At 32.5% G+C, this 576716-nt stretch overlaps 24 protein-coding genes and 1 long non-coding RNA gene across 39 annotated transcripts in view; 15 read left to right on the top strand and 10 right to left on the bottom strand.

The window, feature by feature from the left end:
• Window positions 1-9485, bottom strand: part of LOC139513780 (ADP-ribosylation factor-like protein 5B) — a 14404-nt gene extending 4919 nt beyond the window's left edge. The window contains exons 1-5 of the mRNA XM_071302579.1: window positions 9244-9485; window positions 7371-7431; window positions 6226-6373; window positions 5762-5845; window positions 236-387 (exon numbers count right to left, since the gene is read on the bottom strand). Coding sequence (XP_071158680.1) covers window positions 236-387; window positions 5762-5845; window positions 6226-6373; window positions 7371-7431; window positions 9244-9289 — 491 coding nt within the window. The 5' untranslated portion in view covers window positions 9290-9485. The remainder of the gene's footprint in view (window positions 1-235; window positions 388-5761; window positions 5846-6225; window positions 6374-7370; window positions 7432-9243) is intronic.
• Window positions 9445-15382, top strand: LOC139513781 (EKC/KEOPS complex subunit LAGE3-like). 2 transcript variants are annotated; one of them, XM_071302580.1, is made up of 3 exons: window positions 9445-9551; window positions 12042-12170; window positions 14569-15382. In XM_071302580.1, exons 1-3 carry the CDS (start codon window positions 9523-9525, stop codon window positions 14678-14680), a joined length of 270 nt encoding a protein of 89 aa, XP_071158681.1. In that variant the 5' UTR covers window positions 9445-9522; the 3' UTR covers window positions 14681-15382. The 2 variants fall into 2 exon arrangements, with proteins under 2 accessions (XP_071158681.1, XP_071158682.1); XM_071302581.1 differs by lacking the exon at window positions 9445-9551 and adding an exon at window positions 9641-9673 and having other exon boundaries at window positions 14569-14773.
• Window positions 15383-45294: 29912 nt separating this feature from the next.
• On the top strand, window positions 45295-45897 carry LOC139511147 (protein lin-32-like). The gene has a single exon (XM_071297721.1). The coding sequence runs from the start codon at window positions 45295-45297 to the stop codon at window positions 45895-45897; it is 603 nt and encodes a 200-aa protein (XP_071153822.1).
• A 9646-nt stretch (window positions 45898-55543) lies between these two features.
• On the bottom strand, window positions 55544-92130 carry LOC139513779 (uncharacterized). Of its 3 annotated transcripts, none has more exons than XM_071302578.1 (20): window positions 91979-92108; window positions 77386-77445; window positions 74058-74535; window positions 73236-73427; window positions 73167-73184; window positions 72167-72705; window positions 71019-71417; window positions 70397-70563; window positions 69363-69533; window positions 67228-68385; window positions 66729-66866; window positions 64364-64493; window positions 63846-63989; window positions 62434-62696; window positions 61327-61465; window positions 59573-60991; window positions 58955-59022; window positions 58270-58363; window positions 57638-57759; window positions 55544-57253 (listed from the first exon to the last, which is right to left on the bottom strand). In XM_071302578.1, exons 3-20 carry the CDS (start codon window positions 74531-74533, stop codon window positions 57089-57091), a joined length of 5802 nt encoding a protein of 1933 aa, XP_071158679.1. In that variant the 5' UTR covers window positions 74534-74535; window positions 77386-77445; window positions 91979-92108; the 3' UTR covers window positions 55544-57088. The 3 variants fall into 3 exon arrangements, with proteins under 3 accessions (XP_071158679.1, XP_071158678.1, XP_071158676.1); XM_071302577.1 differs by having other exon boundaries at window positions 73167-73212; window positions 73261-73427; XM_071302575.1 differs by having other exon boundaries at window positions 73167-73427; window positions 91979-92130.
• Window positions 92131-95522: 3392 nt separating this feature from the next.
• On the bottom strand, window positions 95523-108888 carry LOC139513790 (uncharacterized). Its single transcript, XM_071302597.1, has 9 exons — window positions 108771-108888; window positions 107535-107604; window positions 103738-103839; window positions 103095-103205; window positions 102397-102438; window positions 101520-101629; window positions 99001-99058; window positions 97713-97891; window positions 95523-97314 (listed from the first exon to the last, which is right to left on the bottom strand). The coding sequence occupies exons 1-9, from the start codon at window positions 108834-108836 to the stop codon at window positions 97186-97188; spliced, it is 867 nt and encodes a 288-aa protein (XP_071158698.1). The 5' UTR covers window positions 108837-108888; the 3' UTR covers window positions 95523-97185.
• A 7-nt stretch (window positions 108889-108895) lies between these two features.
• On the top strand, window positions 108896-124885 carry LOC139513791 (cation-dependent mannose-6-phosphate receptor-like). Of its 3 annotated transcripts, XR_011662512.1 has the most exons (8): window positions 108896-109099; window positions 114655-114754; window positions 116238-116374; window positions 117197-117287; window positions 117982-118064; window positions 118830-118956; window positions 119730-120977; window positions 121529-121714. XR_011662512.1 is itself a non-coding variant. In XM_071302599.1 (7 exons), exons 2-7 carry the CDS (start codon window positions 114713-114715, stop codon window positions 119787-119789), a joined length of 540 nt encoding a protein of 179 aa, XP_071158700.1. In that variant the 5' UTR covers window positions 108896-109857; window positions 114655-114712; the 3' UTR covers window positions 119790-124885. The 3 variants fall into 3 exon arrangements, 2 of the variants coding, with proteins under 2 accessions (XP_071158700.1, XP_071158699.1); XM_071302599.1 differs by having other exon boundaries at window positions 108896-109857; window positions 119730-124885; XM_071302598.1 differs by having other exon boundaries at window positions 108906-109099; window positions 119730-124885.
• Window positions 124886-131260: 6375 nt separating this feature from the next.
• On the top strand, window positions 131261-135038 carry LOC139513778 (uncharacterized). Its single transcript, XM_071302574.1, has 2 exons — window positions 131261-132011; window positions 132061-135038. Exon 2 carries the CDS (start codon window positions 132798-132800, stop codon window positions 133893-133895), a length of 1098 nt encoding a protein of 365 aa, XP_071158675.1. The 5' UTR covers window positions 131261-132011; window positions 132061-132797; the 3' UTR covers window positions 133896-135038.
• A 5813-nt stretch (window positions 135039-140851) lies between these two features.
• LOC139513789 (pyridoxine-5'-phosphate oxidase-like) lies at window positions 140852-148217 on the top strand. The gene is made up of 6 exons (XM_071302596.1): window positions 140852-141186; window positions 141918-142017; window positions 145073-145126; window positions 145600-145728; window positions 147141-147217; window positions 147533-148217. Exons 1-6 carry the CDS (start codon window positions 140921-140923, stop codon window positions 147696-147698), a joined length of 792 nt encoding a protein of 263 aa, XP_071158697.1. The 5' UTR covers window positions 140852-140920; the 3' UTR covers window positions 147699-148217.
• Window positions 148218-157026: 8809 nt separating this feature from the next.
• On the bottom strand, window positions 157027-193472 carry LOC139513788 (GATOR2 complex protein MIOS-like). Of its 3 annotated transcripts, none has more exons than XM_071302592.1 (27): window positions 193332-193472; window positions 183969-184119; window positions 183679-183746; window positions 179713-179792; window positions 178486-178529; window positions 178210-178268; window positions 177142-177283; window positions 176386-176490; window positions 175911-176005; window positions 175672-175713; window positions 174801-174856; window positions 174017-174090; window positions 173378-173422; window positions 169713-169834; window positions 169024-169146; window positions 168510-168585; window positions 167874-168048; window positions 167275-167346; window positions 166877-166986; window positions 165853-166022; window positions 165249-165314; window positions 162810-162882; window positions 161874-162018; window positions 159619-159660; window positions 158285-158456; window positions 157864-157972; window positions 157027-157238 (listed from the first exon to the last, which is right to left on the bottom strand). In XM_071302592.1, exons 2-27 carry the CDS (start codon window positions 184093-184095, stop codon window positions 157051-157053), a joined length of 2580 nt encoding a protein of 859 aa, XP_071158693.1. In that variant the 5' UTR covers window positions 184096-184119; window positions 193332-193472; the 3' UTR covers window positions 157027-157050. The 3 variants fall into 3 exon arrangements, with proteins under 3 accessions (XP_071158693.1, XP_071158694.1, XP_071158696.1); XM_071302593.1 differs by having other exon boundaries at window positions 193401-193458; XM_071302595.1 differs by lacking the exon at window positions 157027-157238 and adding an exon at window positions 157625-157668 and having other exon boundaries at window positions 157897-157972; window positions 193332-193464.
• On the top strand, window positions 189548-189943 carry LOC139511146 (uncharacterized). The gene has a single exon (XM_071297719.1). The coding sequence runs from the start codon at window positions 189548-189550 to the stop codon at window positions 189941-189943; it is 396 nt and encodes a 131-aa protein (XP_071153820.1).
• Window positions 193473-193606: 134 nt separating the features above from the next.
• On the top strand, window positions 193607-209104 carry LOC139513777 (coiled-coil domain-containing protein 89-like). Of its 2 annotated transcripts, XR_011662511.1 has the most exons (8): window positions 193607-193852; window positions 200821-201293; window positions 201529-201659; window positions 202284-202420; window positions 202605-202687; window positions 204483-204576; window positions 205097-206388; window positions 206529-209104. XR_011662511.1 is itself a non-coding variant. In XM_071302573.1 (7 exons), the coding sequence occupies exons 1-7, from the start codon at window positions 193721-193723 to the stop codon at window positions 205181-205183; spliced, it is 1137 nt and encodes a 378-aa protein (XP_071158674.1). In that variant the 5' UTR covers window positions 193607-193720; the 3' UTR covers window positions 205184-209104. The 2 variants fall into 2 exon arrangements, 1 of the variants encoding a protein (XP_071158674.1); XM_071302573.1 differs by having other exon boundaries at window positions 205097-209104.
• Window positions 209105-211605: 2501 nt separating this feature from the next.
• LOC139513776 (high mobility group protein 20A-like) lies at window positions 211606-234299 on the top strand. Of its 2 annotated transcripts, none has more exons than XM_071302571.1 (11): window positions 211606-211754; window positions 217317-217425; window positions 219413-219471; window positions 220453-220493; window positions 221233-221439; window positions 228518-228632; window positions 229321-229358; window positions 230042-230114; window positions 230752-230967; window positions 231375-231513; window positions 233584-234299. In XM_071302571.1, the coding sequence occupies exons 2-11, from the start codon at window positions 217319-217321 to the stop codon at window positions 233594-233596; spliced, it is 1008 nt and encodes a 335-aa protein (XP_071158672.1). In that variant the 5' UTR covers window positions 211606-211754; window positions 217317-217318; the 3' UTR covers window positions 233597-234299. The 2 variants fall into 2 exon arrangements, with proteins under 2 accessions (XP_071158672.1, XP_071158673.1); XM_071302572.1 differs by lacking the exon at window positions 211606-211754 and adding an exon at window positions 216542-216673.
• Window positions 234300-240097: 5798 nt separating this feature from the next.
• Window positions 240098-240745, bottom strand: LOC139511144 (uncharacterized). Its single transcript, XM_071297718.1, has one exon. The coding sequence runs from the start codon at window positions 240743-240745 to the stop codon at window positions 240098-240100; it is 648 nt and encodes a 215-aa protein (XP_071153819.1).
• A 730-nt stretch (window positions 240746-241475) lies between these two features.
• Window positions 241476-261658, top strand: LOC139513775 (uncharacterized). The gene is made up of 14 exons (XM_071302570.1): window positions 241476-241729; window positions 244242-244329; window positions 245003-245068; window positions 247157-247339; window positions 249233-249310; window positions 249555-249680; window positions 250144-250230; window positions 250863-250925; window positions 252552-252702; window positions 253902-254417; window positions 254664-255161; window positions 255809-255918; window positions 258793-258828; window positions 260467-261658. The coding sequence occupies exons 1-14, from the start codon at window positions 241491-241493 to the stop codon at window positions 260488-260490; spliced, it is 2265 nt and encodes a 754-aa protein (XP_071158671.1). The 5' UTR covers window positions 241476-241490; the 3' UTR covers window positions 260491-261658.
• An 8701-nt stretch (window positions 261659-270359) lies between these two features.
• LOC139513774 (ferroportin-like) lies at window positions 270360-281915 on the bottom strand. Its single transcript, XM_071302569.1, has 7 exons — window positions 281817-281915; window positions 278895-279054; window positions 277629-277874; window positions 275517-275726; window positions 274148-274480; window positions 272962-273348; window positions 270360-271438 (listed from the first exon to the last, which is right to left on the bottom strand). Exons 1-7 carry the CDS (start codon window positions 281883-281885, stop codon window positions 271173-271175), a joined length of 1671 nt encoding a protein of 556 aa, XP_071158670.1. The 5' UTR covers window positions 281886-281915; the 3' UTR covers window positions 270360-271172.
• A 9960-nt stretch (window positions 281916-291875) lies between these two features.
• Window positions 291876-314593, top strand: LOC139513773 (salivary peroxidase/catechol oxidase-like). The gene is made up of 15 exons (XM_071302567.1): window positions 291876-292105; window positions 292687-292812; window positions 297056-297163; window positions 297793-297976; window positions 298282-298445; window positions 299592-299768; window positions 301656-301692; window positions 303870-303991; window positions 304813-304917; window positions 305349-305462; window positions 307184-307676; window positions 309053-309253; window positions 310271-310431; window positions 312515-312620; window positions 314459-314593. The coding sequence occupies exons 1-15, from the start codon at window positions 292030-292032 to the stop codon at window positions 314520-314522; spliced, it is 2238 nt and encodes a 745-aa protein (XP_071158668.1). The 5' UTR covers window positions 291876-292029; the 3' UTR covers window positions 314523-314593.
• A 4153-nt stretch (window positions 314594-318746) lies between these two features.
• LOC139511143 (uncharacterized) lies at window positions 318747-319568 on the bottom strand. The gene has a single exon (XM_071297717.1). It carries the CDS (start codon window positions 319566-319568, stop codon window positions 318747-318749), a length of 822 nt encoding a protein of 273 aa, XP_071153818.1.
• Window positions 319569-322867: 3299 nt separating this feature from the next.
• Window positions 322868-347109, bottom strand: LOC139513772 (salivary peroxidase/catechol oxidase-like). Of its 2 annotated transcripts, none has more exons than XM_071302565.1 (14): window positions 347069-347109; window positions 343426-343589; window positions 339185-339293; window positions 336899-337107; window positions 335062-335223; window positions 333982-334018; window positions 333198-333301; window positions 331740-331841; window positions 331166-331258; window positions 329168-329660; window positions 327936-328160; window positions 326617-326786; window positions 324657-324759; window positions 322868-323064 (listed from the first exon to the last, which is right to left on the bottom strand). In XM_071302565.1, exons 1-14 carry the CDS (start codon window positions 347092-347094, stop codon window positions 323001-323003), a joined length of 2061 nt encoding a protein of 686 aa, XP_071158666.1. In that variant the 5' UTR covers window positions 347095-347109; the 3' UTR covers window positions 322868-323000. The 2 variants fall into 2 exon arrangements, with proteins under 2 accessions (XP_071158666.1, XP_071158667.1); XM_071302566.1 differs by lacking the exon at window positions 347069-347109 and adding an exon at window positions 346885-346963.
• A 12783-nt stretch (window positions 347110-359892) lies between these two features.
• On the bottom strand, window positions 359893-371144 carry LOC139513770 (transmembrane ascorbate-dependent reductase CYB561-like). 2 transcript variants are annotated; one of them, XM_071302563.1, is made up of 5 exons: window positions 371026-371144; window positions 366565-366794; window positions 365788-365996; window positions 364488-364681; window positions 359893-361510 (listed from the first exon to the last, which is right to left on the bottom strand). In XM_071302563.1, exons 2-5 carry the CDS (start codon window positions 366782-366784, stop codon window positions 361357-361359), a joined length of 777 nt encoding a protein of 258 aa, XP_071158664.1. In that variant the 5' UTR covers window positions 366785-366794; window positions 371026-371144; the 3' UTR covers window positions 359893-361356. The 2 variants fall into 2 exon arrangements, with proteins under 2 accessions (XP_071158664.1, XP_071158665.1); XM_071302564.1 differs by lacking the exon at window positions 371026-371144 and adding an exon at window positions 368294-368306.
• A 171-nt stretch (window positions 371145-371315) lies between these two features.
• On the top strand, window positions 371316-403128 carry LOC139513787 (glyoxal reductase-like). Of its 4 annotated transcripts, none has more exons than XM_071302588.1 (8): window positions 371316-371428; window positions 384459-384539; window positions 385175-385282; window positions 388399-388587; window positions 388795-388886; window positions 391719-391829; window positions 395492-395585; window positions 402709-403128. In XM_071302588.1, exons 1-8 carry the CDS (start codon window positions 371359-371361, stop codon window positions 402852-402854), a joined length of 891 nt encoding a protein of 296 aa, XP_071158689.1. In that variant the 5' UTR covers window positions 371316-371358; the 3' UTR covers window positions 402855-403128. The 4 variants fall into 4 exon arrangements, with proteins under 4 accessions (XP_071158689.1, XP_071158691.1, XP_071158690.1 ...); XM_071302590.1 differs by lacking the exon at window positions 402709-403128 and adding an exon at window positions 402223-402332; XM_071302589.1 differs by lacking the exon at window positions 402709-403128 and adding an exon at window positions 400374-400486.
• A 5197-nt stretch (window positions 403129-408325) lies between these two features.
• LOC139513769 (aquaporin-11-like) lies at window positions 408326-410928 on the top strand. Its single transcript, XM_071302562.1, has 3 exons — window positions 408326-408459; window positions 408813-409459; window positions 410573-410928. The coding sequence occupies exons 2-3, from the start codon at window positions 408823-408825 to the stop codon at window positions 410827-410829; spliced, it is 894 nt and encodes a 297-aa protein (XP_071158663.1). The 5' UTR covers window positions 408326-408459; window positions 408813-408822; the 3' UTR covers window positions 410830-410928.
• A 14447-nt stretch (window positions 410929-425375) lies between these two features.
• On the bottom strand, window positions 425376-463293 carry LOC139513768 (calcitonin receptor-like). Its single transcript, XM_071302561.1, has 13 exons — window positions 463180-463293; window positions 457579-457636; window positions 456188-456632; window positions 455562-455653; window positions 437464-437555; window positions 433900-434053; window positions 433108-433258; window positions 431686-431746; window positions 430273-430339; window positions 429625-429707; window positions 429101-429236; window positions 427165-427206; window positions 425376-425937 (listed from the first exon to the last, which is right to left on the bottom strand). Exons 1-13 carry the CDS (start codon window positions 463185-463187, stop codon window positions 425725-425727), a joined length of 1602 nt encoding a protein of 533 aa, XP_071158662.1. The 5' UTR covers window positions 463188-463293; the 3' UTR covers window positions 425376-425724.
• A 12280-nt stretch (window positions 463294-475573) lies between these two features.
• Window positions 475574-481242, top strand: LOC139513767 (uncharacterized). The gene is made up of 3 exons (XR_011662510.1): window positions 475574-475868; window positions 480098-480192; window positions 480980-481242. It is a non-coding gene; the product is annotated as an uncharacterized lncRNA (long non-coding RNA).
• Window positions 481243-515355: 34113 nt separating this feature from the next.
• Window positions 515356-517425, top strand: LOC139510727 (acetylcholine receptor subunit alpha-like). The gene has a single exon (XM_071297253.1). It carries the CDS (start codon window positions 515471-515473, stop codon window positions 516740-516742), a length of 1272 nt encoding a protein of 423 aa, XP_071153354.1. The 5' UTR covers window positions 515356-515470; the 3' UTR covers window positions 516743-517425.
• A 16013-nt stretch (window positions 517426-533438) lies between these two features.
• On the top strand, window positions 533439-575837 carry LOC139513766 (sodium-dependent multivitamin transporter-like). Its single transcript, XM_071302560.1, has 13 exons — window positions 533439-533780; window positions 543046-543111; window positions 545228-545279; window positions 546150-546217; window positions 554502-554656; window positions 562588-562728; window positions 563373-563499; window positions 564631-564719; window positions 566614-566899; window positions 567570-567772; window positions 572213-572313; window positions 573967-574064; window positions 575682-575837. Exons 1-13 carry the CDS (start codon window positions 533439-533441, stop codon window positions 575793-575795), a joined length of 1842 nt encoding a protein of 613 aa, XP_071158661.1. The 3' UTR covers window positions 575796-575837.
• The last annotated feature ends 879 nt before the right edge of the window (window positions 575838-576716 follow it).

The following is a 576716-nucleotide window of genomic DNA, read 5'->3' as shown; positions in this document are numbered from 1 at the left end:
CATGTTGACTTGTTTGTAAATCTTACTTTGCTGAACATAATTGCAGTTTACAGTTTATCTCTATCTATAATAATATTCAAGATAACAACCAAAAACAGCAAAATGTCCTTAAAATTACCAATTCAGGGGCAGCAACCCAACAGCAGAGCACAACAAGCCTGTATATGCCAGGGGTGATCTTTGATTGATGTTAAGTTGAGATTGACAATATATAATAACATATAACTGATCTTACCCTTCCCCTGTGAGAGCACAACAAGCCTGTATATGCCAGGGATGATCTTTGATTGATGTTAAGTTGAGATGCTGAGATATTTCTGCTGAAGACATGGAACCTTTGATATCTTGTTTATTAGCATAAACTAATACTGCAGATTTTCTTAAGTCCTGAAAAAAAAAACATTAGTTAGTATTTCCTGTCAATTAATCTCCAATAGAAATTACTACTTCAAGTGAGTGATATAGATAGTGATGAACTGTAAGATTTATGATACTACGTACTTCCAATGGCAACAATCTTATAGCTTTGGGAAAGACAAGCGGAAAATACAAAAGGCATAGTCAAACTAATAAGTCGAAAAAGAACTAATACCAACAACAGTCTACAAAATATATCATAGAAAATATAAAGACTTTTAGAGTGAGCAACAGAAACTCAACCAAAACCCAGGGGTGATCTCAGGTGCTCCTGAAGTGTAGGCAGATCCTAATCAAGATGTATCACCTGTCATGTTGCTCATGTAAGTATAAACCTAGAGATCAGTCTAATTTGGTAGGTCACAATAGAGGAATAGAGGACAGGATTTTGGTTCTGACAATTGGAAAATTATCCTTCATCATCTGTGAAACAGATATTACATAATGGTAAATGGTCAACCAACAAACAAATTTGATTGGGTCAATAAAATTTACTAAAAGATGACTGCAACTTCAGTTACAACATTAATTTTTTTTGTTTAATAACAATTATATAATTCATGTAATAAACTTCAAATTAATAGACACAATGAATCAAACCACCAAAGTATTGGCTATTTGACAGGTTGTACTGATAGTCTAGCTACCAACAGCTATATTGAGGTTGTAGTCCCTTCTCTATAAAATAATTAATAAATCACTAGACCATATCAAAGTGTGAAATTCAATTGTGTGCTTACAATACAATGTATATGTATTTGTTATTTGTCAGATAAGAATTTTGAGTACATGTACTCTAAAAATTATCACTTCATTTTTTTGTCAGGCCATCTAATACTCTATGTAATGTAACAACATAATTAATCTATGTGATACATCATTATAATCTTTGTAGTTCCTCATTATAACCTATGTAATACATCACATAATGATCCTCTCACCTGTACAGTATGTCAATAAGTAGACACATTATAGTGGTCATTTATGTAATTAGGACAATGTAGCAACATGTGGACCAAAGGGATAAACTGGACACACAAAGCTAATAATTACACCAGTATATATAATTTTAACTATAAATTTTCACACCATTTACAGCTGATTAAGGACTTATATATATGCAAGATTTAAACTCCTGTTAATAGGTAAAGCAGCAACAGTTTGTATAATATAAATGTTACCCAAATTATTGATTTCCTAGTTTTGATCTACATTATTTGACATATTGACATCTGTTTCACACTCAGACAACCTGCTCTTGGTATATTATCATGCAGAGCTGTGAGTGACGCATATAAATAAATCTTAATGAATGAAAACTGTAGGCAGATCCAGTGGGTTCTGGGGTTGCAACCCCTCACCCCTTTTTTTGGGGGGACAATCAATGCATTTGAATGGGAACATATAGTTGGAACCCCCCTTTCTCCTGGGTTGGGAACCCCCCTTTAAAAATGGCTGGATCCACCTCTGGAAAAGATGTAATCTTGATGTTTAAAACAAAAAAATCAGTACATTTGTACCATATAATGAACTATTTTAATAAGGTATTTATGCATATTTCCTTTCATAATTTGGGTTTGAAGTTCCCTGATAAAAATAAATTTAAAAAATGCAAATGATAAAGAGTTATTTAAATATATACTATAAATAACAAGAAAATCCCAGGACATTCTGGTTGAGAAGATTTTCCCCATGGTAACTGCTCCCTATGTGAAACTATTTACAGTTTACTTCATTTGATTGGTCACACTGTTGGGGTCTGCAATATTTAAACACTACATCTTAAAGTTACAGAATCCTTTTTATTTGTTAATGCTTAATTGCGTTAAATATTTCTGTTCAAAATTTAAAGTGCAACTTAAAGCTAAGGTATTATGTATTTAATCTACAATCAATTATGTAACTGGTATTTTAAAGTTTTTACAAAAATGAAAACCATCTGATTTCACCTACATGTACATATGTAGAGTCATGTAAAACAACTGCTGTCATTGTTGGACATGTTTAACATGTTTTATACTTGTAAAGGTTGAAAATGTTGTATCACAATGTTAACAAGGTTAAAGTAAATGTCAAAAGTTAACATAAAAGTTATTGATTATATGAATCAAATTCAGGATGTATAAATTAAAACTTGTATTACATTTGAAACTAGTAAAATGACAAATTTGTTTTAAAGTTGCTCAACATTTTTCCTGAAGCAATTAAAATATTTAGAATGATTGAAATAGATGAGGAAACATTGTGAGGAAGCAGATAGCAATCATGATTAGTCAAGGTAGATTGACCCATATCTACTGTAAAGATCACACCATATAATGATGGATAGATATAAATGAGGTCATGAAAGTTATTATTATTATACATGCATGTACATTTTACACCCTAGGATATACATATCTTACTATGTTACTTTATATGTAGGTCCTAGGTGAACCATATTTATATAATATTGTTATGTAACTTTGTCTGAGATATATCCTCAATTATATTACATTTAATAAATATAGTAAGAGAAACTACTTACGCTGCTCATTATTTATAATTATTAGGTAGTAAATATATTAATTGATCTTTTTTTTTATATTATTGATAATTTTTATTGGAAGGATTGAGAGGATCTGCAGATTTACAAAATACATACACCATGCTTTTAAATGGCTAAAAAGAATCAATTATATGTCAAAAGTAGAATGTATTAACTTTCTATCTTTAATGGGAAGTTTCTGTCATCCAAAAATAAATCAAGGAAGAATATGTCAAATTGACATACTTCATAATAACTGGGTTTTCTGTACTTATTTATTGAAAGGTGATTTCAGACTTTTCTTTACCTGCCACATTCTATACCTTCTTACATCTTTATTATAAAGGACCATAACTCCAGAACAGAAACCGGATGCTCCGCAGGGCACAGCTTTATACGACCGCAGAGTTTGAACCCTGAACAGTTGGGGCAAGTATGGACACACATTCAAGCTTTATACAGCTCTGAATTTGGATTGTGATTAAATAGTTGACACAACATAGGTTTCTGACACAAAATGAATGTGGTCAAAGAACTTAAACTGAAAACTTCAAATTTTTAAATTGGACATTTACCTACAAAATGTATTTTGGTCCAATATCCAAAATCTACATACATGGTTAGATTCAGCAGATCAAAGAACCCCAAGAATTCAATTTTTGTTGAAATCAAACAAAGTTTAATTTTGGACCCCGATTTGGACCAACTTGAACACTGCGCCCATAATCAAAAATCTAAGTACATGTTTAGATTCAGCATATCAAAGAACCCCAATAATTCAATTTTTGTTGAAATCCAACAAAGTTATAAATTTTGGACCCCGATTTGAACTAACTTGAAAACTGGGCCCATAATCAAAAATCTAAGTACATGTTTAGATTCAGAATACCAAAGAACCCCAAGAATTCATTTTTTGTTAAAATCAAACTCAGTTTAATTTTGGACCCTTTGGACCTTTATGTAGACCAATTTGAAAACGGGACAAAAAATTAAGTATCTACATACACAGTTAGATTCGGCATATCAAAGAACCCCAATTATTCAATTTTTGATGAAATCAAACAAAGTTTAATTTGGGCCCCTAATTCCTAAACTGTTGGGACCAAAACTCCCAAAATCAATCCCAACCTTCCTTTTGTAGTCATAAACCTTGTATTTAAATTTCATAGATTTCTATTTACTTATACTAAAGTGGGAAAACCAATGTGTCTTCGGACTACGCCAACGTCATACCAATATATTGCGGTCGTAAACAATTGAAAACTGTTAACATCAAAATTGACCATCATTTTGTCATAAAAACTTTAAGAGCGTTAGTTTCAATCCAGCTAGAACCATGAGAGTTAAAATCATCAATATCCAAAGTGACTTCCACTTTTTTCATCATTAACAAATTAAAATATGAAAAATTTTAAAAGCTTTGATCTAGTTACTCAAGTATGTCATAATTGATTGCCTGGAAATAACATAACATTTTTTAAAGTGCCATTTTCCAATAGATCAAGGATAATAACTCCTGAATGTTCAGAAGTGTGGAAACAGTTGATAGTGAAATGGGCCTCTATTTTGTCATCAGTACCAACATATTCAAATTTTACCTACATTGGTAGAAGGGTTCAAAGGTTATTGAATCATGTTTACTGAGTTTCAAGTTGATTGGACTTCAACTTCATTAAAAACTACTATGACCAAAAACTTGAACCTGAAGCTGAAAAGACGAAAAACACACAAATGAACGAACAAACAGATGCACAGACCAGAAAACATAATGTCCATAATTGGGGCATAAAAAAGCTGATGACAACATGTGTTAGATCCGAGACCACAATTGTCGTCCCTTGATTTTCGTTGTTCACAAATATAGTCCCTAGTGTTGACAGTGGGTTACTTGCCATTAATTTATTTCTCCATGTTTAATGCCTCAAATTGCAAGCAGGGGGGTGAAATTACACAGTAAAAAAATTTGGGTCCAGAATTTTAAAGGAAAGTAGTGATTTGGTCCAGGTGAAAAAGGTTGAAAAATAGCACTTCGGAAGCTGTCAAAAGATTTCAAGACGCCCTAAAGATAAAATTGTCCATATTTTGAGTTAGAGACGATGAAGTTTTCTTTAATTTTGATATAATTTGTCCCAAAAGTAGTACAACACACTGTAAAAGTTTCTTTGAGAAAGCGCGGGTGGGATTTATTTTATTTTCATTTATGTTCTAAAAGAAATGCACTACGAAAAAATTGTGGTCTCGGACCAGAGAGAGGTTGGAAAGCACATCTGTTTGCAGTAGAAGTAGGCTGCATAGGATTTCCTACACAGTCAGTATGGAGGACGCTACAGGCAATGAAGACAGCAGACAGACAACTACGGGAAGCATTGGTTCATCTATTCTTGCTGGTTATTGCATTGCCGAGATGATCTGAGCTGTAAGCCTAGTGCTGCTGAGTAGAACTTTAGCCACCTCTACTGACCCATCAACCAGAGGATGTTATGGTACAGGGTTGAAACATCAAGTGATGACTAGAACCATCTGAACACACCAAAGCACCAGCAGAGAGTGACAGAGATGAGGAAGATGAGCAGTCAAATAAATATGACAGCAGAAAAATCAGAATACCATCTTCTGTAAGTAATAATCACCATACAATCAGGATCAACGGAACAAAGTTCCTTATGTTAACTAAGGTACATATGTTAGAAACCTCCTTCAGTACCAAGAACATAAGTTATCAAAAGTAGTCAATTTCAAAGGTTTTTCTTTTGTTACCAGGGCAGGGAAAAAGTAACCGCTTGATTTAACAACTATTATAACATCTATAACCCTTACCTCATTATTTAACATTTTATACAGTTCTTCTTTGGTAATAGATAATCTCTCTCTGTCAGTACTATCAATAACCATGATCACATACTGAAATTAACAAAATAAAACAATTCTTCAGATATTAACAACCATACTTTTAATTTGATTTTTTTTCTCAGTTTCTTAGATTAACAATAATTCAAATCATGCTTCAATATCTTGAACAACCAAGCATATTTCTTTTTCATCACTGGTTTTGCCAAGCAAACATTGTTATTTTAGCTTATCCAAATCACATTTTTATTTTTGTGAAAGAGTAAGACATACAAGTATGTCATGACAATACAATTTTATCTGTTGTTAAAAAAAGGAAGCACATTAATGCTTATTGTGATACATAATAAATGTAATAATACATCTTTTCATTATTTATATGTATAATAACATCTATACACCATGTACACCTATCCATTATATTGTTGACCTACCTGAACATTACTGTAGTAAGAATTCCATGAGGTACGCAGGTTTTCTTGACCACCAATATCCCACATTAAAAAGTGAATATTTTTCCACACAACCTCCTCAACATTACTTCCTATTGTAGGTGATGTGTGCACAACCTCATTCATTAAACTAAAACAAAAATAGTAATACATGTACAATGTACACAACTATATGTAGGTTTTAATATACTGTCAAACAAAATTAAGAACAAAAGGAGATAGTGATTAGCATAAAAAAGATGACAATGCAACCACACCAAAAGACATGGTCACATCTAAAGGTTAACATATTTACTTTCTTTCAACAATAGACTAGCGAAGTTTATACATGTATACAATATTATTAAGCTTAAAATTTTTATTTTATATTTGACTAAATTATAGCACCCTTCAAATCACAATGAACCAACAGAGAAAATCTTACATTGCTAAATGCTTTATGTCATTCCCTTATTTCGTTATCTATATAATTTATATCATATTCATAATTTGGTACAATCTCTTTTATTGTGGCATGTCTGAAAATTTACTATAATGATATGGATTCTGGAATGGTCAAATTCAATAGTCTTAGATCTTGGATTTAAAAAAATGTCAGTGATAGTGTATGTTGTGTACATGACATGTAAACTCACAGGTTTCAATACAATAGTAGTCAGGCTGTCAAATCAAAGTTGAAGCTAGAGACTATATTTATCATTACATACAGTTTAGTGATTGAAAGTGTTAGATTCTTATTCTAATGAACAACAAATGTATCACAATTAAGGTAACAGAAGCACTTCAGATCTATAAAAAAAATTCTCATACATGTTCATACACTTTACAATAGTATAAATTAAAATGATTTATCTACCTAAAATATGACAGTAGCAAATACATAGTCCATGTCATAACAATGATTAAGGTTTACTTGACATTGATAGACAGAGGCAGATCCAGAATTTTTCAGAAGTGGGGACCCACTGACTGCCTAAGAGGGGCCCGCTACGGTCATGCTTTAGTGATTCCCTATATAATCAACCAATTTTTTCCCAGAAAGGGGGGGGCGGTCCTGGCCCCCCCTTATTCCGCCTCTGATAGATTAACATTTAATTGACAAACATGGAAAGTGTAATTGTACTTACAACTGATATAAAATAGTTGTTTTTCCAGCATTATCTAAACCAACTATGATAACTTTATGCTCTGAAAAGAAATGATAAACAGTGCAATTTTCATATCAATTTCAATCAGGATTATATTTTGTATACTGTACATCATGTACATGTACAAATCACAAACTAAATAAGTGTACATGTACAATGTACATACATTTGGATGTACATGTATACATTGTACAGGTTTAAATTACCAGTACCATGATTACTGCCTAGCTTTTATTATGTTTATGATGAAATCTGTGGCATCAATATATTTTAAAATGAAGTGAACATGCTGAAATGTCTTGCATGCTTTACTGAGCATTGATTTTATGTTGAACATCTGAAGAAAAAGGTTTTACTACAATTATCAAAAAAAACTTAACATCTTTATAAAGAATCATGAAAATGAGGTCAAGGTCAGATGGTACCTTCATGACAGACATGTAAACTAACACACATTCCATATATCAATATATAGTTGACCTTTTGATTATAATTATTGAATATACAAGTATTTCAAAACACAAAAACTTAACAATGTCCAATGAATCATGAAAATGAGGTCAAGGTCAGAAGATATATATGCAAGACAAAAATGTACACCTTACATTGTACAATCATTTTATGATAATGAATGTAGGACAGAAAGTCACGGACAAAAAGTCACAATTCATTTTTTTTTATTATCTTCTTTGAATAAAAGACGCTTATTTCTACAAAAATATTTTTATATTTTTCTTGAACTATTGTATATAAACCATCTTTGTAAACAAAATTTATCAAAAAAATATCAAAGATGATCAAATAATTGTTAAAAAAACAAAATGTGGCTTTGCACTTAAATGGCTTCATGGTGCCAAGAAATCTTTCTTTTGCATGATTAAAATTAAACATTTCAAATAAATCTTCATTTTTCAAGTACAATAACATTCTACTTCAATTTTATATGAACAATACTAGGATAATATACTTGTATAAAATACTTGTATATTAATCATATTTATATTTTATATGAACAATACTAGAACAATACTTGTACATTAATATATACAAGTATTTTGGTCGCCAAAGTTCAGGTGATCCCTTCTTTCCTTATTCAACTACGGAATACTAGGGAATGGAACACCTTACTAGACAGCCATAACAATCTTATCTGAGGAATTGACAGGAGCTCCACTCATCTATAACTCCATATATTTCAGATACATGTATACATGTACATACATACATTTTTATAAGAATAAGAATATTTTATTTCCAATTAAAGGTCCCTATATAGCAGCACACCTATTTTTATATATAAAAAGCTTTCATGACATTACATACAAGTATGTATATAAATATTGTAAATACAAATGTAGCTACTGATGGATTTGAGAATGGAGGAGGAAACTCTGAAAGGCCTCATGATTAAACGAGCAAGAGTCATTATACACTAAGGAGAGTCTGGCTCTGTTTTGAAAGAAGAAAGAAGAAGAAACTGAATTTTTATTTTTTTAAATTTTAATTGTATATTTTTGCGAACGTTTTAAATTGTTTGTAAATAGCCAAGAGAAAGCTTTCTGTGTTGCCCGACACTGCGTAAAGTTTTCGCCCAGAACCATGAACATTCAATATTGAATCCGGTTCCTTACCTGGAAGAAGAAGAAGAAGAAGAAGAATTGAAATTATAATTTCTAATAAAAAAATTTGGTTTTCCAGTTATTACATAATTCTTGACCTTGGTGGTAGAAAATAGGAGTTAAAACAAAAACTCATAACCAAAGGTTTAAACATAAGATAAATATACATTTTGTAATGTAAAAACCACATTGTCCTGAAAAAAATATAACGTGAATACTATTTGTAAACCTACCTTCGTTGGTAAATAAACTCCACAGCCTTGAAAATAGTAAACCCATAATCAGAAAATTTAAGTACTCTGTGGACAATTATCTAAAAGGTAGAATCACATCAATCACCCTTCTTCTCTGTGACTTTCCATTTGCTAAAATACATCTAAGAAAACCCCAAATTATCCAAAAATATTTCGCTTTGTGTGAGTCAGTCTGTTGACACGAGACACCGGAAGTGCATGATTTAATTTTCCATTTTGACGCATGTGCGTCATAACGAAAGTAGACCAAATGAAGACATGTGTGGAAACACAGAAAAAATGAAAATGTATAAACACCATAGATTTCCTTTCACTGAATACAAAAATTTTCATAGTCTTGTTTAAAAGGATAACCACATCCAAACACAAAAACTAAAATTTGGTAACAAAACACAGGCTCTTGTAAAATGTAAACAAACAACATGATACATGTATTGTCTCAGAATTTTTTCCCCCCTATATACCTTAATAGTTTTAAACATATTTATTTGTAGTGGATTGGGAAACAAGTTTTGCAACTTATAATATGAGGCAGGCATTACCTGTAAATGGGGACGAAGTCTGTATAAATTATTTTTTTGTATCTTAAATCAAGGACGTATATTAGTTATACGTCCTTGCTTAAATATTAAATTTTGTTTAAAAAAAAAGGAACGGAAATACTGTAACGTTTCCGATTTTGGTTCTGTTGTTAGGGATTTAGTTGTGACGTTATTTAAATTATGACGTCATATGCAATGTAAACAAAGAAACGCTATCATCAGGTAACGTTTTTCATATCAAGGAATTATTAAAAATGAAATTGGTATTTCGCGTTCCCTTCCTATTTTATACTAGACTGATAAATATATATTTTACTCAAAGTTTCATACAAACGAGACCGGAAAAAGGAAGTACATTGTACATTTCTGCGCAGGTCCGGGATTTCAAAACACGACAAAAAAAATTTGAACGATTTTGAGTTCATTAGTATACAATGAAAAATTCGGGAAATTTTCCCGTATTTTTTTTTTATTGAATTTTCTACTGTTATTGGGGACTCCATCCCCATATTAATCCCTTTACACTTTGCGGGTGTGAGTGCTGCCTTGTAGCGGCATTAGCCTGCTCTTTTTCGAAATCTACAAGGGTGTCTTTAACGTGCAAGAGATATGACTCTCTCTTAACACGGGTCAACCATTTATCGTCCCCTTCCGACGGACTAGCATCATTTCCTCAAGACCATACTCGCAAATGGTGTCGAGGGAGAGCCGAATATTCAGTCCCTGAAATTTTCATCCCAAACGGGAATCGAACCAGGAACCTTTGTGTTAGTAGTCCGATGCACTAACCACTACACTATGGCTCTCTGTTATATTAAGGTATATTGGGAAAAAAAAAATTCTGAGACAAGTGCCTGTGATGTATGATGTAACTTTTTTTGTACCTGGACTTTGAAGGGGGTCTCATTGGGGGGTTCTGATCCCGGATCCCGCTTACTGTTTTGTCAGATTCCCGTATACCGCTTACATTATGTACGTAAGCAATTCCCCTTTTTTTTTCATTACCTGGGTCCCACTAGACCTCATTTCCCGTTTTCACGACACAATAATGTGACTTTCACGTGTCAGGCTTACAAAAAATCGGCAATCCCACTTCACTCTTAGACCCCAATGAGACCCACTTTAAACAAATTGTCAAAAAATAATTAAACGACCATATATATATATATAGGTTGATAATATACCTTTTAAAAGTAGGGATAAGTGATAATTTGAGCATTGTCCGTGCAATAACTTGAAAACACCTCCACAAATCTTATAAAATTATGGTGTGTTGTTTTTAAATGAGGGTTGAAATGGGGGTACTTTTATGACGAGTAAAGATAAATGCCAAATAATGTTAACAGTAATTTTTGATGGATGTACACATTCTTTTAGACAAAAAATTCTGACTAATTTTTGACCAAACAAGTTAATTTTTCCAGAAATAACTGTTAGTAACGGACTATAATAATCAGAGACCTCTGACGAAATCACATTACATAAGTTTTTTTTGACAAACATGGTAAAATTATAACCAATTTGATGTTAACGGTAGCTGAAAATGACTGTTTGGCACCTGACGGTATAGGGCATTCCAACTATATCCTCCTAAAGGGTATAGGGTTCATTCGCACCCTACACATTTGCACCCGACACGGATGACCTGGAGGTCCATTCACACATATTTTATTCAAATACCGGCTGAATTTGATGTCTTTTCAGATGTATATTTCAAAAGCTTTATATTTTCATAAAAAAGATTTGTGAATTTTTTTAATGACAATTTTGTTTTGGTTAGATATTTTAAAATCTTTTGAAAGCTTCTGAAATTCTACTTTTTAACCCTTTTCAGCTGGACCAAATCACTACTTTACTTTAGAATTCATTATTTAATTCTTCTTGCTATTTGAGTATCAAAAAAATTGCAAGTAACATACTGTCCACACTAGGGACTATATTTGAAAATCAAAGGATGATAACTGTGTTCCTGGACCAACATTTATTTTTATGATTATCTATAGGAAAAAAAAAATTTGTACCAACATTGTGTGCAATGTCTCTATTAGTAGTACATGTAATGAATTTGCTTTTAAGAAAATGCCTTTTTGTATTACACTTGTTATAAATTTTATGTAAATTACTATAAATATGGCTTTTATTGGCATTAGTCATAAATGAGTAATTATGGAGCCTTTAATTTACATTCTTGACTTAATCTTTCATCAGAATTATTTTAGAAGTTGACTTTTTTAGGGATTTAACAGTACCATTGTCAACAGAAAAAGAAGCAGAAATTGTTTATAGAACTCTCAGTGTAGACAAAGAACCAAAACGTGGAGGAGTAACAAGGAATATTTGTTTAGAAGGAAGTCATCTCAATGTGTAAGTAATAATATCATCTGATCAATTAAGAAAGTCAGACACAAGTCAAGACATAAAACAGTTCAGCTAAGCACATTTAGGTAATTTAGTTAGAAACAAGTCAAGGTGTAATTCTGATTAGCAAAGTAAGGCAGTAGATGCAAGTTATCTGATAATTTCAGATGTAGAATAAATTGTATATATATACCTTTATATGGTCTTGAGTTGCTCTCTAATGTATTTGTGTTTCTTCGGCCTCATTTTAATTATTCAATAACTACATAAATTTTTAAAAAAGGTTGTTAAATTTCTTTTTTTTTTTCTATCAGTATCTGACAAGTTTCATCTGACTTTGACATAATGATGTACTTAGGTGAAACAAAAAAATCTAAAATTTGAAATTGATACTTTAACTTATCTGAAATGGTTTCTTATAGATTATGTTATGGATTTGATGCTATAATTTTTAGAAACAAGATGGTATTTCAATTTCCCTTGTTTACCAGGATGCTAAATGAAATATCTGAGAAGAACACTGCTTTAATAAAAGTCAAAAGAGCATTACTGTATTTGCATTAATATTATTTGGGACTCAAATCCAAAAAAAAGAAATCTAGAATCTGCTTAAATTTAGGTAAATGTCTTTTTATACGAACGCAAAAAAAATTTTGCGTCATATAATTCTGTCGTCGTCATCCGAAGACACATTTAGTTTCCAGACAATAACTTTAGTTTTAGTGAATGGATCTCTATAAAGTTTTAGCAGAAGGTTCAATACCACTAAAGGAAGGTTCGGATTGATTTTGGGGATTTTGGTCCCAACAGTTAAGTAATTAGGGGCCAAAAAGGGGGCCCAAAATGAGCATTTTTGCAGTTTTCAAACAATAACTTGTGTTTAAGTGTATGAATCTCTCTGAAATTATTCCACAAGTTCCCATACCATGAAGGGATGGTAAGTATTGACTTTGGGGAGTAACATTTAAAAATGTTTTGGAATTAGGGGTAAAAAAAGTGGAAAAAACTAGGTTTTTCTGGTCAATGGACAATTAAGACAAAATAAAAGCACTGTAAGGGAGGTAATTCATAAATATTCAACATACAATGTTGGGTATGTTCAGATATACCTCCCTTACACTTCTTGTAAGTTATGTATAGGGGAATGTCAGGTTTTGGATTAATTGCAAAAAAAGGGGGGTAGGAGTTATCAATTATTTTTTCTAAATTTCTCAAGTTCCAAATTTTTGAAAAGTTTGAAGAAGAAATCTTTAATTTCACAATATTGTGCAATAGATTTGTAAGATCTTGACATTTGTTTTGTGTCAGAAACTCATATTATGTCAAAATTTTTATCACAATCCAAATTTAGAGCTGCATAAAGCTTGAATGTTGTGGCCATACTAGCCCTAGGGTGCTATAAACAGTTTCGTATAAAAAACTAGGGGTTATTCCCCAAATAAAAATAGACATGGAGGGAAGTCCCTTTTTATCAACATAATTGGTGAAAAAGTATCATGTTTTTTGTATTTGGTTGTAAAGATATGTTAATTAACTTCAATTAAAGCAGGTTGAGTGATTAAAATAATTTAAAAAATTAGATTAAATATACATGTTGTGAGGGGAGACAACACTGTAAACAGTCTGTTTTTTTGGCAGTGAAAATTGAAAACTTATTTGCAGCCACTGTAGCTCTTTTCGGAGCAGGCGAACGTACCCTGAAGCATGAATTTTTTGAAAGACCAGGTCAAAATTTATGAAATTCATACAACTTTGATTATGAAAAATGTGCAGGTATCATGTCTTCAGGGGTGTGCACATGACCTGATTTCAGTTTTTTTAAGCTTAAATTAGGCAATGTTTTTTCCCAGTTTCTATGGATAAAACTTTTTTATACTATGATGACTATTAAAAGTACACTTTTTTTTATTCCATTATAAACTAGAGAACATTCTGATTCCAGTGATATCTAGTTTTATACAAGTATCTTTATTAATCAGTCCACCACTAAGGGTCACTTATACATGGTCCCTCAAATTATGACGTCATAGAAAAAAACTGTTGATTGCACCCCTAATTGTTCAGGGTTCAACATCTGTGGACGTATAAAGCTGCGCCCTGGGGAGCACCTGGTTATGAGCTATTGCAGTATTGCATGAAAAGTTTTAAAGAAAACATGGTGTTATGCTTTAATGGGGCTAACTATTTTACCCTATACAGAAGAAACAAATGTAAGGACTCAGAACATTTCACAAAAATTCCAAAACCTAACAAAAATACATCCTTAATTTTCAATACTCATTGATAAAGTAAAGTTTATATGATATCTATTGTAAGACTTGGATCTTCATGATCTTAAAGACTTTCAGTTTAAAATTAAATCTTGCAGTAAAGCTGACATGTGTACTCTTTCTTTCTTTTTCAGACATTTTGAAGCAGCAGAAGCCAAAATGATGAGAGTCAGTGTTAACAACTTTTTTGACCATTTTAACCTAGTTGTACAGACAATGGAACAATTTGGACCACCAAACACATGATAAACTGGTTTCAAATTGTAATATAATGTGAAGTGTGAATGTAAGAAATGACTGAAGAACTGATTAAACAAGCAATTGGAAGTTTCAAATATATTCTCAGAAGCAGGACTCGTTTGGGATGTTTTAAAAATAGGGTCAGATGTTTTATTAGAATATTTACATATTTACAATGCCAGAAAAAAGGAATGGTTCTTCTATCTTATTCATATGCTCATTTTTCATAAGTTTTTCTTTAAACAAATTTTAATATGCCATCCGACTGATTTTTTTATGTTATAAAGTCAAAATGTAGCTTTGATATATAAAAATTATAGAATCTGAAGCGAGATGATGTATCAAATATTCTTACTTTGTATGATTTCAAGATAAAATATTCAACTCAAACACGCCCTTACATAAAAAGGTGCATTCGATTTTCACTTTTCGATATAATTGTTACCCATTTTTTGGATTTTTTTTCTTGAGTCACATAATGGAAGGGCAGACACGAAAATTACTGAACTAATAGATTGATATGTTCTCCGTCAGTGGTAATTTTTTTTTAAATCGGAGGTTATGCATTTTCTTCATCCAACTTGATAGGTACCCATGTCGTCGACATGACATCTTATTGTTCTACTTAACTATGTAATAGATAAATTGAAAACTTATGCAAATGGTGTTTTAAAATAAAACACTTCGTTATTGAGAAGAAAATTGTCATTTTATTAGTTTCTATTAACTTTTAAAATTTTTGTTACTATAGTAAACATTGCAGTAACCATTTATCGCCTTCTCTAACAAAGAGCATCGATTCTTTTGTTCTATTTCAACCGGGTTTCCGACTGAGCAAAGAAATAGAACTTATAGATTTAGAAGATAATAAAAAAATAGCGTGATCTATGTTTACTTTTCCTATTCCATCCATTGTTTTTAAACACGTCGAAGATGCACAGATTTATTTTCATATCTAAATATAACATTCACCTGAAAAAAAAAGATTTATCTAAGCATTTACACTTGAAAAAAAATCGATTCAAATATGATCGATCTTTTTAAAACCACATCTGGAAGTGGACTTTTTCAAATCGATTGAAAATTGATCTTTCCCGTTTTCTTTAGACTAAGACCCCGTTTACACTGACAAAAAAGATCGATCTTTGGTCCAGTGTAAACGGATCAGATCAATCTTCAATCGGACTTAAAAAGTCTACCTCAAGAGGTGGTTTTAAAAAGATCTATCTTATTTGAATCAATGTTTTTTTTTGTGTAAACGCTTAAATCGATGGCAATCGATCTTTTTTAAGGTGAATGTTATTTTTAGATATGAAAATAAAGGTCAGATCGGTTCTTTTTATGGTGAAGTGTAAACGCACTGGATTAAATAAGATCGATCTCGATCGATCTTGCTTGTGCAATGTAAAGGCGAACTGGCCTTTTCAAGATCGATCTTTTTTAGATCGATCTCAAGATAGCCATTGTACATTCTATTGCAACATTATCTTTGCTTGGATAACGTCACTAATTTTCATGGCATCATGATGATCAATTCGCAATTGATGCTATGAAAACGAACGAGCAAACTCAGACCACGTATGACTGATTTTAGCTGCCCCAAAAATCCCACTCTAAACGAAATATATCTACCTTTATGTTTAATATGACAGTGCTAGCTATGGAATTTAATAATAACAAAACTTCAAGCCATCCGCTGTATTTTAAAAGGCTATCTGCTTCTTCGGAAAATACTATATGTAGTGATTATGTAAGCAATCCATTTTATTTTATAAGAGACTCATATGAAGTCCAAACAACAAAAATAATCAACAATACTGTATACAATTCTATAAGCAATCATCATTCCAAAATGTTAAACAGATTGTCAGTTACACCAAAAAATTCAAATAGTTTCGTTTCAACATTTCTACGCAATTCGACTTTTGTAACTTGCAACTCCACTTTCTTAACTCGCAACTCGACTTTTGTAACTCGTAACTTGCAACTCGATACTGGACAACAAGTGAATCTCCTCAAATATACAGGTTGCAATAATTTCCTGTGGAGATTCCTTGTTCGTAATTCTCCTTTCTTCTTGATTATGAAAACAGGAATTTGGCTGATTAATGGCTACATATAGAGTATCTTCCCATTTATCTGCCAGCTTGTGCTTGCAGTCAAAAGCAACAATCATTATATGATTACACAATCTCTCTGCTGTTCCTGTAACATGAAGATTTTAGCCATCCGTCTTATTCGCTGGTCCAATCCTTGATGCATCAGCTGCTAGTGGATGTGCACATGAAAATCCGTCTCGTAGGTCCAAATTGGTAATTGCTGGTTTTGCTAAATTGTCGGATGAAAAGTCGATAGTAGCCGACAAATCATAAAAATCTTCTGTCACCCTCCAGTATGGAAGATTTATGCCAACTCACTACCTTCTCTGTCTTTGTTGGATCAATCTCTAACACCATCTGCTGAGACACCAATTGAAGGCGGACGTACTTGACTTTCCACTTGAAGTAAGAACATTTGTTGAAAACATTGCGAAGAACTGGCAGTTGTTCTACGGAAATCTTGACAAAGATGATGAAATCAAAGAGGAAAATAAAGCAGGTCTTAAGATTTAAATCACATAAGTATTTTCCATTATCTTTTGATACGTGGCAGGTGAATTGGTCAATCCAAATGGCATCCGGATGTTTTCAAAGAATCCAAGTGGACCTACTGTAAATGCCATTCTTTCTTTGTGATATTCCAGGATCTCTACCTGATGATTTCTACTTTTCATGTCTACGCAGTAAAATGTACTTCCAGCTAGTGAATCAAGTAGATCTTCTATTCTCGGCAACGCATGACTATCTTTTATCGTTAAGTTGTTCAATTAACGATAATCCACGCACAGTCTCAATTTTCTGTTTTTTCATTCTTCATACGTACAAGGACCTCATTAAATGCGTATGGTCTGATGGTATACATTTGTGTAACGCACAGTTCATACTTCTTTTGTGGTGAACAGGCTCAACCCACTATTTTTTCGTAAAATATCCTGTACCAAGTCAGTTGTATGGCAGTTGTTATCAAGTAGTCCGTGTCTGCGTTTGTTGGTGTTTGTTTTTTAGCAGTTCATTGCATCTGTTATTCTGATGTTTTCCTCTTATAGTCGATGTGTTAAGATCGGTATTGGTTTATAAGCCGGATTGACTTTCGCCTTAACGTTTTAAGATTATTGTACAGCTTTATACTATTGTTGCCTTATGGATGATGATGATGATAATGTAAAACGTTTTTGGTTGAAAAGTACTAGTCTTTGTGCTAACATTAGCAATCTGAACGTCTATCTTCCCATTATTCTTGAATCTATAATCCATGAGTATCGGTTCTATATCTAAATCGTTCAATTTTTGGTTGAAGTACAGACGAAAGTATCATTGCTGCAGTTGTAGTGTAATGTCAGATGGTAACTGGTTGGTTGTTAACAGCATTTCTGACTATACCTAATACGTTCTTATTGCGACACAGTTTCTTTTTTCTAAGTGTGATGGATCGAAAAGTCAAGTACTAATGTGTAGTTATGTTACATGACTGTTGAAATCTTTTGTTCCATTTTGATTCTTTTAATGATTGGTTGAAGAGTATTAGTTCCAATAAGCAATGGTATCTGAGTGTTTAAGTTGCTATCTGGTAGCATTAACATCAAACATGGATAAGAGTTGTTCTGATGTGGTATAGTAGTTTTATTTCAGTTTCTAGATATCCTCCATATGGTAGTGGTTCCAGCTAAGGTAATCTATGCCTGAGGTAGAAAAGCCGTAGTATTTCAAAAATTCTAAATTTTGTAAACAGTTAATTTATAAATATAACCATATCAATGATAATTCATGTCAGCACAAAAAAGTGCAGACTACTGGGCTGGTGATACCTTCGGGGAAATAAATCTCCACCAGCAGTGGCATCGACCAAGTGGTTGTAAATAAACTCATCATAGAAACCAGGACTAAATTTTGTATATACGCCAGACACGCGTTTCGTCTACAAAAGACTCATCAGTGACGCTCGAATCCAAAAAAGTTTAAAAGGCCAAATAAAGTACGAAGTTGAAGAGCATTGAGGACCAAAATTCCTAAAAGTTAAGTTATGTATGCCAAGTTGCTGTGAAGATACGTACGCCTGAAATAAAGGCAACAGTAGTATACCGCTGTTCGAAATTCGTAAATCGATTAAGAAAAAAACAAATGTGGGTTACAAACTAAAACTGAGGGAAACACATCAAATATAAGTGTTAAGAGGAGAACTACGACACAACAGAAACACAAAACTAAAAAGTAACACACACAGAAACGAACTATAATATAACAATGGCCATTTTAAGAAAATAATAGTGGGTTGAACCTGGTTTTGTGGCATGCCAAACCTCCCGCTTTTATGGCAATGTTAGATATAACATTAAAATGACAACATTACACGACAGGATTACAATACAAATAAATGGGAGAACATATTGGACAGAGAAACCCACGAATAATAGCTAACAAAAAAAAACACTTGTGGCGCCTGTGTCGAGTAAAGTCTCCACTATATTCCCATAAAGTACAACTTCTGTTTCTGTTGGCTTTCCATATAATCCTGGTGATAACCTCAGTTACTGCTAGTACTCTCAGATCAGTACTTAGTGTCTTTGTGTTCTTGTGATATACAAGTACCCGGCAGCGTCCACTCTGTTTTTTTGTTGTTAGATGTATTTCTATTTGTATCCATCTGATGAGTTAAGGATTTTTCAACTGATTTTAAGAGTTCGTTCTTATGTTGTAATGTTACACCAGTGTCCCAGGTTAGGGGAGGGTTTGGACCCCGCTTAAACCCCGCCACATTCTTTATGTATGTGCCTGTCCCAAGTCAGGAGCCTGTAATTCAGTGGTTGTCGTTTGTTTTTCGTTCATTTTGTGTACATACATTAGGTCGTTAGTTTTCTCGTTTGAATTATTTTACATTTGTCGTTTCTAGTCCTTTTATAGCTGACTGTTCGGCATGTGGCTTTGCTCATTGTTGAAGGCATGACGGTGACAATTGTTATTATTTTTTGTTTCATTTGGTCTCTTGTGGAGAGTTGTTTTATTGGCAATCGTACAAGATCTTCATTTTTATATAAGTACATGATGCTGTTCCTGATGTACAATCGTCCATTGATGATCCTACTCTATAGACTTCTTGAAGTTTAAAAGTTTTCCGTCTTTATCCAGTACATCCCATCTTGAAGTGACCTGCTTTACAACATCTGAAACATCGTCGTTCATCCAAGCTTGTGGTTTAGATCGATCTTGCCATATTTGCGGCTGTCTATATCTGTTGGTGTTTTGAACTGTTGTTCGTATACACTCTGGCTCGTCCTGTATAATCTGTTTCCATTTTATCAAAAGTTGGGTTCAGTTTTTGAATCAATCCTTTCCAAATACAGATGGATGGTTGATAGATTCCGATTTTACGGCAGCTTTGGCTACTTGTTGTTTCTTTGATGTTTGCCGTTCCTCGTGATCTCTCTCTCTATGTGTCTCAGTTCTTTTCGCAGTTCAAGTCTTTGATTGAATCATATTGATGCTCATATATAGCTTTGAGTATTGTTTTCAGTCCTGAACATATCATGGCATGCAGCATACTGTTGACATCCTTGTGTTGTACCATTCCTTTCTCAACTGCTTTCCCTATTATATCATGTAATTCGTGAATGCTGTTCAACTCTAGTATAATATCTGGTAGACTTGCTTTTTGACCAAGATGCATAGGAATAGTTTCTGCTTCTCCTTTGAGTTACTTGCGTACAGCATAGTTGATGTAATTTATCTTCTATAAGTCCACACACTTTATATTTTCTTATAACTTTGTTGATGGATCCTGAAAACATTGATATTTTGGGGGGATCTCTCATCTTAGTATATGTGAAAGTTTCCTTAGGTTTAGATGTTTCCTTCTCCTTTGGTTTTTGTCGAGCCTACGACTTATGTCGCAGAAAGCTCAACATAGTGATCCGGCGGCGTCTTTAGCTTACTTCTTTAGAGCTTTATATTTTAGAAGGTGGAAGACCTGGATGCTTCATACTTTGTATATAGATGACTCATATTACGAAGTTTCCTTCAGTCACATGTCCAATGTCCTTGACCTCATTTTCATGGTTCAGTGACTACTTGAAAAAAGTTAAGATTTTTTTAAATGTTAAATTCTCTCTTATTATTAGTAATAGGATAACTATATGTGGTATGCGCATACCTTGCAAGGTCCTAATGCCCGTCAGACAGTTTTCACCTGACCTCGACCTCATTTCATGGATCAGTGAACAAGGTTAAGTTTTGGTGGTCAAGTCCATATCTCAGATACTATAAGCAATAGGTCTAGTATATTCGGTGTATTGAATAATTGTAAGGTGTACATGTCTAGCTGGCAAGTGTCATCTGACCTTGACCTCATTTTCATGGTTCAGCGGTCAAAGTTAAGTTTTGAGTTTTGGTCTTTTTTTCAAATATTATATGCAATAGGGCAACTATATTTGGTGTACGGAAATATTTAATGATTTATATGTCTGTCGCACAGGTTTTATTTGACCTTGCCCTCATTTTCACGGTTCATTGCTCAGTGTTAAGTTTTTATGTTTTGGTCTGTTTTTCTTAAACTATAAGCAATAGGTCAACTATATTTGTTGTATGGAAGAATTGTTAGCTGTACATGTCTGCCTGGCATTGCTCATCTGACCTTGACCTCATTTTCATGGTTCATTGGTCAATGATTAGTTTTCTTGGTTTAAGTTAAGTTTATTTGCCAGTTGTAATAAAGCTTACTATTTAGTATATATCAATGATAAGTAAAGAAGGCGAGACATTTCAGTGTGTGCACTCTTGTTTTTCGTTGTTACTAGTTCTCCTTTACCGGCTGCGTATTCTAACATTCACTCTTTCAATCATTGAGCATCCCCTCTTTTTTATACGACCGCAAAAATTGAAAACTTTTTGGTCGTATATTGGTATCACGTTGGCGTCGTCGTCCGAAGACATTTGGTTTTCGCACTCTAACTTTAGTAAAAGTTAATAGAAATCTATGAAATTTAATCACAAGGTTTATGACCATAAAAGGAAGGTTGGGATTGATTTTGGGTGTTTTGGTCCCAACAGGTTAGGAATTAGGGTCCAAAAAGGGCCCAAATAAGCATTGTTCTTGGTTTTCGCACAATAACTTTAGAATAAGTTAACATAAATATATGAAATTTTAACATAAGGTCTTTGACCACAAAAGGAAGGTTGGGATTGATTTTCGGAGTTTACGTCCCAACAGTTTAGGAATTAAACTGAGTTTGATTTTAACAAAAATTGAATTCTTGGTGTTCTTTGTAGTTAGTTTTTATATTATGATCCCAGTTTTCAAGTTGGTCCAAATCGGGGTCCAAAATTAAACTTTGTTTGATTTCAACAAAAATTCAATATATGGGGTTCTTCAATATGCTGAATCTAACCATGTATTTAGACTTTTAATATTTAGGACCGGTTATCAAATTGGTCCACATTGAGGTCATAAGGGTCCAAAATTAAACTTTATTTGATTTCATCAAAAATTGAGTTGGGTTTCTTTGATATGATGAATATAACCATGTATTTAGATTTTGGAAATTGGAATACCACAAAGGGATGGTAGGAATAGTCTTTGGGCTCAAACCGTTAAGGAATAAGGTGCAAAAGGGGGGGGGGAGGGTTTCCAGGTTAATGGACAATTACTTAAGTACAAAACATAATTTAAAAGCAGTGTAAGGTTGGTAATTGAAATTTATTTTAATAGCTCACCTAAACTGCTCTTAAATTATGTATATTGGAAATTTGCCAAAAACTTTGTTATTAATAAATTCTATTGGAAATTTGCCAAAAACTTTGTTATTAATAAATTCTATTGGAAATTTGCCAAAAACTTTGTTATTAATAAATTCTATTCGAAATTTGCCAAAAACTTTAGTTTAATGAACTTCATTGGAAATTTGCCAATATAAAATGTTGCATTGGAGTTATCTTTCTTTGTCCAGAATAGTAGTCAAATAAACTTAAATCATGACTGTAAGACATTTTATATTTTATGATGTACTTAAATGAGTAGTTATTGTTGAAAATTCCATTAGAAATTTGAATTGAGATCATTTTTGGAATAAGGGAAAGGGGGAGGTGAAACAAAATTGGTGGGGTTCAGTTTTTCTTATTTCAGAAATGAAAAAGAAAATTTCTTCAAATATCAAAGGATTAATATTCAACAGCATAGTGAATTGCTCAAAAGCAAAAAAAAAACATTTTAAGTTCTTTAGACCACATTCATTCTGTGACAGAAACCTATGCTGTGTGAACTATTTAATCACAATCCCAATTCAGAGCTGTATCAAGTTTGAATGATGTGTCCATACTAGCCCCAACCGTTCAGGGTTCGACCTCTGCGGTCGTATAAAGCTGCGCCTTGTGGAGCATCTGGTTGGTATATTTTATTCATGCCCTCGATAATTACAAATACTTTTTCCTTGAGGTTGCAACTAATTTCTGCTCTTGACCATATGGACTAATGGATCATCCAAGGTTTATCACTACTTTTAATATTCACAAAATATAGTGCATTGATAATATCATTCTATACATTCTATCCATGAACATTTCCAGGTATTTATCAATGAAATATGTGATGATATTCATGTTTCAAAATTATGTTTTTACCCCGAGGGTATCTTAAGCCCAGTAATCAGCACTTTGGTGTTGACATAATTTAGTTTTTGTTGACATTATTAGCCATATTTTGACTATTTTATTTATTATGTCTGTTTAGTTCACGCATCATTGTAAATATAACGGAATTCGATGAGACTGTCATCAAAGTGAGAGGGTTAGCGCTATATATTCAGTTTTAATCCACCATTTTCTACATTTGAAAATGCCTGTACCAAGTCAATATGACAGTTCTTGTGCATTCGTTTTTGATGTGTTTTTTTATTTGATTTGCCATGTGATTATGGACTTTCCGATTGGATTTTCCTCTTGGTTCAGTATTTTTATGATTTTACTTTTGACATAAACATCAATTATATGGTCATTTTTATAAAATTCTTGTTTATAAAACTTTGAATTTTTCGAAAAACTTATCCAAGGAGAATAGATAACCTTAGTCGTATTTGGCACAACTTTTTGGAATTTTGGGTCCTCAATGCTCTTCAACTTTGTACTTGTTTGGCTATATATCGATTTTGATCTGAGCGTCACTATTGAGTCTTATGTAGACGAAACGCGCGTCTGGCGTATTAAATTATAATCCTGGTAACTATGATAACTATGATATCTTTGAACGACAATTACTAGTACATTACTTATGCAAGGTGCAGGAATCTAATATCTATTCTTAAAATACCAATGATCGATGATGTCAGTGTTAAAGTTATCTTTAAAGTTGGAGTTATCTACCATTGTCCATAATTGTCGTTGGATCAACTGTCGGCATTCCAATGGAAACCAATTGTGCCCCTCTACTTGCCGACTTGTTTCTTTATTATTATGAGGCTGACTTTACACAGGAACTTCTTAGAAAGAAAGATAAGAAGTTATCGATATCCTTTAACTCTACTTTCCGCTATATAGATGATGTTCTTTCACTAAATAATTCAAAATTTGGAGACTATGAGGAACGCACCTATCCCACCGAACTAGAGATAAAGGATACTACAAATACAATGAAGTCGGCCTCATATCTTGACTTACATCTAGAAATTGATAATGAGGGTCGGTTGAAAACAAAACTTTACGACAAAAGAGATGATTTCAGCTTTCCAATTTCCATTTCTAAGTAGCAACATTCCAGCAGCACCTGCATACGGGGTATATATCTCCCAATTGATACGATATTCCCGTGATTGCATTTCCTATCATGATTTTCTTGATAGATGGTTACTGCTCACAAGGAAGCTATTAAACCAAGAGTTCCAAATGGTGAAGTTGAAATGATCCCTTCGTTAATTTTATGGACGCCATCCATAGTTGGATGACCGTTATGGAATAACCGTTTCACAAATGATATCGGATATGTTCTTTACGTCGTAACTACAATTCCCTTCCCTTTCATGAATGTGACCTACCGAATTAGACTATTTACTGGATGTGTTATCACATAAGCAACACGACGGGTGCCACATGTGGAGCAGGATCTACTTACACTTGCGGAGCACCTGAGATCACCCCTAGTTTTTGGTGGGGTTCGTGTTGTTCATTCTTTAGTTTTCTATGTTGTGTCGTGTGTACTATTGTTTGTCTGTTTGTTCTTTTTCATTTTTAGCCATGGCGTTGTCAGTTTATTTTCGATTTATGAGTTTGACTGTCCCTTTGGTATCTTTCGTCCCTCTGCTACAACCAATGCTTTAAATAATACAATGTTTAATTTTACTTCCCACTAACAAATATAAGAAATCTTTACCCTTCGGTGCTCACAAGCAGTTTAATAATTACCTTGACCTAATGTTCATGGTTAATAAGGGCATAAAGAAGACATTTAGCATTAAAACAGTACAGGTACAAATATACGCACTTGAATCAAGGCAACAGTAGTATACCGGTGTTCAGATGTCATAAATCGAGTGAAAGATAACCAATCCAGATTTTAAACTAAGACAAAGGGGAAACACTTTAAGGATGTACTTAGGTGAGGTTAGGTGAAAATTAATAAATTAAGAAGTTAAAATTGATACTATAAGCTTGTAGAGCATCAATTAAGGATAAAGTTGTATTATATGTCTCTGGTTTAAGTAAATAGATCTCTACGAAATTTAAACATAAGGTTTGAAATAACAAAAGAAAGGTTGGGATTGATTTTTGGGATTATGGTTCCAACGGTTTAGGAGCAAGGGCCCAAAAGGGGTCAAAATAAGTATTTTTCTAGTTTCCAGACAAAAACTTGTGTGTTAGTGTATGGATCATTCTGAAATTGTACCACAGGGTTCCATTCCAAAAAGGGAAGGTTAGGATTGATTTTAGGGGTTATGGCCCAAACTGTTTAGGAATTAAGGGCCAAAAAGTGGCCAAAAACAATACTTTTCTAATACTTTGTATACTTTGCTTATTTCTTGACCAATTTCAATGGGGTTTTAGTCTTGAATTCTTGGGTTTCTTTAATATGTTGAATCTAACCGTGTATTAAGTTTTTGGAATTAGGTCCCCGTTTTTAAATTGGTCCACAGGAGGTCCACAGGAGGTCCACAGGAGGTCCAAAGGGTCCAAAATTAAACTTTGTTTGATTTCATCAAAAAATTAATTATTGGGGTTCATTGATATGCTAAATCTAAACGTGTATTTAGATTTTTGATAATGGACCCAGTTTTCAAGTTGGTCAAGTTGGTCCAAATTTGGGTCCAAAATTAAACTTTGTTTGATTTCAACAAAAATTGAATATTTGGAGTTGTTTGATATGCTAAATCTAACCATGTATTTAGATTTTTGATTTTTGGGTCTCGTTTTCAAATTGGTTCACATTGAGGTCCAAAGGGTTCAAAATTAAACTTAATATCATCAAAAATCGAATTAATATGGTTCTAACTGTGTTTTTAGATTTTCAATTTTTGGTCCCGTTTTCAAATTGGTCTACATTAAGGTCGAAAGAGTCCCAAAGTTTATTTTGTTTGATTAAAAAAAGGTTCTAAGGGTTCTTTGATATGCTGAATCTAAACATGTATCTAAAAATTTTATTATGGGCCCAGTTTTCAAGTTGGTCCAAATTGGGGTCCAAAATTAAACTTTGTTTGATTTCAACAAAAAATGAATGTATGGGGTTCTTTGATATGCTAAATATAACCATGTATTTAGATTTTTGATTTTTGGGTCTCGTTTTCAAATTGGTTCACATTGAGGTCCAAAGGGTTCAAAATTAAACTTAATATCATCAAAAATCGAATTAATATGGTTCTAACTGTGTCTTTAGATTTTCAATTTTTGGTCCCGTTTTCAAATTGGTCTACATTAAGGTCGAAAGAGTCCCAAAGTTTATTTTGTTTGATTAAAAAAAGGTTCTAAGGGTTCTTTGATATGCTGAATCTAAACATGTATCTAAAAATTTTATTATGGGCCCAGTTTTCAAGTTGGTCCAAATTGGGGTCCAAAATTAAACTTTGTTTGATTTCAACAAAAAATGAATGTATGGGGTTCTTTGATATGCTAAATATAACCATGTATTTAGATTTTTGATTTTTGGGTCTCGTTTTCAAATTGGTTCACATTGAGGTCCAAAGGGTTCAAAATTAAACTTAATATCATCAAAAATCGAATTAATATGGTTCTAACTGTGTCTTTAGATTTTCAATTTTTGGTCCCGTTTTCAAATTGGTCTACATTAAGGTCGAAAGAGTCCCAAAGTTTATTTTGTTTGATTAAAAAAAGGTTCTAAAGGTTCTTTGATATGCTGAATCTAAACATGTATCTAAAAATTTTATTATGGGCCCAGTTTTCAAGTTGGTCCAAATTGGGGTCCAAAATTAAACTTTGTTTGATTTCAACAAAAAATGAATGTATGGGGTTCTTTGATATGCTAAATATAACCATGTCCGGCTATCTAGGAGGATATTGCGGGCTTTTATCTACCTATTGTTACAAATTGGGTTGGTCTGTCGTGTGTTTGGCTTTGGCTTTGAATCGACTTGATAGCGGAGTCGGGTATGGAGTATCAGGCCGTTTCAAGTTGGACATAAATGTATTCACATGTTCCGAAGATGGCATGATTAACGGCGAAGTGTGTGGTGGTGTACGGAGTAATTATATGGCATATTAACGGCGAAGTGTGTAGGGTCTACGGAGTAATTAGAAATCATAACAGAGACATTGTATATATGTCTCTGAAGATGGCATTATTAAAGGCGAAGTGTGAGGTGGTGTACGGAGTTATTAAGCATTATTAACGGCGAAGTGTCTGGTGGTGTACGGAGTAATTAGGGAGCATGCATTATTAACGGCGAAGTGTGAGGTGGTGTACGGAGTAATTAGGCATTATTAACGGCGAAGTTTGTGGTGGTGTACGGAGTAATTAGGCATTATTAACGGCGAAGTGTGTGGTGGTGTACGGAGTAATTAGGCATTATTAACGGCGAAGTGTGAGGTGGTGTACGGAGTAATTAGGCATTATTAACGGCGAAGTGTGAGGTGGTGTACGGAGTTATTAGGGATCATGCATTATTAACGGCGAAGTGTGAGGTGGTGTACGGAGTAATTAGGCATTATTAACGGCGAAGTATGAGGTGGTGTACGGAGTAATTAGGGATCATGCATTATTAACGGCGAAGTGTGTGGTGGTGTACGGAGTAATTAAGCATTATTAACGGCGAAGTGTGTGGTGGTGTACGGAGTAATTAGGGATCATGCATTATTAACGGCGAAGTGTGAGGTGGTGTACGGAGTAATTAGGCATTATTAACGGCGAAGTGTGTGGTGGTGTACGGAGTAATTAGGCATTTTTAACGGCGAAGTGTGTGGGGGTGTACGGAGTAATTAGGCATTATTAACGGCGAAGTGTGAGGTGGGGTACGGAGTAATTAGGCATTATTAACGGCGAAGTGTGAGGTGGTGTACGGAGTAATTAGGGATCATGCATTATTAACGGCGAAGTGTGTGGTGGTGTACGGAGTAATTAGGCATTATTAACGGCGAAGTGTGAGGTGGTGTACGGAGTAATTAGGGATCATGCATTATTAACGGCGAAGTGTGTGGTGGTGTACGGAGTAATTAGGCATTATTAACGGCGAAGTGTGAGGTGATGTACCGGTAATTAGGGATCATGCATTATTAACGGCGAAGTGTGAGGTGGTGTACGGAGTAATTAGGCATTATTAACGGCGAAGTGTGTGGTGGTGTACGGAGTAATTAGGGATCATGCATTATTAACGGCGAAGTGTGAGGTGGTGTACGGAGTAATTAGGCATTATTAACGGCGAAGTGTGTGGTGGTGTACGGAGTAATTGGGGATCATAACAGAGACATTGTATATATGTCTCTGCTAATACCTAGGTGTTCGATATTTTGTGTGATTGGATAAGTCATTTTTCTCATATTGTCTTTTTACAAGATATTTGTTTTTATTGTTATAAGCAAAAATAAAGAAACTAACATTAAAAAAAGAAACTTTCATGAATAGATATAACTTCACGCTTCAGTGAAAAAGACAAAAAATCAATCATTACTTAAAAAAACAAATTAATTTCAATTTACAAATAAAAGTGATACCACTTGAATCTTAAATGTGCACGATCATGGATATGCATTTTGTTTTTTCCTGTTTGTCAACCATATCCAAGGTTAGAGCCTTTATTTACGCACTTTTTGACACGGGAAAATAATGAGAAACTGTCCTTTAATTATTTGTTTAACAGATTTTTTTTAAAACAGACACGTTCTTGAAGCACCCGAAACGTGTAATTAATAATGGAACAAAGTGTCGAAAAAATAGCAGGTTTTCTAATATATAATTATATTTACAAACAAGGCTTACTGCCATGTTAAAAAAAGTTAATACATTATGCTCCCTGGTATGTTTTTTTTTAAATATAGCTATATATTGGTAACTTATAAATTCGTTAAAAAATATATCCTAGCTACGCTCATATGACTTTTGATCATACCCGTCATTTCGTCCTTCTTTCATCAGTTCATGCTTCTTGTCTCCTCCGTGTTGACATCGTACAACCAAGTATATGTTGAAAGGTTCATTGATAAATCTAGATTTTTCCAAGTTTGGGCAGCAGCTGCGAGCTGTTGCATGATCTTGCATGTCGTGTGAGTTGTAAAATATTACTCCATACACGGGTTAAGTTCTACCCGTAGAGAAACTATATATTCTCCATTTTAATAAGCCTTCCAAAAACTTTGTTTTAGATACAAACCTGCGGAAAGTTTGTAAACAAATATCTTAATTTACAGATTCAGATTCAATATTTTATTAAAGTCTCACCACTTGTATAACATTATACATTCCAATAAACATATAAAACATTGCGTATAACATGAAATATTGGATAACATTTATAAAACATATTGTATATTAAAACTAACAGTAAAATATCATTAGCTTAAATACTAAAACATATACAAGTGCCATTCTATTAAGAATTATGAGAGACTAATATTAAAGGATTAATTATATACAAAATTTATACAATTTTAAAACTACATATATCTAAGATTTAAAATATATCATCAGCTATATATACAAATAAAAAATTTGTTCTTCTACATAAAATGTTATAGCAGGTTTTAGCAACTACCTGACATAGTTCTTCGTTTCTGAATAAAAATATAAACTTTTCGTCAATAGACAAGTTATAAAATTGATCGTTATGTTTTACAGCTTCACTATACAATATATTTCGAAGGTCTGCATATAAAGGACATAAAGTAAATACATGTTTTTCGTCTTCAATTTCATTTTTACACATAAAACAACATCTTTCATTTATTGGTTTATTCTCATAACGTCCTGTTTCTATTTTAAGTGGCGCAACACCACATCTAAATTTTGCATAAGCACTTCTAAATTTAATAGACATATTTTGTTTTAAATATAACTCTGTACAATATTGAGATTTATATAGCTTATAAGTACGAAGCTTGTTACCATTACTCTGTGACAAAATTTTTGTTTGCCATTCTACAATATATTTATTAAATAAAACATTTTCAATTTCTCGAACAATATTCTTATGCAGCACACAATCAATACTAGTATACAAATACGTCATGGTTTAATTATAAAGCAGATTTCTTGTACCATCACAAATCTTATTGACACTGAGACGGACCAATATGACATCGACGTCATTTTCATAAAAAAAAAAGATTTCACATTATATATTATTTTTTTAATTTTTAATTCGTATTATATACAATTATATTAACATTCTTACTCAAACTATTATATTCTCATATTGTAGTGTGGAGATGACGTCATAGGTATTATGTTTTACTTTCAGTGTTTAATCCTTTTTGATTAAATTGGGCAAATAAGGGACACATATAAAAAAAACTTTTAATGTGCGATATCGTTAATTTTGCCCGCACGTCAAAAAAAATGTTCACAGACTAATATTATTTTTTAAACCACAGCTGAAATATTATATTATTCCTGTTAGTATCTCTCGCGTTCATCACAATTTACGTCACCGCTAAGGTGTAAAAATTATGCAATATTCCTATAATTCAACTTATAATGGAGATTTGTTTGTAACTAGAGGTAATAATTTATGTGTGTGTTAATTACTGACGTCAGGTTTGGGAAAGATATGGAAATGCAGTGTAGCTTTTACGACTAGTATTATCGCAGCTGTATAACATCTGGAGGTTTGGGCTTTCGTTTTATTTGTATTATTATTTTATTTTTTTTTCATGTTTGTTTTTATATGGTTTTGTGCGTTTCTTGTTTTGTTTTGATTTTTCCTCATCATTTTGTGTTTGTTTATTCTTTCATTTATTTATTCTTTTCAAAGGAACATGCTGTCCTGGTATCTATGATGAGTTTATTTACAACCACTTGGTCGATGCCACTGCTTGTGGAGATTTATTTCCCCGAGGGTATCACCAGCCCAGTAGTCAGCACTTTTTGTGCTGACATGAATTATCATTGCTATGGTTATATTGATAAATAAACTGTTTACAAAATTTAGAATTTTTGAAATACTACGGATTTTCTACCTCGGGCATAGATTACCTTAGCTGGATTTGGCAAAACTTTTAGGAATTTTGGTCCTCAATGCTCTTCAACTTCGTACTTTATTTTGGCCTTTTTAACTTTTTTGGATTCGAGCGTCACTGATAAGTCTTTTGTAGACGAAACGTGCGTCTGGCGTATACACAAAATTTATCCTGGTATCTATGATGAGTTTCTTCATACATTTCGTAGAGTTAATTTTCAAATAGCAACTAATTCTACCAAAAGACATTTAGTTGTCTCGAACTTTGTAAACAACAAACATTGACTTCTTGTATAAACAATCAATTTATCGGTTTAAACAAAGCAACTACTTCTTTATCTTTCCCAGACCAACAAATCTAATCAGTGTAAATTATCATTTAGTTATTGAGGAATAGAATCATTTGAGGGTCATTTCTAAAACTTACACAGGTCATGAAACCCGGTCTTAGTTCCCATTTATTTATTTTTTTATTTTTTTTCCCTGAATTTTTTAAGTCATAAGAAACGAGTGACCGGTGGAAAATAATGTTCTTCCAATTCTTGAACCAATGCATACAAACATCATAAACTTAGTCTTCTGTGCACGATTTTTTTTTCGCATAAATTTCGTAAAATCGTCAATTTGTTTTTCATTCGGTCAGTGCTTTTGTGAAAATATGGCAGGTAATTAAAGTTCGTGTTTTGAAGCTGAAGTTTAACGATTGTCACCTGTTTGTCAACAATCAACAAAAAATCAACAAAAAAGCATGGAAATTGAGCACGTGTTTAACATGTAAATTCAGATAATAGTTTATTTTAAGGACATCCATGCTTTTTGCGATCACCGGATTTTTACGAGATGGGTCACACTGAGGTCACTTTGCATACGGAAAATATGTCGGGGGAATTGCTTCCTTCTTGGAAGGAAACAATTGAAATAAAGTAAACTTCTTCTAAATATGAATATATTAAAGAATTTTCTTCAGAAAAAAGTATATGTACATAAGATTTATAATGAACACTATCCATTGAGTTATAAAAAAACCATAAGCATTATTTTTTTTAATTTGTGGTTTCTAAATTATGACTTTAAACGACTGGCATGACAAGGCCCCCGTGTATCGTCTCTCACAGAAAATCAAAAACATTACATGATTGTAGTAGTTAATATTGTACAAGATACTAAGTCTTGCAAATATTCAAAAGTCTAATAAGTACATCAACGCCAAAATAACCTAATACATTGGTTATTTCGTAAAACTTTGGCACATTACCGTTACAAATTCATATTCATATATTATTGGAAATCTTTCTATCGTCCAAAAAAAATATGGGGAAAAAAAACATCCTTGGCACTAAAAGCGTTCGCACCTGACAGTTGGTTATATGTTTTTGATAATGAATGTAATTGTCTTCGTCTTTCTGTGGACAATTGATTGTAAGAAACACTTTATTTTTCTAAGATGACGTAAATAAAATAAAAAATAAAATCACAATCTGCAATATTTCTGATCCTACTATTTAGGACTGCGGATCACTGTAAAATCTTTTATTTTCTTTTCGTTTAAATAATAAAATAATATGAAATTTGAAAGGGAGGGCAAAATCGCCCTGTTGTTCAGATCAGAAGCACCTGTTTTTATACTACTCAACTTTCGAGAACCAGTGTGTTCTCATATGAAATTAAAGGTATGCGGAAAATCAAATTTTCAACACAAGTCGTGCAGGATAAGGTATAGTTTTGAAATGCAATGTTACCGTTACTTTATTTGAACTTTAGACAAAATAGCTATGAACGTTTGTGTTTGCAAAACTTATCATAGAAAGCAGTAGGGCTTTAGTTGTACAGTGGTTGTATTCCTAGTGGATATTTAAATTGTAAGACCACCATATGTTTCTTTTTTTTTTTAAAGAAATTTGCAACTAAAATAAATCAGATTTAATTTGATAGTTTTTGAATATTTTCATAGAATTTAAACCAAGGATTTGTATAGTAGTTTACTATCATTTCCTGTTAACAAAACTTTGAATTTTTTCGAAAAACTAAGGATTTTCTCTTCCCAGACATAGATTACCTTAGCCGTATTTGGCATAACTTTTTAGAATTTTTTATCCTCAATGCTCTTCAACTTTTTACTTGTTTGGCTTAATAAATATTTTGATATGAGCGTCACTGATGAGTCTTATGTGGACGAAACGCGCGTCTGGCGTACTAAATTATAATCCTGGTACCTTTGATAACTATTTACTATACAAATCCTTGTTTAAACTGAAATCTTTTTGACGTAAACTCGGATATCTGGATATAAAAAAAGTCTCAAATATAAATCATATAAATATACCAATCTATTATCATAAATTAACATATTTGTATTTAAATTACCATTTAATTAATAAAAGCTTTTTCAAAGGCACCAGAATAAGTGAGGTCATTGGCTTTGTTTGAATACCTTTTTGTACTGATACGAACACGAACATTCAAAATTGGTTGCCTTAGTCTGTATATATATATATAGTATTCCTAATAATCATTATAATGATTTCCTTTCCCTTGAACTCCTAAGGGTTTGGTGGTTGCATTTTAGTCTCGTGTGTTGTGTTGCGGGTTCGATGATCGACCATGCCGGTAAAACCAAAGATGGGAATATTGGTATTTATACGGCGTACGAGCAAAGGCTTATTGGATAGGAGTCAGAATAATGTACCAAGGCAGAGCGGCATGTATTTCTGCAGACGCTTACCTTATGAATCATCACGTTAAAAATCCGGTCAAAAACAAAACAAAAAATAACTTGACAACTATTTAAAAAAAACAATTAAAATGAAAAGGGCTCTGTTTGGCCTCAGATAGTCAGTGGATTATTTTATGATGGAAATTTTTAAAGCTGATTCATAAACATTTAAGAAAATAAATTAGGACTATTTATTTAGATCTTTTTTTTTATAAAATGTTAACTATTACTCTCCAAATAAGCAAACTAGACTGTCTCGGTAGTCTCCTGGAGTCAATATAATGTGTCCGGGTAAAGTGACCTTGTACATTGACCTATAATGGCATACTTTTATAAATTGTTATTTGGATGGAGAGTTGTCTCATTGGCACTCACACCACATCTTCCTATATCTATTGTAAACTATCACGTAAAAAATCAAGGTTTCTAGTTCAAAACAGGGTTATATTTCATACCACATAACCTGAATATTAATATAATTTGCCAATGGACGCGCAACAGCTAGTTCTTTATCAATTAAATAGGCTAAAAATGTAACTTTTATTGAAAACTTGGATTTTAATTACTTTTAAAATGTGTCATACTTTTAAAGTACATTAGACATAGGAAACAAAGGGAGCATGGTTCGAACATTTTTTTTTAGTTAGTAATGTTACCGCTATTATTTAAAGAACAGTATTTAACATCTTTTTTGTCGTCTCATGCATGCCCTATATTTTTCGAGTCCAAAAATTGATCCTCTGATTAAAATATTGTTCAGGAAGGATTTATACAGGGGAAAATCATATATCGCTTAAAAGCAGCGGACACAGTTTGAAAATGACATAACGTTTAGTATATTGAATTGCTGATTCAGTCAATAGTTTTTTCATCATAGCAAATCTCTTGTCTCGTTTGATATTCTCAAGGTCAAGTCTATGAACACTGTCACAGTATTGGTTATATTTTACGACCACATGAATATTCTGAAGATTTTGTTTACTTCATCTGTTAGAGGAAACTATGAATTTTAACTGATATAAATATGAAAATGTTCTCATTTGAATTTATAAGCTTATTTATCGCCCCTGATCTCCTCACCTTACATTTGATGACTTCTGCAGTTTGGAGTTTATGTCTAATAGTAACAATTTTAAAAGTGCACGCTCGGCGTACATTTCAACACCAAATAACCTTGAATTAAATATGCACATTCGTTTGACCTTACCAAATTTAAGACGAAAAAATTAAAACGTATTTACAAAACAATATTATATCGAGCATAATAATAAATTAATATGATTTGAAAAACGCTGCCCACATGCGGGTATTTACTTATCCATCCATAAGAAATTGTCATATTGATGTATATTTAAAATGCATTTAAAAGTTTTATAATAAATCCAAACCTATGTATTATCTTTTTCCTTTCATTACTTTTCTTTTGAAGTAGAAATTTACAATAAACCCATTTTTATTTACAGTCAAATTATTTCATTTAATCCTTATTAGTTTTATGGATATTGCCGAGTCTGAATTGAGCATGAAATTTAAGAAATTACTGACGTTGATTTTCATTGATGGATAAAGGCCTATTACCTTTTATCTTGGTGTGGGCTCCATTGGTGTACATTCAATATGACAATCACAACTGGATTATTAAACCAATAACATTTACCTTTATATTGCTTCGCGTTGAACAGAATCTGGTCAAAGATCTATCGTAAAAAAATTGTACCTGTTGATTTTAAAATTGAATATGATGAAACTGCATACCATATCTTCTTGGACAAAAATCTAAGTATGATGAATATGTACAAAAAATGTTGGCCTGTGTGATGATATCGAGCATTATAACATTGATGTTTCTTGGCTTTATAGATTGTCACCGCATTTAATTAACGTGTGTCTGCTTTATCTTATGCACACAAAAAGTAGATAAGTTCGCTAAGATACAAAAAAATAAATCATATCGACATATATTTGGGCATACTTTAGGGAATTCTAAGATGAAATTATATTTTTTAACCAATTGTAATGTTTGGGACCATATCTATAAAGATGCAAATCTGGCCAATTGTTTGGCCGTTTATGACTAAATTCTAACACATGAAAATTATTCTTTCAATTCTTAAAAAGAAAAAAAAATCTTAAAACATAAACACGACAAAAAATCAAACTTGTGTGTTAAGCATTCCCTCAACGACATAGGAAATATTAAGTATTAGATTAACACAATAATTGTCCATGATAAATGTATATTTTGTCTTTGAAATTTACAAAGAAAGTACCAATCCAGCACTTTAGGCTATCATCACTGAGTAAATATCTTACCATATAGTTTTGACACTGGAACCTTTCGTCTCTTAAATGGGGTTCCGAGACAGTGCCAGTGGGTTTCGAGTGTTAATTATTGATGCGCTAGGTAAACTATACTTCATTAATCAACCGATGTACAATTGTTCTTCAAGATAAATTAATTGCAGATTCAAATACGGGTAAAAAGATATTCATTAAAAGTCGATTAAGATACTACAAAAGACTGAACGTCTTTTAAAAAAGGTCGTACTCAAAGTTTCCCTCTATAACCTCGCTAATATTGCCCCGATTCGAAGTGGGATTAAAATTCGGTGTTTGTAACCTCTTTTATTTACAACTCTCAAATGCATTATAAACGAATAATCATTATCGCATTAAAGAGATTCATTTTCTAACAACGCCTACAACCATTTTGAAAGGTTGGCCTATTACGACTTAATACTTGCGAAATAACATTTGTCGCGTGCCAAAGACAATTTTTGGAGTTCAAACCAGGACATTATCTTCAAGTAAGTCAGAAGATACTAGGGAGACCTGAAAACCGAGTTGGAACCCAGTACTTGCCAGTGGCGGATCTAGATGGGGGCGTAGAGTGCTAACGCCCCTCTTTTGCTTGGACTTTTTTTTTGGGGGGGAATGATTAATTAGACTTCGTGAACTTTTCCATTTCCTGTGTATTTAATTTTTATGCGACAACTCTTAACTTATAAAGATATTTTTCGCTGATATTTACTGATTATGTCAAAGTCATGTGATTCGCTATGGTGGGGTTGACCAGTGTGTTGAAAAAACTCAGTCATTTTGAAATTAAAATTACAGTAACACATTACTTAGGCTGAGGATGACAACCATGATACCTGGCTTCAAAGCGACACAGGATTGAGCAAGAATTATTGAGTCACTTCTATTTCAAAATTCACCCAAACAGAAAGTAATATAACACTCTCACTGAAAAAAAGTTCCTCAGCAATATTATTTACCTACTAAAACATGTTTAACCCAAAACGCCCCTACCTATTTTAAAATAACATGATAGCTGAATAATGATCCACAGTCAGTATAAGCTCTAGATAGATTTAAAGTCTAAGGTACGAACCATTTGATTTGAGGAGGCAGTCTAAGGTATTTGAGAGTAAAAAATATGAATTAAACAAAAATTCTGGCCGTGTTTGGAATGAAAACAATAATCTTGTCCATTTTTTTTCTATTTAAGAAACGAAAATTTCCAACAGTCAGAATTACTTAGCATTAAATAAACATGATGAATAAAAAAACGGGTGTATTTTTTTGGGTCCGGCGTTTGCATGTCTGACCGGAATGTATGTTTCGCCGAACTGATATATTGAATACTTTTTCAAGACCAGACTGCAATCTGGCTACTGAGTGTGGCCTTTATGTCTCCATTTGTCGAGCGTCATTCATAAATTCGTTGTCATTTCAGACTATATCATTCGTAGCCTTTGGTTGATTTTGAACCCCTCATCACTTCCATTAATTTTGTTGGGTGAAACATATCAACCAAACATTTGGATAAAAATTGCTTGTTTGTCTTTTTTTAACTCAAGTCGGTCGTATTGTTAATTTTATAGAATAGTCCGGCGTTACAACAAGAAATCTGTGAGGATATGCTAACTTAACATTCAACAAACGATAATTTTTCATGTCTATTTTTTAACTGACAATTAAGTCCCACATCAAATATATCAGTAATTAGCTTTCTTCTCTTCTTCAGTTTCAGAAAACCATCAACATACTGATGCTTACTTTCGGATCAATACTACCATTTTATGATAGACAATTAATAGGGAGAATACAGCATAAAAAATGTCCAACCCTTACACTTTAAAACAACTATAGAATATGCATGCCCCACGTCAGGAACCGTTTATAAAGTGCATTTTACACTTATTTTATGTTTTTAGCACCAAAAAGGTTCCAAAAAATGTTCGCCTCGCTCCGCTCGACAATCTTTAACATACTTCGCCCCCCTTTCTAAATTCCTGGATGATGATCCGATCCGCCCATGCTTGCTCTGCAGTGCACTTAATTTCATACGATCACTTTATACCCTTAATGATATCATAATTTTTACTTTTGGTAAACTCACAATTCCAATGTTCAATATAGTAAACATGTTCTTATTCCGCTATATATGTATCATCTAGTGTGGATAAAATATAAACACGTTCCCCAAGTACACACAACTTTTCCGGTAGATATGTCCTTTTTTTGGGATAAATCATTACCTCTTATTAGTCCATGTTCTCCTTTGTTTGTCACAATTCCACTATTCAGTAGATGAAACATCTACGGAAAATATATCATTCATGTGGAAAAATAATTAATCTCACAGATGGTTTGACACACTTGGATTAGAAATGGCTTACACTTCAAATTTACCAGAGGATATCATAATACATTGGAGAAACTTTTCCTAGCTGATCTGAATTTTTGTAGTTGAACTTCAGTTTTCTCAACCATTGGAGTAACTCTCCGTATTTGAACTCCAGTTGACTCAACCAATGGATTAACTTGCCGTAGTTGACATTCAGTTGAGTTCCACTCAAATAGGGCTTTCCAGATACTTACAGTAGTTTGGTGAGGCAACAAGTACACACTACTGTTTGTAGAAGACATGATGAAGTTATAAAACTTGGGTATGGTCAATCTGTCAATTTGAACAAAAAATATGTCTAAAGTCATACATTCATATAAAACCTCAAATTAAAAAAAAATGATGCATATGTTTTTTATAACTAAATTGATAGTGTTCATTATAAAACTTATGTACATATACTTTTTCTGAAGATTTTTTTAAATTTTTTTCACATTTAGAAGAAGTTTATGTTTTTTTAATTGCCTGCTTCCAGGAAGCAATTTGCCGACATATTTTCAGCATGCAAGTGACCTTAGCGTGACCATTCTCGTAAAAACCCGGTGATCGCAATACTCACGAATCTGTGTTCAAAATAAACTATTATCTGATTGAACATGTTACACACGTGCTCAATAACCATGCTTCTTTGTTGATTGTTTACTATAAGGTGACAATCGGTAAACTACGGCTTTAAAACACGGCAATTAATTAGCTGCCATATTTTTATCATAACAGAGAAAGAGAAGAAGAAAAAATTGACGATTATACGATATGTTTGCGTAAAAAATGATAAAATCGTGCACAGAAGACTAAGTTTATGATATATACATGCATTTCTTCAATAATTGGATAAACACTATTTTTCACCAGTCACTCATTTTATATGACTTTAGACTACTATCGAAGTTCATTCGATTGTCTAATCTTTTAAAATTTTCCCATTAAGTTCTTCCTTGCTAAGGACTGGATTCAAGTTAAAATTCATTTAGTCTACTAGACTGAGACTGAAACAGTAGTTATCCTGTAACTGCTATTATTTACAGATAAAACCTTCCGAGCTACTTACAACTAAAACTATGTATACTTGGTGAATGTGTATGTTGTTGATCTCTTGAGTGCACTACGGTATAGTAGGATAGTACATACATGAAACCCTCTATTGTCAGAGCTTCCGTACTAGCTGTTGAATGGTGCTTCCACTCATATTTAGTCCGAGGGAAGTATGAGTACTTACTAGTTTAAACTCTCTGGTAGACATTGTTTGCCTTTAGTACGCTACTCGTAAAATGGAACTGACATCAATGCCCACTAGCCAATGCAGGATTTTGTCAGGCATGACGAGTTAGTGGGTACTTTGTCTGGAAATAAACTCATCATAGATACTAGGACTGAAATTTCATATATACGCCAGACGCGCGTTTCGTCTACAAAAGACTCATCAGTGACGCTCGAATAAAAAAATGTTGAATAGGCCAAATAAAGTACGAAGTTGAAGAGCATTGAGGACCAAACATTTTTAAAAGTTTTGCCAAATACAGCTAATTGAAGCTAGTGGTTCTAATCCTGGTGACTTTCTCCTATTTGTGACACATCCCAGTGCTTTACCAGAATAGTTGTTTGTTTCAAACCTAACTGGGTCATTATTTGTCTCAGAATATCATAGATAATACGTATATATACTTGAAATTTTATGCAACTGTCATACAAGTGAGAGGTTTAGCTAGCTGTAAAACCTGGTTTAATACATCATTTTCTACAAAAGAAAATGCCTGTACCAAATCAGGAATATGACAGTTGTTATCCATTCGTTTGGAGTGTTCGAGCTTTTGATTTTGCCATTTGATTAGAAACTTTCCTTTTTGAAATTTCCTCGGAGTTCAGTATTTTTGTAATTTTACAAATATACTGCGATCATTTTGCAGAAGTTATTTAAGATAAATAACTGATTCAAGGCATATGTATGTTTTGATGACGGTAGATGTTGGGAATATTCGTGGGAGATATTATTGACATAATTGTGCAAATCGTGATACAAGAATGAAATTTGGTATAAAGGTTGACTAAATGATAATTAAAACAAGAACTATCTTTAAAAAAGATATCCGACGTATTTAAATTTGAGTATATGTTTAAAACTATCGATTCGATAACCCTCAGAAGCACAAAGATACCATTTAAATAACGTTTTCTCTGTTTGTGTTCAGTATTCTCGGTCCTCGTATCTTTCTGTTTACATTCACCAAAACCACGAAAAACGAAATCTCAAATGCGTAGGTGCGTTCTAAAAGTCATATGTACGTTCGTACAACAGAGTTTACATTAAAAATTATATAATTGTACCGAATAAACAGCTGTCACGGATGCAAAGAGCTATTGGAGAAACAATTATTTCAATAAAAATATAAATGTTTGTAAGATCTAGTTAAAATATTTATAGTTTTTCACTTGCTTTCCATCACGATATAATTAACGAGACGTTTTTTCAAACACAACCAAATCACCCACCATGACAGCATTTTGTCCAATCACAGAAAGGATTTTCGAGCATGCGCAGTCTGTTGTCATAGTTAAGCCTCCTTAAGTTCAAAGGGCACAAACCGAAACTATACCGACTACGTCGGAAAAAAATCAGCTGTTGGCCATCAAAAATTTCCATTTTTTCAAGATGGCCACCAATAGTTTTTATCCAATTGGATACATTTCGTAAATCCTTGAAATATGTGTTATAGGTATAATCCAATGTAAGTTTTGATAAAACGTAAATTACAGTTCCTTAAGTACGACAAAATAACACATAAATGACAAAAAAGAGTGACTTCCGGTTCCAAACTGGCGGCAAAACTTTTGAATATGTATTGTTTATAATTTCCATCAACTTAACAAGTGATATCACATTCTTTGTTAAGTTTGGTAAGAAATACAGGTTGCTTATCTTATAATTATCTGACAGTTGCCAAATACAAAAACCCGTACGAGGAAGGACAGAACGGTAGCATTTAAAGTAGGTTGGTCCCCTCCGTAAAACATTCAGTATGCCTTCGGAATATATATGTCAAGAATTTTAATAACGGCCGGGAAACAGACTACATTTAAAGTTACCAACACAGCTGGATTTTTTGCCTCCGCATTTCAAAAGTTCCTGACAGGAGGATACAATGGCAGACGAAGAAGTCCATTTTGGTTTCCTCAACTGTCATCGATTTTTTTGTTTCATCCAACCCCAGCGTCATGACTTGGTACATGTACCTTTCGAATACATAAATCAGGCTGAGCCCAAACTCCTTGATATGCTTCTTTTTGGATGTGCTCCAGAAAAAAACTCTTGTAGGCGGAACTGCATCACAATGCCGCTGCTTCCTGGCTATCAATTTACATCGTGCCTCGTTTACAGCAAATGTTGCTGTTGTTCTTTCATACATGATGCAAACAAATGCTTCTATGATGTCCATGTATGTGTCTTTATATTTCAGCGAAGAAAAAAAAAACCGCCTTACATTTTGAAATACTTCCAATGTCATCCAAACTGACCTATTCCCTTTTCCACGAAAATTCGACAAAGTGTCACATCCACTGAATGCATGGACGAAAGGAAGAGTAGCTACACAAGGACCAATGTCACGTACAAGAAGCCATAAAAAAAACCAAAACCTATCCACAGTTTGTTCCACCATATTTTGGGAGTGCCACAATTCTTAATACTACTACATCTGTGTCAGTGCTACCTAAAATTACTCTTTAGAACTATTTTCATGATCATGCCGAACATTGACAAACATTCGTGTATCTTCTTCACCATGATTACAAGGGGGTAGCTGGAAAGTATTCTTATTGGAATTGCAAAGAACATTTTCACCATGAGTAAAATACACATCTTTATTAGTCTCTAAAGAAGCAATTCTGTCGGAAAGAAACTTGAAAAATTTCGTTTCGTTGCCATCTTCACAAAGAAAACTACTACAAGAACCAACACCTTTCCGTCTAGCGCAAGAACCTTGCCTTTGTCTTGTCACAGCTATAGCCTTTAAATTATTTATTTAGTAAACATCAAATACATCATTTGCAAAATCATCAAATAATTTTGCCCAACAAGGTCAGAATTTGGATCAGCAAATCGCAAAATATTTCAAGCATACTCATTTGCACCGAATTAATACCACTGTTTAAAGTGACATCCTGAGACAAAAAACGGAGGAGCAGTTTGTTTGTTATGGATAAAGAAATATCCCAAGTCAATTTGTCTACTGTGACAAGAAATAAAAGTCCAGAAAAGATATTGCAATCTTTTTTAAGGTTCTCTAGCTTTGTTTTTGACAAAGACGTTTGCAGTTTTATTTTACGGACATAATAGGAAGTTTTTCTTTTTGATCTGGTAATAAAAAGCAGGTTCTCCTTCGTTTTGCATTTGCTACTAAAGATCTTCGTATTGTTTGCCTTTGATCTTTTTAAAGAAATCCTTTTGTATTTTCGTAGAGCGTTCATTAAGTCGTTCATCTGTTATAGAATGCCGCAAACCACTAGATCTTTCAAATTCATCTGATAGTCTACTGACTTCTGGTCCAGCTACCATCTGGTAGTCTACCGACTTCCGGTCCAGCTACCATCACTATGACTAAAAGGAATCTTCTCTTAAACCTATGACGTCGCTTTTCATAACTGCATATTTCTGTTTTTTTTGCCTGCTCAATTTTGCTATAAGAAAAATATTTGCTGGTCTTACGTACAGTGAAATTATAATTTTCAAAATCGATTGCACCTGTAGAGAAGGGACGCCATATCTCGGAGAAGGTCGGTAACGATCGAGAATAATTTCTTCAGCCGATATATACAATTCAACCAAAACACACAGTCATCTGATGCGTGTGTCTAGTACTAGGTACATTTGAACATACACAAAAAGAATCTGCCGTTCTAGGTGTTGCAATATTGGTTTTATTGAGGACACATGTCCATCCACTATCCGGCACGTAATATATCACCCAGAATGTTATAACAAGTCATTTCAATGTGCAATCCACCACACATGACGATAAACTTATCTTCTCTGTACATATCATGCCATTCCCACTGAATAGCCATTACCAAAAGTGGCTGATCTGCCGTTACTATTGATGTTTCTCTCGTGATTAACAACATTTTCCGCCCTATCCATCGAATATCTGATCATTGCAACTGAATGGGCTTGTTTTTAAACAGTGGCATCATAGATGTTACACTTACTTGCACAGTTCTACAAGAGTCTCGATTTTTAGAGTAATGGGATGAACTACGATTTATACCAGTTTGCTCTGATAGTGCATACAAATTGCTCTTACTATAAAATGTCAATAAATAGTTTGCGCATGCGCTAAATTGTTAAATCATGTGTATCATAACCTTGAAAAATGTTATCAAACCAAATCATAATATCATTTGCTCATTGTTGAAGGCCGTACGGTAACCTATAGTTGTTTATCTCTGTGTCATTTTGGTCTCTTGTGGACAGTTGTCTCATTGTCAATCATACCACATCTTCTTTTTTATATTATCAAAATACCATGCTCTTAATCACAAAAACAATCAAAGATCCGAATTCTTCAAATATCAGTAACAACGAAATTTAAGATATGAAATATTTGAGGTAACCACTGCCGAAGTTCCCAACTTGTTGTGAAATGCAAATGGCTATTTATGCTGCGAGCTATTAAAAATGATATAAAAATGGATAAATGTAAGTTTTTTTCTCTTCTGATCCACATTATGTTACGTAATAATTTTTTTAAACTATAAACGATGGAAGATTGGCAGGTGAATAAAAAGACAATGAAGAATGAAGTAAATTAAGATACAACTGTTATCCTCGTTTGATGAAACAATACTTGTTAGACGGATGAGACAGTATAACAGAGGTTTGTGATTGAACTCACCACAAGAAAGGATTTAGGAGACGTCTATATTAGAATTATTAAATCATACACTTTTTTGGGATACAGTAAATATGAAGTTTTGATTTTTTAAACTTTCCACTCGAAAAATGATACTGCTATAAAGACCATTGTACTTTACAGAAAATGTTTTTAAAACTTTTTATAAAATTAAAATGATATCTCCATATTGATTTACAATACAGCTGTGGTACAGATCACATTAAAATAACTGTAGCTTAAACCCGTCATTTATTTTTGGCCACGCCTTTCATTCAATTGACGCGTGCCACAAAAAAGGATGTCGTACTTATAAAGGTAGTGAAAAGGTAAACACGCCTTTATTTGATTCAATTTTGGAAAAAATACTTTTTACTAAAGTTTCAGAACCAATAGAAGTTCGTCAATCTGATACACGATTCAATAAATATTTCAAAGACGTCTTTTTCCTATAAATATCACCAATATATCACACTGTAGACTAACTTGTTAATAACGGAATAGTTCGATCCAAAATGCATCAATAATAATACAATCTGTTGCCTTATTGTAATCGCCAACAGTATTATTCTCTCTTGTGTGTTAACAATCGTCAACCGTTATGAATTTTTATTTATAAGAGTGTGTTTTATAACTTTGGAGATGTATTCTGATCAGCCTTTATACGATTCTGATTCTGTAACGTCTTATAATTCATCTACATCTTCACCTTCAGTCGATGGAGTCATCTTCACAGAAAATGTACAAGAATGGTTTCAGCTTGACCAATCATTTAATCAGGAGGTGCCTAGTGATATAAACGTGTATCCACATGAACAGTATTGGCAAGTAGATTCAAATGGACAGGCAACATCATCGAACTATACCTATATTTTTGACACATTGCCTGCATATAATGGAAACGGACAATCAAAACCTTCTGTGGACAAATCCGGAAAATCTAAGAGACGTCGTACTCAAACTGCGTATCAGAGGAAAGCTGCAAACGTTCGCGAAAGAAGACGAATGGGTACAATGAACACAGCGTTTGACGAGTTAAGACAACGTCTACCGGCTTTTGAATACGAAAAAAAGTTATCACGTATAGAAACACTGAAGCTAGCTATGACTTATATATCTTTCATGAAGGACCTTTCAGAAGGAAGTGATCCAAACAACATAAGTTTATGTCAATATCAGGACTTTAAAGATAAAGTGCTACAAAATATGAACGAAGAAGCCAAAGAAACTCAAAATGACTTGTGAAAGATTGTTTACAGACACATATATATAGTACCATACCTATCTCTGTTGTGCATGTTATATGGTAAATTCAGAAGGACACATTTGAAACAGAAGGAGCTTCGTGGCATGAACATTTTTACTGGTTTTGCAACAGACGTTTATTATATATTGATCAGTAAGCTGCACATTCAAAACATTGCATAATATTACATAGGGCTAATGAATATACAAATAAGTTATTATTGGTTATTACATACATTTACTAGTCATTAACACAATGTGTTCGAATCTATCTGTTACGGAGTTAAAATGAATAAAGTATGTATTTTAGATTGTGTCTGTTATAATTGCAAGCACAGTTAAAATGTATCAATATTTTCTAAAAGATCATTACAAACTCTGGTAGCAATTGAAATATATGTTTACTGTAGGGTCAGATATAAGGTCCTAATTTCGATCATTATGGAATAACCGTTTCATATTTCATATTTGCATTTTAAACATTTTTTTTATTCGAGCTTTACTGATGAGTCTTTTGTAGACGAAACGCGCGTCTGGCGTAAATGTAAAATGTTAATCCTGGTATCTATGATGAGTTTATTCACAGATGATATCGGATATGTTCCTTACGTCGTAACAACAATCCCTTTCCATTTCATGAATGTGACCTACCGAATAAGACTATTTACCGGATTTGTTATAACATGAGCAACACGACGGGTGCCACATGGGGAAACAAGTATCTGCTTACCCTTCCGGAGCACCTGAGATCACCCCTAGTTTTTGGTGGGGTTCGTGTTGATTATTCTTTAGTTTTCTATGGTGTGTCATGTGTACTATTGTTTGTCTGTTTGTCTTTTTCATTTAAGCCATGGCGTTGTAAGTTTATTTTCGATTTATGAGTTTGACAGTCCCTCTGGTATCTTTCGTCCCTCTTTTCGAAACTAGAGCACCGTTTCGGGAATTGATGCTCTTTATATTACTACTTAATTCTGAAGGGAATTATTCTTTGAAATTACTCCTAAATGATGCTACATCCTAATTCTGCTTGGAACTAAAAATCATGATATTACCCCCTTGTTCTGATTGGACGTGTATTAATTTATATTATTTTATAATTCTAACGAGAATTGAAGCTTCTGGTGTTACTGATCCCTAATGCTAGAAATTGAACGCCTTTTATAACTCCTTATTTCTGGTTGGAACTTGAACACCACATAGTACTCACTAACTTTGGTTGGAATTTGCAACTAACTCTACATATAGACTAACTAGTGCTTTAGTGATTCACTTTCTTTTCTTTGTATTAAATTGCTCTACTCGTTATTATTGGAATATGTTTTCTGATTTTAGGCACACACTTTAATGTTATTTAACAGGTCTTTCATCGTCATTGTATATATTACGGGGTCTGGATAATGAGGCTGAGGTTCTGCGCCTTGTGAGATATTCTAAGGTTAATTTCTTTTACCAGTATGTTGTTATCTACTACTTCCGTAATTTCAAACCCGAGTCAAACACGATAAGCAAATTACAGAAAACAAATGATTACTAAAAGATACTCAAAATAACATGAGAGGATATTTCATTATGTCGTAAAAATGTGGGCATCAAGTTTGTGTACAACAGAAGCAAATGTGAGGCGTTAAACTGAAAAATTCGTAATAAAAAGAAAAATAACAAAAATACCGAACTCCAAGGAAATTTCAAAACGATAAGTCGTTTATATAAAAATGGCAAAATCTCAAACACATCTAACGAATGGAAAACAAATGTCATATTCTTCACTTGATACAGGCATTTCCTCATGTAGAAAATGTTAGATTAAACCTGGTTTAATACTTTGATACTTCCAACATTTACATATACTTATGTGTATTGTTCCATAGAAACACAATAAACGAAAGAAGGTAAAGTAAAACAAAGTTGCTAGAAACATCTGTTCGTTGAGTATACTAGGGGTATAAGGGTGCAGAATGGTGTATTGTGACAGTTATTTAACAGAGCTAAAATATCCGGAAAGTAATCATCAACCAGTTGATGTTTTTTCTGTATATAAAGAAGAAGAAGAAGAAGAGCTAAAATATCAAGCTTCTTCTCATCAATTCGAGGCATAGGATGCCCATCGTGAATTGTAAACTTATTCAAAGACCTAAGATCTAAACAAAATCGAAAAGAATCGTTCTTTTTTTCTGACGAGAACATCGTTTCTAACGTAAATAGTGTGCGAATCTCTTATACAGCATGCATGACCCATTTCACATACATGATCTCAAAACTCACTAAACAATGCTGGTGGAATATGTCTGTATGGTTTTCTATAGGGTTTATCATCTAGTAACTAAATCTCATGTTTCTCCATCAGATCGATCTGTCTCATTAATGAACTCTATAGTATATACCATCAAATAAAAAACAAAACCTACAGACATGGAATACAAAGATCACATGTCTTAAATACCGACTTCCAAGTCAAATTCTTATAGGGGAAGTCAATATAAACTGACAAAATCACGTGCTACCAATAAACGGAACAATTGACAAACAACTGCATTATTCCTGACATCAACATGCATTTTCCGAAGAAAATGGTGTGTTAAACCTTTTTTATAGCTAGATTATCCTCTCACTTGTTATATAGTTGTTTATAGTTCCCTTATATTGACAAAATTGGGTAAGTAACACAAACAGATATGATGGATTAGTGTGAAAATAATTCGTACCCAGAAGCCAAAAAGTGTTTAAACATATATCCCAGACATACAACACATCTAATTAAAATTCAAACGAACATACAAACTAATTTAACAAATATTCAATTAAGGTAGCACAATACAAAGATTGTTTTACTTCCAATCACTAACCTTTGAAAGGCTGTAACTTTCTTATGAATGCATATAAAATAATAAAAGAGGTATACATAGATAGATAATAGATTAATCTTTTAAATGAATGAAATATTTTTATTATGAAATCATTATGTAATCAATTATTATGTAACTAGTGGCAAAATCTGGGTAAGTTCACTTGAATGAATTTAGCTCTATCATCTATTTAACTATACAGAAAATGTTAACGAAATCTTAATCAACACATCATGGGCTTCAAAAGGGTGTCTCAGATTGTCTCTATGGTATTCCATTCTCTCACAAATCTCTAATTAGTGTAAACATCCTAACCACATAAAAGAAGATAATGTTTAATTAGGCGTAAAATTTGTTCTATACATTCTATCTGAAATCTGAGACACCCTTTTGTAGATAATGGCCATAGGAACTACATATAATAAAATCAACCCTCTAGGGATACCTATGCAGAAGCTAATTTCATTTGAAAGTGGAAATTTGGTGAAAAATATTTTAGACACAGTTAACATTATAATTGGTTACATAATTTTTGCATAATACTATCATTGCATTAATTTGAAAGAGTAATCTGTTAGCTATCCAAAACTACCACTGTTATAAATTTTCAAGCATTATTAAGAAAGTTACAGAATTTTAAAACTTGGGAGTTGGAGTTGTAAAATCTTTGTATTGTCCGCGACTTGATGACAAAATTGGCAGTTCAAATTTTCATTGCATCTTGGCAAAATACACGTGGAAAAATAACTATATGTTATTGTGAAAAATGTAAACAACATTAACTTTTTCAAATCGAGTACAAATGAATTTGAGAACTACGACGATAATACACATAATAAGAATTAAAAAAAAAGAAAACGTAAATTATGCATTGGAGCATGCTAAAAAAAGAAGGTTTGATCATTACAGGTATACAAATATCCGTGTCAATGGGATTGTTTTTTAATTTCAATGTTCAATGATAGGCAAAATGTTCGGGTTATGACACTAATTTAAGGTAAAATAACAATAATACGGAACTCCTATGAAAGTTCAAAACGGAAAGTCTCTTAGCAAATGGCAAAATCAAAAGTTCAAACACATCAAACGAATGGATTACAACTGTCATACTCGGCCTGACTTCACACGCATTTTCTTATGTAAAATGTTCAAATTCATTTTTGAACAGTCTGAAAGGACTTTGTTTTCTACGCTCGTTTGATATTAAATCATTATTATATTATTCTCCTTTAAATCTGTTAAAATAGAAATTCTTAATATTTTTATACGATTTTTTATCAATATTTGAATCAGTATTACAAACATGTTACATATCAACTTCAGTAAACTTTCAGTGTGTGTACTATAAAGTTCCTATTTTTCAGATAAAAAATGTTTCTGTTTATTCTGTTATTACACATTTTTTTTGTAAATCTACTATAATTTAAATATAAAAAAATCTTAAAAAAATGTATTATGAAGCTGGAGAGGAAGCTATTCCAAAAAGCAAAGAGGATAATTTGAAGCGAAACCGAAAGATAAGGCGATATTGAATGAACAAATAAGAACGGTATTAAATCAATCAAGAACATCCCATAGAATGCGGAATCTCACGGGCACCTCAAGAGTGTCACAAAAACACGAATTTAAGATTAAAATGACCACATCAAAAAGAATACTCGGAAAGGTACAAAGACAAGCTCATGTATCATAGATTGAAATAATATTCAAGCCTCAACTGTAGATAATAAACTCGTCTACTTATTACTCATCAACATACAAGGAGAAACGGAAATATTCAATAAAAAACACTAAAGCTCGAAATAGATGAAATGATAAGACTGTAGAAACATACAGCATATATTACAAGAACACTTCCAACAATAAGCATACTCTAGCACTAGAACAAAGTTTTGATGGCGTACAAATATAATGATATTTATGATGATATAAAAATAAGAAGATGTGGTGTGATTGCCAATAAGACAACTCTCCACAATAGATCAAAATGACAGACATCAATGTAGTAAAAGAAATAGAACATTAATACGATGGAATATTTATACAACCCTCTAACAAGCAAAACAAACCAACCTAAATGTAGAAATATAAGGGCACGGACACAATCTATTGCATCCACACAGCACGTGTATAAACAAATCTTGCAGCAAATGTAAAAATAAGATGCGGTTTGGTTGCCAACGGCACAGGTAAATTAGAACTTATAGCAATGAAAAACGACATCATTGAATAAAGGATTGGTATTGGTTATGTTACAACGAAGAAAGTACAGCCAAAAAAAAACCTGTAAGAAAGTGAGAATATCGGCTGAACAGTATTAGTATGGGATGGAGGATGAACTCCATTTAAAGATCATGTAATATGATTTTAACATATGTTGATGTTCCAATTACATTAAAAATAGGATTCTAGCACCACTCATAAAAAGGACAATGATTAGACAACTAAAGAGGTTAAACTTTAACAAAGACAAACCCCAAATAAGTATACTCAAACCATGAGTTGACACAGTTATTAACACGTGTAGTCTCTACTGAATTTTTCTTTGGCCAGCAAATCTAACCTCAGAGGCAATTGTAAGAAGCGTAGGACACTAAAGATCTTAGTAACCCTTGATGCAGGAAATGCCTTTTATAAACTGAACCATGAGATTCTAAACAATAATCTGGACCATTAAGAAATACAAGGGGAACTGTGGTTACCTCAAAAAAGAAATCTATACAGAAATATGTTTCTGTTGTTCCGTCGTTTACCTCTTATAGTTAATGTTTTCCCTCTATGACCCGGATTTGACTTTGTGTAATCGATTTATGACTATTTAACAGCGGTGTTCTACTGTAGTCTTTATGCATGAGTATGCAGATAAACTTGAAAAGACAATATGAAGAAGAGGTGATTGAAATTCATCGAATACAAGGAGCAAAAGAGGGGCGAAAGATACCAGAGGAACAGTCAAACTGACAACGACATGGCCAAAAATGAAAAAGAAAAACAGTCAAAAATGTCCACTAGCTTTTAATTATATGTGTTATAACAATGTATTGACGGATAGTATTATAAACAGTGGTCTTGAAGTAAGTATTGATGATATACAATCACAGCACCTACATATGAACACGATATTGCTTTCAAAGCAAAACACATTGACGATGCACAAAGAATTTCGGATATAGCACGTAGGGAACTCGTGTTTATCAACCTAATTAATCTGAAGCTGTATATCGCGACAAAAGGCTAATGATATTCAACTGTTACTGATCTACCCAATCTAATTAAAAACCGATCTCTCATCGCTCCTGTTTCTGATATGTCGCGTGGGAGATCTAACGAAACCCGCTTTGAGGTCACATGTGCGTAGGTGTGTCTTTTTCGACCAATGAAATTGAGTCTTCCACGATCTTGAAAGTTTATCGTAAGGTAAAGGGATGTAACTCATTTTATTTACGACGAAATCGTCAGTCAAAATAATTCATAAACTTTTTTGATTGGCTTATTAATAGGTCGTCAACTCATTTGCATATCATTATAAATTCATAACTTCTAGTTCACTCACATGTGACCTCTGAGCGGGTTTCGTTAGATCTCCCACGCGACATATCAGAAACAGGAGCGATGAGAGATCGGTTTTTAATTAGATTGTGATCTACCAATCAGTGTAAATTTCTATATTTTGATAGTATGCTAAATTAGTATGCCTTAACTTGTTGTTGATCTACTTAATTATATTCTTTTATATATACTGAAATTATGGTGAAGTGACATTTTCACCTGGTGACGATCTAGTCATTCATGTAAATGTCTATATTTGGAAAGTATACTATATTAATATACTTTTATCTATTGACGATCAAGTCATTAATGAAGAGCGTTATGCATTTATAGTATGCTTTTTTAATATGCTTTCACCTGTTGACAATCTAGTCATTGGGTGTAAATTTGTTGAAAGTATGCAGAATTAATGTGTTTTCACCTTTTCATGATCTTTTCATTAATGTACACTTCTATGTTTGAGAAGTAATTAGGTATCATAGTTCACAGTGGCATCTTTGAAAATGAGGTGAACTAGATGGATAAGATAAAAAGTAATTTGTACAATTCAAATCCATATAATAGCTTGTTAAGTTAACAAATCTCCTAAACTTGATACATGGAACAAGGGATTATACATGTTCTGATATAAACGTTATGCATGTAGGGCAGAAATTATTGATGAGCCATTTGTAATGGAATGAATCCAAACAGCTATATACAAGAATAGAAAACTATATTATACTGGCATGTTAGTAACTGCTGGTAGTCCCTTGTTAATATCTGTATTATTGTCATTTTGTTTAGTTTCTTTTGTTACCTTTACTGACATCCGACTTGGACTTTCTTGTAAAACCGAGTTTTATTGTGTGTATTGCTGTGTGTTTGTTCATTCTGCATTGGCTAGAGGTATAGGTGAGGATTGAGATCTCAGGAACATGTTTAACCCCGCTCCATTTTTACGACTATACCAATTGGTGAGCCTCTGGCCTTTGTTAGTCATGTATGTTTTTTAATTTTAGTACATATATATGTTTTGGAGTTTGGTGTGACATCCTATTTCATTGAACTAGTAATCATTTTCTTATGGGGCAGCTAAAGCCCGACTCTGGGTATCGCTGTGTTGAAGACCAATTGTGTTTTGTGTTCTCTAGTCTGGTTGTTGTCTCTTTGACACATTTCCCGTTTCCACTCTCAATTTTATAGATTGTGACAAATTTTGCCAACTACACTAAGGTAATCTATTCTAGAGGTAGCAAAGCCTTAGAAACCAGATGCTCTGCAGGGCGCAGCTTTATATGACCGCAGAGTTTGAACCCTGAACAGTTGGGGCAAGTATGGACACAACATTCAAGCTTGATACAGCTCTGAATTTGGATTGTGCTTAAATAGTTGACACAACATAGGTTTCTGAAACAGAATGAATGTGGTCTAAGAACTTAAACTTAAAATTTTTAAATTGGACATTTACCTATTATGGTCCAATATCCAAAATCTAAATACATGGTTAGATTCAGCATATCAAAGAACCCCAAGAATTCAATTTTTGATGAAATCAAATAAAGTTCAATTTTGGACTCTTTAGACCTCAATGTGGTCCAATTTGATAACCAGACCCAAATATCAAAAATCTAAATAGATGGTTAGATTCAGCATATATAAAAAAAACATATATTAAATTTTTGTTGAAATCAAACAAAGTTTAATTTTGGACCAACTTAAAAACTGGGCCTATAATCAAAAATCTAAATACATGTTTAGATTCAGCATATCAAAGAACCCCAAAAATTCAATTTTTGTTGATATCAAACAAAATTTAATTTTGGACCATGATTTGGACCAACTTGAAAACTGGCCCCATAAGCAAAAATCTTAATACATGTTTAGATTCAGCATATCAAACAACCCCAAGGGTTCAATTTTTGTTGAAATCAAACTAGAGTTTAATTTTGGACCCCGATTTGGACCAACTTAAAAACTGGGCCTATAATCAAAAATCTAAATACATGTTTAGATTCAGCATATCAAAGAACCCCAAAGATTCAATTTTTGTTGATATCAAACAAAATTTAATTTTGGACCATGATTTGGACCAACTTGAAAACTGGCCCCATAAGCAAAAATCTTAATACATGTTTAGATTCAGCATATCAAACAACCCCAAGGGTTCAATTTTTGTTGAAATCAAACTAGAGTTTAATTTTGGACCCCGATTTGGACCAACTTGAAAACTGGGCCCATAATCAAAAATCTAAGTACATGTTTAGATTCAGCATATCAAAGAACCCCAAGAATTCAATTTTTGTTAAAATCAAACAAAGTTTGGACCTTAATGTAGACCAATTTGAAAACGGGACCAAAAATTAAGAATCTACATACACAGTTAGATTCGGCATACCAAAGAACCCCAAGTATTCAATTTTTGATGAAATCAAACAAAGTTTAATTTTGGACCCTTTGGGCCCCTAATTCCTAAACTGTTTGGACCAAAACTCCCAAAATCAATCCCAACCTTCCTTTTGTGGTTGTTAACCTTGTGTTTAAATTTCATAGATTTCTATTTACTTAAACTAAAGTTATAGTGCAAAGCCCAATGTGTCTTCGGACGACGATGACGCCAACGTCATACCAATATACGACCACAATTTTTTTTTGCCTTCCTATAAAAAGCAGAATTCCTAATTTTATGCAATGATTATGTTCAACTGATAACATACATGCTACAATTTTATCTTGAGAGAGAGAGATTCAGATCAATTTGATTTCAATCCAAGGGAGATAATTTTACCTTTGATGGTAACTTGGCATTACCAATGACTACATACACAGAAACAAACTATTTGATAACAACTGTCATATTCCTAACTTGGTACAGGATATTTTAAGAAAAAATGGTGGGTTAAACTTGATTTTATGACTAGCCAAACCTCCCACTTATATGACAATGTTAAAAATTATTGCTAAAATGACAACACAAACACACGTAAGAACACTTATCACAGATAATTGTACAAATATAAAATATAGTATTCAACGAACCTCTTCCATTAATGACAGACAGCACAAACAGTGATGATCTTATGCAAGGAATATGTATCTTGGAACAATATACAATTATTTTCACAATATGAAGTCCAAACAAAAAGGTTATATCAAATGTGGTAATTAGATGTGAATATTTCAAGAATAAAGAAAACAAGAAAGAATTCCCTCTTTTGTTTGCTTTGGTAAAAACTGTTTTTTATTCCCCTACACATAAGAGAAATAACTGATAATTGTATGTTAAAGTATTCTTTAATAATCTAGTACAAGCAACAAACATTACAAATTTCAGAAATATAAAGTGTAAAAATTTTAAATTAATACATGTATTAGTAAATATCTTAATCAGAAGCATTACAAATAAGTATGCATTTTTTTAATGGTTGGGACGTGGATTATCATAATTTCTTTAAAACGGTGAAACATACAATATATGGTTTGTAACATCTCAGCTAATACAAGATCCATAAGATATAAATACAAACCAAATTAAACAAATGATTGTCAAGTTTAGAACTGGTTGTGTTTACAGACACCACATCTTCCTTGATGCAGAGGGCACTCATTTCATACTCATTTACTTCATTGTATCCAAATTAAAAAGAGTGAAATTAACAAATAAACATCAATATATTATCAATATAAGTTTTAACAGTTTCTTCCTTCTATAAATCTTTTTTTAAGTAAACAAAAGCTAATACAAAGTAAGCATTCAATAATTGTAGAATTTTCTTTGGTTAATGTAGATTCCTTTGGTCCCTTTTTTAGTAAATAATCTGGTTTTTTTTTTTATACAAACCCAATTGTTAAGGATTTTCTACTGTAAATATATTTTATACAATATATGAAAGTAGTATATCAACTAAGGATGAAGTTTGAGGTCAATAAACTTCTTTTGAGTGATATGTCCTTGTATGTACCTCAGAAAAAGGCTACAATAGTTATATTATTATTGTTAATACATGTAGTCAAAAGTAGAGGAAAAATTTATTTAGTTGGTTCTTACAATTTCATCACATATTTTAAAAATAACTGTGGAAATCACTTTTCTATCTAATGTTTTCAGTCTACCATTGAAAAAATAGTATAACATGTGATTCTTCAAATGAATCAAATTACTTAGAACATACACAATAATAATATAAATATTGTTATAAAAATTTTTGACAATTTTTTGTTATTATACTCTATTTTAAAACAACACTCAGTTTACAATCAATTAACATAAAAAACTTGAATTTTTGTCAATTACAATACAAATCATTTTGTTAGGTTTATAAGGATAATTATTGATATGCATTTCAATTTTTTCTCAGCATTTTATTTTCCTATAAAATTTCTATGAATGGTTCATTATTCAATCAAAAGTATTTTTGTTTTCTTCAAAATGTTCATATAAATGTAAAAATTACCCATTAAAAATATGGAAAATGTGGAAACAGTTGTATTGTTGATTCCTCTTAATTTCACAATTCATACACAGGCATACAAAAAGAGGATTAAGCAAAAAACAAACTATGCAACAAATGATTATGTAATTCACCGGTATGCAAAATAGGATTATGCAATGTCATATGTATGAAAAAAGCACTAAGTTATTAACAAGTTAAAAACAAATTTTTGTAAAAACTTAAATTCAATATGAAAATACTTCAAGAATATAAAAAAATTTCAATGGAATATACACTTGTTCAATTAACTTGTTATATATAACAGCTTGTATCTGCAGAAACTTGACGCCATTATTATATTACATTATTATATCTATATTTGATATGTCACATGATCATTCCAGCTTCACAATACCAGGGAGCAGTACTTGTATCCTCAACATCTTTAACAAAAACAAAGATTTCTCCCTGACTTGGACTTTTCTGTAGATCAAGAAATTCCTCGTTATCGTCCAATAGAACAAACTTTGTAACACCCATTCTATCATGAATCTGGTAAAAAAAAGAAATTTAAAGCTAACATCAAATAATTTAATATATTTCAGATGTAAAAACATTTCCTGATTGGCTGAAAGTTTCTGTCAATCAGCTGACAGAAATATTTATGTCATATTACCATGATGTAATCAAAAGTTTTTCCATGATTAACTCCTAAAGAATGGAGGTTAGAATTAAATTATAAAGAATGACTGTAATATTTCTTCTGTCTATTCAAAATAACCTAAAAAATGTGGTACACACTTTTAAGTAAATATAAAGGGAGCAATATTTTGAAATTAGATTAGGGAATTTAAAGGCAACAAAATATATAAAGATATGGTGTATCATAACAAATCAATCAGGTAAGAAATGGTTTAATTGAAAAAATTATCTTACATAGTCTGAGCATTCCTTCTCAATAATTTCTTTCCATTGTTGTTTGACTACCATTCCTGGGAGCTCCATTGTAAAAGTCTCCCCTGGTTTATAATGTACAGTCAACCTGGATCCATTATGGTCTGTCAAAAAAAGTCATATAATGTATGACAATCTATAACAATATACACTGTATAATGTATGACAATCTATAACAATATACACCGAAAGCTTGAGAAATACAATGGTCACCAATAAACAGAATGGAGAATAGTCTTGATACTGGGACTAATACTGAAGACTTACCACAGTGTGTGGTAGTAGTTTATACTTTACATAATTATAAATTGTCTTAACATGTAACAAAAACTCAACTGTGTGTATCATTATCTCTATGAAATTGTATTTAAGAAAAATATAGAAACAAACAACAAAAGCAGGAGCAAAATGTTTTCACCAATTCATTAGAACTATTCACCGAAATAGTCCTAAATCATTTAATACCATTTTTTTCTCCATTGGTCCATTTGGTAATATTATTGGGGCAAAAAATGTTATGTAAAGAAGAGTTAAATAAAATGCATGTTGTTAACTGAAGGTGTTGTAGGTTTGGCAGAGGAGAGTTTAACTGATAGAATGTTTATTATCCTTACTTGATGGTGTTTGTGCACAATATTGGGTTTGTATATACAACATACTGGCTTCCATGTCATCATCTTCTTCTAAAGCAAACTTGGCAGATTCCTCCTAAAATATTGTACAATGTTGTTACACAGTACTAATCATATATTTTATGTACATTATGATTAGGTTTTGAATATGTAAAAACCACAAAATTGCCCCATTCATATTTCTTTCAGTGGCAAATAACAAGAAGGAAGTTTTTTAATCTATAAATACTCCTCAATATGCACACTTTTATTTAGATTTATTTTATTTTTTCCAAACACATAATGCATATAATATACAAAGGCATATAGCTATTCTTTACAGTGCAGATAATATACAAAGGCCAAATTTGATTCATACTTTACCTCAAATGCTTATTACTTTACTTTTTTAATCAACTTTTTATTTCATTTCTTAAATGGTAAAAACTCAATAAAGGCATCAAATTTTCCTATTTTTCTCAGTTTTTACTATTTTGATCCAAAAAGATGACTGTCTGTAATGGTGTTATCTGTTTTTAAATTGTAATTTTTGAGGTAATATAAACTGCAGATCTCCATATGGATCAGTGGTAATAGTTGTACATATAGAACAATTAACTGTGACCCTTCTGATGCACAATAGTTAATTATCTTGGAGATAAAAATGAATTGACTAATGAAAACTTACTATTTCTATTTCTTGTGACTGGAGATGGTCGCTGGTATTACTAGTAGACAACTGTTCAAGAAATTTATCTGTAAAACAAACACCTTACTTTACCATACAGAATGGAAATGAAAGAAATATATGGTGGATATAGAGTAAAATCATATGAACATGAGTGTGCACACTGAAATGTCAACTTTAGTTATCAAGATTGCATTAATGTTGAAAGTCTTCAAGATAAATATTTGTTACAAGTATCACATAAAGTCAAGTTCAGTTGAAACCTGATGAACAGACATGTACACTTACAAATATTTCTGTCATAAGAACATTATAAGCCTAGTACCTTTGATGAGTTGTTTTAATTCACTTTCCCAAAATTATATATCAATTACTACACATCAAACAGATTTTGAATAAGCAATATTGCGATTCATTTATTTTCATTTTTGAGGAAAACTTGCATACTTTTTGGTTTTTAATTTTATGTTTTTGGCAGTGTGAATACATTCAATTAGACAATTTGCAAATTGTTGAACATTTAAAAATTTGTGGTGCCCCTGAACCCACAAAATTTACTTAAATTGGAATCCAAGGAACAATAATGACTCCATAGTATATATTTAGTGTGTTACCTACCAATCTCTTCTTGCTGACTCTGAGGTGAGGAAAAGGCTCCAGATGTATCATTCTCAATGCTAAGATGTGGTGTATGGGGTGGAGATTTACCCACACTACTTCCTAGACCAGATGTCGTCTTTGGTATAGATCTAACTGGCATGAATGGCGCTGCACGTTGAACCTGTGGTGTAAAGTATGGTGCAGTTGGTGGCAGCGGGGATGTCTGGTCTGTGCTTACACTGGCTGTATTGGGATCTGACCTACTACCTCCTGCAAACTGCTTCCTTTTAGTGGCTGGACTAAGATCTAGGTATAATTTTGCATGGTTTGTCTTTTTTACCGAGATGTCTCTGGTTCTAGTCTCAGTTTCCATACTCTTACTTAAATTAGGTTGTAAGAGATTAACTCCCTCTCCTGATCCAAACAGATTCTCGTCATCAATATCATCTTCTTCTGCGATAGAAAACATTGAACTGACAATGGAGGGGGACGTAGAGGTGGGTCTCTGTAGAACTTCAACTCTCTGCTCCACTGAACCAGAACTTACTGATGATGGGGGAGACAATGTATTCAGAGCAGTCATTGTTAGTGTAGAGTTTTCTGAGTCTTTACGTTCCTGCTGTGTCTTTGAAATGACAGGATTTCTTTCATAAAAAACAGTCAAGTTAGGAACATCAAGAGAAGATTTGGACATTTGATCAATTATTTTCTCCTGTGAAACTTCACTCTGACTACTGAAATAGCTATCAAACGATTTGTTTTGAGATTCTGTTCTTGATAACTGATGGGACAGGATCTTGTCAGCGAACTCATCAACAATAGCTTCTGTCTCCTTCTTTACTACTTTCTCCTCTTCTGTCAATGCTTTAGGATAGAGTAAAGCAAAATTAGGCAGATCAGAATGAGGCTGGGCTTCAAATTCTAAGTCACTCTGGCTGACATCAGAGTCTGAGGACCTCTTCTCAGTTGTAGATTCACATTCTTCTAGTCCTAATGAGGTAAATGTAATGGCTCCTATATCAAACATGTACTCCTCAAATAGATTATCTGGTGGTTCTGTTTCTTGGAAGGTTAGGTGTTCTGGTAATGAAAGGCCAAAATCTATAGCTAGTCTTCGTACTTGGTTATATATAGAAGAATTAGCTCTATCACCTGCCTTTTCTAAATCACCTGTATTTTCTAACGAATCATTTTCTTCAGGTTCTCTCTTCTTTTCACTTATCTCAATCTTTTTTGGAGTTTCACAGTCATTCGAAATATGAATACTTTTGAGATCCTCTTCAATTTCTTTAACAATGTCAACATTTTCTCCCTTGGCAGCTGTCGGTGCATCTAACTTTGTATCGTTTATTTGACATAAAGACTCAAATTTTGTATCAGGTATTTGATGTACAGATGCATACAGTGTAGAATACAAAATCTCTTGGTTGAAATCATCTGAAATTACAACAGTGAATTTAATTATTTCAAAATCATTATCAATTAACAATTTTATAGGAACACAATCAAATAGAAATAGAAATCATTGTTGAGCTTTGAAATATTTTAAGTGTAATAGGCATTAAATCCTATATTTTCTCAAACAAAATACCCCACTGAGCTTAGTGGACAAATGTATATTTGATACTGTTTGTCAAAACTCAATGTTACTTCAAACCTACTTTTTGGTCTCTATGATGTTATATTTTACAAACAGGTTACAAAAATAGAAATAATTTATATTTGAGACAGTATGTGTGAAGCCTTTTAATCTGACAGGTTACAGAACCTACCTAACATTCTGAATGCTCCATGTTGAAGAAGTTGTTCTGAACCTGGTCTTTTGGATGGATCTTTGTTAAACCCCTCACGTATCAACTGAGCAATTTCAACACTTATATTTGATGGGATATCTGGCTCTTGTTCAATTATCTAAAAAAGATACAACCAAGCAATCAATGTAAATATTACATATGATGTTACTACACATGGGCAAACAATTTACAGAAATATTAACACTTTAAATCAAGAAAAGCGATACTGACTAAAATTGAGAAAGGAAATGGGGAATGTGTCAAAGCGACAACAACCCGCCCATAGAGCAGACAACATGTAATCCATTGTTTTTTTTTAAGACTATTTAAAACTATTTTCTTTAACAATTACAAACTCTTCACATTCAAGTATTAGTTTTTATTAAGTCAGTAAGAGCCCCTTAATTTCTTGATTTTTTAAAAACCTGAACAGAATAGTTTTAAAATATAAGCAACTTTTTAGTGCTGTTCGTTTTTTACCGATTTCCCACAAATACATGTATTTCAACAGAATTTTTAATATGAAAAAGTGGAACTCAAAAGAGCTTTTATTGCCATCCCTGCAAAAATATAGTGTCTTTGAACCAACTATTTTTAGAACTGAATAGTACTGTTAATAGGACACTGACATACCCTTATAAAATTCTGAACTGACACATACAGTCAATTAAGGATGTCGGGTAAAATTTAAAACATCTAGAATTTGAAATTCATACTTAATGTCAGAAGAGCATTTATAGTTAAGGAACAAAGCAAGCTAAAAATATTGATAGGGTATAGAACTCCTTTTTGAGATATTTCATTTCTTAAAACATGACTTGAAAAGGCTGACACAGATTTTTACCTTATATTTAGCATTGGCATTATATGGGTTTCAAATTGTAAGAGAAAAAAAAACCAACTGACAAAAATTCATAATCCTGACCCGACTACATACTTAAGCATGAAGTCTGAAGATTCTCAATCTTTTCCAATATCAAAGAAGGGTATAATTAAAAACCATGTAAAACATTAAAAATCTTTTGTTAAAAAATTCAAATAATTCATAGCAAAGTGTTCTGCTATGGATTTTTTTTTTTAACTTACTACATATATCAATGCTCCAATATTTGGATATTTCCTAACCCATGGTGGATAACCAGTCAACATGTGGACAAGTACACATACAGCTGACCATAGGTCAGACTTATAGCCATGGCCTTCACCTCTGGCTTTTTCTGGACTAAATACAATTTGTGATCCACTAGGTGTTGCTCCACGTTTGTCGGTGCTACTAGTTAACTTTCTAGCCACACCAAAGTCTGTGATCACAACATCTTTTGTTCCACTCCTTACTAGAATGTTATCAGCTGCAATTATATTAGAATAATTAATCTAAAATCATAATCTATTGAGAAATATACAGTTTATGGACATTAAAGTCATAATAAACGAGTGACCGGTGAAAAATAATGTTATTCCAATTCTTGAACCAATGCATACAAACATTATAACCTTAGTCTTCTGTGCAAGATTTTATCATTTTTTTTCGCATAAATTTCGTATAATCGTCAATCTATTTTTCAATCGGTCAGTGTTGTTGGGAAAATATGGCAGGTAATTAAAGTTCATGTTTTGAAGCCAAAGTTTAACGATTGTCACCTGTTTGTCAACAATCAACAAAAAAGCATGGATATTGAGCACGTGTTTAACATGTACAATCAGATAAAAGTTTATTTTAAGGACATCCATGCGTACTGCGATCACTGGATTTTTAGGAGATAGGTCACACAGAGGTCACTTTGCATACAGAAAATATGTCGGGGAATTGCTTCCTGGAAGCAATTAAAATAAAGTAAACTTCTTCTTAATATGAACAAATTAAAGAATTTTCTGCAGAAAAAAATATATATGTAAAACTATCCATTAAGTTATAAAAAACATATGCATTATTTTTTCTAATTTGAGGTTTCTTATGACTTTAACCGTTTTTGTTTTTAGCTCACTATTTCAAATTTTAATTTTTTTTTGGGGGGGGGGGGGGACTTGTGGTTGGATACTCAAATACCTGATGGCAGAAGCATGACAATAGTCTGACGTGTATTTGTTTATTTTATTATAATTTTGTCTTCAGATCTTTTTCTTTGATATCAGCAAAAGACAGTCTTATTTTGGTATCCCAATATGGAACCTCGCAAGTTGTTTTTGTTAATTTTTTTTGAAAGTAAAATGTAGAAGGCAGATATTTGATTGTTTCTGTTAAATTAATTCACAATATTTATACGACCCTGGAGGGAAAAAATCTTGACATATTGTTTAGACGGCAGTCTATATTAAGACTGTATGATGTATTCTAGGTAACTTTTGTTGTTGGTTTGCTGTCTCATGGACATTTATCCCATACCTCTTTTTATTCATAATCTGAATGACTTTTATGTTCTCTTTTTCTGATATATTTTATGTTACAATTGAAATTATGATGATGAAAAAAGAAATATGACTGAAAAAAATAGTGATACCTTTTAAATCTTCATGAATAACATATCTTTTTTCTAGGTAAACGAGAGCTTCTAGAATCTGTTTAAAGTAGTTGATAGCAGTTATCTGACTAAGTCTACGACTCATAGATCTCTGCATGTTGATTGTTTCTGTCAAACAACCACCTGTAAATAAAATGTCAATCATTTATTATAAACAAGGATTTATATTTTTAACTGCTATGTTTTTATTCCCTAGGACTCCTCTCTTCTATTCACTGTCACAACAGAAGATCTCAAATATATATAACTTGTCATATATATTTAATTACTAGTATTACACTAAAAATATCATAAAGGTGTAACTACCAATTTCACAACTTCCAATCAAAGACATAAAGCACTAGAAATTAGTGTTAGGTCTTCGTCATTCTTCCTTATTCATAGTTGTTTCCAATAAACTTTCGAAATGTTATTTAAATGATTAACTCTTTTATTAAATGAGACACATTCATATAGTTAGGTAACATATAAATTGACAAATGACCAGTATGCCTTACCATCAATAAACTCTGACAAGATATAGATTTTTTCGCCTCTTCTCAAGGTTCCAATAAGCTGTACAACGTTTCGATGTGTCAAATCACTCCAAATCTCTAGTTCATTGAATTCATATTTCGAAATGTGAATCTGTAAAAAAAAATTAAAAAAAATAAAACAATGCTTTTTGTGATGGGGGTTTACTGTGACATTAAATACAGGAAACAATAAATTGCTTCGCTGAGCACAGCTGGTTACAACCGCAGATGTCCAACCCTGAAAACCCCAAAATGGACACAATATTCATGCTTGATACAGGTCTGAATTTGATTGTTTTTTTAATTTTTGACACATAATAGGTTTTGAAAACAGAATAACTGTAGTCAAAGAACTTCAATTATTATATAATTTGAATTTATATTCAATTTTGTGCTTTTGTGCAATACACTATGCTGTTGCAAATTGACTCCCCCCTGCTAAATCCCCCCCCCCCCCCCCTTTTTCCAATTTTATCACCTTCCCCCTTTCCCTTATTCCCCCCAAAAAATCTTTCCCTCAAGATATGGTTTGTATCTCATTTCAAATTTCTAATTGAGTTTGCAACAATAATTACCCATTTAGATATAACAGAAAAGTTTTTTAAAATATAAAATGACATACATAGTCATAGCTAAAATTAATATTAACCATGAAAATCCTTATTTTTCCCATTTTTTGGCCCCTAATTCCTGAATGGTTTGAGCCATAACCCCCAAAAGTCAATCATAACCATCCCTTTGTAGTATGGAAACCTGTGGTATACTTTCAGAGAGATTCATACACTTTATTACGAACCCAATGATACTTTTCCACAGATTCACCTGACAGTTACCTGTCCATTTAAACTTTAGGCAGTTATTTTGTCCCATTGAACAAATACAATAGCTATTGTTCTCAGTATAGTTTATTCACTAGGACCTTTAAATTTCTTGTAAGAGAAATCTATCACTATGACTAATTTACAGGAGTAAAAAATGTATCAGCTAAATAGATAGAAATAACATTTTTAACATTAAAAAACTGCATGTGATTTTGTGTTTATTCAATATAAATAATATTTTTTTCCTATCTGTTCAAAATGAACAGTAATATAATCTTAAAAAGCTGATTTTTAAAAAACTTTAGTATTGTTCCTAGCGAAATTTGCAATTTTTAGTTTTTGTTTAGTTATAAAATACTTTTTAGAAGGCCTTAATATAAACATCACCATTTTTAAGTACACAAACATTTTTTTTTTAATAGGAACAATGTTGAAAAGTTTTATTAATGCTTGAATCACAGTTTACATTCAACAGATTGTGTTAAAATTTTAATGATTTCTGTTTACTTATACTAAAGTTATTATTCAGAAATTTTCCGTCTTCTTACGACGCTGACAACGACGACGACAATGTGACACCAATATACAACCAACATTTTTTAATTTTTTTGCGTCTGTAAAAAATAAACCTGACAATATTACTAACATTTAGATAACATCTAACTTAGTCTTTTATCCCACCATTTTATTCAGAAAATGCCTGTACCAAGTAAGAAATATGACTGTTGTGTTCAATTTGTTCTGTTGGTTAATATAGTCTAACATTTGATTTTGTAAGTTTTTATGGACTTATCCTTATGCTACCACATCCTTCAAGGCTAATCAAAATTATACAGTACAGTTTCAAGCACAGAAGATACATTCAGCTTAAGGGCTGGTTACTCTTTATATTTTGAAAAAAATGGGGAATGTGTCCATGGGACACAGATAATGCCCCTGCTAGCATATAATGTTGTAAAAGGAGATAACTCAAGAACTGTACAAGTGACGCTACCCAAATTTGTACTTGATCTGAGTTTTGTGGTAATAAGCATTGTGTTTACTTTTTCATAACATTCATTTGAGGCAAAAAATCCTGCAATTTTTCCATTTGTTAAGGGACATAACTCTACAATGGTAAAAGTGACCCCACCAAAATTCGAACTTGATCTGTGTTTTCTGATCATAAGCATTTTGTACAAGTTTCATTACATTTGGTTGAGGCAAACTCAAGTTACAGAACGGAAACGAAGCTAATTTTTTCCTTTTGTAAAGGGGGCATAACTCTAGAAGGGTAAAAGTGACTCCACACACATTCAAACTTGATCTGTGTTTTGTGGTTACAACAAATATTGTGTACAAGTTTCATAACATTTGATTGAGGTAAACTTAGTAAGAGAACCATTTTTGGGGCGTACAGACGGACAAGGGTAAAACTTAATGCCCCCTTTGCTACTGCGGGGGCATAAAAATTTGATAAAGTGTTTCCCTTTAAGTCTCTGTTCTGATGGGGTTTACTTATTAGTTCAATCTAAGAGTTATAGTACCTTCTTAATGCAGAATTTGTAATCTGTATTGAAGTCCATAGCCAGGTGACACTTGCCAGACGTACCACTACCTAGATGAGATAATCTCACCCACTGGAAATTCTTACTGTATCTTGTCTTTAGTATTTTTATTCTATCCTATAAAATATTATCTTTTTAACTTGAAATATCATTTATTTACAATATAACAGTATAAGATTAGTCATTGTTAAATTCATTTACTTAAGAAATGTTGTAACTTGAAAGTTTTGAATAAAAACATAAATAATCACATATAAAATAGAGAATGGAAATGGGGAATGTGTCAAAGAGACAACAACCCAACCAAAGGGTAAACTTTTAGCAGCAACCAATTATGAAATTTAATAAAGTGACTGCATTATTTGCAATTATCTAGGTCAGTATTATAATATATTTATTCAGTTATCTACCTCATTTTATAACATAAGGCACAATCATAAGCTTTGATGTTTGACTTTTCCCTGGTTTTACAATTTACCTGAAATTGAGGAAGTATAACACCTTCTTCTCTTGTGTCATATTTTTTACCAAGTTTCCATTGCTTTTTCATATCAAACCAAATCCTGGCAGGACCCAACAAATATGACCTATCACCATAAATAACGTCCTGTATCCCTGGTGTTCCTGTTGGTCTATCAACCAATGACTGATACCTTTCTCTATATTCTTGTGGTCTAACATTTGGCATACTGATAAGTCTGTCTTCAACATACACACGACCTGGCAGCGAAACGTACTCCTGATTTATACCACCTGATGCCAGTTCCAAAGATTCGTCTCTAACCAGAGGTAAAGAGGTATGAACACTGGAATCTGATGGTAACTGATAAGCCTCTGGAGGGAGATGCAGACTGGAATCAGGTGTACGAAGAGTACCAATACAATCTGCTGTTTCATAAAGGATGGTGTCTGGATAAAGGGGATAGTCAGTACTGTCTGTAAATATATCTCTTGGTCGGTCAAGTGTGACACTACGATGTCTTGTTGTTTGACTATAAGGAAGAGATGCTGGTTCCTCCTGCTGCTGCTGAAGTCGTTTAGGAAGATTGGATGTCATCATTACAGTGCTACCATCTGACATCTTCCTCATCAATGGTTCAGACTTGGACACCTTTTTACTTCCTGGTTTCTGACTTCGTGATTCCATTCTCATATCCATTCTAAGTTCTGGAATGCTTTCTAGCACTGGACGACTTACTGTACTGAGTCTCTGATGACGAGGCATGTTTAAACTCTTAATGCTAGAGATGCTGTCAATACTGGAGAATGGATCATCATCCACTGCATCAGGGTTAGCAAACCTCGCCAAATTCTTCTTTAATTTCTTCCATACTTTCTCAGTATTATCTGCTATTTCTGCTCTCTTCAGTTTGACACAAATAATAACTGGACATGTGACCTCAGAAGTAAAACTATCTGACAATCCACAGATAGAAACATGCTTCTGTATTAGTCTGAACAAAGTCATACAGATGGAACAGGAATCTTGGTATCCCATACTGCATGAACCAAAATGGCAAATGAGTGCAGAAAGGTGGGTACAAATATAGCATGTAGTTGTCTCCCCTGCTGATTTAACTTGCATACTTGTCATTAGACATAAATTAATCTCGTCAAAGATGTCAGGAGGAACTTTCTGAAAATAACCAAAATATAAAGTAATAAAAGTCAAAAACAATTTACACCATACTTCTAATAATCTCAATTATTTCTCATCAAAATAAATGGGAAATGTGTCAATGGGACACAGATGATGCCCCCACCTGCATATCATATAAAGTTATAAAGGGACATAACTGAAGAACGATAAAAGAGACGCTACCCAAATTTGTCCTAGATCTGAGTTTTGTGGTAATATGCATAGTGCATCAGTATCGTAACATTTGGTTGACTCAAACTTAAGTTAGAGAACGGAAATAAAAATTCAGCAATTTTTCCATTATGTAAAAGGCGTAACTCTAGAACAGAAAATTCAAATTAATTTTTCTCTCCTAAATGCAAGTTATATAATACAGTTTTTCTAATTTTTGTGCTATTTTCACATTTCTCGATCTGTGTGAGAAAAATATTTTTCCTCACTAGTGAAATATCTGTTCTCGGAAAATGATTAGTCAAAATTTGATTATGACGTCTAAATGTTTTGTTTTCTTCTGAATTTTCCTATTGTGACGTCATGAAAAAAGGCGACAATATCTGATGACGTTGCATATAAAGAACACAATTTTCTGAAAATCTTTGAAAAAAGAAGGATAAAAATCATTAGAGAAACAGATTCCGACACTATAACTCATGTAACGATATTTCTCCACTCTCAACAGTTAAATTTTAGTTATTTAAAGAGCTTGGCAAGCCTCACGCTTTAAATAATAAAATTTAACTGTCTCGAGTGGAGAAATATCGTAATACACTTGTTGCAGTGTAGGAATCTATATATATCTTGATCATACAGGTTAAATTTATAATTATTGATTATTGAGAAGAAAAAAATCTTCCTTTTTTTTAGACAACAAATTAGATATACATAGGAATGTTCCAAGTTGTAAGTGAATGCAAATTTAAATGATTACACAATTAAAATAATTCCAAACTATTTTATATGAAATAAATGTTTACCAATTCCTCTGTTTCATTTAACATGAGACCCAGTATGTCACTTAGATTATTTTCTCCTCCAGACAAACATCCATGTTTTCTACGGTACTTGAAGTTAGTTATCACGTCCAGATTTCTACTGATTCGGTCTTTATTATTACCATTGTTGCCACTATCAACAGGAGGCTCCTCCTACAAAAGACATCAACATTCAATGTTCAAAAGTCATTTAAAAAATTTAATAATATTTACCATTTCAATCTGTATAGAATAATGCCGACTGCCATAGTGGCTGTTTAACATATGTATTTTGGAACAATTCAGGAGGGACTTGTGGGTTACTTTTGCAGTTGTTCAGTAGTTGTCATTTGTTGATGTGGTTCATAAGTGTTTCTCTTCTCTTGTTTTTTATAAAGATTAGACCGTTAGTTTTCCTGTTTGAATGGTTTTACACTAGTCATTTTGGGGCCCTTTATAGCTTACTGTTCAGTGTGAGCCAATGCTCCTTGTTGAAGGTCGTACTTTAACCTATAATGATTTACTTTTTACAAATTTTGATTTGGATGGAGAGTTGTCTCATTGGTACTCATACCACATCTTTTTATATCTATGATAAATACCCCTTTTCTTAGATAAATTTGCATTCAACTGTCTTTCACAACAAAAGTTCACAACATAAGCCCAGGGGAGGGTTTAAGCACTCTCAAATATGTTAACCCAGCCACATTCTATTTATGTCTGTCCCAATTAAAAACCAGTTGTTAAAAACCAGTTGTTGTCATTAGTAATGGTCTGTTAAACATCTTTTTGTTTATGGTAAGTGTGTATTGTAAAATATCAGGCTGTTTCCATTTATCATGTCTATATAAAGCTGACTATACGGTATGTGTATTCTTATTATTTAAGGTTGTATGGTGCTTATGGTGATTAAATTGCTTTAATCCAAGTTATCTTAACTCTGTTGGACAGTTGTCCCATTGGAAATCATACCACATCTTCATGTTATGACTTAAATATATTTTGGGGTTAAATTGTTTTTTTAATATTAATCTAACATTTTCATCTTTGTCTTTTTCATCATCATCTCTTCTGTGTTTTTCTTTTTCTGTTTCTTCTTCATCCGATTTTTGACTTCCACGACTGGTAAAGCGACCAGAGTCGCTGTCAGTCAACTCATTACATGGATGATCTCCCTTGCCCATTTGTCCATCATTGAAGTGTCCTATTAAATTCAATCATTGTTAATGTTTGAACCAACATATTTCATATTTCACTAAATACAGCAAGTTTTTTTATCAGTTATGAAATGTATTGGATCTTTGTTGTTGTTTTGTTTTAGATGTATTTCCTTTTTATCAATGATAAATTCTAAATTAAAAATTTCTAAGTTTATCTTTAAGTTCTCTTCTATTTCTTGAAATTGAAAGATTAGTGCCATTATAAAAAGGCATTATGTTTATAATTTAAATGGAGAGCTTGTATATATTTTTGGAAATGTTTGTTTCTGAAATAATTCTATGTAAAAGTAAAACTGCACATTAAAATCTAAGGACAAATCATAGTGTCAGAGGAATGAGGTTTGATAGGAAACAAAAAATTAGAAAAGGTATATAAAGTTAAATATCTTCCAAAAACTGAATTTATTTTTCTCTCTTTGAGAGAATTGAAGACACATACCTCCTGTTGACTGTCTTCCATGTGGTTGTTGTTTTCTACGAAATGCTGTATATTCACTTGTGAAATGAGGTCTCCGTTTCCTGGTAACAGCTGAACTTATGAAATGTTGTCCTCTTTTTCTGCTAACAGCTGGACTAGTGAATTGTGGTCTCTGTTTTCTGCTCACAGTTGAATCTGTGAAATGTGGTGGCCGTTTTCTTGTATACCTTATTTTACATTCAGCGGTATATTGTGGTTGTTGATTTCTTGTATAACGTGTCTCATATTTACATGTCAAACTTTTCCTTGGCTTTCTGGTGTCTTTCTTTGTAAACTCATTAATCTTTCCTGATTCACTGTTTCTGAAACTGTTCAATCTAATGATGCTTCTTTTTGTTACTTTACCTTTACCTTCTTTTTCTACAGAAAAAAAAACCATATGCTAAGTTCTATAGATTTTCTAAGAATTCAGATAACATAAACATTTCTAATATATGCAAATTAATCATGCTGAAGCATGAACTCCACATCATATTTTTGGTACTTCTTGAGGAATGTATATATGTGTGTGGCAATGGTATTCTTGTGTCTGGTATTATTGTGATTAGCAAAAAAGCTTTTGTTCAATTCACCTTTTCAGAATCTAAAGGGCTATTGGTCAATCTTTGAACACCAAAATGAAAATAAACGTGACGGTACGTTTCTGATTGAATTTCCATTGTTTAGTACATTTTTAACCAATCATAATGTGTTGGTGTATGCTTTTGAAAATATTACACAGATTGCTTTAGATTCTGAAATGGCGAATTTACAATACCAATCCAACATATCCTAGGTAAATCTCAATTCACTACATTACATTCTAATCTCTACTCATTATTCAATAGTTTTGTAACACGTAATTATCATAAAATGGTCATGACCAAGATCTTGGTTAAAAATAATTAAGCTAGCAAGAAATAATTTTGTCGTTAATCTTTTCTGCATTTGATAGCTGTCTCACTGCCAATCATACAAAAACTCCTTATTGTATATGCACATCAGTCAAGTAATTATTTCCAGCAATGTGTGACTCATTTTAAACTGTATCTAACTTATATTTTGAGACAAAAGCTAGTAAAAGGTTATATAATGTCAACAAAGTAATGAGACTTTACCAGAAGACTTACTTTGTTTCTTAGACTTTGTCAATTGTATTTCTAATTCTTTACAGCTGTCACATGACTCAAGTTTTAACAGGATTTCTGCCTTGTCACTTTCTATTTCATCTTTCAAAACTTCTCCATTACATTCTACCACTAAACATTTCTCCTCCACAGCTAATGTTTCCTTTGTATCATCTGTCTTTAGTTTCACTATTTTATCTTTAACACAGCTATCAGTCATCTGGTCCACGCTAAACTGTACTACTTCTTCTTTCATTGGGTCCAAGTCAGTATGTACTCCCTCCTCTTTCATTGGGTCCATTTTTTCTCCTTCATAATCCTCTTCTTTCTCTTCACACCAAACCTTCAGTATTTTCTGACTCTCTTTCTGACATGATTGTTTACTATGGTTGTTTGTCTGGTCCAGTTTACACTTTAATTGCTGCTGTTTAATGGTTTCGAGGTTTGTCTGGACCTGATCTATGGGAAATATCCCATCCCTTACCAATCTAAGGATTAAATCTAATGTTCCATTCTTGTTATCTTTATTGTTCTTTAGTTTCCTACAATAGATACATGTTAAATACTTACTTATTGACAAATATGTATATTTAATATGAAATGATCATATTTGAACCTTCATTATTATCTGCTTTATAAAAGTATTTAACTTGTTTTCAGGGACGAAGGACAATTGAAAATAATGTTGAAAGAAGAGAATACAAAACATTTTTTAGCTTCAAACTTTATTTCCATTGAATTAAAACAAAAGAATCGTGTAACACTGCAATAACTACCAATACATCATGTAAATACAAAATTAAATCATATTCATTATTAGATCTTAGGAGATGATTTGCTCAGATGGACCTGGAGGCTCCTTAACTAGGCATGTTGGAGTGGAACAGGTAATAAGTCTGCATTAACCATAAGAAACACTAACCAAATTTCTTATCCAAATAATACTTCCTTGAAATCCATTGCTATCTAGAGTTCACATTATATCTATCTTTAGTATACCTACCTGTAAATTCTTGCTAGAAGATCTCTTGTTCTATATTTAGCAGGAACTTGACGTTCATCTTTAGATAGATCTTTTGTCCTATATTTAGCAGGACCTTGACGTTCATCTTTAGATAGATCTCTTTTTTCTGTATATTCCTCATGTTCACTTGGCTGAGCACATGGTTGCTTAAGGTTAGTTTCACTACGATGGCGATGACGGCAGGTCTCACTTGAATGACCCAGATGTGTGCTGTAGGTCTGACTGTGAGGGTTCTGAGGTCTGTTGTAAGTAAAAAAAATACAAAACATCAGATAGAACTTGATCAGACATACAAATATCTGCAGCATTTCCATACATTGGTTGTTTTATAGCTCATAAATAATAATGTTCATTCATGGTTATGGTTAGGTTAGGGGATGTCCTAGGTAAGGGTTGGGGCTATTGTTAAGATTTAGGTATAGGTAAGGGTTTGGTTTGGGGCTAAGGGATAGTTGAGTATAGCTTTACATTGGTTGGGACCCCTAAAGTAAAAATGCCATTTATTCTAATTCTTTGTTCTTTTATGTAACTTTTGTAACTTTTTTATTTACAATTTTGTTTTGTACGTTTCATAACCAAAATATATTTATTACAGGAGAGGATTAAGTGCAGAGAAGTTCATCATTGGTTCTCTCAAATTAAATCTTTACATTTTTTGCCTTTATTGAATTGCAGTTGATGGCATTTGTTTATTAGGAGAAACTGACATGAAACATGAATTCATTTGTAAAATTTCTATTCCCTGTGCAACGTTTTGTGTGTGATAGAGTAATTTGTTTTTTTAATGTATACATATTACATAATTTTTATTTATTGTAATAGTCTAAATTGACAAAAAATGCATTTATAATAAATATCATGCAGACTTACTTAGGTAAACATTCTTTGGTTTCTTCATCAGAATTAGAATCAACAAATGACGCTTCTTGGTATTTCTTAACCTCAAGATTGGAAAAATATGCCTCTATTTTCAGTTTTGTAAATTTACTGAAATCCATATCCTGATCTTTGTCAATCTCTAACTTATCTTTTGATGCTTTTGAATAATTAGTTTTATGATTCTTTTTTTTTTTTTCTTCATGCTCAACCTTCCTTTTAGATTTAAATGTATCATTATTCAATGACTTTGATTCTGGTGGTCTTAATTGTTTGTTTTTACTATTTCTAGATTTTGGCCAATAGTTTGTCCAATTATCAGCCTTCCTTTCACACTTTAATGTCATATCTAAGTCTGGTATTGGGCTTAAACTATAGTTCTTCCCATTCTTCTGTAACTTTTTGTTTCTTTCATCATTTAGTGATATGTGTGAAGATATGCTTTGCAAACTTTCTTCTTCTAAACCCATATCTGAAATATAATAAGAACACTGTATTTCCTGTTCTGACCCCAGTCCTTGAAGTCATCAAACTTTTGAGTCAGTTTTTTGTACTCATACTCCAAAATCAACCAATCAAAATGACTGTTAGCACTGTATTTCCTGTACTGTCCCCTGTGCACTTTATTTCCTGTTCTAACCCCTGTGCACTTTATTTCCTGTACTGACCCTTGTGCATTGTTTTTCCTGTACTTTCCCCTGTGCAGTGTATTTCCTGTACTGACCCCTGTGCAGTGTATTTCCTGTACTGTCCCCTGTGCACTTTATTTCCTGTACTGACCCTTGTGCATTGTATTTCCTGTGCTGACCTCTGTGCAGTGTACTTCCTCTTCTAACCCCTGTGTACTGTATTTCCTGTACTGACCCTTGTGCATTGTATTTCCTGTACTGACCCCCGTGTAGTGTATTTCCTGTACTGACCCCTGTGCACTGTATTTCCCTTAAACTGACCTTGAGCACTGTATTTCCTGTACTAACCCTTGTGCATTGTTTTTCCTGTACTGACACATGTGCACTTTATTTCCTGAACTGACCCCTGTGCAGTGTACTTCCTGTTCTAACCCCTGTGCACTTGCACTTTATTGCCTGTACTAACCCCTGTGCACTGTATTTCCTGTACTGACCCCAAGGTACTGTACTTTCTGTACTGATCCCTGTCTACTGTATCTACTTAACTGACCTTGAGCACTGTATTTCCTGTACTGACCCCTGTGCACTGTATTTCCCTAATTGACCTTGAGCACAATATTTCTTGTACTGACCCCAAGGCACTATATTTCCCTAATTGACCTTGGGCACAGTATTTCTTGTAATGACTCCAAGGCACTGTATTTCCCTAATTGACCTTGAGCACAGTATTTCTTGTACTGACCCCAAGGCACTGTATTTCCCTAATTGACCTTGAGCACAGTATTTCTTGTACTGACCCCAAGGCACTGTATTTCCCTAATTGACCTTGAGCACAATATTTCCTGTACTGACCCCAGTGCACTGTATTTCCCTAATTGACCTTGAGCACAATATTTCTTGTACTGACCACAAGGCTCTGTACTTCCCTAATTGACTTTGAGCACTTTATTTCCTGTACTGACCCCTGTGCACTGTATTTCCTGTACTGACCCCAAGGTACTGTACTTTCTGTACTGATCCCTGTCTACTGTATTTACTTAACTGACCTTGAGCACTGTATTTCCTGCACTGACCCCTGTGCACTGTATTTCTCTAATTGACATTGAGCACAGTATTTCTTGTACTGACCCCAAGGCACTATATTTCCCTAATTAACCTTGAGCACAGTATTTCTTGTAATGACCCCAAGGCACTGTATTTCCCTAATTGACCTTGAGCACAGTATTTCTTGTACTGACCCCAAGGCACTGTATTTCCCTAATTGACCTTGAGCACAGTATTTCTTGTACTGACCCCTGTGCACTGTATTTCCCTTAAACTGACCTTGAGCACTGTATTTCCTGTACTAACCCTTGTGCATTGTTTTTCCTGGACTGACACATGTGCACTTTATTTCCTGAACTGACCCCTGTGCAGTGTACTTCCTGTTCTAACCCCTGTGCACTTGCACTTTATTGCCTGTACTAACCCCTGTGCACTGTATTTCCTGTACTGACCCCAAGGTACTGTACTTTCTGTACTGATCCCTGTCTACTGTATCTACTTAACTGACCTTGAGCACTGTATTTCCTGTACTGACCCCTGTGCACTGTATTTCCCTAATTGACCTTGAGCACAGTATTTCTTGTACTGACCCCAAGGCACTATATTTCCCTAATTGACCTTGGGCACAGTATTTCTTGTAATGACTCCAAGGCACTGTATTTCCCTAATTGACCTTGAGCACAGTATTTCTTGTACTGACCCCAAGGCACTGTATTTCCCTAATTGACCTTGAGCACAGTATTTCTTGTACTGACCCCAAGGCACTGTATTTCCCTAATTGACCTTGAGCACAATATTTCCTGTACTGACCCCAGTGCACTGTATTTCCCTAATTGACCTTGAGCACAATATTTCTTGTACTGACCACAAGGCTCTGTACTTCCCTAATTGACTTTGAGCACTTTATTTCCTGTACTGACCCCTGTGCACTGTATTTCCTGTACTGACCCCAAGGTACTGTACTTTCTGTACTGATCCCTGTCTACTGTATTTACTTAACTGACCTTGAGCACTGTATTTCCTGCACTGACCCCTGTGCACTGTATTTCTCTAATTGACATTGAGCACAGTATTTCTTGTACTGACCCCAAGGCACTATATTTCCCTAATTAACCTTGAGCACAGTATTTCTTGTAATGACCCCAAGGCACTGTATTTCCCTAATTGACCTTGAGCACAGTATTTCTTGTGCTGACCCCAAGGCACTGTATTTCCCTAATTGACCTTGAGCACAGTATTTCTTGTACTGACCCTAAGGCATTGTATTTCCCTAATTGACCTTGAGCACAGTACTTCCTGTACTGACCCCTGTCTACTGTATTTCCCTAATTGACCTTGAGCACAGTATTTCTTGCACTGACCACAAGGCATTGTATTTCCATTATTGACCTTGAGCACAGTACTTTCTGTACTGACCCCTGTCTACCGTATTTCCCTAATTGACCTTGAGCACAGTACATCCTGTACTGACCCCTGTCTACTGTATTTCCCTAATTGACCTTGAGCACAGTATTTCTTGTACTAACCCCAAGGCACTGTATTTCCCCAACTAACCACAAGCACTATGTATGTCAACATAACAGCCCTGGACAACTGAATACTAATTTGTTTTAAACCTTTAAATCTTACCATATTTTTAACATACATACCTCTATACTCTTGGATAATTTAATATCACATTTCTTTACTGTACTTTATTTGGGGGATTTCTGAAAATTAAACAATATATTAGGTTACTTGACAAGAAAATCTGTCCTGGAAATTTCAGGAAATTTAATTTGAAATTACTTCCTTTTTTAGATCAGTGATTTTGAAAGGAAATTTCTGTTAAAATAGACACGCCTGACATTGTCAGGATTATGGCTGTTATAATGTCTACAACAAGACATGCATCAAAAGCTTCAGATGTAGTCTGGTAATACTGAAACATCTATATTAAGATGAAAAAAAAATGAAGCAAAACCCTACAACACCGACAAATGTGAGACAACTCAACTTTAAAAGGATCAGGATATAAAACAATAACAGCAATTTATCCTTTATAGACTAAACCTCTGTCTATATATATATAGTCATGGAAGATAATCTCAGTTTTGCAAAATTAGTCACTGGTGGATCTTGAAATGTTCATAAGTGGGGGCCCACTGACTGCCTAAGAGGGGACTGCTCCAGTCACGCTTCAGTGATTCCCTATATAAGCAACAAAATGTTTCCCTGCCCCCCTAAATCCGTCTCTGTTAGTGAGTACATTATTTACAACATCTCTGCAGGGTTTTTTTATAAGCATATAGCAATTTTACTTTCTTTAATTAAATGGATGACTTGTTCAAAGAAATGTTTTGTGACTAGAAATAGAACACAGGGAATTTATGGCTTATTGTGTTATTGCACAACCGATGAAGACTGAATAGTAAGCAAAAAATGCTTAAATCTTCTTGACAGTGCTATCAATATCATAATGGAACAAATCAATGTAAATAATTTAGGTTTAAAAATAATCATATTTCGGACAATAAGGTCTTGTCATGTTTTTCCTAACAGAAATGCATACCTTGCTTGAAACAAACATACAATAATTTCTGTGTCATTTGGTCTCTCATGGAGAGTTGTCTTATTGGCAATCATACCACATCTTGTTTTTATAATCACAGTTAAACAAGCAACACTTAAAAAAGATGCAGACTAATTGTTGTTTCAAGCCTACAATTTTAAATAGATAGATACTGTAGACAAGAGGATCTCTATTCTCAATATGATAGGCCTCTTTCTTGGAAAATATCCATACCATTGCCAAGTCATCAAACTTGGTTTCTACATCAATTAATTACTCATATAAAATAAGTTTCATCTAAACTTGCAAATTAACGTGTATATCTCTAAAATAAAGATAAGTGAAAAATCATATTGACAAATAAACTATGTATAAAAAAATCTTACCTATAATTCATAATGATATATTAGTATGATCTGTTCACAATGAACTACTACGACTTACAACATGAACAAGGAAATTAAACAATAAATTCTCAGTTAAAAATAAACATGACTGCCAATATCGCCCTTCTACCAAAAAAAGGACAACAAATTTTAAGTGCTATTTAAAACTTAACAAAACTTCAAAATTAATATTAAATTCAGAGAAACAAACAAGGAGTAATGCAATGCAAGAAATGCATCAGCTGTTGAAATGACTGGGATTATATTATCAAATGCCTCTATTTGGTCTCAAATTTTGCAAAGTTTTCATTTTTATTATATTAATGTGTAATCGGGATTCTTAAATTTCATATATAAGACAACATTCATAGGTTGATACTATAAATTGTTTATTTCATTTTACAAGCAAACTAGACTCTAAAATCATATGGAACAGTTTCTAGAAATTATCATGTTTAGGGAATTATTGAACCAATCCATGTATAAATACCATGTATACTAAACTAATATGCATAATTTTATACATTTATTATAAATCCATAACATATAATCGACAAAAAATATTTCTTTAAGGAAAACTTACTGTAAATTAAGTTTTGTGTTGTTACAAATGTATGATAAAGAGTTATTACTATGACCTTAATAAACAATGAACTCAGAACCAGAGAGCATGTGAACAATAAGTCAGATGGTATAGACATGCAAGAGTTATTACTATGACCTTAATAAACAATGAACTTAGAACCAGAGAGCATGTGAACAATAAGTCAGATGGTAGACATGCAAGAGTCAGGTTTCTTTTTATATTTATATCTCCCATTTCTATTTTGTTGATAAACACTACAATAATTTATGGACCTATGGGCGGTACGAAGAGGAAAATATGGACTGTCAAACAGATAAATGGCCTATAAAACATGCTAAAACAATCTAAATGTTCATATAAACCCACTAAGAAGGCTATATTATTCTTCAATTATCTAAAAATCAATTTTATTGTACAAAAACTTACATATTTAAAAACATCACCATGGCCATAATGCGAAACTAAATTTCTATCTGTGTATTGCTACCTAAATGTGGAAGATAATTTGCTTAATAACTGCTCAAAAACATCACCGATAAATTCTTGTATCGAATAACTAAATTTGGGTTTCAAATGCATGAAACCTAAACTTTTACCCTTAATTAAAGACATGTTTGGAATGTGCTTAGCATTTAATTATAGTTATTAAAATCAAAAGAATGTCAAAGTTGAAAATCAAAACAAGGGAGTGATAGGGAAGATAAATTTTGTTGACTAATCTTGACAAGAAAAATAAGATTGTTTGTAAACAGGTAAAGCAATGATTTTCATATTATCAATCTATGAACAGACCTAGATAAGTCTTTATTATACTTTTGCACATGTCTGTCTGTTAGTCTGTTTATTTCTTATCAGAGTAAATTTTGTGGTAAGGATTCTATTATGCCTTTTGAAGATTTAAAGTATTACTACAGGTGAAACAGGCACTTAACATTAATTAGCAGTTAGCACTGAATATTTGGTTAAGGTCATATAACCATTTCATATGGACCTATACATAATCTAGCATGTCTGCCTACACTATCACATTTCTGTAGTCCTTTAAATTTGAACTGTAAAATCAGGGTCAAAACAGTAATTTTGAAGTCATTTAAAAAGTTCAAATGATAATGATTTTGTTTACTAAGTGTCAAGTTGATGTGACCAGAACTTTATGGCTAACTTCCTTATTATAAATTAAAACTTTAAATGTACTGAATTTGCACTATAAGTCATTTCCATGTTCAGTAAACTGTGAATTGAGATCCATACTTTAAAATTTGGCATACTATTCAAAAAGTTCATGTCATAATACTAACTTCAAGTTATAACATGGTGATTTACCTTAAATAAAACCTTTTACCTTATTTTTAAATAATATTTAGATAATTGAAATGGTACAGGAGTTTTTGAGCTTATACTTATTTTTCCAATAATAGTGCAAACTCTTAAAATAGTATAGTATTCATCATGTGAGAAATTATTAGGTGTTAAAATTGACAGCACACTTAGCTGGAAAAACCAAATTGATCAAATTTGTGCTAGCATTTCATCAAGAATAAACCTTCTTTCTAAATTAAAGAAATTTTTAGATATTAATGCCAGGAAAGCATATTATAATGGGTATATTCTGCCTCTCATCGATTACTGCTGTATTATTTGGGGAGAATGTAAAAATGAAGGGATAGTAAGAATATTAAAACTTCAAAAAAGAGCAGCAAGATTAATTCTTGATGCAGACCCATTATCCTCATCAGCCCCCTTATTTAAAGAACATGGATGGATGACAGTAGAAAACAAAATCAAATACCACAAATATTTATTGCAATTTAAATGTATGCGGAAAGAAGCACCACAGTACCTAATTCAAAAGTTACTACACCTCTGTACCAGGTATGGGGAAGATATTTAACCCTGCAAAATTCTGTAGCCTTTAATTCAGTGGTTGTTACTTGTTGCTGTATATCATATTTGTTTTCTATTTATTGTTTTTGTTCATAAATCTAAGTTAAATTATTTCTCATTTGTTGTTTGGGGGCCTTTTATAGCTTGCTAAATTGCATTATTAGTTTAGCACATTATTGAAGGTCGTACTTTGACCTGTAATAACTTACTTCTACATCATTTGTGATCTGGTTGAGATTTGTCTCATGCCTCATTGGCAATCATATAAGCTTTTCTTATTGCTATATATATGCATTCTGCAACCTTCTAATTTATCACATTTGTCTTTTAATGATTTCAAGGGTAAAGTTTGAACCAGGATATATTTCACAAAGTACAAAATTTCCATAGGCTTAATTGCAGACTTTCGCAAACCAAGAAATAAAATACCAACAAAAATACATTTTATTCTCAATCCTTGAAAAATTAGTTATCACCAAAATTAATGAATCCACACTACTTGATAAAAAAAAGAAAAACAGTGTTCAAATTTTGACATATGCATTTGAAGTGAGTTCATTTGTATAACTAGACAAGTATAGTGTTTCTGACACTTACAATCAAAAGTTTAGTCACTAAATCATCTAAAACGTCATTTGTTCACCTTCACCCATTTTTTTCAGTTAAGACACAGTTTTTATCCCCCACAGGCAGACTACAAATTTCTAAACATCAACTGTAACTATCAATAATAGATATATATACACTGGTATGTTTTATGAAAGTTTGTATGTTATTAGGGTATGTAAGTTAGATTTTTCAACTTTAATAAATAAAAGGGTTATAAATCAATTGCAGATAAAACTAAGTGTCCGTAAATCTGTTCTCATTTCAATGTATACCGAAAATTAATAATTACCATATTTATTCTTGTACAGGTATATGTGAATTATGATCATCACTGTACAGCAACCCAAAGACGAAGAGGAAAACATTTATGTCCTGCTTTCCCTCAATAAAACACATACATGGATAGGGAAATATTAATGTACATCCCTCCCCCACACAGAAACAAGGACAGAATGCATAAATGATTAAATTTTTGAAACCATTTATTGGAAAGCTGTCCTGAGTGTTCAGTGAAAGTTTTTTTTAGTTTTTTTCTCTTTAAAAAACTAATATTAAGTGATGACTGAATGTATATGCCAACCAGATGGCCTCAATATCTTAAACTCAATTTTATCAAGACTGATATAGTTACATACTTATCAAACATTAGGTGAATTTCCTTTAAAAATCACAGTAGGGGATTATTCAGGAAAGGTCATACAAGTAAAGACAACTGATTATATCTTTATTCATACAATCATATTTTTTTTTACCTTTCAGAATCTCTTACATTTAATATTTTACCTTTCTGATCGTAACAAAAAAGTCAAGTATTTTGCAAACTTTGGTCTGTATAGCAACAAAAACAATAATTTGAATAATATTTACATTGCAAAGGAGTTATTAAAAGAAGCTACGATTATCATGATCAGTTCCTTGTAAACTAGTTATTAAGGTAATTTAATACTGCTGACATAGGCGAATATTTCACATTCCTACACCTACTTTCTGTTTGTGTTTTTCCAACTAGTTCCTCCAAAGAAATATTGGTCTATAACAATCTCATGCATTTAAATATTGATCATAACCCTTTCTGTTACAAAGGTACCCTTCTTATTGTATATCTATAGGTAACATAATATGTACCCCATCTTTTTGTAGGTTATCTGTTAAATATTTTTACAATTTTTCATACAATTTCAAGAAAAGGTCATCTTGATTTCTGTTCATGTATTTGGAATCAGCTCGATCTATTTACAATCAAAGTTTTCATCAGGATAAGGTCCTTTTATATTTACTTAGTAACTTAATTTCAGAAGTTTTAATCTTTGTTTTTTTTTTTTTTTCCACTCGGTGAACTTTTTGGATATATCTGAAAACATTTAAGGATAATTGGCATGTTACAGAGAGGCATATATAGCCAGTAAAAAAAAAATTGAAGTTGGTGTTCCAGGAAATTTTTACTGCCCAACAACATTCAAAATCAATTTTACACAAAGCTGCTATAGCCTGCTAAATTTTCTTCTCTTGTTATATAAGGAGGGAAATTATAACATCAAATGCGATGTTGTTTTTATTTCGAATTACTTTTTTTTGGTGTTTTACCACAAAGTCTTCTAGTGAATTTATAATGGTTAACATCCTTGCTGTAACAGGACAAACATTGAAGAGATCAAGTTTTCAGTGTTTGCAGGAGAGGTCATATAAATTGCAATAAGGGTTGTGAAGCTGCAGATACAAAAATTGAGCAGAAGAACTGCCACTATATACCTTCTGCTTTAAATGCAGAAATTTGTTTATTTTCTCATTTTATAATTAACTTATTTGAACTATGTGATTTGACCTCCAATCAAGCAATGAATAAGGAAGCAGGAAAAAAATACCGCGAACAAATAACAGTTTATAGACCTGGTATATATAATCTACTTTGACATAATTATGTCTTATGAAACAAATTTTGTAAATTGCATGCTTCTTACAAAAAATAATTTTAGGACCCAAAATTTAGAACCTATAGTACTTACACAGGCTAACATACAGATAACAGAATCTTTAGTACTTACACAGGCTAACATACAGATAACAGAATCTTCAGTACTTGGAGATGCAATAATTTTAATGAAAAACAATTTATCCCTTTTTTTGTAAAATTTCATGACAAATTCACAATATTTAGTTATACCTGTCAATATATATGTCTGGTAAACATCCCTATATTTATGACATAGGTTACAAAAATTACCTTTTTTCAATCTATTAGTAATATTTTAGATACTACTGTTGATTAATGAACTTGTTATATTTATCTAGTTTACACTAACACATAAAGGCATAAGTAAATAAATTTTCTTCTGCTTAAATAAATTATAAATAACATTATATAACTTATATAAGATATCTTCACAATCTTGCATTTTAATAGAAAAAAATGTGCATGGCTGTACATAGTCATATTTGGAAGAAATAATTTCAGTACTGCAATTGAAATCCCCATGAATATTTAATTATTCCTATCCTACTTTTACTCATAGAAAACTAGCCATATTAAGAGATATGTTTAATGATATTATTTACCTTACTGACAATAGCTATCCACTGTTATTTTAACTTTGTTAACTTTTCAGCCGACAGAAACTTGACCTAAATCTGTCGACCAATAAGATTGTTTTCCATATATAGACTAACTAAAAATAATACATGATTCACTTAGACTATTTCTTGGTAATACAACAAGGTCATAATGTAAAACATTTCACCGTCTACATCTCCCTCCAACTTTATAATACTACAGTTTCTAAGAAATCGTTATACAAGAGATATAGTAATGTGTCTCTGTGAAAAAGTTAAGAATTTTTTATAAATTCATTTAACACCCACTAGTAATTTTAAATAAATTTTACACCCACAATAAATTTCAATAAAGAATAATTTTTTGATTACCAAAAAAACCCTACTAAACTATGTACTCAACATCAAAGGAAAATAACAAAACAATTACCCTGACAACCCAAAATAAAGGATCATACTTTTGATTTTAGTATTTAGTCTTTTCTATCATGATCCCAACTCATGCAACTTAAGCATGTAAAGAGTTAGATAGTGATATAGAAAGTATCAAACTTACAGAAAATTCACACTACTTTAAAAATAACCAATATGTAGGAGGGCATTTTGGAAAATAATATACCTAAATATATATATCAAATTTATTAGCAACTATTTATTCTGAATTAAGAAAGTGACACCAATGACAGATCTACGAAAAAGGGGGCCTAATTTTTTCAAGAATGGATGCATGAAGATTTTCAAGACCATCAAGTCAAATGAGAGATATTTATGTAACTCCTTCATTAGACCCTCAAAACAATATCAAAAATAAAGAAAAATTAAGATATTGCTATTCCAATTCTACAATGATATGAATGACAGAATTTATGTTAACATATTTTCCAAAAACCATGGAAATGAGAATGTCAACGAACAATCCAAAGCTACCACTGACACATAATAATAAATGAGAATGTGCTACAACTACAATCAAAATAGATAATGGACACAGAAAACAAAGATACATTCAAAATGGAAACAAGAAATATGTTAACTTTCGATTAACAGATGTGTTCAAACTGTACCTAACCTGTTACTGGTTCTAAACACTAATTAAATAGAGTGCTGGTTCTAAGCATTATGATACTGTTTAAATATAAAATTGAGTGGATATCTCTAATCTAACCATCATCCATCTAACTCTTTATTCACAAAATAAAATTATCAAATTTTTAATGGCTTAATACTACCTGTACTAACGATGATCATTTCAAACTGATGAAAAAAGGTTTCACACAAATTTGTTTCCCTTGGCTAATTTAGACTGGTTCTATAGCAAACTAAATATCTTACTCTTCATCCTATTGTTTGAATTTTAGACTTATAAAATTCTTATTCTTATTCTTATTATTCCATACAAAGGATGATTATTTCAAACAGATGTATAGGCGTTTAGGTGAATATTTGTGGACGACACCGCCAATGGTATGTAGTATTGTTATGTCTTGCTTTTGCGACAAAAGACGCAGGCTCGACAAAAATGTATGTCCCTAACCCTATTTAGTTGGGTGAGTTTTCATCACAATTTTATCAATTTTCAAGAATTAAAAACTATTCCAGATGCCAACAATTCCTTGTTGTAAAGGGCTGCCTTGTAAAGGACCACCAGAAAGTCTGACAGACAGAGTGTAAACCTAGTGCAAAACTTAAGTCCCCTTAGTTTGTAGCGGACTTTATAACAGACAATTGTAGTTAAGTGATGTGCGATATCATTGGCGGATCCAGGGGGGGTTCTGGGGGTTGGAACCTCTCCTTTTTTTTGGCCGATCAAGGCATTTGAATGGGGACATATAGTTGGAACCCTCCCTTTATCCTGTGTTTGGAACCCAACCCCCCCTTTTTAAAATGGCTGGATCAGCCCCTGGATATATAAAAACAACGTTGTATTAAAAAAAAAACAATCAACCAATAACATGAAGTATAAAATTGAGAATGGAAATGGGGAATATGTCGAGACAACAACCCAACCAAAGAGCAGACAACATCCATGAAATTATTTAAAAATATATAAATTTACAAAAATGCGGTGGGGTTAAAGATGTTTGTGAGATTTCAACACTTGGACAGAAACCAAGCATTAAAAATATTGCCAATATTCTTTACAAAGAAGTCATTAGATATATATCATATAAAGATATAGGAAGGTGTGGTATGAGTGCCAATGAGACAACTCTCCATCAAGTAACAGTTTATAAAAGTAAACCCTTATAGGTCAAGGTACAGTATATACATTGTACATCATGTACATATAGTATTTTTAAACTTTTCATTCAACAATATTACCCATCCTTTATATGAACCTACAAACTTCCTGTCAACAGGATAAGTAGTCTTTGTATATTTCAATTAAAATAACCTTCACCCATACGTTAATGTTCAAGAAAGTTTTAAAACAAACAACTTGACATATTTTTTTAAAAATTGGGATGATTTAGATCTTGACATTGTGATGAGTAAAGCTCTTTTCAGCTGATTGTTACAGTTTGTTCCTATATTGTACTGTGACACCATTATGTCCAGTTATGGGATAGTTGAAAGCCTTGACACAAACACATCATAGTGAACCAAATCAAAACATTTATATACTATTAAAAAAACCCTCAAACTTAAAATGTATTCTAACTGTTATAATAACATGTGATGATTTTAAACAACGAACTGAACAAAATACAAGAGGCTGTCACAACGACAGCAAACCGGATTTATTAACATTTATTTGTGTCCTGGCAATATCATAAAAACCATAACTGATGAACGGTGAAAGTGAAAATCATTAATATCAATTTTGATCTCCATTTTGCCATCAGTACCAACATTTGAAAAGCTTATGTTAAATGGTACATGAGAAAATGCAACAACATGAATGGAAAACCTATTTTTCGACCTTTCAAGGTCATAACTCCTGTACGGTAAAACAACATATTAAAATTTGAAAAGCTTTGGTGGAACAGTTAATGAGTAAATGCACTGACACGACTGGAAACGCCATTTTTCAATCTTTCAAGAACCATAACTCCTGAACGGTAAAAGTCAAAATCGTCAATATTGAACTTGACCTCCATTTTGTCACCAGTAACAACATATTAAAATTTGAAAAGCTTTGATTGAACAGTTCATGAGTAAATGCACGGACACGACTGGAAACACCATTTTTCAATCTTTCAAGAACCATAACTCTTGAACAGTAAAAGTCAAATTCGTTATTATTGAACTTGACCTCCATTTTGTCATCAGTAACAATATATTAAAATTTTGGAAGCTTTGGTTGAACAGTTCATGCGTAAATGCACGGACACGACTGGAAACGCCATTTTTCAATCTTTCAAGAACCATAACTTCTGAACGGTAAAAGTCAAAATCGTCATTATTGAACATGACCTTCATTTTGTTCTCAATAACAACACATTAATAATCTAAAAGCTTTGGTTGAACGGTTCATGAGTAAATGCATGGACAACATTTGGTTGCCACCCGCCTGACCGCCATACATCCCCAAATCAATAACCGACATTTTTGTCACAAAAATCCGGTTAAAAATCCAAATACCCAATTTTTTTAAATCCTTAAAGAGCAAAACAAGAATGTGTCCATAGTACACGGATGCCCCACTCGCACTATAATTTTCTATGCTAAGTGGACTGTGAAATTGGGGTAAATACTCTAATTTGGAATTTAAAGTAGAAAGATCGTATCATAGGGAACATGTATACTAAGTTTCAAGTTGATTGGACTTCAACTTCATCAAAAACTACCTTGACCAAAAACTTCAACCTGGAATTTGCACTATCATTTTCTATGTTCAGTGAATCGTGAAATTGGGGTCAAAACTCTAATTTGGCATTAAAATTAGAAAGATCATATCATAGGGCACATGTGTACTAAGTTTCAAGTTGATTGGACTTCAACTTCATCAAAAACTACCTTGACCAAAAACTTTAACCTGAAGCGGGACAGATGGACGAACAAACAGACGGACGGAGGGATGGACGAACAGACGCACGCACAGACCAGAAAACATTATGCCCCTTTGCTATCGTAGGTGGGGCATAATAAAAATCAAAGAGCTGAAAGCTCTAAAGAAAAATGACGCCACTGTCTCTAATATTGGGATAGTTTTTATGCAAGTCTTGATTTTCACATACAGTAATTAGTTTAACAATGCAACATGTCTCGTAAGCATATAATTGATATTCGTATATATGTCTGTGTGTGAAGTGAAGGTGACAACTGGCTGTTTTTTTAAGACAAATGAATAGGTCAAGACTACCTGAATTGTACAAATAAATACCGTAGAAAGGCTTGTATATTTCTCACTGGTACATAGTCTGAATCCGGTTCCGTTCGCGCCCACTCATGTTCGCCCCCTTTCACTTTCACACCCTAAATGTTCGCACCCAATCTTAATTGGTTTTGTGTTTAATAACTCTGTAAGCAAGTGTTTTCTTATAAGTATAATTGTTGTCATTGTCTCAAAATAAAGTGAGACAGCATTTTTATTTGTGTTGAATAAATCTTAATCATGTTTTGGATAGCGTATTGTTAAAAATAATAATAATCCTTTCTAATTAAAGTGGTATTTTGTCAACGTTTTATTTTGTGTTGAATAACTCTTTATCATGTTTTGGTTAGTGTATTGCTATAACTTTGTTTCATTGACTTCTTTCAAAATGAAGTGAGATTCTGACTATGTTTTTTTTCTGTGTGTTGAATAAATTTTATCATGTTTTGGTTATAATAGTGGATTGCTATATTTTGGTTCCTATATTTTATTGTTTCGTTGTTTCAGATCAAAGGGACCAAGCTGTTAAAAACAATTATCTTTTGTGTTTTTCCTTTAAAATCTTCAATGTTTTACTCATACCAAGCTATAAATACATTCGGTATTTACACCAAAGCAATTTAAAACAACAATCATGATTTTCCAATTATTCAACTTGAATTTGAATTAAAATTGAGCGCGAATGAGTAGAGTGCGAACGGACCTTGGGTGCGAACGTGCGAGGTGCAAACCTGCAAGGTGCGAAAGTGTATTGGGCGCGAACAGACCTGATACCACAAAATATTAAGTAAATAATCTTTTTGTTACTGTTATCAAAGGTCTAATGAAACTCAGGTAATTTCAAACATTTGTCAAAGAATTCTAGTCAAACCGGCACCTGGTTAAATTGGCACCTGGACAAATCAGCACCTGGTTAAATCGACACCTGATATAGTCAATTCGTCACCCATGTTAAATATATATTTTAACAGTATTTTAAGCAAAAAGAGTAAAAATAAGTAAGGGGTTGCCAGAATTTTTTTCAGTACAGTGTATTTAAGCAAAAAGAGTTAAATACTAACTTTCACATTTTTGGGTGTTCATTGTACATTTTGTATATATTTATTTTTCTCAACTAAATGACATTTTTGGTGTATTTTTAATGATATATATATGAGTAGTCAAAATAATTATTACGTCTGGCAAGGCTTTTTTAATTTTATTCTGGGACACCTTTCTATGACCGCAAGGCTATGTTAATTTGTTTCTGGGACGCCTTCCTAAGAAAGCCTTCATACGAACTTCGTAGGAAGACGTCACAGAAAAAAAATAAAATAGCCTTGCCAGACGTCATAATTATTTGGACTAATACATGAGATATTGGATATTTTTATGCATTATTTAAACCAGTTGAGCATTTTACAGGATTGTTTGTTTAATGCTTTTTAAACTTTACTGAAAAAAAACACCTTAAATTTGCTTATTATTTGGCATGAAAGTTTGATTTATTGAAAGGGGCTCATAGTTTTCCATTTTTTTTTTAATAATTGTCTAATTGTTAAATCAACAGCTTGGGTAAGGGTTTCGTTGTTTACCTAAATACACAACAACATATTCACTATGTACTTGGTAACAGTTATTAATTAATTGAATAGAAAATATTATAACAAATATTATTGGATGCCGAATTGACGTCAAATAGGTGCCGATTTGACTAGATGCCAATTTAACCAGGTGCCGACTTGACTTGTACGTTTCAATTCCTCTGCGATCGTTTGCGGTATTTTCTTGAGAAAAACCTATTTTCCATCATCCAAGAGAAGAAGAAACTGCTTGAAAATGATTCTGGAACGCTTCATGATTGTTAAAATAAGTTAAATTCACTCAAAAAACAATTTTAAAACTTGCGATGTTTAAACAGGAAGTTTCAAAAGCACGTGTAAAAAATGAAATTAACCGGTGAGAGTGGAAATCCGTACATAACAGATATCACTATAGTACGACTTTGAAAGCAAAACAGTTCCATCCTTTTGTAAAACAGTCTTTAATATACCTATCACATTAATGTTTGAAGGGTATTAAGCTTATTCAAACCATAAAAGTCGGTATGAAACACCAAAACGGAATGAACAATAACCGATTACGTTTTGTAGTTTACAAATTCTAAACTGGTTCCCATCAAACTACAACACTATGTCCGAGTGTAGTGGAATACAAGCAGAAACCAGTTAGTTTGTAAACTGGTTCCTGGCTGATTACTACACAATGACCTCTCATGCATAATTAATGATAACACAAGCAGATTCCAGTTTGTATAGAAAATAGTAAATACGAAACCAAGCGCGGTAGGCAGAGAAATGTAATGAAGTTCAGGTCGCCAGTAATGGAACAATGACTGCGTCATTTTCCAAAAAGATGAAAATTATTATATAAGTTGCTTAATTAATCAATTAAATGCAGAATTCACCAACTAAATCCTGAAATATATGTGCAGATTTGACTTTTCTATAGGTGCTAAATAATAAGCAGATGTAATAATAAATAAATAAGCTTAATTTAGACATGTTAGAGTTGATAAAGTATACAAGCAGAGACAACATACAATGAGCTTCTGGAAAGTTTATCATCTAAATTTGGATGTAGTATCTAGTTTCCATCAACATGTTATTTATATTGCTATGTATAGTTTTGTATACATTTATATGATGTGTAAAATTGTAATTCTACCCATTGTATATAAATTATTTGTCTCTATAATGTTATATTTCAGAAATAAAATTATGTGTGCTTTTTTTTTAATATTAGCAGAACTTGTAAAGCGATTTCATTATACAAGATCTGCGACTCATAAACAACTGAATATCAGGGTCATATATGTCCAAAAAGATTTCTAAGTTTTAACAAATACATAGATATAGGAAGATGTGGTACATTTATGAGTGCCAATCAAACAACTCTCCATCCAAGTAACAATTTATAAAAGTTAAATAACCATGCATGTATGAGACTTTCAGGGGCAGATCCAGCCAATTTTAAAAGGGGGTCCAACCCAGGACAAAAACATTGATCTTCAAAGAAAAAAGGGGTAGTTAAAACTCCTGGAATCCCAAATCTCCTACAATTGATTTTTGTCATATCTTAGCAAGAACTGTTAGAACTAAAACACTTTTTAAATATAGATATATTTGCTGACTTTAAATGAAATTTACCTACATTTTTCTATAATCAGCAGCCAAAGTTATTATATATGCATACCAATGTATTATGAAAATGAAAGTGGCTTATTAGTGCCAGCAATTTTATTACTGGTTATACAAATATTATGAATTGCCACATGTATATTCTAAGCTTCTTACTTTAAAAATAAAAATAACTTACTAACATATAAATCATTCAATCAATTGAAAACTATGTCTGTTTTAGGTTTCAGAGTTGCCAATAGCTGTATAAGTTGGACTGTAAATAGCCTACAGTAAACAGGTTAGCCCAAGATATTTTTCCTTATAGGGGATTTCCCACATAGAGTTATCTCCCGGTATTATTAGAATAGCTAAAACATGTATAACAGTTCCGACCTTAATATATATATTCAATATTTTCAGTGTTTATATCTATTTTCGAGTTATGTTTAGCATAATCATTATGAAATTACAAATTAAAAAAAAAGTTCTTTTTGTGTCTGTTAATCTTTGATATACAATGCGGTCCGAGTACACAGTTATTTCGTAGTGCATTTCTTTTAGACAATAAATGAAAATTTTAAAAATCTCACCTGCGCTTTCTCAATAATATTTTTACAGTGTGTTGTACTACTTTTGGGACAAATTATATCAAAATTATAGAAAACTTCATCAGCTCTTACTCAAAATATGGACAATTTTATGTTATTAAGGGGTCTTGAAATCTTTTGACAGCTTCTGAAGTGCTAATTTTTTACCTTTTTCAGCTGGACCTAATCACTACTTTACATTAATATTTATGACCCAAATTTTTTTTTACAGTGTCATTTCACCCCCTACTTGCTATATGAGGCATAAAACATGGAGAAATAAATTTGGAAGGGGTATAAAAAAAAATTGTCAAGTAACACACTGTCCGCACTAAGGACTATATTCGTGGACAAAGAAAATCAAAGGACGATAACTGTGTATTCAGACCATGCATATTTATAACAAAAATTAGTTCACAAGAAGTCTTTTTAGAATAAGTCTTCTGATATAATAAGCAATAGGAGGTTTTTGGGTAAAGATTGCATGATTTCTAAATCTTCCAAGGTTTATCATTAATTTTGAGATGCACTTAATATAGTGCATTGATCAAAACATTCTAAACATCCTGTCAATGAAATATATATAAAAAAGAAAATTTGATATGATTGCCAATGAGACAACTCTCCACAAGAGACCAAATGACACAGAAATTAACAACTATAGGTTACCATACGGCCATCAACAATGAGCAAAGCCCATACCACATAATCAGCTATAAAAGGCCCTGAAATGACAATGTAAAACAAGCGGCCTAATTTATGCACAAACAAGAATGTGTCCTCAGTACACGAATGCCCCACTCGCACTATCATTTTCCATGTTCAGTGGACCGTGAAATTGGGGTAAAAACTCTAATTTGGCATTAAAATTAGAAAGATCATATCATAGGGGACATGTGTACTAAGTTTGAAGTCGATTGGACTTAAACTTCATCAAAAACTACCTTGACCAAAAATTTTAACCTGAAGCGGGACAGACGGACGGACGGACGGACGCACGCACAGACCAGAAAACATAATGCCCCTCTACTGTCGTAGGTGGGGCATAAAAATTAGCAAAAAAACAAATATGTAACACATAAACAAACAACAACCACTGAATTACAGTCTGCTGACTTGGGACAGGCACATACATACAGAAAGTGGCGGGGTTTGTTTGGATATTCAGTTGCAATATGATCTTGTCATGAAAATTACAAAACTTGTGCATGGTGCAGTAATCTGTTCTAAAAATGTCATTGTTAAAGTAAACTGTAAAATTTGAGTTATCTCCCTTTGTCCATATATACCGGTAATTGTAGTTGAGTCAATTACAAACTATATTTTTACAATGCCATGTTTTATTCTAACCCCCAATGAAAAATTAAAGCAATATTTACCCATCTGTGCATGCAGGCACTTTTATTTAGGTTTAAGTTAGTGTTTTTCTATGTCTTTCTTCACATGTTTAATCCAACTCTACTGATGTCTAAGAGTATGAACTCAGAACCTGGGTTTTTGATCCTTTATGTTATGTATCTGTATGTAATGTGATATTAAAGGCATCTTTATTGGGCCCTTAAATAGGGCACTCTCAAATATTCTGGTAACAGCATCTGTTAATGTAAGGTATGCTATTTACACAAAAAGTTACAAACATGACATGTTCCACTAACATCAAGAGAGTTTTGTCAGAAATTCTCCAACTTTTGCTAAATGTTGAAAAGTTTTAAAGCAGAGCATAAGCAGAGCATAACTTTGTGGTATCAATTTCTTGCCTGATATTATGGTTATATACTAGCGTTCCACAATAAATGTACAGAGGGTCGCTTCAATATATTGCCTGCCTTGGTATTGTGCTAGTTGGGAATGTCACTTTTGTAGGGATTGCTCAAATATCTTGGTCACAGCAAAAACAGGACAATTGACTTAAATTTGCCTACTGTAAATTCAGAAATTTTTGCGTGCGTTTCATATTGCGATTTTGTCATGTTAGACTAAAATACGATTTAAATTTTTGTGATATTTAGAAAAATCCTGTTTGATTCACATCAAAAATTTCAAAATGCTAGTTTTAATTTTTTGCAATGATAACCCTGTCCCATTTTTTGCAAAAATAAAAACATCACAATGATTTCTGATTTTACAATTTATTTTTCAATTACTATTGATGAAAGTTGAGTAAATCATAAAATGTATAGTAGGTATATATTAAATTCTGAAAATTGTTACCCTTTCAGATCTCTTCCATCTATATGGGTTTTCAAGATAATTGACAAAATTTTTCTGATCCATTTTAAGGAGGATCGCGGGTACAAAAATTTCAGCAAAAAAATAAATATTTTTTTTTTCATTACAAATTTTATTTACTACACTATTAGTCATTACTTTATGATATGGTACAAAAATCACCCCAAAAAATCGATTTTAGTTTTGCCTCAGATGACTTTTAAAATGTTTATATCATTGAAAAAGTTCCAAATTATCTCCCTTTGGTGCAAAAAAGCCATTTTTTGGCATTAAAATTGAATATCTTTTTTAACTCCATGACCTATATTTTTTATTATTGTTATCAAATCAGCTGTACATAAACTAAATAATTGTAAAATTAAAGCGATTTCTGTAATTAGGTTCTTTTTTTATTTCGATATTACCTCTATTTCTCCTATTAGCTCAACAGAAAAAGGACATTAACAAAAATGTATGCTTCTTTAGGAGGCAGATTGTGAGCTTAAATGAAGGGCGACCCCATTTTTTTATTTCATTTTTCTATTGAGTATATGATAAATTAATTTTTATAACAAAATATATGCGAAATCCTATATTAGATTTTTTTTTTATTTATACCCGCGAGCCCCCTTAAGGCAAGTTTGCCATGTCAGTTGGCAGGCAGGATAATCGGACACATTTATTAATTAGACTCAACTGTATTGATAAAGTTAGGTTCCGAATGACTGAGTAAATTTAGAGAAGATTTAAGTAAATGTTTACAGCCGTTTGAAAACAACGAAAAGAAAGAAGGTGACAAGGATGACCGATGAAGGAATCCAACCAATGAGAACACACCACCTGACCCAAAAAGTAACTGACAGATTGATATAATCGGGAAGTTGTGTACATGGTATGATCTGATTTCTGGAATAAGTATAGTCTGTAGAGATACAAAATCCAAACAAAAATCTTTTCGATTTTTAATTAAAATATATTTTTGTATATATAAAAGCTAGATTATTTCATGTATAAATCTAAAACAGAACATTATTAAAACAATATATAAATAACAATACAAATCAAAATATCACAGTTTGCATAGAAATTAATTACATTATTTTGCACTGGAGTGAGGTTGAATTTCTTTAAACTCCAGTCACCTTACCCTAAATATGCATTAAGAAGTAAAAAAAAAAAACTTTTTCTCACACAATAAGTAGAAAACCTTGTTAGTCACACTATAAATATGTTTCATTTAACAGTATGACAAATTTACACATGACCAGCATAAGCTCTGAGGGGATGTGTTAATAAAAATCATAAAGGCATAAAAGTGTAAAAGGGCAATAACTCTTTAACAAAAAAAAGGATCATCTACTTAACTATTATTTCAGGAGATCCACTTAACAAAATGGATGGGCAGATTATAAAAAAGAAGTATTAAATTTTTTTTAGACATTGTCCTTCTTTTTAAAGATATTTTCTGTATAAATATAGAATGAAAGTCTTTTTCACGCATCAAAGATTTTCTCTTTTAGTTTTGGCAAGGGGAAACAACTTTTATTAAAGATGTTAAAACATGATATTACTAGAATCAATACCTTTTACATTACTGTATAAACAAAATAAGAGAAAAATGTTTAACAAAACTTGAAACCATGTATTTAGCATTGAAACAGGGGAATTCGATTATCATAAAAAGATCATAATTTTGCAACTGTATAGTTCAATTAAAATTGAAAATGGAAATGGGGAATGTGTCAAAGAGACAACAACCCGAACATAGAACAGACATCACACAGTATAACAACAGTTTGGTCCCATTGGTCAAAATTTCTCAGCAGGTAGAAATAAATTGGTAAAAAACAAAACTGCAGAATACAAATGATGATATTATATGATTGTCTTCTTATTGAGTGAAACAAAATACAAAACATGATGTCAGGAATAGATAAAAAAAAATACTGTTCAGGGAAGATAATCTGAATGAACTGTTGTGCAGATAGAATAGAAGTGTGTTTAAGACACAAATCCTTCAAATTTTTGAGTTACAATCATTGCATAACATCATTAAATAAGTCTACAAAGAAGAACATGAAACTTTAAAGAAGAATCTGTCAAAATATTTTGTACAAAATGTCAGAATGGAAATTGATGGCAGATCTAATACTTTTCTTATTTCTTCAAATGCTTTGGGGAAAATAAATAAATCAATCTTAAATACAAGGATAGAAACAAAACTATAAAATAAAAAAAAAAACATCATGTAAAATATGTAAAAGTTGATTGTCGTATGCTTTCATTAACTTGCATGATTTCTAAAATCTGAAAATACAGCAATTTAAGAACACATATGGCTGTGCATGAGATTCATTAAAAGTGGTTTAATTATTCCAAATTCAATAAATAATTTGAAAGCACATCATTTAAATGCTGTAACAAATGGCAAAATGCTACCTCCTCCAAAATTACATTCCTATTCATTCAACTGTATTGTAAGTTGTCTATAAGTCACACATTAAAATGCTGGAAACAGTACACCACCACACTTAAAACTTTGTGGAGGCAATAACAAATGATAATAAAATTAGTTACTCTGTTGTTTTAACAAGAAATGGCTATACAGTTTATTAATGCTGACTTTTATAATGTAGCTCAGTCTGTTCCCAATCAAACAATGGATTCTGATATGATATATTGCCTTCTTCTGTTTTAGAAACCATTTCAGAATAGAATCTAGGTGTATCCTTTTCTTCTTTCTACCAATATAAAAGAAATAAAACTGGTTACAGATCTGACTTTCTTCCTGAGTTTAAATAAATAAGAATTTATAGTTTGTCTAGATGGTTAATGACCTTTAACAACAGGAACTTATTGATACCTGTTATAATCTGTGAAAACTACATCAGGTCACATAATTCAATTCCAACTACTCCAAATTGAAAGAAATTACAAATTAGTCTACCTTCACATTGATTTCATTATTTTCTTAATGTTGGACCAATAAGTTTTATTGTTTCAATTCATCCATTCATTTGCCGAGGCTGTATATTATTGTAAGGAAAAGTAAATTTAGTGGGAAATGATTAAAAAGGTGTAGTTTCTAAAGTATGATATATAATGGTGAAATAACAGTTAGTGAGGTACAGAAATCTACCTGAATTGTTTTGAAACACTGATTAACGACATCAGCTAGATATTCCACCTGGTCTGTAACAACTGTTATGGTTTCATCCATTAATTTATCATCGATGTAAACAAATATCATCCTTTTTTGGAGGGCTTCATATGTCCAATGTTTAACACAGAACCATGGTAACACTGTCACATCAACATCTGAAATTTTAAATATCCAAGAGTTATAAAAATGCCAGATTACTTTCATATCAACATTGAAGTAATTGCCAAAAAAAAAGAAAAACTATTTTGCATGCAAAAACTAGATGTGTCATAACGACATGAATGGCCCCATCTCAAAAAAAAGAAAAATCTGCTATTTCAACAACACATGTGGACACAAACATGATGGTAGTCTCACGTATACAAAAAACTCAGCTCATAATCTGAAGGCGTATAGAAAAAAGAGTATAACGTGTGATTTTCAACAATTTTATCATAAACCCTTAATTTCGGCAAAAATCAGCAGGGCGGAACTAAACTTAAACTTGATCTATAACTCATCATGGTGAACTGACATACCAAAATCCAGCCCAATATCTAAAGGTGTTTAGAAAAAAAGTACGAATAACTGTGATTTTCAACAATTTATCAAAGTCTAAAGCCAGTAATTTCGTCAAAAATTAGCATATCTGAAGATGTTTAGAAAAAAACTCAGTATAATGGTTTGTTGTGGAATGACAGAATGACGGACAAGGGTAAAACTATATGGCACCGACAACTTTGTTGCAGGGCCATAAAATAAGTAAACTTCTCGTGGATTGAAGAAAAATTGTATTTCTTTTGAAAACTTTTCTTACTAGTCTATCTAAGAAATTCCTACTTCCTTAAACATTTGAATATTTGGTGTGCCTTTACCAACACAATCCATGAACATTTGAATGCAAAGAAGTATAATGAATCCACAGTATTAAAAGTCTTTGCTTTGAAAGTCTTTCTTATATTAATTAATGACTTATCTCCCTGCTATATATAAAGCTGAACGTACTGTATAGACACTAAGTCTATTGTTCAAGTTTGAATGTTGACCTCTTGATGTCATTTTTCCACAACTTCAATGATAATTCAGGGGACTTGTTGGTATACATATCACACATTGCAACAATCCAGTCGTAGTCATCAGACATGTTGTGTATTTTGTGCTAGAATATTTTCAGTGTACAGTCAAAATAAATAACAGGTTTGTCCAGTTTAATTCAGGGAAGGGCAGCCCCACTGATCCTTCTTGTTAATACAGTTTGTGAATAAAAAGATATAATATAATTTACCTTGTGTATTAATCTTCAGATGAGAGACATTTACTTGAACATGGCACCTACATTCATCCTACAAATTATAAAGATGGATTACAAAACAGTGACTTCATAATTTTCAAAAAATATTTTATTATCAAAGAATAGCTTAATTGCAGAATGTTTGTCTTTTCATCACTTTTCTTTTGAATATTGGCCATGTAGTTTCTGGTATTTTTTTTTAACTTAATGTTTAAAAAAAAATAAAAAAATTCTATGTCAATTTATCTCTTGTGAGAGTTGTCTGATTTGCGACATACCACATGTTCTTATTACTTTCAATTGAATTGATTAAAATGTCTTTCATATAGATGAGGGTTTGTTGATGTTTTTTTTAGTCATTGGGTTTCTGTCTTATTTACATACAACCCAAATCATCTTTTACTCATATCCAATCTAATACATGTGTTAACAAGAAGTAATTGTAACAGGATGCTGTTACGAAGTCTCCCAAACAAAGCTCCCATAACTCGCCATTCATATGGTCCCATGTTCATTTCATTTGATTTTTTGTCCCATACAAGAATATATATGGCTTACAAGTGGGGATCTCCACCATTTACACGTATTCAAACAGGAGGGGGTGGTGATGACCCCCAGGGACTTTACCTACATTTCATTTGATTTGTTTTATTGTCCCATACAAGAATATATATGGTTTAGGGGTGGGGATCTGGACCGTTTACAAGAGAATAGTACATTCTCAAATTGAACAGGGTGGGGGTGACCCCAAGGAACTTCCATTTAATTTCATTTTGATTAGTTTTATTGTCCCATACAAGAATATATATGGTTTAGGGGTGGGGATGTTGACCGTTTACAAGTTTTCAAACAAGAGGGGGTGGGGTGACCCCCTAGGGACTTCCCTTTTATTTCATTTCATTTGTTTTATTGTCCCCTACAAGAATATATATGGTTTAGGGGTGGGGATCTGGACCGTTTACAAGATAATAGCACATTCTCAAATTGAACAGGGTGGGGGCGACCCCCAGGAACTTCCCTTTAATTTCATTTGATAAGCCTTTTTGTCCCATACATGAATATATATGGTTTAGGGGTTGGGATGTTGACCGTTTACAAGTTTTCAAACAAGAGGGAGTGGAGTGACCCCCTCAGGACTTCCCTTTTATATCATTTCATTTGTTTTATTGTCCCCTACAAGTATATATATGGTTTAGGGGTGGGGATGTTGACCGTTTACAAGTTTTCACACAAGAGGGGGTGGGGTGACCCCCTCAGAACTTCCCTTTTATTTCATTTTCATTTGTTTTATTGTCCCCAACAAGAATATATATGGTTTAGGGGTGGGGATCTGGGCAGTTTACAAGAGAATAGTACATTCTCAAATTGAACGGGGTGGGGATGACCCGAAGGAACTTCCATTTAATTTCATTTGATTAGTTTTATTGTCCCATACAAGAATATATATGGTTTAGGGGTGGGGATGTTGACCGTTTACAAGTTTTCAAACAAGAGGGGGTGGGGTGACCCCCTAGGGACTTCCCTTATATTTCATTTCATTTGTTTTATTGTCCCCTACAAGAATATTATATATGGTTTAGGGGTGGGGATCTGGACCGTTTACAAGATAAAAGCATATTCTCAAATTGAAGGGGTGGGGATGACCCAAGAGGACTTCCCTTTAATTTTAATTTGATTAGTTTTATATCGTCCCATTCAAAAATATATGAGGTTTAGGGGTGGGGATCTGGACCGTTTACAAGATAAAAGCATATTCTCAAATTGAAGGGGTGGGGATGACCCCCCAGGGACTCCCCCTATATTTCATGTGATTTGTTTTATTGTCCTTTAATCATTTCTGAAGACTATATGTATCTATCACTTACAGTTTTCAAGTTATATTCATTTGGAAATTGTAGAAAATAAAATCCTATAGGGTTCTATAGTAAACCCCTCCCTTCTTTCTGCCCCCCAAAATACCCCTTAATAGACCCCAATGCACAAACTAAAGATTGATGGCTCACCTAGACATATTAGTCTTACATTCTATGAAACCCTAAGTTAATCTGACCAGGGGTTGTGGAGAAACGCTGCGGACTTATTTAATTTTTAATGTGACATTTTTAATGTGGCGGAAGAAAAAGAAAAAGAAAAAGAAGAAGAATAATAAAAATAATAAGAACTGAGCAAAAACAATAAGTCTCCAAACTTTGTTTGGGAGACTTAATAACAAAAAGAAGAGAATTTAAGGTGCCAATAGAAAATTATTGGAAGCTCTATTAAAAAAAAAGTTAAAAACAAATTTTGGCAAAGTTCTTTTTGATAAAAATAAGAAGATGTGGTATGAGTGCCAATGAGACAATTCTCTATCCAAGCCACAATTTGTAAAAGTGAACCATTATAGGCCAAAGTACGGTGTTCAACACAGAGCCTTGGATCACACCGAACAGCAAGCAATGCATTTTACTTAAAACATCAGAAATCCTTAAAAAAAAAGTAATTGTAAAAATGATTTGGACTTATGATTGTATTACCTCATTCTTTAAAACTACACAGTCTTCTAGATGTACATCAAAATAATCTGGTATGGAATGACACAATAATATATATTTCTCTTCACACCTGAATCTTTCGTCAGAATATTCTACAAATATAAACATTCATGCTCTCATAAGAATATTCTACAAATATAAACATCTACATATTTTCAAAGGGAATAAAAGATAATATTGAGATAAAAATGTATGGTATTACAAAAGGTATGCTATGGCAGTATTTCCTAATAAAAACGTTCCCATTTTATGCTGTTTTTGCCCAAAATCTAAAAATGTACAATATTTATATAAATAGAAATTTAAACAGAATAAGTTAATAGCTAGACAATGTCTACAGAATGGAGTTGATTGGGGATTTTCCAAAATTTAGACTTATTTAAAAATCTTGTCTTGCAGATTAGTTTTGCAGTCTAATGTTTCTTTATTCCACTTTTCAAGATAATAGAAAAAAGAAGTAAAATTTGTCATCTTAGGGCAATAATTCCAATTAGAAATTGTCTGATAGTTTTGATGTAAGCAGATAATTTGTAGAGTTCAACATTTCTGCCCAGGTCACAGATTTTGTTAATTTATAGCTGTTTTCAAATTAGTAGACAAAGCATTCATTCTACCTCTATGTTCTATTTTTATCCATGTTGGTGATTTTGATTGACAGGCAGGGTCATTGGAGACTTTTTTAAAACTAGATACCCCAATGATGACTGTAACCAAGTAGTTTCAGAGGAGATGATCTTTGTGAAAGTCAACAGATGACAACAGCAGCCCCAAGTGATGGGAAAGCTCACATGGCCCTGTTGGCCAGGTGAGCTAAAAAAAGTAATTTTGATATTAAAAGTCATTTTTTGATGTAACATACCTTCAAGTAAATCTATCTGATCAGTACTTGGTTTCAAGAAACCTATAAATAAAATGAATCACCGTTTATTTTGGTAAATATATTAAAATATTTTTCAGAGCATTTATTTCTTGCATTTAAACAAAAAGAAATATCACAAAATTATGGCCTTCTTTTACTTTAGGGGTCCCAACTTATATAGAGCTATACAAAACTATCCTTATCCCCAAATCTTACCCTAACCCATACCTAAACCTTACACTAGCCCATACCTAAATTTTACCCTAACCCATACCTAAACCTTACACTAGCCCAAAATGATATCAAAAAAGATTTAATGATCAGATGTTTGCATATTTTGTAGTCATTCTGTGAAATAGTGAAAGTATATCATAGTTTATTTTATTTGTATTTACTGTGATTTAAAAAAAGAAAAAATCTAAATCTTTAAAAAATGCTGTGTTTTACATGTCAAATTTCTTTTGCTCTACAAGAGGCTCAAAGGAGCACATATACCTCATTTGGCATTCATCTATAATACTGACTGATTTTTCTGTGAGATTTAAAGAGAGAACATGCTTTGAAATAAAAAAGAGGCTAATATATGAAGGAGAAAAATTGTTATTCTGTCTCTCTGAAACCATACTGGATATTTCATTCTGTCTCTCAGATTTATATACTACTGAGGATATTCTTTTCTATCTCTAAAATTTACATACCATTTTCGATATTCCATTCTGCCTCTCTAAAAATCAAGTGACAGGCTACCGTATCCTTTAACAACTTCTTTTCAGTTCTAGCATCAAAACACCATTTCCTTATGAATAAACCTGAAAAATTACAGCTTTATCAATATATATATACTTGATTTATACACAATGTTTTGAAATTCTTTCTAAATTAAAACATGTAATTTGTTGATCTATAATATCAAGTAATTAAACATTCTGGTTTTTATTCAACTTGATCATCCAGCGTCTTAGTGATTGTCATTGTGCAGGATAACCTAGAACGTCAGTGCTGATAGTCAAATATGAGAATTAAATTTGCCAAATAATTCGTGCAATAGAGCATCATAGTTTTCCAACCACTTGTTGAACATTTGAACAGAAGTGACGGTACCCCTAAATGCACGAATGACGTTCATTAAAACCACAGTTTTTGATGAAAATGCATAGAACTTCAAAGTTGTCTATTCTATTGTATTGAAGATTAATTAAGCGTTGGTTCACTGTTTAAATAAAATATAAATGCATTTTCTTTTACCTTACTATGTTTTCTCAATGTGAAATCTTTCTAAATAACAAGTCAAATCTACAAATTAAAATGTGGGATTATATTTTCCTTTTAATTATAACTTACCATCATGTGTTAAAGGGAGATAATCACAATTTCTCAGTCTTTTGTTCAACTTTTTTCCAAACAAAAATAAGGAAAAATGTTCAATGCTGGCTTGCTTCAAGTCTGAAATGTACACACCCAAAAAGCTATGACAATAAAACAACACAATTATTCAAAAAAATTGTAATAATTCAGCAGTATTTCTTATTTTGCATCAATGGTAGTGAATGCAGATTTAATTTAATTACTTAGTATGCATTTGGAAAAAACCAATTAATCAATGTCTTAACATCTTACCAGTTGCAAGCATTAAACCAAATTGAGACAGTATATCCATTCACAACAAACATAATCTGTGATGGGATAACTTCCCTTGGGTAGTAAATATGTTTGTGTACTTAACCAGCCATAATCTGTATAGCTAGAATATTACTCCTTTGACTCGTTCGATTAGAGCACACATTTATGGTTCATCATAACCTTTTGGCTAAAATGGCTGTATTTACACCCCAAATTTTACTCTGAGTACAGATTAACCTATACACCTGCAACAGTTTTAAGGGATGGCAGGAACTAGATATATAAATTTTAAATGCATTTTATGTTTCAGAAAATTATAAACTTTTCTAGATTTTGCTATCCATTTTTTTTCGTTCCTGCAGAAGGTGCAAAAATTAACTAAGTAGTGAAAACGATTGAGAAGCTCCCCTCATATAATCAATGTTGTGAGTAGTATTGATTTAAATGGACAATAGATGGACCAGAGACACCTGTAAACAATAGGTTATTTAACATGTTTAAACTGTGTAACTGAGTGGACCGTATCAAATGAAACTCTGGTGTTTGTTTATTTTGCTATCTTCTGCAGACTGGAAAAAAATGAACATCAAAATCCAGGTAAGTTTTTAATTTTCTGAAACGTAGACTTCATATAACTTTTATATATCTAGTTCCTGCCATGCCTTAAAACTTTCCTGGATGTACAAGTTTGTCTGTACTCATAGTAATTTTGGAGGTGTAAACACGGCCATATTTTTCAATTCCTTATGATGAACCTTAAAACATGTAGATCCTGGTCTCATATTAGAGAGATGAACATTTGATTTTCTAGAAATATTTTTACTTTACTGTATATTTGGTGCACAACTCAAAAATCCAAAGTGGTTAGAGATTATCTAGATAGAGTTTTAATAGTATAATTACTCCTGAGGTGGTGGAAATGTGACTGGGTTGCTTCCCTTGTGTAGTTGATATGTAACCAACCATAACTGTTTGAGCTTGGCAAGTGCTTCTTTAGCTTGGTGAGTTCTTAATTTGAACACAGAGGTTCTTTGTTTCCTGTTTGGAAGTCACAATCTAATGTACTGATGAGAATCATGCTCTACTGTTATAATTGGCACTTCAACAGGAAAAACCCAAGTGTTTAATAGTGATTGAATATGTTTAGCATGGGTTTGAAAAGTAAATTGTCATAAATGGTATAATGCCTCCTCTAAGATAGAAAGGGGGGAGTGTAACTGTGCTTCCCTTGACAATTTTATCGTCCTTCATCAGCTGCACTGTTGAATATTCGTTTAGTTAAGTTAGTAGAGCTGTGGCTACCTGTGCAGGGGTTAAGGATTACTTTGGGTAACAAATCAAGCTCTCCAGTTACAAGTCCAATCATTGGATGAAAACAATAGTATTCAAACATTAACAAGGCCGTAACTACCCTTGAGGCAAGTGAGGCAATTGCCTCACTAAAATTTCGACACTGATTTTTTTTTTTTATACATATACAACTATACAAATCCTTGATAAATATAATAGTCATTTGTTGTTCCGTCTCAACCTTAATTTCTATAACTTGTCATCATTCATTTTAAACTATTCTTCCTGGATATAACTCAGCATCTCAACGGGTGATGTTTCTCGATTACATTAAGCTAGTAACGATAATCATCATGGATCTTTAGTTAAAAACAGGCTCTTGCAGAAAAGGAAAAGCGACACTGAAGGTAAAGAAGGAATAATTCTAGTAAACTATTTTTTTTTTTGTGAACAGAGTCTGAGTATTGCATATAACTTCATTAGAACAATCAAAAACCGATAAGTAGACTGACAAATAAAGTACTGGTCTTCGGAAGAGGGCAGTCCTGTCTGCGTATTCATTTCTCCGTTTCACGAACTTTTGACAAATCAAGTACTGGGCATCGCAAGGGGGCAGTCCTGTCTACGTATTCATTTCACGAACTTTAAACTTTCTCTTTACAGATAAATGAAATATAAATAATATGAAACATGAAACATGAATGCATGGATTAGTTTTTATCCATGTTTCTTTAACCTTAAAAATTGAAAGAATATCCCATATTCCAATTTGATATTATTGAGGAATGGTAGAACCTTTAACACAGGATTTTGTCTTTACTGATTCGGGACTACGGAATTTCGTTTCTTTTAAAGGTGTCAGACCAATCACCTATCAGTTCAACCAAATTTTGCAATTTTCACAGCTTTCTAAATATTTTGCCTTAAGTTTAACTTCATAGAAACCAGGTATATCCTTAATTGTACATGTATCAGCTTTCTACATGCCAATTTTCACCATACCTTTAAAGCCTTCTAACAAAATAACTGACCATCAAACAGAGGTACTCCAAAACAAAAACCTGGTTTTCTGGAAATCTAAAATTAGTAAACTATGGAGCGCATTAATCCTCAATTTTTAATGCAAACTCATAGACAAGTAAATTTTGGCTCAAAATGATCTAGATATATTTCTCTTTCACCAAAAGTTTCATTTCTGCAAATTTGTTGGTTAGTTTAAGTAAACAAGGACATCAAAAGCACTATAGAGTAGGGCTACTTTTACATACGTTCTAAATTGGAGGGAGTAATTGGTGGTCTGACACCTAAATTCGAGGTTTCGGAATCGGACACCCCCAAACCCTAACCCCTAAATTTATAGATTCTGGAACTAAAATACCACCAACTATTTCCAGACATAATTTGAAATTACGGAACTATATTTACAAACGTCAAAAACTCCATTCCAATTCCCCATTACCCATATATACTTACTCTATAGATAGAATCATATACATGTATCTTATCTCATTCTATCCCTAGTTTGTCTACTCTTTGTCAGCATAAAAGCGAGTTTAATATTTTGTAACTGCGACTGGGTGATGGTGCTTACAGGAAAGCTTAATTCCCTTTTGCAAACAAAACTGTTACTACCGATGCTGCTACCGAATTGCTGATGGAGAAGGAATTGGAAGAAGACATTGATCATTGTGTTGATGATGATGTGCTACCTTTAGAAACACAGACTGCCCTGAAACAACTGAAAACTTGGAAAAGAGCATGCATGAGTGGCGAGAGATTGTGCGGTCTTGCCATGCTCCATGTTCATCGCGATAAGGATATCAGCAGACCAAATTATGATTCTGAAACGATTTGACTGAACCGGCCATAGAAAAATTTGGAAAACTCTACTGAATCGATATTTGTTCTATGTTCTGGCAGCAGACTCAAATCAGTGATATTTGGATGATTATCTTACATGTAAATTTAAATAAAGTTGTTAAAAATTGGTGTTAGTAAAAGTCTTAAAATATGAAAAATTTATATAAAAGTGTCCAAATTCAAAACATTATCAAACTCTCTAAAAATGCCTAGAATGCAGGATTTTGCACCATTCATTTCAAACCCTCAAAAAAAAAAAAATTCGTCTCGCTTCGCTCGGCTGAATTATTTTGCCTCACTAAGATAAGATGCATAGTTACTGCCTTGATTAAATAGTAGTACATAACAGGCCAATATATAATACATACTCAACATAAAAGTAGCTTTTTCAAAGACTTCATTTGTAGATATTCCGTCTTGATTCCTATACACTCTCACCTATAAATAAACCATCATATTACATAATTATATTACTGTAGTTTTATTTATTTTTATGGGTACCAATTTTCATTGATTGAGTAAACTTGCATTTTCATGGATATCTGATATCCTGGATTTGCATGAGAACTATTTTAACATTTAAATTTGAGGTTCACCTGTACCAATGATATCGATAAAAAATTGATACCCTATAAATAATATGAATCAACAGTGAGTTGTTTGTGTTTTCTGGTAAATTTGACCTCAAATCCAACAATACTTGGATTAAAATTTGATGATCAGTTAATTTACAACAACCATTGCATACTAATACCACCACAAACTCATACTAAAATTCATATGAAGCTGATTTTAAATGTTAAACATGCATTTTTCAATACAACTGAATTCATAAAAAAATAAATGGGGATTGTGTCCATGGGACACAGATGATGTCCCTACTTGCATATCATAATGTTATAAACATAATAAAGGGACTGAAGAACAGTAAAAGTGACCCTACCCAAATTTGTACTTGATCTAAGTTTGGTTGATGCAAATTTAATTTGGAGAATGGAAACAAAAAAAATCAGAATTTTTTCCATTTGTAAAGGGGCATAACTCTGGAAAATTTAGTGGCAACCCCAAAGTTCAAACTTGATCTGTATGTTGTGGTAAAAATCATTGTGTACAAGTTTACTGTATAGCATTTGGTGGAGGCAAACTAAAGTTAGAGAACAGAAACAAAGAATTCAGCATGCAATTTTTCCATATGTACAGGGGCATAACTATAGTAGAGCTGTCAAAATGACAACCCCAAAACTCAAACTTTGATCTGCATTTTGACTGGTAAGAAGCATTGTGTGTAAGTTTCATTGCATTTGGTTGAGGCAAACTAAAGTTAGAGAACAGAAACTTAAATTCGGCATTTTTTTCATTTGTAAAGGGGCATTAATATAACTCTAGAACAGTTGAAGTTACACGATACTTGATCTGTACTTTGTGGCAGAGACATATGTATATATGCCTCTGTTGGTGGTAATAAGCATTTAGTATAAGTTTCATAGCATTTGGTTGAGGCAAACTAATGTTAGAGAACGGAAACTAATAAAGGTCAGTTTTAGTATCTTGATTTCCTGACAACATGTCGACATAGTTTGCATCCTAACTAAATTTCACGGTACCTCTAGTTCTGGCCAGTTTTCATGGAGGGTCCGGACCCTAACTGGAACAAATTCTTGTAGTTCCATAGCTAATGTAAACTAGTCGCCATGTGATTCTATTTTTAGAGAAAAAAATCCCGTCACGTGAACCTTTTCCGGAAGTAAATAAGCACATGACCCACGATGGAAGCTGTTATCAACTTGTTTGTTTGTATTGTAGCTTTCATATCAGTTTTAACTGATGTGATAAGTGCAGAATCATGTACACAAATCAACAGCTGTTCATGTCGAACAGAGTCTTCTAACTTTGTGTTCAATTTAAGGCCATTGTCTAACCCAAGCAATCCGAGGTAACTTAGAACAGTTCAAATACTGAAAATTATAGCTACTCTGTCTGAATGAGTCTGTCATGGACTTTCATTTTCTACTTGTGTTTTATGAGGAGAGTGTATACATTTGATTACCCTTATTTTTTCAGCATTGATATCCAATCAAAAAAAACAAAAGCAAATACTTGATAATCACTGGCAAATCGTCCCACAACTAATTGGCCCACTTTCTCACCAACTGGACCCACTTAAAAAAAATCGCTGAAACTGGTTAACCAAATCGCCCAAACTCCTTTACCAAATCACCCCACTTGTGAGGGGGGGGAGGGGGTCTCGTCCTGATTTCCCAGTTTTAATATCAGAAAATCCCGAAATCCCGGACATATTTTGTTAAAAATCCTGATCCTGATAAATTTGTTCCCAAATTTTAAAGTTTAAAGTTTCAATGCTTACGATTTAAACGTCTCGTGTATGATTGATGTTCAAAGTCTTTCAGCGTAACCAATCTGAAAATGTATTATCAATATTAGGGTGACGTCAAGCTGCATATGAGCATTTTTGTTCTCATAAATCTTCAGTAGCCAGTCAGAAAATTGGCCTAATTCCAGTTCAAGTCAATACAAGAACCTGTATGACAAGGCGAGCAATGGAATCATTTTGTAACAAAGAGAAATTGTTGAATATATTGAGTCACCATTCGAAAAACCACTGAACCAAGTTACAGACATAAACAGAACTACAAATGTCACTTGAAAGATTTATACTTCTGCTTCTGCCAGGTAATGGCCACAATAAACAGACTGATTATACTGCCATGGTTTGGTTTGGTTATAAAGTAGACGAAACACTGCTTTACATTATAAAACTTTAAAAAATATCAGATTTTAAGACACTTGTTAGGATAAATGAATATGCTTAGGGCTGTATGCAATTACACAACTGATCACCAACAAGAAGCTGATCGACCGACCTTGGGAAAATCAATAATAATGAATAATGGGTCAATTTTCTAGTAGTGATTGACAGGTATGAATTACATGTACTCTTATCTGGATCTACTCTGATAAAAGTGCCATTTCATTAGATGCGATTCTGATTGAAGTATAATGAAAATGGCACTTTTATCTGTCCAAGGTACAGTTTTGTCAATCCCGTTATATTTCAACATTAAAATCCTGATTTCCTGTGGCTTAAAACGTGGCTTTCCCGTATCCTGATGTTTTTCTATCCCGAATTCCTGATCGATCTTTAAACAAGGCAATCCCGATTTCCCGTTGCTAAAATGCTAAAATCAGCCGATCCCAGCGTCCCGAAAATGGTCTCCCCCCCCCCCCCCCCTACTTGTGAAATGGGTTAAATCCTGTTAGTATTACTCCTGCCAACTCGCCCCACTTAATGAGAAACAGTAATATCTAGATTCATATATAATTTTCATGTCTGACAACTCGCCACACTTAAATTAAAACTAATCTACACAGATCACTTTGATTTGTCTTTGAACTTGCTGGTTTTCAGGTTGTCCCCATGTAATCTTCTTACTTGGTGATAAGTAGTCAGTTTACTAAGTCAGGGCATTGTGAATTGCAGAAATTATAAAATTAGCTAAAACAAGGTTATGTGTCTTATTGTTTTAATTTTGATAAAAATTGAAACTATATAGATTTTCAGGTAAATATATTTTTTTATGCAGTTAAGCTGCATTATGCGAGCACCCTAGATTTGTGTTCTACCCAATAAATGCTGAAATACAAATGTACTTGCCATTGTTATTATCTAGCCTGCTACTATGTTAAATATAACTAATTGAACACTTTTTTAATACTTTTTATTCTGGATAACAAAAAATATAACCAGAAAAACCTTAAATGATCGTTGAATCACCCAAAAGTTTTGAAGTTACACATAGGAAGTAGTGCTCATTAGGAATCCTTGTGTAGTTTATCATGACCTGTGCTTTTGGCTAAGATGTCAGAGAACATTTGTATAAAATATTTAATAGCCGAAAATCTCTTAAGACAAGTAGTTTAGATTTCCCAAATGGCAAAAGTCGTAGGAATATTGTTTGTCATCAATACGTAGTACAACTACGTCAGTAGTCTTTTATACTTATAAAAGTTCAACTTTTCATGCTGTTGGCAGCAATTTCAAATTAGAAGACGAAATTATGATCTTTTCAATTTGGAGGCAGGGTGCAAATTAGCAGTGATCCGAGGTCCGCGACCATCCACTTTTGCAAGCGGAATTTCGACTTGGTTTCTAGCTACGCTCGATGGAGTCACCTTCCACTTGAAAGAAAATAAGAAATAACTTTGCAAACCTTTTCACCAAAGTCTCTAAATAAACGATTTATAAACTTATTTTCATTATTATTATTCATGACAGCGATATTCATTTTGTTCAACCGCTAGCTTTATACAGAAAATCACCGACAATTAATGTGTAAATTCCAGTAAAATCGTATCTGATTGACAAAACAACGATGTAAACAAAATAACAATGGCTGCAGTGGAGACAAAAATTTTCAATATCAGATCGGATTCAGGAAGCAGATAAGGGTACATGTAATTCCGGGTTTTGGCAATCAACTACAAAAAAAAAAGTATATAACAAATCAGATGAAATATAGAGGGAGTCCCTTGGGTCACCCCACCCCCTCCTGTTTGAGAATTTGAAAACCGTTGAGATACCCACCCCTTAACCATATATATTCATGTATGGGACAATATAACAATTCAAATGAAATATAGGGGAGTCCCTGGGGTCACCGTACACCCTCCTGTTTGAGAACTTGGAAATGGTCAAGATCCTCACCCCTAAACCATATATACTCATGTATGGGATAATATAACAAATCAAATGAAATATAGGGGAAGTCCCTGTGGTCACCCCACCCCTCCTGTTTGAGAACTTGGAAACGGTCGAGGTCCCCACACCGTAACAATTGATATTCATGTATGGGCCAATATATCTAATTAAATGAAATATAGGGGGAGTCCCTGGGGTCACCCTACCCCCTCCTGTTTGAGAACTTGAAAACCGATGAGATCCCCACCCCTAAACCATATATATTCATGTATGGGACAATATAACAAATCAAATGAAATGTGGGGGAAGTCCCTATGGTCACCCTACCCCTTCCTGTTTGAGAACTTGAAAACCGTAGAGATCCCCACCCCTAGACCATATATATGTATATATTCATGTATAGGACAAAATAACAAATCATTTACATTTACTATGGGCAGGGCAGTAAGACCTCACCTTTGATCCCTGTAGTAGTGAACATTTGTCTGAATCGTGTCTCATAACTTTTGTACTATAGAACACAAACTCAGTTTTCTTTCCAGGGAAACCAGTCCTTTCACACTATTACATGTTCGCACTAAGTCAACTTGTACTACTAGCAGTCAACTAAAACCAACGTTAACTACCAAGTAGAGCAACTGCAATCATTGCGAACTTGTACCACTTCAGACTCGCATAAAAAAAATATACATTGATATATGCATTGCTTTTGAAACCTTGATAACATATAAATTATTTGCCTTAATAATTAATTCATTAGATAAACATAAATGTACTATATATGAATGTTTAATGTTGAAGCACCACAGTTTTCATAATTACGTTTGCCATGGTTTTTGGTTAACTGTCTTTAGCGCTTACAGCGCTTTGATTAAACTTGAATATTAAAGAGATGCATGTTTTGAATTTACTATTTGTCTGTTTGAATCACTTTGTTCATTTAAATATTTATTTTGCCTGTGGTTTTGTGCAAAATTTCACCATCTAATGTCAGATTGTGTATAAACATTTGCAATTTTTTTTTATCCTTTTGGTAGAAAAAAGGTTTTATGCTTTTTTTTTAACCCGAAATCTCCTTATATTTTTGTCATACTGCAGAAATTTTGACATATTTGGAATAAGATATACATTTGTACTTATAGGTTTTGCAAAAAAAAAAAATTAAATTATTTATTGAATAGCATTATTTATATTTAGTATTTTCTTAAATTGCAATAATTAATCTCACATTTTTGTCCATTGTTTAACAGACACATTTAAAAAAACACACACAAACTTCTGATTTTTCAGTATTCCAAAGATAGTATAGTGTAAACTTTGCACTTTCTTCTAAATTGTTGTAACTCAAAATCTATACTTCAATTGTTTAGGCCAAAAAGGGAATAAACCTGTAGCACTCATGTTTAAGAAATAATTCCTTCATGTCATGCTCTATGCTAATTTTAACATGAGTAGGCATTATATTTTACACCTCGCTAATGCTCAGTGTAAAATATCGACAAATATAATGCATGTTAAAATTTGCATAGAGCATGACATGAAGGAATTATTTCTATTCGAATAGGACAAATACATTATTTTTATAGGTCAAAGCGGACAAAATTACCTTAAAAGCATTTGGCTGTCGTTTGCTCCTTGTGGAGTCAGTACATTACATTTTCATATTTAATAAGTTTAAAAACTAAAATCAGGGAAAATATGCCTACCCGTGTTAAAATTCGCATAGAGCATAACAAGGAAGAATTATTTAGATTCTAATAGAACAAATACAGTATTTTTATAGGTCGAAGCGGAAGAAAATACCTTAAAATGTTTTGCTGTTGTCGTTTGCTCCCAGTGGAGTCAGTACATTTCATTTTCATATTTAATAAGTTTAAAAACTAAAAGCAGGGAAAATATTCCTACCTGTGTTAAAATTAGCATAGAGCATAACATGAAGGATAGGTGGAAGCGGAAGAAAATACCTTAACATATTTTGCTGTTGTCGTTTGCTCCTTGTGGAGTCAGTACATTACATTTTCATATTTTATAAGTTTAAAAACTAAAATCAGGGAAAATATGCCTACCCGTGTTAAAATTCGCATACTTAAAGAGCATAACAAGGAGGAATTAATTAGATTCTAATAGGACAAATACAGTATTTTTATAGGTCGAAGCAGAAGAAAATACCTTAAAATGTTTTGCAGCGAGTGTTGTCGTTTGCTCCCCGTCGAATCAGTACATTTCATTTTCATATTTAATAAGTTTAAAAACTAAAAGCAGGGTAAAAGTTTATGTAAGCTGCTAAAATATATATATTTTATTAGATTAACTATGAAAATATGGAGAATTTAAACAGTAAAATTGTGCACATGAGTCAAAAATATTTTGTGCTAATAAGAATACAGCTTTGTTTGCATTTGCATAATAAGGACTTCATATTAGAATTTACTTTAGTAATTATAATTAAAATGGACCCTTAAAACTCCTATCCTCATTCTGTCATTCATTTAAGAAAGAATGTTTTTAGCATAACACAGTGTTCAATAATGTGGCTCAACAGATATTAGTTGTCCCATTTTGATGTAGGACATGTACAGACAGTAGTTACTAGATATTTAACTATAGGGACTTGATTTAGTGTTTTTTTGTCTTTGATAGTTAACTTTTGCCAATAATATCAAAGTATATAAAGAATAAGCTTTAAGATTAAGAATAGTTCGTGTATTTAATATTAGTAAGTGTAGAGGTTATATGCTTATACTTTCAACTATCATATGTTGATTTTACAGTTTGGTAGCCACAGATTCAAAAGGTGGTTATAAATATATATATAACCCATGTGATCCCATGACTGTATGCAATACTGGAGGAGGAGAAACAGATATAGCAGTAAGACATTTACAGTCTAAGTTAACATTATACTAAGCATGTTCAAAAGGCATTGTCCTTTACAGTCTACTAGTATACTTATTTTTAGGGGCCAGCTGAAGGACACCTACGGGTGCGGGAATTCTCGCTACATTGAAGACCCATTGGTGGCCTTCGGCTGTTGTCTGCTCTATGGTCGGGTTGTTGTCGCTTTGACGCATTCCCCATTTCCTTTCTCAATTTTATAAGTTAACATTTTACTAAGCATGTTCAAAAGGCATTGTCATTTACAGTCTAAGTTAACATTTTACTAAGCATGTTCAAAAGGCATTGTCCTTTCACTACACCTATTGCATACACAAATGTTTTATCAAATGGCATTTGAATTGATGTCTACAAATAGATCAACGGGTAAAACATTTTCTCCAAATTCTTAACTGATTTGTCCTTTTGGTGACCTGTTGATTATTTTTGTTTAACCAACGTGTAGTTTGTTTGGTCTCAGTTATTCATTGGTCAAATTTGGATTTTGAATTAAAGTTTTCTTGCTTTCCTCTGAATTTTCGTATCATAAAATGGAGACCTTGCCTGATGATGTCGCATAAAAAGGACACATCTTTTTTGCAGATCAAAAGTAAAGAAGGATTGAATTTGGCTGCATATTGTTTACAAATAATTAGAGAAACAGATTCAAACACCAAATCTTGGGTGATACAATAATTATCCACTCTCGACAGTTAAATATTTAAAAGTTAACTCTCTCGAGTGGATAAATATTGTATTACACTGGATGCAGTAGTAGAATCTATAGTAAACTCATTGCCTCTGTGGAAGATAGATAGATAGATTTATTTGATCAAATATCAACATAAAACATTACAAAAGTAGTATAAAATAATTGCAGACATGTAAACATACTAAAATCATAAAATCTTAAAACAATTGCCGATACCTAATCAGGGCTGCCCATGAAAGCCATTCACGATTTTGGTAGGCTTCATGCATGTACTTTAAATTATGCTAACATTAAGAATTTATGATGATAATGACTAGAATATGAAAGGCAATCAATGAAATGAAAATTTGCTATTGAAATTGTTGCTTAACGTTCCACCTCTCAGTCCTGACCTAATTTTGAAAAGATATCATGTTAAAAGTTTATGGTACGCTCAGAAGTTTTGGTTGTGTTTTTCTCAGACAAAGTTCATTGACTTTACTTGTTAAAGATTTGCTCTTTTGATTGCAAATTTTGCATTTTCTTTTAAATTATATACAGGCAAGATCTATCTCTGTGTCAATTTAGAATGGTGTTCTCAACAATAAAATGTTCACAGTTAATTCTGTTTTTCATAACAGATGTCTATTGCAAGGATTGGTATACTGAAAACTGCATTCTCCTAATGTCATGTTAACATTTATGTATTGTTGATACATGTGTATCCTCTGAGTATGAGAACAGGTACTGAATAGGTGAGGCATTATTAGTTATTTTTTACCTGTTCAGGTATGCCAACAAAACAATGCAGCAACTCCAGCAAAATACTGTGCAGGGAAAGAGACTGGTTCTATATTCCAAGGTGACCTTAAAGCTGGAAGTTTGAGCATGAAATTTGAATGTATTGCAAGTGACCAAACTAAAAGGTAATATTAGGCAATTAGGTTAGAATTGTAAAATTTCTACTGTATTTAAATACATATTTGATATTGGAAAATTTGATGAATTTAAATGACTTTTGTTCTGCAATTAATACGTTAAATTCATAATTCTTTCTGATGTTTTTATTTGCATGTGCAAAAATATTGACAGAATAGTTTTGAAAAAAATAAAGATTATTTATAATTCTGATGGGGTGTTAAACAAGGTCAAATAGCTTATCATATGATTATAATTTCTATCTGACACATACAAAAATTTGAAAAGTACAATTTTTATTTAGACTTCAATAACAATTGACCTTTCAAGGTTTGAAAATTATACATGTGATGATGTTGTAACAAATGCAAAACAATTTTGATTCATTTAATAGAAATGTATGTGATTTAAAATAGAAATAAATTGCATATATATTTACCGTAGGTGCATCCTGGGGAGCCGACTCCCCCCCCCCCCCTTTCGTGGGAAAAATTTGGTTGATTATATAGGGAATCACAGAAGCATGACTGAAGCAGCCCCCCCCCCCCCCCCTTTTAGGTCAGTCAGCGGGCCCCCCTTATGAAAAGTTCTGGATCCACCACTGATTACAATGTTGTATGTATAATACATGTATGAAAAAGTCTAAAACACTCCATATTATCCTGGCATTATTATTTACCTCTTTAAGAAGATGTGATATAGTAAGGTCAAAGGTTTTATTTTAGGTTATTGTGATATGGTAACAAAAATCTTATAGTTTACAATTATTTAAAATTTCAACTCTTGACCAAGATTTCATTTGTAATTTTATTTGTTCAAATATTTTTCAGGACTACAATAATACAAGTTGTATGTGGAAAAAGAAATGAATTAGAATTTGTCAAAGATGATAGCCCAAAGACAGGAAAAATAGGGATATATGTATGTGTTTAACAGAAAGTCTGTCTATCTAACTTTTGATTCCTTTGTCCAGTTAAAAACTAACTTTGTTACGTCTTTGTACATTGAGTATTTCCTGAATGATGCTCAATTAACTTAGAAATTATTTATATTACTAATTATGTAATGTTTGTTGGTGCAATCCTGTCTTCTTGTTTCATCAGATATATATTCACATTATTTTTTTCAAAATGCTTACAAAGCCATAAATTTGCAATTTTTTTAATGAAAAGTGTGCAAAAAAAAATAAAAAATACCCCTAACACTTCGGTTTTGTACATTTCATGAACAGAAGATTGTACAATGTAGTCAATACAAACTTATAACCCCATCAAAGTATCATACTTTACATGAATTTTAAGAAAATCAACCAAAAACTGACAAAAAAGACTCATTGTAGCAGAGTTATCTCCCTTTCAAATCTTAATTTCCATAGGATATTAAAAATGCTGATTTTGAGTTTTCCTCAAGTTAAATTTTATGGGACTTTTTTCAGTGTATATTTTGGACTAAATGTTATAGAGTTTGAGGGTCAAACTTTGTTTGACTAGACTAAAGTGAATCATAGGAAACAAATGACAGACACAGCAACTGTTTTAAAAATCATATAAACTAGTGCTTCCATTTTATCAGTGTAATGAATGACTGATACAGTACATGAACTAATATGTTTCAGGTCCTTAAACTAACAACACAGTATGCTTGTATTAAAGGAGGAGAAATTGGAGGTTTATCAACTGGTTCGGTTTTACTACTGATGTAAGTATCTATAAACTAATAATATATTTATAGAATGATAATATTGCTTGTTGGAAGCAGACTTCTGTATTCCATTTGGTTTATTTCTGTAGCACAAGAAAATAAATTGTGGAAAAGACAGTGTGGTAATTTGTGACACATTACAAACAAAAGTGAATGAGCAGTGCTTATTCATATCAAAACCAAAGTAATCAGCACCTAACTGTAACATTTGAACAGTCGAAGCACTTGTTTAAGCAGATTGTTTTGCCTTGTGTTTTTTCATGTGCTTAAATTAAAAATATGATGCATTGCACTGAGGACAAAAAGACAACCTATGAAGAAAAACAAAATCAAAACAGTGTTTTTACACTACACATAGACTACAAAAAATATTCAATGTTTTCAAAAAATTCTATAATAACTGTTGAAAGTAAATGAAATAAAATATGTGATGCCACCTCTAATATAAATAAATGATTTTACATGTGTTTTAAAAAGCAAGGGATTTTGAATGTAAGTAGTGTGTCTAATTTGAATTAAGAAATCATTTTTAGGTGACTTAAATAATACATATTGATAGAAATTGTTTCTATTGTTAGACAAGATTGTTAACATCAAAATTTTTCATATAATATAGAAAAAAACTGTTCCTGCTTTGATGATGATCAAAATTATGATTGTTTCAAGTTATGAGTTGTTTGAATATATCACGAACTGAAATTGAACATTATTTATTATTGAGTTCTCTTTCTGATATAAATATTCTGTACATTTTTTTTCCAGATTTTTCATAGTATTGATAATTTATCTAGTAGGAGGTGTACTATTTATGAAATTTATGAGAGGTGCCAGTGGAGTAGAAATGGTACCCAACTTAGAACTATGGAAAGGATTACCTTCATTGATAAAGGTAAGGAGAAAACATTATTTTTATACCCCATTTATTATGCCCCATTTATGGGCATTATGTTTTCTTCTCTGTGCGTCTGTTCGTCTGTCCCGTTTCTTGTTAAAGTTTTTGGTCGAGGTAGTTTTTAATGAAGTTGTAGTCCAATCAACTTGAAACTTAGTACACATGTTCCCTATGATTTGATCTTTCTAATTTTAATGCCAAATTAGAGATTTACCCCATTTTCACGGTCCACTGAACATAGAAAATGATAGTGCGGATGAGGCATCCGTGTACTGGGGACACATTCTTGTTAGCACTGCATGAATATTTAGAAGGAGTTGTTTGGATCATAAAATCAATTTATCATATCTCAGTGAATTACATAATAAATTATAAAGTCATGTATAGAATAGCCTTTAAAGTTAATTTAAAGTAGGTTTTACTGTAAGTTGCATAAGCTATGAAGCTGAAATGTTGACTTAAATTACACTCAAACTTGTGAATAATGATATTTCTCGGCAAGCCTCGCCCTTTAAAACTATTAAATGTTAAAAGTTAAATGTCTTGAGTGGAAAAATATTGTAACACACTTGCTGCAGTGGTGAAACTATATGTCTCTCTTCTTAAAAACCAGATGCAGATCCAGGATTTTGAAGGGGATGGGGATCCAAAATAGGTAACAATTGGAGTGGGACATGTAAAAAATCTATAAAATATCCATTATAAGTTGTAGCTCCATGAAAGGGACCTTGAAGTAAATTATCTGAAATTGGCTTTTATTTTATTTACAGGATGGATTTGTGTTTGTGAGCAAAGGATGTAAAGCAAATACAACATACTCACAGATCTGAAGATCGATAGCAGCTCTACTATGGATAATGGTTCAGTTGATCATAAGATCTGGTGGTGGATAGCAACTGTACTATGTTTCAGTTAACAAGATCTGGGGGTGGATGAATGGATTCCACTAAACATGTAGATCTGATACATATCAGCTGACATTATGATCTGTGACAGTTACATCCAATTGTACTGAGTGTGTAGGCAGAGGTAATACCTTTGGTTAGCTTGCTTGCTAGCTGAACCGTGAAGTCATTATTAGGTAAGGTATACTACCGTCCTTTCGAAGTCGCCTAGCCCTAGACAAATAGATTTGTTATCTGTCGGACTAATCTACTCTTAAAGGAAGGTAGTTTACCAAACCTAATAATGACTTCACGGTTCAGCTAGCAAGCAAGCTAACCAAAGATATTACCTTTGCCTACACATTCAATGCAATCAGCTGTAATCAAAGACTTCTTATTTATTTCATCTGTTTATTTAAAAAACATTTTTTAGATTTTACATGAGTCTTTCTCTAGATTTTACATGTTTTCCAGCCATAAATTTCTTAAATTCTTCCTTCAGGTTGATCTTAACTGAAGAAGAAAATAATTTTGAAATTAATTCGTTAGGTAAAGGAAAGAATGTTCTCACTGTTTTGTATTACTCAGGTTTGTTGTATGAAAACATTTATAATGTGAGTTTTGGGGGAAATGTAGATATTAACTTGATATGTTTAACTATAAATGATATAAATGATACATTCCAGTGTTTATAAAAGTTTTTGTATAAATGTGTGTTTGATAATGAATATGAAGTGAACAAGAGTTGGTCATGTTGTAGAGATGTATATGTCTATTTAGTGAGTACTACTTTATTGAATTTTTAGATATAGATGGTTTAGCTGTAATTATTGTTCAGAGATCTGGTAAATTATTACAAACTTTCCATATGATTAGTGGATTAATCAGTGATGGAACAGTGTAAAATTGTTGTGTTATATTTTAGATGTAATTTTCTTTCAAGTCATTGTGAGCTGTTGCCATCATTTTGTGTTGACTAATACCATTGATAAATTTTTAGCAACATTTTCATCTATTCTTTATTTCTTCCCATACTATTTGAAAATTTTAACAATATGGCAAAAATAATACATGGAATACTATAGATAAACTAATCATTTTACATCTTCTCCACTGAATAAACACTGACATATTGTAAAATATACTTGAAGAAAACTCTTTTATTTTATTGTAAATTATGTGTGGTAGACAGCAGTTATTATGACCAGTAGATTCTGAATTAATCTCTTCTTCTCTGAAATTGCTTGGCTTCAGTTGGAATTAACTTGATAGGAATTTTGGAAGAGAGTTCCTTCATTATATTTCATAATTTGTTCTGATTTTGTTAAAAGTATGATTATTACAGGCAGTACTTGCTTCTGTTTTTCAAGTCTTCTCTTCTCTTAAGCTACTGTATAGCGGGTTATTTCCCTAGTGTAAAATTTTGCGATTTTCATTGAATAAGGTATACAAACTATTTTGTTTATGTTGGCAGATTTAAAACTTTGATCAATGCCTACCTTTGCATGTGCAGCTTTACATTACCGGAATTTATTTTGGCGATTTTGTTTAATTCGCGAAAATTTGCAACCCTAATAATAACCCGCTATACAGTCATATACAGAAATTAAGAAGACCTGAAGCAAAGACCTAGCATAAATATAATCCTTGTATGCATGATTCAATGATGTTCTTCAATAGCATAGAAGATTTAGTGCCAAGTAGTGTACCTCAATAACTCAGATATAAAGTTGATTTGGTGATAAGTATGTCAGTTGAACCTATATTCTTTAGTAATTTAACTATTTTGTTGCATATTTGTTTGAACATATATTTCAATTACACTATGTTTATTTATTAATTGCATGTATGAAAAGTATGATATGATAATATATGTAAATTTTGTTTCACTACAAAAGTCTGTAATTTTTTAAGTTATAGTTTATGTGTCTGTGTCATTGTTGAAGGTAGGACTTAAATATATTTATTTTCAGGCCATATCGTTAACGTTTAGAATTGCTAATATTTTTATACGACCACAAACAATTTTTGGGATTGTATAATGGTATGATGTCGTCGTCTGCGTCGTCATCGTCCGAAGACACATTGGTTTCCGGATAATAACTTTAGTTAAAGTGAATAGATCTTCATGAAATTTTTCAAAAGGTTCAATACCACATAAGGAAGGTTGGGATTGATTTTGGGAACGAAGGTCCCAACCAATTAGGAATTAGGGGCCCAAAACAAGCATTTTTCTAGTTTCAGCATAATAATTTGTGTAGAAGTATTTCAATTCCTCTGAAGTTATACCGCAATGTTTAAAACCACAAGTAGAAGGTTTGGAATCATTAAAGGGGTATTGGGCCAAAGTTTAGGAATTACAGGCCAAAAAGGGGTCAAAACAAGCATTTTTCTAGTTTCAAGACAATAACTTGTGTGTAATTGTATGGAGCTCTCTGAAATTGTACCACAACAAAGGGGAGGCTGGGATTAAGTTTTGGGTTAATTGCCCAAAATATGTAGGAATTAGGGGCCAAAAAAGGGCCAAAAAGAAACATGTTTCTAGTTTCCAAACAATCATGATAATAACTTGTGTTTAAGTGTATGGATCTCTCTGAAATTGTACTACAAGGTTTAATACTACAAAAGAAAGCATGGGATTAAGTTTAAGGGTTATTGCTCCAAGGGGGTTTCAAAAAGTTGGGGGGGGGGGGGGGGGGGGGGGGGGTTGGGGGGTTATTTTTTGTTTACCATTTTATGAAGGGCTTCCTTTTTTTTCAAAATTTTTCAAATTTCGAGTTTTGAAAAGTTTCAAGAAATCTCCAATTGCACAGGATGCATGTATTGTGCAATAGATTTGTTAGATCTTTGACCACATTAATTTTGTAACAAAAACCTATATTATGTCAAAAATTTGATCACAATCCAAATTCAGACAGAATCAAGCTTGAATATTGTGACCAAATTTGCCCCAACTGTTCAGGGTTCAACCACTGGGGTCGTATAAAGCTGCGCCCTACGGAGCACCTGGTTAAGTCTTATTTTGGCTTTCAGTTCTGTTACACATTTTTAGCTCATGTGGCACAAAAAGATGTGAACCAGAGTGGTTGTCATTTCTTTGCATTTTTTCAACTTTTAACTATTGTAAATTCAGAAATTTTTGTGAGATTTTTATTATTGTGAAAAATGTGACACAATTGTAAACGCAATAATTTAAACTCCCATTTTGAAATATTTTATATGAACTTAACTGGATTTTTCTCAAAATCATAAAATTAAAATCGCATTAAGTCTAAAATGACAAAACCACAATAATAAATGTATACAATAATTTCTGAATTTACAGTATCTAAACTGAAACAAATAGGGCAAACATCTCCCTGTGAAATTACAAGGTCAATTGACAACATCTCCCCTTAATATATGATCATTAAATTCATAGTTTTTGCACGTTTGCATAAGAGATAAGAGAGTCTCATTAAGTTTTTTTTAGCTTACCTAGCCTAAAAGGCCAAGTGAGCTTTCTCATCACTTGGTGTCCGTTGTTGTCGTCGTTAACTTTTACAAAAATCTTCTCCTCTGAAACTACTGGGCCAAATTTAACCAAAACTTGGCCACAATCATCATTGAGGTATCTTGTTTAAAAACTGTGTCAGATGACCTGGCCAACCAACCAAGATGGCCACCATGGCTAAAAATAGAACAAAGGGGTAAAATGTAGTTTTTGGCCTATAACTCTGAAACCGAAGAATTTAGAGCAAATCTGACATGGGTTAATTTGTTTTTTAAGTCAACATCTATCTGCCCTGAAATTCTCAGACAAATTAGACAACGGGTTGTTGGGTTGCTGCCCCTGAATTGGCAATTTTAAGGAAATTTTACTGTTTTTGGTTATTATCTTCAATATTATTATAGATAGATAGATAGATATAAACTGTAAACAGCAATAATGTTCAGCAAAGTAAGATCTACAAATAAGCCAACATTACCAAAATGATCAGTTGACCCCTCAAGGAGTTATGCCCTTTACAGTCAATTTTTAACAATTTTCATAAATTTTGTAAATTTTTGTAAATTTTAACATTTTTTTTTCCTCTGTAACAAATGGGTCAAGTTCATTATAGATAGCTATAATTGTAAGCAGCAAGAATGTTCAGTAAAGTAAGATCTACAAACACATCACCATCACCAAAACACAATTTTGTCTTTAATCCATCTGTGTCTTTTATTTATTATGCACATAGACCAAGGTGAGCGACACAGGCTCTTTAGAGCCTCTAGTTTATATACCAGTAGCATAGATCAAAGAGCAAATGACCCCTAAAGGCTAGATCTATATTTTATAAATTATCTCAATATGTCTTCTTGCATATTCAGAAAATTCCTGACAGATTGAAGTATGAAAGATTTTTCAAGATAAAATGTCTGCACCTGTCTACTACTTTGCATCTGTCATGGTAGCTCTTAGTCTTTTTCAAAGATCTTCTCTGACACAACGGAACAGTTTAACTAACTTTGTGATTATTGATTTTTGGGGTATCGATTGATTTATTATTTTATTTTGGTCAGTCCATAAACTTGGCAGCCGAAACTCAAAATAGAACAGGCTAAAATGCATTTGTTCTCTGACTTCTGAAAAAAAATTTGTAAAAAGAGAAATCTGAGAAGAACAAAACTGCTTACGGCCAAGATCTACTTACTCCCTATTTCCATCCAAATTTCATCAGATGACTCATTTTTGAATTTATTGTCACTAAATATACAAATTTCTTACTTTTTTGTTGTTATTTGAAAACTGAGGGAGATGAGTTGAAAGTCTATCAATATTTATTTTTTTGAGATGTTGAAGAAAAGCCTTCAATAAATATTTGTATGACTCCTGTTGTTATTTGGTGTTTATATGTATACAATTAGTGTGCTAAATCTACCTTTTCTTTTGTTTTGTTGTTGTTGATAATTTTTTTTTTTTATTGGATATGTATATGCTGTACAAATTTACTACTGTACTAAACTGAACTCTGAATTAAAAGTTATCTTTACTTTTTTTATAAAAAGGAAATAAACAACAACTTTTGTTCTTTTATTGTGCCACTAGGAGAAGGAAAGTAGTACATCTGTCTATCTGTAACACATTGTAGGTATAGTAGAGGTTGCCCTATTGTAGTTCACAGATGTACTTCATTTTGATTTTATGTCATTCCATCAGTTGTTTCCCCTATTGGAGCTCCCAGGGGCACTCCTTTTGGATTTTATGTCATTCCATCAGTTTCTTTCCCCTTTTGGAGCTCCCAGGGCACTCCTTTTGGATTTTATGTCATTCCATCAGTTGTTTCCCCTATTGGAGCTCCCAGACACACTCCTTTTGGATTTTATGTCATTCCATCAGTTTCTTTCCCCTTTTGGAGCTCCCAGGGGCACTCCTTTTGGATTTTATGTCATTCCATCTGTTGTTTCCCCTATTGGAGCTCCCAGGCACACTCCTTTTGGATTTTATGTCATTCCATCAGTTGTTTCCCCTATTGGAGCTCCCAGGGGCACTCCTTTTGGATTTTATGTCATTTCCTCAGTTTCTTTTCCCTATTGGATCTCACAGGGGTACTCCTCTTAGATTTTATGTCATTCCACCAGTTTCTTCTCCTTACTGGAGCTCCCAAGTAGAGGGTACGTTATAATTGCCTATGTACATTTGCTACTTATAACTAGGGACTGAACTGTGCCTATTATTGCTAATACTGTTTTATGTTTCATTACAGATGACCGTGGTCATTGTTCTACATTAAAGACTTGTATGAATAAATAGACATTGTTCTTATTTATGACCACGGCCAGTAATTACTGAAGACCTGTGAGGTACAACACTTATACGACAATGCCTGCAGTACAGTGTCCAATACCTGGATGTGAATATGTCACTGACGATCTTGATGCAACAATCGTAGCTGTACTCATCACTGTTCATAGTACAACACAGTCACGGGACCAGTCACAGCAGCGAAAGTAGAAAAAGTGAAAAGACCGGTTATATCAACAGCTGGAACTAGTGAGGAATGGGCATATTTTGAATCACGGTGGTCTGATTATGTTGAAGCAACAAAAATTGCCGGTCGTGAAAAGGTAGTTCAGCTTCTAGAATGCTGCGATGAGCAGCTACGCAAGGACTTGACACGATCAGCAGGGGGTAGTCTAACGAACAAACCTGTACAAGAAGTGTTAGCCGCAATCAAGAAACTTGCTGTTCGTGAAGAAAATACGATGGTGGCCAGAGTCACACTTCATAATATGCGCCAAGACCGTGACGAACCAGTGCGTAGCTTTTGTGGACGTTTGCGAGGACAAGCCGGTGTTTGCAAATTCTTCATACAGTGCCCTACTTGTAACACAGATGTGAACTATACAGACACCATTATTCGGGACGTTCTTGTACGACGTATTTCCGATCCAGAAATCCAACTAGATCTCCTCGGTGACAAAAACCAAGACATGACCCTTGAAGAAGTCACTCAATTCGTTGAAGCAAAAGATTCAGGGAAACGTTCTGCATCTAGATTACTCGATTCTCAAACAGTTCAAGCAGCTAGCAGCTCTTATAAAAAGGCAAAACAGACAGCCGTGAGGGACAAAAATGAAGTTTGTACATATTGTGGTAAAAAGGGACACGGCAAAAGTGCACCAGCTCGTCTCCGTAAATCAGATTGCCCTGCATATGGCCATAATTGTGGATACTGCAACCGTGAACACCACTTTGAAAAGGTTTGTAAGAGCAAGGAAAAATAAAAAAACTGGTACAGCTACTCATAATACAGACGATTGTGAAGGTGCTGTTTTTGATTCACTGTGCAGCATATCCAGCGATTCACATAAAATAAATGGCAGAACGCTAGCCATAGACCACCATCTTTATGATAATCTGTCAGATACCTGGATCAGCAAGGCATCGCAATCACAACCTTTCGTCAACCTTGTTTTAAGGATATTACCGGAAGATTATGAAGCATCTAGTTTCAATATGACAAAAAGAACAAATACTGTTGCAATCTCTGCCATGGCGGATTCAGGATGCCAGAGCTGCCTTGCCGGTATCAAGGTCGTCCATCGACTAGGAATAAATCAGACTGAATTAATCCCCGTCAATATGAAAATGCATGCTGCAAACAACAAAGGTATCACGATTCTTGGTGCAACCATACTCCGCATTTCAGGCAAAGATGATCAAGGCAGACATGTCGAAACGAGACAAATGACATATGTTACTGACAACTCTGATAAGCTATTTATCAGCAGAGAAGCTTGCATTGCTCTTCGAATGATCTCTGACAGTTTTCCAACAATTGGTGAAATTGATTATACGCAACAAACTCCCGGGACAGAGAATTCTCATAACAGTACAAACAATATCGGAAGTGTTAACAGCCTAGATACCACCTGTATCTGTCCTCAACGGAAGCTTCCGCCTCCAATGCCAAGGAACTTACCTTATCCAGCAACTGCAGATAACCTAGAAAAAATAAAACAATTTCTTATGGACTATTATAAATCTAGTACCTCCAATACATGTGATCACCAGCCATTGCCACTGATGGATGGACCACCAATGCGATTGATGGTGGATCCCGAAGCTGAATCTGTGACTCATCACACTCCAGTTCCAGTACCAATCCACTGGAAAGAGGAAGTCAAAGCTGGTCCTGATCAAGACGTCCGACTTGGCGTATTGGAACCTATTCCAGTTGGGGAACCTGTCACATGGTGCCATAGAATGGTCGTTTGTGCCAAGAAATGATTTTCAACCCCTTAATGTGCATGCAACACGTGAAACACACCATACGCCTTCACCTTTTCACCAGGTTAGATCGGTACCGAATGGAAAGAGGAAAACCGTTTTTGACGCCTGGAACGGCTATCATAGTGTGCCAATTCCTGAAGAGGATCGCCATCTGACTACCTTCATTACACCCTGGGGCAGATATCGTTACAAGACGGCTCCACAAGGTTATATAGCTTCAGGCGACGCCTATACAAGACGGTATGATGAAATTGTTGCCGACATTCCAAACAAAACCAAATGTGTCGATGACGTCCTCCTTTGGGCTGATTCAATTGAGGAAAGCTTTTTTCAAGCTGTACAATGGCTCGATATTTGTGGTCGTCATGGCATCACTCTTAATCCTGAGAAGTTCATATTCGGTCAAGATATTGTAGAATTCGCTGGATTTGAAGTCACGTCCAACACTGTCCGTCCTTGCATGAAATACCTGAAAGCAATTCTAGATTTTCCAACACCTAGAAATATCACCGATGTACGATCATGGTTTGGTATCGTAAATCAAGTGTCCTACGCCTTCAGCATGGCTGATAAGATGCTTCCCTTCAGGCAATTATTGAAATCAGGAACACCATTTTTCTGGGATGAACACATCAACAAACTGTTCGAGGAATCGAAAGCTGCTATCATAAGCGAAATAGAAGAGGGCGTTAGTATCTTTGATAAAAGTAAACCGACATGTCTTGCTACAGATTGGTCAAAAACTGGTATCGGCTTCTGGCTATTTCAGAATCATTGTTCCTGCAAAGGAAGTGAATCATTCTGTTGTAACACAGGATGGCGAATAACGCTTGTCGGGAGTAGATTTACACATCCAGCTGAATCCCGTTAAGGCGAAGCACTAGCCGTTGTCGACGCTTTCGACAAAGCGAGGTATTTTGTACTGGGATGCGACGATCTTATTATAGAGTAAATACAATCTAACTCTCTTTCATCTTGTAACAGTATTAAAACATTTGATTTTTCTACTCTTTACAGTTTACACCTGCATACGGGATATATATCTCCCAATTGATACGATATTCCCGTGCTTGCATTTCCTATCATGATTTTCTTGATAGAGGGTTACTGCTCACAAGGAAGCTATTAAACCAAGAGTTCCAAATGGTGAAGTTGAAATCATCCCTTCGTAAATTTTACGGACGCCATCACGAGTTGGTTGACCGTTATGGAATAACCGTTTCACAAATGATATCGGATATGTTCCTTACGTCGTAACTACAATCCCCTTCCCTTTCATGAATGTGACCTACCGAATTAGACTATTTACCGGATTTGTAATCACATAAGCAACACGACGGGTGCCACATGTGGAGCAGGATCTGCTTACCTTTCCGGAGCACCTGAGATCACCCCTAGTTTTTGGTGGGGTTCGTGTTGTTATTCTTTAGTTTTCTATGTTGTGTCATGTGTACTATTGTTTTTCTGTTTGTCTTTTTTCATTATTAGCCATGGCGTTGTCAGTTTGTTTTAGATTTATGAGTTTGACTGTCCCTTTGGTATCTTTCGTCTCTCTTATATTATAGTTGTTGACCATAAACCACTCTGAAAATATTCGGTGACAGATCTTTAAAAGACATCTCGAATTCACGCCTTCGAAATTTGAAAGAGAAAACACTCAGATATCGTTTCCGGATGATTCATGTACCAGGCGTCAAACATCATGCTGCTGACGGTGTGTCACGTCACCCAACTGGGGACCCTGAAAAACTTATTCTCTCAGATGACATAGCAGCCATCAGGAATAGTACAATGTCGTTGCCACCCGCCACATCTTTTCTATCAGACATACATCATATAGATTTAAAATCGGATGCTACTGAAATAGATAACAGTGTCTTCATATCAGCCGTATCCTCGCTTGATTCGCTAGCAGTCAAATTCGTTACTTGGGACAGACTTCGTACCGCTACAGCAAGTGACGACAATATGAATGAACTTATCAACTTAATCGAGTCTGGTACACCTGAGTTTCGACATGAATTTCCTCCACAACTACGGGAATTCTTCCAATTCCGTGAACACCTTTACACTATTGATGGTGTTATAATATACAAGGACAGAATCATCATTCCTTCTAGTCTCCGAGATGAAGTGTTGTCTGCTTTACACGCAGCACACCAAGGAGTAACAACAATGATTTCTAGAGCAGAGTCATCGATTTTTTGGCCAGGTATTACCCCTGCTATTTCAGCACAAAGAGACGGATGTAACCATTGTAATCGGATAACACCTTCTAACCCGAGTGCCCCACCTACACCTCTGATGTCACCAGACTACCCATTTCAATGCGTTTGTTCTGACTTTTTTCAATACAAAGGGATTTGTTACCTTGTCATAGTTGACCGATATTCAAACTTGCCAATTGTTGAAAGATCATCGAACGGAGCAGCCGGACTCATAACCTGTCTTCGACGCACATTTGTCACTTTAGGAATTCCCGACGAACTAGCATCTGACGGTGGTCCTGAATTTATCTCTACTGCTACAAGACAGTTTCTTCGTGACTGGGTGTACACCATCGCCTACCGTCAGTGTCTTTTCATCATAGCAATTGCAGGGCGGAAGTTGGAGTAAAAACCGTTAAACGCATGATTGCTGATAACACTGGTTCTAAAGGTGATCTCGACACGGATGCCTTCCAACGGGCCATGCTTCAGTACAGAAATACACCTGACAGACACAAAACTTTCCCCTGCAATGTGCGTCTTTGGTCATCCAATCAGAGATTTCACTCCGATTCCACCAGGAAGATATTCTCCTCACAATACTTGGAGGGAAACATTAGATGCCCGTGAAAAGCTTTAAGAAACCGCCACATCAAACAGGGCGAACGCTTATCAGAACATACAAAAAGACTACCTCAACTTGCAACTGGCGATTGTGTGCGTATTCAGATTCACAAGATTTGCCTAGCGAGCAAAAACTTCACATTCTGGAAACACCCAAGACAGGACTTTCTTCATCCAAAAGTCCTAGAGTTGATAACACACATCCTGAGCGCGTCGTTTGGAATTTACAGAAACGCCACTTGAGAAACAAGGAACACAGCCGACCACCAACACTCCTCCGTTGATTATTACTCCGACAGAACTTACTACACAACGTAAATCTAGTCGTGCTAGTAGACCACCTGCCTGGCATTCAGATTATACTATGGATTAACAATCATGACATTGACATTTTGAATTTTCGTTTCGCATTTCAACTAACAGAGATTAGTGTGAATATCATCTTTGTCATATTACAGTGTACAAGTATTTGCCACTTTTAATGGAACATTACAGGAACCAAAAACTTAAGGGGAGATAGAGGGTTATAATTGCCTATGTACATTTGCTACTTATAACTAGGGACTGAACTGTGCCTATTATTGCTAATACTGTTTTATGTTTTATTACAGATGACCGTGGTCATTGTTCTACATTAAAGACTTGTATGAATAAATAGACATTGTTCTTAATTACCAAGCACACTCCTTTTCGATATTATGTCATTCCATCAGTTTCTTTCACCTATTGGATCTCCCAGGGGCACCCCTTTTGGATTTTATGTCATTCCATCAGTTTCTTTCCCCTATTGGATCTCACAGGGCACTCCATTTGGATTGTATTGTAATGCCGACATTCCCCCCTTTTTATAGTAAACCTATGTCTGTATAGTTTCTCGAAATTATTGAGGATAAAACAATAGATGTTAGTGAGATGTCTAATGTTACAAGTAGTGTAAAACTTGTCATTGTTATTTTGGCTGTTTTCATGATACGACAGATTTGTATATGTTAGTTTGTTAAGAATTTTTAGTTCACGTACTGATTCCGTATTTTCGCGGTAGTTACCTTATTATACAATAAACTCAAATAAAACTGTTCTAATGATCTACTAATAAATTTAAAGTCGAGACCCATCTTTATTGATGAAGATCAATCGTTGTTTACAAACAGTATCAACATTACGGGAGTTTCCCTAATATGATCCATGGTTGCCGATTGGTAAACAATATGTAACAAGCTCTGTCATTGGTCAGTCGAAAGTATAAATACCAAAACAACAACAGAAACGACGGAGTGTTTGGTTGACAAGAATGGGTAGTGACAAACTTAAATAAAAGCTGGAATATGTCTGAGAAATACAGACAAGCATTGAACGTTGCCTTTGTTTTAGTTTAAGGTTGTCGGTGCTGGTGCTAAGGCTTGTCGGTGACGGTGCTTAGGGTGCCGGTGACGGTGCTAAGGGTGCCGGTGACGGTGCTGAGGGTGCCAAATCGGGAGCAAATCCTTGGTGCAAATATTTATTGGTGCAAACTTTAGGTGCCAAATGGGAGCAAATCCTTGGTGCAAATATTTATTGGTGCAATTGATGGTTTAGGTGTAATTCCTGGGTGTAAATATATTGCTTGGAGCAAATAATGTTTTAGGTGAAAATCCTTGGTGTAAATATTGCTTGGTGCAAATAAATATATAGTTTTGTGCAACTTGTTTTGTTAGGTGAAATTCCTAGGTGACAAACTTTAAGAAAGTCAAGTATTTAATATTTATTACGGAAGCTTTATGGTAGGAACGATTTTGTGATTACCTATAAAGAATTGTTGATTGTTGATTGTATTTATTATGTCTTAAGGAATTGAGACTTATTATAAACTGTGGGTTAGTGAATCTGGTTGATTTACTTTAATGTGATCGAGTTTAGCGCTACACATTGGTAGTTTAATAATATTTAGATAGTGACAGAGTAAAGTCTCTGTTTAGGTTAGTTATAGATAAGACCAACCATACTAGGAACCGGACTAGGCCAGGAACAGAGCTGTACCACTACCAGTCCAGCATTTTTATAAATAATAATAAAGCATCTAAACTGTTCTATTTCATGTATTTTATTTCACGAATATTTAGTAAATATACAGTAATAACAAAACAAATATAAAATCAATATCGGTAGAGTGTTTTGGTCGACGGTAAAGCAACTAGACGTCGACCCTAATATTTTATCCTAATATACATACACACAATAAAAAGATCCCTTTACTTTATGTTCATTGTGTTCTCTGGTGTCCGACTCTAGCACCCGAGAGGCAGTGTTACAATTGGTGGCAGCGGTGGGATAAATTTATAGAGTCAGATTAAGTTGAATATATAAGATCATAGATAGAAAATAATGGACGATTCAAACGTAGTTACGTTTGGCCCACACTTGAATGAGACACATGGTGATGCTGAAGCAACTATTCATGAAAATGAAATAGACGCTCAAGGTACTGAAATTTTTAGAAGAACAGAGAGAATGATGGCCGAAGCTAGGGCAGAAATTAGGCTTCGGATGGACAGATGTTTTTCCGACTTTTCAAGTGATATGAGTAAGATGTTTGAAAAGTTTGAAAAGCACACTGTTGACACTAGGTCTACCCCAATTTTAGGACGGGGCAATGAAAGTTCCATAGATAATAATATGGGACCCGATGTTAGACATGATAAGGATGATCAGAATAATAGTCATTTTTCTGAGGTCCGACGGTCAAAATCTGAAATTTCTTGTAAGATTAAGCCACAAATCTATGACGGCTCTGATGATTTGGAAGAGTATTTGACTCAATTTGATTTGTTGGCCGAACTTAATGTTTGGGACTCAAAAACAAAAGCACTGCTTTTGGCAAGCAGTTTATCAGGGAACGCCAGGGCAATACTTAATGAAATCACAGATGGGGAACTACACAATTTTGACAGTTTGGTCACCTCTCTTAAGAATAGGTTTGGTTCAGTCAATAGAGCTGAAGTGTTTAGAGCAGAGTTGCAAACACGAGTACGATTTAAAAATGAAAGTCTGCCTGAATTAGCTCAGTCTATTAAGAAACTGACACGTAGGGCTTATCCTGGTACCTCTCCACTGGTTAGGGACACATTAGCTTTAGATTCTTTTATTGATGCAATACCTGAGACAGAAGTACGTCTCAGATTAAGGGAGGTTGGACCCAAATCAATAAATGAGGCAGAACATATTGCTGTCAGACTCGAAGCATTACGAGTTGCTGATATACGGAAAGGCCGAAATGTTCGCATTGTCGATATTGAAACGGTTCAAGAGCCTGATCTGAAACGGGAAATAAATGAAATCAAACAAAGTATTGAATCTTTGACGAATGAAGTACTTATTATCAAAAATCAAAATGATCAGCAATTCCGAGGAGATAATAATTATAGAGGAAATAAAAATAATTTCAATAGAAATTTTAACAATAGAGGAGCATTTCGTCGTTAGGAAAACGGACAAATGTCCAGTCAGGAGCGAGAATGATTTCTCGACACTGTGAATACTATTATTTTAATATTGTGTTGTGCCATCAAAACAGTTGTTTTGTTTTGGCTACTATATAGATGTACATGTATATATGCATTAAAAGTTCGCACGCTCGTTTTAGTTGGAGCTAGTTTATTTAAATTTTTATTGTGAAGACCGATTTGTTTTGGACAATTATTATACCGAAACAGATGTTTTATGTATAGATGTGATGTTGATTTCCTTTCACTAAGGATTGTTTAATAATTAAAGATGATGTTGTTCTTTGTCTCAAAATCAAAGGTAATGCCTCTTGCTGTAGAATCTCCGTAGCAGAGATTGTAGAAGTTCCGCTCTATAGATATATAAATGATTAATAAAAGCAAAAACTGCAGTTGCGCTAAACACTCTATTTTTATAATTTGTTTAGAACTAATGAACACGTTAAGTGAATATACTGATCTGTACTGGTCATTTCTGATGCAGAAATTAAAAACAAAATAGAAGGTCAACTGATAATTTGGTTAGAAACTCTGGTTGTAAGTAATGCTTTATACAATTGTTGAGCACACTAGCGGCATGATGCAAATATATTATTACGATCTTAGTCGGTAGCCCTATCAAGAGAATGTTCTCAAAACTAGTATTATGAGTAAAATGTAAAAAAAAATAAATAATAGAAGAGTATGTAGAGTTGAGCTAGATGATAAAAGCTCAATACATGACAAGAATGTCTCAGTTAAATACTGATATGTAGATATTTTGGCTTGGCCAGTCAAATGTATACTTTGAAGGTATGATTCTTGAGAATTGATCAATAAGAATGTAGTAGACATTTGATCTGAAAATAACTAGAGGTACACAACGAGGCACCTTTCGAAAGAAAGGCTGCGTGTACATGTCATATTTTCCAGATCAGATAGTAAAGTTGTAATTGATTGCTCAAAAGAGATAGACACAGGTTTGACCTAATTTATGGTCAGTGTCTATGGAGCAAAGCTTGACAAAAGTGGGTTTGCTTAAATATCTTTACAATGTTTGCAAGCCCGAATATAAGTACATGTATAAAAGAGAGAAATAGTCTAGGCAATGTCAAATAATGTTGTCAAAAACTGGAAAAATAAATAGTAAAGAATAATAAATTGATAGAAAGAGAAATTTGCTCAATAGAGATAAACACCAGTGACCAGATTATTGGTCGATGTTTATGGAGTAAAGCTTAGTAAAAGCGGGTTTGCTTAAATATCTTTACAATATTTGCAAGCCAGAATGTATAATTTAAAGTGAAATAGGTATATGTAATACAAAATAGGGCTGTATAGGAAACTAAGAGAAAAAGAAAGTAATAATTATTTAGGGATAGATAGAAACGACAGATTTGTTCAATAGAGATAGACACATGAGTGACCTAACTTCTGGTCAGTGTTTATGGAGCAATGAATGATCAAATGGTTTTGCTGGTTAAACATTTTACAATGTTTGCAAGCCTAAGTATCAGAAGTAAAGGAAAAACCTGAAACCAGAGTGGACAAAAATCAAAGTACAAAAGTTCTTTAAGTGTAGGTTGTTGACATGAATGAGTTTATTCGTGTACTTCTTTTTGTATGTTCGTCATCTTAAGAATAATAATATAATGAATTGGTTCTACTTTAATAAAACCTTACAAACGACTGTATTTGGGGACCAAATCCTTAAAGGTGGGGGCAATGTAATGCCGACATTCCCCCCTTTTTATAGTAAACCTATGTCTGTATAGTTTCTCGAAATTATTGAGGATAAAACAATAGATGTTAGTGAGATGTCTAATGTTACAAGTAGTGTAAAACTTGTCATTGTTATTTTGGCTGTTTTCATGATACGACAGATTTGTATATGTTAGTTTGTTAAGAATTTTTAGTTCACGTACTGATTCCGTATTTTCGCGGTAGTTACCTTATTATACAATAAACTCAAATAAAACTGTTCTAATGATCTACTAATAAATTTAAAGTCGAGACCCATCTTTATTGATGAAGATCAATCGTTGTTTACAAACAGTATCAACATTACGGGAGTTTCCCTAATATGATCCATGGTTGCCGATTGGTAAACAATATGTAACAAGCTCTGTCATTGGTCAGTCGAAAGTATAAATACCAAAACAACAACAGAAACGACGGAGTGTTTGGTTGACAAGAATGGGTAGTGACAAACTTAAATAAAAGCTGGAATATGTCTGAGAAATACAGACAAGCATTGAACGTTGCCTTTGTTTTAGTTTAAGGTTGTCGGTGCTGGTGCTAAGGCTTGTCGGTGACGGTGCTTAGGGTGCCGGTGACGGTGCTAAGGGTGCCGGTGACGGTGCTGAGGGTGCCAAATCGGGAGCAAATCCTTGGTGCAAATATTTATTGGTGCAAACTTTAGGTGCCAAATGGGAGCAAATCCTTGGTGCAAATATTTATTGGTGCAATTGATGGTTTAGGTGTAATTCCTGGGTGTAAATATATTGCTTGGAGCAAATAATGTTTTAGGTGAAAATCCTTGGTGTAAATATTGCTTGGTGCAAATAAATATATAGTTTTGTGCAACTTGTTTTGTTAGGTGAAATTCCTAGGTGACAAACTTTAAGAAAGTCAAGTATTTAATATTTATTACGGAAGCTTTATGGTAGGAACGATTTTGTGATTACCTATAAAGAATTGTTGATTGTTGATTGTATTTATTATGTCTTAAGGAATTGAGACTTATTATAAACTGTGGGTTAGTGAATCTGGTTGATTTACTTTAATGTGATCGAGTTTAGCGCTACACATTGGTAGTTTAATAATATTTAGATAGTGACAGAGTAAAGTCTCTGTTTAGGTTAGTTATAGATAAGACCAACCATACTAGGAACCGGATTAGGCCAGGAACAGAGCTGTACCACTACCAGTCCAGCATTTTTATAAATAATAATAAAGCATCTAAACTGTTCTATTTCATGTATTTTATTTCACGAATATTTAGTAAATATACAGTAATAACAAAACAAATATAAAATCAATATCGGTAGAGTGTTTTGGTCGACGGTAAAGCAACTAGACGTCGACCCTAATATTTTATCCTAATATACATACACACAATAAAAAGATCCCTTTACTTTATGTTCATTGTGTTCTCTGGTGTCCGACTCTAGCACCCGAGAGGCAGTGTTACAGTATGTCATTCGCTCAGTTTCTTCCCCCTATTGGATCTCCCAGAGGCACTCCTTTTGGATTTTATGTCATTCCATCAGTTTCTTTACCCTTTTGGGACTCACAGGTGTACTCCTCTTGGATTTTATGTCATTCCATCAGTTTCTTCTCCCTACTGGAGCTCCCAAGCACACTCCTTTTCGATATTATGTCATTCCATCAGTTTTTTTCATCTATTGGATCTCCCAGGGGCACTCCTTTTGGATATTATGTCATTCCATCAGTTTCTTCCCCCTACTAGAGCTCCCAAGCACACTCCTTTTGAATATTATGTCATTCCATCAGTTTCTTCCCCCTACTGGAGCTCACAAGCACACTCCTTTTGGATTTCATGTCATTCCATCAGTTTCTTTTCCCTATTGGAGCTCCCAGGGGCACTCCTTTTTGGATATTATGTCATTCCATCAGTTTCCTTCTTCTATTGGAGCTCTCAAGCACACTTCTTTTGGATATTATGTCATTCCATCAGTTTCTTTCCCATTGATGTTTGTGATGTTTACATCAGTTAACTACTGTAGCACTGTTATCGTCAACTTGATTCTCAACTTCAAAGGTCAAGGCCAAAGTTTAAGGAAATGCTGTTGTTCTTTTTGTTTAAGTTCATCTGTGAATGTCCTCTGTATAATCCTATTAGGAATACCTAGAACGTCTCGAGAAAATCCCACAGAGAAAAGTGGACTGTAGTTTTCATCTAAGAAATGCGCCTTTCTTCAAGAGAAAGCGAAATATATTGGCCACATTGTCTTCAAGACCGGTATCGAGTCTGATCCAGCTAAATTAGAGAAAGAATGGAACTTGCCAAAACCAACATCCCAAGAAGAGGTTAGACATTTTCTCGGCTTTGTTGATTACTATAGAAAATTTGTGAAAGATTTCAGCCAGATCGCCAAGCCTTGAAATATTCAAAGAGACAACAATCCGACCAAAGAGCAGAAAACAGCCGAAGGCCACCAATTGGTCTTCAACATAGCGAGAAAAATCCCACTTTATGCAGCTGGCCCCCTTATTTTTTTAACATTAATTGGCAACATATTCCAATCTTGTATGCCATTAAAATAGAATGTGTCTTTTTGATGACTCTTAACTGTGGAGGAACCGAGAAGTTATATTCACTATTTCGTGTGAAATGATGATGTAAATGTCGCACCTTTATGAAATTTGAATACATATAATTAGGACAATGGTGATAATAAATATTATGGACATGGTTTAATCTCAATTATTTAACACGATTTTCAATATTAACATAACCAATACTATTCAATACATTATGGTCAACTTTGATCTATATCCAGTGTTTTTTTTTATAAATGTAACATTTGTTTTGTAATACTTGTAAATCTTTATATTTTTTGCTGACACCAGCATACCATGCAGAACAGGCATAGTCAAAATGACATTGAATTAAAGCTGTATAAACATTTTGCCTGTCTGTATAGGAACTTCAATCTTGAATTTATCTTTAGAAAAATATTATTTAAAAAAAATTCTCCAGAAAGAGAGTTATCTATATTAAGGCCTAAATATTTCACACAATTTTGCGAGGAAATTGTGTGATTATTACAAGTAACATCGAAGTTACGGATTTTAGATAATTTACGTTTTGACCCAAACAGAATAATTTCTGTTTTCCCCAAATGAAGTGATAATTTATTATCAATCAGCCATTTGCTACAAGATTCAAGTTCCTTACCCAGTTTCTCAGATATAACTTCTGGGTTCTTATGAGAGTATAGTATGGTACTATCATCTGCATATAATAAAAGTTTGCAGTCTTTATTAATACTGATAGACAACGTCTCACATTGCAAGAACCACCACTGCCTTTACCAGATTCATCAGTTAAACGGCCGCAGATAGAATGCAGACCAACATCTTATCTCAAGGACTACGTCGACATATCCAAACAGGCCACGATACAGCCAGACTGGTTGAGGAAAGTTAACTGGTAACTACAGCAAGCAGTCGATGATACATTTTGATGACTAAAAATAGAGCTTTCCAAAACCATTATCTAATGAAGATTATGGAGAGTAACCTTTAGATTTCCATCATGTCGAGGACGCCATGCTTTCTGGAGAGGCGAAGACATTTCTGATGAGGGGGCAATAGGGGGTCATAACATGTTATCAACACCTCGATTTTGGCAAAACTTGAACAGTTAACAACAATTCTCAGATAACAGTAAACAACACTTTGAAAAGGGCCAAAAGTTTTAAACTTGTTAAGGCATTGCCTGAATCCTAAGTCTTATAAAAGGAACAGCACTGGGTTACTGTATCCACTATTTATTGGATGTTTATATACAGATATAAAAGTTGTTATATTGGTACTCTTTTTGGTGAAGCCATAAACCGTGTCCATGTATCCCCGGACACATAATGCATGCCAGCTGTATTTGGCACCGAAAATAGGATATATCTTATATTTTATCTGATGAAGTGGAAGTCATTTTTTCAACAGAGGGGATGGTATAGCAGAGTGGTTTTTTTTCTTTATAAATAATGTAATTTGTATACATTAGAAATCCATTTATATTTAAAATCTACTCATCAATTTCTTTTTGGTGTCTTATTTAATTTTTTTCTCACTCTTTCACATTATTTTTGAATTTTCCTCGGAGTTCAGTGTTTTTGTGATTTTACGTTTTACTTAAGGATAATAAGTCTTATGACATTATTTAATATAAATAATTTACGTATTGAGCATTCCAAGCTACATCCAACATGCTTAAAAGGGAGGCAAACTGTGATATCAAAGTAACATTAAATGAATATACCTAAAGTGTTAATAAAAGTCAGAGCGGATTGAACTGATATAATCAAAATAATTTACCGGCTTACCGTTTTTCTAAGGTGTTTTTGTTTCTTAACGGGGTACAGGTGATTGAGACTTTAAATTTGTAGCGTTGTCGTTTTTTGTATGGATTCTTGTATGTCGATGTGTTATTTTGAGGTATAGCGTAAATTACGTAAAATCCATGTTCAAATGCCACAAAAAAAAAACTGGCAAACCACAACACAAAGTCTCAATTAAAATCACAATGCAATCTGTTAAATGTATAATATCAGTTTAACATAATATAACAGTTGAACAATAATCCTTATTCACTAACACAATATCATTCTCAAGTCATCTAGCTTACTAGCTCCCCCTCTGTTTTCTATCGCATAATTACAGGCGGTACCCCGACGGTCAATGCAAAGATAGGGTACCGGGCAGTTCTGTAGATACCGGGCGGTACCTCGACGGTTCTCAAGATGGGCTACCGGGTGGTACCCTGCCAGTTTCAAAGATCGGGTACCGGACGATACCTCGACGGTTCTAAAGATGGGATACCGGGCGGTACCTCAACGGTTCTAAAGATGGGCTACCGAGCGGTTCTTAAGATACCGGGCGGTGAATTTAAATAATATGGATACCGTTCAAATAAATAAAAATACCGGGCGGTGCCCTGTAGAAATGTAATTTTACCCTAACGTATTAATAAAAAGATATGTTACATAAAAATAAATTATACTGTCAAACTAAAATAGCTACATAATGTTTTATTCCATTTTTTTTTAAGGAAAAATTAAATGTTCTAAAAAAAGGAAGGTGTAATTACGCAAATCCAGATAATTTTACTTAAGCTGGAACATAATATCAGAGTATGACAAAAAATTTAAACTCGAATAGAAGTTCGGATTATTGTTCAATTTATTCCCTGACTTGACCCCATATTTTATAATAAAATTCACAAGGGAAGTTACTCTCTTCAACTTTGACAGATGATTTCGTAACGTTCTAAACTGGATGAAACTGGCGTTGTTGAGGGGTATATCTCCACAAATTCTTCTAACTCACTTTACAAATCCGCTTATTTATCTTTCTCGCACAATGGCAGAGGTTAGTGGTGTCTCAGACATGCGTGCTCCATATCGAACTCATAGGGATGCTTTTGATGTTGACGACCTTGTTTCCAGAGAACCATTTCTACAATTTAAGAACTGGTTTGAGGAAGCCAAATTGGAACCAAATATTGAAGAAGCAAATGCAATGGCACTGGCAACAGCAACAAAGTAAACATGAATTTATTTATGCACTTCAGCTTGACGTAGTGGAGGGTGCAATACACCTTATCGCTATTTGTCCGCCATTACTGGATATCACACAGGTTCCCGTAAAATTTTGACGTCATAAAACAAAATATCTGACGCCACAATGGAAAAGTGATTGTTGTATGCGTCAAAAGTTCAAGCGGCCAGGTCGGCCGGCCGATAAGGCTAATAACGATAAGGTGTATAGTACCCTTGTCTGTCTGTACCTCCCTTTGGCTTTGTTAGTACTAAGTAGGTCCATCTGTATGTCCATTTATCCCTAACTTGGTTTCCGTTTTCTAACTTAAGTTTGCCTCAACCAAATGTTATGACACTTATACACAATACTTATTACCACAAAACACAGTTCAAGATTGAATTTTGGTAGTGTCACCTTACTTATACACAAATTATGGTTAGAGGCACTATTCACCTTATAGCTATTCATGGCTGACTCGAGAATCTGTCCTGCTTGAGCTATTACCATCATTCAACAATCCCTTTTCCATTGTGGCGTCAGATATTTTGTATTTACATGTATATGACGTCAAAATTTTACAGTCATTAGTTTTCACATCCTTGTTTATTGATTTGATTCACAGCCTACTAAAATAAACACTTTTCCATGCAAAGACTCAATATATATCAGCATTTTTTTAGTGTATATTAGTCACCATCTGAATAAGGTGTTTACTTATAATTGTATTTTGCAGAAATGGTAGTCCATCTGTCAGAATGGTACTTATGAAAGGCTTTGACAAGAATGGAATTGTATTTTATACTAACTACAACAGTAGAAAAGCTACAGAGCTGGTATGTCTCACTGCTACACTCTTATTCAGAGCTAGAAAATATATGTCTTACTGCTAAAGTCTTAGTCAGAGCTAGTATGTCTTACTGCACGCATATGCTTTAGTCTTAGTCAGAGCTGGTATGTCTTACTGCTACATTCTTAGTCAGAACTGGTATGTCTTACTGCTACATTCTTAGTCAGAGCTGGTACAAATGTATGTATTACTGCAACATTATAAGTCAGAGCTGGTATGTCTTACTACTACATTCTTAGTCAGAGCTGGTATGTCTTACTGTTAAATTCTTATAGTCAGAGCTGGCATGTCTTACTGCTATAGTCTTAGTCAGAGCTGGTATGTCTTACTGCTATAGTCTTAGTCAGAGCTGGTTTGTCTGACTGCTATATTCTTAGTCAGAGCTGGTATGTCTTACTGCTACATTCTTAGTCAGAGCTTGTATGTCTTACTGCTATATTCTTAGTCAGAGCTGGCATGTCTTACTGCTATATTCTTAGTCAGAGCTTGTATGTCTTACTGCTATATTCTTAGTCAGAGTTTGTTATCTTACTGCTACTTTATTAGTCATAGCTGGTATGTCTTACTTCTATATTCTAAGTCAGAGGTGTTATGTCTTACTGCTATACTTTAAGTCAGAGCTGGTATGTCTTACTGCTACATTCTTAGTCAGAGCTGGCATGTCTTACTGCTATAATCTTAGTCAGAGCTGGTATGTCTTACTGCTATAGTCTTAGTCAGAGCTGGTATGTCCTACTGCTACATTCTTAGTCAGAGCTGGTATGTCTTACTGCTACATTCTTAGTCAGAGCTGGTATGTCTTACTGCTACACTCTTAGTCAGAGCTGGCATGTCTTACTGCTATACTCTTAGTCAGAGCTGGTATGTCTTACTGCAATAGTCTTAGTCAGAGCTGGTATGTCCTACTGCTACACTCTTAGTCGGAGCTAGTATGTCTTACTGCTACATTCTTAGTCAGAGCTGGTATGTCTTACTGCTACACTCTTAGTCAGAGCTGGTATGTCTTACTGCTACATTCTTAGTCAGAGCTGGTATGTCTTACTGCTACACTCTTAGTCAGAGCTGGTATGTCTTACTGCAACACTCTTATTCAGAGCTGGTATGTCTTACTGCTACACTCTTAGTCAGAGCTGATATGTCTTACTGCAACATTCTTAGTCAGAACTGGTATGTCTTACTGCTACACTCTTAGTCAGAGCTGGTATGTCTTACACTAACACTCTTAGTCAGAGCTGGTATGTCTTACTGTTACATTCTTAGTCAGAGCTGGTATGTTTTACTGCTACACTCTTAGTCAGAGCTGGTATGTATTACTGCTACATTCTTAGTCAGAGCTGGTTTGTCTTACTGTTACACTCTTAGTCAAAGCTTAAATGTATTATTGCTACATTCTTAGTCAGAGCTTGTGTGTATTTCTGCTACACTCTTAGTCAGAGCTGGTATGTCTTACTGTTACATTCTTAGTCAGAGCTGGTATGTTTTACTGCTACACTCTTAGTCAGAGCTGGTATGTCTAACTGTTACATTCTTAGTCAGAGCTGGTATGTCTTACTCCTATATTCTTAGTCAGAGCTGGTATGTCTTACTGCTACATTCTTAGTCAGAGCTGGTTTGTCTTACTGTTACACTCTTAGTCAGAGCTTAAATGTATTACTGCTACATTCTTAGTCAGAGCTTGTGTGTATTACTGCTACACTCTTAGTCAGAGCTGGTATGTCTTACTGTTACATTCTTAGTCAGAGCTGGTATGTTTTACTGCTACACTCTTAGTCAGAGCTGGTATGTCTAACTGTTACATTCTTAGTCAGAGCTGGTATGTCTTACTGCTACATTCTTAGTCAATGCTGGTATATCTTACTACTACACTCTTAGTCAGAGCTGGTACAAATGTATGTATTACTGCTATATTCTTAGTCAGATCTGGTATGTCTTACTCCTATATTCTTAGTCAGAGCTGGTATGTCTTACTGCTACATTCTTAGTCAGAGCTGGTATGTCTTACTGCTACATTCCTAGTCAGAGCTGGTATGTCTTGCTGCAACATTCTTAGTCAGAGCTGGTATGTCTTGCTGCAACATTCTTAGTCAGAGCTGGTATGTCTTAATGCTGCAGTCTTAGTCAGAGTTGGTATGTCTTACTGTTACATTCTTAGTCAGAGCTGGTATGTTTTACTGCTACACTCTTAGTCAGAGCTGGTATGTCTAACTGTTACATTCTTAGTCAGAGCTGGTATGTCTTACTCCTATATTCTTAGTCAGAGCTGGTATGTCTTACTGCTACATTCTTAGTCAGAGCTGGTTTGTCTTACTGTTACACTCTTAGTCAGAGCTTAAATGTATTACTGCTACATTCTTAGTCAGAGCTTGTGTGTATTACTGCTACACTCTTAGTCAGAGCTGGTATGTCTTACTGTTACATTCTTAGTCAGAGCTGGTATGTTTTACTGCTACACTCTTAGTCAGAGCTGGTATGTCTAACTGTTACATTCTTAGTCAGAGCTGGTATGTCTTACTGCTACATTCTTAGTCAATGCTGGTATATCTTACTACTACACTCTTAGTCAGAGCTGGTACAAATGTATGTATTACTGCTATATTCTTAGTCAGATCTGGTATGTCTTACTCCTATATTCTTAGTCAGAGCTGGTATGTCTTACTGCTACATTCTTAGTCAGAGCTGGTATGTCTTACTGCTACATTCCTAGTCAGAGCTGGTATGTCTTGCTGCAACATTCTTAGTCAGAGCTGGTATGTCTTGCTGCAACATTCTTAGTCAGAGCTGGTATGTCTTAATGCTGCAGTCTTAGTCAGAGTTGGTATGTCTTTCTGCTACATTCTTAGTCAGAGCTGGTATGCTTTTTCTTACCACACTGCAATTCACATAACTTTTTATCTGTGTATTTCATTTTTATTTTCTTGAGACAGAAATGAAGTTTTAAGTTTAAGTTAAAGAAAGCTTTAACATACAAACAAGAGATTTTTGTAATGCTGTTGTAAATGGAAACTACATTGTACATGTCTAAATGTTACATTTCGATTCAGGAAGAAAACCCCAGATGTTCTTGCATGTTTTATTGGGAACAATTGAAAAGAAGTGTAAGTATAAGCTGTTGTAGAAAAGTTTACAAAGTTTGATATAATTATTTTAATTTTACATGAAATTATTGCAGAAGTTTGTATTAAATAATTATAGAAGGAAACATGCTTATATATATCTTGGTCTTCTTGTGTCTCTTGTCAATCTAATTGTTCACTCCTTTAGTAAATTAGGTGTATATACATGTAAACATCTTCCTATATATATATAAAATCACATTGCTGTAATGTAACAATGAATCAACTGGTTTTCACAGTTCTATGAGCATGATGAGTACTGTAATAATGTTGCTTAAAGAATATATGCACTATAAAAATGGATGTAAGTTGTGATAACAAAAACTTTGCAGTCACTTTATAATCTGATTATTGACACGTACTCTTATATTAATAAATTTCAACACATTTAAAGATAGTTCCGTTTGTGTTATTTATCCTCCTGTAGGTTTAATTTTTCACACTTTTTTAAACAGATAAGAGTTGAAGGGTCAGTGTCCAGATTGTCTAAAGAAAAATCTGAAGAATATTTCAATTCCCGACCAAGACCAAGTCAGCTTGGTGCTTTAAGTAGTAACCAGGGCAGTATTGTAGATAGCAGAAAGGTAAATAACAAAACAAAATATTCTTCATCTTACTTGCAAACACGGTACTTTCTTTTAACCACTGATCAATGCATGAATGAACCAAATTTTACAGGAATTATGGACTTCAACCATTAGATTTTGGTATTGAAACAATGGCACCTGAATTTTGTATTAGGAAGGATTGTTTGCCATCATGTGTAGTTGAACATACATGTATAGTACCAATATTTTTATTTGACCAATTTTACAGGTGTTATGGGACTTTGACTATTTGTTGGAGTAATGTAACAACAACTTGTGAAAGAAATTCCTTTATAACCATTTGACAGAAAGCACTTATACTTAGCACTTTTTTTTATTTGACTAGTTTTAGAAATGGAGTAAAGGGTTTTTTACCATTTATTGAAGTATTGGGTAGTTGATCATATTCTACTGTCATTTTGATCCCACCATATTAAGGTGGATCGGGACTATTCAACTGCGCATAATTTCACGCATGAATTACAATGCACACGAAAGTATGTGTTGTAAGTTCGATATTATATTTTAAAAATATTTTGATCGATTAGAAATGTTAAATTATTGTAGTTATGTGACTAAAAGAATATTTTTGTTATAATGTGTATCTGTGAAAGGCTCAAAATGACATTTAACCCATTTTCACCATTTTTCTGCCAAAATTTGGGTTTTAAGGCAAAATATGTTTTATACTTATCGGTGACCTATGTTTTTTATTTGCCCATTCTTTGTAGCTATATTTCCAGCTTTTTATATTACAGTTTTGGACCAAGTGTCATAGAATGTTTTTTTTTTATATTCCGATAGAATTATGTCAACACCTCTATTTTCCCTATCATTTGATTGAAAAATGGTCCCTTTTGCATACCTGTTTAAAAGTAAAATTTTGAGCTTAAATGGTCTGTGACCCCCTATTTTTTTGGACCAATTTGATTTATTTTCTGTAAAGAATACACCTTAAAGGGAGTTTCGGGACAGATTTTTTTTTTTTAGTATTGTCAGAGTTTCACCTCTGAGACCAATTGAGAGTAGGTTCTTATACTTGGTAGGATTGTTTGCTATCATGTACAATTCACCAGATTGTACCATCTTTTTGATTTGACCATTTTGTTTGTAGTTATGGACTTTTGTCATATTTTGTTTATCATACCTAAATGACAGGTGATTCCTGGACTCAATTTCACAAAAAAACTTACGACTAACATTGATCATAAGTATACTGATTTGTTCATGACTTAGGACCAATCTTAGTCGCAAGTTTTTTTTGTGAAATCGACTCCTGATTTATATAGTGCTGGGAATGTTTCACTATGCTGTAGTAATCTTGTTATATGCTGAGCTAAAATTGGAATAAATGAATGCTATTGTAAACAATATTTTGATGATTAATATTTTGAATAAATGTTTTGCAGACAATAAGTGATAGATTCAAATCCTTATCAGAAACGTATAAAGATGAAGATAAGATAATACCCAAACCTGACTGCTGGTAAGTTACCCAGATATTATACCTTAGTCTCATTTCTGATTATATATCAATGTTCAAGCCAGTTTTTACCATACCAAATTAATTATAAATAGACTCTTCACAGACACCAGGAGTATATTATATTTTTTTTTATGTCAGACATGCATTTCTTATAGATCAAGTTAGCATTATGTTCCAGTACAATAAATTTTCAAACTGGTAGGGGACTATGAATTACCATGCATTACTTTCAGTATAGTTGTTTATATAATGTTTTAGACAGGGGTGGGAGATTAATACATCAGATAGATGTTAATTTATATATTATTTCTACAGGGGTGGATACCTAGTAACTCCAGATCTGTTTGAGTTTTGGCAAGGACAAACAACTAGACTTCATGACAGAATATGTTTCAGAAGACTAGCAACTGGAGAAAAAGTTGATGAAAAATTAACCCATATAGGAGAAGATGGTTGGGTGTTTGAGCGATTAGAACCATAAGTCAAGAACTTGTAACCAGCTTTCTCTATCTCAATGTATCTTAAATGTTTAATTTGTTTTGAAGTTTTAGAAATTATGAAATTAATAGTTATTGTCAACAAACTTTTAAGAGTCAAAATGGTTCCTTTAAAACACATTGTTTTTAGTTTTGGCCAGGCTTAAAAAAAAGGATTTCATATCAGTATGATAAATATAAAATCCTGCTGATAAGGATAGTATGGCTGAGAGTAAAGCATGTGACACTGTGATGATTGTAGGATTTTAAATTATGTATTTTATAATTTCACATACCGACCATGGGAGGGCATAATAGCCAGTCAAGGTCGTTAAACATCCCCTAGTAGTGGTACATAGTATTAGTTTTATTATTGTCATTAAAGTTGATGGTGCATTAAGGAGGAGGCTTGAGGGTATAAAAATTTCAGAAAAAAATTAAACATTTATTTTTCATTACAAATTTTATTTATTACCTTTATTAGCTGTTACTTTATCATATGGTACAAAAATCATTCCAAAAAATCAATTCCTGTTGGCCCCAGATGACTGTTAAAATGTGAATATCATTGAAAAAAGCTCCAAATTATCTCCCTTTGGTGCAAAAATGACATTTTTTGGCATTCAAATTGAAATATCTTTTGTTACTCATCGTTGACCTATATTTTTTAGCTCACCTGACCTGAAAGGTCAAGTGAGCTTTTCGCATCACTTGGCGTCCGTCGTCCTGCGTCCGTCGTCCGTCGTCTGTAAACTTTTACAAAAATCTTCTCCTCTGAAACTACTTGGCCAAATTCTACCAAACTTGGCCACAATCATCCTTGGGGTATCTAGTTTAAAAAATGTGTGGCGTGACCCGTCAAACCTACCAAGATGGCCGCCATGGCTAAAAATAGAACATAGGGGTAAAATGCAGTTTTTGGCTTATAACTCAAAAACCAAAGCATTTAGAGCAAATCTGACATGAATAATATTGTTCATCAGGTCAAGATCTATCTGCCCTGAAATTTTCAGACGAATCGGACAACCTGTTGTTGGGTTGCTGCCTGTGAAATGGCTATTTTAAGGAAATTTTGCAGTTTTTGGTTATTATCTTGAATACTATTATAGATAAAGATAAACTGTAAACAGCAATAATGTTCAGCGAAGTAAGACCTACAAATAAGTCAACATGACCAAAATGGTCAGTCGACCCCTTAAGGAGTTATTGCCCTTTATAGTCAATTTTTAACAACTTTTCGTCATTTTTTGTTACTTTTCTAAAAATCTTCTGCTCTTAAACTACTTTGCCAAATTTAACCAAACTTGGCCACAATTATCATTGTGGTTTATAGTTTATAAAATGTGTCCGATGACCCAGCCTACCAAACAAAATGGCCGACATGGCTAAAATTAGAACATAGTGGTAAAATGCAGTTTTTGCTTTATATCTTTGAAACTAAGACATTTAGGGCAAATCTTTCAAGATTTTAATGTCCATCAGAATAAGATATATCCCCTCACAAATTTTCAATTGATTCGGACAACCTGTTGCTGGGTTGCTGCCCTAAAATTGGTGATTTTAAGGAAATTTTGCAGTTTTTGGTTATTATCTTGAATACTATTATAGATAGAGATAAACTGTAAACAGCAATAATGTTCAGCAAAGTAAGATCTACAAATAAGTCAGCATGATCAAAACTGTTAGAGGACCCCTTAAGGAGTTATTGCCCTTTATAGTCAATATTGAACAACTTTTCGTCATTTTTGTAACTTGTATAAAAATCATTTCTAAAACTACTTGGCCAAATTTAACCAAACTTGGCCACAATCATAATACTAGGGTATCTTTTAAAAAAAAAGTGTCTAATGACCCCGCCTACCAACGAAGATGGCCGACATCAGTAAACACATTAACAGGTGAGCGACACAGGCTCTTGAGAGCCTCTAGTTTATTATAATTGTCAAATAAGCTGTACTAAACTAGCTATTGTAAAATTTGAGCGATTTCTGTAATTAAGTTCTTTTTTTATTTCGATATTACCTCTATTTCTCCTATTAGTTCAACAGAAAAAAGTACCTTTACAAAAATGTGTGCTTCTTTCGAAGGCAGAATGTGAGCATAAATTAACGGTGACACCATTTTTATTTTTCTATTAAGTATAAGATAAAGTTTATTTATAGAACAATATAGCGAAATCCAATATTAAAAAAAAAAAAAAATTAGCCCCCCTAAGAGACCGATTTGGCAAAAAAATTATAGCATAAGAATTTTGATTTAAATTAATTGATTATATTGATTAGAAAGGCCCAATACTAACATCTTTCAAATATTGGGATTTTGATATTTCTTTTCCCCATAGAAAAAAAATCCCCAAAAAAATCAAACAGAATTGTATCAGAGAGTTTGTTCATACAGGCAAAAAGGAATAAATTTAAATTAATTTTTGTCACCAAAAAATGTTATTCTTACACTTTTAAAATAACTACTTTTATTACAATACCATGATTCATTGAATTTAAACAATAATATAAATGTTAAAAAAAAACAACATTCCAACAGATTCCTTATACTGTAAATTCAGAAATTATTGCAATGTTTTTATTATTGCTATATGCATAAGAGTTTGAGGTAAAAAATTGCATTTTTAAGTTTTGATTTGCATAAGTTTAGCATTTTGATTTCTGTCAATATTTATACAGTCCTACATTAAGTCATAGATACTATATTTTGTTTATATATGAAACATGAATTTAACCATGGGTTTATGATTCTAATCTTTTGAATTTAGCAACATAATTTGTTTCGTCAAAGACCAATGACAACATTGTTTTCTATTATAATTATATTCAAAAGATAATTCTGATTGGCATTTGAAATCTAACGAGAATATTTAAAAAAATAGATTTAATTTCTGTAGCTTTAATATTTTGTTGATTAAATTGGTATAATAACTGTACCAATTACTGTGCAGTGTTTAATGCATCACACATGCTTTATTCTTCTAATCCTAGTTTCAAAATGATGCATCTAGGTTAAAAAATGTTATTTATCATTACTGTGTAATAGAAATTGATATATACATGTATATTTGCATGTAAAGTTTTAAGTACCTACTACATGTAGTAGTAATGGACTATAGTTAGTTATTTTCATATGAAATACATGTGACATTGGATTATGTATAATATTTCCCTATATAGATGGTAAAACTGTCTGATCGTATGTAACAATGAATAAATCTATCAATTATATTATAAACTGTTAACTTTTATGGTGCAATTATAGGTTTCATTTTTTTTAAACCAGTTAGTTTTATAGTGCCAATACAAATTTCCCTTTTGTAGCCTTCCAGTTTACAGTACCAATAAAAGTTTCATTTGTAATACCATTTTCACAAAGTTAGAAAAAAGAATGTGATTTTGGTATATCATAGATAAGTGATTTTATTGTTCCAGCATTTAGATTTTTAAGATGGTGCAGAATTGAATGTATATGATAAAATGATAGATGTGTAAATGACATGCAGAAAGTAGGAAACACCATTTCAATTATATACAACTAACTTTTGATGAATTTAGAATACATACAAGATATACTTTTTATACGACCGCAAATTTTGAAAAAATTTTCGTCGTATATTGCTATCACGTTGGCGTCGGCGTCGTCGTCGTCGTCGTCCGGCTTCCGAATACTTTTAGTTTTCGCACTCTAACTTTAGTAAAAGTGAATGGAAATCTATGAAATTTTAACACAAGGTTTATGACCACAAAAGGAAGGTTGGTATTGATTTTGGGAGTTTTGGTCCCAACATTTTAGGAATTAGGGGCCAAAAAAGGCCCAAATAAGCATTTTCTTGGTTTTCGCACTATAACTTTAGTTTAAGTTAATAGAAATCTATGAAATTTTGACACAAGGTTTATGACCACAAAAGAACGGTTGGGATTGATTTTGGGAGTTTTGGTCTCAACAGTTTAGGAAATAGGGGCCAAAAAAGGGGCCAAAAAAGGGCCCAAATAAGCATTATTCTTGGTTTTCGCACAATAACATTAGTTTAAGTAAATAGAAATCAATGAAATTTAAACACAATGTTAATGACTACAAAAGGAAGGTTGGTATTGATTTTGGGAGTTTAGGTGCCAACAGTTTAGGAATTAGGGGCCAAAAAGGGACCCAAATAAGCATTTTTCTTGGTTTTCGCACCATAACGTTAGTATAAGTAAATAGAAATCTATGAAATTTAAACACAAGGTTTATGACCATAAAAGAAAGGTTGGGTTTGATTTTGGGAGTTTTGGTCCCAACATAATAAGGGGCCCAAAGGGTCCAAAATTAAATTTTTGTTTGATTTCATCAAAATTGAATAATTGGGGTTCTTTGATATGCTGAATCTAACTGTCATGACTGTGTATGTAGATTCTTAACTTTTGGTCCCGTTTTCAAATTGGTCTACATTAAGGTCCAAAGGGTCCAAAATTAAACTTAGTTTGATTTTGACAAAAAATGAATCAGTTAGGTTCTTTGATATGCTGAATCTAAAAATGTACTTAGATTCTTGATTATTGGCCCAGTTTTCAAGTTGGTCCAAATCGGGGTCCAAAATTAAACTTTGTTTGATTTCATCAAAAATTGAATAAATGGGGTTCTTTGATATACCAAATCTAACTGTGTATGTAGATTCTTCATTTTTGGTCCTGTTTTCAAATTGGTCTACACTAAAGTCCAAAGGGTCCAAAATTAAACTTAGTCTGATTTTAACAAAAATTGAAATCTTGAAGTTCTTTGATATGCTGAATCCAAAAATGTACTTAGATTTTTTATTATGGGCCCAGTTTTCAAGTTGGTCCAAATCAGGATCTAAAATTATTATATTAAGTATTGTGCAATAGCAAGTCTTTTCAATTGCACAGTATTGCGCAATGGCAAGAAATATCTAATTGCACAATATTGTGAAATATCAAATTTTTTTTTAATTAGAGTTATCTTTCTTTGTCCAGAATCAACTTAAATCTTTGTTATATACAATATACAATGTATATTCACTTTTTACTACCAACTGATAAATTAAAATAATCTTTACCATTCAGTGATAACAAGCAGTTTTTTTACATCTTAATATTTTATGATGTATTTAAATGAGTAGTTATTGTTGCAAACTCCATTAGAAATTTTAATTGAGATTAGTTTTGGAATAAGGGAAAGGGGGATGTGATTAAAAAAATTGGGTTCAATTTTTCTCATTTGAAATTTCATAAATAAAAAAGAAAATTTCTTCAAACATTTTTTTGAGAGGATTAATATTCAACAGCATAGTGAATTGCTCTAAGAGAAACAAAAATTTTAAGTTCATTAGAACACATTCATTCTGTGTCAGAAACCTATGCTGTGTCAACTATTTAATCACAATCCAAATTTAGAGCTGAATCCAGCTTGAATGTTGTGTCCATACTTGCCCTAACCGTTCAGGGTTCAACCTCTGCGGTCGTATAAAGCTACGCCCTGCGGAGCATCTGGTTGTTGTTGTCTTGAATCAATAGTGACAATAGCACACTGGCTGAATAACTAATTATTATTTTATAAATTACAAACGAAAGTAAACCAACGCCTGGTGAATCTGTAGTACAATAGTGTCCCTAAACTTTTGTTGCAGAAAGCTCGACAAAGGGATAGTGATCCAGCAGTGGCGGCGTTAGCTAACTTCTTAAAAGCTATATATTTTAGAAGGTGGAAGACCTGGATGCTTCATACTTTGTATAAAGATGCCTCATGTTACGAACTTTCCATCAGTCACATGTCCAATGTCCTTGACCTCATTTTCATGGTTCAGTGACTACTTGAAAAAAAAGTTCAGATTTTTTTTGTAATGTTAAATTCTCTCTTATTATAAGTAATAGGATAACTATATTTGGTATGTGCGTACCTTGCAAGGTCCTCATGCCTGTCAGACAGTTTTCACTTGACCTCTACCTCATTTCATGGATTAGTGAACAAGGTTAAGTTTTGGTGGTCAAGTCCATATCTCAAATACTATAAGCAATAGGTGTAGTATATTCTGTGTATGGAAGGGCTGTAAGGTGTACATGTCGAACTGGCAGGTGTCATCCGACCTTGACTTCATTTTCATGGTTCTTTGGTTATAGTTAAGTTTTTATGTTTTGGTCTGTTTTTCTTATACTATATGCAATAGGTCTACTATATTTGGTGTATGGAATGATTGTAAGGTGTACATGTCTAGCTTACAGGTGTCATCTGACCTTGACCTCATTTTCATGGTTCAGTGGTCTTTTTTTTCGAATACTATATGCAATACGTCAACTATATTTGGTGTATGGAAATATTTTATGATCTATATGTCAGTTGCGCAGGTTTTATTTGACCTTGGCCTCATTTTCATGGTTCATTGTAAGTGTTTTAAAGTATTTGTGTTTTAATCTGTTTTTCTTTATTTATAAGCAATAGGTTAACTATATTTGTTGTATGGAAGAATTGTTAGCTGTACATGTCTGTCTGGCATGGTTCATCTGACCTAGACCTCATTTTCATGGTTCATTGATCAATGTTTAGTTTTTTTGGTTAATGTTGAGTTTATGTGACAGTTGAAATAAAGCTTTATATTTAGGACTATCAATATAATATCAATGATCAGTAAAGAAGGCGAGACATTTCAGCGTGTGCACTCTTATTTAAATCAATGTTATATTTATTTATATGTTGTTTTCTTTTTTCAATTGCAGGCAATCATGAATTTTATTTTTCCTACTGTTATTTGAAGTGTAGTATTAATTTGAATCATTTTCTCAAAGGAATAAAGCAGGTTTGTATAAAAAGCTCTGCGAAACATTTGTTGATTATTTTGATAAAGTGGCATATTTACAATACTGTTGTCATACAACTTTAAGGTTAGGTTCTCCACAAATCCTGATTGAATCCAAGTAATATAACAATCTTTTGTCTTCCATTCTGTTTTAGCTTATTTATTGATTTTGCACTGTTGATCTCTTTTGAATTAAATGAATTCGAAGTTATGTAAATTTGATTATTCTGTTGTTTTGTATTGATAATAAAAAAGATGGCCACTTCTTCAATAAAAAATTGGCATGTCCAAATTCCACTACTATTTATTTCAAAACTAACCCAGTCTCACTATTTTCATTAATAAAACCTTGCAATAATTTCTGAATTTACATCACAATAAGCAATAGGTCAACTTTATTTTGTGTATGGAATGATTGTAAGATGAACATGTGGCTGTTTAACATACAGGTTTCATCTGACCTAGACCTCAATTTTATGGTTTATTGGAAAATATTAAGTTTATTGTTTGGTCGATATCACAGATACTTTAAGCTATAAAGCCACTACATTTGATGAATTGAATGATTGTCAGGGGAACATGCTTGTCTAGCAGCCTTAGCAGGCTTCATCTGACCTTGACCACATTTTTGTTGATCATTGGACAATTTTTTAGTTTTTTTGGTTCTATTAGTAATTCTATTTCTCAGATATTGTAAGCAATACATCAATTATTTTTAAGTGTATGGAACAATTGTGAGTTGTTATGTCTGTCTGGCAGGTTTCACCTGACCTTGACCTCATTTTCATGGTTCATTTTCAAGGTTCATTGGACAATTTTGAGTTTTTGAGGTTTGTTCTATTTCTCAGACATTATGTGGAACAATTTTGCGGTGTACATGTCTGTCTGGCAGGGTTTGTATGAATTTATCTACTTTTCATGGTTAATTGGTTAATGATAATGTTTTTGTATTTTGTCAATTTATCAGATACTATAAGCAATTGGTTAACTATATTTGGAGTATGGAATAATGTTTGATGAACATGTCTGTCTGGCATAGTTCAAATGACTGTGACCTCATTTTCATAAAACATTGATAATGTTGAGTTTTTGTGATTCTTCTCTTTGTAGTAAAATCTTCATATAACAGACTTATGTCATAATTTAATGATAATTAAAGCAGGCAAGACATTTCAGTGTGTTCACACTTTTTATAAATATGGTTGCACATAATGATTGAGATTACAACTATCCCGTTAATGGACCTTTTCTATTAGACTTATCACCAGGTTTGTACTTATGTGATGACATTTACCCTTGTGGAGCACCTGACATAAAAAGAAGATGTGGTAGGATTGCCAATGAGACAACTCTCCACAAGAGACCAAAATAACACAGAAAGTAACAACTATAGGTTACCGTACAGCCTTCAGCAATGAGCAAAGCCACTACAGCATAGTCTCCTATTAAAGGCCCCAAAATGACGATGCAAAACAATTCAAAGAAGAAAACCAATGGCCTAGTTTTTGGTGGAGTTAGTTTTGCTCAGTTGTTAAGTTTTCTGTATTGTGTTTTGTGTAATATTGTTTGCCTTTTCATCATTTTCTGTTGTTTGCAGTGGCATTGTCAAGTTTGCTTTCAATTTATATCAGTTTTGATGTCCTTTGAAATCTTTTGCATCTCATTTGCTACTAATGTTTCGAACAAGATCTGTATTTTGTGGTTATAAGCATTGTGTATGTATAAGTTACATAATATTTGGTTAAGGCATACAAAAGTTAGAGAATGGAAACCAATATTGGAATTGATGGATAAGTGTAAGTTTTAGATACCCAATCTGATGAGGAAGGGGAATAAAGATGCATAAACAGAGGAAAAAAACCAACAAGCTGACCCCTCTCAAAATAAAATAAAAGAAGAATGTGGGACACAGATGCCTCTAATTGTAAATATACCACAAATTCATAATTTTTCTATCTATAAAGGGACATAACTTGATCTGTGTTTGGTGGTATTAAGCATTGTGTATACCAGTAATAACAATTGGTTTAGGCAAACTAAAGTAAAAAAAAAAAAAATCCATTAACAAAGAGACATATATGTCTGGAGAATGGTGAAACAGTTGCCACCAGATTCAAACACGATTTGTATAATTTATATAAGATTTGGTTGAGGCACAATAAGTAAGAAATGAAAATCGCAAATTTAGCATTTTCCATTAATAAAAGGACATAACTGGAGAACAGCGAAAGTAAAGCCACCAAATATATCTGTGTTGAGGGAGATGGATGGATATATAAAGGACTCTTCTGCAAACGCACAACAGATTTTTGGATTGGTGATTTTTTTTATAACATCTATCAATTTTAAATGTAATTAAGTAGATGTTATCTATCCTGTCAGTGGTCTTTGGTGAATAGTTTTCTCTTTCATACAACATAGACTTACATTTATTTTTATAGTCATAAACTTCAATTGAAAGTATCCATACTTTATACTTATTTTGAAATAACAACAACTGTTTGATATTAAAGCTTGTGACATATTGAGAACATTGCAAGAAATATATAAAATTTTATTTTGTGTCACACCACTGCTTTTAAACTCAGTCTTTCTAGATGATCTCGGGATACACAATTACATGTACATCCTGTTACGGGACATTCTGAATGTTCATCAAACCATTCAAATAAATGGGAAACATGTCCACCATGACGACAAGATTGACACCAAGAAAACCAGTCTTGAAAGGGAGATAATTTACTGTCTAAACCTGAAATTATAAATACATTATTTCAAAGATGACACTGGTTCTAATATTTTATGATTAGGAGACCACAAAAGATACACAAGGTAATAAAATAATATTATTACAAACATAATAAATATGGAAAATCGGGAGATACTAACAGTATTTGTATACGATCAGGATCTACTTATGTGTTCACCCCAAGTTTTTAATTTGGCTTGTTTCAATAAATCTTTGTTATTCTTTGCGGCGTTTTGAGATCTATCTTGTGTCTATTGGCCATTGTGTTGTGCTCCTTCATATTTTGTATTGCTCTACAATTATCTTCTCTATCTTTTCTCAAGAGGTTATTTTTCAAAACTAAATTTAAGATTTTCTTAATAACAAAAGACTACAGAGGAAATACAGACGTTTCACTTACCCAATTATTCCTTATGATGGTACAACCCTGTACCTGAGGGGGTGCCTAAATTTGTTCGATATGGATGTTGACTTACCCAATTTTTCCTTATAATGGTACAACCCTGTACCTGAGGGGTAGCCTAAGTTTGTTAGATACAGATGTTGACTTACCCAACTTTTCCTTATAATGGTAAAACCCTGAACCTGAGGGGTGGCCTAAGTTTGTTAGATACGGATGTTGACTTACCCAATTTTTCCTTATGATGATACAACCCTGTACCCGAGGGGGTGCCTAAGTTTGTTAGACACAATGCACAACGAGGTAATGGCTTCCTACATCCTGGACAGCAGGTAACCTGTAAAATATAACATGTACCTGTTACCTGAGAAATATATACATTTAATACATGTATACACAAAGATTGGCCATTATATGCAATTGCCTGATGGAGGTGTAATAATAAAATAATATGACAATGTGTGTAATTTCATCTTTGAAAACAAAATCTGATATGGATGTGTCTCTTTTAGCACTAAAAATCTGCAGAATTTGTAAAACCAAAAATTAATTGTCCATGACTTTGAACTTTGATCCTGAAAAATGTCTATAAAAAAAAATAACAATAGATAATTTAGCAGTGTACAAAAGAGAGACAAGTTCAACATACCTTTGGTCTGTTAAAATTAGCTGCCATAGGACCTGACATAAAAGGTAAAGATCTTTGCACCATAGGCAAGTTACAGGCAATACTTTTGCCACAGAAATTACAACTGATGAAAGCCTGCGATGGAACTCTGGTACTAGTATCATTTTGGTGCCAAATTATGTCTAGTTTGGCTCTGTAATAAAGACATTTTATAATTATAACAAAAATCTTTGGAACTAAAATTCTTTAACTGAAAATTAAAAATATTCTGTTCTAGGACACCCTGCTTTGTTAGCACAATAAAATGTGTATGTCTTAAGAACTGTGAAATCCCAGCAAAAGCAATACTATATTTTTATTCTTGGAAGTTAACTTCATAATTAGCATATGCAACCATTTATATTTGACCTCAACTGAATGGTAAACTTCATTTAACCCAAACTTTAACCTTTGATATCATGATATGGAATGTACAGATAAACAAGGAGACACATGGATGGATCAATAAACAAACCTGAAATCATCTCAATGGACAGAGACTGACAGATGATAGACCAAAAGCATAATGGTCCCTAAAATTATTCCAATATGGCATCAGAAATCTCTTGTCAGAATAACAAATAAATTTGAAGAAACACTTTCCATTACTAGTATTTCAGTCTTATCCATGTTACCTGATAACCAAAATATGATTTGTTTTTCTCCATTTCCTGACCTACTTGTTCAAGAAAACTAAATATATTTCACCTGTAGTGCCACAAGTGCCACCTATGCAACATTAGATAACTGAATATAACTCACTTGTATTGCCATTATTGCCACCTGTTTAACCTGAGAAATATAGATTCTACCACTGCATCGAGTGTGATACAATATTGATCCACTTGAGACAGTTAAATATTTAAAATTTAACTGTCGAGAGTGGATAAATATCGTATTACACGAGATTTGGTGGTAGAATCTGTTTCTCTTAATGATTTTCAAATAATATGCAGGTAAACGTATTCCTTCTTTTCGAATAATCTGCAAAATGATGTGTTCTTTCTATGTGACGTCATTAGACATGGTCGTCTTTTTTCATGCCGTCACAATAGGAAATTCCAAGGAAAGCAAGAAAATTAGACGTCTTAATCGGATTTAACCAATTAAAAACTGAGATTAAACAAATCCCACGTTGATTAATTTTTTTTATACAACGGGTGCAGAAAGGGATAAATTGCAGAATACTGAATATACCATGCTGCGCAACAGCACTGCCACGTCTGCCACCTGTGTAAGACTGGAGTACTAAACATATTTAATCTTAATGCCACATCTGCCACACGTGTTATACTAGATAAATAAATATAACTCACCTGTAGTGCCACAGCTGCCATCTGTCTAACATTTCTCTGTAGCTGGAAGTAAATTGGGGATATTTTTTGTAGTACTAGATTACTTATATGGATGGAGATTAATGTTTCAGCAAACTCAATGATATCTTGTAGTAATTAAAAGCATGACCAAAGTTATCTTTCATCATAATATATGAACTATCACTTTTCACAGATATATACGCTCATCTTACAAATAAAATTCAAAACAAATTTCTTATAAAAGAAGCTTTAAGGGCATACGATACAGTTTTGATCCCATATTGAAATTTTGATGAAAATTTGCATATAGGCTATTTTTCACCTGATTAAATCAAATATGTAATAAAATATATACCTTCATGTGCTACTGTTTGAGTAAAATGAGGTCGAAATTTCAGATATTTGCACAAAATTCGGATTTTTCAACGAATTTTTCCTTTCGAAAGAAATACATAACTTTTTTTATTTTGAAAAATGAACACAAGCTGTTAAATTATCTGTAATTTCTTTTAGATAAAAATGTTCTTCAAATTTATGCATTTTATTTTACAAATAACTCATATTTATCAAATATTCATGAATGTAGAAAAAACATCATTTTTTGCTGTATACAGTAAAACCTGTATAAACCGGCCGGCTACGGGACCATGAAAAAGGGCCGGTTTGGACAGTGAGCCGGTTTATTCAGGTTTCTGTTTTGACCGGAAGTTAATGACTTGTGACGTCCGATATTTTGCATGAAAAAATTCTCTCTGATTGTAAATTATATCTGACCAATTAAAATACTTCACTTCGTTTTTCATTGTTTGCATTTGCATCATAATGCTCGCGTTGTTTGGATTGTAAGACGAGAATTTCGATTTACTCCCATGATCAATAATTTGAAATGTTGGAATGGCCGATTAAAAAGCCAGAATATTATCAAACGTAATGTCATCACTTTCGAAACGTTGTTGTACAGTGTACAATATGCATTGATTGTTGTCATCCGGGTGTTTTTTCATTATCAAGGTCATTTGTTTAGGGGTTCACAACAAGGAACCAAGGATTTCGAAATTACGATGTGAATTTTTTACCACTCGCTATTTTAATTTGTTTATCCAAGTTAAAACGTAAGTTCAATCCGAGATATATATTCGGTGTGTCTTTTCGTTTAATTGACACGTTTATAATGTTTTAATAAATAATACAGCTCACTACTGTACGATTGTAGGTTCACAGTTTGACACCTGACTAATTGATTATCACGAAAAGTTATATTGTATCAACAAATATGTTTTGATTTGCATATCGATCATTGAAATTAATTAGACAAACCGGCTTTGACAGGTAATATATAATGTAATTAAGAGTATTGGGACGTCATAATAAGACCGGAATTCGGAATACACAGGGTCCGGTTTACAAAGGGTATTTTATCAAAGACTTTGAATGGAAAAATATGGGACTTTCATTTTCGGCCGGAATGGACAGGAAACCGGTTTATTCAGGGTCCGGTTTAATCAGGTTTGACTGTATTTTTAAAATTAAAAAAAATTGCACTATTGACATTTTCTTGAAAACTGGTACAAATAATCTTCATACTTATTCAAACCAAATATTATTTTAAAAAAGAGGTGTCCATGAACTCGTTTTCAAATTAAATCAGTTTGAATGATAAAAATCAGTCGAAAAATGCATCTTTTCCTGATATGTCACAGTTTGATGTCGCGAAAATAACATTTGACCTCCCCTATAACTGTATCATATGCCCTTAATGCACTGTTCCTACTTTATATTGTCAAAAGTATTATTTATGGTAATAAGCAAAATCCTTATCTTTTGACATTAAACATGTTTTTGTGTGTGCGTCAGATCTTTTAAATGATGTCATACAAAAGTATTCCACATCAATTTTACAATCAGATCCATAAAACTAATTTGATGCCAAAATAATCAATATAAATTTTCTAATATAAAATTAATCCACCTAAGATCTTACCACTTGATCAATATAAATTATCCAATTCAAACGAAATCCACTCATTTGATTCAAAAGTGATAAATTTAACACCATTCCTTTATATTGACATCAAAAGTGATAAATTTAACACCATTCCTTTATATTGACATCACTTAATTGATGCAAAACTAATCCACATATCATTTTACCACTAGATTCACATTACGTATCAAATAAAAAGAAACCCACATCACATCCACTAATGTAACTACATTACTTATTCGTTACAATAGTTATCCACATAAAGTCTTACCATTGGATCCACATAACCACTTTTTCTTTGTCTTCTTTAGTAATATCACAAGGCATGCTATAAACAATGGATAAAGCTACAGTCTGTATGTCACCAGTTCTATCTAGATGTCTTTGTAATAGGTCTATACCATCACTTGTTAAACCTAAATATACCAAACTGTAGCATGACACTTGTGTTCTCTTATTTTAGAGCTATTTATGTTTCCAAATAATTAAATAAAAAATCATTTTATTAGAATCTCTATGATGTTTTTTTAATGTTAATCTTTTTCTATGAAATTTATTTCAGAAATTTTTTCTTGTACCATATCTACTTCACTGTCAGTAGTTCACAAAACATTTGTTTTTTTTTAATTGAAAAAAGCAACAATACTCTTATAGGACACAGTGCAAAAACAACACTCAAGCTGTATGCAAAGATACGTGTAAGAAGAATTTCTTTGGTTTTGAAGAATTCTGTTACTATAATTTTATGTTGCAATATACATTTAGAATCAAAACACTCAATGTATAATATATGATAGTTCATTTGCACAAAAGATGTCAGAACTAAAATTGTAAATCATTAGTGTCTTTCATATTTGCCACACCAGCCTGAAATTTTAGCCGGTTGCTTCACTTCACCTATCTCAAGATATTAGCAACTATAAGTCACCATAAGATTAAGGTTAGTTTATGACTGAATAGTTGTAACTCATTAGATTATTAATGACTAAACCTGTTAACAGATTATTAATGACTATACCTGTTAACAGATTATTAATGACTATACCTGTTAACAGATTATAAATGACTATACCTGTTAACAGATTATTAATGTCTTTACCTGTTAACAGATTATTAATGACTATACCTGTTAACAGATTATTAATGACTATACCTGTTAACAGATTATTAATGTCTTTACCTGTTAACAGATTATTAATGACTATACCTGTTAACAACAAACCATCCAAATCTCCATTTTCTTTCACTTCCTTTATCAATGATTCCATAAACTCTTGAAGCTTAAACATACAAATCATCAATTACTCATTTAATAGGATTGTAAATTATGATATTATTATATAAAAGTAAAATCACTTTTCCTTTGTGCCATCAAAATTTTTGTTTAAAGTTGTACTATAATGGCTCTAGTAATTTATAATTGGACCGACTTTACTTTTCGGTCAATGTATGTTCTATGTACATTTTGCTCTTTTGGTTTCCATTTAACACTAATAACAGATAAACACAGAAACATAAAATGTTTTAAGCAGAGGTACTGCTCTTGCAGCATTTAAAAGTGAAAAAGATACCAAAGATACATTCAAACAAGTCGGAAATAAAATGACAACACCATGGCAAGAAAAGAATAAACAGCTGCGCCATGAGCGCATGATACGCCGACGTCTTGTGTGTAAGTTTTATGCAATAATCATAAATAGTTACTGAGAAAGTTTTAAGCAATAACCATATATCGTTTTTGAGACACGGCGGGACATGTGAAACCCCCCATCCTGTTTTTTTTTTTACAAAAACTAAATTCAATAAAAATAAAATTTTGAATCAAAACTAAAAAGTATACAGATCTTTAGATTAATATAGAAAAGAAGTGTGTTAAGTTTTAAGCAATAATCATAAATTATTTTTGAGATAGGGCGTGACATGTAAAAAAAAACTCCCCTGTTTTACAAAATACTCAATAACTCAAAAATAAAATTTTGAATCATCCCCAAAAAGTATACAGATCTTTAGATTAATATAACAAAGAAGTGTGTAAAGTTTTAAGCAATAATCATAAATTTGTTTCTGAGATACGGCACAACATGTAAAAAAACCCTCCCCCTTTTTTACAAAATACTCAATAACTCTAAATTGAAATTTTTAATCATCACCAAAAAGTATACAGATCTTTAGATTAATATAACAAAGACATGTGTAAAGTTTTAAGCAATAATCATTAATCATTTTTGAGATATGGCGCGAAATGTAAAAAAAACCTCCCCCTTTTTTACAAAATACTCAATAACTCAAAAATGGAATTTTGAATCATCACCAAAAACTATACAGATATTAAGATTAATATAACTCAGAAGTGTGTAAAGTTTTAAGCCATAATCAAGAATTGTTTTTGAGATACGGTGCGACATGGGGAAAAAACACACCCCTGTGTTAGTTACAAAGTGCTGTAACTCAAAAAGTTTTAATCTTATTTTCACCAAAAGGTATACAGATCATTATACCATCATAAGAAACAACTATATTAAGTTTCATGAAATTTGGATAAGTCGTTCTCAAGTTAAGGTGCAACATGTTTACGCCGGACAGACGGACGGACGGACGGACAGACGGATGGACACCGGACATTTAAAATTGAGAATGGAAATGGGGAATGTGCCAAAGAGACAACAACCCGACCATAGAAAAAAATACAGCAGAAGGTCACCAACAGGTCTTCAATGTAGCGAAAAATTTCCCCGTAGGCATCCTTCAGCTGGCCCCTAAAAAAATATATACTAGTTCAGTGATAATGAACGCCATACAAATTTCCAAATTGTACACAAGAAACTAAAATTCAAATAATACAAGACTAACAAAGACCAGAGGCTCCTGACTTGGGACAGGCGCAAAAATGCGGTGGGGTTAAACATGTTTGTGAGATCTCAACCCTCCCCCTATACCTCTAGCCAATGTAGAAAAGTAAACGCATAACAATACGCACATTAAAATTCAGTTCAAGAGAAGTCCGAGTCTGATGTCAGAAGATGTAACCAAAGAAAATAAACAAAATGACAATAATACATAAATAACAACATACTACTAGCAGTTAACTGACATGCCAGCTCCAGACTTCAATTAAACTGACTGAAAGATTATGATTTCATCATATGAACATCAGGCACAATCCTTCCCGTTAGGGGTTTAGTATCATACCATCATAACAACATATATGAGAAGATCATAACCCGTGTCATGCCAACAACTGGTTTTTGAATAAATGTGTTTAGTTCCGATGCAAAGACTCAATATGAATCAATATTAACGCCAAAAAATGCAATCTTTAATGACCTGACAACAGTATCATAACTATATCCCTTCTTAATAAGTCTATTCAAAGGTTTTGTTAGTTTTTGAGGTGAATACTGACACCTTTGTGCTTTATAAAGAATATTTCCATAAAAATTGGAAATGAAATACCTGAACGTATAATTTGTATACCATAATACGTCCCGTCAAAATTTTGACGGGCGTATAAAAACATATAGCACCTGTGACTAAACAGATCCTGCTCCACATGTAGCACTCATGACTAAAAGTTTCCTCTTCAAAAGGGTGCCTTCTGAAACTTGTTTTAAAAAGACATCACTTATAGTGTATGTATATGGCCTACCTTACTGTCTGAAAGATATAGTGCAGCAAAGGCCACTCTGTCACATAGATTAAGATCCTTCATGTCCTACAAATAAAGGAAACAATCTTTGTAGACAATCAAATCCTAAAATATCATATAATAATATGAGGGTTTCATTTATATCTTTTTTCCAAAATGTATCACTTTTAAGTTATACTAAACAAAGCAGCAAGTCATTTTCATAAATATTTTTTCTCAAGAGCACTAATTATATATTAAAAATATTATATCCTATTCTTTTTAGACACAAAAAAATGTTTCAATCTGTGATTTTTTTTCATCATTTATACTTTATACAACTGTTGTAAGTAGTAAATCCCCAAATCTTTGAAATAAATTTTTTGAATGATTGTTTGGTGTTTAACACCATTGCCCACTTTCAGCATATCAATATAATATTATGTAAACACAGAAACCTGAAAAGTTATCCATAGCTGGAAAAACAAATTAATCTATAATATTGTGGAAATCAACAGTAACTGCCAATTCATTTACTTTTATTGTACATTTGCACTAGTAACTTTAATTCCTAATGAGAAAAATGTCTTATTCCCTTTTAACATGAAACATATTCAAAGTATACCAGAATTTCTTGATAATTGTCTTTTTCACATGATAAAAATGCAAATATTGCTCTGAGGTATGGATCGGTTAACTTGTGTAGTAATGCGGAACAGGTTTTCCTCCATAAAGTTTGTTTATCTTCTGAGTAACCTGATATCGCCATGGCAACAGCATTCATCATTGTACTGTCTGTAAAATAGAAAATTATACAATTTATTAAAAAATGATTTATCCCATTCTTTCTGTTTGTAAAAGTTTCACCATCTATAATGGGGGTCTGGGTTGGAGTTACAAAATAATTTGTTAAAATGAGCTGATTTATAAACAATTATTAGGCACAAAAAGTGATAAGAAAAGAATTGATTTTAGATATCCTCATATAAGCAGGACTAAAATAATACTGCAAGAACAAAATAAATGTATAAAACAAAACACATTTATGATTATGTAATTCAGGTTATTTCAGAATTGGTGTGATGTTAGTCTTATATAATGATGAAATATCCTTGTATTATTGTGCAATTAAGAATCCTTGAGTGATTGACATCACAATAATTGAAAAAGCATGCACTGCACCGATTCATATGACCCACACAATATTTGATCTGATTATAGTTATTACAATGGAATGTCACTGGATCATTATGCAAGAGGCAGGAAATAGAAGAAAACAAGAATGTGTCCTCAGTACACGAATGCCCCACTCGCACTATCATTTTCTATGTTCAGTGGACCCTGAAATTGGGGTAAAATCTCTAATTTATTTGGCATTAAAATTAGAAAGATCATATCATAGGGAACATGTGTACCAAGTTTGAAGTCGATTGGACTTCAAATTCATCAAAAACTACCTTGACCAAAAACTTTAACCTGAAGCGGGACAGACGGATGAACGAACGAACGGACGAAAGAACGAACGGACGGACGGACGAATGGACGCACAGACCAGAAAACATAATGCCCCTCTACTATCGTAGGTGGGGCATAAAAATTCTATCTTTGAACTAAAGTTTTCACCCTGTTTGAAGAGTGATTAACCATACCTTCTGCTTGATGCTTGTATTTTCCACTGAGTATTTCTATAGTTTGTCCAAACTTCAAGTTAAACAGTGCTATCGCTGCAGCCTTTGATGTCTGTCCATTTTTATGCAATCTGAAATATTTATGGTGAAGATATAGAATATAATGAACCGTTCAACTTTAACCAAAACATTCATTATCTCTCTTCTCAATCAAAATTTGCAGGAGAATTTTGAAAAATTAGAAAGATTTACTTTCTACTTCTTTAAAAATTGTAATCAGGTTTTTTTTAAGAACTAAAAAATTGAAGTAGCATTTGGGACCAATCTTTAAAATGATATGAAAAGGCTTACTGGTATGATATGAAAAGGCTTACTGGTATGCTAAAAAACTGTTTAACTCAATATTGAACAACACTTACTCTTTGAGAAAAAGATTTAACCCTTCTGTGTTATCACTGTTACCCCAGCCACACAACTGTAAAACCTTGTCTCTACAATAGGTAAAATATGTATTAATACACATGATAAGACTAGATAAAATGTTGACACCGAGATATCTCTGGCCTATATGTAAATTTGATAGTATAATACAAATGTTGAAATTAAAATGGCAATGTTTTAACATGTTAACTGTGCAAAATATTCAATACCAACTAGTATGTACCGGTATTTGTTTAGGGGCCAGCTGAAGGACGCCTCCGGGTGCGGGAATGTCTCGCTACATTGAAGACCTGTTAGTGACCTTCTGCTGTTGTTTTTTCTATGGTCGGGTTGTTGTCTCTTTGACACATTCCCCATTATTATTCTCAATTTTAATGTCATAGAACCATGTTTGAAGGTACAGTGCCAAATTATCTCAATAAAAGTGAGAAATGCCAATGTGTATAGAACTGCATACCAAATACCATTGTCTAATCATAAGTGGTTCTCTTTGAACTAACATATTAACACATTTGATTTAAGTTTTAAAGTCAATGAACCATAGTTAGGGGTTAGGGCCATATAATCCCATACTGACCTTTCTTCACTAAGATACTGTCTCATAAAGTATTTTGTACCAGTACTACCATCTGTATACTGGAATGACTGATATTTCATGGTACTGCCTTTGTTGAAGTCCATCAGATGATATACACCACTGTGTTTATAGGATTGACCCTGAGATTTGTGTTCTTCAACCATATCATGGGACACTGGTTTTAGTTAAAGGAATGATAAACAATGGACTTCAAAGAATTACTAATAAAAATTTGTAAATATTTTGAGTTAATATGTTTAATTTAAAAGGTAATCCACAGGTAGCATCCAAATGTTCTTCCTGTTTTCTTGTTCTTATACACATGTATAGCCACAATATTTATTGGTCTATAAAATCAATGATCTGAAAAAGTATTCTTGATGAGAACATTTATTGGGAGCACATCATATTTGGCTCAGCATGTCAGTCTAGTAGAAAGAAGGGATTATATTCATATCACATTAACCTGTTGTTGACCTGAATATGCATTTTAATTATAATCATCCAATTTATCATCTATCATATTTCTGATTATTTTATCATTTTATTTCATTCGTTTGTTTTTAGTACCTTCCCTAAACGGTACTGTTTCAAACAAGTTAAATAGATGTTATACCCTGACTGTATAAAGGATACATGATAACCATCTCCACATACCGTACAGCTTGGCATCTTCTTTCACTAGTTGTACATTGTGGAAAACATGATCAGACTGGCAATGTAAAATACAGTTGTAACTAAATGACAGATTACAGAAAACAATGTAAAGACTATCAAAATATTACAAAATTACATAAAGTCTTTCCTCATATATAATATATATCATGGATGTGAATGCCACTTACAAGTCATTATAATGAGGACTCTTCCGGGTGCCGGAGTTTCTCGCTGCATTGAAGACCCATTGGTGGCTGTTCTATGGTTGGATTGTTGTCTCCTTGACACATTCCCCATTTCCATTCTCAATTTTATGACATACAGTATAATGATGGCACTCCATATATCAGATTAGAGGATTATATATTTTTATATCGGATTAGAGGATTATATATTTTTTCACTTATGACAAAATGTAGGTCATGTTTTGTAAGTAAGATCAATTCCAGATCTGTTGTAACACTTGATTTAAGTATGATTTAGACAGACACACCTGTAACCCGTAACCTTTAGAAGCTCTGTCTTTCATCAGAAGTGATATATCTGTAGATTTTAGTTCCTGGTCTACTAGTTTCTTTCCATTTCCCCAGGTTATATGAAATTGTGGAGAAAATATCTACAAAACAGATTGACAACATTGTTAAAGTATAAAGTATTCTGTGTATAGGATATGCTTGGATTTAACACTAATTACTACCTACATGCAAACATATCTATTAATTTTCATTCAAGGGATACCTCAACAGGGGAAGTAAATGTACCAAGGTTGTTAATCAATCATCATTCCTTATGTACTGAAAGGCAATAGGTTTTTTGCAGCATCAAAAGTATTAAATCATATTGTAAACTTCTCTAACAGACATGTTTGTCTTGCTGTCTAATTGACCTAATAGCAAAGAACTTTATTTTCATTAGAAAGATCTTCATTGTTAAAACAAAAGACAATCCAGAAATGTGATGAAATCAATATGTTGTGTGCATACCAAACAAAAAGACGTTAAACAAAGATCGCAAGACAAAAGATAAAAATCTGAGAATCAATGAACAAATTTCAGCATTAAAGTCATGCCAAAAAATTTCATTGATTCATTCGTGAAGTATCCATCTAGTTTGGGGAAAAACCATCAAGACCATCATACAAAGAAAGAAAAAACTAGTTTACTGTGAAATGTTTAATCTTACCACAGGAATTCTTTCATGTACAATCATATCTTTGATAGCACCATTTGTACAGGCAATCAGTAGTCTGTTTTCTTGTTTGGGATGCCAGTTGAAAGCAGTGACATATTGTCCACCATTGTTAGCTGAAATAAAATTATGTATTTAAAATTAAAAGACAAAAAGGCCAACATATAGAAATTAGTAAGTTACATTGAAACTTTTTTCCTTGTTTTTTTGTGTGTTTTTTTGGTGTTAATTATGACTTAATACTATGAACATATTGATTTTCAATTTTACAGATATCTGAGTTGAACCTTATCATATTCTCATAAATTCAGAATTTCTAGTAATAAATATATTTTAGAATCTTTTCTCTAATGCTTGAAACAACTTGATTTTTTTTTTATAATAAACATAATAAACAAGCATTTCTTTTGTTTCTTATTGGTCAAAATTCAACTGTTACATTACATGTTCTTGCTTTCCTATGAATTTCCTATTGTACAAGCAAAACTAGAGGCTCTAAAGAGCCTGTGTCGCTCACCTTGGTCTATGTGCATATTAAACAAAGGACACAAATGGATTCATGACAAAATTGTATTTTGGTGATGGTGATGTTTTTGAAGTTCTTACTTTACTGAACGATTTTGCTTCTTACAATTATATCTATAATGAACTTTGCCCATTAGTAACAGAGAACTATATTTGGTAAAAATTTACATAAATTTACCAAATTAATGAAAATTGTTAAAAATTGACTATAAAGGGTAATAACTCCTTAAGGGGTCAATTGACCATTTAGGTCATGTTGACTTATTTGTAGATCTTACTTTGCTGAACATTATTGCTGTTTACAGTTTATCGCTATCTATAATAGTATTCAAGATAACCAAAAACAGCAAAATTTCTTTAAAAATTACCAATTGGAGGGCAGCAACCCAACAACCAGTTGTCCAATTCATCTGAAAAATTCAGGGCAGATAGATATTGACTTGATTAACAATTTAACTTCTTGTCAGATTTGCTCTAGATGCTTTGGTTTCATAGTTATAAGCCAGAAACTGCATTTTACCCCTATGTTCTATTTTTAGCCGTGGCGGCCATCTTGGTTGAATGGCCAGGTCATCAGACACATTTTTCAAACTAGATACCCCAAAGATGATTGTGGCCTAGTAGTTTCAGTGGAGATTTTGTAAAAGATTACTTAGATTTATGAAAAATGGTTAAAGATTGACTATAAAGGGCAATAACTCCTAAACGGGTCAACTGACCATTTTGGTCATGTTGACTTATTTGTAGATCTTACTTTGCTGAACATTATTGCTGTTTACAATTTATCTCTATCTATAATAATATTCAAGATAATAACAAAAAACAGCAAAATTTCCTCAAAATTACCAATTCAGGGGCAGCAACCCAACAACCGATTGACCAATTCATCTGAAAATTTCAGGGCAGATAGATCTTGACCTGATAAACATTTATATCCCCATGTCAGATTTCCTCAAAATGCTTTGGTTTTTGAGTTATAAGCCAAAAACTGCATTTTACCCCTATGTTCTATTTTTAGCGGTGGCGGCCATCTTGGTTGGTTGACCAGGTCACGCCACACATTTTTTAAACAAGATACCCCAAAGATGATTGTGGCCAAGTTTGAATTAATTTAACCCAGTAGTTTCAGAGGAGAAGCTTTTTGTAAAAGATTACTTTAATTTACGAAAAATGGTTAAAAATTGACTATAAAGGGCAATAACTCCTAAACCGGTCAACTGACCATTTTGGTCATGTTGACTTATTTGTAGATCTTACTTTGCTGAACATTATTGCTGTTTACAGTTTATCTCTATCTATAATAATATTCAAGATAATAACCAAAAACAGCAAAATTTCCTCAAAATTACCAATTCAGGGGCAGCAACCCAACAACCCATTGACCGATTCATCTGAAAATTTCAGAGAAGATAGATCTTGACCTGATAAACATTTTATCCCATGTCAGATTTCCTCAAAATGCTTTGTTTTTTGAGTTATAAGCCAAAAACTGCATTTTACCCCTATGTTCTATTTTTAGCGGTGGCGGCCATCTTGGTTGGTTGACCAGGTCACGCCACACATTTTTTAAACTAGATACCCCAAAGATGATTGTGGCCAAGTTTGAATTAATTTGGCCCAGTAGTTTCAGAGGAGAAGATTTTTGTAAAAGATTACTTTAATTTACGAAAAATGGTTAAAAATTGACTATAAACGGCAATAACTCCTAAACGGGTCAACTGACCATTTTGGTCATGTTGACTTATTTGTAGATCTTACTTTGATGAACATTATTGCTGTTTACAGTTTATCTCTATCTATAATAATATTCAAGATAATAACCAAAAACAGCAAAATTTCCTCAAAATTACCAATTCAGGGGCAGCAACCCAACAACCCATTGACCGATTCATCTGAAAATTTCAGAGAAGATAGATCTTGACCTGATAAACATTTTATCCCATGTCAGATTTCCTCAAAATGCTTTGTTTTTTGAGTTATAAGCCAAAAACTGCATTTTACCCCTATGTTCTATTTTTAGCGGTGGCGGCCATCTTGGTTGGTTGACCAGGTCACGCCACACATTTTTTAAACTAGATACCCCAAAGATGATTGTGGCCAAGTTTGAATTAATTTGGCCCAGTAGTTTCAGAGGAGAAGATTTTTGTAAAAGATTACTTTAATTTACGAAAAATGGTTAAAAATTGACTATAAACGGCAATAACTCCTAAACGGGTCAACTGACCATTTTGGTCATGTTGACTTATTTGTAGATCTTACTTTGATGAACATTATTGCTGTTTACAGTTTATCTCTATCTATAATAATATTCAAGATAATAACCAAAAACAGCAAAATTTCCTCAAAATTACCAATTCAGGGGCAGCAACCCAACAACCGATTGACCGATTCATCTGAAAATTTCAGGGCAGATAGATCTTGACCTGATAAACATTTTTACCCCATGTCAGATTTGCTCTAAATGCTTTGGTTTTTGAGTTATAAGCCAAAAACTGCATTTTACCCCTATGTTCTATTTTTAGCCATGGCGGCCATCTTGGTTGGTTGACCGGGTCACGCCACACATTTTTTAAACTAGATACCCCAATGATGATTGTGGCCAAGTTTGGTTTGATTTGGCCCAGTAGTTTCAGAGGAGAAGATTTTTGTAAAAGTTAACGACGACGGACGACGACGACGGACGCCGGACGCCGGACGACGACGACGGACGCCGGACGCAAAGTGATGGGAATAGCTCACTTGGCCCTTCGGGCCAGGTGAGCTAAAAAGGTGACTATGCTTGATGACATCACACATAAAGAACACATATATTTGTTGATTATTAAGAAACTAGAAAGAAAAGTTGTCTAAATAATTTCTTGAAATAATTAGAAAAACAGATTCATAAACAAAACCTTTAGAATATGAATAAGCAGTGGTAAAGATAATGTCAACAAGCACAATGACAAATTACAATGCATAAACGGTAAAGATAGATTCTACTTACGAGATATAGTCCTGTCAATGTAGTTATTCTACTTACGAGATATAGTCCTGTCAATGTAGTTATTCTACTAACGAGATATAGTCCTGTCAATGTAGTTATTCTACTTACGAGATATAGTCCTGTCAATGTAGGTAGTTATTCTACTTACGAGATATAGTCCTGTCAATGTAGTTAGGTTCCAGTTCATCTATACCTAGAGTAACAGAAAACTTCTATGATAAGACAGTGCTCAGATAGAAATCAGATACATTGTCCAGTAGCAGATATATTAATCAGGATCTTTACATTGAATATGGGCTTACATCCTCTGTGAAGCCCAAATAATAATTATATAATACAGGACTGTCCTGATTTAACATAATTTAGTTTTTGTTTACAGGGTATATTACAAGTTCATATACCATGTTAAGGTAACCAATCAAATTACCTTGATATTTCACTTCAGTATAATACAGATATATCCAAATTACCTGGATATTTCACTTCAGTATAATACAGATTTATCCAAATTACCTGGATATTTCACTTCAGTATAATACAGATTTATCCAAATTCATATCTGTGTTTGTTTGTTCGGTTCATTTCAAAAAGGGGAAATTTTTTATTCTTTTTTCAATATATATTATCATTTAAAAAATATTTTCAGTAAGGTGAATTTGTGTACAACAGCAGTTATAATTACAGTGTTAATATGTACATCATTAATCATAATTAGAGTAAACATCAGTAAATCTTATGTGACTCAAGAGTTTGTTAACCCCACAACTATTTTCATTCTTGTACCTACCTTGTGGAGTATGTCTGATATCATATAATTTTACTGAAGTACTTTCTCGATATAAAACTCCTAGAAAACCATTCCTGGGAAAAATAAAAAGATACAGTATATAATTACAACATTCAGCCTCAATAAAAAGTCAGCCATCTTCCACTCAGGAAATCCTTATATTTTTTGTTACATTTGGCAAATGAATAAGCAATGGTCAAGAAGTTTTTCCTATATACTCAAATTATTCTAATTGTTTTTAAAGATCAAAAACAACATATAACAATACTGTGAGAAAAATGGGGAAATTTGTTCAGAGAATTTAGAATAAAGAAAGAAGTTTGTTTGTTTCTGTGTCTAACTGAAGGTGTGTTTTATTCTCACATGACTACAGAGTACATGTATTTATTGTTTTATACCTTTGAGTGATAAAAAAACAATCATATCAGCTATTTATGTCTCATCTTTGTCAAGTTTTAAACGAACAAAACAAGTCTATACATACCTTGTAGGTCACCATCTTTAATTTTTCCAAGTTTTGATTGGAACCAAAATAGATTATACTTGTCTTAAAGAAAATCATAATAGCTTTATCAAGTTCTGATTGGAACCAAAATAGATTATACTTGTCTTAAAGAAAATCATAATAGCTTTATCAAGTTCTGATTGGAACCAACTTGTCTTAAAGAAAATCATAATAGCTTTATCAAGTTCTGATTGGAACCAAAATAGATTATACTTGTCTTAAAGAAAATCATAATAGCTTTATCAATTTTGGATTGTAACTAAATAAGTCTATACTTGCCTTGTTGGACACCATCTCAGCTTGACTATATTTTTGGGTTCTTGCAATGTTAAAATCTTTGCAGTTAAGAAATATAGTATACTATACAAATAAATCATGTAAACTGTTAAAGTGCTGAACAAAAAACCTTGATAATAAGCAGAAAATGATAATACATTAAAACTAGACTGTTACAAATCGGTGAGCAATTCCAACCATATTTTATCTAGCCATATTCTATCTTAAATAAAGTGCCTGTATTTCAGTGTTGTTAGTTGTCTGTAATATATTTGTTTTTCCATTGTTTTTAAAATGGTTTTTTTTGTTGGTTTTCCTATCTATATTGTTCCACATTTAATGAATGGCTATTACTTATTTTGAATTTATTGAACCATAGAACTAATTTTTGACTCTTCACATTGAATAATCCGCGAAGTGGATTATGTAAAATGTGAAGTGTCAAAAATTAAGTTTATGGTTCAATAAATTCAAAATAAATTATTGCCATTCATTATAAATAAATTTCTATCAAAAATAAGTCTCAAAGAACTTTTAATATTATTTATATTAACAATAACAACGTACACACATGTTGGCGTATGAATATGCAACGTCAGAGTGGGTGTGTCTCCATAAAAATTGACAACATTGAAAATAAAAGTAATACTTTTAACCAATCAGAAGACAGTAAATACACCAAATTTATTTATTTTATCATGTAGGGCCTTTAATAGCTTACTAGATGGTATTGGGTTTGCTCATTGTTCAAGTTGTCCACATCTTGTTTCTTTAGCCTAATTGTCTTATAGCTATAAATTTTACTCTCCAGATAATTCATAAACCTATCTGCAATATGACAACTACGTGAATCATTGTAATTTCTAAAGGATACAGGTTTATCAAAATGTCTGGTATCCCAAACTGACACATTGTTCTGAAAAACAAAACAGTCATCTGTTAACTTGGCTGTTAAATTAAGTATATAATTTTTACTCCAGTATTATTTGAGTACTTTGCCCATCAACCTAAACCTGCACTGCTCAAATTATCTTTTACACCAAACTAATAGGTTTATCTGATTAAAAAAAGGAAGTTAAATTGGTGCAATCTGTACAAACCCTGTAACATTACCTCATGAAAAGAAGCTATTCTGTTTTGATTTTTGGGATCAGTAACTACACCATTGATAAGTTTTGTTGTCGTTGATTGTTTTGGCTCTTTTGCATCTACAAATATATTATAAAACGATAATTTTATTCAAGAATATATAGAAAAAAATTATTAAGACATACAATTAAAGGATAAAAAACAACTGGCTGAACCTCCAACACAACTATCAAACCCATATGTTAATTGCAGTTTCTCGCTGCATTGAAGTCCCGTTGGTGACCTTTGGTTGTTGTCTGTTCTATGGTCAGGTTGTTGTCTCTTTGACACATTCCCCATTTCCATTCTTAATTTTATTGATTTCACATGCATATTACATGTACCAATTATCTTGTACAGTATCCTATAATCAGGTTGAAATATTGTACTTAAGATATTATTATATTGTTCATTCCACATACAAATTATTTGCGGAATTCAAAATATATAAATGCCTTACCCCTGAGGTCATATATCCTGAGATGTCTATTGTTCATTCCACATACAAATAATCTGCTATCTTTACGGAACCAACTAAATGAGGCAGTCATGTCATTGTAATTACCTGAAACAAATATTTATAACATATATTAACCATTGTATCATTACATACTATTGATTCTTTATCATTTCTTGGGTACCCATTGCAAGGATTTGGCTAGAAATGCTTAACCTTCAACCTGAATGTTCAAAATAATACATATTTTCAAAGGGCTTGTATACAGACTTTCATTCATGAAATCAAATGCTGTGGATTCATTCATGCTTAACAATTGCCTGTATTTCTGTGGATATTTGAAGTCATAACTTTGCCAAAGTTTGCATACAAACCTTAAGAAAACATGCAATTCCTTCAAAGTTTGAATTCATGGTTCACATGTAACCACCAAATTCATGAACATTTGTATCCAACAAATAATGAATTTACAATATCAACAAAAATTACCTTAAATCCAGGAAAATTAGTATCTATGAAAATAAAGAATACACAGTATTTAAGGACTAGCAGCAAAGAATTGTTTTAATTATATTACATGTTAAAATACCTGATTTTGATTTTATTTGTTTATTTACCACATTGTACACTTTTTTACATGCCATGACATAATATCTAATAGACAGAGGTTGATAACAATGATTACACATACTGTACATGTATCTTGAATATTTATATGACACACATTAATCTATCTCATGTAATATATAATTTGTTTACCTATTTCTAAGAATGGTTTGTAGATAGATGAAGATTCACTAGTATTAGAGCTATATCTCTGTCGTTCATATTCTCCTCCAGACTTAACATTCCAGATCAGTATACAACTATCATTTCTTGACTTGTCTAATCCCTCAGCCAACTAAAATAATAACAGTACTGTTTAATCATATTTTATACTACATTAAGGTGGTATGGGAGTCTAAAATAAAAATGATAGAATTTGTTCATACTTTGCCAAAACGTTGTATCTATTGATACATGTTGAAAAATATAATAAAAATGATAGGTCACCGCGCATTTTCTCAAGCTACAGGACGGGACAAAATGACACATTTTGTATGGATTATACAGGAAAAAACACCATTTTGTGATTAGAAACTAAACAAAATGATAGAATTGTTAAATACTTCAGGAAAAGATAGCTTTCAGACACTGCTTTGAGAATATCAAAGGAAAAGATAGGGTCACCGTACGTTTTTTGCAGCTAAAATACAAAATAGGAAAATTCCATACAGAATCCTTCAGAAAATGCACTTTTTTAGAGTTACCTCCCCTTAAAATGCCAATTTAAAAAATAAAATAAAAACAACAACAAAAAATTAACATTTGCAAAAATATCAATATTTAGAAGTTATATTCTAATAAATTGGTACTTTTAAATGAAAATGTACATTAAACATCTGCATTCCTGCATCAAATTTTGCTAACTTGATGGAAAATCTGGACATTTGATTCTCTGTTTTTTACAATCCAAGATGGAGGAAGACACCCATACCACCTTAAGACCAAATTTATGTTATAAAGCTCCATTAAATATTGTCAATCCACAATGTTTGGGAGGCACATACAAAATAAAATTGCTGAAAAATTTATCTAGAAGCTCTAAAGAGCCTGTGTCACTCATATGCATTTTCAGGTAACTTTTGTAAGGCTCATATACGAATACTGTAGGATATAATGGTTCTTTTGTCAAGATATTTGAGCAGAAAGCCAACACATATTAATATCTTAGAGAAGAAAAAAAATCACTAAATATTGTTTTTCACTTTATATTCATATACATACCAAACTGCTGTCCATATGGTTCCAAAATAAATATAAACAATGCCTTGGATGTCTTGGTACTGAAAAACAAATAATCATCGTCTTAAATTATGTATTGAAAAACAAATGATCATTGTCTTAAATTATGTTCTTATCTACAACTGAAAGCATTTTCATTTGTAGGTTTTGAAAAAAAAATTGTTTTATGTGAATTGCAGGAGGTACATGTAACATAAAAGGATAATTTTATAAACGTTGGACTTGCTTAGTAAGGTTAATAAGTGTCATAGTTCTTACCAAATTCCTTGTCAACCAAGTCACTATTGCTGTCCTTATCAAAACTGCAAAGAAAAAGAAAACAATATAGATAAATAAACAGCTGCGCCATGAGCGCATGATATGCCCTTCGTCTTGTGTGAGAAGTTTTATGCAATAATCATAAATAGTTTCCGAGATACAGCGCGACATGTGAAAATATTTTTTTTTTACCAAAAACTCAATAACTCTAAAATAAAACTTTGAATCATCACCAAAAAAAATATAGATCTTTAGATTAATATAATTAAGACGTGTGTAAAGTTTAAAGCAAGTCATTAATGGTTTTTAATATACGATGCAACAAGTGATAAAAAAAACTCTTTTTTACAAACAAAACCCTCAATAACTCCAAAATTAAATTTTGAATCATCACCAAAAAAAGTACAGATCTTGTGTAAATTTTTAAGCAATAATCATAATTTGTTTCAGAGATATGGCGCGACATGTGAAAATCAACCCCCTTTTTTACAAAACCTCAATAATTCTAAAATAAAATTTTGAATCATCACCAAAAAGTATACAGATCTCTAGATTAATATAATTAAGAAGTGTGTAAAGTTTTAAGCAATAATCATATTAAATCGTTTATGAGATATGACGCGACATGTGAAAAATACACACCTCTGTTTTAGTTATAAAGTCCTGTAACTCAAAATTTTAAATCCTATTATCACCAAAAAGTATACAGATTATTTGACCATCATCAGAAACAACTATGTTAAGTTTCATGAAATTTCGATCAGCAGTTCTAAAGTTACAGTGCGACAGGTTTACAACAGACAGACAGACGCTGGACATTTGAAAACTATCTTACGTCTCATCAAAATTTTGACAGGTATATAAAAAGGCACTGTATATATATATATCTAAATAAAATAATTCCATATGAAACTATTTAGTATGTAAATAGTTAAAATAATAATTCAAATATCAAAAAGTATGATCTTCAAATTATGTTATCCTGGAGGAAGGCTAGGACATTTGGCTTGCCAGTTGAAAAAGGAGAGATGTTGAATAAGGCAGAAGATTTCTTTTGCAGAACAGTTCATTTAAAGAGACCTTTTAAAAAAGGCTGCTGCAAGAGTTGCTTGGCATGCAGGGAGCATTGTATTCTCTTATTATATAGATTTTGAATCATGAGAAATGTTAAGTACAGTCAATGATAATCAGAAGTAGACTTTACACATTTAAATAGGCTTCATATACCTCCTTAACTGGACTTTGCCATTGACCAATCCACATGCTATAACATCATCATGTTCTGGTTTTGGACACCATTCAACTGTCTGTAAAACAATATTTATTTTAGTAATTTTTAATCATAATAAACAAGAATGTGTCCAAAGAACACGGATGCCCCAATCACACTATAAATTTCTATGTTCAGTGAACCGTGAAAGTGGGGTCAAAAATCTAATTTGGCATTTAAATTATAAAGACCATATCATAGGGAACATGTGTACTAAGTTTTAAGTTGATTGGACTTCAACTCAATCATAAACTACCTTGACCAAAAACTTTAACCTGAAGCGAGAAAAATAGACGGAAAAACGAACAGAAGGACAAACAAACGAACAGACAGTGAGACCCACAGACCAGAAAACATAATGCCCCTCTACTATCGTAGGTAAGGCATAAAAATCTGCAGAATTAATCAATTTAATCAGTTTTTTTAAACATCTGAAAATAAACTTGACTTCAAATCTAGTACTGTTCTTTTATCTTTTTTTTCATGTTTTTATTTTGTGAATTTTGATAAAACTGGGTTATCATGTACATTTACTGCATTTGTATTTGCATTCATTTTTTCACTAAAATATTCCTAATGAAAAATTCATGAAAATAAATGCATAAATATACCTTTATATTAGGGTTTATTTTCCAGATTGGATTTTGACATTTGTATTGATTTGTAGACAAATAGTAGAATAATAATACTTGTATAAAAGGAGTACAAGGCTGGAATATTATTGTTTATATGTTTTAAATCTACCAAACAGAGCAAATAATCAAAGAGCTGAAAGCTCTGAAGAAAAATGACGCCACTGTCTCTAATATTGGGATAGTTTTTATGCAAGTCTTGATTTTCACATACCTTAATTAGTTTAACAATGCAACATGTCTCGTAAGCATATAATTGATACTTGTATATGTGTGTGTGTGTGAAGTGAAGGTGACAACTGGCTGTTTTTTTTTAAGATAAATGAATAGGTCAAGACTACCTGAATTTGTACAAATAAATACCGTAGAAAGGCTTGTATATTTCTCACTGGTACATAGTCTGAATCCGGGTCCGTTCGCGCCCCATTCACGTTTGCGCCCACTCATGTTCGCCCCCTTTCACTTTCACACCCTGCATGTTCGCACCCAATCTTAATTGGTTTTGTGTTTAATAACTCTGTAAGCAAGTGTTTTCTTATAAGTATAATTGTTGTCATTGTCTCAAAATAAAGTGTTGAATAAATCTTAATCATGTTTTGGATAGGGTATTGTTAAAAATAATAATAATCCTTTCTAAATAAAGTGGTATTTTGTCAATGTTTTATTTTGTGTTGAATAACTCTTAATCATGTTTTGGTTAATGTATTGCTATAACTTTGTTTCATTGACTTGTTTCAAAATGAAGTGAGATTCTGACTATGTTTTTTTCTGTGTGTTGAATAAATTTTATCATGTTTTGGTTATAATAGTGGATTGCTATATTTTGGTTCCTATATTTTATTGCTTCGTTGTTTCAGATCAAAGGGACCAAGCTGTTAAAAACAATTATCTTTTGTGTTTTTCCTTTAAAATCTTCAATGTTTTACTCATACCAAGCTATAAATACATTCAGTATTTACACCAAAGCAATTTAAAACAACAATCATGATTTTCCAAGTATTCAACTTGAATTTGAATTAAAATTGGGCGCGAATGAGTAGAGTGCGAACGGACCTTGGGTGCGAACGTGTAGGGTGCGAAAGTGTATTGGGCGCGAACAGACCTGATACCACAGTCTGAACCCCCTTCTCCCACAAAATATTAAGTAAATAATCTTTTTGTTACTGTTATCAAAGGTCTAATGAAACTCAGGTAATTTCAAACATTTGTCAAAGAATTCTAGTCAAACCAGCAGCTGGTTAAATTGGCACCTGGTTAAATCAACACCTGATATAGTCAATTCGTCACCCATGTTAAATATATATTTTTTTTACAGTATTTTAAGCAAAAAGAGTAAAAATAAGAAAGGGGTTGCCAGAATTTTTTCAGTATTTAAGCAAAAAGAGTTAAATACTAACTTTCACATTTTTGGGTGTTCATGTACATTTTGTATATATATTTATTTTTCTCAACTAAATCACTTTTTTGGTGTATTTCTAATGTAATATATATATATGAGTAGTCCAAATAATTATTACGTCTGGCAAGGCTTTTTTAATTTTATTCTGGGACACCTTCCTATGACCGCAAGGCTATGTTAATTATTTTCTGGGACGCCTTCCTACGAACGTCGTAGGAAGGCGTCCCAGAAAAAAATTAAAATATCCTTGCCAGACGTCATAATTATTTGGACTAATACATGAGATATTGGATATTTTTATGCATTATTTTAACCAGTTGAGCATTTTACGGGATTTTTGGTTTAATGCTGTTTAAACTTTACTGAAAAAAAAACACCTTAAATTTGCTAATTATTTGGCATGAAAGTTTGATTTATTGAAAGGGACTCATAGTTTTCCATTTTATTTTAATAATTGTCTAATTGTTAGAACAACAGTTGGGTAAGGGCTTCGTTGTTTACCTTTATACACAACAACATATTCACTTTGGTTTCCTTGTTTACCTAAATACACAACAACATATTCACTATGTACTTGGTAACAGTTATTAATTAATTGAATAGAAAATATTATAACAAATATTATTGGATGCCGAATTGACGTCAAATAGGTGCCGATTTGACTAGATGCCAATTTAACCAGGTGCCGACTTGACTTGTACGTTTCAATTCCTCTGCGATCGTTTGCGGTATTTTCTTGAGAAAACCTATTTTCCATCACCAAAGAGAAGAAGAAACTGCTTGAAAATGATTCTGGAACGCTTCATGATTGTAAAAATAAGTTTAATTCACTCAAATAACAATTTTGAAACTTGCGATGTTTAAACAGGAAGTTTCAAAAGCACGTGTAAAAGAAGAAATTAACCGGTGAGAGTGGAAATCCGTACATGACAGATATCACTATAGTACGACTTTGAAAGTAAAACAGTTCCATCCTTTTGTAAAACAGTCTTTAAGATACCTATCACATTAATGTTTGAAGGGTCTTAAGCTTATTCAAACCATATAAGTCGGTATGAAACACCAAAACGGAATGAACAATAACCGATTACGTTTTGTAGTTTACAAATTCTAAACTGGTTCCCGTCAAACTACAACACTTTGTTCGAGTGTAGTGGAATACAAGCAGAAACCAGTTACTTTGTATGAAACCGAGTGTAAACTGGTTCCTGGCTGATAACTACACAATGATCATGCATAATGATAACACAAGCAGATTCCAGTTTGTATGGAAAATAGTAAATACGAAACCAAGCGCGGTAGGCAGAGAAATGTAATGAAGTTCAGGTCGGCAGTTATGGAACAATGACTGCGTCATTTTCCAAAAAAATCTAGGTTCAGGAAAAAATAAAGGAAAATCTTTTTTTTTTCTTTTTGTAAATTGTGATCTGTTGAATTTGTACAACAAAATAGGGATAGTTATTGTCTTATCGTTTTAAAACATTCTATCTTTAATTAAGCTCAAAACTGATAAGAAACACTCTGTTCTATATCTGTGGTAAACCTACAGACAGAGAACCACTGTTGTCCCTGAGGTATAGCTATACAGGGGATAGTAAAGTTGTACCTTTAATAAGTTAATCCCCAACTGTCTTCCCAGAGGTATAGCTATACAGGGGATAGTAAAGTTGTACATGTACCTTTAGTAAGTTAATCCCCAACTGTCTTCCCAGAGGTATAGCTATACAGGGGATAGTAAAGTTTTACTTTTGATAAGTTAATCCCCAACTGTCTTCCCTGAGGTATAGCTATACATGGGATAGTAAAGTTTTACGGTAAATAATACCTTTAATAAGTTAATTTCTAACTGTCTTCCCGGAGGTATAGCTATAGACGGGATAGTAAAGTTTTACCTTTAATAAGTTAATTTCCAACTGTTCTCCTTGAGGTATAGCCACAGAATCTTCTGATAATATTTTTCCTACAAATAAACAACTTCAGATATTTTATATGTTAAAACAAATATGATACCTAATTATAGTAATACCTTAAATAATAAGTATTCGTTGTTGCTGCAAAAAGTATTTACTGTAAATTATAATAAAGAAGATGTATGCAGTATACAACATTTAGATCACTACCCAACAACAGTTACAACACATCAAGAAAGCATTTTTCAAATAGAAAAGTAAATTATACAAACCTTGCGTTCCATGAGAGCCTATTTTTTCTTCATATTTTATAACATTATAAAGATTTATTTTGGTTCCACAGTAGCTCAGAAACTTATCACTATTAATTGGTGACCAAAGTACTTTTGTAAGACTCATGATTTGCCAGTTTTCTGTTTGCCTCTGAAATTATAAAGCACACTATTGACTAATTTCTCAATTTGGCCAAATGATAAAGTATGTTTTGTTTGATTAAAACTCTTTCATACAATATATACATGCATTGATAAAATCTGTGAAGTAACACGTTTTAACAGATTGCTGATTGTTTATGATTTGCTTAACTCTATTTAAAGGGATATTAAGGGTGCTATAATTGCTATAGCTTATTGTACAGTAACAGTACTATCTTTTAAAGGTTGAAGGGTAGATTAAGTATCAAAGTGCAAATGAAAATAGTTCCTACGGATTCAGCAATGTTCTGTACATTAATATCCAAAGGAAACATAAAAGTTTGAAGGTTTGATTTGGGTCATACATCAGACACTTAAAAAGCATATGTTATCTGAAAACAATATATATATAGAGATATAATGTGGTATAAGTTGCCAATGACACAACTCTCCATCCAAGTCACAATTTGAAAAAGTATACCATTATAGGTCAAAGTACAGTCTTCAACACATATGCATATACTGATAGATTCCTCCGCTATCCAGAGAATCACTCCTAGAGCTGTGAGAGTAATAGTGGAATTCTTGTACACTCTCTATCAGGATTAATGGACTTGCGCATTTACAACAGTACTTACAAGGACAATCCCCATCCAAAACAAAGGGGGTGCTAGGACAATCCAAACCCAACACATAGGGGTGCTCAGACAATCCCAACCCAACACAAAGAGGGTGCTAGGACACTGGGAAGTCTGTTATCATGGCGAAGGAAGCCGAGGTACTTGGAGAGTACCACCGGGACTCTCAGTGGGAACAGACAAACAAAGGCGATATCAGTAGATTGATCTCCAGGTCAAAGTCTCCAACAGAGACCCCCAAAGTATCCATTCTATTTTAAAACAGCAGTCTGGATACCAAAGAAGTGTGTGAAAAGGTTGGTAAACCATTGGTCTTCACCACTAGACCATGAACAAACAGCTATACTATTTGTATTAATCTTATTGTCATGTTAAATGTTTTTGCACACATCCCATTTGCCCGCCAAATCAGAAAATTGCTCCAGCCACCAGATCTTAAAACATGCCTCAAATAAAGAAGTCAGTTTCTGCGCATATCCGCATGCGAGACGAGTAGTTAAATTTGCCTTTATCATGCTTATAGGCTACATTAAATTGTGTATACACCCAAACTTTACTTTTAGATATTTTTCAAATTTTTTGTTACTTTTCCTTTTTCATTAGAAAATAACTTTCACACTCCCCCTTTTTTTAACTAAATATATTTTACCTTCTGCTGTTGTCTGCTCTATGGTCGGGTTGTTGTCTCTTTGGCACATTCCCCATTTCCATTCTCAATTTTATTATTCAAATGTGGTATAATTTTATTCTTTTAATGTGCATTTACATTTAATTTCAATTTTACTTACTATTGTAACATTTTTATATGTTAGGTCATGTGTGTTATCTGATTGTATCAGGTTTACATACATCTGTATTTTCACACTAGCCAATTAATACAGTTAGAGATCAGAGATTATATTGATTAAGAGATTTCTTTGTTGGACTAGTGAGCCCTAATGATTTGCATATGGTGCCCTAGTAAATTTTTGTAATGAGCAGGAATACTAGACGCAAGACTACCAGAGCACCCGGATTTCCAGAGCACGGAGTACAAGAAGCCCCATTGCCCTAGTTGTCTATATTTGTATCCAGGCTTGTAAGAGTCATATAAAAGAGAAAAAGAGTGTGAGATATGGGGGAGAGAGAATTTATAGTAAGGAGAGGATGTTATGTCTAATTGAAACTGACAATACAAACTATTAAAGTTACAACGAATCGTTATCAAATGAACTGTAATCTCTAAAGTGATGAAAACCATATGGCACCGCCTATACTGTTATACTTACCACAGTTGTCGCGATATATAATATGTAACTTGCTTGATTATTTTAGTGTAGAATAAAATGCTAATCTAAACAGATGCCTTCTACCTCAATGTTATACTTAGTAATACATAACAAATTGGCGACGAGTTAAAAAGAAAAATGGCTGGATACATCGGTAAAATCGAAAATTTTGATGATGGAATTGAACAATGGACTTCTTATACAGAAAGACTAGAACAATATTTCGCTGTGAATGAAATTAGCAACGAAAAGCGTGTACCTGCTTTACTTAGTTTAATCGGTGGAAAAACTTATGCTTTGTTAAGAAATTTAACGACACCAGACAAACCGAAAGATAAATCATACGATGATATTGTGAAAGTTTTGAAAGAACATTTATCACCCTCACCATTGGTGATAGCAGAACGTTTCCGTTTTCACAAGAGGGACCAAAAGAGTGGAGAGTCTATTAATGAGTATGTAGCACAAATTCGAAAATTTTCGGAATATTGTAATTTCCCGGATCTAAACGATACATTAAGAGACAGATTGGTTTGTGGGTTAAAATCTGAACAAACTCAGAAGAAACTATTATCAGTCCAAGCATTAACATTAGAAAAAGCTATGCAGATTTCCGTGGCGATGGAAACAGCTACGAAAGACGCATTGGAGCTACAAGGAAAACAACCAGAGTCAGCTGTACATAAGGTTAAAAGTCAAAAACCGAAAGTTAACTCTTACCAACAGAAACCCATAACGTGTTACCGTTGCAACAAACAAGGACATAAAGCTGATACATGTCGTTTTAAAGATCAAACGTGTCATAAATGTAAGAAGAAAGGACATATTCAAGCAGCATGTCGTAGTAAAATGATTAAACGGAATGTGCACTCACTGAATGCTGATGATTCTCAGGATGATGAATTTGGGATTTACACAGTGTTTGCGAACAAAGATACACAGAAAGGGAACAATGATGTAGGGATTTATACAGTGAATTTCAAAACAAAGGAGATAACTGTCGACGTGAAAATCGACAACAAATCTGTTGAAATGGAAGTGGACACAGGATCCGCTCTCTCGATTATTCCGAAGAAGGCATTTGATCAAATGTTTCCGAATCGTAAGCTTGATTCAACGGACGTTATTTTGAGAACATTTTCGGGTGAGAAATTTAAACCACTAGGTGTAACCGCCGTAAATGTAAACTACAACGACCAAAGTGAAGTATTGTCGCTGTATGTCGTTCAAAAAGGAGGAGGAATTTTATTTGGAAGAGACTGGTTACGAAAAATCAGACTAGACTGGAGCAAAATCAACAAAGTAAGTGTTGACAATGTTAATGAGAAAACAAAAGAATTGCTTGCTCAACATGCATCCGTATTTAGTGACAACATCGGTTGTGTAAATGGAATTAAAGGAAATTTAATTATGAAAGATAATGTTAAACCCGTGTTCATGAAGGCGCGACCGATACCGTATGCACTAAGATCGAAAGTTGAACAGGAGCTTGACCGTCTTGAAGAGGAAGGAATTATTACAAAAGTGCCAACTAGTGAATGGGCAACGCCTATTGTGCCTGTCGTGAAGAAGTCAGGAGGCGTCAGAATTTGTGGCGATTTTAAGGTCACAATAAATCAGCAGCTTCAAGTGGATCAATATCCTTTACCTAGAATTGACGATATATTTGCTTTGTTATCTGGAGGTGAAAAATATTCGAAAATAGATTTAAGACAGGCATATTTACAGCTCGAGATGAAAGAAGAATCAAAGAAGTACTTGACAATAAATACGCATAGAGGACTTTATCAGTACAACCGAATGTTATTCGGTGTAGCTTCCGCACCTGCTATCTGGCAGAGAACCATTGACCAAATACTTCAAGGGTTGACAGGAGTACAATGCATATTAGATGATATGGTTATTACCGGTAGAAATGACCAAGAACATTTAGTGAACCTCGAGAAAGTTATGAAGCGATTAGAGATGTACAACCTTTCAGTTAATAAGGAAAAGTGCAAGTTTTTCAAAGATGAAATCGAGTTTTGTGGACATAAAATAGATAAGCATGGATTACACAAAACAGAGGATAAAATCAAAGCGATTTTGGACACACCAGAACCACAAAATGTTACCCAGGTACGTTCAATTCTTGGATTAATGAATTACTACCATAAATTCCTACCAAATATCTCATCAGTTGTGCGTCCATTACACAGACTGTTAGAAAAAGATGCCAAATGGGATTGGAATGAAGAATGTAAAGTATCATTCAAGAGGGCCAAAGATTTGGTAACATCTGAGCAGGTTCTATGTCATTATGACCCAGAACTACCTATTCGATTAGCTTGTGACGCTTCTCCATTTGGATTAGGGGTAGTTTTGTCACATAAAATGCAAGATGGAACGGAGCGCCCTATTGCATTTGCATCAAGGTCACTTAATAAAGCCGAAAGAAATTACAGTCAAATCGACAAAGAAGCTCTTGGTATAATTTTCGGCGTTAAAAAGTTTCATACGTACTTGTATGGTCGTAAATTTACACTGATTACTGACCATATGCCGCTTGTGTCAATATTCAATCCGAAAAAGGGAATTTCTACCACTTCAGCAGCACGTTTACAGAGATGTGCGTTATTTTTAAGTGGATATACATATGACATCGAGTACAAAAACACTAACAAGCACACGAACGCAGATGCGCTTTCGAGAATACCACAGGAATCTACAGAAGCAGATGGTGAGGAATTTGATGCAGTTGATGTTTTCATGTTAAAGCAGCTAGAACATTTAAGCTTAACAAACAACAACATTAGACGAGAAACTGCGCGTGACAAGATCTTATCAAGAGTCTATGAATTAGTACAAAAAGGTTGGACCGTCAATGATGATATCGATTTGAAACCGTATTTCAACCGGAAAAACGAACTGTCAATCAGTCAAGGTTGTTTGCAGTGGGGAATACGTACTATTGTTCCGACAAAATTTAGACAGCAAACTTTAGAACTGTTACATTCTGCGCACCCAGGAGTAGTGAAAATGAAATTATTGGCAAGGAGCTACGTATGGTGGCCACGTATTGATTCTGAGATAGAATCACTAGCAAAAAGTTGTTCCGGATGTCAAAAGCACCATCGTAACCCGAAACAGTCACCACTTCATCCATGGGAGTGGCCGTCTAGTCCGTGGAAACGAATTCATATTGACTTTGCTGGACCATTTATTGATCACATGTTCTTGATTGTCATTGATGCTCATTCTAAATGGCCTGAAGTTATACCGATGAACAGTACCACTTCAACACAGACAATTAGAGTTTTAAGGACTATATTTGCAAGAGCAGGATTGCCAGAGCAAATAGTCAGTGATAACGGACCACAATTCGTATCAGCAGAATTTCAAACATTTACTAAAATGAATGGAATAACGCTTATAAAGAGCGCACCATACCATCCGGCAACAAACAGACTCGCAGAACGTTTTGTTCAGAAATTTACGTAACAGACTGGACTTAATTAAACCAGATATCAATAGACAAGTGCAAGACAAGCAGATGAAAATTGCAATAAAACCAACAAAAGAGACTTTGCGACAATTTACCGAGGGAGAAACAGTAGCTGTACGCGACTACCGTGGACCAAATAAATGGACAAGTGGACTTATAACCAAACGTGAAGGACCGTTAAATTACCAGGTAGAAGTTTCGCCCAATAGTATCTGGAAACGTCATGCAGACCAGATACGAAACTCAGACTTTAACGATAAACAGGGAGAAGAAATTAAAAATGACAAAACAGTTGAAATAGAGATAATTCCGGATGAACCAACTGAGCAACCGGCACAAGATCTCCAACCGAAACATCAAGACAGTGAACAACCTTTGTCAGAACCAATTCAGAGAAGATATCCGTTGAGAACCAGAAAACCGGTTACCAAATTAAATTTGTAATAATGGTTGTAGTGCGTAAGGGTAATAATAATTCCCTTTGCAACCTGTTATGTGTGATTGTGTGCGCGAGAAAAATAAATGTTTTTCTATGGCAATCACTAGGGATAAATATTTTGAATGCATGATATTAGAGTTTTTTTGTAGTTAACGTTTTTATTTACACATAGACAGTAATTATTTTCTTTCATTCATTCTTTCCACACGTGCTTTATACAACAGATTTTTATCAATGACCGAGTCAATGACCTTATCATTTGTATACTATAACTTTACTATGGAATTCGAAAATTAGAAGGGAGGAAATGTTATGTCTAATTGAAACTGACAATACAAACTATTAAAGTTACAACGAATCGTTATCAAATGAACTGTAATCTCTAAAGTGATGAAAACCATATGGCACCGCCTATACCGTTATACTTACCACAGTTGTCGCGATATATAATATGTAACTTGCTTGATTATTTTAGTGTAGAATAAAATGCTAATCTAAACAGATGCCTTCTACCTCAATGTTATACTTAGTAATACATAACAGAGGACAGTAAGTTTATATAGTAAAGAGGAGACCTGTATTGTTGAGCCTGAAGTTAGATGTACATTGTGTTATACTTGAAACTTTGTTAAAGTCGTGTGATTTTAATAGCACAGAATTGAACTTTTATTCGCCTTCTTATTTATGTTCACTACAAGACTTCATTCAGACTGCACCAGGATCCATTTATTTATTCATAAATGTGACCAGGATTCCCTTAATCACACTACCAGTAGATTTCAAGGGCAACCCTGTTAAAGAGTATACTTGGCATATCTCGTCCATTTACAAGTGAAAGGCACGACCTGAAACTTATATACCCAACAACACAGCACACACACACAGATACGCACTTTAGTTCAAGTCCCAGCTGAAAAACAATAAAGCTTGTGGCTTAGATTTTATAACTAATGAAATGCTAAAGGCAAGTGCCAATAGTTTAGTTCCATGTTATAGAAAATTATTTAATTTATGTCTTAACACAGGAAAATATCCCGAATGCTGGGCTGAAGGATACACTCTACCCCTTTTTAAGTCAGGGGACCCAACTGATCCCTCAAACTACAGAGGCATCTCAATTACATGTGCAATTGGTAAACTTTTTAATACAATCTTAAATGATAGACTTGACAAATATTTATTACAAAACAGTCTAATTACTGAGTTTCAAATTGGCTTTGTTAAAAAGTCCAGAACATCTGATCATATGTTTTTGCTTAAAAATCTGATTGACTCGGTACTTTCCACAGGTAAAAAATTGTATGCATGTTTTATAGATTTTAAAAAGGCGTTTGATTCAGTCATACATAGTGGTATTAAATATAAACTATTACAGATGGGATTAGGAGGAAATTTTTACAACATTATAAAGAACATGTACAATGTTAGCTCAACTTGTGTCAAAGCTGGGAAAATTTTAACTGACTCTTTTAGAGTTAAATTAGGGGTTCGACAAGGTGATAACCTAAGCCCTAATCTTTTCAAAATTTTTATAAATGACTTTCCATCATATATTGATAATGTTGATGATGATCTGATTTTGGGTGATACTAATATTAATTGTTTAATGTATGCTGATGATATTGTTTTGCTCTCTACCACATCATATGGTCTTCAATCTAAGTTAAAAAATGTTGATAAGTTTTGCTCTGACTGGTGCTTAAACATAAACACCAATAAAACAAAAATTTTAGTATTTAATAAGCAAGGTAGACTTATCAATGAAAAATTTACTCTTCAGCAAGTTGAACTGGAATGTGTACAGCACTACAAGTATTTAGGCCTTATATTTTCGGCTTCAGGAGTCTTCTCTCATGCAAGACAGGAATTGTACAAAAAGAGTCTAAAAGGCTATTATAAATTATGCAAAGATGTTATTCGTTCACATCCAAAAATTACTACCAGTCTACATCTATTTGATCACATGATCAAACCTATTTCTTTATATTCCTCTGAAATTTGGGGTACATTTAACCCAAAGAGTAGTAAATTTAGAAATGATATAGTCTTAGATAAAATTTATTCAGATCTTGAACCAGATAAATTACACATGAAAATAACAAAATTTATTTTGGGTGTAAACAGAAAGAGCAGCAATTTTGCTGTACTCTCTGAACTAGGTAGATTTCCTATTTATATTAGTATTGTGAAAAATCTACTGAATTATTATTTTAGAATTGAAAATATGCCTGAGGACTCTTTATTATATAAAGCCTTACAAACCTCTAAAGATTTAGATGATAAAAATCACAATAGTTGGTATAGCAGTGTCAGACACTTATGTAAAATTATTGACCTGCCTAGTAACTCCATTAATTTTAGTAAATACAAATTCAGAAAATGTTTACTTAATTGTTTAAAAGTATCCTATGTCAAATCTTGGGAAAATGCTTATAGCCAAAATAGCCAAGGAAAACTAAGAACATATTGTCAGTTTAAAACATCATTTTGTAAAGAAAATTATTTAAATATCTTGAAAAATTTTGATTTGAGAAAAGCTATCACAAAATTCAGGATTTCATCTCATAGACTTAAAATTGAAACTGGGAGATATTCCAAATTAGAAGTTCATCAAAGAATTTGTGATAAATGCAATTTGAATAAAGTGGAAGATGAACTTCATTTTCTTATAGAATGTCCTGTATACTCTAAGGATAGAGACATGTTATTTGATCTGATATTTAAAGAATGTAAAAAATTTTACTCCTTGGATATGGTCAATAAATTTATTTGGCTATTAAACTGTGAGTCTATTAATATTTTAAAACAACTTGGCTATTTCTTATCAAAACACCTGCCTTGAGTAAACATTTATAATATAACACTGGGATACTGTAAGTAATATTTAAAATGTCTAACTTTTTAAAGCATACTGTTTTGTTGTTTTGCTTTATTGTATTTGTAATTGTTTGTAACTATATATTGTCATGAATGTATATGCACTATGCCCCTTGAGGGTACCTCTTATGGAAATAAAAGATATTCTATTCTATTCTATTCTATTCTATTCATACTAAACTTTTTCGTCACACTAATTACTAATACAGTTAAAAACAACTGATAATTTTCGTGTATCATTCACGTTTCATTCTGGATCATATGACAGTTTATCATAAAATCAAATGCGGATAGGCGTAGCCTACGAAGGCCTATTTGTCTACATGTCCCAAGCATGCAGATACGTGCAGTCATTGTCAATAAAGTATTGCTTAATAAGTGTTATTTGATTGATTTTAATCTTTTTTAGCCTATAATTACTGTAAAGTGTAAGTTTTCATAATCATATGAATAAAATATATTCTTCTGTAAATATTTCATTTTGTTCTGCTTATATTTTGAGTTTGTGATTTTTACCTGGGGCTGTCAATATTGGTCCCACTTTTACTCTATTGATCCCTATTGTACCCAGTTTTTAGTTTTGACCCCAAAAAATCTCTGACTTTCTATTTCCGAAAACGAAAGCAGATGGAGTAACCTCCCATGCAGTGTCGTAATATTTATTTTGGTGAACTTAAAAAAAAACAATAACACGATTTAATTGTTTATGTAAAATATAGTATTTTTTTGTATATCCTGCTGCAACAACATAATTTTTTACAATATTATCATTCATCATATCGTAACTGTTTGTCGTAAAAAAATTCTGGCATTTCCGGCGTCATGTTTCTGTGGTAGCCGTTTCGCCGTTTTCATTTCGTACTTGTTTTTAACAGAAAAGTGGAATATGTTGCTTAACTTTAATTATGGAATCATCTCTTGCTCACCAAACATCCTTTCTATATGAGAATTTTTCTAGTATTTTACTAGGACAAGACATGGCATCAAACACAAGGAATCCTAAAGAAATCAGAGAAATGGTTTCCGACAGCAATAAGGTGAAAAAAAGTAAAACAATGAATGAAAGTGTAGTGTTTAAAGGAGTAGGTCCAGTAAGACCCCTTTTTGGCCCCAAAATATAGCAGTTTTACAAAATTGTTCAAATGTAAACTTTTAGTAATTTATTGGACAGAAGAATGCTTCTGCTACATAAACATGGGCCGTTTTTGACAATACAATGAAAATATATCGGGTACTAGCACCACAAAGTCATGCTAAATTACTGAAATCTTCACAATTCTAGCATTTTAGTTGAATTTTAGACGCTTTTCGTGTAAAACGAAAGTGGCCGCATTCATCATGTTCATGTTCATCCTTAATATTAAAATGTAAGTTGTATTTTATGATAATACATAACATATACAAAGGTTGAGGATGAACACGGATGCGGCCACTTTCATTTTTGACAAAAACCATCTGAAAAGTGACATTTTTCGGCATATTTGGTAGATTTTTCATATTTCAGCTTGAATCGGTGCGTTTTTTTATGATTAAATCAGTTAAAATCTTTTACAAAAACAAATGAATCAAATAAAATAGACACTTAAGTGTTTAAAAAGTGGTCAAAATCATTCGTCAGATGAACCTGAAATTTGAGGCCAAAATCGGTCCTTACCGGACCTTCTCCTTTGGTAAAATATCTGTTTGTATGTAATGATAGTGATAAACTTTTAAATGGAGCTACTGTTTTCATCCGGGTGTCTATACAGTCATGACAGTTACCAAATGATAAAGAGATGGAGACATGAATACAAATCTATATACAAAGAAAAGGTCATAATGGGGTTGCACTAATGACAGGATGACTGCCCGGATCATGACAGGACGGTTGACCGGACGACATATATATAGTCATAACTGTTTTGTTATTCAGTAGATTTGTTTAATATTTGTAGACCTTATACTATTAAAATATATTTTATGAAAATCAAACAAAATAAGTGAAAAAAAATATTTTTGAGCAAATATAGTTGACCAGATGGTATTCACACTTGCCTTTAAATGCTATACATATATTCAACTGGTGGGCAACAAGTGTTAATATCTCTTTTGTTTTACAATAATATTTGTCCAAGAAATTCAGGAATCTGTGAAATTTATAAATAAATTATACGAAAATATAAATTTATAGTAAAAAAAAAAGTTTTTCTTCTAAAAAATTTGACGAAATGGTATTCACATTTGCCGATATATGCTTTAAATATATTGAAATGATCAACACAAGTGTTAATATCTCTATTGCTTTACAATATTCGTCTATGAAATTCAGGAATCTATGAGATTTATAAATATATTATACGAAAATATAAACTTCATGATATTCTGCCAAAAAAATTAACCGGACGGTCTTCACATTCCTTGATGTACACGTTGATTATACATGTATGTTAATATAAAAAAAATTAAGGATAAACAATATTTAAGCAGCTGATTTAAGTCATGAAAATGAGAAATCTGCGACATCAATAATTATATGATATGAAAATATAAACTTTCTTGAAAAAAATATATTTTTCTTCAAAATAAAGTTGACCAGACTGAGTCATATTCGCCGATGTAATTTAACAGAGACATATGATACAAGAGATTCAAAAATCTAATGGAGTCTATAGTTGTAATTTATGTGTCTGGTTTTAAATATATTAACAGGATCAACTTTATATTTGTGTCGATCATTTCAATACATTTAAAGCATATATACATGTATGACGAATGTGAATTCCGTCCGGTCAACTTTTTTTTGAAGAAAAACATTTTTATGTAATATAAAATTTATATTTTAATATCAAGTATTTATTGTGATCTCGTAGATTTCTTAGTTTCGTGTAAAAATATTGTAAAACAAATAAGATATAACACTTTTTTTTTATCAGTTCAATATAATTAACGCGTACATGTACATTAGAGAATGTGAATAATGTCCGGTCAACTTTTTATGGAGAAAAACATTTTTTTTACTTTGAAGTTTATATTTTCGTATCCAATATTTATTATTCTCACAGATTCAGGAATTTTGTTGACAAATATTGTAAAACAAAAGATGTATTGATGTATTAACACTTGTTGCCGACCAGTTGAATATATAATGTATAGCGTATAACGACGAGTGTGAATACTGTCCGGTCAACTTCATTTGCTCAAAAATATTTTTTTCACTTATTTTGTTTGATTTTCATAATATATATTTTAATATCTTTAAGGTCTACAAATTTTAAACAAATCTACCGAATAACAAAAAAGTTATAACTATTTATATGTCGTCCGGTCAACTGTCCTGGGGGCAATCGTCCTGTCATTAGTGCTTCCCGTCATAATGACTTATTTGCAAGCAGTGAACAATCATTTATCAAAAACAAAACAAAACAAACAGATTCTTTTCAATATCTGTTTTTGATAATGTGATATCATTCAAATAGAAAGGCAACAAGGGTACTATAAACATATTACTTTTTGATGAAAAATTGAAAAAAAAACACTTTAAACAACAATTTCTACATCTTACGGTTACATTTGGTTACATTTACGACAAAATTTATGTCGATTAAAAACCTCCTGATCTGAGTCCTAATCTGACATGTATGTGTTGTGGAGGGGGTATTTGGACTTATCACCATGATCACTATGTGACAGGAATCTGGGTCCATTTCCCTAAATCAAATTCGCTCCAATTTAGCATTCGCCCCCATACATGTTACCACCTCACACGTTTGCACCCTATGAACAACAAATGATGTCGTCATCCAAAACATTTATCACCAAAAAAAAATTCATTAGAAAAATTCGCAAATATTTATTCATGAAAACTATTTTGATATTATAATTGTATAAATAAACCAATTGTTCAGACGTTTCGGCCATTGGCCTTCTTCAGTTATTTATTATTCCTCTAAACTACATGGCTGACATTTCTTTTTTCAAACATTGATATTATCAAATTATTAATTTGATTACCGGTATATACATTACATTTTAAATACATTGTAGCATCTAATAATTCAACAGGAATTTGAATAAAAATAGGGTATTATTGAACCCACTGACAAATGTGCTGTTTTATGATGTCCATTGAATGTATCATTGTACAATATCAATTTCAAAGATCCATGACAGTCTTCCCAAGTTATTTTTTTCCAAATCATGTTAGGGTACATCTTTTTACCACAGAACCTTATAGAACTCATGCTATTTGGGAATCTGCGACACTTTACCTGAAAATTGAACTATTGACATCTTTTAAACAACAATCCCTTTTCCTTGGTAAAAATATGTAGCATTGTAAGATAACAGACATGTTTTATTATGACATTAACATTTACAGAAACCTAAGCAGGGTTGGCAAAACTGCTTGTTTTATGAGTATTGCCCAGCCCTAGACCGATAAATTTGACATTCTAATATGACGTGCTTCTTTCGCTTTGTAAACAACACCGTGATAAAATTCTCGATATATCTATACTTAGCGCAGACTCCAAGATGTACACAAATGGCTGTTTAAATATGCCTCCCACGTAAATCCACATGTATCCTAACCTATGTGTAACCGGTTGTGGATTTCGCTGTGTTAACAATTACAATTGAATAAAACCCTACAGAACATTTATTCTGATTCTGACGCATAACAAAAAGAATTTACACATTAGAGAACGGAAAAAAGGACAAAAACAAAATAAATTAAAATTCCACGAAATTCCAGTAATGATTTTGGCGCATTAACGTCATTTCTAAACATGACGTCATACGTATGAAAATGTCAAAGCTGAAGGTTTTTCTATTGCGTTTACCTTCTAAACTCGGATACAATTGCATTAAAATAAATCATTGAGGTAGGTGTTGCTTGTTTTCTGTTCTATTGCATTATTGCACATTTACTGATTTCAGCAAGTCAACATGGCGGCTCCTTGGTTACTAAGTCAACAGTGAATTTGACGGTAGCTTACGATATAAAATGTAAATTTAAAATTGCAAATGTTGGGTTTACTGAGAAGTAACAAAAGGAATCACATTTTTTTCTAGCGGTTAGTTAAGAAATCATTCATGCAGGTTTATTAAATTTGTTTTACTTTTATCGAACAGTGGGTCAAATAGAACAGCCACACACACGGTATACCCATCATCGCTTCAGTTTTTTAATGATCGTATTTGTCCTATTAGAATCGAAATAATTCATGGAAGCCATAGATTTGTTGTAAATTTACACATGGCCTGGGCCGTGATATTCGTTAATTTTATCCCTCGCTAACGCTCAGGATAAAATTTGAATATCACGGCCCAGGCCATGTGTAAATTTCCAACAAATAACGCTCAGGATAAAATTCGAATATCACGGCCCAGGCCATGTGTAAATTTCCAACAAATCTATGGCTTCCATGAATTATTTCTTAATTGACTGTCTGTGCCAAACCCTGTATGTCTGATCCAATGTACATGTACTGTACATGTAGTCCTATCTGACATAATTTGACATTGACAGTCTGTGCCAAACCATGTAATGATGTATGTCTGATTTTCCTGAGATATGTATTTGACATACAGGATAATTAGTGCATTTATCAGTTAATTATGGAATAATTGTATGCTGCAGGAATGAGGAAAGAAGTTTCAATAGTCCTGTTGTTCTAGGGACTTACATAAATACATTTCATATTTCTTGTAAACTTTGACTAAACTTTGTATGCATAAGTATATAAAGTTTCTAGCCTTTAATCATTATCATGCCTACATTTTTATATTGACCTCTTTCAAAATGTACATGTAGTACAGGTCTTGCGGTCATAAAACTTTCGAGCACAATTTTTGTACTCAGACTCAAGAATCAACCAATCAAAAGACTGGATTTTGTGTTTCGAGCACTAATTTTGTACTCCAAGCACTGAGTAAAGTTTTAACCATATTTTGTTTTACTACCGTTTGTATTGCTTTTTGATTGACAGTCAAAATCTTGTTATGGAAAATTTTCTGTGAGTATTGATTTATCTTTTGGTTATGATTTTACACTTAACCAAATAATTGCTGTATGTGGTACCATATATGTACATGTAACAAATATTTTTTGTTACCATGCTTTTTGATGAACATAATGAAGTTAAATATTTTTACATGTACATGCATATCAACACCTACATGTTACTAAACAGTGATATTGTTTGCCTTAAATTAGTGGAGAATAAAGGCTTTTTCCCCTGGAGAAGAATCCCAATTTGAAAAAAAAAATGGCTTAGAATTGTTCCCAAAAAGACAACTTTTTTCCCAAACAGTGCAGTCTCAGTAGTAATTGTGCAAGATAACAAACTGAAAAATGCTCATTTAAACATTTTTCATACCTAAAATGACTATATGTGCAGATTTGAGGGTCTATTTATGTATAATCACTGACAAAAAGGGGTCTTATTTCAAAGAAGGGGTTGACTCTTGAAGAGTGGTCTGTAAATTGAAGTTTCAGTCAAATTTGTGGTTTATTTTAAATTTCCCAATTTGATGAAAATGACGCATATTTTCCCAATAAAAAAGGGTAGAGGTAGTTTTGAAAAAAGCCAACAATATCACTGCTAAAACTCACTTTGAAGGAAAAGCCACAACTTAAGTATATAAAAAATTTAGACATTCCAAAGGAAACTTATACATGTATATACATGTAGTCTTCAACAATAGCCAATGTGGACAGCTATCGAGAATGCGTCTGGCTACATGTACAATGTATATACATGTAGTCTTCAACAATAGCCAATGTGGACAGCTATCGAGAATACGTCTGGCTATATACATGTAGTCTTCAACAATAGCCAATGTGGACAGCTATCGAGAATATGTCTGGCTATAAATCACCCAGAGTCTATAAAATTTGTGAATAAATTTAACAAACAAACTTAAGATCTGCTATCAACGTCCAATAATGCAATGATCTAATTAAGAAAAAACATTATGACTTTGGACAGTCACACAAAGATAGGTTTTGTAATTAGTTCTCCTTCCTATGCAATAAAAGTCTTGGTACATAAATGTACATGTACATGTATGTGAAGAGTATGTAAAACTACATGTATGTAAAAATATATTTTATCGTGTGTTTTTCTATGTTATGATGTTATGATATTGTTTCAGAAAAAGGGAGAAGGTTTGGATCCATTAAAACTTTTAATCCTGCTGCAAATGTTTGCACTTGTCCTAAGTCAGGAATCTGATGTACAGTAGTTGTCCTTTGTTTATGTAATTTATATGTGTTTCTCGTTTTTTTATTTTATATAGATTAGACCGTTGGTTTTCCCGTTTGAATGGTTCTACACTAGTAATTTTGGGGCCCTTTATACATGTAGGTTGTTGTTCGGTGTGAGCCAAGGCTCTGTGTTGAAGGCCGTACATTGACCTATAATGGTTTCCTTTTTTTAAATTGTTATTTTGATGGAGAGTTGTCTCATTAGCACTCACACCACATCTTTCTATATCTAAGTAAGGTTTTTGTACATTTACAGTAAGTGTGTCAATTTAACATTTTTCTGTTTGTTCTTTTGAAAGATTTTGTGTGTTTTGTTTTCAGCTAACTGCATGTAAATGCTACGTTCTGTTACCTAAAATGAAACATTTTTACAAATAATAAATGCACATAAACTAATGGCTCGCAACTTGTTTTTCAGCCACAGTTATGGATTAAGGTATATGTCATTTCAGGTGATGTAGCTGGGGGTCAAGATTTTGTTAAGAGTTGTCTTCAGGTCACTTTATAAATTGAAACTACTATTCTAATTGTAAATTCATGATATTTAATATGCAGTTGTTTAAGCATTGGCACATCTTAATTCCATGGAGATTAGTTAACTTGCTTCTTCAGTCATGGTCTATTGTTCATGCAACTTTCGTGTCATGTTCAGGTTGGGATTAACGGTAGGTCAGTTTTTATTAACATGTAAATGTATGTACATGTAGTTTGCATAAATGTTACATGTATTGTTAATAAACTATTCATTCATTTCAGGACATGTCAGATATGCAGAGAAATCTGAGCAAGTTGAAATCTTTGTCAGAAGATGATAAAACAGAAACGGCTATGTTACGATCTCGTATAGATGAACAGTCCCAACTCATCATGATATTAAAACAGAGAGCTGATGATGTGTCAAGAAAATCACAAACTTTGGATAAGATTAACAAAGAAATGATGGACTTTAGAGAAAATGCACAGGAAATGTTGGATGGTGAAATCAGAAAATATAACATATTAAATGCCAGATTTGATGACTTAGCTTCTAATCATCAAGAACTAATTAAGATAAAGGATGAATACAAACGTTCAAATCAAGAGTTACGAATAGAAAATTCTCGTCTCAGGGAAGAAAATGAGAGAATTTTTTCAGGTGCTGTTATGGAAAAAGACAAACAAATTGCAGAAATGGATAGAAAATTATCAAGTTTTAAAGAACAGTATACTTTGCTGGAACAAAAGCACAGGTAATGAAAAACTGTAGTCAATACATATATTTATAAATTTAAATGTAGTTACTTTTGTTTAGTTTGAAATAATATTTTGTTATACATGTAATGGCACTCTTTTGGTTTATTTTTTTCAAAATAATTTATAAAAGAAATGTCTAAAAGATAGAAAAGTCCATCATAGTCATAGTTTAATAACAATGTCTTTTAGATATTTTATTATTTATAAAAATTTCTATCCTATAATTTTCAGACAGCTACAACAAGATATGAAAGGTAAAGAAGACGGTTTACGAAATGAGATAAAAACTGTGCAGGAAAACTATAGAACTGAAGTTAAAATGTTACAGAGCAAGTTACAAGATTCAGAGGAAAGATTGAAGGGTAATTAACACTTTACAATAAGTTTACCGGGGTGAAATAATAACAAACGTTTTCAGATTTGTCATGATATTTCTGTTAATTTGAGAAGGTTCTGTTTTACAGAATTGACCAAAAGAGAGGTGAAAGATACCAGAGGGACATTCATAATCATAAGTAAAAAATAAACTGACAATGCAATGGCTTAAAAAAAAAACACCAGCCAGACTCAGACTCGGACAAACAACTTTTCCATTTATTTTTATTTTTTAATAGAGATAAACAGATATAGATATACCTAATACAATGAACAGATATATCATGTTAAGGTGGTACCTAACACTACAGGGAGATAACTCTGTAAAATCAGCTAAACGTTTTAATTACATTATGTTGTTAAGGGAATATTAAGCTTCTCAATGATCAAAATTAGTGTCTGTCAAACTGCTATATAATATAACCAGTGTAATTTTTTCTGACAAAATGGTTGGTTCAAATATTTTGAATTTTTATATTTTTTTCAAAGGGTCAAAGTAAATACTTTTTCAAAATTTAATGAAAATTAAACGAGCCAAATAAGGTGTAAATATATTTCAAATATAATATAATAGAAAGATATTTATTGAAACTTATGTGTTTTTATTAAAGGTGCTAATTACAAACTACAGAATCAGATTGAAGGGAGAAAATCCTTAGATGTGGAGTCTCAACAGAGGATACAGCAACTTACCAAGGAAAAGGATGAATTGTTAGATCTGGCTATGCAGCGAGGGAAGATAGTTCAGGTATACATTCTTATAAGTAACATGCATCATGTATAAAGAAAAGATATTTGATAGGTGTCAATGAGACAATGGTACAATAATTAAGGAATAGTTAGCTAGGAATTGACACATTATGTCAACCAATTTATTAAAGGATTTTTTTTGTTATTTTCATACTAATATATATATCTAATTAATATTTTAGCGAGAACAAACAGAGAATAAGAAATTACAAAGAAGGATTGAAGACATGGAAAAAGCTGTTCAAACAATGGAAGAAAAATTTGAGTAAGTTGAGTCTTGTAGTGAAATAAAACCTCCAGTTTATTTGTTATTACTGACAGTGACGACTTCACTGTGACTTTGGGATGAAGAACAAAAAAATCAAATTATTCCCTTAATTAATCTGATAAAAACATAACATTTTTATTGTTGTCATAAAGAATATTTATTATCTTTATATTATAGGCCTTGATGGCCAAGTGGTCTAAGTAGATCTACTGTAAACACTAGCCAGTCAACACTGAGTATGTGAATTCAAACCCTGCCTGTACAGGTGCATTCAACTCCAATCTTAATTGAATAGGATTGTCAGTTTTCCTATCATGGTTGGTAGTTTTTTCAGGGGACAAAGGCTTCCTCCACCAATAAAAACTTGCCACCACGAAATAGCCAAAAATTGACCTTTAAAAGTGATGTTAAAACACCAAAAATCAAATATTCATATTTATTATATACTTAATAGTTAATACAGATAAATTGTATGTGTAATAAAATCATTGCCAAGCTTGCTATATCAGCCACCCGTAATGATATCGATATCAGCACGGTTACAAAAGCTTTATCACACCTTTAATCTGTATGACGTCACATCATCAATTGCAGTCACTATTGCAAAGGTTTTCAAATCCCTAATCTGTATGACGTCTTGCAAACCTATAATCTGTATGACGTCATTTCAAACCTCCTTATCTGTATGACGTCATGTCACAAAAAAAACCATCTACTTGAGGTATATGTATATAATAAAGTGTATATGATATGGCTTTTTCAATATCACACACCATATCAACCCTCAACCAATATAATCCCAAGATTATATTGGTGTCTCAGGTTGATAAGGATGCGATATTGAAAAAGCCATATGATATTCTCTATTTATCATATACTTAGACTAAATAACGTATGATTTTTACTGTATGATAATACCATTAAATTAACTTAAATTCCATATTTTTCGAATTGGTCCTTAGCGGGCTGATATGAAAAGTTTATCACATGCTTCGATTGTTATCACATGCCTTTCCGTAACGTTATCGCATGGCATTCCGGTGATACTCAGCAAATTCCAGAAAATACACCTCAATGCTACGTTTTCAGTGAAAACCATTACAAAGTAGTGTACAAAACAATCATTTGGATGCTGGAAATCATATTTCGTGAAATGATAAACAAAAAAAAACAACACAAAAACACGAAAATTTTTTTATTAAATAAATGCATTGTTTAAAAGTTTCAAACATAATTTAGAAAGTTACATCAAAAAGTTGCCAAACAGTCTTCATTATGTGTATTGTTAATTTTTGTTGGTTTTTGTCAATTCGTCCATATTAGAATGTGTTTCTTCTCTGTTGAGGCAAATGATAGAAAAATTTCATATCGAATGTACTAAATTTGGGGTCCGACGTCTGTGAACTTTTCAATCTTCAAACTTCTATTACAGAACCACGTAAAAAGATCAATATACGAATCAGTTATTTTTCTCCATTGTTGAAGCATATGATAAAAAGATCATAACATGTCATTTTTCATATCGCATGTATTATCAGCCCTCGGTCAATATATCAGCCCTCGAGCCATGCGGCTCTTGGGCTGATATTGAACCTAGGGCTGATAATACATGCGATATGAAAAATGCCATGTAATAATCTGATATAATATGATGGGAACATATTAGATTATTGATTCTAAAGTGGTCTCCTTATAGTGACAAAAGATGTTTCTTATTGAGTGATGGCTTTTTTTAATGGTCATTTATTTCATTTATTATTGTTTCATGAATTTATATAATCTGTTCTTGCAGAAGAGAGGCTACAGCAGTGAATGCCAACCTACAGGTGAGACGACTGAGAGAAGAGGCATCAGATGCAGGTCATAAATATACAGAAGTTGTCAAAGTAAGTAATATTATCTATTCCTACTATTCTTTTTTTTGGAAATTTTAAAGGTACGGTAGTAAGGGAGGTAATCCATCTGGAATTGTAAGGTAGTAGAACATCATAGGTCTAATGTGCAACACTTAAAATGTTTACTTTGCAATATCCTCCACTAGAGAATATTTTGTGAGTCAATCTTTTTCTATAATAAATGATTTATTAAAAGTTTTATGAATGTTGTCAGTAATAAAAGATGTAAAAAAAAGTAAGCGAGAGAAAAAACCACCTTATTTTGCAATGTCCCACTTTCATAAAATAATATATATTTAATTTCTCGACTTTTCATTTCAGATGGCTTTAAATTCTTCACCTGATATTTTTTCTTTCAAATAACTAAGATCCATGAATTTAAGAACCCAGGAACATGTAACTTTTGCTCAAACCATGCAAATTGATACCCACGAATAAAAGAACTTTCACAGTATGCCCTTAGACTTTGTCTTCAATGCAAATTAAACATATATTTTAATTTATTTTGTAGGAATTTGAAGCCTACAGAAAGCACTCTCAGACATTGTTACAAAGAGAAAAAGATCTGAACGAGAGATTAAGACATTTGGCAGGATAGCTTGTACCTAGGTGTTGGTTACTGAGATTAAATTGTAGAGTAAAAATACATGTAGAAGTAAAATAAAAATTATATACACAGGATGTACATGTACCTATGATGGATTGATAAAAAGGATTAATTAGTTCATCATAGTTATTAAATCAGAAGAAGATATTTATATTATGAATGTGTCATCTATATATATATTTGTAAAATTCAGTAATAAGGAATAACTTTATACCAAAAAACCTAGTTATCAAATGAGAATGTTGTGAAATACTGATACATGTAGTATGACAGTTGTTTACTCTCTTGAATCAGAAATAACAGCAAATGATAGGTCAAGAATATTAACAAAATTTTATAAGCAAAGAACAAGGTATGATAAGGCGCCAATACATTTCAAACTATGTATGTACTTTCACAAAAAATGATCCAAAAAAAAATCTATCAAAAAAATTAACCTTTTCATGTTTTTGACAGCCATGAAACGACAGTAAATTCTGTAAAATAGTGAATATTTTAACAAATTTGTCACAGTAAAATTGTGTAATAATGGCTTGGCTGGTATTAGCATTTTTTAAAGTGTCTTAGGATGCTAAAGATTACAAAATGATATCAAGCAACATTTTTCTTTTCTGTAATTAATACAGTGACTAATTAGCCCCAAAATGTACCTTGTCCTGTGGATGCAGGAATGAAAGTCATTGTTAGGCTTTTGTATGATGGCAACAACAAATACAGTATAAGCAAGAATGATTAAAATTTTAAAATCTTTTCTAAGGGGAGATAACTCAAATATTTTTTTTGTATATTAGTTCAATAATTGAATATAAAGTATGACCAGATTCTGTCTTTTTTTTATACTACATTCTAATTTTAAACTGAGTGTAAAGTCATTTTTATTTGATTTTTGTGTACTAGAACAATGTTACACTTTGGAAAAAAATACCCATTATAGATGTACACTAGTACCTTATCTCATGAATTTCATTACCTCAGATTATAATAAGAGATATATAATCTAACTTTCCCTAATCAATATTGAAGAAAAGTTTCTTACACATGCATTAAAAATCCTTTTCTTTTTTGTGGACAATATCTCAAATAATGTAACAGGTAACAAACAAGTCACTGTGTTTGGTAGGACAATTTTACATGTGTATCACCTGATTTCTAAGGTGAATTTGCATGGAATACATGCATGCGCCGGAATGTCTTTAGTCAGGAGCCTCTGGCCTTTGTTAGTCTTGTATTATTTTTAATTTTAGTTTCTTATGTACAATTTGGAGTTTAGTAAGGCAAGCATTATCACTTAACTAGTATATATATTTGTTTAGGGGCCAGCTGAAGGACACCTCAGAGTGCTGGATTTTTTCGCTGCATTGAAGACCTGTTGGTGACCTTCTGTTGTTGTCTGCTCTATGGTCATGTTGTTGTCTCTTTGACACAATCCACATTTCCATTCTCAATTTTATTGATGGAAGAAAGTTTTTTTTTGATTAATTGATAAATAACCTTTTTATTTTCTGAACATTGCAAGACTTACAAGAAATAAAAAATAATTTTTCACATCATTGATTTTCTTTAAAATAAAAATTTAGTTGATCATGTTTAAGGATAATTGATTCATGTGTATTTTCATCTCTGAAGTTTGATAATCAAATCCTCAACCTCCATTAAAGTCAACCACTGTACATGATATTGTAAAGATTTTTTCAATTTACGTCCAATATTTCCTCCATGTGTACACTTTGTGCTAAATATGTAATAAAAAACCTTGTAAACTTAAGAGTAATGTATTGAGATATTGATACTCTTTATTGGTAGAATTATCAGAACTTATACCTGTGTAAAGATATTTTTACTAGCAGAGTTTATTTAAATATTTTTTTAAATTGTATCAATTTGAAATACTGCAATTTGTATGATTTTGGGAAAGGGGTGCACAAGAAGGAAGGATGGGTTTGTATTCAAATTCTAAAAAAAAATCATTACTTTTTTAAAAGGTATAATAAAGTTCTGATGTTGTCTTTATTATTCCCCTGCTTAGAGAAGCATGATTTAGTGATGTTTTTTTCAGTTGTTTCATTCATTTGCTTGTATGATCATTCATGGATGTGCTCATTACAAATTGTCTGCCATTTTAAGAAGACTCATCTTTAAGGAATGACTGGGTTCCTATTAATCCAGCAAGTATCTTATATTTTATTCATCCAATTGTCTTCCTGTATTTAAAAGATACTTTATAAAATTATATGTCTATTAATTTCAATTAGTTTATTCCTATCTGAAACTGTTTCTGACAAAAAAGAAAACATGATATAAGTATGTTGACCACACATCTTTGTTCTGACTTTCTTGAAATATACACTGTTCTTACCATGCTTAAGTTTTATATTTTGATGGTGAAGTCAAGTTTGCACGAAAAATATATGTCTTTAGATATTTTCTGTCTATAATATTGTTTTATTTATTATAGAATGTGTGTATCTGATAGCCTTATGTCATCAATAAAATTCTGTGTCATGGTTCAATTTGTTATTGGATGTCCGTCCATAAAATACTTATTTATTTTTTAATATGTATAATGATAGAATGTTTAACAAAGAAATTGTTATAGCCCTTGATTGTCTTTTATATTAAACCCCACTCAATTTGCAATCACCTTGTTCCTCTGTTTGACCAGAAAATATGTTTGATATGTCTGTACAATGACTACATAATTATTGGAATTGGTAAACATAACAAACTGTTCAATTTGAAAGACATGTTTTTCCACAGAGCTTTCGATATGCATTATCAAGGCATATCATTGGTTCTTGGCACAGCTGTTTGTTTGGATGTGTTAGACACACCCTTTTTGTTGACCTATATTCAATGTGATAAATGAATTAAAATATTTTGTCATACATTTCTTTGTTGAGCAACAGGCATTTCTCATTTGCTTATTGTATCTGTCAGAAAACTATCTGCTTGTTCTTTTTTGATACTCTGAACTACAATAGGAGTATAGCTAGCACAACAAGATTTGCAACCTTTTGTTTATTTTTTTTAGTTTAATGTTTGTACTTGAAATCTGTTACATTTGTGACAGAGTGACTGCCCATGATTATATGTATTTCTTAACTTAGGTTATATATATGATGTTTTATATTTATATATATTTGTATATTTTGATTACTGCTGAACAACATACTGCTGAATAATCTTAATATGACCTTGGTTAACTCGAGGGCTAAAAGTTATCCATGTGTATTTAAATTTACAAAACAAAGAGCAAGGGGATCATATCAAAATGCTTTAAATGAAATATACTATGTTTTCCTCAAAAAGTGAAAATCTATATGCATTGATTTTATAATTTTCATTATCACTATTTTGGGAGTATGGTATTCAGGCTTGCTTTGATGTCTTTTTAGATGTGTTTTGCAGAGTTACAGGTCTTTTATTGTCAAGAAATTAGAAAATATTTTATTTTCGTTAATACCAGCTTTCTTAAATTAAAAAAAAAAATGGAATCGTCCTGGATACAGGATTATGTTGTTTTCTAAAATTCTCGTTAATGTCAATCTCAAAATCCATATAACTGTTAGTACCACAGATATGATTTTATGCTATTAATTTAACATTTTGTGTATTGTAATTGTGAACTTCAGTTGTAGTGCTTTAAACAAATGTGTATTAATCTTTCTGTTTTTGTGCCAATAATACTTATCAAACATGTTAAAAACATTCTCTTATAATTCAACTTGTAGAAAATTGGTTAAACCTTAAATATGTTGTCTGACCCGAAGTGATATTATATTGTAAACAATATTACTGAAAGACTAATAAATGTGATATTTTATTTCTATAATATTTATTTGATTTATTGCTTTAAATGATTAAAGAATTATTTTAATGAATTATTTACAATAAATGATATTTTAAGATAAATTTGACTTTGTTTAAATCAATTTGTATAACAGCTACAAAAGTAAAGATGAAATAAGCTCACAGTATAATTGCAAAGATGAAAAGAAACCAATTAAAAAAGATCAGTTAAAGAAGAAACATTACTACACGGACAATACCATAGCCAGTAGAAAAAAGACAAAAACACTAGAGTGGGGGGCCCATATTCGCCGGGGACACAATTTCACCGTTTTATGATTTTGAGGTGTTAACACTTCACATGATGGCTGAAATGGAAGAATTATGCCGATAAATTATAATTTTATAACAAATATGATTATTTTTTAAACTTAAACAAAATTACAACACTTACTGCAAAAGATAGAAAAACAGACAACGATTTTCGGTCAATTTCCTGAATGAAAAACAGGATTTTCAAAGATTTTTTTCTTAGCATTTTTTTGACTGATTGGCCTAAATTTCTGTTTTTTTACACCTTTGAAATGTCTGCTGTTCATCTATAATGAAATTTATATGATGAATATTATATAAAGCTGCAGTTTTTTGGTTTTAAATAGATGTGTAAAAACGGCGAATATGTGTCCCCCATTGACAAAACTTCAGGAAATTTCAAACACCTTTTAATCTAACTTTACAGATGATTATTTTCAAACAAACATGTTTTCAAGCTTAGGAATGTTTTGCATTTGAAGTTATCTTCATATAGAAATATCAGTATACTTCAAAAACATATAGACCTGAACATAAACTGTAGAAAACATCGAAAGATATGGCGAAAATGAGCACCCCACTCTATCATAAACAAAACTTTACACAGAAACATAAATAACATTATAGGCAGTAAAAGCTAGACAAATACACAGTCAGCCATAAGAATTCATTACAACAAATTGCTTTTGGTATTCATAAAGGTTTTAAAGACATTACTTCACCATTATCTTTAAAACATCTTTTACATTTCTCTATACGCATTAACTCTTTATCAACAAATGTCACTTTCACTATATACAATAACCTTACATCAATTATAAAGCTATTAAGTTCATAAATTGTCCTTAATTTTTTTTTAAGCTTAATACATATTTTCTTATGACAAAGACTGTAAAGAGGCTGTTGTTGATCATTAATTTTGTCTGGTGTTGCTGATAAACAACTTGCCAATTTGTAGTTTGAAGCAAAATAAAAATATTATGTAGTCTTTCAAAAGTAAATTTTTGTCTTGGCATTTGAAAAAGATCCTGTGTTCCTGTTTATGATGTTGCTGTCCTTTGAGCCTGCCTTCATTATCTAATTACTAATGATTAAGAGCATGGCATAGCGTAACGACACCAGTCTATTGAAAATAGGAAGGTAGCTAGGGGGATTTAAGAGGGCAGGTGGCCTGGCCCCCTTATGGAGGTTCATGATTATATAATAAATGTATAAACCTTTTCAAAATTATCACTCCATACATTGGCTTTGTAAGCCTGCTCTTCCTTTTTCAAAATCCAAAATCCACCCCTGGTAGCAAACATTTGAATTTTCTGTAAGCAAATATTTCAATTTTTATGAGATGTTTAAAAACTTTATTCATTAAAATTTACTGGACTAATACATAACAGTATATTTGGGTGAAATGCACTAATTTTTCAAAGAATATTGGATCGACACATTAAAAGGGCATTGGCTGTCAATTTCAAGTTCACGAATTTGACTGAAAATCTCATATTCTTTTTAACATTCTTAAACATATATCCAATTTATGAAAAGTCTAAAATAAACAATTTACAAGGCATGGGCTCAATAATATGTACCATAGTTTTGTTTGTATTTTAGTCTAGAGGCCATCTAACTATTGAAGACCTTTGAAGACATATAAGCAATATAAACATATATTTAGATATAAATAGAAAGTGAACTCGTCACAATTGGATTTTTGTATGTCTGTTTAATTTCACATTGAAGTTTAAGAAAATGTGTTAATCATAATTTTTACCTGTATAAAAATGAGTTTTGGGGGATGGAATCAGTCAAACAAATAGTTTACCTTAGTTTCACTTTCAATGTTGACATTCTTTTCCTTTTTATAACTAACATGCATAATTCATAGTGATCCATCTCTTTCTATGGTGTTAATTGATGGTCACACAAATCTGAGACTTCTATAACACATAGTAGTCTCAGCATGAATACAAATACAATGAGCTCGAATTTTTCACTTGCAAGTGAATAACTCATCATGATGTTTCTTAGTTTATTTTTACCAAATTGAACCATACTGAGTGATAAAGGCAAATTATTATTTCAAAATTTCACATTGACATAAGTTGGGGGATTTTTTTTTTTATATATGTATACATCTTGCAGCATCTTACTTAAATGCTATCAACTAAATTACCATTTTCAATGCCTCTCATTTGGGGGCGTCATCCTGGACCACTGAAATTCACTTTAGCATCTCTTATATGAAAAAATGTTTTAAAGAAATCATATAATAAAGGAAAAGGGAGATAACATTTTTTTCTAGGCCATTCTTGTGCGTTGCATTTTATAAATTTAAATTGTCATTGGTTGTACCTTTTTCGGGTTGTCTCGGGGTTTACCATAAAATTTTATTCAGAAAGCATTTTGGCCATTGTTTATTTTGTTCCCGTACTTTATTTTTGAACGTAATTTTCTTTATTATAAAAAGGTATGTACTGTTAGAATTTGATATGACATGCATATTTGCGTTGCTCTGAACATGAATGTATGTAACGTGACGGTACCCAAATTGCACCTATTTTGACAGTTTTTTCATCTACGTTTTTTTATGATAAAGACAACAATGTCTATTCTGTGTTTATTTTGTAGCCGTATCCTTCTTTATCAAAAAGGTACACCAATTTGATTTTTATTCCATATGGAAGCATAGAAAAACTGGTCTAAACTGACCTCCAAACCAGCAATGATTCTGAAATGAGGAGTACCCAAATTGCATCCATGCTTTAATTCACATCGTCAAAAGTCTAATAACAGAGCTTTTGTTTAATTTCTTCAAATATTTCGAACAATTGGATATTAGTACCTGCTTAATCTTCATTTTTTTTTAAATGGATACTTGTAACATATTGTATTTGCTCATTTTAAAAAGATGACGTCGCAGTACATTTTGCTTTTTCAGTAAACACTTTATCTGTTGATAAATACTGTGAACGTTTTGGGCATATCTTAAAAGTTTTACCCTTGCTGAAAGATGTGCTTAGTATCAAATCATAAAAATACAAATTGTTTAGTCTCTATGAAATCTTGTAAGATTTCCGCTGCTATTTTTGCTAAATAGGTGCAATTTGGGTACTCGGTGCAATTTGGGTACCGTTACGTTAGGGTTTTACCCTCCTTTTATAATGAACACCACTTACTTGCTGTAAAGAAAAATATTAAACCAAAAAGTAAACCTGTTACCAAACAAAAGTGTCAAAACAAAAAACCACGATGGCCATGTGGTACATGCCTAAAAGCAGTAACCTGGAATCAAAAGGCACTATGCTGCGACAGCTGCGATACTTGGTTTCACATTAACTGTCAGAGTATTCCATCTCACATCTACGAGTGTATGAATGCTAGTAATATTAGCTGGGAATGCACAAATTGTGGAATGCCAAATTTCTCCACTAGCTTATTCAATAACCAATCAAGCATATCATTAAATTCTAGTAGTAACTGGAGTATGAGTGATACATCACTCAATAACAGCCTAGGTGCTCCTCAGGCATCTTCATCGCCTATGGTTAAGACTAAATCAAAACCGAAAGTCAAAACATCACAAAAAGCCACTACTAAAAATCAAAAACCTATCAGGATACTTAACCTAAACTTTCAATCGATACGAAATAAAAAAGAAGATCTCAATCAGTTAATTGATTCATCTAAACCTGATATAATCATAGGCACTGAAACATGGCTAGACAAAAATATATCATCATATGAATTCTTTCCATCAGAACTATTTAATGTCTATAGATCAGACAGACCACCAAAAAAAAATAACCAAAGTCATGGAGGTGTACTTATTGCTATTAATAAAGAACTTATAAGCACAGAAGTAAGCGAACTTAAAACTGACTGTGAAATAGTTTGGTCTCAAATAAACATGACTGGTAGTAAGAACTTGTTAATAGGTGCATATTACAGACCACCATCAGATAAAGGAACATCTTTACAACAACTAGAACTATCACTTAGTAGAATCAACCAATCATCAAATACTAATATCATGATTGGTGGTGACTTTAACCTAGGTCATATTGACTGGTCTATACCTCAGGTCATACCGGGTAAACCGGACGCTGAACATCATAATAAACTTTTAGAATTACTAGAAAATTTTAACCTTCAACGAATAGTTAATACACCAACTAGAAAAGAAAGAATATTAGACTTAATCCTAGTTAACAATCCAACAACTGTTAACAAAGTAAACACACTTCCACCACTAGGACTAAGTGACCATGACATCGTCTACATAGAAATTGACACTTGGCTTCGTAAAATCAGACAACAACCTAGAAAAATACTCAAATACGACAAAGCGAACTGGGAAAACATAGAAGCAGACCTTCAAAAAACACTCGAAGAGCTTACTGTTATGAATAACAACAACAACAGTACTATAAACGAAATGTGGGATTTATTTAAAAACAACATCACAAAATCAATAGATACAAACATCCCACATAAAATGTTAACATATAAACACCGACTTCCCTGGGTGCACAACACACTCAGAAAAATGATAAATAAAAAGAATAAATTGTACTCTAAAATGAAAAAGGACAAAAAGCATATACTTAAATATAAAAAACTTAAACAACAAGTCCAACAAGAACAGAGACGTGCCTATTGTACATACATAGAAAAAATGATCCTTGACCTTCCAACAAATGACCCTGACCAAAGTTACAGCAACCAATCAAAACCGAAAAAACTCTTTTCTTACATTAAATCCATCAGAACTGACAATAGTGGAGTTGCTCCCCTGAAAAAAGAGGGACAATTAACAACTGATACAAAACAAAAAGCCAACATTTTAAATGAGCAATTCCAATCAGTCTTTACCACCGAAACAGCAAGTAATATGCCTGATAAAGGACCAAGTCCTCATCCAGTCATTCCATCACTCACAATTACAACACCTGGCATACAAAAACTCTTAAACAACATCAATCCGCACAAAGCCACTGGCCCAGATAACATCAGCGGCAGAGTTCTAAAACAACTTCAAAACATAACGGCACCTATCCTCACCATTATTTTCCAGAAATCGCTTACATCTGGCTGTATACCATCTGACTGGAAACATGCAAATGTCGCACCAGCATACAAAAAAGGTGAAAAATACAACGCAGTTAACTACAGACCAATCTCTCTCACTTGTATCAGTTGCAAACTAATGGAACATGTCATAACAAAACATTTAATTAATCACTTAGAAAAAAACAATTTATTATACGACCTCCAGCACGGCTTCAGACACTCTAGATCATGTGAAACACAACTTCTATCTTTTATACAAGAACTGGCTTCAAATTCAGACAATAACACCCAAACAGACCTTGTAATTATGGACTTTGCCAAAGCCTTTGACAAAGTCCCACATCAAAGACTCTTATACAAACTACACTTCTATGGAATACAAAATGAAACACTTAACTGGATCTCTGCCTTTTTATCAAACCGCACACACACAGTTGTCCTGGATGGAGAGTCATCAGACGTTGCTCCAGTTACTTCTGGTGTCCCACAGGGAACAGTTCTGGGTCCAGTTCTATTCCTGGTTTACATAAACGACCTACCAGAATATTTGAAAACCAGTAAACTCAGACTGTTCGCCGACGACAGCATCATTTACAAAAGCATCAAATCTAAAGAAGATTGTGATAGTCTTCAGGAAGATCTTGATGCTGCTGCAAAGTGGGAAGAAGACTGGCTGATGGCTTTCCATCCAGACAAATGTACAGTTCTCACAGCCTCAAATAAGAAAAATACAATTAAAAAAGACTACATTCTCCACAGTCATACACTAGAATCTGTCTCCGCAGCTAAATATCTTGGTATAACACTGCAATCTGACCTAAAATGGAACCAGCACACAAACAACATCATTGGCAATGCAAATAAAAGTCTAGGATTTCTAAAAAGAAATCTAAAAACATCAATCACAAACATTAAGTCCCAGGCATACCTAGCACTTGTCTGACCAAAACTAGAATATGCTTGTTCGGTTTGGAACCCTCATACTGCTGAACAATGCAATAAACTTGAGATGGTTCAACGTCGGGCAGCTAGGTATGCCTGCAATCGTTACCACAACACCAGTAGCGTTACAGACATGCTCAATACCTTAAATTGGCCTACCTTACAACAACGCAGACTTAAAACTAGACTTATAATGTTCTATAAAATTGTTCACCATATTGTCGCCATACCATCAGATTTACTCATACCAACAGACAATAGAACCAGACAATTCCATCCACAAACTTACAGACACATACTTACATTTAAAGACTGTTACAAATATTCCTTTTTTCCGTTTACTATCACACAATGGAATGTACTACCTCCAAAGGTAGTACTTTCTCCAACCTTAAATATTTTTAGAGAACAGTTGACACCTACTGTTCTCTACAATATAAAACAGTAAACCTAGTAGTTATATAAATAGTTTTAACCACATGTCATGTTAGTATTTGTTTATTTTTGGCACTTTTCTTTTGTAAATATTTATTTATTATTATCCTACGCATGCGCAGCAGTTAGTAATCATCAAAAATCTGATGGATAACTGGATACCATAAGAAGAAGAAGAAAGACTAAAGTCTACTAAAGATTTAGCACACTCACACTGCACTGTCACTCACTGTTTCGACACTGAGCATTTTTACTACCCAGTTCCCCAGTCTGGCCATGAACAGATGAATGGTCTTAATACCAGAAAGTTAACCTTCCTCAAATAAAATGGAGAGTGGAAACTTGTGACGTTGTGTCTGGTTTCAACTCTCAAAGCTGGTTCTCAAAAGCAAGATGCATTCTAGTGCAATATAATCTACCTTCAGCCCCCTTTTTTTGGGACGATAAATGCATTTGAATGGGGACATGTAGTTGGAACCCCCCCCTCTTTTTCCTTGGTTAGGAACTCCCCTTTTTTAATGGCTGGATCCACCCCTGCTATGTGCTTGTGGTTGTAGATGCAAATGCACTGACAATTGCTTTATGGTAGTAAATCTAACCAGAAAACTGTGCTATGCTTTGCATGCTAAAAAAAATGAACTCTTAAAGACCTTTCTGTTCATCTAGCATAAAGGTCAGAAACTGTAGCCAATGTACACCCCACAGGGCGTACATTTATTTCTTATTTTTTAATATTCCCAAACCAATTGTATAAAGACTTGTTCATAACAAAGTGCTCCTTTGAAGGAAGGATTTCCTAATACAGATACAGATACAGAATTGGGAATATATGTCAAAGAGGTAAAAACCTGATCAAAGAGCAGACAACAGCCCAAGGCCACCAATGGGTCTTCAAAGCAGCAAAAAAATCACTTACCCAGTTAAGTTTTACCCTTGTCTGTATGTATGTTCCAAAGTTGGTTTCCTTTCTATAACTTAATTTTGCATCAACCAAATGTTATGAAACTTATACACAATGCTTATTACCTTTGATAGCATCCCGATTCCCATTTACTATTCTGGAGTTATGCTCCTTTCAAAATATAAAAATTGTTTTTCGTTTCCGTTCTTTAACTTAAGTTTGCCTCAACCTATGGTTGTGAAAATTATACACAATAAATATTATCACATATTACAGATCAAGTTCGAAATTTGGTGGCTTCACTTTCATGACTTTTACTGTTTTTGAATTATGTCCCTTTATAAACATAAAAATTGCTGATTTTTTTTCGTTTTCCTTCTCATTTAATTTGCAACAACCAAACGTTATGAAACTTATACACAATGCTTATTACAACATAATACAGATAGTGCTGATTTTTCTTGGGTAATGCCCTTTTATAATCATAAAAATTACTGAATTTAGATTCCTCATATGGTATATTTTGTTCTTAATCCAACATCATCTATTCATATGGGAAATTGAATTGAAGAAAAGTAAAATGATAGAATTGCATGACCTCAGTACATATTTACGGGTGTGGATTATGGATCGGGGGCAGGTAATTTGAAAGAATTGCATGACCTCTGTTTATATTTACAGGTATGGATTATGGATCAGGGCCAGGTAATCTGTCTGGTTTGAAGCTTGGGTTTGAAGGCTTTGATGATGATGTGTCTAAAGAAAGTACAGATTTAACAGTTGATGCCTCGTAAGTTATAAATATGTATTCAAGTTTCACTTGGAATTTTTGTGAATATATTAAAATATCATTAATTTTCAAACTGTACACTTGAAACTGGTACCACTAAATATACTACTTTGATTTCTTCTTTACCTTTACCTTTACCCAATGAAATTAGTTTAAACATATTTTATTTGCTGAATTAAAGCAAAATGGATTAGACACAAGTAAATCATACTTATGAAGTCTTCTCCATAATACAATATAAAGTTACAATAATAGTATAATATAATGGACATGCATATAAAACAAACAATTTATACAATATAATACTAGCTTTGATAGGTGAACAAAAAGGATATAAAGTAAAAAGAGAAAAAGAAAGTTTGAACAGTCGTATAATTCTGTGACGATGACTTGTGAATTGTGAAAAATGAATGACATACCAGACAGTTTTCTAGTCAACATCACATCACATCAAAATATCAACATGAAATATACAATGTACCAACTCATTGCTACATTTGTTTACTACAGTAATATTATAATTGGAAGGTGCATTTGAAAAAGAAGATGTGGTATAAGACAACTCTTCACAAGAGACCAAAATGACACAAAAATTAACAACTTTAGATCACTGTACAGCCTTCAACACTAAGCTATGTCCATACCACATAGTCAGCTATAAAAGACCTTGAAATGACAAATGTAAAATAATTCAAATATTAAAACTAATGACATAATTTTAATTTATGTTTAATTTAATAAACATAACTGCATGCATGGTCTTGTACACTATTATGGTTACCCCTTGTCTGCATAGCTTTTAGAGTAAGAGCAAATTTGTCTGAAGTTGCTAGCAGTTAGAATTACATGTTTGTGATAACATGCTAGAACACAAAAAAAATCTGGATTTACATTTTGTTCTTGTACAAATGAGTTTTCATGACCTGTATAAATGATGTTATTGTTTTAAATATTCAAAACATCAGATACATCCTTGTAAGTAATGGTGACTATATATTAGATAGATAATTTTATTAACCAATCATGGTGCCCAAAATTTGAGCTATACAATCAAATGAATTACAAAATAAAGCATTTATGTCATGTTTTATTGATTATGTTATCCTTGTAAGTATTTGTGACTATAATTAAGCACTTATGTCATGTTTTATTGATTATGTTATCCTTGTAAGTATTTGTGACTATAATTAAGCACTTATGTCATGTTTTATTGATTATGTTATCCTTGTAAGTAATGGTGACTATAATTAAGCACTTGTGTCATGTTTTATTGATTATGGTGAGTCATTAATTTAAACGAAATTCTTTTTTTTTTTTTTTGTACACTTGTAATGTAATAGAAATGAGAATATAGTGTTAGATGTAAAGACGAGGGTAATATATATCAAATTATTTTATTATACTTCACGTTAAAATGCCATATTTTGATTGGCTGATACAAGGGTGTTAATTTACTCTATCACATGGCTGAGAGGGTGACAATTTTTTTGAATGTTACCCTCTCGTCTAGACCAATCAAAAATTGATAGATTAAAAGACAATGAATTGAATTTATATCAAGTAATTGAATACAATGATAAAGTTCTACGGTTTGGATCAGATTTTATTATTTGACTGTCAAAATAAAAATAATAAAACATCTTGCTTAACTTTTGCCGTTTTTTTTTCTTATAACTGTAACATTGTTATGTACGTGACGTCATAGAAAATACTTTTAAAATAAAATTAATCTGTAAAAGATTATAATGATAGGACTTTCAGTATAACAAATTAAATAACACATAGCTGAGAGGGTGATAGAGCAGATTGGTACCCCTCGAAAAAGCATTGTCAACCTGGGCTTTGCCGCGGTTGACAATGTTTTCTCGGGTACCAGTCTGCTCTATCACCCTCTCAGCTATGTGTTATTTATTTAATGTCTTTTGATATACATATAGCTATGCATTATAAATGATATTTTGCTAAGTTTGAAGGATTTTTCTTTTAGTTTTGCTTCACAAGATGGCAGTTTTCTTCCAAATCCACAGCTTGGAGATTTACAACAAGGTAAATGTTTTTGAACTAATATTATGTATAAAGGAACATACAATTTAATATATAGTAATATGTTACTATATAGAGTGTGATGATGCTTACTTTGACTCAGCTTGTTTTTGGTTCTATCATCATGATCGTTCCTCTTTTCATTAATTTTTTGATATTCTCAACTTTAAAGCCATTGAAGTGTCTAAACAATGTCTTTTGAGTTGTAAATAGTTATTTTATTATGTTTTATTTTGAAAATCAACAGCTCTTGGAAAAAAGAGCAAAATTGCAGCTAATGTATTTTTTTTTAAGGGAGAATTAAATTTGAATAAGTACCAAATAATTACCAAACATTTAATTGATATTTTTAGGAAATGAATATGTTAGTTTTTATGAATTTTAGAGTTACTAGGTCAATGCATTAACAGCCAAGGTGGCAGACGTTATAAATTAACTGAAAATATAGGAAAAAAATTTGTTTGGAGATAATATCTTTATCATACATCAGATTTTTATCAGACTTTGATACATAACGGTCTCTGGGGGGAAATATCTTTACTTATTCTCAAATGACAAGGTTCCATTTTACAAGGTCAAGGCAAAAGCAACTATAAATAAACCCTTTTTACCACAATGAAGTGTCTTGAATCCTATTGATATTTGAAATCATCATAAACAATTAACCATAAAATGCCTCTTTGCAAATAGTGACCATTTACTTTGTCAGCATCAATAACTGCAGACAAATTGCAGACATCTTTTTTGAGCCATAGTATTTGTCAAACTTTCCGAAAGATTATGAATGAGGATCACAAACAATATAATGGTTGTGGACCCACTTAGTATTTTAACCTACCAATAAAATGTATCCTTAATGTGTTTTCATCTGTTGTATGCATGAACTATTTGCAGCTTAACATTAAACAAACAAACAATCACTCAATAAAACTTTATAAGTTGTGTGTGTAATTCCTGTTAGCAATATTATAAATGTCTTTTCAGTAGCCAACATACCAGCATCAGAAAATGAAACACAGTCTGAGGTAAGACTTATATTCTATGTTTCTCATGTTTCTCTGTAAACTTATATTGTTGATAGGATTTTGTACTCATCAAATGATAGAATGTGAATTGCGCCAACCATATTTTACAAATGACTACTGTAATGATGGTATATTTAAATGGACTTTTACTTGTAAATGATGATTAAGAACACACAACATTAATTGTAGTGTGAGAGGCCTAGGGTTTAGTATCAAGCCTAGTAATTACATACCAAAGAAGTTCAAATTGATTTTTGATGTTTATCATTTTTACTGTAGAGTTATTTGTCTTAGTAATTTAACATTTCTTCACGTTACTTTATGAATAAGGACAAATAAAATATGATTCAGCATGTCAGTCTAGTATAAAGCAATTAATATTTATATAACTGTAAAATTTTATCATTTGTCCGCTGGACATGGATATATTTAAAAAAAGAAGATAGGGTAGGATTGCCAATGAGACAACTCTCCACAAGAAACCAAATGACTAAGAAATTAACAACTATCGGCCTTTAACAATGAGCAAAATCTATATTGCATAGTCAGCTGTAAAAGGCCCTAAAATGACAAATGTAAAATAATTCAAATGAGAAAACTAACAGCCGAATTTATGTACAAAAAATGAACAAATAAAAATATGTAACACATCAACAAACAACAACCACTGAATTACAGGCTCCTTACTATATGCATTAATGGTATGATTGTTGTTATTTGCCAGATTTCCCTTTTTCAGAAAACAAAGAAAGGAGGATGGCCAAAAGGGAAAAAAAGAAAGAAACTGAAAGATCGTAATGCCCCAAAACCAGCACTATCTGGATACATACGCTTCCTGAACGAGAAAAGAGAAGTGATGAGAAAAGAAAATCCAAACCTGTCTTTCTCAGAACTAACAAGACTGCTAGGGAGTGAATGGAGCAAACTTCAACAGCATGAAAAACAAGTAATTTAAATGTCTATTAAAATTCAAATACAACAGCATGGAAAACAATTAATACTGACACAGAATGTAACTTTATCTAAATTAAATACAACAACATGGAAACAAATAATTCTTATATTTAACGTGACGGTACCCAAATTGCACCTATTTTGACAGTTTTTTCACCTACCTTTTTTTATGATAAAGACAAAAATGTCCATTCTGTTTTTATTTTGTAGCCGTATCCTTCTTTATTATATAGGTATACCAATTTGATATTTAATCCATATGGAATCATACAAACATTGGTCTAAACTGACCTCCAAACCATCAATTATTCTGAAATGAGGAGTACCAAAATTGCATCCATGCTTAAATTCGCATTGTCAAAAGTCAAATAACAGAGCTTTTGTTTAATTTCTTCAAATATTTTGAACAATTGGATATTATTCCATGCTTACTCTTCATTTTTTTTTAAATGGATACTTGTAACATATTGTATTTGATCATTTAAAAAAGATGACGTTTTTATGACGTCGCATTGTGACGTTTCAGTACATTTTGCTTTTTTCAGTAAACACTTCATCTATTGATAAATACTGTGAACGTTTTGTGCATATCTATATATTTTTACCTATGTTGAAAGATGTGCATAGTATCAAATCATGAAAATACAAATTGTGTAGGGCCAACCTTAAAAATATGTTTGTTTGCAGTTTTCCGACTGTACCTTCAGACTGAAGGGTCGGTAGGTAGGAAAAATATTTTATTTTATCAGCCAAAATACAGTTTAAACAAGCAGTTACACTATAAACCAAGTTTCTTGTGAAGAAAAAAAAACATTTTAAAACAACAAACACTGGACATGCTGAAAACCAACATCAAATGAACAGGCATTTTCAGATAAAAAACTTTTTAACCAAAACTGAAACTTTAACATAGTGTCATTATCCAATTTATGACATAAAAATATGGTATAATTATTAAATACTGGAACACTTATAAACAAGGAATTTCATTATGACTAGAACGGTTTTAAAGAAATATATTCAGACATGTATGCTTCTTGACTAGAATGTTTTCATGAGTAGAGTATTTTCATCAGAAAAATGTAGATATTAAAGATTTATAAGACAATGTATTAAAGAGTGTATTTTTAATAAAAAAAAAATAACCATTGAATCTTCCTCAATTGAAAAAAAGGCAACTTGAAAAAAAAGTATTAAGACATTTGACTGTTTTCATATTTCTAACAGTATTTAATTATATGTGATAAGGTTATATTTTTGCCAGGTTTTAATGAAAACCAAAGAAATCTTAAGTTTGGGGCGAAATCCATAGCACCCCATTAAAAGTAAATGGTCTGTACTGAAATGTTTTTAATGCATAAAAAAAATTGGCAGCATAGCTTCTAAGGACATGTTTTAATTGAATTCACACAGGCCACACAGTTTGGGTATATTTGATATTGTAATAAAGAGAATAATTGCAATAAGTGGGGCAGCCCCCCTTATCCTAAAGGAGCATACTCATTGCAATCGAAGATAGATTTAATATAGAGAGAGTATATTTATTTTTCAAGCTAACCATTCATTTTCTCTACATCTTTGTGTAGTTAGCGTTGCTTCTTATTGATTTGGCATGATCTATATCCATTAACATTTCAAATGAGCCCTTCCTCCGTACAGACGTGTTTACAGATATCCATGAAGATTTAAGTCACGGAGGCACAGGCACTTGTTTCTATCCATTGGAAGACCCACTATCAAAGTATATTTACGAAATATATGTTGATAGTGGGTCTTCCAATGGATAGAAACAAGTGCCTGTACACGGAGTTGTTTCATCTTTGTCGTCTTTACAATGATTTGTAGAAAATATGCCATACTTCAAGCTGCTGTCGAATTATTTAACCACTGAAATTGGTTCCATAAAGTCAGGCTCCAAAGATTCTGTACTCGATTTGTTTGAGACAGAATGGTTATCGTGTCAGTTATGAATATCCGCTGCATCATCGTCAATGATATCATCACACATCATTACATGTGCCTGAATCTGTATAAACAGTTTACTAATAAACTTTTTTTTGTTTGTTATTTGTCTTAAAATTGACACGAGACGACAGCGTAAAGTACTCCTCCGTGACTACATGGATACCTGTAAACAATTTCCATGTGCTTTATCATTAAATGGTCACATGAACGCTTGACGGAAAGCTAAAAAAAAACGAACTTGAAATGCGTAATAGACAACTTTCGAGTTCGATGCATTTCCGTCAAAAGCTCTGGTTTTAGTGAACGTCATTTGTGCGTTTAGGGGCTTCGTCACTTCCTTTCCAATGTCGAGCGAGTGGTTTAAAAACTATAATTCTATATTGTACGAATTATTCGGCAAACTGAATTCTCAAAAGTGACAATCAGCATTGCTGTCATTAGGGAATTGCCATTCAGTACCTACAGAACAACCATTATGTCTAGTTTATCCTGCACAATGACGATCACAAAGACGCTTGATGAACGTAAATAGTGCAGGGATACAGGCGACCCCCTGAATCTGGTAAATGACGTCATAAAGGCGCGTATAATTGACGAGTTTTTTCCGGTGACGGATGAACTCGAAAGTGGTCTATTGACCCAGACTTTAAATCATTTCTGGAAAGGACACAAAGTTCCGGATCGCGTCAATAGAAGTATTAAAAAAAATTTCTTCAAATTTAAAGCAATAAAATTTTCACAGTCGGGAGGATTTTCAAGGGTCGGTCGGTAAACTGCAAACAAACAATATTTTAATTTAAGCCTAGTCTCTAGGAAATCTTGTAAGATGTCCGCTGCTATTTTTGCTAAATAGGTGCAATTTGGGTACTCGCTGCAATTTGGGTACCGTTACGTTATGTCTAAGCTAAATTCATTGGTATTAATTGATATCTAAGTTTAATAAAATCCAAAGAAGCTAGAATAATAAACTTCAAAATTTAAATAAATTAAAACTAAAACATGAAACACAGTTATATGCCAGTCCTATGACTTTTGGGAGTAAATCAAAGAATATAGAGTTATCTCCCATTCCACACCAATTAATAACAAATGAAACATGCCTGAGAGTGTTGATAGATAGTAATAACTTAAGAATGTACTATTATAGGTGAAATTAAAGAAATCTAGAATTTAGAATAGGTGCATTAATTCAGAAGAGCATTAGTGAAGGAATATAATAAGCTTAAAATGTTGATAGGGTATACGTTCCTATTTGAGATATTTTTTTTTTTTTTTAATATTAAACATATTTTATTAACAATCACCTGTTACATCAACCCTCAGTTGCCCAGGGAAGCAACTAAGGGGGCCCCAATTTTTACAGTCTCATTTGTCGGGGAAAAGCAAATGAGAAAAAAACTCCCACTATAAATTATTAACATCAACCTTTAAAAATATTATCTATCTTTGTACATATGTACATGTACCTGCAATCAATATCGATCTATATATCTATACATCTCACCATATATAATTATTTGAATAAAGTTTGTTTTTTATCTTCATTTATTTCTCACAAAGGCTACCTGTATTTATTAAGCAGTTTCAATTTTATCGTACATCAAGTCTTTTGTTATGTTAATTTCGATTACATTAAATTTCTGGTCGAGTGATCATTTACCACGTGCGATTTGTTAAAGGGATGTGTACTTCATTCATAAAAAAATGGATAAATTAATGATTTTGATTCCCAATAAGGATTAATATCAAAGATATGGTGAGTAAATATTTGTTTATAATATGAACCTGTTGATACAACATGTCTTGTTACAATTAGATGATATACATGAATATATACACAACAGAAATTACATGTAGGGAGTTGCGAGCAGTGTACATATTATTATTCAATCAGTATCAAGGAGGTCATTGAACTGACCTGACCATGCAAAATATATATTTATATACAAAAAATGTCACACATAGTAGAATAGGCTTCGATTTTCGTATTCGGTTTAAAATATTTGAGCAGAAATTGCATTTCATGTTTTATCATATTTAAAATCACCAATTTACTTATCCCTTTCTTTTGATATTTTGCGATATTTCTAGTTTTCCAGATAACCCATTTCGTGATTAAAAGCACCGTATCTAAAATTTGGGTATAAGATGCATCTGCATTAATGACCCCAAAAATTATACTTGTTTCCGATTTTTGTAATTTTTGGATATTTAATTTTGAACAAAATTCCCTTATTTTCTCAAAAATTTCCCGCCAAACGTCTTCCACCAGTTTACAATAAATAAAAAGATGAAATAGTGATTCTTTTTCATTGCAAAAGTGACACTTCCCGTTTGAGCGATTCATTTTTTGTAACTTTTCTTCAGTGTAAATTATATTATGTAGTAACTTCCATTGAAATTGTTTAATTTTCCTGTTAGCTAAATTCTTATTCAAAGTTTCCCAAATGTAATCCCATGGTAGTTCATTCCCAAAATGTAAATTCCACTTCAACTGACTATTTGGAGCTGTTTTATTCTCATAAAAGTATCTAATATCTTTAAGGCATAATTTTTTGGCATCAACGACAACTCCATTTTTTATAAATTGACAAGAATTTATTATTTTTATAGGTCCATCAGAATGACTATGTATACTAGAGTCTGTTTTTAAAACGTCAATTTGTTGAGGTGTTAACGAAGATTTAATGCGGCTATATTGTGCAATCCAATTCCTTTTATCTTTAAGACTGTTAAAAATATCAAGGGATGTTTTAAAGGATTTATTGTTTAAGTCCCATATATCTTTAATTTTTTTTATTCCACTGGAGGCAAAATTTGCATAATATAATGCATGTCCCTTGAACTTCAATTTACAATTGCCGAAAATATTTTCTTCTAAAAGGTCCTCTTTCGTGACCGATTTTTGGATTTTCTGTAAGTCAGTCCAGGAAATTAAAAGTTCTTTATAATAATTGGACATTTGTATTTGCTTAAAACATGTAGTGTCCGAACAAGAACATATAAAAAAGTCTGTATCATATTTTTCGTCTAGTGACGTTAACCAGTATTTTCCTATTGCATTCCATTTTTGTGTTTTTGAGTTGACAATACTGTACATACTTTTCACTTGTTTTGATTTAATAAAGTCCCTTAAGTTTATCATTCCTATCCCCCCTTTTTCTTTCGGTAAACAGCACACTGTTCTTGCGACTTGGTTTGTTTTCCCATCCCATATAAAGGACCATATAATATTATTTATTTGTTTTTCGTATATATCCGGGATACCTCTCATTTCAATTTCGTATCCAATGACGGACAGTACAAAGGATTTAATAATTAAGACTTTTCCCGTAAATGTGAGATCTCTTGATTTCCAAACTTCCATACAGCTTTTTATTTTATTTATTTTTTCTAACCAAATTTGATCTCTAAGTCCACCCCGTATCCATGTAGTACCCCTAATGCTTTCACAGGACGCTTAGACCATTTAATTTTGTTAAATTTTGGTTTTTTATTTCGCCACTTGCCTAAATACATGCCAACAGTCTTATCCATATTCATTTTAGCCCCCGAAGCATTTTCGTACAGTTTTAAAGTTTTAAATGTTTCTTCGATAGACTCCTCGCTTTTATTAAAGAGTTGAGTATCGTCAGCAAACATATTTAGCTTTGTTTCAATAAAGTCCCCAGTTCTAGTAGGAAGTTTTATTCCTTTTATATTAGGATTGTTTCTAATTGATGCTGCAAGTGGTTCTGCTTGCAGGATATATAACATCGGGGCTATTGGGCATCCTTGACGAATTGAACGGGTTATGCCTACGAATCTAGAAGTAAACCCATTCGTATGAATGCACGTCTTAGCGTTAATGAAAAGCATTTTTACCCAACTCCTGAATTTTTCCCCAAACCCAAATTTTAATAAGCAAAAATCGATCCATTCCCATTCCGCCCTATCAAATGCTTTTTGTTGATCTAAAAATAATATCGCACCCTCCTCATCTTCTAATTCACAAAAATCTATAACATCTTGTAATAATCTATTGCCTTGAAAAATGTTGCGCCCTTTGACAAACCCTTTTTGATCGAAATCAATTATTTGCGGTAATACATTTTTTAACCTTTCCGCGAGTACTTTGGAAATAATTTTATAGTCCGTGTTCAAGAGCGTTATAGGACGCCAATTTTTTATGTCTTCTCTCTCCCCAGACTTAAACATAAGCGTTATCATACCTCTGTATTGAGATTCACAGAGCACTATTTGAGATATTTAATTATAAAAAAATGAAGCTAAAAGCATAAGGCTGACTTGGACTTTTATCTAATGTTTGCATTGGTATTATTTGAGTCTCAAATCGAAAAGAAGAAAATATAGAATCTGTTTAAATTTGGTAATGACCTGATATGAGCAATTGAAGCTTGACATGAAAAGAAAATTGAGTGTTATGGGGCAAAATATTTAACCCTGTATCATAGTTTAAAAAAAATAAGGAGTCTGAACATCTGACACAGATTCCTAAACATGACCTTTGGCATTTGTTGGGTTGATAACATCTGACACAGATTCCTAAACATGACCTTTGGCATTTGTTGGGTTGATAAGTCTGAACATCTGACACAGATTCCTAAACATGACCTTTGGCATTTGTTGGGTTGATAACATCTGACACAGATTCCTAAACATGACCTTTGGCATTTGTTGGGTTGATAAGTCTGAACATCTGACACAGATTCCTAAACATGACCTTTGGCATTTGTTGGGTTGATAAGTCTGAACATCTGACACAGATTCCTAAACATGACCTTTGGCATTTGTTGGGTTGATAACATCTGATCACCATTGAAGAAAAATACTTATTGATGATAACAACTGAAAAAAACACATACATGACATAATGATTACCTTATATATTAAGTCAAAAATATTGTTGGTTTCCCTTAATAGAAGAGTAAAATTTCAAAGCTTAATTGAATGTTTTGGTAAAACAATTTATATGACCTTTCAAAATCTTAAGCTGTAAATGTGTAGTAGTTTTTCAAATGGGAAAAAATATGTTTATAAATGTAGTATTCTCTCCTTTATATGAAAATATGAACAAAAAAACTAAATTCCTCAATTTTTTTCAGAGATACCTTGATGAAGCAGAAAAAGACAAAGAAAGATACTGGAAAGAAATGGAGGCATATCAGAAAACAGAAGCATTTAAACAATTCAAAATACTTAGAGAGAAAAGAATGAAAGGTACTTTTACAGTAATGCAATGTTTTCAACTATCTGATGTAAGCAACTATGGTTTAGTCATGTAAATTCTTTAAAATTTCTGTCTCTCCTTAAAATCATTTCACACCATAGATGACCATCTGCAGTATATTTACTGCAATATTTTTGCCAAACAAGAAGTTAAAAAAAAGGTGAGTACTGAATTTAGCCTAGTTCTTAATCCACCAGCAATCTTCAATGGTATGGAAATTCCATATTTTTCAAAAGTAGGAAGTTCAAAATCAGAAACAAGTTCAGTTGGGGCTAGGAAAATATGTGGTTTTCATACCTTTTAAAAAGAATACTACTTAAAAAGTTAAATCGTGCCATCCTCATAAAAAAAAATCATTTCATTAAATTTAATAAAAATTTAAATCCTTAAGAAAACACCAGTACGTGTAGCTGTCTGAATCTGAAAAATAATTGACTTGACAAAGGTTTCCTGAAGCTACCAAAAGCAAAATAGAGAACATTGTACTGAAATGCTTTAGAAGAGTTTGATATTTGTTGTAAATACTTAGTTTTATAAAGGAATTGTATTATGATATATTGACCAGCAAGATCATGTGAGCCATTCAAAGTAATTAAGGTACTTTGTACTTAGTGAAAAAATATTGTGACATTACAGTAACCAAGTTATAGTGTATAAATATGTTTGTTTATATTACAGAGGATGTCAGTGATGATAGTTACAACAATACAGTCGAGGTGAGGGTTAATTATGGAGAATACCAATCTAAATATTTTGCAAATTTTGTTGAAAATCTTAAATTAATTTTAATACAAAAATTTATAATTCACTTTAAGTAAACAGAGAGCTAGATCACATGACAGATTGTTTATGCATCTATATTTGTCACCAATATAATAAACAACATTTTATTTAATGTAACAAGACTGTGACTAGAGCTGTTACATAATTGCATATTTTCTCTGTACCATGGTAATGCCTTGGCTGTATGACAGAAAAAAATATATATAACAAGTATTTGACACTTGCCAAGTCTGTAAGAATGTTTTCAGATGTTAATTGGATTGGCACTGGCAAACAATGGACCATTAGAGTTTTTGTCTAAATACAGTATATCGAGATTTGATTTGATGATGAATACAGTATTGGTATACAAGGATTTGATGATGAATACAGTATTGGTATACAAGGATTTGATGATGAATACAGTATTGGTATACAAGGATTTGATGATGAATACAGTATTGGTATACAAGGATTTGATGATGAATACAGTATTGGTATACAAGGATATAATTGTTGTGTTGCTGTTCAAAGTTTAACTCTAAAATAAGTTTCTCAGCAAAAATGGCTAGTTGGCTCATTGGAACCTAATAAAAGTACAGCTTTTTTATACTAAGAATGTTTTTTTTTTTTATAGATTAAAGATGAAACAGAGCCAGGAACATTTGATATCCCAATATTTACAGAGGATTTTCTTGACTATAATAAATGTAGGTAAACAAACAATTCCTGCCAAGCTTCATTTAATTTATTTATTCATTTAAAAAATACCACACATAACAAAGTAAAGACGCCTCGGGTGTGGGAATTTTTTGCTGCATTGAAGACCTGTTGGTTACCTTCTGCTGTTGCCTGTTCTATGGTCGGGTTGTTGTCTCTTTGACACATTCCCCATTTCCATTTTCAATTTTAGAAGGGTTATAAAAATGTATTGTGTATCAGTCCATCTGTTATTCAGTCAATCTCTCAGTTCATTAATCAATTTGATTTCCCTTTTGCTACATGAATCATTTTATATTTTTTGCAAACTTACTTTAATGTATATGGTAATACAATGACAATAGGATCCTTAATGATTTTCAGGTCGAGGCCAAAACTACACAAGACAGTAAAGCCAGAACCAATAGGAATATCCTACAAGAGCACAAGATGCCATGATCATTTCGATCTTCATTTAATTTGTGACAAATTCAGTATTTCTTTTATAAATGAAACAGATCAATGCATCCATTACAAATTTATAGAACTTGTTTATGGGTACAGCTATTTTCATAAAACACTGACATGTTCAGCTGTATTTGTAAATATGATTTGTTAAGTAATAAATAAAATTTTGTCCAATTTTAGCAAGAGAAGGAGAACTACGACAGTTTAGAAAACAGGCCACAGAACTAGAGGAACAAAATGCCATCCTCAGTAAACATATAGAGAATATGAAGCAAGCCATTGATAAGTTAGAAATAGATGCTGTACAACAAAGAAGTTCTAATTGTGCATTAACACAACATCTTGATTCATTACGGTCAACGTTATCTACACATTTTGCTGCCATTCCAATACCAGGTATTTATGTCATTCTAATGTTATAAAATTGATATGTTTTATACTTCTGTTTACAAAAGAATATTATAATTTCTTATCCTTTTATACTAATCAAAATGGATTTGTTATAAAAAATCATGTCATATAAGTATTCAAAAGATACCTATTGCTGTTTATGGCATACAATACAGTTACAAGTGAGGTAATAATGTGGCTAACATTAAACATTTTATTGTGACATTTTTGGAAAAAATGCATTTGGTTAGATTAATTAATATTATTCATAAAAAATTAGCAATCATACAAAATCTTGTTATCTTTATATGTAAGACATGAAATTAAATCTCTAAGTAAAAACAATCCATTAAAAAAAAAGTAACCAATAAAAAAATGAACTTCATGAAATAATTTATCATTTCTATTTTCAGGTTCAAATGAGCTTCCATCAGTAGAAACTGTTGATTCCTACATGGCCAAACTACATAACATAATAGTAGAAAGTCCACAAGAACATCAAAGTCTTATAATAACTATAAGAGATATTGTTAATCGTCTTAATTTAGATGGGTAAGCTTAGGTTTATTAAGTGACTGATATACTTTCTTAGAGAATGTTAAATGACCATCAATCATCATCCTTAATAGTTAGAAAATCATTATACCCCCGCTTTGAAAAAAGGGGGGTATACTGTTTTACCTCTGTCTGTCTGTCCATCCATCCATCCATCCATCCATCCATCCATCCGTCCGTCCGTCCGTCCGTCCCATGAATATTTGCGTCGCATTTTTCTCAGGAACTACTTGACAAGGGTTTCGGAAATTTGGTTTTAGGGTTTATAAAAGTCAGTTATACAGTGTGACGCGTTTTCAGATTCATCACTTGACAACTTCCTTTTTACCGAACATTTGTATCATTTTACGCATAATAGCCAAGTTGAAAATTTTCGTCACATTTTTCTCAGGAACTACTAGACAAGGATTTCTAAAATTTGGTTTCTGGGTTTATATAAGTCGGTTATACTGTGTGATGCATTTCCATATTCATCACTTGACAACTTCCTGTTTACTGAACACTTATATCATTTTACCAATAATAGCCAAGTTTAAAATTTTCGTCACATTTTTCTCAGGAACTACTTGACAAGGATTTCTGAAATTTGGTTTCAGGGTTTATATAAGTCAGTTATACCTTGTGATGCGTTTTCAGATTCATCACTTGACAACTTCCTGTGTATCGAAATATTTCAGCGGGGGTATCATTAGTGAGCAGTAGCTCACAGTTTTACTTGTTTGTTTTATTTGTCATTTATCCCTTCAGAGTTTGCACTTGAAAGATACATTACTACAGTTGAATCACAACTTTACAAAACAAAGTATACATTCAATCTCATTAAATAAAAAAAGATTTTTTGCCGAAAAAAAATCAATGCAAAGAAACAAAACACAAGCCAATATACAATTATTGACTTTTGATGAGGTTGATACTTTACAATTACTGTCTTTTGATGAGGTAAATGTGTAGTTTTATTGACTTTTGAAAAACTGATATTCACTGAGGCCAACGGCCGAAGTGAATATCAGTTTTTCAAAAGTCAATTAAACCACATATTTACCGAAACAAAAGACAGTAATTGTTTTATTCCATATTCCGAGAGAAATGTATGTAATGGCAATTATTAACCAAAACCAATTGTACATCAATCGTTTTTTTACCAAAATAGTGCAGGTAAAAGCACGCGACGTTAATGTTCACAAGTCGAAATTTAAAAAAAAAAAGTTTACTAAAAACAAAAAATCAAAAACAAGAAGTAAAGAAAAATACACCGAAAACAAGAAAAAAACCAAAAAAACCCAGAAATTTACTTGAAGTCATAAACCTACGTCATTGTCATTGCCTGGGAAAATCTATATTTGGGTACACAGACGCTGTTCCAAATCTTTTATTAACCTCTTGTGATTTTTGCCTTGGTGAATATAATTTTTATTTATTAAAAAGGATTTCCTATGCTTTTAGCCAATAAGAAAACGGAAAATTTAGTCATATAATAATATTTCAAGCTATTTTCTTATTGGACTTATGATAGATTTGTAACACTCCAGTCAACCATTAAAGTTTCTGTTTCTGTTTTCTTCACTAAAAGATGTAGAAATGAGAAACACTTACAACACATAATTTTCATGTCATGTTTTACACAACTCTAATACCATGTATAACCTATATCTCCATGCTTTTTGGACTACTAGGCAGAAAAACATTTTTAATATTTATCATTGACATTGTCAGAATATTAACTTTTCTCAATTTTTTTTTTTAAATTTTTACTCATGCCAGTTTTGTTTAAAATGACCTTCATAATTAATGTATCCTTATCATAGCATAAACTATTATCAATGAATGAATTAGATATTGAATATCTCTACACTGTTTTTTCATGAAAAGCTTTTTTTTGTGTATCATACAGAAATAATGTTTTATTCTCATTGACAACAAAATGTAAGGCTTGGTTATTGCTTGTTAACTGTCCAGTGGCAAATATTTCATGCATTTTTAGTAATTTATTAAACTTGATAATGCACATGACTATTATTTTCAGAATTTTATAAGAGTATATTGTTATTTTAAATGTTTCTTTTTCAGAGAAAAGCTGTGACAACACCACTATACACTTTCACAGAAACATCCAAGTGAATAAAATAAGACACAAGAGCAGCTTATAGTTGTCAAGCATACTATCAAATGAAAACCCATAACCATGTATCAAATGTAATGTTGTATAGTCTTTGAACAATAGTGTATTTGAAGGATAGATGTGTGTTTATCTGAATTTTTTATGTTTTATCTACTTTTGTTTGTTGAACTTGTGTAGAATTAGAAGAAAAAAATCGTCTGATGAAACGAGTTGTCATCATCTATTTGTCCAGTTAATCCTGGTTTGCCACAATGAACATTTATATGTTTAGAAATTCTCCATAGAAATTTGAGTGAATAATTCTGATCTCTGGTAGAATATGTAAGTGTGTTTCACCCTTTTTGTATGTCATTTATTTTGTGTTAACCCTACAAAAGATTTGTGGTTTACAACTTCTTAGTGATGAGTTAGATTTATGACAATTGTTGTCTTAAAATAACAGTGTCAGCGTTTCGTATCATTGACATTTTTGTAAGTCTATAAACTGTTTACTTTTTAGCATACATGGCTAGTATAAGATTTTGTTATGACTTGGTGAACATTGAAATAAAATACTTTGATAAAAGTTGATGGAGACCCAATTGCTTATTTTAGAATATTGCTATTTAAGTTATATTAATAAATGTTCTTGTCTAAAAATGGAATAAATCATTTAAAATATCAATATATAACAATTCAGTCACTTGAATATAAGGTATATGTCAATGAGACAAGAAGCCAACATAACAAGTCCACAAATTTTAGGCACCTTTACACTTTCTAGAATTGCTTTAGTAATTAATCTGGTTAATATTGACAAATTAATCAAATTACACTGCATCAAAATTTTATCTGTAAAGAGAAAGACATGTACTGAACATGGGAGAGTTGAAGTTTTTGGATGGTTAACGTGCACGACTTTATAATACTAGCGAGCTATTTTTGTCACTTTATGGGTTTAAAGTAGTATTAGATGTGAGGGCTATCAAGACCTATAAATAGAAAGCAAGACAAACAACATCATTTCCAAAAGACAGAAGAAAAGGAAAAGAATTCACACATATTACTGTAATTGAGTGGTATCAACAATTTCAAGTACTACCTGAAAAGTAAGACAGTATCATAAAATTTGGATGAGGAAAGAGTGGGGAAACAAAAGTTAGTTGATTGGACAGACATCCAAGGGTAACACCAAATGCCCACCTCGCCTAGCGGTTTGGTCATAAAAATCATCATTTAAGCATAAATTATAGAAATTTACTCTTGTGGAAAATGGAAACCATGGACACTTTTAATTATGTTGACTCTTATGTAGATCTTGGTTTACGGATTTTAGTCAAGCATGCGACTCTTTGTCGCAAAAAGCTTGACATAGGGGTAGTTATCCGGCTTTTTATTTTAAAAGGTGGAAGACCTTGAAGTTTCTGTCTGTCACATGACCATTGTCCTTGACCTCATTTTCATGATTCAGTGACTATTTAAAAAAGTTGAAGATTTTTTGTATTGTTAGTTTCTCTCTTATGAGTAATAGGATAACTATATTTGGTATGTGAGTACCTTGCATGGTCCTCGTGTCCATCATACAGTTTTCACTTGACCTCGACTTCATTTCATAGATCAGTGAACAAGGTAAAGTTTTGGTGGTCAAGTCCATATCTCAGATACTATAAGTAATAGGTCTAATATATTTGGAGGGTTGAGATCTCATAAACATGTTTAACCCCGCCGCATTTTAACGCCTGTCCCAAGTCAGGAGCCTCTGGCCTTTGTAAGTCTTGTATTATTTTAACTTTTAGTTTCTTGTATACAATTTGGAGTTTAGTAAGGTGTTCATTATCACTGAACTAGTATATATATTTTTTTTGGGGCCAGCTGAAGGACGCCTCTGGGTGTGGGAATTTCTCGCTGCATTGAAGACCTGTTGGTGACCTTCTGCTGTTGTCTGCTCTATGGTCGGGTTGTTGTCTCTTTGACACATTCTCCATTTCCATTCTCAATTTTATTGGTGTATGGAATGATTGTAAGGTGTACATGTCCAACTGGCAGATGTTATCCGACTTTGGCTTCATTTTCATGGTTCAGTGGTCAAAGTTAGTTTTGGGCTTTTTCTCTAAATCAATATGCAATAGGTTAACTATAGATTTAGTGTATGGAAATAGTTTATGATGTACATGTCAGTCTTGCAGGTTTTATTTGACCTTGACCTCATTTTCACGGTTCAGTGCCAAGTGTTAAGTTTTTGTGTTACCCCCTCCCCCCAAACTATAAGCAATAGGTCAACTATATTTGTTGTACAGAAGGATTGTAATTATAAGCTGTATATGTCTGTCTAGCAGGTATCATCTGACCTTGACCTAATTTTGGTGCTTCATTGGTCAATGTTCGGTGTTCATGCTTGTGTCAAAATTTAGTTTCAGTCTGTGGTTAAAGAGTTTTAAACATTAAATTTTGAATTTTATGAATCTTTGGAACAAGATTTTTCATGATAAAAAGACCTTCCAGAGCAAAGTTTTGAAAACATTTTTTCCAATTTTTTTATGAAACTTATTTTTTTAGCAGAATATATTGAGCTTATGAAAAAGCATTTGAAGAATATAAAAAACTGTTCTGTGGAAACTCTTATAATTTTTTAAGCCACAGTCAGATATGATCAAAACAAATTTTAATCAGGAAGCCATAATGATGATTGCAGTCAAGTTAGAGCCAGATTTTTCTAATGATTTTTGACATTTTTACCTATAATGTCTGTTTGCTTTGTTCACACATCCTTGTCAATATAATTGAAATTGATCAATTGTCATACAAGTGAGAGGTTAAGCCAGCTATAAAACAAGGACTAAGAGATTCGTGAAAGATACCAGAGTGACATTCAAACTCATAGATAAAAAAACTGACAATGCCATGGCTAAAAACGAAAAATAAAAATAGACAAATAACACTACACAAGACACATCAGGTGCTCTGTAAGGGTAAGCAGATCCTTCCCCACATATTGCACCCGTCGTGTTGCTCATTTTATTACAAACTTGGTAAATAGTCTAGTTTGGTAGGTCATATTCATAATCTACAATTTTCTACATAAGACAATGCCTGTGCCAAGTTAGGAACATGACAGTTGTTATTTGAGGTTTTGATTTTGCCATTTGATTAAGAACTTTCCGTTATGAGTGTTCCTCTGGGTTCAGTATTTTTGTGATTTTACTTTTTCCAAATATTTTTTTTTTTCTGACAATCAATTATGTAATCAATATCATCATCCTTGCACATTAAGCTTTACATATAGCATATGGGAATTAGTTGCTTTACAAAAGCAAGATGAATTGAGGAGTAAACTGTTGAAAGAATTAGATATGTCCTATTTTCAGTGCAAAATATAGTTGGCATGCATTTTGTGTCCAGGGATACATGGACACGTATGTGGGGCTTCACTTAAAAGAGTACAAATATAAACAGCGTTAAATTCATATTCCATGTGTAATATCTTTGCTAAGTAATAATACAATCCAGTTTCTATAACTAATTTATTAACAAGTACATCGTTTGATGGTCAGACTACAGAATGACAACATGTGTATAAGAACTTCAATTGATCTATTTAATTACATGTTTATTTAAGAATGTGCAGACATGTGAGAGTTGCTGATCTGTCAATTATGATTACTGTAACAGATGATACGGTAATAAAGTGAGGTGAACTTTATAACACTTCTCCGGCCTTAGATAAAAACAAATTAAAAACAAATTAACTCAATTACAGAAAATTAATGTCTTTTCACGGCTACTGATTGATAAGTCTATATCAGTTTGAAAACAAATAAAAATGTCAGATCACAAAGATTCATTCGTTAAAGTTTGTCTGCACTGAAACTATAATGTCCCACTATGAAAATAAAAATAAAAATGTTCGCACTGGTCTTGTTGTTATTTCTTACACTAATTGATATGTACACACATGCACTGCGAAGTACTTAATGCACTTCAAACGGTTGTGAGGATTATTATGCCTCTTTATAAATCAACCATTTATTTCAACACAAAATCCTTTAAATGCGATGGTTCTTTTCTTATTCTCTTCGGATAGCGTGGTTCCATTTGTTCAGTCATGTTTGACGGTTTCTCGATTTGCGGTTGTTCGGTCTCAGGAGTACTTATCGGTATAGTTATTTCTGGCTCAAACAAATCACTGTCATTGTCACATTTTTCTTCATTTTCGTTGTTTTTGCAATCGAAGTTTCGTACTCTGATGTGGTCAATATGTCTACGAATGACACGTCCATCTTGCAATTTAATATGAAATGAAAGTGGTCCTGATTGTTTTATAACTTCTCCTGGAATCCATTTAATCTTTGAACCAATTGCAAAATTTCGGGCAAATACTCCCTGTCCTACATTAATTTGTCTGTTCACAGATTTCTTATCGTGATAATGTTTCTGTTTTTGTTGTCTCTCCTGAACTCGCTTCTCGATATTTGGAAAAACTAAATCTAGACGTGACTTGAGTTTCCTTTTCATTAGCAATTCTGACGGTGCCAGTCCTGTCGTTGTTTGTGGCGTAATACGGTTCAACTTTTCCTGGATAGTTCCTTCTTTGATTTTCTTCATTCCTTCTTTGTATACAATCGTGTACTCATATGCAGCTAAAGTCAGTGCCCACCTTTGAATTCGAGATGCGGCCATTGTAGGTATAGGTTTATCTTCTCGAAATAAACCCATGAGCGGCTTGTGATCGGTTATGATTGTAACGGGGTGTCCGTACAAATATTGATGAAATTTCTTGATACCAAATATTATGGCCAGACTCTCCTTTTCAAGAACGGAATAATTCTTCTCTGCTGATGTAAGTGTTCGAGATGTATAAGCTATTGGTTTGTCACTGCCGTCGTCCATTTTATGCGAAAGTACGGCGCCTAATCCATACGGAGATGCATCACATGCTAAGATTAATTTCTTTTTCGGATCAAAATGTACAAGTACTGATGCGGATTTCAACAGCTGTTTTGACTCTATGAACGCTTTTTCCTGTTCTTTTTCCCAACTCCATTTTGTGTCTTTCTGTAGAAGTACATGTAGCGGCTTTAACAAGTGAGACAAATTCGCTAAGAATCTATTGTAATAGTTCAGCATTCCAAGATAAGCTTTCAGTTCTGTCACGTTTGTCGGACTTGGTGCTTTATCGATCGCCTCAACTTTACTTTCCACTGGATATATTCCGTGTTTGTTTATTTTAAATCCCAAATAAACAACTTCTTCGGCCATGAACACACACTTCTGTTTCTTTAACCGAATTCCGATTCTCTTAAATCTAGACAATACCTCAGAAAGAGTATTAAGATGTTTCTCCCTTGTTTTACCCGTTATCAGTATATCATCTACTCGAACCAAAACATTGGCTATACCTTGAACAACATTTTCAAGTGTTATTTGGAAAAAACCTGGGCTGGACGCTACACCATACGGAAGTCTATTGTATCTGAATAAACCCTTATGCGTGTTTATAGTCACATACCTCTTACTGTCCTCATCAAGTTCAATCTGTTGATATGCTTGGTTTAAATCCAATTTTGTATATTCTTGTCCTCCTCCAAGCGTTGCGTATAAATCCTCTGTTTTAGGGTAATTATCCAACTTTGAAACGGCATTAACGGTTACCTTGTAGTCACCACAAATTCTAATAGATCCGTTCTCCTTAACTACAGGTACTATCGGAGCGGCCCAGTCGGAAAATTCCACTTGCTGAATCTGACCCTCCTTCTCAAGACGTTCAAGTTCCATCTCCACTTTATCCTTCAACGCATACGGCAAAGGGCGAGCCTTGAAATATTTCGGTACGGCACTCTCATCAACATAAATCTTGGCTTTCATGCCTTTTACAGTTCCAAGTTCATCTTTGAAAACCTCCTTATTTGCTTCCAAGATCACATTCAAATCACTTGATTGATTATCACTTCCAACGACGGAGAAAATATCCTTCCAATCCAGTTGGAGTTTGTTCAACCAGTCTCGACCAAGTAAATTCGGACCTTTACGCTTCACTATCAGTAACGGTAATTTTGCGCTTTCCTTTTTGTAATTGACATTGACGATTGAACGTCCTATTACAGGAATCTGCTCTCCCATGTATGTTCGGAGTTTAGCACTTGTCGGTTCGATTCTGAATTTCGACTTGTATTCCTTGTAATTATCCTCGCTCATGATAGAAACTGACGCTCCGGTATCTATTTCCATGGCTATTTCACATTCATTTACTTTGATTTGCACTTTGTATGCCTCATTAGATTTATTTCCAAAATGAAAAACTGAGTAAACTTCATTTTCACTTTCACTACTTTCATCCTGCTCCATGAAATGAGCACGTGGTTTAAAACGTGATTTAAACTCTCTGTGATTTTCACTTAAATTCCCATTGGCAGATTTGTTACGGCATTTCTTTGCGATATGTCCTTTCTTTTTACAACTGTGGCATTTTGCATCCTTGAACCTGCATTAAGCGGCTAAGTGATTTCCTCCACAACGGTAACAATCTCCTTGTTTCGAATTTCCAGAGTTGTTTCTTGTATATGATTTTGAAACTTTGTTGATTTGTTTCTGAAATGTTCCATTTGTCCCACTCGCTTGGATGTCCTGTGCATTCTTCTCTGCAGTCTCCATAGCGGTAGCAATTTCCAATGCCTTTTCAAATGTTAAATTCGGCTCTGCTAAAAGTCTCCTCTGTATGCGGTCACTCTTTATCCCGACGACTAACCTGTCACGTAACATCGCGTTTAACGTGTCACCATAATTACAGTGTTCTGTCAGACTTCTTAGTGCTGCAATAAATGTCCTCACTGACTCATCGCTGTGTCTTGTCCTACTGTTAAATTTAAATCTCTGAATGATTTCTGATGGTACTGGATCTCGGTGGTCCTTCACTAGTTTTGTTAAATCGTCCAGTGATTTCGTTCCTGGTTTTGCTGGTGCTAATAAATCCCTTATTAATTTGTAAGTATTCTTCCCACATACACTTAAGAAAATATCCCTTTTCTGGTCTTCTTCGTCTATCTCATTAGCATTAAAATAATGTTCCATACGTTCTACATATTGTATCCAATCTTCGGATTCATCAAAAGAGTCTAATTTCCCGTAAGTCGGCATTCTCACTTGTAGAAATTCACATTTATTTTAATATCCAGTTTTTTCCTCGTCGCCAAAATGTGTAATATCTTTGCTAAGTAATAATACAATCCAGTTTCTATAACTAATTTATTAACAAGTACATCGTTTGATGGTCAGACTACAGAATGACAACATGTGTATAAGAACTTCAATTGATCTATTTAATTACATGTTTATTTAAGAATGTGCAGACATGTGAGAGTTGCTGATCTGTCAATTATAATTACTGTAACAGATGATACGGTAATAAAGTGAGGTGAACTTTATAACACCATTTGTTTGTTTTTTTTATTAAAAATAGTCATGAGGAGTGGACCAATATAAAAGACGGCTCTACACATTCACTTGGTTTCGCTGTACCCTGGATTAATAGATTGTACGTGCGCCTGGGCAATGCGAAATTTAAGTACATTGCAGTAAAAGTTGTAAGAATTTTGTTAACGCAAGTTTGTCCTTTTACATACTTCCTATAAGGGTATTGCATTGTATTAAATTGACGATTAATTCACTTTATTTCTTGAATAATGCACATGTTCGGTGCCTATACACAATGCAAAACGAATTTAAAGTATAATTTATAATTAATTTTTTTTTTATCTGATTGCAATTTTCATTTGTGTCATTTGTCATTTGGTCATTTGTATTATATCAAGCCTTTAAACTGGATTACTATATTCAATATTTGTAATTTATCGTTGTGTCCGTGTGTCCGGACACAAAATGCATGATAACTCGGAACCTTGCCACTAATGAAAAGAAAACCGGACCCTTGACATTTCCTTACCGACACGAGTCTAAACTTAGTCTTACCAGTGACTGGTATTTTTCTCTTAATTTGCTGGGGATTGTAGTGGTGCATACAAACCGGAAACCAGCTGGAATATTAACCCGGGAAAATCGACACACGTGTGCAACTTTATTAAGTCTTCAGTGCAGTGTGTTGTTTTTCTTAAAAACTAAAAGGTATCAAATAGTATTGAAATAAATCGATTGCTTGTCGATATTCTCAGAATCAAACAGAATACATTTTAAATAAGGTTTTATCGGTTATCCAAGCTTTTGCTGGAAAGGGGCGTGTCAAAAAAAGTTTTATCTTACCGGAAAAAAAGGAGGGGTATAACAACAGGTTATCCAACAATCGAAATAATGACAATTGTATTCAGTCTTATCACTTTCCCTGCAACAAGATTACTAGCCAGTTGAAAATCCAATTTCAACTGGGAAATAAATCATGTCATTCCTCAGCTAATTATCAGAGACGGTTACCGTTGCAAATAGTGTCAATACATCATAAGCATTCTAGAGAGGGGTGGGGGCAGGAGGGGCCCTGATCCTGAAATCCTGGGCTTAAAAAAACAAAAACCTGAGGTCCCGAATTTAAATAAATTTAAATCGAGAAATTCAAAAAAAGAATTCCCAGATCCCAAAAGTGTCAAACCTGAAATCCCGAACTTGAAAACTGCAGGTCCAGGAGTCCCGATAAAGGCGGCAGATCCAGCCATTTTAAAAAGGGGGGGGTCCTAACCCAGGACAAAGGGGGGTTCCAACTACATGTCCCCATTCAAATGCATTGATTGTCCAAAAAAAAGGGGGGTTCCAACCCCCGGAACCCCCCCCCCCCCCCCCTGGATCCGCGCCTGCCCCTCATTCTAGGAAATGCATGAACTTGTGCAATGCCAACATTAAAGCTCAATCTTCCATCTAAGGCAGGCATTACCTGTGTCTGTCATTGTCTGTGAAAGAGGACAGAGTCGTATGAATTTATTATTTTTAATTCAAACATTTTTTTCACTTCAAAATCTGTTAAAAAAGAAACAGAAATATCGTAATGTTTCCGATTTTGGTTCTGTTGTTATGGATTTTAGTTGTGACGTCAAATTCAATGAAAACAAAGAAACACTTATCATCATGATCATCAGGTAGCAATTGTTTCATACATCAAAGAACTATTAAAAATGAAATTGGTATTGAGTTCCTTCCTATCGCAGGCACTAGACATTCTGTCAATAGGAATAAAATATTGGCAATGCCTCATTACAAGTTCTGATCATCATTTTTTACAATGAATTGAAATACATTGTGATATATGTCTGAGCAAAGGCTTTAAAGAGATGTAGAGAAGCTGTAATAACACCCTTTGGTTATTTTGCAGGAATATATTTTCTGTAAAAACATAGGTGTACTATGCATGATTGGTAAACTATGAACTGCTATATCTTTACAAAGTTTAGTGTACATAAAGAAAATTATAAAATCAATAGAACTTGTGAAAAATTTAACTATAAAATAAAGTTTGTATATTGTCCCTTTGAAACATGTAACATACATGACATACATATATGTTATTACAGTATTTTGATATTTTAGCCCACAATAACGACATGTTTGTTATTTTTCTCTAATAATTTATTTAAGTTAGACCCTTGACTGAAAAATGAAGAGAAAAAAATTTAAGATAAACTTATTTTCCTACCTACCTACCCTTTTTTTTCTGGCTGGTAGCAGGAAACAAGACTATATTTTTTTTGGCCTTATAAGGGGACAACTGTTGGAGCCTGGTGGATTGTCATGTAAATTATTGCCCAGTAAAAAACACTCTACTTTATGATTTTTATCAGGAATCATATGCTATAGGCCATGGAAAAATAATTCATGGTTTCCCCTAACCCGACCGGGTCATTGTTTTACCGCGGGGTCATTTAATTTTCTGGGGGGAAATTTTATTAAAGTTCCGCTGTAGAAACAAAACATATAGATATAAAATTATGCATGGTTACTAAAAAAAAAAAAAAAAGCCTGCCTGCCGGGTCTTTAAAATTTTCCCATGTTGGGGGAAACCAACAATTAATTTTCCATGGCCTTGGCAAATATATTTGCCTCCACCTTAAACATTTTAAGTCGAATAAATGTGTCATCCCCTTTGGAAACGCAAAACATTGTAAAAATTACTTTCTGCTGGATAAGTCTAGGTTTTTTAAAGTTGAAACATCCTTTCTTTTCCCTACAAGACCTGTTATGTTTAAATCTTTTACATGTTGACGAAAGATAAAAGTAACACAAAAAATAAACCTGCAACAATTGCTTTAACAGCCTTTAAGGCTTTGATTATTTTTTTCTTTTTAAAATAATTAAGGTGTGAAAATATAAACCATTTCCTCTAATTAATTATAATAATATAATAGTATTTGAAATATCTGTAATTACAATTGTCACTTCCATCATGCCTTTAGGGATTTGATATTTTAGCTATTTATTTTTGGACTCCTGTGTAAGAATACTGACTATAAGGTATGGTACTGATAGTCCTATAATCCACTCATTTGGACTATTGGAGAGTTCTGTGCTTGGGAACCATACTTCATCTGCTTATTTTATTTTATCAACTTAAACATGCAGGAAACAGTAAATAAATATATGTAAGATTCTGCTTTAAAATTATTCCATACAGTTATTCTTATTTCTATTGATATTACAGACAAGTAGAGTTGGTATATCTGATCACTATGGCTACCAGTGAATATGAAGAATTACGACATCGAAACTTGGAAGACAACAGAGTTATGGTAATATTCTAATTAATTTTTACTTTTTAAGATAAGCAATGAGAGTCGTTCCACCAAAAGATTGATCAAGAATATACCATGGAAGAATACATCTATATACTGTAAATTCAGAAATTATTGCGAGGTTTTTATTATTGCGAAAAATGTGACAGAGTTGTAAACGCAATAATTCATGTAATTTAAACTCGCATTTTGAAATGTTTCATATGAATTAAACAGGATTTTTCTCAAAATCATAAAAAATAAAATCGCATTTAAGTCTTAAATGACAAAATCACAATAATAAATGCACGCAATAATTTCTAAATTTACAGTAGGTTTTTTTTCTTTACAAACAGTAATACAGTAGTCATTTTTTTGTTTGTAATTCATAGGTTGAATTTGAAATCTTCAGCAATACTTGGATATCGCCCTTTTGTCAGATGAGCTAGGGCTTTTTCATTATTTGCTATTGTTTAAATGTTCAACATATCAACAATTGTTTTGCTTCAATTTTCAAGATATATATCTGTTGTCTGGTAGAAAGGATATGAGAGTTAAAGTATATTTCTAGTTTACATCACTATTTTAACTCTTGTAATGATTAAAAATGACTGGGCATCACGTGGCAGATAAAAGTTGGATGGACTTCCAATACTTTAAATTAGATCTCAAGATTATATTTTTGTTTTAGTTGGAAAAGTTGATGGCTGACTTGAAAAATGAGATGCAAGTACCAGGAAGGATCAAGCCAATTAAAGTATGATAGTAAATAAATAGTTATAAGTTAATGTGATACCAGTAGTATAACATTCATATTGCACGCTTCAAACATACATAAAAATTTAATCATGATGGGTAAAACAGACAAGACATTTAAACTCTTTATATGTGATAATTTTTGTTTCTTGTGTACTTTAAGGCCAAATAAAAATATATGTGTGGTTCCAGTTACCCTACCTATCTTACTTTTTAGTCTCGATAATAGCTTCCCAAAGATTTGTCATTAAGCTCTGTAAAAGTCAGAATGTTGCTCCCATGTAATACATGCAAGCAGTCAGTTTTCTGCAATTATTTTGTCATTTTGTTCCTGTACAATGAATTTTAATTGGCAGGGGAATATTTACTGCCATGCAATAATCTCAGAATACTTGTAGATTAATGATGTTCACCACCAAGTAGAAATTCTAACAGATTTAAAACCATTTTTAACCGGATTTTTGTGACAAAAATGTCGGTTATTGATTTGGGGATGTACGGCGGGCGGCCGGGCGGGCGGTCGGGCTGTCGGGCGGGCGGGCGGGCGGGCGGCAATCAAATGTTGTCCGTGCATTAACTCATGAACCGTTCAACCAAAGCTTTTAAAATTTTAATATGTTATTACTGACAACTATACGAAGGTCAAGTTCAATAATGGCGATTTTGACTTTTACCGTTCAGGAGTTATGGTTCTTGAAAGATTGAAAAATGGAGTTGTCCGTGCATTTACGCATGAACTGTTCTACCAAAGCTTCCCAAATTTTAATATGTTGTTACTAATGAAAGAATGGAGGTCAAGTTCAATAATGACGAATTTGACTTTTACCGTTCAGGAGTTATGGTTCTTGAAAGATTGAAAAATGGAGTTTCCAGTCGTGTCCGTGCATTTATGCATGAACTGTTCTACCAAAGCTTCCGAAATTTTAATATGCTGTTACTGATAACAAAATGGAGGTCAAGTTCAATAATGACGATTTTGACTTTTACCGTTCAGGAGTTATGGTTCTTGAAAGATTGAAAAATGGTTTTTCCCGTCGTGTCCGTGCATTTTCTCATGAACCATTCTACCAAAGCTTTTGAAATTTTAATATGTTGTTACTGATGACAAAATAGAGGTCAAGTTCAATAATGACGATTTTGACTTTTACCGTTCAGGAGTTATGGTTCTTGAAAGATCGTAAAATGGCGTTTCCATTCAGGTTGTTGCATTTACTCATGAACCATTCAATCTAAGCTTTTCAAATTTTAATATGTTGATACTGATGACAAAATGGAGGTCAAATTTGATATTGACGATTTTCACTTTCACCATTCATCAGTAATGGTTCTTGTGATATTGCCAGGACACAAATAAATGTTAATAAATCCGGTTTGCTGTCGTTGTGACAGCCTCTTGTATTAGCCTAGTCTGATAGGCCTGTGGACAAGGGCATAGATTTCAATGGACTCAGAATTGTGTTTTAACTTATTTCTTAGATTAAATTTAAGGAGTCATATTTCACAGACAAAATATGAATGACTTTGCCTGAAATATCAGTGTTGAAAGTAAAATAAAAAAACAAAATCCCAAGATGTCATCAATAAAAATGTTTCAACAGAAATTTAGTACTTATGTATATATATATATAGCTATAGATAAGGGCTGTGAAAGTGTATTGATTTTTAATTAACAAGTGATAATTTATTTCAGTGTAGAAATTGACTCATTAGAATGTCATCTTCAGATGTGACATCTTGTTAAAAGAAAATATTTGAGATGTCATTGATCTGATATTATAATCAGACATGTACATCATTTATCCTGGTGATATTTCTTGTACTTTATTCTTGTACAATTATTTATTATAAACCTGCTTCAAGGTGAACAAGAGGTATCAAGCTTCATGTGAACATGCTTATACACTATCTGTTAACCCATTTGTATTTTGTTGCTCATCAACCAATTATTGAAATATATTTTTACATGAAATATTCACTGGAACCTTTAAATTTCTTCTAAGAGAAATCTATCACTCAAAGATTAATTATCATGAGTTTCTTTACCTTTGCAATACCTCTATGAAAAGTGATATTCTATGTTTTTCCCCAGAAACCCAGAGACATAAAATCAAGGTCAATAGATAGCTCCGACTATGAACCACGGAGAAATCCTTCACGAAATGGAAGATGTAACCAAATGAACTACAGTCCACCACGCACCAGAGGTCGACGTGGTTCTCTGTCATCGACTGCTTCATCGTTCTCATCAGACTCTTCTTCAGAATCAGCCAGTGTAAGTGTTAAATAATGAAAGGCTGCTACTGTAAATAAGTTTATCCTGATTTAGAGTAATTTCTCGCAATTTGATTTTCTGACATTGTCCTAATAAATTTTTTATTACTTTTTTATTAAGTCAATTGGAATTATCTCCCTTATACCATTGACCTAATAAAAAAAAATTGAGTTGCTTTACACTCCTAATATTTTGAATTTTTCAGTTTTAGATTAAATATTTAAAATATATTTGGTTGATATCGTCCTAATATTGAATTTGGACATGAATATTATTGTCATGAAACAGACCACAGAGGCATCAATGTTTTATGTCTGAAAAGTAGGACACTCACTCTACAACAGGCATCATATTGAATTACACAACCAAATTGTCTGTCAACAGTGTTCCAGCTAGGTTTTCAAAAGGGCAGGGTGTCAATCCTGAAAAAGGGCATTTAATGCGCGATATGATAATATGAAAAGGGCATATTTTAATAAAAGATGTTAATCAAACATTTGTGTTTATTCGTTGAATCACAGGTTATACAAGAACAACATCTTTAGCCCATATAGAACTCTATCTTTCTACTTTTAAGGCTGAAAAACTTGTCAAGCAGCTTGTCACACAAGTTTTTTTTATCATTGCTTGGCACAGTTGAACTTTATATGCAGTATGTTTTGAAAGGAGATCTGTTTCATACTGTTTCTATGGTCTACCACATTTTACCAGTTTCACCTTTCTACCCCTGCTGTGCTTGATGGCAATACAGCACAAAACAGCTGTGCTCAGTAAATTCACAATTTTAGGATATAAAGCAACAGTGAAAAATAGTATCAAAAATAAAGAATACAGAAAAAGATGACCAAGGCACCCTACCAACACTGCTACTAAGACCCTCTTTAACTTTTCCCATAACTCAAAATAAATACCTAAACATATATATTCTTAAGCAAGAAGTATGGAGACACATTTTAGAATATGTAAATGGGTTACCCAATGCTAGGAAAAAAATCAGATTGAGTTATCTTTCTTTATTCGGGTGTGCTCCTTCTTTGGAGGATTATAAACAGTACATAAATATGATGTAAATATGATCACAATATCTGAATATGGCGGCCAATTTTGTTATTTTCGTATCAAAAATGAAGGCAGTCAATGACAAATACGTCTGAATTTTCTGTTTATTTTACAGAAAACAAGTAAAACAATGTCTTCAACGAGTTTATAATGGTTTTCCAACTTTCTGTCATTACGTTTCTTCCATGAAACTACGGTAAACATCGCAAATTGTGCCCAAGTTGTTGTATGCACATTTCTTCAAAGATAATTGCCGACTGACCGATTCTATTTGAACGAATAAATGTTGATGATCATTAATGACCCATCCGATAAACGGATTACCTATAACAACAGATTATGACACCAGTTGTAACCATTGATTAGCTTGGGGTGGTAAACAAAGTCATAATCTTTTCCCCAGGTAAAATTTAGTAATTAGCGTATCATATCAATACGCAAATTAATATGCAATCAATCTTCAAAAAAGGCAGGGCGCCCTGGAAACTGTAAAAAGGGCACAGGGCGCCACTCGGAAAAGGGCGGGCGCCGCGCCCTCTGAAAACGGCCTAGCTGGAACACTGGTTAACTTGTTCATGTTTTGGTTTGTTCTTACATACACTTTCATAGATTCTGACTTTTAAAATAATGAGGCTAAATATTATAAGAACTCTTTTATGTGAAACTTTGCTGTTCCTTATTGATTGATTATATCAGCCTTGTTGTGGTTATTTGATATTTTTCTGAAGTGTGGTATTAATGTTTTATCTGTTATGTCAAAAATAGATAAAATAAATGCTAATATCACTACAGACACTAGAATAAATGATTTTGAACAAATTCCTCTATTTGCAGTCCCTCCAAGTTAGATTTGGCTTTTTCAACAAAGGAAGAAATCAAGAGACAGGAGGAAATGATGAAAACAGTGATGAGGTTAGTGTTTCATGTATTTGCAAAGTTTCTGCAGAAATATTTCATATTTGTAGACACTGAATATATTTTGATTTTTTTATCAATTAAAATAAAAATGGATTTTAAGTTAATTAGATTTTATAGATCAACATATTTTCAACGACAATTTTTTTCATCAAGGAGGATCGTGAGTGGGTCTTAAAAGTAAATTGTTTTAATTAAAGTAAAAAAATACATTATTAATATTTATCTTTTTTATTTTCAGGAAAATGATTTGCCGAAAAGAATACATCGTGTTCATCGTGACAATCGGTCAGCTGATGAAATCAGTGACGAGGATTTATCTAGAGTAGCATTGTTTGTCAGTGATAAGAGATATGATAGTTTTTATGTAAGCTTAGACTTGGACTGATATACATTTATAAATTGTAGGAGTCAAAAGATAGTAAATTAATGTTTCTTTAGACCTTTTGTTCCTGGTCAACTGAAATGTGGACAAAAATTTGGTTTTAGAGTTACATATTTTTAACCATATGTCCAATATGAGAATTCCCTTTAGAAAGAGCAAGTTTATTCTCTGTGTAGATATTTGGTTAGTATGTCAAAGGTCAAGGTCATAACTTTTTTCCTTTAAAGGTTGTTTTTTCGACCTATGCAACTCTGAAATTTTAAAATATTACAATGATGACAGAAAGATTTTTATACAGCTATTATTTAAATGAAGTTAGACTTCGTGCTGATCTCTACTCTTATGCAAATTGCACGTTTGATATTCAAAGAAATTTTGAAATAAATTAACCTTGATGAATTTTCTTGATATGATTTAATATTTGATTTTTCTTCATTTACTGTAGGGTACAACCTGCCATCAATGTAGACAGAAAACTGATGATATGAAGACAATTTGTAGGAAAGGTCATTGCTATGGAGTTAGAGGTCAAGTAAGTACATTTTTATTGAGAGAGAGGTTGATATAATATTTAAAAAGAAGAAAGGCAGAAACATAAGAGGTTATGAAAATTGTTATAGGAGAAGAGGTCTGAACTGGTTTTGATATCTTGCACATTAATAGTTAACATGTCTAAGAAATATTTGACCTATTTTACCTTTATTAAGTTTTCAATTGAAAAATCTATGACCTTGTTTTCATGCTCCAGTGATTGAGTCTATTGTGCTTCCTTTTAAGATGAGTTGGACTCGTATAGCTTGAAATTTTATAATATTTTCTGCAAGGTGGTGCTTATATTTATTCATTTAGATGTATATTTTTGAAATTAAACATGTTTAAATGTTTTTGGATGCTAAAACTATATGACAATGACTTGTTCATTGAAAAGTTCTCCCAAATTAGTAAAATCTGAAATGCTACTATCCTACCAGATTTGTTACTATATATGTAGTTGGTTATGATTTTTCTTTGTTTATTTTGAAAATGATTTAATTTTCAGTGAATACTCTTGTTGAATTTCTCACTTCAATATAGCTTTTTTGTACTGATGTGGCATAAAGCAAATAGTGCCCATTTGCTACTATTTTTGACGAGAGATGAACATTTTTTTTTATATTTATCCAGTTTTGTGGACCTTGCCTAAGAAACAGATATGGAGAGGATGCACAAGGTGCTCTCAAAGATCCTGTAAGTACCCTAGTGTATTGCTTAATTTATTGTCTGATTTAATAGATTTGTAATCATAGAGGGTTAACAAAAATAAAACTGTTGGTAAAAACAAGACATGATGTAGTATTAACACTTGGGTTTACACATTAGATAACTAATTACAACTAACAATCATATTGATAAAGGAAAATCAACATTAAAATCAGTAGAATCTTATAAAAAATGTTCATTACACCATCAGTACTATGGGTGTTCATTACACCATCATTACTATGGGTTTTCTTAAGTATACTTTGGACGTAAAAACAGTAAAAAAACAAGTTTAACTTATTAGTATAAGAGGGAAAGTAAACCATCCCTTAGAAAAAATACTCTCCAAAATGTCCATAAGAACACTACACAAAAAACTATAACGCAAACGCATCAAAAAAATGGAAAACTTTATTGTCTTCAAAGATAAACAGTGTCTGTGCAATGCCTGGCACCTATTTTACTTATGACAATCAACTTGCAAGTCAGAAATAAAAAAAAAGGAGGACAGGATGGTGAATACAACGAATTGAATTCGAACATGGTCCACCAGTTATGATTGTGACCATGAAATGAATTTACTTAACAGTTATATACCTGTTTGATTTCATAGAATATTTTTTAACTGTTTTTAAATTTACAATGTAAAATAGTATTTGGTGTCTGATAAAATATAGTGTTTGAAGTTTACTAATATAATTTCTTTTATTAGGACAGGATGGGTTGGTTGTAGAGATGTATTATTTTATATGACTTCTATTTTTAGGACTGGATATGTCCACCTTGTAGAGATGTATAATTGTATATGATTTCTATTATTAGGACTGGATATGTCCACCCTGTAGAGATGTATAATTGTATATGATTTCTATTATTAGGACTGGATACGTCCACCTTGTAGAAATGTATAATTATATATGATTTCTATTATTAGGACTGGATATGCCCACCCTGTAGAGGAATCTGTAATTGTATATGATTTCTATTATTAGGACTGGATATGTCCACCTTGTAGAGATGTATAATTGTATATGATTTCTATTATTAGGACTGGATATGTCCACCCTGTAGAGATGTATAATTGTATATGATTTCTATTATTAGGACTGGATATGTCCACCTTGTAGAGATGTATAATTGTATATGATTTCTATTATTAGGACTGGATACGTCCACCTTGTAGAAATGTATAATTATATATGATTTCTATTATTAGGACTGGATATGCCCACCCTGTAGAGGAATCTGTAATTGTATATGATTTCTATTATTAGGACTGGATATGTCCACCTTGTAGAGATGTATAATTGTATATGATTTCTATTATTAGGACTGGATATGTCCACCCTGTAGAGATGTATAATTGTATATGATTTCTATTATTAGGACTGGATACGTCCACCTTGTAGAAATGTATAATTATATATGATTTCTATTATTAGGACTGGATATGCCCACCCTGTAGAGGAATCTGTAATTGTATATGATTTCTATTATTAGGACTGGATATGTCCACCTTGTAGAGATGTATAATTGTATATGATTTCTATTATTAGGACTGGATATGTCCACCCTGTAGAGGAATCTGTAATTGTATATGATTTCTATTTTTAGGACTGGATATGCCCACCCTGTAGAGGAATCTGTAATTGTAGTTTCTGTAGGAAGAGAGCTGGTAAAGCCTGTACTGGAATCCTTGTACATTTAGCCAGAGAGAGTGGTTTTAGTGATGTCAATGCTTACTTACAGAATAGAAAGTCTAATGGTAAACTCATTTATACTTTAAACAAATTAAGCATTTTGATATTGCTATTTGCTAATACAAATTGTGGGATACCCTTAAGTGATATTCAAAATGAATAAAAGGGAGTATTGGTATACATCATTCATTCCTTATTCCGTTCCTTATTTTACATTTTTCATTTTGCAACATTCATTACAGTAAATGTATCTGGAAAAAAAGACATAATGGCTAAACATGATTACAAATGAAAACCTACAAACTCAAGGTTATAAAGTTACCTCTACGAATCAAATTTGGATATAATCACATCAAAACAGTGATTTTAAGGCAGGTGTTGTTTTATTTTCAATAATATTGTGTAGTTATCAAACATTTGTTGGTTCAAGTGATTTAAAATGGTGGGTCCCTCCTTAGTTACAAATGGTCAATTGAGGATTTGACGGCAACTTTAAGCCGATGAAACATATTGTTAAAAAAATATATCCCCGGCTTAGTATTTTTCTAGGATTTTTTATTGGTTAACGCACGTCATTACAAAACCCATAGCCCTGAGTGTTGCTAACCCATATTCCTGGACATTGCTACTCATTACATCGAGGAAATTCACACGCATTTTCCTTAGTTCCGTGGTTGTTCCTTATGAAATATCGAACTCTGCAGATTATCCATGATGTCTGTATAATTAGATACTTAATCCACTGACGATTTTATCTTATGTCAATTATTTGATTTCATTTTAGTAAATGCATCACTATTCTGCCACATTGCCAATGAATGGGACTACTGACCTAGCAATGCAAATGACCAAGATTGACGTCACACCGTCTTATGATGCAACTCTCACAACTTTGAGCGCCAGATTCAACTCATTTCACTTTCTATGTCTTTAGATTAAAAACGTCTTATATTTGTCTACCTGTATGGTTCTACCAAATGTAGTACCCTACACCCTGTTAAAAATATGTCAAAATCCCAAATTTCAATAGAAGATATTAAAAAAATTAAAAAAACGTTACTTTCACATTCAACTTTGTGTTCGAATTTCTCTAAAAATCGCCAGATTAAGACTTAAGAACAGGGATAAATTCGTTTTCTACGTTCATATCTGTAGATATGGATATTTTAACACCCTTTGGCTGCGCCTCAGGGTGTTAAAATATCCATATTTACAGATGTGAACATATATAACTTATAATATCAATAGAATTTTTGTTTTTCAGCTGTGCAATATGAAATAGTAAAAAGAAGAAAGTTAGACACTGCCAGTGAAGGGGAAGACTCAGATGATATAGTATCACAAGACTCTTCCACTGAACAAGAAGAAACTGAGGAGAAAGAAGATGATACAGAGGAACAACCAATAAAAAATTCACCACCCAAACTAGCTGTGAAAATGTTTAAATCAAAACCCAAATCAGAGTCAACTGATGTGACGGCACCAGAAAATACATCACTGACAAGTCTGAAATCACCTGAAAAGAAAACATTTAAAAATATATTTCAAGATAAACTGGTTGCAGAAAAGAGACAACCTAAACCAAAGGTTTTCATGGATGATATCAAGTCATCTCCAGTAACTAAGAAACAAGACACTAAAACTGCATCTCCTCCTCAGATGACCAAGCCAATAGAATGGACAATCGGTGATTGTCTTTGGTCAAAAGTATCTGGACATCCTTGGTGGCCATGTATGGTAGCTGTGGAGAAACAGTGTGGGGAATACACCAAAATGCAAGGCAAGTTTAATAATTTATTCATTCACATGGTAGCAGTTAAAAAGATTATCTTCAGCTAGTGCCTAAGTGATTTTTTATCCTTTTGGAAAAGGTTAGTAAATCACAGAAAATTGTCAAGCAAGTTGCACTACACATGATCTTTCAAAACCTTCTTAGTGTAAATATGAAGTAAGGAGATGTTATAATTTCCACTAGAAACCAAATGTTGAAATGTTAGATTTTGTAAGTATGATTTATTCGTTACAGGTAGATCAAGAATGTACCATGTACAGTATTTTGGTGATACTTGTGAGACAGGTTGGGTTTATAGTTCCTCAACAATGAAGTTTGAAGGCAAAAGAGCATTTGAAGAGTATGTAATGGAAACCCTTCAATGTGCAAGGAAATCAGAAAAATCAAAGCTGGAAAAATCATACAAGATCCCTTCCTGCAGAGCAGTATCATTGAATATTGCTATTGAGGAAGGTGAAACTTCACTTCAGCTTGACAGACCGGCACGGTCACAAGAATATGCTTTTAATTATGAACCGAAGTCTAATCCAAAAAAGGAGAACAAAAGAGTTTCCCTGACTGATAAGGCTAAAACCAGCACAAAGAAGAGAAAAATTAGTATGAATAAAAATTCTCCTGTAGTACCAAAGCATAAAAGGATAAAAAATTGTCAGTCTGAAGAAAACATTAAGGAAAAGAGTCTTCAGCAAACAGAACAAACGCAACCAGGAAAGACAATGAAGCATTACTATGGTAACCTTTCATAGATATGTTATTCTTTATGCCCAGCAGTGTAGATATTATTTGATTAATTGTTAGTGGTTAAAACAACTTTTAAAAGCATTCCTGGCCATATTGTTGTGGCCAGTTTTCATCGGTGGAGAAATCTGGGGTGAACCACAGCCCTTTTCAGGAAAATTAGGAATCCAAAACCAATTTGTTGATGTCCAACATATTTTTCTTGAGGATGAACATGGATGCGGCTGCTTTCATTTTTGACAAAAACCATATGAAAAGTGGCATTTTTTTGCATATTTGATAGATTTTTCATATTTAAGCTTGAATCGGAGCATTATTAATGATTAAATCAGTTAAAATCTTTCACAAAAACAAATTGAATCAACTGAAATAAGCCCTTAAGTGTTTAAAAAGTGTCCAAATTTTTTCGTCAGATGAACCTGAAATTTAAGGCCAAAATCATCCCTTACCGACCTACTTCTTTATTAGAATGTAAAAGAAAAGAAATGTGTTTGGAGCAATATGAACAAAATATTTTTTTTTTGTCATTTCAAAGAGGCAAGACCAACCAGAAATTTTAACATATAAATACAGGTCAATAAAAATTTGTAAGAAAATAATATTGTGTAGTTCATATTGAGTTTTGGGAATTAAAATTATAGAAACAGAAAGGGTAGAAGATGAAGACCAGGGACCAGTGAATGATGGACCTTTGGAGACATCCAAAGAAGATATCCCAAGTTATACTGAAATGATTCAAACTGTTATAAAGGTAAGAGATTGTATTTCTTTTAGTCTTATTCTTTGAAGTTATTCTAGAATATTGTAATTTTACAATGCCTGAGCAAACAACCAAAGTTTGAAAGCAAGGCATTAAAACTCTTGGTTTGCATGCTTTGTTATTTTAAAGTCATAAGAAACCTCAAATTAAAAAAAAATAATGCATGTGTTTTTTATAACTCAATGGATAGTTTTACATTATAAAACGTATGTACATATACTTTTTCTTTGAAGAAAATTCTTTAATTTATTCATATTTAGAAGAAGTTTACTTAATTTCAATTGCTTCCTTCCAGGAAGCAATTCCCCAGACATATTTTCCGTATGCAAAGTGACCTCAGAGTGACCCATCTCGTAAAAATCCGGTGATCGCAATACGCATGGATGTCCTTAAAATAAACTATTATCTGAATTTACATGTTAAACACGTGCTCAATTTCCATGCTTTTTTGTTGATTTGTTGTTGATTGTTGACAAACAGGTGACAATCGTTAAACTTCGGCTTCGAAACACGAACTTTAATTACCTGCCATATTTTCACAACAACACTGACCGATTGAAAAATATATTGATGATTATAGAAATTTATGCGAAAAAAATGAAAAATTCTTCAACAGAAGACTAAGTTTATGATGTTTGTATGCATTGGTTCAAGAATTGGAAGAACATTATTTTTCACCGGTCACTTGTTTCTTATGACTTTAACTGTAACATTACTTTAGTAATAAAGATTATTTGAAGATGTTTTAATGTGTGAACCAGATCAACTCAGTCTAACTCAGTTTCAATCTGTTAAAAGTTCTGAGGTCTTAGTATATATATACACATTAATATGTTAACCCTTTCACCGATTGCTGCCCAGACAGAAGCTACACTTGAGACGATGGCTTCCCTGGCTACTATTACTCAAGTGGGAGATCTTTATAATAAATGTCAATAAAAACTTGTTTGTAGTTATTTTTGTATTTATTTCATTCACTAACACCATGTTCACAGTTTTGTTCATGTTTTGATAATTTTTTCTTAATAAAATATTCAAATTTTCAGCATTATCTAGGTGAAATTTTCCAAATTCTGCTCTTAGACCCCAAATTGTAATTTTTTAACCCAAAACAACATGAGGCTGTACAAATACCTCACACTGAATGATGTCCTTTCCAAGTGTTTTGTACATAAAACAACATTTTATGTAAAAAAAATATACTAGTTTGGCTTCAATTTTTCCATATTCTTTCAAAAAAAAATTCCTTAAATTTCGTCTGATTTTGACACGGTTTTCAACCGGTATTCTTTAAAGAAAGATAACTCATGTTTGCAATGTTTTGAGCGGGAAATATAAAAGAGGTATTCCGATCCCAGTAAAACGGGACTCATCATCAGCTGTCTGAAACGTGAATCCCTGTAAACCGGGACTCATCGGCGAAAGGGTTAATAAAAGCTTTAATTATCTTACTATAAATCTAAGAATATTTCATTTGTTAGCTTCATGAACATGCATGACGTTTAAACAATGAATCAAACAATTCAACTTTATATATATAACTTATATTAGACAATGCTGTTGATTAAAATGATATCATTCCAAGCCTTTTTGTTTTCCACTCAGTCAATATTACCAATAATTAACATTTTTTGGATCTTATCCAAAACCAATTGTATATGTCACATATAGTTCCCAGTTGTAGTAAGAAAACCAGGACGGGTTCACAGCCTTCACACTTCACTTTTAAGTCCACAAGCCAGAAGCTCAATTGTTGGCTTGTAGAGGAGAGTTTTACAAGCCGAAAGCAATTTTACAAGCCAATGGTGTAGGACTTGTGGTTAAAGTAATAAGAAACCTCAAATAAAAAAAAATAATGCATATGTTTTTTTATAACTCAATGGATAGTTTTCATTATAAAACTTATGTACATATACTTTTTTCTGAAGAAAATTCTTTAATTTATTCATATTTAGAAGAAGTTTACTTTATTTTAATTGCTTCCTTCCAGCAAGCAATTCCCCCGACATATTTTCCGTATGCAAAGTGACCTCAGTGTGACCCATCTCGTAAAAATCCGGTGATCACAATACGCATGGATGTCCTTAAAATAGACTATTATCTGAATTTACATGTTAAACACGTGCTCAATTTCCATGCCTTTTTGTTGATTATTTGTCGATTGTTGACAAACAGGTGACAATCGTTAAACTTCGGCTTCAAAACACGAACTTTAATTACCTGCCATATTTTGACAACAACCGATTGGAAAAAAAATCACAATTATACGAAATTTACACGAAAAAAATGATAAATTCGTGCACAGAAGACTAAGTTTATGATGTTTGTATGCATTGGTTCAAGAATTGGAAGAACTTTATTTTTCACCGGTTACTCGTTTCTTATGACTTTAAGCGTGAAGACTAGATTCAAACAGAAAAAAATTGAAAGCAGAGAAAACTCTGCACCTAATAATCAGCAGGACTTTTACCGCCTTATTTTTAGCCTATTTTGTTTCAGTATTCATATTGTCATCTGATAGTTTAATTCAGTCATTGACTAGCGTATGTGTACAAATCATGACATTGTGTGTTTATTTTTTTTGCCACATACCATTCGTCTCACAAATAAAATTTCATATCATGCCAATAAACAACATTAGTTATATAAGTACGAAATAATCAAGAACAACCTTTCTGTATCATATTTTGTTATACAAAAACATATGTAGATTGTTTTTTTTTTTTAAAGTATATAGAAGGGTATTAAAAAAATGCATGTATACTATACTATAAAATGATCTACCACCCTCTTCCGTCACAAAACAAAAAAGAATCAAAAGCTTATGTTGTTTTTAAATTAGAAAGTTCTCTTATTATGTTACAGATTGAGCCAAAAGATGACTACAATGAAGAAAATAAGGTATTCATTTATTTTATTTGATACTGAAAAAAGTACATATTTATTGTCATTCAAGGCATCAGGACTAATGGTCAAGATGTTGGGACATTATATGAACTGATGGTGAAGGTATTAGGACCATGAAACAGCTGTTATCTTGACCATCACATCTGATATAAAATTGATGCAAGTAGGTCAAGATGTAAGGACCATTTTTGGAGCTGAGGTCAAGATTTAAGAACCATTTTTAGCTCACCTGGTCTGGAAGGGCAAAGTGAGCTTTTCTCATCACTTGGCTTCCGTCGTCGTCTGTTAACTTTTACAAGAATCCGTCGTCGTCTGTTAACTTTTACAAGAATCTTCTCCTTGGAAACTACTGGGCCAAATTTAACCATACTTTGCCGCAATCATTATTAGAGTATCTAGTTTTAAAAAATGTGTCTGATGACCCCGCTCGCGAACCATAGCTGCCATGGCTAAAAATAGTACATAGGGTAAAATGAAGTTTTGGGCTTATAGCTCTGTAACTGAAGCAGTTATAGCAAATCTGACTTCATAAAATTGTTCATTAGGTGAAGAACTATCTGCCCTGAAATTTTCAGATAATTCAGGCAACCCGTTGATGGGTTGCTGCCCCTGAATTGGTTATTTTAAGAAAATTTTGCAGCTTTTGGTTATTATCTTGAATTTTATTATAGATAGAGATAAACTGTAAACAGCTATAATATACAGCAAAATAAGATCTAAAAATAATTCAACATGGACAAAATGGTCAGTTGACCCCTTAAGGAGTTATTGCCCTTTACAGTCAATTTTTAACAATTTTCATAAATTTTGTAAATTGTTACAAAATATTTTCCACTGTAACTACTGGACCAAGTTCATTATAGATAAGAGATAATTGTAAGCAGCAAGAATGTTCAGGAAAATAAAATCTACAAACACATCACCATCACCAAAAACACAATTTGTCAAAAAACCATATGTGTTTTTAGTTTAATATGCACATAGACCAAGGTGAGCGACACAGGCTCTTTAGAGCATCTAGTTGGTTTTATTTAAAGATGTCAGTCAATTGACTTATTTGGTATAGGAAAATGGGTTAAAAGAAAATGCTATAGCTTATTTTAGTTTTGATAGTAGAGGGGCATTATGTTTCATTCGTCCGTCTGTCCCGCTCCAGGTTAAAGTTTTTGGTCGAGATAGTTTTATATGAAGTTGAAGTCCAATCAACTTGAAACTTAGTACACATATTCCCTATGATATGATCTTTATAGTTTAAATGACAAAATAAGAGTTTTGACCCCAATTTTACGGTCCACTGAACATAGAAAATGATAGTGTACTATGGACACATTCTTGTTGAGTGTTTTGACTTCTGCTTCATAGAAATAATGATTCAAGTCAATAAAAAGATGAGCACAATGAAGGCCAATGGGAGTACTATGATGTTGAAAAAACAGGTCCACCAAACTTGACTTGTATGTTGTCAACCAAAGATTAAGCTTGTTGTTGGGTTATATCTATTCAAAAGTAGAAATATATTTATTTGACAATTTGAACTGTTGTCATGTTTGCCCCAAGACTTGAAATTCCTGATAGTAACATGTTGTATAATTGAAATCCTTGGTTAAAATTGTTTTTGTGTTTGTTTTTCAGTTTGAAGATGAGAGGGGAGTTTAGTAACAGATATAACAGGAATGTCTAACAGCACTACTGTTTAATTGAATATGTTATTTGACTTTTAGTTTAGCAATTATACCCTTTAGTTTTCCTGGCTCTTTGTAAGAGGTGTGAAATAATATAGAATGTCTTTGTACGCATGTATGTAACTGTTTTATTTTATCCATAGAATTTTAATTTCCAAAATTTAAAAACAATTTTTAATCTTTAACTTATATTTCAAAAGGTAATATAACTATGCTTTATTTTTAGTGACTTTTCAAATTAACCTAGTTGTTCGGTCAATTTGATAATAGATCATTTAGAATAAGTCTTTCTAATAATTTTAAAGTCTACATGTTGGTATGACACAGATTACAATACCTTTTCCTGATTTTATAATTAATTGATTAATTGTACGACTTTGTTTTAAGGTTATTTTAACCCTTAGTATTTTATGTATTCACTATTTATTCTGCTGCTTCCTTTAACAGGTTTTTTTTAACATTTAGACCAACTTAACAAATTAGGCTAAGAAAGTAGATTCAAATACTCTTCCTTTTAAACTTCATCAGTTGTTTTTTTCATGGTGATTATTGCCATAGTATAGTATCATTAGTGTGTTGTCTATTTATATTTCATAAGTAATTACAAATAGACTGAGGCTGTTAAGATTAAGAATGTTCAACAATATTATTGCTATAAAAAAGCATGAATGTAGTATTTACTGGCCATGTTTCAATCAATTAACCATTTTTTGGAGACTGATATTTTTAATGTCTTATCTTAATGTTCAATTATCATTGTTTACAAATTAAAAACATTAGTGCTTTATGAGCAAACTAAGGTAATATATATCATATCATTCTTGACAAGCCAAAATATATCCTCTGTTTCAAACTGTAGATGTAGAATGGTATACTTTGTGTAATATATCAATACATAATACAGGGAGACAGATACTTTATGGTTTCATCAATGAAGATATAACTAGTTGTGAGGAAAAAAGAAACATGTCACAAGCTTCTGAAAAAAAAATTAAATCACTAAAATACCAAACTCCTAGGAATATTCAGAATGGACAGTCCCTTATCAAATGGCAAATTCAAAAGCTCATACACTTCAACTGAATGAATAACAACTGTCATATTCCTGACTTGGTACAGGCATTTTCTAATGTAGAAAATGGTGGATTGAACCTGGTTTTATAGCTAGCTAAACCTCTCACTTGTATGACAGTCGCATCAAATTCCATTACATTGTCAACGATGCATGAACAAAACAAACATACTCAAAGAGTAAAAATGTCAAAAATAGGGGTACAACAGTCAAGCTTCTGAAAGAAAAATTAAATCACAAAAATACCAAACTCCTAGGAATATTGAAATGGACAGTCCCTGATAAAATGGCAAAATCAAAAGCTGAAACTAATGGATAACAACTGTCATATTCCTGACTTGGTACAGGCATTCCCATTTACAAACCTAATTGATTTGCACTTATTACAATTTACTGACAATTTAGAATGATAAAAAAGTTATATTTACATATATATATATTTTTGAATGTTTAATATGACCTGGGAAAAATCATGTACCATAAACAAACTAGCAAACCAAAACAAAAAACTCTCCACTTGCATATTATTTGTTGCTTTGTCATAAGGTTTAAGCTTTTCCCACAGTGTGACACTGATATATAACTGTTTAAATGGCTCTGGTATAAAATGTTAAAATGGCTCTGATTTACTAGAACTTTTGTTTTACTCATGTTTTATATATTCACCTGTTCTAAATTTTATTCTTGATATGAATTTTACTCCCTGTTTAATTAGTTATAGATTGTTAAATAAAAATATACCTAAATTTGTATTGTTCAAAATACTTTGCATACAGAAAATTTATCTGTGAAAAACATGATGTATTTATTAAATCAAAACTAGTGATTTGAATTCCCATAGCATAAAATGAAAGCAGTATATTCCAGTGACAGCAGTAATGTTAACTTTTTTGTTTTCGAGCATCAGTGATGAGTCTTATGAAGATGAAACTTGTGTCTGGCTACAAATTTTAATGCTGGTATCTATGATGATTTTATATACATGTTTTATCTTTTGCCATCACTTGGATCTGTTGTAAGTTTTATTTCTGATAAATTAGATTAGTGATCTTAGAATATCTGATATAAAGTGCTTTTTTGTTTCCTTTAACCTGCTCAGATCACTGCTATGGATAACTCGGGTAATTGTTTGAATTGACATTTGGCAGTCAAAATAAGAGAAAATATATCAAACAGAGTCCCTTTTCAAATGGAAAAATAAAAAGCTCAAACACGCCAAATGAATGGAATCAACTGTCATATTCCTGACTAGGTACAGGCACTTCCTTGTGTAGAAAATGGAGGATACTAACGTTAGTATAATAGTCCCAGCTAAAACTCACTTTTATGACAGTCGCTTAAAATTCCTTTATATTGATGACAACATATGAACAAAGGAATCTAAAATAATAGATAAATTGTCAAAAATATGGGTACAGCAGTCAAGTGTTGTAACCTTAATCACTATAAAATATTCAAATGTGTCAAAGAATAATAAAATGGTATACAGACTAAACGCATAGCATAAATGAAAGAGGAAATACAAAAAATTACCATCACATACTGGTGGAATGCTTCAGTACTGATTCATGTCAAAAGGATATTACCAAATATTTTATAAGGACAAGTACAAAAGCACTATAACACGCAATCAAGATGATAAACAACATCAGAGTATAGGCGCCCTCAACGGAAAGGTCACAAAAATTACATGTAGAAGCTACATCGAACACCACAGATCCGATAATAACAATCCCCTTAAATCGAAGGGAATCCACATACAGAATCAAAGAATGAGTTGTAAATTCTTAATTCTTGCCTTCAGAGAGATTTTTATGTTGCACAAAAAGAAAATTGATGACGAAGTTTTCCAACCATTGTATCAACAATCAAGACAACCTTTTTTTTTTTTTTTAAATTTATGAACTTTGTACATTTGTTAGTTTAAAACATCAAGTACCGGTACCTTATCCCCGCCTCATAGTCATTAACATTAGTAACTAACATATTTATACAGTTGTTAGTATTTGTTAGTATTATACATTCAATTTTCAATATTTGAAAAAAAAAAAAAAAATTAGCCCATGTCAGTAATTTCAAAAAGAAAGAAGTTTACCATTAAGATTTTCAAACATAATTATCTGTATAACAAATGCACAGGTTTTGAAAAAATATAAAAAGAAGATATATATAATATATTTAATAGACACAGCTGTTTTAGTTTGATACATTGCAGACAAATACTTTAAGACAGAGGCTGTTTGGATATGAAATATATATACATTATATGTGGAGTCTATTTGTTTTTATGCCCCACCTACGATAGTAGAGGGGCATTATGTTTTCTGGTCTGTGCGTCCGTCCGTCTGTCCGTTCGTTCGTCCGTCCGTCTGTCCCGCTTCAGGTTAAAGTTTTTGGTCAAGGTAGTTTTTGATGAAGTTTAAGTCCAATCGACTTCAAACTTAGTACACATGTCCCCTATGATATGATCTTTCTAATTTTAATGCCAAATTAGAGTTTTTACCCCAATTTCACGGTCCACTGAACATGGAAAATGATAGTGCGAGTGGGGCATTCGTGTACTGAGGACACATTCTTGTTTGTTTTTAGCTCACCTGACCCAAAGGGCCAAGTGAGCTTTTCCCATCACTTTGCGTCCGTCGTCGTTAACTTTACAAAAATCTTCTCCTCTGAAACTACTGGGCCAACGTAAAATAAACTTGGCCACAATCATCATTGGGGTATCTTATTTAAAAAATGTGTCCAATGACCCGGCCAACCAACCAAGATGGCCGCCATGGCTAAAAATAGAACATAGGGGTAAAATATAGATTTTGGCTTATATCTCTGAAACCAAAGCATTAAGAGCAAATCTGACATGGGGTAGAATTGTTTATCAGGTCAGGATCTATCTGCCCTGAAATTTTCAGATGAATTGGACAACCCTTTGTTGGGTTACTGCCCCTGAATTGGTTATTTTAAGGAAATTTTGCTGTTTTTGGTTATTATCTTGAATATTATTATAGATAGAGATAAACTGTAAACAGCAATGGGCCATTCCAGTTAATATCTGCTAAAGGGGGATGGATGATCCTTTCTGAGGGGTGTAAAACTTATACATCTTAGGGTGAATTTTTTTTTTCATCTGACACACACACTTATACGCAAAAACTCCTGAGGGTCTTGCAGAAGTAAATAATTAGAAATTATTACATCTTAGGGGTAACAAAAATGCCTATAGATGTCATATCTAAGGGGGGGGGGGGCTTTTGAATGTAGAAAGTTTCGTATCATGCATTATCTGGTATTGTATTTAAAATTCTGATGGGTTACAATCCTTGCAGTAAAAAATTCTGATAGGTCATTTTTTCCCATGAAAGCCCATCCACTCAATATTAACAGAATATCTACATCTGATAGGTCTTAATTTTTAGATCTGATAGGTAGTTTTTCATGATGTTTTTTTCTGATACGTATTTAAAAAAATCTTCCCATCCATCCCCACATGTCAGAAATTAACTGGAATGGCCCAATAATGTTCAGCAAAGTAAGATTAACAAATAAGTCAACATGACCAAAATGGTCAGTTGACCCCTTTAGGAGTTGTTGCCCTTTAAAGTCAATTTTTAACCATTTTTCGTAAATCTTAGTAATCTTTTACAAAAATCTTCTTCTCTGAAACTACTGGGCCAAATTAATCCAAACTTGGCAATAATCATCTTTGGGGTATTTAGCTTAAGAAATTTGTCCGGTGACCCGGCCATCCAACCAAGACGGCTGCCACAGCTAAAAATAGAATGGCTTATCACTCAAAAACCAAAGCATTTAGAGCAAATCTGACGAGGCTAAATTGTTTATCAGGTCAAGATCTATCTGCCCTGAAATATTCAGATGAATCAGACAACCCGTTGTTAGGTTGCTGCCCCTGAATTGGTAATTTTAAGGAAATTTTGCCGTTTTTTGTTATTATCTTGAATATTATTATAGAAAGAGATAAAATATAAACAGCAATAATGTACAGCAAAGTAAGACCTACAAATAAGTCAACATGACCAAAATGGTCAATTGACCCCCTTAGGAGTTATTGTCCTATATAGTCAATTTTTAACAATTTTCATAAAATTTGTAAATTTTTACGAACATTTTCCTCTGAAACTACTAGGCCAAGTTCATTATAGATAGAGATAATTGTAAGCAGCAAGAATGTTCAGTACAAACACTATTTTGTCATGAATCCATCTGCGTCCTTTGTTTAATATTCACAAAGACCAAGGTGAGCAACACAGGCTCTTTAGAGCCTCTAGTTACTGTTATTTTTCCAATTTGTGAGAGTATTTTATTAGTCCAAGTTTTTATAATGTTTTCAATTTCTGTCAACCTGGGGTTATAGTTTAAATTTCCAATTTCACTAATATCCACTGAAAAATTTATCCCAAGAAGTGTAAATCTGCTGGAACCTCATTCCAATCCCCACTTAACACACATAGTTTCTTGGCTAAACTTTTCTTCCCAATCCAAACAACCTTGGTCTTGTCAAAGTTTATATTAAGACCTGATAAATCTGCATATTTATTTAGAGTACGGAGAGATGCATTTAAAGATTTAGGTGATCCATCAAGTATAAAAGAGGGACGAAAGACACCAAAGGGACAGTTAAACTCATAAATCTAAAACAAACTGACAACGCCATGGCTAAAAATGAAAAAAGACAAACAGAAAAACAATAGTACACATGACACAACATAGAAAACTAAAGAATAAACAACACGAACCCCACCAAACACTAGGGGGGATCTCAGGTGCTCCGGAAGGGTAAGCAGATCCTGCTCCACATGTAGCAACCGTCGTGTTGCTTATGTGATTACAAATCCTGTAAATAGTCTAATTCGGTAGGTCACATTCATGAAAGGGAAGGGGATTATAGTTACGACGTAAGGAACATATCCGATATCATTTGTGAAACGGTTATTCCATAACGGTCAACCAACTCGTGATGGCGTCCGTAAAATTTAGGAAGGAATGATTTCAACTTCACCATTTGGAACTCTTGGTTTAATAGCTTCCTTGTGAGCAGTAACCCTCAATCAAGAAAATCATGATAGGAAATGCAAGCACGGGAATATCGTATCAATTGGGAGATATATACCCCGTATGCAGGTGCTGCTGGAATGTTGCTACTTAGAAATGGAAAGTTCACAATTGGAAAGCTGAAATCATCTCTTTTGTCGTAAAGTTTTGTTTTCAACCGACCCTCATTGTCAATTTCTAGATGTAAGTCAAGATATGAAGCCGACTTAACTGTATCTGTAGTATCCTTTATCTCCAATTCGATGGGATAGATGCGTTCCACATAGTCACCAAATTTTGAATTGATTAGTGAAAGAACGTCATCTATATAGCGGAAAGTAGAGTTAAAGTTAAAGTTATAAGAGAGGTATCATCTGCATATTGTGAGATGAGATACTCTGAGTCATCTATAGTGATTTCTTTAACTTTGTCATTATTTCGTATAAGTATACCAAGTATTTCTGCACATAGTACAAATATATAAGGTGATAGGGGATGCCCTTGTCGGCAGCCCCTCTGAATCTAAAAAAAATCTGAGAGATGGCAATTTTGAGTTACTGCAGAATGAATTTTGGCATAAAATGTAGTGATCCAATGTCCAAAATTAAAAAAAAGTCTAATACACTTTCAATAAAACTCCAAGAAATTGAATCAAACGCCTTTTCAAAATCAATAAGGAGGAGAATACCAGGTATATCATGTTCTTCTGTATACAATAAAATATCATAAATTAGTCTAGTATTTTCACCAATATATCTTCCAGGAATGAACCCTGTTTGATCATTATTTATTAAAAGTGATAAAAGAGGGACGAAAGATACCAAAGGGACAGTCAAACTCATAAATCTAAAACAAACTGACAACGCCATGGCTAAAAATGAAAAAAGACAAACAGAAAAACAATAGTAAACATGAAACAACATAGAAAACTAAAGAATAAACAACACGAACCCCACCAAAAACTAGGGGTGATCTCAGGTGCTCCGGAAGGGTAAGCAGATCCTGCTTCACATGTGGCACCCGTCGTGTTGCTAATGTGATTATAAATCCGGTAAATAGTCTAATTCGGTAGGTCACATTCATGAAAGGGAAGGGGATTTTAGTTACGACGTAAGGAACATATCCGATATCATTTGTGATAAAATAGACTTCAAACGCTCTGCGATACAGCTAGACCCAAGTTTATATTTTGTGTTTAAAAGACTTATTGGTCACCAGTTTTTCATATATTGTCTTGGTTTATCTCCCTTTGGTATACAAGTAATTATCCCTCTTTTTTGGGATACTGACTTTTCACTCATATTATACCCATAGTTGGTTGATCTAAGAACAAATTTACCTAAATCTATCCAAAAGAATTTAAACAAGAATGTGTCCAAAGTACACGGATGCCCCACTCGCACTATCATTTTCCATGTTCAATGGACCGTGAAATTGGGGTCAAAAGTTTAATTTGGCTTTAAAATTAGAAAGATCATATCATAAGGAACATGTGTACTAAGTTTCAAGTTGATTGGACTTCAACTTCATCAAAAACTACCTTGACCAAAAACTTAAACCTGAAGCGGAACAGACGGATGAACGAACGGACAGACGGACGGACGAACGGACGAACGGACGCACAGACCAGAAAACAATATGCCCCTCTACTATCGTAGGTGGGGCATAAAAACTCACTGGTGTACCCATCAGATCCTGGGCTTATGTTACTTTTCATTCTTTTAATAGCAGCTGTTAATTCTAAATAGGAGATTTTTCCATCAAGGGTATCCCGTTATTTCATTTGTTAACTTGGGAACATCTAAAAATGGAATTTCCTTATTGAGATCAACCCTATTTATTGTATCTTTCTTTGAATATAAATTCTAATAGAAGTTTTTAGCTTCCAATAAAATATGTTCTTGTTTGTTTATTAAACAACCTTCATTATTGACTAGTCTTGGAATTGTTTTATTGACAAAGTTCTTAGTTTCTAAGTTGAGATAATATTTTGAGGATCTTTCTCCTTCTTCTACCCATTGTATTTTTGAGCGAACATAATGACCAAACATTTTTTCCTGTCTTAAAATTTGTAATTCAAATTTCTATTGGTTGAGATCTTCAAGAGCTTCTGTGGTTTGTATATTTTCTTCTAATTTTTGAATTTCATTTACTAAAGCATTTTCCAATTAATTTTTTTCTTTCTTTAATATGATGCAAATGAAATTGTCTTACCCCTAATTTCTGTCATTAATATTTCTAAGAACAGCTGATCATTTATTAAAAATTGAATATCTAAGCAATCAATCTGGTCTAGTGAGTCTCTATTGTATACTAAAGTTGCATATTGATCTTTCCCTTGTTTTATTTTTTCTTTAACAGATTAAACATATTCTATATCATACAATAAACTATTATTAAATTTCCACAAACCCTTCCCAATATTGAAATCACTTATTTTAAAGTGTAGAACTATTGGTGAATGATCAGATCTAAAGCTGTTTTGAATTTCTACTTCTTTTACATTTTGATAGAAACTCTGAGATATACTCATATCTGAAGTAGGATATTCATCTGATTGAGTAGAAAAGGGCTGTCAGATACCACAGCACCTTATTAGAGAAATAGAATGGGCAGCACTCGAAGAACCCAGAAAAAAATCAAGATGAGTACTCATGAACAAAATCGTAAGCTGACTAGTCAAGTCCATATAAATGTGCCTGACAGACTAATCACACATATTCGAATTGGTGAAAACGTGCCTAACATCATCTTTCAGCATACTTGATCTTAGAGAATCATTCTATTCAAGATCATTCGAGACTGGAATGCCTGCTGATACTGCTACGACTGTGAGTTTTGAATTATGCACAACATTGTATTTGTTTATTCGTTAATCATTATGTACATGTATACTAAGTTAATACCATGCAATTAAGAGTATGCGAACACCGTTATTTGACAAAAAAAGGCAGAATATTCAGAAATAATGGCCACCACCAAATGGCAGAAACAGAAGCACTATTGAAGGTCGCAGGGACACCTCTATTTTTCTGGTGGATGATTGAGAGGTTTCATTGACATTCATACCAAATTGCCTTTATTTTTATATGGCTATGACAACTAAATTTAAAATGAAAATACGGTATTACTAAGCACAAATCAAGGCTTATGTGCAGGAGTGTTTTCGAAACCTTCAAACCAATTCTTTGTGAAGAAATACATGCCACTTTATTATTTTTTTTTTTGGGGGGGGGGATGAAACAAAAGCCGTTACAGAACAACAAGAACCGTCTAAAGTCAAATTTACCTGGAAGAGTAAGTACCATTATGTCAATTTATGTACTAGGAAAAAGTAAACTCACGAGGAAAATTCAAAACGGAAAGTCCCTAATCAAATGTCAAAGTCAAAAGCTCAAACACATCGAACGAATTAATAACAACTGTCATATTTCATACTTGGTACAAGCATTTTCTTATGTAGAAAATGGTAGATTTAACCTATTTTTAAAGCTAGCTAAACCCCGCACTTGTATGACAGTCGCATCAAATTCCATTATATTGACAATGATGTGTGAACAAAACAAACGCAATAAGTAAAATGTCACAAGTAGGGGAACACGAACCCCATCAAAAACTGGGGGGATCTCAGGTGCTCGGAAAGGGTAAGTAGACCTGCTCTACATGTGGCACCTGTCGTGTTGCTCATGTTTTTGCAAAGCAGGTAAATAGTCTAATTCGGCAGGTCACATGCGTGAAAAAGGGAACGGAATTATAGTTACGACTTAAGGGACATATCCAAATCATATGTGAAACGGATATTCCATAACGGTCAACCAACTCATGATGGCGTCCATAAAATTTACGAAGTGATGATTTCAACTTCACCATTTGGAACTTTTAGTTTCAAATGAAAAGGTCACAATTGGAAGCTGAAATCATCTTTTTCGTCGTAAAATTTTGTTATAATCGACCCTCATTGTCAATTTCTAGATATAAGTCCTGATCAAATGGCAAAATCAAAAGCTCAAACACATAAAACGAACGAATAACAACTGTCATATTCCTGAATTGGTACAGGCATTTTTTTATGTAGAAAATGGTGGAATTAACCGCTAGCAAATTTATTATATTGACAACGATGCGTGAACAAAACAAACAGACATTATAGGATGACTTCTGTGATGTGAGCTCTAAAAAAAACCTCAATATAGACAAACATATGTAACTATAATGAGAATGGAAATAAAAGAGCAATAACTGTCATGTGCAAAATTTGCCTTTGGCAGTGGTAACCTTAGTTTTCTCACAAATACCAGGACATGATGCCGAACATTAAAGTGTTTTTTTTTTATACAAATCTTCCTTTTGTTTTATTCTATCGAAATTTAAAGGTGCTATATAATTTCATTTTTCTGCACACAGGTTTTATATTGTCTTAACTAAGCAAACAATTATTACGTGTACATTTTATGATAACAAAACTGTATGCCTGAGATCCTCATGTTAAGAACTTTAGGTATATATTGCACATATTGTATAATAATGTTAATTCAGATTTACAGGCATCCTTTGCAAAGTATGCTTCCCGTTGTTCTCTTTTTATAAACAGCATATAACAACCAGGCTGAGCAAATAAAGCAATACGAAACTATAGCCGGATAACCAAACTTGGCTGGGTCGGATATAAACATCACCATTACAAATTTGAGCATGTCCATCAATTTGTTGAGTGATGACTGAAAACCATTCACCAAACCTCTCTCTGATTCGTCTACACTTTCTAAAAACAGTTGTGTTATAACTAAATCAGCTGTCCAAACACCTAAAAATTCAAAGAAAAACACTTTAAATACACAAAGATTTTAAATCTTTCTTTACTATGAACAGCCTCAATTGAACACTACCGTTTTTCATATCACAGTTTTGTATCGAACAAAATGTTCAAAATGTCTTTCATAAATCGCAAATTAACAATTTGGATCGTCACTGATGAGGTTTTCACTACCAACGAAGTAGGTTTTTATCAAATATAAGGTGTTTAGAGTACAGATTTCCCTGAATTGGCATGCAATCCTTTCGACTGATATGTGACTTTCTTTTTGTATTTGATAGAACTGTTGTTGTCTACAGGTAGCATATGTCAGACACGTCTAAAAAGTAAAATCACAAAAGAATCCAATCGGAAAGTCCTTAATCACATGGCAAAATCAAATGACAAAACACATCAAAAACGAATGGACAAGAACTGTCAAATTCCTGACTTGGTACAGGCATTTTCAAATGTAGAAAATGGTGGATTAAACCTGGTTTTAAAGCGCTAAACCTCTCACTTTGATGACAGTCTCATCAAATTCCGTTATATTTACAATGATGCGTGAACTAAACAGACATAATAAATAAAATAGTCAAAATATGGGTACATCAGTCATCATCGTTTAACAGTTTTAAAAGGAACAATTTAACAGAACACAAAAAACATCTATCTACAAACACATTCATTGATTCGCGAGTCTGACGTCTAAGCAACAGTAGATCATCGATGCATATTTATTAATATACAAATAAATGTAAAGAAAAAGAACTTAAAACTGAACTTCTTATAAAGATATCAAAGTATATCAATTGGTAAAAGTAATATAATTTTCTGATGACTTAGTGTATACAAATTAGTTGATGGGGTAAGACTGCCAATACAAAAATTATATACCAGAGACCAAAATGACGCAGATGCATGCAAATATAGGTCGCCGCACGGCCTTCAACAAAAAGCCAAGTCTAAATATAAATACAGCCTTATATGGTCAATAATTGCTTTCACTATCACAAAAATGTGTTGCCTGAATTTTCACGAATAATTTAGAAAACAATATCTAAATCCTTCTCTAAAAACTTAATCTTTTCAAGGACAACATCATGTACGTTATAATGAATATACAACTGTACTTCTGGCATTTGATAATTGACTATGACTGTATGATAGACACGCTTTAAGTTCTATATTTACAAGTTCTGTTTTCTATGAAATTAACGCGTCATACATATCTACGAATTTAACCATAGACCACTTTTTTTTTTCTTTTTTTTTAACAACAATATTAACAAAAGAAATATTCATTTGACCAAATAGGTCAAATTTTCGCAATTTTCCATCCAGGCAAAAGAACATTTGAACGATGCAGACGACTCAAATTTTTCCATTGCAGTTACACCCCTCATTTAAGAATCGACTAAGCTCTCCGTCAGGGTATTTATACTTAATCATTAAATATCCATCCGGGAATTTTTTTTTATGAAAATAAAACAGTAGTTTACCACTGTTCAATAGTCATGTATCATTATACTCACCAAATCGTGCTCCCAAAATTCCCGAGAACAGAACAATAAGGGACGTTGACATTCCTGCAAAACCTTTATCGGCGATACTGTCAAAACAGAATGTTTCATAGGCTGGCAAGGTAGTGTTGATATACAGTTGAGTTGTGCAAGATACGTTAACATGGGACATCTGAACGTCAGACGGCGGTCCGAATGTTCCACCCGGTAGCCATAGTGAGACAACACATAACGCTAAACATGATATTTGACAAGTTAGGCCAATCAAACCAGTGTTCACCAGCCCAACACGTTTACGTAAAAATGGATAGGCAACAGATGCGATAATACCAAAACAGGCTGATATTGCATTGATAATACCTAAAATAGACTCAGTCATACCTTGACTATAGGCGTACCCTGAGAAAATAAATATGTGTATGCATCATTACAAATACAGAATATGTGCAAAGCTCTGATTTCCTATTTGTATTTTATAAGACTAAACATAATATTGGGCCATTAAAGATAAACACTTTATGTTACACTTTTAATACTTAAAATAGACTAAACTGGTAAATACCCTGTCAATATTTAACAAACGGGTTGTTACAAGTTTTTTGGTATTTTCATCACCAGCCTAGTTATCATTTTGTGTTGGCATGACGTATCAATGAATCTGTTATTTTTTTGTAAAATATACTAATAAAATGTTGAATTATTCGAAACAAAAAAAATCTACACTCGGACAGATAGCGATAGCCATCTTACGAACATTTTATTCTATGGAAATTTTCGGTTTTGATATCCTATTTAATTTAGTATTTAATTTTGTATTGTTTTATTCGACAAGGCTTATATTTAACTACAAGTATGCTGTATTCATTGTTGTAATGCACTGAAATATGGGCCGTTGCCTACTATTGTAATTGTGTTTGTGCCAATAAAATATTTGTATTTGTATGTAGATAATTATATATAAAACGATTGTATTGCGACACTTTCTATAAGCCTCCTAACTTTGATGAGTTTGTTTGCATAGACATAAATTTGAAAGTGACGCATGGAATCAACATACGTCTAGACTCTCGGATAAGATTTCCTTTTTAGACAAAAATCTCAATAAAAAGTAAACCTACAAGTATGCTTTTGTTTTCTTTTACTAAATACATAATTACTTAATAAATACTAAAGACTGAATATATTAAAACAAACTCACCAATAGTTATATTATCAAAACCGAGCACTGTGAAGTAAAGGAACGCTAAGGCTACGCCTGCAACTGCTACTTTGTACTGTATATAATGGCGCCATCCTCTATATAATGCAATAAAACTGAAAAACAATTTTCCAACGAAAGACGAATGTTGTTTTTTTGATTCAGGAGACTTCACTGGTTTCAGAGAGCTTTTGTTCTGGTTTTGATCTGCTATTGGAACACTTTCCACGGAACTTTCATTCTCTTTTAGTTGTTTTTCTTGAGAAGATGTTTCTTTTCCCAGATGACCTGTAGACGATTTCATCAATTCCTCATTCTGTATTACCTCAAGTTCTGTATTATGAAAAGAAAAAAAACATGGTTGAATTATTCTTAGTAAAGGAGTAGGTCCGGTAAGGACCGATTTTGGCCTCAAATTTCAGGTTCATTTGACGAAAGATTTTGACCACTTTTCAAACACCTAAGTATCTATTTCATTTGATTCTATTAGTTTATGTGAAAGGTTTTGAATGAGTTAGTCATTAAAAACGATCTGATTCAAGCTCAAATATGAAAAATCTAACAAATATACAAATACAACTTACATTTTAATATTAAGGATGAACACGAATCCGGCCACTTTTGTTTTACACGAAAAGCGTCTAAAATTTAACTAAAATGCTAGAATTGTGAAGAATTGATTGATTTAGCATGACTTTATTGTGCTAGTGCCCGATATGTGCATTATATTGTCAAAAACAGCCCATATTTATGTAGCAGAAGCATTCTACTGTCCTATAAACAACTAAAAGTTTACATTTTAACAATTGTGTAAAACTGCTATATTTTGGGGCCAAAAAGGGGTCTTACCGGACCAACTCCTTTACAAAATATGATTCGCATACGATTGGTACCTACACAAACTGTTCACTATCATTACAGACACAGACAGTTTACTATTGTTTCTAGTATAGTTTATAATGAACTCTGCATTAAAAGTATGGATGGAATTGTTTTTTCTATTTTCAATATTATCATTCTCATTCGTAAGTAATTTTACGTTTCACAACGATTACTAGTTTAATGATGAATGTTGTCAGTGCGCTCATTTAACGTTGATACTGAGGAGACAGGGTTCTCATAGAGACAAAAACATAATGTAACATATGTATGCAAAATCCCTTTTCACATCAACTAAATGGTATCACTTAAAAATGACACACTTCTATTCAAATGTGTATATTTTAAAGAAATCCATCAAAATTTGTTTGAGTAAACCGGCAACAAGCTGATATTATTTATATTTTTGCAAAAGAAATATGTTGGGAGGGAAAGTATTCAAAATATAAAATATGTGGTTTGCCAACAAAAAGAAATAAACTTACCATACCATATATAGTTGAATCCTTAGAATGTAGAGCCGGATTCATTCTATAAACCATTCCAATAAGCCAATACTCAATGAAGAACGCACAGATGTTCCAAGAGCCAATGAAAACAGCACCGTACATACTAGACACATATGTCATTAGCTGGCCTGTTAATAATGGTGCAAAGGCGTTCGTGCATAAGTCGATGAAACGAAATGTGGCACTCATTGCTACAAAATGAACAGATTAAAATGTTAGTTTAAAATAAAAATTATACTTAACGGAATTGAATGAAACCTGAAAAACAGGCGTTAATCATGCATTTCAAAATATATGTTTCAAAACGCGATGACACGTCCATGGTGCAAGGTCGTAATAACTATAAAAGTAGGTTAAAAATATATTGACAATAAAGTGTTTAATCAAAATAAAGGAATTCGTACTTTATTTGGCCTTTTCAACTTTGTTTTATTCCAGCGTTAATGATGAACATTATGAAGACTAAACGCGCGTCCAGCGAAAATACATAATTTCAATCCTGCATTGTATCTATGATGAGTTTATCAGATAGCTTAAATTCATTGACAGACTTAGCCTGTTAATTTCATTAGCATAAAAAATATAAGTTAATGTCACTCTAAATTTAATTTCTCGCTCCAAACCTTAAAATTAGATTATCACCACTCCCTGCAAATTTTTAGGAACTATATTTTTTATTAAATTTTGGTGTTTATTGCTCCTAAAAACAAAACTTTTGCAAATTTTCCTTCTTCACATCAAACAAATTTATGGTATTTCAGGAACAAATTCTGTAGGTCCGCTCTCTTCAATATTTGTAAAAAAAAACCAACCAAGGTATTCAATTAGAAATGACCTGAACTCAAATGCGTTTTTCCGCGCACAACATTAGAATGGTTCAATATATACGAGATGTAAAGTTAATATAAACCTATATCAGACTGTATTAAATTCAAAATTCAAATATTTATTGGACAAAGCACATATGATACAATGCGTATTCCAAGATACACCATCAAACGCAAGAATTTTTCAGCGTTCCACGTATGGAATTTCTTGATTTTCTAAATTATTGATGATATCCCTTTTTATACATCATTTAGATGCTTTCAGGTGAGTTTGATGTCACATTCATGCTTACCAATTTGATTAAAATCCTCATTACACTTAAGCGTTTGTCTTAATTACAAAACTTCTAAACAGTTGACAGCGCATGGACTCGATAATATGTATCCTCACTTTGGGTATATTCTTATCGATGCGCTATAAAGTTAACCATCGATATGAAAGCCAAAGAAAATCAGAGATCATATAACCCGATATTAACATTCATATAAAAAATAGATAGCAAGCACGTGCACTTGAATTTTCTAGGTATGTTTGATTTCAGGTTATAGATTAAAAAACAGATTAATCGTCATGAGAAAGATTGTATCTGGATCGAATCTGTCAACCAATGGTTTGCCCTCGTTTTGTTGAATTTTGTTCCTTTTGATAGATGAATACGCATAGTACATACTTAACAGATCTCGAGCTAAGGGATTACATTGAAGGTCATTGAATGCAGATTTAATGAGGTTAGATCAAACGCTGTTTTGATCAATTTGAGCCAATTTGACTGCTTGCAAAGAAATATTCTTTCAAAATTTCGCTTTTATTAGTACTTGAAACAAAATAATTATCTTTCAAATTTATATATAATTCATCTAATGCCCCATTAAATATTCGAATTCCAAAATGTTTCATAAACTTTCCAATGTTGTGTCTAAGGATCAAACAGTTACAAGAGAAATTGCCAATTCATTTTTTAATAAAGAGACTATAAATAAATAAATTAGTATAGAAAAAAGAACTGACGAACAAAATCAATAGACCCTTCTAAACTGGTACAGATTCTTTATAAACTACACAAATTAATTTTAAAACCTCGAGTTTTAATACACCAATAAAATTGCCGTTCGGTGTAATCCATGGCTCCGTAATGCAGTACTTTTACCTATAATGGTTTATCATTTTCACATATTGTGACTTGAATGGATAGTTGTCTCATTTGCAAACATACCACATCTTCTTATATCTTTTTTGTTTTGTTATAATTAGTTTTATAAACTTACTAGCGATGTTATCTGTCTTTCTATTGCAGATTTCTACAATCCAGTCTCTTTCCATGACCAAGGTTCTTCCAAGATTGCATACATTTGAAAATATCATAAGAATAATAATCAGTGTGAAACATAACTTAAGAAGTCCTTGTTCTGGAAGCTTTGTCTCAATCTCAGAACGAAAAGTAAATACAAAGATTACAATTACACAACACAAGGCGATCCCAAAATTATTTAGAAACAAGGCTATGCGTGCAGCTGAAAAAGACAAATGTATCATTGAAAAGTGAACTAATCAAAACTATTAAAAACCATGTAAAATCCCAATAAAAAATGGTGTAATTAATTAGACTACCACTAGACTGTTACACTATACAAACTACAAAACGGGATAGTTTAACATTGACGCATGTTAAGATTAAGATTTAAACCCGAGGATTATAACACAATGTTGACTGCTGTACCCTTTATTTTGACAATTTTACATATTATGTCTGTTGGTTTTGCTCACACATTATAGGCAATATAATGGATTCCATACGACTGTCTTGCAAGCGGGTTAGCTAGCTATCAAACCAGGTGTATATCCACAATGTGTCAGGAATATGACAGTTGTTTTCCATTAGTTTGATGTGTTTGAGCTTTTAGTTTTGCCATTTGATCTTGGCTATTACTTAGATTATTTATTTTCGTGGGTATCAATTTACGTGAATTCAGGAAAACGAGAATTTGTATGGATATTGGATTCATTGTTTGACAAACCGTGGTCACCTGAACCCACGAAAGCCACGAAAATTAGTATTCAATGAATAATAATGAATTCACAGTATGTCGCGTGACTTTTTACTCATAAATTAGAGATAATATCGAGTTTGCTTGTTTTTCTGCACAGTAGCGTGGAAATTAATCATTCTTACAAAGACTATTTCTTACAATCCCACCATCATAGACCCTGTTTCTATAAGCACATCTGAACTATCCTTCCTTGATGCTACATCAAATTTTCAATTATGACTTCTTGTGAAAAACTGTCTTTCGCAAAACGCTTAGATGAAAGATTACTTGGAACAATTAGTTTAGCAGTCATGTTGGTTAACTTGCACAAATAAAACTTTTAACATTTATGATGGTAATAATGTGAAAATGTACAGATGTAGCATTTTAAAGTGAGCATATAGCCTCGAAGCTTTTATAAATACATTCAAGTACAGCTTTTTAAATCAGATTCAAGATTAGAATACATTGGTTTTGTATTTAAACGACTAGATACCAATATACCCTTAAGTCTTGCTGTTCTGTCAATGATATCTCCTACTAAAGTCGACAACAGTAACAATGCACCACCATTACTGAACCCGTAGATTGCAGTCAACTGCAATGAATCTGGAGTCACTTCTATAATGAAAAGACCAATACCAAACCACCACATGCGCGCACCCTAAAATAACAAAAAATCAAACAGCTTATGTATTAATAGACAGGTGTGTTACAACTGAACTGTTCGTAGTTTAATTAAAAGGGCACTTGCTACGAGATATAAAAAAAAATATATAAAATACGGTGAAATACTGAAATAATGATTCGCTTTTTACAGCCCTTTAATATTTCAGTGCTGAATACATCGAAAATAAATTCTATTTGTAAAATTTATTTGACAAAAGTGTAAATTCAATAATAATAGAAGAGAACATATATCATATCTCCATAGGAATTTTGAGACAGAAGCCATATTGTTATATTTATATATGAGAGAGAGAGAGAGAGAGAGAGAGAGAGAGAGAGAGAGAGAGAGAGAGAGAGAGAGAGAGAGAGAGAGAGAGAGAGAGAGAGAGAGAGAGAGAGAGAGAGAGAGAGAGAGAGAGAGAGAGAGAAATGTTTTAAAAATGCCTTATGTCTATATGCTTTTTGGTGTTTCTTTGATACTTATGACTTAGTTCTGTACTTATACATTCCGTTATTATGCTATTGCAAGACATTTTTGTATTCTTGTCTTTCGTTTTTGCTGATATGTCTTGTCTATATGTCTCTTTATGTTTCTTTGATACATATATTACGTAACTCTGTACTCATACATCCCGTCATTGTGTTATTTTACTATGGTAAATTTGTGTATTCTTGTCTTTACTCTTTTGCTACTATGCTTGGTCTATATGCCATTTTGTGCTTCAACACAAATGTGACAGCTGTACCCCTATTTTTGAAATTTTTACTGATTATTTCTGTTTGTTTTGTTCATACATCGTTGTCATTATAATGGAATTTGATGCGACTGTCAAACAAGTGATGGGTTTAGGAAGTAATAAACAGTTAGGAAAAAATATCAAAATTTGCCCTCATAAATTTTACCATCCCCTTTTTATTGCTTTCTTGCAATATTAAGCTTACTATTTGTGTCATATATGTGCATATGTATGGAATCAGAATCTTCCAAAGATTTTATATCAAGTATATAAAATGGTAAAATATAGTTTCTTTTGGGTGTATCCATGGCAACAAACTGCATTTATTTGCTATAAAATATTGCAAAAAGGGTGGAAAAGATGTCACATATTTCCCCAAAATTTGGCTAAAAGTAGAATTTCAATCGCTTAAGGTAGTTCCTTTTCTGAAGCTGTTTACATATATCTTTCAGTTAATCCAAAGAAAATCATATGTCTTTCGTCATTTTTTTGTAAAATTGCGTCAAAAACTTCGTGTAGAAAAAAAAGTGTTTGTAAACATTAACTTAATTTCTGGACCGATGGCTGGTATAGCTATGAAAATACGGAGAGTCAAACAGAAAATAGCCAATAAAACATGTAAAAAATAATCTGATAATCTTATAAACCACCTTTGAAGGCTAAATTAGTATTCAGCTGTCTAAAAATGAATTTTAATACATAATAACTTTCATATTTGAAAAATCCACGGGGGCCAAAATGCGAAACTAAACTCCTAACTGTGTATTGCTGCCTTATCTAGCTTGAGGTAGCAATACACAGTTAGTAAAAAAAATAAAAAAATTGACACTCATAATTTTTAAACACCCTCTTTCCCCTCCTGTCTAACAAAGAAGGCTTTATATGTGTGTTATGCATGTATATACTTATAAAAAGAGAATCTTCCATAGATTTGATTTCTAATGGTCATAAGGGTGAAATATAATCCCTTTTGGGTGTAACCATGGCAACAATCTGCATTTCTTAGATACAAAATATAGCAAAAAGGGGGGGTGAACATGTCACAAAAGTCTCCAAAATTTGGTCTAAAGGAAAATTTCAATCAATTACAGTGATACCGTTCCTGAATCCATAGGTTTATATCTATCAAGTGGTCCAAAACAAAAAAAGCATATGCATTTCTGCTGGTTTTTCCATAAAATTGAATTGAAAAGATCGAGCGCAAAATCTTTGTTGATAACACTGCAATAATTTATGGACCTATGGACGGTACGGAAAGGAAAATACGGACTGTCAATCATATAAATGGCCTATAAAACATGTTAAAAACATTATAAATGTTCATATAAACCCACAAAGAAGGCTATATTATTCTTCAACTATCTTAAAATCAATGTTATTGTACAAAAACTTTCATATTTAAAAACTTCACAGGGGCCATAATGCGAAACTTAACTTCAAACTGTGTATTGCTACCTTAAAACTAGGTTTAATCCACCATTTTCTACTTAAAAAAGGCATGTACCACGTCCGGAATATGACAGTTGTTATCCATTCGTTTGATTTGTTTGAGCATTTGATTTTGCAACTAGATTATGGACTATCATTTTTTAGTTTTCCTCGCAGTTCAGTATTTTTGTGATTTTAATTCTAAATAATTGTATGCTTTAGAACATGACAGCCTCCGTCAACAGTGAAATACACAAGTCTAAATGATGTAGAAAATCTCCATCGTCTCATGTTATCATTGAAACAAATTGACAAACAGTTTTTCAATCATCACTGTGTTACCGCTTCAACGTTTGTTTTGTCTTGCATTCGATTGATCTGGTTTAAATGCCCAACTAACAAACATACTAACCCAAATATGTATACTAAACTACTCGATAAAACCTACCACAGTTGTGAAGAAGTGTGAAAGATAAACACAAATCTAATATGTATACTAAACTACTCGATAAAAACCTACCACAGTTGTGAAGAAGTGTGAAAGATAAACACAAATCTAATATGTATACTAAACTACTCGATAAAAACCTACAACAGTTGTGAAGAAGTGTGAAAGATAAACACAAATCTTGTTTCTTCTTGATAAACTGTTTACAACCATGGCTTATGTCTTGAAAATATCATCAAGTCTAAAACATAACAAAATATGATTATTAGAAATAATACAAATTGATCTTTTAAATCGTTTTAGTCAAATGTCGTAATTCAGAAAGCACATTTAGATTTACACATAACAAGATTCTCTCGAATATTGTCTTATGTTTTCAACATTGTTCCAGGTTAAGGTCAAGATTGAACGCTCGTTAACATGTTCACGGTCGTATTATATATGAACTTGACCAACATTAGAAGCCTGTAATTTAGTGTGTAGTTGGTTTTCGTCACATATAATTCCATATCATAATCTCAATCAGACGTTAGAAAATGTATGATCGCAAATGGTCAGATCATCTATTCTATCAACGACTGTTCAACAATTCTAAACAGATCGCGATATCAGATAATCAATGAAATTTTAAAGAAACAGCAATAATGTAGCACACAATAGTGGCCTATGCATAGTGGGAGAGGGTGATTTTTTACTTACTCCTCAAATCTGGCACCTTCGCTAGTGCATGATATAGATAACATATAAATATTGTAGCCACATTTTACATGGTTAATGATTTATTGACAAAATAAAAATGAAAAAATATACAGCGATAAAAAGTATATCAATTAACTGAATCCCTGTGGTCAAGAAACTATGTCATATTACAGCCTTTTTGTATATGTTAATGTTCAAGTGAACAGAATACGGATTGAAATATGATCAGGTGATTATCAGTTTTTCAGAAGAATTGTCTGATTGATTGGTTGGTTAGTGATTAACGCCACTTTTCAATACTACAGTATTGTGCTATTTCGTGGGCGGTCAGTTGTTTTGCGGACGAATCAGGAATACCCGGACAGAACCAAAGACTCTTGGTAGGAAATCTAGAATGATCAGTATACATTTACGTTTGTTATAGATAGCATTTACTTTTTATATTGGATGTGGTCAAATAGTTGACGTATATTAGAATGTTTATGAAGGTGTTTGCTTGTAGCCTTCCTACAGCACCATAACTAATTAAAACAACTCTTTTACGTGAAGATTGTAGTATTGTCAATTGTTCGTTATATATCTAAGTTATTACAGATAACATTACTTCCTGTCTGATGGTTGATAAAAACTTCTCAAAATAAAATTATATTATTTCATGCATTTTTGAAAAGAATGTATTTATAGACATTTTGACATATTAAAATTGAGCTAAGGGGCATTGACCGGAACAGAAACTTACCTTTCAGTTAACATGCTTCAAAGTGACTCTGATCAACTAATGTTTACAAAATAATAACATGAGAATTAACACTATTAAACGTACACAAAAGGTCGATAGAATGACAGCAAGCTATCTTGTTCTAACACCTATACAATAAAAAGAATTTGTCCACTAGTAGACTAAGTACAGTCACGGAAAAGGCAATAAATTATTATTTTTAAACATGACCTCTTTCAATCTACTTTTACCTGACAAGAATTTGGGCTCAAAATTAGCTAGTTAAAATGTATAATACGATTTTAAATTTCACATAAACAGCAAAATCTGTGATAATATCCGTTAAATTACTCAAAGGCGGACGAAATAAAATATAACATGTTTCAGGCTCAAATGCCTATCTCTTCTTAAAAACAATGAGCCGTCAATTAACATCATAGCATTTATTGCTTTGAATATTTACTTCTATTTTTCTTATAATTCGGCCAGATCTCTATGAAGGTTTCTTAAAGAAGGAACATAAAAGCCAATATGTGGGCCCAAACAGGAAAATGGCCTATAAAACATGCTAAAACCAATCTTGATATTCATATAAACCCACTTGGAAGGCTATATTATCATTCAACCATCTAAAAAACATAATTTACGAAAGCATTCATATTAAAAAAATAACCACCATGGCCAAAATGCGAAACTATACTTCTGTGTATTGCTGCATATGGACAAATGTTTTGGTATTCATGTCTGTCATTTTTTGCTAATGTGCTCTGTCTATATACCTTTTTGTGTTTCTTTTATGTTATTTTCCAAATAAATTGCTTTGTATTTTAAAACGTAACCAAACGCAGTTTTTCCGAATAATCCTTTATAGTACGTTAGAAATGCTCGCAGATAACACTATATTCTGAAAATACTCCAGGATAAGCCCCATTATATCATCCGATTCTCTTACGGGAGCTGCTAACGTCACAGTATACGCTACTTTCATGCATATAGCAAAACTTATTTAATCATAACTTAGACCTTGACTTGTTGACAAGTAAATAAAACATTACATATTAAACGAAATAAAAAGACATGTTTTATTGTGTTAATGACTCATAATACTAAATTAATTCTATCTACATAGGTAAACAAACAAATGATAAACAAACGGACTTTGAAAAGTGGATCCCTTGTAAATGAATTTAAGTTATGAAAAGTTATGTATTTATAACTGCAGAGCCGATATGTATTTCATAACGGCATTAGGCAGTGTCTTATGCAGGGTTTTCAATGCTCTTTAACTTGTACTTGTTTGGCTTTTTACCTGTTTTGATATGAGCGTCACGGATGAGTCTTATGTAGACGAAACGCGCGTCTGGCGTATTAAATTATAATCCTGGTACCTTTGATAACTATCTATGAACTGAATTATTCTTTTTGTAATTTTTTGGGTCCAAAAAGCGCTACCCGAATCACATTTTTTATGGAATGCTCATACTTAGAACGTGAATATATGACTATGGTTTTAAAACCGTATACAATTACAAAAGAAAAAAATCGATTTTCATATTAACATTCGTTATGTACAATAACAATAACATGATAAGTTTGTTTCTTTTCCTATACAGTGTTGTAATTTTGTCTCGGAGAGCACATACTGTCATATATTTCGCATTTTATTTTGAGATAAAAATTTGCTGAGATCAAATAATAATTTTTGAATGCATTCAGAGTGCTTTTGACAATCAAAGTTATGTTTATTTTGAAAAAACCAATGCAATGTTATCACATGGGGTTAAACAAGAACTTACCATGAAATAAATTTTATGAAATTTATAAACTGTCTGTTGATTTTGTTATCATCTATATAACCTGATTAATCAACATTAGAGCCGTTGTTATCATCCTTAGTTTACACTGACTTCATATAAGTTAAACAAGAAAGGCCTAACCATATTTATTAATTGTTTAATGATACCATACAAGGCTATTTGTAAACTTTAACAGGACAATAATACATGTATGCCTCAACCCCAAAAAGTGGATGCGCCTTATAACAAACCATGTATTAAGAATATCAAATTAGGTTGTGTTGATTTCAGTTGTTCATCTTTAAATCATTTCTGCAATATCTATTGCGTCGGACACTCTCTTTTATTAATGAAGTATGTATAATGTTAACTTATAATCTATACAGTATGTGGATTTCTCATTGTTTAAGGCCATATACGGTGACCTATAACTGTTTCTATTATACTCCATGCTATGATGACAGACTTTAATTGAATCATTCGAGGGAAATAATTTAATAGCTGTTAATTTCTGTATTCTGTATCGTTTGGTTTCTTGTGAAGAGTTGTCTCGTTTGTAATCATACCACAATTATTTCCTTATACATTTTGTAAATTTTGAGACTTCGCTACTGGTCATTCATTTTGCCTGCGGTCATTTCAGTCATATTCAATTGCTTCTCATTAATTCAGTAAAATAATTATGTGCACAAGCATAAAAAATCTGAACACATACTGAACCGATCTTGATTGTGTTTCTATCTTTGGTATATATGACTTGGTTTTGTACTTTTGCATCCCGTCATTGTGTTATTGGGCTATGGTAAATTTGTGTATTTTTCATTTTTGATAATGAGCTTTGTATATATGCATTTTTGTGTTTGTTTGTTATTTTTTTTTTTTATAGTGATTAAGATTATAACACAATTTTGACTGCTGTAGCACTGTTTTTGACAACTTTACCTATAATGTCTTTTTTTGTAGACACGATACAAATACAACCACTGAACAACAGGCTTCTGACTTTGCACAAGCACATAAAGAATGTGGCGGGGTTACACATGTTTGTGCGCGCCCAACCCTCCAAAAAACCGAGACAGTAACAGTACAATATAAAAACAGACTACAAAAATCAGTGGAAAAAGTTTGAACCCATCAGATGGATACAACTACAAATACATTTAATATAAACACTTAGCGGACGAGAACATTTACTTGTTCATCCAAAAAAAAAAAAGACACTAGGCAGTTATATCAGAATACTTGTAGTTACTGACAGCTAGTTCAAAGCCAATAAAAACTGGATTTTGTTTTCAACTTATGAGTTTGAATGTCCTTTTGGTATCTTTCACCCCTCTTTATCGACTTGATTAGTCTAATGACACCCTTGCTCAACAGGGCCCCTCTTTATCGACATCATTAGTTTCTCAACACAAGATATTAACTTTGTGTTCAGTTTCGACAAGTTTATTTTAAATACCTTTAGTGATATAAACGCTGGTTAACTAAGTTGAACAAATTGTTCCATAAGTATAAAAAATGAATGTAAATTGAAGTCATTAGCCAAATAAAAATATGTAAAAAGCATTAGATTCGAATCTTTTAAACTAGTACAATACTCGATTTTACTTTTTACAATTATCCCGTTTTCTTCTTATTTGTTGTACAACTTATAAAATCTCCCACTTTTAAGGTATTTATAGAAATAAAAGTTTCATATTCTAGTATGATAAGAAAAAAAATTCTAGCTGAAGATGAGCTATCGATCAGTGATTATTGTAAAATCATTATAATGCAACATATTTTGTTAGACATAATGAATAATCAACTTCAGATTGTTTTATATCAACATATGCGTATATACATACCTTAAATATTAACACTTACTAATATATTAACTATTACCAGTGAATATAAATACGCACCGGTTTCGCTAGTTTTATATTCCTGTATTTTGTTTTTGCTATTAGGATTTTTTGTTTTTCTTTGTTGACACATTTGTTTGTTTTTATAGTGATCAAGATAATAACACAATGTTAACTGCTGTACACCTATTTTGACATTGTTACCTACTTTGTAGGTTTGTTTAGTTCACACATTGTTGTCAATATAAGGGAATTTTATGAGACTGTCATACAAGTGAAAGTTTTAGCTAGCTTTAAAAACCAGGTTTTATCTACCATTTTCTACAGATGAAAATGCTTGTACCAAGTCACTTAAATGATAGTTCTTGTTTATTCGTTTGATGTGTTTGAGCTTTTGATTTTGCTAATTGATTATTTGAACCTTCCCCGTAGTTTTTATAATTATGTCATTCCCACAGTCTTTGTTTGTTATCTTACTTTATATATTCTAAATCGATTGTTTAGATTTGAACATCGCTTATACACTACTACCTATGATTGAGATGAGTGATTTTTTTTCATAATTTGACGAAACAACATTTCTTTATAGTTATATAGACAATAACTGTTTAGTGTCTTTAAATATCAGCTGTATTTGTACGAGGCTAGGAAACAAGGTGTATGCGAGCTTTTAGCGAGCTACTACACCTGTTTCGAGCCGAGTACAAATACAGCTGACATTTAAAGACACTAAACAGTTATTGTCTTTATCTTGCAATTAATTCTGTATATTGTTTGTGTTTTGAAAGACACAAAAACTAACATATTTAGCATTTATTTTCGATTTGTAATCCCTTGAGGCCCGCGTAGTAATATCAAAATCACACATTACGCTAAAGACGGGTTCGCAAAAAAGAATCTCAAATGGTCAACAATAATACATCGCTCAAGGTGAATAATTATCTATTTTAACATAACAACTAATTTCAACAGTAAAAACAAATAACAAAACATTGTCAAATTTGAAACAGAAGTGTACGAGTTGTCCTACGCTTCAGACTTGACATTCACTAAACATGCATGCTGAAATTGACATGGTTGATTTTGTAACACAATCATACACATTCAAGTTTTGAAATCGACAATTGTCATCGTCATTGGAATGCAACTGGAATACACATTCTGAGGTCACACAAGTTCAAACAATACTCAGTCCGGCAGTGGGCGGAGCTTCAAAGCGATATCTGTATAGTATACAGATACAGCATAGCGATATCTGTAGGGCTGTATCTGTATAGTAGGACACCCAATTGCAGAATAAAGTTGTTTTACCTTTGAACTTCATCATACATAATTTGTCTCGCCTTGACATATCACATTTCTATGGAGATTATTTGGCTCCGCCACCTCAGTCATGGTCTATTGACTTTGAAACTTTTGCTTAGTTTACATGTATTAGTTTGTGATTAGATCAGTTTAAGATGAACTGATAATGTAAGTCAATGATATTTGGTATGCAAATATTGTCATTTGCAAGAACCGTTTCCAAAGAGATTATATTGGCCCACCCCTTCTGCATGGTTTATTGAACCTTTTATATAGTTTACAAGTTTATGTTTGTGTTTAGATTTATTTAAAGGCAACGACTTATAATTAGTCAATGATATTTGGTTTGCAGTTGTATTAGCAATGGGACATTGAGATTGTGTAGTCATTCACCTCATTCATGGTTTATTGACTTTGAATATTTGCATAACTTGTGTAATATGTTTAAGTATTGCTATTTCAATTTCAACATTTGCATTATTAAAATTACAAAAAGGCGAGACATATCTTTGTGACATTAGATTCTTTCAGTCAATGATTTTGATTAGTTCTTCTGCTTGAAATAAAGTATAATGAATGGAACATAATAATGGTTCTGGTAGAAATCTGTGGGGGGATATTTTTAAGGGAGGTAAGGTAAACATAAACATATGTTTCGTTTGAAGGTTGGTAATGAAATTTATCATATAAAGCTTTTTAACTTACAATAAAACTAAGAATTGCTTTACATTTTTGTCTTTTTATATCAATAGAAAAAAATATAGTTTGATTGTTCAATGGGGAGGGTTAAATACTTCTAGACACGAATTCTTTTATGGAAATGTGATTTTAGATGATGAAAACATGTTTCAATATCCCAGAGTCTACAAGTTGTTATTTTAACTTCAAGTTCCACATATCTTACTCAGCGATATGGGTTTTGATGATTGATGAAAATTGTAAGGTGACCATATCATGCTAATGCTGCTTAACATCGACTTCATTTGTCTTCTGTTAGATTATTTTATCATTTGCAATCATACCATTCTCTTGAACTGAATTTTAATGTGCGTATTGTTATGCGTTTACTTTTCTACATTGGTTAGAGGTATAGGGGGAGGGTTGAGATCTCACAAACATGTTTAACCCCGCTGCATTTTTGCGCCTGTCCCAAGTCAGGAGCATCTGGCCTTTGTTAGTCTTGTATTATTTTAATTTTAGTCTCTTGTGTACAATTTGGAAATTAGTATGGCGTTCATTATCACTGGACTAGTATATATTTGTTTAGGGGCCAGCTGAAGGACGCCTCCGGGTGCGGGAATTTCTCGCTACATTGAAGACCTGTTTGTGACCCTCTGCTGTTGTTTTTTATTTGGTCGGGTTGTTGTCTCTTTGACACATTCCCCATTTCCATTATCAATTTCATCTATGATTACCTTTCATATCAATATCAAAGTCACAGTTTCAAATATGTGAATATGAGTACAATTAAATCAAATCAACGACGACCACCACCTCGACGGGGTCATTGACAAGGATTATTTTTTTCGTTGCATTTCATTTTTCAATGATGTTTTGTCTCTTTCATGCTAATAAACCTTGATTTCCTCAATGCGATCTTTTCATCTGCCTTGTTTGTTACAAGTAAAGCACAATAAAATTGCAACACAAATCCCAATAATACGGGTGTAGTTACACTCATTTTTCGTGAGTATCTCTCTATCTACCTGGGATAAACCAATCTTTATGAGTACACAGTAATATCTTTCTCTCTAGATTAATAAAGATTATTTATACAATGTATAATGATAGACCATCCAAAATGTATAGTACAGACGACACTACACCATAGTGCTTGATAAAATTCCAAAAAATGTCTACAGATACTATCATCAAGTTTAAAGTTCTATTGTATCTGTTTATTCAGGGACTATTTCCTTCAAATCTTATATCATATCCAGCAATCAGCTAATCAATGATTAACATACATTAATCAGTACGAATCAGTCAAAACGTATTTGGAAAAATCACATTATCATTGATGTCATTCTTATAGGCCCTTGTCTCAAAAAAAGAATCCTATATACCTTTATATAATGCAACATTTAGAACATTTTGTTTTTAGACAAGTGCCTGTGGACATCCTTGTGTTATTTAAACTGAAAGGAAAAATGTTCTGGCCAAATATTAATACTTTTGTTGAGTACCATTTAAGAGCAACTGGTAAACATAAATCACCGTAATATTAAAGATTTCAAAACAATAAGTAAAACATCTATTTCGGGGCTTATAAATAAATCGCTGTGCTGTTCTTTGTACAAATAACCTTTTCACTAATTACTCTGGCGAAAGGCTTGTCTGATTTGCATGGTTCAAAGTTTTATCTTTGGTATTAACCTGGTCGATACCCATTATGTTGGACGTTTCATCCCCATGGTATCACTAACTTTGTAACTGCACTTCTTTGATAGCATTTGATATCAATGATCGGTTCATTTCCTAATAATTTACTATTTAAAGAATACGAAATTTATTTGAAATTTATAATGTTTGTCTACACGACGCGCTAGACAACTCGACCACCTAGGCTCTGATATTTATACTGTAAAACGATGGTACGTCCCTACAATGCATGGATATTTTAAACAAGACCAACAACCAAGGTGCTACAATGAAACCTCTTTCTAAACTATGAACAAACGTCTTCCAAGAAACCTCTTTCTTAACTATGAACAAACGTCTTCTACGAAACCTCTTTCTGAACTATTAACTGAAAACCTCCTCTTTAGATTTTTTATGTATCGCGTTGCTTATGCCCCTTTAAAACCCTCATGGCGTTGCCAGTTTTAATTGACCGATGAGTTTGAATATTCATTTGGTATCTTCCGCCTATGTTTATAGAAGTTAGCAGAGACTATCGTAAGTTTTCCAAAATACGTGCAGAACTCTGCACTAATACGCAAATCTACTAATACGATATTCCCAAGTTTCTATTTCCTATCATGATTTCATCGATAGATGGTTGCTACTCACAAGGGAACTCTTTAACCAAGATTTCCAAATGGTGAAGTTAAAATCATCCTTTTGTAAATTTTATGGACGCCATCACGAATTGGTTGGCCGTTATAGAATAACCGTTTCACAGATTATATCGGATATGTGCCGTATGTCGTAACAACAATCTACTTCCCTTCCCTCCACGAATGTGACCTACCGAATAAGACTATTTACCGGGTTTGTAATAACATTATCAACACGACGGGTGCCACATGTGGAGCAGGATCTGCTTACTCTTCCATAGCACCTGGGATTACCCCCAGTTTTAGGTAGGGTTCGTGTCCCTTAGTCTATAGTTTTCTATGTTGTGTCTTTTGTTCTATTATTTGTGTTTTTGTGTTTTTATGTTTTAGCCATGGCGTTGTCAGTTTAATCGATTAATGAGTTTGACTGTCCCTCTTATATCTTTAGCCCCTCTTCTATAAAGAGATCATACGGTAATTCGATATGTTAAGTTTTAACGTACCATTTTCTAGTTCTTTACTTTAACGCAATGATTTATCATTTGACTACATTTTTTTTCTCAGAAACATTATTATCCGATGAGTTACTTAGTATTTTTAAATTCAGAATAAAAAAAAAATCAGTATAGTGATAACGTAATATACATGAGCGTTTCGCAAAAAGTATTACCTTATTCATATCAAAATTCCTTAAGCATGTTCTTAAAAACAAAGGTAAGTGAACGTTACCCAAGGAAAAAAAGATTGAAATAAAATATGATTACATGCAGGTATAGATATTAAAAAAAGATGTATTGCTTACTCAGCGATTACTATTGTAATTAAACGTGATTGTTTGTCACATATTGTAAAACCTACGCTGTTTGAAACAAATGTTGCCATCTATACAGATGTTTCTGTGTGCTGTCGTTGCATTTCTATCGTCAGCATATACTGTTGTCTAACGTTTTGCTGCTTGAAATAAGTGGTCTTAGAAAGCGTACAAAACAAGGCATAATGAATGCACTGGTGATAATACTAACGATAGGAATTCATGTAGCTTATAGTGAAGTCATTACAGACGAAGATAATCGTAAGTAATTACCATATTTTACTGAAAATTCTACATTCAGTGTTACAATTTTTTAAATAAAAGAATAAAGAGTCAATATGTGTTAAATAAATTAGCGAAGACTAGCGTTGTTTCGTTTCGCTAGCTATAAAACCAGTACAGGGTCAATCCAACATTTTGTACATAAGAAAATGACTGTACCAAGTCAGGAATATGACAGTTGTTATCCATTCGTTTGATGTGTTTGAGCTTTTGATTATGCCAGTTAATTAGGGACTTTCCGTTTTGTATTTTCCTTGAAATTCAGTATTTTTGTGATTTTATATTTCTAGTACTTATATTTGACTCCTTTCAGCAATCATGATTTATTGATTTTTATTTTCTTCTTCTCCGATATATATATATATATGTGTTCGTCGTCTGCCGTATTTGTTGACGTTGACTTCGAAAATAATGTGGTTGCCACACATACTTGATTAAGTCAATATTCTGATTTACATGAGTATAAATCGCCAAAAGAAAGCATACCAACACAATGTTGTTTATATTTTTCTTTTGAACCGTATAGATATTATAATTGTTTTATTCAATATTTTTTTCAGCTTGTCACCCTATAAATGAACCAGGATGTACAACGGACGAATTTTGTGTTCTGATCAACTCCGGAGATACTGCATTTTGTATATGCAATAGCACTATTGCGAATCCGAACTGCAGTACTGATAACAGTAAGTAATTGAGAGATATAATACTATAATATACATGAAACAAAAGACATTTGGAAATATAACAAGCATATCAGCTGATTATTTTAGTGACCATCTCAATGTTGTGTTACAACATTCCAAAATATTATTCTATTTTGCAGGCTGAAACTGACTTCCCAATTCTTTATTTCCTCAACAATTACACTTTGAAATAATCTGAACATGTCAGTTTAAAATGTAGACTCATTGAAGACATATTAATAACCTTCTGCTGTAGTCTGTTTTATGGTCGGGGTTTTGTCTCTTTGACACATTCCCCATTTCTATTCTCAATTTTATCAATATAAAAATTCAAAGTAGAATTAAAACACCGCGTCATTCGGAATGATAATCAATCTCAACATTATTTCTATGGTCCTTAGAAATTGAATATAATATTACCCAATTTTACAGGAATTGTGTCATGTTTAGAGCTCACATTATATCTGATTCAACATGAAAGTGGGGTTTTTTGGGGTCTTTCGTCATTTTGTCTTTGATTATCCTTTCTGTTTAATCAAAAGGGCTGTTCTGTTTAATTGTCTCAGCTGACTTTCAGAAGACTGCGATTTGAAATTAAAACTATTGTTTTTTTTGGAAAGGAAACTATTTCTTATAATCAAAACGTACAAATTGTTAAAAAAAAATGAATTCTATAAAGTGATCAAAACGATTCATCGTAGTGTGATATCAACATAGGTCAAACGCATATCATCATCATTATCATCATCATCCTAATCTTTGTTGTTTTTTCTTCGTTCCCTCTCCATCGTAGTATAGTATCAATATAGGTAAAACGCACATCATCATAATTATCATCATCATCCTAATCTCTGTTGATCAGGCTTTCTTCATTTCTTTTATGTATTTGAGAATCCGAGGATTATTTATTTGAGGTGAGGTAGTTCAACAATCGATTCCATCGAATTTCAGTCAAATGAGTTAAATAGGTGGACGCAAATACAATTATAATACTTATTATAGAATCTGTCAATGCGCGTCCATTCTATTTCATTTTTTTATTTGCGCTAGATATATTTCGGAATTAAGTATCCGATTTAAATATAACATGTATATGAACAGGATATAATACATTAGATCCATTGAGTAAAACTGTATACTAATATTAGTAATTTATAAAGAACTAGTAAGATCGTGAATTTGAATTTCAAACTTATATTAAACGTGTATCTCAAATCCTCAATGTGGACCTCCGTACCTCCCTGGTAAAGATTAACTCTAAAATCTACATAGAACGCATTTGGTATTCCAATTAAATCAGTCATATGCTTTCAAGACAATAACAAGCAAAACCAAGGAGTAAACAAAGACTCACAAAACCAAAGGACATTTACAACAACAGTTATAAATAATAATTAAGAAACAACACGAACTCCATTAAAAACCCGACATGAAGCTAGTGAGGCCCCTCATGGGGGGGGGGGGGGGGTCCTAGTAATCACATAATCACCATTTTTTTGCCAATATAATCACATAATCATTAAATATTTGCTTATCTTTAGTAATCAAATAATCATAAACTAAAAATACAGTCCTAGGTAATCAAATAATCATGAAATATTTGGCTTAATAATCAAATAATCATTAAAAAAACGGCCAAGTAATCACATAATCAAAAACCCCATGAGGGCCCTCGCTAGTTCTTGGTATGATATGTTAAAAGATTTTGTTGTCATATCGCATCAATCTAGATATCATTTCTAATATATATAAGATTTTCCAATGTTTCGGCTTCACACGTGGCCACTGTAATAAACTTTCAAGTAATCAAGAGATGAGCGCGGATTGATGATCAGTTAAGGATTGATATAACTAAACATTTAAAATATGCTAAATAAAATCAACCGTTACTTAATGCGACTGTCCCTCTCTCTGGTATCTTTCGTCCCTCTTTTAATGCTACCAAGAAACTGCCTGTGGTTTATGTTCTTATTCTTCTCACTATTGTCGATCTGGTAATCTGCCTGGGATGAATGTTCACATTCTTCTCACTATTGTCGATCTGGTGATCTGCCTAGGGTGAATGTTCACATTATTCTCACTATTGCCTATCTGGTGATCTGCCTAGGGTGAATGTTCTTATTCTTCTCACTATTGTCGATCTGGTAATCTGCCTAGGGTGAATGTTCTTATTCTTCTCATTATTGTCGATCTGGTGATCTGCCTATGGTGAATGTTCTTATTCTTCTCACTATTGTCGATCTGGTGATCTGCCTAGGGTGAATGTTCACATTCTTCTCACTACTGTCGATCTGGTAATCTGCCTGGGGTGAATGTTCTTATTCTTCTCAATATTGTCGATCTGGTGATCTGCCTGGGGTGAATGTTCTTATTCTTCCCACTATTGTCGATCTGGTAAACTGCCTAGGGTGAATGTTCTTATTTTTCTCACTATTGTCGATCTGGTAAACTGCCTGGGGTGAATGTTCTTATTCTTCTCACTATTGCCGATCTGGTGATCTGCCTAGGGTGAATGTTCACATTTTTCTCACTATTGTCGATCTGGTGATCTGCCTAGGGTGAATGTTCACATTCTTCTCACTATTGCCTATCTGGTGATCTGCCTATGGTGAATGTTCACATTCTTCTCACTATTGTCGATCTGGTGATCTGCCTAGGGTGAATGTTCTTATTCCTCTCACTATTGTCGATCTGGTAAACTGCCTAGGGTGAATGTTCTTATTCTTCTCACTATTGCCGGTCTGGTGATCTGCCTATGGTGAATGTTCACATTCTTCTCACTATTGTCGATCTGGTAAACTGCCTGGGGTGAATGTTCTTGTTCTTTCACTTTGATTTCAGTCTATCCATTTTGAATGAAACTGAAGTAATGCCAAGACGAACCTCTGCTTATTAAACTAGAAACACAAACTTAGTAGTTGTTTTTGGCTTTTAACTATCTTTCAGTAACTCCGAATACTCTCAGATCTGTATTATGTGTCTTGTGTTTTTGTTGAATGTTTCTGTTCTTTGTATCGATCTGACGAGTTCACTCCTTTTCAACTAATTGCGTACTGTTAAACAACTGCCCCAGGTAACGTAAGAGGTCTGGCACCAGCAACCATGTTTAATCACGCCACCTGCATGTGTATGTGTCTGTCCACCGTCATCAGCCTGTTATTCAGTGATTGTCGATTTTAATGAATAACAAATTTTTTTCGGTATTGTTTTAAACATATTTTTTATTAAATCAAACAGTTAGTTTTCTTTTATGAATTATTTAACTTTTGTAATTTCGGGGCCTTTTATAGCTGACTATGCAATTAGTTATCAAAGGTACCAGGATTATAATTTAGTACGCCAGACGCGCGTTTCGTCTACATAAGACTCATCAGTGACGCTCATATCAAAATATTTATAAAGCCAAACAAGTACAAAGTTGAAGAGCATTGAGGATTCAAAATTCCAAAAAGTTGTGCCAAATACGGCTAAGGTAATATATGCCTTGAATACGAAAATCCTTAAGTTTTTCCGAAAAATCAAAGTTTTGTAAACAGGAAATTTATAAAAATGACCACATTATTGATATTCATGTCAACACCGAAGTGTTGACTACTGGACTGGTGATACCCTTGGGGACGAAACGTCCACCAGCAATGGCATCGACCTAGTGATGTAAATATGTAAATATGGGTTTATCTCAATGTCAAATGCCGTACGATGATCTATAGTTGTTAACTGCTTCGTCATTTGGTCTCTGGTGTAGAGAAGACTCATTGACAATCATAGCACATAGTCTTATTCTTTATATAAAAGGGTGTGTTGGTATAGGCTATGAATATTTGCGTAGCATAGATAAACAAAGTAAATGAGTCAAACTATATCATCATATTTGATATTTAACTTGTCGTCCATTTACTAATACGGAGATATGGTATGATTTTCAATGAGATAACCATAACCTAAATGTCTTAAATGTAAGCATCTTAAAAAAATCGATGGTTTTGACTTTCAATGCATAGACAGTGACAGGGTAAGATATGTTTTTGAACCTCAGCCCACACTATCATTTGACACTGAAGTAGCAAGACAACATAAGAACAAACTAAAATTCACCTGAAAATGCTTGCTCAACTCAACAAATAATAAAAAGACCAAAAACGACCCTATACTATTGTCATGCATGTCTTATTACTTAAAAACTCTTTGAAGAAGACAAAAACCCGTTCAAATATTTAAATTGTTTGATTATTTATCATTATAGATTGTACAGAGGGTGAAACATTTTGTAATCATGGACAATGTGTGAAAAAAGACAATGGGTCCATATTCTGTGTATGTTATGCAGGTTATTGTGGTGCAGATTGTAAAGGTAAACATAATAAACTTGACTAGAGTGTACAGGTAAATATAATAAACATGAGCACAGTGTACAGATGAATGTAATAAACCTGAGCAGAGTGTACAGGTAAATACAATAAACATGAGCAGAGTAGACAGGTAAATATAATAAACTTGAGCACAGTGTACAGGTCAATATAATAAACTTGAACAGAGTGGACAGGTAAAAGTAATAAACATGAGCATAGTGTACAGGTCAATATAATAAACTTGAACAGAGTGGACAGGTAAAAGTAATAAACATGAGCAGAGTTCACAGGTGAATATAATAAACTTGAGCAAAGTGGACAGGTGAATGTAATAAACTTGAGCATGGTGTACAGGTGAATGTAATAAACATGAGCACAGTGTACAGGTTAAGATAAGAAACTTGAGCACAGTGTACAGGGTGAATATAAAAAAACAGTATAGACAGAGTCGAGACGACAGATGAATATGGTTTTTATAGACGTTCAATTGTTGAATTTTCCTTTCCTCGATGAAACGAAAACAATAGGAATAAATATAGTTAAAAATCACAGTTTCATATACACTGTTGTTAATAAAACTGTTATTTCAAATGGGCTATCTTAAGACTTACAATTGTATGTGTGTTTGCAGATGTTGTGCATGTAACTGAGGAACCCAAAAATGTAACTGAAGAACCCAAAGTGAACAGTTCTGGCTCTTATCTACCTCCAGAAAATACTAAATGGGATGCCAATAATGAAATATGGAAGCCTGTCTACTATGATGCTCATGACTTTAATCCGCACGATCCTTTTGTCAATGCCACCTTTATCGAGTGAGTAGACTGACCATCCGTACTATTCAATTTTTAATGTCACCTTTATCGAGTAAGTAGACAGTCCAACCGTATTGTCCACTTGTCAATGCCACCTTTATCGAGTAAGTAGACTGATCATCCGTATTGTCCACTTGTCAAGGCCATTTTTATCGAGTAAGTAGACTGACCATCCGTATTGTCCACTTGTCAATGCCACCTTTATCGAGTAAGTAGACTGACCATCCGTATTGTCCACTTTTTTTACAATTTAAATTGTCACTCAAGTAGTAATTGTATTGCTGTTTATGTAAAATATTTTGTAGCAATTTTGATGGGACAACCATTCCACGAACTTGCGATGAGGGTCTACCATGTGTCGATTCCCCTTATCGAACAATTGATGGTACATGTAATAATCTTGACAATCCTACCTGGGGAGCAGCCGACACTGTACAGTTACGATTTCTTGATCCTATATTTAAAACGGGTATGTGATTTTATCGTGTATCAAATTGTAAATTTGAAGTCTATGTTGCAATGGTTTTATCAGAAAAAATTACTACATGAAAACGTTTTATCCTTCGATAGATTCGATCGGTCAACTATAGTTGAAACGCGTGCCTGGCGTACAAAATTTCAACCCTGGTATCTATGAACACTTTATTCTACAAATAAAAAAACATGACAATGGATTAAAACCAATGTTTACACGCAGTTAAATCAGTTTTGATTACATGCAGTCGATAGTCAGTTTAGGCTTTGTCTTGGTACATTGTTCTTACTGGTACTAGATATATAGACGTAATTGTATCCTGAAACGTTAAGGACGGACCATGTGTTGAAAAAAAATCATAAGAAATATGAAGATTTAATAATGGTATCAATACTCGTTTGTTTTTAACATTTAACATGCAATGAATCGTAACTGCAGACGCTATACGGGTATAAATCACTGGATGAGAGCGGATGTTTAGTTACGTGGATCTCAACATGGAAGACACCGACATTGATAACTTTCCCGCGTATTTGTCTATATCAAAGTATGCTCTAAACCGAGAAAGGGAAATGTCAAAAATTATGTTCCAATTCAAGAGAGGGTAAACGATATGAATAATTTTGTATATTTCGTATTATTACTCCAGGTAAAACAGAGGTTAAAATCGGCGGAGTGTGATAGGTAAATCGGTAATCAATTTCAATTACACAATTATTAAAAGTATAAACAGGTATATAGTCATTGCAGAGATATCCAGTTTTTGTGTGGTAAGATACGCGTGATTCTCAGTAAGTACCAAAAGCATTAACATGAAAAGGATGAGAATTAGTTCACAAAGGGAATTCGAAAACTCGATTGATCCAAAGAAGGGTGCATTGTCACTGAAATACCAGAAGAAAGGCAGATGAAGAAGGCTACACTAGAAATTATTTTAAAATATTGCTAAGAACCCATGTCTTTAAGTCCTGATACGTTTAGACTAATACAGGATTAAGGAATATACACCGTCTGAATTAAAACACAATCGTGGTCTGATACTAAAGTTGGTTTGATTAAAGTGTATAATTTCTATATTTTTTTAGTTGATTTTTTTTTTCCTTATTTCTAATATAATTATATCAATCACTTGAATTTTAGGAACTAGCACAAGCGACAATATTCCAAGATCAGAAAACCTGAAAAGTGCCCGTGAGATCAGCAACGAAGTATTTAATGCCATTCATAATCAACATTGGTCTGAAAAGCACACTGCATCTCTTCTGTGGCTTGGACAATTTTTATCCCACGACCTAGGACTCACCAAACAACCCAAAGGTACATTTTCTATAATAAACATCTCTCTTGGACAGATTTTTGTCCTCGATCTAGGACTCATCAATAAGCATAAAGGTAAATCTGTATTAATTCTGAGACTTCAAGTTGGACATTTTTAAGCCCATGACCTAAGACCCACATGCCAAACAACATGAATGCAAAAAATGAAGATACATTAACACTAGGCTATATCTAAAAAAAAAATCTTCTGATATAATTTTTTTTTTATCAAGTTAACCAGTATTTGTCAGATTTCTTTTTCAGTATTTGTGAGACTAAGTCAGTATTTGTAGGTTTTCTATCTCAGTATTTGTGAGTTTTCTTTTCAGTGTTGGTAAGTTTTTTATTTTAGTATTTAAAGGTTTTCTATTTCAGTATTTATGAGTTTTCTATTTCTGTATTTATCCATTTTCTATTCATTATTTTTGAGTTTTCTGTTTGAGTCAGTTTTCTATTTCAGTATTTGTCAATTTTCTTTTCAGTTTTTGTCAGTTTTCTTCTTCAGTATTTGTCAGTTTTCTATTTCAGTATTTGTCAGTTTTCCTATTTAGTAATTGTTAGTTTTCTATTTTAGTATTTGTGACTTTTCTATTTCAGTATTTGTTAGTTCTATTTCGGTATTGCTGAGTTTTCCATTTCACTATGGATGAGTTTTTATTGTTTTATTTGTCAGTTTTTTATTTCAGTGTTTGTGACTTTTCTATTTCAGCATTTGCCAATTTTCTTCTTCAGTTTTTGTCAGTTTTCTTCTTCAGTATTTGTGAGTTTTGTATTTCAGTATTTGTCCGTTTTGTATTTTTTTTATTTGTCTGTCTTTTTCAGCCTTTGTAAATTTTCTTTTTCATTATTTTTCAGTTTTGTATTTCAGTGTTTGAGAGTTTTCTATTCTGGTTATGGTATATTATTGACCTTATACCGGAGTCTTCAATACATATGTGCTGTGTAATCATCATTCAGAAAGAAAGAAAACGTTCGCTCATATTAGTACTAGGAGACTAAATTAAAATGCAGTATTGTTATGCGTTTACTTTTCTACATTGCTTAGAGGTATAGGGGGAGGGTTGAGATCTCACAAACATGTTTAACCCCGCCGCATTTTTGCGCCTGTCCCAAGTCAGGAGCCTCTGGCCTTTGTTAGTCTTGTATTATTTTAATTTTAGTTTCTTGTGTACAATTTGGAAATTAGTATGGCGTTCATTATCACTGGACTAGTATAAATTTGTTTAGGGGCCAGCTGAAAGACGCCTCCGGGTGCGGGAATTTCTCGCTACATTGAAGACCTGTTGGTGACCCTCTGCTGTTGTTTTTTATTTGGTCGGGTTGTTGTCTCTTTGACACATTCCCCATTTCCATTCTCAATTTTATTTATAGTGTAATTTGAGGTTTTGTTTCGTGTTGAATGTCTCAATCAATCTTTTTATCAAAGGACAAACATTAATAGCGCTTTTTTTTTAGTTTTTTTTCTCGTGAATATTAATATATCATATTCCTAGTGTTCTATTCAGCCAATTCATTCAATCCTTTAAACATGTTTATAATGAATGAAATTGATGGTACACAATGACAAAATACATCGTTCAATTATTTTTGCCTGAAAATATAGCACGACAATTAAATATAGATATAGGAAGCTGTGGTATGAGTGCCAATGAGAAAACTCTCAATCCAAATAACAATTTATAAAAGTAAACCACTATAGGTCAATGTACGGCCTTCAAAACGGAGCCTTGGCTCACACCGAACAACAAGCTATAAAGGGCCCCAAAAATTACTAGTGTAAAACCATTTAAACGGGACAACCAACGGTCTAATCTATATAAAAGATGTACATAAGTATAGCTTAAAAGGTAGAAATACAAAAGTTATATATGTATATTTGTATTTCAGAACCAAAAAATTGCTGTAATGAAACTAATCTCGGCGAGTAAGTATTTTTTTCTTCTTTCGTTTTTACTTTTAAAGATTTGGTTACTTTGGATCAATAATATTTCAAACACTATTTATATTAACCCATTATGCTGCAGTATATTAAATCTCAAACTTCGTGACTGTAAGGAAGGAATTGCATACAATTAAATTCCTATTTGGCCGAAAATTTTAACAATTAAACAATTCAATATGTTATGGTTGTACCCCGCGCGACGAATTGCGGGGATATAAGTCTAAAAATTTGCCCAACGGTACTGATATATAAGATATTATTATACAAAGATGTTGTTATAAATCTTTTTGACAAATATTTCGGCTTATTTGTTAACAGGATTTATATCTTCGTATAATAACATCTTATATCAGTACCGTTGTGCAAATTTTTAGACTTATATAATTTTTTCCTTATCTGCATATATAGTATCGTCTATTTTAGAGGATCCGGTACATAGTAAATTTGCTAGTTGGTCCTTTTAATATACTTCTATATATATATATATATTAATACTGGGCCTCCGTCAGTCCGTCCCCTCTCGAATGACTGAATTTCACAAAACTTATATTATAAGTATACAATTATCAGCAATGTCTCGGACAAATAAAAAAAATAATGACCTTCTACTATTTTAAAATAGTAATGCCCCTTGAAAATTTTAGTTATTTTTTAAAATTGCTTTGTTAGCGCTCTCATGTGTATACTTCTTTTTAGATTTTAATGAAACTTATATCATATGTTTATATCAGCAAGACAAATTTGAAAATCAGTGCTGATTAAATATTCTTAAAAGAGTAACGAAATATCTATTTAATGGCAAATTGCATTTTAATGTCTCTTACGTGTACAATTCTTACCATAGTTTTGTGAAATCTATATCATAGGTTCATATCAGCAATATTTGGGGCAACTTTGAAAATCAGTGCCGATCAATTATTTTTAAAAGAGTTATGCCCAATAGAAAAATTAATCAAATGGGAAATTGCATTGCATTTGCTCTCAAGCCTTCATAGAATGCAAGATTAATTGGATTGCAGAAATAAATATTTAAAAAAAAGCCATTCCAAAAGACTGGCTTCAGATGTTACAGTCTGAGAGTTCTATTAAAAGTATTGTAAATATTCCTAGACAGAAACTAATCTGGAAAGGTAATTACATTGAGGCTTCAAATTTTTCAACAAATATATTATTATAAGTCAATTTGTAAAGATAAAACTGAACCATCAATTGGTGTAAGCAAATGGATGCGTATTTTACAAACTAATGAAAACCTTAGTATTAACCAACTATATGTTTTCATGTTTCATTATTTAGAAGAAAATAAGTTAAAAATATATAGATGGAAACTTTTACAATTCATATTACCAACAAAACAATTATTGTTTAAATGGAAACAGACGAATGACATACTATGTAATGTATGTAACGAAGAAGAAGATTACAACCACTTTTTTTATTTCTTGTCGATTTTTAGAAAAATTTTGGAAAAGTATTCATGAGTTAATGATAAAATCAAATTTAAATTTTAGAGTATCATTAAAGCAATTAGTCTTTGGATATAAAATTTTTGACATAAATTATTTTGGTCTGAATTATTTCCTAACAATCTTAGGTTTTTCCATATACAAATCATATTATGTATCTAATCAGAAATTGACAAAGGTAAATGTTTATCAAATTTTTGTTCGAGAATACATAAAAAGATACAACGAAAACAGAACAATGAAACTTAATCCATTACTAAAGTCACTAAAAAGAAGTTTAGACGATTGATAGAATAAAACATAATGTATCAAAATGTTGTATAATTGTATTTCAAGAAATTTATACATATTATTATAATATATACATATATACCAGCAGCTGATTGCTAACCTGGGCAATCGGTGGAATATTACAGGATGCATCAAGAAAAGCTTGGTTTCTTGGTGTAACAATGTAACAAGCATATTTGATGAATAAATATATAATGTTGTTAAAAAAAAAAAGCCTTCATAAAAAGAAGAGTGTTTTTTATTAGCCATTGCATTTGGACTGATAAAATATGTTTGATTTTTCGTTCGAAATTCGGCTATCCTAGCTTGAATTTACTTGATAAAACCATGTGTTATCTACGTTAATATATTTTATGGTAATAAGTTAAATATTATGTAATTATTATTTCCGTGTTTTTACAGTGAACGATGTTTCACAATTGCTGTACCGGATTCGGACCAGTATTACACAGTGAAGTGTAAACATTTTACGCGTTCAATTATTGGTACTAAAGGATGCCTACCAAGTAGTACTAATCCCAAAGGTTAGTATACAAGTCATGATTATACCAGATAGTAATAACACTCTAGATAAGTATACATTTGATTAGGAAATAAACATATTTGATTTGATTTGATTTGATTTGATTTACAAAGAATTAGTGACCTAGCAAAATAAAACCAATACTCTTGAATCTGGACTTTTACCTAAAATACCGATTCATTTCGTTGCGTAATCCTTTTGGCGACGTCATGGATTTTTTCTTTTTTCCTGTCAGCAACACCCTTTCAACGGCTGATATAATGAAAGGGAGTTCGGAAATTAGATCGGTAACCAACTATATTTATTTTTATCTTTTTGAAAGTTCTACGTGTATACAATTTCTTTTAAAAATCGCCGGACAAGCCATTTACGTACCTGTTACCTTAACTTGTATTGCCATTCAGAGTAATCCAGCCCTGGCATCAGTGACTTATTATTATTTTTTTTGTTGTCACCGGGCCTCAGTGGCTGACAACAAATAAAAAAGATAAAAAAAAAATGAAAATAAGTCAATGAGGTCAGGGCTGGACTACTGACAACAACAAAAAAATTGAAAATAAGTCACTGAGGCCAGGGCTGGACTACTCTGGATGGCAATACAAGTTAAGGTACTAATAGGTACTGACAACAAAAAAATAATTCACTGAGGCCAGGGCTGGACTACCATACAGAGTAGTGATTGCATTGTAGATTTGGAGAAAATTGTCTATCTTACAGCTGAAAATTATCTTTGAACTCGATTTTTTTTATGATTATGAGCACCCTTAGATCGTAAAACAATAAGTTAATTAAGATATCTAACTGTATAATTCTTCATTGTAGATAACTATAAAGAAATCAACAATTTTCAAACATCTTATATTGATCTCTCTCTTACGTATGGTAATTCTGATGAGGAAGCGAAGGAATTGAGAAACCTAACAGGAGGTAACAAACGTGTTGATAAACCGAATGATGATTATCGCGAAACTAAATCAAGATGGCTCGCTATGGACACTATTCAAATAATCCTGATAGAGACAACACACAACTGACAATTTACAACAGACAAAAATCAGACAATACAAATAAGAGACAATTCAAAACAGATGAACGGTCAGAACAACCTTATGGCTTGTGTACATATTATCGATTCGAGACATTGTTATCATATTTTAATCATATTTTCTAAAGCTTTAATTTATTTTGTTTCAATTTCAAATTTTTGGAACCCCTATGATCCCTTGCATGTGTATCGCGCATTATAGATCACAGTGAAAACGTAGTGTTTACATAGGTACATGGGAGTTATTTCTAACAACCTCGAATAAGATATACTGAGAATCTCACTGATACTTTCAAAACTTGTATATTTGTAGGAAGACTAAATGTTAAAATAAGTGAACAAGGACAACATCTTTTACCAGAAAGAAATGATACATTAGAATGTCCCATGAAAAAGAAAAACGGAAGCGGATATTGTCAAAAAACAGGTATAAAAAGAACTTATCTTACTTTTAATATTTACTACCGTTTTTATTTCAACTAAAACATGTATAAGAGAGTCAGAAGATACCCGTGGTCAAGTCAAACTCATAAATCTAAAGTTAATTTATCCGTAAAATACGGATAAATGAAACATAAATATATTCATTTTTGTTTTGCTCTTGATAATGTCTTTTAGTAATAAACCTTGTCTAAATTTCCTAAAATTCCCTGATGGTTTGACAAAGGTATTGGTGTCTTAAAACAAATTAATCACAGACGGAACCTAAATGTTGATGATACTGCTGCATGTAGCTTTGTCTATCTTTCGCGTCATAATTGTCACCAGGGTCGAAAAAAAAAGAGAATCAAAGGGTTAAGAGAAAAAAAAACCAACTTGATAAACGTTATTTTCTTTTAGACATTTTCAACTTTTAATAAACTAAAGTTGAATTTAACATAAACGAAGAACTCTTACGATACACAATATATTTTCCCAATGGTTCATTAAAAAAAATTTGCATTTGAGCCGACTTTGTGTACACACAAATATATAGCAAGTACCAATGGATAAAGATGAATGGTATCCTATAATGAACAAGTGTGTTTTATATAGGTGCATAGTTTACAGGAGCATCCGAGATCACCCCTAGTTTTTGGTGGGGTTCGTGTTGTTTATTCTTTAGTTTTCTTTATTGTGTCATGTGTACTATTGTTTGTCTGTTTGTCCTTTTCATTTTTAGCCATGGCGTTTTCAGTTTGTTTTAGATTTACGAGTTTGAGTGTCCCTCTGGTATCTTTCGTCCCTCTTTTACAGGATACTGTTTGTTACGCTGAATTATTTCCTGACGGCACAAGTTCTTCAAGGGAATAATTGGATTTTCAAACTGAGTGGTGATATATTCAGTTCGAGAATGCCACATTAAACCAAAGCGATGGGTTGTGCAAAATATATCAACTGTGATAAAAGCTTCAAAATGTTTATTTCCACTAAAAACATATTTGCATTGTACATAAATGTTGCCGTGCAACTGTCTACCGACGGAAATTTTAAAGAGCGTTACCGTCCTATAAATTCTCCAAAAACCGAACATCCCACGCGGTTGAACCGACTGTCTGACGGGTCTTAATGTCTGATAGGCCTAGGTCACTACATGTATATACTCATTGTTGTCATATATACAATTGAATTTAAAACATTAAACTGATACATTTTAAAAGATAAACTTGTATCACCTGGTGAAAGAAGCTATGTGTCAAAAAACTTATAACTTGTACAAAAACTCTGTACAAATTATAATTTGTACATACTTACATCTTGTACACAGCATATATATATATATATATATATATATATATATATATATATACTATTATTATCCACGAAATGGACAAAATTAAATCCCCTACGAAAATTTCTGCTTTTACAGTAATACAGAGTTTTATGCGACTGTCAAAAAGAGAGGTTACTAGCTAGCTATGAAACCAGATTTTCTACATCAGCAATATGAAAGTTGTTTTCCATTAGTTTCAGATGTTTGAACTTTTGATGCAGTTTATTTTTGCATCTGTCCTACAACTATAAGTTGAATATTTTCTCAGGTGAAAAATATTATAAAGGCACATGCTTCAAATTTCCATTGTGATGCAAAGTAAAATAATTATTTGCAGGTGACCCCAGGGTTGACAATATTAACTTTATAGGAGTAACTCATTTGTTAATTTGCAGGTGACCCCAGGGTTGACAATATTAACTTTATAGGAGCAACTCATTTGTTAATGGTAAGAGCGCACAATTGGATTGCAGACAATTTAACTGAAATCAATCCTCATTGGGACGACGAGAAACTCTATCAAGAGGCTAGAAAAATTCTCATAGCATTGTTTCAAAACATTGTTTATAAAGAGTATCTGCCAGAAGTATTAGGTCCTTACCTTTCCAAAAACAACAAGCTATGTGTAAATGATACTGGATATCAAGATGATTATAACACCACATACAATGGTCAGATCAGAAACGAATTTATGGCAGCTGCATTTCGATGGGGTCACTCTATTCTGCCTGGTCATCAAGCGTATTTGCTGGCTGACCATTGTCTTATGGACTGGTATACTGTTATAGATACGTTTAAATGTTCTGAGATGTTGTATGCTAATGGTGGAATGAATTTAACTGCGTATGTTAGGTGGATGTCTTGGGAAAAATCTATGAAAAACGATAGGTAAGTAGTCCTCACAAATCAAAAATGGCAATAATGCAAAACAATATCAAAATGTATTATATTTCTGTTTTATTCAGACATCGTTGTTAATATTGGTGGTGGCATGTTATGTGACCGTCTTAAAAGCTATAAAACCTGTTTAAATCCCCCATTTTCTACCCTAAATGCATGTACCAAGACATGAATATGACAGTTGTTTTCCACTTGTATTTTATGTTTGATCTAGCCATTTAATAAGGAACTGTGCGTTTTGATTTCTTCATGGGGTTGGGGTTGGGGTCGGGGTTTTATTTTAATTTTTTACAAATACCGAAATCCTAGGATAATTAAATAAAAATGGAACTGCATGATAGTTGTCGAAACCAAACGATCGACAATATCTACCAACGGAAAGAACAGAAGAAGAATGGTGGGTTAAACCTTTAACTTAGAAAAAAGCTTTTACTAGTTATACAGACATTAACTATAAAGATTTATATAAACGATGTAATCGCAGAAAATCACAGCTGTTTCAAATAATCCATAATTAATTGGTTGGTTTGAACTATGTACTCATACAATCCAGGTTTAGTCCACCATTTTCTACCTGAGAAAATGCCTGTACCAAGTCAGGAACATGACGGTTGTTATCCATTCGTTTAATTGGTTTCAGCTTTTGATTTTGCCATTTAATAAGGGACTTTCCGTTTTGAATTTTACTCTGAGTTCAGTATTTTTATTCATATGTACTTAAATGTGTTTGTTGTCTTATAGGTGTCTTGTTGTAATTTTTTTTCTTTAGGTTGCTGACTCATTGACGTGTTTGTACTTCACAATTTTGAATTTACAAACATCTTGATAATCTGTTTGTATTATTTTTTAAATTCTTTTAATTTAGATGTTTCCGTTTTCATTTGTACAAAACGGAAATTTTGTTCATATTAAACATTGAACAGTTGGCTTTGATTGAACCATCCCAAGAAATGAAAGAATGATAAAAAAAAATCCTCGCTGAAAAGAAGGAATAACTTACACTTTGAAACCCTTTTCAAATATTTGGGACGAGGCTTAACTCTACGACGTATTTTAATACAGCAACAGTGAACGATTTCGATCTGCATTTGACGGTGAATTGTATTGTACCGAGTGAAGAATATTATTCAATATCAATCTTAACTTCAATGGCAAATTCAGCAATGCTCAAACTTATTTTTGACTTCCTTCCGTTCTGTTTTTATAGTAATCCATCTGAATTAAAGTTTCCCCTTTAAAACTGGCATACTTTATCATCCTGAAATCGTTTTATTATAAGACAATTCATTGGTTAAAACTTTGAAAAGTCGTCGGGTGTATAACGATTAGTAATGTTTTGAATGTTTTAGTATTTTAATTGATAGATTTATGGAAGACGAATACCGTAATTATCTGTTTGGAGGTGAAGATCTGGCTGCCCGTAACATACAAAGAGGACGAGACCATGGGTTATCTACTTACAATCATTTCCGAACCTTTTGTGGCTTGAAACCGGTGTCCTTTGATGATTTTATATTGGAGGACCACGACTGGGAATCGTCAAATGCACTCAGAAATCTGTACAGGTTATTACAGTAGAATCATGTTTAAAACTCAGGTTTTACTCATTGAAATTACCTAGACGTATGTTTTTATAAAGAAATGACGAATCAAATCATAACGAAAGAGATTTCTTTTAATATTTTAATTGACCTTTAATTCAAACTTTTCTGTAACAAAACAAATTATTCAATTATTTCTTGGTTTGTTTGTATGTAGGATTGCCCATTTACCATACATATTATGCAGTATGTTTTATTGCAGTCGTTGACCCTCTATATTTGTTCCTTTAGTTTTGTTATCCTGTTTTCCCCTAATACTAATATTAAGATATAGCTGCTACATGAAACATATTTCCCTGTTGATGACAAACGCGTCTTTCATGGACACTAAACTTTTAGGAACCTTAAAATGCCATTTAAAACATTTTCTAGCACATCTTCAAAGAATGTGGCCAATTTCTCCTGACTTATTTTCAAACGTTTTCAGCTTTCAAATAATTCATAACATTACCACCTAATGTGGGTTCTTGGGGTTCAAACAATATTTTACTTATTTCAGAGCAAGTCATTAAATGATTAACTCCGGATGAATGCACAAAAACACAATTTTGCGAGGTTTTGACAATTGTTAAGTAATTATCCCCAAAACCTACTATGAAAGGAACATTATCATAATCAACCTTATTTTGGAAGTAAATCTAAATATTGTTTTTAAGATGCTATACTATTACATTGTGCTTTGTCATGTCCTGCAATGCAAATTTGACAACATTTTTAATGAATATGCCTTAAACAGCAACATATATGTAATATTGTGAACAAGTATTTTAAGTGTGTAATACAGACATCAATTTTCAGTAGGACTTGGCTTCAATCAGATTTCGACCCTGTTAGTAAAACAAGTACAGGAATAATTGACCCTACACTTTTATTTTATCGAAATTTTATAAATTACTCATGTGTGTAGTGCACTTTTTTCTAAGACTCAATAAGCATGATACCTAAGTTCTTCTATGAGATAGTATACTTGACTATTTTTAGTAATGCCGACGCCATTGACCTATATGTAGGAGCTATGACAGAAGAGTCAGCTGGAGGAAGTATCCTTGGACCTACATTTACCTGCTTGACAATCAAACAATTCTCGCTGATAAGAGCTAGTGATCGATATTGGTACGAACGACCAGGCATGTTTACACTAGGTAAGACTTTATAATCAGTAATCGATATTGGTACGGAAGACCAAACATGTTTACACTGGGTAATACTTTATAATTAGTGATCGTTTTGGTACGAAAGACCAAACATGTTTACACTATGTAAGACTTTATAATAAGTGATCGTTTTGGTACGAAAGACCAAACATGTTTACAATAGGTAAGACTTTATAATTAGTGATCGGTATTGGTACGAAAGACAAAATATGTTTACACTAGGTAAGCCTTTATAATAAGTGTAAGATATTGGTATGAAAGACTTAACAAGTTTACACTAGGTAAGACTTTATAATTAGTGATAGATATTGGTATGAAAGAACAGACATGTTAACACTGGGTAAGATTTTATAATTAGGGATATATATTGGTATGAAAGACCATTTATGTTTACACTGGGTAAGACTTTATAATAAGTGATAGATATTGGTACGAAAGACCAAACATATTTTTACTAGGTAGGACTTTATAATTAGTGATGGATATTGGTACGAAGGACCAATAATGTTTGCACTATGTAAGACTTCATAATTAATGATAGATATGGGTATGAAAGACCAAACATGTTTACAATAGGTAAGACTGTATAATTAGTGATAGATATTGGTACGAAAAACCAAACATGTTTACACTAGGTAATACTTCATAATAAGTGATATATATATATTGGTATAAAAGACCAAACATGTTTACACTAGGTAAGACTTTATAATTAGTGATCGATATTGGTATGAACTACCGAACATGTTTACACTGGTTAATACTTTATAATTAGTGATAGATATTGTTACGAAAGACCAAACATGTTTAAACTAGGCAAGACTTTATAATAAGTGATATATATTGGTATGAAAGACCAAACATGTTTACACTAGGTAATACTTTATAGTTAGTGATCGATATTGGTACGAAAGACCAAACATGTTTACACTGGATACGACTTCATAATAAGGGATCGTTATTGGTACGAAAGACCAAACATGTTTACACTAGGTAAGACTTTATAATTAGTGTTCGATATTGGTACGAAAGACCAAACATGTTTACATTACGTAAGACTTTATAATTAGTGATCAATATTGGTACGAAAGACCAAACATGTTTACACTGGGTACGACTTCATAATTAGTGATCGATATTGGTACGAAAGACCAAACATGTTTACACCAAGTAAGACTTTATAATAAGTGATCGATATTGGTATGAAAGACCAAACATGTTTACACTGGGTAGGAATTTATCATTATTGATGGATATTGGTACGAAAGACCAAACATGTTTACACTAGGTAAGAATTTATAACTAGTGATCGATATTGGTACGAAAGACCAAATATGTTTGCACTGGGTACGACCTCATAATTAGTGATCGATATTTGTACGAAACACCAAAGATGTTTACACTAGGTAAGACTTTATAATTAGTGTAAGATTTCGGTAGAAAGACCAAACATGTTTCCACTAGGTAAGACTTTATAATTAGTGAAAGATATTGGTATGAAAGACCAATCATGTTTTTACTGTGTAGGAATTTCAAATGAGTGATCGATGTTTACACTGGATTAGAAGGTATTGGTAACAAATGAAAGATTCACGCATTCAGAGGCTGTATGTTTTTAGTTTTGACAAAACAAAACCTCACTAGTGTAACATTTATGTAAAAATCAATCAAGATTATTACCATTTTTCATGTCAGCATGACATTAATGTATATGTATGCGTTTTCATACTTTTCCTTTTCTTTCGAAATTTTCATATGTGATTTTTTTGGTTAAATTCTTTTCGGCTGTTACTTAAAAGAGGGTCAAATTATAACAGAGGGACATTCAAACTCATAGATCGAAAATAAACTGACAAAACCATGGCTAAAAATTAAAAAGACGAACAGACTAATAATAGTATACCAGACAAAACATAGAAAACTAAAGACTAAGCAACACGAACCCCACAAAAACTGGGGGTGTTCTCATGTGCTCCGGAAGAGTAAGTAGATCCTGCTCCATATGTGGCACCTGTCGTGGTGTTGGTTATGTTAATACAAAGCCAGTAAAATATGTGCGTTTATTTTTCAGACCAACTGAACTCTATTAAACAGGTGAAATTAGCAAAGTTGACGTGCCAAGTTTTCGACATACCAACAATCCAAGAGCATGTGTTTGTGCGTGTTAATTATAATCAGTAAGTATAAGAGGAATCTAAATATCACACACGTGTACAACATGCCCACGATTCAAAAGGATGTGTTTGTGCTTGTTAATTATAATCAGTAAGTATAAGAGGGACCTAAATATCACACACGTGTACAACATGCCGACGATTCAAAAGGATGTGTTTGTGCTTGCTAATTATAAATAGTAAGTATAGCAGGAACCTAAATATCATAATTAGACCCCCCGCATTAGACAAGACAAACATCAGGAGTCGATTTCACAAAAAAAATGACGACTAAGATTGGTCGTAAGTATACTGAATTGTTCATGACTTACGATCAATCTTAGTCTTGATTGTTTTTGTGAAATCGACTCCAGGCACTCAGCAGATAAACTGGATTTAATTCGGCGTTAAAATTTAATTAATCAGCGGTTAAACTATAATAACTCATCGAGTAAACTGTTATTCATTGGGTAAACTATAATTACTCATCGGGTAAATCATCGGGTAAACTGTAATTACTCGTCGGATACACTGAATTCTCTCATCAGGTAAATCATCGGGTACACTGTAATTACTCATTGGGAACACTGTAATTACTCATCGGGTAAACTGTAATTACTCGTCAGGTACACTTTAATTACTCATCGGGTAAACTCTAATGACTCATCGGCTAAACTGTTATCACTCATCGGGTAAACTGTAATTACTCATCGGGAACACTGTATTTACTCATCGAGTAAACTGTTATTACTCATCAGGTACACTGTAATCACTCATCGGGTAAACTGTTATTACTCATTGGGTAAAGTGTAATTTCTCATCGGGTACACTGTAATTACCAATCGGGTTAACTGTAATTACTCATCGGGTACACTGTAATTACTCATTGCGTAAACTGCAATTACTCATCGCGTAAACTGCAATTACTCATCGGGTACACTGTAATTACTCATCGCGTAAACTGCAATTACTCATCGGGTAAACTTTAATTACTCATCAGGTACAGTAATTACTCATTGGGTAAACTGCAATTACTCATTGGGTAAACTGTAATTACTCATCGGGTACACTGTAATTACTCATTGGGTACACTGTAATTACTCATCGGGTAAACTGCTATTACTCATCGGTTAAACTGCAATTACTCATCAGGTACAGTAATTACTCATTGGATAAACTGTAATTTCTCATCGGGTACACTGTAATAACGCATCGGGTAAACTGTAATTACTCATTGGTTAAACTGTAATTACTCATTGGGGTAACTGTTATTACTCATCAGGTACACTGTAATTACTCATCGGGTACAGTGTAATTACCCATCGGGTAAATAATTGGATAAACTGTAATTACTCATCGGGTACACTGTAATTACTCATCGGGTAAATCATCGGGTAAACTTTAATAACTCATCGGGTAAATTGTAATTACTCATCGGGTAAACTGTAATTATTCATCGGGTAAACTGAAATGACTCAGTTGTTCAGAGGCGGTTAAAATTTAATTACTCAGCAGTTAAACACAAATGTCTCTTTTTTATCTTCTTTATCAAATTACGAGAATTGAAATTCGTTAACCTTCCAGGATCGACATTTCAGGGAAACTAAACAACAACAAAAACACAAGGTCTCAAATATTTTTATGTGTACATTTTTGTAATTTAATCCCTGGTAGATCTTAGATAACTAGTAAACGCATTATCTATGTACAAAATGTCACTTTGATTCCGAATATCATCACAACACTTCGTAGCTAACCAGAATGAAATCATTTGTCTATGAGGTCGTAATTAAAAAATATAAATAATGTAAATTAAAATGTTTTAATCTCAATAATATCACTTATTGTTTATTTTTTTGCAGTGCCAATCCTTTGTGTAACTGTTCGTCCTTGACTGGCCTGGATTTCAGTTTGTGGCAGGAATAAGTTTAACGGAACGTATATCTGCAATGTATTCCGATGTAGTTCTGATGAAATAAAGAACTAGAGACTTGAAACTGTTTTGTTTTAATATGATTGAGTTAACTTTAAGATATTTACTGGATCTTTTCTATATAACCGGGTGTAAGATACCTAGCTGATAGTTTTGTACGCCATACGCGCGTTTCGTTTACAAAAAAACCCAACTCTATGACGCTTGATTTAAAACATTTATAAATATCAGAATAAGGAGCTTAAGGGCCTACAATACACGAAGGGGTGTGTGAAATTCTGCAAAGGTAATTTATTCATTGCAATCATTGGGCAAAAAATCTTTGTTTATACGAACTATTATTTTTTTTAAACAGTTAATTTATAAATATGGCTATATTAAAAATGAATCATGTCAACACAGATTACTGACTACTTGTATAGTGATACCATATAGAAAGAAACCCCCAGTAACAGTGTAATCGACGCAGTGATAGTAACTGGACACAAAGCTTTTGTACTACGCAGGACATCCTTTCGTCTAAAAAAGACTAATCAGTGACGCTACAGTAACAAAAAAATAAAAGTTGAAGAGCATACTTAAATGGCCTTTCTCCATTTTAAAAAAGGAATGGTGTTCACGAAAACAAAATTATATAAAAAAAATGCCAATGAGGTAACTTGACATCTAATTTACTATCTTAACGATGGATTGTATTTTCCATGGGTTATGAGCGCAATCTTGTCTTTGGTAGACGGTTGAATAAAAGCACACATGTATTCAAAGTAAAAATACCTAACTTCAAGGAATGTTCAAAACGGAAAGTCCTCGGCGGCGGCGGAGGCGTCCAAAAATATTCAGTCTGTGGTTAATGTTTTTGAAATTTTAATAACTTTCTTAAACTATCCTGGATTTGTACCAAACTTGGACAGAAGCTTGTTTATGACCAAAAGCTAGTATATAGAGGGAAATTTTGTAAGATATTGCCTTTTTAGCTCACTAAGCCCGAAGGGCCAAGCGAGATTTTCTCATCTGTCGTCCGTCGTCCGACGTCGTCTGTTAACTTTTACAAAAATCTACTCCTCTGTAACTACGCAGCCAAATTTAACCAAACTTGGCTACAATCATCATTGGGGTATCAAGTTCAAAATATGTGTCCGATGACCTGGCCAGCCAACCAAGATGACCGCCATGGCTAAAAATAGAACATAGGGATTAATTGTAGATTTTGGCTTATAACTCTGCAACCAAAGCATTAAGAGCAAATCTGACAGTGGTAAAATTCTTTATCAAGTCCCTGAATTCTTCAGATGAATCGGACAACCCGTTGTTGGGTTGCTGCCCCTGAATTGGTAATTTTAAGGAAAATTTTTCTGTTTTTGGTTATTATCTTGAATATTATTACAGAAAGAGATTGACTGTAGGTCAATTGACCCCTTAAGGAAAAATTGCCCTTTATAGTCAATTTTACCATATTTTCTTAAATTTTTGTAATCTTTCACAAAAATCTTCTCCTCTAAAACTACTGGGCCAAATTTAACCAAACTTTGCCAAAATCATAATTGGGGTTTCTAAATAAAACTAGAGGCTCTAAAGAGCATGTGTCGCTCACCTTGATCCATGTGAATATTAAACAATGGGCACAGATGGATTCATGACAAAATTGTGTTTTGGTGATGGTGATGTGTTTGTAGATCTTACTTTACTAAACATTCTTGCTGCTTACAATTATCTCTATCTATAACAGTACTTTCTGTGGAAAATGTTATTGAAAATCTTCAAAGGAGTAAGTTCGGTAAGGGCCATATTTGGCCCCAATTATAAAGTTCATAGTTACAAGACAATAAATGCTTTAAGTTGCCTTAAAGACATGAGAGAAAGTTAAACAGAACTGTTTTTGTCAAAGTTTAATTCTAACACGTTGATTTTTACATCCCAAAAAGGTCAAGATAAGGGATTTCTGTGAAATTTGACAAAATCATCTGGATTTCAACCAAATAAAGGACCAGGAAACATAGAGCGCAGGCGTCGACAAGCTTAATATGTAACAATTTTTATAAATTTTGGTAAATTTTTACAAATGTTTTTCTCTGTAACTACTGGGCAAAGTGCATTATAGATAGATATATTGTTAGCAGCAAGAGTGTTCAGTAAAGTAATATGGCGTCACAGGGGTGGGCCAATATCTACGAACACATTACCATCACCAAAAACACAATTTTGTCATGAATCAATCTGTGTCCTTTGTTTAATATTCACATAGACCAAGGTTAGCGACACAGGCTCTTTAGAGCCTCTAGTTTCCATATGATATTTATATATGGACGTAGTTTTTCTTCCAATTAACATTACATACAATCTACAGTTAAAGTTCCTTACACATTTATTAGCTTCATAAAGAAGTCGAGACACTGGGTTCCGTGTGTTGAGAATATAATGCAAATGATAAAGTTATGTTTCCCGTATTTACGTCTTATGTTTATGACGTTACTTTGTACCTTTGTATGGGCGCCTTCGATATAGAGTTTGAGTATAAAAGTAACACAACGCAAAACAAAAATTAAAAAAAAATTAACAGTCTCTATAATGATTTGAAAATCGGACACAACATTAATGTCTTCTAAGAATTTGTCCAAGATTTAATGTTCTCCTTTGCACGCATAGCTGCCTTTCGCAGAGGCACTGTTCTTCTGGGATCAACTTTATTCGTCTCATCTGCTGTATGTGGTATTTCCTTTTCGTTTATCTCTAGCGGATAAAGTTTGACGATCTGGGAAAATTGCCTTTTTCCACCGAGTTCGTGTTTTTTCTTCACGAACTTGCCCAATAACTCCGAAACGGATGTTGATTGTGTTGTCTCTACCCTTTTTATGTAACTCTCTAGCGTTATCAGTTCTCTGTTTTTGTAATTACTTTTTTTGGTAAGGTATCGTGATCATGTTTCCAGGGCAACTTTGGTACGTATCTATTTTCATGAAATTCTACTGATGTGTTTTTGTACATATTTTCTTCATCATGTTGTGTATCGACTTCTCCTAGTGACTCTACTTTAAACTCTTCCGGTTTCTGATTTGCCAAAATGCTGGCCATTCCTACTGCTGCCGATTTACGATTCACATCTGGTGATGTCGGACCAGACAACAGGTAACCAAGTTTAGATTTAACAGCTGTCGGACCTTTTCCTCTAATAACGGTATCTTAATTCTATAAAATCCCAGTAAAAATCAGCACCTATCAGTAAAGATATACTAAAATTGTTGTCGTTCGTGATCGGGTGTGCTGATCTTAATCCTTCTAGATGTTTGCAATCTGTTTTATTTGCACTATAATTTGTGATCGGACTTGCTATAGTAGGAACTACTAAAACTTCAATGGGTATTTTCTCTCCTTCTATTGGTTCAACATATATAATTGCTTTCGGTAAGTGTTGAACTTTAGTGCTTGCATTTCCAAATGTCGAAAGATTAATTACTTCGGTATCTTCTCTCTCAATATCTAGTGTTGAAGCTAATTCCTCGGTAACGAAAGAACGCTGTGCTCCTTCATCGAACAATATATTCGTATTCATTCCTTGATAAAATTGAGAAAGGAAATGGTGAATATGTCAAAGCGACAACCACCCGACCATAGAGCAAACAACAGCCGAAGGCAACCAATGGGTCTCCAAATGTTCACTCCAAATGTTCACTTCACACGGGTGCTACGGCGGTTTTCAGTAATACGCTAGAACGAGATTGCATCGTGGACAAATAAAAACTTGTGGCAGTGGCAACGTATCATATGTACTTACATTAGCAGTTTTATCAAAGTACGATCTGCCGGTATTTTGGGTACATATACTAGTATGGTGATTCTTGTTACAGAATCTGCAACGAAATTGAGATCTACATTCACATGCGCGGTGCGATCCCAAGCAATTAAAGCATAAGTGCTTGTGTTTAATAATTGTTATCCGGTGTTCATAATCTAGAACTTTTAAGCATTTTGCGGGGTCGTGCATATCGTTGCAATAAATACATGGTTTCTGACGAATGTTTGTGCTTTTGCGGTAATCTAATCTATCTTTTGTTCGCGGATAATCTCTTGTAGTATCGGCGCTTGTCAATAAATACATCGGTGCGTTTCTCTCCGTCTTCTAAAATTGTGATTTCTTTCAATATCCCATATCTTAATCCTTTTAATTCCCAATTATCGGTTCCGTTTTCTCTAGCTAAGTTTTGTCTTGCAGCTGACGGTAGCTAATTCAAGATGATTGGGACCAGCAGTGCCCCATATGAATCTCCCGGTCTGCCTAACGATTCTAGGCCTCTTATATATGCTTCTTGTTTGTCGTAATTATTACGGAGGCTGATAAGGTTGTATTGTGGTGCGGGAAGGTCTAACAGGGCTTGCATGTAGGCATTCGTGATTTTGTGTGGCTGACCAAAACGTTCTTTTAACAATTTTATAGCTTCCGTATAATTATTATTTGTGAGCGGTAGTCCATCAATACATCGAGCGGCTTCATTACTAAGTTGCGATTTCAAATATGTGAACTTCTGTATGTCGGTGAGTGTGGGATAATAGTGTACAGATGATTCGAACGAGTCCCAAAAAGTTTGCCACATGAGTGTTTCTCCTGTAAATTTAGGTAAGGTGAGTTTCGGAAGTTGGTGATTTTGTGTAACGTTGAGCGGAACATGGTACATTTGTTGTTGAACAGAGCTAAACGTATTTTCTTCTGAACTATGCTGATTCGTATTTTCCGTTGATTGATTAGGCAAGGTGGTTATATTCGAAGTTGGTGAATTTGAGTATTTTTTACGTATGTGTCTAATTTTAGTATTCAGAAAGAATTTATACTCATCTGTCTGTAGTATTTCATCTTCAACATCCTCATCCTTTGTTAAATTAAGAATTTCTTCATCGAAAGCACTAATAATCTTCTGTTTTTGCGAAAGTGTTTCTAATAATTCTGTACTTTCTTCTATCTCCAAATCCTGCTCTTCTTCCGTTTTTCTCAAAAGTCTTGTTACAGCACTTTTATGGCCTGCTCTCACCGATTTCAGGTTACTTTCCATGGCGTCACGGCACCAAAACGCTACGAATTATAACTCAAACAGAAGGAGCTACTTCTGAAAAGACCAGTTGCTAACCTACATTTTTTCTTTGGTCATGAAAAATTTGACAACCTTAGAAGTTACAATATTAAAGTAGTAAACTTAGGTGAGAGCAGTGATTATATAACGTTTTGAAAAATATCCTGATTCCGAACAGACGACAAGAAAAGGCCTAAATTATGTCCGGAGAGCTTTCATCGAACTAAATTAAATACACATTTGTGTTTAGTGACCAGCCATAGCCCGCCTCAACATGCGGGATTTTCTTACGGTTGAAGACCAATAAGGGGCCATGGGCTGTTTTCTTCTCTTTGGTCGGGATATTGTCTCTTTGACACATTCCTTATTTCCATTCTCAATTGTACGATTTATAAAACTTTGAATTTAATTGTAATTTAACTCCATATGAGAGCGAACAATCTATAATATACTGACAAAAAATGTGTGATAAATATGTATATATAACTCTATATGGAGGGCGAGCACTCGGTGGAATTATTTCAAAAATTCATAATCATAAGAATTTTGGAATAAAGACATTTGAAAAGCTGTTTACATAATGTGTCGTACCGATTTTAGACTATAACTCATCTGTCTGGGGTTTTAAAGACTATGCATGTGTTAACTTGGTACAAAACAAAGCCATTCGTAATTTCTTAGGTGTTCATAAATTCGCCTCGAAAGTTGCTAAAAATGGTGATGTTGGATGGCTGCCATGTAAAGAAAGACACTGGTACAATATAATGAGACTATAGAACAAGTTTATTCGAATGGACGATTCACGCGTATGTAAACAGGGTTTCAACTGGGACCTTGAACGGTGTTTGAACAATTGGTCATCAGATATGAAACTTATTTTGTCACACATTGATTTGGAATAAAATTGAGAATGGAAATGGGGAATGTGTCAAAGAGACAACCCGACCAAATAAAAAACAACAGCAGAGGGTCACCAACAGGTCTTCAATGTAGCGAGAAATTCCAGCACCCGGAGGCGTCTGTTTATTTAACGCATCAATGTAAAAATATCGGATATTGATGAGACTGTCATTAAAGTGAGAGGGTTAGCGCTATAGAACCAGGTTCAATCCACCATTTTCTACATTTGAAAATGCCTGTACCAAGTCAGGAATATGACAGTTCTTGTCCATTCGTTTTTGATGCGTTTTGTTATTTGATTTTGCCATGTGATTATGGACTTTCCCAATTGATCTTCCTCTAAGTTCAGTATTTTTGTGATTTTACTTTTTTCAGCTGGCCCCTAAACAAATATATACTAGTCCAGTGATAATGAACGCCATACTAATTTCCAAATTGTACACAAGAAACTAAAATTAAAATAATACAAGACTAACAAAGGCCAGAGGCTCCTGACTTGGGACAGGCGCAAAAATGCGGCGGGGTTAAACATGTTTGTGAGATCTCAACCCTCCCCCATACCTCTAACCAATGTAGAAAAGTAAACGCATAACAATACGCACATTAAAATTCAGTTCAAGAGAAGTCCGAGTCTGATGTCAGAAGATGTAACCAAAGAAAATAAACAAAATGACAATAATACATAAATAACAACAGACTACTAGCAGTTAACTGACATGCCAGCTCCAGACTTCAATTAAACTGACTGAAAGATTATGATTTCATCATATGAATATCAAGCACAATCCTTCCCGTTAGGGGTTTAGTATCATACCATCATAACATATATTGGAAGGATATTTCCAGCAAAAACAAACTTGTGATATTTCTCTTGTAAAAGACAGACTTTTCATGTTGTGTTCCCCTGAATAGGAAAACTCTATTACAAACTTTCCGAAATTGCGGACATATAAAACATTTAAATCACAATATAAATGTGAAACATATTATGTTGGACCGAACCTCACTCGTTCTGAGCGTTCAATATTGGCACAAGTTAGATGCGGCATACTTTCTTTGAGGATCGAAACCGGAAGGTTCGTCGGTTAAGCAGAGCTGACCCATTTGCAAAATGTGTGACTCACGTGATGTTGAAAACGACCGCCACTTCCGGATGGACAGTGTTTTTTACCGAGATCTAATAATCCAACTTATATTGGATATAGAACACTCTTTTGAAGACATTTCTATAGATAAACAATGTAAACTGCTTATCTACAAATATCCTAGAAAAACTGCTAAATTTTTTAACAATACATTTAATAAGAGAAAAAACTTTTTTGTATAGGAACAATCAAACATGAATTCTAACTTTGTCCGCTTATAGGTCCAAAGGGCCGGGTGTTGATACATGTAATTACAACTGCTTATTGAAATATTGTATATTTTCATAAAACACATGTCACTATAATCAACAATTTGGTATTGGTATTGGTATTATAAAAAAATGCAAATATGCTAATGACCTCTGGTTATTGTTGGCTTGTTGAAAAAGTGATTTGTAAGTACAATGTTTAACGCAGTATGATAACAGTTTAAACGGAAAATTTAAAATTCCACCTTGAAATCATACTTCGTAACACCAAAATACGCTTAATTGAATAATCTTTGAAAAAAGTAAAATATCAAAATTACTGAACTCCGATGAAATTCGAAACGGAACGTCCCAAGTCAAATGGCAAAATCAAAAGATAAAACACATCAAACGAAAGGACAACAACTGTCATATTCCTGACTTGGTACAGGCATTTTTTTTAATATCGAAATGGTGAATTGAACATGGTTTCATAGCGCTAAACCTATCACTTTTATGACAGTCTCATCGAATTCTATTATTATCTCATTAAGTGAGAAGTTTAGCGCTATAAAACCAGGTTTAATCCACCATAAGGAATCATACGATAATTCAAAAACCCAAGCAATTATTTATAAACGTTTTGGTTATGTCAGTTTTCTTCAAAAAATCTATTACATTTGTTTACTTTGCAAGATTTGTTTTTCATTCATAACCAATTGTGTCTGTACAGCCATTTTTGACGAAAAAACGACGAAAACGATAAGAGGTCACTGTACGGCCTTCAGTAATGAGCCAAGACAAAAAGAACAAACATTTAAAATGTGCAATAGTTCAAATAAGAAAATCAACGGCCTAATTGACATAACAATAATAAACTAAAACAAATATTGTAGACAACGATCAAAGAAGTCCACTAAATAACAGGGACCTGAGTCTGGCTTGGGACAGGAAACTATATAACACGATATTGGGTTTATATGTTGGTAGGGTTTCTCATGTTTGTTTACAATATCGTTTAGTTGTCTTCAAAAACTAAAACACATTATTTATAAAACTATGATTTTATTGTCGTATTTTAATTTTCTTTATCACAGTCTCAAAAAACAGTGGAACATAAACAGGAAAAAGGTGTTATAACATAGCACTAAATATATCCTACAGCATATTTTCTGATTTAATTAATGTTCGCGCCATAACTGTAGGTTGACATCAGGTAAATCGGAGCAAGGTACTAGTCCGTTCCTGAAATTAAAAACAAAAAAACATATGTTTATTATATACACAATATTAATAAAAGTTATTATAAGGTATTCACTTGATTTGACAAAATGCGAAAGTAACTATTTGTAATATAAATCATCAATAACAACTATGTAGTAATTTGCGATATCATAATTAATCCACTTAGATAAATCTGGACATAACTACATGTTGAGATTGTTTTCCTATTTAAAGAAACATACGTTTGTAATTTGTTTCTTGAATAAAAGAGCATCATTAACAAGAGAGAGTAACCCAAATCACAAAAACAACAAACAAATATAGAGTTCAAAAAGAAGAGAGTCATTACAACATGCCAAGCTTAAGGAAACACCGAGTCTAGTAAACTGTAACTTAATAAAATCAAAATCAAATAAAGATATGATGACAACACCCTATTTTCTTCAAATAAAAACAAATTACATTTAGGTGATAACCAATGACCACTGAAGAGGTTATCAAAAAGGCACATCATCATTTGGTAGGTTAAAATAAGTTATTTGATTGGTCAATCCTCTGTCTTTTAATATTCAATTGGAATATAAAAAAAAATCTGTTCATCGCACATTTTATTTTGATGATATTGCACTACTACTGACCAGTAAAAGTATGAAATTGGCACTTTTTGTACTTGACTGTATTATAATTGTTTTACTCGAACATTCTGAATTGGTCTGAATTTTACTCGATATTACTAGATCGTAGTTTTAACATGTTCACCATCCTTTTCTACACTATACTGAAAGGCTAAACTCATTCTTAGCAGATAACAAGTTCTTGACCTGTTTTCAGTTTCTAAACAATAGTCGATAAAAACTTTAAGGTTTGAACCATACTTGACCAAAGTTTGAACCAATCTCGGCCAAAGTCTGAACATTGATCTCTTAATCCAACAAATAAACCACTTATTTTTTTTACATTTCTTTTTCTTATCTCATAAATCACTTTCTTTTATATAATACCTTTTTGTCAAATTTCTACCCAATGGATTCAAAGCTTGTAGCAATAGGCTTACAAAAGAGAATTGTTAAATCTTGGTCTACTATGGTTCTGACTTGGTCGAGTATGATTCTGATTTGGGCAAGTATGGTTTAGACTTGGTCTAGTATGGTTTGGACGTGGTCGAGTATATTTCAGACATGGGTCAATTTTGATTCAGCCTTTGTAAGAGTATGATTCAGATTTTAAAATGGTTTAGAACTGGTCGAGGACAGTTCAAATTGATTAGTATGGTTCAGAATAGAGTCGAGTAGTATTGAGTAAGGTTCAGACTAATTCAGAATGGTCATGTTATAACTGTTACAGTCGAGTACAAATACTGCCTTTTTAAGAATGTTACTGGTTTGTAGCAAATCATGTATCGAAATCACAAATCGTATCACGTCGACATCATTTAGTATCCTGTGGAACATTGTCTCATTGGCTATCATACCACATTCTCTAAATTATATATCGTATTGCCATTGAGTTTTTATTTGTCTACTTGACTCGATTCCTATTTATGTTTGTTTACTTGTTTACAACATTATTGTCATCAATATTCTAGTTTCTGTGATTTTCTTAAATGTACCTACCAGTCTGATACCACATTGAAAATTCGTTTTTGAATTTGTTGCAAACCAAAGTTCTCACAGAATAGCTTTGATAGCTTCATTCTCTTTATTGACTGCAACTGATCTGAAATATAAAATATCAAACTAGAAACTTAGCTTTTGTTTTCTATTTTCCATATAAATATTCAATAAAAAAATCATAGTAAATTAAGTTTAGCTCATATTCCCGACTTTTCATAAAAGAGGGACGAAAGATACCAGAGGGACAGTCAAACTCATAAATCGAAAATAAACTGACAACGCCATGGCAAAAAATGAAAAGGACAAACAGACAAACAATAGCACACACGACACAACACAGAAAACTAAAGAATAAACAACACGAACCCCACCAAATTGATCTCAGGTGCTCTGGAAGGGTAAGCAGATCCTGCTCCACATGTGGCACCCATCGTGTTGCTTATGAGATAACAAATCCGGTAAACAGTCTAATTCGGTAGGTCACATTTATGAAAGGGAAGGGGATTGTAGTTACGACGTAAGGAACATATCCGATATCATTTGTGAAACGGTTATTCCATAACGGTCAACCAACTCGTGATGGCGTCCGTAAAATTTGGAACTCTTTATTTAATAGCTTCCTTGTGAGCAACAACCCTCTATCGAGAAAATCATGATAGGAAATGCAAGCACGGGAATATCGTATCAATTGGGAGATATATACACCGTATGCAGGTGCTGCTGGAATGTTGCTACTTAGAAATGGAAAGTTCAGAACATGTCTACAAAAATGCATAAACTTTACTATTACTTTGACTTGTATCATTCGTTCGCGAAAATGTTTGCTGAAAATTCAACTTTTCATGTTCCTTAATATCATATATTTAAATCAACAGTTTAAACAAAACTATCAAACCAAGTTGAACTGAAAAGCAGGGAATGTAAGATTGAAAGACAGTAAATATATAAATCAACACTTGATTATGTAAAGTAATCACATGAGATGTAAGGAAATACATCACCACATGTTATTAGATAATGGACAATGCAAATATGTATACATACAATATGTGTTATGAGTGTACTGAATACTAGAATAGTCCTGAATAATATGAAAAAGGAGATGGGATAGGATTTCCAACGAGACAAATATTCAATACAGACAAAAATTCCCTGTATTTAAGCAAACATAAGTCATGTCACGCCTTTAAAACATAAGGAACCACATACCGTTGAAAAAATTATAAAAGCCACAACAAATTTTTTAAGAAGAAAAAATTAAACGAGAAAAATAAAGGTCTGATGGGGCCAAAAAACAAATGCCATGACGTTTTCAGTTGTTTGTCTTCACTGAATGATTTTTAATAGTCCTCTATTATCTTCCATCTTACGTTAACTATATGAAAACCTTATAGTTTACAACAAATCTATGATATAATTTTCTGACAGTTCTAATGATCAATGAGAGCTCATCAAAACTGTAGTTATATTAAACAAACAAACCGTCAGTGAAGCCAATTGCTGAATCTGGTGTCTCATACCAAAATCTGTATTTATATTAAACAAACAAAACGTCAGTGAAGCCAATTGCAGAATCTGGTGTCTCATACCAGAATCTGTAGTTATATTAAACAAACAAACCGTCAGTGAAGCCAATTGTTGAATCTGGTGTCTCATACCAGAATCTGTAGTTATATTAAACAAACAAACCGTCAGTGAAGCCAATTGCTGAATCTGGTGTCTCATACCAGAATCGTTATATTAAACAAACACACCGTCAGTGAAGCCACTTGCGGAATCTGGTGTCTCATACCAGAATCTGTAGTTATATTAAACAAATAAACCGTCAGTGAACCCAATTGCTGAATCTGGTGTCTCATACCAGAAACTGTAGTTATATTAAACAAACAAACCGTCAGTGAAGCCAATTGCTGAATCTGGTGTTTCATACCAGAATCTGTAGTATATTAAACAAACAAACCGTCAGTGAAGCCAATTGCTGAATCTGGTGTCTCATACCAGAATCGATCACCCTTTTTCAAAGCTTCAAATTGTTCTCCAATTAGACATGCAAATGTAGGTCCAACAAGTCCACCATGAACTTTGTTTTCTGTGATAGCTCCTGCAAACAAATCAATGTCCTCCACATTCCTGTAAAACATTGAAATGATGTATAAAAATCTTTAAACAGTGGGAAATATACGGGAAAGTATATATTAAAGAAATCCCGTAATAAATAGCGGGAAATATACAGGAATACTGAAATAAGCGGGAAATATACTGATAAAAGAATCCGTTAAACAAAAAGTCATAAAGTACTTTGTAACAAAAATATATCATCAAATTTCTTCAAGCAGATATTAGTGATGTTTTTTCTTGAAACCAATTAAAAAGGTAGAATGCCTATGACCATAGTGTAAACAGACACACACCAGTGTTAACAACAAGATAAAAATGTTACCTTACATTGATTTCTTGAATTATTAGAATTCATTGATGTTCATGAATACATATCACCCAAGTCTACATACAGACAACATGTCCTTGATTAATGAAATACTTTTTACGAGGAGCAAACTATTGACTTAGAAAACTTTTGAAATATTAAAACAACTATTCATATATTTGGTTTGGAGGAACATTACATGTCCTACATCCCCTAATTTTATATATCTTATCTTTATCAATATTATACTTATACTGTGCTGTTTCACCACTGCCCCGTGTTGGGGGAACGCTCAGAAACATGTTAACTTAGCCACATTCTTTACGTGTCCGTCCCGGGTTAGGGGAAGTTCAACGCTTAGAAACATATTAACTTAGCCACATTCTTTACGTGTCCATCCCGGGTTAGGGGAACGCTCAGAAACATGTTAACTTAGCCACATTCTTTACGTGTCCGTCCCGGGTTAGGTGACCGCTCAGAAACATGTTAACTTAGCCACATTTTTTACGTGTCCGTCCCGGGTTAGGGGAACGCTCAGAAACATGTTAACTTAGCCACATTCTTTATTTGTCCGTCTCAAGTCAACAACCTGAAGTATAGTTCTTTTCGTTGGTTCAAGTCGGTCATATTTGTTTTATCATCAATAGTTTTGTTACGAATTATGCCGTTCCGTTAGTTTTCCCAATTGAAGTGTTTCATATCTTTTATTTCTGGACCTTTTATTATTATTGTTATTATTATTCTTATTATTGAAATTACATGTCGTACGCCGGCCTTTGATTGCTTACTACCACTCAAGTGGATAGTTGGAAATCGTACAACATCTCCTCTTTTGTTATTATCAGTATACTCACTGGTATAGATCTTTCAATATCCGTGTAACACTCCATCTATGATCCTCCAAACCCTCGTCCGCATTGGGATTCCAATGTGAAACAGTCGATAGTCCACAGTGTTCCCTGAATGCATTGTATGATGGAAGGCCGTGATCTCGTCCTCTCTGAATATTTATCGCGGGGAGATCGGAACTCTTGCCATTTTTCAGGAACAAAAGATCTCTTATTTCTTTTACGAAAAACCTTTAAACGAAAGATGTTTTTGTTTATTAATGTGACAACAATATCAAAACTTTTTAAAACGTTAACACATATCTGAATAATGACTCTGCAATTACGAGAAAGTGTAGACGTATTTCGTTTTTTTCTATCAGATTTTCCCCAAAACTGTGATTACGTCGTTCTAGCTTTCGACCGTTGATATGAACATGTGTTAAATATCACTGCTCTTTCATTTCGAACCGAAAATTAAAACTTATCAATTGTGAAAAAAAATGTGGTTACCTAAAACATTCTTTCACTGAGCCTAATATGTTATGAACGTTTTGTGTTTTGAACTTACTATTGATTGCCTTTTTTCAGTTCATTGCCTTAATAAGAAGCTAAGTTGTTATTATTTAGGCTTTCAAAACATTAACCTTACGTGTTGGAATCTTATTTTATAAGATGTTACTAATTCATCAACCGTACATATCATTTGAATTCATCAACCATCAGTCACACTCCACATTACATAAGCAAAAAGCGATAATACGAATGTTCTCAATACAGAGGATAACCAAAACCGAAAGAAAGAACACAAACAACAAAAAAGTTGTAAATGCATACACATATGAAGTAAATAAAAAAATGTTAAAGAAACGTTTCAAAATAATCCTAATGCAAAACTTGGGGAGCCAAACGAAATAAGAAGATCAATGAAAACAAAAGTTCACTAAATAAAGGCAATAGAAGTATACAGTTGTTCAATAGTCGTAAATCGAGTAATCGAAAACAAATCCGGGTCACAAACCAAACCCGAGCAAATCACATCAATTATAAGAGGTAAACAACGGAACAACAGAAACACTGACTAGCTACAAAAACAAACACCAACATACATAGAGCGTACTACTGACGTATTTATGACTTGGAGTAGGACAATTTAAGAACAAATGGTGGGTTGAACCTGGTTTTATGACTATATATTGTGAAAGTACCAATCTGCTAGTCCCTCAAGTAACTGTATTTATCGTAAGAAACAAATGTACCTATCAGTATCCATGGCTTTATCGTACGACAACCATCTCATCAAGGCTGGTACTTTCTTTCCTTCTTGTTTTTGTATCATGTGTGTATTCATAAACTCTTTTTCCAGGGGATAGTGTTCAAATGAGACATAATCATGGAACAGGTAGGCTTGTTCTGGCATGACTTGGGAATGTCCAAACCGGAACGCGGCAGCAGCAAATGCATTTCGGATGGTTGGATTGAAATCTGGATCGTAAGGGTCATCATGTCCCCATGGTGATAAATCAAGGTCATAATAGGTCATAGCATCTGGACCGATGACACCAGGTAAATATTCATTATAGGAAATGTGTTGTATCATTGCGGCTACAATTTTACGTGTTTCTTGAAAAACTCTTTCATCATCCCAATGGTGATTTATTACTGCAAGTTCATCTGCTATCCTGTTATGTTCTCGCATCAACAAAATATGGTTTCCTCCAAGATTTGGCACTACATCTACTCTGCTATCGCCTGTTAATAGTAGTAATCAAATATAGCATTATTCATATGAAAACTGACTTTGAAATATCATAAATAGTTATCAAAGGTACCAGGATTATAATTTAGTAAGCCAGACGCGCGTTTCGTCTACATAAGACCCATCAGTGACGCTCATATCAAAATATTTATAAAGCCAAACAAGTACAAGGTTGAAAAGCATTGAGGATCCAAAATTCCAAAGAAAATTAATTACTGTGAAAATAAAATAATCGACAATAAATCTTTTATGTTTATTTTTTATATATTTCCGATTTTTGAAGTTTCCTTAAAGTTATTGCATACAAGTAAGATAAAAAGATTGCAGAAGCACCACCCGTCATACAAATCAACACTCAGTTAAAACATGCCTCAGTGAGTTGATACAAGGACACATCGTATCTGTCAACCAATATGTAATTGTGGGTTATAATGTGTCACAATCAAGAGTAATATTACATCATATTTAAAACGGAATTTCTTGCTGACTCTACCAGAATGATCAACCAAAAAACTCAAAAAGGGCTAAAGAATAACTCAAAAGAGAGGCGAAAGATACCACAGGGACATTCAGTCTCATTTGTGGAAAAAAAACTTACAATGCCATAGCTACAATGAAAAGGACAAATAAACAAACAAAGGTACACAAAACACAACATATCAAACTAACGACTGAGCAACACGAAGCCCAACAGAAACTGGGGGTGGTCCATAAGGGTTTCCAGATCATCCTGCTCTACATGTGGTATCCGTTGTTTTTCTCAGGTTAGCACAGAACAGTAATTAGTCTTATTCAGTAAGTCACATTCTGGAAAAGGGGGCAGTATTGTAGTCACGATCTTAAGAACATGTACGCTGTCATCTGTGAAACGAATATTACAACAGTAAAATCTACCTCTTTGGTTGGAATCGTTTTTGTTTACCTAATAGAGGATATGGTAGAGTATACACTTGGAGCACAGCCCGCTTTTGGTACATTGTTAAACATTTGAATAAACTGTTCTCACAAATTTAAGAGCAGCCAAAAACATTATAGTCAACTTTAACGCAAAAATATAGAACTTTTTATTGATATACAAGTCATTCTTTGACAAAAGTCACCCTTACAACAACCGAAATATCTGTAATTTTGATTTTTTTTTACTTAACGTATGTATGGTATCGGAAAGAGACCTGGGCACATGCCACTCATCATTTGAGGTGTTTCCAACCAAAACGGACAAGTGTATTATGGTCAACGCCTTACCTTGTAGACACAACTAAGTAATCACCAACCAAAGACGCATCCAAATGTCAAAGAAACATCCAAATGTTGAGTTGTACTGCCTTAATATCCAATTAGCAACAGTGTGTTGACCACCGTAGTTTAAAAAGAGTTTTTCAATGATTATCATAAAGGTTTGACGATTATACAGATCAACATAAACAGTTAAACTATAAAGTTGTGTTTCGGAATATTTCATTTAATCAGACCTAAGATTCTGTAGAAGTATATTTACCAGCAGCTTGACAGACATCATTCGGGTTCAACTTCAGACACATTCCAGCAGGATTTGCTGGTAGCAGATTCGTATCTGTACACCTCATTCGTCCTTCAAAACAAAAACAATACTTGAAGAATTGAAACACGGGTAAATGTTGCGAACATGTGTTTCTGTATCAATAGAAACCATTGTATTTTACAACACAGACAAATACGACGATGGTGATTCTTAATATAACATTAAATGTTACAAATTATTATTTAACATTAACTTTAAACTTTACAGACGAAGAGCTTATATTGAAATCACAATCAAAAGGAAACTAGATATCTATCAGTCTACAAGCATAACTTTCCGCGCAAAGGCAGAAAACAAACATAAAACAATAATGCTACACTATCGCCCTAGCGGAGGCGAAAATGCCGAAATTCAAAATAGACATTGAAGCCTAATATATAGAAGATAAAAAAAGAATATAGAAATAACTTTTCAGATAACGGCCAACACTTGCTACACTATCATTGAAGTTACATATACACAGGTGTCCTTTAGTGAAATATAAACACCATTAATTTGAATAAAAGCTAACCTCCAGAAAACTCTCGTAGGCCATCCATCTCTTTCTTAGTAGATCCGTACAACATAGAGCCATCAATGTACGCAGTTAGTTCATTTACTTGTTCCCTATGTCCTTCAAAAGAAACAAGTAATGGTATATTAGTTTATAATAAAATTATGGGAAAAAAATTATCTGAAGGGTATGTTTAACGGCCTTATAAAGTCCTCTCACGCTCAGTTTAAAACTATTTTACGTAGTCGATTTCAGGAAAATCGGTTCGGTTGTCTTCTACCATCTTGGATTTTAAGATAGTAGAATACAATCGGTCTAGATGAGAGAGGAATGCAATTCATTTTGCGAGACTTTTTAATCTAGATGTAGAAAATCATATGTACAAATACTGAATATCTTCTGTTCGGCACAATTCCCCCCCCCCCCCCTATCATTCATATTAGGGTTCATGACTCATATACACATAATTTATGAAGGAATATACGTTAAAGATATATTTATTTTGTTTAGCGGCATACAAAAAGTTCCGTGATCCCATGTTTTCCCCATTTTATGAGAGCTCTCTTAATGTTTAAAGCATTTATATTTGAAGTAAATTTTTTACAAGTTTTAAAACAATTCTACATTTTTAATACCCCAATCTATGTTTTTTGTTAATTCATTCTTCCTGTTATCTGTAAATGTTCCGTAGTCAACGTTTGTATATTATTTCTTTGTTTCACTTCTATAAAACTTAGAACATTTTTTTAACTTTTCAATTCAAAGCAAAACCAGCATCAAATTTGAACACAGGTATACTACTTTTGCCTTTATTTATATACGGTCTGTCTTGTTATGACAAGTATGTGAATAACCCGAAGAATACCAGGAAAATGTTGATGTCATATGCACTATGTTTAGATGATGGTTCTGTACGAACGGTCGATCTGTAATGTGATCATTAGATCAATAACAATCAACTGTTTGATTGGTAGAAAATAATTCGATTGATTTGTCTACACCAATCAACCATTTATTTTTTCCTGATCTTATTTCTGTTATACTTGTAAACTGTGAAATGGATACATTTTACAATATCGCTATTTTACGAGATTTTCTTTTGATCTTGCTCACTGATAATTTCCTTTCTGATCAATGTCGAATGATCAAAAAAAATATTGCTAGAAACTAAGGGGGCACGTGGCGTTGTCAATGAAATTGGCATGTAATTAACAACGTCGTCATGGGTAAAATAGCGATAAACAGATTATTATTGGTCATCAGGCCTTGAAGTCATAAAACTTTCGAGTCAGTTTTTTGTACTCATACTCAAAAATCAACCAATCAAAATGCTAGATTTCATGTTTCGAGCATGATTTTTGTGCTCTGAGCACTGAGAAAAATGTTATGACTTCAACCCCTGCAAAATCAATCTCGTTGAGATGATCAACGATAATCTATAATTAGCTGGATTGTCTGTTTCAGTCTTATATTTACCTGGAACACATCCTACCGTTGCTGGAGACGACCGTACAAAGTTCATACAGGTAGACGTAAAATGTGCATCATCCTCTGGTACCTCAATGGGGAAACAAGCAGGACTAGAAGTTACAATAATGCATAAGTTAGATAAAGTGCAACAATAGAACAAGTACTTTAAAACAAGATTTGGGAAAACTGGTGACGAAAACATTATCTTCCTTTCAAGTTTAACTTCTCTTTGTATTACAAGTTATCAGCAGTCGGCTGATATAGACATAACGCAAAGATGGTCAAGGGAATATAAACCCTCAGCCGGTATGAGACATGAATAACATGTTATGCATATGCGTTTAAATATCAAATAACTCAAGTCAATAGATTATTAATATATAAATTTTATCAGTTCTATGCTTTAATAGATGGAACGGAAACAATATCAACTTACTAAACGTTTAAGATTATCATGCTTTGCGTCTTTTCTTTTTTCTTTTTTCTTGTACTATTTTCCCCTATGATTTTATATCCCATATCGGTACTCTTCTAGTCTTGGTCTAGAAGTACTCATAACCAATAGGTTTGTAAATCGACAATCTCAACTGTACATTTTCAATTTATATATTGAGAAATTGTACCAAACCTAAGGTTCCAAATTAGAAAGACTACCTGTACAGTTTAATTAATCAACAAAAAACGAAATTAAATTGACGAACTAACTCACTACATATTTTTTTTTTTTACATATTCATGAAATAGACTAATATTGATAAGGATCCATACCGTGTCTTTTTATCTAACTTACTTGTCTTCATTTGCCTGCTCACAACAATCCACTTTTGCTACAAACAAATATATTTTAATTGTTTGAAAATTCCAGGACAAATAGCATACATAGCATATGCATTTGAAAGAAGGATTTAAGTAACACTGATGTATCATAATATTCATATTGTAATATTCAATTAGCTTAACCAATATGTTTGTAAAGCGACAATCTCAAATCTATATTTTCAATTTACATATTGAGAAATTGTAGTAAAACTAAGGTTAGAAAGACTACCTTTACAGTTATGATGTTGTTGCTGTTCTGTTATGTCATTTCATTGATGAGAAATGTTTCGACAATATATGTTGTACGTAATCTACTATGTTTATTACCATCTGTTAACTCGATCCTCAGATGCACACAGTTAATATACATATTTGATATATAAAGCATTTTTCAAAGAACAAACATGTCTATACATTTCACAATATACATCAAACTACTGACGATTAAAACAATCTAAACATAACTTTTGGGAAGCCTACTTTTTCAAAGAAACCACTTTGTGTTGCCTTAACTTTTTCTGTTCGTGGATATTTTATGATCTCGTCCCTCTTTGCCTTCAATGCGACTGTAAACAAAGTCAAAAACTTTGACGCAGAAGCAGTAATTTTCAATTTGAAAGACGATGATGACATAATGAATCATCCTTCCAGGTATGTGTTATTAATATAATGTCCCCTACTTATCATTTTGATTACAAATTCACTTAAATTTATAGCGAAAAACGCAAAAAAGAGAAGTTTTGATTGATTTCTGGTGTTTTAACGCCACTTTTGAGCGACAATTTTAGAGGGTGATGGAAGCCGGAGAGCCCTCAGAAAACCACAGACCTTCGATAGGAAAACTGCCAATCCTAAGATTAAAGATTGAAGACAAATGCACTTGCAGGAGCTTGTTTCGAATTAACAACCTACGTGTCGAGTGGCTTGTGATAACAGTAGTAGAAATACTTAGATCACTTGGCAACCGGGGCCCCTGGAAGAGAAGAAAAAACCCGATATAAGAAAAAACCCTTTGCTTATAATCAACTATAAAATGGGATTAAGTACATACCTATTGTTGGTGTTAATACAAAGTCGTGAGCCAAGAGTTGTCCCCATGCCATCATTTCTGCAGTCTTTCTCTTGTCGTAACTACCCTCACCAGTATCATTGAACAGTTTATTACTGATCAATCGAGGGCTAGGTAGATCATAGTCACGTGGATAATCTATACCTGGAATGAAACAGTGGCTACAAACAACATACTCCTCTAAATCATACATCAAAACATGTGTGGATGCTTATTTTTATTTGTTCTGAATACAGAAAATTAAAATGTTTCATTGTTCGATAGCGTTTGATTTTTTCAGTTCTGGATTTCGTCTTTTTGATTTTGCCTGTGATTTCAGTATGTTTGTTTGACATTTTTTTTAAATGTATATTAAGGAGAAAGTTGGGGTATGTAGGTTTATCTAAACATCACTAAGAACAATCTCAAAGAGAGTTACAAATCTTCATGACATGCTAAAATGTAATAAACAGCTGCGCCATGAGCGCATGATACTCCCGACGTTTTATGTGGAAGTCTTATGCAATAATCATAAATAGTTTCTGAGAAAGTTTTAAGCAATAACCATATATTGTTTTAGAGACACAGCGGGACATGTGAAACCCCCCACCCTGTTTTTTTTTTTTTTTTACAAAAAACTAAATATTACCAAAATAAAATTTTGAATCAAAACCAAAAAGTATACAGATCTTTAGATTAATATAACAAAGAAGTGTGTAAAGTTTTAAGCAATAATCATAAATTATTTTTGAGATACGGCGCGACATGTAAAAAACCCTCCCCTGTTTTACAAAATACTCAATAACTCAAAAATAAAATTTTGAATAATCACCAAAAAGTATACAGATCTTTAGATTAATAGAACAAAGAAGTGTGTAAAGTTTTAAGCAATAATCATAAATCGTTTTTGAGATACGGCACAACATGTAAAAAAAACCTCCCCCTTTTTTACAAAATACTAATAACTCAAAAATGAAATTTTGAATCATCACCAAAAAGTATACAGATCTTTAGATTAATATAACAAAGACATGTGTAAAGTTTTAAGCAATAATCATAAATCGTTTTTGAGATATGGCGCGACATGTAAAAAAAACCCTCCCCCTTTTTTACAAAATACTAATAACTCAAAAATGAAATTTTGAATCATCACCAAAAAGTATACAGATATTGAGATTAATATAACTAGGAAGTGTTTAAAGTTTTAAGTCATAATCAAGAATAGTTTTTGAGATACAGTGTGCCATGTGAAAAAAACACACCCTTGTTTTAGTTATAAAGTGTCGGTAACTCAAAAAGTTTAAATCTTATTTTCACCAAAAAGTATACAGATCATTTGACCATCATAAGAAACAACTATATTAAGTTTCATGAAATTTGGATAAGTCGTTCTCAAGTTACGGCGCGACATGTTTACGCCGGACAGCCGGACAGACGGACAGACAGACGGACAGACAGACGGACGGACACCGGACATTTGTATACCATAATACGTCCCGTCAAAATTTTGACGGGCGTATAAAAAGCAATCATTTTTCTATGTGTATTATACGTCAGATCACAAGGAGGTATACTTATAAGCACATGTACATACCATCTTTATATCGAGCAGGTATAAATCTCGTCTGAGGTGTAAAGGAATTGTCACACTCAGGTTACTCCAGGCATACGTACCATCAATATATTCAGCAGTTATACTTATATTATATCGTGATTGATGTGCAAAATGACTTGCCCCACTCAGTGGACTCGGTTTACGTACCATCTTCATAATGAGAAGATAGAAAATTTGTTCGAGGTGTAATTGACCTGACCCACTCAAAGAACTGAGTATACATACCATCTTCATAATGAGCAGGTACAAATCGTTCCTGGGGTGTGAATGACTTGCCCCACTCAGGATAATCAAGATTGTTACAAGACCCATCGGCAGAGCGGTATGGATCGTTTTCATCACAGGTGCCCGTGAAATTTCTACAGTCAACAAGACTTGTCCAAATCTCTAATAACTCAGGGTCGTTCTGAAGTTCAGATAAACACATCCCAGTGCTGTAAAATAAAGAGGTTAACAGGCATATGTATATCATCAAGGTTTGAATCGAAATCTGAGAAAAATATCCTTGTTTTCGTATCATTGTAATGCATATCTCTATTTCTTCCACCTTTAACCATATGAAATGTAATTAAATGTTCATACTTATAGTTTACATTATGAAATTTTGTACACAATAACAAGATAAACTGCTTAAATTGCATACTCAATAAAAATCAATGCAGACGCGTCAGAATGGTGCAAATACGATTTGTGAATATAACTTATTAACATATCGCATTACTGTAAACATGAAGAATTTGTCAAAAAATTATATATTATAACAAGAAAATGCAAATATCAAAATATCTTCAGCACGTATAATTCCAATATAGCCACACTTTCAATTTCTTTATCTTTTTTTTTTATAATAAGAGTTATTAATTCATCAGAAAATTTGCAAGAGAACCTTGAAGTTTCCAAATAGTTGTTTTTCTTTGGAAGGTCAATTAATTCCATTTTTATACAAATAAAAACAGATGTGGGCGTATTAAACGTCATCGAGAAAATATTAACATACAGACTAAACTAGGGTTGGTCAGGTTTTTATATTTGTTCATATATTTACTGAAACCGTCCGTTTGTTACTCAAGGTACATTTATCGCTCGATTCCCTTGACTTTCCCTCAGCCAATTATGATTGAGTATACGTATCTGCCTGTTTTGTCATTGTTCTTACATTATTAATCCAGTTAACTTTTGACAAAGTAATTATTTTTTAAGCTGTCAAATATATATCCAATATCTCCTATTCACTTAAATGTGCCTCCAAAAAGTATTAAACAACAATGATCATATCGTGTGTACTTTCTCTGTTTATAGTTTCTGTGTGTCCTCTAACGTGAGTATAGCTGCATACGATAGTTCGTGTGTACTTACTCTGTTTTTAGTTTCTTTGTGGCCTCTAAAGTGAGAATAGCTGCATACTTTAGTTCACGTATACTTACTCTGTTTTGAGTTTCTTTGTGGCCTCTAACGGGAGTAAAGCTGCATACTCTAGTTCACGTGTACTTACTCTGTTTTGAGTTTCTTTGTGGCCTCTAACGGGATTAAAGCTGCATACTCTAGTTCACGTGTACTTACCCTGGTTTGAGGTTCTTTGTGGCCTCTAACGTGAGTCAAGCTGCATACTGTAGTTCATGTGTACTTACTCTGTTTTGAGTTTCTTTGTGGCCTCTAAAGTGAGTATAGCTGCATACTTTAGTTCACGTGTACTTACTCTGTTTTTAGTTTCTTTGAGGCCTCTAACGTGAGTAAAGCTGCAAACTCAAGTTCACGAGTACTTACTCTGGTTTGAGGTTCTTTGTGGCCTCTAACGTGAGTTAAGCTGCATACTCTAGTTCAAGTGTACTTACTCTGTTTTAAGTTTCTTTGTGGCATCTATCTTGAGTATAGCTGCATACTCTAGTTCACGAGTACTTACTCTGTTTTGGGTTTCTTTGTGGCCTCTAACGTGAGTATAGTTTCATACTCTAGTTCACGTGTACTTACTCTGTTTTAAGTTTCTTTGTGGCCTCTAACGTGAGTAAAACTGCATTCTTTAGTTCACGTGTATTTACTCTGTTTTAAGTTTCTTTGTGAACTCTAAAGTAAGTATAGCTGCATACTTTAGTTTACGTGTATTTATTCTGTTTTGAGTTTTTGTGTGGACTCTAACGTGAGTATAGCTGCATACTTTATTTCACGTGTACTTACTCTGTTTTGAGTTTCTTTGTGGCCTCTAAAGTGAGTAGAGCTGCATACTCCAGTTCACGAGTACTTACTCTGGTTTGAGGTTCTTTGTGGCCTCTAACGTGAGTTTAGCTGCATACTCTAGTTCAAGTGTACTTACTCTGTTTTAAGTGTCTCTGTGGCATCTAATGTGAGTATAGCTGCATACTCTAGTTCATGAGTACTTACTCTGTCTTTAGTTTCTTTGTTGCCTCTAACGTGACTATAGTTTCATACCCTAGTTCAAGTGAACTTACTCTGTGTTAAGTTTGTAGTGTTCTCTAACGTGAGTAAAGCTGTATACTCTTATTCACGTGTACTTACTCTGTTTTGAGTTTTTTTGTGGCCTCTAAAGTGAGTATAGCTGCATACTCTAGTTCACTCGATTCTTGCTTTCTCCATCTCAATTCATCAAACGAATGTGTATGTATATCTACAGAAATGAGAAAGTACAATACTATATTTAGTAACAACTATCACTGAGTAAACTACAATACTATATTTAGTAGCAACTGTCCCTGAGTAAACTACAATACTATATTTAGTAGCAACTGTCCCTGAGTAAACTACAATACTATATTTAGTAACAACTGTCACTGAGTAAACTGCAATACTATATTTAGTAACAACTGTCACTGAGTAAACTATAATCTACTTGCGTCAGTGCTAACTCAGTCTACAACATGTATTCATGTAATACTTATTTTCCTCGTCTTTGTATTCTGGTGAGATAAAAGTATTGGAGTTGTTTCGGATGATCATAACAATTTAATCGTTAATGCATTAAATGTCCTGTATGCATTTCATTTAAGTTGTATTTCACATCTTGCTTGTAACGGAATTATTTTATCATACAGATATGAAGGGAGCAGGGTGAGCATTTTTTAAACTGATTTTTATTTTCAGTTATATATTAGAAAATTGTTTCGCTTATGGTATATGATTTCGAATGTACGTAATGTAATTCTATAATACTTGGTTAGTAGACAGAGAGCTACATACAATAGATTTAATCACTACTAGAATTACATCATATAAAATACGTGTAATTCTGATTAATATCATGTTGAAGATCATTTTGTAAATCATTTTGACATTTATGTACACAATGCAAATTATCTGATTTCAAATAGAAATAGGGGCAAATTGACAAATTTAAGTTACATGCATGACATCTATGGGGTCTTAAAAATCCCGAATTGTCATACGTTATAAAGGAGTGTTTTATATAATATTGGCCGTTCAATACCACGTTACAATTATCATAAAAATGATCTGGTCAGTATATAGAATTATCTCGTATTAGAATTGACGACTCGGGGTAGAACATTTAGCAGCGATGTGTTTTATTAGATCACCAGAATTAATTGTTTCTCTTATTTTAAATCATACCGATGTGAAGAAGTGTATCAAGAAATATTATTGGCCTAACCTTCAACATATATTTTTAAATTAGTAAAAATTATTTTCTGTTGAAAAATCTTATTAAAGAACTTTGTAATTTGGAAAGTACTGACTGTATGCGATTGGAACAGAAACAACATTTAAGTCATTAGTTATGTCATTTTTAATTGATTTTTATAGCTTGTGCTTATGTTTTACTATTACACCACGGTCCTATGATAGTGGGAGTGTTTGTGCCTTCATACATTGATTTGTATAGCTGTGCTTATGTTTTACTATTACACCACGGTCCTATGATAGTGGGAGTGTTTGTGCCTTCATACAATGATTTGTATAGCTGTGCTTATGTTTTACTATTACACTACGGTCCAATGATAGTGGGAGTGTTTGTGCCTTCATACATTGATTTTTATAGCTTTCGCTTATGTTTTACTATTACACCACGGTCCTATGATAGTGGGAGTGTTTGTGCCTTCATACATTGATTCGCCACATTCGTAAGCTTTTTGAGCCTGTTCTCCAGTGGTTATCGTTGGTTCATGTTTGTCATATTTGGTTTCCGTAAATTGTTTAGTTGTAAATTCGACCGTTAGTTTTCTCAAATGATGTCGGAGATTTTTTGAGCCGACTCTGCGAGAAAGGTCTTTCTCGAAAAGGCCGTACAATTGCTTGCACCAAATTTACGGTCATTACTTGGTTGATTTGTACGGAACATCTTTTTCAGATATGACCAAGGAGATGTTCAAGCTGTAGGCGCTACAATCCTGTCTTTTTTTTTTCGATTTTGCAATTACCAACAGGACAAAAAACGATGGAAGTCTGATTGGCCTCGTGTTATCTTCTTTCTTTTTTTGTGTGTGTTCAGACCGATGCTGCACAAGTCTGCGTATGGTTTGCTTCACTTGTCTATGTAAGTTTTTTTTTTAAAAGATATTTTTTTTTCTGCATAATGTACCGTGGCTGGCGTTTATTACATATAATGTGTATGACTTTTCTACACTAGGTGATTTAGTTATATTTCAATGTCAAGGCCTATTTGTAGTGTTTTCATAACTAATGTAAATGTCAAGTTTGGCTACCGTGGAATATGAGATAGTGTTTTCTTACAGGGATATGAGGCGTTGTTTGCTGATTATGAATGAAATTTAAAGTTTAATTGTTATTTTATGAGGATGAGAATAAAACCCTAGGTTATGTACCAAATCGTACAATATACATCTTTGTTATTCTAAATATACTTTAAATATTATAAACTTCTTAAAATATCAATGACATTCCGTTTGACAGAACATATTGTAGTATAACAAACAACGAATGGAACAAGAATTAAGTTTGACCGATTATGATAGGTAAGAATATGTCAGATAACCTCTAGCTACTTACAGTATATGGAGCATGTATATCTGTGTTTATCAAACCACATGAACAAGCAATTGAAACTGGACATGGAAGATTGACACACAACTAAAATCTTCTTTTTTTCAATTTTGAGTAAGTGCTATTTGTAAAATATCGAGGGGCAAAAGATACTAGAGGGACAGTTAAACTCATTGATAGAAAATAAACTGACAACGCCATGGATAAAAAATAAAAAGACTAAAGGACAAAAAACAAATGACAATATTACAATAAGACACAATCTTGAAAACTAAAGACTAAGCAACACCAAAAACTAGAGGTTGTGGGACAAACTGAATGCCGTTTCAAATGAGATTAAATCTATTCCTTTAAAATCATCTCACGTCAACGTATTAACAGAAACCGTGATCGAAACACCAAATCGAAAAAGAGAGGAAAGAATTTCAGCTACAAATAAAGCAACACCTGGAACATACAGCAACGCTGTATGAAGTGGAATACCAAGTAGATCTAATAAGCCAGTTTCTTTAAATAGAACCAACCATGAACAAACCTAGGTAACAACCATGATGCGCAAAGTCCTACCTATGTCGAAAAACAAAGATCACCATTAAATACAAAATACACGGACCGTGAAGTCAACCATATTTATCCGGATTTTCATCGTTCTATTGAGAAGAAAAACTTATTTCTTGTTGAGAGTTCTACTCTTAAAAAAATGTCTCCAAGGAAAATGTCAACGCAACAAATTAATGTCAAAGTAAAGACTATTCGGGGAGTATGTATTAGAGACATTGAAGATTGGCTTATTCAGTACATATCAGAAGGCAGACTCGATTGTGTTGATGTTATTGCTATTCATGTTGTCACTAACAATGTATCAGATGGAGACTCTGTTCATGCGATTATTGACGACTTCAGAAATTTAATTTGTACAGTTAGGCAAAGCTTACCAAGAACTAAGCTGGTAATTTCCTCAATCCTACCTAGGCCAACTCATTATCAAGCTAATCGTACAATTTACGATGTCAACAACCGTCTATTATCTCTAGAGGAACAACATGTGGAAATTGTGCACAATACTTTAGACTTTCTATATGGAGACCAGCCCAACCTTACTTTATTTGCAGACCATGTTCACACAAATGTTGCTGGTGCGAAAGTTTTTAAAAGTCAATAACTTTTCCACTTCTAGAACATGTAATTCTATTTTAGGAAATATTGTCAGTATTTTTATTTTGTAATTATGTACTGCAACACATATTCTATTATCTAAATCCAAATCGTCTACTTTTACAAACCCTTTTATATTTCCAAACGAGTCACTTAATATATGTCACTTAACTAGATGTCCTGTGTTTAAGTGAAACATTTTTGTCAAATTCTGTCCAAAATAAAGAAATAGATATTAATGGTTATGATATAAACAGAATTGGAAAATCTGGCGGTGGGTTCTTAATTTATAATTCTAACATATTAACCACAGTTAGACGATATGATTTAGAAAATGATGATATAGAATCAATGTGGGTCGAACTTATTTTTATTCATCAAAAACCTATATTACTTGGTAACATATATAGACCACCAAATAGCAATGCAGAGTGGATTACAACATTTGAATCAATGTTAACAAATGTCGATATTGAAGATAAGGAAATTATTATTTTGGGTGACTTTAATATTAATTTTGCGTCGAAAAAAAATCCAGCTAAATGGTCCCATTTGAAAAACATTTTTAACTTGTCTTTGCCGATATTATTTATCATTATAAATCTACATGTTTTAAATTAAACACGAACCTTCTCCTTCTTGGTTTTTCTTTTTAAAGTGTGACAATTGTTCCTTGCCATACTCAGTACAATCTTTCACCAGTTGTTTATGTGTCTTTCGTCTGGACTTCGCTGTTGACAACACAAACAAGGCAACGAATATCCACAATACATTCAGCTGCATCTTCAAATGCCTAAAAAAATACATAACTTTATGTCCGAGTTTTTTTTTCTTTTTCGATATAACAAATTTATTTAAGTGTTTTTTGTAAAGTAATTAAACAGTTTTTTGTTACATCGAATTGACAATTTTTTGTTAAAGCATCTTGCTACAAGCAAATTGGAGGTACAAAGCTAATCAAAAGACATATCTGTAAATTGTTGAAATAAACTTAATTTGCCGAGTTGATTTTAACATGATTATTGTCAATACGTCAACAAAAAAGAAGAAAGAAATGAATTCTGAACGGAGAAAGACAAATGTATCTTAATCAACGTACCTTTTAACTGAAATCAAATGGATAAATACATCAGATATTTAATTAACAATACTTAAATATAAATTGTAGTTGCTTCAGGGAAAATAAACGTTGAACCTTATCGGAATGGTACGATAAATTTATTAAACGAATTGTCTTTTAAATATTTTTAATCCATTAGACTGGATTCAAAACAAATCAAATTATGGAGACAATCCAACGTCATAACAAGAACAATTAATCCTTCATTTTATTTTAATATTCTAAAACATTTGGTTTGATTTGAATTAAATTGTCCAGTGGCTTTTAAAGAAATTCGTCACTAGATTAAAATTGTTTACGTATCTAGTAGATTTTCTTAATGTGCTTTCTATCTATTAAATTAAAATTTCGTGATTTTAATCAAAAGTGTGAATATGTCACAGTATATATACGTCTTTTAAAACTAGATAATACATGAAAAAAACAATATGACAAAACAAAGACAGAAAAACAAGTTGGACCACAGTGTATGCCACTCCTTCGTATATCTGTTAAATTTCCTCTTGTTAGTGACCATACTTCATTGGTCCATGGAAGTAAATATAATACCATGATTGGTTTACAAGGGGTTACGATTCTCCCTTTATTTGCTATGGTCATGTTGCTCGTTATAGATTTTCCTTTTATTGTTGTCCATTTGTGTTTGATATTGAATAAAATTAAGAATGGAAATGAGGAATTTGTCAAATAGAAACCCGACCAGAGAGCAGAAACAGGTGATGGCCATCAAAGGATCTCCTCTTCAACACAGTGAGGAAACGCGGAGTCGGTCTTCTTCTTGTCCCTAAACAAAATGTATTATGTTTACTAGTTCAGTGAAAATGGACGTCTGACCTAACTCCAAAACATATATTAAATGAACTAAAAAAAAAAATGGGATTTTCTCGTGGAGTTGAAAACCCATTAATGGCATTCATCTGTTGTATGTTCTTTGTTTGGGTTGATGTCTCTTTGACATATGATTTCCATTCTCAATTTTAAGTTTATATGAAGGGTTATGGTTCTCTCTTTATTTGCCATGGTCAAGAATTCGGTTGCGGCATTTTCTGTTATTATCTTTAATACAGGGTGTATCGTTCCCAGTTTATTTGCTATGGTCGTGTTTGAAGTAGTTTTTCTGAGGTTAAAGTAGCTTATATATAAAACTGAGAATGGAAATGGGGAATGTGTCAAAGAGACAATAACCCGACCATAGAACAGACAACAGCAGAAGGTTACCAACAGGTCTTCAATGCAGCTAGAAATTCCCGCACCCTGAGGCGTCCTTCAGCTGGTCCCTAAACAAATATATATACTAGTTTATTGATAATGAACTCCATACTAAACTCCAAATTGTACACAAAAAACTAAAATTAAAAAATAATACAAGACTGACTAAGGCCGGATGCTCCTGACTTGGGACAGGCGCAAACATGCGGAGGGGTTCAACATGTTTATAAGATCTCAACCTCCTCATATACCTCTAGCCAAAGTAGAAAAGTAAACGCATAACAATACGCACATTAAAATTCAGTTCAAGAGAAGTCCGAGTCTGATGCCAGAAGATGTAACCAAAGAAAATAAACAAAATGACAATAATACATAAATAACAACAGACTACTAGTTTAAACAATTTGGTCTATCATCAGCTATATTTGTACATCGTTCATTTTTGTACACTTAAATATTGCCGTTGTTTTTCACGTTTGGATTGTTTTACATTTGTCATTTTGGGACCTTTTATAGCTGACTTTGTGGTATGAGCTTTTCTCATGGCTGAAGGTCGCACAGTTATCTATAGATCTTAATTTCTGTCTCATTTGGTCTCTGGTGAAGAGTTGTCTCATTGGTAACCATACCACTTATCCTATTTTATACATATATATTGTTATTTATGTACTATTGTCATTTTGTTTATTTTCTTTGGATACATCTTCTGACATCAGACTTGAACTGAATTTTAATGGGGCACTAGCTGTCAAATTTATGGTCACCGATTTGACTCAAATTCTCATATTTCATTTATAACAATGTAAAAAATTTATCCAAACTATCAAAAGTCTAAAATAAACAGTTTACAGCTAGCATGGGATAGATAATAATTTTTATATATAGGTTCGTTTCGTGTGTATTTTAGTCCAGACGCCATCTAATTAGCTATCGATTTGACCTCAGATGACCATATAAGCGATGTTAACATAAATAAAGATATGAATAGATCATGGAAGTATTATATTGACAGGAACTACAACGATTAATTAGCATTTATTTATAACCCGGGTAGCCCTGTAGAAAAGATATGGAAACTGTCGAATTAGTACGCTGTCGTTAATTTCTTTTGTGACATCTGCGATGCCGCGGTCATAAATTGACCAGAGATACTTCTTATCAATCACGGGGTTTTAATCGAGACAGCTTAACAATATTAACTGTCGGAAAACACCTTTACTTATTTCAATCGCGTCGGTAGACCTTTATTCGTGAACAATTTATTTAAACAAAACGACTGATGCATAAAAAATGAAAGTTAATCGGCCCAGAATTATTTATTCTACAACGATTTGAAATAGTGAGTGACATTATTTTATTAGTTTGTGGGTGAAGTTTAAATCGCGATTAACATGATTAAGGTGTGTTCCGGTTACCGCCGGTTAACGATAAATATTAAAACTGTAAAGTTTAGAGTAATATATATATGGTTAAGTTACTGGATAATCCTGGAAAGTAGATATTTCCAGTTTACAATACGAAAATTAATCGAGCAAGTACCAATCAATAAAATACAGCAGAAGAAAACAGAGATCTATTACGTTATATACATGTAGCTATTTATATAATACATTTCTGTCCCCTAAAATATGTTATCACTATCCGACCAAATAAAACCGTCCAAATGATACTGGTAAATATTATTAAACAGTCGCACAAGAATTTGTATAATGTCACTATACAAATCATTGAGTCGCAGTACTAAAAAAAATCAACAAACGTTTGAAGTCGGGTCGTAGTAGTTCCTGTTAATATAATACTTCCATGATTAAACCAACACGTGCAATTGGATTTTTATAGGTCTGTTTGATTTTATTTTATAGATTAAAAATTGATGTTTCTCATTGCTTTTAACCGTAAAAGAATGATTTTATGTGCATCGAATTAGTAATCAAATGATTTACCGTAGTTTCACTTTCATTGTTGACATTCTTTTTCTTTAAATGACCAGTACACGGTACAATGCATACGTTGTCAATCTCTAGCTAGGGGTTAAATTGAATTTCACATGAATACGGATTTAAAGAGGTCGACTCATCCACTTGCAAGTGAATAACTAAATATCAATTTTTCTTAGCGTAATTTGACAAAATTGAACCTTTTTGGCTGCAAAAAGCGAATTGTTATTTCACTATTTCACTTTCATTATTGGTTGAACAAAAATAAATCAAACTTTAGATTTTTAACCGGATTTTTGTGACAAAAATGTCGGTTATTGATTTGGGGATGTACGGCGGGCGGTCGGGCGGGCGGGCGGGCGGGCGGCAATCAAATGTTGTCCGTGCATTAACTCATGAACCGTTCAACCAAAGCTTTTAAAATTTTAATATGTTGTTGCTGACAACCAAATGAAGGTCAAGTTCAATAATGGCGATTTTGAATTTTACCGTTCAGGAGTTAGGGTTCTTGAAAGATTGAAAAATGGAGTTTCCAGTCGTGTCCGTGCATTTACGCATGAACTGTTCTACATAAGCTTCCCAAATTTTAATATGTTGTTACTGATGACAAAATGGAGGTCAAATTAAATAATGGCCATTTTGACTTTTACCGTTCAGGAGTTATGGTTCTTCAAAGATTGAAAAATGGAGTTTCCAGTCGTGTCCGTGCATTTACTCATGAACTGTTCTACCTAAGCTTCCAAAATTTTAATATGTTGTTACTGATGACAAAATGAAGGTCAAGTTCAATAATGACGATTTTGACTTTTACCGTTCAGGAGTTATGGTTCTTGAAAGATTGAAAAATGGTGTTTCCAGTCGTGTCCGTGCATTTACGCATGAACTGTTTTACCAAAGCTTTCCAAATTTTAATATGTTGTTACTGATGACAAAACAATAATGACGATTTTGAATTTTACCGTTCAGGAGTTATGGTTCTTGAAAGATTGAAAAATGGTGTTTCCAGTCGTGTCCGTGCATTTTCTCATGAACCATTCAACCAAAGCTTTTTAAATTTTTATATGTTGTTACTGATGGCAAATTAGAGGTCAAGTTCAATAATGACGATTTTAACTTTTACCGTTTAGGAGTTATGGTTCTTAAAAGATTGTGAAATGGCGTTTCCATTCACGTTGTTGCATTTACTCATGAATCATTCAATCTAAGCTTTTCAAATTTTAAGATGTTGATGCTGATGACAAAATGGAGGTCAAATTTGATATTGACGATTTTCACTTTCACCATTCATCAGTAATGGTTCTTGTGATATTGCCAGGACACAAATAAATATTAATAAATCCGGTTTGCTGTCGTTGTGACAGCCTCTTGTTTATATATCTCGTAGCTAGTAAGTGCCCCTTTAAGTAGTGACTTTATTTTGCTTGCCAATTTAGGTAGGTTAGATAGAATATTTTAACTGCCTAATATGTTGTTTTAACTAGAGGTCGGTCATTTAAAATCAGTTGGCCATCTGCATTATAGAAAGTATTTACAATTTAAGCTCAGGATCACATAATATTGGTAAATCTGCAGATGCGTAAACATCAAAGTATATGTATGATACGGTCGATACATACGTCTTTAAATGACCGACCTCTTTTGGGAAGAAACCGACCACGATCAACCGATCAACAAATATGAACGAAATTACAAAATGTATTTTCATTACGTGACTGTGTTAAATTTCTTCTTATGTTACCTATTTATTAATCTTTACCATAGTTGTATATCCAGTAGTGATTTTGTGAGATTTTCGCAATTACATGCACTTTTCCATATCTAATTATAGGCGTGGTTTTGTCTCATTATAGTTTAACTCCTAAATATCCTTTATGAGTAAAAAAAGTACACAATATAATGTCAATATATGTTTTATGTTTTTGTCATTTGTAGCATTAAGTTTAAGATAGTTCTTCGATAGAATTGATTTATCGTATCTATTGATTCAGCTATATATGGCAAGAGTATTGTTCAGCCACCTGCCTCTTGTTGAAGAACGACGTTTGCCCTCCAAATGACATTTATGTCGATGTATTGCTCTCTATATGACATCCTATCGATGTGTTGCTCTCTGTATGACCTTCATGTTGCTGTGATACTCTCAACGACCTTCATATCGATGTGTTACCCTTAATATGACCTTCGTGTGGTTTTGTTGTTTTCTAACTGACGCATAACCCACATAACATTTAATTCATTAAAATAATTAAAAAATCTGTAATATTATTTTTATAATTAGAGATTTGTTTGTTGATTTTTAGAATTTTAAATGATCCAAACCTATTAATGAAGGGTCAAAATATGTAATAGCTGATAAATCATTTAAAAATGTTTTTGACTTGATTAATATTGTTTGTTATCTTACTGATTTAAGATAGCTTAGTTACCTAATATTTTATTTCTAATAGGCAATGACTCGTATAAACACATAATTTGTAACAGGACACTTGAGATAGATATCTTAGAATGTATTAAGTTAGCGGTTTCGTTTATTTAGATGGGATATGGGCGTCAAGTTGGTTACTTATTCCTTATTCCTTATTCGTTACTTATTCCTTATTCTTTATTCGTTTCTTATTCCTTATTCCTTATTCGTTACTAAGACCCCGTTTACACTGACAAAAAAGATTGATCTTTACTAAGATCGATCTTTGGTCCAGTGTAAACGGGTAAGATCGATCTTCAATCGGACTTAAAAAGTCTACCTCTAGAGATGGTTTTAAAAAGATCACGAAACATACCTACACACCAGTTCTGTCCCAGTTGTAAGTCACACATGTCATGGACGTTTAATGAATGTAGAACAGACATACGACCCGTTTGAACGATTCTTTCGTTTGAATTTAACTTACTTGTTTTCGTATTTTTTTTGTGTATATTATAATAGATCCGACTTATGGTTTTCTAGTTTTAGTTATTTTTCGTTTATCATGTTTATGAAAATATAACTAAATGTATCTTGATAATGACTATACATCTATAAACACGTTTACAAAAGTTATATTTTTTTTAAAAAACTAAGGATTTTTTTTATCCCAGGCATAGATTACCTTAGCCGTATTTGGCTCAACTTTTGGGAATTTTGGATCCTCAATGCTCTTCAACTTTGTACTTGTTTGGGTTTATAAATTTTTTGATATGAACGTCACTGCTGAGTCTTATGTAGACGAAACGCGCGTATGGCGTACTAAACTATAATCCTGGTACCTTTTGATAACTATTTACACCACTGAGTCGATGCTACTGCTGGTGGACGTTTCGTTCCCGAGGGTTACACCAGCCCAGTAGTCAACACTTCGCTGTTGACATGAATATCAATAATGTGGTCATTTTTATAAGTTTCCTGTTTACAAAACTTTGAATTTTTCGAAAAACTAAGTATTTTCTTATCCCAGGCATAGATTACCGTAGCCGTATTTAGCACAACTTTTTGATAATATTGGTTCTACACCCTGTCAATACTTGCATTTTGGCATTGCACCAGGTCATGCGTTTCTCAAAAAGTTTATGAAGACTTAATCGATTGGAAAAAAAATAGTTTGTAAATATATAGTCTTTGGCTTAGTTGACTTCGGCTGTGATATTGCTTCCACAGGCCCCGAACACTCTTAGTATTAAAACATTTGATTTTTCTACACTTTACACAAATATTCCACGTTTCAAACTAAAAGACAAATTGAAATAGTTGATATTATTTTGTTTCATTAAAAAGAATGGCGAATGTAGATACAAGTATCTTGTCTTGGGGAGGGATAAATCCTACTTATCTGAAATGCTTGATTTCTTGATTGACAACATATTTGTTACGTTTGGAGGGCATGTTTTTCAACAGACTGTCGAAATTCCAATTGGAACCAATTGTTCCCCTCTTCTTGTCGACTTGTTTCTTTCTTATTATCAGGCTCACTTCATACATGAACTTCTTAAAAAAGATAAGAATTTAGCAATATCCTTTAACTTTACGTTCCGCTTTATAGATGATGTTCTGTCTCTAGATAATACAAAATTTGCTTACTATGTTTAACGAACACTCCCATCGAAATAGAGATAAAGGATACTACAGATACAGTTAAGTCTGCTTCATATCTTGACTTACATCTAGAAATTGACAATGAGGGTCGGTTGAAAACAAAACTTTACAACAAAAGAGATGATTTTACCTTCCCAATTGTCAATGAACTTTAAAATTGAGAATGGAAATGGGGAATGTGTCAAAGAGACAACAACCCGACCAAATAAAAAACAACAGCAGAGGGTCACCAACAGGTCTTCAATGTAGCGAGAAATTCCCGCACCCGAAGGCGTCCTTCAGCTGGCCCCTAAACAAATATATACTAGTCCAGTGATAATGAACGCCATACTAATTTCCAAATTGTACACAAGAAACTAAAATTAAAATAATACAAGACTAACAAAGGCCAGAGGCTCCTGACTTGGGACAGGCGCAAAAATGCGGCGGGGTTAAACATGTTTGTGAGATCTCAACCCTCCCCCTATACCTCTAACCAATGTAGTAAAGTAAACGCATAACAATACGCACATTAAAATTCAGTTCAAGAGAAATCCGAGTCTGATGTCAGAAGATGTAACCAAAGAAAATAAACAAAATGACAATAATACATAAATAACAACAGACTACTAGCAGTTAACTGACATGCCAGCTCCAGACTTCAATTAAACTGACTGAAAGATTATGATTTCATCATATGAACATCAGGCACATTCCTTCCTGTTAGGGATTTAGTATCATACCATCATAACATATATGAGAAGAACATAACCCGTGTTATGCCAACAACTGTTTTTAAAAAAAATAATGTGTTTAGTTCCGATTTCTATGTAGCAACATTACAGCACCGCCTGCATACGGAGTATTTAGCATCCAATTGATACGATATTCCAGGGCATGTATTTCCTATCATGATTTCCTTGATATAAGATTGCTGCTCACAAGGAAGGTATTAAACCAAGCGTTCCAAATGGTGAAGTTGAAAGCCTCCTTTCGTAAATTATACGGACGTCATCACGAGTTAGTTGACCGTTATGGAATAACCGTTTCACAGATGATATCGGAAAGGTTTCACAGATGATATCGGATATGCTCCTTATGTCGTAACTACAATACTCTTCCCTTTTCACGAATGTGACCTACCGAATTAGACTATTTACCGGATGTATAATAACATAAGAAACACGACGGGTGCCACATGTGGAGCAGGAGCTGCTTACACTTCCGGTGCACCTGACATCACCCCCAATTTTTGGTGGGGTTCGTGTTGCTTAGTCTTTAGTTTTCTATGTTGTGTCTTCTGTACTATTATTTAAAATTGAGAATGGAAATGGGGAATGTGCCAAAGAGACAACAACCCGACCATAGAAAAAAAAAAAGAAAAAAAAGCGCAAGGTCACCAACAGGTCTTCAATGTAGCGAGAAATTCCCGCACCCGGAGGCGTCCTTCAACTGGCCCCTAAACAAATATATACTAGTTCAGTGATAATGAACGCCATACTAATTTCCAAATTGTACACAAGAAACTAAAATTAAAATAATACAAGACTAACAAAGGCCAGATGCTCCTGACTTGGGACAGGCGCAAAAATGCGGCGGGGTTAAACATGTTTGTGAGATCTCAACCCTCCCCCTATACCTCTAGCCAATGTAGAAAAGTAAATGCATAACAATATGCACATTAAAATTCAGTTCAAGAGAAGTCCGAGTCTGATGTCAGAAGATGTAACCAAAGAAAATAAACAAAATGACAATAATACATAAATAACAACAGACTACTAGCAGTTAACTGACATGCCAGCTCCAGACTTCAAATAAACTGACTGAAAGATTATGATTTCATCATATGAACATCAGGCACAATCCTTCCCGTTAGGGGTTTAGTATCATACCATCATAACATATATGAGAAGAACATAACCCGTGTCATGCCAACAACTGGTTTTTGAATAAATGTGTTTAGTTCCGATGCAAAGACCCTATAAGTGAATCAATATTAACGCCAAAATATGCAATCTTTAATGACCTGACAACAGTATCGTAACTATATCCCTTCTTAATAAGTCTATTCAAAGGTTTTGTTAGTTTTTGAGGTGAATACTGACACCTTTGTGCTTTATAAAGAATATTTCCATAAAAAATTGGATGTGAAATACCTGAACGTATAAGAAGTCTGCATGTTGAGCTATATTTACGAATGATGTCCTTATACCGATGATAAAATTTAGTAAATGTTTTGACTAGTTTGTGATATCGAAAACCCTGGTGTAATAATTTTTCAGTAATACATAAATTTCTCTCGTTATAATCTAAAACATTGTTACATACACGAGCGAATCGTACAAGTTGAGATATATAAACACCGTAAGATGGTGACAAGGGAACGTCACTATCTAAAAATGGATAATAAACGATAGGGAATGAAAAATCATCTCTTTTATCATAAATTTTAGTATTCAGCTTTCCGTTAGTGATATAGATATCAAGATCGAGGAAAGGGCAGTGGTCATTGTTAGTATTAGCTTTATTTAAAGTAAGTTCAACAGGATAAATTTCTTTAATATACATACTGAAGTCGTCATTATTGAGAGCCAAAATATCATCCAAATATCTAAAAGTATTATTAAATTTGTTTATCAGATGTTGTTTCGATGGGTCTTTGCTTATTTTTGTCATAAATTGTAACTCATAGCAATACAAAAACAGGCCCGCAATAAGTGGTGCACAGTTAGTCCCCATTGGAATTCCGATAATCTGATGATATACGATATACATCTAGTAAAAATTCAAGGGCATATATAGTATCAAAGCATGTCCAATTGACATAGTTTTTTTGTTTATTGCTACTAAAAAATGACCTAAAAGAGTTTGAACATATATATTCACATTCTGACTTTTTAAATGCCCATTTAATTAGGTGTGTGAATTTTTTCTTAATGAGAATGTGAGGCAATGTGGTATACAGGGTAGAAAAATCAAAACTTTGAACAGATTTAAAATCACCAATATAAGCATGCAATTTATCAAGTACTTCCAACGAGTTCTTGACACTCCAAAAGTTACTGTAATTAATTCCACTATTTTCGAAGGCCTTATTTGAACAATTTATTATCAGGTTTTTAATTGTACCAAGTTTGCTGGTAAGAAGAATAGACAATTTAGTAGTGGAACAATGGCTTGAAGACGAAATAAATCTATATTTGTAAGGTGTTTTGTGTAGTTTCGGAAGCCAAACATAGTTGGGACTTTCATTGTTTTTGGTTCTGCTTGTAAAGCGGTAGCTAAAATTTTATGTTTGTTACAGATGTCGTTTTCTGAAAATGAAGTCAGTTGGAATGTTGGTGAATTGGTGATTTCTTTTTGTAGAACCTCAATATAAAATTTACGTCAAACATTAATAATATTATTAGCAGCTTTATCGGCCGGGACAAAAACAAATTCCTTGGCTAGTTCTTTTAGTTTATGTTTGATACGAGAAATAGGTTTGTTGTGGTTATTGTTAAGAGTAAAATGTTCTTTAAAATATTGAATACGTACATCGACAATGTTTATTACTGAATTAAAAAGAGTCCAAAGATGTTTTGAGAGCTTTTTCCCCGTTTTATCCATTTCAAACAGTAATTACGGAGTGAGTCGTGGCTTGCATACACCCCAAAGGAAGTGAGGCAGTATTTGCACTTAAAGACTTCTTAAGGAAGAGGTTTATGTTCATGCTGTCAAGCAGCACAAGAATCAGAGACAGTGCTTTCCCCAAATCTACTTCAGAAAGAAGCTGAAACACATCAAAAGGAACAGAGTGAGTGCTGGCTCCTACCACTGCCAAAAAAGAGGCTTTCAAACATTTCAAGAAACCAAAACAGTGTTGTCCCCAAATCTACTTAAGGAAAAGGTAGTAGGACATTAAAGGAGCAAAGGCAGTGCTTTCCCCAAAAGTATTAAGTTATGAGTTAATCAAATAAGATGTCATTATTTTGTTGATATGGCAATTCACCCTATCTTCTTAACCTTATAGTAGTCTTTTTAATCAGACATGACATTGACTGAGGTGTAACATTGAATGACACCCCTTGTTCCAATCATTTCTCTATGCAATGTGATGTTTTCTATCATACTGTGAATGGATACCAAATACATTTGGTTTGTTCCTTAATAGTTATCAAAGGTACCAGGGTTATAATTTAATACGCCTGTGTTTCGTCTAAATAAGACTCATCAGTGACGCTCAGATAAAAAAAAAAGTTATAAACCAAATAATGTACAAAGTTTAAGAGCATTGAGAACCCAAAATTCCCCAAAAAGTTGTGCCAAATACGGCTATGGTAATGTACTCCTGGATAAGAAAATCCTTAGTTTTCGAAAAGCGCAAACTTTTGTAAAAGGAAATTTATAGAAATTACCATATAATTGATATTCATGTCAACACCGAAGTGCTGACTACTGGGATGGTGATACCCTCGGGACGAAACGTCCACCAACAGTGGCATCGACCCAGTGGTGCCAATAGTTATCAAAGGTACCAGGATTATAATTTAATATGCCAGACGCGCATTTCGTCTACATAAGACTCGTCATTGACACTCAGATCAAAAAGGTTATAAAGCCAAACAATGTACAAAGTTAAAGAGTATTGACATATGTGATTATAACCCTGGTACCTTTGATAACTATTCCAACAATCCAAAAAAAGTTGCGCCAAGTCACATCCTCAATCATTGATTGTGGAAACTCTTACACAGTTAAGTATAATTTATAAGAACACTACATTAAAATTGCTTGAACATAATCATAGTCGAGCAGTTCAGATCAAATAAGATTGAGAATGGAAATGAGGAATATGTCAGAGACAAAAACCTGTCCAAAGAGCAGATAACAGCCAAAGGCCACCCAAAGGACGTCAATGCAGGGAGAAAATCCTATAGACTATAAATGCTAAGAAAAAGTTGAGTTAAGAACTTTTTTTTAAAGTTTATTGACATGCATGCATCACAATATATAATAACAACAGTTATATTTTAATATAATAACAGTAACAAAAAATATATGGAATGACATTAAATTGATAAATGTAATGAGCTTAACTGATAAAGAATGATTTACCTAAAAAAATCAAAAACCCATAAATAACTGTCATACAAATAAATAGCCCCAAAATATGATATATATTATACATAGGTAACACAAACAATCAAAGCCCTGCCTAGCGCATTAATGCATGTAACATGTATCACATCTGACCAATTTCACAGCCTCTCTTTATTGTATAGAGCCCACTGGGTAGACTTACAAATGTAAATAACAGAATAAACATCCATGCTACATAATGTAAAGAATTATTCAAGATACAAAAATTGTCCATAAATTTTCAATGTTATTTTGTAAATAAAAATAAATTTCCAAATCAATTACTTCTTCAGCAAACTCTTACAAAAAATATGTGTTTACCCATTTGATCTTTATAATCATCTATGATATTAATATAAGTAATATTCATACAAAGTATTTTCATAATCTGGTTACATTTTACATGAGTTATTGCATGACTAAGACACTTTCTTTTAACTATACACAAAAATCCATCCAAATGTTTGATGGACCATTTCCATAAAATACCCATCCCCTGTATTTATATTTACAGTCTACATGCCAAAATATAACTGGAATCTGACCTTTTTTACTGTAAGATATTTAACAGTGTGACAGATAATGTGTTTTATCGCTATTTTACAAAATAAATCTTTGATCTTACTGACCAATAATTTTCTTTTACGTCACATGCACATTTCGTTTACATAAGACTCATCAGTGAGGCTCAGATTAAAATAGTTAGAAAGCCAAACAAGTATTAAGTTGAAGAGCATTGAGGACCCAAAATTCCAAAAAGTTGTGCCAAATACGGCTAAGGTAATCTAAGCCTTGGATTATAATCAAAGTGATGGAAATCACTCATGGAAAGATTAGAAGAGTAGTTTGAACTATTTCATATTAAGGTATGGTGGGGAAAATGAACATTTATAAAGCACTATTGCTGAAAATTGCATTTACAGCAGGTCTTTAGAAGGAAACTTGCTCTTCCAGTATGAGGATAAAATGAGCTCAAATTAAATAATATGGGTCTCTCAATTTGCACAATTTTATTTAAACTGCAGTTTATATGTTGCCGGTTCTGAACATGTTTAAAAAAAAAATCCAAATATTCTTCTAGTAAATGTTACCAAGTATCCTTGTAAGACATAAATCTGGACCAACAGCTTAAAACTTTAAAGTGTCAACAACAAAAGTTGAAAAATGTTGTTTTGGGGCATTTTGTAAGTTGAAACAGAGGTTATATGGCATTGAAGATTAAAAGTTTTAGAGTGCCTTTTGATCAATTTTTAAAGTATTTTTCAACACAGGGCATTGAAAATGTACTTTTTCAACATAAACCAATTAAAAAACTTATCTTATTGAAATGTGGATTCTTTCTTGATTGCAAAAATATATATTCACTTCTAATAAAAATTCAAATGACTTAAATAGACATAATGATTGATGGGAAATAAACTAATAAACAAAAGTTTGTTATAATTAAAAGTTTTAAAATTTTAAAACTGTTTCAAGCCAATTCCTGATAAAAAAAAAGTGTACTAATTTAATTGTTGATTAATTACAGATGATTATTGGAAATTTATCAAGTAAATTATAGGCCTTACTTGAATACCTTTTATCATGTTTATTTATTCATATTTATATTCATATTTCATTTTTTTAAGATCTTGTTAATCCATTAATCATTTATCTTTCAGATATAATTTACAGAATCACTTCATGTAATGTAGATCAACAGTATTAAAATGGCAATAAATAAATCTATCATCCCTATAAATATCAAACATCTAATATACACATTTGTGTATTTAATTATGAGGTCATATACTTGTGTATTAAGAGTTATATGTATATTGGGTGGTTTGTATAATTATGTAAGACTGAGGTTGATAGGTAATGTGGTCAATTTGATTGGCAGTTTAGGAGGTGGGGCATTGTAATTAAAGGTCCACCTGGTCTCTGATTGTTTAGTGATAATGACAGTTGTCAATCATACTAGTTGAATCAATACCCAGTTAGCTAATCAAAATGTTTTTTAAAAAGCCTGCACATCAACACACCTTAATGACATACATTCTTGAATGATCTGCTCCAATAATATACGCAGTTTTTTTTCAGTTTATATGTGTATTATGTGCACATACATGAGAACCATAGGGAACTATGTTTCAGTGTGAATACATTTAGTAACAGTAGCTAACCTGTCCTGTTGTTAGGGAGGCTGGTGCCTAAGTAAAGATTTAGAACAAGTTCTAATCTTTCCAAAAACTATTATTATACACTTAGGGTGCACTTGCCGTTGTCACTGTAAACATATATATCTTTATTTTTCAACAAACCGAATAACATTGGTATAGAGATAAGTCAGCATCAACGTCTTCATAGGTAAAATAGCAACAAACAGATTACCATTGTTCATCTCAACTCAATTGCTTTTCTCACTTTTGCTGAACCATTGAGATGACCCACGATAATCTATGAATATCATCTCCATGATTATTTGTGATGATAAAAGCTACAAATGTATATGAAAATACACAATCTATTACAATCTAATATTTTCAAATTGAATATATTTTTTTCTAATTTGGCAGTAATATCACTATGTTTATGGACAGAGTGAAAAAAAAAGAAAGATTACCAAATATAATATTGGCTTTTATATTCCTTTCTTGTGTCTACATGTAAATAAGATAAAAATTTTCTTACTAATTTTTGACACACAGCACTGCTCCTTTTTGTTAAGAAATATAGTACAAAGTAAACTTTTTAACATAGTGACAGTGTTTACATAAAATACATGCATGCTAATATGAAAACAAAAAGATGCAGTTCTTAAAACAACCTATGAAATATTGCACAATAAGAAAGTTTATTGATAACATATTGTAGATAACTACATACACTTAGAGAATTAAAGGAAAAATCATCATAAAGAAAGGTGTTGTCTACTGAATAACAGAAACTCATACTGTAATACTGTGTTATACAATTTAGATATAGTTATCAAAAGTATGTAATGATGTCTTCAACATTGGAAAGGAATGCTTTGTGTAACCTTCCAAGAATTAAACTTACATGAAAGGAATTCTTTGTGTAACCTTATAAGACTTAAACTTACATGAAAGGAACTTAAAATGGCAAAAGATTGACACCCTTTACTCTATTTATCAACATTATAAAATAAATTCTTTTCTCCATGTGGTTTATACAATAGATAAGAACTTTGAAATATAGATGCATGATATCATTTGGGGTAACTTGTCCAAAATCAACATCTTATGAATGCAGTAGCAATACATTTGTCACAGAATCTTCATTAGAAAAAGATAAAACAAAAACCTATTACTTTGTGGTCCTGCATGTTGTTTTTGTTCTAAATGTCTGAATTTTATGAAATGATGAAGGGTTGTCACAGCTCATGTGATAATAAATCAATGAAAAAAATAGAAATTATACTTAAGAATGTATAACTCTGACGGTTCGTTTTTAGATTATGCTCAAGTAATTAAAACAATGTCTATTACCATTACAGCTAAGGTAAACATTTATTTACAAAATAAACTAATAAGTAATGACTTAAATGAAATGAAAGACAGGAACTGGTCAAGCTTCTGTTTACAAATTTTATACAAATGTAATATCAGTCAGTTATTGACCACAAACATACAGTTGTGACCATAAAGTGTTCCTCCTCATAGGTTGGATGGTGAAAAGATACCCAAGTGAAACCTTTTGAATAAAAGTTCTAGCCAAAAAATGTCTGAGTTTGTTAAACAAAAAGAAAAAGATGCAAATTCAGCCACCACATTTGGTTAGTAATAATTTGTTTTTAAGACTTATAGAACTCAAACAGACTATACAAACTTTAGAATCTTTTGATATCACATTGAGTTTGATGAGAATAATAGATGTTTGTAAATGTTGGAATAATGCAATGTTTGAGAAAATTATGTACAGCGCAGCAGAGACAATTATATACTACATATATATATATATGTTATTATAATTAAATAGATCACTTTTAAACCCATCTTATAAAACTTATTTTTCTTTCAGTATCAGCTAAAATTGAAACTTTTTTTTCAACTACTGTTTACTCTCTACAATATATTATTGTGTATTATGAAGTGTGTTATTGTATAAGTATAAACATAATAAGATTTCTGTGGAATATTATGTAAGTAAAATCATGACAATATAGTGAAACTTTATCACATACAAAAATATATTACACAACATGCAACAAAAATAGATTTCTATTTTTTACTCTATAGTTATATTCCATTTAAACCCTTGGACTGGTCATTCTTTTTACAGTTAGTCATACATGTTGACTTCAATATTCAATGTAAACATCATGGAACATACTGTATTACACATTTACATAGAATTAATTGATTTATCTAGATAAGGATCTTACTAATATCAGATATTCCTAACCAAGGGGTGTTTAAAAATGCTTGACACCCTATCAATCTTTATTTTTATAAAAAGTCTTGTTCAATATAAATGCATTGGTTTATTGGATATAATGGGCAGAATGACACGAATGAGATAGTGAAATACATAATTGTAAATTCTAGTCAAAATACCATACTTTAGACATATATTTGACCCTTGATATAATATGGGATAAAATAAAGACTGACAGTAGCTTGTATCAATATACAATGCTAGTTTGATTTTCAACCAAATGATCTGTAACTAATCAATTAGGCTATTCTTTTCAGGTCCCATGGGGTCATTTGGTCACCTGACACATATAAGATCCATTAAGTAGAGCCACTTTTAAAATAATACAATAGAACTGCATATTTGATTGATAAAAAAGGTCATGTTCTGTCAGGATAAGGACTTTTATACATGAAATGTCTAATATTGATTTTTAAATGTTGCAAATTTCCTAAACAGTCCACTTTTTATTTCATATGTGTAGCCTATTATTGATACTATTTTTGAGTAGAAAGTAAAATAAATTTATGATCAGGTTACCATAGCACCAAACATGTACCATCACACATTGTCAGATAAAATATACACACAGAATTATTTTATATTAAAGAAAAAGAATTAACCCTGTAATAATAGCTATCAGTAGCCATATACAGTTTCTCTTACAACATTTCCTAATGACCAATCCAGGGACAGATAATCCCAGTCAGTTAACTAGTTCTATATGTTCCTCGTCTGGTGACGGCTCACGTTTGTACTCTGGTCTCGTTACTATGTAGATCACCAATGCAATCAGGGTAACAATCACGATTCCTAAACAATTCATTAGAATTCCCTCTGGTGGTTTGTGTGAATAGTCTCTGGAATAAATAACATTACATGATCATCATATTGCCATGGTATCAACACTTTATAAATCCAATGTTTATTTTGGCTATGTGATTGTGTAATCTGAGAAACATCCTTTTTGTTATCCGTTTCTTTACTTAGTACTCATCTGATGTTGATATTTCTCCTCTCAAAATAATTAAAATTCAGGCATTTTCAATATGCAACCTTTAGCTTTAGTTTAATCAAACAATATAAGTATCAGACAACTCTATCATTCTCTTTGTAAAGAACCTAAGAAGACCCAGGATGGACAGATACTCAGGCTTACATGTCCTGGCAACATTGTGCAATGATATACAGTACGGGTAGGGACTTATTTTTATGGATGTCTTAATCCGTCTCGATGTCAGACTGGTCGGACAGTTGTCCCAGTGTAATAAACACCTGCTGTGCAATATCCAAGTGGAAGGTCGTAAATCAATCTGTACCAGCTTGATTAGAATTAAATTTTACCTGTACAGATATATTAGTATTTATGGAGGATAGATAAATGTAAAATATTGTTTTGTATTCAAAGAGAAAGAATTAAAATTAATTATAAGAAATAAAATTAAAATTAAATATAAGAATAAAAATTAAAATTAAATATAATTTTATTTTTTTTATAATTTGAAAATGAAATTAAGACGATTTTTAACACAACAATATATTGTGTTGCCAATTATTTCAATAATTTTGTGCCAATAAACTATTTTATATTTGTAAACCGTAAATATTTCATCTAATTCAAAATAATAAGCCTAATAACAACCAAGACTGTTTTCAATAGAAGTTTAAATCAAATTGTTGAGACTTCAATCCCGTAACTTATACGAGTTTTCGTTGATGGTTATATTATTTCCCGCTTTTAACGTCCTGTTCCTTTATATGTTATTATAAGAAACTCAATTTTAAGTATAAGGCCAACATATCGTATTTATGAAATATTTATAGGCATTGTGAATTAAGTTATTTTCCTTTTGATACAACTTTCCCCGTCGGAGCCTCTACATTTATTCACACCTGTCAATCATTTCTCGCAAGTGAAACATTTTGGTCAGACAGATCACTCGTGCTTTCTATTTTGACATATTTCCCGTTAATCTCTTTGAAAGTCAAACAATTGGTTTCCTTTAATACAATATTTATAACGCCGAGATCATATTTCGATTCCTATTTTTTTATTTTATTTAAAATTGTTGACACTCGAGATAATATATGCCTTTCTATTTTCATGTCTCAAATTTTTTATGAAAATCGCCGGTGTTATAAATATATTTTACAAATTGTATCAAATCGATACAAGAAAATCAAAAAGTTTAACCTTATATAAACTATTAGTTTATTGACTAAATGCACATTTATATCCCAATGGGGTTGAAGGCTAGTCGTACTAGTCATGATCAGCTGTCTTTACTTTTTCGTTGAACTTCTAGTCATTCTAAAGCTCGCGCAGTCAGTATGATATTTTAAATCGATGTTGTATTATTTCCGAAGTTTAAAGGAGGTCTCCAAATAGATTATTTAAATGGGAATCCGGGAAATGACTGATAAAAATAAAACAAAAAATAGTTAAAGAAGACTATACTGTCAATCATTCCACATAAAATTTAATCATGAATGAATTTTCCCACGGTCGGTCAGTAAGGTCACCTGTGTTTACTGTTACGACATTTCCCGCCATATAAAAATCTCGTGCAGTGGAAAAAATCGATCTTTAATATCTTTTATTAATAGCATTCAATATTGTTGTGAGTGGAGTCAAGTTGAAGTTCAACCACGTGCACACGCTGTTGATCACTGATGTGTATCATGGAATTGTCTTTTCACAGCAATTTTTTCTTTTTAGATTGCTATAAAAAATATAACATACAAGTTTCCTTTTTAACATGGATTGTGCATAAATTAATATTATGCAATTAAGTTCGGGATTTCGGGATCTGGGAATCCTTTTTTCGCGATGTCGGGATTTAAATTTATTTAAATTCGGGACCTTGGGACTTCGTGTTTTTAAGCCCAGGATTTCAAGATCCGGACCCCTTTTACCCCCTACCCCCAAATGCAGATCAATTATATTAATTTAGCATAATGAACAAATACGGAAATCTTAATAAACTTATGCCCGGGAAGAATCAATATGTTCTTCTAGTTTAATTATGTGCGTTCTATTTTAGTTATGCATCTCCAACTTTCGGACAATATTTGTTTACAGTAAAAAGTAAAAACTACAAAGAATCATCAAGCTACAAATAATATACAAGTATTGCTCACTGTAATTATTTTTATCTCGGAACTGACACAACACAGACTGAATATTAAACACAAATTATAGAAATATTTTGCATGTGACCGCGTCAAACTAAGTTTTAAACGTATGCAGCAGCACTTGAGACAGCATTCTGCTAATCAATGGATTTACGTGGAAATCCCGAAATCCCGAAAATAAATCAGTAAAATAAAAATAACCGTAAGCTTCAAGAAATAGAATACATGTAAAAATTTATGCAAACAAATAAGAAAAAGATGCAAACAAAAAAAAACGAACGAAAAGGAACATAAAATAAAAATAATTTTAAGAAAAAGAAAATAAATAACAGTTGAAATATCAAAACCATAATTAACAAAAATAGGCTATTTTTATTAAACAAAGTTTTCTCCAGTACTTCACCTGTAAAAAATATTTTATGTCAAATACGATGTAGAACTAATATAATCAATAAAGTGACTGAGAGGTTAAAATTACAGGTAATCTGACTCTGAAATCAGTGAACCGTAATTCTAGCAACACGGATTAAGATGAAAGGACCATTCACACCTGGATCTGTTGATTAATGACCATACTACCTACCATAAAAATGTCGGATTATTCATATCCGACTAGACGGATTAAGACATCCATAAAAATAAGTCCCTACCCGTACTGTAACCTCTGACTGTTTGACCTATAAATATTTCACTAAAACTTACAACACAGGTATTTTACTTCCATTCTCTGGAAACGTTTTCATCATGAAGAGAGCTTTTTCTGTTATTCCCATGAGTGCTGTGGCCCCAGCCATTGTTAGAATGGCAATACCCCAGAACACATGATGAGGCATGTACTGTTTCTTCAGACCCATACTAAGACCAGGAAACAGGAAGGATGTTAGTCCACTTAACCACTGAAATAAAAACAATGATTTATACATTCAGAAACTGAAATTTTTGTTAACATATATTATTCTACAACTGTGTCAAAAACATATGAATTTATGGTAGTACTGTTGTCAAGTTTTAACTACATGTAAAATGTATAAACAAATTCGCATTTAGCACCTGTTATTGTTGGTAACTTGCATACACAATTATCTCCCCCTTCTCAATGTCCATGTAAATCTCAAACCATATGATATCAACTGATGAACATATTTCGTGTGCTTGTGAATGTGCATGAAATATTTGCAACTGAAAATAAAATAATCATGCAAGTATTAAGTGTACAAACAATACTTTTTGAACTAGAAAAAGACTGGACCAGTGATTTTTTACAAGTTATGATGGTCATTAACCTGTAGTCTAAACAACACAACAGTTATAACGGTTCTTTACCTGGAATCCAAACAACACAACAGTTATAATGGTCCTTTACCTGTACAGTCCAAACAACACAAAAGTTATAATGGTCCTTTAACTGTAGTCCAAACAACACAACAGTTATAATGGTCCTTTACCTGGAGTCCAAAAAATACAACAGTTTACCAGGAGTCCAAACAACACAACAGTTATAATAGTCCTATACCTGTAGTCCAAACAACACAACAGTTTACCTGGAGTCCAAACAAAACAACAGTTATAATGGCCCTTTACCTGTAGTCCAAACAACAAAACAGTTATAATGGCCCTTTACCTAGAGTCCAAATAACACGATGGTTTACCTGGAGTCCAAACAACACAACAGTTATAATGGTCCTTTACCTGTAGTCCAAACAAAAGAGTTATAATGGTCCTTTACCTGGAGTCCAAACAACACAACAGTTAAAATGGTCCTTTACCTGGAGTCCAAAAAAACAGTTATAATTGTCCTTTACCTGGAGTCTAAACAACACAACAGTTATAATGGTCCTTTAACTGTAGTTCAAACAGGACAACAGTTAAAATGTTCGTTTACCTGTAGTCCAAATAACACAACAGTTATAATGGTCCTTAACCTGTAGTCCAAACAGGACAACAGTTAAAATGGTCCTTTACCTGTAGTCCAAACAACACAACAGTTATAATGGTCCTTTACCTGTAGTCCAAACAACACAACAGTTATAATGCCCATCCAGCTATGGAGACTGTACATGTTTGGTATAGGATTTTTGGCTAGGTTGTGAGAGTCAAATACTGCCTTTAGACCAACAGCAGAAAATATCAGGGCTCCAAGATGTATCATTCCATGGAGAATCTTGATGTACAGCTTCTTCATGTTACGGAATACTCTGTAAGCAAGAATACCTGAAAAAGAAAAATATCATTGACATTCTAAAACTATTTTAATGGTCATGATGGTCAAGAAGCATGAAAACCTGAGCTGCTACTCTTTATATTTTCTGTATAATATTGTTTCTCTTAGTGCAAGGATTAATATTGTTAAAGTGTTACTTTTTAAGTATAATATCACCAAATCATTGTATGTCATATCTCATGTATCTGGTTGCATATGAAAAAGGGTTGAAAAAATATTCCCTTAAATTTGACAGTTGCAGGAAATGAATCCTATATTTCATTGTAGTAAAAAATCTCTGGTTCATAAACATATATCTTAGGTGTTTGAAAGCACCATCATTTTTTTATTTTGGTGTTTCTGTAAAATATTTTGGAAACTTGAGGTTACATGGTTACTGAAACTTGTAAACAGATACAAAAAAAAAAGAGGTGAAAATGTATTTTCCAGAGGACTGCAGATTGTTTTTTAACAAATAAAAAGTTGATACTATACTTGCAATACATAATGCTACTTAAATTACAATTGGCAGTTGTGCATTTTTGTTGCACACTGTCACTGTATAAAAATTACACTTGCCATCACTATAAAGAAAGATCATTCCAATCACCATGAACACTGGATGGAAATTAAATTCCTTTGCTGGATCACTTTGCCAGGCAAATCCGCCCCTGAAGTGTCCCATCCATACAGCCACAATAATTACTGCTGATAGTCCTAGTATCTGTACAGCTAGAACCAGTGCAGTAAACCAGCACATTCTCCCTCCCTGCTCTGGTTCCTTGTCAAACCTTTCCATATCTGTTTATCTGAAGAAGAAAAATGGACATATTACATTTTGTACCTAATATATAGTATAGAACAAGAACAAGAACATATGTAATTACCACAAGGGACATATGCATATACATGTATAAGGAAAAGAACAAAATAATCACCTTCAATGTAGCATAGTATATATCAACTTTCTACTCATTGTATGTTTTTAAGTACAATGGCGTACAATAGGAGCCAACTCTCATTGTACCTAATTGATAACGCCTTGTATGAGATTGCTTCCCTTTGATACTTCATCCTGGTTTATATTATCATGTGGTTTTAAGGAAAAGAGCATGTTCCAGCCACTTTTCATTATGTAGTGGATGTATTTTTTTTTTTTGAATTCATATTTTTATTGTTAATTTTTCTAATTACTTTTATTATTATTACCCACATAAAATTTGGGGTTCAGGTGCTTCATATTGAAACTTTGTTCATTATACACATAGTTTATTGATACCATGCTTGGTATAACTATATTTGAATGCATTATTATAATAAAGCACCTTTCGCCAAACACTATTAGTTGTCAGTTTACATTTGTATTAGTAGCTATAGATTCCTGTTAATCTAAGCTACCCACAATAGCTGTGAGGATACATTGGAATCGGAGTACATTCCCTTCTGAGATTTATGGAGATGTGAAAGTAACATAAATGTACATGCAAGTATTTACATTTGTATTTAGGGGCCAAATGAGGCCCGGGATTTTCTCGCTGCAATTTGAAGACCCATTACAGACTTTGGCTGTTATCTGGTTTTTGGTCAGGTTGCTGTCTCTATGACATATTAACCATTTCTTTTCTCAATTTTATGTACATACATAAATATTTAGATGTTCAGTAGTTGTCGTTTATGTTTATATGGTTCATAAGTGTTTCTCGTTTCTTGTTTTTTATATAGATTAGACCGTTGGTTTTCCCCGTTTGAATGGTTTTACACTAGTTATTTTTTGGAGCCCCTTATAAAGATAAAGATAATAAGATAAAGATATTTTATTTCCTAATCATAGGGCTCATAACAAGCATGTAATCACAGCTTGCTGTTTGGGGTGAGTCAAGACTCTGTGTTGAAGACGGTAGTGTACCTTGACCTATAATGGTTTACTTTTATAAATTGTGACTTGGATGGAGAGTTGTCTCATTGGCACTCGTGATCATACCACATCTTCTTATATCTACAATGTATTTACAACAATATTTACAAAGACAATTCCCTTCACAACACAAAGAGAGTGCTCGGACACTTCGGTCTATCATTATGTGACAGGCACAGTAGTGCTCAGAGAGAACCACAAACTGCTCAGCGGAAACAGACAAAATCCAGAGATGTTTACATGTATGATGTACAAAATGTATGTACATGTTTTAGCAGATTTAATTTGCCTAAAGGTCAAAGTCTTGGGTAACTTTGACCTTTGAAGGCCCCCAATTTTACCTTAACCTCCCATCTAGGTACCAGAGAGATGTGTGGGAGGATGAAAATTCACCTTCCAATCTCCAGCACGGTATCCGGTCGTTCCGGCCTCAAACCGATCCGGCCCCAAGTCAAAACGGCCCAAAGTCGATCCGGCCCAAGTCGTTCCGGCTTACGTCGATCCGGCCCCAAGTCGATCCGGCCCCATAATAAAATATGAATAAACTATATTCACTATATGGAGGAATTTGTGACAAATTTGAACTGTATAAACGGAATTTGCAAAAAGTGTCGATGATGGATGACAACAGGTAAGCGAAGTATTGAAGTACCATTTAAAGAACTATTTTAAATCGATATGAAACTGAGTGTTAGTTTAGTCAGAGACATATATACCCATATATGTGTATATATGTCTCTGGTTTAGTCTTAGATGCATGATTTTTTTATTAGTTGTTAGTGGCTTTGAACTATAGTTATTGTGTCTATTTGTACAGCAGCTCCAATGATATTTTAAAATGTGAAGATATTTGACGTTGAATGTCATGGCGATTTTTATTTTATTTACTTCTCACACAGAGTATCTAAATAAATATTTACAGTCCAATGGAACCGTAAAAATTTAACTCATCATTAATGTCTTGTTTAACCAAATCATTAGTCTATCATGTCTATAATTGGTTTGTTTATTCAATAATTGTCTGATGATTGTGAACTAAGGTAATGCCAATCGTAATCACTTAATTCAATCAAATCTTGATTAATTAAAGTTACGTTATCAACATGGTCTTTGTAGTTTGATCTTTAATTTGTTTGGTGTTTATATAATAATAACTAATTGTATTTTTTTCAAGTAACATCAGAGGCTTCTATAACACATGTTACACTTGTTTTTCTTTTGTAATATCGAATATAGTCAATTTATTTTTCTTAAAATTGACAATACTTTGAATAGTCATGATAGTTGTGTGTAATTAAAAAAAAAAAAAAAAGTAATATGAGTATCCATTATTCTTTATTGCAAGAAAATAACAAACCAATGACACTAAATGCACATGTTGGTCCCATAACACACAAGGAAAAGCCATTGCACATGATATTAAAAACAAACGCATTCTGTCTTCTCCTTTATAGAAAGGACTCAAGGCAAATTTAACAACATTTCTCAATTTGAGAATTTTAAGAACTTAAAAGAAAAACAAAATTTGTATGTATCAGCTTGGGGATCGGCATGTACCGTTGTGTATGTAGCTATTTGTTATAACACAAGATAAAAGACGTATTGGATCACATTCGGCGTTTTACGTTTCCGCAAAAATAAGTCTACGTTTCCGCAAAAAAAAAGTTTACGTTTCGGGAAATAGATACCTTACTGATTACCTTGAACTTTGTCCTAAAGGAAACCTGCAACAACCGTTGATTGTAGTACATGAAATTTTTGTAATAGCAGTATGCATTGCGCATTTAAAGTCAATTTATCTACCTCGGGCTGGAGATTTAGTCTTCAGGTTGTGCACAAATCAATAAGCAGATCCCACATTTTGATAAAAAGTGGAAGTAACACAAACACAAGAGGAATGAAGTTGCCATTTTACACCCATGTACAGTGGCGGATGCAGGAATTTTCGAAAGGGGGGGTGCTAGCCCAGGGCAAAGGGGGGGTGCAGGGGGGGGTGCAAACATATGTCCCGATTCAAATGCATTGATCGGCCAAAATAAAGGGGGGGTGCGGACCCCCGGAACCCCCCCTCTGGATCCGCCACTGATGTATCGAATAGTTAACCGTGCCATCCATGCAAATATCACTGAGTTATTTCATTACATAGACAATCATAGACATTTCAAGTTGGCGAAACACAAAAATATAACGATTTCGACATCATCATCTTTCACTAAGGTGAAACTTTCATATTTTTTTTTACTTCTAGTATATTGTAGATAGAAGATCAGAACCCTTTTTGTATAATAGGAAATGAATTATTTATCTAACATATATATATACATGTACATACAGCATGAACAGGTTGATGTCTGAATTCTTTTATATACGTTTTAATATAATTATACTCAATCTTGAAAACTTGTAATAAGAACATAATCAACCTAGTTTTCTTATGCTCATCTAAAGAAAATATTTTTTCAAAGGTCTTGTTTTTTTTACCGTACACCGTACACCTTTTACATTATAATAAAAAAAATCATAAACATTTATGAATTACAATTAATATATATCTTTATTTTTATTCCTTATAAATATATTTTTTATTGGGGCCGGATCGACCCGAAAGCTCCAGCACCAAGTCAGAATCTAACCCAGGACCTTCAGGAAAGCACACATCGTCTTAACCTCTAAACCATGCAGGAGCCTACAAACTGAGACTCATTACTTTAGGAATAATCTTCTGCAACGTCATTCTGTGTACCCTTTTTAACGTGGTATGCCATTTTGAGAATTGTTTTAGAATCTCTTTCACCCTGTATAGACTGTAGTGTATACTGAAAATTGACATCCTCATTAACATAATTTCAGACTTTCACCATATGTTCACATTTCAAGATTTACAATCATATCAAAATATCACATTGAAACTTGTATTAGCACAATTTTATACAATATTTGAAATGATAGCCAACAAACATTATGCAACAAGAGAAAAAAAATATGTAAACAAAAAAGAAACTTCACAGACATTTAGCTGTGTAAATTTTATTTTGAATGTGTCTGTATTTTAAAATCTGATATGAAAACATCGTTTTAAAATAAATCTTTAAAACCAAATAGAATGCTAAGTAAATAAATCTTACCAATGCCCAACCAGCCGGCGAAAAAGATACCAATATTCACCGAACTGTGCCTAAACGTAAACAATCAATAAAGAATAGATGTCTCTAGATAAGTTTCGAACAGCAGATACAACTAAAGAATAACACTTCATAATCACAATGACTTACAATATGTTTAAATAGATATTTGATAGTAAATTTTATAAGTTTTGAATATGATAAAAGATTTACAGGGCTTTGAATTAAATACAATATAATAAAATATAAAACAAAAATTCAAAATATTATCAAAGGCAAAAATTGGCGGGAAATTTTTTCGAAAATCTCGGACAGTTTCCTTTCTATTTGTGACTGATGTCTAGTCAAGTTTGCAAATATCCTGTGATTGCATTAAACAGCAATACTTTTATACCGTTGGTTGGATGTAAGAAAAACTTTGGCAATGATATACATTCAAATAAACAAAATTATATACAAATACAAATACAAATATTTTTATTGGCACAAACTCATTAACTATAAATGGTTATATATATAAGACCTATGGCATTACATAATATGACTATAATAATTGACATGGTAGAATGAAAGGTTCCATGATAACATATCATGCTAAATTATGAAAAGTTACAAAATGATGTATTATATAAGTTCACTATTTCTTATATTTAGACATTGTGATATGACCCCTGCTTTCCTGACCTTGAATTATTCATGAATATTCATGAATAATATTCATGAATATTCATGAATATTCAAGGTAACAGTTCATGAATATTCATGAATATTCATGAATGTTAAATGGCACCTTGAATATACATGAATATTGTTTGAACTGAATAAGCTTGAATATACATGAATATTGTATGATCTGAATAAGCTTGAATATACATGAATATTGTATGAACTGAATAACCACGATTAAACATGAATAATTATCTGTAGAATATTCATGAACATGAACTAGGATGTCTATGAATAATGCATGATTAGAATCACCATGAATGAAAAATATATATCTATCCCAATTTTGAATGCTAAATACATACTCTAGAATAACCTTGAATATTTAATGAATATTGAAAGGTTGAATATTCTAGAATAACCATGAATATTGAAAGGTTGAATATTCTAGAATAACTATGAATATTGAATGGTTGAATATTCTAGATTAACCATGAATATTGAAATAAGTGTCCTTGAGAGGTTTTTTGAAAACCAAAAGCAAATACAGACATTTAAGTTTAAAATATTTTTTAATCATGATAGCTGTGAAATATGAATTTTACAATCACTTTCATTAAAAGCTAGCAAAATTGTCCACTATTTAATCTAGAATTTAATCCAAACCTATTTAGTCGGATAGCTTTTTGAACATTTTGTAATTATGCAATGATGTTTTTTCTCATTTATCTGGGAATTGTTCAAAAATTGTTATTGTCAATAATTCTTATGTAGGCCTATCTAATGCTGGCTTGACGTCGTCCTTTGCATTGGCTTTTCTTCCTTTCATTAACTTTACCCAACCCGCTAGTTTTCTCCAAAAATGAACAGGAAAACATCTATGACACATGACTGAAAGTCACTTTTGTTGCTTATTATTTTCTTGACATCTCAGCCCCTGCGAAATGATTATGAATAGTTCATGAATGTTCATGGATGATTCATGAATGATTCATGAACATAATTCATGAATTGTTCATAAAAGATTCATGAACAGTTAATGAACTAGACATGAACTACAAATGGACAAGCACGTTCATGAACCAGTGAATAATGAACTATTCATGAACAGAAAGTGTTCATGAACTCTTTGGTTCATTAAAGTTCATGAACAAAAATAGTTCTTGAACTTTTATTATTCATGAATTGTTCATGATTTTATAGTTCATGAACACGCTTGTCCATTTGTAGTTCATGTCCTGTTCATGTATAGTTCATGAATTTTTTTATGAATGATTCATGAATTTGTTCATGAATTTGTTCATGAACCATACCAGTCCATGAATCATTCATGAACACATGAACTACTGTGTTTATCAACTGTTCATTAGTAATTTAATTCATGAACATTGTCTGTCCACTTGTAGTTCATGAACTGTTCATCTAAAGTTCATGAAATAATTTAAAAGGATTTTTTTGAATTTTCATTTTTTGTGTTATTATCATAAGTAAACTTCTCTTCCTGTCTGTAATTAAAATTGCTGTATCAGGACTTCCAACTAGAAATGCTAAATAACATCTTGGTGCAGTTGTTCTGCTTGAAATTCTTCACAGTTGAACAGATCTTTTAATCAATAAATGCATCTGAGTTTCCCCCTGCAAAATCAAAAATCACTCCACAAAGAATCAAAAGTCCTTGATATTTGTTTTTATAAATAAGCACTCAAGATTAAACAGTTTCTAACAGGTATAATACAATGTAATAATTTAATTTAATAAATGTTGTTTTTATTAAAATATCAATAGAGTAAGATTAATAACATGAATATCACTTCAGCCTTTTCATGACATTTCAAATAATGTACCTACCCCCCTTTTTCCCCTTTTAATTTACCCACACACAATCATAAGAGTGGCTGAAGCATGAATTATTTTTACCTTGAAATACAATATATTGTACAAATCTATCAGTTATTCCTGAATGGAAATCATTAAACTAACACTGTAAAATGTAAAGGCTACTTTCTGGTGTTTTATATTTATTTTAATTAATCAATAATTATTATAAAATGCTTCAACAAATAGTTATTCAGCAAAAAAATATAATCAAAATATATATAATTTACTTATCTGATAACAAATCTGCTTTGTTTTGACAGCTATATTACTTCACTCCTCATCAAACATCTTCATTTGTATTGTAAGCGTCAAAAACATCATTTTGCTGACGTCATTATGACGTTTTTCTATTCCCAGTCACTTGTAATCATTTGTCTACATTGTAATCTTTTGTCAAAGTCATTGAAGCGTTTTACAATAGGTAAACGTAATTCATTAATAATGATAATTATTGACACCAGTCTGCAATGTTTGGGAAAGAATGAATTGTCATTAATCTGTCCTTATTTTCCAAGTTCCTCTATGTGCCGTATGATGGTTAAGAAAGGCACATGTTTGAACTTTGAGAGACAATCAGAAATTACATCTTTAGAAGAAAGAAATTAAGTTTACCAAATTTGTCATGATTGTAAAAACGAAACATGAGAAACATCTCCAGCTCAAAGTAAGTTACAAAACTTCAAAGTGAGTCCCAAATTTTGTATGACTCTAAAAATGTAACACTCTTCTGGCATAGTATGAAAAAAAGAAAAAGGTGCTGAGCTTATATCTGTTGTTAAATGATTTTTTTTTAATGATTATTTTATTTTCTTTAATTTACCACAAAAAAGAGAGATATTTTATTTTTTCATATTTTATTTTTTTTCTCCAACTTTTTCTCTTTCTCCCAGCCTTCCTCTCCTTTCTCCTACCCCCTTTCTCCTTTCTCCTACACCCTTCCTCCCTGTCTCCCTTACCCCTGTCCTCCCCCTCATACATGTATTTACACTTTTGCTATTCAACTGAATTTTGTCTCAAAATGATCTCAAGATCTGTAAATGAATAAACTAGAGGTCATGCTAAAAGCACTTTAATTGTGATGTCATGATACAATGTAATGGATGTCAAATTTTATGAGAACTTGTATGACAGTCAAATTTATGAATTTTTTTATAAACTTTATGTATTCATTTATTCATTAAAGTTCATAAAATGTTCATGAACATGTGTTATGAACAATTTATGAACATTATGAACTGACTTACAGTTCATTAAAGTTCAGAAAATATTCATGAACTGCATTTTATGAACTATTCATGAACTAAATTCATGAACGAAACTTAATGAACTCATTATGAACAGTCATGCATTGTTCATGAACATTCATGAACAGTTCATGGTGGTTCATCAGTTCATGAATTTCATCTCGCAGGGGCAGTGTTTTGTATGAAGATGTTATGAATATCACCTACATGAGCTATCTATTAAAATTATCATATATTTTTTTCATTTAACTGTGGAATACATACATGTACATGTATGTTATTCCGCATCAACAATCAAGTAAAAATATACGCATACAAAAGTCCTAGAACAAATTTCATTATCAATTTTTATGCCGTTTACCACAAATAGTTCTGAGTTATTATCATGCAGCTTTATTCATGCTTATTCATGTTTGTCACACAATGGAAAAAATATTCTAAGTCCAAAATTTATTCCTCATTATTCATTCTTATTCATGAAATGTATGCAAAAAAATTCTAAGTCCAAACATTCATTCTTATTCATGTTTATTCATATTGACAAAAAGGGTTTTATTACCACAAAAAAACAATTTTGAATGAAGGAAACTTGATTATACTATGATATAGTAAGTGACTAGCATTTTAAGAACATTTATTTGTTGTCTCCAAACAGTTATTAAGAATTCATGTATATTCCACTTAATTCATGTTTCATATTCATGAATAATTTTGACACTGGAATAGTAACCATGAATGGAAGTGGAATATTCATGAATATTCATGAATATTCTACTTTATTCATGAATACATGAATATCATGAAAGCAGGGGAAAGAGGAAGACAGTCTTAAGTAATAATGCTGAGCTATTATTGACCAATAGAGATATTTTTTCATCAGCGGTAATGTTACGCTGTATTTGAAATATAACTTTATTTTATTTTCTAATATTTCTCGCTTTGAGGTATATCTATTACTTTTTAATAAGAAATGTTGTTCATCCTCAATTTCCCCATTTTTACAGACAGGACAGTATCTTTCCTCTCTAGGAAATATATATATATACAAATTAGATTATACCATAAAATGCAATCTAACAATTTTCTTCTATATGTAAAGAGGGTGGTAAAGGGTTATTTTCGTGCAACGTGATCGCTGTTTTTTATTTCACGTTCAACGTGTTTTTACTTTTTTATTTGACGTTCAGTCGTGCAAGACGGGTGCCTCGTTCAACGTGTTCTGCTTATTTAATTTTACGTGCATCGTGATTTTCAAAGTCTTATTTTGCGTGCACGTTTTTTTTCAAATAAAATTCAAACACTTGACAGGGATCATCAAGAAATACTTTTTAAAAACCGTAAACCAATTATATCATAAATTTTTATACTAAATCGGGAATATCAAGTAAAACAAAGAGTTAATATATACAAGAAGACAGTGATTCAGTCACAAAAATTAAAAGGTTCACATAAAAGTATTTATTTTTCGTGCAACGTTCATTACAGAAATTATTTCACGTTCAACGTGAAATAATGTCTTATTTCACGTTTTTTTCGTGCAAGTACCCCCCCTTTACCATCCTCTGTAAACTAACTAAGTAACTAATTTTATTCAGTATAAAATCCAGTACTAAAGGATCATCGCTGAAACACATGAACACATATAAAAACATATACAAAACAAAACAACAATAACACATAACAGCCAACACTTTTGACACTTATAACAAGCAAGAGACACTCACTCTTCAATATTATGCAATACACCTTATCGCTAATCCCTGCTGACCCGGCCGCTTGAACTTTTGACGCATACAACAATCACTTTTCCATTGTGGAGTCAGATATTTTGTATTATGACGTCAAAGTTTTACGGGAACCTGTGTGATATCAAGTAATGGCAGACAAATAGCGATAAGGTGTATTATTTCCACTGATGAATGTTTAATCAAAATACAATTGTCTATATATATAAGAAATCTGATGAGAACATCAGTCTCCGTACAGTTCATTAGAATTAATCAAAGTAACTTAAGTTATCTAAACTACAAAAACATGGTATAATATTAACAATGTCATCATAAAACTTTTCCCTCTCGTCTTGATAGAGGTTGCATTCACATATAAAATGTAAATCATCCTTCCAATTATGGAACACCTCAAAGGATATTATCCAGACAGGAGTTAATTAAAACTTATATAGTATGCACTAAAAGTTTTCCACAAATAACTTTAAAAAAATTAGATTCACTCAGTACATGGATAAAATCTAAAATATTTAAGGACTGATAAAATAATTTACACAATTAAAAGTTAAAAATATCTAGTCCCTACCAATATTTATTTATAAGATTTACTCTACACAACTAAAATCTAAAAATATAGGGTGCTTTATACAATGGAAAGCAGGACACCCCTGCCTCTACCTATACACATATGTACATAATGTTCATTTCATATCTTTCCTTATTTCACTGAATGTATTGTCTAAACATATTTAACTACAAGTATACAGTTATTATTTTCCTTGTAATTTCCATACACGCTGAGAATGGAGTCTATAACACATGTCCGTAGCTAATCTTTGAATTTTGTCCAGTTCAGTCCTATTTCTAAGCAATGGCAGTAGAAAAGAGCTGTCGACAATAAGTTTTATCTGATCCAAATGTCCTTTAAATTGCTTAGACCAATATCCTGTGCCAGTAACTGAAATCACATAAGACTTGAGTTTGCTAAATGTTTCTTTTCTCTGCTGGTGTAAAACCGGCCACAACAGTAGGAAATGAATTATAACTTCATCTGATGTTCCACAGCATTTACGTAATGCCGACTCCCTGCCACCACTAAATTTAGATCTGTGAGATTCAAGTAAATAAGTCCCAGTTAATAGCCGAACTTTTATCGCTCCCTTTTTAACACCCGAGACAGTTGAAGAAAGGCTGGTCCAAACCGGATGTGTATGTCCAATTCTTATCAAGGTTTTGTCTTTTAAAATATGTTAATGAAGACTTTGTTTCTATTTCTTTAATGAGAGTTTTAGTCCAATAATCCTTAATTGCTAATTTAACTGTTGCTTTCCATTTTAATTTTGACGGTAAATTTTGACTAGTTTAGATATACTTGGCAGATCATATAAAGTTAGTACACCTGTGACCTTACAGAAGAAGCTGAGATGGTTATCAATATTCATGATGACTTGTCTGTCAACTAAGCCTTGAATTGTTGAGTTGTTACATGAGAGAACACTGTATAGAAATAAAAGTTGCCTTTTATGTATTTCTGCCTCAATTGTTAGCACTCCCAGCAGCATAAATACTGATCCAGTGGCTGTTCGTGTAGGTAGAGACTGAATTTTTCACAATGTTTTTGTGTGAAAACGGGCCATGATATCAAGTTGGCTTTGGTTAAGAGGGAGTATTTCCATTCCATATATCAATCCGGGAATAACATAGCTCTGATATACCTTGTAAGATGTCTGCTGGTTTAGTCCATTTGTTCCATGTAAACCAGTATTCATCAGAGAGTATAGAGTTCTTTTTGCAATGCTGATGCGTGCATCAATATTTAGATTGTTTTCCTTCAATTCTGCTCTTATTAAGCCAAGATGTGTTGTGTCTTCTGATGGATAAACAAGGGTGTTGCCTAGGGTCCAGTTTAAGTCAGACTTGTTTATCTTTTTCGGTTTGTTGAGGATGACAGCTTTAGTTTTGGTAGGATTTATTGTTACTCTTGACTGTCTGGCATGATGAGTTGCAACAGAGAGCATGCATTGTAATTCCTGATGATTGTTGCTTAAGACGGCTATGTCGTCCGCACAAGTTGGGCAGCCAACATAATTTGTGCCAATTTTAAGTCTAAGACTGTTTCTGAACAGCCAAGTCCTCAAAGTATCTAGAGAAGCTGTTTGTTTGGTCAGTTCCAGAATAGTAGTGCTTGCCATTTTCTATTATACAGATTGCATTTTTATTTTTGGGGCCTCTGTTACGTCAAATGAGTTTATGAAACATATCATTGCTTAGATTGTCCATTAATTCATTGTAGAATTGGGTTCTATCCACATACTGTTCCTTTCGGAGTTGTTTGCGAAGATTTCGTTGCGCCAGTATTTTGTCTGTTTTGAGATGATAATTTTTCTTGCCATGAGATTTCCAGAGTTGATATTTTTCTTTACTAGTTTTGAGCAGCATAAGAGTGGTTGGAGATGCCTTGAAATGTGGACCTTTTAATTTGATGATCTTTGATGGTACAGCAACTGTAGCAGCTTTTTTAAGACAGTTGCACAGGAAGTTAATGCTTTCTTCTATCGAGTGACTTTCAATATTGTGCTGAGAGAGTTCATTACTTATATGATTATGATATGTTTCATTATCTATATCTTTTTACTGTAGTTTGAATTTACTGACATAGCCTGATTTGATTGCTTTATTCGTTGGTTTTGATTTAACATTCATCTTTGCACTCACGGCAACATGGCTTGAAGTATTGGAGTGACATTGGTCATGGATCTTGTAGTCTGAAAGAAAGGCAGTTGTGGCAATGTGCAAGATATAATCAATTTGAGAGGTTGACATTCCAGAATGATGAAAAAAAGTTGATTTCTCAGAGCGGATGAGATTGAAAATTCATTTCATGTACAAAGGCGGCTTGCAGAAGTAAATCGTGTTTGTTATAGTTTCTGGACTGTTTTAAAGTGCCATTGCAGTCTCCAATTATGATGATTCTATGTGATACTGAGTACATTGATAGAAGTGAGCTAATAACATCAAGACTCTCTGTGTATTCTAGATACTTATTATAGTCCCCAGAGTTGTTTGTAGGCATGTATGTCAGATGTATACACAAATGATGCATATCTTCATTGGTGATTTCAGCTCAATTGCAATTACTGTAAACCAACTTATTTTCGGGAGCGATTTATTTTCGCGACTTTCGCGAGTAGAAAAAAAAATGCGAATTTAAATCGTCGCGAATATTAAAACTTCCATTATTACTTATTAAACCTCATCAAGTAAATCAGAAAATCGCGAAATTAAATACCCGCGAAGTGGTCTAGAAAGGGTAAAACGCGAAATAAAGTATCCGTGAAAATAAGTTGGTTTACAGTATCCTGTTGTTTCCCGATGGTATTTCACTGATGGATGGAGTCAAGAATCTTTTCCAAGCTATTACAACACCACCTTTGCCTCTTGGCCGATTAAAATTTGAAATTTCCTCATTTGTATCACTGCATCTAGTGAACATATCCATATTTGGTAGAACATTACATAATGATTGATTTTGAAATTCATATAACCAATGTTCTTGGATACAATTAATGTCAGAAGATGATTCTAATGAGTTTCTAAATAATGCATTTCCCTTCCCTTCCATATTAATTGTTGTAAATCTAAGATGTTCTTCAGCATTAATATGAGAAGTTGGTTTTAGAGATGGTGATTTTGCCGGTTTTTGCCTAGGCCTAGATCGGGTGGTATGTTGTTTTGGATGAGCCCTTAAAAAGAGTTGTTAGATGTTACAGGTTCAGGATCATTCACAATTGTTGTTGGAAGACAGACCCTGGAGGTTACAACTGTTGCTGTATCTGATTGAGGAGGGTAGTTTGAGGACGATATGGTTTGCATAGGATGTTTGCCATCAGGAGGAGATAAGTCTGCAGAATAATCACATGGGATATCACCCGGTGAGTTAAATAGTGGAGATCCCTCTTTGCTCTGAATTTGCTGTACATTTGTCATGTTCTCATTTACCTGATGCCTATGTTTTGTTATCACTTCTTCAGGAGTTTGCTGTCTATTGCTATTATGAAGCCTAGAAGGAATTATACAGGATTATGTATAGCAGGTAGATGAGACACCAGTTTTCAAGTCATGGAGTAGGTTTGTATAAAAGTGGCAAATGGCCAGTAGAACCAACACATCGTGGATATTCCCACTGTTGGAAGGCTCTGCTGCTTGGATTGAGGTGCAGAGGCTGAGTCAGGGAGCACGTCGTGGATGTTCCCACCATTGGCTATAATATCAACCCCAGCACTGTATTTGTATATTGTACCTGATTTGCCAATTTTCTAAGCAAAACTTTGACAAGGTCTGCTTTGGATGAATTCCATCCCTGTATAGATCAAAAAAGTATTTATCTCTGGTGGTTAATTTTTTGGATTTTGAGGTTTTTTCTTGATGATGATGGCTGATGTCTTTTGCGAAATTTGGAGAGAAGGTGTCTAAAGTTGAGTTTATATAGCGAATGCAGCTGTTGAGTTCTTCTACTTTTTTAATTAGTTGTTCCTCTTGATGTTTGAAGGTTGACGGGTTGTCGTGCTTTTTGTATGTGTGGAAATCAAGTATCGAATATGGAGGAATTTCTAAAAATGTAATATTACAGGCAGGATATGGTTTCAAAAGTTCTACTATTTCTTGGAATGTATCAGTTATTTGTTGTATTTTGTTCTCTTCTGTAGAGTGAGATGAATTTCCTGTCGGAGTTTGTAAGGTCACAGGTGCCTAGCCAGACGTAGAGGTGTATATTATCCAGCTGACCAATTTGTTGGGCAATGTTTTGTTTAAGCCAGTCGTACCCTTTGACTGATGTACGAGATGACTTACACCACCATCTGATCTCCAATTCAATTTGGTTAGATACTTGATCTCACAGATTAAATCTTTGCTGTCAGTGAGGACTACTGGAGTATGAGTTTTGGTGCCAATGATAGAAGGCGGTGGTCTTTTTAAATATTTTTGAAGTTTTTTTTCCGACATAAATATCTTGTGTTGTAATAGGTTCTTTTATGGATAATAAATTTTTCTGAGGCAGGCAGACAGGAAGAGTCAATTAACTATGATGGTCCAGGTGAGCGGAGACTTGTAATTGTGAATATGAATATGAACTGATGAATGGAGAATGGGGAACTGAAGTTTAAATCGAAATGATACGCTTAAGAGATGTTGATCAGAAAAGAGTCCTAGAGAGCTGACACATCGTGGATATTCCCACATTGGAAGGCTCTGTTTAAGACCAGTAGAGGTTGTTATTACAATGAAATTTTTAAGTTTGACGAATTTCTCACGCAAATTTTTTTAAGGAAAATGGCAAAATAATCTCTGTTGAATTGTAATATTTATATCGATATACAGTACAATGTGTTAGGTAGAGGCAAGGGGGAAATGTATGCTAAAATATAATGGCAGCCATTTTTTCCCGGGCAAAGTGTGAACTAAAATATGATTCAAAATGCAAGTTCAAAATATTTCTCTGAGTTTAGTGAGATTGCTTTGATGTCTGACTGCCCAAGTTACTGTTGTCCCTCACCTCATCCAAGTTCTCATTTACTTTCAAATAAGATAACCAGGCAAGGGAGATAATAAAGAAATGCATCTGGGGGAATAAGCTGGAGTTAGCCAACAGTAACTCTTTACTAACATAACCAGGTTTCTTGGAAAAAAAGCTGTAGTTAGCCATCAGTAACTCTACTAAGATAACCAAGGGAGGGAGATAATAAAGTAATGTTTCTTGGGAAAAAGCTGGAGTTAAATATCAGTTACTCTTTATTATAAGATATTTAGACAAGTAAGATAATACAATGTGTTTCTTATGACAATACAAAAAGCCAAAGATACAAATACATGCATGCATGGGTGTCAGGGGTACATTTATTACCACTAGTCCAAACAATTATGATGACTTGAAAGGTTCACTGATTTTTTTTTTTAAATAGCCTTTAAAGACGTCATTATTATTTGGACTAACCTACATGGGGGGTACCTACGTGATGATTAAGAGTACAAGATAGTTCAAAATTAATTACGTTAACGGTGATTTTTGGTCCCTTAAGTTATGTATACACTTTCCCCAAGACAATAAAATTTTATTGATTATGATGAATCGCATTAAATTATGATCAATTATTTCCAAAAATAGTAGAGCTGCAACTATAACATGCATAACTATTGAAATCTCTGTCGAATTATGATAAGGACATTTTGACAAAGGCTCAAAGCACTAGCAATGACTATATACAATCTTAATCAATTTGACACTAACTGTAGCCTGACGGTAATAAACATTTGTACCCTCATCTAACAGTTGTTAATATACAATCTGAAGAAGAAGAAAAATGTTGCAGATGTAGCTAGGTGGGTTGATTTATTCAATGTAATGGAATAACTTTGAGTACAACACCACAGATTACCATTATAATTTAAATGACAAACTTGTATGATAAAGCATTAAACATGGTATCCTTATTAACATTAAATCTTTAAGGTAGAAGAATACAATTTATAGTTGTCTTAAGGGGGTTCGCGGGTCTAAATCATTTATATAGGATTTCTCTATATTTTTCTATAAATGAACTTTATCTTATAGTTAATAGGAAAATAAAATAAAAAAATGGGGTCACCGTTCATTTGCGCTCACAATCTGCCTTCGAAAGAAGCATACATCTTTGTAAAAGTGTTTTTTTTCTGTTGACCTAATAGGAGAAATAAACAGTCAGGGGACTTACTGAAATAACATTTTTAAATCACTTATTTGAGTAGCAAATTCGAGGTTTTGTCACAAATTGGGATTTTGTAGTTTTTTCAAAATTTTAAACACATATGGTCTAAATAACATCTTTTAATTAGTAATATTAAAAAATATGAACTTTTTGCTTCTTTTAAGTAGCAAGGTTTATGCCTTTGATGCTATCATTTACCTGAAAATTCTATTTTAGTTCAAAAAATGCTATAATAATGGCTGTACATAATGTACTGATACTTTCTTAAAAGATTTTTCACAGCAGTGGGAGTATTTTTCCTGTGAAGTTCAAGGTTTCATCTTTCAGATTATGTAATAAAATTCTACTGTTCGCGATAAAAATTTCACTGTTCGGGGTGTTGAAATTAGTGGGGGTTATTAAAAGAATGATACTTAAAGAAGTGATTTTTGGGAAGAAAATTGAGGTCTGATACTTAAACAAGTGATTTTTATGTCATTATCCTAGATTCAGTACAAGGTCATCACCTGAAATGACCTGGTCATCCTAGACAACACAGATGTTGGTTCTGATAAGTTTAGAAACATAATTAGTCCCTGGATCATTAGTATTCTATATTTAAAACTACACTTATATTAAATCACTTCTTCTAGTGATTAATTTGTACTACTTAAATAGGTGATTATTAAAGAAAGACAACTCTAACTTCCAACCTTTATGGAAATAATCCCCTGACTGATAAAGATAATATCGAAATAAAAAAAAAAACTATTTCAGAAATCGCTCAAATTTTACAATGATTTAGTTTAAGTACAGCATATATCGAAATTATATTAAAAAATATAGGTCACCGATGAGTTAAAAGAGATATTTCAATTTTAAAGCCCAAAAATGGCATTTTTCCACCAAAGGGAGATAATTTGGAAGTTTTTCAATGATGTTTACATTTTAAAAGTCATCTGGGGCCAACACGAATTAATTGTTTTGAATGTTTTTTGTACCATATGATAAAGTATCAACTTCAAAAGATAATTAATAAAATTTGTAATGAAAAACAAATGTTTAATTTTTTTCTGAAATTTTTATACCCTCGAGCCTCCTTAATTTAATTATAGCTAATTATAAGTCAGACATACAACTTTGGGCTTCAATACTGTAAAACACATTTTATTTTCATTTTGAGTACTGCTTTATTTCAGTGGGAACCTTCAAGATAAAAGGAAGAGATTTGATTTATAGATGTTTACAAGTTGCTTTGGAATCAGGTTATAGGTCCTTTGGTATGATATATATACATATGTAGTTATGTTATGAGAATGTAATAAAATCTTCAACAATATACAAATGTTTTTACAATATGTTAAACACCTATAATCACTTCTAATCCTGAATACACAGTTTTCTTTAGACAATCATTAAATTATATTATATGCAGCGGCTCTCAAGGTTAGTGACTTTGGACTGGTGCATGTGGCTTGGTTAAAGTAGAATTTCAAACTTTCAACCCTCTGCCTTTTAATATATTGTTCAGTGCATAATTATAAACATAATCAATAGAAGAGTCCAGTCCAGGAAAAGTTCTTAAATAGCTCTGAATATTAAGAGTATAAAACAAAAATATGCTGTCTATAAATGCTCTAATATGGGCATATGAATATAAGCATATATTATAAATATTTATGTCATAAAAACTCTTTTACAGAATTTCAATAAAATAGAACCCATGTTTTGTAATATTAAAGTGAACAGTTTTCTTGTGATTGATAGTTTCTAGTATCAGGAAGCAACTAAACTTAAAAAGTGTAATTTGACAGACTGACTATGTAGTAAAGTACTTACATGTTTAGTCTGTTTCTCTCTGTTACAGATACTGCTTCAGTTTATAAAAAAAATACTATGTTTCTCTCTGTTACAGATACTGCTTCAGTTTATAAAAATGAATCTGATATTGGTGAAGCTTTAAAAGAATTGCTGCCTGAACATGGACTTCAAAGGAAAGATGTTTTCATAACCAGTAAACTAGGTAAAACACTGTATTCTGATCAATTACTGTGTATTGGCTGCATCTTCATAATGAGATTGCTCTGATGTCTGACTGACTAAGTTACAGTCCCTCACCTCACCCAAGTTCTCATTTACTTTTAAATAAGATAACCAGGCAAGGGAGATAATAAAGAAATGCGTCCTTGGGGAATAAGCAGTAGTTAGCCAATAGTTATTCTTTACTAAGATAATCAAGGAAGGGCGATAATAAAGTAAGCTAAGGTTTATTGGAAAAAATCTGGAGTTAGCCAACAATTACTCTATACTAAGATAATCAAGGAAGGGCGATAATAAAGTAAGGTTTCTTGAGAATAAGATGGAGTTAACTATCAGTAACTCTTTACTTAAAGATATCTAGAAAAGTATGATAATAAAAAAGTGTTTGCACACTGACAGTACTCTCTACTGAGATAACCAAGGAAGGGAGATAATAAAGTGAGGTTTCTAAGGAAAAAACTGGAGTTATTAGCATCAGTTACTCTTGAGAAAGATGACCAGTCAAGGGAGGTAAAGAAGTAATGTTTTTTTTCCCATCGTCGTCGTTAACTTTTACAAAAATCTTCTCCTCTGAAACTACTGGGCCAAATCTAAGCAAACTTGGCCACTATCACCATTGGGGTATCTGGTTTAAAAAATGCATCCAGTGACCCAGCCAACCAACCAAAATGGCCGCCATGGCTAAAAATAGAACATAAGGGTAAAACGAAGATTTTGGCTTATAACTCTGAAACAAAAGCATTTAGAGCAAATCTGACATCGGGTAAAATTGTTTATCAGGCCAAGATCTATCTGCCCTGAAATTTTCAGATGAATCTGACAACCCGTTGTTGGGTTGCTGCCCCTGAATTGGTAATTTTATGGAAATTTTGCTGTTTTTGGTTATTATCTTGAATATTATTATAGATAGAGATAAACTGTAAACAGCAATAATGTTCAGCAAAGTAAGATTTACAAATAAGTCAACATGACCGAAATGGTCAGTTGACCCCTTAAGGAGTTATTGCCCTTTATAGTCAATTTTTAACCATTTTTCGTAAATCTTAGTAATCTTTTACAAAAATCTTCTCCTCTGAAACTACTGGGCTAAATTAATCCAAACTTGGCCACAATCATCTTTGGGGTATGTTGTTTAAAAAAAGTGTCCGGTGACCAGGCCATCCAACCAAGATGGCCGCCAAGGCTAAATATAGAACATAGGGGTAAAATGCAGTTTTTGGCTTATAACTCAAAAATCAAAGCATTTAGAGCAAATCTGACGGAGTTTAATTGTTTATCATGTCAAGATATATCTTCCCTGAAATTTTCAGATGGACCTGACAACTGGTTGTTGGGTTGCTGCCCCTAAATTGGTACTTTTAAGGAAATTTTGCCGTTTTTTGTTATTATCTTGAATATTATTATAGATAGAGATAAACTGTAAACAGCAATAATGTACAGCAAAGTAAGACCTAAAAATAAGTCAACATGACCAAAATGGTCAATTGACCCCCTAAGGAGTTATTGTCCTTTATAGTCAATTTTTAACAATTTTCATAAAATTTGTAAATTTTTACTAACATTTTCCACTGAAACTACTGGGCCAAGATCATTTTAGATAGAGATAATTGTAAGCAGCAAGAATGTTCAGTAAAGTAAGATGTACAAACACATCACCATCACCAAAACACAATTTTGTCATGAATCCATCTGCTTCCTTTGTTTAATATTCACATACCAAGGTGAGCGACACAGGCTCTTTAGAGCCTCTAGTTTGTTATTATCTTGAATATTATTATAGATAGAGATAAACTTTAAACAGCAATAATGTACAACAAAGTAAGACCTAAAAATCAGTCAACATGACTAAAATGGTCAATTGACCCCCTAAGGAATTATTGTCCTTTATAGTCAATTTTTAACAATTTTCATAAAATTTGTAAATTTTTACTAACATTTTCCACTGAAACTGATGGGCCAAGATCATTATAGATAGAGATAGTTGTAAGCAGCAAGAATGTTTAGTAAAGTAAGATCTACAAAGACATCATGATCACCAAAACACAATTTTGTCATGAATCCATCTGTGTGTCCTTCGTTAATGATATGCACATAGACTAAGGTGAGCGACACAGGCTCTTTAGAGCCTCTAGTTTTTGTAGGTGTCAATTTTCGTGGATAAATGATAAAGTTATAGAAATTTTCTTTTAATATCTTCATGAATATTAATAAAAAGTTAAGAAAGTGCATTTCCATGAAAAATGAAAATATGAATTCATACCCTAAAAAAAAAATCCCATTTAAAAAAACATGTGATTCTTACTTAACAGCAAGCAACATATTTTGAAGTGTTGGTCCTTTGGCTAGATTCCTTGCTCAGCTATCTAAACTAAATCAATTTGACCTATTGGGACAACTTTATTCTGAACAGAAAAACAAAGGGTGTATTCATCCATGACACAAAATCAGTGCATGCAAAGCAAAAAAAAAAAAAACACACACAAAAAGTAAAGGAACAGCACTAATTCATCTCAAAGTCACACAGAGGTTTTTACACATAGTACACAAATTGACTCTTAATTTGAATTATATAAACATTTATGAATGAATTCTAAAATTGAGGGCATATAATGCCTGTATATTAGAAGTGAAGTACATTTACTTTATAAAATAGTAAAGTCCTTTCAATGTCTTTTATAGCAGACTATGCGGTATGGTTAACTCATTGTTGAAGGCCTTACAGTGACATACAGCATTGTATAGTACATATAGTTATTTTCTGTGTCATTTGTTCTCTTGTGGGGGGTTGTCTTATTGACAATCATACCTCATCTTCTTATATATATATAAAAACAGCTTTTTTTTTTAAAGATTTAATTAAAAGTGCCTCATTAGACCAAGTGGTCTAAACATGCATGTTGACCTCAAGTAACCTCTTGTTTTAAGGGTTACCTTTTTATTGATGATTACCTAACATCCACTTTTATTTTTATATATACCTTTATTTTTAGTAAATTTAAATCATGTATATCTTCTGTGTTTTTGTAAACCTTTGAGGTAAAACAATGATTTTTTTCAAAAAAATCTCCTCACCCAAGCTTACTAATAATCTTTTTTAAGGTCCAGCAAATCAAGGGAAAGACAAATGTAGAACAGCCTGTCTTGAGTCCATACAAAGATTACAGTGTGATTATCTGGACCTCTATCTCATACACTGGCCTGGTACCCAGGGTAAAAAACCGAAGGAACTAGTCAACAAGGAATTACGACTGCAGAGCTGGCAGGACATGATACAGTTACATGAAGAAGGTTGGTATTTCAATGATTGACACACACACATACAAAAAATACATGAATATAAGTGGTAAAGAAAATCTAGTAAAGGTTTAAATAATTTATGTTATGTTCCTTGAATTCCTTTCTTATGATGTTCCCTATTTTATGAATAATAATATATGTTAAATAAGAATTTTAATGGTTAGAAAATTTAAAGTTGAACTGGCTTTATAATTGTAGGGAAAGTGAAAGCCATAGGTGTTTCAAACTTCCTTCAACATCATATAGAGGATATAATTTTAGAGACAAGTGTTGTGCCAGCTGTTCTCCAGGTATTTATGGAATTTCTGTAAAGTTATTAACTTATAAACCTGTTATTATTCACAAATTATTAGTACCACCAACTATAGTTTTAAAATTTAATTTATAGGTTACCATTCTTTGCACATAAATCTTATGAGAAAAAAATAATTGTAACTTGTATAGAAATAATTACTTTACATGTATGTCACAAAAGAATCTGTTAGTTTGATTGGATAACAAAGCTTGCAGTCATCATACTAAAATTAACCTACATATCCCAATGAAGTTTAACATTTATGATGATCGACACATGCCATCACAATAAAATGCACAGGTTAATTTCATGAATTTAAGAAATGAATAATAGAAATGGATTTGTCATGACCCTCCTAGCCTGTTATTTTATAGGGTTGTAAAAGTGTTGATTGTGTGCACATTACTAGAATGAAGAGCTTTCACCCTTCATTTAAAATGTGCTTCAGTATGTTTCTAGTAAGATTTCTTGTTAAATTAGTCGCTGTATAATGGATTAGTGTTCTTACAAATTAAACACATTGGGAGTTGGGTTTCTTTGGAGGAAATTTATGTCAATAAATACAACATCTTCATATATATTTATTTTCCATTTTTAGCTCACCTGGCCAAAAGGGCCAAGTGAGCTTTTCTCATCACTTGGCGTCCAGTGTCCGGCATCCGCCGTCATCCTGTGTCCGTCGTTGTTAAATTTTACATAAATCTTCTCATCTGAAACTACCGGGGCCAAATATAACCATACTTGGCCACAATCATCATTGGGGTATCTAGATTAAAAATGTGTCCAGTAACCCGGCCAACCAACCAAGATGGGCTTCAAGGTTTAATTGTTTATTAAGTCCATATCTATCTGCCCTGACATTTTTTGATGAATTGGACAACTGGTTGTTAGGTTGCTGCCCCCCAATTGTTTTTTTTTGAAGAAATTTTGCCATTTTTTGGTTATTATCTTGAATACTATTATAGATAGAGATAAACTGTAAACAGCAATAATGTTTAGCAAAGTAAGATCTACAAATAAGTCAACATGACCAAAATGGTCAGTTGACCCCTTAAGGAGTTATTGCCCTTTGTAGTCAATTTTTAACAATTTTGATTAGCTTGGTAAATTTTTGTAAAATTTTACAAAATATTTTCTCCTCTGTAACGAAAGGGCCAAGTTTATTATAGAAAAATCGTAATGCAAATGCACAGACAATTATCAACATTTTTTTATCGACTGTAAATTTTTAAAAGATTTGTGGAATAAAATAACAGAAAAAATGAATATCATAAACTTCTGTAAGAAAATAAACTTAATAGATATAGTCTTTGGATATAAAATAGGAGACCAACATTATAATGACATAAATCTTATTATAACGTTGATAGGTTTCTCAATTTACAAATCATTTTACACGTCGGAGCAAAGAACAAAATCCGCCGAAATATACAATATCTTTAAAAAAGAATTTGAATTATATTTTGAAGTTAACAGATGTGTAAAAAAAAGTAAAAGTAATTTAATTCGCAAATTTCAAAAAAATCTTTAAACTGTTAGATTATAAAATATAAAAATCGACACCTCAGCGGCCGTAAAGAAAAACCCTTAAATTACACCTATTCTAAAACTTAAATCAAAACACAATAAGGTACAGATTATGTACAAAGATAATAAATTCATATTTCTATAATAATAAACATAAAATATCTCACCTTTTGATAATAATCCAAAAGCGAAAAGATTAACACGTGAAGTATATTATCCCTCAATCACGTCAAGTTACGATTATCTGATCACATTAAGACATCTGCACGATTTTTCTAAACGAGCAATATGTGTCAGGTAGATTGATTCAATAATGAGGATGTTAAAGTAAGGGTCAAATACGGTACAAAATTACGTAATTATAAATGTGAATGATTTGCAATTATATATGCTTATATTGTATTTTTTTTCTATTTGTAATTGACTAACAATCAGTCAGATTATATTATAATTAAAAATGTATGTTTCAAACACAAATTAAACTAACAAATACTAACAAAATTTATTATATACTGCTAACGGTTAACGAGGCCGGGATAAGGTACCGGTATTTGATGTATCAACTAACAAATGTGAAAAACTATCAATAAAACATGAGAACTGTTAAAAAAAAAAGAAGAAAAATCGTAAGTAGCAAGACTGTTCAGTAAAGTAAGACCTACGAACACATAACCATCACCACAGCACAATTTTGTCGTGAATACATCTGTATAATTTGTTTAATATGCCCACACATACCAAGGTGAGCTACACAGCCTCTAGTTGGTTGTACCAAGCTGTGATTTCCTGACTTAGAAAAAGACAAAACATTATTTGCACCTCATCAAGACTCTTTCATTTACATTTAAATTAAACTATACAAGACTGTCTTGAATTTGAGGTGAGAGCTTTTTCATCGTGTGGAGGGCTCATTCTGAGATGAGGAACAGTAATACACATGCTGTTTTTTTGTTTTTTGTTTTTTCTAGTGTATAATAAAATAAAATAAGAATTACAATAAGGCTGGACAGCACAAGACACCACACAACCCAAACCAGCTACCCCCAGGTTCCATGAAAATGTATCACTCATGCAAAAACGAAAAGCAAAATTCAAGAATTGATATAAATAGCCTTGAATAGATACTTACACAAAATGTGTAAACATAAACATTAAATACCAGAAAATACCATATCCTTTCAAATTCATTTCATTAAAATACATACATGTAAAAAGATTTATTTTAAACAAATAATCTTTTAAGTCACTCCGACTCCCCTTTAGTTGTTTTTTAAAAATTGAGTAATTTTTGTTTTTTTAGATTGAACACCATCCACATTTAGTACAAGATAATCTGATATCTTACTGTAAAGAAAAAGGAGTCCATTTTCAAGCTTATTCATCATTGGGAACTTCTGTAGTAGAAAACAAGGTAATGTTGTTTATATCTGATATTTAACCACTGTCAAATACATAGAACCTGTATTAACTTAAATTGATTGTCTATATTGTGTGCCTCTAGCTAGTTGCATCAAAATGTAATATTTTTTTTTTAAATAGACATTGAAATTAGCTTTACCTTAAGTTAAATTTATTAATGTGCTTACTCAAAATTGATCAGTGCTAAATCCTCTTTAAACCTTGTACCAAAAAACAAATAAGCATTTTGCATGTTTCAGGAAAAGTCTTGAAATGTCATTTCTAGAGTTCCCAAGATAACACCAGAAAACTTTTTTAACCATGTGATTTTTATACTTTCGAATAAATATATAATATGTCCTAGTAAACAATCTCTGACCATTCTTGTTTTGGGACAGGATAACTCATACATTATAAAAATCACTCTGATTCAAATATATATATAGCTTTGAAACTGACATCATCCCTATTTTTTATTTTTTTTTATTGACAACAAGCATTCCTATTGGTACATAATGTGCAACTTGTTCCAATACTCACATGCCTCATACAGATGCTTTTCATTTGACATCCCTGTATATATAACAGTAAATAGTGTTCTCTCACTAAATGATTCAAAGTTTGATGACCAAGCTAACCATGTCTGTCCCATCTTACTTGAAATAAGGAATACAACATGCTTTCATCTTGAATTGACAATAATTATAGGTTGATGACTTAACTTAATTTTATGTAGAAACATTTCATTTGTAATCATATAAGCAACACGACGGGTGCCACATGTGGAGCAGGATCTGCTTACCCTTCCGGAGCACCTGAGATCACCCCTTAGTTTTTGGTGGGGTTCGTGTTGTTTATTCTTTAGTTTTCTATGTTGTGTCATATGTGCTATTGTTTTTAGTGGAAGAAGACGTCAAGTCTTCTGAAGACTTAAGGGGCTGACCCTTGGCATTGAGTCTCCGTATGCCGCATTCATTTCGTGTATTACAATTTCAAAACAACTTAGATTCCTGACACCGATTTTTACACATGATTAGGCATCTGAATCATTTAATTTATAAATTATGATTGTAAAACAATCACTATCGTAAATATGACCCTTTTATTTATGTAAATTATTAGATTTCATGTCATCCACATGAACGTTATTTGTTTACTTGTAACAGGATGTTTTAACTGTAGATATTTGTATTACGCATGCGTGAATTTGGTATAGGGACAACTCGCCCTGTTTACAAGTTCGCCCTTGAAGTTACGAATTTGCAATCCTGCAGACAAGAAGATTTTGTTTTTATATAAATAAAAAGGATATATAAAGTGTTGTCATTATTCATGGTTTTCCTTTGTCATGTGAATTAGATGCCCTTCGTAACATACATGTGTACCTCCCGACGGGAGTACAAACTCCCGTTTTCAGGGGTCTCCTCCCGTCCTCCAGTTTAGGAGAAAAAACTCCCGTGTATGAAATATTTCATGAATGAAAATTTTCAGACGTCATATTTGATCATTTCTTACTACTGTACGGGTGTAATTGACACCTGTGTTAAATTTTACCTGAACATCAAAGAAGATGTATAATTATATGGCTTCAATTGACAGCTTGGGTGTCAAACATACTGGTAATCAACGATGTTTACCTCCGGCTTACTCAAGTTACTGCCGTTGTGTTATCAAAACGATGTGTATTGGGAATATTGAAATACTTTTTTGTTACTTCCCTTTGTTTTATCCTGTTTTCAGTTATTTTGCTTTTAAAAATGTAAATTGTAAAAAGACTATAAATGATTAATATTTTAATCAAATAATCATAAAAGGATGTTGATTAAATGAATTTAAATGATTTTGGACAAATAAAAAATTAAAATTTATAAATTAGCAATCTAGACCTCCTTTCAAGGATTAAATTGAAGTTTATATCATAAATTTGTTTATGACAGATTAATAGTCAATATATAATATGTGCAACTAAACTAATAAAAGGTCTAGTAGATAGATTAATTCCTAGTAAAATATTGAAATTTAAATTTGTATATGTTAGTATATATTAGATTTTATTGTGTAAGCTAAGAAATAGCAAGACATTTTACACTGTTTTAATTAATTTACGATGTTGCAAATATACATGTGAGGCTTATTTCTTTCTTATTTGTCTATACATTTACAAATGATAAGGAGATGGAGACATGAACAAAAACATATACAGATAAGATATATAAATATAATGATTCATTTGCAAGCAGTGAACAATCATTTGTCAAAAACAAAACAAAACAAAACAAGAAACAGATTCTTCTTATTATTTTATTTTATTCAATTTGATGGAAATTTGAAGAAAAAACACAATTTCTACATCATTTGGTTACATTTACGACAAAATTTATGTCGATAAAAAACATGAGGTTTTGACCATTCAGTACTTAATAGATGCATAGTTCTTGGGGAAAAGTTTCATCAAATAATATGAATATAAATGACTTTTTTTGTGCTCATTTTTTACAGTGGGTTGTGATGATCTTCCAGTTAGGTTACCCTCATTTGGAGTGTTGTTCCCAACCTGTTAAAGGTCCATCTTTGTGCATAATTCAAAATTGGAAATTTCAACAAGCATCTAATATTCTTAATCTGGAAAATAAACCCTGGTCTGCTAGCTTCATGTATATTTTTTCTACCGATTTAATATATAACTAGAATCATGCAAACAGACTTAAGGAAAAGGCATGTAAGTTCATCATACAAATATGACACTTTTTCTAGACAATCCAGATCTTGCAAAATACGTCGCTAAAAATTGTAACCTTTAAAATTGTTGTTGTGCAGTAAAAACCAAAATGGAAACTTTCAAAAGTTGGCGGGTATGTAACAAGTCTTACTATTTTTATGCTCCATTTATGGGCAATATGTTTTCTAGTCTGTCCGTCCGTCCTGCTTCTGGTTATAAAGTTTATGGTCGAGGTAGTTTTTGATGAAGTTGAAATCCAATCAACTTGAAACTTAGTACACATGTGTTCCTCTTGATATGATCTTCTTAATTTTACTGCCAAATTAAAGATTTTACCTAATTTTCATAGTCAACTGAACATAGAAAATGATTGTACGGATGGGAAATCCATGTACTTATGACCTTTTCTTGCTTGAAGAAAAAAAATACATTGTAACGATAATGGAACAAAGCAGCCTGGGTAAGTGGGGCTGCTTTTATGGTAATTCAAGTTACCTTTTATTCACCTTCTTCCACTTCAGAGCTATCAGCTCTTTGATTCTGTTTGTCTTTTTCATTTTTAGCCATGGCGTTGTCGGTTTGTTTTAGATTTGTGAGTTTCACTGTCCCTTTGGTATCTGTCGTCCCTCTTTCAGCATAACCATGTTAAACATACAAGAAATAAGATGTGCTAAGCAAACCTTAGTATTATGGAATAACTAAATAAACAAGAAAATCATGGGAATTGTATACTTCTTGCAGATTGAGTCATTATAATGCTTAGTCAAAGTATTGATGATTTCTCTGAGTCATTATAATGCTTAGTCAAAGTATTGATGATTTCTCTGATTTTGATACAAAGAAACAGTCCTATTGTTTTCAAGATTAAGAGTAAAACTTATGTACATATTTTGCTTGTTTTGAAATGTAAAACTGTTGACTATATTGTTCCTTGAATGCTTATTTGAATTTTTCAGTTGCTCTCAGATGAAACTATTAAAGATATTGCCAAAATCCACAGTAAAACTACAGCACAGATTTTATTAAAGTGGGCAGTTCAACAAAATATTGGTAAGTAGGTACTTCTCAATTGTAAGAAAGCTGTAATGATACGATGAAAAAAATAATACTGAATGAATATTTGTTGGTGTATCTTAATTAATTTTGTTCAAGGTATTACATACATGTATTAGGAACAACTAAAATAGAATAGACATGTAGGTAGATATACTATATAAATCATCAGACATGTATGAAAACAAACCAATACACATTATGATTATATTGATGTGTACAGTTAATTACACATATTTTCCTATTTTTTAAAGCAATTGCTTTTATGCCGTCGCGTATGGCCATCTTTGTGACCCAGATCAGAGACTCCGCCCAGATCAAGCCATAGTATTTTGTTAAACAGGCTCCTGGTCAGTCATTCTTTAACACCTATGTATGTTTTCTAATGCAATACATAGCTTGAAACTTTAAAAAAACGTTAGTGGATTTAAGAAGTTTCAGAATATGTTCTTGTAGATGTATTTTTGTATTTAAAGGGTCAACCGTTTGACTATCAAATAACATAGAAGTCCGAGTGAAAAAAAGTACATTTTTATAAATGCAATTCCATTTTCCGCCGTTCGTACAATGTTTCAACAAAATATGGATTCATTTCAGTTGTTGATTTAGTATTGAAAATTTAACTGAATTATCTCCTAATAAATACGGTTTTTATACGCCCGTCAAAATTTTGACGGGACGTATTATGGTATACAAATGTCCGGTGTCCGTCCGTCTGTCTGTCCGTCCGTCCGTCCGTCTGTCTGTCCGTCCGTCTGTCTGTCCGGCGTAAACATGTCGCACCGTAACTTGAGAACGACTTATCCAAATTTCATGAAACTTAACATAGTTGTTACTTACGATGGTCAAATGATCTGTATACTTTTTAGTGAAAATAAGATTAAGACTTTTCGAGTTACGGCACTTTGTAACTAAAACAGGGGTGTGTTTTTTTCACATGTCGCACCGTATCTCAAAAACGATTCTTGATTATGGCTTAAAACTTTAAACACTTCTTAGTTATATTAATCTTAATATCTGTATACTTTTTGGTGATGATTCAAAATTTCATTTTTGAGTTATTGAGTATTTTGTAAAAAAGGGGGAGGGTTTTTTTACATGTCGCACCATATCTCAAAAACGATTTATGATTATTGCTTAAAACTTTACACAAGTCTTTGTTATATTAATCTGAAGATCTGTATACTTTTTGGTGATGATTCAAAATTTCATTTTTGAGTTATTGAGTATTTTGTAAAAAAGGGGGAGGTTTCTTTTTACATGTTGTGCCGTATCTCAAAAACAATTTATGATTATTGCTTAAAACTTTACACACTTCTTTGTTATATCAATCTAAAGATCTGTATACTTTTTGGTGATGATTCAAAACGTTATTTTGGAGTTATTGAGTATTTTGTTAAATAGGGGAGGTTTTTTTTTACATGTTGCGCCGTATCTCAAAAATAATTTATGATTATTGCTTAAAAGTTTACACACTTCTTTGTTATATTAATCTAAAGATCTGTATACTTTTTGGTTTTGATTCAAAATTTTATTTTAGTGATATTTAGTTTTTTGTAAAAAAAAACAGGGTTGGGGGTTTCACATGTCCCGCCCTTTCTCAAAAACAGTATATGGTTATTGCTTAAAACTTTCTCAGAAACTATTTATGATTATTGCATAAAACTTCCACACAAGACGTCGGGCGTATCATGCGCTCATGGCGCAGCTGTTTATTTATGTTTAATTTGTGTTTCTTTAAGAGGTCAGATGCTCTTGTTCATTCATAAAATTATCGTTCATTCATACATTTATCGTAAAATCAAAATCACTACACAGGTTAATGCGTAGTGTCAAATTATTACCTGTAATCTAAAAATAGACAAACTTTATTTGCGCAAATAATTTAGCGGAACGAAACCCTTGTTGAAAACACATAACAATAAGTTCGTTTTCCTTTTCTGTCAAAACTCCGTAATATTTATCGATCACCTTACTAATGAAATGGACCCGTCCAAACGTAGTAGATGCCAAGTGGGTCTAGATGAAGAGATATTTACAATTTGGAATTTTCTAGTTTATTAATACATAGATTGAAAAAAAGTACGTCTTTTTAAATATCATGATCAAAACTGGGTTTGCATAACAAATGTCAGATGAAACCATTATCCTCGTCTTTTCAGTGAACAAGTCTACTACGTTTGTTGACACTCGACGGTCCACCGTGTTAGCAATTTTATTTCACATGTTTTCGAAATATTGAAGATCATTTTTCGCAATGTTTGCTGAAAATTGATAAATATCAAAGCAACGTAGAGCTGTTTGTTCTTGTTCGTATAATAAAATTGAGAATGGAAATGGGGAATTTGTCAAAGAGACAACAACCCGACCATAGAAAAACATACAACAGCAGAATTAAGGTCACTTACAGGTCTTCAATGCAGCGAAAAATTCCCGCACCCGGAGGCGTCCTTCAGCTGGCCCCTATACAATATATATACTAGTTCAGTGATAACGATTTAATGTCATGTTTGTCTGTGATGACCCCCCTTTTCGGGATTGCATGAGAATTGTAGTTATCTCGTACCCACATGCACTTGTTTCTATTCATAGGAAGGTCGACTATCCATATAAAACTATTTATATGGATAATCGACCTTCCTATGGATAGAAACAAGTGCCTGTGCTCGTACCACATCAGAAGGACACATATCAACTGAGCAATAATGTTTGGAACTTAGTTTTAAAAATGATGACAAAGTAACATTATGAAAATATTTTTATTAAGCTGAAATATACATTTATTCTTTACATGTTTATGTCTTGTAAGATATTTTATTTCTTTCCTGTTTTTTAACATTTGCGTCTGGAAAGTTGAAATGTTTTAACTTAATCGATCTTAATCATTTGTGTTAATGGTTAAATATAAATTAATAATGAAAATTGTTAAAATTAAATCAATAAAGGAAATTATTGCCAAGGAAGTTACAAACACTACCAGGGGATAATCCATGATGATTTCTTTTTGAGTTATATGTTTCAGCACATGTATATTTGACCCCAACTTTAGCCTGGTAAACGTGTTGTCTCCTTGTGAAATATAAAACATATTAAAAATGACTTTCTGCTAAAGTCTTTTATTTATATAAAGTTAAAACCTTCTTACTTTTAACTAGACAACACTCATGTCAGGTTTAATTCTTGTATATATGTGGATGAAAAATAAAAGTCCCCAAACATTAACATGGCAGCAATTGCTTTTACAGCCTTTAAGGCTTTGATTGTTACAAGAAATTATTGGAAATAGCATACCATCTACAGAAAAGACGGTTATATTCAGCTGGTTTAAATTACCCTAAATACTGATTCCAAATACAGTTAATATATCATCAAAGAATTATGTATGTGGTAGCAGTGTTTGACCATTCCAGAAAAGTCAATGTGCTGTTACCATGTGTTACCATGGTTTATGTAGTGTTACCATTCCAGAATGGTCGACATGTAGTTGTCATTCCATAAAAGTAAATGTAGTGTTATCATTCCAGAATGGTCAGTGTAGTTTTACCATTCCAGAATGATCGATGTAGTGTTACCATTCCAGAATGGTCAATGTAGTGTTACCATTCCAGAATGGTCGATGTAGTGTTACCATTCCAGAATGGTCGATGTAGTGTTACCATTCCAGAATGATCAATGTAGTGTTACCATTCCAGAATGGTCAATGTAGTGTTACCATTCCAGAATGATTGATGTAGTGTTACCATTCCAGAATGGTCGACATGTAGTTGTCATTCCATAAAAGTAAATGTAGTGTTATCATTCCAGAATGGTCAGTGTAGTGTTACCATTCCAGAATGATCGATGTAGTGTTACCATTCCAGAATGGTCAATGTAGTGTTACCATTCCAGAATGGTCGATGTAGTGTTACCATTTCAGAATGGTCGATGTAGTGTTACCATTCCAGAATGGTCGATGTAGTGTTACCATTTCAGAATGGTCGATGTAGTGTTACCATTCCAGAATGGTCGATGTAGTGTTACCATTCCAGAATGGTCGATGTAGTGTTACCGTTCTGAAATGGTCAATGTAGTGTTACCATTCCAGAATGGTCCATGTAGTGTTACCATTCCAGAATTGTCAATGTAGTGTTAATTATCATTTAATTGATCTTTCAAAAGTATCCTTAGATTGACTATTCCAGAATGGTACCACAACATTGATAATTATAGAATGACAACAATAATTTAACTTTTCTGGAATGGTAACAGCACATTGATCATTACATAAACAAGTTTGAAAACCACAGTTCTTGAGTGTTGTGACCATACATACATGATCACAGGTTTAACCACACATACATGATGACAGTGATGCGACTATAAATGCATGATCACAGTGTTGTGACCATACATACATGATCACAGGGGTGTAACCATACATACATGGTCACAAAAAAGTATGTGTCTAAAGGAAAGCCTTTTTTTCAGAACAAAACTAATGACAATGCTACAGTAAAATCCCATGATCGAAACCTTTTCATTTCTAGAATTTTTAATAAAATCTTAATCTAAAAAATTCTCTGTTTATTAATGATTAATGAAATAACTAAGCACAAACAAAGATTATACAGCAAAACAAATGAAAATATACAGTTGAAAAAAATATTTTAACATATGTCCAATTTCATGTATAGCAATTACTTTTATAATTCATGTAATTCTTTTTTTAACCCAAATTGTTAACACTATCCCATTCAGCCATTTATATGATCTCATATTTTTTACCCTTATTGTTTTTATTTACAGGTGTAATACCAAAGTCTACTAATCCTGAACACATCAGAGAGAACATGGACATATTTGACTTTTTATTGTTTATATTTACAGGTGTAATACCATAGTCTACCAATCCTGACCACATCAGAGAAAACATGGACATATTTGACTTTTCATTGTTTATATTTACAGGTGTAATACCAAAGTCTACCAATCCTGACCACATCAGAGAGAACATGGACATATTTGACTTTTTATTGTTTACATTTACAGGTGTAATACCAAAGTCTACCAATCCTGACCACATCAGAGAAAACATGGACATATTTGACTTTACATTGTTTATATTTTCAGGTGTAATACCAAAGTCTACTAATCCTGACCACATCAGAGAAAACATGGACATATTTGACTTTTTATTGTTTATATTTACAGGTGTAATACCAACGTCTACCAGCCCTGACCCAGAGCTCCAGATAAGAATTCACAAATTGGGGTTTTTACCCACCATTTTCTTATGTAATTGGGTGATTAAGTTTTTTATTGCATTATCAATTCAAATTCACCCCTCAAGTTAATATCAAATTGGGTTTTTCACCACCAAGCTCCTTAATGTATTGGGTTTTTACATCAACACAATATTGAATATTTAGGCAATATCAACCCCAGATGTTTTTCAATCTTAAATATGTTTCTTTCTTTGTATACGTGCTAGCTATTTTATTTGGTTTATTCACTGAAGAGCAATTGTAGGTTTAATTTGTGTCCAGTTTCAAACCTTCTGCTAGTTTTGTATTTTCTCACATTACTTATATAAACTGTAAAAAATGGACATGTGTTTTCACAGGCACTTATCTCAGAATTTTTTATCACTCATTAACCGTAAAATGAAAAAAAATAGTATATAAACTCTAACTACACTTCAATGTTTTTGTTTTATTCAATTTACATAAATCTGGGTTAAGTGATCCCTTATTAGAACTTTTGGTTTCCGATGCTTTCCAACTACATATCATGATTTGGCCTTTCACTTTTTCCAACTGAGTTTGTTTTTGACGAAACCCCGTGTTCATTAGCAATGTTCTTGTTAAGTTACGCGAACACGCCCGTGTGTTAGATGGACGCTTCCTTAAATCACTGGCTGAGTCTTGTTATCATCATAACTTTCTCTCAGCTATTCAAAAGAAGCTGAAAACATGCTTCTATTCAATATTTTTACCGGACATTCACTTTCGTTTTAATTCAATGTATGTTATGATAAATCCCGAGCAATTTGAAAAAAAATGTCAAAATGACACACGCTAATTGGATAAACGCTGAGAAGATCGAAATGTTTTCAAAAACATGTGTACCTTTGGGCAACGGAAAATTCCAGCAGGGACCCATTTCAGCTACTTGATGCAGGGATCTATTTTTACAACAAAAGGACATTTCCAATTATAAATATTATACAAATAGATTTACGTGTCGACTAAACAGATAAGGGTAAATAACGAAAATGGTAGCCAATAAAAGGGTTGAGCACTCATGGTTTTGGCATATGATTGGGTTTTCCTTTGAACTAATTGGGTTCTTGAACCCTGCAATGGGCAAATGCATTGGGTTTTTTATCATTTGTATTGCGTGATCACGCAAATACGCAGCTTATCTGGAGCTCTGCTGACCACATCAGAGAAAACATGGATATATTTGACTTTTCATTGTTTATATTTACAGGTGTAATACCAAAGTCTACCAATCCTGACTGCATCAGAGAAAACATGGACATGTTTGACTTTACATTGTTTATATTTACAGGTGTAATACCAAAGTCTTACCAATCCTGACCACATCAGAGAAAACATGGACATATTTGACTTTTCATTGTTTATATTTACAGGTGTAATACCAAAGTCTACCAATCCTGACCACATCAGAGAAAACATGGACATATTTGACTTTTCATTGTTTATATTTACAGGTGTAATACCATAGTCTACCAATCCTGACCACATCAGAGAAAACATGGACATATTTGACTTTTTATTGTTTATATTTACAAGTGTAATACCAAAGTCTACAAACCCTGACCACATCAGAGAAAACATGGACATATTTGACTTTTTATTGTTTATATTTACAGCTGTAATACCAAAGTCTACCAATCCTGACCACATCAGAGAAAACATGGACATATTTGACTTTTCATTGTTTATATTTACAGGTGTAATACCATAGTCTACCAATCCTGACCACATCAGAGAGAACATGGACATATTTGACTTTTTATTGTTTATATTTACAAGTGTAATACCAAAGTCTACAAACCCTGACCACATCAGAGAAAACATGGACATATTTGACTTTTTATTGTTTATATTTACAGGTGTAATACCAAAGTCTACCAATCCTGACCACATCAGAGAAAACATGGACATATTTGACTTTTCATTGTCTCAGCAGGACATAGACATCTTAAACAAATTAGATAAACAGATACATTATTGTTGGAATCCAAAATCTGTTTCTTAAGTTTTTTTAAATAAGGTTTATTGTATGTTATTTGATAGTGTTTAATGCCAACAATAGATACAAGATGATGTGGTTTGAGTGCTAATGAGACAACTATCCATCTAATTGATAATATTTAAAAGAAAAACCATTATAGGTCAAAGTAAGATCTTCAACATGGAACCTTGGCTCACACCGAATAGTAAGCTATAAAGGGCCCCAAAATATGACAAATGTGAAACCATTTAAACAGGAGAACCAACGGTTTTGTATATATATTAAAAAATCATTTTCTCTTGTTTTGTTGGAATGATTGATACAATTGTTTAGTTTTTCCCTAAGTCATCTCCTCACCACTAAGTTGTAGCCACTTAAACCACTAACTCTATACACACTGAAATATAGTTTACAATACTTTTCAAGTCTTTTGAAATATGCACAAATGAATTGTGTAAAATTCTTGTTGTATCTTTTGTCAATTAGCAGGCTAGTTTTAGTCATTTTACTTATTAAGAGTACTGACAGAATATCAATATGATTGACAACTGTCAAAATCAACAAACTATGACAGACAAAGGTAGGGTTTAGATTAGACCCCCTTCCTCCGTGTCCTATTTCAGGCTTATCGTAGAACTGTCAAAATCAACAAACTATGACAGACAAAGGTAGAGTTTAGATTAGACCCCCTTCCTCCGTGTCCTATTTCAGGCTTATCTTAGTTGATCAAGGTACCTCAATATTGACCTACAGAACAGAGTAGACACTTAATTACACAACTCAATACACAATTCTCGAAATCCAAGTATTATTTTTGGAGACCAAAAGTTAAAAGTCTCTTTAAATTTCTCACAGGTTTATTACTTAATTATCCTTCATCTAAGAGAAATATCTTCATTTGGTTATTTATAATATTTATGAAATTTAAACTTAAAACTTTACAACCGTGGTCATGATTTGTTAAAAATATTAACTTGTAACTTAATAGAATGTTGCTTCCCATCAGTTATTTTGATCACTTTAATTAAAGGCAGTGTAAAACATGGTGTAAACTATAGCAAAACAAATTTAAAACATTTTGATACTGGTAAAAAGACCTAGAATGAGGTGGTATTCCATTATAAAAGATTTTTCATAGATAGTGATACAGTCATCTTGACTAGGGTGTCATTTTGTTAAGTTAAGCTTCGTGGCCATTTTTGTGTATCTTGTTGTGACGAAAGATACCAGAGGGACAGTCAAACTCATAGATTGAAAACAAACTGACAACGCCATGGCTAAAAATATATAGACACACAGACAAATAATAGTACAGAAGACAAAACATAGAAAACTGAAGACTAAGCAACACGAACCCCACCAAAAACTGTGGGTGATCTCAGGTGCTTTGAAAGGATAAGCAGATCCTGCTCCACACGTCGCAACCGTCGTGTTGCTTATGTTATTACAAATCAAGTAAAAGCAGCACTGCTGGAATGTTGCTACATAGAAATTGACAGTTCAATTGGGAATCTGAAATCATCCCTTTTGTCGTAAAGTTTAGTTTTCAATTGCAACCGACCCTCATTGTCAATTTCTAGATTTAAGTCAAGATATGAGACAGACTTAACTGTATCTGTAGTATCTTTTATCTCTAGTCCGATGGGATAGATTGCTTCAACATAGTCACAAAACTTTGTATTATTTAGTGAGAGAGCATCATCTATATAGCGGATCATAAAGTTAAAGGATGTTGCTAACTTCTTATCTTTCTTCATAAGAAGTTCCTGTATGAAGTCAGCCACATAATAATAAAGAAACAAGTCGGCAAGAAGAGGGGCACAATTGGTTCCCATTGGAATTCCGACAGTCTGTTGAAAAACATGTCCTCCAAACGTAACAAATATGTTGTCAATCAAGAAATCAAGCATCTTGATAATGTCAGTTTCAGAGAATTTTTTGTTTGAATCAAAGTGATTCTTTAGAAAATAGGATGTATCCCTCCCCAAGACAAGATACTTGTATCAACGTTCGCCATTCTTTTTAATGAAACAGTAACACCAACTCTTTTAATTTGTCTTTTAGTTTGGAATTGGGAATACTTGTGTAAAGTGTAGAATTTTTAATACTATTGTAAGATGAGAGAGTCTTAGATTGTATGTACTCTAAAAGATCTTCGGAATTTTTTAGTATCCACATCTGATTCACGACACCTCTAGAATAGGCAGTTTCACAATAACTTTAGAGCCCAGCTTTGATTGCTGATAAAAATAGATGTTAATAATTAAGAAAGAGGTTTCGTGGAGCAATTGGAAGACCCAACACTATCCAGTTCTTCATCTTTGGTTGAAATTCCAAAGGAACAAACAACAGACAAATGATTATCCAGGATTTCCAGGATTTCCTCTTTGGTAAGTTTCTTGAGGTTATATGTTGAGTTTCCAAGTGAATTATCAATACCTAATTCATTCATCAAGCAGTTTATGAAATGATATTTACACACAAAAACGATGTTGTTTTGGGACTTTATCTGCATGGACAACAAAATATTTGTCCTGGAGGTAGGACAAGTGTTTTGCAACATTTGAGTCTTTAAAATTTGACGTAGCCTGGATATTGATAGACCCATTTAGTTTCTTAATTCGGAGTTATACCAAATACCTCACAGCCTTAATACACTTTCTCGCGTGAAGGCCATTGCCTGGCATAATCTTCGACTGAATCCATCAGTATTTTGAAGTTGTATTTCCTATTGATTGATTTAGGCTCACGATATTTCGGACCTTTGGATAACAAATTTCGCAGGGAAGTGACTGCCATTGAGGTATCATTTCGTCAGAGAATATAATTTAGATAGTGGCCCAGAATCCTGCATTGAGGTCTCATTCAATCAGATAATATGATTTGGTTAGTGGAAAAACATAAAAAATACTGGACTCAGAGGAAAATACAATATGGAAAGTTCCTAATCAAATTGCAAAATTAAAGCTCAAACAAATCAAACGAATGAATAACAACTGTCACATACAGACATTTTCTTACGGAGAAATGGTGGATTGAATCTGGTTTTATAGCTAGCTAAACCTCTCACTGGTATGACAGTAACATGAAACTCTTTTATATTGAGAACGCTGTGTGACCAAACAAACAAACATACTAGGTAAAAATGTAAAAAAAATTGGGGAACAGCAGTCAACATTGTGTTATAATCTTAATCACTATAAAAAAAAACAATATATAACAAAGAGGCAAATAGAAAAAAGTAAAATCACAAAAAAACTGAACTCGTAGGAAAATCCAATCGGAAAGTCAATAATCACATGGCAAAATCAAATGACAAAACACATCAAAAACAGAAAAGCACATAAGCAAAAATGAAAGACTAGAATACAGAAATTAACCATAACACAATGCTGAAATGTATAAGTACAGAGGCACTTCATATGTATCAAAGAAACATTAAAAGGAATATAGACCAAGCACATTAGCAAAAAAGAAAACCAGGAATACACAAATTATCATAGAACAATAACACAATGACGGGATGTATAAATACAGTCACGCCATATATATATCACCAAAACAGACTAAACAGTAAAAGTAATGTTCATGAAGACAAATAAAAGAATACTATAACATGTTATGCAGATGATAAACAACTTTACTTCCCAGAATCGATACTTAAAGATTCTCGTGTATCATAGGAAGATTTATCAACAAGGTCTTTGTACCTTCCGATGAATTTTTTTTAGAAAAAGGACAAGACGTTCTTTTGACATACCCCTGTTTCATCAACGAACTGCTCAGACAATGGGGACGTTTTTGCAAAGTCTAAGTAGGAGCTGCAAACTCTTGAATACAGAATAAGTTGGAAAATGTATATCTCATATGCAGGTGAAGTTGGTAAGGTGAGGGAAATTGATAATTTCAACATTAAAATCGTCTCGTTTGTCAGATTCTGATGCTGAGATGACCATGTATGTCAAATTCGAAGTATAAGTCCAAAATGAGGTAAAGGAATCCATGTATGTTGTTTCTTAACTTTCTAGTTCTTGGGGGTATATAAATGGACCCCAATCAGAGAAGTTTGGATTGTTAATGGAAAAAACAGCATCAATATTTCTGAATGTGAAATTAAATGACCTGGCTTCTTTGTTCTCCTTATTTTTGACAAGTGTCTGAAGGAACTCCGATTTATATGAAAATAAAATGAGGCACACAGTTTGTTCCCATAGGAATGCCGACAATTTGGTGAAATTATCTACCTCCGAATTCAACAATTATGTTGTCAACAGAGACCTAGATTGAGCTTTCGTTTTTCAGTTAAGATCATTTGGATAGTGTTATAGAGACTTGCATTGAGGTGTCATTTCAACAAATAATAGAAATTGAAAAGTGGTAAAGTGACTACAACTTAGGTATCATTTCGTCAGAGAATATAACTTTGATAGGGGAACACAGACCTAGATTAAGGTGATTATTCGACCAAATCTAATAATTTGAGTTGAATTGCAGAGACCTTTTCATTTAAAATAATAAGATGATATACCAGTAATTTGAATAGTGATAAAGATACATGCATTGATATTGCATTGCACCAGATAATATAATTTTGAAAGTGATATAGAACCTTAAGGTGTCACTTTACCAGATAACATAATTTGGATAGTTGAGCAGAGACTTATATTACAGTGTCGTTTTACTGGATCTATAATTTGAGTTCAGTTGCAGACCAAGATTGCGTTGTAATTTTCCTACAAATATGAGCACCCTGAAATTTGCTATAGGACTTGCATTGCAAACATTATTTTTTGTTATATTTTCGTCAGCTTTCTGTTAATGTGAGAGTATCATTACCGGTAGTTAGAAATAGCTCACATATCTAATTGTTGTGGCTGTTATAAAGATCCCAGCTGAAGTCATTTTGTGAGAAAAGATGATTTGAGTTGTGTTATGAGACCAGGGGGAACTCCTAATATCAAATATTTTATAAAAAGGTGTAAGTTTCCCGGACTGCGGTGTCATTTTGTCAGATTAGATGAGACGGTTGGTTGTACAGAGACCATGACTTTGGTAATATTCTATCTGATAAGTTAATGTGAATGTTGGTAAAGATACCTCTATTGATGAAGGTGTCACACAGTCAGAAATAATTTTGTGATAGTATTGGGGTAGATTTATTTACTGACTTAATCTCATTTCATATTAAAGATGACCACAAGGAAAGAAATTATTTGAAAATTATCACACAATCCATTTCAGGAAAGAAGGAAACTGTACCTGGAACAGCCAAAAAGGTAATATGAGTTTCAGGACATTTCACATGAAGTGGGACATGTAACAAATAAAGATGAAACCTTTTTTAAAGTAATTAAAACTATTCCACAGCCAATGATTAAAATTATGATATAACATAATCGAAGAAAACCCAATATCAATTTTAATCAAATATACAAATACATGTATTAATCATAAATAAACATCCGTGACGACAGTCAGTTCATGCGTAACAAACTATGTAAACTCAAGGATTTGTGTCGAAGATAAAAGTGATAGATTATGAGATGATAGTAAGGTCAAAATTTGGGACAATGCAATGTTGTGTTCCCAGGGAGAAGGAACATGTACATATAGTTGACGTTTACTAGAGGTAGGTTAATTCTTTTAAAGACATTGAATATAATGTTTTTAGTTGTTTAAAGTTAATATTTATTATATCTGCTGTAAAATAAATTGCATATAGTACTGCTTTTCTTCAGAGTTGTGTAATGTCTAAATCGAACGACCTATCTATTCAAATTTTAACTGAGATAGAATAATGTGCTTTACACTGAAGTTGAACTTTTGAAGGTTCCTTCTACAAGAGATATATTCATACATGCTTCAGTTTTGCAGTTTATTACTTTCTTTATCCATCTCTATAACTTGACTATTTATTAAAAAGAAAATGTAAATATATATGTTTAATTGCATTTAGATCACTATAAATCTTTGATATTTTAGAAATATTACAATGAGTTGGCGGGAACTATGGACAGTACTAATTGGGCTGGACCCTCCTTCTCAATATTTCCCTCCAGCAGTGGCATCAATTATTTTGTTTATTATCATTTTCTCAGTCTGTTTCTGCATGCATCGATTATCAGAAAGTTTTCCACCGACAATAAAAATGCTTACTCAAGATTTCTTTAAAACTTTGGCATTTTGTACCTATCCATTTGGTCTGATGATTTTACGGAAATACCATGGGGATATTGGCTACGCTCTTTGCAGCATACCCCTGAACACTGCTACAGTATTAATTCTATCATCGGGCGAAGGCTCGCCCGTCGGTAATTGGTTACTGTTTGTGAAGGGATCTCAGTCACTACAACAATGTACTATTAGAATAATTACCCAGATTGGGGCTGGAATAACAGCTTTTAGAATTGGTAAAACATTAATGAAGTTAGATTTACATCCATCATTTGAGGAGAATCTTAGTCAAACAGAATGTATTGCTGCGCTGAATGTTGCAGTTACAACGGGATTTATTATTGAACTTTTCGGAACAACTTGGGATGTATGGTTTCATTCACAAAACTTTTCAGACAATCTTGTGTTGGATAAGCTCTTGAAATTTTGTAATTCGTCTTTTACCTTTTGCTTAGGTATGTATGGTGTGCTTTTTTACGTTTGCATTCAAACTTATATAGAGTGATGACATATATACTCCAATCAGACATCAAGGTAACAACACACAACATTGAAAAAAGACATATAGATTTGTCACAATAGACTAAAAGATAAACCTTCAAAACTAAATATTGAATTTATGTTACATACCCTTTTAATAAGTGACGTATATTTGATAAAACTGTTCATTTCAAGAAAGTTTAACTTGGTTTCTTTTCAAACCATTCTAGAACAACTAAAACATGGTAAAAGACTATGTAATCATAATGTTACTGATGAAAACACCTGCGATAGTTTACATATACATGATCTATATCTTGGTGCCATTAAATGAAAATATACAAACATGAAAGCAGGCTTCAAATTGATATAGATAAAGACTAGTAAAAGAGCAGGATACCTTTTTTGGAATATTACAATCATTCGTTGTGAATGTTTTCAGACGCAATAACTCACCAGCTGAATGTTAATATTCATTTTCAGACTAGGAATCATGTCCTAGTTGATAAGAAGAAATGGGTTAACACATACATTCGTGAGAAAAATGTTGATTTTACGTATACTTTAAAATATATATATTTTCTGGAAGCATACACAGCTGCTTTTCCATAGGTACTATTTCTGTACTAAAAATCTGTAGTAGTGGAGATCTACTTTTAATATTCAGTACTATTTTGTTACTCTAAAATTATTGTAGTATATAGGTACCGGTATCTTACAGTACTTTATTTGTACTTGAAATTTAGGAACTACAGATTTGTTGTTACTTTCGTTACATTTTCAGCATTTTGAAAGTTTTTCTTTTTTAAATCTCTTAAAGTTATGATTTTCAAACATGGAATATTGTGATCACTGTTCGTATTATTTCTGTACCAAAATAATTAGTACAAATCAAGTACTGTAAAATACAAGTACCTAAATATTAAAGTAAAGAAATAGTACTAAATATTAAAAGTAAAGTTCCAGTACTACACATTTTTAGTACAGAAATAGTACCTATGAAAAAGTAGCTGTGAACATTTAGTTCTTTAATCACTCTTTGTCAATTTATCATTAAGATTTATTAATGTATTTCCCTTTCATTACAGGTAGTTATCCTACTGGCATGTTCAGGGATCCAGCTAAAGCGATTGGCTTAACATTTGGGTGTAAAGGAATAAGTCCAAGTCAACATATATTAGTATATTTCTTAGCTCCGCTAATTGGAAGTTATCTAGCATACAGGTTCATGTTACACAGTACTGCTATAAAAGGAAATACGATTAAACCAGGGAAAAACTTTATTGATAAAAAAGTAGTTAAAAAGAAGAAGTATGGAGCATATTCTATTAAGAAAACTGAATAATTAAATAATAGCATTTAGCTTACGAGTCATGGTTTTATTCTACAATGATCTCCCTTTGTACAAACAGACTTGACAGTGCAATAAAATGATATAGTTAAATATGGGTGTTGTCAAAAATTATTTGTTTCTAGCTTTTTTTTTTTAGATTTGCCTTTTATCCCTAAGATATATTTTCATGTATTTGGTTTTGATGTTATATTTGTTATTCTCATAGGATTTTTTTCTAATGCTTAGTCCGTTTCTGAGTGTGTGACATTTTAATGTTGTGTCGTTGTTCTTCTCTTATATTTAATGCGTTTCCCTCAGTTTTAGTTTGCTACCCAGATATTGGTTTTTTGTCCATGGATTTATGAGTTTTGAACAGCGGTATACTGCTGTTGCCTTTATTTAGCGATGTCGGGTGTTGGATCACAGAAATTGAATTCACAAATTTTATTCTAGACACCCTTATTATCATTCCAACATACTTTGGATGGAATTGGCTCATTTGTTCCGGAAATCGTTAAAAAGGTTTACGTAGGACACACAATTTAGTCAGGAATTATCGTTTAAGACTATGACCATTAAAGAGTCATCCAAGTGTTTAAGTTGTTTTGTATTTTTGTAGATCTTGTATTTTAGACTATGTTTTCAGTTTACAGTTCTTCCTTTCTTTTATACTTTTCAAGATAATAGGTAAAAACCCTTAAATCATTTAAAAGGCATAATTCCCGTGTAAACCAACTGTGCTCTTCTTCTTGTCGACCTTTTCCTTTATTCATTTGAAGCTTACCTCATACATGAGCTTCTTATCAAAAATAAAATGTAGCTAACATTATCATTTTACATTTCTTTCCGCTGTATTGCTAACTAATTAAAAATTCTGTGACTATTTTGAGCGCCTCTATCCCATCAAACGTTTGAAATAAAGGATGCAACAGGAAAAATTAAGGTGCCTCATAGGTCGACATGCTAATAAATTGACAATGTTGGTCGATTGAGACTAAAACTTTGCGACGATAGAAATACATTCAGCTTCCCAAATGTGAACTTTCCATTTCTATGTAGCAACATTTCAGCAGCGTCTGCATGTATCTACCAGTTGATACGATATTCCAGGGCTTGCATTTCATATTATGATTTCCTAAACGCCATCATGAGATGATTGACCGTTATGATATATCTGGTTCACAGATGATGATGTCCCAATTGTTGTAACCACAATTGTGTCCTCTTATCCTTCGAATATGACGTATCAAATAAGAATTATAACCAGGTTTGTACTTACATAAGCAACACGACGGGTACCGGTGTCATATATCAAACACCATCTTATTATCCTTAATCTCCCCTGTATTAGTAGGGTTAGTATTGCTCAGTGTTAAGTTTTTTTGTGTTATATCACCCCTGTATTAGTAGGGTTAGTATTGCTTAGTGTTAAGTTTTCTGTGTTATATCACCCCTGTATTAGTAGGGTTAGTATTGCTTAGTGTTAAGTTTTCTGTGTTATATCACCCCTGTATTAGTAGGGTTAGTATTGCTTAGTGTTAAGTTTTCTGTGTTTTTATACTGTTGTTTCTCTTTTGGTCTTTTTTTGTTTTTTTTTCCATTTCGTTGTTAATTTATTTTCAACTTATTAGTTTGAATGTCCATTTGCATTCTTTCGTCTCTCGTTTTTAAACAATAACTTCTTTTAAAACAAATCATCTGATAATTTTGATAAAACTCGGAAATAGGTTTGCCTGAAACTCCTATCGATGTCTGCCCTTGGCAATGTAGTTGTTTCTCCATTGATTTCATGCGATGTCTTGTTATGTTATGTTCTGTTAATTTACTGGTCATATGACGTTAAAATTATTGAAAGCAATAAGACCTGTCAACCACAAATGACCTTAGAAGGATTGGTACACCTTTTTGAAATTTTGGTTTTCAATTATATTGTTACTAGGTACTTTTGCCTTCCAAATTTATTTTTATATTGGAGTGCCACCAAATAATCTTGTGTTGACAACACGTACTTTTGGTTAATTTCGCATTAATTTATTCTGGTAAATTATTGATTTATATAACTGTATATACATTTACTTTCAAATGATTCAATGATTTTTAGAACGTTATAGTTGCACAGAACTGGCGTAAATCAGTGCTAAACAATTTCCAAATTATCCTTCTATAAAATATAATTTCTCTAAAATAAATTCATTCACGTCTTTATGTATATTACTTTTACTGTTAAGTCTGGGATTTTTTAATACCCATCCGTCGGGCATCTGCACCTATACATCCCGTCATTATGTTATTGTGCTATGGTAAAACTAGGTATTCTTGTCTTTCATTTTTGCTAATGTGCTAGCAAGTGTCTATATATATATATGCCTATTTGTGTTTCTTTCTGCTTTAATTGTGATTAAGATTATAGCACAGCTTTGCCCTTATTTTTGACATTTTTACCTAATGTGTACGTGATTTTTGTTCACACATTGTTATTTATAGAATGAAAGTTTATCTGACTGTCATACAAGTGAGAGGTTTAGCTAGAAATAAAACCAGGTTGAATCCACCATTTTCTACATAAGAAAATGTTTTGTACAACAGTTGTTGTCCATTCGTTTGATGTGTTTAAAGCTTTGATTTTGTCATTTGATAACGTTTAGAATATTCCATGGAATTCGTTTTTTTCCTTTGTTCCTATAAATAATGTCATCATAGAAACCAGGATTGAAATTTTATATTTGTAAACAATGGAAGAGCGTTTTAATGATGTGTTTCACTTGCTAAGTGATTTTTACTAGATTCAAATTTGGTATTTCTAATGATCTTTGATTTACACGTTTCCTATTCCATTTAATTAATTATATTTTGTTTTCACTTTGCTTCACGCATTTCATAATTGTAAAAAGTAAAAACACAAAAATACTGAACTCCGAGGAAAATTCAAAAAGGAAAATCAAAAATCAAAAGGCAAAATCAAAAGTCCAAACACATCAAACGAATGGATAACAACTGTCATATTCCTGACTTGGTACAGGCATTTTCTAACGTAGAAAATGGTGGATTGAACCTGGTTTTATAGCTAGCTAAACCTCTCACTTGTATGACAGTGTAAACTGTGACAAATGAACAAAGACACTCGGACAAGTTAACCAAGCATCTAACCGACAACTTACAGTCTCCACGATAGGAAAGTTTTATCCAACAAATCTAGATTACCCTTATGTTGGTTGAACTGTTTCTGGAACTGTTTGAAAATAAACTCATCATAAAAAACAGGACTAAATTTTGTATATACACCAGACGCGCGTTTCGTCTACAAAAGACTCATGATTGACGCTCGAAAATAAAAACAAGTTAAAAAGGCCAAATAAAGTACGAAGTTGAAGAGCATTGAGGACAAAAATTCCTAAACGTTTTGCCAAATTCAGCTAAGGTAATCTTATGCCTGAGGTAGAAAAGCCTTAGTATTTCAAAAATTCAATATTTTGTAAACAGTTAATTTATAAATGTAACCATATCAATGATAATACATGTCAGCAAAAAAGTGCTAACTACTGGGATGGTGATACCCTGGGGGAAATAAATCTCCACCATGAATATATATAAATAAGAATTTTGGCATTATTGCCAATGATTCAACTTACCATCAGATAGCAAATGAAAAATATACTACATAGTAAGCTATAAAAGACCCCGAAATGTCAGATGTAAAACAATTTAAACGAGAAAACTAACAACCTTCTTAGATCCATTAATAAAATTATCGCCGTATTAATCAGGGTTTTATTATTTAATTAAAATAGATACAACATACTTAACGCATATAAATACACAATTTAAACAGCAACACATTTTTTCTAGACGGAGCGAAAGATAGCATACTCAATACAATATAGGTCATATAAATGAATCCAGTCGTAGCTATTCGTTTCTTACAGTGCAAATAATGCTGAATTTGTGTTTCTTGTAACTTATTGGAATAGTTCTTCTTCTTTATGTAAATTTCAAAGTTATCAATGCACCATAGAAACATCCAATTAAAGAAAAAAGTCAGCATAATGCAAATACATTATTCACAGTTTATATACGCTTACATCAGCTACGATCTGAAATTTCTTGTAATCTCTGCAGAATAAAAGTAGATCCAAGATTATCGTTGGAACACTTTCATAAATAGTCGTTGGCGTCTTTTTTGAAAGAAGAAAATGTTTAAACGTAAGTATTTTGAATATCTATTAAGCTAAGTTTATTAAGATGTTATTTACAACAAAGCATTAGAATAAAGATCAAGGTTTAACATTAAAAACAACAATAAAGTGCAATAAAAACAAGAGAAAACTGTTAAATTAGTATAACTTCACGACCGAAAGACTTTTCCTACAATTATTGTAAACACAATTACTAATTATGTCATCTGGATTCCGTTTTCGATGTGATTTAATATCAATGTGTAACAATTTAAGTGCATCCTATATTAGACTTTGCTATGATATTGATTACATTTGCCTCATCCAATGACAAAAGGCAGTCCGTTTGTTGTAGTAATAGCACTATACAGTATTATTAAGAAGACATCATTTCTCAAGTGTGAACAAAAGCATTAACGCTTGAAATCTTGTACTTTTCTCATAATGTCATGAGTTTATTACCCCAATACAATACTAACGTATAATTTTATTTTGTTTCAGATGTTTTCTATTATCAAATTTGAATGTTTTCCCGACCCATTTTCAGAATACTTACAACTAAATCCATTTTTTTTAAAGATTTTATTCTTATGTATCTCAACCAATTGTAAACAGTGTTTAAACATATACATTTTTTGATAATTGTTTTAAAAAACAAATGTACTTTTTTTTATTACCCATTCTTATTTCGGGGCACGGATTTATATGGCTATTTTTATCTATTCATATTTCTATTTTATGTTTTCCTTAAATGCATGCGTTGGAATCCCGCTAACATGTTTAACCCCGCTAAATTATGTATGTATGTGCCTGTCCCAAGTCAGGAGCCTGTAAAAAGTAAATCACAAAAATACTGAACTCAGAGGAAAATCAATTCGGAAAGTCCATAATCACATGCAATTCAGTGGTTGTCGTTTGTTTATGTGTTACATATTTGTGTTTCGTTCTTTTTTTTTTATATATATAGATAAGGCCGTTAGTTTTCGCGTTTGAATTGTTTTACATTGTCATTTCGGGGCCTTTTATAGCTGACAATGCGGTATGGGCTTGGCTCATTGTTGAAGGCCGTATAGTGACATATAGTTGTTAATTTCTGTGTCATTTTGGTCTCTTGTGGAGAGTTGTCTCATTGGAAATCATACCACATCTTCTTTTTTATAGTTGTTTTTGATATTTTTGCATTATGCCAATCATATGTCGACTAACCGTTTAAAGGCGCATGACAGCCTACAATATTTCTATAAACTTTAACAGTACCAATCTACCAGATACTAGTTTGAATATAAAACAGGTAGAGACTTGAGTCTTCATTCACTATCGACATGTTTTCTTCGCAGATTTTGAATAGCAGAATATGTGTCTTATCCGTAATTTTTTATAAATATTAGCATGTCAAAATGTTTTATTGTGATGTTTATTTGTATATTTCCCTGTTCTGAATGTTATTTGTACTGTAGTCATGTCATGTAATGTTGTCATTAATGTTAAATTTAACATTGCCATTAAAGCGAGAGGTTTTACTAGACGCAAAACCAGGTTTAACCCACCTTTTTTTCTTACAATGTCCTATACCAAGTCAGGAAAATGGCAGGTGTTCCCTTATAGTTCGTTTCTTCTTTGTGTTGCATTGTTGTTTTGGTTTTTTGTTGCACTTTAGTGTTTCTGTTGTTTCGTTGTTTTCCTCTTATAGTTGATGTGTTTACCTAAGTTTTAGTTTGTAACCCGGATTTGTTTTCTCTCAATCTATTTATGACTTTCGAACAGCGGAATACTACTGTTGCCTGTATTTACCTTTTGTTTTCTAGGAATATGACAGTTCTTATAAAAAAGAAGATGTGGTATGATTGCCAATGAGACAACTATCCACAAAAGACCAAAATGACACATACATTAACAACTATAGGTAATCGTACGGCCTTTAATAATGAGCAAAGTCCATCCCGCATAGTCAGCTATAAAAGACCCCGATAAGACAATGTAAAACATTTCAAACGAGAAAACTTGTCCATTCGTTTTTGATGCGTTTTGTTATTTGAATTTGCCATGTGATTATGGACTTTCCGAATTGATTTCCTTCCAAGTTCAGTATTTTTGTGATTTTACTTTTTCCTGATTGTGATATTTTGATTTGAATAGTCGTATTTATTGCGGATTATTTTAAAATTCAAAACAGGAAATAAATGCCCTGTCCCCATCTGGTCCCGCTCCGTTCGAAGTTCATAAAATTCCCTCAGGTTTTGTTAGGTACCGTAGTTTGTCTTTTAATTGATACTACTAGGTTTGAGCATCGCCAAACTACTGTTTCCTGAATTGTAACTCATAGTAGTTTCAACAATAAAGAAGCACGTTGTTACTTTACACTCTACAAATAACATACAAACCTATCTCTTATATAAAAGGAGAATGTTTGAAATTAAACTCATCATAGATACCAGTATTTAATTTTGTATTTACGCCAGATGCGCGTTTCGTCTACAAAAGACTCATCAGCGAAGCACTAATCCAAAAAAAGTTAAAAAGACCAAATAAAGTACGAAGTTAAAGAGCATTTCGAACCAAAATTCCTAAATTTCCTGAGTTTTCTAAATCTACCATATACCATTCTTCAAAAATTTATGATAAACAAGTATATTACACTAGCGATTACACTCTTGTTTAACTATTAAACAAATTTTAAATAACAGAACTACCGAGACCTGAGGAAAATTCTAAACGGAAAGTAGAATTACTGTATCAGTTCTGCCCATATTAAAGCTTTAGTATAGGTACCCTCGTAATGTGTAAGGAAACAACAATATCTTACCATGTCTCTTAGAGAGTACAACGTTAGTTCTTCTATAAAATATTTAATTCATATGTTCACAGATTGTTTTGGATATAATTGTACGTTGTTTTATTGGTAGTTTGGTGTTTCCGAAACAAATGTCCGTGTATAACTTTGTAAGGAACATTCAACCCCAATAGGTGAAAGCCAGGAAAACACATATACTTGAATATGTAATGAATTATATTACCACATAGGACCAAAACGGATGAACAAACCCAAATCTGATGGTATTACCTAATTTACAAGCACATTATTTTTTCATTCAACAATTTTTTACATTATTTTTGAAATTTCTAGAAATTCCCCAAAGTTTAGGCAAAGTAAAAAAAGATTGAATTGTTTTTGTTGTCCCAAACAACAACAAAGGAATATATTATCACTTTTTATCAATTTTTTTCTTTCTGTTGTAAAAATAAGTTGAAATTATTTCTTTTATGTTATATTTGCCCGGTAATTATATTTTCAAAATAATTCACTTAACAAGCGAAACTTTTATTGACAGTGAAGTAGCGGTGAACTGTTCTGTATTCGTGATAGACGTAATTATGACTTTCATTACAGGAAAACTACTTTCAGGAGTAGTCAGAACAGCATGATAAACACTTCCGTTAGACAAACCTATTTACTAGCTGTTTATACAAGAGTCCATTCAGTTCACAAGTTTAAAGCACTTACCATCTAATTGATAGGGAGGATTGGTAAATAATAGGTGATGTATTATTACAAATAGAGTAAAGAAATAGACATATGGAGAGAGAGAGAGAGAGAGAGAGAGAGAGAGAGAGAGAGAGAGTTATAAATAAACTTTGTATTAGGCATAACTTTTCAACATTCCGTGTCTTTAGTGCTTTTCAGTTCGTTCGTACTTAGCTTGAGCGTCACTGGTTGTAGACTAAACGCGTGTCTTGCGTATCAATATAATAGCCGAGTATTTATCGGGAGATATTTGATACTAATGTTTGCAATTTAGTCTTCTTCAAACTTTATTTTCATAAGTGGTAATTAACTGTAAGGGTTGAAGAACAAGTTTACTATTCGACAGAGGTGACTCATTAAAACGGTGCTTAATTACGTATTATTACCTACATTCATCTAAATAAACGTAGACGTTTGTCTCCCAAATTTTTTCTCTCAATATCTTTGTCTTATTTTTGTTTTAATTTCAATCTATGAACTTTGTAATTTTCTTCACAAATAACACTCCAAGCCATACATTAATATACATATTAATTCGGGTTACATATTCTAATAATGTTCCTTAATAATTTATGAACAAATATCATCATTATTTAACAATCACTGGTGAGTGAAACGGTTATTTTGAACATTATAGAATATGATATGTCTAAAATGGATGTCAATTTAAGATACTTTTCCGATTATTTCTATAATAAAAGAAGCAGAGCAATAACTAGCTATCAAAGGTACCAGGCTTATAATGTACTTAGTGTTGTCACACATTTGGTAACAATTTGTACACCGATGATAGAGAATTTCATACATTCCTCATTAAACACAAAATTTTTGTTTTCGTTCCAATTAAAATCAATCTATGTAGGCTAAATATGTCCTTCAATGTCAAACTGTCCTTATCATTATAACATAGAAATACGGTTTGGTTGCCAATCAGACATTAATCAATTATACATAAAAGAACGAGAATGTTATCAAATTCAATTCTAAAGAAATCTAATAACAAATGAAATATAATTTCTATTTTTGTCCGGTGACGTTTTTATATAGCTATTAATTCAATTCTGTATAAATGTATTGCTCCTTTGAACAAACCATTAGAGGTTATCAATTTAATATTGCAGTGAGATCGGCTCTTACTTTAATTTTGTTTTAAATAGTTTTACACATATATTAAACACATAATTACACATATGATCCCACGTGCTGTCCATACTTTCATTTTAACAATTCTCTACGTTGAGTAGACGTGTCTCAGATTGCTGATGACGTCTTTACACTTAATCCTTTGTCTGCCATATACACATAAATATAAAAAGATGAGGTAAAATTTCCATTGGTACGTCTATCACTAGAGATTACAGGACAAATATATGACACTATAGCAATATTATAAAACAATAACAACGGAAAGCTTTAAAAGTCTCCAAAATGTATAACAAGTATTCAAAAGAAAATTACAACGGCATGATTTATACCTAATACAACCAATGGTATATTTGTTTTCTTTCATGGTTAAGGTGTAAGTCAGTGGCTTTTTATTTTGCAATTTTTTCCCTTTTTTATATCCGGGACTTTTATAGTCTTCGTGAAATGTCGAACAGACCTGATATTGTACCTGGCTCAATATCATTAATGCGCATCAAAGTGAGATTGTCAATAAATATATTTTTACAAAAAGAATATCTGCAGTGATATTGGACATTTAGCTGTTTTAGCAAGTGACTGTGCTCATCATGATTGTTTCAAAATCAGATGTTCGAAAGTCATAAATCGATTGAGAGTAACCAAATCCGAGTTACAAGCTAAAACAAAGGTTATCATGTATAAGAGTGAAACAACGAAACCACAGAAACACTAAAGTGCAACAAAAGACTAAACGACAATGAAACACACACAGAAGTGTACTATAGGTTAACAACTGCTATTTTCTCTACTTGGTATAGGACATGTTAAGAAACAAAATGGTGGGTTCAAAGTACTAATTTTTGGCACAAAGTGTGTTGAGTGAAAATACGTCTTGCTTTATACACAAATGGTTTTCTTTGTGCGTAAAACATTGCAGAAATGTTCATTTTGTTTCGAACCAAAATAGTTTACTACATATGGGAAAAAACCACAGCTTGGTCATGGGCCACTAAACATTTCCAAGTTTTAGATAAAGACAGAGGAATTGAAGAAAAAATTAAAATAAAAAAAATACTGAACTCCGAGGAAAATTCAAAACAGAAAGTCCCTTTTCAAATGGCAAAATCAAAAGCTCAAACACATCAAACGAATGTAAACATCAATGCCTTCCTAAAATGAATAGCTCATATCGACCTTTATCCTTATATAAATATAAAGGTAAAATATGCATTTTTCAAACAAAATCATGAACAGTTTTGTATGATTACTTAACATTAATGAATGGGACATCCACACAGATAATGAAACATTTGGGACTGTAATTAAAAAAATAGTTTAATAAAAGTACCACTCGAATATCGTAAAAGATCTATGAGGAATTTGAGACCCAAGTATTTTAAACTTTAAAAGATTCTCCGTTGAGAATAAGAGACTTACTCAATCATAGTGTATGTTGGAACATTATTTACTATGCAGGTGATATATCTTGTGGCTTTGTGACATAAATCGATGTAAGACTTGTAGGTTATTTTACCATATGAAGAATCTCCAAATCAATAGATTTGACTATATATGAGAAAAAACATATTGCAATATTTAGCAAATGAATGATTTAAAAGAAACTACCAAAACAAAGTGAAAGATAGTATAGTCTATTTTCAACTGTTCAAACGACTTCGTCCTTCAATTTATTCTTGATTGATTCCAAAGACTTATTGATAAAAGTTAAGATTACATGAAATAACTGCCCCGTAATACTAAGTAACTGAAATTTTGTTATTTCTGCAGTTCTTATTTACAGTTTTACAGTCTTAAACTCTTCTTAAAGCTTTTATTTTGCTCTGTACCTGTATTCTTTAGATTTAACTACGTTTTGCAAAGCCACACTTCGAAGGTTGTTGTATGATGTTTTCCGAAATAACAGCAGTGAAGTGTACAAAGATGGAGACTAAAGATACCAACAGAATATAACAAACCACTTTGTCCTTTTGCCGTTTTCATTTATTGTCATGGCGTTCGACTAAAGAGTTTGACGTCCCATTCGTATTTGTCATCTCTCATTTAAGGATAATTTTGGACAACCCATCAAAAACACATTGGTTGTAAGAGAAATTTTAGTTGGGTATTTATCACATGAAGTTGTGATGTTTATATATGCAGTTTAAGAGCTTTGAATTTGCTTCCATTTGCTATCTTTTTATTTGTTTGTATCTTTGTTTTGATATGTTTTGCAGATATATATAGATATTTTGTATCTAAGTAATGTTCCTGTATTTTTTTCTTGTAAGTATAGATTATAACATGCCTTTTTCCATATTGGCCCTGGTATCATCCCGAGACTCCCATATCGGCATCGAGGCTTTAGCCGAGGGCCGATATGGGTCGAGGGATGATACCCGGGCCAATATGGAAAAGACATGTTATAATCTTTTTATCACATATTTAAGTTCTGCAGAAAAGAGAAAAAAGTTCAATTATAACAATTTAATGATACATAAAAGGTAAAATCTTAAACAATTTATTATAAACGTGTCGTTCAGGATGCAATGACGTCACGTCATTAGGTACAGGGCACAATATGGATATCTCTTTTTTGCCCCGGGCAATTTTGAGGTTATTACATATGCAAAACCTAAGGTATTCATAACAAATATGTGATAACTCTCTTTATTCTCTTGATCATGATAAAAGTTGTGGGGATTCGCTGGAAGTTAATGATACTTTTCCTAGTAAAGATCATTGTGCATTTTGTAGTTAGAAAAAATACAGTTGCATTCAGTTGAGTTTGTTCGATTGTGTTATAATTTTTGAGAAGAATAACATAATTTAGAGATATTTTATTTGAATGTTTTATTCAAATCATGCCATAACTTTCACACTATATCCTGGCCGGATATACCTTCGGAAGCTGGCAGTCAACCACCAGTATAACCAGCGGGATATATAAATGAATGTGATAACAACACTTTACAAATGTCATGTGTCCGCAGCACTTTATTCGATTACCCTCATCAGGAACACATTTGAAAGTTGTTGCTGTATAAGAACCGAAATATTATTGAGTCTAAAAACCTAGTTCAACAAGCTCTTGTTTTGGGCCAAAAAAGTACATACTCATATTTCTTACTCCAAAAACTTTTCAATCATAGATATTCATTATATAAATTCAACAAACAGCAACATCAACACCAAATGTATGTCATAGCAGGGCTGCATTTACATATGTTCACAATATGATTGGTTGATTCAGTGGTGTGACGTCCTTTGCCATGTTATATAACTTCCTTCGACTGATGTTTTATAACTTGTAATAATATTTGTCGAGTTTGATATTTTAAAGCTTGTCTAACTATGTTGCTGGACTATGATTATGAGACTTACAATATAATTTGACCAAATCGAATTATTAGTATTATATCTTTTCTTACTTCATGTCCAAAGTAAAAAGTTATTAAAGGCCAGGCTTTTAATTTGATACGCCAGACGCGCGTTTCGTTTACACAAGACTTATCAGTGGCGCTCAGATCAAAATAATCAGGAGCCAAAACAGGTATGAAGTTGAAAAGGATACTTTTTATTCTTTAATATCCTTTCTATTTTATAAAATTTGATAATAGCATGTTCTGTGTCTGTTGTTCCATTGAAGCAACAAACTTTGTACGAGATTCAAACATCAGGAATCTACGGTCACCTTATTCGATTTATCACCAGAAAATTTTCAATTCATACTGACCTCTTTAAGTCCAATCTAATTATAATTTGCAATACTATTTGTCTGGCTTGATAGTTTAGAGATTGCCTATTATGTGGCTGGACTAATGGTTTGGAGCCTTGCTATATTATGTGACTAACGTTAAGATTTTATTGCTTTTTAAACTTCGAATCATGTTTCGTTGAAGTCAAAAGTGTCGTTTAATTCATAATTGTCGTTTATATAATACTAGTTTAACCATATGCTGATTCTATATTTATTTTGTTTTGTTCAATTTTAACAACAATTTTTATCATTCAGGAGAACAGTTTTCAATCATAATGACTTCCTTTTGTCAGTAGGTTAGGCAGTTTTTAGTGTAATTATTTCATTATATTGTATTATAAGGCATTGACATGCCATTTTTTCTCTAAATTACAGTTCATAACGCCAATTTAAATGGAAAGGTAAAACGATTAAAACATCATCCATTTTAAGTTGACATCTTCTCCAATTACAAAACGTGGCGCTATCAGTCATACCACTTTAATTAAGAAAGACTCTTTTATCTTATCAAACATGTCAAATCCTGCAAAACATGGACGTAAGATCAATTGTTAAGATCCTCCTTTCTCGATTTTACAGTTAGCAGGATAGCTTTAAATATAATTTCCGATTTTACCAATCTTTCAAAGTGATACGTCATCAAAGATAATTTTAAATATTGTGTAAGTAATAACTGTCCTCTAAAAATAGAATATTTAATTTGTTTTTCATTTAGTTGAATCTCCTGCATTTTAGATTGGTTCGCTACACATATTCATCTGAGCAATTATTGTTTCTGCTAGGAAACGATTCGTCGATTTAATGTTGCATCTTATGACCAAAATGGTAAAAAAGAGGCGAAAGATACCGGAGACACATATAAACTCTAAGTTTAGAATAGATTGACAACGCCGTGGTTAAAAAGGAAAAAGTTAAACTGACAAACAATTGTACTCAAAGCAAAACATAGAAACATTTAGACTCAGCATCAACAACTGGGGATAATCTCAAGTACTAAGGAATGGTAAGCAGATACGGCTTTACATGTGGCACCCGTCGTTTTGCATAAGCAAGTTCAAACCCGGTAATAAGTATAATTCCATAGGCAACAATCGTGGGAAAAGAACGGTTTTAGTTACGGCATTAGAAACATATTCATTACCATCTGTGAAATGGATATTTTAGACCGGTCAAACAACTCGATGAGATAATTGCAACTTGACCAATAGGAACTCTTTATGTAATTAATTTGTTTTGGGAGGAGGGTTTGTCAAGTACAGTTTACTAATATAAATGTAATTGTAGTTTAAATAAATTATTATATATATGAAGAATTTTATTCAATTGCCATAGCAACAATGTAGCTGAATCTGCAAACAAAATTATTGGTATTTAATTTTTTTTCGTAAGGAAAACTACATCAATGTTTCCATTTTGCCTTACAATGTTAAACAATGATATTTACGTAAATGTTTTTCGGCTTTGTAAATTTACTTTCGTCAGAGTTCAATATTTTTGATATTTTACTTAAAATAAAATTCAAATTTCCTCATGAAGAAATGAAAATTTGTTTACCAGTATGATATAATTGGACATTTGATAACAGGTTTATCGATTTTGTTACAAACTTTAGTTCGAGGTTTTCTAATTCTGATATTTACCGCCATAAGCCTGGAAATGTCATGGCGGGTCACATATTTGAAGAGAATCAATTTTAGACACAAAGTCACAGAAGAATGCTACTTGCAATAGGTTTATTGTGTATAATTCGGAGTTTAGTATGACGTCCATTATCACTGTACTAGTATACATATTTTTAAGGGGTCAGCTGAAGGACGCCTCCGGATGCGGGAGTCTCTCGCTACATTAAAGACCCATTGGTGGCATTCGGTTGTTGTCTGCTCTATGGATGTTGCCGCTTTGACACATTCCCCATTTCCATTATCAATTTCATCGTAGTATTGATACCCACCAAGGTAGTAAACATTAAAAAAAAGAGAATAAAAAAACGATAATTTAATACAGTTACGTACACTGATAAATTAAATGTATAATATGTATACAAAAACCATGTAAAACAAGATGAATAACATGAAGTTCAAAAATAGTTTTTCGTACTGGGAAGACCTTATAGAAAAGGTACATATACTTATAACTTATATCCAATACTTATACTTAGTTAAACATTTCTGAATAAACCAGAACGTTGTATTTGTTGAGTTTTAATATATTTTACAACTACAACTATTATGTCTGTTTACCACGAAAAACATTTTTTTCCTGGTGATTTGTAGTTTGAACAATCTTGGTGATATCATTGTTTTACCACTGACAACAAAGCAGATTAGTAATCAAACATCTACAACTGAGTTATCAGACCTTTTGTGATCACCATTGACTATACTTGTTCTCTCTTCGTCTTTCCTTGAAATCTTTGGAGATTTGAACTCTATGTCAGAGCGAAGTGACATGGTTTGATTCAGTGTTAATGTCATTCTTCTATTACGTGAGGTAAAACGTTCACTGACTTGACGACGCCATGTTCTGCGCAATTTCCCATTTACCTTAAGTGAAAGATTACAATTATATGACGTATTCAAACAATAAAAATTAAAGTTATTAGCGTAATAGGTTTCATGCAGTCATGATATATCTTAAACAAATAACCCCTAGACGTCATCTAGTTTTATTGGGAATTTTTGTGACACGTAATTTCCTGAATATCTATTATTTTATTTATTTGTTAATAGATACTGTTTTACTCATCATATAATTAGAAAACATTCCAAACCATAAAAATATTTCACTAAAAATAAAAAACGATCAACGTAATACCGACAAAATCCACGGCCACATAAATAACACACTCTGGGAGATCCTTTCTAGCGATCCTCAAAGAATATTGTTGGTTTCCATTTAAGTCTTATAAACCTTGAGTATTGATAGATCTGTCAAACAAATTTCGAATATCGTCCTCTCATTAATCACATATTTCGTATTTTGTTATTTGATCTTTACCTATATATTCTCTAGTTAGTGGACCAAACTGTGTATGGTCAATGATTGTGAACTATATTTATTGAGGACAGTATATCGTAAAACTTTGCAATTAACATTAAATCCTCATTCACTGTCTAACACATATGGTTAAGTACTTGATTTCGAAGCAAATTATCTGTTTTTGCTTAGTTGCGCCAGCAGTTTCTAATTTTTTTGCGGTATACTTGTATGTTATCATCTGAGAACTTTTTGTTTTAGAAAGCACTGTCTACATACCCGGCCTAAATGAAATATATCACAGTTTTGACTACCTCTGTCTTCATTATGGATATTGCTATTTTTATAGTAAATATTGTATAGATCACTTAACTGTTATTTCTGTCCCTTGGTTACAATTTACTTTTTTTGTGTATTTCTTTTATTTACCACCAGTTTAATTTTTAAATAAATAATTTTGTTATAATTTTTTCTATTGAAGTCTTTAATTATAACATTGTCATTCAGTGTGCATTAAATAGTAATACAAATGTCTTCTAGTGGACTATTGTAAACACAATTATATGTAAAATCAGGGAAATATTGTTTAGCTGACAATGAAACAACCAAATATTAGGTATGTAACATTTTCTGTTCTTTACACGGACTTCAACAATGAACAATATTCATACTGAGACTAAATACACTTAGTACCTATCTCAGAGGTTTTGCAGCTTCTGATCCTAACTTTAACTAGTAATTATATTATGTCTTAAAAATCTCAAAAATCAATCAGTTTTCTGTAAAGTACTCACTTCATTGTTTAAAAAGCAAAATATCAGTGCGACGAAAAAACCCTGAAAAGAAGATAAGATAAATCTTTGTAAAAATCAAAACAAAAAAATGCTATAGTATTCATCTGTTTGAAATTATTCTCACGATATTATTAGTATAAATGTTAGATCACTGATTTCAAAACAAATTCAATGACGATTTTATGAATAACTTTCTATATGTTTTTTAATAACAGTCATATTTTTGTTACTGCTTAATATTAATATGTGCACAGTCGGTTTTAAAATATTAACTTACTGTGCACCTATAGAGGATTGTGTTGATACTTAATGATGCCGAATGCATAAATGATTTGACCAGCTTGTCATAGCTCATGTTCCATTCCTATGTAGCATAATTCCTGCGTATTGAAATTATATCTCCCATTTGGTACCATATTCTAGGGCGTGCAATTCCTTTTATGATTTCCTTGATAGAGGGTTTATGCTAACAAGGAATTTTTTAAACAATGGATAACTACGGCAATGTTTAAAATTGAAAACGGCTTCCCTGGATTTATCTTGATTAGGAATTCTCAAAGTTGATATTTGAAACCAATGATGTATAAGAATCGAAATATTGTTTTAGCTTTATGACCAAAGAGGACCGAATATAATAGCCAAATCCAACTAAGGTCAACTTTGCCCGATTGAGTTGAAATCTAAGCTTAGGAATAATTTGTTAATTTATAAACGAAAAATTTCAAAAGAGTGGAGATAAATCATGTCAGTACTGACGTACTGACTACTGGACTGATGGTACCCTCGAGGACTGATAGTCCACTAGTAGCAACATTGAACTAGTGCTGTCGAAATAAAAAAAAAAAATCTATAAATTTCAGGTTTAATCCACCATTTTTTACATAAAGAAATGCCAGCTGTACAAAACAGGAATATGACAGTTGTTTTGCATTTGTCTAATGCGTTTGAGCTTTTGGTTTTGGTATGTGTTAAGGGACTTTCCTCTTTGAATTTTACTCGGAGTTCAGTATTTTTGTGATTTTACTTTTTTCTTTCGTTCATTTGTTGAAACCACAACCACGTTCTGTTATTCTCGAATGCTACGTCATTTAATTAGACTTATCACCGACATTATACTTATAAGTGCACCATCTGTCTACCTGTCTGGAGCATCCGATGCAAGAGTTCGTGTAGCAGTATTCCGTGTTTTATGTTGTGTTTGTAGACTGTTGTGTGTCAGCTGATTCCTTTTTTCGTTTTTTTTAAATGATGCCGTCAGTTTGTCGAATACATGTTTTCATTTCCCGCCTCTCATTGAACAATACATAAAAGAAAGAAAACACATTGTGCAAAGTACTTTAGTTTTCCTTCCGGACATACAAACGGATGCCTTCAAATCATTATGATTTTAATTTTCCATTCCTGTTAATTACATATTTTTTAAATAATACTTTCCTTTCATTTGTGCTCAAATATACGTACTTTATAAACATGTAAAAGTTCCAGACTACTACAGAAACCTACTCTAACATACTATTGAGAAAAAACCGACTATAACCGGCACCACTAAAGTTTTGACTGTGTCAAATATTATGTATAATAAAATATCTCAGTTGCGACATATTTTCGCAGTCGAATTTAACTTAATAACATACAAAAATAAAATCTAATCTCTTAATTAACAGGTTGAGTCTTATTCCTGATCGAATTGTTTTTTTAATAAGGTCGAATTCAGATTAAAGGTAGTAAAAAGTGCGACACCACAACCTTGTCAACGCATATAATATCGTTTTGTTTTAAGTGTTCATGTAATTCCCTCAGGTTTTGCTTTTACCTTCCCAAATTAATAAGACATCGGTAAACTACTGCTGTTATAACTTTAAAGCTAAATATACATTTGAATGATATAAATAACATACGAAATTTTAAATAGTCATACGAAACCGTAAAAGCATACCTGCAAATTATCAATGCAAATGGTAAATCGTTCATATTCCATACCGCCAGTTTTTGAAATTGGAATCCGGTATATTGTTACGAACAAATGAACCCCAAATAATGGTATTAGAACAAACGTCGCTTTAACTGCTCGTCTGAAAAGGAAATGCACAAAAACATATATAAAGATAAGGATTTGTTTTTAATGCAGAAAAATAGAAGAGATGATTCTGTTATCATGAATTTGACTTTCGAACTTAAGTTTAAACATTGAACGCGTCCCAAAAAACCTAAAACAATAAACTGCATCAATATTTAACACAATTGTAATGAAACCATTGAACATGGTCGGCTTAAAAATGTCGATACGACTTTTTTTGCAGAGTTATTTTTCTCATAACAATGTATGTTACTGTTCTATAAATCTGAATTCTTTTATGTTATGAAACTTAATAACGAAACTATATTACTAATCTCAAACCTACACAAGGTATCCAACAGGCATAGACAAGTATATCTTAAGTAAAAACGAACAATAGTTACCTGAAATTACTTGGTTCGTTAGGGTGAGATTGCATTTGTGTCAATAATATACGAACTATGTTACATAGGAATAGTAAATTGGCCTACAATAAACACAATAATTTAATTTGTCTGCCAATAATAAACAATAAATCAATATACTTTTTTTCTAGTAATCATAGAAGTTGTGGCATATTTACACAAGCGAAAGTAGATTCAACGTGCAAGTGTTCATAGTTTAGAAATAGGCGGAAGATTTAAAAATGTAGCCATAGCGTTGTCAGTTGATTTTCGATCTATGAGTTTGACTGACTCTCTGGTATTTTTCGCTCCTCTTTGAGTGTCACTGATGAGTCTGATGTAGACGAAACGCGGGTCTATCGTACTAAATTATAATCCTGGTACCTTTGATAACTAATTAAAATGGAAACTGAGAAGGCTATCGTAAAAAAAAACCCCGAAGACGACAAATAGTGAATCAAGTCTACAAAATATTTCATCAAAATGTGGTGTACAGAATTTCAATGTGTAAATGTCATGAAAAGTCATTCAAAATCTATCTTCATTTCATTATGTTGACAAATTTCATATGCTATCGACGCAGTGAAGTTTATTCTCAAAAAATATTGTATAGTTTTTGAATTACCACTAATAAATAATTAAACCTACCACAATGAAAACAAGATTTGGTGTATACATTATCCATTCTGTATACTGAAAATATATCGTCCAGCAACTGAAATAAGATATCACATATAAGATTTTTCAAAAACATAATTTCAAAACAGAGGTGAGTAATAAGACAATAACAATCAAAACCAATGAGTAAACAAAGACTAAAAAAACCAAAGGAAATTTACACCAACAGTTATAAATAATAAATAAGAAACAACACGAACTCCACTAAAAACCGGGAGTGAAATCAGGTGCTCCGGAAGGGTAAGCATTTCCTGCACCGTATACGGCACCCGTCGTGTTATTTCTTTTTGCAGTTCGGTAATGATGGAAGGTTATTATGACTGAAGAAGAATATCAGATATGATTTCTGACACACGTTTGTCATAATGGCCAATCAGCTCATGATGGCAACCGTAAAATTTCTTGAGTGATGACCTTAATTTGATTGATTCATAGCCCTGTCTTAGCAACTTTTGAGAAAGCAGTATTCCTCGTTCAACAAAATCAACGTAATTTGAGCTAGTAATAATCAGATAAATATCCCTTTTAAAATCTAAATTACATTGAATGAATTGAATACAAGCTTTGGTGCCTACTGTTCAGTGGTTGTTTTTGGTTCAATATTTGGTTTCGAAAACCACTGACAAGAAAAGTTCTGTTTCCAAATTTTGCATAAAAGCATGAACTGACATGAAGCATAATTTTGGTCTTAAACCAAATATTCAAAAGGTCAATTTTAACTTCGAGGTGTTTTAATCATTCAATACAGTAATGCAGTATGGATGCTAATGAGAGAACTGGAGACCAAATGGAGACCAAATGATATAAATTTTAACAGCTTTAGAACAAAAGGTCACTATGACACCATCAATGACATATCATAGAAAACAAAATGTCACGTGATGACAAAACTAGAAAAATGATTCAACGGTAAAACCGACAGCCTGGTTTATGTCGTATGTAAACGAAACGCGCGTCTGGCGTATTTAATTATAAGCCTGATACCTTTGATAACTAATATGTACTAAACAACAAGCAAAAAACAAATTGATTAACAGCACCAAAACGACAACTACCTGAGGCAGATACATACAGAATATGGCGTGGTTAAACAAGTTTTCGGACGCCAAATCTCCTGCTCATCCATTACAGTGGTACAATAACACTTAATTATAACAAAGTTTAAACATCAACTGAATATGGGATGACACAAAGCACAAAAACATTATTAGAAAGGTAACGGAGAAACAATGTACACAACGTCACCTGTAGCTGGAATAAATAAATCAAAACAAAGGTACTAGTATTGCAATTACAAGATTGAAACACAATTTCTTGCATGAACTGAAATACGTGAAATAAAAAATGACAAAAATTTAACCAATCATTGGTAATCGTACTTACCTTTCATCTGAGTATATAACTCGTACTAATGAGTACAATGAGGCAGACAATAGGGGGATTCCTGAAAAGTCAAACTGTTAAGTATACATATGTTACAGGTTAATAAATCAAAACATAATAAAATAAAACACTATAGAATCGATTAAGTCAGCTTCCGGACGAACCTTATCTTAATATTTCATTTTTATTTTATTCCTCTCAGGGAAAGATATCATTTATAATGGTGAAACAGTATATTTTTATACCAGACAAACATCAATAATAAGAGACATGTGTATCCATCATGGGAAGAAAACCTTTGGTTTGGGAATCATAGCATTTTAATACTAGACTTCAATAACAATAGAAGATATGCTTGAATGCTGTAAAATGTTTTATTTTCCACAAAAAAAAACCCGTCTACAAATATTAACACCCACTATAAAATTTGAAAGTAAATACCGTCTTAAGTAGTGTAACGAGATTATTTTGAACGAATTATAATGATGATATTACGAAGTAATGAAAGCTAGCTCTTTATGAATATAAGAAGATGTGGTATAGTGCCAAAGATACAACTTTACATCCAAGTCACAATTTGTAAAAGTAAACCGTTATAGATCAAAATACGATCTTCAACACAGAGCAGTGGCTCACACCGAACAGCAAGCTATAGAGGGCGCCCAAATCTAGTGTAAAACCAATCAAACGGTAATTTTTGTTTCAAAATTATCGTTATTTACCGCATAAAGGTAATTCGAGAAACAAAATGTACACACAGAAACCATGCTATTTGGTTTTTATGACTAACCCGCTATGATCGAGTGTTTACCTCCATTGAGTAAAATATAGCATACAGCACATTTCAAAATACACAATCTAAGTCGATAAAGCTAAAAGCTGACGATATGCACAGTTTTTAAAGTATCTCTTATCTTTTATTTCATTAGTCAACATAATCGAAAGATATAAGAGGGACAGTCGAATTCATATATCGAAAATAAACTGACAACGCAATGACTAAAAATGAAAAGATAAACAGACAAAAAAAGTACACAAGACACAACATAGAAGACCAAAGACTAAATAACACGAACCCCACCAAAAACTTGGGGTGATCTCAGGTGTTTCGGACGTGTTAGTAGATCCTGGTCCACACACAGCACCCGTCGTGTTGCTCATGTTATTACTAAACCGGTAAATAGGCTAATTCGGTAGGTCATATTCATGAAAAGGGAAGGGGATTGTAGTAACGACAGAAGGAACATATCCAATATCATTAAACATTTACTTGTTCGGCTTTTAGGAAATACAAACTCAACTACCGGAGATATTAAGGTTTACTATTTCTTTTTATAAAATGACGGTTTTGGCCGTTCATGTTTATGTAATTAGAAAGATATCATTTAAAAGCAAAACTGAATATATTATATAAATACATACCCCAACCAAACACAGATATACATATTAGGGATCTAGGTGGTGAAAAAGCGTTGCTAAGTAACTGATGGAGGTAAAATCCTTCACAAAACATCCAAGAATATGTACTACATTTCATAAACATTTTACAAAATGACAAAACCTTACACCAATGCTAAAAGTAAAATAAAATAAAGTTATATATTATCTCAATGTGACTTAAACATTCTAAACTTCAGAAGGAATTAAATATACCGTACCATAGCTATGTAGTAAAAATAGTTTAAATTATATTTTTGAATTAAGAAACCGAAAAAGCGAATAATATGAAAATTTGTACATTAACACCAAAAATATGCGTAGAATTGCTATCTAAACGGAAAAAAGAAGATATTGATTAATTGTTGGTGTTAAAAACCATTTTGAGCGTTTGCACATATTATTGCTGCCAGTTATTTATTGACACAATACGCCGCCAAAAACACAGAAACAACCACTTACAAATGGTGAAAAAACAAGTCATAGAGGATCGTGGTCTAACGAATCTGCAATATATGAGCTTTATCTAAAAAGATTTAAAAATGGAATCTGTAAAAAATACAAGTTTACTACGGTTTCAAATCCCTCAAAATATAATAAGCTATGTTTTAATTCGTAATGGTGTTTAATTGAGTTGGTTCTGAATCATTTCTGGCTTTTAATAGTCGGCATTGAGTGTTTCTGATAAATGAAAACCAAGAAAAGCGCTTCGTACGCATGACATTTATATATTGTTGTTTTCATTGTTTTTGCGAAATAATTTCACTGCACACTTACCGTGTTTTGAGCTAAAGTCGTTGTATAAACGGAATCATTTGAGAGTTTATCATATGTAACAAGCACACCCCACAGTACTGATGCTATCTCTTTCAATAATAATGCCAGGAAAAAGTGAATATGCAGTCGTATTCTACATTGCTTTCTTAAAGAACTGGAAATAAATAGACATTCAAGAGATAAATCTTATTATAAGTCTTCCTTACAAAAAAAAAAAGAAGACAATCAGCAGTTTACAAACCAGTTGATTACGGTTTTAGTAGACTTCATTGAATTATCATTTAGACCCCGTTTACACTGGATACGAAATTGAATCTATCTTTATTTGAATCGATCTTATTTAATCCCGTGCGTTTACACTACAACATAAAAAGAACCGGTCTGACCTTTATTTTCATATATAAATATAGCATTCACGTGGAAAAGGATCGATCGCGATCGATCTAAGCGTTTACACTTAAAAAAAGATCGATTCAAATAAGATTGATCTTTTAAAAACCGCCTCTAGAGGTAGACTTTTTAAGTCCGATTGAAGATTGATCTTATTCGTTTACACTAGACCAAAGATCGATTTTTTTGTCAGTGTAAACGGGGTCTTATTTATTTCATACGTTTTATATAGTTGAACTAGAATTTATTAGTTCTCGATACTCTTACATGAAATCTCAATCATCGGAGTATTAAAAAAGAAACACGCACAATAACCACAGATTCTAAAGAAAATACCCAAACATTAACCTTTCTTGTATCGGTCAACATACCACACACACAAAATAATATACTGCGGTTTAGACGCTTGCCTGCATTTTATGAATTCTAGCTCACTTTCGTAATACAAGCAGCACAAATAATATAAGACAGCAACAGTTAAAAATGCATTTATTCACATACAAATTTCTCTTATGCTTATCAGGACCCGACGAATATATTGTTGAAATAATGTGTTGTTCATAAGCAAATTAAAATTTAAATTAGAGGAAATCTTAGCACTTTTACAGGAATAGTAAAGTCATTATTAAATTTAGTAAGTTGTTCCACAGAGAACAGATTATGAACAATCCTCAATTTGTTATGATAGGCACGTTTTCCTTTCTATTTATCTTTATAAAGTGTATTATTTACTGTAATAAGATTTATAAAGGAATCATTATGACACGTTTTTGTGTCAGATGGACGTATTGTTGTTTATCCATATTGGTAATTACATTATTCTGAATATTGTATGTTGATCTAGTACAGAACTTTCATATAAATATATTAACAATTACAGGGAAAGTATGATTCACATCATAATTAAACAAATAGGTCAATAGTATTTGTACAATGAGTCTTTGTTGTCTGTTAAACTGTTTGTCCATTTCGTCTGTTCTTTAAACAATTAACATTATGGCTATAAAGCTGTTGTTTGGGATCACGAAGTTAAAATATTACACTAACATTTATAAAGTTATCTTATTTGTTTTATTTAACATGGTCTATAATTTTTCTTATGCCGTTTGTTTTACAAAACGTGCATGTTTAGACTTACAAGTTCAGTTGCTTACTAGAACATTAATTGGGGATAACACAATATAGATCTGTACTTGTACATTTATCTTTAAGATTTGAAGACAACACAATTCTTTACTTATGTCAGTTTAAATACCAAAGTCATGACAGAAGAAACATGAATTAAAACAGTCAAAAGTAAACACATGAATATCTCCTACAATCTATAAAGCATTCTTTATTTAATAATAGTCTAAAGTCATATTCCATACCACATATAACGCCTCGGAAAAAACAAAATACCAACAAAATATACCGACGAAACAAAAGGATTGTGTCGATTTTATGATAGAGAAATCATGTCTACAGTAAGTTCACGTGCGCAGAAACTATCCACTGCTCGGCCAGTTAAGTTTGGTCCACTTGCCCAATTTTGTATGCTATTTAGGTTAGTCTGTTAATGAAATCTTCGTTCAAACTTATTTATCATTATTATAAAAAGGTGCTCTAAAAATCACATTGCAGAGCACTGCGGAACTTTTAAACAAAAAATGTTCAGGTTTACCTCCCAACGACTTTGAGCGCTTCTGTTTAGTATTTTGTGGACAAAACTCATGTCGTGAATACTTAGTCAGCATCAAAATCATAGATACAAGGATTTGAATTGTACGCCAGACGCATGGTACGTCTACAAAAGACTCACCAGTGACACTCAAGTCAAACAAAGAAAAATAAGAAAAAAAACACACACCAAACTACTCAACTCCGAAGAAAATGTAGAAAATGGTGGATTGAACCTGGTTTTATATCGCTAAATCTTTCACTTGTATGACAATCGCATCAAATTTCACTATATGTACAATGATGCGTGAACAAAATAGACATAATAGGTAAAATTGTCAAAATAGGGGTACATCAGTCATCACTGTGTCACAATCATCTCAATTAGGACAAAACAATCAAATATTAAAGAGTTAACAAAGGTACCAGGGTTATGATTTAGTACGCCATATGCGCGTTTCGATTACATAAGACTCATCAGTGACGCTCATGTCAAAATAGTTATAAAGCCAAACATGTACAAAGTTGAAGAGCATTGAGGATCCAAAATTGCTAAAAGTTGTGCCAAATACGGCTACGATAATTAATACCTGGGACAAGAAAGTCCTTAGTGTTTCGAAAAATTCAATAGTTTTGTACACCGGAAATTTATAAAATGACCACATAATTGATATTCATGTCAACACCGAAGTGTTGACTACTGGGCTGGTGATAACCTCGGGGATGAAACGTTCACCAGCAGTGGCATTGACCCAGTGGTGTTGATAGCAAAGAATCACAAAAAGCATCTATCAAATTTAACAACCACATTCATTACTTACTTTATATATGTATTTTAAATCAACCAATAAAGGATTAAAATATTTGAAGTCCTGTGACTGCATTCACATCAACTGTAGTGTAGAGTCGCGTGTTTTTCACGTCAGAATGTAAATATCACACAGGAAGAAATTGAGAGGGTTAATTACAGTTGAGGTTGAAATGTATCGAGAAACAAATTTCCGAGAGATATTACCAAATTGAACTAAGGTAATTGATTTTTAGTGAGGAACATTCTAGGTATTTGGGAAAACGGCAAACTTTTATAACATATAATTTATCATTATGACTATCTCAATGATAATTCATGTCAACACCGAAGCCTGATATCGTTGATACGTTTTATTATCATCATTACATAAGGTTTGAAGAAAACTACCGGCACTGTGATAACATAATTATCTGACCTTCAAGGTAAATATTGCTCCCCAATAATGGTAACAAACAATGAGATTAACAAAACTAAAAACATAACAAAAAAGGCTTATAGAATAGAATTAAAATGTGCAAAAAATGTTTAAAATTTATATCACAATCGAACGAATTCAAAGGAGAGGAATTTGTATAAGTGACTTGTCACTTGTTTTCCAATCCATTGTATTGTATTTATGTTCGCATTTATTTATCTGTTTCTGAATAAAATATTGTTTACACTAACGAATTCAAAATCGAAAAACATGACAATATTTTACTTACTTGTATTTCAGAAAAATGATCAAAGCTGGAAACAACAATGAAATGCTTGATGCACTGCATGCAATACCTATATATACTGATGTCTTTAATTCCTGTAAAATATAAATAGGTATATTAGTTTTATCAATGATATAAGTGTATTAGTTTTAGCAATGATATATGTGTATTAGTTTTAGCAATGATATATGTTTTGTGATGTCAAATGTTGTCGCTAATTCATTTTTCTAATTTAGGTATACAACATGTACAACTACTTTTCTTTAAAGACTGCCAAAAAAGATCATAAAAAATTAATTGATCTCGATAGTTGCTGAGATAACATTTATATTTTTAAAGCCACTCACACAAAGAGAAGACAACTGGATTGGTTAAAATCTGAACGAAATGTCCAAGTTTTGATACATAATTTTCAACTTAATTTTATTTACGATAATACAATATATGATGAATTGAGTAATTACGTGAAAAACATATTTCAAAACAAGATGCAAATAAAGTGGGGAATGTGTCATTGGTATAAGCAACATGAACAGTGTCTTCAAAAAAGGTTGTTAGTTATGACGAAGTTGTAATCGTCTCTTTTGGCATATAAATATGTTTCAAATTCAAAAAATCTTTTTTCAACTTCGAGTTTATGATTACTTTTGACAGTTCGAAAGAAGGTTACAGCATTCATGTTAAGCATCTGGGAATACACATTCACCAGATATTCATAACATGTTACAAAACTATTATTTTTTGTTACATGAAGATCATCTTTTTGATAAATCAAAATTCAATAACGTAAAGTCCTAATGGACCAACTCATGCAATATATAATGGATTAAGTTCCTATTAAACAGAAATTAATAACTCTAAATAGCCTTTGCTTCAATTGACTATTACTCTCCTTTGAAATTGTGAATCTCGTCAGTTGGCGCCACTTTATTCTGTCGGATCTGGTGGTTTATTATTTGGTGTAAATATCTAGTAATAGTTGGGTCAATTTGGTGCCTTTTCAACAGACAAGGGGCGCTTAAAGTCCATCAGCGAAAAGTATATGACTTAACACAAAGACTGCAAAATAATACTTTAGTAGTATTTAACAGACTCGAAAGTTTATGAGATAGCGAATTGCAACAATTCAATATCAGTGAATCATTTTTATATCGGTTTTTAAAAAGAAGAAGGATCATAGATTAGCCACGTTTTGTTACCTGTTTGGGTAATGTATCTTCCAATTGAAGATGCGTTTGAAACACATCTCTCAATACATGACTCCTTATTAATTACAACATAAAGATATTTCCATAGATTGCATAAGCAACACATGGATTATATAAATATCTTTGCATACAAAGTTATCCTTTTTACATCCATTGGTTAATCGTTTTGTTTTTGGGGGTATGTTGTCTAAGTTTAAAATCTTTTTTCTGAAAACAGTGATGATATATTTAAAAGTAAAGAATGATATAGCAAAACATGTGATTCAAGCATTCATCATGTTCAATTGAAGGAGAAAATTTGAAATGATGTATTAATTTACGACAAAAATATCCCTACAAGCACTGAACGCCAAAAGGAAACCTACAAAGTAATGGAAACCCATGCAAGGCTTAAGAATTTGCCTTTTTAACAATATTTTATGACACGCCCAGATCGAATTTACAATTTGAAATAATAAGACAGCTAACCACTTAAGTAGAAAAGGAATGGTACAGACTAATGTCAAAACATGTTGCAATATTGATCATGAAAAGATAATGAATTATGGTGTTATTTGGGAATTTAAAAAAACAACATTACTCTTGTTTCAAAGTTCTCTAAACAAAAAGGTGGAAATTTGCCCCCCCCCAAAAAAAAACCCTCCAAAACTGTATTTACCTTAACAATTAGAAGCCTATTCATACCTGCATTCTTAGACATTGTGCTTAATAACTCATTATTTGGTAGGAGACCGTATAATTGGTAATTTGCGTGTCACCATATAATGGCCATTTCAAAAGATTATTAACCTATTATCCGAGTAACGGACTTGTGTCACTAGATTATTTAAATTCATTGTATTATTAACCTATTATCATTACTACAGACAGTTTCTAAGGATCATTAACCTGTTATCTGTGAGAATACAATCAGTTATCACAACAGATAATTATGAAGCTGTCAACTTGATTTTATGTCTACACTGCTCAAATATATTTCAACATATATAAACTGCATTAAAAATCACTACTGTTTTAATAGTGCTGTTTTTTCCTGTAGCATTGTAAGAGCTCGAGGCATTTGAATATAACAGTTGTTTTCTATTCGTTTGATGTTGTTGAGCTTTTAATTTGCTATTGAATGAGTTCGGTATTTTTGTTATTTTACTTTTTTGGGTAAACTGTACCATTGTTTTATATACTTTTGACGGAACCGATTTTGTTAACCAAGTGGAAAATATCGTCTGCGATAAAGACATAGTAAGCCGAATCTAATTTTTAGGGATCAGTATTAATAATCTTTGTACTTTTGAAATACGGCCTACATGTTTTGTTTAGATATGCTTATGGTTTTGGAGCTTCATGGTAAAACATACCAGTGTGAAATATAGTGTCCCTCCGTCGTTTTCTTTATGTTGCTTGAGGTTGCATTTCTGTAAGTATCGATAATGCAATTTCCCATAGGAACTCCTTTATGGCTAAAAACTGTACTACTTTAACAATGACATTATGAAAAAAATTATATGCTAGAATGGAAAGTTTATGCACTACTATTTTTTCCAAAGGTCAAAATATAGGGCTGTGCGGCATATTTTCAACGTTTATTTTCCCCGACATTCCAAGAGTTTAAACTTACACTAACATTCTGTACTGCCCGTACCTAGACTAGGTTTTTCACAGATTTCAATTTGACCGATATTCATATGTTTATTCAACATTCCCAAATTGTGTCTCTACGAGATGTCATATAGATATCATATATTGGAACCAGTTGGTAAACAAAATTAATCACCTATGAATATTATATCTCTCTCCAAAAGAGACGTGGTTTAAGAAACAGCTGTATTTACCTATAAGAACATATCTATATACGTAAATAATTCTCAAGTAGAAAAATGTTTCAAAAGATATCGTTATTGATAATTATATTACAAAATTCATCCAGAGTAAAAACAAATTATTTAATAGCAAAGACGTATGTTATTCGTTTTTCATGTAAAATGATCTCCAACTTCAAACATATTTGTGATTCTTTTGTACCACTTTCAGAACGTAATATCCTAAATTAATTGCATCGTACATCAAACTCGCTTTTTTGCTTAATGAATGTTGTTATAATCATGAATAAAAAAACACCTGCCATCACATTGACAGTGACAAACCTCAATAACACTAACTGATTTTTCCTGGAGGGAAAACGATGTCTGATAATTAAATGAATATAAGTAATATACAATTATACTGGATATTTAAATCAAAATTATTTTCGATAACTATCTTTGAATTCAGAGTATTCTAAAATTTATAAATAGATAGGAATGTGTTTGAAGTGTTTTCATCTTATATATTTTATAAATGTTGTTAAACTTATCATGACAATTGGAAACAGTGTTAGATCTGCCCATTTTGAGTTATGAAAAAGAAAATCAAAAGAACCATAGAAACGTTCAAACCACTAATCCAAAAACAAACAAACAAGGCCATGGCAAAAAAAGAAAAACAAAGATCAACTTCAAACAACTGTTTCATTAACCCAACATAAACATGAGAGATTGAGCAACATGATTTCTCCTCCTGGGCAATGTTCAGCAATCTAGATCATTCGACCAATTAGGCAGCATAAAATATATCTATAGTAACTTGAGTCAACTTTTTCTTATCAACTCTTTCTAGGGCTGTTGAAATGTACAAGGTGAATGGACGTACAAATCATCTGTGTTTATTATTAATAAAGGAAAGTCGACTTAGGAAAGCTATATATTCAAATGCCAATTGTCTACGTGTTCTAAAAATAAATTAAAATGTCATTGATTTGATCAATTCGACTAGTAGTTTTATTACCTCTACTGCTTATAGTCACATATATAAAATTAAAATTGAGAAAGAAAATGGTGAATATGTCAAAGCGACAACCACCCGACCATAGAGCAAACAACAGCCGAAGGCAACCAATGGGTCTTCAATGTAGCGAGGATTCCCGCACCCGTAGGTGTCCTTCAGCTGGCCCCTAAAATATGCATAATAGTACAGTGATAATGGACGTCATACTAAACTCCGAATTATACACAAGAAACTAAAATTTTAAAATCATACAAGACTAACAAAGGCCAGAGGCTCCTGACTTGGGACAGGCGCAAAATTGCGGCGGGGTTAAACATGTTTATGAGATCTCAACCCTCCCCCTATACCTCTAGCCAATGTAGAAAAGTAAAAGAATAACAATACGCACATTAAAATTCAGTTCAAGAGAAGTCCGAGTCTAATGTCAAAAGATGTAACAAAAGAAAATAAATAAAATGACAATAATACATAAATAACAACAGACTACTAGCAGTTAACTGACAAGCCAGCTCCAGACCTCAATTAAACTGATTGAAAGATTATGTCTTCATCATATGAATATCAGGTACAATCCCTCCCGTTAGGGGTTTAGTATCATACTATCATAAAATATATGAGAAGAACATAACCCGTGTCATGCCAACAACTGTTTTTTCAGAAATAAATGTGTTTAGTTCCGATGCAAAGACCCTATCAGTGAATCAATGTTAAAGCCAAAATATGCAATCTTTAATGACCTGACAACAGTATCGTAACTATATCCCCTTTTAATAAGTCTATTTAAAGGTTTTGTTAGTTTCTGAGGAGAATACTGACATTTTTGTGCTTTATAAAGAATATTTCCATAAAATTTTGGATGTGAAATACCTGAACGTATAAGATGTCTGCATGTTGAGTTATATTTACGAATTATTTCCTTATACCGGTGATAAAATTTAGTAAATGTTTTGACCAGTTTGTGATATCGAAAACCCTGGTGTAATAATTTTTCAGTAATACATAAATTTTTTTCGTCGGAATAAAATCAGACAGTTAGATTTTGTGGATACGTCCTTTTTAACAGTCACGAATATAGAAATATATATTCTTTCAACACGACACTGCAAAACATCGAAGTTTAGATTTGATACATATGATCATGTTATAAATGGGACCTCAAAATCGTTCTGAACAAAGAAGTTTTAAAAGGGGGGCGAAAGATACCAGAGGGATAGTCAATTTCATAGATCGAAAACAACTGACCATTTCATGGAAAATTTTACAAAAGGACCAAAATATTGTGTCTCAGTTAAAATAGATTGAAAAGCGTGTGGCAGGTCAGTAGATATGCTCCTTTTCCTTTTGTAAATATTGGTGATCACAACAAAGCTTATAGCAAAACTCAAGTACTAGCACGGCGTTTTGTGTTCGTACCGGCCGACAAAGCAAACAACGATATACTTTGATTAGGAACCTTCTGTTTTGAATTTCCTCGGAGTTCATTATTTTTTTGATTTTACTTTCTACACGGAAGTTCTAAAAAATGAATGTTGAATTCTTCACCATTCATCTACATTCAAGGAAGTGCGTTGTCCTTAGTTTGTGAACTGTACTATTGCAAATAAGGCGGTTTTTCTACTTTGAATGGTTTCACATATTTTATGTTGAGTCCTTTTGAAGTTGGGGTTTTCAAAATCTTGACGGGCGTGGGCTGACCTGTAATTATTTAGATATTTGTCATTGAACTCTGATGGATAGTTGCGTCATTGACAACCATACCACAACTGTTTATTTTCAAAGGGATCGATTTTAAATGCTTCCTTTCTTGAGGGATAACTAGTATTCTTTAATTTAGTACAATGAGAAATGAGAAATTTTGTAACTATTTTTGTATAGATAGCATAATGTAGATAATTGGCTAGACATTAAAAGGCGAAGATAAATCGGTAAGCTAAATAAAAATGTATGCTATATAATACAAGGATAGTTTGTAAATATAAATATGTAATGACTATATATCAATTGTTTTGAACAAAGAAATTCCTTATTGAAAGCAGCGGAAACCTGAACTGTAATTCCATTATCGTTATAGTAAATACCTCTTCTTTTCAATTAATCATTTTGAAACAGTTTCAGAAGCCTAAATAAATCGCTTCATGTATTTGAAATCAAATTTGATTTATTTTATGCAAATCTTTGTCTCTTTATATTTATGCAATAAGATTATAGCTTAAAGTATTGTGAATTTTGTACACGCAATCTTCATTGACTATTGCAAACCAATTATAGGGTGAAATACAGTTCATCCGTTAAGAAAAAATGTAAATATGGTTGTAAAAAGCTTGATCTTGTCATAACAACCGATCTAAAGAAAAGTAAAACATGTATTCAAACACAAAACATTAGGGATATTTTCAAAAATGAAGTTAGATGTTGATCCTTTGAATAATGTTCGAACATCTATGGTCATACATCATGTCGATATCTATATTTTAAGTCCTGATTTTGAAACTATTAAACGTGTTGTTTCCACTTTTTTTGTAGATAGTTAATGACGTCTGCACCCTTTATCTCTTGGCAAAACGCTGACTAAACGGTCTGGTAAAACATTGATGATGCTTTACTTGACATTTGAATAGAAGCAGTAACATGAGAAGTCTTAGACAGGCAATTTTTATATTGCTTTTTTGTTTGTGGATCTTTGTGTATTGTCTGTTAAGCCAAACCCTTTTCGACTGACTTTCAAAGTATAGTTTATGTTGTATGTTACATCTCTGTTCCAAATAAGGGGAGTTTAAACCCAAACGTGTATCTTCGCCACAATTTTATAATTATAATCAGGTTGATGGTTTCTATTTTAATGTTTTCTTATTTTGTCATGCCAGAGCTTGTTATAGCTTTGTACAATGTATGAGTGTTGTATCCGTGCGTTTGTCTTGTTTTCAATTTTTTGGATAGCCCTTTATTTTGACTTTTGAAAAAAATAGTAGTCCAAATGAACTTTCCATTCTAGAATATAATTTTTTTCAAAACGTCATAGTAAAAGTATTGCAGTATAAGCTGTAAAAGGCACGTGGTAAAAGAAGTTCCCATAGGAAATTGCATTGCCGGTTTTTACAGAAATGCAACACATAGGTTACCGATGTTCAAATTTCAAACATTTATTTAGAAGACTTAACAATGTAAATAAACTCATCATAGATACCAGGACTAAATTTTATGTATACTCCCGACGCGCGTTTTGTCTACAAAAGACTCATCAGTGCCGCTCGAATCCCAAAAAGCAAAAAAAAAAAAACCCAAATAAAGTACGAAGTTGAAGAGCATTGAGATCCAAAATTCTGAAAGTGTTGCCAAATACAGCTAAGGTAATCTATGCCTGAGGTAGAATAGCCTTAGTATTTCCAAAAGAAAATCTAAATTTTTTTTTATACCCCAAAAAACCTGCGAAAATAGTATGAACACTAAAAATAGCGAGAAAAGATGCGTCAACAGGGAAAGTGTCTCATGATCTGCGTATGTACCCCGTATTGTTTTTTTTTTTTTTTATAAATGTTCTTATTTCCTATAATTTGTTCAGATGTAGGCCGTTCAGACAAAAATTCTATACGGTTTGATCGATAGTTTGAGTGTTTAAAGTCCAGTAGCAAATATATCATGTATGTTCAGGACATTCCATGTGATTCGACACTAGTTTTAACAAATATAAACTTTATATGAGCAAAGTTTCTACAAAGAAAACAAAATTTTTCATTTCATAGTACATATTTAGTTTATAAAAAGATCCCTTTGGAATAATTTTGGCGATAATGTCTGCTTATTTCAGTCCGTAGGAACTTAATACTAGGTATCAACAATGAAAGCCACATACAATCCCTAGATAGTACTTTCAACTAAAGAATAAAGACTATGTTATCTTAAAATTATATTAACCTTAAAGACAAGATTATCATATCAAAGAGAACCATGTATTACTCCATGGAAAATTATTAATTCTCAGATTTCGTTTGTAACCCCCCCCCCCCACGTTATCTTAAATGGGGAAAACAGTCACGTTGTTCATCGGATAGAACACCAGAAACAATATATAACTATACAGTATGTTTTAAACTATGAACTCGGAGTGATTGTGACCCATCAGATATTTGTGTCCAGAAGTGTCAGTATAAACCAAAACATATAACAAAAACAAAAAAGGTAGGAGATTCGATTAAAATACATCTAGATTAAATTTGGTGAGTTGTTTACATCACATCAGTTACATATATATACATAAAAGTTATAAAAAAAAATAAGAAGTAAAAACTATAAGATTTATCGATTTGAATTAGTATTTAAATGATAATTAAAACAGAATCATTCATAACGTGTGTAACATGATTCACATGAAAAGTAAAATATTTCAGCTTTATTACAGATTCATTAAAATCAAATATTATATACATATATTATAAGGCTTAGGTTTTATCTCATACTAAAGTTTATATACGTCATATTGCAATCACAAATGATCAATTAATTGCTCAACAGATCTGTGAAAGAGCAAAATAATGTATGAATCAATTAAGTGTTCTTCCTTTTAGCACAAGACTTCGATTCAGTACATGGATTTTTCTATTGATACATTTTATTTTAAAAGAATAATTTTCCTTCTAGAATAGGGAGAAAACATGAATTATATCACCCGAATAAATTCATTTCCATGTCATAGAAATTAAGAGCTGTATTACGACTTGATAATTATATAAGTAGTTTGTTTGACTTAGACATAAAGGAAAAAAATGTAAAACATAGAAGTCAATAAGCAATAAAGCATATGCAAAATTTTATATGCTGCACGACAACTCAAGAATAATTTCAAAAAATCCTTGCATTGTTCTATATAATCGATGTTATGAATAAATTGTGTATCCGACAGGATCCAAAGACACAAACTACAAAATGTTTTCCAAAGGTCAGAATTGGTCAACAACAATAGACAAGTGTCAACACAACATGTTATCAATATAACCTACAGCCAGTTTATGTCACAACCTAAATCTTGTAATGAAATTACCTTAATATACAACCCAAGGCAACACATTAGCAAATGATACAGTTCAACCGGTTTGAGACTTAACAAAACATCCTTGATTTCTTTTTAGATTTGATGTTTCTGAGTTGAAATCGAAAGATGTTGCATTTATCCTAAAGTGTTTTGATATTTTATTTGATTTGATCTAATAAAATGTGACGGTTAATGGTAGCTTGGGAATAATGAAAACAGGCTCTCTTTGATTTTTATTATTATTAGATTAGCGTTCCTTTGTTGATATTGATGATATGTTTATAAGGTATAGAACCACTAATCTAGGCCCGGTCGGAAAGAACATACAAGAAAGTAGTACATATTTTAAACAAAATATTTCCTACGCATAGCTGTATCTTTGTCAATAGTAGGAATATTTTGGTAGTTTTTGTATCAAATGAAAGCTTGGGCACTTGGGATCACTGCAGAAGCCTTGAATAATAAAGAAGTATATGAAATTGTATTAGGAGGGCACTTTTGGCCTGTTGTTCAGATCAGAAGTTCCTGTTTTTGTACTATCAAACTTCGGGGAACCAGTACGGTCTAATATGCAATTAAAGGTATGTTGATTCTTTCAGCACAAGTCAGGATAAGGTACAGTTTTGACATGAAATAACTGCCACTTTATTTGAACTTAAGACAAAGTAGCCATAAATGCTTGAAATTTCAGAATTTAACATAGAAAACAATGGGGCTATGAATTAGTGGTTTTATACCATAAATAGAGAAGATAGCAAAAGGGAACAATATCAAATCTATTGTCATTCAACAACATCATGACAAGACTAGATTACGACGAAAAGACAACAAGCATTCAAAACAAAACTACATAAAATTCGAAAGACTAAGCAACAACAACCTATACAAAGACTGTTGTGATACCATGTGCTCACCAGGGGTAGCCAGATCATTCTCAACATGAGACTTTACCGTCAAAGTTGAGGCAATTTGTCAGTTGCCATGTGCCTTAAGTTCGAACTCAACGAATGTATATATTTGTGAGATGTTAACATCTTTTTTTTATGCGCTACATATAAAGTATAAACCCAACTATTTTTTTTTGAAGAAAAAAATAAAAAACAGTTGAAGGACCTTTATTTTTGTTCAAGTCTTTACTAACAGATGTATCGTTTTGCATAAGTATTTCAAAGATAATGACAACAGAATCATCAATAATGTAAGGTACATGATTGACCTAAATCATAAAATAGTCAGCTTTATATCAGCGTAATCAAGATGAATAGAATACTTATGTTATAGATATATTGTAAGGCTTAGATATTATCTCATACTATAGTTAATATACAGCGAAACGTCATATTACATTTACAAATGATCAATTAATTGGTCAACGGATCTGTGAAAGAACAATATAATGTATGAATCGATAAATGGGATTTTTCTACTAAATAAAGGCAACAGTAGTATACCGATGTTCGAAATTCATACATCTATTGAGAAAAAAACAAATCAGGGTTACTAAATGAAACTGAGAGAGAAACATCAAATAAAAGAGTAGAACTAAGACACAAAACGGAAACACAACACTAAATAGTAACACACAGAAACGAACTATGCTATAACAATGGCCATTTTCCTCACATGGTACGGGACGTGTTATCTTGAGAGAATTATTTACGCTATCACCCGAATAATTTTTTCTTTGTCATAGAAATTAAGAGATGCAGTGCGATTTGGTATTTATATAAGTACTTTGTTTGACTTAGACATAAAAGAAAAAGATGTAAAACATAGAAGTCAATTAGCATATGCAAAATTTTATATGCTGCACGACAACTGAAGTATAATTTCATGAAACCTTGCAATGTTTTATATAATCGATGTAATGAATAAATTGTTTATCCCAATCTGAAAGAATTCAAAGACACAAACTCAAAATGTTTTCTAATGTCAGCATTGGTCAACAACAAAAGACGAGTGTCAACACAACATGTTGTCAATATACCTACAGCAAGTTTCGGTCATTACAACCTAGTTCCCGTAAGGACATAACCTTAATAAACAACCCAAGGTAACACATCAGCACGTGATACAGTTCAACAGGTTTTAGACTTAACAAAATACCCGTTTTTTTTAGATTTGATGTTTCTGAGTTGGAATCGGAAGATGGTGGAGGTGTCCAAAAGTTGTCATTATTAATATATTTGATTATAAAATAAAAAGTTGACGGGTAATGTAAGCTTGGAAATAATAAAAACAGACTATCTTTGATTTTTTATTATTTTAAGATTTGCGCTCCTTTGTAGATCTTGAAATGTTTATATATAAAGGGATATATGTCAAAAGGGAACAATACCAAATCAATTGTCCTTCGACAAAAGACTGGATTACGACGAAAAGACAACCAGCATTATTGCTTTTGAACAATATAGTATAGGTCAAAACTGTATAAGTTTTAAAAATAATAAGAATAAACGAAACTCTGAAACTCCTCGAGAAAAATGCCAACAAATAAGGAAAGGAATAAAAAGACAGTTTAACTCGGATTATTTACAAACAATTCTGCTCTGAATTTCTGAATCTTAAATGTGATGGAAAATATTTCATCTTTTAAAAGCAAAACTGTGTTCAAAAGCAAATACAGTGTGAAATATCATGTGCTGTTTTTGTTATTGAATGGGAGCATACAGCAGTCGTATTCAAATTTTCTAACTGACTTTTTTCATCCATTGTAAAGTTTAATTAAAATTGTAAATGTGTCTTAAATAAACTTTGATGAAATTGATCAGGATTTTATCAAATTCATCTTAATTAAAAAATAATCCATTGGTTAACAATCTCAGTTTCAAATGTTTCATTCATTCAATGCCTTAAAATGGTATTTTTTTGTAAAAATCAAAAACAAAATTAATTTTCGTATCGTTTTGACCTCGAATAATATACCTTTATCTAGGGGTTGTGACGATTTTGCAGTTTTAACCTCTAAAAGAGTCTGGCTCGTGTAAAAGAAAAAATCAAGCTTATACATGTATTGAAAACTAAGATTACGTTAACATGTGGGCACACGAACTAAATGCTATTATACTTGATTTCCATATTTACAGATGAAAATATTATCTATCAAACTTGAAAGTGCAGTAAAAATATTATTAATTATGAATATTTTAACAAAAAAACATGCAGCATAATAAACAACCACATAGAATATTTAAAACGATGAAATAAAAATCTATATGTCATAATCAACCATGCTTCCCTTCAAGGAAAAACAACACAACACTCATATACTATTTTCTATTTTGATAGCGTTTTACACGTATAAAAATAAACACTTTTTTTAGAACATCGAGGCGGGACTGTTGTTCAACACATGCACTCGGAAGATCTGTATCATGACTCCGTACTGGCCTATTAAAGTTGTACATTATCATTATCTTTTTTATTATCTATGACCCATTATCGTTAAAGTCATTTCAATTCATCTTTGCATAAGGTTTTTAATATCTTGAAAAGTTATGAGAGAGCTATTTTCTGATTTCTAGTTATCATGAAACAAACGGTAAAACAATGATAAAAAATAAAGTCAATGCAGTTTGTCCCTAAAATAATCAAAGGTTTGCAAAATTATATTTTGAAATATAATAGTGTGCGTCATTAAAACAAATACACCCAACTGTTTTAAATGGATCAAATAGTTTTGTGAATCCAACTTTCCGAATAAACTGCCTGAAGAAATATTTTAACATGTTGACATGTTGACACATTCTCAATAAACAATTAAGGTATGAAGTAACAACTACAAAAATATTTTTTTCTGGCGTCTTTGTCAAATAATATTTACTTCAAAAACATTTTTGCTGTTGTCTTTGCACCATTGTTTGATGTTTTTCAGTTGTTGTCTTGATGTACATTAGCACATTTCTTGATACTATATCTCAATTGAAGCCACATCAACATACTATGTATTATTGGTTGCTTACCCAATGTTGAAAAAATGAAGGAACAAAAAAGAACTCTCATACATGGGAGAGGTTCAACTAGGTAAATCCACCATTTTCATCGTAAATTAAAGAATGTGACTATTGTTGTCATTCTTTTGTTTGGTAAGTAGGAATCACGTTTACGTTTGCCAATTTTTATGGATTAACTTCTTTTGGAATCTACATTGGAGTTCGATATTTTTGTTTTACCTTTTTATCTACTTTCAAACGCGGTACAAATTGATTCTAGATGTTCGAAAAGAGGATGACTCTCTGCATTTTGTATAAGTATAAAACATCAAAGGTACCAGACGCTGACGTTGTTTGAAACTTTTCCTTTACTGGAATGAGGTACATAATTAAACAGATAGAGAAATAAAAACCCGTTTAATATTCATCGAAATACATGAAATTCAACTTAAAGTTATGGTTCTATTATGCAAACAAAAGTATTAAATCGACTCTTTATCTCACATATATATGAATATGGGACATACAATAAAAAGGCCTATGCAGTAAGCAACCGTTATGAATACATATGAACTTTAGAATTGTAACATTTCACATACACAAGGTTAGCATATATTTGTTCAAGTGTTTGTATTTCATACATCCCTTTGGTGTCTGAAATTCGGTTTTGTGTTCCCTTTCCTTAATCTGATATATTTGTAGACGATTTGATTTTCATCAATGTGTAATCTGGATACTATTTTGAAATACGTTCATATCATTGACATAAAACCAAAGTGTACTGAAATCAAACGACAAACTATATAACTTCTATCATTAGATATTGCAGTAGTATATATTGGCTTTAATTTAATATCTGTCAATTCCATTATAACACATGAGACAAACAAACGTGGTTTATTTAATTACCGTCGAACGGTAGGGAATAGCCTGCTGTCATTTTCCCTGTTTTTCAGACACCAATTATATCAATGTCCATTTGATTATTTTCCATTTACATTATTACATCGAATTGCTTCGTCTTTCAGATAGAAACAAAAACAGATGTAAAATTTGTGTTATACTTTAAACATAATTATATTTTCAAATGCTTTAAAAGGATACTAAATGTTCTCTTAAGAAGTTTTGAAATAAAATCCATTTGAATATTTCAATGACCAATCTTCTAATAAATGTCTCCGTCTCACTGTGTTCTCCTAATTGAACATTTACATAACAACATCAAGCGATGTGACCAAAACCATATGTTTGAATGAATGTACATTCATTGTGTCATTGAAGGACTTTTGTGTCAATGATATTTATCTAGAAAGTTTCTATTAAGTCAGGCAGGATGACAATAAATATTAAAAGGAATACAAAAAATAGATGTTATATGATTGCCAATAAGACACTTATCAATTAAACTATTTGACACTAGGTTGTCTTTATGTGTCTACTCATTTAAAGGACGTCAACTTTAAATCTCAACAAAAATATATATTAGTAAAGCGTATATTTTATGAATAGCTGCAATGTTTAAATTTTATCTATTTAAATTTTTGAATTAAAAAGAAATTTAGAAATTTGATATCAAATGACGGTTGCTATGATACTGTACATATTTTACGTAGGAAGATGGTCATGCCACCATTTGACTTCTCTTGGTTTTTCATTATCAAAGACAAATGGGGAAATATCTAAAAGAACATTCACACCCAACCGCCAACGCCATGACAAAGAAAGAAACGACCAACAGACAAACAATAGAATACGAAACAAACATAGAAGACTAAAGACTAAACAACGGGATCCCCACAAAAAGATATCAAATGAAGATAATTTAAGCACTGTCGTCGATGATAAAAACAAAATACTAATGATGTTTTACATAAAGGCAAAAGTGATATACCGCTGTTCGAAAGTCAGAATATATTGTCATTACAATATATTGACATTCCATAGTCAAGTAACCAATGTCGTTACTATATGGAACGCCACAGCTGCCTTATGATAACAATAACCATATCATTACGGGTAAAGATATATCATGAAGCAAATGTTCTATACTATAACGACATTTGCCTATAATACTCTGTCAATTTGCTATATCACTAAGATACATTTATATACTATAAAGACACATTGATACAACATGGAGCTACCATTTCATACTATTCTGTCATTTCAATTTGTTATGAAGATAATATTTCATACTATGAAGACATCTTGATATAACATGGAGCTACATTTTCATATTGATTTGGCATTTAACTAAACTATTATGTGATATTGCTATGTCATAAAGATACATTTTATACTATAAAGATATTTAATATAACATGAAGCAACTTGTTAATACTATTTTGTCACCTAGGTATACTATAACGATAAATTTGTACACTATACAATTATTGATACAACATGGATCAATTTTGTCATACTATTATGTCATATAACTATCTTATAAAGACATATTTTAGCATCAAGCTAACCGTTCTTATATTACGAGGTGTCATCTCTATACCAGTAGACTATTTCATTACACTATAAGACCATTTCGTCATACCATAATACCATTTCACCATATCATAAGACCATTTTACCGTGCATATCATAAGGCTATTTTATCTTATTATAATACCATTTCATCATATCAAGCGACCATTTCATCATACCATAAGACAAATCTATAAATAGCGGCAAAAATTCCCCGCGAAATTTATCCGCAACATCGATTGTAATGAAAAAAAAAGGAACTCTTTTTGTGGGCCTTAGCTAGAAATCGCTTTCAAGATGAATGAATTTAATGAATTTAATGTTGCATTTGCCTTCAGCGATGCGGAGTTGCAAAGACTTGGTGTCGACAAGATAGGCGACAAATACAGATTGGTACTTCATAAAAATAAATAAACAAATACTAAATAACATACAAGACAAAAACAAATTTTAGTTATCATGACAGCAGCCTGATTGTTTTAGATGGTTTACATCTTTGCAAATCATTTTGACAGGTACGATGCATGTGTAACCCGTATCCCGTACCCATTACAATTTAGCCGTATTCTTAAATATTATTATTAACTAATAGCTGAGAGCCATATCGGCATATGTTTAAAATGACATAATTGTTAAAATCATAATGATCTTTTAAACGAAGGTAACAAATCAATGCTGAAAGTTGATGAATCTTTACTTTTCTATATAAAATGTACGATTTTATAACATATTGACTATATACCTTTTGTTCCTCTCTACATAAGCTTTCGAATGAGGTATAAGGTTTATCTATAATTACGGGCTAAAGGGTAACAGCAGTCCATTCCAATATTCAAAATATCTATCACGCGCTTTTTGGCATTTAGATTCACCGCAACTCCACTAACTGTCATTGCGGCACATATTGTTTATACTGAGTTTATTCCTCTATCAATAAGCTTTAATTTTGTGTATAAATTTTTCCTTAATTAGGGGCCGACGAGTTACAGCATTTCATTTCATTATTCAAAATACGATAATTTCTTAATGTTCACGCGTATTTCGATATTTAGGTCCTTTGATACTCCTCTAATATGCGTTACGGGACATATTGACTATATACCTTTTGTTGCTCTCTACATAAGCTTTCGAAAGAGGTACAAGGTATGTAATCAGACTGTAATTAGGGACTGAAGGGTCACAGCAGTCCATTCCGTTATTCAAAATATCCATTTCATTATTCAAAGTTGGCTATTTCTTAATTTTCACGTGTGTTTTGGCATGTAACCCTTCTTATGGTCATTGCTGTACAATCGGCTTGTTATATCTATAATCAGAGGATGCAGAATAGCGAAGGTTCAGTGAAAATAAATTTCTGTTAAATTTAGATAGGAAAACCCACTAGTTAAACCGAAACCAGAGAAATAAATCAACTTAATATTTAAAGTGCCTTTATATTTTTTCTGATATTTCTTTGAATAACACAAAAAAAGACGTTATGGTATTTAAAAATACGGGATATAGCTATAGTGTCACAGTAAATTTTTTAAACTTGAATAATGAAACATAAATTACCTCATTATTCATTATTCATCACTTAACATTGAATAGTGAGTAGTGAACTTTATCAGTATATCAAGCGGTTCTCAAGTTACGGTGCGACATGTGGACACCGGAGATATAGCCAGACGGACGGACGGACGGTGGACATTTGTATATCATAATACGTCCCGTCAAAATTTTGGCGGACGTATAAAAAATGGATTAAAGTGAAGAACAAGTGTTTATCGTCCAGTAACACATATTACATTCATATCGGAACAGGAGTAAGGTTTGAATATTAGGATGTTTTATACAAGAAATACATGCTGAATATGTGAATAGGCGATTATCTAAGGCCCGCGAAAAAGATTTTCTTCATGGCCTTTTTTTCCCATTACAATCGATATTGCGGATGAATTTCGCGGGAAATTTTGCCGCTGTTTATAGATTTGTCTTATGGTATGATGAAATGGTCTTATGATATGGTGAAATGGTATTATGGTATGATGAAATGGTCTTACAGTGTAATCAAATAGTCTACTGGTATAAAGATGACACCTCGTGATATATAAGAACGGTAAGCTTGATATTAAAATATGCCTTTATAAGAAAGTTATATGACATAGTAGTATGACAAAATTGTTCCATGTTGTATCGAGATGATTGTATACTAGTAGTATACAAATTTATCGTTATAGTATACTGTAGTGACAAAATAGTATGAAAAGGTTGCTTAATGTTATATTTAGATGTCTTGATAGTATAAAATGTATCTTTATGACATAGCAATATCACTTAATAGTTTAGTTTAATGACAAATCAATATGAAATGTAGCTCCATGTTATATCAAGATGTCTTCATAGTATGAAATATTATCTTCATAACAAAGTGAAATGACAGAATAGTATGAAAAGGTAGCTCCATGTTGTATCAAAGAGTCTTTATAGTATATAACTTTATCTTCGTGATATAGAAAATTGACAGAGTATTATAGTCAAATGTCGTTATAGTATAGAAAATTTGCTTCATGATATATATTTACCCGTAATGATATGGTTATTGCTATCATAAGGCAGCTGTAGCGTTCCATATTACTACGTACAAGTTTAACTTACATGAAAGTTCAAACAAGGTTGATAATTGGTCCAGGGTTGTCCATCTCGTATTTGCCATGTACCATCAGATACACATGTCTTCTCGGCTTGTACTGAAATAAATGTTTGTGATTTGAAATTCACTATAATAAGTGAATTCACACGATTCAAAATTTGTCATTTGAATTCATTTAGATGAAATAGTGCACAAACACAAACCAGATGTATTTTACATATCTTAAGATTTTCAAATATAGAAAAAATAATCAGCATCTGACCGAACAACAAAATACAATTACGAATGATAGTTCCGCATGCTGAACTTATTAGTGTTTTGGGCCATGAATCTTATACGCATTACTAATAAAGAGCTACACACGTTTAAATGTTTTGATGTTTACAGGGAAAATTAATATAAACATACTGTTTAAACATTTATATGGTATATAGTTTATACATGCTGTCTTGTTTTATACTGTAGTTTGTACCGTCACAGTTGTTTCTGTAAAACATAATTTCGATGAAGCAACATTACATACTATTTATAGCAGTTATCTTCTATTTACGAGAAAAACTAAATGATTACGTTTATGAATATGACATAAGTTTTTCAGAGTTAATATATAAAATATAACAAGAGAACTTACTTGTTGGAATAGAAAATGATATATATGCTGGACAAGAAAGGTAAACAGACGTACTAGGTGGGGTATCGTCCCAACAACCCCACCCATCCCAAGTTCTAGCACATGTTCCGTTTGTTACAGGTGGTGCAGAGAGCTGCCTTCCACAACAATCATGTGCATTCATACAGCAAGCATGCCACCGTTTGCATTCGTCGTTTGTTAATGTTGAGCAAATACGACTAAAATTGCCGTTGTCTGTTATATCTGGTACTAAATAATAATCGGCTATCGTTTGATCTGTTTCTCGGAGGTATGGTTCATGGATGCTGGCGCTTAATGTTTTCCCATTAACAGAGAAGAGAAAGTCATAACACCATGCACATGAGTATAAATCAAATGTTGCAGGGTCATGATATCCAAGTCTTGAATGGCACTTCTTATTTGCCAGTGTACTTGTTAAACTAACCTGAAATTTGTACAATTGTTCATGATAAGAACGAACAAATATATAAGGCAATTTACAAGATACAGTAACTGTGATTGATTTATGTATGTGATATTTTATAACGAAACATTCGTGTCGACTAACATTAGATATGATATTAATTATAATTAACATCAATGTTATAGATTTCTCTTTCCTTTGACAGTAGAAACTCAAAGAGCACCATCATGCATGTTACACAGTAATCAACATTACCAAAATATCCGATAGTATACGTGGGCGCAAAAATGCACCGGAAAACGCATTATTTAGAACATGAAAACAGAAAAAGTTTGATTAATTATTATATCTTTATCATAGCAACAGACTTTTTAATGCTAAATTGGTAACTTTTGACCGAGAACAAGTGTAACATCAGTCTCCAAATAAAAGCATGGTCTCTTATTAGTGTGAAAGATTGTTACTGCAGGTGTCTGTTACTGTACTTATAACCACATGTGTAGTTTTACAAATCGCAAATGTCTTTATTTTAATCAGTTCTTCAACTTTTCCATATAAAACAATTATTTGTTTGCACTATAACAAAATAATTTTTTTTAGCTAACTTAGGTAAGCGAATATTCAATGACAATTGAATTTAACGCAAAGTCAATAACAATTGAAATTTTAAGTGAAAAAATAAAAATGTTATGATGTCAAATTCAGTTATATCAAAACTAAATGTTCATTTGATGTATGCATGACTAATTAAATCTTAGAAGTCTTATGGTTATTATTCCAAGAACGTGCGTGATGCTCAGTGATGTTCAGAAATCATTTGTTAGGAAAATAGAAGTTAAATGTAGTGTGGTAAATAACGAATTTCGACAAGTCCTTGTCGTATAAACACCCATTAACATTTGCATAACATACAAAAATAGTTAATTTATAATTAAATCTAGATCAACTAAGAACACGATATACTCACAAACATTATTGATAAAAGGAACGACGTATATTCTACACCAACAGTCATAATTCTTTTCCTGCAAAGGAAAAACATAAAATTTCTATCTAACAATTTCGAATTAATGCAAAAATATTCACCCCTGTATTTTTTAAAAATTTGGACTTATGCATAATCAATAATCATAGAGACAGACCTATCAATAGATAAAACGTGTCCACTGTTAAGACTGTCATATTTACATGAGAGATACGAAACATTCCCGGTTTATTTCTCTTATCCGTAAAATTAATTTCCTGCCTTCGGTCAAAGATGATTTGATGGTGGTATTATTTTTTCTATAAGATTATTAGTTCCGTCATGACCTTATCACATCATTTGTACTTCAATTGGACATAAGAGTTTCCTCCAATTATATGAAAATCTGGATTTGTTTTGTATTTATATGATATAAACCCTCTTACATCTAAATAAAGTCGACCGGACTGAATAATCATCAACGTAAAAAGTTATCAAAGGATAACAGGTGAGAACACATTTGTCTCATATTTAAGACCTCTCGAAGAATCAGATTGATAAATAAATATTAAGTTACAAATGGATGTTGTCAAATCTAACAGTATGTCCCCAACGATTCTACCAGACCGGAAGCCTAACGTTAACACCATGACTACAAGTAGTTGCCTTCATTTACAGTCAAAAAATAAATGTTCCAACAACCCCTGTCAAAGTTGACCTCCGACGAATCTGGCTGTTCTTTTTAATGCGTTCCTTTTGATCATATAAAGCTCTGATACAGCCCGTAACAGAGTAGTGATCGAATTCGCGTTTCTTTACCGTCAGAATAAGTTACGTTATTGACAAACTTATTTCAGAAGTGACATAATTTAATTTTCTTCATCGACAAAATATTTCATGTCCAACGTTTAAGTTTTCATTGTTTAAGTCGGATTTTTTTTAACACAGTAAAACATTTTTTATAATCAACCGCTGTCATTGGCATTTTCATTAAAATTATTTCAGTGTTTATTTAAAGTTAAATTTATTTTCAAATCTCTTCTGTTTAAAATTGTCGAAACTTCCGTTTAAGATTTTTGTGGTAAACTATCTATTCTATAGTTTTTTGTACAAGAATGCTTTCTTTATAGAAGTATAGATCTGCTGATTATAGATTTTTTTTTATAACTTTCATTATTGTGACGACGCGCTATAAAATTCAGATTAAATGAAGTTGTATATAAATTTTTGGTCATAAACACAAATCTTTTAAACAGTTTGACGAGTGCGTCAATGTTACAGTAGTCTGTTTACTGTAAGTTACTAAGCTTGGCCCGATTCATCTCTCATTTATGGAAACTAATTCACCACTTTCTGAGACATTCATTTTTATTTCACCATCAGACATGGAGCTACATTTGTAACTAAAGGAAAACTCTCAAATTAAAGACATTTGTCATGATATACTGAAACTTTTTTATAATCAATTAAACGACTGCTTTTCTTAGATATGTGATTTTTCATGGTCAAATATTTTCAATGTTAACGGACATTTTGAGATTTTTTATTGTAAAAAACTGGTGTTTTTTTTTTTTAAAGAAATCAACTATTACTACTTAAAATTGTACTTCGATCTGTTGCGTCCTTAAAATGTTCTGACCGTCCTAAGATTTAATGTACGGAAATGTTTCGGTAAATTGAGTCATATCCGAATTGAATGTTTATGACACACAAAAAGAGAAACCAGAATCTCTTGATGACCAAACGTATGTACACGTTGGGGCGATTTAGAGCTTTTCAGAAGGAGTGAGATTCCACTTTTGTTGAAAGCCGTGTGGAGACCTCTAGATTTTTAAATTCCGTCCGTTTTTCTCATGGATGGAGTGTGGTCTCTCTGTAAATTACCCCATATCTTTTCATTTTCCTATTTACCGAAGGTTTCATGTGAAAATTTCCATTGGATCATATCTGTTAAACTAAAGGTACAAAACAGGCTCAAGAAAAGGAGCAATTTCTTTTTCAAACCCGAACTAGAAATCCATTATTTTCTAATAGAGCACCTTACATTATCGTCAATGAGTTCAGGCATGTGAAAAATTATATAATCATACACAAGAAAGAAATCCTGAACAGGCTTTCAGCAATCATTTTTATCTATTTAATATTAAGTAAATATTAAAAGAGGGACGAAAGATACCAAAGGGACAGTCAAACTCATAAATCCAAAACAAACTGACAACGCCATGGCTAAAAATGAAAAAGACAAACAGAAAAACAATAGTACACACGACACAACATAGAAAACTAAAGAATAAACAACACGAACCCAATATGTACATGTATTTGATAAAGTCCAGATACAACAAAGAAACTGCCCGGTATCCGACGTAAGAGTACACTTTTTACTGCACGCGTAGTCGGGTGCGTTCACTACGAGGACACTTGTACCCAACTACGCGTGAAGTATGAGTACAGAATCGTCCCATACAGGACATTTTCTATGTTATCCTAGTATATTATCCGACAGTTAAGAATAGAATCTGGTCAAATTTGGAAGTTGAACTTGTGGGAATTTTTGATTTTTGCCACGGACCATTTAATTTTCATGGAGGAATGGGCCTGGTAGTTTTTAGAAAACAATATTCTGACCCTGATTTTGACTTAAAAGATCTGCTGCCTCAATATTTTGTCATATGAAAAAAAAATTGTCAACAACAAACAACTTTTCGCCCAATCGAAATGGTGCATGGACATATCTTGTTTCATATTATTAGAATTATTTTCAATATTACCGGTATTAAAATTGATTATCGACACATGAAAGTTTGTCAGCATTGTCAATCTTTTTAACGTTAAAGTACCAATAGTTCGGTTACTACTCAATTAAGTTTGTCGATAACGTAGCTAATTTCGACGGTAAAGAAACATCAATTCGATCACTTCTCTGTTACGGGCTGTAGAAGTCGAATAGAAATTTGCAAGACTTGTACACTTGAGAATACTTATAAAATGCAATTAAAATACAATTTTCTATTTTTCCATATACTCAGACGAGGAACCGCAATAAAAGTAATTTTATAATTATTCTGATGGTTTTTACCAATACGTGTGATGATTTTATATGGTAAATCAATAAATCACCTCTGTCCATTTTGTTATTAAAATTAAAGGAAAAAACATAGATTGAAATGATTATAGACCACATCTGAGAGTGTCCTAGAAGATCATATTGTTTAGGGGTCGATGGAAAGTGTTTTTCAGCTTCACTGGTTCTTTTTTTTACTTCACAAGCATCCTAGTGAAGGATTCCTTTATTTTTTACAAAAAATCCAGGATACTCTCTGGTTATCATTATAACATTACATTACATCGAAAATAGATCATAATATTTCATTTTTAATCATGAATAAACAAGTATATATAAATTCTTATTTATCGATATGTTTTATCTAGCTTGTTTGGTATAAATAGCTTCCTGAAATAGTTCCGTTATCAATTTACTAGACATATCGTATTGAAATCTCTTCCTGGTTTGGAATTTATCAGTTCTAATGATTATTGGTTTGTCTGAATAAGAGTTTGAATAAAGTAATTTCGATTCTTTAATAAATATAGTATATAAATATGTTAAAATAGTATTATAATATTTTCTTCTTTCAAGTTTCTTTATCTTGAGAATTATAGAGTAGGGAGAAAGTAGACAACACAGATGACGTCATGTAGTAAATAAAACTCCACTTGCTCATCAAAAGGGTGATAATATCAGGTGTTGAACACTTATTGTTTAAATTCAGTATATCATTATATCTAGTTCATCATAGCATAGTTAACTGTTAAAATTTCTTTCAACATTATTAAATTTCAAGGAAGCTGCGTTGAATCAGTTTAAACTGTTGGATCAAGTGGTTGAATCTATATTTCAAAAAGTACTTATCGTTTTCCAATCAAACTTTTAATCATTGTAGATATCGTTTTAAATCAAAGCATCCAATATAGCCGTAATCAAAACATGTGTTCTGTGAACGCCTAAGTAGATTAATATTTTGTTTTCGATCAAATATCTCCACTCTCGGTTTCATGCACTTATCTGCATCGTGATGTGCTTTGCTAATTTTTTTTAATTTTTTTTTTTTAAATTTTGTTGTTTATGTTAGTTTATTTGTCTATCACTTTCATTCTAGTACATTTATTTTTCACAGAAGGTTTCCATACGACATATCTGATAAAAAGATAGAAAGAATACAATAGGCAGAGTAAAACGACATAAGATGGAAAAAAACACAGACAGCACCAAGGCTAAATAAATTTAGTTTTTAAAACAATGAAAAAAAATCCTTGAGTTGTTGTCCATTCGTTTGATGTGTTTTATTATTTGATTTTGCCAGTTGATTAGGAACTTTCCGTTTTGAATTTTCTTCGGAGTTCAGTATTTTTGTGATTTTCTTTTTTCAATAGATTAAGGTAATGCAGACATGTGTATTACGAAATTTTCAAATTGCTACAATACCAATTCTGCAAAAATACAAAAATAAAAGTGAGTAGAAATTTTGTATATTTACCTATAGTAGCTACTGTTTAAAGTAATAATGTTTACTGGTTCTTCGTATTAAATATGGGGATGATGTGGATATTAATACAAAAGGTTTCGGGAAACTCACAGACTTTTTTTAAAAGATTTTCTTTGTTAAATGTTTAACAAATTTTACGCACTTGACCATGACGTACTAGTATTTATAATTTACAAAAAGTCCTAAACAACAATTATATGTTTACAAAGCTTCGTCCTGATTCACTACAATATAGTGCACTGTAGAAGATGTACTTGAATACGTTTATACTTATACTTGTTGTAATCAATATCTTTATTTATATACTAGTTTAGGTAAGTCATTGATAGAAGTGCATGCAACGATCCCTCTATTTCGAATTGTGAATTGGAGAGACACAAGGTGAAAGGCTGCGGATTTTGTTTTATAAATAAACCATATATTTAGCAATGAAACAACAAAAGGATTAATAAATAAACGGAACAATAAAAAATAAATGTTGATTAAAAACTGACAATACAAAAGCAAAAAGAAAAACAAACTTGAACAGACCAAATAGATTCCACAAAACAGCACATTTATTAAATATAGACAAAGTAACATAATGCTTGACACAATTACTCAGTGATTCAGCGGGGTAAGGCAGTTACAGCTAATCAAAACAAACATTACACGAAAAGCATGTATAACAAGGAAAATAAGTTATTGGTTGTGAGTTGTACAAATGCAATCATAACACATCTTTTTTTTTTTTTAATATGAAACGATAAACAATCAGTACGCAAGAAACAAACATTTACACGACAAAGATAAGTTTTACACGAGAATCAAGCATGTAAAGACTGTGAAGATTGTAGACCTTTTATTGTATTTATTATTATTATTATTATTATTATTATTATTATTATTATTATTATTATTATTATTATTATTATTATTATTATTATTATTATTATTATTATTATTATTATTATTTTATTATTATCATTTTATTCAGTTGCCAAAGTAATTCTTTAAAATTGAATAAAAAAGAAAAGAAAAGATTTCAGATAAAATTGAAATGCAATGTGTGTCTTACCTGGGCATAAGAATAGTGAGATTTATTCCAGGAAGTAGAAAGTGAACTGTTATTAAGCAAGTTTAACCAAAAGTAATGTATTATATACTATGTTCCCTCACAGATACAATGAACTGTGATTAATCAGGTATATACAAAATTATGCATTATCTACCAAGTCTCATCATAGCTACATTGAACTGTGATTATATCCCAGAACAATGTATTATAAACTACGTTCCCTCACAGATACAACGAACTGTGATTATAACCATAACAATGTATTATATACTACATTCCCTCATTGCTACAACGCCTATTGATGCTGAGTATAGAAGCTATAGCATATAAACGTAACCGATCAATAAAGTCATAGTAAGTTATTAATGTCAAAACTTTTATGGGATGAAAATAATATTTAGCGGATTATCATGTTTAAAGCGTACAATCGGCATGTAGTCTGTAATAAATTTGTGACATTTAATCAAGATCCTATCCATTGCAGAACGCCACAGATTGTTATTACTTTACGTTTTGAATCTAATGACAATATATTTAATGCAATATAATTTCGTCAGCAAGTTATTTTATTCAATCTCTTCCTATATAGATTTACACAATTATTTACTATGTCTTCCTTATGCAAGGCTAATGAACCTCTTTGTTCAATCCGGTTTTTTTGTGTCATGGTGATTTTCATCATATGATAAATGTATATTAATTTGAATGCATTGTTCCAACAATATCATTGCCTTAATAATATCTATATTATTGAAGCTTTGTGATGGTAGCATACAATACGATCAACACTTATGTCATTCATCTTCTTGTTTAGTTTGGATTTAAACAGCGAAAATTACTGTTTTGTTGAAAAACAGTCAGATATAATATTCTATTGAAAATTATATTGCTTAAGAGACTTTTTGGAAATGTATTTGTACGTTAATGAGGTGAAAATACAATTAGGGTAAATGTTAAAAACATCAGAGAATTCATTCATCTCATATATGCATAAATTAGAGTTAACGTAATAATGTTTGAATCATTCATGGCTTTCAAATTTAGGAGGTTTACAAATTTTAGGATTATATAGAGGAAATTAAAATTTAAGCTGATCTTGATTTTCTGGATATCCATATTAGATCTAAACAAAACTACTCAAGTAAGCACGTGACATTGACCAACCAATGATATCTTACCTGAAAGAGTATAGTATTATATAGCACGTCACACGTGATGCTAGAAATTTATAATGAAAATCTGATTTCTCCGAATATCCTCCAAGATTAGTTTTCTACATTAAATTTTGTTTAACGTTGTTTTTCTTTACGTTGTCATCCTTTTTTTGCCATTGCATTGTCAGTTTTGTATTGGATTGATGAAATTGAATATCCATATGGTATTTTGTGTCTCTCATTTGTATTGTTTTTTCAATACATCACTTTCTTTGTCTATATGAAGTATTGTCTAGCTTTCTATTTTACTGACTTCAAGCGGAACTAATACCATCCACCAATAATTGAAAACAACCTAGTGGTACAAGATGAAAAAGTTTGTGACGCGCTTCATTGACTACCGTCTAGTTGTGTTCTTTAAATTCGTACTTTAATTTGCCTTTTATCATGTTTTGATTCGAGCTTCACTGATGAGTCTTTTGTAGACAAAACGCGCGTCTAGCTCAAATATAAAATTTCAATTTTGGTATCTATGATGAGTTGATTTCTTACCATACTTTATTTATATAAGATTTGAATATTATTGATGCATTTGAGTGTTGCTGTCGGCTCTTTTATTATCAAACCTCAGATACGTAAGTGTTCATGATGACATAACATATACAAATAAACAAACTTGTATCATCAATATATGATATAGGAATTGTACGGTTAAATACAGCAAAATGTAATAAAATCATAACATTCAACTAAAACATACGATACTATATTGCCTAAATTCATTTTGAGGAAAGGTTGCTCCATCCAAGCTTTGTATATGATTGAAATTGATATACAAATGCGTATTAAAGGCAGAAAAACAATAACGATTACTTTGATTCATTTGTTATTGTTATTTTATTGTTTGCATGACGATTGATTTAGCTTTGGTTTGTATCAGTGTAGCAGTATTATGTTGTAATGAGATAATTTGGATAGTTGTGTTATCAATTTCACTTGTAGATTCATTTAAACTGATGTTATTGATTGGCTCAGTGACAACCTTACATGAATTCAAAGTAGTAGAACAGTTGCTGTGTTAAATGAAATGTATACTACGTTATAAAGTGAAAATTTGAATTCATAATGTAATATTGTTTACCTCGGTGAAAAGAACATCAAGAAATTTATATTGATATTTCCATGGTTTTGTTTCTTTTGTGTTACTGTAACATTTTTACGACTGTCATACAAGTGAGAGGTTTAGCTAGCGATAAATCAGGTTTAATCCACCATTTTACATAAAAATTGCCTGTAACAAAACAGGAATATGACAGTTCTTATCCACTCGTTTGATTGTTAGAGCTTTTTATATTGCCATTTGATTACGGACTTCCTGATTTGAGTTTGGTAATTGTTATTTTACTTTTTACATATGACAATATTTTCAAAGTTTACTAACTTTGAAAATGCAAATGAAGAATAGCACACATCAAGTAGGTTTTGAAATTATGCGTTTTGTTTACCTTTCTGTTTCATACGGATTTGGTGTTTTAAGTAAAGAGAGGTCAATTAGAATACCACGCTTGAAAGTCCGTTTAACAAGAACTTTCCCTGCAATTAACTCATCAGTTGTGCTCAAATTCTGAGGATCACCTTAATTTGAAATTTGAAAAGGGTGTATCGATCTATTTGAGCTTTTGAGATAATATACAAAAATGAAGAAAAAAAGGTAAAACTCGTCATTTAAGTAGTATGAAAAATGGTTCAACCGTATTATTGTAAATAGAAAGTAGGTCGATCTCAACGTTTAGAAAAGCGCACCTTTGATGATTTTTTATCAGGTGAGTTACGGTATATGTTTAATCTTGATATTTCGACAAATTAAGATTTATATTTGTTTGGTTAACCCTTTGGCAATACAGGTGAAGATAAATTTTAAAAAGAAATAACGATACTTTCATTTGTAGCAAGAAATAAAACATGTAGAACTTGAGTAATAATACTATCTATCGTTTCTTATTAAAACATCTGTTAGTTTTCTTCGGATATATGAAAGATTTTTTATAATTTAACGAAACAAGTGATCTGATCAGATTTTAAAGTTGAGACCATTAATCCTTGCTTCACACTTGTTCCTAGATTATGGTCCACATTTCTCAAAAATATTTTTTTTAGAATTCAAACAACACATTTTAAGAAGATTTGTCGGGTTAATCTTTCTCATTTTGCTAACAGTATTGAAATTCTGATACTACTTTCAGCTGCAATAACGGAAATGATCAATTAAGGTAGAATACATATTAAAGTCGGGATGGCCTGTTTTGTGAAAGGAATGATTAGTTTACAAGAAATAATGCAGGATGTTCAATTTTACACTAACTCAGCTTTATATTTATATTTATTAGTTTTTAGTACATAATGATTTTCTGCAGATTTAATTTAAATTTCAATGTGATTTATAAAGTATGCAAGAATTTCATTATTTTGGAAAAGTAATTGTCAACTTGTTGTACCATTGGAATTTTGTTTGCATTTGCCTGTTATTTATTGAGACAGATATAATATTGTTATATGCTTTGTGCAATGTAGCTTTACTAGAAAAGTATATTAAAAGCAAGGTGTTGTTTGTCTTCAAGAAAGATCATACATATTCTGCCTTCAGGTTATTTATATTTCACATTGCTTCATTTCAAATCTGATCATAAATGGTGTGTATCGAGGAGGTGTTATTATAAAATGTTTACGAAAAAGGGCATTTTACCTTCAGTTGTGGTATAAAAGCCGACGAAAGGAGGACGAATAGAAGTAGATTTATATATACTCATAGGCGGACAAAGGGGGGTCCCCCTTTCTATCCTTTCGTGGGAAAAATTTGATTGATTATATAGGGAATCACTGAAGCGTTACTGGAGCGAGCCCTCCATAGGTCAGTCAGCGGCCCCCCTTACAAAAAGTTCTGGATCCGCCACTGATACTTCTGTGTTGTCTTGAATTATCTTTTATATTGTCATATTTATAAGTCAACTGTTTACACATCTTCGAATTGCGAGAAAACAATTAGACATTTTTCTTCCAAGAAAAGATTAACCCAGCTGTATTTGGATACACATTTCGAAATTTATTGCGCTCATACATCTTTAACGTTATAATTCTTTTTGCGCCCTAGCTTTTTTACTCCATATCACTGATAAGTCTTATGTATACGAAACGTGCTTATTTCATACAATCCATGAGCTTGTTGAAGAAGAAATTTTCTCGCTGCATTGAGGACAAACGTGTTCCTCACAATTATACAAAAAGAACAGCCTTTGGAAAGTAGGTGTATGTACGTATCATATAAGATTTGTTTAATGGTCGACTATTTAGAAATAATCAAATGTGGTATGAGTGTCAATGAGACAATTCCCCATCCAAGTTACAATTTGTACATGTAAATTATTATAGGTCTAAGTATTTTTTTCAACATTTCTACCAAATCCCTTACGCCTCCATTTTCAAATTAACCCGAGTAACAAAATGGATCATGTCCTTCTCATATGTTCATATTCCTGATTCAAGGAATGCAGTTATTTCATAATCATTTTTCGTAACCGAAGGTTTATTCTAGCTTGATATTTTGAGAATGTGTTATTGTAGAAACATACTGACAATTAATAACTTTAACATGGGACGGATATGTCTGTAATAACAATAAGTAACCATAACCCTGTACGATACGGCACTTGGTACGGTTTGGATCGCATTGAAAATAAATATCTTTCACCAACTGTGGACATTGCCGTATTCATAATGAATAACCTTTATGACGGTCGGTCTGGATCGTTATTGCATAAATAATCTTTATCAGGGACGGTCGGAGATGTATATACAATAAATTCAATGCTATTCTCTTTAATACAATTACTGGGTTTACTTCAGACCATTTTTCTATTTTAAACGTGAGTGATCTTCAATCAAATGCCTTAGAAAAAAGGGATGTAATCGATTAGTTTACAATTCTTATCAATTATATTATTGAATAATTACGACGATGACTTTGATGTACTCCTGAATCAGACTAACAAGCTAGGCAAGATAAGGTTGTTCATTATTTCAAATCAATTATAAAAGAGGGACGAAAGATACCAAAGGGATAGTCAAACTCATAAATAGAAAACAAACTGACAACGCCATGGCTAAAAATGAAAAAGACAAACAGAAAAACAATAGTAAACATGACACAACATAGAAAACTAAAGAATAAAGAACACGAACCCCACCAAAAACTAGGGGTGATCTCAGGTGCTCCGGAAAAGTAAGCAGATCCTGCTCCACATGTGGCACCCGTCGTGTTGCTTATGTGATTACAAATCCGGTAAATAGTCTAATTCGGTAGGTCACATTCATGAAAGAGAAGGGGATTGTAGTTACGACGTAAGGAACATATCCGATATCATTTGTGAAACAGTTATTCCATAACGGTAAACCAACTTGTGATGGCGTCCGTAAAATTTACAAAGGGATGATTTCAACTTCACCATTTGGAACTTTTGGTTTAATAGCTTCCTTGTCAGCAGCAACCCTCTATCAAGAAAATCATGATAGGAAATGCATACACGGGAATATCGTATCAATTGGGAGATATATACCCCGTATGCAGGTGCTGCTGGAATGTTGCTACTTAGAAATGGAAAGATCGCAATTGGAAAGCTGAAATCATCTCTTTTGTCGTAAAGTTTTGTTTTCAACCGACCCTCATTGTCAATGTTTAGATGTAAGTCAAGATATGAAGCCGACCTAACTGTATCTGTAGTATCCTTTATCTCTAGTTCGGTGGGATAGATGCGTTCCGCATAGTCACCAAATTTTGAATTGATAAGTGAAAGAACATCATCTATATAGCGGAAAGTAGAGTTAAAGGATATTGCTAACTTCTTATCTTTCTTCCTAAGAAGTTCCTGCATGAAGTCAGCCTCATAATAATAAAGAAACAAGTCGGCAAGTAGAGGGGCACAGTTTGTTCCCATTAAAATGCCGACAGTCTGTTGAAAAACGTGTCCTCCGAACGTAACAAATATGTTGTCAATCAAGAAATCAAGCATCTTGATAATATCAGTTTCAGAGAATTTTTTGTTTGAATCAGAGTGATTCTTTACAAGGTAGGATTTATCCCTCCCTAAGACAAGATACTTGTATCTACGTTGGCCATTCTTTTTTACGAAGCAAAGTAATACCAACTCTTTCAATTTGTCTTTTAGTTTGGAATGTGGAATACTTGTGTAAAGAGTAGAAAAGTCAAATGTTTTAATACTGTTACAAGATGAAAGAGAGTTAGCTTGTATGTACTCTAAAAGATCTTTGGAATTTTTAAGTATCCACATCTGATTAAAATGATTGAAAAAGAGGGTCAAAAGATACCAGAGGGACATATCTTCTCAAATATTGAAATGATAACACTAAAGGTAAAATATTTCTAAGGCATACGAATAAGTAAAAATAATCAAAGACCTTGTCAAAGGGAAAACGAGTGTTATGAATGTTTAAATTATTACTACCAAAAAAATCAATAAAAATTGTCATCAGTTACGTTATAAGTAAAATTGATAATTGATAAAATTTGATAAGATTAAATGTAGTATTTTGTTATAAGCATAGAATATAATTTAATAAAACTTGGGAATTCAACAACAGAATCATAAAGAGTGACACTACACAAAATGGAAATTCATTAATCATCAGTCAAATGAAAATGATTATCATCATCACTATATGAATATTACATAGACAATACATAAGTCTACAAAACACCACACATAAAACAACAAAAAGACAAAACATTAGTCTACAAAACACTACACATAAAACAACAAAAAGACAAAGCAATAGTCCACAAAACACTACACATAAAACAACGAAAACACAAAGCAATAGTCAACAAAACACTACACATAAAACAACAAAAAGACAAAACAAAAGTCTACAAAACACTACACATAAAACAACAAAAAGACAAAACAATAGTCAACAAAACACTACACATCAAACAACAAAAAACCAAAACAAAAGTCTACAAAACGGTACACATAAAACAACAAAAAAAAAACAAAGCAATAGTCAACAAAACATTACACATAAAACAACAAAAAGACAAAGCAACAGTGAACAAAACACTACATATAAAACAACGAAAAGACAAAGCAACAGTGAACAAAACACCACATATAAAACAACGAAAAGATAGAACAAAAGTCAAAAAAACACTACACATAAAACAACAAAAACACAAAGCAATAGTCAACAAAACACTACACTTAAAACAACGAAAAGACAAAATATTAGTCAATAAAACACTACACATAAAACAACATAAAGACAAAGCAATAGTCAACAAAACACTACACATAAAACAACGAAAAGACAAACATTAGTTAACAAAACACTACATAAAAAACAACGAAAACACAAACCAATAGTGAACAAAACACTACACTTTAAACAACGAAAAGACAAAACATTAGTGAACAAAACACTACACATAAAACAACCAAAAGACAAAGCAATAGTCAACAAAACACTACACATAAAACAACGCAAAGACAAAGCAATAGTCAACAAAACACTACACATAAAACAACGAAAAGACAAAGCAATAGTCAACAAAACACTACATATATACCAAAAGAAACACAAACCAATAGTCAACAAAACACTGCACATTAAACAACGCAAAGACAAAGCAATAGTCAACAAAACACTACACATAAAACAACAAAAAGACAAAGCAATTGTCAACAAAACACTACACATAAAACAACGAAAAGACAAAGCAATAGTCAACAAAACACTATACATAAAACAACGAAAAAATAAAGCATAAGTCAACAAAACACTACACATAAAACAATGAAAAGACAAAGCAATAGTCAACAAAACACTACATATAAAACAACGAAAACACAAAGCAATAGTCAACAAAACACTACACATTAAACAACGAAAATATAAAGCATAAGTCAACAAAACACTACATATAAAACAACGAAAAGACAAAGCAATTGTCAACAAAACACTACACATTAAACAACGAAAACACAAAGCAATAGTCAACAAAACACTGCACATTAAACAACGCAAAGACAAAGCAATAGTCAACAAAACACTACACATAAAACAACAAAAAGACAAAGCAATTGTCAACAAAACACTACACATAAAACAACGAAAAGACAAAGCAATAGTCAACAAAACACTATACATAAAACAACGAAAAAATAAAGCATAAGTCAACAAAACACTACACATAAAACAATGAAAAGACAAAACATTAGTCAACAAAACACTACACATTAAACAACGAAAAGTCAAAATATTAGTCAACAAAACACTACATATAAAACAACGAAAAGACAGAACAAAAGTCTACAAAACGGTACACATAAAAAAAAGTCTACAAAACACTACACAGTAAACAACGAAAAGACAGAACAAAAGTCTACAAAACACTACACAGTAAACAACGAAAAGACAGAACAAAAGTCTACAAAACGGTACACATAAAAAAAAAGACAAAACAATACCCTACCATAAAAAACACAAAAGATTAAAGAATGAACAAAGAAATCCACAACAACGACTACAACTTTGAACTTTCGAAACACTAAGGATTTTCTACCATGGTGTAGATTTCCCTAGATGTGTTTGACATGAGTTAACATTGATATGGTCATATGTGGCACAACTTTTTATAAGTTGGGTCCTCAATGCTCTTCAACTTTGTACTTGATTGTCTTTATTACTAGTTTGATCTGAGTATCACTAATGAGTATAATGTAGACGAAACACGCGTCTTGCGTATTATATTATAATCCTGGTACCTTTGATAATTATTTACACCAATAGGTCGATGTCACAGCTGGTGTACGTTTCGTACCCGAGGGTTTCCCCAGCCCAGAAGTCAGCACTTTGGTGTTGACATGAATGTCAATTATATGGTAATTTTTATAAATTTCCTGTTACAAAACTTTGAATTTTCGAAATATTAAGGATTTTCTTACCCAGGAACAGATTTCTTTAGCCGTATTTGGCACAACATATTGGAATTCTGAGTCATTAATGCTCTTCAACTTTGTACTTGTTTGGCTTTATAACTAGTTTGATCTGAGCGTCACTGATGAGTCTTATGTAGACGAAACGCGCATCTTGCGTATTAAATGATAATCCTGGTACCTTTGCTAACTGTAACCATATTCATAAATTAACTGTCTATACAAAACTTTTGAATTGTTTTAATACTAAGGCTTTTCTACCTCAGGAATAGAATACCTTAGCCGTATTTGGCAAAACCTTTTGGAATTTAGGTCCTCAATGCTCTTCAACATCTTCCTTTATTGAGCCTTTTAAACTTTTTTGGATTCGAGCGTCACGGATGAGGCTATTGTAGACGAAACGCGCGTCTGGCGTAAGTACAAAATTTAATTCTGGTATCTATGAAGAGTTTATTGAGGAATAAAAAAAATGCAGGTCAGAATTTTGGGTTCTCAATTGCTCTTTATCTCGAACTAAATTTTGCCTATTACATTAATTTATTACAGCGTCACTGATGACTCTTTTGTAGACTAAACATGCTTCTTATGTACAAAATAATTCCAAGTATCTTCGATGAGCTTAATGAACTAAGCTTTTGTGTCGATCGTATTGATCATATAAAAACATCAGTGGCAAGTCGAATTCAGGGGTGACATGATTAATGCAAAGAGTGCAGGAATGTGGCTTGTCTACGACAAATACAACGAACATATCTCCGGTAGTATGTTACATTGATAATTCATAAAGTTCAACACAATTATGATTCAGTCCACAAAACATGCACAGTTATGATCAAAAACTTTCCTTACAGAATCCCTCTAGTGTGCTGTAGGGTGTTGTTTACTTTCGTTGGCTAGCATACTTTGTAGATGAAAAGAAAACTGAGTGTGTAAATAGTCTCTATACTATACGATGTATACAGTTCATAATTTTATGTGGTGTACGAGTGTTTTGTCGTAAATTCATTGGGTGTTGTGACCCGTTGTTATTCTGTGGTACTTTTAAATTCTGTATTTATGATTTTATCTGAGTATTCTTATTTGTATTTTAACTGTATTCCTGTCACGTTATATAGTTTAAAGCCAAAAAAGTACAAAGTTGAAGAGCATTAAGGACCCAAATAAATATTGTTTAAATCAAGTTCAGTTGAGATTTTAAAAATATTAAGAATTGTACTTTTATAATTTCACAAACAATTTTAAATATAATGTATTGACATCTGTTATAAATTGCATTTCTTACCAAAACAAAACTGCTATAAACAATGTGGACAGCTTCTACGTTCACTAATATGACTTCTCATCAACAATGACATTATAATCTAAGACAAGAAATAAAATATTTATGGCACTATCTCAGACAATTTGTTTTAAATGTCTTATATATTAAATAGAAATGATCTGTAGACTTTCAAATTCAAATTAGATTAAACCATGTCACTTTCGTGAATTGACGGCTATTTATATTTTTGTAAAATATTTGTAGTCAATGTGATAAGATAAATTAGATTACGTAAAAAGATTTATTTCCCAACATTGGTCCTAACCTTAGTATGCATAAAATGAATTAAAACAAAGGTTCGTAATTAACCATAATATGAATACGACAGAAATTACACCCAAACGACAAAAACACACACATAAACTATACCCAATAAACAATAATGTCAACATAGAAATTTGAAGTATACACTTGGTCTATACAATGATCCTAGCACTAAGTCGTCCGAGTATATAGAGAATAGACTGTCAAATTACTGCTTTAAACGCCAAATGTCCCGAATCCGTTTTTTTTTGTTGCAGTTCATGTTACTCAATCATTAATTTTCTAAGTACTGTTCTGTAAACCTCTATATTTTTCTTTTCTTCCTTTATTTCCTGTTTGTCAATCATGCGATTTGGTTGACTCCTTGGTATCTTTTCTTTTATTTTACAGTTTTAAATTATGTCGAGACACATTGGTTTTTTGTGTATCTCAATATTTCGGTGAACTCGGCTAGTTATATTTCTGCCATTTTACAATCTTTAGGGTTGCGATTCCCTTAAGAACGGTAATTCTTTTTTAATTTTGATATTCGTTTACATTTTTGTATCGCCTGCCTATTTTAAACTTAAAAAATCTTAAATACATGGTGCCATTTTCCAATTTTTTGTTGCCAGAAATGGGGGAAGATTTTAGAAACATGATCGTAAAAAGTCTGAAGGGTTTAAATAGAAGAGCTATGCTTTCGACCAATTCAATTGAATATAAAAAATAGTAAACGTTGAAAGTAATCAGAATGACTGACCGAATCACTAAATTTGCAACCACATATTTTTATAAAGTTTTTGTTTATAATCGCTCTTATACAGTATAGTTCGTATTTATTCTTACAATATTAATACTATGATACCGATAGTTTGTTGTCCGTGCTCGCCATTCCAAATCACCCACAATTAAGTAATAACATTATAAAAGAGAAAAGCAGTGAGTAGATATAAATGTATTGTGTTATTGAAATAAATTGTAGACATTGTAATGTAAATTGTGTATCAACACGCCAATTTCTGATCACTTCCACTTCACATTCAAAGGAACATTTTTTGCCTTAACTAAATTTCCATGTTCTTGGCATACAAATGATGAGTTAAAAATGAATCATAGTGAAAACATCCTAAACTATAAACAATTGTTTTGATGCCAAAACGCTGGTTTAATGATATTTTTATATTTTATCTCCATTAAGGCTTTCTTTGATAATGTTCATACATTTCCCAGAATATGGAGGTCTGTATTTTAGTACATAAAAGTAAAAAAACTAATGAATGAAAAATATAAACCTGACATAAAATAACATCTTTCCTTTCTCAAAATACAAAAGTGAATAATTAATTCTTTGTATCTTGAAATTTTGTCAATTCTATATTCCGAGAGGACAAACTTCCAATTAACTTAAAAGAAAGAATATCAGGAAATATTGTTATGTACTATGAAATATAAAACTCGCGTTGTTAGAAGCAAATAAACACTTTTTTTGTCTAGTTGTTTCCCATTTTTTTTTTTTTTAACACTATAATTGATTCTTTATTGCACATATTGCTGTTTAACAATTATACTTGGTGTACAGCATTTCATCAAGTTTCCCTGTTAAATTATCACTGAATACCCAGGGATAATATTCAGTAAAATTAACTAATACATTACATTGGTTTAATTCACATATTAAACTATTATTATAGTTGTTACAAATAGTCTTTGCATCTTCACAAAAAGTATTTTTTGATATATTCATAAACAAATATCTACACAATAATATTTTTACGGAAATTGATCATTCATCCGGAATGACTTTTTGGGTTCTTTTATTAACTAATCAAAAACGAATTGCGGTCAAGTGACCTCGCACGACTTTTCTGTTCCTCGTGTTGGGACAATATTTTTTTAAGTGTTTCGAGAATTTGGATTATTAATTTCTATGTGGTTTTAAGCTTTGAATAATATTGCGAAAAGGTAAGTTGGAGTGTAAATATATTTTTCATAGTTGCACTTTCACTTTCAGTCTTTAATAAACTTGTTATTGATTTGACCCAGATAAATACCGTGTCGTGACCTTTACCTGACAAATTTTGTAAACAATGCACACACATGTAGCGTACAAGTGTCGAAGTACCTATATATTGATAAAGACACACACACACACCTACATATTCATTTATATCTGAATTACCCACATTAACATCATACATTGTAGTAATAATTACTGAACCAACAAACTTCTGCACATACAGTCATACTTGTTCACTGTCACATGATACATTTTACAAACAAATTACTTTCAATAACTTTCATACATACTCATACCTTAGACATAGCAATTACAGATAATTACTTGCTTAGTACATTTATAATAAAGGAACAAAAAATCAATTTTTATACATGTAGCTTATTTTAACTAAAAATGACTTCATTATTATTCTTCAAAATATTCAACACCTTTGTTAATAAACTGCTGATCTCTAAATTGGTCATACTATATAGTTCTACAGTATTTTCTACCTCATATTCAAAAATTTTTAATGTGTCTACTGCTTTGGTTTTTTTATTGGAAACATAATGTGTTTTATAGATTGAAAAGAACATTAAGCTAAGCAAATGATTTAGCGCATAGTATGCATCGTCATGAATTTTGTATCCTATAACCAAGGAATGAAGACTTATTACATGTTCGCCTATGAAGACTTTTTTTAGTAAAACTTTCATTGATTTCCAGAATGTTTTATGATATGAACATGTAATGAAAAAATGATTATAATTATCTATTTCATTGCAATATGAACACAAATTGTTTTGTGAAATTTTCCACTGAAAAAGCAACACCTCATTTGGCAAAATAAAGTGCATTAATTTCCACCTAAACATTTTTATTTTATTATCTTTAAGATATTCAAAATTAAATTTAATAGAGTCTTTAAATTCATTTATTAGTCTCCCTTTGCTTAAGACTCTTTCCCATTTCAAAAATCCTACTGGTATTTCTGTTTTTGACACACTTAATACTAAATTGTATATGTTTTTACCATTAATAGTTAGAACATCATTACAATCTCTAAGTTTAGTTTTTGTTCGGTTGATGTGGACTTTTGTTTTGAATGATTCTTCTAATTTTAATTTGTCTGTCCATTGCTTTGGTATAGATTTTTTTTGTTTTGAGTATTCAGAAATCCAATTCCTTTTATTTCTTAATTTTGAAGTAATCATTTCTTCTGATATATTTCCTCTTTTATCTATTATGTCATTTATATATACTATGTTACTATCAATCCAGTTTTCAAAGAACAAACATTTTCCTTGAAATTTTATGAATTTATTTCCCCATATAACTTGTTTTCTGATTTCTAAATAATTATCGATTTGATCATGATGATTGTTTTCACAATTATTTACATTTATCCATGTTTTTATCATCTCTTGATAGAAAGTTGGTGTACTGTTCCATATGTTTTTATCTAGCAATTTTGTGTTATTTACATTCATCTTGAAAATAAGAAGGTTTTTTCCGAACTTATTAAGGTATAGTTTTGATAATACAGACCAATTTGCATTTTCTGATTCTAATATTTTTATAATCCATTTTAAATGTATAGATTTTATATAGGATTCTATATCAATCATTTTTAACCCCCCTTCTGCAAAGTTTTTTGTTATTATTGACCTTTTTATTTTATCTTTTCCTCCGTTCCAAATGAATTTATATAAGATTTTATTTATATATTGTAGATTTTCTTTAGTAATGATACTGTTAGTAGCAATGTAGGTTATATTTGGTAGAAGAAGAGCTTTTACTACTAATATTTTTCCAAGTATTGTTAACTTTCTTTTTGCCCATCTTTCTACAAGTTTCGTTAATTTGTCCAACACTTTTTCAATATTTAATGTTTGACACTCTTTTTTGTCATACCCAAAATATATTCCAAGGCTTTTGATTGGTTTGTCGGTCCAATTTATATTTTCATATTTATCTTTTGAACTTTTTAGTTGTCCTAACCATACCCCTTCCGTTTTATTTCTATTAAGCTTAAGTCCTGAAAAACTTCCAAATGTTTCAATTATACTGAGAGCTAAACTTATTTCTTTCCTTGACTGAAGAAAAAGTGTTGTATCGTCAGCTAATTGACAAATTTTTAAATTACAAGATTTTCCATCTAATGTAATTTTTATACCTTTAAAATCTTTATTACTTCTAAGTCTTATTGCCATTAATTCTACTGTTATAACAAAAAGTAACGCTGAAATCGGACACCCTTGTCTTATTTCTCGATATATTTTGAACGGACCTGAGACCCATCCATTATTTAAGATACATCCCTTAATGTCGTTATACATAGTTTCAACCCATCTGATAAAGCTACTTTTAAATCCAAACCGTTTCAGTGTTTCCGTCATGAAAGTCCATTCTAGTGAGTCAAAAGCTTTACTAAAATCTAAGAAAAGGATTGCTCCTTCTATATTAAATTTCTCAGAATAATCTATTATATCTTGAATTTGTCTGATGTTAAATCCGATATATCTATTTTTAACATATCCTGTTTGATCTAGACTAATAATAGATGGTAGTACTTTTTTAAGTCTCTGAGCTAACACATAAGCTAATAGTTTAGTATCAATATTCAATAAAGTTATGGGACGATAATTATCTAATGAAAGAGGATCATTCTTTTTAAAAATTAGTGAAATTGCAGCTTTCTTTTGTGAGTTTGTAAGTTCTTTTTTTTCATAATTATAATTAAATACTTTGACAACAATATTTTTTAGGCTCGTCCAAAATTGCCTATAAAATTCCACTGTCAGCCCATCAAGACCAGGGGATTTATTAAGCTTCATTTTAAAAATTGCTTCAGTGCATTCAATTTCTGTTACTTCCCCTTCACATTGATTACTATCTGAGTCTTTAAGCGTTTTTGTTAATTTTGTTTCATTAATATATGTTTTAACTTCATTATCACAAGGATTAGTTGACTCATAAAGTTTTTTGTAATATTTCACTTGTAGATTTAGAATTTTATCTTGATCAGTTGTTGCGAGCCCATTTTCATCATATAGTTCAGTTATAATCTTTTTTGTTTGACGACTTTTTTCTAGTCCCAAGAAGTAAGCACTATTTTTTTCCCCTTCTTCGAACCATTTTACCCTTGATCTTATTTTTTGTCCTTTAATTTTGTCTTTATATAAACACTCTAAATCATTTTCCACATTTTCAATTTCTTTTTGTAATTTATGATTTACATCTGTACCATTATTTGCTTTATTATTGAGATCATTTAGCTGTTTTTCTAGGATATTTATTTTATCTTTTTTTAATTTGGCTTTTCTTTTACAATAGTCTAAACTTGCATCTCTTACCTCTATTTTCAAATTGTCCCATAGTATCCCTAAATCGTCACAGTTAATGGATTCATTTTCATATCTGTTTATTAATTTGTTTATTTCATTTACATAGTCATCATTATTTAAAACACTTGAGTTTAATTTCCAGTAGCCACGCCCCTTATTTCCTCTTTCAGTATTAATTTTTAATGATACTGCATTATGGTCTGTTATTTTCTGTATTAAAGGTCTAATATCGCAGCTTTTACAATTTTTTTGTACTTCTTTTGAAATCAGAAAGTAATCAATTCTGGTGGCTTCTGATCTATCTTTCCTACACCAAGTAAATTGCCTTAGATTTTTATTTCTACTTCTCCAAATGTCTATTAATTTACACGATTTTATAAGCCCTTTTAAACCTGTAACTGGTTTATCAAATTTTTTAGAGGATTTAGTTTTATTTTTTGTATCAATTAATGACCAGATGTCGTTAAAATCTCCCCCAAGAATTGTTTGACCTAATCCATATTTATTTATATATGATTTAACTGTTTTGAAAAAACTATTTCTTTCTCTTGATCTATTTGGAGCATATATATTTACTAGCGTGTAAATATTTTCATTTATTTCAATATTAATCAAAATAAATCTACCATCAGCATCTTTGTGCTCATCAATAATTTTAAAATTTATTCTATCTTTTATCCATATTGCTACTCCGCGTGAATTGCTTGTACCATCACTCCTGAAAATGTTTTTACCAAGTTTTTTAGACAAAGTATCTTGCATTTGTTTAGTAAAATGAGTTTCCTGTATAAAAATTATATCACATTTTTGTTGATTTGCCCAACTTACTATTTTATTTATTTTTTCAGGTTGCTGTAGTCCATTAGCATTGACCGTACAGATATGCAAATAGTTTTTCATGGTGGTTTATAGTTGGATATTTTAAATTTCATACAATAGCATGGTGAGTTATCTTTCTTACTATTAATAATGAAGCATTTAGAATTGGTTTTCTTTATTGTTATTTTGTTATTTCTTTTGACTGACTTAAAACTAAATTCTTTTAGTCTTGTTTCTGTACAAGAAGAGTTATTTATAGGGCAGTTTACATACTGATATAGCATTTGTTTTACCTGAGAAATACCGTTATACGCCTCACTGATTGCGATTGGTTTTTCAGATCGTGGGTATTTAAACGATGAATTAAGGTTTGTGTTTGTTTTTTTCTCAAGTAATACCGGTTTGTTTACTATCTCTATGTTTATAGTCGGTGTATTCCTGATTAATATTTTTAGTAGTTTATTTTCCCGTACCGTAAAATGTATTATTTTATCGATCTTTTCCATAATTAGCATTAATAACCTATTCTCATGATGATTATATTCGTCAAGTATATGGTGTTTATTTTGGAATAGATTTAGACTTTCGCTGTCCAGGTACGCTTGCTCTCTACTTTTAGTTTTGTACGTTCTATATTTTGACCTCAACGTTAAAGTATTTATAGAATTTCTGGTCAAGGTTATTTCATCCGCTTTTGTTGGGGACTTTTTAAGATGGATTAATATGTTTTCTCGATCAGGATGTTTTGTAGCAGATGGTAAATACTTTAATTTAATATTATAGTAACATGACATAAGTATTATCATCGACATGACTAGATTCTCTAGTACACAATAACAAAAATTTGCCACTTTATTAAATACACATACATTAATGTACTTTTTCTTTTTATTTGTCTTTTTCTTTTTCAGGATAAAACTTTCATGAAGAACAGACCATTTCTGATCTTCATTATTGGAATTGATTAGACTATCTGTCAGTCTGGATATTTTAAGTGGACAACCTTCATCAGCTGTGTCACATAACAACAAACATTTTGAGACATATCTCGAATAATATATACAGTTAAAAATAAATGAAATCAGTGCTATACATACTGTTTTGTGAAAAATATGATTGACAAAATGCATTTTTTTTTTTTTTTATAATTTAAAATAAAAGAGTTCTAGTCTTATATTTTGTATTTTGATTAACAGATGTTAAATCAGCGTCTCTTTTTTGGCTTCTTAGCAGCCTCATCTCGTGTTGCGTCGTGCAGATTCTCTGTTGGGGTTACTGGAGATTTTTCAATGTTCTTTGTTTTTGACTGTTTAGGTGTGCTACTTGAAGTGTCACTCGGATCATGACTTGGTTTTGTTGTCAAATACCTCGAGATACCTGGTCTTCTGTCAACACTTTTGAGAATTTTAGGTTTGTCTTTTCCAGCGGACTTGCTTTCCTGAGTACCAAGGTTCAAATGCGAATGTTCCGTGTCACTCTCTGACCTACTTCTACCCTTGGTATTCAGGAGAGGTTTTGTCGAGCTTTTGGAATCGACATCACTATCCTGGAATGACTCATCGTTATCTTCAGTTTGTTCATTGGTCTGAACATCATTTTCACTTGCATGGAAAATGTCTGGATTGCAGACACCCTCCATGTTGGTCGTATATGTATTGTCTTCTTCAACTTCAACATCAGAATGCTCGTCGCACTCATATTGCCTATGTCCTAGTTGACCACATTTTTTGCACTTCCATCCGTTTGGACAAGTGTTTGCTATGTGCCCTTCCTCTAGACACTTACTACATTTCATTATATTTGGTCTGCTTGTAGATGCTTGGCCAAAGTGGCTGATAGTAGCCCAATAATTGCCTATTTTCAACGACTTTGGCAGAGGCGGATTGAAAGGTTTGCATATGACCATCCTATCACCTGTTCTGCAGTTTGTTACAAGATTGTCAATTCTCAATCTTTCCCTGGAGTGAGTGATTATCTCACACTTGCTAACTGAAGTTTCAAGAGTTCTTAAGATTTGGTCGTCATCTGCTGATAGAGGAACGTTTTTGACTCGTACCTTTATAGCATTTGGTTCTTCGTTCATGGTTACCTTTGGGTTTCTCAAGTACAGGGTTATTGATTTTCTTCTGATGGTTAGCCCCAATGACAGTAGTTCTTTTTTGTCTTGTTCATTGTCGAAATATATTCGCCAGATGCCTCGAACTCTCTGTAACCCAATTAAAGCTCTAACTGATACCTGCTCTTCTATTGCTCGATATACCTCTATATTTATTAGAAATGGGCGTTGACCTAAATGATTCCCATTTAAATATTGTGAAAATGTTATCTCTACAGTCGTTGATACAAATGTGGGAAAGAAAAGTTATCTGATACATTTAAACAAGGTCACAAGCTTCGAACAATAGTGTTATCTATTATTCGGCAGTATGTTTTACTATGAAAATAGAATGAAATCTTAATGTATTTGTGCCATTTCATTCAACAGACCATTTGCCAGTCAAAGAATATTTACACAAGGATTCCTGGTCTTGAATACAGTTGATAACAATTGTCAATTATCACACGGGCAAAAAATAAACCTGATAGCAATCTTGAGCATGTTTATATGACTATTTCGGTTTTTGTTTCAAGTGTTTCATGCAGTCTTTCTAGAAATTTTTTTGTTCGGTATAATAAAACACTTAATGACTGGTTATGACAGTAATATCAAGTGTGTTGTTCTTTTAACTTCGCCTCGAGCAATATTGGGTATCATAGGGACAACGAACTTGTCATTACCATCATTCCCGGTAAATTGGTGTATACTATTCGACCTTCATATACTCATACGGTGTTATGTCCCTTCAGAACAACACGGGCGGTACAAAGTTGCAATACAAATGTGCTTAATGATATAAGATAATGCCTAAACCTCTGTAGGTCATAATGTTTCCCGATTTAAATGAAAACTGGAGTTTGGATATAACAGTACAATTTATCTTCTTTAATAATTCTTTTAAGATTTAAACAGAAGCAAATCTTTCCTGTGATATTAAATTGAAAACAAATGATATTTGTTAACGGTATACAAGTCAGATAATGCATGTTTTAAGGTTTGTACAATCATGACACTCTTCCGCATATTAAGTGTCCTTTTTTATTGCATCGATCTCATAATATTGTTAATGTTGGTTATGCCACTAACACGTCAAATCTTATATTATCTTGACAGCTGTAAGTTGCGAGTAATGGTCGTTTTGTTTACTCAACTTTTACATATGGGTAGCATTTCCTTTTTATTTAGCAACATTCACATAGACCTTGTATATGCTATACATATGTTCATGTCACCTCATATTCTCGAAATCGTTTGCTATCCCAATCAAGATTTCCTTTAGGAGAGGTTTCAGGATTCGAATTATTGTCACTTTAACCAAATTTGTTTGTTTAGGTTTGCTTACCCAATTTTGTCAATATAACGGAGCTTGAAACAGTGTCATACAAAAAACCAGGTTATACCCACCATTTTTGTCTGAAATTTCTGTAATATAGCATTATTTTTCATTTGCTCCATTTTGTGATATGGTTTTATTGTCAGTTTTTTTATAAACTTCACTCTTTTTAGATTTGCCTTTGAGTTCGGTATTTATGTTTTTATTTTTAGCTACTTACAATGATGCTTATGAACCAACGGTACGTAATAAAAACAAATAGAAGTTTTTGAAAATTTTACAGAATCCATAATGACTTTAGCTAGTAATTTTGAGTATCCGTTTAACATATACATAAGCATTTTTTCCGTTCGTCTTCGTCGTTTTATCGCCTGCCTTTCCTCGTTCTAGACATCAGCGCATGCAAGTTATCATAAGGGTGTAACAGCATGTGACAAGAAACTATGTAAAGATATTAAAATGTATATTTCCTAACTAGACGTGTCCTTTAATCTTACCCAAAAACAATAGCCATATTAACCTTGGGTGAATTTTGACTGATGGAGTTCAATGCATCAACGTATATAAAAAAAAAAACCAAAGCATACGGATTGGACTTTTTTCACTTTTTTTTATTCGCGAGTTTCTAATAAGTCTTTTGTAAACAAAACGCGCGATATGCGTATATAATTTGAATCCTGGTATCTATGATAAGTATATTTATTGCCTTGCCTACTTATAGTAACTCAAATAAAACATCAAGATACAAAACTTTTGCAGCCCTCAATTAAAAAAACATATCAATAGTCAACTTTCAACTTTTAAAAAGCTTCATTATAAGTTATAAAAAAAATGTTCGATTATAAAAATAAAGGAAACAAAACCATATCTGTATCGTCTAGAAAAGGCTAATGAGCCTGTTATTCAGTGGTTGTCGTTTGTTTCTGTGTTAAATATTTGTGTTTTTTTGTACATGAATAAGGACGTTAGTTTTCTCGTTTGAATTGTTTTACATTGTCATTTCGGGACCTTTTATAGCTGACTATGATTATGCATAAACATAAGCTTTTAGTATTCTATAAAATATTAAATGGGATGACACCTGCATACTTATATGAGTTAGTCCAGCCATATCTTCCCAGACAAACCCCTTATACTTTGAGGAATGAAAATAACACTTTTCACCCCCCCCCCCTGCTAGAACTATTTTAATAGTTTCATTCCTTCCACTATAAGACTTTGGAATAGTCTTCCTTTGAGTTTACAAAAATCACCAAGTTTGGGTATATTTAGAAGTGGACTGGATAATTTCTATAGGACTGATGATATATTCAAACCTTTCAACTATGGGATAAGGAGACTTATGTTCCTTATGTCTTTTTGTTTTGTTCCCGCATCATTGTCAATATTTTGAAAATTTTAAAATTTGATGCACCTGCCGTACAAATGAGAGGTTTAGCGCTATAAAACCAGGTTCAATCCACCATTTTCTACATTTGAAAATGCCTGTACCAAGTCAGTTCATGTCCATTCGTTTTTGATGTGTTTTTCACTTGATTTTGCCATGTGATTATGGACTTTCCGATTAGATTTTCCTCTGCGTTCAGTATTTTTGTGATTTGTAATGAATCAAACTACCTTAGGAGAGGTTGACCGTAGATGGATTTGGCTTCTTTTTTATGTTCTTATTTCGCCAAAAAAAAAATCCATTCTCTCTAACTTCGTACTTTATTTGGCCTCATTCGAGCGTCACTGAGGAATCTTTTGCTCTTCAACTTTGTAATTGTTTGGCTTTACATTTATTTTGATATGAGTGTCAATGATGAGTCTTTTGTAGACGAAACGTGCGTCTGGAGTACTAAATTATAATCCTGGTACCTTTGATAAATATTGTAGACGTATAAATAAAGGCAACAGTAGTTTACCGCTGTTCAAACTGTTAAAATATCAATCTTGGTATCTATGATGAATTTATTTTGGTCATATATCTTTTAAATATTTCAGAGTTTGTACGTCATATTATTTTATATTTAGTTTTGGGTGTTCCTTAATATATTAAATGAAGACAAGCGATTTGGGGGCATCATATTTACAAAATTCTTTGAAAAACCAAACAAATCGATGACAAAGAACACTTGGATTTCTCATTTATATTATTGTATATTTTTCCATTTCTTCCGTTACGTTAAATGATGTAGACGAGCGTGTCATTTGAGCAGGTTTTATGGACTTCCCGCTTCTTACAGTTTTCTAAGTTATTTTATTCATAGTTTTTTTCTAGGTGTAATTAGAGATATGTATGTACTAAGTGGTTGGAGTCCTAAACAATATAGCGTTTCTTTGGGCACATGTAATGTCTTATTCGTGTTCTGAGAAGTTATAAAATAATTGTCTATCTTATTAAAATAGATTTCAATTAAGAAAATGGTTTTTATTTCCATTTTATTTCTTATAGAATTTATGATATCTCCATGATAGACAATAAGTTCCTAATATAAATAAACTCATAAATAAACCATGTTTTGTTGTAAATCATGACTCTACAACGACTGTAAACTCATTTATAGTAATGTTATTATTACTTTTCATTTGTTTTGAAAATGTTTTCTTTCGTGCCAGGAAAACCTTTTGATATGAATCATGCATAATTCATTTTTTTTTCGTATTTTCAGTAGTCACAAATGCCCTTTTCATTATTGGAAAAGACAGAATTATAATTATTCTACAATTATATCATAGTTTTGTTTTTGCATTTATACTTTGAAACATATTTATGATAATACGTTGTCAGAAATCAAAATATTGTAAACATTTTAATTTTCAAACGCGTATCAAATTTCATTTCGTTCCTAACATTGAGTCGTTTGTTGCGAGTGAATTGTATAAATTGTTTTTCATGTGTCGACTTTCGATTGCGCCGGACTATGCAAAGTCATGTCTTCAATTTTCAAGCATCCTACTCCGAATGGTGATGACAAAAAGATCTTTTACAGAAATGGTTTTCTCTTTGGCAATCATAATTTTTTTTTATTATCTATCATGTACACATATGAATGTTTTAATGAACTTGAAAGTTAGTTACAATCGTTACTCAAATTCTTGATCACTTTCATTTATCGAAATACCAGCACATTATGTATGTGCTTTTCTCAAGTCAGGATCCTTTATTCTGTGGTTGTCTTCTTTTGCTTTTTATTATATTTTTCGTTTATTGTTTGTTATCCCACATTAATCTTCCTTGTTTTTCGTTTTAGTTGCCTTAAATATGTTATTTCGGGCCTTTAAAAGCTTGCTGAGCGGTATAGGATTTGCTTTTTGGTGAAGGTCGTTCTGTGACCTAAAGTTGCTTACCTTTTATATTAATTTGGTCCCTGGTGGTGAGTTGCCTTGACACTATCACATCACATCTTCTTATCTAAATTAAACAGATTATGTATACCCGTCGTTGAATTGGGTGTTTTCGAAAAGAGCGTTACCATAAGAGGTTGGTTCTTTAGGTTTTAACTCGTATCTTTCTGATTAAGAGTAATTGTAAATGTTGTGTTACTTTCAACGAGACTACAATGCATCTTGACCTTAGTAAAATGATTCTTTTGTGAATAAAATTGAGAAAGAAAATAGTGAATGTGTCAAAGCGACAACAACCCGACCATAGAGCAGACAACAGCCGATTAATACATGTTTTAATCATTTCACCTTTTGTCTTCTAGTGTCCTTTTTTACATGTAGCTGACAACATTGTGTCCATTAACCTATATAATTGCATGAACCCACATCATTTGATCTCTGTTAGATATATCAGAAATCATAACACATCTCAGTATTTATCTTATTAAGATTTTGTTTCAAATTAATTGTAAAGGCGTCACACATTAAAGTTAAAAAGAAAACATAAATTTACAGCAATTTACCTTTTTTTGCATGTAGACTATCTTAAGGCAACAGATCAAAATCACTCTCATAATGGAAAAATCTAATTAATTACTAGGTATAGTATTATCAATATGGTTTTATATCGCACAACATTTATTTATCATCTAGTTCGATTTAATCGAGTATATATCATTTATTTTCTTTGTATGGTTCAATGACATAGAAATATAATTCAATGAAATGACGACTTTAAAGGTCAAGTTGATAAAAATGCGAATTAATGCTAATTGAAAGGCAAGTTTTTCCGAAATGTTTACCGTTTTTTTGGCTGGCTTGGTGTTGCTAAATCTTTAGTTGTCTGTTAACAGATTTTGTTATGTTGTTTATACTTTTTCTTATTGAACTCCTTTGAGTCCTCTATCTCTTTTTAAAATTGTCCAATCATGAAAATGTTATTCATTTTTGATGGACTTTTTATGTAACTTTTGCTGCTTTAAAATTATAACTAGGATAACAGCCTTTTTTAATGTTTTATATAATTATAGATTTATGTACTTTACATAAATTCTTCTTCATATTAAGAATAACACACATATAAGGTACCTCCCTTGTACATGTATATTGTATATCATATTTTATATGTGGTAAGTTGTTACAAAAGTAAAATCACAAAAATACTGAAGTCCGAGAAAATTCAAAACGGAAAGTCCCTAATCAAATGGCAAAATCATAGTATAAAACACATAAAACGAATGGACAACAACTGTTATATTCCTGACTTGATAAGGCATTTTCAAATGTAGAAAATGGTGGATTCAACCTGGTTTTTTAAAGCTAAACCTCTCACTTTTAAGACAGTCGTATCGAATTCCGTTATTTTTACAAAGATGCGTGAAAAAAAGACATAATCGGTAAAATAGTCAAAATATGGTTACAGCAGTCATCACTGTGTTACAATCGCAAGCCAAACAAACATATACAAAAACACAAAAAGTACTATCAAATTAAAAATTACCTTCCTTGTTTCGCGTGTTGGGGTCAGAAAATGCAAACGTCATAAAATAGAAATTTTGTCGTATAATGTCTATTCTAAACAATTATAATTTCACATGGAGATTGGTGGTATGCAGGGTTATAAAATCAAAACTAAGCTAACTAATCTATTATTTCAAATTAAAATCGTCTCGTTTGTCATAGATTCTGGTACAAAACTATCGAGTCGTGAATCTTTATCTAGGTTACAAGAAATTCAGTTCATCAAATTTTAATGCCGATGATGGAACTGTACGAAAATGCATAAGCTATAAAATTTTCGAATATTCGAAATTGTTATTGACGAGTCACTAAAATATCCTCCTAAATTAATAATATATTTCATGTTGATATCGACTTTATTTCATTACTTTTGTTACCCGCAATTGTGAAAGGATATCCAGAAAAAGAACAGAAGAACGTTATGATGCAATTGAAATGTGTAATTTAAATTACTTTTATTAGTTTATCAGCTAGACAGATTCATTTCGAATCAACAACAACAGGTCACAAATCAAAATGAAATTACTTGTGAATTAGATGTGCATACTAATAAATTCCAAAGATCTGATTACTAGAGTGCATACAATTTTATTCTATTTTATCATGAAAAGGATTAAAACAAATATGACTTTTCTACCCCTTACACAATTATTCATTTTGCAGAGTCTGAAGACAGATTGCAATAATTGATTCAACTTTGTTAAAAAAACAAGATTGGTAAACGTATAATCAAATATCTTGTTTAAGGGAGTGATACATTATACTTAGTATTATTAAACTTATAACTCGGATTCATGCAAAACGTTATCTGAAACTGACATTGACAAGAGGCTTCATTTATTGATTGCTTACAAAAGTGGGTGACGTGTTTCTCAACCACTAATTGGCATTCATATAAGAACCAATTGTGATCCTCCTCTTGGCGACTTGTTCTTGATTAATGATTAAAACAATCTTGCGTAATCCTGTAGATGCAGGTTATATAAATTATAATTTCTCAATGACTAATTCAAAGTTTTGTGACCTTTTTGAGCGCGCCGATCGCATTAAACTGGAAATTAAAGATATCAATATTATAGTTCAGTTTGCTTCATATCTTGATTTTCATCTATAGATTGACAATCTAAGTCGTTTGTTTACAGAACTATACAACAAACAGGCATGGTTTTAAGATTCAAATTGTGAACATTTCTATTTTACGTAGCCATATCGATGAAGCGCCTATATATTGTGCACACTTCTATCAGTTTATACAATATTCAGGAGCTTGTGTTTATTATCATAATACCCCTGAAAGAGGGTTGCTGCTTACAAGGGTTTCAAATGGTACAGTTGAAATCATATTTTCGAATAATTTCCGTTCATCATCACGAATTGGTGGACTCACCGCAATATAGTCTTTGTGTGCGAATGTGGCGTTAAGCAATCACCAATCAATCAGTGTATAATTTGATTGATCATTACGGTAGATTTGTTTCAAAGATGACGATTGTCATAATCAGAATGACGTATTCTCAATCCCATCCATTTTTTTTCTCAAATGTGAAATAAAAAATGAAACTAACGCAAAATTTAGAATCTACATGAAAATTTTGATTTTACGGACGCCTAACGAGTTGGTTGACCGTGATGGGATTACAATGTCACAGGTGATATCGGATATGTTTCTTATGTCGTAATAACAATCCCCTTCTCTTTTCTTGAATATGACATCTGAATTTGACTATTTACCGGGTTTGTAATAACATGAGCAACACGAGGAGTGCCACATGTGGAGCATGATCTGCTTACCCTACCGGCGCACCTGAGATCACTCCTAGTGTTTTGTGGGGTTCATGTTGCTTAGTTTTTAGTTTTCTATATTGATTCTTGTGTACTATTATCCAGATATAGGAAGATGTGGTATGAGTGCTAATGAGACAACTCTCCATCCAAGACATAATTTGTTTGTTTTCTTTTTCATTTTTAGCCATGGCGTTGTCAGTTTGTTTTCGATTTATGAGTTTGACTGTTCCTCTTGTAGCTTTTGGCCATCTCTGATCTGTAGACGCTCAAATGTTGCTAAAAACCTGTCCTTCCTCTGCAATTGTTTTCAGATTTCGTCTGACCGATTGTGTATTATTTAGAAATGTCTAATTTTAAACGCGCATTTCTGGAAGTAATATCGATCGTCAATAGTAGAACTGTAACTACTAACCCTACCGGATCACATGAGTTCTTCCCTGTTTGTGGTGGGTTTGATGTTTCTTAATGTTTAGATGTTTCCTCTGTAGTCATTTACTAGTTTTTGTAGGTTTTTTTTGTATAGCATTGGTGTTGTCTGGGTATATTCGAATTATTGATATTAGTTTATTCATTTGTCCCTTCTCTCTCTCTCAACAATACAAATAACCAAAGAATGTATATTTTCTTAACGTAAGGAAGGAAGAACAATATAGGCAACAGTAGCATATCGGTGTTCAAAAGTCATAAATCGATTGAAAGAAAACAGTTCCAGGATACAAACTTAAACCGAGGGAAACACATCAACTATAGCATAATATGTTTAATTAGGTTCATGTTTTGAATGTTGCACGTAAAATATTATAAACCTATATAAACAGTTATTCGTAAAATTTTGTCCTCTTTGTTCGTTATACGGCATCTAAAATCTTCACTAATGATTTAGAGTCAGACATATGGTCATGGCACTTGTCCTTATTAGACAGCCGTGTATTGACCTCTAACAGTGAACTAAAACTGACTTCATAAAAAATAATTTAATTAGCAGTTGTAATGTAGATATCCTTGAATCGTTTTGCTTTTCGAAGTATTTAATAGAAAATATGAAAAGACGATGATGAGGTATGATTGCCAATGAGACAACTCTCCACCAGGGACCACATGCTGAAGAAGGTTAGCAACTATAATAGTTCAACGTACGGACGAACTTAGTAAGCTATAAAAGACCTTGAATTGACAGAGTTTACTAAATGTCTGGTTAATGTAAAACACAATAATCGAAAAATCAAATAGGAAAAACTGCAAAATCGAAAAACGATGAAAGGGTAGAAACAAATACTACAGGGACATTCAAATTCACAAGTAAAATAAATTGACAACGCCATGACTAAAAAAAGACCAACAAAAAATAATACACAAAACACAACATAGAAAACTTAAGACTGAGCAGCACAAATCCCACCTAAACTAGTGGTGATATCAGGTGCTCCATAAGGGGAAGCATATCCTGCTTTACTTGTGACACCCGTCGTGTTGCTCGTGTTAGTATGAACCAATTAATAAGTCTAATTTGGTAGGTCAGATTCTTGAAACAAGAGGTCGGATTGTAGTTACAAAACATGGAACCTTTTATCTATGGAGCAGGTATCTCATAACGGCTAATCAACTCGTTATGGCGTCCGAAAAATTTCCCTTTTGTATCTTTTGCCCTTCTCTTTCTTCTTTGGAAGCAGCAACACTCTATCAAGAAAATCCTGATAGGAAATACAAGCACTCGAATATCGTATCTACTGGGAAATTTATACTTTGTATGCATACTTTGCTGGAATGTTGCTATATAGAAATTGAAAGTTTGCAATCGGGAAGCTGAAATCATCCCTTTGTCGTAAACTTTTGTTTTCAACCGGCCCTCGTTGTCAAATTCTAAATATAGGCCAAGATACGATGCATACTTTATTGTACCCGTTGTATCCTTTGTTTCAAGTTTAATTGGATTGATGCGTTCAACATAGTCTAATTTTGAATTATTTAGTGAAAGAACATAATCGATATAACGAAAAAAGAGTATATTGCTAACTTCTTTTCTTTAATCCAATGTTCATGTATGTAGTCATACTCATATGAACTTCGAAACAAGTCAACAAGTTTAGGGTCACAGTTGGTGACCGCTGAATCATAGGTTTCTGACTTGGTATAGGCATATACAAAAAAAGACTATACAAATATGTTATAAAGCGCTTAAATCATTAGATACTATATTCCCTCTTTTGAGTGATAGGTTAAACTATGTATCGATGAAGAACTTAGAATTGAATAATGATAAGTGATTATAGTAAAAGAGGGACGAAACATACTAGAGGGACAATCAAACTCATAAATCGAAAATAAACTGACAACGCCATGGCTAAAAATGAAAAGGACAAGCAGACAAACAATAGTACACATGACACAACATAGAAAACTAAAGAATAAACAACACTAGCCCCACCAAAAACTAGGGGTGATCTCAGGTGCTCCGGAAGGGTAAGCAGATCCTGCTCCACATGTGGCACCCGTCGTGTTGCTTGTGAGATAACAAATCCGTTATATAGTCTAATTCGGTAGGTCACGTTTATGAAAGGAAAGGGGATTGTAGTTACGACGTAGGAACATATCCGATATCCATAACGGTCAACCAACTCGTGATGGCGTCCGTAAAATTTACGAAGAGGTGATTTCAACTTCACCATTTGCAACTCTTGATTTAATAGCTTCTTTGTGAGCAGCAACCCTCTATCAACAAAATCATGATAGAAAATGCATACACGGAAATATCGTATCAATTGGGAGATATATACACCGTATGCAGGTGCTGCTGGAATGATGCTGCTTAGAAATGGAAAGTTCACAATTGGAAAGCTGAAATCGTCTCTTTTGTCGTAAAGTTTTGTTTTCAATCGACCCTCATTGTCAATTTCTAGATGAAAGTCAAGATATGAGGCCGACTTACCTGTATCTGTTGTATCCTTTATCTCTAGTTCAATGGGATGGATGCGTTCTACATAGTCACAAAATTTTGAATTATTTAGTGAAAGAACATCATCTATATAGCGGAAAGTAGAGTTAAAGGCTATTGCTAACTTCTTATATTTCTTCCTAAAAAATATCTGTATGAAGTCAGCCTCATAATAATAAATAAACAAGTCGGCAAGAAGAGGGGCACAATTCGTTCCCATTGGAATGCTGAAAAACACGTTCTCTGAACGTAACAAATATGTTGTCAATCAAGAAATCAAACATCTTGATAATGTCAGTTTCAGAGAATTTTTTGTTTGAATCAGAGTGATTCTTTACAAAGTAGGATTTATCCCTTTCTAAGACAAGATACTTGCATCTTCGTTGGCCATTCTTTTTTATGAAGCAAAGCCATGCCAATTCTTTCAATTTGTCTTTTAGTTTGGAGTGTGGAATACTTGTATAAAGTGTAGAAAAGTCAAATGTTTTAATACCATTACAAGATGAAAGAGAGTTAGATTGTATGTACTCTAAAAGAACTTTGGAATTTTTAAGTATCCACATCTGATTCACGCCACCTCTAGAATAGGCAGTTTCACAATAACTTTGAAGCCCGTCTTTGATTGCTGATAAAATAGATGTTAATAATTTAGAAAGAGGTTTTGTGGAGCACTTAGAAGACCCAGCAATATACCGTTGTCTGTAAGGACACTTATGCAGTTTAGGTATCTAATTCAGTGATTGAAGATCCAGTTCATCATCTTTGGTTGAAGTCAAAAGGAACATAGAACAGACCTATGATTATCCTGGATTTCCTCTTTGGTAAGTGTCGTGAGGGTATGTGTTGGGTTTCCAAAATAATTGTCAATACCTAATTCGTTTACCAAGCAGTTAATGTAATGAGTTTTACACACAAAAACGATGTTGTTAGGGGCTTTATCTGCGGGGACAACAACATATTTGTCATGAAGGTAGGATAAGTGTTTTGCAACATTAGGGTATTTAAAGATTGACGTAGCATGGGCATTGATAGACCCATTCAGTTTCTTAATTCTGATTTGTATCAACGACCTCACTGCCTTAATCTATTCGGAAAGAGTGTCTACGTCTTCCTTCTCGCTCTTAGCCCATTGCCTGGCATAATCCTCGACTGAATCCATCAACATTTTAAAGTTGTATTTCCAATTGATGGATTTCGGCTCCCGATATTTTGGACCTTTCGATAACACATTTCGTAGGGAAGCGTTATTAACAATGTTGAGGTCACCGGTAATAACGTGGCCAGCCGGAATATATGTGAATTGGGAATTAGCACAAGTGCAATCAGGAGGTTTAGACTTGAAGTCGTCAATACTGAGATCCTGCAAAACGTGTTTGTAATTGAAAATTTTAGTTGATATAGGTTTGGTATAGGTATAAGAAATGATTGGTACAGACTGGTCTTTGAAATAAGGAGGTATTTTCGATTGAACTAATTTATAATGAAGGATATTGCCTAAGTTGACACCATCGAGACCTTTGTTGGCAAAGGAAAGATTAAGGAAAGATCTTTTCTCTTTTTCATCGTTTCCAATGCGGACTGGCTTGAAAAGTCGGTGACTTGCAATATCCGAAATTATAGCTGTAAGTTTGTATTGGTTTGAATGAGAATTTGTAACATTGGTTTTCCAAACATAAATTGAACAGAGAATGAAGTTTTGAAAGAGGTAATGAATAAAGTTTCGAGCGAATGTGATGAATGCCTAACGGCTTTTGTATAAATGGCAGCAAGTCATTAATAGAGACATCATGCAGAGTAGGTGATGTATAATGACGATGACTATTACGTCGAGGAGTAGAGTTGAAAATATTCATCACATTCACCGAGCTACTAGATAGAATACCTATACCATCAATTTTGTTATTGAAATCATATGGTGTATTAGTTCCCGATTGTCTAATCCAGTAGTTCTCTTTTTGTCTACGGAGAGGCGTTGCAAGATAAGGATTGTTAGAACTATGATATATTTTTTCGATAATGCGTACTGTCAAAGAAACGATGGAATGATCGGGCTGATTGAAATGCTTGAAAATAATGTCGTTAGCATTGAGGTTAATGTCTGATAAAAAAAAACAGTCATAATATGTTAAAAAAGTTGTTTATGATATCGAATTTATCTTTGTTTAAAATGGAGAAATACCAGCTTGGCCAAGTGGTTGTAAATAAACTCATCATAGAAACTATGATTAAAAGTATATATATACTAATACGCCAAATGCACTTTTCGTCTACAAAAGACTCATCATGGAGGCTCAAATGAAAAAGCTATAAAATACCAAATTAGATTCGAAGTTAAAAATATTCAATAAAGTCGATCAAGTTATGATGAATTCCTCAAAATTTTCGAAAGGATATCCAACTTCATCACTTGGATTTCTGAAATCAATAGCTTTTTTGTAGGAGCAGCAATTTTCTATCAAGGAAATCATGATAAGAAAATGCTAGCCCTCAAATATTGTATCAACTTGGATATATATATATTTCATATGCAGTTGCTGCTGGAATGCTGCTACGTAATAATGGAAAATACATATTTTGGAGGCTTGCAAGAGATTACGGGTTTATAATTAAAAAATAATCAGAAGAGATGACGGGTAAAAGTCAATTAAATAACAACTCAATGTCATGAAAAAGTTCAATATGAAGACATTTGCTGCCTAACTCCATCGTCCTACTTTATATTAAAATTTTGTTATACAAGATATTTTCATAATAAGCTATCAAGATACAACTTTTATTCCACATGTTCCCCTTATTACAAAAAAGAGAACAGAATGAATGAAGAAAAACGTAATGTAACAAAATATAATAATAAAAACCACAGCAAATAGGATGTAACACAATAAAAGTACGACTGTTATTTCTATTGCTACCATCAACACAAAAACTCTTAAATATACTAATGTGCACTGCTAATGTTTTTTCTTAGCTTTAATAAAATTCTGATTCTTTAGTTTTTAATATGGCCTTGTGTACACACATAATTCGTTTATGGGTTTAACTTAGCCCACTTAAATAAAAAGATGTAACACAACATGTTTCAACATCATATAAACATTGCTTTAATGGTGATATGAAAACTAAAGATACATTGCTTTGAAGTGAAAGCAACACTATTATAATGAAGACATATGTTTTTGTGGACCCAACACTTATTATTCCGAGAAAAGAGTACGTACTGCTCATGGCAACAAAAAAGTGTCACTGTGGTTATACAAAGCATTCAGGATACAACTGAATTGTATATATTGTTTACATTATTATTTTCCTTGAAGTGTCTCCAGAGTTTTACTTTGATAATCAACCAATTAAAAGAAAGGATATTAAAGAACAACTGAAAATTAACCCAAATAATACTATGATTAAATAATATCTCACAACAAACAACGTCTGCATTATAATTCTTGATGGTAACTTCAAGATCAAAGTTGACATCTAAGACTTCAGGTGAGATTGATACGGCCTGATGTGTACTACTTATTGATATTATATGGTCATGGTTTTTTTCGACTTATGAGTTTTAAATGTTCCGTTGTATCTTCGCTTTTTCTTTAATTTATAAATTTGTAATTATGTTTTAATCACTATACACGATTAACTTTTTTTTAAATTTTGTAAATGTTGAAAATCATTTTCACAAGAGATATGTTTACTGCTGGAAAATTCGCAATGACAAACAATACTAATATTAAAATAAAAAATAACAAATTGATGTTTTCCTTTTTTTTTTTGCTGTATGCTGATGACTACAACTGTTATATGAAATTTCTGAGACAAATAGTCGAATAAGGACGGCAATGTGATCTAAGAGAACACATAAAAACATTAACGTCACCAATGTTCTTTCACAAGATGCTTATTTTGACAACAATTGTCTCATTAGTGATACTCAAGGCCGAAATATAAGAAAATCCAAATCGTGTACATCCAAAATGATACAACGTTTAGCCGATGCGAGTTAAGAAGTTAAAGCTATGCATAAACGATTAATAAGATAATATCAGGATAAGGTGCAGAATGGTTAAAAAATCATGTTGTTGGGTATGATGGAACAGTCAGAGTGTCTTTTAGGTAACATAGGGATGAAAGAAAATACAAATGTTGCTTAACACAGCATAACACTTTGATATGAACCATGCAGCTGTATATCAAAATATATATTATATATATATATATATTAAGAGTTAAGCAAGTATATTAAAATTGTTGTAAAAACTCCATTAAAAGAAAAATAATAAAGATTTACAGGGAGATACTTGAACGAGCATACAAAAAAAGAAATTAGAGCAATGACATTCAACTCCATATGGATGTAAAAAATATTGATTGCTAAGTAGATTTACCCTTCTAAATTTTATTACTTACATGAAACGTATATGTATCACCATATTTAATTTAATTGAAATTACTGCTTTGTATATATCAAATCAATATACTTAATACATTTGTGACGTAGATGATATTTTATTATACAAAAGGTCAATGTTCGGTCGTATTTCAGAAGTTAATACATATATCTGCTGCAGACGAAGATTTTTTCTACACAGAAATATGCGGGGGGGGGGGGTACAACATTTTAGTCTAATATAGTTAAATAAACAAGATCCTTCAGTAGGTCTACGACAGTTAAAATAAATAAGATCCTTCAGTAGGTCTACGACAGTTAAAATAAACAATATTCGATTTGAAATTAGATTTTCACAGTTTTTATGGACTTCCCCTTTTTTTAATTTACCTTGGAACTAGGTACTTTTGTGATTTTACTTTTTTGTACGTATCTGAGGCTTTGTTTCTAATTTTTCGTATATTGACGCTATGTTTCTATTTATATGTATATTGGTGGTCAATATAAAACAAATCTTGCTAAGTTTATATTTATGACGTCATGAAGTCACACATAACAACCATGGAGGTAGCGCCGCATCACAAAAGAAAATTTGCAAGTTTATCAAAAGATTTCATGTATTTTATGTTAATTGCAAACTATAAGAATATAAGAATGCTTATGCAACAAGCTATTAAGTTTAAAAAAATGATATTTTCAATAACATGTTTTGTCAACAGGAAATTTATAAAAAATGACCATATAATTGATATTCATGTCAACTACGAAGTGCTGACTCCTGGGCTGGTGATACTCTCGGGGACGAAACGTCCACCAGCAGTGGCATCGACCCAGTGGTGTAAATAGCTATCAAAGGTACCAGGGTTTTAATTGAATACGTCAGACGCGCGTTTCGTCTAGACAAGACTCATCAGTGACACTTAGATCAAAATAGTTATGAAGATGAACCGAAAGAACATTGAACGTCATTTTAATAAAACATTATTTACATATGAAATACAGAAATTAGGGACTTTTACTCATTCAATACGTTATTGACCTCGTCAAAAGTCCATAATTGATTAATATAACATTACAAATATTTTTACAATCAGAGAAACACAACCGTCTTCTTCAAATTGTATTCATTGTGTAATAAAGCATTCTCTTGATTAAAAAGCTCTCACTTAAAAATAACAAAGAATCAATGTCATAAGAAAGGGCGTGAGCAATGTCAACATTATAACTGGGCGACAGTTTCATCAAAATAATGCATACTTTGTTGAATCAAGTGAACCAACAAGATGATGTAGAGGGTGCCCAATAACTAAGTTAAATCATATTCTGCATATGTTTAAAGAAATAGGTCAATCAGCAATAAAATTTCAGAACAGCAAATAGGTTTATTTGATTTAAGCATATATTATGTTGAAGAGGGTACATTCAAGACCCCCCCCCCAAAAAAAAAAAAACAAAAAAAAAAACCAACGACATAATTATAACGTGCAATTCTGTGAGCAAATTTGGGGGAAAAAAGCATTCATTATGTTTTTCGGTCCCTAATTCTTTTCATTATGTTTTACGCTTATCGCTTATAAGCACGAAAACAAATAGATTTTATACAAAAGTATTAAATATCAAATTTTAGCGTATAACAATGTATACGATTTCCAAAGAATTAGATGAAAAGTGATCGTAACAATAAAACCTAAATTCAAGACATTAGACGATAATATTGTCCCTGTTTTATGAGTGTTGTTGATTCTGTAGAAATCGTTTTTCTCTCATCATTAATATAGCTATAATTGTTTTTATCACCTCGTTACAAATAATAACCAATACAAGATACGAAAACAGATTTCCTAATCTATTAAGTTTCCGTCTTATAATTACGTTTGGTGATAGAATCCATCTCCTGGTGTATAAAAGAAGTATTTGACAGTCTTCCATTAAGACGGATTTGACAGTGTTTTTACATTGTTAATCATAACACTGAATAGTTGTTTATCAAATGTGATAGTAAAATAAATAGCTTGTTGAAACCTAAGAATTTTTATGAGTCAATTGTATGGACTAATGACAACCACTAGTCCTACATAATGCACATCTAATTGTTGATATATAAATATAATTGCTGTCCAATAGAGCCAGTGTCCTTGAATGTTTTTATGCTTCAAAATATTTTATTTGCTTCCTTTTCCAAACTTGAAAGCTCCTTGGAGACGTTGTTATTCATTTACCTGACATGAATCATGGACGAATTGTTAAACAAAATTTTTGACGAATTTGTCTTTAAAAAATTAAATATAGAACTTCTATAACAAATTTGACTGTAGTGCGTATACTTGTATAAACAATGAAAACAATCGGACTAGGTTGTAAAAACATTAAGTTAAATGACTTTAGTTTATTATCCATACAATCCCTTTATTGTTCAATCCATTTAGTTGATAGTTCAAAGTATAAGTAGCAGAAAATGATACAAAAATAACAACACTATGTTCTTGTTTCATTAAAATTGTTTTCAAACCTCAAATATTTCTTTTTTTATAAACTCCAAGAAAATTTCAAATTGAGAGGTCCCCTTTCAAAAGGCAAAATCAAATATCTAAACATATCAAACAAATGGAAAACAATTGGGATATTCCTGACTTGATACATGCATATCATTGATAGAAAATAGGGATATGGTATGTACAGAAGTTTTCAGAGATTAAACATCATTATAGAAAATTCGTCTACTTTAAACATTTCTTTAAGTACATTATTGACTGTATACAATATTTACAATACGATAACAGGCTTTTGCACAGCTACGAATCATATATTTACATCTGGGAATAAAATACTCATTCTGTTTATCATTAAAAAAACACAAAATAACTATTAAAAAATAAAATCACAAAAATACTGAACTACAGGGGAAAGTAAACTAGGGGCTCTCAAAAGCCTGTGTCGCTCACCTTGGTCTATGTGCATATTAAACAATGGACACAGATAAATTCATGACCAAATTGTGTTTTGGTGATCATGATGTGTTTGTAGATCTAACTTTAATGGACATTCTTCTTGCTATAATTATCTCTATCTATAATGAACTTGGCCAAGTAATTACAGTGGAAAACATATTCTAAAAATTTACAAAAATTTACAAAAATTTATGAAAATTGTTAAAAAATGACTATAAAGGGCAATAACTCCTTAATGGGTCAACTGACCATTTTGGTTATGTTGACTTATTTGTAGATCTTACTTTGCTGAACATTATTGCTGTTTACAGTTTATCTCTATCTATAATAATATTCAAGATAATAACCAAAAACTTCAAAATTTCCTTAAAACTACCAATTTAGGGGCAGCAACCCAACAACGGGTTGTCCGATTCATCTGAAAATTTCAGGGCAGATAGATCTTGACCTGAAAAACAATTTTACACCGTCAGATTTGCTCTAAATGCTTTGATTTTTGAGTTATAAGCCAAAAACTGCAGTTTACCCCTATGTTCTATTTTTAGCTATGGCGGCCATCTTGGTTGGCCAAGTTTTGTTTAATTTGGCTCAGCAGTTTCAGAGGAGAAGATTTTTGTAAAAGTTAACGACGACAGACGACGACGAACGACGATGCATGAACAAAACAAACAGACACAATAGGTCAAAATGGGGTCACAGCTGTCAACATTGTGTTACAATCTTAATCACTATAAAAACAAACAAATATGTATCAAAGAAGCACAACAATGATTTTTTTATGAATTTTTTGTCCCTAAAACCGTCATATGACTTTTAAATTTTTTTGTAACAAAATGTTAGAAATTATTATAAATTAAGGAATGTATCTCCCTCATGCAAAACTCTGATTCCCTTCACGGATTTGGCTATACTTTTTTGACCTTTTTGGATTATAGCTCTTCATCTTTTATGTAAGCTTTGGATTTCAAATATTTTGGCCACGAGCATCACTGAAGAGACATGTATTATCGAAATGCGCATCTGGTGCAGGAAAAATTGGTACTGTTAATGTTATTAATGGTGCCTCTCCCAATTGTAATTTGGCAAAACAATTTCTTTCAGTAAATGACTTTTGAATGTACCACCTTGTTCAGTTTTAAAATTGTTCTTGACTAAATTATACAAGCTTCTCTGACTGTATATTGCACTTTTTTATATACATATTATCTGCTCATAATAAAACCTTTCTGTTTAAGGGCAGATGATACTTTTTGCTCCCACTGTGATTTGTTTACAAACATATGCATACAAGAGCGAAAAAAGATAGCATAGGGACATTCAAACTTATAGGTCGAAAATAAAATGTCAACGCCATTGCTAACAAAGAAAAGGGCCGCCAGACAAGCAATAGTACACAAACACAGCGTTGACAACTAAAGACTGAGCAACAAGGACCCCACCAATAACTTGGGGTGATTTCATATGGACACTAAAATACGTCAGATTTACTGGTAACAAAAACTGATAAATTTCAAATCATTTGATTTTGCGTCCTATTATTGAATATTTCTTCTCGAATGGTCGGTTTGAATTTCAGAAAAATCACTTCTAGACCAAAGTGTTAATACAAGAAACAGCTAAACGTACAGTAAATTAACAGTTTATTGTCAGAACATGCATACATTGGACACCATTGGTAATTACTTACACCAAAAACATTGCCTCCATGTAGTCTTATACAAAGCGTTGTGACGAATACGTTATCTTTATAATAAGTTTTCACACGAATAAATGCATATTATCACCATTTCAATCATATACATAGACAGTGTATATTCCAGTTACAATCTGTTAGAGTGCATTAATTTTTTTTCCACTTTCATCAGTATTAAATAATTTGACGTTTCTAACTGTCCAGGATTCGCAATTCCAAACTTAAAAGACAAATTAAATGAATCGAGCTTGCCATGTTTCATATAAAAGAATGGCCAACGTAGATATACATATCTTGTTTTAGGAAGGATCAATAGTAATTTGTGAAAAACCACTCTGATACAAACGAAGAATTCTTTGAAAATGTTTTATTTTTGCATTCCATTAAAAACCCAGCGCCGACTTGTACCTTTATACCTTTGAGGCTGACTTTATATCGCAGCTTCTTATGAAGAATGATATATAGGAAACAGGTTTAACTTTAACTGCACTTTCCGTTATATAAATGATGTCAGCTCACTGCGTAGCTGGAAGTGTGGTGACCATTGAACAAAATAAATGTGGAGCAGTATCTGCATACACTTCCAGAGCGTATGAGATCACGCCTGGAATATGACAGTTGTTATCCATTCGTTTGATGTGTTAGAGCCTTTGATTTTGCCATTATGATGTCAAATATTCCGTTTAAATTTTTCCTCGAAGTTCGGTATTTTTGTTATTTTACTCTTTGATAGGATTTGTTTTGCTCAGACTTTAGTTTTTAGATGAGTTTATTGTAGATTGTTACTGGTATTGTGCTTGTTTTTGCCATATGACTCTCTGTTCGTTTCGTCTATTAGTTTGATATCCCTTTGGTATCTTTTATCTCTCATTTACGGTTGTATGTAATAATATGAGTTCAAGACATGGCGTAGTAGCCGGGAGGGACAAGAGGACAATGTCCTCACTTCTAACAGCTGGGGGTTTCTCATATTATGTTTTGTGCCAAAACTATCTGATTAAACTTCAGATCCTGTGTCCACGTTTTGCTCGACAGAAAAGCGTTGGCGCAGGATCTGTATTTTGATTGGTACAAAAGAATAGTGGAAGATGCAAAGGAAATATTAAAATTGATAACATTTTGTTGACCTTGTATGGCTTATCAGTTTTGCTGTTAAATGTTTCTTTTCATCTATCATAGTAGTCGATATAATTTGCAAACTTATATAAACCAGTTATGAAAATTAGGATATGTAATGTGTACTGAAACTGAGGGAAAAAACCATACACCATAGTCGGCTATAATTTTTCAATTCAATTCTTTATTTACACTCGGACACAAAATATGTGTTACATGAGGACAAATTACAAATCAAATACAATAAATGACAGAATAGACAGGTAACTATTAACAAAAGTGTAATTTCTAAAGATACTAAAACTTGTAAGATACATGCATCTTTCTAAATGAAGGTAGATAGTTTCTTAATAAATATAGCTAGATTATACAATAACTGACAGTGACACAATGACAGCATATTTTGCATTTTCAGTACAGATGGGTATGTTGTATAATATTTTGGTATATATTTCTTCCGAAGTTCAGTAATAGAACTATTATTACATACATATAAATAATGATATTCATCACCAATACATGATTCATTACATAAGGTACATATGCGATCTGTTCTAGCGATGTTGTACCATCTGCCAGTTTCCATAGGAATTTTTAGGTTACATGTTCTCAGTTTTGAAATCCAGATTCTTTTATCCTCTGGAAGACGTAATAGATAATTTTCCAGACCAAACTGAGATTTAAATAACTTATAATATTCGCCACGAGACGAGTTATTAATATTACTGGACCACTTTTGAAGAAACTGATCTTGAAGAATCTGTTTTATAACGGGTTTAAAAGCTGAATAATCAATGTATTGGTTGAAAAACATATAACCTAATCCTGAGTTGTCAAATATAGATTTTACAAATGACACCCATTTAAATTCACAAATACCATCAGCATGTAATTTGAAAATAAGCTTATACATAGAGCTACTAAGTTTGTTTTCATTTTTAGCCATTCTACTCCAAAACGATAACATTCTTAATTTTACTTTAATTTCTAGTGGAAACCTTCCTAATTCGCCATATACCATAACATTTGGAGTACTTGATCTCACATTTAAGATTCTCTTGCAAAATTGTAGATGAACTTTTTCAATTATATCAATGTTTTCAAATCCCCATATTTCTGATCCATACAATAAGATAGGTTCGACAAGATAATCAAACAATTTAAGTTGTAGGTCAATAGGTAAATGTAAATTTCTAATCTTTGTATAAACAGCAAAAAGTGCTTTTTGCGACTGTTCTACAAGCTTTTTCTTTGCACAAACAAATGACCCATTATAATTAAGCAAAAGACCAAGATATGTATAGCTATCTACAATTTCAAGAGATGTACCATCAAGTTTAAAATCAAAATCCATTTTCGATTTTCTTTTGCTAAAAACCATCACTTTAGTTTTACCAATATTCACACTAAGTTTCCACATTTTACAATAGTTTTCAAAAACCTTGAGAGCATTTTGCATTTCATCATAATTATCAGCAAAAATAACAGTGTCATCTGCATACAACAAAACAAAAATTTCTAAAAATACATGTAATTCATTATAACATTTTTCTTTAATTAATTCTAGAGGTAAAACATGAAGTTCTCTAAAGTAATCTTCTAAGTCATTTAAGAATATGGAAAACAAAAAAGGGGAAAGATTTTCACCCTGACGAACTCCAATCATACAAGGGAAGAAATCTGATTTCGTATTGTTGTACTGAACACATGATTTGATATTAGTATACATATTATATATAACTTGGAAACATTTTCCTTTTATCTGGCTTTCTTGTAATTTAAACCAAAGTCCAGTTCTCCAAATGGTATCAAAAGCCTTTCTAAAATCTATGAATGTACAAAACAATTTTTTACCAAAGGACAAATACAATGAAACAAGTACATGTATGACAAATATATTGTCTGTAGTTGAATGCCCTTTCCTAAAACCGGCTTGATTTTTAGAGATCAATTCCAGTTCATTAGAAAAGAAATTCAGTCTTTCGTTTATAATCGAAGTGAAAAGTTTACCCAGACAACTAATGAGTGTTATTGCTCGAAAGTTGTCAGGATCTTGTGGATTTCCTTTATTCTTAAACACCGGCTTAATTATACCCAGGAGCCAACTATCTGGGATAATACCTGTGTCTAGCACAATGTTAAAAAGTTTACAATACATTGAGATAAACTCAGGTGGGGTGTTTTTAAGATATTCGTTTAGAATACTGTCAATCCCAGGTGCTTTACTATTTTTCAATTTTTTAATAGCTTCAGCAACTTCTGTTTGGGTTATAATCCCATTTAATATTTCATCATATATAGGATTTTCTTGAATGACAGCATCTATATCGATAGTAATATCCCCAGGTTTCATATCGTCTTGCATTTCATTCTCCGAATTATCAGAGTTAAGATTTTTGAAATATTCTGAAAAAGTTTCGATAGATATATCCGGACTATCTTTTTTAGAGTTACTAAATTTATTCAACAACTTCCAAAATTGCTTCGAGTCGGATTTTGAAAAATTTCGCAGCTCATTTGCGCACTTATCTTTATATTTATTAAAACTGTTGCTCATCTGCTTTTTAAACTCTCTGGATCTCTCATTAAGCAATAATCTGACATTATCGGATTTGTCATGCTTAAATTTTGCCTTTACCTGATGAAATGCATCCCTTTTCCCTCGACAAGCTCTATCAAACCAAGGTTTATTACTATTACTCGATTTATATGAACGAATATTCGAGTTGCCCAATACAATACTGGCTGTCTGGGTCAACACATTGCCAAGGTCATTGACAACCATATTTACCTGTTCAGTTGTAATGTTTTGGTTACTATCTAGGTCATCTAGCGCGCTGTCAATTTCACCTAAGCGATTTGATAACACCTGCTGAAATTGGTTAGCATGAACAGGATTCCACTTAATTTTAGTATGATCTAGGTCATTTATGTTATTGGGATTTACTTGTTTCAAAGTCTGGAAACTCAAGGTAAAATGTATTCTGTTATGTACATCTGAGATCATCGGATCAAAATCTAATACATTAAAGTTTGTAATATAATTAAATAAATCAGGAGAAATAATCAAATAATCAATGAGACTCACATTTTTACACGTGGTTTTACCAATTGTATCATCAAATAATCTACCGTTAGCAATATACAATGAACACCTTTTACACATGTCAATTAATTTTGAACCAAACCCATTAGACTTTTTATCCTCTGAAGATCTTTGCAAAGGGATATTGTAGTCTAATAAAAAATTGTAAGAATACATATTTTTAAGAGTATCTACATCCTGATTATCAGTTAAATCTAAAATATCAAATAGCGTATCATCAGGAACTATAAAATCAGGCATTGTTGCAGTTCTAGCATTAAAATCACCCAGCAATATGATAGAACTAGCATTTTCCGAAAATTGCATCATTTCTGTTTCAATTTCAGAAAACGCATTATCAGTTGAATACTTAGAGTACTCGGGGGGAATATAAACTCCTCCAACTAAAATATTGGCCCGTAACCCAGTTAATTCCGGGGAAATTTCAAACCACTGAACATAGTCGGAATCAGTATCTAAAAATTTCAAATGTTTGTCAAAAATTTTCTTAAATGCTATTACAATGCCGCCTGACTTTCTTTCGAATTTTTTTCTGTGTTTTGCATAATAAGAATAATTTACAGGTAAGTCGAGTACATCATATTTATCAGTTTTTGTTTCGCAAAATGAAAAAAAGTCATATTGATTGATTATATCACAAAAGTCATTATTCAGTAACTTGGATTTTAATCCACACACGTTTACAAAGGAGAATCGTAATGACTGTTCATGTGTGTCTGATGTGTTGTCCTAACTTCCGTGTACATGTTGATCAGGGGGTGCACCACGGGGTGGGGGCTCATACGGCTGGCCATCGACAATGAGTTGATCATACACAATAAAAAAATGCATATAAAAGGCCCCGATATGAAAAATCAATAGAATTCAGAAAAATATCGTCTCAATTCATAGCAAAATTATTTACGAAATGAAAATATGTTTCGTGTTGCTCAGATTTTTGTTTTTGATGTTTTTGACAGAAATGAACAAACGACAACCATTGAAGGCTAAATGAGTTATAAAGGCTAAAAGAAAACACCATTCCACAAAATAACACGCTAAGTATATACTATTCTGTTGTGGTACAGATAATAAAAAAACGTCAATCAAATGATGATGTCATCTAGATATTTGATTACATCCGTTGTTTGTGAGTTTATCTACACCGAAATATTTTACATCGTCAAATAAAACAAGAAATAGAAAACGTCAGTAAATAGGCTTGTACTGAGTCGTTGAGGGGTCAACAGTTTATTGGTATACAGACCCCCCTCCCCCCCCCCCGGAGAGAGGTAACAAACTAAAAGTACAAAATAACAATCGTAAGAATACTATTAAGTTAACACTTATACAATAAAGGTCAAAAAGTAGTAAATTTACAAAGAAAAAGGTTATTTAGTTCATAATGGTAACTCTTGTACACTACACTTAATGAATGGCTATTATTTATTTTGAATTTATTGAACCATAAAATCAATTTTTGACTCTTCACATTGAATAATCCGCGAAGCGGATTATGCAAAATGTGAAGAGTCAAAAATTAATTTTATGGGTCAATAAATTCAAAATAAATTATTGCCATCCATTATAAATAAATTTCTATCAAAAATAAGGCTCAAAGACCTTTTTATTTTATTTATATTAACTATAACAACGTACACACATGTTGGCGTATGAATACACAACGCGTCAGAGTGGGCGTGCCGCCATAAAAATTGACAACATTGAAAATAAAACTAATACTTTTAACCAATCAGAAGACAGTAAATACACCAAATTTATTTATTTCGAAACCAATATAAATATATCAGAAAAAGAGTGCACGCACGTATCTATATATGCAAGAAATGATAGGTTACATTTGTCATTGACTGTACTTTTCATACCGTGCACGATATAAATTTTACAGACGTTGAAACAGTGCGGGACTGTATTTCTAGAAAATTCGAGTAAAACACAAAAATAAATCCTAATATGTGGGAAGGACAAATAATGAATGGAATTAAAGGGGTAAATGCATACATCAAACATACAAACAGTAGTGTAAATTCACAGCGGCAATATTTGTTCATGTCGTGTATAAATGAACACCAATGATCAAATATGAAGTTGCATAAAATGTATAATTCAACAATATTCACAACGATATAAAATATAACAGGTAAAGTTATTCTAGTGGTGGATTCAACTTCAAGTAGAATAAACAACGTGTTTCAGTTGGTAAAAATCGAGGGATAGATGAGACTGGGGAGTGAAAGGATAAAAAAAGGACGACATGGTCAATTCTGCACTTAACCAATTATATCATACTCCCCGTAATTACTCTCATATTTCCCACACTTGTGCAACATTATTAAGTAGTACTTGTTGTTGCTTCAAACGCGGAATAACTAGAAGCATTTACCATAGTTTTGAAATAAAAATTGATGAATGCATTGACTCGTGAATTATAGGAATGCATTTGGATATAATCTTATTTTGTTAACAAGATTGTGTAACCGTTATAAACTAATGATGCGTTGTTTGTTATTCAATTATTTTAATATTGTTATAAATAAGGAACATGCAAATTCAACACTTTTAATTAAAATGTGAAAGTTGCAAATACTTCTGAAATTGAAAGAACTTCATTATATTATGATAATAACAATATCTTTACATTCGTTTTTGTCAAGCCTGCGACTTTTGTCGCAGAAAGCTCGACATAGGGATAGTGATCCGCGTGGCGTTAGCTTACTTCTTAAAAGCTTAATATCTTAGAAGGTTGAAGACTTGATGCTTCATACTTTGTATATAGATGCCTCATGTTACGTAGTTTCCGTATGTCATATGTCCAGTGTCCTCGACCTCATTTATATGGTTAAGTGACGACTTTTTAAAAAAAAGTTGTATTTTTTTGTAATGTTAATTTCTCTCTTATTATGAGTAATAGGATAATCATATTTGGTATGTGCGTACCTTTTTTCCATGGTTCAGTGGTTATAGTTAAGTTTTTGTGTCTTGGTCTGTTTTTATTATACTGTATGCATTAGATTTACTATATTTAGTGTATGGAACGATTGTAAGGTGAACATGTCTAGCTGGCAGGTGTCATCTGACCTTGACCTCATTTTCATCGTTCAGCGGTTAAAGTTACGTTTTGGGGATTTGGTCTTTTTTAACACTTAATGCAATAGGTCAACTATTTGGTGTATCGAAATATTTTCTGATGTGCATGTCAGTCTTGCAGGTATTTTTTTTTTACCTTGATCTCATTTTCATGGTTCATTGCTCAGTGTTAAGTTTTTGTGTTTTGGTCTATTTATCTTAAACTATAAGCAATATGTCAACTATATGTGTTGTATGGAAAAATTGTAAGCTGTACATAAAAATAAAATTGAGAAAGGAAATGGTGAATATGTCAAAGCGACAACCACCCGACCATAGAGCAAACAACAGCCGAAGGCAACCAATGGGTCTTCAATGTAGCGAGAATTCCCGCACCCGTAGGTGTCCTTCAGCTGGCCCCTAAAATATGCATAATAGTACAGTGATAATGGACGTCATACTAAACTCCGAATTATACACAAGAAACTAAAATTTAAAATCATACAAGACTAACAAAGGCCAGAGGCTCCTGACTTGGGACAGGCGCAAAATTGCGGCGGGGTTAAACATGTTTATGAGATCTCAACCCTCCCCCTATACCTCTAGCCAATGTAGAAAAGTAAAACAATAACAATACGCACATTAAAATTCAGTTCAAGAGAAGTCCGAGTCTGATGTCAAAAGATGTAACAAAAGAAAATAAATAAAATGACAATAATACATAAATAACAACAGACTACTAGCAGTTAACTGACATGCCAGCTCCAGACCTCAATTAAACTGATTGAAAGATTATGTCTTCATCATATGAATATCAGGTACAATCCCTCCCGTTAGGGGTTTAGTATCATACTATCATAAAATATATGAGAAGAACATAACCCGTGTCATGCCAACAACTGTTTTTTTAGAAATAAATGTGTTTAGTTCCGATGCAAAGACCCTATCAGTGAATCAATGTTAAAGCCAAAATATGCAATCTTTAATGACCTGACAACAGTATCGTAACTATATCCCCTTTTAATAAGTCTATTTAAAGGTTTTGTTAGTTTCTGAGGAGAATACTGACATTTTTGTGCTTTATAAAGAATATTTCCATAAAATTTTGGATGTGAAATACCTGAACGTATAAGATGTCTGCATGTTGAGTTATATTTACGAATTATTTCCTTATACCGGTGATAAAATTTAGTAAATGTTTTGACCAGTTTGTGATATCGAAAACCCTGGTGTAATAATTTTTCAGTAATACATAAATTTCTCTCGCTAAAATCTAATACATTGTTACATACACGAGCGAATCGTACAAGTTGAGATATATAAACACGTCTGTCTGGCATTGTTCATCTGACCTTGACTTTAATTTCATGGTTCATTGGTCAATGTTTAGTTTTCTTAGTTAGGTCTGTTTCTTAGAAACAATAAGCAATAGGTCAACTATATTTAGTGTTTTGAATGCTTGTAAGGTGTACAAATATTTCTTGTTTTGTTTATATGACCTTGTAATTCAGTGGTTGTCGTTTGTTTATGTGTTACATATTTGTTTTTCGTTAATTTTTTATATAAATAAGGGCGTTAGTTTTCTCGTTTAAATTGTTTTACATAATTTGTCATATCGGGGCCTTTTATAGCTGATTATGCGGTATGGGCTTTGCTCATTGTTGAAGACCGTACGGTGACCTATAGTTGTTAATGTCTGTCGGTTTGGTCTCTTGTGGACAGTTGTCTCATTGGCAATCATACCACATCTTCGTTTTTATATTGACATCATTTCTTGGATCATATTAAGTTAATGTGATAGTTGAAGTAAAGCTTTATACTTAGGACTATCAACATAATATCAATGATTAGCAAAGAAGGCGAGACATTTCAGCGTGTGCACTCTTGTATGATTAATTCTATCTGAATTTGCGATACAAGCATCAGTTACGTGCTCTTGAACATGATTTAACTCATTTATTTCTAAACTTTTTTGAGAACTTTTACCTTGTTATTCTTCATTCATTGGTCTTTTTCCAATATTGCTATTAAAGCACTTAACACCGAAAATGGGCATTCATTAAAATTTCATTGCACAAATCAAGTGTGTTTCTTTAAAAAAAGAATTCGATGTGTTCTCGATATAAATATGTATAGACATAATGAGAACGACTTTACATAGGCTTTGTGATGACAATCTAGCAAACTTTGTTCAGGACTTGTGAAGACAATCTAGCAAACTTTGTTCACGCCTGTGTTGACAATCTACCATGCTTTGTAAAGGCATTAGCATTACAATCTAGTATACTTTGTTCAAACCTTTTGTTGACAATTTAGCATACTTTATCCAGGCCTTATGATGACAATCTAGCATACTTTGTCCATGCCCTTTGTTGACAATCTAGCATACTTTGTACAGGCCTTGGGATGAAAATCTAGCATACTTTGTTTGTCCAATCCTCGGGATGACAATCTAGCATATTTGTCCATACCATAGAATGACAATCAAGCATACTTGCCTATGTCTTGGTATGACAATCTAGCATAATTTGTCCATGTATCATGGTGTAAATATATGTGACTTTATTTCATAATCAAACAAAATAAACGTTATTTCACTAACCTGAAAACAATCCAAGAGCAACTTGAAACATAGATGTTTATTAATTAGGAACAAATCAGAAAGTGATCTGTTTCCAAGAAATAGTATTTCAATTCCCTTCAGGATTATTTTCTTTATTTATTTCTTCATTTACATAAAAAAAACTTTCCAATTTACTGCTCAAGATAAAGATTTATTTATATCTTATATAATAGGTTAATTTTATGTTAACATTTTGAAGGGTTTAAGACGGAACTAAGTTTTTATTGTATTTACTTTGCATCTGGATTGCAGATTCCTTACGGATTATTTTAAATACCTTTCTAGAATTTTATAAATAATATTTGTCATGAGTTTAACACCTTTGACTCAACCCTATAAAGTTTTGACAGATACAAACTTGTTGACAGAGATTTAATTAAACTGATATTGTTATCGGCCTGAAATGTAGGTTATTTTAATTAGCACTTTTGACCAGGGCACTCTTTTTTAGGACCGCCCTTATTTTTAAGAATTGACAAGTCCCCCCTTTTTTCTAAGGATCTAGAAATCCGATTGGTTAAACAGAAGATAATCCTAGAGGAAATAAAATACTATTTCTTTGAAACAGATCACTTACTGATTTGTTTCCAATTAATAAACATCTATATTTCAAGTTTCTCTTGGATTTTTTTCAGGTTAGTGAAACTACATTTATTTTATTTGATAATGAAATAAAGTCACAGAAATTTACACCATGACACATGCCTTGGGATGACAATCTAGCATACTTTGTCTTTGCCTTGTGATGAAAATCTGGCATATTTTGTTTAGGCCGTGTGTTGACAATCTTGCATACTTTATCCAGTCCTTGTGTTGACAATCTAGCATAATGAGCATTTAAAATCTATATTATTTACAATAATTCTGCTGGCTCTGGGCTCTTTTTTAATGTTTGTATGATCGTTCTTATACTAAAGAAGTATGTTGCATATATATTTCTGCTGGGAAAAAAGAAACTCTGCGTCTTTAAAACAGCCTCGAACCCTCATACACGGTCTGAATAAGATAGATTGATATGTGTAAGAAGCTTCATGACAGTGTGTCATGTTTACAATATTCTCTTTGTTATTGACATCGACAAATTAAGAGAGACAGTTCTAGCGAAGTAGAAACTCACGTTTCATTATTAAAGAAATGTTTACTTAACAAGATACATTAGTTGTATCATAAAACATTTAAACAGTTATTACAGTAGTTAGAATTTTGGAGATGTGCCTTCGAGGGTCGGTTGTCTGCCGGCAGCTGGACAACCAAAAACGATATGAAACCGATTTAGATGCATACGCTACGTGTGTCTTGAATGTCTATCACCATGTACGCTGTAGATATAAGTCCTTGAGAGCTGCGTTTGTTTGCCTACCCTCCGTACGTGCACCTGTATGTGCATGTATCAAGTATGACGTAAATGTAAGTCCTGTAGAGTTCCTTTTGTTTGCCAACCCTCCACACATGCACGCGTATGTGCATGTACAAATTCATGAACATTACTAGTTGTTGACTTTTGTCATACATTTTTCTCACTTGTTTTATTGCCATTTTCGAAAATTTGGTGTTGATAGAAGATATTAGATTTTATTCACTGCATATCCAGACACATTATCCGCCAGTTATTACAGTTTTTATAAGATATTGAATTGGTCTTGATGCATTAATTGTATGCTTAGCTATATTCTTAGATCAAATCTATATTCATATTTTGAGTCTAGACATTATCTGTTCTGTCAAATCTGACATTTTACAATTTGCTGTCATTGACATAGTAACATTTGAATGCAGATTATTTTGATGATTTATCTATATTGCAATAATCATATTATATTATTATCATTATTCGGAGTCTTCACATGGAATGTGAGCCCGTATCCCTTGTGAAACCCGAACAACACCTATTTTTTAACGGAGTGTCAGGTGATATCCACGTTAAATTATTCTGATCTCCGTTTTTGTTTTGTCCCTGCTAAGGTAACCAATCAAATGACAGGGTAAGACCAAATATTCAATTCAAGAAAAGGATATGTTAACATGAGATTTGATTATATATAACAAAAGAAGATGTGGTCTGATTGCCAATGAGACATGTCTCCACAAGAGACCAATATGACACAGAAATTAACAACTATATATAGTCCGTTCACTAAAATAAAATTTCAGCACTATGATAAGTCAATTCGTGGTTGTTTGAAGCAAAAATGTGATCAATTTGTTAACTAAAAGCGTGAGTTCTCTCTCAATTTAATACATTTTACACAGATATTAACTGAGTTAAGACATGAAGTGTAAATCACTACACTACATAAGCATATATATTACCTACAGTGTGCAACTGGTGTCTACAATCTGTCGAGAAACAGTTTATAAGTCTAAAGATCGGGATACAAATTCACTAAGATTAAGTGATCAAAGCAAAGTAACTCATCCTTATTAAACCGTGACAATCATTAGGTTACATTTGTCATAGTTTTATTTGCCTATCAAACGGTATTAAAACATCTTAATATTTTTACAATCTATGATAATTATAGGAATTGAAAAATAAAATGCGGACTAAAGAATTAGAATAGTGTCATTGACCAGTGTATAATGTGGAATGTTAAGTCTAACAAAGCTTTGAACTCTAATTGGTGACAATAATATATAGTATAAGACATTGCGGGAATTAAATTTGAAACTTTAATACTTGTTTATAACAAGGACTTATGGACGTAAAAAGGAATTGATAGTCCTGATACCGTATAATGTGTAGATAAGAACAGCAAGGTACATATTCTAAAGTATTCGGAAAAAAAACAATAGATAAAGTCATACCTTTTATCACAATAATCAAACGCAAAGCAACAGTATCTTTATATTAGAAACATTTCTTCAATTTGATTCATATGCATAAAATATTTGCCACTGGACGTTAAGCAAGCAGCAGTCAATCAAAGCTAGTCTGTTTAAACTGTTAAAGTTAATTTTATGTCATATTTGAAAAGATTATTTCGTGAGTACCTGTTAATATTCTATTGACGACATCTATTAATTCAAACAATATATAACTAATATGCTTTCAAGTCTAATGATCAATATTGATATATGAATGAATACAAGTTATTTTATATATTCAATTTAATAACTCGTATGTTTCTTTTCTGCTTATTTAAATAAATGAAATACACAAATATTTGTATTTCTATTTGTTAACAAGAATTACCTCATTCATTTTGAATAGAGAAAAAAAACAAAATAGTCTTGTTTATGTACAAGAAGAATTTGCGTAATCGACTTAAATTAAAACTGACCACTAATAAAATGAACTGATAATCATTTAGGATACTCGCCAACTGGGAAAAGGAACATGTACTGCTCAAGATCTGTGACGAACAAATAAAATGTACTGATACTCATTTGGGATACTAGAAGTCGATTATACGCCAACTGAGAAAAAGAACATGTACTGGTCAAGATTTGTAACGATGAATAACGTACATCGCCAGTTTGTGTTAAATTTGATCTGTTTGTCTTTTCTAGTAAAACTGTGTAGCACATATACCTATACTGATGTAGACATATTATATAAAAATCTAACAAGTGGATACAATAAACAAATACGGCCAGTAATTGACCAGTCCGAAATTACGTATATAGATTCGTCTTTTAACATTATAACTATCCAGGACATCAGTGAAGTGCAGGGGACTGTAACGTTATCTGGTTTCTTTAGTTTTTCCTGGATAGACAAGAATTTAGCATGGAATCCAGCAGATCATAACAACATAAATAGCATGGACTTTCCGGAAAACATTTTATGGAAACCACCCATGGTTAATGGTAACGCCGCAAAAAACATAAAGATTATGACTGTTGAGAATATGATGTTAGCGGTAGAGGAAGACGGACGAGTATCTTTTTTCCCAGGAGATAGTTTTACATTTACATGTGATATTGATAGTTCAAAGTTTCCATTCGATACACAGATATGTACAATGGACCTATTGACATGGGGTTATTCTAATAAGACGCTGGTGTTTAATGACGGTCTCGTAGCTACTGATCTGATGGGTACTAACAGTGGATGGGAACTATCAAGTGCAACAATTACCGGAAATGTCTTTGGAAAGTTAACTATTCCGGGAGTCGAAGTCAAGTTCAATTTTAAACGACGATCTTATTTCTTTATCATGAATCTTTTACTTCCGGTCAACTTTTTAGGATTCCTCAATATCTTTGTTTTTATTTTACCACAAGAATCTGGAGAAAGGATCGGGTTTTCAATAACAGCTTTGTTAGCAGTAGTAGTTTTCATTACTATAGCTGAAGACATCCTACCGGCAACTGCTACCCCAAAATTAGCAGCTTTGTATGAATTACTCATCCAAGATATGGCTTTAAGTGGTTGTATTGTAATTTCTGTTATCTTAAGTTCGAGGATATACTATAAAAAGGACCAGCAAGCCATACCTGAATGGATTCGTAAGTGCGTAGGATTTAAATTCTGCTGCTGCAACAAGAAACATCCTAACTTTAATAGACATTTAACAGAACCAAATTCTGTACATGTATTAAAATCCACAGATAAAATCAAAGTGGACTTACAAAAAGATGAAAATACCAACGAACTAACGTGGGAGACAGTCAGTAAATTCTGGGATACAGTTTCACTTTGTTTTTATTTATTGTGGTTTATAGTAGGCAATATGAAATTTTTCATTGATACGCTATAAAATCTTCAAGAAGTTCGCTTTCAAGCTATAATAAGTGATCATAAGTAAAGAAAACATATAGTAATTTTATGTATTTAAATATAACCGGAAGAAAAGTGACTATCCGAACTTTTACAATAATTCGTAAAGTACGTTATAAGAACTCTCGTTTTTAATTGAATATTTATATCAACTCTCTTTTGATTTGAATATTTCTATGAACTCTGGTTTTAGTTTAAATTGAAAATTTGTCATTTTAGTTTTCAGTTAAATATTTCTTGTTTTAAATGTTTCTTTATTCTTAAATATAACGTTTCTTTATTTCAAAGATCTTCAAATACCCAAAGAGATTATATATGGAACGCCATCACTGCCTTATAAGAAGAAACTACTATGCCTTGATGCAAATATTGCTTACTTGATGTGAATTCTTCTTTACATGATGTGAATTCTTTTTTACTATTTTACAATTTAATCCAATGGCTGCAAAAAGTGTGAAAGATAATTCATGTATCTTACACTCGAAATACAAAAGAGCAATTATCGCTATTTTATAAAGTTTAACCGGAGAATAATAATCCGATTATTATGACATAAGATGGGACAATAATATATATTTTATGAGAACCTTTTATAATGTTTTAATACCCTTATCTTTGACTTAATTTAGGTGTTGTTAACTGTTGCTTGGGCAGTCTTCCCCTAGCTTTCAAGCTGTAAACTTGTGTTAATAAATTTGTATATATATTTTATACGGTCTTGCGTTTAAAGCAGCCACAGTGTCGATTATAGACCAACAGACTTTAATGTTACTCGTGCCGAAATTCACGGAGTTGTACCGAAATTCACGGGTTATATATTTAAAGACATTGTTATAAAACATATTTTCCTTAAGGTATTTTAGAGGATTTTGAAGATCTACATGTATTTGCTTCTCCTCTTTTTGTACAAATACATATAACAATTCGTTTATAAATTTTACAGATTAACCTTTTGATATTTTCACTGAAGCCATTGGATGACATATAAAACCACATATACTATACAAATGTAAATAAAGATAATGAAAAAATTGAGAAAGGAAATGGGGAATGTGTTAAAGCGACAACAACCCAACCATAGAGCAGATAACAGCCGAAGGTCACCAACAGGTCTTCAATGTAGCGAGAAACCCGAAGGCGTCCTTCAGATGGCCCCTTAAAAATATGTATACTAGTATATAGTGATAATGGACGTCATACTTAACTCCGAATTATACACAAAAAACTAATATTAAAAATCATACAAGACTAACAAAGGCCAGAGGCTCCTGACTTGGGACAGGCGCAAAATTGCGGCGGGGTTAAACATGTTTATGAGATCTCAACCCTCCCCCTATACCTCTAGCCAATGTAGAAAAGTAAACGCATAACAATACGCATATTAAAATTCAGTTCAAGAGAATCCGAGTCCGATGTCAGAAGATGTTACAAAAGAAAATAAATAAAATGACAATAATACATAAATAACAACAGACTACTGGCAGTTAACTGACATGCCAGTTCCAGACCTCAATTATACTGATTATGTCTTCATCATATGAATATCAGGCACAATCCCTCCCGTTAGGGTTTAGTATCATACTAGACTCATACTATCATAAAATATATGAGAAGAACATAACCCGTGTCATGCCAACAACTGTTTTTTAAATAAATGTGTTTAGTTCTGATGCAAAGACCCTATAAGTGAATCAATGTTAAAGCCAAAATATGCAATCTTTAATGACCTGGCAACAGTATCGTAACTATATCCCTTCTTAATAAGTCTGTTTAAAGGTTTTGTAAGCTTTTGAGGTGAATACTGACATTTTTGTGCTTTGTAAAGAATATTACCATAAAAGATTGGATGTGAAATACCTGAACGTATAAGATGTCTGCATGCTGAGTTATATTTACGAATTATTTCCTTATACCGATGATAAAATTTAGTAAATGTTTTGACTAGTTTGTGATATCGAAAACCCTTGTGTAATAAGTTTTCAGTAATACATAAATTTCTCTCGCTAAAATCTAATACGTTGTTACATACACGAGCGAATCGTACAAGTTGAGATATATAAACACCATAAGATAGTGAGAAGGGAACGTCACCATCTAAAAATGGATAATTAACGATAGGAAATTAAAAATCATCTCTTTTATCATAAATTTTTGTATTAAGCTTCCCGTTAATGATATAGATATCAAGATCGAGGAAGGGGCAGTGGTCATTGTTAGTATTGGCTTTATTTACAGTTAATTTAACAGGATACATTTCTTTAGTATTCATACTGAAGTCGTCATTATTGAAAGCCAATATATCAACCAAATATCTAAAAGTATTGTTAAATTTTTGTATCAAATGTTGTTTCGATGGGGTCTTTTAGTCATAAATGTCATAAATTGTAACTCATAACAGTACAAAAACAGGTCCACAATAAGTGGTGCACAATTATTCCCCATTGGAATTCCAATAACTTGACGATATACGGAATCTCAAAAGCGAACAAAAATGTTATCAAGTAAAAATTCAAGCGCATATGTAGTATCAAAGCATGTCCAATTGACATAATTCTTTTGTTTATTGCTACTAAAAAATGACCTAAAAGGGTTTGAACATATGTACTCGCATTCTGACTTTTAAATGCCAAGTTAATTAGGGCTGTGATTTTTTTCTAAATAAGAAGATGAGGCAAAGTGGTATATAGGGTAGAAAAATGAAGACTTTGAACAGATTCAAAATCACCAATATATGCATGCAATTTATCAAGTACTTCCAATGAGTTTTTTACACTCCAAAAGTAATTAATTCCACTATTTTCAAAGGCCTTATTTGAACAATTTATTATCAGGTTTCTTATTGTACCAAGTGTACTAGTAAGTAGAATAGACAATTTAGTAGTGGAACAATGGGTTGAAGATACAATAAATCTAAATTTGTCAGGTTTTTTGTGTAGCTTTGGAAGCAAGTACATAGTTGGGACTTTCATTGTATTGTAAAGAAGTAGCTAAAAGTTTGTTTTTGTTACAGATGTCGTTTTCTGAAAATGAAGTCAGTTTGAATGTTGGTGAATTCGTGATTTCCTTTTGCAGAACCTCAATATAAAATTTACGTCAAACAATAATGATATTATTAGCAGCTTTATCAGCCGGGACAAAAACAAATTCCTGGGCTAGTATTTTTAGTATATGTTTGATACGCGAAATAGGTTTTTTATGGCTGTTGTTAAGGTGGAATGGGAGTCTAAATTAAAAATGATAGAATCTGTTCATACTTTGCCAAAACATAGTATCTATTGATATATGATCAAAAATATAATAAAAATGATAGGTCACCGCGCATTTTCTCAAGCTACAGGGTGTGACAAAATAACAAATTTTGTATGGATTATACAGGAAAAAACACCATTATGTGATAAGAAGCTTAACAAAATGATAGAATTGTAAAATAAAATACAAGAAGATAGCTTTTAGTAAATTCTTTGAGAATATCAAAAGAAAAGATAGGGTCACCGTGCATTTTTCGAGTTAAAATACAAAATAGCAAAACTCAATGTAGATTCCTTCAGAAAATGCACTATTTCAGGTTACCTCCCCTTTAAATGCCCATTTAAAAACGTTAAAAGTCAAGCAAAAAATAATCTATACTTGGAAATATATTTATATTCATAAGTTATTACCTTATAAATTTGTTCTTTTAAATGCAAATTCAAATTAGTTATCTGCTTTCCTGCATCATATTTTGCTAACTAGATTGAAAATCTGCACCTTAGATTCTCCGTTTTTTACAATCCAAGATGGCGAAAGACACCCATACCACCTTAAGAGTAAAATGTTCTTTAAAATGTTGTATTCGAATATCAACTATCTTCATTACTTAAAACTAAAAAAAAGGTCCAAAGATTTTTTGTCAGCTTTTTCCTGTTTTACCCATTTCAAACAGTAGGTACGGAGTGAGTCGTGGATGATATTAATATAATTTCAGTCGGTTGAATTTATAAATTAGAATGAAGTTATTTTCTTCTGAATTGTCTGCCCATAGGTGGCGTTTATATTAAGTGTTTTGTGTGATTTGGCGGTTAAATCATTCGGCACGACAGGGTCTACTCGATAGGTCACGTTAATTTTTACATCCATGCTATTTGATATTTTGTATCATGCATTAAGAGATTGATTGATTTACAAATGATTGTGTGTATTGAAATACTAGTATATATTGATGACTTTTCGTTTCTGATTCGAAATTTGTATACAATAAATATTATTCAATTGGTTGTTATTAAACCAGCCCTCGGCTCTGTCGTGTGGTATTGCACTTTACTCTTTTTTGTTATTTATTAGTAACTGATTATTATCAGTGGTTGTGATATATGGGTGTTAACGGAAGAAGAACGACACTTATTCCAATTAATAATTGACGGGGACAATATTTAGGTCCATTACTGAGGAAAGATTTTAACTCTCGGTCGCGAACGATGTAAATATAACAAATAAGAGGGAAACCAGTATTATCAAAATATCCAGGAATTTGGTCTTTAACAGAATGGTCGTTAAAAATACCGGCAATATTTATATAATCAAAACCTTTATTGACATGTACTTTATTTTAGTAAAATGTTTTTTATGCTCTTCAGATCAATTTTGGGAAACAGTTTAGAATAACAATATGCCATTATAATTTGAACGATTTCATACTTAGGACTGTAATATGAAATAGTGTTATTTATAGGTAAAGAACAGAGCTTGGTTAACAGATAATGTCTGCCGTTGTTTTTTGAAATAGAAATTAGGTCCGAAATGTTTGTATGGTTGGTCCGAAATTTTCTTTGCTTGCGATTTTTTCTACGTCCATGAGAACGATTTTTACGAACAGTTTTAGAAACTATATCTAAAATGTTAACAGAATCGGTTCTTGATATATTACCAATTCCCATGATATTATCATTAAGACCGAGAGGGTAGAGTGTCTGTAATTTTTTAATCCAATTTAATTTAATTATTTTCCGTGATCGTACAAACTTTGAATGAGATTCACCAGGCTCAAGTCAAGTGTTTTTAGTTTTTGGTGGGGTTTGTGTTTCTCAGTCTTTAGTTTTTTATGTACTTGACTTTTATACTAATGTATGCAAATTCTTGTCTCTTTGACACATTCCCATTTCCATTCTCAATTTTATAATGTATATGTTTGCATGTTTTGTTTCTGCGTACCTATGAGTAGGGCCTCTAGAAAGATAAGTTATATATACTAGTATCTAACTGTGTAACCCTCTGAAATAAAGTGTTGTTTTTGTTGTTGTTGTTTTGTATGTAGTTGTTTGTCTTTTGGTCTTTTTTTTCTTATTTTATTTTCGTCATGGCGTTGTCAGTTTATTTACTACTTATTCGTTTGAATGTCCCTTGGTATCTTTCGCCTCTCTTTTTATATTCGATATTGAATATTATGTATAGACACTTTATTACGCTGAAGGTCGTATCCTTCACCTCTAGATGTCTGTCTCTTGCTTTGAGGGTTTCTTTTGAGTCATTTGTGTTGTCTTCTTATCGTCAAATACTTCCCATTCCCTTTTACTTATAAACGAATAAAGCATTTGTAAATAAGCCATATTAAAGTTTGCAGATATTTTCTGAATGTTAATTTGATATAGAAAAATTATAAATGCACAGGGTTCCTTTACAATTGCTAAAATTCTAATTGATATCACTCATTTTATTAAAAATGATATCCTTGCAAACGGTTGGAAATCGTTCCGTTAAATCCTTTGTATCTGGAAATATGAATACATAAAGTTCAGAATTAAATAATGTATATATGTTTGTATATATCAATGACATTAAAGGATATTCTACCAATATAAGAACAAGAGATGTGGTATGATTGCCAATAAGACAGCTCTCTACAAGAGACCAAATGATACAAAAATTAACAACTAAGTCATGGTACGACCTTCAACAATGAACAAACCCCATATCATATAGTCAGCTATAAATGACCTCAAAATGACAAATGTAAAACAATTCAAACCAGAAAACTAACGGCCTGATTTATGTACAAAATAATGAACGTAAAACAATAGACGGTATGTTACAAAGCAACAAACGACAACCACTGAATTACAGACTCCTGACTTTGGATAAGCACATGATGTAACAGTATAAAAAAGGTAAAATCATAAAAAATACAAAACGCCGAGCAAAATTCAAAACGGAAAGTACCTAATCAAATAGTAAAATTAAAAGCTCAAACACATCAAACGAATGGATAACAACTGTCATATTTTGACTTGGTACAGGTATTTCCTTATATAGAAGATGGTGGATTAAACCTGTTTTTATAGCTAGCTAAACCTCTCACTTGTATGGCAGTCGCATAAAGTTCCATAATATTGACAACAATGTGTGAACAGACATAATTGGGTAACATCAGTGAACATTGTGTTATAATCCTAATCACTATTACAGCAAATAAATATGTAACAAAGAAACACAAAAAGGCATATTAGAGACAAAGCACATTAGTGAAAATGAAAGACAAGAATACAATAATTTACCATAGCACTATAACACAATGACGGAATGTATAAGTACAGAACCACGTCATATGTAACAAAGAAACACAAAATCATATACACAAAGCACATTAACAAAATGAAAAACAAGAATTGTTTTTTAACTTAAGAAAAATCTATAAAAATCAGTTGAAAAAGGCTTTTCTCATCACCTAACATAAAAAAGCAGAGTGGACGTGGCAGGGTACTCGTACATCCATTCAACATAAAGACGTTGAGTACAGATCTGAAAGTACTGACAGCTAGTTAAAATCAAATAAAACCTAATAAAATAATTATGCATCGAAGACTTTAATCTATTTGTCACATGTATAACAATAACATATGTGCTAACCAATCTACTAGTATTTGACTCATGTGTATGAAAATAACATGTATGTGTCCCACATGTTTGTCTCACCTAATTTACAATAGCATCATGATGTGCCCAATTTATTTTGATCACTAGTATATATGACAATAACGTATAATGTACCCTTCATATTTCTCTATGACGATATAATATGATATGACCATTCTCTTTGATTTAAGAATGACAATGGAAATGTTTCACCTTTTTCTAAACATTGTTTCAAATATAACATGTATAAGTTCAAGTTAATTTACGTTTTAATACAATTCTTTGTCGGTTTATTAAGGCAATCCTGCATTTGAAGCAAATCCCGTTAAAGATGTTGGGATGTTATTCTGATTGAGTGACCACGATGGTTTAGTTGGTTTGGTTGTCTTACCAGTTGACGATTCCGGATCTTCCTCCGGTTCCGGTTGTTTGTCTCTTTTATCAGATGGTAATGTTGCTAAATCCGATGGTTCGTCATTCTGTTCAAATGTTTGCAATGGTTTACCCTTTGTGTTTCTATGAGTAGACGATGGAGCTGGTTCTGATAACCGATTTGTCTTTTCAGAAGACAACACGGACTCGTGTACTTCGGTTGATGGTTGTTTGGACTGCTGTTGTTTTTTATCAGATGTCAACGCTGGTTCGTTTAAGTTGCTTTTCTGTTCAGACAGTGCTTTTGATGGCTGTTTATTTTGTTGGTTTGGTGGCTTATCGATTGAATCTGTTTGGTCTTGATCGTCTGTTATAAATATGCCGGACTTTGAATTACCTGTAAAGATATGTTTACGCTGAAAACTGAACCGGTGAAAACTAAGGCAACTGTTATTTTTTATTTATTCAATAAAATAATTTCTCTTCTGTGGTTGAATTATGAATTTGGATGAATAGATGGGCATAATTTCCAATTTCACTGAGTTTATTTCACTAACATGATTTAAAATTTGTGTCTACTAACAAAACAACACACCAGCAAGTAAAAGTATTTTTTTTTTTAACAGAACTCGATATTACTTAAAGATGTGGGTTATACGTCAATGCGACAGAACCAATCGAAAAAAAGAACCAAAGGGCATCTAGCGGGCAACACACATTATCCAACAAACAAAAATAACCAAAGGGCATCTAGAGGGCAACATACATTCTCCAACAAACAAAAATAAACAAAGGGCATCTAGAGGGCAACACACATTATCCAACAAACAAAAATAACCAAAGGGCATCTAGAGGGCAACACACATTATCCAACAAACAAAAATAACCCAAGGGCATCTAGAGGGCAACATGCATTCTCCAACAAACAAAAATAATTATATCAAGCTCTAATTTTTATCCTGTAAAAAATGTGAATAAATCTATCAGAACCAATCAAAGACCTGTCATTATCATCCTATTTCACAAAATAACGAACAACATTAAAGATGTGGTATGCTACAACTACTGTACGCGAATTATTTAGTACTACGACTTCTTTTTGCAAATAGACTGAGATGAATAAGTTTAAACAACGACTGGTCTAAAAGTTGCTATTGAACATTCCAAATATTCCCACTGTGTTATTGTATTGACTCGAAAAGTACACAATAAACCAAACAATTGACGAGTTTTCTATCTAGTGACCAGACATTGCATGTTCAACTGAATCTATTGCGAATCCTCGTACTACATGTAGCCCTCTTTCAAACTTTAGGAAATCGTTATTATATATCTGTCACAAAAATGTATGTTTATGGCTGTTGCCGTTTAACCTTTTTTTGTTGTGTAAAAACTGTTTGAATGTCTTGGATTCGAACATCATTGTCGAGCCTTCGACTTTAGCCGAAAAAGCGAAACATAGCCATCCTACATTCCGTCGTCGTCGGCGGTGTCCACAAATATTCACTCTATAGTTAAAGTTTTTGAAATTTTAATAACTTTCTCAAACTATCCTGGATTTCTACCAAACTTGGACAGAAGCTTGTATACGATCATAAGATAGTATCCAGAAGTAAGTTTTGTAAAAATAAAATTCCATTTTTTCCGTATTTAACTTATAAATGAACTTAGTTTTTCTGCAGGGAAACATTAAATTCACTCTGTGGTTAAAGTTTTTTTTAAATTTTAATAACTTTCTAAAACTATCCTTGATTTGTACCAAACTTTGACAGAAGCTTGTTTATGATCATAAGATAGTAACCAGAAGGAAATCATAGTTTGTAAAAAATATCCATTTTTCCGTATTTTACTAATTAATGGACTTAGTTTTCTGCTGGGAAACATTACATTCACTCTGTGGTTAAAGTTTTTAAAATTTCTATAACTTTCTTAAACTATCCTGGATTTGTACCAAACTTTGACAGAAGCTTGTTTATGATCATAAGATAGTAACCAGAAGGAAATCATAGTTTGTAAAAAATATCCATTTTTCCGTATTTTACTAATTAATGGACTTAGTTTTCTACTGGGAAACATTACATTCACTCTGTGGTTAAAGTTTTTAAAATTTCTATAACTTTCTTAAACTATCCTGGATTTGTACCAAACTTTGACAGAAGCTTGTTTATGATCATAAGATAGTAACCAGAAGGAAATCATAGTTTGTAAAAAATATCCATTTTTCCGTATTTTACTATTTAATGGACTTAGTTTTCTGCTGGGAAACATTACATTCACTCTGTGGTTAAAGTTTTTAAAATTTCTATAACTTTCTTAAACTATCCTGGATTTGTACCAAACTTAGACAGAAGCTTGTTTATGATCATAAGATAGTAACCAGAAGTAAATTTTGTTTTAAACAAGAATGTGTCCACAGTACACGGATGCCCCACTCGCACTATCATTTTCTATGTTTAGTAGACCGTGAAATTGGAATAAATTCTCTAATTTGGCATTAAAATTAGAATGATCTTATCAAAGGGAACATGTATACTAAGTTTCAAGTTGATTGGACTTTATCAAAAACTACCTTGACCAAAAACTTTAACCTGAAATTTGCACTATCATTTTCTATGTTCAGTGAACCGTAAAATTGGGGTCAAAACTATAATTTGGCATTTAAATAAGAAAGATCATATCATAGGGCACATGTATACTAAGTTTCAAGTTGATTGGACTTCAACTTCATCAAAAACTACCTTGACCAAAAACTTTAACCTGAAATTTGCACTATCATTTTCTATGTTCAGTGAACCGTAAAATTGGGGTCAAAACTATAATTTGGCATTTAAATTAGAAAGATCATATCATAGGGCACATGTATACTAAGTTTCAAATTGATTGGACTTCAACTTCATCAAAAACTACCTTGACCAAAAACTTTAACCTGAAGCGGGAAAGACGGACGAACGAACGGACGAACGAACAGACGGACGAACGAACGGACGCACAGACCAGAAAACATAATGCCCCTCTACTATCGTAGGTGGGGCATAAAAATCCATTTTATCCGTAATTTATCTGTAAATGATCTTAGGAAACAATACATTCACTCTGAGGTTAAAGTTTTAAAAATTTGTGTTGAGCCTGCGATTGACAGCAAAAGAAGGCGCGACACTGGGTTCCGCATAACCCTTAAGATTTTTTTTATAATGTAAGCACTAAAACGGTTATTGTCAAGAATGAGCGAAACATCGGAACTGAGTTAGATATATTAATTATTTCCTGAGACAGATTTTAGTTGCGACTTTCCATGGGAAATTATCGTTATTCCAGTTTTGGGAGTCTTTATTTAAACGGCAACTTCTCATTTTTAATAGTAAAGCAAATGTTTCAATATTAAAACAGTTAAGTGTCTTGTATGTCTTTCATAGGAAAGCCATTTTTGTTTTATAAAAATCAAAGCAATTAGAAATAATAAACTAGCATTAATATACATACGTTCTGTGCCACCAATTACACAGGTATCATATACAAATAAAGTTAGAAAAAGTAAACAGCAAAGTCCACTCATTTTGATTACTCACAAAGAAAAAAATAAAGCTAACTTGTATAACTGTAACAGGTGCTCTGTAACAATTGTTCGTTTGGTCTACTTAAATTTTCTTTTCGACTTATTCAGGCGTAAGTATGACTGTTAAAGGTTAGTAATAAAACCGTACATAATATGATTATTGGACATATTTAATAAATGTTCGTTAAAGCTGATGTATAATCGCTTACAATTGACATACATAAAACAATGTGTTCTAAAAATCTAAAAATGTTTACACGCATATCAAATAATAAGATTATTTAAACACTGTATCTAGAGAAAATCTCCATGAGTTGTCTTATCAAAAAAGAGCTATGTGACTGTTAATTGGATGTTAATTGAGTTCATGCTAAAGTTTGGTTTATTAAGACGAACGGCTGAGAATACTACTGTTATATTATCTATATGTCGGTTGGTATGCATACTCCTATCCTTAGTTGAAATTTTCGATAGAACATAATTGTATTGTTCTTTTTCTAAATATCGCATGTTTTGCCTTCTTCATTTATACAAATAAACTCAGCATAGATACCATGATTAAAATTTTGTATTCGAGCCAGATGCGCTTTTCGTCTACGAAAGACTCATCAGTAACGCTCTAATCCAAAAAAGTTTAAATGGCCAAATAAAGTGCGAAGTTGAAGAGCAGTAAAACCAAACGTTCCTATTAGTGTTGCCAAATATAGCCAATCAGTTATCTAATCATAACAATTGGTTGACAACGATGTGTGAACAAAACAAAAAGCGAAATAGTAAAATGTCAAAAATAGGGGTACACAAGTCAACATTGTGTTTAATCTTTATCACTATAAACAAACAATTATGTGACAAAGAAACACATTAGCAAAAATGAAAAACAAAGATAAAATTTACCATAGCGCAATAACAATGACGGGATGTATAAGTACAGAGCCACGTCATATGTATCAAAGAATCAACAAGGCATATAGATTAAGCACATAAACAAAAATAAAAGACGAGGTTACAATTTTTTATCATAGAACACAATGTATAAGTTGAGAGCCACGTCATATGTAACAAAGAAACACAAGGCATATAGACACTTGCACATTAACAATACTAAGAGATAAGAATACACACATTTTACAATAGAACAATAACAAATATTAGTACAGAGTCACATCAAATGGAAATCAATGTAATCAGTAAAAGTGATATACATCAAGACAAATGAAAGAATAATATAACAAGTTATTAGGATGACAAATAACATCAGTACCCATGATTTACTTCCAGACCATCATATATTATTTATTTTTAGAAAAAGGACGAGACGTTCTTTGACATACCCCTGGTTCACCAACTTTCTACTCAGACACTGGTGACGTTTAACAAAGTCTCAGTAGCAGCTGTAAGCTCTTGAATACCGAGTAAGTTGTGAAATATATCGACTGTATCTTGCGCCCTTCTCTTATATATCCCATATGCATGTGGAGTTTGTATATTGCTACTGAGGTGGGGGAATTGATAATTTCAAAATTAAAAAAAAGTATCGTTTGACACATATTATGGTACTGAGATGACCGCGTGTGTCAAATGTATAAGTCTAAAAATGAGGCAGATGAAGCCGTGACCTGTTGTTTCTGTAATTTCTAGTTCTGGGGATATATTAACTAGAGGCTATGAATATGATAATGACCATATCGATGATAATTAATGTCAACGCATGAGTGCTGACTACTGCAATAGCGTATTAATAAAAATTGGAACCACTATACATAACGAAGTTCATAATCCATCGGTCCTTGAAAATTATCGTACTCTAAAACCATACAATGATAATGTATGGAAGGACAACTTGGTTCACTAGGACTATGGGTGACAATACAGACATTGGAAAAAATAAAGGCGCAAGATACAAAGTTGAATATGAAACAAAAGCCACGCTAACTCCTTAAAATAATCATGTAGTGAACTCAAGTGTATTACAGTATGAGTAGTTCCCACTATGCTATTTAAAAATAGCTCCAGGCAATACATTTTAAAAAACAAAAGCGTTCGGTTATTAAAAATGAAGGATTTGGATATAATTGTATCATTTTCAAGGTTATCTGTGCTAAATATATACTAGTAATAAGGACGAACTAAATCACGATGACGTCCTAAATCTATCGAAGAAATGACTTCTACTATACCATTGTGAACCTTATAAGCAGCAAACTTTTTTCATCATTCAAAAGCCCAAGAATGTTTTATCACCTGGGAAATATGATCATCTTCAACATGCAGGAACTGCTGGACTTTAGTTACACAGATGTAGAAAGTATGGAATGAAACGCCTTATTTTGTCTTAAAGATTAATTATCAGCCCACCATTAAATTCTAAACGTAAATCATGAATTTAAAGTGTTTCTGTGGTATCCAATAGTTATATAAAACAGCAAAATTTAAAATACTGAACTCAGAGGAAGATCCAATCGGAAAGTCCATAATCACATGGCAAAATCAATTGACAAAACACATCAAAAACGAATGGACAAGAACTGTCATAATCCTGACTTGGTACAGGCATTTTCAAATGTAGAACATGGTGGATTAAACCTGGTTTTATAGCGCTAAACCTCTCACTTTGTTTAAAGTCTCATCAAATTCCGTTATATTTACAATGATGCGTGAACTAAACAGACATAATAAATAATATAGTCAAAATATGGGTACAGCAGTCATCATCGTTTAATTTTAAAAGGAACAATTTAACAGACACAAAAACATCTATCTACAAACACATTCATTGATTCGCGTGTCTGACGTCTGAAAATTATATACGTCACATATTTTTGTCGTTCAATGTTTATACAAACAATTTTAAAATTTCACATGGGCAATGTTAGCAGCCAGGTTTAAAAAATCAAAAGTATGTAGACTTAATTTCAGAAATAGACACTACGCGATTGAATAATTTTGACGTTTGTGGTTCAACGTATTTTCTAATTCATAATAGAAATATATCATAATGACATATAATAGAACAATATCATAATGACATATACTAGAACAATATCATAATGACATATAATAGAACAATATCATACTGACGGGATCTTTTAAAGTACAGAGTCACGTTATAAGAACCAAAGAAACATAAAAAGTCGCATATACAAAACACACCAGCAAAAAATGAAAGATAATACAAACACATTGACTGGATGTTTAAGTACCGAGCCACGTTAAATTAATATCACATAAAACAATCCAACAGTAAAAGTAATATTAATAATAGAACAAAGACAAATGAAAGAACACTATAACACGTTGTTAAGATGATAAACAACACCAGTACACAGAATCTATACATTAAGACCATCATGTATTATTTGTGAAGTTGATACAATATTTATCAACAAGGTCTTGGTACCTTCTGATGAACTTTTTTTTAAGAAAAAGGACGAGACGTTCTTTGACATATCCCTGGTTCGTCAACTTTCTAGTCAGATACTGATGACGTTTTACCAAGTCTGAGTAGGAGCTGCAAGCTCTTGAATATCGAATAAGTTGGGAAATTTATATCCCATATGCAGGTAAAGTTGGTATATAGCTACAAAAGTGTTGGACTTTATAATTTCAAAATTAAAATCGTCTCGTTTGTCATAGATTCAGGTACTGAGATTACTACAATGTAAGTCAAATTCGAGATATAAAGGTAACAGGATTATAATTTAGGACACTAGACGCGCGTTTCGTGTACATATGACTCACCAGTGACGCTCATATCAAAATAGTTTAAAAGCCAAACAAGTACAAATTTGAAGAGCATTGAGGATCCAAAATTCCGAAAAGTTGTGCCAAATACGGCTAGGGTAATCTATGCGTGGGATAAGAAAATCCTTAGTTTTTCGGAAAAGTTTTGTTAACAGGAAATTTATAAAAATTAACACATATTCAGGTTAACACCAAAGTGCTGAATACTGGGCTGGTGATACCTTCGGGACGAAAAGTCCACCAGCAGTGCCATTGACCAAGTGGTGTAAACAGTTATAGGTACCAGGACTATAATTTAGTACGCCAGACGCGCGTTTCGTCTGCATAAGACTCATCAGTGACGTTCATATAAAAAAAATATAAAACCAAACAAGCACAAATTTGAAGAGCATTGAGGATCCAAAATTCCGAAAAGATGTGCCAAATACGGTAATCTATGCCTGGGAAAAAAAATCCGGTCTTTTTTCGAAAAATTCGAAGTTTTGTAAAAAGGAAATTTATTAAAATGACCACATACTTGATATTCATGTCAACACCGAAGTGCTGACTACTAGGCCGGTGATACCCTCGGGGACGAAACGTCCATCAACAGTGGCATCGACCCAGTGGTGTAAACAGTTATCAAAGGTAACTGATTATAATTTAGTACGCCAGACGTACAATATATATAATTTTAAAAAGTTTCAGAACATTAATTTATTCAGTGATGAACCATCTGAAATTGTGGGACATTCAAGGGCCCCTCCCGTTCATTTTTATGTACACGAGTGTCCAAGTTCAACATGATTAGTGTATTGCTGAATTCCATTTCCCAGATACACTTTCTTATATGGGTGAATTATAATGCCATGTTTCAAACCTCAACTCCAATTAGTTGATAGACAAAACGTAAGAGAGTGGAAACTATGTTTGTACATGAGCATGGTCGACTCTATTTTTGATCTATGACTTTAAATAAAATGTAACAGGAGACGGTTTGACCTCAGTATTTTTCTATGTATAAAATATCTTTCTTTTATTATCTGTGTGTTTTATATGCTAAAGTCAGCTATAATGTTAACTCAGCCTCTAAAGCTACATTTATTTCTACATTGTAATGACGAGTTCCTTTTTATCGTGTGTCTAAATCAACAACACCGTGAATATGTGTGTCTACTCTTCGAACCCACCTTCACCTAAAAGTAAACCGACAAATCAATACTTGACATTGACCTCAATATCCCTAAGTTTTAACTACAAATTGAAACACCTGTAATCGGGAAATTATATTAAATCAAGCGTAATTGATCTTCTGGCTCGGAAATAACTAATTCCCGAAACACAAGTCTACTTTATATTTCCGACTATAAATTGTATAAAACCGTCTGTTAACCTTATGTAAAGGTTCGAACAACTGGACACTGAGTCTCCTTGGCTGAAGAGATCGAGATAAGTAAGTTTATATAATTTAATAAGGTCTCTCAAAATATCAACAGATGTAAATAATATTGCAATAACAATACAAAGTATCAAAGTAAAATATTCCATTGTAAAATAATGTAAAAGCTCTTATCCAAAATTTAAAAAATGAATATTAAGTTTCGGCTTCTAAACAAATGGAATTTTACCGTAAATACCCTAAACTATTAAACTCTATCGTAATCTCATTAAATATTAAATTAAAACCCCCAAAATATAAAAGCTACTTTACTCAATTCTTACTAGAACACGCTATGGACTAAAACCGGACCAAATAAAGCAAGAAGTGAACCCCCCCTCCCCCGTGACGGCATTATATAACGTAGCATTTACCTCACCAAATGTCCAAAAGTTAAATGCCTCTCAAATGCAAATGTTTAAGATGTAACTCTAAAGACGATGAATATTGGGTTTAGCCATTTAAAGATATGTACAGTAATGGGCACATTGTAAATCGCAATGTCTCCTGTTCTGCATGAATATAAGTAGATTAGTTGATGCAAATTGAAACATAACATCTTGATTTACACATCTATGAAACTTGGCAGCTAAGGAATGACCATCATCATCCATGACAGTTGTTATCATTGTAAACACTACAATAACCTATATAAGTATACATACAAATATGTAGATTACTTTATGTATTAAATGCATGTCAAGAAAAATGGCCGTGAATAAAACATTCCATCTTGCAGACTATATTATTTTCGTTTTAAGTTTAGTAATATCGAGTGGAATAGGAATTTTCTATGCCCTCAAAGATAAACGTAAACAAAACACAAAGGAGTTTCTTCTTGGAGGCCAAGACATGCCCCTGTTCCCGGTAGCTCTGTCATTGTTAGCCAGTTTCTTGTCGGCTATATCGGTTCTTGGAATACCAGCAGAAATCTACTACAATGGAACAATGTACTGGCTTTTCATATTTAGAAATGCATTGGCGTATCCTGTAGCCGTACATTGGTTTATACCTGTTTTTCATCAACTAGAAATTGCCAGTATTAATGAAGTAAGTATCATATGTAAATTAGTCGCAAATGTGTACCTCAATAGCCTTTAATCCAGAAGCGAAGCTTTCTATATATATAGACAGTTTCCTAATTCTAGGACATCTAGACGTCTTTCGATTTCAAGATTGCGTACGGTTTTAGCCTCTAAATTATGATCAGTTATTCACTTTATGACCTTAAATTTACGAGCACCATTAAACTTAACTTTAAGCCACTTTACCTCTTAACCCGTTTTACGTGCCAAAAAATCATCGAGAGGCCGCAACGATCATTTTTAATCTCTACTTTTTATAAATTGTGGCATGGATAGCGCCATTTTTATTATAGCATCATGGTTTAGATTTCAACTTTGACCTTGAGTTGCACAACTACAGATGATATTAAAAGTGCGGTCCGATTCAACATTTCATACGTCACTCATTTGTGTGTAAATATTGACTGGTTTCATCGAGTCTTCATGTACATTTTGATGGACTTTAAATTTGTTAATTCCTTTTCCCATATTAAACCTACAGGCAACAAGCATAAGTTATGTCAGATATTTTTGTGTCTGATGAAACATGTTTACCAGATGAAATGTGTTATTTATTTCAATATTTGGCAACATAAAAAATAGTATAAGTTCACATCACCCTTTTGTAAAATAAAACAATGAAGGGGCTATAAACCAAATCATGCAAATTGATCACCTAAATAAACTGGGGAAAATTTTGGAAATATTCAAGAGTGAAAACTATCGTCAAGATACTCGAAACTCAATTTTTGAAAATATTTGTCTTTAACACCTTGAAAGTTCTCAATACTAATACTAACTGACTGCATGAGGATCACTGTCGTAGCGTCCTCCTCTTAACAGTGTTGATTAGTTAATACACATCTGAAGCTGCCCGAAGTTGGAATGTTGATCTGTCTGACACTCCCGACCAAAGTTGTAGGGCTCGTCATTATGAATAGTAGATATGTACATATTTTGTGTTGCCTATATTCAAGTTAGTTAAGATAAAAAAGGTAAAGATATGTCTACTGCATCTATGAAGATTAAGCATCAAACACGTTAGGGAAGGAGAGATCGTCTAGCAGGTTTGGATATCTGAGCTGACGGTTCAGCTTCAGCAAGCACTTATGGACCATAAATTCCCAATTCAGATTTTTTTTTTGTTCGATTACAGTTGATTACTGTCAGTTGCAACCAGTGGTTTGTGTGTTAATTGTTATATAGGACTGATGTATTCGGTGTTGATAGTAGTGGAAGATGTAAGGGTGATTTGGGTATTCGTAAAAACGGTATAAACCCACCACACTATTAGCTATTTGCATATAAACCCGGTTATCTTTTTTTTGGCTGGCATTTCCTGTCTTCTGTAACAGAAGAGTAACGTTTTTACAGTTGATCTTCATCTTGAAGTCAAAACATTGTTTCGATTGCGGCTTTGATAAGGGAACTATTAGAAGAGCAAATGCTTCCGACTCGTCCATTGTCCCCCGCTTTAGTCTAGTTTTTGTTCATGTATGGTTATTGTTGTATTATTATTTTTGATTGTCGCTAGTGGTACACTTCATTTGTATCTCTATGATTTCGATGGATCGGCTAAAAAATGGTTCAAACCTTTAATGATCGGGTCGGATGGACTTATAATAAATTAGAAATATCATGATTTTAATGGATCAGAATGCGGTGTGGATGGACTGTTAAATGAATAAATATACTTACGAATCGGTCAGATCATCAAAATGACCATTATTCAAAAATATGACGTTGTTCTGTGAATTATCAATTTCTGTTACCGTTGTATATTAATTAGACATATTATATAAATATTCCCAATGGTTCTTACTCCTAAAACCAGTGCAGAACTACTGATGATATCCCGAATATAGAAACCGAGCAACGCGCTGAAGGATCATATTATACAGGGCTGACCCCGAGTTCAATATTCGAACATACGTGGTATGAGCCCTTGTAAATGACGATGACAACGAGAGGATACACAAACTGTAGACTAACGAGTTCTGTCCCCTGGCTCGTACGATTCTCTTCTCGCTCATCATTCTAACACAAACTGTTGCAAACCATCTCCCGCTGTGGGATGCAACCCACCACCAACGAGAGTCCGCGGTTGTTTCGAGATGTATAAATATGCAATCCGATGGACGGATTGCATATTTAAAAATATATAAGTTATAGATCTAAAGTAATTTGTCCTTGCCAAGATAAATATAGAGAAATAAAAGACAGAAATAATTTTTTTCATTTAGCTAGCGACAAAAAAAAAATGATGCTAGTTAATTTCTCGTTTTGTTATTCTGAAAAATAATAACATAACATTTACATATAAATTTACACTATCTGACATTCCCATGTCAGCATACCATAACATGTTCCATCTTTGGCTAAAAGCACATGCTGTATATTTTGCATCACTGGAATTAATATTTATGTATCTGTACATACGTAGTAACAAATGAATCTGTTATAATAATTCCTGATATAGAGGTTACAAATATAGGTATTGACACAGTTGCTGTCAGGAATATGACAGTTGTTATCCATTCGTTTGATGTGTTTGGACTTTTGATTTTTGATTTTCCTTTTTGAATTTTCCTCGGAGTTCAGTATTTTTGTGTTTTTACTTTTTGCTGGACATCTTTGACACAGTTCTTAGAGACAGAACGACATTGACTTTGGTGAAATGCATTTCTTTTGTAGTACGTTTGTATGTTGACACTAAACCTATCATTGATTATGGCTAGACATCTTCCCATTGTTCGAGGATAAAAAAAATGATAAAAAAATGATAGTGGTTAAGGTGTTAGACGGAAACAATGCATAATTGACCCTGTGACCTTAGGATCCCTCGACAGATAAGATATGGGTTGAACAGATGTTGGTTCTGATAAGTTTAGAAATATAATTAGTCCCTGGATCATTAGTATCCTATATTTAAAGCTACAATAAAATTAAATCACTTCTTCTAGTGATCAATTTGTACTACTTAAATAGGTGATTATTAAAGAAAGACAACTCTAACTTCCAACCTTTATGGAAATAATGTTACTTGAATCAGTTATTATGAAAATCACTTGTTTAAATAAGTCCCCTGACTGTTGAAGGAATAAATTTGATCTCTCGGCGATATTTATTTTAAATTTTTGTTATCAAACAAAGAATCCTTATGATTCATAATCCCTGAAATTATTTTAGGGAATTTGTAGAATAATTATTCAAATGTTCAGTGATTATGTAAATCACTGGTCATTTTCAGGGATTATATATAATTACTAATGATTTTAGTGATTCTACATATTCCCTGAAAAATCAGGGATTCTACATAATCCCTGATTATACAAATTCACTGTAACATATACATCTTGTAGATGGAATAGGGGAAACCTTAGATGTTATTCGTAAGGAAAATACCAAACTAAAGAGCGAGTTAATTGACGTTCAAATGAGGTCCATGCGGAATAATTTGATATTTTACAATATACCGGAATCGGAAGGTGAACAATGTACCCACATTATAAACAAATTTTGCGTTAAAAATCTGAAAATAGAAAATGTGGACACAAAGTTATCTATTGCTGAGGCCTATCGTCTAGGAAAGCATGGTGAGAAGACTCGTCCGATACTAGTGAAGTTTTCAAATTTTGAAAGCCGGGATTTGGTGAAAAAAAGCGCAAAAAATCTAAAAGATACTTGTTTCGGTATTTCAGAACAATTACCTTTGGACATCCAGAAACGAAGAAAAGAAAAGCTGCCGATTCTAAAGGACTTACGCGAACGGGACATTAAGGCTTACTTTGTGAAAGACCGTATATTTGTAAATGGGAAGGAATATTTGCCATAGGACAAATCCAGAGAACAATTTTGTAAATTAAAATGTCTATGTTGGAATGTTCATGGTTTAACTTCAGTCTACAAAGATAATGACTTTTTGAACTTAATAAATGATTATAATATTTTATTTCTCAGTGAGACTTGGTTAAAAGATAATAACTTGTTAGTTATAGATGGTTTTGACAGAATTTCTTGTGTATTTCGTAATAAAAATATAGGTACTAGAAATGAAGGAGGTATTGCTGTTTTTTGTAAGAGTTTTTTATGTAACGGTATTATTGTTGAAAAAGAATTAAATGATGGTATTATTCTGTTAAAACTTGACCATAGTTTCTTTGATACTGATAAAGATATTTTTATTTGTTTTTCTTATGTACCACACGAAAGATCTAATTATTACCAATTATGTGATATAGATTTTCACGATATTATTGAAAGTATTGTAAATAACTATAGTGATAAAGGTATTGTTTTGGTATGTGGAGATTTAAATAGCCGCATAGGTGAATTAAGTGATTTTTTACTTAATGACGATCTAGATAAATATGTCGAAAGTGTTGAGCACGTTGTAAACCCCATTATTTCTGACAGAAGTTCAATGGACAAAACAGTTAATGCATTTGGCCGTAAACTATTACAAATGTGTTTTAACACGGGTTTAGTTGTAGCCAATGGCAGGCTTTGTAATGACAAAAATGGTAATTTTACGTTCTGTACAGCCAAAGGAAGAAGTGTAAATGACTACCTACTAGTGCCCCCGAGCGAATGTAGATTAATCAATGATTTTAAAGTGCTACCTATGAACGAATTTTCTGATCACATGCCTGTTTACTTCGAACTAGACTTATCTGTTATTCGTCAACAAAACCTCCCCCGAGTCCATAAATTCATTAAATGGGACAACAATAAGTGCGATGAGTATATTGAAATTTTACAGTCTCATCGTGACAGCCTCTTGAGTTTGGTGAATGATCTATCTTCCGAAATTGATATTAATAACGCAGTGAAGGAGATAACCCGAACTATCTATGAAAGTGCATATAAAGTTTTTGGACACTCTGTTTTATCTCGAGACGATATATATGTTAAACGACCAAATAACGAATGGTTTAACGAGAAATGCGCAAATTCACGAAAAGAATTTCACACTGCTAGAAATTTTTATATGCGTCATCCGACAGATACAAATAGACATTCATATATAACGACTAGAAACAAATTTAATAAAGTCAAACGTAATGCACAGTTTAACTTCAAGAAAAGGAAAGGAATCGAACTTTGTAATATTGCAAAAAGGGAACCTAGAAAGTTTTGGTCCGCTGTAAAACCGAAAAACAGATCAAAATGTTTAGTTGAAAATAATGAGATGTTGAACTATTTCGAAAATATTTTGGGATCGAACCCACCAGAACTTTGTGATGAAGTTTTACATTTATTAAACAATACCGACTTTGGTGAAATAAGTATTGATATTCTCGATTCAGAAATTACAGAAGATGAAATTATAAAAGCTATACAGAAACTTAAAACTGGCAAAAGTTCGGGAAATGATGATATAATTGGTGAAATGTTAGCTGCGAATCCTCTTTTCTTTGCGCCTATTTTTAAAAGTCTTTTCAACTCTATGTTTGACAATGGAATATATCCAGATAATTGGACCGAATGTATAGTTATCCCTGTACCCAAAAGCGGTGATTTGTCAGACCCTAACAATTTCAGGCCGATTGTATTGGTGAGCATTCTTTCTAAGATATTTACTAGCATATTAACGGAACGCTTGCTGTCGTGGTCGGAAGACGAAGAGAAATTAATAGACAATCAGTTTGGTTTTCGTCCTGGTCGTTCAACTGTTGACGCCATTTTCACACTGCATGGAATTATATCACATGTTTTAGTACAAAAGCTTCAGCTTTTTTGTGCCTTCGTGGACTTTCGCAAGGCTTTTGATAAACTACACAGAAGAATTTTGATATACAAACTGCTAAAGAATGGCATTAGTAACAAATTTGTTTCTATTATTAAAACTTTATATTCATCAGTGCGTCTTCGTGTACGATCTGGAGGAGTGCTGTCAGATGCGTTTGACAATTTTCTTGGTGTGAAACAAGGGGAACCTTTATCGCCTTTGCTGTTTTTGTTTTTTATTAACGACATTATTCAAGATATTTCCGTTGAAACAGATAAAGACATCGTGTCTCTAAATGGATTTTTAATATATTTGATCTTATTTGCTGATGATACCGTACTTTTTGGAAAATCAACGAATGTGTTGCAACATTTACTGAATAAATTACTACTATATTGTAATAAATGGAACATAGAAGTAAACACGGAGAAGACAAAAGTTGTTATTTTCCGAAATGGATGGAGGCCTGTGGTAAACCGTTTTTATTACAACGACAGAGAATTAGAAATTGTGAACTCCTATGTATACCTCGGTGTATTGCTCCACTATAATGGAAAATTTTTACAAACTCAAAAGCGTTTATCTCAACAAGGATCAAGAGCTTTATCTTCACTAATAAATTCATTGAAACAAATATATGTGACTACTGAACAACAAATTTTCCTATTCGATAGTATGGTTGGATCCGTTTTAAGTTATGGGTCTGAAATATGGGGTTTTCATCGTGCTGGTGATATAGAGCTTATATATAATAGATTTTGTAGATTTATTTTGAAACTTGGTAAAAAAGTCCCTACAAATTTTTTATATGGTGAACTTGGGCACCTGCCATTGCATATTTTGAGAAAATATAAAATCCTGAAATATTGGATTCATATTGTAACTAATAAACCTCATATTGTATATGAAGTTTATAAACTTTTGTACAAAGATGCAAATAATGGTAAAATTAATTGGGCGTCTAACGTAAAAAAATTGTTATGTAACCTTGGATTTTATGATGTATGGATTTCACAAGATACTAGTAAATTATCATTTGATTGTATAAAAACACGTATTAAAGATCAATTTTTACAAAGCTGGAATACAGCTTTAGAAGAATGTAATAAACTTTGTATTTATAAACGATATAAACTAGAATTTGGTTTTGAAAAATACTTAGATTTTCATTGTAATGTATCTATATTAACAAAACTACGTAGCGGCACACTTAAATTAAATGTTGAAGTTGGTCGTTATATAAATACTCAAAGAGAAAACAGAATTTGTATGTGTTGTAATATGAATGTTTTAGAGGACGAGTATCATTTTGTTTTATCATGTCCAGCGTATAGATCTGTGCGTATAGAATTTTTACCTTTATTCTACTGTTCTTGGCCAAATCGGCACAAGTTAGATAATTTATTACAAGCTCATTCTAAATCTCTGACAGTAAAACTATGTAACTATTTAAATGCAGCTTGGAAAATTAGATCGCATATATTGTCATAATATTATTGTATACTCTGTAACTACTGTTCTCTGCTGTCTTTTGTTTGTCATATATTGTATATATTTTCGTTTGCCATAGCATGTATATGCTTCTTGCAAATAAAGTATTCATTCATTCATTCATCTTGCTTGAAATATTCCCCGATAAAAATAATAAACTATAGTTACATGAAACATTTTCAAGTTTGTCTTCATGTTCAAATATTCATAATTTAACATTTTAATTATTTCTGAAGTGCAGTCTTCACTAATGTATCGCTTTGCTAAGTTGTGAATCGCATTACCATGGCAAAAGAAACCAAAACATTTCATTGGTTGGACTATTTGATTTTTGTTTTAATTCTTCTTATTTCTACGACTATTGGTATATATTACGCATGGAAGGACAAACGAAAACAAAATACATCAGAATTTCTGCTTGGAGGAAGAAATATGTCTCTACTCCCAGTTACTCTGTCATTAATGTCTGCCATTTTAGTATTAGGTGTACCAACCGAGACATTTTATAACGGGACTATGTATTGGATGATTTCCTTTTCTAACTTGCTGACTTTTCCGTTTGCTGTACATGGCATACTCCCAGTGTTTCACAATTTGGAGATTACAAAATCATATGAGGTGAGTTAGTGGCTTCAAACTGTCGCTATAAGGTTAACATTTGCTGTAAGAGACATAGCTAACTCTAACAAAATAATAGACATTTATTTTCCTCCTGAGCCTGAATGCAGAATTTGTAACCATTACTTAAATATGATAATAAAAAAACAGAAGCGAAAGGCGCGACCAAGCCGTTCTGTCATAACTCCTGTTTCTCAAGCTACCAAAGAGTGCACAAGACCACCAAATTTAATTTTAAAAATCATATTCCATTCATTTAAAAAAAAAATATACTGGTTTATTTCCCAACTCGTTCAAAGTTTTCGCAACTTTGAAATACTGTCTACTGATGTACAAATAGTAACAATTTGACATTATAATTTGCCGATATCCGCCGTAGTAGACCACATGAACATGTCACAGCGTTTATTCATTATATAGCTAGACAATACATGGTCATTGTCGGCGGATAAAGGCCGTACACGGGACTTTCGAGTTGATTGCTTCTGATCGATACGATTCTTTTATTACATCGCATGGTGGCACTCTAACCATGAGCGAACAGGGTAGACATGCAGTACTGTCCCACCCTACTGTTCTTTGGTAATATGCGTTTTTCGTCTCCAACACGAAGAGTTCCTATCTCGAAAGTCCCGTATTGGGCGAGAATTAGAAAACAAGATGAAAGCCAGGCTTGCCGATGTTTTATCTTGTTTTCGCTCTGAGCCCAATACAACGTTAATTTGCCAACAATTATCACGTATTGTCTTTATCCTGCAACTTACACAGCAAAAGAAATATTTGAAATTAGAAATCTACAATCGTGTTTGTTTACAACTTTTGCGTACGAAAATAAAGGAATTTGACCTTATTACTGATGCAATTGCAACAAACAACGACGGATACGCAGTAAAAAATGTCATTGATACCATGTGATATTATTAATTTGAAACAACTCATTATGTTTTAAATATTTGGAACTATAGTTTTCTATTAAAGTACATTTTTGTTACGATATTTGGGTCTGTTGCACACACCAAAGGTCAGTTCAGCACATGGCTTTATTTAGCCATACACCCCCATTATTGGGTTAATAAATAGGCTAATTGTAGTATAATATAGGGTCATTGCACGAATATTGGTGAATATTGTCCCGAGTAGAATATTATATTGCACGAGCTTGCGAGTGCAATTAATATTATACGAGGGACAATATTCACCATTATTCCATATTGGTATTATTTTAGTAGGCTTTTCTATATGAATTGGATTTTGAATAAAAAAGCATATTCACCTGTGAAAGTGTTATTCACCGCGCTAAACGTCACGCGCTTTTACATGCAACGTTATGGTAAAATGTTTCATGTAAAAAAAAAAATTTTGGTTACGTTCTTAACGCCTTTTTTAAATATGCTGTTTATATATATTGTAGTATCTTGAAATGAGATTCAACAAGGTTGTCAGAATTATCGGATGTCTGGTATTCCAGGTACAAATGGTAAGTATTACACTAGCTAAATGGTATTATATTGTTGAGATTTTGTATGCATGTAGAGATTGTCTCTTTTTAGAAAAGATGAAAAACATAAAAGGGTTGTTGTATTGTTGTAACCTGCATAAAATCGAATATTGTCTTATGTATGGAACGCGGGAACCACATTAATAGACAATCATAGTTTAACGACGAAAACGGTAGTTTAACGGCCCTTATGTGCATTTCCTCAATATCCTTCCCGTTTTTGGGGGACCAAACTATCGCCCTAGGTGAAGCCCAGGGCAATAACTTGTGCGAAATGGTCGACAAACAGTTATTGCATATCAGTATAAAATCTTTAATTCTATTGGCCTAGAATCAATCACATGACATTCCGTATTCTGCGATATAGACGCAATCGGTCCAAAAATCTGGTATTGACCGGTAGTTGCAGTCAATACCAGATAATGGACTGCCAGGGAATTATTAGAGTTACTTCCCTTTTTAAAAAAAAAAAATTTTTGTATATTTTTTTTTATTTTTTTTTTTTATATTTTTTTATATTTTTTTTATTATTATTATATTTTTTTTTTATTTATTATTACTGTATTATTATTATTATTTTTTTTTATTAATTTTTTTTTTTAATTTTTTTTTATTTATTTTTGTTGTTGATATTTTAACTTTTTTTTATAGTAACTTTTTTTTTTTTTTTATTTTATATTTTACAATTTTTTTATTTTTTTTTTTTTAATTGAAGCCACTTTTTATGGTGAACTTTCCGTTATGTTTACAATTTTACAATTTCTCATTCCATTATTTTATGAATTCCTTATAAGATTTGATGAAAAGTTTAATTTGCAACTGACATACCTAATGATTGAATCTGAAATTTGCTCTTTCTCCTGTTTGAACCCTCCCCCCCCCTCCCACCCCCCCAAGAAAACTAGAGGTACTGTCAGATGGATATCTACATGTAGTTGGTTACATGATATATACTTTTACCGGAGAAAAAACACTGCATGTAAGATACCCTTAAAACAGTTTTTTTCCTAGGCCTATAACTTTTTTGTTAAACCTACATAATCAAATAAGTTCGGTAACTAAATACCATTTAGATTTAAGTTAAATTTCGCTTCAAAATTTAATATTTGAAGCATTACTGACCTTTTTTATGAGAGCTTATAGTTCTGTAGAGAAATTTAAGGAATAAAGCGCAACTGATAACGACGATAGCATTCCTTAACGACCAGACGGGGGCCAGGGTTTTGTACCGACGTGTCTATAGCCAATCAAAAGACGATATTTTTGCAAAGCCGGGGATAATATTTCACCTACATTCAGGTCGAGAACGTTGATCAATGCTTATCATAAAACGTGGAAATAGGATAGGTCATGGGGTGGATGATTGTCACTGGAAAGGGAGGATGAATTCGACCAGGGCGGGAAATTTAACCTTTAAACAAAACCGATTCCAGGTCACCCAAAGAGAGCTTGTTACAAGAAACTATCAATGGAATGACAAATGTTAATGGTAAAAGGAAATGTTCGTGCTGAGAAATGTTTTAATCTCTGATACAATGTTAAATTTTGTATTAGTACTAAGCACAAATGTATACATCCTTTCTCTTTGTACACGTTTTGACCTTCTGCTGTAGTAAAACACACAGCATAGTATGTATTGCCACCTGATTGGTACACAGGAAAAATAGTAACGGACGTAAAACATCCGTTTTACGGACGTATTACGAATGGATAGTACCAAGACCATGCAGACGTAATACGTCTGTAAAAACATATCCGTAAAACATTCGTTTATAAGCATCTGTAAAACGGATCGTCTGTTCGTTCGTTTTGCGGACATTTTTGATGGAACGGACGTAATGCGGACGTGATGTAGGGACGTATTATGCCCGTGGTACTATCCATCCGTTATACGTTCGTATGATACGGACGTTTTACGGATTTTTTACATCCATAATACGTCCATTACTAGTTTTCCTGTGTACACGTGCTAGAGTTGGAAAATTTATAAAAGAACTGCTTTATCGACACTTGCCAGTACTTGACTATTTAAGAGACTGGAGTTGTATTATTGTTAATATAAGTTGAACTGACATGAATTCTATATATATTGTAGTTATTATACATGGCTGTTGTGTTGTATGCTCCAGCGCTCGCTCTCAATCAAGGTAAATAAACTCATTTAAAATGTATATTTATGCTGCTTGTCTTCTTTGTCATCTATTTATGTCTTTCGTATTCATTATTGTTCCTGATTTTAAAAGCTATATTAAAGGCAATGTTTGGCTTGCTGGTTGGGTCCAGGGTATTTTTAGCCAGTATTCTATTCAACCAAACGACTATACTGAAACAGCAGCCAATAAATTTACCCCAAAACAAACAGCGCTTTGGATAATTAGCATTACGTAAAATAACGAAATAAAAAGTTCACTATTGACAATCACAGATTTGTCAATGACAAAATCCCTCCTTTTTGTTTACAATAACAGCAAAATCAATATTGATCAATCCGATCGAACATGACTCTTGTCAGACATTTTTGCCTCACAAAACTTACCCATTTTAATATAACATCCCCTGAAATTCAGTACCTATAGTTATATAAATATTTAAGAAAGAATGACCTATCCTTATATACAATATTAAAAATATGATGAACTTTCAAATGAATTGATTTAATTTAATATAATAATTGACCATTAACAATGTAAGATTCTCAATAGCATATTTATATATGATATGTAGATGACATACCCCAAATCAATATACAGTTATCAAACGTAAATGCATTTTAATATAGGATGTCATTAAAAAGGAGGGTCATTTTTATATAAAATCTCGCAAAATTATGACCCATATTTTTGGCACATCCCCGTATACCCAATAATAGGAAGTTACCCTCCCGTGACTTTGAACGTATGCTACTTAGATGAATTACCTGTCAGCCGATTCCTTTTTATCCTAATAAGGCTCCTTTATATTGTATTTTAGGCTTAGGAAATTGTATAATAATTTCTATTTTCATAATCATTTTGTAGTTATGGGTATCAATACGTTGGTGTCGATCCTAGTAATTGGTCTTGTGTGTACTTTCTATACAGCAATAGTAAGTTCGTTTCTTTAGTACAAAAAACGTTCACATCGTCCATATGAGTTGTTTGCTATGACACTTTATTGCGTCATATGATTCACAAAACTCTAACATAACACTAGCAATAGACAACTACTTATACTTATTGTCATATTCAAATGTGTATATCCAGGACCAGAAGTCAATGGAAACAAACTTAGTTCTGGAATCACAATTCAGCTCAAACATCGATTTGTTAACAACAATCAAATATAATATCTTACAGTGTACCTAGTTTTTTTGTTTGTTTGTTGTGTTCTTTTTTTTCATTATTGAGGGCTTGTAATCCCAAAGCAAAAACGAAATAAGGACAGAAACTATCATTTTTAAAAATTTTGTATTAAACATGCAATTCTATATTTTACATCCGTGCGATCTGACAGTTTTGATAAATATAAAGAGAGGTAAAGGGATAAATCCTTTGTAGATGTTTAATGAAATTATTAATTTCTTATTATTAAATCCAGTGTCCTCCCAGTGACCAACGTACATGCATGAGAGCATTCTGTCATTCGCATACAGAGTTCATCAACGACAGGTGCTTAAAAGACATTTAGACTGGAAATAATTAAACAAAATGAAATAAAGTCCTCCTCATGGCCAATGTACATGGAGGAATTTGCATCATTCAGATACAAAGGCCATCAAGGGCAGGTGCATTAGGACCATTTTACATCATTATTATTTTATCAAGTGCCCAGTGAAACTCGTATAACACTACAAATATTACTGGCATACACGCTTTATTAAAGCACACTAAGATAAATAACAAATCTCGAAAACGTAATAATCTATACAACTAAAGGAAGAGACCGATTTCAGTGAGCCACAACTCCTCTGAAACCATACAAAGTCGGAAATTTCTGTGATATGACGTATAAATGTAGTGTTTTGTACTTCCTAAATTTGTCTTTGAAACGATCTTTTTTCTACAGAAAACACCAATTTTTGAGAAAATATCCAAATTCGGAGACCGTTATCGATCCGTGTCTTATACGCTTTCGCGCATGCTCAGTCGACGTACTGCCTGCGAAATATAAGTGAAAGTAAGACGAAAGGATAGAAAATAGGACAGTTAGGTCTATAAGGATCCTGTATTTTATTGTTTTGCTAAATTAAACGACATCCACCCTTTTTAGCTCACCTGGCATAAAAGGCCAAGTGAGCTTTTCTCATCACTTGGCGTCCGGCGTCCGTCGTCGTCGTCGTTAACTTTTACAAAAATCTTCTCCTCTAAAACTACTGGGCCAAATTAAACCAAACTTGGCCACAATCATCATTGGGGTATCTAGTTTAAAAAATGTGTCCGGTGACCCGACCAACCATCCAAGATGGCCGCTATGGCTTAAAATAGAACATAGGGGTAAAATGCAGCTTTTGGCTTATAACTCAAAAACCAAAGCATTTAGAGCAAATCTGAAATGGGGTAGAATAGTTAATTTTCAGATGAATCGGATAACCCGTTGTTGGGTTGCTGCCCCTGAATTAGTAATTTTAAGGAAATTTTGCTGTTTTGGTTATTATCTTGCTTATTATTATAGATAGTCGAGATAAACAGTTTACAGCAATAATGTTCAGCAAAGTAAGATTTACAAATAAGTCAACATGACTGAAATGGTCAGTTGACCCCTTTAGGAGTTATTGCCCTTTATAGTCATTTTTGAACCATTTTTCGTAAATCTTAGTAATATTTTACAAAAATCTTCTCCTCTGAAACTACTGGGCCAAATTAATCCAAACTTGGCCACAATCATCTTTTGGGTTAGTAGTTTAAAAAATGTGTCCGGTGACCCGGCCGTCAAACCAAGATGGCCGCCATGGCTAAAAATAGAGCATGGGGTAAAATGCAGTTTTTGGCTTATAACTCAAAACCCAAAGCATTTAGAGCAAATCTGCTCTGAAATTTTAAGATAAATCGGACAACCCGTTGTTGGGTTGCTGACCCTGAATTGTTAGTTTTAAGGACATTTTGCTGTTTTTGGTCATTATCTTGAATATTATTATTGATAGAGATAAACTGTAAACAACAATAATTTTCAGCAAAGTAAGATTTACAAATAAGTCAACATGACCGAAATGGTCATTTGACCCCCTTAGGAGTTATTGTTCTTTATAGTCAATTTTTAACAATTTTCATAAAATTTGTAAATTTTTACTAACATTTTCCACTGAAACTAATGGGCCAAGTTCATTATAGATAGAGATTATTTTAAGCAGCAAGAATGTTCAGTAAAGTAAGATGTACAAACACATCACCATCACCAAAACACAATTTTGTCATGAATCCATCTGCTTCCTTTAATATTCACATAGACCAAGGTGAGCGACACAGGCTCTTTAGAGCCTCTAGTTACTCAGGTGCAGAACTGTCAAAAAATGAAATGGGCGTTGAACGTGTCGAATTGATCCTCCCCCCTTTTTATGTGTAAACACAGGCACCCGACGTCCGGACCCCTCTCATTTTTATGTGTAAACACCCCTACCCAATGTTTTGACTAAAAGATGAAATTATTTAAAATTTACGAATTCATTAGCAAAAAAACGACTGGATCGTCGATTTGAAGTGTTTTAGATTTTATTTTTCATCCAATTTAGATGGGATTTTTTCCATTGTTTACTCATTTTGATCCCTTTCGGTAATGTCAACAGATTTTACGTAGCTCATACGGTTATTGAGTTAAAAGTGAAAACACTACTGAAAATCACATGTTGGTACACTTTTCTTAGGGTATTTAATATTTTTATTTTCCAAATGAGATGAACGGGGTCTTTTGCATTATGTTCCTCATTTTGATCTCTTTAAAGAAATAGAATTAAATGCATTAACCGTGTCCAAATCATTACTGTGTCCACACTCTTTGTTTCAACACTTGCCCAATTGTACCGCGATTTCGCGGGCATCTTCTAGTATAATAAAAGTTTACACTGGAAGTTTGTATCATTGCGTTCATTTAATATTTGAATACTATTAAAGTTTATTCTCTGATGGCTGGATGCTCAAACGTGTCACACCAGTACATATCATTGTAGTGTATCATCGATGCAGTTTGAGTTTGCGTCCGGCCTTGAACGACCATGGGTGGTTCATCATTTACTTGTCTGACGTCGGTTGTTCTTTCAGAGTAAACTAGCAAAATTGCTACATATGATTATCATATCAGGCCCGATTCATATGAGAATCATATGTTAAATGTTACATATGCTTTCTATATGTAGTGTCACATATGCTTTCTATATGTAGTGTCACATATGATTTACATGTGATATACATATGATTATCGTATGATAATAACATACGTATGATTATCATTTGATTATCATATGTAAATCATATGTATAGTAACATATGCTAATTATATGTTGCAATTCACATATGATTCTTATATGAACCGGGCTTGATATGGTAGTCATATATGGCACTTTTGGTAGTGTACTCTGGGTTCCATAGTCACATAAAACTGGTCGTAAATGTATTTTCCCACGTTTCGGAGTATAGCGGGAAAATGTTGTCTAAAAGGAACGTTTTATAAGAACGGTATATATTTTTGGCGGGTTTTGTTATGTGTAGTTGTACACGTGGTTACGTGGACCAATCATTTGGATTGTGGTGAAAGCGGGTTTTTAATTTTCATGTGTTTGAAAATCATTCTAGCCGCAGACGTTCAACACTTAACATGTCGGAGCCGGCAGAAATAAACATGCTCATCGACCGAAAAATTAAAGACGCTATGAGCCAGAACCAAAACGAGATACTGCAGAGCATCGACAGATTAATGTCTAGTCGTTTAGACACGTTTCAGAGATCCGTTCACGAAACGCAGAGGCAGCTATCAGAAACTCAAATGTCTAAAATCCAGCAGATGAACACCGAAAATTACGTTTTCAAGCGAAAGGGAAACGAAGAGCAGTTCAAGGTTAACACAAAAATCGTCAACAAGATGAAAGAGGCCAGAAGTATTCCAACAGAATCGCAGGACTACAACGAAAGTACAGAGGGCGCGATGAGGAACATTTGTGAAGGTTTGGACATTCTCAATCATCGACAAAAATTGATTAAGCTCGCGGATCAGTCCGAGAACGGCTGGAGAACAGTTACCGAGTATGAAACGCACAACCTAGCAGATGATTCAGAAGACGAAAAACGCATAATAAGAGCAGAAAACAAAGCGTCGAGGAAAATGAAGAGCGACAAAAAGTTTAAGACACGCACAACTCCTGACAGTGCCCCACAGTCTACTCGATTCAGCTCAGTTAATCAACAGAGTACAGTTAACATTCCTGTGGTGCATCGACCCGGAAAATGTTATGAGTGTGGTTTGTCAGGACATTGGAGGTCAGACCATTATAAACAGGGTTGGCAAACTCAGAAAGAAAAGTCTGATAAGATAAGTACTAGATTATTTAGTAATGATTTATCTGTTAATTTTGGTAGAGAAAATGCTATAGTTTCATGTAATTCACCTGTAGGTAAAATAAGAAGTTCAATTGATTATTGGCGTAATGTTATTTGATGATATCATAGAACATGGATATAAAATACCTTTTCACACAGAGCCAAGTGAGGTATTTTTGAATAACAACAAATCGTCTTTAGAGAATTCAGATTTCGTAGATAATGAGATTTTAAAGTTGATAGAATTAGGATGCATAAAAGAATTTTCATGTAAACCTAAAGTAGTCAATCCGTTGACGGTAGCTAACAATAAAAACAAATTAAGATTAGTTTTAGATTGTAGACACATTAACCCACATCTTCATAAATTCAGATTTAAATATGAAGATGCTAGCGTAGCCAGTCAAATGTTTAAGAAGGGAGATTACTGCTTTACTTACGATTTGAGATCGGCATACCATCATGTAAAGATATTTGAATCACACAAGACATATTTAGGTTTTGCTTGGGTCAAAAATCGTGAAACAAAATATTACGTCTTTAATGTTTTACCATTTGGTATATCTACTGCTGGTTATATATTCACCAAAGTTGTAAGGTGTATTGTTAAACATTTACGAAATTCAGGTTTGAAAATTATCATGTATTTAAACGATGGTTTAGGCGGGGCTGACGAGATAAGTCAGGCCCAGGAAACTAGCATAGTTGTTCAGAAAGTACTGAAAGCTTCTGGGTTTTTGATAGCAGAAGATAAATGCAATTGGACACCTAGCCAAAATGTGGTATGGTTGGGTTTGGTATGGCAATTTGACAAAGGCATGGTTTCAGTCACGGAAAGGCGACTTTCAAATTGTTAGATACTTTAAATAGAATTATACACAAAATAGGGAAAGGAGAAAAACACGTTTCGGCAAGGTTTCTTGCTTCTATATATATATAATTGGTCAGATCATATCTATGCAAGGGGCAGTTGGTCCTGTAGTTAGACTACGTACAAGAAGTATGTACGAATGCATTTTGTATAAAGCAAGCTGGAATGCTAATGTTCTGTTGAACAGTAGATCTCTTGATGAGATAATTTTCTGGAAGGAAAATATAGAGAAAATGAATGGCAGAGAATTGCATATTGTTGAGCAATACTCGAGTGTAGTATACACAGATGCCTCGGGCATAGGTTATGGTGGCTATTTGGTAAAAGCCATAGACGAAGAGATTATGGGTAGTTGGAACGATGGAGAAAAATTGAAAAGTTCTACTTGGAGAGAGCTTGAGGCAGTTTATAGAGTACTGCAGTCTATATCTATGTCATTAAAAGGTCAAACAGTTAAGTGGCACACAGATAATCAGAACGTAGTAAACATAATAAAAAAGGGCAGCAAGAAATCTGATTTTCAAAATATTACAATTAAAATAGCAAACGTATGTGAACCAAATAGCATTAAGATCGTACCAGAGTGGGTACCTAGACAAGGGAACGTTAAAGCAGATAAAATTAGCAAAACTATTGATTGCGATGATTGGGAGATAGACGATATTACATTTGAATATCTTAATCAGAATTGGGGTCCACATACCGTAGATAGGTTTGCCACTGATTACAATGCAAAATGTAGCATATTCAACACTAAACACTGGTGTCCAGGTACACTGGATATCGATGCTTTCAATAGACAGTGGGGTAAAGAAAATACCTGGATTGTGCCACCACCTTCAGACATATCCCGATGTATACACAAAATTATACAAGATAAAGCAGATAGCACTTTATTTGTTCCTTTATGGGTTTCAGCACCATATTGGCCACTTTTACACAAAGTCTATGGTAATGTTGTAGAATTCGAATCGTTCATTAAAGATAGTAAAATATTACCATCAACAGTTATCAAAAAAGGCCGAGGTAGAAATGGTATGTTCGGAAAATCAACAGATTTCTGTCAGGATGTTGGCTATGAAAATAAGGTTTTAATTTATTTCATTCTTTCCTACAGGTATCGGTCTGAAAAGCAGGGTGTTGCAGCAAATACAAGATGGAGGGATTCTTTCGGCTGATTTTGACGAATTGGGACGTAAGATGTCATCGTATTTACTGCAGTCCAGGAGTGACAATACTAACTATAAATATTTCTATGCTTATAAACGATGGGAGAGATTTATATTGAAACAAGGGGGACTATCTTTGCCAGCAAAGCCTATACATGCAGCTTTATATTTAACCAAACTGATAGACACAGGTTCATCTTATAGTGTAGTTCAGTCATTGTTTTACGGTAAAAAATGGGCACATACAGTTCAAGGTTTTTCAGATCCCACAGAAAATGCTTTTGTGACCAATTTACTGGAGTCATCTAAACGTCAACCACATAAACTAAAGTTAAAAAGGAACATATTGATTCTGAATCTATTATTAAACTTTGTACAAAATATAAAGACAGTGATGATATAGCTATTTTAAGGGATTTATGTATGATTGTTCTTAGTTTCTCTGGATTTCTTAGATTCAATGAGCTTAGTTCTTTTCGATGTAAAGACGTTCATTTCAAAACTAATTATTTAGAGATTGATATTGACAAAAGCAAAACTGATCAGTATAGATTAGGGGAAAAATTAGTTATTTCAAATGGTGAGTCTGCTGCTTGTCCTTATAATCTATTGTCCAAGTATTTCAGCATTTGTAAAATTGAGTCAAGTTCTGAGCAGTATTTATTTAAACCTATTTTTAGATCAGGCAAACGGTGTTCGCTAATTTACAAGAACAAAAAACTGAGTTATACCAGAGCTAGAGAGTGTATAGTAGCTAGACTCAAAGAAGTTTGTGGTGATATAAACATAGGTTTACATTCTTTAAGGGCGGGTGGAGCCACTGTCGCAGCTAATGCTGATGTTTACGAACGCTGCTGGAAACGGCACGGTCGATGGAAATCTGACACTGCCAAAGATGGGTACGTGGCAGACTCACTTGCGCATCGTTTAGAAGTTACTAAGAAGCTAGGTCTTTAGCATTTTCATTTTATTGTATATCATTTACACTTTTCCGCCCTTTCTTTGTTTTTCTAGTCTGCACGGCTAAATGCAATTTGTGTTTGTTATTATTGTAGTGTAGTTAAGACATGTATTTTCCCGAGTTTCGGAGTATAGCGGGAAAATGTTGTCTAAAAGGAACGTTTTATAAGAACGGTATATATTTTTGGCGGGTTTTGTTATGTGTAGTTGTACACGTGGTTACGTGGACCAATCATTTGGATTGTGGTGAAAGCGGGTTTTTAATTTTCATGTGTTTGAAAATCATTCTAGCCGCAGACGTTCAACACTAAACTTCAATATTTCATAATATTTGATATTGTATATTATTTTGCTGTTTTTTCTTGTGATGGAGTTTGGCATCAATGTCCCGAGGCGTGCCTTGCACTTGGTCCGAACACAAGTTTCCATATCAATTTTCTTTAGTAAAGTGTTTTGATGGTTTTTCCTGGGCGGCGAGGTTACGTTAAAGACGGATATATATACATACATACATACATACAAAGAGATATGGGCTCTTATTGATTCAGAGTAAACTTGTTTCAGATGTTTATTCTTTCTGTGTACCTCATTTGGAATGTATTTGTATTTCATACATGTCATGATTTATAATATAAAATATAAATTAAACGCCGGCTCTGTTAGTCTGCACGGCTAAATGCAATTTGTGTTTGTTATTATTGTAGTGTAGTTAAGACTGATAACAATGATGAAAATACTGAAAGTGGCGTAAGGCCTTGTCTAATCAATCAACCAATCAATCAATCAATAAATCAATTAATCAATAAATTAATCAACCCAATGCATGTGATACTTTTGAATTAATGAGCATAATGTATTTGTATATAGGGAGGTTTAAAGGCAGTGATGTGGACTGATGCATTCCAAATGTTTATTGTGTTTGCTGGGTTATTAACATTGATTATAAAAGCTACAGTTGAAGTAGGCGGTGTTAGTCTTGTATTTGAGAAAGCAGCTGAAGCTGGTAAACTGGAAATAATCAAGTAAGTCTTCCATCTCAATTATAACAATGGGGATTTAACAAATATAAGAGGTAGGTACTATTGCTATTTACGTCAAATATAAAAGCAAAAGGGAACGATGACAATATGAAGTACACTTCTCGTCATGCCTTAACTTTGCCTTAACAAGTTGACACAAGTCAGAGGGAAAGTTTAAAGTATCATACTCATACTCATGCGACAAGTGAAAATCAAGAAAACAGAAGTTGAAATTACAAAATAAAACATACAAAGAACAACAATAACAGTGTTGTTCCTTTGCTATATCTCATCCTGTGTAGATCGGGATTTTGTCATTATTTTTGTCACAGAATAGTGCGAAAACTCTCAGAAAGCTGTCATTTACGTTCGCCTTCGTGAGACATCCCTTATACAGTGAGACACTACGAGAGAAATGATTTCAACTGTTCGGATCCCTAATATGACTGTTAAACATACTACAAGTCTATTTTTGATCAATTTTTGTGTCTTAAAATGGCGCATACCTTAATAAAAATCATGTTTTGTCAATACGCATCACGTGAACAAGGAATCAAATGCAGATAGATATAAGATTATATAAAAGAAGAGATCAGTCACATATTGTTAAGAAAATGCACAAACAGTTGAGAGCAAATTTCCATCTCGTTGCCAAATCGAGAACAAGACTTTCTGCGTTATGGCGTCTCGGAAAGACAAACTGAAATCTTTGAAAAATAAATAAAAATCTGCAACGACGGCATAATTATGTAAATAACATAGAGTGCAAAACAGTTAAAAAAGCAAACGAAGAAATATCTGAAAATACTCTTTTTTGGTGATGTACAATTCACCGTTACGTTTCAGTGCAGTGCAGCATGCATCCAACCCAGTGGAAGGTTAAAAGGTCATCATCAGATAAATTAGATATCTTTGTTTTTGTTCTAGCACTTTATCTTATTTCAATAAGATTATAATTCAATAAATGGTGATCGAATATATACGAAAGCCGGATAGTATCAACAGATTTATTTTTTTCCCTCAATTTTGAAAAAAAAAAATTCTCGTAAAAACAAAATTTTATCTCGTTATAACGAAATAGTTTTCTCTCTCTAAAAATCTTTCTGAAGCCAAACAATTATATGACAGCACCATTTCGGCTCTAACAAAATTTAATGTACTGGCAACTCCACATTATTTATTTTTCATGGATAGTATTTACAAGCACTGAATTAAACTATTAGTATATTAAAAGGCTATTGAAAAGAACACTTTTTTGGAAATATCGCAAAACTTCAAAATATAGATAATACGTGTTGTGCCAATGATATCTTTAAAGAGTTTAATTTAAATATTGATAACTATTCAAATATCAATAAACCATTTGAAAAAGTAAAATATTCCATAAAAGCACAGTTAAGAAAAATTGTTACAGAACAATATGAGAAAAACTTTCATCATACTCTGACGAACCAAAATTATTTTTATATAGTAAACTTATTTACTGCATTTTCTCGTTATGTGGATATCTGTTGGCTACAGACATTATATAACGACAAAGCTTACACATTGTTAATGTTGCAGTTTCCCACCAAATAATGTTACACGTATTCTAAACGTATTTTTTTGCAAATACCAACACTAAAGCAAAAACATTGCTGTTCCTAGTCTTTGAAAATTGTGTGCTGAAATAAGCAAAATATCTAGATTGTAGAAAAAACTTCTAAATAGCAAATCTATTCGCATACGGTGTTCATTATTACCATGTGCAACTAAGGTAAAAAATAGTCAATCTAATCAAAACCGAGCTTTTGTCGCGTAAGTATATAGCTATTGTGATCACTCTTGTGATTTGGCTCAAATGTGATTTTCGCCCATTTATCTTGAGAAAACAATATGTTAGCAAAATTCTTGGATATGAAATTTGCTTTAGCAACCCCCCTTATATTTCTTATTATATTAATCAAGTCTTTTAAATGTATTTGTCAATAGAAATATAGTTTGATACCAATCCATATCAAATTTAGGATTTGACTGGAAATGAGATCTTATTGCCCATATACAATTACAATATAAGGACATACAAATGCTTCTGCATCACTTATGTTGGTGAAATAACAACAAATAACAACTACTGAATTAAAAACTGCAATAAAACACAAAAGATGTTTCCATGTATAAATGTCTAAGGAATAAGTAAAATCTACACCGCATGGCAAGTTGTTGGTGGCCCAAACGAAGTGCGATAGAATAAACTAGAAATATGCGAGTTTTGTATCCGGTTCGAGTACAGCGAGGGCAGAAAACAAATGAACAAATTTGGTTCTTGAAAGCATTTTTTAATTAAAGTTATAAAAACAAGTTTCGAGAGTTTGCGACCCCCCTATATGTTTATATTTTCTGAGATGACCACCTCACTATTGTTCAAATTGACCAAATGACCCCCTCCTAAAATGCTCCGACCACCTCGGGTGATATTTAAAACTGCGCTGATGAATACATATTCTCTTTATATATCAATTTATCTCGTTAAAACGAGAAAACTATATCGTTGTAACGAGAAAACTATTTCGTTATAACGAGAATAAATTGTTTGTTTTTATGAGATTTTTTTTTATCTCGTTATAATGAGAAAATTATCTCGTTATAACGAGAAAACTATCTCGTGATAACGAGATAAAATTGTGTTTTTACGAGAAAAAGTTATTTATCTCGTTATAACGAGAAAACTATCTCGTTAAACGAGAAAACTATTTCGTTATAACGAGATATAATTTGGTTTTTAAGAGAATTTTTTTTTCAAAAATGAGAAAAAAAATAAATCTATTGATACTATCCGGTACGGAAGCCGATAAGGGCCATTCAAAAAAAAAAATTATGTCGTAATTACGACATAGCATGTCGTAATTTCGACATAACATGTCGTTTTAACGACATAGCTATGTCGTAATTTCGACATGACATGTCGTAATTTCGACATAACATGTCGTAATTTCGACATAACATGTCGTAATCACGACATCACTATGTCGTTTTAACGACATAGCTTTGTCGTAATAACGACATCGCTATGTATATAAGAGAATATGTGTTATGATTGCCAAGAGACTAAATGACACAGAAATTAGCAACTATATGTTATCATAATGCCCCCAATAATTAGAAAAGCCCCCGCATAGTGAGCTATAAAAGAGGGACGAAATATACCAGAGGGAGAGGCCCCGAAATGCTGTGTGGCAGACAGTGTTAACATTATTTAATTATTAGCTCCCTTGGTAAAACTCCAAATTTCATATTTAAAGTATTTCATTGTTGATTAATTTATATGATGCTTAATAAGTTTATATTTATTAATTGCATATCTTTTGCTATTTGAATTCATTGGTTAAAGATATTTATTCATATTGTAAAGTTCAATATTTGTATCGTTGCAAAATCTTTGGTCACCTTCTTTGGTTACCTTCTATGAGAAATTTATATAATTTATAGATACTATTAAGGTCTTCAATACCGACTGTGGCAGGGATGTAGATTTAATTAACATTCTTATATCATTTGCATATCTATAAATACTTGAATTGGATTGGTCACTTAGATTTTTTCTCTTAGTTTACACTTCGATAAACCATGTTTCCGAAACTACTTTCGTAATCTATTCATGCGCGATACACATTTTCAGCAAATTGAGATTATACAACAATTGCATAACAGTTGTTTCTATTATAATGCATACATAACAAAATTAAAGAAATAAAATAAATGCACAAAAGCTGCGATAATATAAAAAATAAGATTTAAATAAAATTCTGCGAAATTTCATGACGGATTTGGCGAATTTACGTCATGGCAAAACACGACGTCATACGAATGAAAATGTTCAAGGGAAAGACTATTTCGTTACGTGTACGCTTCAAATTCGGATAATATTTAATTAAAATGAAGTTTTTTTGAGGTAGGTGCTATTTCATTTTAGATTCTGTTGCATTTGTCGGACATTTATTGTTTTTAGAAAGTCAAGATGGCGGCGTACTCCTTAGTAACGACATGCCATTGTGCTTTTGATGGAAAATATAGCAGCCATCAAACAAATAATGTAAATTAATAATCGCGTATGTTTGGCTGAAGAATTATAAGGATTAAACACATTTTTTCAAGAGGTTATTGATGGGTAAACCGGGTGTCTTACTCACAAACTTGACATAAAAGTCCTGGACTTTTTTTCAGTTTGTGAGTTAATCGCCCCGGTTTACACATCAATAACCTCTTGAAAAAATGTGTTTAATCCTATAATAAACCTTCTACTTGTTCGAACAAATTTGTGTGGAATTTTATGAGGACTGACATACAGTCCTACTATAAACAAGCGCTAACTACATGCCTTCGTGTAATAAGGGTGAATTGAAATATTGATTGCTCTCTTTCTACTTTCAACGTTGGACACGATGTTCCTACAACCTCTAGGATTTAAAACAGAATCTTCGATATTTCATCCACAACATAACAAAATAAAAATGTTAGAAAACACGAACCAATATTAAAACAAATTCAATATATGTTTCAAATTATGTTTTTACAGCTCTTGATCATATACTAAGTAATATCTAGTATATTTGATGATTAGATTAGCAAAGCTAAATGTATGTGAAAAAAAACCGGATGTCCAACGTTACATTTATGGAAAAACTGTTTCAAATCTTATGTATAGTGATCCTATTTCTTATTCTCTGATCTTCTTGATACTTGACAGGAACAACGACAGGTGTCGGTTCTTTGTGGCGTTAAAGCCGTTATTTTTGCCAAATTTTATTTGACTCGTATAGGCTTCATATTAAGCGGGAATAAGAAAAATGTCCAACGACGTTTTTCGTCATCTCAACGACTGAAAGTGAATTTTGTAAGTAGCAGAAAATGAATAAAAAGAGTAAGACAATAATAATATCTAACAAAAGTACAAATATTTGCCTCATTGTTCGTGAGTTCAAATATTGCTGATTCAATAAAATCTTCTCTAGTACACAGTCGTTTTTCAAACGGTAGCCATTTTGTCCAAGTTGATATTTCATTTTTCAAAGCAGTTAACGCGTATTTTTTATAATTAATCAAAACAAAAGTTAGATACACGAAGAGTAAAAAATGCCAAGATTCTTTTCTTATTAACTACATGTGTGGGTCTTAAAGGATTAAATGCTTCCACACATTACAAAACAGTAGCCAATTTGTCCAAACGTCGAAAGTTCGAAAGACGCTAATTTCCGTCGTTACATGTGCTAAAGTTTCAATTAAATGTTCATGATAATTAAAACAAATCGTGTTATGAAATTTGGAAAAACAGGTTGATGATTGCTGCCGAAAAAAAAAGAATAGCGCATGTTGCTGTAGACTCCACCCGGGGACATAGGTTCGACACAGGTTAAATTTTGCAATTTTTATTAATCGTTTATATCTTTTAACGATTTATTTAAAAGAAAGGGGAAATGGGGAAAAACATCTCATTACATGAACTTCGTCCACTTTTGCAAATACAAATTTTAGACACCAAGACAGTCCTCTAAATGTAAAATTCGAATTGAAATTTATATTGTGGAAGTACTCCAAAGATCATTTAAAGTCGTCACTTCAGTAAGGTGCAATCACCAATATTAAGGTAGATGGGGTGTCTAAATTATAATCCATAGAATCTTTTAATAATTTGCCAAAATGTAGTTCATATCCTGCTTGTTTAAAAACATTAATAAAAAGAATGGGTCACCGGACTTATTTTCACGCTACAGGTTGTTCAAAATTGTAAAGATTTTGTATAGATTATGCATGGAAAACCCATTTTTCCGCCATAAAACGCAAACCACACCATAGAATTTTGAGATAAAATATGAGAAGATAGCTTCAATATTATGCTTTCAGATAAGAAAAAGAAAAAATGGGGTCACCGGACTCGTTTTCTTGCTACATGTAAAAATGGGTAAATTCCTAACACATTCTATAGTAAATGTAACACTATCTGGATTATCTGCCCTTGCATTTGAGTTGCTTCCCCTTATTTGACAAAGTTGGAAAAAAATTAATCAAACAACAGAATTCTTATTTTTGTAAAATACAATCATAAATATGATCAAACATGGCATTTTCTATATTAAAATGAAAATTCTTACACATGAATTACCTACTATTATAAAAATTTGCACATTTCATCAAAGATCTAGACCTTGTTTTCTAGTATTTCAAAATCCAAGATGGAGGAAGACACCCTATCTACCTTAAAAGACTTATACCAGTTCACGGAGTGTTTTACTTCGCGATTTGTCCTGCTATTCATGTTATAACTGTCGTGATGAAATAAATTCCTGTACTAGCGAAGCCGGAACTTTTCGTCAATATAAACTTGTGCATGAAATGGAGGTACTAGTAATTGAAAGACAAATCCCAAACAGCAACGAAAACCGTTTCATCGAATTTTAAAAACCCGGGATTATTTAAGCCGTTTTCGCGGACGATCCAGGAGTAGATTACTATATTTTAAAATGTATATCAGAAATTAAACACTATAGATGACTTGCGGAAATAATTCTCAAGCCAAGGTTCAAGTAATTGAAGGTGTGTATTTCGACAACTTATGTACCAGGGAAAATACAATTCTATTCAAATTTAACCAAGGGTAAAAATGTTCGATTTACTTGCAGAGTGTCAGATATATTTGTATTGGGGTTGAGTTAAGATGTAGAAATTTTACAATGACAGATGATATGCACCTTGAAAGTTAAACATCATATGATAAAAGTTTCTTAAATCTAAAAAAAATTATCTTTTTTATGGAAAACTGTTCCACATCTTCCTATATCTACTTCCGTCCCATCTTTCTTTCCCACATTACTTGCGACAGTAATGCATTTTTAGTTGAAATAACTTAAAGGGTAAACATTATTAAATAGATTTCCACAACTTGAGGTAATTTATGATAAAATGACATCACAAAACAAACAGAACCAGAATCAGAAATTTTAAAAATTTTGTAATATAATGAATAAATCAACCAACATATAAAAAAACGAATAAAACTTGCAAAAATTAATCAATAACCCTCTTCGACGCCGCTTTTTATGTATAACGTCGTGTTTTAGGAACAGCGTGCAGAGCAATCGATACGTCCCTCATAACATCAAACAATGGAGTTGCGCGCTTCTTCAAAAGGTGATGGTTTTGCTTGCTTTGATAGAACTTTAGGTCACATAGTCCACGGTCGGTTTCTTATTACTTTCAATGAGGATCTATAAAATATATAAGTTTCTCACAGAAGGTAACCAAAGAAGGTGACCAAAGATTTTGCGACGATACAAATGTTAAACTTTACAATATAAATAAATATCTTTAATCAATGAATTCAAATAGCAAAAGCTATGCAATTAACAGATATATACTTATTCAGCTTCATATAAATTATTTAACAATGAAATACATTAAATATGAAATTTGGAGTTTTACCAAGGGAGCTAATAATTAATCAATAACACTGTCTGCCACACAGCATTTCGGGGGCTCTCCCTCTGGTATCTTTCGTCCCTCTTTTATAGCTGATTATGCGGGGGCTTTTCTAGTTATTGGGGGCATTAGGATAGGACCTATAGTTGTTAATTTCTGTGTCATTTAGTGTCTTGGCAATCATAATACATATTCTTTAATATATATAGTGATGTCGTTTTTACGACATAGCTATGTCGTTATTACGACATGTTATGTCGAAATTACGACATAGCGATGTCGTTGTAACGACATATTATGTCGAAATTACGACATAGCGATGTCGTTTTAACGACATGTTATGTCGAAATTACGACATGCTATGTCGTAATTACGACATAATTTTTTTTTTTGAAAGGCCCTTATCGGCTTCCGTAATCCGGCTTTCGTAAATACATAATTTGGACCTATTAAAACAATTTTACCTGATGCATATTTTGTAGCTTTGATCCTAATCCATTGGTTCGACATACTTTTTGGACACTCGTTATTGGTGGATTTATGACGTCAATGACCATATATGGAGGCAATCAAGCAATGGTTCAGAGATACATCAGTATGAAAAACGTGAAAGGAGCACAGACGTATGTAACATATCTAAAACACCAGTAGAAAACAATGGGCACGAGAAACGGGGACAAATAACATGTCAACAGGCACTGATACAAGATTAAAAAGTACAACACAAAGACAAAAAACAAATGGACATCTATCAGGAGTTAAAAAAAAGATAGAAACTTGCAAGAAACAAGTTTACCGGAAAGGTAGACATATACTGTGCTTTTTATGGCACCTGTCACATTGTTTGTGGGTACATGTAGGCTAAAGACGAAGTAAATTGTGTCAATTCTGATCAGAAGATGTTCTGTCTCATTTGTGTCATACAATCAATCTACTTGATCAAAATTTCGACCACAGAGAAAGATTAAAAAATAACAAAGATTTAATACAACTAGTTTTCTGTTGTTAAAATCTACTTTAACCATTAATTATTAGATCCGATTCTTTGCAAGGAACGAGTAATTGTAAAGCCTTCTATAACGTTTTGTCTGTTCTTTCAAAGCCATGAATACCAGCGCTGTTAATTTAAAGATGTTCATGACTATAACGAAATGAGTAACTGTACATGAGACAAAATCCTAGCCTATACAGGGAAAGACATATGTGAAAAAATGTGTATCATGAATGGATTGATATGTGAAAAGTCGACATTTTTTTTTGTTTTCAGGGCATTATATCTACAGATGCCAGCTAGTATCATATTTACATTACTGTTGGTATTCACTGGCCTCGTTCTGAATGCAAAGTATGGCGACAAAAATCCAGTACCATGTACTATAGAGAAACGTGATCAGGTACATTATACTATAAGACACATTCAGCATCGTGTAGAAACAGTCATAATTTTGTGATTGCAGCCCAGGGAAATGATGTAGACATAACATGCTGACGATGTAGACTAAAACATAAAATGCTGACGATGTAGACATAAAATGCTGGAATCTATTTGATTTGTTTCTTCTGCACGGCATGTTTCATTAAACAATAGTCATAGTTCTTGACAATGCAAATGTAGTTTGAAAATCGAAATAGCACGACTAACGCGAAGTACAAAACGCAGAAAAATGTCTGTTTCTACTAAAAGTCTTTTAAAGGCTGGAAAAGTATTAGTTAGCTAATATATGTACACACAAATTAAATGTTTGATATAAAATAAATTCGGTTATTAAACAAATTGTAACTTCAAGTATTGCCTGAACTTTCAGACAAGCTACGTGGAAAGACAAGTGTAGAATACCGATAGGTGTGATGAAAACCATAATCCATTAAATGCACTTACCGATGAAAGTTACTCAACTATGTCCGCCGACGCCACATTGATGTATTTTCAAACAATTGATCTTAGCACGTTTGAAGAGACATGAGACCAAATATACATCAATAGCATCTACATCAATACTAAACAACACCTTAGGGGTATTAAAAAGAATAAACCAAAGAAAGAAAACCCAAAACAGGCTAGTGCGTCGCTTTGTACAAACAGATAGTGAGCATAGGCAGTAGAATACTTAATTCATAATCCGAGGGAATGTTCAAGAGATCAGGCCAAATCGAAAATACATTAATCGAAACAAATGGAAGACAAGTGTAGCATACCGATAGGAGAGATCAAAATCATAATCCATTAATATGGCAAAACAAGTGTAACCAAAGAAATAAAGCACGGAAGAAATGTTTAAACGAAAATCGATAATCAGAAGAAAAAATGAAAGATGATAATAATGAAATGAAATAAAAAAAACTCGCAGTTGGAACCCCACTAAACCGAAAGTTGACTCAGACGTTTGAGAAGGGTACGCATTTCCTGTACCGTCGACAGTACAATAAAGTGAAACGTTTTGGGTTTGTTGAATTAAGAAAACTGTCGTCAAGAAAAAAAGAACGGCAGATAAAATAAATAATAATCATATCATTTATATCCCTAGCTAATACCATACCTTGTGATGGATGTATTGGGTGATACACCTGGTGTACCTGGTTTGTTTGTTGCATGTATATTTAGTGCCTCACTAAGGTTTGTTTTAATTTTACAACTATTGAATAAAGATACTTGTTCTTGCGTTCTATTTGTTTACATTTTTTAGTGTTGTGTTTAATTCATAGTAAGTGTTGTGCTTTGCAAATTGTTTCACAAGTTTGCTTCATTTGTCTCACCTTTTCGTGTGGTATGAGTTTTACTCATTGTTAAGTACTGTACTGTGACATATTTTTGTAAGTTATTTTGGCGATTGCTTTTTGTATGTTGGTTGTTTTCCTAATTAAGGTGACTCGAGGGCATTACATTTATATTATAGGATGAAAAATTTTGTCCTGCATTTTTTTTTAGCTGTAATCTCTGTCCTGCCTTTTTATTTTTCACTCTGTTCGGTCCTGCCTTTTTTTTTTTAGTTTATCCAGACTTTTTTTACCTAAATTAATTGTCGTCCTGACCTTTTTTTTTGCAAGTGTCTCATCCTGCCTTTTTTTTAACTCAAAACTCCTGTCCTGCCTATTTTTTTCAAATTTCATCCTAGCCCCCCCCCCCATAAAAATCAAATGGTAGCTCCCTAAGAGGGAATAATTTGAAGTCTATTATTGATTTTGTTCATACGTTGCATGATTATTGTTTATATAAACAATATAAAAAGTATTGGTCACCGCTAAAGCAAAAGAAATATTTTGAAAATGTTAATTTTACTAGTGATATTTATATTAAACATGTTTATTAAATTATCTCCCTTGCATACATTCTGTTTTCCTGTAAACTCATGACCAGACTTTCAGCTTTCCTTTTCTTTGTGTTATAATTAATGAATTTTTTAAGAGGAATTAAGAACTATAAATTTTATATAATAAACCCTCTGCTACACGAGTGGCACCCGTCGTGACGCCTATAATATAAAATTTAAAGTTCTTTTAATCCCATATTTTTTTAATTACGTGGCTACTTTCTTGAAATTGGATAATTATTTTTGCTAACTTGATAAGTGTATAAAACCTGAATCAATTATTTCTTTTTTATATCTTCAGAAAAAATACCCTCGAGCCACCTTAATCATGGGGAAGAATCGTTAAGAACAGAGACTGGTAAAACGCGTTCAAAATAACTAAATCCCTGCCAAATTCTGGAACGGCCGTCAATGTCTGACTAAATCCCTGCAACGGCCGTTAATTTCATCCCCCTTTTTTCACTGAAAATTGGTTATATCTTTTTTGTAACTGAACCTTTCAAAAAAATGAAGTGACCATTCTATGACAAATAATATACACAATTCAAAATATTAAACAAGGCACTAATTAATTGTTCACGCGTTTTGTGAAGCCTGTTTCAATAGTTCAAGGAATGTAAACATACACTCAGGTAAATTGTTAACATGTATTAAAACGATCATAACCTGTCACACAAAGATTCAATAAATGTACATTTAATTATTTAAAATGTGTATACCACTGGTCATATAATTGCCATTTCACTTTTTTGAAAGATTCAGTTACAAAAAAGATATACCTTATTTTCAGTTGAAAAAAGGGGTGAAATTAACGGCCGTCGCAGGAATTAAGTCATTTTGAACGCGTTTTACCCGTCTCTGTTCTTAACGATCCCCCCCGGTGTTAATGAAATTTATCCAATATCTAATTTGACTCTTATCAAGTCATTGTGACGAAAACAAGATTAAGAAGACAAGTGTAGTATACCGATAGGAGTTATCAAAATCAAGGCAAAGCAATGTAATTAAAGAAATAACAATTAAATAAAATATAGAGCTTAAGCACGGACACGAACTCCTTAGAAATCAAAAATAATGATGAGTTGCCCCTTGTTGGGGTTTTAAGTCCCACATTTATACCATATCTCCATTTAGTGTATTGTTATCCGTCTTATCAATTTGATATTTTATATAAATGTATAATAATGTCATTTCTTTTAGTACAGTTTCATCTGGTGTAAATGCCCTCGCATTGGTCTTCATGACAGACATATTCAAACCATTGTACAGAAAAATTACCCAGCATGACCTGAACGAAATAAGAGCAACAATTTATTCCAAAATAATGGCATTAGTATATGGATTACTCACAATAGCTCTTGCCTTCTTGTCTCAGTATTTCGGCAGCCTTATTTTACAGATAGCCATCAGTATATTTGGTATGGTTGGAGGACCCTTACTTTCACTATTTGTATTAGCTCTGTTCTTTCCATGTGTAAACTCTTTGGTAGGTTCATACACACCAAATTGTGTTCAATATTGATATCTTAAATGTATTCCACATATATGTGATACTTGTTTTTTTATTATAAATATACATATCCAGGCACATATAGCCTTAGAAGTCTATATTTTGGTAAATACGATCGTACAGACAGTGTCTGTTGCAATTTAGTGTCGATTCGTATTTAATACATACCGCCTTTTTCAACAGAGACACGAATTAAATAGAAAGATAAAACAAATAAAAGTTACTTTATATGTAGAATCATTTATGATTTTTTTTTTCAAATTACAAGGAGGAGTTAACAACTGATATAACTTCACCACCACCTTTTATTTGAGTTCTCATACATGGACATGACGTTCTTTTTCAGCTAAGTAATGTATATTTGTATGTCGGTCAAAGGGTCCATTTTATGACCTTGATGTCAATCTGTGAATAAAGTTGATAGACGATGTGAATTGTCACAACGTTCCTATTTTCTAACGTAAATTATCCTTAAAGTTCGAATATAGCTAAAATATAAGCAACGACAACTCGCGCCAACACAATTTTTGTTATACATTATTTATTCCGTTCAACACGCTGTATATCGCTTCCCGTTTACCTATAACACATTTGTGCCTCATGCCATCTTAGGTGACGTCATAAGTATATCTTATTTTGTTTGCAGGGAGCTGTCATTGGTTTGATATGCAGTTTAACATTCACTTTCTGGCTAGCTATTGGTACAATTGTCAGCAAACCCAGTTCTCCACCAGCTATGTGTCCATTTAATACAACAAACAATTACATAACAACCGACATCGCTACTCTGACAAGTACACCATTATATAATACAACAATTAATACAGTAAATGCAGGGTTGACAAACAAGTAAGTAGAATTGAACCTATAATACTTCATTGTTTATCTCATTAAATGTTGATTAATGATTGTAGACTTGTTAATGTCCTGATACACTAAATTCACTGCGTTTTCAGATAGTACATAATGATCTCAAATTAACCATCGATTTTAGTATTTTTCAATTAGCAATGACCGAATTGAGAAACATAACGTGATTTGAAGATATGGAAACTAGAAAGTGCCGAACTCGTAGTAAAATGTATTGCTGTAGATAGTGTTTTCTATAAATTTATGTCTCTTTAGTGTTTTCTATAATTTATGTCTCTTGAGTGTTTTCTATAATTTATGCCTCTTGGGTGTTTTCTATAATTTATGTCTCTTTAGTGTTTTCTATAACGTATGTCTCTTTAGTGTTTACTATAATTTATGTCTCTTGAGTGTTTTCTATAATTTATGTATCTTTAGTGTTTTCTATAATTTATGTCTCTTTAGTGTTTTTCTATAATTTATGTCTCTTGAGTGTTTTCTATAATTTATGTCTCTTCAGTGTTTTCTATAATTTATGTTTTCTATAATTTATGTCTCTTTAGTGTTTTTCTATAATATATGTCTCTTGAGTGTTTTCTATAAAAGAGGGACGAAAGATACCAAAGGGACAGTCAAACTCATAAATCTAAAAGAAACTGACAACGCCATGGCTAAAAATGAAAAAGACAAACAGAAAAACAATAGTACACACGACACAACATGGAAAACTAATAAACAACACGAACCCCACCAAAAACTAGGGGTGATCCCAGGTGCTCCGGAAGGGTAAGCAGATCCTGCTCCACATGTGGTACCCGCCGTGTTGCTTATGTGATTACAAATCCGTTAAATAGTCTAATTCGGTAGGTTACATTCATGAAAGGGAAGGGGATTGTAGTTACGACGTAAGGAACATATCCGATATCATTTGTGAAACGGTTATTCCATAACGGTCAACCAACTCGTGATGGCGTCCGAAAAATTTACGAAGGGATGATTTCAACTTTACCATTTGGAACTCTTGGTTTAATAGCTTCCTTGTGAGCAGTAACCCTCTATCAAGAAAATCATGATAGGAAATGCAAGCACGGGAATATCGTATCAATTGGGAGATATATACCCCGTATGCAGGTGCTGCTGGAATGTTGCTACTTAGACATGGAAAGTTCACAATTGGAAAGCTGAAATCATCTCTTTTGTCGTAAAGTTTTGTTTTCAACCGACCCTCGTTGTCAATTTCTAGATGTAAGTCAAGATATGAAGCCGACTTAACTGTATCTGTAGTATCCTTTATCTCCAATTCGATGGGATAGATGCGTTCCACATAGTCACCAAATTTTGAATTGTTTAGTGAAAGAACGTCATCTATATAACGGAAAGTAAAGTTAAAGGATATTGCTAACTTCTTATCTTTCTTCCTAAGAAGTTCCTGCATGAAGTCAGCCTCATAATAATAAAGAAACAAGTCGGCAACTTGAGGGGCACAATTTGTTCCCATTGGGATGCCGACAGTCTGTTGAAAAACACGTCCTCCGAACGTTACTAATATGTTGTCAATCAAGAAATCAAGCATCTTGATAATATCGGTTTCAGAGAATTTTTTGTTTGAATCAGAGTGAGTCTTTACAAAGTATGATTTATCCCTCCCTAAGACAAGATACTAGTATCTACGTTGGCCATTCTTTTTTATGAAGCAAAGTAATACCAACTCTTTCAATTTGTCTTTTAGTTTGGAATGTGGAATACTTGTGTAAAGAGTAGAAAAGTCAAATGTTTTAATACTGTTACAAGATGAAAGAGAGTTAGATTGTATGTAATCTAAAAGATCTTTGGAATTTTTAAGTATCCACATCTGATTCACGCCACCTCTAGAATAGGCAGTTTCACAATAACTTTGAAGCTCGTCTTTGATTGCTGATAAAATAGATGTTAATAATTTAGAAAGAGGTTTCGTGGAGCACTTGGAAGACCCAGCAATATACCGTTGTTTGTAAGGACACTTATGTAGTTTAGGCATCCAATACAGTGATGGAAGATCCAGTTCTTCATCTTTGGTTGAAATACCAAAGGAACAAATAACAGACCTATGATTATCCAGGATTTCCTCTTTGGTAAGTGTCGTGAGGGTATATGTTGAGTTTCCAAGTGAATTGTCTATACCTAATTCGTTTATCAAGCAATTAATGTAGTGACTTTTACAGACAAAAACGATGTTATTTGGGGCTTTGTCTGCGGGGACAATAACATATTTATCATGGAGGTCGGATAAGTGTTAAGCAACATTTGGGTCTTTAAAGATTGACGTAGCATGGGCATTGATGGACCCATTCAGTTTCTTGATTCTGATTTGTATTAACGACCTAACTGCCTTAATCCATTTGGATAGAGTGTCTACATCTTCCTTTTCACGTTTAGCCCATTGTCTGGCATAATTCTCGACTGAGTCCATCAAAATTTTAAAGTTGTATTTCCAATTGATGGATTTAGGCTCACGATATTTCGGACCTTTCGATAACACATTTCGTAGAGAAGTGTTATTAACAATGTTAAGGTCACCGGTAATAACGTGGCCAGCAGGATTATATGTGAATTGGGAACTAGCACAAGTGCAATCAGGAGGTTTAGACTTGAAGTCGTCAATATCGAGATTCTGCAAAACGCGTTTGTAATTGAAAATTTTAGTTGCAATAGGTTTGGTATAGGTATAAGAAATTATTGGTACAGACTAGTCTTTGAAATAAGGAGGTATTTTCGATTAAACTAATTTATGATGAAGGATATTGCCTAGGTTGACGCCATCGAGACCTTTGTTGGCAAAGGAAAGATTTAGAAAAGATCTTTTCTCTTTTTCATCTTTTCAAGGGCGAACTGGCTTGAAAAGTCTGTGACTTGCAATATCCGAAATTATAGCTTGAAGTTTGTATTGGTTTGAATGAGGGTTTGTAACAGTGGATTCCAAACATAAATTGAACAGAGAATGAAGTTTTGAAAGGGGTAATGAATAAAGTTTCGTGCGAATGTGATGAATACCTAACGGCTTTTGTATGAATGGCAGCAAGTCATTAATAGAGACATCATGCAGAGAAGGTGATGTATAATGACGATGACCATGACTGCGTCTACGTCGAGGAGTCGAGTTAAAAATATTCATCACATTAACCGAGTTACACGAAGGACTAGATAGAATACCTATACCATCAATTTTGTCATTGCAGCCATACGGTGTTGCAGTTCCCAATTGTCTAATCCAGTAGTCTTCTTTTTGTCTACGGAGAGTCGTTGAAAGATTAGGATTGTTAGAGCTATGGTATATCTTTTCGATAATGCGAACTGTCATAGAAACGATGGAATGATCGGGCTGATTGAAATGCTGGTATAGAATGTCGTTAGCATTGAGGTTAATGTCTGATCTATGACCGCACATACGTTTGTTTAGCCTTCCTTTCGTTTCACCGACGTATACCAATCCGCAAAGGTTGCACTCTAATCCGTAGACGACATTTATCGATTTACAATTCAGATCATCGTAACTTCTGGTAAAATATGACTTCTTGGTCAAATTGCTAGTGAATTCAGCATCTGTAATTAAAATAACACAAGTTTTGCAGCCTTTGGAAAAAACAAATTGACCATGACTGGGTCTACGTCGAGTTCGTGCCGTTTAATTTATGTCTTTTTCTAATAATTTATGTCTCTTTACTACAGATAAAATCAAAATATTTTGAAAATCCAAAACCCAATGAATTAGAAGATCTGATAGAGACCGAAAAACTAAAAAGGGTCTAGACATGCAGTAATGCCAAAATCAGTTAAGGACAGAGCTTTGTAAGAGGAAAATACTCCATAATTTCTGAACTATAATTACTTATTTTTATATTGGTAATTAAAAAGAAGTCTGTTCATTGGGTCAGCACCAAATTATACAGTTACAAATAAATACGACTAAACGTGTTTAATGCGTATCCTTTTTTTTCATTCTGAAAGTACCAAGTGACGGTATTTGCCTAGTTTGAATTTTGTCGCAGGTTGGATAATTATATTTGCAGTTGTTTGCATTTTTGGGGAATATTGGTAAAGTTCATTGACTGAATTGCGACTGTATACTCTTCCGGTTGTTTTGCTTTTCATTACATTTATTTCACAAAGACAAGTGTAGCATAACGATAGGAGGGATCAAAATCATAATCCATTAATAGATCAAAACAGGTGTAACCAAAGAAATAACCAAACAAAACATAGAACTAAAGCACGGACGGCACGAACTCCATACAAAAAAGGAGTAGGATCAGGTGTTCCGAAGAGTGAGTATCCGCTGCCACACATGTGTCACCCGTCGTGACGTCTAAATTCTCAAGGTCGGTATTAAGAACAATCGGGGTACAAAGTCAATTTTTATACCTTTTCACATTTAAATAAAATATAAATCTTTTTTTCATTCAGAACAGGTCTGGAGACATTTTATAGTATATCATATCTATGGTACAGTACTTTAGCTGTTTTAGTAGCTGTAGTTGTGGCGTTAGTCATCAGTTGTGCTACAGGTAAATGTATATAGACATACATTACATAATTGACTGGCTGGGATTGGAGTTTGTGGCTCCTACTATTGATTGTTTGGGGGTAGAAACTTGATAGTGTAATTTTTCCCGGGATAAAATTAAATGTGTTGTTGACAATTGAACGCAAGTGCTATTAGAATAAGTTAATAAATGTATGTGATTCGGTTTGTCCATGATATACAGTGGTGGGATTCCTAAATAACTCAGTCTCTCCAAACCCACAATTGAGAAATTTATTTTAACACAAAAAGGTCTCTGTCGTGCACAGCTAGGTTTGTTTTGGATATCTTGGTCTGTATAGTAATGTGACTTTCAACATTGCTTCAGATTATTCTATAAAGACAAGTGTAGCATACCGACAGGAGGGACCAAAATCATAATCTATTAATATGGTAATGCAAGTGCAACAAAAGAAACAAATTAACAAAACACAGAACTAAAGCACGGACGACACGAACTCCATCATACAAAACTGGGAATAGGATCAAGTGTTCCGGAAGAGTGAGCATCCTCTGCCACACATGTGTCACCCGTCATGACGTCCAAATTCTCAAAAGTCAGTATAAAGAACAATCGGGGTACGATGTCGCATTTGGTAAATAGAAATCTTTGCGGCCTATGGAACACGTCAGCAATGAGTTGGAAAACGGTAATTCTAATAGGGTCAACCAAATCATGGTGACGACCATAACATTTCTTGAGGGAAGTCTTCAACTTCGGCATTTCATATCCTTGATTTTACAGCATGTGTGTCGATGTTGAACTTCTGACTAGAAAATCCTGAAAATTAGAACAGGCTCTAGAATAACGTTTCAACTGCGATATGTATACTCCATAAGCAGAAGAAACTGGAATGTTACCGCAGAGAAAGGGGAAGTTCACAATTTGAAAATTAAAGTCATCCTGTTTGTCATAAATCTTGGACACAAGATTTCTGTTGTTGTCGATTTCGAGATTCAAATCTAAATATGACGCGGATATGTTAGTATCTGCGGTGTCCTTAATCTCCAGTTCTTTAGGATATTCACATATCTTTATAATCTAGCCATGTTGACCAGATATTAGTTGTCGAAATCGCAATGAGCATCCTGCGCAGCTCTATTATTTTCGGTACATTGAATTATAAATAGTTATACTAAGGTTTGGCACATTTATAATATACAATATAACCTACACAGGCAAATTTTGCTTACATGATTTTCACGTGAAAAATGTCATGTGAAATTCACGTAAATTGAGCTTATACATGAATTTCACGTGAAATATGTTGTTCAAAGATTGTTTTTAAATTGTTTATACAGTTACACTTTTGAAATCATTTCAAGGTAAACATATTTTTAAGCTAATATTTCACGTGAAATTTACATACAAAATATCATGTGAATTTCACGTGAAAAATTTCATGTGAATTTCACTTATAAGCTCATTTCACTTGAAATTCAAGTGATTTTTTCATGCAAATTAACGTGAATTTCACGTGAACAATGGTTTCATGATATAATTGCTGTTGCTCAATTGTATGTCATTTAAGTTATATACATGTGCGTAGAAATGATACTTATATAATTGACAAATGTCTTATAACATTTAATTCATTTAGCATTTTGATTTTCTATTTCTTAAACATATTTGAAGGAGGGTCCAGGAATAAACCTGTCGATAGAAGGTTATTGTCACCATTGTACCTTACACTTGCTTCCTTGGCAAAAACATACCAGCCAAATGAAATGGAGGTAAGCTTCTTTTGCTGTAGTTGTTGCAACGATGTTTGCTGCAAAACTGTCATTTTGTATCGTACATAACAAACGTATTTTGTAAAGATAAGTTTGCCATGTACGATAATGATTTGCGCAACTTATACAATATAACCCATATAACAAGTGTAACTAAAGAAATAACTTAACAAAATATAGAAGTAGAGCACGGACAGTACGATCTCCTTAAAAGTAGGAGCAGTTGCTCCGGTAGTGTAATCATAATCGGACCCACTAGTGGCACCCGTCGCGACATCCAAATTTTAAAAACCGGGGTACTATGTCACATACGAGATACACGAACCTTGCGATTTTGGGAGTCACGTTAGTGTTGAGCTGTGAAACGTTTCTTCCATAAAGGTCAATCAACTCATAAGGGTGACCATAAAATTTCATGAGGGAAGACTTCAATTAAGGTACCTCGTAACCTTGATTTGAGAGTTTGGGTCAAACTGGAACTTTGACCAAAACATCTTCATTATTAGAACAGGCTCTGTTATAACGTACCAGCTGCTGTATATATACTCCATAAGCAGGACAGACTGGAATGTTGCCACAGAGAAAGGGAAAGTTAACAATTTGGAAATCGAAATCATCGAATTATCATAATTTTTCAATAAAAGTACATCATCGATATGCCGAAATGTAATTTTGTAGGACAAAGCCATTGTCTTGTTTTTGTCTTTGACAAAGCTTTAGATAAAATGTACTTTTCAAGAATATAAATACAGATCGGCAAGAAGTGGGGCGTAATTTGCACCCATTGGAATATATGTTGAAAGAGACAGACTTATAAATGTATCGTAATATTTAGAGGTATGTTTAATGTTCATTCATAGGAGAACCTTTATATACCTCTGCTGGTGGACTATCAGTCCCCGAGAGTATCATCAGCTCATCAGTAGTCAGTGCTTCGGTACTGACATGACTAAACAAACTTTACTAAAATTGTCCGTTTATAAATTTTGAAATTATTATGAAACTAAGGTTTCAACTCCCTCAGGCAAAGTTGGCTTTAGATGAAGTTGGCCATTTATTTTAGGTATTTTTAACATATAGCTCTTGAACGATTTTCGGTACTTATACATCTTCGGATTTCAAATGTTTGGCTTTGAGCGTTCCTGATGAAGGTAAATCCAGAAAAGCGCTTCGGACGCAATAAATTATTAAACGTGTTGTTTTATATTTTTATAAATATTGTGCAACCATTCATAAGGTGATAGTAATAATGTGAAAGTGTACAGTAATTGTTTTACACGGGCAACGCTTTATAGTGATTTTAGTTTGGGTATATATCTGAACTGGCAACCGGGCGTAGACAGATAATCAAATCATTTTTTCTTCGAGATCCCATAAGGTCTACAATCAATAACTGATATCACTTCTTGTGTTTCTGCAGCGCTAAAATCTAAATACACCAGTATTTGAGATCCAAATAAAATCTGCTAAAACAGTTTTTGTTCCTCTGTTCAAATATCCATTATACATTATGACGTGTCATGTCACTGACGTTGACATGACCCATCATATGCACTGTATATCACAATTTGACTACATTTGCCATATATATATGATATGCATTTGTTTTATTGACAGATGACTGATAAGGAGTGTACTACTATGAACCATAATGAACATAATAGATATGGACAAGTGAAAGAAAATGGTATCTCAAATGTTGAAATGGAATTGAAAGTTTCTAAAGACTAAAAATATTACAATTAGTTCTATGTATCTAGATGTATTGATAGTCTATATTTATTGTTCCCATGCTGTGTGTTCTTTCTGGAAATTAAGACAAATACAATTCATTAGTTTTGTCTGTTTTGGCCAATTAAAATTAATTGATAGATTTTCATCCTCGCCCGCCCCGATTTTTTTTATTTTGCAAAATTTATGATTTCCGGATTTTGTTCATTTCCGTTACCGGTAACCGTCAATAATTTCGTTTCATTCGAACTTCCTGCTTATAAAATTTCGGTTTTCATATTTCTTGTTTCGAGTACTTTAAAACGATTATGTTGACAAAATCTGCTGCTCAATGATGACAGTATCATCTACGGAGAATATAGAAAGATTACCAGAAGGGCATGAAATATTCGGGTTACGAGTATTAAATACGCTGTGTCCAACGCAAATCGCGGTATGTCACAAATTGGAAATTTCTTTCATCAGAAAATTGTGGATTTATTTAATAATACATTGACTTTGTGTAAGCAAATTTGGGCTGTAAATGATTTCCAAAGTGCAAGAATCGTGGAACAAATTGGTAGAAAATAAGAGTTAAAAAAGTCGGCAAACATACACATTTGTGTACTAGAACACCCTTACCTCTGATGGCTATTGTTTTTGTTTAAAAACACAAAATACCATTTAAAATGTAATTATATATGCGTCACTTCTTGCATAACTTGAGAATCTTAAAAGTGCCAACTTTACTATTCTGGCAACACTTGTTTGAGTGTTCATTTCATTCATAATACTTGTGCTGCATACCATTGCATTCGTATAAGTTTATGGGGACTACAAACCATCGCGTAGAGAGAAAAATAAATTTGGAGTTGGTAGTCAAATGAAAAGAGAATTTCTCCATGGTTTTACTGTTTGCTGAAAATATGTTTCTAAAGTAGC

Source organism: Mytilus edulis, chromosome 2 (assembly GCF_963676685.1).
Source record: "Mytilus edulis chromosome 2, xbMytEdul2.2, whole genome shotgun sequence".
NCBI classification, from domain to species: Eukaryota; Metazoa; Mollusca; class Bivalvia; order Mytilida; family Mytilidae; genus Mytilus; species Mytilus edulis.
This window is presented reverse-complemented; position numbering and strand designations above follow the sequence as displayed.

Bases quoted from the DNA above. Each gene is read 5' to 3' on its own strand.
- LOC139513781 (XM_071302580.1), top strand. From the start codon at position 9,523: ATGTGTGGAAACACAGAAAAAATGAAAAT. The intron at 9,552-12,041 runs GTATAAACACCA...TGACTTTTTTAG, and splicing joins AACACAGAAAAAATGAAAAT to GGATTTAACAGTACCATTGT. The intron at 12,171-14,568 runs GTAAGTAATAAT...TTTCTTTTTCAG, and splicing joins GAAGGAAGTCATCTCAATGT to ACATTTTGAAGCAGCAGAAG.
- LOC139511147 (XM_071297721.1), top strand. From the start codon at position 45,295: ATGTATTCTGATCAGCCTTTATACGATTCTGATTCTGTAACGTCTTAT.
- LOC139513779 (XM_071302575.1), bottom strand. From the start codon at position 74,533: ATGGGTTTAGAAGAAGAAAGTTTGCAAAGCATATCTTCACACATATCA. The intron at 59,023-59,572 runs GTAGGTAACACA...TTTGTTTTACAG, and splicing joins GAGTCAGCAAGAAGAGATTG to ATAAATTTCTTGAACAGTTG. The intron at 58,364-58,954 runs GTAAGTTTTCAT...ACAATATTTTAG, and splicing joins AGTCACAAGAAATAGAAATA to GAGGAATCTGCCAAGTTTGC.
- LOC139513790 (XM_071302597.1), bottom strand. From the start codon at position 108,836: ATGGAACTACAAGAATTTGTTCCAGTTAGGGTCCGGACCCTCCATGAA. The intron at 101,630-102,396 runs GTATGTTACATC...TTATATTTGTAG, and splicing joins TCAGATAGATTTACTTGAAG to AATATTCTGACGAAAGATTC. The intron at 97,892-99,000 runs GTAAATTATATT...TTAAAATTTCAG, and splicing joins TCTGAAGATTAATACACAAG to ATGTTGATGTGACAGTGTTA.
- LOC139513791 (XM_071302598.1), top strand. From the start codon at position 108,933: ATGGAAGCTGTTATCAACTTGTTTGTTTGTATTGTAGCTTTCATATCA. The intron at 109,100-114,654 runs GTAACTTAGAAC...TTGATTTTACAG, and splicing joins TCTAACCCAAGCAATCCGAG to TTTGGTAGCCACAGATTCAA. The intron at 118,065-118,829 runs GTAAGTATCTAT...TTTTTTTTCCAG, and splicing joins GGTTCGGTTTTACTACTGAT to ATTTTTCATAGTATTGATAA.
- LOC139513778 (XM_071302574.1), top strand. From the start codon at position 132,798: ATGGACGATTCAAACGTAGTTACGTTTGGCCCACACTTGAATGAGACA.
- LOC139513789 (XM_071302596.1), top strand. From the start codon at position 140,921: ATGAAACTGGCGTTGTTGAGGGGTATATCTCCACAAATTCTTCTAACT. The intron at 141,187-141,917 runs GTAAACATGAAT...TGTATTTTGCAG, and splicing joins GCACTGGCAACAGCAACAAA to AAATGGTAGTCCATCTGTCA. The intron at 147,218-147,532 runs GTAAGTTACCCA...TTATTTCTACAG, and splicing joins ATACCCAAACCTGACTGCTG to GGGTGGATACCTAGTAACTC.
- LOC139513788 (XM_071302592.1), bottom strand. From the start codon at position 184,095: ATGAGTCTTACAAAAGTACTTTGGTCACCAATTAATAGTGATAAGTTT. The intron at 178,530-179,712 runs GTATATGAAGCC...TTTTCTTTGCAG, and splicing joins GGCAAAGTCCAGTTAAGGAG to TTTTGATAAGGACAGCAATA. The intron at 177,284-178,209 runs GTATGTATATGA...TTATTATTTTAG, and splicing joins ACCATATGGACAGCAGTTTG to TTGGCTGAGGGATTAGACAA.
- LOC139511146 (XM_071297719.1), top strand. From the start codon at position 189,548: ATGAAAATTGCAATAAAACCAACAAAAGAGACTTTGCGACAATTTACC.
- LOC139513777 (XM_071302573.1), top strand. From the start codon at position 193,721: ATGGAATCATCTCTTGCTCACCAAACATCCTTTCTATATGAGAATTTT. The intron at 201,294-201,528 runs GTAATGAAAAAC...TATAATTTTCAG, and splicing joins TTGCTGGAACAAAAGCACAG to ACAGCTACAACAAGATATGA. The intron at 202,421-202,604 runs GTATACATTCTT...TTAATATTTTAG, and splicing joins AGCGAGGGAAGATAGTTCAG to CGAGAACAAACAGAGAATAA.
- LOC139513776 (XM_071302571.1), top strand. From the start codon at position 217,319: ATGGATTATGGATCAGGGCCAGGTAATCTGTCTGGTTTGAAGCTTGGG. The intron at 220,494-221,232 runs GTAAGACTTATA...TCCCTTTTTCAG, and splicing joins AAAATGAAACACAGTCTGAG to AAAACAAAGAAAGGAGGATG. The intron at 228,633-229,320 runs GTACTTTTACAG...TTTATATTACAG, and splicing joins TAGAGAGAAAAGAATGAAAG to AGGATGTCAGTGATGATAGT.
- LOC139511144 (XM_071297718.1), bottom strand. From the start codon at position 240,745: ATGCCGACTTACGGGAAATTAGACTCTTTTGATGAATCCGAAGATTGG.
- LOC139513775 (XM_071302570.1), top strand. From the start codon at position 241,491: ATGATAACTCGGAACCTTGCCACTAATGAAAAGAAAACCGGACCCTTG. The intron at 245,069-247,156 runs GTATGATAGTAA...GTTTTTCCCCAG, and splicing joins GAAGGATCAAGCCAATTAAA to AAACCCAGAGACATAAAATC. The intron at 250,231-250,862 runs GTAAGTACATTT...ATATTTATCCAG, and splicing joins GCTATGGAGTTAGAGGTCAA to TTTTGTGGACCTTGCCTAAG.
- LOC139513774 (XM_071302569.1), bottom strand. From the start codon at position 281,885: ATGGTTGTAAACAGTTTATCAAGAAGAAACAAGATTTGTGTTTATCTT. The intron at 275,727-277,628 runs GTAAGTTTATAA...TTCATTTTGTAG, and splicing joins AAAGACAGATAACATCGCTA to CAATGAGTGCCACATTTCGT. The intron at 273,349-274,147 runs GTGAGTTTGTTT...TTATTTTCTCAG, and splicing joins TTTTGATAATATAACTATTG to GGTACGCCTATAGTCAAGGT.
- LOC139513773 (XM_071302567.1), top strand. From the start codon at position 292,030: ATGAATGCACTGGTGATAATACTAACGATAGGAATTCATGTAGCTTAT. The intron at 304,918-305,348 runs GTAACAAACGTG...GTATATTTGTAG, and splicing joins ATTGAGAAACCTAACAGGAG to GAAGACTAAATGTTAAAATA. The intron at 312,621-314,458 runs GTAAGTATAAGA...ATTTTTTTGCAG, and splicing joins GTGCGTGTTAATTATAATCA to TGCCAATCCTTTGTGTAACT.
- LOC139511143 (XM_071297717.1), bottom strand. From the start codon at position 319,568: ATGGAAAGTAACCTGAAATCGGTGAGAGCAGGCCATAAAAGTGCTGTA.
- LOC139513772 (XM_071302565.1), bottom strand. From the start codon at position 347,094: ATGTCAACAATGAAAGTGAAACTACG. The intron at 337,108-339,184 runs GTAAGTACACGT...TTTATTTTACAG, and splicing joins ACAAAAAAACTCAAAACAGA to CACTGGGATGTGTTTATCTG. The intron at 331,842-333,197 runs GTAAATATAAGA...TTTCTTTTGAAG, and splicing joins AACGGTAGGATGTGTTCCAG to GACATAGGGAACAAGTAAAT.
- LOC139513770 (XM_071302563.1), bottom strand. From the start codon at position 366,784: ATGGAAAGGTTTGACAAGGAACCAGAGCAGGGAGGGAGAATGTGCTGG. The intron at 364,682-365,787 runs GTAAAGGACCAT...TTTTTATTTCAG, and splicing joins TTGTGTTGTTTGGACTACAG to TGGTTAAGTGGACTAACATC. The intron at 361,511-364,487 runs GTAAGTTTTAGT...TATTTATTCCAG, and splicing joins GGAAGTAAAATACCTGTGTT to AGACTATTCACACAAACCAC.
- LOC139513787 (XM_071302588.1), top strand. From the start codon at position 371,359: ATGTCTAGTCAAGTTTGCAAATATCCTGTGATTGCATTAAACAGCAAT. The intron at 384,540-385,174 runs GTATGATATATA...TCTCTGTTACAG, and splicing joins ATCAGGTTATAGGTCCTTTG to ATACTGCTTCAGTTTATAAA. The intron at 391,830-395,491 runs GTAATGTTGTTT...TGAATTTTTCAG, and splicing joins CTTCTGTAGTAGAAAACAAG to TTGCTCTCAGATGAAACTAT.
- LOC139513769 (XM_071302562.1), top strand. From the start codon at position 408,823: ATGAGTTGGCGGGAACTATGGACAGTACTAATTGGGCTGGACCCTCCT. The intron at 409,460-410,572 runs GTATGTATGGTG...CTTTCATTACAG, and splicing joins GTCTTTTACCTTTTGCTTAG to GTAGTTATCCTACTGGCATG.
- LOC139513768 (XM_071302561.1), bottom strand. The intron at 430,340-431,685 runs GTAAGTACGATT...ATCTTATTTCAG, and splicing joins GTTATATACTCAGATGAAAG to TTGCTGGACGATATATTTTC. The intron at 427,207-429,100 runs GTATGCTTTTAC...TCTTCTTTTCAG, and splicing joins TTTGCATTGATAATTTGCAG to GGTTTTTTCGTCGCACTGAT.
- LOC139510727 (XM_071297253.1), top strand. From the start codon at position 515,471: ATGTACTGGTCAAGATTTGTAACGATGAATAACGTACATCGCCAGTTT.
- LOC139513766 (XM_071302560.1), top strand. From the start codon at position 533,439: ATGGCCGTGAATAAAACATTCCATCTTGCAGACTATATTATTTTCGTT. The intron at 567,773-572,212 runs GTAAGTAGAATT...TTTTTCATTCAG, and splicing joins AATGCAGGGTTGACAAACAA to AACAGGTCTGGAGACATTTT. The intron at 574,065-575,681 runs GTAAGCTTCTTT...TTTTATTGACAG, and splicing joins ACCAGCCAAATGAAATGGAG to ATGACTGATAAGGAGTGTAC.